At 43.8% G+C, this 576,716-nt stretch overlaps 3 protein-coding genes across 4 annotated transcripts; all 3 read left to right on the top strand.

The window, feature by feature from the left end:
• Positions 1 to 56,979: 56,979 nt before the first annotated feature.
• LATS2 (large tumor suppressor kinase 2) lies at positions 56,980 to 150,000 on the top strand. Of its 2 annotated transcripts, XM_082245245.1 has the most exons (9): positions 56,987 to 57,100; positions 62,256 to 62,470; positions 74,432 to 74,937; positions 124,251 to 124,383; positions 128,337 to 129,859; positions 143,104 to 143,686; positions 145,757 to 145,939; positions 147,185 to 147,291; positions 149,313 to 150,000. In XM_082245245.1, exons 3-9 carry the CDS (start codon positions 74,599 to 74,601, stop codon positions 149,802 to 149,804), a joined length of 3,360 nt encoding a protein of 1,119 aa, XP_082101371.1. In that variant the 5' UTR covers positions 56,987 to 57,100; positions 62,256 to 62,470; positions 74,432 to 74,598; the 3' UTR covers positions 149,805 to 150,000. The 2 variants fall into 2 exon arrangements, with proteins under 2 accessions (XP_082101372.1, XP_082101371.1); XM_082245246.1 differs by lacking the exon at positions 62,256 to 62,470 and having other exon boundaries at positions 56,980 to 57,100.
• A 55,554-nt stretch (positions 150,001 to 205,554) lies between these two features.
• On the top strand, positions 205,555 to 455,365 carry XPO4 (exportin 4). The gene is made up of 23 exons (XM_082245244.1): positions 205,555 to 205,688; positions 277,629 to 277,734; positions 278,306 to 278,447; positions 283,626 to 283,764; positions 328,428 to 328,544; positions 344,221 to 344,374; positions 354,484 to 354,596; positions 378,668 to 378,825; positions 381,443 to 381,617; positions 386,528 to 386,704; positions 390,342 to 390,484; positions 394,858 to 395,003; positions 395,889 to 396,066; positions 405,807 to 405,966; positions 406,063 to 406,232; positions 411,482 to 411,656; positions 415,039 to 415,332; positions 419,196 to 419,376; positions 424,413 to 424,531; positions 432,269 to 432,399; positions 444,566 to 444,683; positions 444,769 to 444,861; positions 453,995 to 455,365. Exons 1-23 carry the CDS (start codon positions 205,623 to 205,625, stop codon positions 454,190 to 454,192), a joined length of 3,453 nt encoding a protein of 1,150 aa, XP_082101370.1. The 5' UTR covers positions 205,555 to 205,622; the 3' UTR covers positions 454,193 to 455,365.
• An 80,654-nt stretch (positions 455,366 to 536,019) lies between these two features.
• LOC309546735 (selenocysteine insertion sequence-binding protein 2-like) lies at positions 536,020 to 539,037 on the top strand (the record flags this gene model as incomplete). Its single annotated transcript, XM_082246435.1, is given in 2 exon segments — positions 536,020 to 537,311; positions 537,314 to 539,037. Coding segments are annotated over 2 exon segments (2,856 nt in total). The 5' UTR covers positions 536,020 to 536,179.
• Between the last annotated feature and the right edge of the window lie 37,679 nt (positions 539,038 to 576,716).

Raw genomic sequence — 576,716 nt, 5'->3', positions numbered from 1 at the left:
TGCTGGTGTAGGCTCAGAATGAGAGAAAAAAGAAGCTGCTCATCGTGTAGAAGGTAGAGAGGTATATCAGAGATGGGACGCGTCAAGTTGGTACGCACGTTGCCTCGTTCTGAGCAGACTGCTGAACCGCACGCCGAGTTCCCACTTCTGGGTACGGCGTACCTCGCGGTTGTCTACACAGCAGCATCCTGTTACACCAGCCGCGAGGCGGAATAGGAGCTCAGAAGTGGCTGGAGCGAAGCTTTTGAAACGTTTTGCATCTATTGTAGTTGGGCACACATTTGCCGTGACACCTATTGTTTGGTGCTTTGGAGTGAAAAGTTTTTTTACCACCACTTTTATGGATGTTTTTATGGAAGTTTTTATCTACACTGATATTCGTGTGAGGTGTATAAATAAAGGTTGTTAACCTTCTACACCAGGGGTAATGAATTAAAATTCAAGGAGGTCCGGTCGCTAAAATTTTCTTTGGGCCGAGGTCCGAATCTGAAGTCTGTGCTATGACTCAGAAAGATGGGCAAAACAAAACGTGTTCATCAGCGTAGCTCTTAACATAAAATATGGCCATTTGAGTGCCCCTTAACATAAAATGGGTCCATCAGCGTGACCCTTAGCATAAAATTTGCCCATCAGCGTGCCTCTTAACATAAAATAAGGGGAACGCTGATGGGCACTTTTTATGTTAGGTGGCACCCTGATGGGCACATTTTATGTTAGGTGGCCCCCTGATGGGCACATTTTATGATGGTGGGATCGATGATGGGCAAAACAAAACGTGTAAATCAGCGTTGCTCTTAACATAAAATATGCCCATTAGAGTGCCCCTTAACATAAAAATGCCCATCAGTGTGCCCCATAGCATAAATATGTCCATCAGAGTGTACCACAGTATAAATACGCACATAAGCATGCCCCTTAACATAAAATATGCCCATCAGCATGACCCTTAACATAAAATAAGGGGCAAGCTGATGGGCACATTTTATGTTAGGGGCACTCTGCTGGGCAGAACAAAATGTGCCCACCAGCGTGACCCTTAACATAAAATATGCCCATCAGCGTGGCCCCTTAGCATAACATTTGCCCATCAGAGTGACCCTTAACATAAAATAAGGGGCACGCTGATGGGCATATTTTATGTTAAGGGTCACGCTGATGGGCACATTTTATGTTAGGGGGCCCCCCGATGGGCACATTTTATGATGGTGGGATCGCTGATGGGCAAAACAAAACGTGTAAATCAGCGTTGCTCTTATCATGAAATATGCCCATCAGCGTGCCCCCTAACATAAAATATGCCCATCAGAGTGCCCCTTAACATAAAATGTGCCCATCAGCGTGCCCCCTAACATAAAATATGCCCATCAGCGTGACCATTAACATAAAATAAGGGGCAAGCTGATGGGCACATTTTATGTTAGGGGGAACTCTGATGGGCATATTTTATGTTAAGGGGCACGCTGATGGGCACATTTTATGTTAAGGGGCACGCTGATGGGCACATTTTATGTTAGGGGGTACGCTGATGGGCACATTTTATGTTAGGGGGCACGCTGATGGGCAAAACAAAACGTGTAAATCAGCATTGCGCTCAACATAAAATATGCCCATTAGCGTGCCCCTTAACATAAAATATGCCCATTAGCGTGCCCCTTAACATAAAATATGCCCCTTCAGAGTGCCCCTTAACATAAAATATGCCCATCAGCGTGTCCCTTAGCATAAAATAAGGGGCACGTTGATGGGCACATTTTATGTCAAGGGAGCACTCTGATGGGCACATTTTGTTTCTTTGCACTCTAATGAGCACAACAAAATATGCCACTTGTCTGCACACTTGTTAAAGCTTGAGAGTTTTTTTTTTTAAAATGCAGCTATTCTGCCCTAAAAATGTGCTCCACATACCTGGAGCCAGGAGCTGAGCCAAAAGCCGCGAACAGGGGGGGCGGGGCATGCACATAGTGTCACGCCCTAGCTCGCTGCCCTGCTGAGAGGAAGCTGCAGTCAGGAGCAGGGGGCGGGGCGCGCGAGTGACATCACGCCCCTACTCGCGGCCCGACAGGACACTGCGATGTCTATCAGTCAGGAGCAGGGGGTTTGGCGCGCGCGTGACGTCACGCCCCTAATCGCGGCTCGCGGCCCGACAGGACACTGGCTGCGAGACACAGTGAGCCGGGAGCCGCAGTGAGGAGGGGGCAGAATACAGGTAGCGGTCCGGGCGGAAGCATCGCGCGGGCCGCCATTTAGTGACCGCTGTTCTACACGATGAGGAGCTTCTTTTTTCTCTCATTCTGAGCCTACACCAGCATTTCAAGGCTTCCACTCATCTATAAACCAAAGTTGGAGCGGTGTACAAGCGCAGTTCGATTCTTGTTGGCGTATGCCACAGGAATCCACGCCATCTGGTAAGTGAGCTACCTTACCACCTAGCACTTTGCGGTGAAGCGGAGGGTCGCTGATATCACTACACCAGTATTATTTGCACTCAGAAGACTTTACAGCACTACTGCACTTTTCTTTTCAGTAATATCACGGACTTTATTGAAGCAATTCACTATCACTTTGTATTACTGCATACTATTTTTTATTGCACTTTTTTTTATTGCACTCTTAACAAGCAGCATCACAGACTTTCATTGAAATAATTTATTATTGTATATTTTAAATGTTTTAATTACTTTGAATTGGCAATATTTATGCACATATATAGGCACTTTTTGATGTTTTGATGTATGTGAGATATCGCAACATTTCTTTTCAATGGTTTTTATTGAAAGTTTTCAGCATACAAATTTGTGATATAAAAAAATGCAATAATTGAAAACGGTACGTAACAGTATAACAATCCCAGTGGGAGATATCGCAACATTTCAAAATCACTTTAGCACTTTATTAAGTCCTCACATTTTACTTAAGGTTAGCGCAGTATTTTTCGATTTACTCCATGCTCAGTCAACTATATGTAATATAGTAGACTTGATAATCTGCTGCTTCCCTCATTATATACCGCAATCTAGGCGCGAGTAGAACACCCATTTAAACTTCTTTCAAGTTGTCATTATGGGGTATTGTTTGTAGAATCTTGAGGAAAATAATTGAATCCATTTTGGAATGCTGTAACAAAATGTGGAAAAAATGAAGCGCTGTGAATACTTTCCAGATGCACTGTACATACCAGAGCATGCTCCTTGTGCTCCATGTATTGTGTGGAATGTATTTTTTTTTTCACTCCTTTCCAGTGGGGTGAGCTAAAAAAGTTATAGTAACCATCGATATTTACAGTCAGGCTGTAGGTAAAAGTGTGCCCCATTAGGATTTGGTTTTAATGGCTACTGCATACTTTAGAAGCCACGCAATGCAGCAAAGGGAGATGCAATACATATTTTGTGCTATTAACTCTCTGAATACCAGGCACTCTGCATTTATTCCATGTATCGGGTTAAAGGAGCCGCAGATTACGTTTTACTCTTTTTTTTTTTTTTTTCATGTCATTAGAGGCTGCAGAGTTTATTTTTTCAGTCAATAGACAGCCTTGTAGACTTTGCAGTGTGATCAGATGACTAGCAAAGCACAACCAGGAGAGCCTGTAAATATTGAACAGTACGACTGCCCCATGCTCATATGTTAATTACAAACAATACATAGAGACAACATTTTTACATGGTATTGTCATGGTTTTGTACTTTTTGTTAGTACTAAAACATTTAAAAAAAAAAATATTTTTTCCTTCAGGTAACTTAAACATGACATTAAATTATTTTGTTTGCTCATATCAAGTTAGTAAAGGCCCGTACACACGTGCAGATCGTCGGCCGAACGATCGGCCGTCTTTTGTCCCCGGGCTGTCGTGTCTGTTGAAAAGTGCAAAAGACTGCACAAGAATTTTGTCCGCCGACTACAGCCGACTGCAGAAGTGATGTCATGTGATGGTTAACTTTCCCTGTGTTTTTTCTTTTCTGAGCATGCCCAGTCTTGCAAATCTGCTGTCTGTCGGCCGAATTCTGTATTGACTGGCGAACAATCGGCCGCTCTGGTGTCGGCATACAAAAATTTTAATGCTTGCACAACAGATTCTTTTCGGCCGAAAGTGCGCTGTCGGCTGTCGGAAGCATCATACTAACAAGCCTACAATCGGCAGATCGTTCGTCGGCCGAAGCTTTTCGGCCGACAATCTTCACGTATGTACGGGGCATAAGGGAAGCTTCACGTTCATATTTTTTAATTTTTACTTACCTCAAGCTAAAAAAAGTTTACAGAGCTGAGTAGCTCAAGCAGAAATTTATACACACAAAGCAGTGACTTGTCCCCTCCCTAAAGTTGGTTCCACACCAGATTTCAATCAGAGTCTGAAAGAAAATAACTTTTCTGAAACTCAGAGAATTACTGTAATACAGGAGTTGGCAACCTGTCGATCATGATCTACCTATCGATTGTGGGCAGGGGACAGGTAAAGTGTGTTGGTGTCCCTGCATAGGTGTGCGCAGCCTATTGCATTAGGGTGTGCACCCCAAAGCTGTGCATGTGTATATACTGACAGTGTCCGTAGAGCTGTGGACAGTGTCAGTCGGGCAGAGATTGGTGTCAGTAGGGCAGTGGATGGTGACTGTAGTTTTTTTTATTCATTTTTTTTTAATTATTTTTTAGTTTCATTTATTTTATAATCTTTTTACAATATATAGAATCTGCGCCACATAGGATGGTTAGGGTTTACCCAGGCACACCTGGCACACCCTGTGTGCACGCCTATGACTACTGACCTCTGTACTCTGCCCTACATAACCATAAAAATGACTCCTGTACACAGCTCTACATCCTACTGACCTCTTTACTCAGCCCTACCTACTATTGACCTCTGTATACTGCCCTACCTACTACTTATACTGGCCAGAACTCAGAGCAGACAGCCAGGCTAGCATTGAGGCCAGCTATGCTTAAAACTAGATGAGCAAGTCAGCCTTCAGTATGAGATGTTCTGCCTGCTTGTTTTGTTTTGTTTTTTTCTTTTTTAATCAGATATTTTTTTTTCATTGGAAAATTGTTTTTTTTTTTTTTTTTACATGCTTTACATCAAAATAAGCTTTGTTATGATGAACTCCTTTTATCAGACTTGTGGGGGTGACCAGTTACTCTTTAGACATGAAAAGACTGTGAATTAAAGTGAACACCAAGTTTCTCACTGAAGCTAACTTTTAACCACTTAAGCCCCGGAAGATTTTACCCCCTTTCTGACCAGGGCCTATTTTGCGAATCGGCACTGCGTGACTTTAACAGACAATTGCGCGGTCGTGCGACGCTGTACCTAAACTAATTTGACGTCCTTTTTTTCCCCACAAACAGAGCTTTCTTTTGGTGGTATTTGATCACCTGTGCGATTTTTTGATCATGCGCTATAAACAAAAAAAGAGCGTCAATTTTGCAAAAATAACAATATTTTTCACATTTTTTTTATATGAAATTCCCCCCAAAAAAAATTTAAAAATCTAAATTTTTTAACATTTTCGGCCGATTTGTTTTATGCTACATATGTTTGGTAAAAAAAAAAAAAAATCGCAAAAAGCATATTTTCATTGGTTTGCGCAAAAGTTATCGCGTTTACTAACAAAGGGAAAGATTTTTATCATTTTTGTTGTTTTATTTTTTAACGCGTAGTGGCGGCAATCTGCGATTTTTTTTGCGGTACTGCGACATTGCGGCGGACAGATCGGACCCTTGACTGACATTTTTGACCCTTTTGGGGTTACCAGTGACATTTCCACAGTAATCAGTGCTATACATATGCACTGTTACTGTAAAATTACACTGGCAGGGAAGGGGTTAACTTTTTGAGAGGGAGGGGTGGTGTGTCCCTAGGGGCGTGTTTCTAACTGTGATTGGCTGTGGCTTGAGGTGTAGGAACAGTGATCAACGGTCCTACATAGTAGAACCGTATGATCACTGTTTCTACACAGGGGAGAATGACAGGCGGCTTGTTTACATTAGCCGCCTGCCTTTCTCCCTCTGCACCGACGATCGGCGAGTGACCGGCGGACATCGGGTCCGCCGGTCACACGCACGGGAGGGGTTCGTGACCGCGCGGGAACAGGAGCGCGCCTCTGGGAGCGCGCTTGCTCCCTAGACCCTCACAGGCTAGCGTCGTAGTACTACGTCGCTTTGCCTGTGAGGGGCTGACTGCCGCAGTAAATAGTCGTGCAGCGGTCGGCAATCGGTTAAGGTAGGTTAAGGTTATATTTTACTTTGGCATTTGTATTATATTTTTAATTAAGTTTTGTTCATGCCGTCCTTCCTTTTTATTGGGGGCTTGCTAGGTAATTGGCAAGTGGGACAAGTAAACCAGGCCATATAAAAAGCAAAAGATTTTGCTGTGTGTTCAGCACAGACACATCATCTTAGCCATGGAGATAATTACACTCCCGCTACCCTGGTAATACAAGCAAAAATTGATATCTCAGTGTTTTTCAATTTCATTGAGATACACTATATTATGAAAAGTATTGGGACGCCTGCCTTTACACACACATGAACTTTACTGGCATCCCAGTCTTCGTAGGGTTTATTATTGAGTTGGCCCACCCTTTGCAGGCCAGTCAAATAGCTCCACCCCAAACTTGCTCATCCATGTCTTTATGGACCTTGCTTTGTGCATTGGCCCAAACCATTTGGTGGAGGGGGATTATGGAGTGGGGTTGTTTTTCAGTGGTTGGGCTTGGCCCTTTAGTTCCAGTGAAGGGAACTCTTAAGGCGTCAGCATACCAAGACATTTTGGACATTTTTATTCTTCCAACTTTGTGGGAACAGTTTGGGGATGACCCCTTCCTGTTCCAACATGACTGCGCAAAAATTTACAAAGCAAGGTATATAAAGACATGCATGAGCGATTTTGGGGTGGAGGAACTTGACTGGCCTGCACAGAGTCCTGACCTCAACCCAATAGAACACTATTTGGATGAATTAAAGCGAAGACTGCAAACCAGGCCTTCTCATCCAACATCAGTGCCTGACCTCACAAATGGGCTCTGGAAGAATGGCTAAACATTCCCATAGACACACTCCTAATCCTTGTGGACAGTCTTCCCAGAAGAGTTGAAGCTGTTATAGGTGCAATGGGTGGACCAACTCCATATTGAACCCTATGGTCTAGGACTTGGAAGCCATTAATGTTTATGTGCGTGTAAAGGCAGGTGTCCCAATACTTTTGGTAATAAAGAGTGTATCTGCCTCTCTATGTTCAGCCCAGCTACCCCCCCCCCCCCCACTTTAATATTTACATTGTTACTGCATGTAAGTGAGCATGCAGCCCAAGCACAGTTCTAAATCATACTGACAGTGTTACAGTAAAGAAATATTATTTGACAACAAAGTTATATTTCATTTAAGCTTTGGAAGGGTTCATTTAGGGATACAGCAGAAAGGGAAAATAACAGATGGGTCCCTGGTGTGTAACTAAACTTATATGGCATATTTGCTTAACCACTTAAGCCCCGGAAGATTTTACCCCCTTCCTGACCAGGGGCCTATTTTGGGATTCGGCACTGCGTGACTTTAACAGACAATTGCGCGGCCGTGCAACCCTGTACATAAACGAATTTGATGTCCCTTTTTTCCCCACAAACAGAGCTTTCTTTTGGTGGTATTTGATCACCTGTGCGATTTTTTGATCATGCGCTATAAACAAAAAAAGAGCGTCAATTTTGCAAAAATAACATTTTTCACATTTTTTTTATATGAAATTCCCCCAAAAAATGTAAAAATCAAAATTTTTTAACATTTTCGGCCAATTTGTTTTATGCTACATATGTTTGGTAAAAAAAAATTGCAAAAAGCGTATTTTGATTGGTTTGCGCAAAAGTTATCGCGTTTACTAACAAAGGGAAAGATTTTTGTCATTTTTGTTGTTTTTTTTAACGCGTAATGGCTGCGATCTGCGATTTTTTTTGCGGTACTGCGACATTGGGGCAGACAGATCGGACCCTTGACTGACATTTTTGACACTTTTGGGGTTACCAGTGACATTACTACAGTAATTAGTGCTATACATATGCACTGTTACTGTAAAATTACACTGGCAGGGAAGGGGTTAACTTTTTTTGAGAGGGAGGGGTTATGTGTGTCCCTAGGGGCGTGATTCTAACTGTGATGGGCTGTGGCTTGAGGTGTAGGAACAGTGATCAACGGTCCTACATAGTAGAACCGTATAATCACTGTTCCTACACAGGGGAGAATGACAGGCGGCTTGTTTACATCAGCTGCCTGCCTTTCTCCCTCTGCACCGACGATCGCCGAGTGACCGGCGGACATCGGGTCCACCGGTCACACGCGCGGGGGGGTCCGTGACCGCGCGGGAGCGCCCCTCCGGGGACGCACGCTCGCTCCCTAGACCCTCACAGGCTAGCGACGTAGTACTACGTGGCTCTGCCTGTGAGGGGCTGACCGCCGCAGTAAATAGTCGTGCGGTGGTCGGCAAGCGGTTAAAGCAGAATTCTATGTTTGTTAAAAAAAAACAATTACCCTGCACTTAGTAAATCAGAAATGCAGCTTTTCCTGCAATATTAAAAGTAAACTTTACCCTTATCCTAAAAACTACAACAACGGCACCTTTACAAATATTTAGTAATGGCAATCTTTTGTCATTACTTGCCGGCTTTTTATGATTTTCATATCTTATTTTTCTTTTCCTCCCCATCGTTTTCACGGTTGCCATGAGTAGATCGCGCCATTTCCCTTTACTTCCTGGAAATATGGATCTGCCTCGTAGAATATGCGACAGTGCACATCATCCGAGGGGGAAGGCACTGCTGATGTAGCCTTCCCAGGATGCATATGTGAGACCCTGGTTACATCACCAGTGCCTTACCCAACCAAACAGTTTTTATAAATAAAAGCAAAAAAAAAATTTCACTAAGGCCGGCAATAGACAGATTGAAATTCAACCAGTTTAACCGGAACCAGCCAACTATCTATCAACTTCAGTACGGACGTCTGTTGTTTTGTTTTTTTTGTGCGATCACTGCTGGCGGCTATAGCTGCTGGAAATAATCATTGTATTCTGATGCCTTGGAAACCTCCCACTGTTAGAATATATTAGCCTAGCTGGAGGGATTCCCCTATCCCGCCTCCACCTACCAAGCTCATCCCCAACAGTTATTACCTTTTGAATTACTTGACCCTCCCTTTTAGATTGTAAGCTCTAATGAGTAGGACTCTCTGGTTCCTCCTGTATTGAATTGTATTGTAACTGTACTGTCTGCCCTCACATTATAAAGTGTTGCACAAACTGTTGGCGCTATATAAATCCTGAATAATAATAATCAATTCCAGAAAAGCTCAAAGACAAATGTTGTCATAGAATTGCCTCAAAGATGTGACACAATAATTACACATGCAATGCAACAGCTAACCCAAAAACGGAAGAAATCTTATTAACCTCCACTTTCATTATCACTGATACACTGTAGCTGGATTTCCTTATGGATTTGTGTTGATGATAGCACTGTACAGTAAAATTGTTTTGCAAAAGGACCACTTGCATTCCTTTCACATGTAAGTACTAACAAGTAAAATGTTGCAGTGATTGCATAAATTTGGTGCAAGGCTTCTGACTACATCTGCACCGCCAGAAATGTGTCACAAATGCCCTATTGTATTGCCCCCATAGAGTGGCACCCAGTGGTGTATTTAGGTTTTGTGCTGCCCTAGGCCTGACTAAACTTGTGCACCCCCTAATTGAAATATGACCCACCTCTTCCTGTAAAGGCCACACTCCTTCCTGTTTATCACCCGCCCTTTCATCTGTAAACCACAGACCACAACCACAGTCTATCAGAGCCCATCAGTGCCACCTTATCAGTGCCGCCTCATTACTGCCCATCAGTGCAGCATATCAGTACAGCCTCATCAGTGGCCATCAGTACAGCCCCATTAGTGGCCACCAGTGCAGCATATCACTGCATCATATCAGTGCTTATCAGTACAGCTTATCAGTGCCGCCTCATCAGTAGCCATCAGGGCAGCATTGTCAGTGGCCATCAGTGCAGCCTATTAGTGCCCATCAGTGCAACATATCAGTGCCCATCAGGGCACCATATCAGTGCAGCCCCATCAGTGAAGCTTATCAGTGCCACCTCGTGCCCATGAGTGCAGCCTCATCAGTGCAGCATATCAGTGCTGCCTTATCAATGCAGCCTCATTAGTGCCCATCAGTGCAGTTTATCAGTACCCACCATTGGCAACTCATTTGTGGCCATCAGAGCAGCATATTAGTGCCCATCAGTGCAGCATATCAGTGCCCATCTGTGCTGCTATATCAGTGCAGCCCCATCAGTTCTTTTAAGATATTTGGACTTGTGTTTGCTGCCACTGATTGTAATCATAGGATTATATCACTTATTTGTATAATAATTAGGAAGTCCAGTGTCATTATACAAATAAGTGAAATAATCAGTGGCAGCAAACACAAGTCCAAATTTTTTGCTGCCCCCCCTACAAAGTGCTGCCCTAGGCCAAGATACAGCACTGGTGGCACCCATTAGAAATAACATTGTTTAGGCAGAGATTGGCTTGGGCGTGCTCAAGTTCGACATTGCAGTCTGCTAATCACAGGCAATGAGACATTTCCCCATCTGCAGCTGCACAGACCGGGAAATGTCTCAGTGCCTGTGATTAGCTGAGTGCAATGCCGGATTCCCGGCTTCCTGGCGGGATCGGGCACGTGCAAACTCGAGTACGCCCAAGCCAATCTCTATGTATAAGTAGTATCTCTTCTTAAAAAGTTATTTTGCAGTTTTTGCAGCCATTGTTAACCAATGTCTTCATGCTGAACCTTGAAATGCATTCCATTCCTATGTCTGCCATACTGCTCTTCAAACAATACTTGTAGTGGGAAAAATATGAATTAATTGGACACGGTGTAACAGGCGTGCCTCCACACAGCCGCACTGATTTCTAGCTAGCAAACATTTGATAAGCTGAGCTGAACTATACAGTATTAACGTCGTGTTTTCCTGACTGCTGAAATACCATTTGATTGCTTCCCCAAGAAGTAGCCAGTTCAAAGAAACAGAGGAGACATGCCAGAAAAGAGGCCTGAAACTCATTATCTTCCCTTCTTACATTATTCTTTCCAAGCTGCCTGCATGAGAGCCAGGAAAATTCTGCTTAACCAGAGAAGTGGAACAGTCGCCCAAAACTTCTGTTGGGGAATAGGTAATAAATGTTGTGAAATCTCAACACGTTGCTATTATGTAAGAATTATCTAACATTTTTAAAGGCACAAATAGGGAAAGTTGATGCAACTCGTTGAAATAAGGAGGTGGGGGGTGGGAGCAATAGTCATACAGCATAATGCCTTTAAAATTGATTAAAGGTGAACTTTAGACAAAAAACTAAGCAAATTAAATACATTAAAACAAGCTGTTTTGCCTGCCAAAGCATTTGTATTTTTGTCTATCCGGTCCTCAGATTTAGACAGCCCTGCCACACAGCAATGCCTGACAGATAACAACACTTTCTATGATGCTGTTTTAAAGTTTATGAGAAATACAATGTTTTCTCTCTGCTATAGTGATAAAGTGAACTTGCCTGGGTTTGATTCAGAGGGGGGTTGGCCTATCCTGCTTCAAATTCGGAGAATCTGAACTTAACAGTGTATTGCAATAATGTCTATGGGGTAGATTCTGTTAGTAAATTCTAGCCATTTGCAGAGACGTATAGTAAGTAGAACTACTTCACTACTGTACTTAAGTACCGAAAGGCGGTATCTGTACTTTCCTAGAGTAGAATTTTTTCTCCTACTTCCACTTTTACTTCACTACATTTTTTCAATGATTTCAATACTTCTACTCCGATATTTTTTTTTGTGCTGCATAGTTACTCGTTACTATTATAAAAATTACCACTGCCAGAACAGTAGATGGCAGGTTTCATGAAGCTCAAAACATGTGTATTATCAGCGCATACGAAAATAAAAGCTACTGTATGTATAACTAAAAGCTGCATTTGAAATAATAAAAAACAATATGATGTTCAAACTTTTGACTTCTTTCTTTAATAACTACATAACACAGTACTTATACTTTTACTTTCAGTACTTGAGTAGCAATTTTTTTTTCAAAACTACTGGTACTTTTACTTTCAGTACTTGAGTAGCAAACTTTTTTAAAAAACTACTTGCAATACTTAAGTACAAAAAATTTTCAATACTTTAGTACTTCTACTCAAGTCACTTTTTGATCAAGCACTTCCACTTCTACTCAAGTCACTTTTTGATCGAGCACTTGTACTTTTACTCAAGTATGGGTTTCGAGTACTTTATACAACTCTGGCCATTTGTAGATCTACTAGGCACACTAGTGTTGCAAAAAAGCATGGGAAGCTGAAGACTGATTCCGCCCCACTCTCAAACCCCAGCCTGCTGAATGCACAATGGAGAAGCAGAAGGAGAATGACCAGATCATTCCTTTGCTCACTCTGCCCTCTCCTCCTATCAGCGATTTCTTTACCAGTTCACTTGCTTGCAGGACACCTGATCGGTTCCAAATGCTTCCCCTCCTTCTGTCTATATACATATACACTATATTGTCAAAAGTATTGGGATGCACATGAACTTTAATGGCATCCCAGTCTTAGTCCGTAGGGTTCAATATTGAGATGTCGCACCCTTTGCAGCTATAACAGCTTCAACTCTTCTGGGAAGGCTGTCCACAAGGTTTAGGAGTGTGTCTATGGGAATGTTTGACCATTCTTCCAGAAGCGCATTTGTGAGGTCAGGCACTGATGTTGGACAAGAAGGCCTGGCTCCCAGTCTGCGCTCTAATTCATCCCAAAGGTGTTCTATTGGGTTGAGGTCAGGACTCTGTGCAAGGCCAGTAAAGTTCCTCTACCCAAAACTCGCTCATCCATGCTTCACATCAAAATAAGCTTCGTCATGATGAACTCCTTAACCACTTAAGCCCCGGAGGATTTGGCTGCTAAACGACCAGGGGGTATTTTGCGATTCGGCACTGCGTGACTTTAACGGACAATTGCGCGGTCGTGCGAAGCTGTACCTAAACAAATTTGGCGTCCTTTTTTTCCCACAAACAGAGCTTTCTTTTGGCGGTATTTGATCACCTGTGCGATTTTTTGATCACGCGCTATAAACAAAAAAAGAGCGTAAATTTTGCAAAAATAGCAATATTTTTCCCTTTTTTTTATATGAAATTCCCCCAAAAAAAAATGTAAAAATCAAAATTTTTTAACATTTTCAGCCAATTTGTTTTATGCTACCTATGTTTGGTAAAAAAAATTGCAAAAAGCGTATTTTGATTGGTTTGCGCAAAAGTTATTGCGTTTACTAACTAAGGGAAAGATTTTTGTCATTTTTGTTGTTTTTTTTTTTTAACGCGTAATGGCGGCGATCTGCGATTTTTTTGCGGTACTGCGACATTGCGGCGGACAGATCGGACCCTTGACTGACATTTTTGACACTTTTGGGGTTACCAGTGACATTTCTACAGTAATCAGTGCTATATATATGCACTGTTACTGTAAAAATACACTGGTAGTGAAGGGGCTAACTTTATTTGAGAGGGAGGGGCTGTGTGTGTCCCTAGGGGCGTGATTCTAACTGTGATTGGCTGTGGCTTCAGCTGTATGCAGAGTGATCAACGGATCTACATAGTAGATCCATATGATCATCTCTCATACAGAGGGGAGAATGACAGGCAGCTTGTTTACACAAGCTGCCTGACTTTCTCCCTCTCCCCCGCCGATCGCAGAGTGGCCGGAGGACATCGGGTCCGCCGGTCACACGCGCGGGGGGGGTCCGTGACCACGCGGGAGCGCGCCTCCGGCGGCGCGCGCTCGCTCCCTAGACCCTCACAAGCTAGTGACGTAGCCCTACGTCACTTTGCCTGTGAGGGGCTGACCGCCGCCGTAGATAGTCGTGCGGCGGTCGGCAAGTGGTTAACCTTTCTAGCGGTATTCCCGAGTGTGACTCGGGGTAAGATTTTAGAGCAAAAAGCGGTAACCCCGAGTCACACTCGGGGTAGCGCTAGGAAGATCGCTGGATGCTGGAAGAGGTTTTACTTACCTTTTCTCCGGGATCCAGAGAAGACTGCGAGCGGTATGCGGCGGCGGAGCTTCCTCCCGATCGTCTGCGAGCCCCGGCTTCCGTCTCCGGCGACGTGATGTCCGCCGGGGGGTGGAACCGGCGGCAAATTTGAATGTAAAACACACCAAACACACTGATACCATTCAAAATAAAATAAAATCACATTACTTTGCCCCCCAGTGCCCTTTCCTGCAGTTTTACTGTACTTTTTATTTTTATGTAAATATATGTATATATATATATATATATATATATATATACACAAATATATATATATATATATATATATATATATATATACATAATTCTTGTGAATGAGCAGCCCAGACCAACTGTATACATATTTTATATATATATATATATTGTAACAGGAAGTCAGCTAAATCTGGGAATGTAGTCACAGGAAGGAGATACATTTCCACCTGATTTAGAAAGTCCATTAATTAATTTAGGGTGTTGGCTACAGAGCTAGCCAGCAGGAAGTTGAAAGGCCTTCACCTGTTCAGAATGAGGGAGTTAAGGCTCTATAATTTGTTCAGAGAAAGTCCTATTGTTTGCTGCCTCCAGAAGCTGCATCCTGAAGCCATGTGGGCTGGGAGCAGGAGGACAGTCAGCGTGTGCCTCCCGACAGGATGTGTGGGCCTGGGAGAAGACCCCCCGGAGTGATGTGTGCCCAGGACGGTAACCAAGGGTGAAATCGTCTCAAAGGTGAGAAGACGAACTGTTGATGTGAAAGAAACAAAGGACTGTGTTGCCTTGTGAAGCTATTATAAAAGGACTATTGAGTGTCCGCTGTAGGACAAGGAAGTCTGCCCGACGGTAGGTTGGAGACAGACACTTAGGCAGGTTCCAGTTGTGAGAAGGTAGCCGCCCACAGAGGCAAGGATTTATTTTCTGTTTTATTTTATTTTGGATGTTTTGCTGCATACAGCCTGGTGAAGAAAACACCATTAAATAAACCACACTGTTTGTTTACAAGCACTTGTCGGCTACCTCTCTGGGAAAACGCACCCCCCAAGGGGTCATCCACACCCGCCACCGAGCTAATCCCTTACATATGGTGGAGGATGCGGGCAGAAGCGAAGATCCCTGCAAGGAAGTGCAAATGTTTGATGAACTTTGTCTGGTGCATGAGATTGCACAATCTATGTGTGCAGGAGAGAAGATCCTGACAGAAAAAAAAAAAAAAAAAAAGTGTTTTAAAGAGACAGGGGTCTCAAAATTTTTTGATGAACTTTGTTGTGTCTGGTGCAAGTGACTGCACAAACTGTGTGTGCAGGAAAAGAGATCTTGCAAGAGAGAGAGAAAAACTACATGTGTTAAAGAGACAGTGGTCTGAAAAATTTTTGCTGGACTGTGAAAAATTTGTTTGTGGAGTTATTGAAGATGGGGCGTTCAAAACGCCTGAAAAATGCAAAGATAGATGAAATGAGAGACCGGATTCTATGGATGGAGGGGATGCTACCGTCTGAACCAGCCCCATCCATGCCTAAAGAGAGTCTACTAAAGAGGAAGGTTGTTGTCCCTAGCAACACTGATGAAACTGCTATGGAGACGCAGTGTGCTCAGATGAAAAGTAAACTCAAAATGGAGGAGATGTTGAAACATCTGATTATATCAAATGCAGCTCAACAGCAAGCAAATGCAGCTCAACAGCAGGCAAATGCGGATTTTCAGCAGAGCTTTGCAGCTCAACAAAAGGCTCATCAAGAGAGCATGGCAGGCTGGAAACAGAGACGCCAGCAGCCAATGGAGGCCATCGGTTTGGAGGAAACCGAGTATGTGTGCAGGGCTGAGTTGGATGCCTTGCAACGGAAAATGGAAGAAAAGGAACAAGCCTTGGAATTGCTTAAAATGGAGCATAGAAACTTGCAGGAAACAAATGAACTACTCAAGTCTCATGTGTCACAGTGGGAAGAATCCACTGCTCTTCTTTTGGTCGAGTTGCAAAAACGCAGAGAGACTATAATGGAGAAAGATACCATCCTCATGGAAAAGGAAAGTGAAATTCAGACTTTGCAGAAGCAAAGTATGGCTGATATGTTGGAGTTGCGTAATCAGCTGGAAAAAAGTCTTCAGTCTTTGGGAGCTACAAAAATAGACCTGCAGGAGTCGCAGGAACAGAATGTTGCTCTGGAAGCGACATTGTCTCTCAGCGACAAAGAGAAAAGTGAAAGAGAGGCTAAATTACTGAGTACTGTGTATGAGCTCACTACTTTAAGCAATGTGGTAGATGAATGGCGTGCGGACTGTGAAAGTTGGAAAGGGGAAGCCCAACGTGTCCAGCAGCAGTTAAAGGAGAAAGAAGCCTGTGTGGCAGAATTACATTCTTATTCCCAGATGCTAGCCAATGAGGTGAAGGCTCTTATGCAGGGAAAAGAAGATTGTGAACATAAGAGGGAAAAAGTAGAGGCACAGCTTCTGGAATCGCAAGTCAAGGTGTCAGAAGGTGACCGATTGTGTGCTAAGCTGTCAGAGAAGGCAAACCGACTGCAGGTTGAGTTGGACAATGTTACAAATCAGCTTTCTCAAGCAGACAGCAAATCTAGAGAAATTGCGGAAGATTTTTCTATCTTGGAATCGCAGCTGCAAGACACGCAGGAACTCTTACAGGAAGAGAGGTGTCAAAGGCTGAGTTTTAGCACAAAGCTCAAACAAATGGAAGATGAGAAAAATGGCTTCCTGGAACAATTAAAAGAGGAGGCGGAAGCAAAGAAAAACCTATCAGAGCAAGTCGCAACATTGCAAGCTCAGATAGCGGTTATGAAAAAACGCATGGAAGAAAGCGTTGGTTCATTACAGTGTGTTGAAGATGTGAAAAAGAAGTTTGATCAGATGCTTGGTGAAGAGAAGAATGTGTCTGCAAAATATGCAGAAGAACGCGCACGTGCAGAAACGGAGGTGCGTGATAACGAGAGCAAAGCCCTGTTCTTGGCTCGCTCTTTGGAGGAAGCTCTAGAGTGTAAGGCTGAACTAGAAAGTGTTAAACAGCTGCGTACAGAAATGGAAGAATTGATCAGCTCCAAGGATGATGTTGTGAAAAGCGTTCAGGAGCTAGAAAAGTCTAAGCGAGCCTTAGAACAGCAACTAGAAGAGATGAAGATTCCGTTGCAGGAACTGGAAGAGGAATTCCAGGCAACAGAGGATCTGTCCCAAAGAGGGGATAGTGTGCCTGATGCAGTTTTTAAAAGGATCAGTGTTTTGGGGTCTGTCCTGAGTGAGCCTCAGAAATGTGACGACATGTGGCTTGAATCACCCCTTTGGAATAATCCGTTCCTTCAAAAACTTCAAGCATTGGAAAATGTATCATTAGAGCTTCAGCAAACAAAGGAGCTGAGTAAGAAATGTGGTGATTTCTCAGTTCAGGCTGAAAACCTAGTGGAGAAAACTAAGGCTGTTGGTGAAAACGTGAAGCAAATGAATAAGTGCCTTTCAGGGAGTGTTTCCAAAATGGAACTGGTGAAAGACGGGTGGCAGAAGTTTGATCGTGATCTTGAGATGCATTCCATGTGGAATTCAGATAGAGAAAAAGAACTAGGTGACCTTGAGCGGTCAAATAGTTCAGCAGAAAGTGCATTGAAGAAACCTGTAAAAGAATGTGTTGCAGTTCCATGCTTCTTCACTGATGCAGAGAGGAGGTCTATAATGGATACCACCCAGATCGCTGGGTTCAACTGTGTTGTTGCCTTTGACCCCTATGTTGGTGGAAGGAAAGTTGATGATGTTCTGGTTGGCTACTTCTGTGAAGAGTTTGGCAAGAAATATAAACTGAATATCAAATCAAATAGTAGGCCTTTACTGCGACTCGCTCAGGAGGGCGAAAAGTTTAAGAAGTTGATGAGTGCAAATGCTTCAGATCTGCCTATGAATATGAAATGTTTGAATGATATTGATATCTCTGGGAAAAGGAACAGGGGTCACTTTGAAGAAATGTGTGACAGCCTGTTGTCTCAATTGGAAAATCCTCTGCACAGCATCTTAGAGCAAGCAAAGCTCAAGAAGGAAGATCATTCCCTTTTACAACAAAAAGTCAATGATTGTGTACAGCTGTATGGAGAGGCAACTCAAGTCACAGAGGGATGTCAAGAGTCCCTACTTGGAACAAAGCTTAGTGAAGCAAAGGTTCTCAAAGTTTTGTGGAAAACATTTATGGATTGCAGAGAGAGGCGTCTTAAGAATGTTGAAGACATTAAGACTAGCCCAATTGAGTTGCCTATGGATCACGGTCCTCCGTGGTGGATTGGACAGACGGTTATGAGGGACAAGCTGTCTGACATTTATGAGAAAGCTGTCAATGAAGATGACAGAAACGAGAAGGAGCGAAATGATGCCAAAAATGCAGTTGAAGAATGTGTATATGAGATGAGAGACAAACTGTGTGGCATTTATGAGAAATCCGTCAATGAAGATGACAAAACAGTTTCATCCGGAAGCTTGAGGATAATAGGAGGCTTATCAGTGAGTCAGCAGTGCTTGACACATGCGTGCCTGGAAATCTGTGTCCCAACCCTAGGGTTGAAACAAGAGGGGGGGGTATGTAACAGGAAGTCAGCTAAATCTGGGAATGTAGTCACAGGAAGGAGATACATTTCCACCTGATTTAGAAAGTCCATTAATTAATTTAGGGTGTTGGCTACAGAGCTAGCCAGCAGGAAGTTGAAAGGCCTTCACCTGTTCAGAATGAGGGAGTTAAGGCTCTATAATTTGTTCAGAGAAAGTCCTATTGTTTGCTGCCTCCAGAAGCTGCATCCTGAAGCCATGTGGGCTGGGAGCAGGAGGACAGTCAGCGTGTGCCTCCCGACAGGATGTGTGGGCCTGGGAGAAGACCCCCCGGAGTGATGTGTGCCCGGGACGGTAACCAAGGGTGAAATCGTCTCAAAGGTGAGAAGACGAACTGTTGATGTGAAAGAAACAAAGGACTGTGTTGCCCTGTGAAGCTATTATAAAAGGACTATTGAGTGTCCGCTGTAGGACAAGGAAGTCTGCCCGACGGTAGGTTGGAGACAGACACTTAGGCAGGTTCCAGTTGTGAGAAGGTAGCCGCCCACAGAGGCAAGGATTTATTTTCTGTTTTATTTTATTTTGGATGTTTTGCTGCATACAGCCTGGTGAAGAAAACACCATTAAATAAACCACACTGTTTGTTTACAAGCACTTGTCGGCTACCTCTCTGGGAAAACGCACCCCCCAAGGGGTCATCCACACCCGCCACCGAGCTAATCCCTTACAATATATATATATATATATATAAAATATATATATATAATAAATGTATACAGTTGGTTTGGGCTGCTCATTCACAAGAATTACATGCAAAATAATGGTACCGCTTTCAGCACCTAAAATCCAAAAGAATCATACCGCCAGGGAGGTTAATCAGACTTGTGGGGGTGACCAGTTACTCTTTAAACATGAAAAGACTGAATTAAAGTGAACACCAAGTTTCTCACTGAAGCTAACTTTTAAGGTAGGTTAAGGTTATATTTTACTTTGGCATTTGTATTATTATATTTTTAATTAAGTTTTGTTCATGCCGTCCTTCCTTTTTATTGGGGGCTTGCTAGGTAATTGGCAAGTGGGACAAGTAAACCAGGCCATATAAAAAGCAAAAGATTTTGCTGTGTGTTCAGCACAGACACATCATCTTAGCCATGGAGATAATTACACTCCCGCTACCCTGGTAATACAAGCAAAAATTGATATCTCAGTGTTTTTCAATTTCATTGAGATGCACTATATTATGAAAAGTATTGGGACGCCTGCCTTTACACACACATGAACTGTACTGGCATCCCAGTCTTCGTAGGGTTTATTATTGAGTTGGCCCACCCTTTGCAGGCCAGTCAAGTATCTCCACCCCAAACTTGCTCATCCATGTCTTTATGGACCTTGCTTTGTGCACTGGCCCAAACCATTTGGTGGAGGATGGTGTGGGGTAGTTTTTCAGGGGTTGAGCTTGGCCCCTTAGTTCCAGTGAAGGGAACTTTTAGGCGTCAGCATACCAAGACATTTTGGACAATTTCATGCTCTCAACTTTGTGGAAACAGTTTGGAGATGGCCCCTTCCTGTTCCGATATGACTGCGTACCAGTTCACAAACAAGGTCCATAAAGACATGGATGAGTGAGTGGGCCAACTCAATATTGAACCCTACGGACTAAGACTGAGTTACCATTAAGGTTCATGTGCGTGTAAAGGCAGGCGTCCCAATACATTTGGTAATATATAGTGTGTATACTCTGCCCTACTGACCTATTCACTGCTCTACTGACAACAACCTGTGCCATACTGAAAAGTCCACTGACCTAATGACACCATCCACTGCTCTATTGCCTGACACTATCCACTGTCCTACTGACACAATCCTCTGCCCTACCAACACATTCAACTGCTCTACTACTTGACGCCATCCACTGACACGGCCCACTGCCCTACTGACACCATCTGTGTTTCAATACATTTTAAAATGTTTGTCTACATGTGTGTTTGAGTTTTGGGGTGCATACCCTAATGCACAGCTAATGCACAGCATGAAGCAGATATCCTACAGAATGACCTGGACAAAATAACAGAGTGGGTAACAACATGGCAAATGAGGTTTAATGTGGAGAAGTGTAAGGTTTTGCACTTGGGGACTAAAAACATAAAAGCACAATACACTTTAGGGGGGGAACCTTTGGGGGAATCATAAATTGAGAAAGATCTGGGAGTCTTTGTGGATGATAGAGTAGGCAATAGCATGCAATGTCAAGCGGCAGCTGCCAAAGCTGGCAGAATATTAGCATGCATAAAGAAAGGGATTCCAGAGATAAAACTAGAATCCTACCACTTTATAAAACTCTAGTCCGACCACATCTGGAGTATTCTGTCCAGTTCTGGTCGCCAGTCCTCAGGAGGGATGTGTTGGAGCTGGAGAGAGTCCAGAGAAGGGCAACTAAACTAATTAGGGGATTGGAGGACTTTAATTATGAAGAGCGTCTGCAATCGCTTGATTTATTCTCCCTGGAGAAGAGACGCCTGAGAGGGGACATGATAGCAATTTATAAATATCTCAATGGTGATCTCAGCATAGAAAAAAAGCTATTCAGTAGAAAGGATTACATGAGGACTCGAGGGCATACAATGCGATTAGAGGAGAAGCTTTTTTAACCTCAGGCAACGTGGGGGGTTCTTTACTGTTAGGGCTACAAGATTGTGGAATTCTCTACCACAAGAGGTGGTTTCTGCAGGAAGTATGGTGCCTTTCAAAAGACTCTTATGCCCCGTACACACGTGCAGATTATCTGAAGACTTTTGTCTTCAGATTTACCTTTTCTATGTAGTGCAAGGGCCTGCCGGATTGCATACAAATTGAAAGTGTTTAGGTTTGACCTCATATTATATAGTTTTGGTAAGTCTGCAGACAAAAGTCTTCAGATAATCTGCACGTGTGTACGGGGCATTAGACGTACATCTCAAGGATCAGAACATTCAGGGGTATGAGAGATAATTACGGCCACACACACCTACACAGGTTGAACTGGATGGACTATTGTCTTTGTTATTCAACCTCACCTGTAACTATGTAAATAGGATGCACACTTATGACATTTACCCTCTTTTTCCACTTTCCATAATATTCCTCACCCCCTCTTTTAAAACATTTTTATATATACAGTATATACAGTATATACACTGAACAAAATTCTAAACACAACACTTGTTTTTGCCCCCATTTTTCATGAGCTGAACTCAAAGATCTAAGACTTTTTCTATGTACACAAAAGGCCTGTTTCTCTCAAATATTATTCAAAAATCTGTCTTAATCTGTGTTAGTGAGCACTTCTCCTTTGCCGAGATAATCCATCCCCCTCACAGGTGTGGCATATCAAGATGTTGATTACATAGCATGATTATTGCACAGGTGTGCCTTAAGTGGGGTACACACGATAAGAAAATCAGGCAAAGATAGTCCGATTTTCCTCATTCTTTCACAGCAAATAATTAGTCCGAAAATTATCGTACGACATAGGCTTTATTTTGTTGTTTATTGTTTCTGATCATGCGCAGTCTTTCTTTTTTGTTTATTCTTGTACAAAAATCGTACGAAAACGGTACACATTAAAACGCAAATCGTTCATTTTTCCCGTACGAGAAAAATTTTGGAGTTTGTCCCTTCGAGAATTTTCGTACAAAAATTCTGAATCGTCTGTAGAAAGTTCTGTACACACTATACGAAAATTGTACGAAACTTTTCTTTTAGTGTGTATGAGCCTTTCGGCTGGCCACAATAAAAGGCCACTCTAAGTGTGCAGGTTTATCACACAGCACAATGCCACAGATGTCGCAAGTTTTGAGGGAGCGTGCAATTGGCATGCTGACTGCAGGAATGTCCACCAGAGCTGTTGCTCGTGAATTGAATGTTCATTTCTCTACCATAAGCTGTCTCCAAAGGCGTTTCAGAGAATTTGGTAGTACATCCAACCGGCCTCCCAACCGCAGACCACGTGTAACCACACCAGCCCAGGACCTTTACATCCAGCATCTTCACCTTCAAGATCATCTGAGACCAGCCACCCAGACAGCTGCTGCAACAATTTGTTTGCATAACCAAATAAATTCTGCACAAACTGTCAGAAACCGCCTCTAGATTATGTTATATATTCTTTAAGGATTAGGTTTAGTTGTGATGATAGGTTTAGGGGCTGGGTTATGTTTAGGATTTGGGTTGATGGTAAAGCCTAGTATACACAGATATTTTTTTTTTTCGTTCAACCCAGCAGGGCTAAATGATAAAAAAAACTGGCAGCTCAGGAGGAGCCGCTGTACTAACTATCTGACATTAGTACAGCAATCTCCCCTGCTGTTCTATTGAACGGCCGTCTTCTGTCGGAAACAACTTTGATTTCTATTGAACCGGCCGATGCTGCCTGACATTCGGCCTGTGTGTACTAGGCTTTGACTGTAATGATGGGTCTAAGGGTTGTGTTTAGTGACAGATAAGGGATTAGAATTAGGTTATGTAATGTATAATATAATTTTTGTCAATCCTACTAGATGGCTAAATTACCTTTCTTGTGCTTCTTACCTTTATCTCTCTTTTCTGAAAGTAAAAGAGGGATCGGAGATTGGCAGAGGCTGACCACATTGCTTGGGATTTCAGATGTATTGTGTTATCAGCTCAGACAGTAAATTAGGGGCACACGGGATTTCAGACAGATATACAGTTTTGTTTCTGTACTTGCAACAAACCATGGGGAAATGTACATATATTGCAGATATGAACTGATTATATGTGTGTTTTATTTCCTTTACACCCAATTACATGACATGTGTTTCATGGTACTTTATGAGCTATTGGCTAATTCTTATCAAACTGTATTAGTTATCAAGGACTTTTTACTGCACAGTATCAGCCCATAATATCCCTTATCAAGCTCAATTTCCTTTCATTTTAAATGCATTCTATAGAACATTGACAATCTTATCCCAACCTGGCTGCAAACCGCCATCTCTTTAATGACTGAATACTGCATTCCATTTGTTAGCCGTTGTTAAATAGTGAGATAACAACTAATTATCACATGCTCAGCAGCACATTCTGTTTCAAGGCTGTTACGTAATGAGACATTCACAAATTATTCTAGCTTCGCATACCAAGGCTTACAAGCACAATTCTTTCTTTTTTCTTATATTTCATTTAGAGTTCATATAAGCACTCTTTGTGTCTCAAAGTAATTTCAAGCACTACAGTGCTTTGAAAAGAAGATTTATGAAATTGTTGCTATTTTTCTTCCCTTTAAAGGGTAACTCCACTTTTGTGGGGGGGGGGGGAGCAAATAAAGGAAAAAATAATATAGCGTATATAATTGCGACACAAGTCATATTGTAATTAATTGTTATTAAAAATTACCTTTCCTTTACAATCTGCAGCCGCTGTTTTTTCTGAAAATGCAATACAATATGGCTACCCGGGGTTGTTCTGTACACAGAATGTGTACTGACCACACCCCAGAGACATAATTTCCTGCTTGTGTTATTGGCTCACCAATTTTTAAAGAAGTCTGCCGAAGATACAAGTCAGATTTCTGGCATCCCCTGCAATAAAAATTCAATTTTTCGTGAGATACTCCCAATAGGAACTAGTCTAAAGGGATGAGCCAGCAGATTTCCTCATTAGTGCTCTACAGGTGCACAGCTGACTGATAATTATGAAACCACTCCCATTACACCCACTTAGCACAGAGGAACAAACTGGGATTTCTTCAGAATAACAAAGGTAGGAATTTGCAACAAAGGTTGTTATAATCCTTGAAATGTGCATAGATCACCCAGAGGGGAATGTTTTTTTTTCAACATAAGTGGAGTTATGCTTTAAATTTCAGGTAAAAGAGCAAAAAATAATTTTAAATGCATACTGGCAGTGTTTAGGTATTGCATTGTTCATAAATGCAATGCAATGTGCCTTTCAAAATGCTAAAAAATGTGACTAGTGAATTTCTTAGCACGGCCTCCTCCCTCTTTGCACATCATAGTCTTCTCCTCCTAGACCTCCTCCCTTCTTGCACATCAATCTTCTCCGCCTAAACCTTCTTCCTCCTTGCACATCCGTCTTCTCCTCCTAGACCTCCTCCCTCCTTGCACATCAGTCTTCTCCCCCTAGACTTCCTCCCTCCTTGTACATCAGTCTTCTCCTCCTAGACCTCCTCCCTCCTTGTACATCAGTCTTCTCCTCCTAGACCTCCTCCCTCCTTGCACATCAGTCTTCTCCTCCTAGACCTCCTCCCTCCTTGCACATCAGTCTTCTCTTCCTAGACCTCCTCCCTCCTTGCACATCAGTCTTCTCCTCATAGGCCTCCTCCCTCCTTGCACATCAGTCTTCTCCTCCTAGACCTCCTCTCTTCTTGCACATCAGTCTTCTCTGCCTAGACCTCCTCCCTCCTTGTACATCAGTCTTCTCCTCCTAGACCTCTTCCCTCCTTGCACATTGACTTCTCCGCCTAGACCTCCTCCCTCCTTGTACATCAGTCTTCTCCGCCTAGACCTCCTCCCTCCTTGTACATCAGTCATCTCCTCCTAGACCTCCTCCCTCCTTGCACATCAGTTTTCTCTGCCTAGACCTCCTCCCTCCTTGCACATCAGTCTTCTCCTCCTAGACCTCCTCCCTCCTTGCACATCAGTCTTCTCCGCCTAGACCTCCTCCCTCCTTGCACATCAGTCTTCTCCTCCTAGACCTCCTCGCACATCAGTCTTCTCCTCCTAGACCTCCTCCCTCCTTGCACATCTGACTTCTCTGCCTAGACCTCCTCCCTCCTTGTACATCAGTCTTCTCCTCCTAGACCTCCTCCCTCCTTGCACATCAGTCTTCTCTGCCTAGACCTCCTCCCTACTTGCACATCAGTCTTCTCCTCATAGGCCTCCTCCCTCCTTGCACATCAGTCTTCTCCTCCTAGACCTCTTCTCCTCCTAGACCTCCTCGCACATCAGTCTTCTCCTCCTAGACCTCCTCCCTCCTTGCACATCTGACTTCTCCGCCTAGACCTCCTCCCTCCTTGCACATCAGTCTTCTCCTCATAGGCCTCCTCCCTCCTTGCACATCAGTCTTCTCCTCCTAGACCTCCTCCCTCCTTGCACATCAGTCTTCTCCGCCTCGACCTCCTCCCTCCTTGCACATCAGTCTTCTCCTCCTAGACCTCCTCGCACATCAGTCTTCTCCTCCTAGACCTCCTCCCTCCTTGCACATCAGTCTTCTCCGCCTAGACCTCCTCGCACATCAGTCTTCTCCTCCTAGACCTCCTCCCTCCTTGCACATCTGACTTCTCCTCCTAGACCTCCTCCCTCCTTGCACATCAGTCTTCTCCGCCTAGACCTCCTCCCTCCCTGCACATCAGTCTTCTCCTCCTAGACCTCCTCCCTACTTGCACATCAGTCTTCTCCTCCTAGACCTCCTCCCTCCTTGCACATCAGTCTTCTCTGCCTAGACCTCCTCCCTTCTTGCACATCAGTCTTCTCCTCCTAGACCTCCTCCCTCCTCGCACATCAGTCTTCTCCGCCTAGACCTCCTCCCTCCTTGCACATCAGTCTTCTCCTCCTAGACCTCCTCGCACATCAGTCTTCTCCTCCTAGACCTCCTCCCTCCTTGCACATCTGACTTCTCCTCCTAGACCTCCTCCCTCCTTGCACATCAGTCTTCTCCGCCTAGACCTCCTCCCTCCCTGCACATCAGTCTTCTCCGCCTAGACCTCCTCCCTCCCTGCACATCAGTCTTCTCCTCCTAGACCTCCTCCCTACTTGCACATCAGTCTTCTCCTCCTAGACCTCCTCCCTCCTTGCACATCAGTCTTCTCTGCCTAGACCTCCTACCTTCTTGCACATCAGTCTTCTCCTCCTAGACCTCCTCCCTCCTCGCACATCAGTCTTCTCCGCCTAGACCTCCTCCCTCCTTGCACATCAGTCTTCTCCACCTAGACCTCCTCTTTTCTTGCATATCAATCTTCTCCTCCTCTTGGGAGTCTCTAATTATCCTCTATGCTGGCCCAGTTCCCCCTTCCCTCCTTTTCACAACAACCTTTTGGTCTCATGCACACTGGACTTTATCAAAACGTCAGTAGAAAGCTGTAGCTGTAGAAGGAGTTTTTCAGCTTTTTTTTGCAGTGGCGTTTTTAAGCCATTTTTAGTTTTTTTTCAGCTTTAGCGGTTTTTAGCAAAATTATACTCCCACAAAAGCTTATGGCTCAAAAATGTGTTTTTTGGTATTTTTCAGCGTTTTTAAGCTTTTATCAGAGTTAGAGCGTTTTTGCCAGAGCCATCTTACCGAATTGGCATGCTGGGCAGTTGCCCAGGGGCCCCACTTGCCCAATGACCCAGCCCCAGCCAAGCATTAGTCCTGATTGCTGTGTGCATCTCACCGCCGAACCTAGCAGGTGGCAAGCTCCTGTCGGCCCTGCGCTGCTGTCAGGCCACTTGGGCCGTGGAGGGGAACCCACAACTGCAGGAAGGTCTGTCCGCCTGCACGGGAACAGGCACACACAGGGCAGTCGAGTTTGACTCCCATCCGTGTGTTCACTGGACCCAGCTGCCGAACCTAGAAGCTGTCACTAGCCTGGCACTGTTGTACCAATAAATATCGCCTTATCGATAATTTGCATTTTTATTCTCGTGGGTGATTGTGTAGGTGGGGCCCCAGTACACTGCATTGCCCGGGGCCCTTTAATGCTCTTAAGATGGCATTGGTTTTTACAGCTGGAAAACACCTCTTAAAACCCGCTAGTTCTGGGTTTATTTTTCAGCCAGAAAACGCCCCTCCTAAAAACTGCTGATGACAGCCTCTGTGTGCACGGACACATAGGATAACATGCTGGGAAGCTTACTGGTTGCAGAAAAAAATGCCTGAAACCAAAAACAGCAGCTGTAAAAACTCCCAGTGTGCATGAGGCCTTTCTGTAGCCGTCACGGAAGAAGTATAGGGAAATACTACAGAGTGTAATTTAAGTAACAGCTCTGAGTCTGCTGAAGCTGCTGACATTACATCCATGATGGAAGCAGTAGCCTTAGGGCTTTCAGAATTCTACATAAGGGAGGTTTTCACAGGTAAATACCATACAAAGATACATTCAAGTGGTATCAAACTCTGATTTAAAAAAAAATGCTGACAGGTAAGGTATCATTCTGTTTGTCATTTGTTATAAATGCTTCTCTTTTCCTGTTAGCTGTCATGTACACTGAGATGCCCAGCTCAGCATACATTTATAGAACCTTATCTGTGCTGCAATGATTTGACTCCTGTGCGTATATGCATTAATGACGTCATGGCCTGGTCATTCAAGTGGGCAAACAAATGGAACCCAGATGGAAACCGGGCAAAGATGGAAACGCCCAGGATCGGCGAGATTGGTGGTAGTGCAGTGATGGAAGGTACATTGGGGTTCATTTACTAAAGCTGGAGAGTGCTAAATCAGTCTCACTTCTGCATAGAAACCAATAAGCTTCCAGGTTTTATTGCCAAAGCTTAATTGAACAAGCTGAGGTTGGAAGTTGACTGCTTTTCTATGCAGAAGTGAGCCTGGTTTTGCACTCTCCAACTTTAGTAAACTAACCCTATTATGACAGGTAAGTCTTTCATAATGTGCTAATATGTGGTGCATACTAGCACATAATCCCCAGGGGGCACATTTGATTTCGATAATAATATTGTGTACAAAAAATACCACTTTAAAGTGGAACTTCACTCTATTAGTAAATAGATATGAACATATATTAGACAGTATTTGCTTGTTTTACTTTTTTTTTTAAATTTCTTCAGTTACTTTTCTGTTTTTAGGCTTAGGCCAAAATGTTATCATACATCCTAAGAGTCTTCAGGATAGAAGAAGGGGTTTTCTCCGCTAATTACAACCTCCTGCCTGCATGCCTGAAGTAAGGGCAGATGGATTCCATGAACTAAATTCTAAATTAATTACCTGCCCTTATTGAAGATGGTCATGGCCAGAAAAGCAAGGGGAGATTTTCAAAGTGATTTCTCAACAAAATAAAGCAAGGAGACATAGATGGATGGGGGAGTTTGCTTTGAATATTAAAAATTAATTAAATAGCATTTTTGGTTTGTGATGTTTAGATGCAATGTAGCTCCGTCTTAAAGGAGAAGTAGGGCCAAAGCTTGTTTGGCCTTGCTTCTTCTGTGGGTCATAGGAGTGCACTTAGTTCTGCATTTCTGTGTCCTATATTCAACCGACAGTGGGCTAAAGTCCGCTGTTGGCTGATGTCACTCTGCATGGATCCAGACTTTAATGTCGGGGTTCATCCAGATACCTTAGCAGTCTCTAATTGCACTGCTGAGAGCCTGAGTCCAGCTGCTCCTGCCCCCTCCACAGCCCGGTGCATTAGTGAGCCCTGGAGGGCAGAACACCGGCTCTCTGCTCACTGAAGGCCGAGAACTGAGCTCTCAACAGTCTTTGATCACCCAGTTCCCAGTCTTAGAGTTGTTGGGGGACAGATATAGCATCAGTCCAACACTGCATCCTACGTGAGTATATATGGGGGTTTTTTGTATTCTCGAACTTGGGAATATTTTTGTTGAAATTAATGGTCTGGTTAAAAGGTTTCTTTTGGATACAATCTGAGCCTCACTTACAGCTTCTTGAGCTCGGAAATTTTGTAGAGACTGGTGGAAACCGGCTAAAAAATATACTGTATGCCCTTTTGGGACATTTTGCATTGTGCTAAGTGAGAACAGCCTAATGGAAACAGGAATTAGATTGCCTCTTAAATGGCCACCTACTTGTACCCTAACTGAAGGAAATATGAGTAGAGATTTGACCCCTGCTTCTTTTGCCCATCCACTCCTCCTCTGCATAGCTAATCAGTAATGGCACTTTTCCACTGCAAGTACCGGCTAGTACCGGCTCGGCTCTACTCGGCCCTGCTTGGCCCGGTTTGCTTTTCCACTGTGGTACCGCATGGTATAGTGTCGGAACGGTTCGGTACGGTACGGTATAGGTTTGCTTTTCCACTAAAGTAGTACTAAAGTTAAGTGGGTGGGATAACAACGGGGTGGGTGTGATTCTCTGACCAATCAGTGGCTAGTAGTGACTGCATGCAAAGGATTGTGGGATATGGTACCAGTTTGGTACCTGTTGGAACCACAATCGAGTAGGTACTGTTTTTTCAGAGCCGTACCGTACCGTACCGTTCGGTTCCATGCAGTGGAAAAGCAAACCTATAACGTACCGAACCGTTCCGACCCTATACCATGCGGTACCGCAGTGGAAAAGCACAAAAGCGTGCCGAGCCGGTACGGTTCTATGCAGTGGAAAAGCGCCATTAGTATAAAGCTTGGCTTTCTCTACTCAGTGGCAAAAAAGGACGGTAGGAATCCCACAGGAACAGTTGCCTCAGTACAGGTAATGATTTAAAATAAACTTGCATTGTGGATAAAATACAGAAGACCCAACACCCAAACACAAGCAAAGTAATATTTTATGCAGTTCAGTTTCCTGAGGAATGCAAAGACCTGTACATTGGGGAGATAAGAAACAACCACACAATCTCATGGTCCTATATAAGAAGGTAAGCTCTGCAAGTCAGAATTCAGTAGTCTTCCTACAACTAATGTAAAATGGACATTCTATTAAAGTTCTATTAAAGTTCTATTAAAGTCAACAAGGTGCACATTTTGGATAGAGAAAACAATTGGATCATTTGAAACATGAGAGGTCATCTATGCTGAACTGGAACAACCATCCCTAAACAGGGTTAGGGCCTTCTGTGTCTGTCTCCTGTTTTAAAATCTCTACCCTGATGATTTTCCAACAATTCACACTTTGAGACATGGTACTCCAACAATTATCACACGTCCAAAACTACATGGCACTTTTACACCTCCCTCTTGTTTTTCTTACAATCAACCTCTGCCTTCACACATTCCATGGTGAGTAATTGAGTTACCCAAGCATTTATGGATAAATGGGTATGTTCATTCATTCCTGTGGGTTGAACAAGAGAATATAGAGACGTGGCCTAAGCCTAAGACTTTAAAGCTAGCTATACACGGCTCAAAGTTTGGCCGATTAGGCAGGGATTGTCCAAAATGTGGGCACAGATAGCCCTATTGGCACCAACTGCTGTGACAAACTTGAAATAAAAAGGGGAAAATAGGTGAAATTTTGATGGCAGAACAGTGACAGAATCCATTCAGATGCAGCCACTTTCCGGGTATTCTGCAGATGTGTGAATACAACAGCCGGCACCAAAGACTTGTCCATCTATACCAGACATTCTCAAGCTAGGTTCCTCCAGAGGTTACTAGGGATTATTTGAGCTGTGGCTGATTGACCTCTGACCTGATAGTGCCTACATAATTCTGGGTTCACTGCCACTTGGCAGAGTCAGCAGCATGACACCAGTGATCTTTTTAGCTGCCTGTAAGGGTGGCATTTTGATTGATGCTCTAAGGGGAGCATTCCTCCCACTGACCACCAATGTAGGGACATTCTATCCACTGCCTGATTAATTTGTTTTAGTTTGGGCTCCCCGAGACCTGGAAAATATTTCAAGGGTTCCTCTGGGGTAAAAAGGTTGAGAAAGACTGATCTACACTTTTTTGTGTGGATAGGGGAATTGAGTAATATCTCTTGTTTGGCCCACTGGGCTGTACAAGGGAAATCTACAAGTGTATGGCTAGGATAAGGGCTCTTTTTGTATGAACTTTAATGAATAGATGTGTTTATCACTAGTGGGTAAGAATGTTAGATAGCCTCTAACCAAGAGGAAACAAATCCCCTAATTGTTAATATTGGATGAGCATAATTGCCTAAGGTGCTGTTCTCTTCTGGAATGTAAGCGGCTCACATTCTCTACATTCCCGGCAATGCACTGTGGGTCCCTCCAGACCTCAATGGGTTACTGTAGTTTACTTTAATCCTTTAAAAAAACAAATGCCAAATTAAAGAGTCAGAAATGGAGGGGAGGAGTTGGATGGTAGTCAGAGGATGTATGAGAAAGGAGATTTTACTATTACAATAGATACTTACACATTTCTTTTGTTGATGAGCACTTGGCTGGCTAAGCCTTAGGCTGGCCATACATGTTCAATGTTCTTGTACAATTTTCTGTTAGATTTACCAAAAACCATATACATTGGGGATCGAAAGTTTGGGCACCCCAGGTAAAAACTTGTATTAATGTGCATAAAGAAGTCAAGGAAAGATGGAAAAATCTCCAAAAGGCATCAAATTACAGATTAGACATTCTTATAATATGTCAACAAAAGTTAGATTTTATTTCCATCATTTACACTTTCAAAATAACAGAAAACAACAAAAATGGCGTCTGCTAAAGTTTGGGCACCCTGCAGAGTTAATATCTTGTACTGCCCCCTTTGGCAAGTATCACAGCTTGTAAACGCTTTTTGTAGCCAGCCAAGAGTCTTTCAATTCTTGTTTGAGGTATCTTTGCCCATTCTTCCTTACAAAAGTCTTCCAATTCTTTGAGATTTCTGGGCTGTCTGTCACGCACTGCTCTTTTAAGGTCTATCCATAGATTTTCAATTATGTTGAGGTCAGGAGATTGTGAAGGCCATTGCAAAACCTTCAGTTTACGCCTCTTGATGTAATCCCCCTTGGATTTCGAGGTGTGTTTAGGATCATTATCCATTTGTAGAAGCCATCCTCTCTAACTTCAGCTTTTTCACAGAGGGCATCAAGTTACCATCCAAAATTTGCTGAAATTTTATTGAATCCATTTTGCCTTCTACTCGTGAGATGTTCCCTGTGCCACTGGCTGCAATACAACCCCAAAGCATGATTGATCCACCAGTTAACAGTTGGACAGAGGTTCTTTTTATTAAATTCTGTGCCCCTTCTTCTCCAAACGTACCTTTGCTCATTCCGGCCAAAAAGTTCAATTTTAACCTCATCGGTCCACAGAACTTGTTTCCAAAATGCATCAGGCTTGTCTATGTGTTCATTTGCAAAGTTCAAACGCTGATTTTTGTGGTGAGGGCGTGGAAGAGGTTTTCTTCTGATGACTCTTCCATGAAAATCATATTTGTACAAGTATCTCTTTATAGTGGAATAGTGTACCACAACTCCAGTTTCTGCCAGATCTTTCTGGAGGGATTGTGCAGTCAAACGTGGGTTTTGAATTGTTTTTCTCACAATCCTGTGAGCTGTTCTGTCTGATATTTTTCTTGGTCTTCCAGTTCTTGCTTTAACTTCCACTGTTCCTGATGACTGTCATTTCTTAATTACATTCCGAACAGAGGATATTGACATCTGAAAACGCTTTGCTATCTTCTTATAGCCTTCTCCAGCTTTGTGAGCGTCAACTATTTTCAGTTTCAGTTTTCTAGGCCACTGCTTAGTAGATCCCATGGTGCTGATTGTTGGGGCAAGGTCAGATGAGTCTGGGCATTTAAAACCTTTAAGATTGACAGACGATGATTGAGAACAATCCATGACACTGGCAGGTCTCAGCCTTGCAAAGGGGACAGTGCATGCTATAAATTCTGCAGGGTGCCCAAACTTTTGCAGACGCCATTTTTTTGTTTTCTGTAATTGTGAAAGTGTCAATGATGGAAATAAAATCTAACTTTTGTTGACATATTATAAGAATGTCTAATCTGTAATTTGATGCCTTTTGGAGATTTTTCCATCTTTCCTTGGCTTCTTTATGCACATTAATACAATTTTTTACCTGGGGTGCCCAAACTTTCGATCCCCACTGTAATAGGAGGTCAAAACTAAACAACACTTTCAATTGTATCCTATAAGGCAGACCTTTGTGCTACATAGTTGAAGGTAAATCAAAAGAAAATTGTATAGAAAATTGTAAGAAAATTGTATAATGTATGGCCAGCCTTAAGGCCCGTATACACGATCCGAAAATCGGACAAAAAATACAGCTTTCGATGTGAATGTACGAAAATCGGATCCTTAGTACAGAGCTTTCAAGGGCTGATCATGACAGTTCATCCGATATTATCCGATCGGACAAGCACGGAAATTTTTCTTGTACAATACCAGATCGTACAATTTTCGTTTAATCAGTACAGCTGTTGTTCGAAAATACAATACAAATACACTACAACACATGACATCACTTCCGATTTTTAATTCTGTTGTACAAGAATTTTCGTACCATTAGTAAACTCTTAATTTTCGATATGCGACTAGCATACAAAAAAAAAAAAAACGGACAATCTGTCATCAGATTTTCAGATCGTGTATACGGGGCTTTAGTATATTAGTTTAGGACTCACTTGCCAAACACAAAGAGAAGCAGTGTGCATAGTGAGCAGAGATCAGCCATTAAAGCTGACCACAGACGGGTAGAATTTCTTAGGAAATTTTTTTTTTTACATTTTTCTAATCATTATTGGGTCAAATTGACGTTCATTTTCAATCAGAGTCATGAGAAAATTGAAAGGAGCTGGATGGAAACCTTTTTTTAAACAAATACATTTCTAACAGTGGGTGTAGTTTTCGTTCTGTAAAATCCATTCCAAAATCAAATGTTAAAAGCATATGAAATCTTTCGAACAACGTGAGTGTTCTGAGAATTTTCATATGAAGACTTATCCTAAAATTTCACTTGAAATTCTACCCAACCATGGCCAGCTTTAAGAGATTAATTAAAGTGAAATTATATTCCCACTAGCCGCGCATTAACCCAAAACAAACATATTAAACTATAAATGAATCAGTGTCATAAACATATAACTATGTATAAATGAACAAAAGTCCAAAAACGTGCACTGCAATAAATCAATTAATTAGTGCCAAAAAGTCCACAGTGTAATCAGAGAATTAAGTAATCTTTGGTGTTAGAGTCCCGTGCTCAGCAATAGGTCAACGCAAAATCAACCACCGTTGTGAATCCACACCCTTCAGCTAGGCAACTCACCCCATACTAATGCCCACCATCTTCATGGTTAGGGCCCAATGTGCATAATAAATCAATGTAGCAAAATCAAGGGATCCTCTTCAGACTGCTCCTGCGTGTCACCTCTTCCTCTCTCAGATGTATATGCAAGGAGAAAAAGAGTCCACTAGTGCAATACAGTTTGACCTTTTATTAATTAAAATCAAGCCCAATATAATTGCACTCACATAGGATAAAACAATATTAGCGCATATAGTTATCTAGAGGGTCCAAGGTATTCCTTCAGTCCTTACCTCCTCCACGATGGCGCAACTGACCTTCGGAAAGAGATTTAAGAGATTGCCTTGTATTTTTTTTTTTTTTCAATGTGCTCCTCGCAAGATTTGTGACAGAGGAGTGAAAAGAATTATCAGAAGCGTTGTCCAAAAGGCAAGGACCACTTGTGGAGAGCTTTAGAAAGACCTGGAATTAGAAGGTACAATTGTTTCAAAGAAAACAATAAGTAATGCACTCAACAGCCATGGCCTGTATGCAGGCTCAGTCAAGACTCCATTGCTGAGAAAAAGCATGTTGAAGCCCATTTAAAGTTTGCTGCACAACATTTAGACAAGCCTCTGAAATACTGGGAGAATATGGCCTGGTCAGATGAGACTAAAATTGAACTCTTTGGATGCCATAATACACCCCATGTTTGGAGGTCAAATGGCATTGCGCACCATACCAACAGTGACGTTTGGAGGTGGGAACATCATTGTGTGGGGTTTTTCAGCATACAGTACTGGCAAACTTCATATCCTTAAAGGAAGGATGAATGGAAAAATGTACCAAGACATTCTTGATAAAAATCTGCTGCCACCCACAAGGATGATGAAGATGAAACGAGGTTGGACATTTCAGCAAGACAATGATCAAAACACAAAGCCAAGAAAACTCTCAATTGGTTTCAAATAAAGAAAATTATCCACTTTACCACCGGAGGATTTTGCTGTCTTACGTCCAGGCCACTTTTTGCGATTCGCCGCTGTGCGACTTTAACTGACAATTGCGCGGTCGTGCGACACCGTACCCAAACAAAATTTACGTCCTTTTTTTCCCACAAACAGAGATTTCTTTTGGTGGTATTTGATCACCTGTGCGATTTTTACTTTTTGCGCTATAAACAAAAATAGAGCGTTTATTTTGAAAAAATAATAATATTTTTAACAATTTTTTATATGAAATTCCCCCCCCCAAAAAATGTAAAAATCAAATTTTTTTTAATTTTTGGCCAATTTGTTTTCTGCTACCCATGTTTGGTAAAAAAAATCATGATAAGCATATTTTGATTGGTTTGCACAAAAGTTATTGCGTTTACTAACTAAGGGAAAGATTTCTTTCATTTTTGGTGTTTTTTTTTTTTAACGCGTAATGGCGGCGATTTGCGATTTTTTTTGCGGGACTGCGACATTGCGGCGGACAGATCGGACCCTTGACTGACATTTTTGACACTTTTGGGGGTACCAGTGACATTACTGCAGTAATAAGTGCTATATATATGCACTGTTACTGTAAAAATGAAACTGGCAGGGAAGGGGTTAATTTTATTGGAGAGGGAGGGGTTAATGTGTGCCTGGTGCTTACTAACGTGTGGGGGGGGAGGTGAATGAGTGACACAAGGACAGATCGGATGTTCAGCTACGCTGAACACTGCGATCTGTCCCTGCCTGTCACTTAGGAGATCCGCCCGCTCTGTTTACACAAGCGGGCGGATCTCCTCACTCGATTCCCCGACGATCGGGGAAGAGCAGCGGCGATCGCCGCCGCTCCTCCCCTGGCCCAACTCCCGCTGTGACTGAAAACAGCAGGAGCGCGCCTCCGGCGGCGTGCGAGCGCCGCCTACAGGGGGAGGAGTCCAGTGACGTAGGTCTACGTCGCTGGACAATAACGAGCCACATTGCTGCAGTAGCAGCAATGTGAGCAGTGGGAAAGTGGTTAAGCTGCTACAATGGCCCAGCCAGACACCTGACTTTAATCCAATAGAAAATCTATGGAAAGAACGAAAGAACAAAGTTCATAGAAGAGGCCCACGGAACCTTCAAGATTTGAAGACTATTTGGGTGGAAGAATAGGCCAAAATCACATCTGAGCAATTCATGTGACTAGTTTCTCCATACAGGAGGCGTCTCGAAGCTGTCATTACCAACAAAGGATTTTTTACGAAGTATTAATTAAAAGTCAGTTCGCATGTTCAATGCTTTTTCCCTGTGTCATTCCATTTTATTACACATAACTTTTGAATCTATTTGTTTTGGTTTCCTTGTATTAGTGATCGACCAATATAATTTTTTTCGTTGCCCATACCGATACCGATATTTTGCCGATCACATATCGGTATCGGCCGATATTGGCTGATATTTTCACACATGTAACATTTTCCCCAAAAAAACACAAATTTTGACATAAATCTCTTAACAAACATGTTAATCTTTATTTATTAACATTTTTATCATTAAGTGCTCATTCTTCACACCTTAACTGCATAAAAACTGATAGGAAAACTTCTATTGCAAGGAGTTGGACATTAGCATTTCACATCATCTGATTGTGCATTAAGGTCTTCCTGAATGCACCTCAGTCGCTGCTTGGCAAGAACAGAGTGGTGGAAATGGCCTGCGCACTTCTTCAGCATGGTAATAATGTCCAGCAAAGCTTTCTGGTGTGACAGACCATCATTTACCACCAGTTGGAGGGTGTGCTCCATGCAACTGAGGTCTGACACTTCAGTAAGTCTCATACCTTTAACCATGTTCGCTCCACTGTCTCGCAGCAAAATCATCACTCGGTCTTTGCTTATTCTCCATTCTTCTAGCATGCCTAGAAACTTTTCTTTAATGTATTCCCCAGTGTGGGATCCTTGCATCACTTTTGTATTCAACATCAAATGCCTTCTTGTCCATCCGCTGTCAATGTAGTGGCATGTAAAACTCATTCGTGATTCTGTTTGTCCTGACCAGCAGTCCGTCGTGAATTAGAGTGAGTAGCCAGCATTCCCTGGTTGCAGCATAGTCTTAACTTTGTCAACGACCTTTTGGTGAATCTTTTGCAGCATTTCAGTTCGATAAAACTTGTTACTCTTCAGCGTGTATCTTGGCTCAACTATGGACATCAACCGCTTAAATCCAGAGTCAGACACTATTGTAAATGGCTGGTTATCAGTTACCATCATCTCTGTGATTACTCTGTCCAGCAGTTGGGATCTTCCATCTGATTTTTGCCACCTGTTTTTTTTCTGAGCCATATCGGTTATTGCCTGGGATAGAGATGATTCACCTTGTGATTCATTTTGTTTTTTCTGTGCTGCATTATACAATTCAAGATGATGAACTCTTAGATGGACCCAAAGATTAGACATATTTTTGGTTTTTGCAGTTATTGATCCCATGCTCACATTGTTTTTGCATGTGTTGCACAGTGCTACTGATTTTCCTGGCGATAGAGAAGAGAAATACTCCCAGACCACACTTTTAATCCATCTCCATTGAAACAAGAAAGAGTAAGACACTAATTTAGGCTTACACAAAATGGCTGGCTGGCACCCTGTTGTGGGTGGCTGTCTGGCAAGCACCAGGTGGTGGTGGGTGGCTGGCACCCTGTGGTGGCTGGCTGGCACCCAGTTGTGGGTGGCTGGATGGCACCCTGTGGTGGCTGGCTGCCTGGCACCCTGTGATGGCTGGCTGGCACCCTGTTGTGGGTGGCTGTCTGGCTGGCAGGCACCGTGTGGTGGGTGGGTGGCTGGCTCACACCCTGTGGTGGGTGGCTGGCTGGCACCCTGTGGTGGCTGGCCGGCTGCCTGGCACCCTGTTGTGGGTGGCTCTCTGGCTGGCTGGCAGGCACTGTGTGGTGGGTGGGTGGCTGGCTGGCACCCTGTGGTGGCTGGCTGGCACCCTGTGGTGGCTGGCACCCTGTTGTGGGTGGCTGTCTGGCTGGCTAGCACCCTGTGGTGGGTGGCTGGCTGGCTGGCACCCTGTGGTGCCTGGCACCCTGTTGTTGGTGGCTGTCTGGCTGGCAGGCACTGTGTGGTGGGTGGCTGGCACCGGGCAGCTGTGGCTGGTGGCCACGGCGGCTGTGTTACAGAAGAGAACAGAACAGATACAGAACATGTGTCAGAGAGAGTGTTTTTTGTTGGTCACGGTTATCAATTATCACAGAGCAGAATACAGAACGTGTGTCAGACATTGGTCACTGCACTCACTAGATGTAGAAAAACTCCAGACTCTCCCGAAAGACCGCCTGTGCCTCATGCAGACTCCAGTGTGGCAGCGGCAGGTAAAAGACACAGTAAGAACTAAGGAGGCAGAGGGAGGCAGCCTAACAGCTGTCCAGTGCGCGGATGACGTCACGAAAATATCGGCAAATCAACAGGCCAATTCCGATATATCGGGGAAAGTGCATATCGGCCCCCGATATATCGGTTTTGCCGATAATCGGTCGATCTCTACTTTGTATGTATGGACTGCATGGGTTGTTGGAGACATGTGGTGAAAATTTCATGTCAATAGCACTTTTAGAAATATATTTACCTGTAAAAATTGTGACGTGTTCAATACTTATATTACCTGCTGTATGTACTGTAAATATTATCTATCTTTTTTCACAGGTAAATTTTTCTTTTAAAAATAAATTGGAGTTATGTTATTTGGCTGTCTTATCGTCTGGTTTTCCCAGGAAGTGAATTTAACCTTCCCAGTATATTACCCAATTGCTCTGCTCATTGTGCTTTGTGTTTGTCTTTCACAGGAATGCAATGGATAATAATACAGCAATTACAATCATGCAGATATGATCTATTGGTCCAAGTAGGTTACAGTACAGCGTGGGTATTTTGCAATAGCTTGGGAGGAGTTTTTCACCTTATCACAATTATACTGGAATGACAGTGCTGTACAGTGTAAAGCTGTCCATAGATAGATCGATATCTGTCCAGTTTAGATGGGACTGGCCGAACTTCCATCAGCAGGTGGCCATCCCAGGTCAACAGAAGTCGTATGTTTGATCAACTTCAGTCGATGGGACATGTTGGAAAACCTTTCTCAATTAGTAGCTGCAGCCACTGATCAGTGCATTCTGATAGCTGTGGGTGCTGCTGTCAGAATACAAGACCAGGGATTCCTCCATTCACCTCGTTTTAATGAATAGAGCAGTGTTTCTCAACCTTTTTTCAGTCAAGGAACCCTTTAAATATTATGGACAGTCTCAAGGCATCCTTTAAAAAATATTGAAAGTCTCGAGGCATCCCATTCTAAAATTATTCTGCTAATTTTCATATTGCAGCAACAACCACACAAGTAGGACACCCAACAATAGAGGTGATTTATTCTTCCAAAACAAATACAATTTTTTTCAGACTGGTACTGACTAGTATTACAAAGTTTCTCTTCTCCCTCAGTTTTTCTCCATCACTCAGCTAATGTGACCCCCAACGCTAAAGGAGAAGGGCAGGGGAGGGTCAAACAAGAATGCTATGCAGGTGACTGACATCCTCCTTATCAAATGATGATGCCATTGGACGTTAGGGTGCTGGCAGCTAGAAGGTTGTAATGGTGTACAATGAAAACCTGTGGCTCTGTGTAATTAAAAGGCAGGCTTCATCCACACGCTGGCTTGTATACAATTTTTGGCCAATTTTTAGGCATTTCGCCAAGGCACCCTTGAAGAAACCTCAAGGTACCCCAGTGTGCCGTGGCACCTTGGTTGAAAAAAGCTGGAATAGAGGAATCTGTGTTATTATTTTTTTTTTTCATTCAGCCCCCTGACTGTAGGTACTCTTGCTTGCTCCCAAAATGGGAAATGGACTGTGAGATTTGTATTGTGCATAGAGAAGTGCACATGACCGCAACTGACATACACTGCTCATTCCAAATAAAGAGAAGTGAAGGGGAAAAGGAAAGGTTCAGAAGCTAGAGGATATTACAAGGAGGCAGAAAAACACAGTAAGAAATGATTTCATGAAAAATAATTTACAGGGCCAGTAGTGTAGGCCAGGGCAAGTAGTGGATGTGTATGTACACTTTTTGGAGAATAAAGATATTGTTTAGTGTCACTTTTATTTATCACTCTTTTTTGGTCTGATGATTAGACCTCAGAGAAAATTAATAATTTCCAAACCAAGACATACAAAGTCTTTTAAGGTGCCATTCGCATGGGTGATTTAACCCAGCGTGAATTTCACTTTGTGTGTGTCCAGGCAGCAGTGATCACCGCAGGTAATCGCTGGCTGTATGGACAGCCACAAAATGCTGCGGCCCCGCAGGCTGTCATTATAGTTGACAGCTTGGCAGCCGCAGCTAACCGCTCAGAAGATTCCTGCCACTGAAACTCACACCAGCCTAAATCACCTGTGTTAATGTAGCCTAAATGTTTTATTTACATTCACATCATACACGGGCTAATGTGAACGGCTTGATAATTAATCATCTACATGCGCTGCATGAAATTTCTGAAGGGAGCTTCCCTGATGGGGATGACAGTGTATGATGCCTAGGTAGTGTTGGAAGTTAAACTGCCACTGGTACTCTCCATGTGAAGCCTGCAGGAGCACAACTGGGAAACAGAGCATTGTTACCCTATAACAGGAAGTGCTTGACCAAGGGCCTTCATGGTACAACCAACCAATATTACTTTTGTGAAAGCTAAAAGTCTACAAATATTGAAAATTAATTATGTATGTAACGTATATACAAATCCAATTCCAAAAAAGTTGAGGCTGTACAAATTGTGAGTAAAAAAGGAATGGACTCATTTACAAAAAAATGGCCCGCTGGACTTTAAATGAGGTTGGTGCTATTGGCTGGAGATTGAATAAATACCAAATTAAATATGTAAAACAATGTATAAATTTCTCCTTTCTTCACCATCTAACCTTCCCCATGGCATCCTCCTTCTTTGGGTCAGCACCGTGTCACACCATCCCTTTCTCCTCTCTCCCCTTTCCCCCTCCTTCTTCCCCCCTCCCCTTTTCCAGGCTACCTGTCACCCCACGAGGTCACCCACTTCTCATCCACCCTTGCACACCCACACTTGCCCCAGGCACTTTTCAATTTCTTTTTCTTGTTCTTCACACCCACTTTTTCCATTACTCAGCCTGTATCCCTCTCCCTTTCCACACCAGCTCTTGTTCATCCCACCTCTATCTCTATCTCACCCTATCCACAGTATTTTGCTACATCATTACTATTTTTTCTTTCCTTTCACACATACAACAGATTTGGAAGGTCCAATTTCCCATCACTCTCTCACCACCTACCTACCGCGAACCCCCCTTCTCTGGCTGCTCTCCATGGGACCCTTCAGCTCCCGGGTCAGGCTTTCGGTCCGCCACCATTACACAGGAATCCAATCTCCATGTAGTTCCATCAACCTGTGAGTAATCCACACTCTTTTGTATCATCATTATCCCTTTTGAATTGTTAACTTTAGCCTTACAGCCTTTCACACATACTCAAACTTATTGTTCTTTTGTAGATACATCCAAATACATAGATCTCTGAAGAAGGGAGATGTAGCTCCCGAAACGCGTCAGATCAATATGTATCAAATTCCACTATCATGGAACTATCAACACTGTATCTAGGCTATTGTCCAACCAAGTGGTCACACCAGGATATCTATCAACGTCTAATATTGTACATGTTATTACACTATGCCATTATGGCCATCGAGCCGTGCTATGTGATATTTTTTACATGTCATCATTATTCGCTAAACTTGTCTATACAATGTAACAATAAAATTTATACATTGTTTTACATATTTAATTTGGTATTTATTCAATCTCCAGCCAATAACACCAACCTCATTTAAAGTCCCGCGGGCCATTTTTCTGTATTTCAATATAATATAGATAACATATCAAATGTTGAAAGTGAGACATTTTGAAATGTCATGCCAAATATTGGCTCATTATGGATTTCATGAGAGCTACACATTCCAAAAAAGTTGGGACAGGTAGCAATAAGAGGCCGGAAACGTTAAATGTACATATAAGGAACAGCTGGAGGACCAATTTGCAACTTATTAGGTCAACTGGCAACATGATTGGGTATAAAAAGAGCCTCTCAGAGTGGCAGTGTCTCTCAGATGTCAAGATGGGCAGAGGATCACCAATTCCCCCAATGCAACGGCAAAAAATAGTGGAGCAATATCAGAAATGAATTTCTCAGAGAAAAATTGCAAAGGGTTTGAAGTTATCATCATCTAAAGTGCATGATATCATCCAAAGATTCAGAGAATCTGGAACAATCTCTGTGCGTAAGGGTCAAGGCCGGAAAACCATACTGGATGCCCGTGATCTTCGGGCCCTTAGACGGCACTGCATCACTTACCGGAATGCTACTGTAATAGAAATCACAACATGGGCTCAGGAATACTTCCGGAAAACATTGTAGGTCAACACAATTCATCGTGCCATTCGCCGTTTCCGGCTAAAACTCTTCGGGGCAAAAAAGAAGCCAAATCTAAACATGATCCAGAAGCGCAGGCGTTTTCTCTGGGCCAAGGCTTATTTAAAATGGACTGTGGCAAAGTGGAAAACTGTTCTGTGGTCAGACGATTCAAAATTTTAAGTTATTTTTGGAAAACTGGGACGCCATGTCATCTGGACTGAAGAGGACAAGGACAACCCAAGTTGTTATCAGCACTCAGTTCAGAAGCCTGCATCTCTGATGGTATGGGTTTGCATGAGTGCTTGTGACATGGGCAGCTTACACATCTGGAAAGGCACTATCAATGCTGAAAGGTATATCCAAGTTCTAGAACAACATATGCTCCCATCCAGACATTGTCTCTTTAAAGGAAGACCTTGCATTTTCCAACATGACAATGCCAGACCACATACTGCATCAATTACAACATCATGGCTGCGTAGAAGAAGGATCTGGGTACTGAAATGGCCAGCCTGCAGTCCAGATCTTTCACCCATAGAAAACATTTGGCGCATCATAAAGAGGAAGATGCGACAAAGAAGACCTAAGACAGTTGAGCAACTAGAAGCCTGTATTAGACAAGAATGGGACAACATTCCTATTCCTAAACTTGAGCAACTTGTCTCCTCAGTCCCCAGACGTTTGCAGACTGTTATAAAAAGAAGAGGGGATGCCACACAGTGGTAAACATGGCCTTTTCCAAACTTTTTTGAGATGTGTTGATGCCATGAAATTTAAAATAAACTTATTTTTCCCTTAAAATTATACATTTTCTCAGTTTAAATATTTGATATGTCATCTATGTTGTATTCTGAATAAAATATTGAAATTTTAAACTTCCACATCATTGCATTCTGTTTTTATTCACAGTTTGTACAGTGTCCCAACTTTTTTTGGAATCGGATTTGTATGTTGCACATGGTTAAAAAAATAAAAAAGGGGCAGACTTGATGGACCACATGGTCTTTTTCTGCCTCTGGCTCTTCTATATTTAGTCTGATTGCAAACAATAAATGGTATACAGTCTTTAAAGAGGTTGTAAAGGCAGAAGGTTTTTTTCATCTTAATGCATTCCTTGCATTAAGATAAAAAGCCCTCTGTGTGCAGCAGCCCCCCAAATGCTTACCTGAGCCCCCTCTCGATCCAGCGATGTCCAATAATGCCTTGGTTGTCTGGGACTCCTGATTGGCTGAGACACAGGAGCGGCGCCATTGGTGCCCGCTGCTGTCCTTCAGCCTTAGTTAGCCAATGAGGAAAGAGAGGGTGTGGGGCCGAACCGCAGCTCCATTTCTGAATGGCACGGCTTGGGTGTCCCCATAGAAAGCTGCTTGCTGTGGGGGCACTCAACAGGAGGGAGGGGCCAGGAGATCCAGCCAGGGACCCAGCAAGCGGAGGATTGGGACTGCTCTGTGCAAAACCACTGCAGTGGACAGGTGTAGTGGTTTTGCACATGTTTGTTATTTTAATAGAAAAAAAAAGAAGACTTCACAATCAATTTAAGGATGTGTAACACCACACTGCTCATGGTAGCCAAAAAGGTAAACACCCTATGGGACTAAACCTTTTAATCCAAATATCCTAGCTTTAAAAGGAACTGATATCATCATGGCTGTTATCTTTTTTTTTTTTCTGTGAGCAGACAGCTGGTGACTGTCAGTCAGCAGATCTCTTCTCTCCCCTCTTCCTCTCACTGGAGCACTAAAGCTGTGGATGGGGCGGGAGAGGCTGGCTCAGGCTCTCAGCAGCTCGCTAAGAGGCTGAGCCAGGTACCAGTCCAGGCATCTGGGTGGATTCCGACTATATGGTGTAACCTGGGGTAGCTCTGGAATGACTGTGGGCCAGTTTGGTGAAAGCAAAACAGTTCATTTATTTGAATCCCAGCAAAACAAAAGTCAGCTTACTTCAGCCAAAGTAAATAAACAGTCCAAATCCTGGTATTAGTAATAAAGCAGTAGGCTCACCGCTAGTCTTTGGTCCCATACAGGGGTCAGGCTCCTCCAAAGTCAGGGTGCCAGGCAGGCCACACAGGGGGAAAGTTAGCAGCCCATGGCTCAGCTTGTCTGAGAGCTTCCACTCACTACACAGCTTGTGAGTCTCTGTCTCTGTCCCATTCCCTTCCTTGACACAGGTGCTGATTTCCCTCTGCTGCCTTTCAAGCCTCCCTCACCTGGGACTTAACCCCTGAGTACCACAAAAGCTCTGCAACGGACCCCATTAAAGGGACCACAACTCAACCATCGGGGAAATGTACCTGCCATCCAGGACACATTCCTGGTGTCCTGTACAATGGTCACAATCGTTCCCCATCCTGGACCAGCTCTGTGATGTCAGCTGTCAGCGGGATTCAGCCCACTGTCTCCTGAAAATGGGTCACAGAAGTGCAGAACAAACTGCACTCCAGTGATTCATAGAAGAATAGTACAGCTAAATGAGCTTTGGCTGTACCTTGCCTTTAAAGCATTATTTAGCCCAAAAGCAAGCATTTATGATGTTGCAGCTTATCAACTCTAAAGGCCCGTACACACGTACCGATTGTTGGCCGTGAATTTTCGGCCGCCGCCCGATCGCCCGATTATCGGCTTGTTAGTATGATGCTTCCGACAACCGACTGCGACTTTTCGGCCAAACAAAATCTGGTGTGCAGGCTATAAAATTTTTGTTGGCCGTCACCAGAACGGCCGATTGTTCGTCAGTCAGTACAGATTTCGGCCGACAAAAGCCAGATGAGCAAGACTGGGCATGCTCAGAGAAGAAAAAACACACGGAAAGTTAACCATCACATGACATCACTTCTGCAGTTGGTTGTTGTTGGCCGACAAAATTCGTGTGCAGTCTAGAGCACATTTCAACCAACAAAACAACACTGGACAAAAGACGGCCGATCGGTCGGCCAACAATCGGTGCGTGTGTACGGGGCTTTAGATGCTGTGGCTGCATTCGTTTTTTCTATTTAGACCCCATTCAGACTAGCGCGACTTGTCAGGCGACTTGTCAGCCTGACAAGTCGCGCTTGGTCGCTCGCCATTGATTAGCACAGGACCCGATCTAATAGGAGCGACACAAGTCGCTCCTACTTAGAAAAAGGGTCCTGTACTACTTTGGGGAGTGACCTGGGAGCGACTTGCATTGACTTCCATTATGTGAAGTCCCTGCAAATCGTGCCGAAGTCGCCCCTCGAAGTCGGATCGCCTCAGTGTGAACCGGCTGTTAAGGCTTTCTTTCCCTTATTTTCACCTTGTGACCAAGCCAGTAAGTCTGTCGTTTTTTAAAAGAACAAACTGTCCTGCAGATGAAGCAATTACAGGGTTGATAAAAACTGTTTACCACTGGCAGGGGTGCTTACAATGATCACATTTTTTTTATTTATGTAAAACCTTTATCCAAAAAAAGGAAAAAAAATGGTTGCTGTAACTGCTTATAAAGTGTGAGTTGGAGCTTGGCTTCAATTTGTTAGTGTATCTAAATCTGCTAGTGCATCTAACACTCCTCTTCCTCCCTGGTTAACAATGTTGCTGTTCAAAGAGGTTCTTTTTTCTCCTTCATCCAGAGTGTAGGCACTGTAATACAAGAAATGTGTTACTGGCCAGGACACCAGGTGAAAGATAAAAATAATGCAGCCACCACATCTAATGTTTGGTAAGCTGCAATATACTATATTTTGAGTTTTGCATTTAATACCACATTAATAATATACAAAAGTAATTAAAGTATTAGGTATAAAAGTATACAGTCATGATTATATGCAAAAACAAAGCCCCAAAAAAGTCTATCAATTCTGTTGCACATCAAAGCAATACTAAACAGAAGCAATGGAACAGATTTATATATAATATAATATATTATATTATAATACAGTATAAATTTAAATATAAGGTATCAAATATAATATTTCAGCTTGATTCAGAAATTCCTCCTTCAGCAGATCTTACGGAGCAGTGGGGTTAATTTACTAAAACTGGAGAGTAAAACATTTGGTGCAGCTCTGCATGGTAGCCAATCAGCTTCTAACTTTAGCATGTTCAATTAGGCAGCACCAAATTTTGCTCTCTCCAGTTTTAGTAAATCAATTGACAGAATAAAACCTGACCCTGACCACATTATGCGTCTCTATGGAATAAAAATCTGTCTTATCTGCAGTGGTAAAGGTGGCCATATATGTTTCGAATGTTGAATAATTTTTGCTGAAGCGGCCAAAATCTGAGCCGTGGACGGTCCTGCAAGCACAACCCAGCTTGGCAAAAGTCTGAGTTGGGTGGAAAGTTATTGGCTGAACAGTGAGTGCATCCCATCAGATACAGTTACTGTTTCAAGAATCAGGCGGCCACGGATGCATGGTAGAATACAATAGCAATCAGTGGAGATTTTTCTATCCTTGTTGTTTAGTGTGGATGGGGAAATCAATTGAATCAAAGAAATCTAATTGTGTATGTCTAGCTTAAAGCGGAGTTCCACCCTAAAATTATACATACCTCCATCTTCTTGCTCCGGGTCACCTGAAAAACAAATGGATAATCGCAATTTTTTTTTTTTTTTTTACTTACCTTGTTTAGAAGAAAATATACTCACCTTACTTCCTCTTCCTCCCCTCGGCGCCCACGGCGATTCATCACTTCCTGGCTTGCAATGATTCCTGGGAGCTGAACGTCATCGCTCCCAGGAATCAATGCGCCTGCACCGGCCCTGACGTCAGTTCCGGTGCAGCCGCCGTCATACCTTGCTAAACAGCTTCTGGGCATGCCCAGAAGCTGTGCAGGGATGACGCTGTGGCACTGGAAGTGACGGCGGGGCCGGTGCAGTGCATCGTGGGACCGAAGAAGACGGAAGAGGACACAGAAGAGGATCGCGCTGGCTTCAAGCTGCCCACACCTGAGATGGCAGTGCTGGACAATACATTTTCCAGGTAAGTATTTCTTCTAAAAGGTAAGTGCAACCCGAGACAGATCAGAGGCTAGCCATTGTGGAATGCACTAGCCCTGACTGTCCCGGGGGTATTTTTATTAAAAAAAACTTTCCCAGGGTGGAACTCCGCTTTAATTAGGTCTCATCTCCAGTGATACATTGGACTCGGTTGGCATACCAGGATAGCAGGCATGGGGTCACAAACACAAGCTAAAATTGACTGCAAAGAGGCTGCAGGAGATCAACCGCTCTGACATGTAACAAAAGATGACAAAAGTGAAAAAAAGGCTTAGCTAAAAGCACCCGAATTTCTGTCCATTTTTCTAGCTCGATAATGTCAAATAGCTTTATAAATATCCCTATAGACGAGCGTAACTTTTCAGCCAGAAAAATCTCTATAGCAAACCATGTCAAAATAATTTGCATGGCTGAAAACATCATTTTACTCAGAAAATGCACAAGAACTCAAAGGACTATAAAACACTAGCGTTTCATAAATGTTTTCCAATAAGTGCTGATTTTGGCAAATCCTACTTCTCCAGCTTAGAAAGATCTGTAAAATGGTTTACATTGAGAATAGAAATGCCTTGGCGCTTTTGGATTTTATTTCCTCAGAATGAGGTAACAGTGGTGCTGGCTTAGTAACAAAATACAAACAATGGAACCTGCTCCGTGGGCGATTGTAACGACTTAGCTATAAGTGAAAAACTGACTAATGACAACCCAGGGTGCAAAACCCAGCCACCAAAATCTTACATAAGCTTTAAAGTGACACTGAACACTGATTTAAATAAAAATCAAATCAAGTGTGTGTTCTTAACTCCAAAAAGCACCTTCTATTGATCTCATCCGCCTCAAGATTCCTTTGTTACTGTGACTTGACTTCCTGTTAGAGGGTGGCTACATTCGTCCTACATTGTCCCACTGTATGTAGGAATGTAGCCACCCTCTCTTGCTTGCTCCCAAGGTGGACTATAAGATTTGTAGTGTGCCTAGAGCCAGGGGCGGACTGACAACTCATGGGGCCCCCGGGCAATCGGAGATCATGGGGCCCCCTGTGTCCCCACTCAAGCCACACCCACATCAAGCCCCACCTACAAATTGCAGCTCAGCTGCATAGAGAGAGCATTTCAATATTTTTCCGCAGCATAGCCTGCATGGAAGTTCCCAGTTTCTTTCTGTAGAAGCCATTGGGCACGTCCAGGTTTAAGGATGGCTACTGTGTGGCAGCCATCTTTATGATGCCACCTGGGGCATTTTATAAAAGCAGTGAGCCTGTGTGCGAGATCATGTGTGCGAGGGCCCTAATATCAGAGAAAAAAGTGTGGCACGTGTGCTGCGGTGAACATTGGGTGTGGTGTTTGGGGGCTGTAGGTAGCACCTGCTTGTAAGATAGTGCAATAAAGATGCCAGATGACTAAGAGGTTAATTGCCTTGTGTAGAGAGGGGGGGTGGGTGAGGGAGGGAGTGAGGGGTGGTTGAAAGAGAGAGGTGGTGTGGGGGGGTGAGAGAGAGAGGGGGTGTGGGGGGGTGAGAGAGAGAGAGGGGGTAAGGGGGGCTGAGAGAGACACGGGTGACAGTGACAGGCGGTTGAGAGAGGGGAACAAGAGAAAGGAGAAAGGGGGGGTAAGATGGAGTGGGTGAGAGGAGGTGAGAGAGAGAGGGTGAGGTGAGAGAGGGGGGGGGTGAGAGAGAGGGGAAAGAGAGAGGGGGTGAAAGAGAGAGAGAGGGAATGAGAGCGAGAGAAGGGTGGTGAGAGAGAGAAGGGTGAGAGAAAGCGGGGGAGAGAAAGAGGGGTGTGTGGGAGAGAGAGGGTGTGAGCGAGGGGATGGAAAAGAGAGAGAGAGAGGGGGTGATAGAGAAAAAGGGAGAGAGAGAAAGGGGTGAGACAGAGTGAGGTGAGAGAGAGAAAGGGGTGAGAGAGTGAGGTGAGAGAGGGGGAAAGAGAGGGGATGAGAGAGAGAGAAACAAGGGGGGGTTGAGAGAGAAGGGAGTGGGGTGAGAGAGAAAGAGGGTAAGTGATAGAGGGGTGGGGGAGATTGAGAGAGGGAAGATGGGGAGAGAGAGAGGGGGTGATAGAGAAAGAGGGAGAGAGAGTGAGGTGAGAGAGAACGAGGGGGGAGGGAGAGGATGTGAAGGGGGAAGGGGGGTGAGAGCGAGGGGGGTAAGAGAGGGGTGAGAAAGAGGGGGGTGAGAGAGAGAGGGAGTGGTGTAAGAGGGAGAGGGGGGAGAGAGGAGGGGGTGAGAGAGAAAGGGGATGAGGGGGGTGATAGAGAAAGAGGGAGAAGAGAGTGAGGTGAGGGAGTGTGAAAGAGAGAGGGGGTGAGATAGAGAGGGGGAGAGATATGGGATGAAAGGGGGAGTTAGAGGGGGGAGAAAGAAAGAGGGGTAGAGGGGGAGGGAGAGGGGGGTGATAGAGAAAGAGGGGAAGAGAGAAGGGGGTGAGAGAGTGAGGTGAGAGAGAGAGAAGGGGGAGAGGGGGGTGAGATAGAGGGGGGTAATAGAGAAAGAGGGAGAGAGAGAAGGGGGTGAGATGGAGAGCGAGAAAGAGGGGCGGAAATAGAGAGGATGGGGGAGAGAGGGGAGTGAAAGAGAGAGAGGGGGAAGTGAGAGAGGGGGTGAGAGAGAGAGGAGGGGAGTGGTGTGAGAGAGAGAGGGGGTGAGAGAGGGGGTAAAAGAGAAATAGGGGGGAGATAGTGTGGGGTGAGATAGAAAGGGGATAAGAGAGATAAAGAGGGAGAAGGGGTGAGTAAGAAAAAGTGAGGTGAGAGAGAGGGGTAGAGAGTCAAAGAGATGGGGAGAAGGGGGAGTGAGAGAGAGAAGGGTGGTAAAGGAGGGGGTGAGAGAGGAAGAGGGGGGAGAGAGAGAGAGGGGGAGATTGAGATTGAGAGAGATGGAGAGGGGAAAAAGAGATTTGGGCAGTCGTGAAGCCCTTCCACACCGAAAGTAATATCCCTCTGGCTTGACAGCCTCTCTTCTAGTACAACCACGCTCCCCATACAGCCATTCACTCAGTACAACATCTCCCTCAGTACAAACTTCCTCCCAGTACAACTTTCTTCCAGTACAGTCTCTCTCCCCATACAGCCATTCACTCAGTACAACATCTCCCCCAGTAAAACCTTCCTCCCAGTACAACTTTCTTCCAGTACAGTCCCTCTCCCAGTACAACCACGCTCCCCATACAGCCATTCATTCAGTACAACATCTCCCCCAGTATAACCTTCCTCCCAGTACAACTTTCTTCCAGTACAGTCCCTCTCCCAGTATAGCCTCTCACCCAGTATAACCACGCTCCCCATACGGCCATTCATTCAGTACAATATCTCCCCTAGTACAATTTTCTTTCAGTACAGTCCCTCTCCCAGTACAGCCTCTCTCCCAGGAAAACATCTTTCCCATTACAGCCACCCTCCCAGTAAAGCTTCACCCCCAGTCAGTGGTGTATTTAGGTTTTGTGCTGTCCTAGGCCTAACTAAACATGTACACCCCCTTCCTGTCAAGACCACATCCCTTGATGTTTAATACTCGCCCTGTCATCTGAAAAACACACCCCTTCATTTTTAGGCTCCACCTTTTCCTCTTATAGCTCCACTTCTTCCTCTCTGTACATTAAAACTGCATACTAGGTGCCTACTTGTATATTTAGTTGTTTTGTATACCGTTTCAAATGCTTTATCTATTATTTTAGGAGATAATAATCATCAAATAAAATAATGAAAAGTGTGCGGCCTCATCAGTGCAGCTTTATCAGAGGCTACCAGTGCAGCCTATTAGTGCAGGCTCATCAGTTCTGCCTCATGAGTGCCCATCAGTGCGGCCTCATCAGGGGCCACCAGTGCCGCCTCATCTGTGGCCATCAGTACCGCCTCATGAGTGTTGCCTATATAGTGCCTATCAATGCAGCTTATCAGTGCCAATCAGTACAATCTCATCAGTGCTTATCAGTGCAGCCTATCAGTGTCACCTCATTATTGTCCCTCAGTGCAGTCTATTAGTGTCAATCAGTGCAGCCTATTAGTCCCCATCAGTGCAGCTTATCAGTTCCCATCAGTGCAGCCTTATCAGTGCCCATCAGTGCAGCCTTATCTCACTTGATTAGAAAGATTACTCCTATATTGTACGATTTTGGGACTTGTGTTTGCTGCCACTGATTGTAATCATAGGATTATTTCACTTATTTGTCTAATAGGTCAAATAAGTGAAATAATCAGTGACAGCAAACACAAGTCCAAATGCCTTATAAGATATGAGTACAAGGAGAAAAAATCCATGAAGGATGTTTAAATAAATGAAATTATTATACTGAAATGATACCATACCTGTCTGGGGGCTTTCCTTCTCTCTTCTCTGCGCTGTGGACACAGAGCCCAAGACGAGAGGAAGTTACATATTGTAACTTCCTCCCAAGGATGCCTACCCAAGGGTAGGCAGAGCATTAGGCTGCAGTGCTAGGCTGCCAGTGCCACACTTGGTACTGGCGGCTGCTACCAGCCCAGACCAGCGGTTCATCCGTAAGTTCTCACCGGCCAGTATTATCATACCAGCAAGCAGCAGTGCGGCCGCTTTGCCTCTTGGATCCTGCCCCCAAGCCCAGTCGGCCCCATAAGACTGGTGCTACACTAAAAATGTAGCGAAAGCCGACAGGGACTCTTTTTGTACGGGAGCTGGGAGGAGGCTGTATTTTTTTTGTGTGTGTGTTTCTTACCCATTACAGCCACTTTCTCAATACAGCCTCTCTCCAAGTACAGCCTCTCTCCCAGTACAGCCTCACCTCAAGTAAAACCTCACTTCCGTTACAGTCTCTCTCCCAGTACAGTCACTCTCTCAGTACAACCACTCTTCCAGTACAGTCTCTCTCCGAGAACAACCATTCTCCCAGTACCGCCACTATCACAGTACAACCATTCTCCCAGTACGGCCACTCTCCCTGTACGGCCACTCTCCCAGTAAAACCTCTCTTCAATTACAGTCTCTCTCTCAGTACAGTCTCTCTCTCTCTCTCAGTACAACCATTCTCCCAATACAGCCTCACCCTCATTAAAACCTCTCTTCCATTACAGTATCTCTATCAGTACAACCAATCTCCTAGTACAGCCTCTCTCCCAGTATGGTCATTCTTTCAGTACAACCACTCTCCCAATACAGCCTCACCCCCATTAAAACCTCCCTTCAAGTACAGCCTCTCTCCCAGTACAGCCACTCTCCCAGTACAACCAATTCCCCTGTATAGCTTCTCTTCCAGTATAACCATTCCACTAGTACAGCCTCTATCCTAGTACAACCACTCTCCCAATACAGCCTCACCACCAATAAAATCTCCCTTCAGTTACAGTCTCTTTCCCAGTACAACAATTTTCCCAGTACAGTCTCTCTGTCAGTAAAAACACTCTCTCCTTACAGTCTCACTCTCAGTACAACTAGTCCCCCAATACAGCATCTCTCCCAGTACAGCCTCACCCCCAGTAAAACCTCTCTTTGATTACAGTTTCTCTCCCAGTACAACCAATCTCCCAGTACAGTCTCTCTCCCAGTACAGCCTCTCTCCCACTACAACCACTTTCCCTGTACTGCCTCTACCCCAGTACAATCATTCTCCCAGTATGGCCACTCCTCTAGTACAGCCTCTTGCCCAGTATGGCCAGTCTCCCAATACAACTACTTTCTCAGTAAAGTTTCTCTCTCTCTCCCAGTACAACTACTCTCCCAGTACAGCCACTCCCCCAGTACAACCATTCTCCCAGTACTGCCACTCCCCCCAGGACAGCCTCTCCCTCAGTACAACCACTCTCCCAGGAAAACCACTATCCCAGTACAACCATTCTCCCTGTACGGCCAATCTCCCAGGACAGCCTCTTCCCCGGTACAACTATTCTCCCAGTACAGCCACTCCCCCAATACAGCCTCTCTCCCAGTACAACCATTCTCTCAATACAGCCATTTTTCTAGTACAATCACTCTCCCAGTAAGTCTCTCTCTCAGTACAACCACCCTCTAGTACAGCCTCTCCCCCAGTACAACCTCTCACCCAGTACACGCATTCTCCCAGTACAGTTTCTCTCTCTCTCAATAGAACCACTCTCCCAGCACAGGCACTCCCCCAGTACTGCCTCTCCCCCAGTACAACCATTCTCCCAATGCAGCTTCACCCCTATTCAAACCTCCCTTCCGGTACAGTCTCTTTCCCAGTACCGTCTCTCTCTTAGTACAACCACTCCCCCAGTGCAACCATTCTTCCAGTACTGCCACTCCCCTAGTACAGCCTCTCCCCCAGTACAACCATTCTCCCAGTACGGCCATTCCCCTAGTACAACCACTCTCCCAATATAGCCTCACCCCCATTAAAACCTCCCTTCCGTTACAGTCTCTTTCCAAGTACAACCATTCTCCCAGTACAGTCTCTCCCCCAATACAACCACTCTCCCAGTACAGCCACTCCCCCAGTATGGCCTCTCTCCCAGTAAAACCATTCTTCCAGTACAGTCTCTCTCTCAGTACAACCTCACCCTCAGTAAAACCTCTCTTCCATTACAGTCTCTCTCAGTACAACCAGCCTCTGTCACACTACAGCCACTCTCCCAGTAGAATCATTCCCCTAGTACACCCTCTCTCCCAGTACAACCATTCTACCAGTACAAACCCCCCCCCCCCCCAAGTACAACCATTCTCCCAGAAGGGCCACTCCTCCAGTACAGCTTCCCTCCCGACTATTCTCCCAACATGGCCACTCTCCCAGTACAGTCTCCCTCTCAGCGCAGCCACTCCCCCTGTACAACAATTCTCCCAGTACGGTCACTCCCCTAGTACAACCATTCTCCCATTACAGTCTCTCTCTCTTAGTACAACCACTCTCCCAGTATGGCCTCTCCCCCAATAAGGACTCTCCCCCAGTACAACCACTTTCCGTGTACAACCACTCTCCCAGTACAGCCTCTTCCCCGGCCAGTACAAACATTCTCCCAGCATGGTCATTCTCCCAGTACAGTCTCTTTCTCAGTACAACCACTCTCCCAGTACAGCCTCTACCCCAGTAGAACCACTTTCCCTGTACAACATCTCACCTAGTACAACCTTTCACCCAGTACAGCCTCACCCCCAGTAAAACCTCTCTTCTGTTACAGTCTCTCTCCCAGTACCATCTCTCACTCAGTACAACCACTCTCCCAAAACAGCCTCTCTACCAGTACAGCCTTACCCCCCCATAAAACCTCTCTTCCATTACAATCTTTCTCTCAGTACGGCCACCCTCCTAGTACGACCACTCTCTTAGTGCGGCCTGTCCCCCAGTATGGTTTCTCCCCAGTATAACCACTCCCCCAGTAGGGCCATTTTCCCACCAGTACAGCCTCTCCCTAGTACAATCACTTTCCTAGTACGGCCATTCTCCCAGTTCAACCATTCTTCCAGTACAACCACTCTCCTAATATAACCATTCTCCCAGTACAATATCCCACCCAGTACAACCACTTTTCCAGAATGACCAGTCTCCCAATACAGCCTCTCCTCCAATACAGCCTCTCTCCCAGTACAATATCTCACCCTGTAAGACAAGTCCCTGGATTCCATGATACTCAGAACACACTCAGCCCTCCTTTGTTGGCTGGCAGGGAGATGATTCAGGCAGCCCGGAATACGTGACTGCAAGTACCAGTACAGTACAGTCTCTCTTCAAGTACAACCACTCTCCCAGTACAATCTCTCTCTCAGTACAACCATTCTCCCAGAACTGCCACTCCCCTAGTACAGCCTCTCTCCCAGTACACCCTATCTCCCAGTATGGCCATTCTCCCACTACAACCACTCTCCCAGAACAGCCACTCCCCTAGTACAGCCTCTCTCTCAGTACACCCTATCTCTCAGTAAAACCACTCTCCCAGTACAGCCTCTTTCCCAGTGCAACCATTCTCCCAGTATGGCTTCTCTTCCGTTACAGTCTCTCTCTCTCTCAGTACGGCCTCTCTCCCAGTACAGCCTTTTCCCCAGTACAACCACTATTCCAGTACAGCATCTCCCTCAGTACAACCACTCTCCCAGTACAGTCTCTCACTCAGTGCAACCACTCTCCCAGTACAGCCTCTCCCCCAGTACAACCATTCTCCCACTACAGTCTCTTTCTCAGTGCAATATCTCCCCTAGTACAACCTTTCTCCCAGAACAATATCTTGCCCAGTACAGCCTCTCTCCCAGTACGGCCATTCTCCCAATACAGCCTCTTTCCCAGTACAGCCTCACCCCCAGTAAAAGCTCTCTTCCATTACAGTCTCTCTCCCAGAACAACCATTCTCCCAGTACATTCTCTTTATTAGTGCAACCACTCTCCCAGTACAATATCTTGCTTAGTACAACCTCTCCCCCAGTACAATATCTTGCCCGGTACAGTCTCTCTCCCAGTACGGACACTCTCCCAAAACAGCCTCTCTCCTAGTACAGCCTAACTCCCAGTAAAACCTCTCTTTCATTACAGCCACTCTCCCAGTACAGCCATTCTCCCAGAACGATCTCTCACCTAGTACAACCACTCTCCCAGTACAGCCATTCTCCCAGAACGATCTCTCACCTAGTACAACCACTCTCCCAGTATGGCCCTTCTCCCAGTGCAACCACTGTCCCAGTGCAAATCCTGCCCAGTACAGCCTCTATCCCAGTACATCCACTCTCCCAATACAGCCTCTCTATCAGTACAGTCTCTCTCCCAGTAAATATCTCTCCCAGTACAGTCTCTCTCCCAGTAAATATCTCTCCCAGTACAGTCTCTCTCCCGGTACAGTCTCTCTCCCGGTACAGTCTCTCTCCCGGTACAGTCTCTCTCCCAGTACAGTCTCTCTCCCAGTACAGTCTCTCTCCCAGTAAATCTCTCTCTCAGAAGAATATCTCTCCCAGTACATTATCTCTCCCAGTAAATCTCTCTCTCAGAAGAATATCTCTCCCAGTACAATATCTCTCCCAGTAAATATCTCTCTCAGAAGAATATCTCTCCCAGTACAGCCTCTCTCCCAGTAAATATCTCTCAGTACAGCCTCTCTCTCCCAATACAATATCTCGCCCTGGAAAACCCAGTCTCTGGATTCCATGATACTCAGAGTCAGAACAGACTCAGAGTCAGCTCTGCTTTAGCCACGCCCCGCGGCAGCCTCATCCAATTGTTGGCTGGTGGAGAGATGACGCAGGCAGCCCGGAACACGTGACCGCAATGGAATGCAAACAATGCGGTGAACGTCCAAGTCCGTCCTGCCGTATGTACCGCTTGTGGGGGGAGAGCGGAGACCCGGGGAGCCGAGCGGAGAGAAGGCCGGACACAGGTAATGGCGCTTCCCGCACCCCGGGCACACGTGTGCACATATAGGGCGCACCACACCGGGGACAGGAGCTCCACTGTACGGCGGGTCCGGGGTTCTGGGGGTACTGTGTACTGCTCTACACCGGGAGGAAGGAATGTAGACTGGGCATGGAGTACTAGGGTGGGGGCATGCGGATCTAGAAAGGGGGCATGTAGGATCTAAAGTAGGGGCATGCAGGAAGTAGAGAGGGGGCATGAAGGATCTAAAGTAGGGGCATGGAGGATCTAAAGTAGGGGCATGCAGGATCCACAGAAGGGGCATGTAGGATGTAGAGAGGAGGCATGTAGGATCTAAAGTAGGGGCATGGAGGAAGTAGAGAGGGGGCATGTAGGGAGGGGGCATGAAGGATCTAAAGTAGGGGCATGGAGGATCCAGGGAAGGGGCATGGAGGATCCAGAGAAGGGGCATGGAGGATCTAGAGTAGGAGCATGAAGTATGTAAGGAGGGGGCAAGTAGGATCTAGAAAGGGGGCATGAAGGATGTAGGGAGGCGGCATGGCATGTAGGATCTAGAGAGGGGGGTGTAGGGAGGGGGCATGTAGGATCTAGAGCAGGGCCAGTAGGATCTAGTGAGGGGGCGTGTTGGATCTAGGGAGAGAGGGCATGTAGGATCTAGGGAGAGGGTATGTAGATCTAGAAAGGGGCATACAGATCTAGGGTGAGGGTATGTAGTTCTAGAGAGGGGGCATATGGTATTCAGGAGAGGGCATGTAGTTCTAAAGAGGTGGCTTGTGGCACCAGAGAGAGCATGTTTGTTCTCGGGAGTTGACACGTAGCCCTGTTTTTCTAGGAAGGTGGCATACGGCACTAAAGAGAAAGTATGGCGTTCTAGAGAGAGAGTATTTAGCTCTAGGGAGGGGACATGTAGTTCTAGAGAAGTTGCATGCAGCACTAGAAAGATGGCATGAAGTTCTAGAGAGGTTGCATGTGGCACTAGATAAAGAGGTCTTGAAGTTCTAGAGATGTGTCATTAAAGAGAAGACTTAGAGTTCTAGGGAGGGGGCATGTTTCACTGGAAAAACAGCAAGTAGGTATAGAGAGATGGCATGTGGTACTAGAGAATGGGCATGTACTTCTATAAAGATTGTATGTGGCTCTGAAGAGATGGGCTTGTAGATCTATTGATTTCCTGCAGTGCTGAAAAGAGGGCATGGTGGCCTAGAGAGATAGGAGGAATGGAGCCCTAAAGCATGGTATTCAGTATACCCATCATGGTAGTGGTGCCATAGAGCAGCGGAGAAGTGACATGGAGCTCTAGAATAGTGGTTGCATCAATAGAGGGCATTGTGGCCATTGGGCACTGTAGTGGAGTATGTAGAGGTGAATGGAAGTTGAGGGGTTGTAGGTAGGACTGGAATGCGGTGTGATAATGTAGCTGAACTGTGGACATTGTGGACAGGGTGTGTACAATTCTACCATGAGTAGAAGATATGTAGTTCTAGAGAGGACACTAATCACTGTGTAGATGACAACACCGTTCCATAGAGATGGCATGCAGTGCTGAAAAGGACAGCACTTCCGGAAAAGTGCTATGTAGGGTACCTAGGGGTAGTATATCGTTCTGGAAAAGTGGTATGTACTGTACCTAGGGGTAGTATATCGTTCTGGAAAAGTGCCCTGTACTGTACCTAGGGGTAGTATATCGTTCTGGAAAAGTGCCCTGTACTGTACCTAGGGGTAGTATATTGTTCTGGAAAAGTGCTATGTACTGTACCTAGGGCTAGTATATCGTTCTGGAAAAATGCTATTATGTACTGTACCTAGGGGTAGTATATCGTTCTGGAAAAATGCTATTATGTACTGTACCTAGGGGTAGTATATTGTTCTGGAAAAGTGCTATGTACTGTACCTAGGGGTAGTATATTGTTCTGGAAAAGTGCTATGTACTGTACCTAGGGCTAGTATATCGTTCTGGAAAAATGCTATTATGTACTGTACCTAGGGGTAGTATATCGTTCTGGAAAAATGCTATTATGTACTGTACCTAGGGGTAGTATATTGTTCTGGAAAAGTGCTATGTACTGTACCTAGGGGTAGTATATAATTCTGGAAAAGTGCTATTATGTACTGTACCTAGGGGTAGTATATCGTTCTGGAAAAGTGCCCTGTACTGTACCTAGGGGTAGTATATTGTTCTGGAAAAGTGCTATGTACTGTACCTAGGGGTAGTATATCATTCTGGAAAAGTGCTATGTGCTGTACCTAGGGGTAGTATATCGTTCTGGAAAAGTGCCCTGTACTGTACCTAGGGGTAGTATATCGTTCTGGAAAAGTGCCCTGTACTGTACCTAGGGGTAGTATATTGTTCTGGAAAAGTGCTATGTACTGTACCTAGGGCTAGTATATCGTTCTGGAAAAATGCTATTATGTACTGTACCTAGGGGTAGTATATCGTTCTGGAAAAGTGCTATGTACTGTACCTAGGGGTAGTATATTGTTCTGGAAAAGTGCTATGTACTGTACCTAGGGGTAGTATATAATTCTGGAAAAGTGCTATTATGTACTGTACCTAGGGGTAGTATATCGTTCTGGAAAAGTGCCCTGTACTGTACCTAGGGGTAGTATATTGTTCTGGAAAAGTGCTATGTACTGTACCTAGGGGTAGTATATCATTCTGGAAAAGTGCTATGTACTGTACCTAGGGCTAGTATATTGTTCTGGAAAAATGCTATTATGTACTGTACCTAGGGGTAGTATATCGTTCTGGAAAAGTGCCCTGTACTGTACCTAGGGGTAGTATATTGTTCTGGAAAAGTGCTATGTACTGTACCTAGGGCTAGTATATCATTCTGGAAAAGTGCTATTATGTACTGTACCTAGGGGGTAGTATATCGTTCTGGAAAGGTGCTCTGTACTGTACCTAGGGGTAGTATATTGTTCTGGAAAAGTGCTATGTACTGTACCTAGGGGTAGTATGCAATTCTGGAAAAGTTCTATGTACTGTACCTAGGGATAGCATATATAGTGCTCCAATGTACTGTGGCAAAAAATGTGGTATTTAGCCCTGGCTTCCAGTACAGAGTTGGCATGAAGCTGGAGAAGTGCCATTATATACTGGAATGTGCCATGCGTATTGTGGTGGGGGTCATACAACTCTGAAGAAGTCATGACTTGTGAACATGATGCAGGGGGCATGCTTTACTGGAATGTGGGCATCCCTACTGTTAACGTGAATGTGATAGAGGGGCCAGCATGGGGTACATCCATTGATTCTAGGGGGTTTGTAGGAGTGGACATACTGTAGATTATGGGTGCTTAACCTGGGGCCCACAAGCTGTAGTGGAACTACAAATCCCATAATGCCTCTGCATCTGGGAGTCATGCTTGTAACTGTCAGCCTTGCAATGCTCCATGGGACTTGTAGGTCCACAACAGCTGGAGGTCCACAGGTTGAGCACCCATGCTGTGTAAGTCATACTGTCCTGAATGTAACTGTATTGCTTCTGTGAAACCCTCCCAACATAAAACAAAGCACATTAGCAATATAACTCGAATTCCTGTGTCCTAAATAACATTTATCATTCGATTACAGTTATCAGAATTCCTGTTTAAAGAAGGAATGAGTTGATACCACTTAGAACAATTACTGTATTTTCCGGCGTATAAGACGACCCCCCTAATTTTCAAGTTAAAACATAGGTTTTGGGCTATACTTGCCGTATAAGACTACCCCCCTTCCGAAGCAAGGCAACATCATTGAAAAACATCAGATTTCTCATAGATCTCCAAGGTACCCTAGTACTGTAATACATGTAATCTCTCATAATATCTCCAAGGTACCCTTAGTATTACCAGTAGATGTAATCTCCGTGCTTCGGCTACATACAGTATACCGCGCTGAGCCAATCACAGTGAGCGATTGTATTCTATTATTGATTGCAAAGCCTGCTCGGATTAGCAGAGTCAGAGAGGCGGGCTAATGTTACTCCGCCAATCCGAGCAGGCTTTGCATTCAATAATAGAATACATCGCTCTCCCTGATTGGCTCAGCGCGGTACACTGTATGTAGCCGAAGCTAAGGTACATACGGTATACCGGTACAGGATTCCCACACAGCCAGCGTCTTGAGAGATTACATCTACCAGTAATACTTATACTTAGGTTACCTTGGAGATATTATACTCGGCGTATAAGACGACCCCCCATTTTTGGGGGGATTTTTTTGAGGTTCAAAAGTAGTCTTATACGACAGAAAATACAGTATTTGATTGTAATGCTAGATCTTACTGGAATAAATTTGCTTTTATGGTTTGCTGCGTTTTTCTTCAGTAAATAAGGCTTATGCCGATTCTTTTACATCTGTTATTTTTTAATGGATTAAAGCGGAGTTCCACCCAAAAGTGGAACTTCCGCTTTAGGGAGTCCTGACCCCCCGACATGCCACATTTGGCATGTCATTTTTTGGGGGGGGGGGAGCGGGTACCTAGTTTTGACAGGTACCCGCTCCCACTTCCGCTCGGAGCGCCGCGGCGCCCTGAGCGGAAGTTCTCCTCTCCCCCTCCCTCCCTGCAATCTTCTGGGACACGTCAGAGGTCCCAGAAGATTGCCGGCCAATCACGGCGCGCAGCGCGACTCGCGCATGCGCAGTGGGTACCCGGCTGTGAAGCCGCAAACTGTAACAGCCGGGTGCCCACAGCAGTGATGCCGGCGCCGAGGGAGAGGATCGAGGCTTCCGGCGGCCGCATCGCTGGACCGTTGGACAGGTGAGTAAATGGCTGGAACTCCGCTTTAAATATGTAATGAGCAGCGCCCTCTGATTGATGTATTGTAACTTCACTCTCTGCCCTCATGCCGCTATATGAATCCTGTATAAAATTTCTAATAATAATATTAGTGATGGCTTCTAACCCACTAAATCAATACGTTCACATGTGACCTATTAACATTCTCTTCAACAGCCAATTAGACAAGGCCCTTCCTAACTGTTGGTAAGAGATTTCTATTGACATTTTTGCCCTGTTGTCATCTGTGCACAGCATGCTTAAAAACCAAAGAAACTGCTGGGCTGGCCTTGCCTGGAGCATTCCTGTTGCATGAGAGGCACATGGGGATTTTTTTTTCCTCTCTCGCTCTTTCTTTTTCTCTGTATGCTGATCGGACTGTAAATTCTCCCCCAGCTTGGAATGTGCCTCTGTGACTGAGGAGTTGACGCCAAAAGGAAAGAGGAGGAGGTGAAGGAGGAACTTTCAGCAACTTCCCAAAGAGAAAGAAGACGTCCTATTCCTTGGATTTTTTCCCCCCTTCTGTTACATTGAACTCCGTGCCTCTGTAAAGGAAACTACTATGCGATTAAGTGAAAAGTGGCACTGCCAGGACTGGGACACTAGCCAAGGTAATGTACAAGACAGTTTGCTTTCTCTTGCGCTGATGACTGTTTGGAGTTGTGTTTGAAACCAAGTTGCCAACTTGCTGGACATGTCCTCCAGGCTCTTTAACAGAGAGGTGTCATGAGGCCGCTTTTATTAGGTGGAAAGTAAACATTTTGGAGTAGTTTAGGGCTGGTATTTTACAGTCAGGTGCCAAGCCTCTTAGCACACCAAGGGATTTAGGAGCCAGTAAACCCCCCCATTTAGTGTGTCATTGTGTTTCAAAGTATGATCTCTATATATATTTGCCTAACCTCTCCATCATTTATGTTTTTATTAGTAGTAATTACCTGGTCAATCTTAGGGCTCTTTCACACAGGATGTCCGTCGGACGGACTCAGTTTATCTCAGCGGGGGATCGATCCGCCGATCCCCCCGCTGAACAGGAGAATGACAGCTGTTCTCCGCGCTGTGTGCGGAGACACAGCTGTCAGAGCCCCATACATCTCTATGGGGGAATCTGATGGGAACGGACCGTCGGTCCGTTCTCATCCAATCCGCTGGACGGATGTAAAATAAATAGGGATTCCATCCGTCCAGATTTGACGGATCGGGTGTCAGCGGACATGTCTCCGCTGACATCCGATGCCCCATAGAGATGCATGGGGGGACCGTTGAGATCCGCCAAAAAAACGGACAGGTGGATCTGAACGGTCCGCCTGATCGAAAGGGGCCTTAGGGCTCTTTCACACGGGCGCTCCGATCAGATCTGCCTGTCAGTTTTTTAGGCGGATCTGATCGGATGCCCCATTCAGCCCTATGGAGCAGCTGATGTCAGCGGAGACATGTCCGCTGACACCCGCTGCCATCCGCATCCGATCCTGTCAGTGCAATCCGGACGGATGGAAACCCTATTCTTCTATCCGTTCAGGGAACGGATCGGATGAGAGCGGACAAGCGGTCCACTCTCATCCGATCCCCCATAGAGAGCAGCAGGGGCTGTGACACCTCTCTCTCCGAACTGCAAGCGGAGACGGAGCTATCATCCGCCGGCTCAGCGGGGATCGGCGGACCGATCCCCGCAGAGCAGCATGGATCTGCCTATGGAGGCGGACCGTGTGAAAGAGCCCTTACTGATTTAGTGCATGTTTCTATTGTCAGTGGCAACGCTTTTGCAGGCGATCCTCTGGCTGCTGCGTTGCCACTCCGCAAGTTTCCTACTGAGAAGCCTTCACTTCCACCTTTCTCCTCTGGCAGTCGCCCCACATGACTCTTTTCATCAGATTATAGGGCGACTCCAGGAGGTTGACTAACTTCTGCTCCCTCCCCTCGCTCTCCAACTCACGTTATCTGCATTGGGCAGCTTTGATTGATAGTCTTCTTCTTCTTCCCCGTTGGCTGCTCCACATCCTTTCTTCTCTACACACACGTTACCACCACAGCACCAATCAGGTTTGTGTAGACATGGGAAAACAGTCATGTTTCTGCAGTGATGCGGTTTTCGCCAGATGTCTCCTGCCTACTCTGACCATCAATACGGTATCACCATGCAGGGAGGAGCAAGTACAACCTGGTCACAAAACCACAGTATAAAGAGGCGAAAAATGTATCTGCCAATTATATTTTCATCTGATCTATACACTGCTGGTGATATTGTTTGCTTATGTTGGCTTATGATAAATATCACATGGTTGCATTGAGTTTAATGTTAAGTTAAATTAGTTGTAAACCCTTACATATACACAGTGAAGTGACTGGCTTTAGGTGATACACAGAGACTAAACAAATCCTCCTACATAAGCTGTACCTGTTCATCTGCAACCGTCTTTCCCCATTCAAAGGACAGAATATATACCATTAGATTGTAAGCTCTTCTGAGCAGGGCCCTCTAAATCCTCTTGTATTGTATTATATTGTATATGTACTGTCTCCCTCTAATATTGTAAAGCTCTGCGTAAATTGCTGGCGCTATAATAATAATAATAATAATAATAATAATAATAATATTATACAGCAGGGGTATTGAATTAAAATTTACAAAGGTCCAGTCAGTAAAATATTCTTCCAGCAGAGGTCTGAATCGCATGCTTGTGCAATGACCGCACTGTATCCTCGCAACCAATCACCTGCTTGTTAACTTGGATAGCCCCCGCCCTCTGTCTATAGATTTCCTGCTTCCAGCTGTTGGCTCTGTGAGACTGGCAGTGGTGATGGCTGTGGGCAGAACGACTCTAAAGGGTGGGACCACAGGGGTCCAGATGAGACATTAACTGGGTACGGATCTGGACCGCGGTCCGCCATTTAGTGATGCCTGATATACAGGATCTCTCAGCTCTAAAAAAGCAGGGGGCGGAGAACTGAAGTTACATCAGTAAGGGGAGCTCTGAGAGCTGATTGGAGGGAAGGGACACACCCCCCTTCACACAGGAACATAGCTGAGGCTGTCAATCATAAGATGTGCCCTCCCCATCACTATTTGTTTCTTGGTGTCTGGGAAAACTTGTCATGCTTGAGTTATGCTTATAGCAGAGGAACGGGGCAGCAGTCAGAAATGACACAGGCTGCATTCACACTTGAGCGTAGTGTTTTTTACCGCGATCTTTACCGCGATTTTTACCGCGATTTTTTCAGGCGTTTTTCATTGACATCTATCAAAAACGCTGGTAATCAGCCCAAAAAGAAGCTCATGTACTTTTTTCAGCTACAGACGTTTTGCAAAACGCTCAGATGTGAACAGGGGCCATTTAAATTATTGGGGTTTTACTTGTTGGGCGTTTTGGAAGCGTTTCTTTTGAGCGTTTTTGGAGCTGAAAACGCCCAGGTGTGAATGGAGCCTAAGTGCTCTGGACAGAGACAAGTAACACAGTATAGACGGATATGCTTTGTTCATATTTCATGACTGAAGTTTACAACCACTTTAAGACTTTTGTTTGTGTCCTGTTGTAAGCATGCATAGTCAGGTGAGCTGTGTACATGCACAGATATGGCCAGATACACCCATCCTGATGGGCCACGCTCAGAGGATCAACTTCTACATTGTAAGACAGGGAAGCACAACAATACATTCTATATTTATTACCTGTCTTACCCCATTTTCCTTTTACAGACTTATAAACTGGCCATTTTGACCAATATGAAGTAATAAAAATTTTGCTAATAGCCACAAGGAACGCTGCGTACGCCGCCGTTCTACAGACAATAGCTGTAGAGGGCTCGTTCAATTTTGCCATGGCAGCAATTTCCTCATTCCGTGGAAAGAATGGATACTTCAAGAGCTTGTGCAGCTATAGTAGAAGTAGAAATAAATACCATTTATAGACTTGATTGTTTCGCTGCCCTGCCTCTCAATCTCTAACTTCCAAGCTTCTTTTTACTGTTCCATATTTTTGGTGATTAGTACAGCTAGGTAATCTTCACCGTATAGAGCTGTAATGAACAGTAAGTTGAGAGTTGGCAGGATATACTGTTCTAAGAATAAATGAACAGCTTTGGTACCGTATTTTGCAAATTATTCTTTCCATATAGAAGGCAGATCTTTTTATTTTTTGCTCAAAAAAGATTAATGTACCCTCTGACTCACAGCAGTAAGACTTTAATCACCCATCTATTAGGAGTGTGGCGATCCCAGCAATACCACAGGTATGTGGACTGTGCCTGACCCTGCTGGATGTTGCAGATCTGATTAATCCTTTTGATTGGTGGACTCTACCAGCGCAGAGAGCAGAACACAGCCTACGAGCAGGACGGTTCCTTTCTGATGGCTGTGGTACGCTGCATTGTCTATGCGGGGGATGTAATCCAGTTTACATCATTTTCTTGCCCAGATGTGCTTTTAACCTGTCTCTGTGACCTTTATAAAATGCCTGTGAAATGCCTTGTATGGAGGTAATTGGAAGAAGATGTGCCTGAGGCTTATCTGCAGTGTTCTGTAACGCCAGGCATTCGACAGCATACGTTCTTGATATTTCATATCCAAACATCAATTAAATGCTTCCTGGCAGAGAAGCATCTGGTTCTTTAAACTGGTGCGAGCTTTGGAAGTCCTTTATTATTTACAGTAAACAATATGGAAAGAATTTCTGAGGTTTTCGTATGGTCAGTAATCTAATATATGAGAGGTGCAGTCCACGCTCAGTTGGTGCTATAGGATGAAGATCAGATACACTGGAATGACCCTATACTCGGTGTATAGCTGCATTGTGTTGTAGCTGGCAGGGTGGATTTTGATTTAAATCAAGTCAATTTAGGCCCCTTTCACACTAGTGCGACTTGTCCCGCAATTTTGGACCGCAAAATCGCATGACAAGTCGTTTTCCATTATTTTCAATGAGCCCCATTCATATCAGAGCGTTTTGAAGTCGCGCCGACTTCAAAGTTGTTCTTGCACTACTTTGCCACAATTTGATTGCGTTTTGAGCCATAGCCATTGCTTTCAAAATCGCGGCAAAGTCGCGTCAAAGTCACGCCGCAAAATCGCGTCGCATAAATGTGAAAGGGGCCTTAAATCACCAGTAAAAAGGCTTAATTTAAATCAACTCAAAATTTTTAAAGAGCAACTGTCATCTCTTTCCTCCTCCAACCCGCTGTTGACTCACCGACAGTCCAATTCACTTTAATGGGACGGCTGGCGATGCGGCTGTGACACAACAAGGTGATGGACGTGGCGGCAGCAGGTGAGTGGATGCCCACTAACAGGCGCTGCTATGATAGATCTGAAATGACAGGTGCTCTTTAAATGTAAGGACTAATTCTTGCTGGTATTTAGAATCTTTAATATTTCCAAACAAAATTGAAGGTTTCCTATTTGGAATAATAAGCTGTCAGGTTAGTAAACCAGTGATATTGGACCGATTCAATCATACAATTTGTAGTGTACATAGATTTGCAAAATAATGGGATAAAAGAATATTCCTGAACTTTGATTTATCTCATGGTTACTGGTAAATTGCGTGAATGCATTAATGCAGTGCATGTTATCTCAGCTTGCAGAGCTTGAATTCTTTGAATGAGTTTACCAAAAATGTAAATCCTGCAGAATATACAGCCTCATTCTATATAACTAAGCTCCATTTCATGCTAAATAAAACTACATTTTTAATGTTTCTTAAAAAGTAAACTATCTTTAGATATATTTTTATTCTAAAAGCATTTTATTGAAATAAATCTGATAAAAAAAATAAATAAATTCTATTTAAATTTAAAAAAACAAACAAAAAAAACCCAGTTTTTTTATCATTGATTTTTTTTTTTCCACCCTGATAGCTGGCCTGCTGACCTAATTTTAGTCATTGCACATTCTCCCTTAGATGTATCAAAACTAGAGCCTGCCATTTTCTCTTCAATTTTCAGCTGGTTCCTTTTGAATCTGCTGAAATTCGTGGGTGGCCCTGCCGACTCAACAAAAGTTGTATGGTGTATAGTCGACTCAACAAAAGTTGTATGGTGTATAGTCCACTTTAGTCATGAAGTATCAGGGTTGGGTGGGTGATGGCACAATAACCTGGAGCACTACTGAAAACTTTTTTTTTTTTTTTTCACTATCCACTCAGCAAACCACAGTCCATGAAAACCTGTGCAACTGACGTTTAATGCTGCCCATACACAGGGCAATCTAGCACAAAAATCACATTCCACTAGCTTTTGATTGTGCATCAGTCTCTCTCCTTTCTTTTCTCTCTCTCCCTCCCGAAAAATTTACCTGTGTAAGAATATATTCATACCTGTGCTTGCTACACCTTTGGATCACTTTCCAGGAAAGCATATCTTTCATAGAGATGGATGTAACATCATGTAAAACGATGTAAGGGCTCATGCACACTGCTATAAGGGAGGCGTACAGCGCACAGAACCCAGCGTACAGAACCTGAGAAAGGGTTTCCCTGGGAAGCCCAGCTGCTGGGTCCAGGGTTATACGTCTATACCCATGTTTATCCAAGTACCAGCGTATACTGGCATACAGCGGCATCCTGTAATTGCTTTCTATGGGTGGCTGTACACAGCATCTGTGGCTCCTCGGGAGGGTTTTTTGCAGGTTCTGCACGCTCTGTCACACCGCATGGCCCTCTTGTGGCTGTATAGAGGAGCCTTAAAACACCTTTCACTGCAAATAAACCGTGTATAAAAAGTTGTAAATTTAAGGTTTATCTAAAAGCAAATCTTTTTTTTTTTTTTTTTTGACACACTGGAGAACAATTAGAACACCTGTCAAGTTTTTAATGTTGTCTGTGTCCCCGTTGGGGAGATTCATCCTCTTTAGTTGCCATTGTGTTACTATTACCACAGAAAGTGAAAGATCCCAAATTTTGGGTTCTCCCCAGAATAGAAATAGAGGGCAAATCTTCCAATGGGGACACTAGTCCTGATGACAACCAGAATTCCATTACTTTGGAGGGATTCCTCTCACTTCCATTTTTGGCTATGGGACAGGAAAATCTCCCCAATGGGACATAGATGACAAATAAATCTAACGGGTTATAACACTCCTTTACTCTAACCAAAATAGAAAAAAATAAAGTTTTGCTTTTAGTTCTACTTTAACCACTTCTGGACCGGAAAGGTCCCCCCCCCCCAATGACCAGGCCATTTTTTGCAATACGGTAATGCGTTACTTTAACTGATAACTGCGCAGTCCTGCGACACTGTACCCAAATAAAATGAATGTCCTTTTCTTCCCACAAATAGAGCTTTCTTTTGGTGTTATTTTTTAATTTTTGGGCTATAAACAAAAAAAAGAGCGCCAGTTCTGAAAAAAAAAAGAAACAATATTTTTTACTTCCTGCTATATAAACATTCCCAATAAAAAAAAAAATAAAAATAAAAAATCACATTTTTTTTTTCATCGTTTTTAGGCCAATTTGTATTCTGCTACAAATTTTTGGTAAAAAAAATCCCAATAGGTGCATATTGATTGGTTTGTGTCTACAAACTAGGAGAAAGATTTATGTCAATTTTATTTAGTTTTTACTAGTAATGGTGGTGATCTGCGATTTTTTTTTTTTTTTTTTTTTTTTTTTTTTTTTCTTCCCCCACTGATTGGCTCCCCCTGTTGTGAATGGCCACGCTCATTCGCCTCTGGCAGCGTGTGTGCGCGACCCCACTCGTGGTCCCGCAAAGCGACGTACAGTTAGGTCATTTCGCCAGACAAAGCTGACCTGCCGCCGTATATGTACTGCTGGTGGTCGACAAGTGGTTAAGGGCTTGTTCACACCAGGTGTGGTACGGAAAGGCATGCGAAATTGTGCGTTTTCCCACACCACACAAAAGCGCAGGGCCCTTTGCTGACACGTGCGGGTGCCATTATATCTTAGCTAATGTGTGAGTTCATTCCCATCATAATGCGTGGTGCCACAGTACCATGTGTTTTTTGGTGCGGTGGGATTTTAAAAACTCGTGACAGCCCCGTTTTTTTGCGCATTTCTTGTGCATAGGGCAGCCCATTGAAATATAAGGGGCGGTCTTAAAACGTGATGCGCAGGAACACAGAAAAAAACCCTGCACGCTCGGACGTACCTTGTAGTGTGAAGAAGCTCTAAATGTAAATGTATTCCAATTGCTGGAAGTAAGAACTTGACCACCAAGAAGAATAAAGTAATTGATGCAGAAAGTCTTCTCATTTATTCGTTGACCCGATGGAGAGTTGTCTGTATAGTCTGCAGCAAGCAACTTTGATTTTCTTACAGGTAAAGAGATTCTAAGTGGTCTTGTGGGGAAAGCTGATCGTTCCCTGTTTGTAAAATGAGGATCGCTAGTTCTACTGTAACAATAAAAGTCATGCAATGTCCATTGTGGAGCTGTGTAATAAAGGGTGTCTGGCAGGCGATGATGTGTCTGTTACCTTTTGGTAATGAATTACCTTTGTACAGTGACTAACAATGATCTGTCTCAGTACTGCAAACAGATTGTGGAATGTTAGAATGTGGCTTGCTTGTTTTCTGCCATATACAATGGCGGAATTTCCCGGAGTATTTTGTGTCTTATGCCCTGCACTGATGAAGAATAGAGAGCTCTCCTCCTTTGCAGTGGGAGATTGGAAGCACACGTTCTGTGAAGCCCTTAGAAGTTTTAGAAATTACATTGATTGAGGCCCAACTATTCCCCAAATAATTCACTTCCTTATATACACTATATTGTCAAAAGTATTGGGACGCCTGCCTTTACACACATGAACTTTAATGGCGTCCCAGTCTTCCGTAGGTTTCAAAATTGGAGTTGGCCCACCCTTTACAACTTCAACTCTTCTGGGAAGGCTATCCACATAGTTTAGGAGTGTATTAATGGGAATGTATGACCATTCTTCCAGAAGCACATTTGTGAGGTAAGGCACTGATGTTGGACGAGAAAGGTGTTCTGTTGGGTTGAGGGTTGTGCAGGCCAGTCAAGTTCCTCCACCCCAAACTTGCTCATCCATGTCTTTATGGACCTTGCTTTGTGCACTGGTCCAAATCATTTGGTGGAGGGGGGATTATGGTGTGGGGTTGTTTTTTAGTGGTTGGGCTTGGCCCCTTAGTTCCAGTGAAGGGAACTCCTTAAAGCGGAGTTCCGGCCACAAAATCATGCCTGTAGATTTTATGGCATCCGCTTCCTTATCCTTTCCTGAGTCCGAATTGGATATTCCCGGCCTTTATTCTTTTTTTACTTCTTTTTTTTTATTCCTGGGAGCTGAACGTCATCGCTCCGAGGAATCAATGCGCCTGCACCGGCCCCGACGTCAGTTCCGGTGTAGGCGCGTCATACCTTGCTAAACAGCTTCTGGGCATGCCCAGAAGCTGTGCAGGGATGACGCTGCAGACCCGGAAGTGGCGGCGGGGCCGGCGCAGTGCATCGTGGGACCGAGGAGGACGGAAGAGGACGCAGAAGAGGATCGCGCTGGCTTCAAGCTGCCCACACCTGAGATGGCAGCGCTGGAGAAGAAATTTTAAAAGTAAGTATTTCTTCTAAAAGGTAAGTGCGAACCGGGACAGATCAGAGGCTATCCATTGTGGAATGTACTAGCCCTGATTGTCCCGGGGGTATGTTCATTGAAATTTTTTTTCTGTGGCGCCGGAACTCCGCTTCATGGCGTCAGCATACCAAGACATTTTGGACAATTACATGCTTCCAACTTTGTGGGAACAGTTTGGGGATGGCCCCTTCCTGTTCCAACATGACTGCACACCAGTGCACAAAGAAAGGTCCATAAAGACACGGATGAGCAAGTTTGGGGGTGGAGGAACTTATTGGCCTGCATAGAGTCCTGACCTCAACCCGATAGAACACCTTTGGGATGAATTGGGGTGGAGACTGTGAGCCAGATCTTCTTGTCTAACATCAGTGCCTGACCTCACAAATGTGCTTCTGGAAGAATGGTCAAACATTCCATAGAAACACTCCTAAACCTTGTGGACAGCCTTCCCAGAAGAGTTGAAGCTGTTATAGCTGCAAAAAAAAAAAAAAAAAAAAGGGGGGGGGGGGGGGACAAACTCAATATTGAACCCTACTGTCTAAAACTAGGATGCCCTTTAATGTTCATGTGTGTGTAACGGCAGGTGTCCCAATACTTTTGACAATATAGTGAAAGTTTGTATCTCCATACTGCAGGAAATGTTTTATGAGCTTTTTCTTTGGTATGAAATGTTATACGTTGCAATTATTACCATGTTCATTACCAAAGTGCTGTAATCTTTTTCTAGATGTGTGGTCCAGTAGGCCTTTTAGAGATCTATAGCACAGGACACCTGTTTCAATTGAGTTTGAGAAATGATTTCTGTGTTCTGCCATCATTATACTCTTTCACTGCTGTATCTGATTATGGAGAACCCATGTTTGCGGGACTGCGACATTGCGGCGGACAGATCGGGCCCTTGACTGACATTTTTGACACTTTTGGGGTTACCAGTGACATTACTACAGTAATCACTGCTATACATATGCACTGTTACTGTAAAATGACACTGGCAGTGAAGGGGTTAACTTTTTTTTTTGAGAGGTAGGGGTTATGTGTGTCCCTAGGGGCGTGATTCTAACTGATTGGCTGTGGCTTGAGGTGTAGGAACAGTGATCAACGGTCCTACATAGCAGAACCGTATGATCACTATTCTTACACAGGGGAGAATGACAGGCGGCTTGTTTACATTAGCCGCCTGCCTTTCTCCCGCTCTAAGGGACGACCGCGAGTGCCCGGCAGACATCGGGTCCACCAGGCACACGTGCGGGGGGGTCCGTGACCGAGCGGGAGCGCGCCCACTCCCCAGAGCCTCACAGGCTAGTGACGTACCCATACGTCACTTTGCCTGTGAGGGGCTGACCGCCGCAGTATATGTACTTGCGACGGTCGGCAAGTGGTTAAAGTGATACTAAACACACACTGTTTAATTTACATTGTCCCCTCTATTTCTGTATATGTATGATGGCGCTGTAATTATTTTAATTTTAAAAGAAAATCTAAGTACCTTTTTTCCTAATCAATATACAGATGTCACATGACCCAGATCTTTTCCAGTCTGTCTGCAGCAGGAGCTTCTAGTCCTCTGCTGCTGGTCACATGTTCAAAATTAGAAAAAAAAAAAAAAAAAGCCTTTTGGAAAACAAAGTTAAAAATAAATAATAATTAATATCAACAAACTGTTTTAAATTGTTAAAAAAAAATTTATATCTGAAATTAAATCTTTATTATTTTGTGGAAATAAAATGGCGTGGGTAGATTTCTGCCAGTCACAGGCTATGTCACGCCCCTCCGGCCGGTGTCTTATAATAGGGTGGTGAAGCCTCCATCAATCTACATGTGATATCCTGCTCCCATTGTGTTTAGCTGGTTAGTAGGCATGGATGAGGTGGGAGGGAGTGACCTGTCATTTACCACTGTGTATACTGTATGCCCACATGTGTCACTCTATAGTCATATGGGCTGCTCAGATGCGATGGGGAGGAAATGCTAAGCATAGAAAGTCACTAAACACTGAGAATGTGCAGAATTGCCACCACAGCTGTAAAATCCCAAGCTGAATTGGGGACATGAACAGAAGGGGGAGATGGAGAGCAGCAGGATCAATCAGGTTTTTTGCTGAATACAGAAAATGAATCTCCTAGTGATTGAGTGAGTATGATCAGCATGTAATATATAATTTATTGATAGTTATTCATGATGTGGTGACACTTTAAGCAGGCAGTGTTTTGCATTGACAAACCAATGAAAGAAGAAGGTATTTTACAAGATTACAACATCTCCTGTCCAACAGTTTAGTCATAAAAACAAGACAAACCCCCAAATAAAGAGAAGTGATTTATTTATGTATTTTTATTGGGAAGTTGGGGTGAAAAATTAGAAAAGACAAAAAAAAAAAAAGCCCAACAATACTGGGGATTGGGATTCTTTAAATGTATTTACACTGCATTTACTACTGATTGTATTGTCAATTGGCCAACTCCAGGTGCCTATATGAGTTCTAAGAGAGGAGAACAGGGGGCACTGGTTCACAAAGAGCCACCAATCATTGCCACATCCCTAAATATATATGAGAGCAAAATTGGGTGAGGGAGCCAAAGGCAACGAGAAAATGTCTGGACACTACCCTACCAAGGACATTTTCTCGTAGCGTTTGGCTTGATTAAGTGCGGGGCTACTCCCTCACCCAAATTTGTTCTAATGTTGCAGAGCACCCCTCTACAGCAAAATAGCGGGTTGCACTGATTAGGAAACAGCAGCCACCTCCTTGGGTTGCTGAGGCCAAGCATCATCCTAAGCCAACAGCAGGGTGCTAGATGCAGCCAGTCAGAGCCAGCAAACATGGGAACTGGTTGCCGTTTCCTTCTCAATAGGCCCTGCTTCTTTGTGGTACTGAATTACAATGTAACATATCAGAAAACTAATGCTGGCACCTGGAGATCCTGAATAGACAATGTAGGTGATCATTATACTGTACATCTTATGTAATGCCATAGGGTTAAGTAAATAGTATGTACCCAATAAAATGTGCCTATAACACTCTGATATTCATTTTTCTTTTTTCCAGGTTGAGAATGTGGCACTCGTCCTTATTTGGATGGTATAGGAGCTATTATTACACAACCCTGGATCCTGTAGCTGGCCAATTTGTGATGGATAAATACAACTGAACAGCCTATGGTGACCTGTTGGAATAGAGCTACTGTATGCTGAGCATATTAACCTGGATTAACCATGAGGCCAAAAACTTTCCCTGCTACCACCTATTCTGGAAACAGCAGGCAGAGACTGCAGGAGATCCGGGAAGGCTTGAAGCAGCCACCAAAGCTGGTGACTCAGGGTTTATCTGTTGGGCACAGCAATGATTCTTTGCAGGTTCTGCATAGCAAAGATGCAGCAAGACAGCAGCAGCAACAGCAGCTTCGACAACCGGCTAAATTTGGCCCTTACCAAAAAGCATTACGGGAGATCCGTTACTCATTGCTACCTTTCGCCAATGAATCTGGCAATTTGACTGCAGTAGAAGTGAACCGGCAGATGCTACAGGACCTGGTGAAGGTGGGCTGTGATCAGGTAGGTTGGATACCACATGTTCAGCTGAAAAATTGTGACCGGTACTCCCTTCCCTAGCCCAGTATTCTTACACAGCCATCAGTTTTCCTGCCAGTAAGCTACATGTGTCCTAACTGCAGTTATAACTGCCACTTATCCATTGTTCACTAATGGCACTTTTCCACTGCAAGTACCGGCTCGGCTCTACTCGGCCCTGCTTGGCCCGGTTTGCTTTTCCACTGCTAGGTACCGCATGGTACGGTGTTGGAACGGTTCGGTACGGTACGATATGGTTTGCTTTTCCACTAAAGTAGTACTAAAGTTAAGTGGGTGGGATAACAACGGGGTGGGTGGGATTCTCTGACCAATCAGTGGCTAGTAGTGACTGCATGCAAAGGATTGTGGGATATGGTACCGGGTATGGCACTTCTTGGAACCACAATCGAGGTGGTACTGTTTTTGAGAGCCGTACCGTTCGGTTCCATGCAGTGGAAAAGCGCCGCCGTACTGAACCGTTCCTACACCATACCATGCGGCACCAGCAGTGGAAAAGCACAAAAGCGAACCGTTCGGTTCCATGCAGTGGAAAAGCGCCATAAAACTATGCTTCTGTTATGGATAATTAAACATGCACTTATCAGTTCAAAAATAGCCTGGTTGATAAAGATAAACTATTTTTAGCAACACACAGTGCACTCCATCACATGGTAGTATGCTGCCATGCACTGCAATGCATATACAGTATGTTCTCACTGAAAGTGAGTGCAATGCACCACCCTTGGGCTCCATTCACACTTGTACGACAAAGTTGCGCCTACGTTGGAGTGGAACTTTGACGCAACTTTGGATGGGTGGGACTTGGATACGACTTTGGCTTTGACCAGTGATAATGGACAACTATTGCACACAAGTTGCATTGTATAACCTTCAGGTATGACTTTCATGCAACTTCTGAGGGTTAACATTGAAGTCTTTGGTCCTCCAGTTGCATGAAAGTCGGACCAAAGTAGTGCATGAACTACTTTTGTTCCTGCAACTTTAAGCCACGCATATCTGAATGGGTATCATTGAATATATATGAATGGGTATCATTGAATATATATGAATGGGTATCATTGAATATATATGAATGGGTATCATTTAATATATATGAATGGGTATCATTGGAAAACATGGGGAACAACTTGTCATGCAGCTTTGATTTCCAAAATTGCTTGACAAGTCGCACAACTGTGAATGGGGCATAACACTTAGGTGTAAGAGGGTCTAAGCCTGCACTTGTCAGGAAGCACCTTGATGATGCACATAGAGGTTGTAGTGACAACGTCCATGTGATAAGAACATCCAGACACCACAGGGGTCTTGAAACAAGAGCCCGGGAATGCAGGAGCAGGCCGCAGGTCACAGGGCAATGGTTTGCAATAAAACTGTCGCTAACTAACTGCTAAATTCAGTCCACTGTCAGCTTGTGAGAGTATATAAATACATATTTACTGGATTGTACAGATTCTCTTCTAAAGATAAATTGGTCTGCCTCCTAGCTAGGCTAATCCTCTGCATTCCTGAGTTTAGTGTATTTCAAGTCTGAGGTCTCGACACTTGTCTTCAAGTTGGTTTGGGAATAGACGGGATGTTTTCATGCTAAGCTGCTCTGCACCTAGTAGATCTTGTCATGTGCATTACATGTTGGTCTTGGAATTCAAGTATTGGCTTATCTTTATTTTTATTGATTGCATTCCATGTTCCCTTTGATCCTTGCATCATGGGTTACATTTTTTGAGGTTTTTCACTTGGTTGGAGTCTCCAAATGCATCTCTAAGTTAATTTGTAAATGGCAAAGTAGTCTGGAGTATGCAGATCATCCGCTTTTGTCTAGCCAGATTTTCATGAGGTTACTCAGCACCCACAATATCTGTGCCCAGGCTACATGGTAATGAGAACATATCAGACATTTCTGCCATTTAAAGCTGATTTCCAGCCTTACCTTCAGTCTTGTACAGTTGTGCAGGCTCTTTTGTTGTTTTGAAATTTCTTACTCGGATTCACTGCACATTGTGAGCTTCTCACAGTGTACATTAGAAGCTTTAGGATTTCAAATAGAGCCTTGTTTTCCTAGCTAGAGGACATATATCATCATCTAGCCCAGTGGTGGTGAAATGTTTTGGAACTACATTTCCCATGATGCTAATGCACTCTGCAGTGTAGGTGAGCATCATGGGAAATGTAGTTCCAAAACCTTTGGGGTGCCAAAATTCATCATCGCTAATCTAGCCCCTTCCTCCTCAGATTTACCTTGTCTGCCCTTCCTCTTTTATTACTTAGTCCTCGGTTCTTTTCAATTATGGGGGCTTAGCATCACATTTGGGTTTTATCTAGGTCAGTCTGCACGCACATTTAGCATGCCTAAGGACATCTACTCCTTCCGACTGACATCAACTTGCATCAGGTTTGTTTGAGAACTCTTAAAGAGGTTGTAAACCCGTACAATTTTTATTTTTTTTGGCAACCTGTAAGAGAAACACATAATGAGCTAGTATGCATCGCATACTAGCTCATTATGCAATACTTACCTTAGAACGAGCCCCCGCCGTGCAGCCCGCTTACCTGTATGACGGGCGACATGTCCAGTCGCCCGTCTTCCGGGATTGCGGCATCCGGCCATCTGATTGGCCGGAGGCGCGGTGACGTCACTCCCGCGCGCGGGAGCCGACAGTCACGGCACGGGTCTCTGAAGAAACGGCACCAGCGGCTGTTCCTTCAGAGTGCATGCGCCAGTGACGTCACTGGCTGCATGTAATGTAAATATCTCCTAAACGGTACATGTTTAGGAGATATTTACACTACCTATAGGTAAGCCTTAATATAGGCTTACCTATAGGTAAAAGTGTCAGAGAAGGGATTACTTCCTCTTTAAGAGGAATACTGAGGCATATGAGCTATATACAACAACCTGCTGGTCCCTCCACCAGCCTTGATCTGCTTTCTTTCCATAGAAAAGCACAATGTGATGATATCACTAGGTCTAAAATAGGGCATGTAATAAGGAACCTAAAGCATCTCTTCTGAAAAATGTATTCAAATCTAGCTTTTAAGAGGAAGTAAACTTCCTCTGCAGATATTTACCTATGGGTAGAGATATGTACATTAGACGCAGCCAGTGACATCACTGGCACATGCACTCTGAAAGCATGGCCACAGGTGCTGTTCCTTCCGAAACCTCTCAGCAACGATAAGAGTCGGTTCACACTGGGACGACACGACTCTGTACTACTTCGGGGGTGACTTGTGCATTCCCATGCACCACGACTTCGGAGCGACTTGCATGGACTTCACATAATGGAAGTCTATGCAAGTCGCTCCGAGGTCGCCCCGAAGTAGTACAGGACCCTTTTTCTAAGTCGGAGCGACTTGTGTCACTCCTATTAGAACGGGTCCTGTAGCGGTCAATGGACTGCGAGGGAGCGACAAGTCGCCTGACAAGTCACGCTAGTGTGGACCGGGTCTTAAGAGAAATGGAAGGCACCTAGGCTAAATTTCAAGTCTTGTTACAAATGGTCTGAATACTTATGCCAATGTGATATTTCAGTTTTTTTCCTTTTTTATAAATTCACAGACATTTCTAAAATTCTGTTTTCACTTTCTCATTATGGGGCACTAAGTGTAGATTTAATGAGGGAAAAAATGAATTTAAACAAATGTAGTATCGGGCTGTAACATAACAAAATTGAAACCAGTAAAGGGGGTCTGAATACTGTATTTGGAAGGAGATAACTGCCTGCCTTGTATGAGTACAGGGTTCCGCCTGACTCGGACAATGGGGCATAGTAATTGGTGCAGAACTTGATGACCTGTAATTAGGGATGCACCGATCCGATATTTGGATCGGATATCGGCGCCGATATGGCCAATATAGCTGGATCGGGGGATCGGTAACATTGGCCGATCCGGTTTTTGCTGAGTAACGGCTCAGCCATCCCTTACTAGGTGCAGTAGTAGTATGGGATGGGAGCCGCTACTTCCTGTATAGGTCCGGCTCACAGGCGGAGTGATATCAGATGCACTCCGCCTGTGAATGGAGGAGCCACACACATGAGGCAGTGGCTTTGCTCTGTACTGCAGCCGCTTGCTTTGTGAGTAACTCCGGTTCGGTATCGGTATCAGCGTTTTCACAATGCCAGATATTGGTATCGGGTCCAAAAAAGTCGGATCGGTGCATCCCTACCTGTAATACATACATTGTGCTCTGGAATCTGGTTTCTTTGAACACTATACAATTGTTTTATTGGCGTGTCTATGTTCATACGAGCTTGGTGTATTGAAAGCAATAGTCAGAAGACCTGGCAGTTGCATACGTGATAGCAAGTTGTGTTTAGTTCCTTAAAGCGGAGTTCCGGGCACAAAAAAGATTTTTTTTTTTTGTGCCCCTCCGCTAGGTATGCCGCACCTGAAAAGGAATTGGATAGTTATTTTTTTTTTTTTTGTTTACTCACCTTTTTATTGACGATCGTAAATACTCACCTATGACAGCTTCCTCCTCCAGCGCCGCGGCTCACCCCGTCACTTCCTGCCTCGCGATGATTCCTGGGAGCTAAACGTCATAGCTCCCAGGAATCAATGCGCCGCACCGGCCCCACTCGTCATTTCCGGGCGACGCCGCATTCCCCTGCTAAACAGCTTCTGGGCATGCCCAGAAGCTGTTTAGGAATGCGGCGCCGCGCCGGAAGTGACAAGAGGGGCCGGTGCAGTGCATTCTGGGACACGAAGACGCGGAAGAAGACAGAGAAGAGGACCGCGCCGGCTTCAGCTGCCCACAACCGAGATGGAAACGCTGTGGAAGAAAATTTCTAAGTAAGTATTTCTTCTAAAAGGTAAGTGCGAACCGGGACAGATCAGAGGCTAGCCATTGTGGAATGTGCTAGCCCTGACTGTCCCGGGGGTATGTTCAACAAAAAAACGTTTCTCTGCCCGGAACTCCGCTTTAACTTGGCACAGTGAGATTAGTATTGCAAACCCCATCTAGTCCCCAAGAGCCCACTGGTTACCCCCAGCATATAGCTCCCAACAAAGGATTTTTATGTATTTTGTTAGGTTGCCCAGTAGGGCAGTGCAAAAAATGATGACAATGTAGATCATGAAATACCTGGTGGAAGATAAACCACTGCACATCTTAGCTGAGAGCTCATTTTTGATTGGTTGCCATTGTTGCTGCACTTCATACACCCATTTTCCTCGACTGCCCTACTGAATACAGCGCAATCTGATTGTTCCGTTTACTTCTAGAGACCTTCAAATTAAAAGTTTGATTTTGTTTTTTTGCCATGCTTTGTACTTTACATTTTTACATTTGTTCTCTTACTTTTACGTTTTTATTACCGCCCAGTGAAGGTCAGCACCCATGGCAGTACAGCCTTGTGAAGTTAGTGGAATTCAGTAAAAGATCCCGTTGTGATGGATGAAAAGCGTAGTTGAATGCTTATGACAAAAGTTTCAGCAATGTTTGCCGCGTCACAGGAAACGCACTCACAATAGGGTAAGGGTGGACCAGTTCCTCTGTGGGATTGTCTCCGTATAAAATCCCTTCGTTTCAGAAAATTCTTCACTCGCTGAACATTCCAGTGACTTTCATACTTTTGAGCTGAATATTGTGCAATATAAACAGTGTCATAGAAATATAGGAAGCCAATACTTTGAAAAGCCTTTAAACTAGCTGATTAAAGGGGTAAACAAAAAAAACGATATAATATATTGCATCTTACCAATCAATAGATGTGGTGGCTGCATTCGTTTTTCCTTTTTTTGGCTTTTTTTTTTTTTTTCACTCTTCTAGTGCTCTGGCCAGTAACATACCTCCTGTATTGGAGTGCCCCTACTCTGGATGAAGGCACACAGGGGGCACCTTTAGACAGCAGCATTGTCAGTCTGGGGGGGGGTGTTAGATAAACTAGCAGATTGAAATACAGGAACAAACTAAAGTCAAACTCCAGCACACTTTATAAGCAGCAAAAAGTGCCACTTGTGTGACCGAAAAGTTGCTTAATTTTGACTGGACTTGAAGCAATGCCTGTGTAATCTTGAGGTCTATGGACCGCAAAATGCATCAAAGTAGTGCAGGGACTACTTTAAAGTCGCTGCGACTTGAAGTTGAACAGATATAAATGTTACTTATGGGGAAATCATGAAGTACGACTTGTCATGCAACTTTGCAGACCTAAATCGCAGGACAAGTCGCACAAGTGTGAAAGAGGCCTAAGTAATTGTAAAGTCTAGTTTTTTTTTCCCATTGAAAATACCAAACATGTTATACTTCCCTCCTCTGTGTAGTTGGTTTTGCACACAGCAGCCCGGATCCTCCTCTTCTTGGGTCCCTCTTCGGCGCTCCTGCCCCCCCCCCCCTTTGAGTGCCCCCACAGCAAGCAGCTTGCTATGGGAGCACCCGAGCCAGGTTACAGCTCCCTGTGTCCATTCAGATATGGAGCTGCGGTTTCCCCAACTCCTCCATTCATAGAAGCCGTATTATAGCTTCCATGAATGAAAAGCAATCTATGAATGGAGAACAGGTGAATGAATGAAAGGTCCGCCTTCTCTAATCATTGATGAAAGCTAGAGTACAGCTTTTATAAATGTAGGTAGGGGAGAGTGAGAAGTCTTTAGTCAGCAGGGAACATGAGCTTTGCTGATTGCAGAGCTGCTGGATGGTGAAATACAAGCAGCAGATTGATAAGGTAACCCTTCTACTCACTCCACTCTCTCCTGTTATCATCCTATTCCTTGTAAAAACATTTCCCTGCCTCCAAGGTCTGTCCCTCCCTGTCCTAGTCTAAGCTCTGCTGTATAGGGGATTGCAGGAAGTCAAATTCTGGTATTTGCACATATTGCCATTAAAAAATTAAATATAATGGATTTTGAGCTGCATTATAGTCGAATTCTGGGATTATCTTAGCTAGTCTTTAAACGACCCCCTCCCAACACCCGTGCTGACTATCCTGTGTAACAAAGATGTATGTATTTTCAGCCCAGCCTAGTAGGGTCACATGACCTCTCCTGTGCCCACCAGCGGCATCTGCAGGGGAGAGGATGCGCTGTATTTGTAGCTGCTGCCTTTTAATTTTTAAAAAAACTGTAAAATTCCACTTTACAGTGGGAGTAAACTCCCATGTAGGATTACAGTACCTTTTAGGTAAGCCTATAATCCGGCTTACCTATAGATACTGTAAATATCTCCTAAACGTGCCCTGTTTAGGAGATATTTACTTTAGATGCAGTAGGTGACCTCACCGACACATGCGCTTTTAAGGAACAGCATACCCGCGCTGTCCCTTCAGAGCCGTGCTGTAAGTCAGCTGACTCGGCCATTCCTAACACTGAAGCCCCCAATCCCGGAAAGATGACCGGGTGAAGATGAACGCGCCTTCAGCAGGGCTTTGTTTTCAGGTAAGTCTTTCATAATGTGCTAGTAGGCGATGCATACTAGCACAATATGATTTACACTGCCCGAGGCTCGATTTTATTCTGTATGTGGTTTACTACCGCTTTCAATTCTCATGCTGGCCATGCACTAGCTTAAAAATCCTTTGTAAATCTGTCATTTGGTCCGTTCGTTCGTTTTTCCTCCAGTTATTGGGCACAAATAGAAAATCAGTTTTAACTTTTCAGAGCTGAATAATTAAAAGAACAGTTTGGAAAATTCTGCAGAACTAACAATAAATTGAAAGGCCGAACTGTTTGCACTAGGTATATGTGACAAAATTAATGAAAAACAGGATTCATTTATGTCCATTGAATGATTTATTGAATACAATTCGGTCATTACATTATGGCAAAATCGTTTGCTCTCATGGCCAAGTGTTCCTTAGGGCTCTTTCACACGGTCCGCCTCCGTAGGTGGATCGGTGCTGCTCAGCGGGGATTGATCCGCCGATCCCCGCTGAGCCGGTGGATGACAGCTCCGTCTCCGTCTGCAGTGCGGAGAGGGAGGTGTCACAGCTCTCGCTGCTCTCTATGGGGGATCGGATGAGAGCGGACCGCCTGTCCGCTCTCATCCGATCCCTGAACGGATGGAAAAATAGGGTTTCCATCCGTCCAGATTTCACGGACAGGATCAGATATGGGTGTCAGCGGGTGTCAACGGAAGTGTCTCCTCTGACATCCACTGCCCCATAGAGCTGCATGGAGGATCCGATCAGATCCGCCTAAAAAACTGACAGGCGGATCTGATCGGATCGCCCGTGTGAAAGAGCCCTCAAAAACGAGTTCAAAGGATTTTTCAGCTAGTGTATGGCCAGCATATCTATGGGCAAAAAAAAAATAGGTATAATTTGTAGTCTGTCACAATAATACATTAGCATTAACACAGCAGTTTTTGTTTTTTCCTGAAAACTAGTTTTATTACCTGTTGATCCTGCCAGTAGAGCCGTGGTTTGTCCACTTCCTATAATATAAAGGTATAAGAAGTATTAATGAAAGATGACTCTCATTAGCACCCTCTACCAGTGTAATACGGTTTTTCAAAACCCTGTAGCTGCCACTTTTGCTGGATAGCTTGGGCTATTAAAAATATTTTTTTCCCCTCCTTCTCCCAGTTTAGGCTCCGCTGTATTGTACGAGGCTGACTTCAAGTCAAAATCAGATAATTACACTGGCTGCTTTTTTAATGAACACATAACTGCATGCTTTTGTGCTTTTATTTTAATATGTGCCGGGAGTTCAGATTTGGGCATGTAGTACATGACGTTCGGGCACATTGGTTCTTATGTTTTTGCTGTTTTAACAATCAACTATTTGTTTCATTTCCTTGTCGCTTTTGGCAGAATCTCCGTATACTTGTACTTGATTTGGAGCAGTGGGCTGCATGGAAGGAGTTAAGGAGATGGCGCATTCCAGCGTGGACGCTCTGGTGAAGTGTGGTCCTGGGTGGGCGGTGGCCTGAATTTCCTTGCAGCTTCTCCAGCCTATAGCTGTGAGAGGAAATGTGTCAGACTAATTACCAGCATTCCAGGATTTTTCCAGGGGGGGAGTTGTCTCTTCCTTCACTTTGAATTGGCTCCTCAGAACAAAGCATGCAAAGCAAATTAGAACTGTTTAGAAACCTCATTGCAACACAAAATAGCAATGTATGAAAACGTTCAGATAAGATAGATGGAGGCTTGATTAGAATAAATTCATGTCTCTCCAATTCTGATCGGAAGATATTCTGCTGTGTAAACGTTCATTCATCAGCTGAAGGCCAAGAAACGTTATAATGTGCGATGGTAGAGGTGATGAAAGTGTAAAACGAAGTGCTGTCAGATTTCTTACTAAATAGGCGCATTATCTTGGGCGTTATTTTTATTGGCCGCATTTATGGGCATATGGATCTTGTTTGTCCTTGGGCCTGTTCACACCAGAATGCGGTGTGGGAAACCTGCTTTCCATATGCGTTTCCCTTTAACACTGGGTGTGCGATCTGCTGTCGATGTCGCTGTATTCCTAACGACACCCTAAATGTCAATCTCAAAACACAGCTACTCTGGTACCGTGCAGCCTGGTTGCAGTGCGGTTTTAAAAGTAGTGCATGCATTACTTTTGGGTGTGATCCAGTGATTTAGTGATCCTAAATCGCACCGCGCTGATTTGCACAGGAGTCACATAGGAGTGTGGACGACGTTCCTTTGCACTTCAAGTGTAAACAGGCCCTAGGGATAGGTTCACACCTGTGCGGGTGATTGCTGCTGTGGGACCGCACCTGTTCCCGCAGCCGCAACCACCCACACAGAAAATGGCACTGCCGCGCAGGAGATGCATGGGGGTGCCATTAATCCTAATTGCTTCCCACACACTGGAAACTGCAGTGCAGCATTCCACACTGGGAACCGCACTGCATTTGCGGTTTCTGTGCAGGTTGCTTTTTCAAAGCTGAAGCAGGGACCTTTTCTCTGCGTTTTCAGGAGGCACAGCAGCCCATTTAAATGAATGGGCTGCTGTGCCCACGCAAAACGCAGCTCAAAGAGCCACACAAGTGTGAACCTAGATCTCTAAGGAGAGGAAAAATCCATGCAATGGGCTGCTCCTGCACTGCAAGGGTTAAATTCTCGTTTAGGTCTAGGGGCCAGAAAAAGCAGTTTTAGGGTGTTTTCACACTAGCACTTTTGGTGCGGACCCGGGTTCGATTGACGTCAGAATTCGGTTCTTTTTGATGATGTGAACACTGTCTTTGAACTCGGGTGCGCACCCGCGAACCGTACCCGAGTCCACTTAACCTCCCTGGCGGTATGATTCTTTCGGATTTTAGGTGCTGAAAGCGGTACCATTATTTTGCATGTAATTCTTAAGAATGAGCAGCCCAAACCAACTATTTTACATATGATTTTTTTTTTTTTTTTTTTTTTACTGTGCGTTCTTCTTTATAACATTTCGAATATGATAAAGTTTGAAACACAAAATCATAAATTATAATAAATAACTATAAATATATATATATATATATATATATATATATATATATATATATATATTATGTGTGTGTGTATATGTATATATGTATATATATATATATATATATATATATATATATATATATATATATTCGTGCCTTGCAAAATATTCGGCCCCGTCGAACTTTGCGACCTTTTGCCACATTTCAGGCTTCAAACGTAAAGATATAAAACTGTAATTTTTTGGGAAGAATCAACAACAAGTGGGACACAATCATGAAGTGCAACGAAATTTTTTGAATATTTCAAATTTTTTTAACAAATAAAAAACTGAAAAATTGGGCGTGCAAAATTATTCAGTCCTCTTAAGTTAATACTTTGTAGCGCCACCTTTTGCTGCGATTAAATCTGTAAGTCGCTTGGGGTATGTCTCTATCAGTTTTGCACATCGAGAGACTGAAATGTTTGCCCATTCCTCCTTGCAAAACAGCTTGAGCTCAGTGAGGTTGGATGGAGAGCATTTGTGAACAGCAGTTTTCAGTTCTTTCTACAGATTCTCGATTAGATTCAGGTCTGGACTTTGACTTGGCCATTCTAACACCTGGATATGTTTATTTGTGAGCCATTCCATTGTAGATTTTGCTTTATGTTTTGGATCATTGTCTTGTTGGAAGACAAATCTCCGTCCCAGTCTCAGGTCTTTTGCAGACTCCATCAGGTTTTCTTCCAGAATGGTCCTGTATTTGGCTCCATCCATCTTCCCATCAATTTTAACCATCTTCCCTGTCCCTGCTGAAGAAAAGCAGGCCCAAACCATGATGCTGCCACCACCATGTTTGACAGTGGGGATGGTGTGTTCAGGGTGATGAGCTGTGTTGCTTTTACGCCAAACATAACGTTTTGCATTGTTGCCAAAAAGTTGATTTTGGTTTCATCTGACCAGAGCACCTTCTTCCACATGTTTGGTGTGTCTCCCAGGTGGCTTGTGGCAAACTTTAAACGACACTTTTTTATGGATATCTTTAAGAAATGGCTTTCTTCTTGCCACTCTTCCATAATGGCCAGATTTGTGCAGTATACGACTGATTGTTGTCCTATGGACAGAGTCTCCCACCTCAGCTGTAGATCTCTGCAGTTCATCCAGAGTGATCATGGGCCTATTGGCTGCATCTCTGATCAGTCTTCTCCTTGTATGAGCTGAAAGTTTAGAGGGACGGCCAGGTCTTTGTAGATTTGCAGTGGTCTGATACTCCTTCCATTTCAATATTATCGCTTGCACAGTGCTCCTTGGGATGTTTAAATCTTGGGAAATCTTTTTGTATCCAAATCCGGCTTTAAACTTCTCCACAACAGTATCTCGGACCTGCCTGGTGTGTTCCTTGTTCTTCATGATGCTCTCTGCGCTTTAAACAGACCTCTGAGACTATCACAGTGCAGGTGCATTTATACGGAGACTTGATTACACACAGATGCAGAATTTAAAAAAATGCAGTGGCCATGAAATCCATCCTTCTTTTGCACCATGCGACTTACCTGCCGTTGCTGCACACGCAAACTGTTTTTAAATGCCGTGCCCACGTATACAAAAAATGCAGAAAGCTTGCCAGAGCAGGAACTGCAGGTTAGTCGCATGGTGCAAAAGCAGGATGGATTTCAAGGCCACTGAATTTTAAAAAAATGCTGCATGCACCTTTTTTCTGCGGAAAATGAGGGCATAGCAGCCCGTTCAAATCAATGGGCTGCTATGCCTGTGCAAATGTGAACCACCAACCCGCATACATGTGAACCACCAACCCGCATACATGTGAACCAGGCCTAAAGCAATAGTAAAGTAATTTATAAACAACACCTCCTTCAGGTTTAACCACTTCTTGACCACAAGGATTTGCCCTCTTAATGACCAGGCCATCGGATCGGAGCCGAGCGCCAGAACCAGTTAGGCCAGACACTGCTTGATGACCTATTTTAGGCCTGGTTCACAGAGTCTGTACTGACTGACTATATAATAATGTGCATAAGTGAACCAAAGCCCCTAAATTCAGCAATGAAATTGAAGTGAGGTGGAAATTGAATAATTTAAATTTAATAATAGAATACCGTGATAATACCGTATACCGTGGCAAAACCTTAATCAATTAATCGCAGCATGAAAATCTGATACCGTCACAAGCCTACACACAGGTGGATTCTATTTATCATCATTAGTCATTTAGGTCAACATTGGATCATTCAGAGATCCTCAGTGAACTTCTGGAGAGAGTTTGCTGCACTGAAAGTAAAGGGGGCTGAATAATTTTGCACGCCCAATTTTTCAGTTTTTTATTTGTTAACAAAGTTTGAAATATCCAATAAATTTCATTCCACTTCATGATTGTGTCCCACTTGTTGATTCTTCACAAAAAATTTAGTTTTATATCTTTATGTTTGAAGTCTGAAATGTGACAAAGTTCAAGGGGGCCGAATACTTTCGCAAGGCACTCGCCTTACTGGATTTCTGGCAGGATTAACAGGTTGTTTTTGTCTATACTTACAGTGCTTTTAAAAAGACGAAACAGGGGAAAACATGCATGTATTACAGAGATCTACTGAATCTGTTTTTGTTTTGTTTTTTTTTTCCCTCCCAGGCATACATTTAGCCCCCATTCACACTGGGGCGACGCTACTTCGCACCGCGACCTCCGAGGTCGCGGTGCGAGCAGCGCGCCGCTACCTCGGAGCGGCCGCCACGGACTTCGTAACATTGAAGTCTATGGCGGTCGCCTCCTGGTCGCCCCAAAGAAGCTCCGGACCCTTTTTCTGAGTCGGAGCGACTTGTGTCGCTCCTATTAGAACGGGTCCGCAGCTTCCCTATGGGAGGCGACCTGCGGCGACCTGTGAGGCGACCAGGTCGCCTCACAGGTCGCCCCAGTGTGAACGGGGGCTGAATGTGCCTTGTCTTTTATGGAAAGTTCCTGAAAACAGTGAGACCTTTCATCCAGCAATATGAATAATTCTATAAGATTGTGCAGTGTGTTCATCCTCCTGCAGGGAGGGTGGACTGCCAGATCCTGTATCCGGCTGAATTCTGTATTCGTCTGGGTACGTTACATCTGTTACATTACAGATCCATCCGCTTGGAACGTTACATCTGTTACATGACATTGCTCATCAGTGCAGTCAGAGTTTTATGATTGCATTGATGAGCAATCCATACAATCATGAAAGCCAAAACAGCTGTATTCATGTTTCATAGATCCCTCTACGTATATTTTAGGTTATACCTGCTCTTTAAACTTTTGTTTCTGGATGCAGCTGGAGTATAAAGGAATTCTTTTCATGGCTCTGATTGTTGTCCTTGAATGAGTAGTAACTTGCTTGTTTCTTGTATTAGTGCTAGAAGAGATGAGACCCACTGTGCCAACCTTGCAGCAACTGCATTTTCTGTCCCAGCATGGCAGTGGCATGTGCACAAAGCCAGGGCTAGAATACATGGTTTAAGTGTGGAGGAACTTGTGTGGCCCACAAAGAAACTTGACCTCAACCCTAAGGGGCTTTCACACGGGCTTTCCGCATGGCGGACTCAGTTTTGCTCAGCTGGGATCGATCCACTGATCCACACTGAACAGGTGGATGACAGGTCAGTTTCTGCTTACTTTGCAGAGACTGACCTGTCAGATCCCCGCTCTCCTCTATGGGAGATCGGATGAAACTAGACCGCCTGTCTGTTTTCATCCGATCCGATCCTGCAGATGGATGGAAAATAAGGATTCTCTCCGTCTGGATTTCACTGACAGGATCGGATCGGATAGCAGCGGGTGTCACCACTGATATCTACTGCCCCATAGGGGTGCATGGAGCATCCAATCAGGTCTGCCTGAAAAACTGACAGGCGGACCTGATCGGAAAGCCGTGTGAAAGGACCCTAATGAACACCAGATGAATTGATTGCGAGCCAAGACTACTAGTCCAGCTACCTGACCTTTTTAAATTCTCTTTTTGCTTCAAATTTTGTGGAAAGCTTCCTAAGATGAGTTGAAGCTGATATAGCTGCAGAGAGGATGGTTTTGCAATGGGATGTCCAACGAGCTCATATAGGTGTGATGTTCGATGCCCATAAACTCTTAAGGCCATATAGTGTCTAAAGCCTCGTACACAAAATCGTCAGGGAATTTTCGTCCGACGACCGATCTGCCGATTTTCGGCTTGTTAGTATGATGCTTCCGACAACCAACTCCGACTTTTCGGCTGAAAAAAATCTGGTGTGCAGGCTATAAAATTTTTGTCCGCCGTCAAAACACGTCCGATTTTCGTGCAGTCAGTACAGATTTAGACAGGGAAAAATCTGATGCATGCTCAGAGAAGAAAGAACACAAAGAAAGCAAACCAACACATGACGTCACTTCTGAAGTAGATTTTTGTTGGGCGAGAAAATTTGTGTGCAGTCTAGGCACATTCCATCCAACAAAACACCACTCTAGACAAAGGTCGGCCGATAATCGTTGCGTGTGTACAGGGCTTTAGACAGACCTGCTTGACTGAATGAATTATTCAGATAGGCCCATACACTAGATTGGTCAATCTAAAGGAGATTGTACAAGGATTTAATTTAATATTTCAGGGTCAGCAATAACCTGTACTGTAGTCCCTGTTGATTTTAATGTAGGGCCAACCTCTCAGTGCAATTGTACTACATTGCTGGAGAAGTCTTGGTAGACTGAATTAGCAGCAACTGGGGCTTCACTTTTCAGATGTTTTCAGGGGGATTTACTTAAACTGGTGCATTTAGAATCTGGTGCAGCTGTGCATGGTAGCCAATCGGCGTCTAACCTCAGCTTGTTCAATGCCTGTCTGTCCGCTCTCATCCGATCCGATCTGATCACTGAACGGATGGACAAATAGGGTTTTCATCCGTCCAGATTTCACAGACAGGATCGGATACGGATGGCAGCGGGTGTCAGCGGAGGTGTCTCCGCTGACACCCGCTGCCCCATAGAGCTGCATGGAGGATCCGATCAGATCCGCCTAAAAAACTGACAGGCGGATCTGATCGGATCGCCCGTGTGAAAGTGCCCTTAAAGTCTGGACTTCCCGTTCTGTAATGAGAAATCCTTGAACAAATGTTAGAAGCTGATGGGCAAATAAAGATGGATCTGCTCAGGCGAATATGCTTGTCTATAAATATGATCCATGTACACACTTCTACTTCTGAATAATATTTGCCATGAAGCTTTGGCTGTAAATCTCTCCTTCCTCATTCCTTGATTTTCTTTGTACGGTGTTTGGTATCCTGTAAAGAATGTGGAACAAGGTATTTTAAGTAACAATGGTTTCCTAATCAGTCATCAAGATTCACAGGAACAGTAGAATTGAGGAACAGTTGGTTTTACTGCTATCAAATAAAGGGATTTGGACACTGGAAAAAAAAAAGAAAAATAGAATTTTGTAAGACTATATATATATATATATCTATCTACTCTTTTATTATATTACATTTTGCCTCTACATTTGATTATTACTGGGTTTGCTTTCAACTTATACCAGTGGCGTGCTACTCTCCTTTTTAACTGGCATAGAATTGTATTCTCATAATTCTAAGCAGATGTCCAGAGCACCCCACTCCACTCTTACATTAGATGTCAGGAAAACATCTGGGGTGCCAAGGTTCTCCATCACTGCCCTAGGGAGTTCATCCACATTATGGGCGAAGATTGTATGGAATATGACATGTCCACTGGCTTCTGCATGGGCACTCTTGAGTACATAGTTTTTGTGCTTGTTAGCTGTGGAATGCTTTCCAGGCCTGCAATAATGGTAGGTCTGGGGCAGAACCCTACATGGGCATAGCATGTTCTCTCTGCATGTTCCTGTTATTCCTTGAAAGTGTTAATAAGAGTCAGTGCTTTTTTTCCCCACCATTGCTCTTCTCGCAGTGTCATTAGTTTACGTTAGCATGTCCTTACTGCCTCATAATATTGACTCGTAACCTCTCCTGCTTCCTCAGTTGGTTGTGAGTACCCGGGTGCTTTTGGTGTGTAGTATGTGTATCTGATCCTAAGCACAAAAGGAGCAGTCTCATGGACTTCTCCAGTTCACAATCCTCTAGTAGTTCCGGAGCAGCTATCTTTCCGAAGCACCTAACCCCAAAAACATGTCTTGGGTAAACAAAAATTCAAAAAGCTTAGATTTATTGGTTTGCACAAAAGGTATAGCGTCTACAAACTATTGTACATTTACTTGAATTTACGCAGCTTTTAGTTTGACTGCCTATCTCATTTCTTGAGGTGCTAAAATGTCAGGGCAGTACACCCCCCCCCCCCTCCCCAAAGATACCCCAAGGATTTTGCTAAGAGGCATGTTGAGCCCATTGAATATTTTATTGTTTTGTCACAAGTGATTGAAAAATTAAAAAAAAACAAAAGAATATATATATATATATATATATGTATGTATGTATGTATGTATGTATCTATATATATATATATATATATATATATATATATTTACACAAAGTTATCCCTGAAATGATATATTTCTCACACGTGCCATGGGTGTATGTAGAATTACACCCCAAAATATATTCTGCTGCTTCTCCTGAGTATGGAGATACCACGTGTGAGACTTTTTAGGAGCCTAGCTGTGTAAGGGATCCCGAAAACCAATCCCCACCTTCAGATTTTCAAAGGGCGTAAATTGCTCTTTTCATTTCCTCACTACCCATCTCAGTTTCGGAGGCCATGAAATGTCAAGATAGCACAAAACCCCCCAAATGACCCCATTTTGGAAAATACACACCCCAAGCTATTTGATGAGAGACATGGTGAGTCCATGCAATTTTTTATTTTTTTTTTCCACAAGTTTTGTGAAAATGATATAAAAAATGTAATTTTAATTTTTACACAAAGTTGTCATCTAAATGATATATTGCTCACACATGCCATGGGTATATGTGGAAAGACACCCCAAAATACATTCTGCTGCTTCTCCTGAGTATGGGGATACCCCATGTGTGAGACTTTTTGGCAGTCTAGCCGTGTAAAGGACCCCCCGAAAAAACCAATCACCGCCTTCAGGCTTTCTAAGGGCGTAAATTGTTGATTTCACTCCTCACTATCTATAACAGTTTGGAAGGCCATGAAATGCCAAGATAGCACAACCCCCCCCCCCCCCCCCCCAAATTACCCCTTTTCAGAAAGTAGACACTCCAATCTATTTACTGGGAAGCATGTTGAGTATTTTACAGATCTCCCTTTTTGTCACAAAGTTTTAAAATTTGAAGAAAGAAAAAAAAAATTTCCTTTTTTCTTTCTTCATTTTCCAAAACATGGCTGTGGGCTGCAAAATACTTACAATGCTGTTCGCAAATACCTTGGGGTGTCTACTTTCCGAGGGATCATTTGGGGGGGGGGGAGGAGTTTTGTCTATCTTGGCATTTTATGGCTTCCAAAACTGTGATAGGTAGTGAGGCGTGAAATCAACAATTTACGCCCTTAGAAAGCCTGAAGGCTGTGATTGGTTTTCAGGGTCCTGTACGCGGCTAGACTGCCAAAAAGTCTCATACATGGGGTATCCCTGTACTCAGGAGAAGCAGCAGAATGTATTTTGGGGTGTCATTTCACATATAGCCATGGCATGTTTGAGCAATATATCATTTAAGTGGCAACTATGTGTGAATTTTTTGGAAATTGTGGCAAAATATTATATGGACTTAACATGTGTGTACTTTCCAAAAGGGGATCATTTTGGGGGGGGGTGCTATCTTGACATTTCGGGGCCTCCAAAACTGTGGTAGGTAGTGAGGAAGTAAACGCTGCGTTTTTGGGAACACTGAACTATTGGGGATGCTAGTCTAGTTCTGATCAGATCAGGGATATTGATCCTTTCAGACACTAATACTAGTAATGGAGGTGTGTGTGTGTATGTGTATGTATATAGCTGACGCTAACTAACTGGTGTCACCCGTGACACTAATACAGTGATCAGAAAAAAAAGATCTGTACACTTTACTAGTGATACTGTGACAGGGAGTAAAAGGATTACTGGGGTGTGATCAAGAGGTTAAAACTTTGTTAGAAAATATGTGGCGGGACCCTGACGCTAGCTAGTGTCACCTGTGAGACTAATACAGTGATCAGTAACTTATCTGTATACTGTATATAGTGACACTATGACAGGACAGTGTAGGGGTTAACTGGGGGTGATCAAGGGGGTTAAACCTTTATTAGGGGATACATGGCGGGTACCCTAAACCTATCTGGGACTTCCGCTTGCGCTAACTGGCGTCACCAGTGACGCTAATACAGTGATCAGTAAATTATCTGTATACTGTATACAGTGACACTGTGACGGGGAGTGAAAGGGTGATCAGGGGATAAATGTGTTCATATGTGTACAAGTGTCAGTGTAGTGCTTGTGTACTCACTGTGATGCTCTCTTCTCTCACGCTGGAACCGAAATAGGCTCCAGGAGAGAAGATTGCATCATTTCCTGTGCCTGTGTTTAAATTACACAGGCACAGGACGTTCTGCAATTGGTCAGAACCGGGTCACCAGGTCCAGGCCATAAATCATTGGCCCGGACCTGATGATTGATCGTTTCTGAACCAAATCAGGTCACCGCACATAACGTACCTATACGTGATTTTTGCGAAGCCGGGCCGCTCTGCCGCAGTATATATGCGGTGGCCGGTCCTGAACTGGTTAATCTGGTCTGGTTATGTGATCCTACAGCTCCGGCTCAGGGAGCTGTGATGTCATTCATGGGCTTCCACGACCCAGTCGCTGTGGGCGCTCCTTCCTCTCCCCTGCAGTACCCTGCTGGACAGTTGGAGCTGAGCGGACCTGATTAAATATAGATAAGTAAACACAACTTTTGGCAACATATTTTCATCAAACCTGACAGTTTGCATATCCAGCTCACCATAAACCGTGGTATGAGAACTTGAGCCAGTTCTGTTATAGCAGGGGTTTATGGGAAAAACCCAGAGATGTCCCATTCTTGTATCAAAGCAATAACTTCCTGCTGGATGTCTTTGTTATCTGTGTACATTCTGATGTTAAGTATGTTTAGATTTCCTATTCATACATTGCTTCACAAGTACTTCCACAGAAAAACTTGCATGCTCCTCATCTCTTGTTGTATACACTTTTAGACAACCTTTCCGCGATCAGATCAAATGTATTGCTTGAGTTTTAGATTCTAAATGTTTTGAATTTGAAAATGTGATAGTTCGCATACACACTAACATAAAATATTCTACAAATTTCTAAGTGAGAAGGTTCTTATTTATTCTTATAGCTGGTAGTTGTTTATCATGTTCAGCTGGACTTGTTCTGTAATTTTTGAGGACATTTCAATGATCATCCAAAACGACAAAAGCTGTTGATACTGGGAAAGCAGGAGGTATGGAGAAACTAGAACATGTAAAAGGGAGCCTTAAAGTGTCACTAAACCCACAACAGTAAATTCAGTGTGTATATGGAGTAAAGCATGCTTGTTATAGTCACCATGGAACCTAAGAGGTTAATCCTCCTTGTGTAAAAAGGCTGTTTGATCCTGGCTTCTCTGATCCTCCCCTTCCTTTACTGTCCCCAATCCATCTGCTGATAGCACAGAGCCCCAGGAGGCACTCTGCTCATGCTCAGTTTGAGGTGTATTGCTAGACCATAGTTTTTTTGATGGGAATGGGTGCATGTGATTAGCACAGGGCCAATCGGCACTGTCCAGTCAGAGGGTCAGAAGTCATGCAGCTTAATAGGACAGTCAGAGGAGAATGAAAGCTCCTCCTACAAGCTTTAACCAGTGCTCGGCTGGACACTGATAGAAGTCACAAGACTGCTATATACTATTGATGAGAAAAGGTATTTAGCAGTTTATATTTACTAAAATAATTTAATTTCCATGTTCTGTGTACTGTGGGAGACCAGATATAATGAATGCAGGGTCCTGGGTTTAGTAACACTTTAACCTCTTATGGACCGCCCCACACAGATATACTGCGGCAGGGCTGCCTTCCTGCGTGAAATCACGTACCTGTATGTAAATTTTATGCAATTGGTCTGGGGCGCGCCGCCGGCGACCTGCTGCTGCTGTGATTGGACACAGCAGGAACCAATCATCAGGTCCGGGAGACCCAATGTTCGCCGGCACCTCGCGATTGTTGTAAACAATGCAGACCGCCGTTCTGTGAGAGGGGAAGATGGAGATCTTATATTTCCCCCAGTCAAAGAACCCCCCCCCCCCCTACAGTTAGAAAGCACTCCCAGGGAACACATTTAACCCTTTGATCACCCCTGATGTTAACCCCTTCCCTGCCAGTGTCATTAGTATAGTGACAGTTAACTTCTGTTTTGTCCGCCGCAATGTCGCAGTCCCGCTAAAAATCGCTTATCACCACCATTTCTAGTAAAAAAAATAAATAACAATTCAATAAAAATATCCCATAGTTTGTAGACGCTATAAAGTTTGCGCAAACCAATATATGCTTATTGGGATTTTTTCCCCCAGAAATATGTAGCAGAAAACATATTGGCATAAATTAACGACTAGATATGATTATTTTATGGAGTATGTTCTAGCATAAAAAGTAAAACAAAATGTTTTTTTTTCTTTCAAAATGGTTGGTCTTTTTTTTGTTTCTAGCGCAAAAAAATAAAAACCGCAGAGGTGATCAAATACCACCAAAAGAAAGCTCTATTTGTTGAAAAAAAGGTCTTCAATTTTATTTGGGTACAGCATCGCACAACCGCGCAATTGTCAGTTAAAGTAACGCAGTTCTGTATCGCAAAAAACCTTCCAGAGCGGAAGTTGGTTAAGAATATGTAAAATAAAACAGTTCATATTCCTGATATGTACCGGATGTACCATGTACTTGTATGAGAAAATATTCTGTTTTCTTTGTATTGCTTATTTTATGTGAAGTCCCTGGCGCTCCTGCTTTCCTTTTAAATCTGATCACACTGAGCAGAACACACCGTGGTCAGTTCTCTAGCTATGCTGGGAACTCAGCCTGCTCTCCTCCAATAATTTGTTTTGTCCTAACACCCCCCCACACACACACACACACACACACACACACACACACACACACACACACACACACAGCCATTTACTGGGAAGTTCAGTGTGTTGCTGTTTCTCCTCCCCCGGCTCTCTCTTAGCAGCATTAGGAGCTTAGAGGGTATGTGATCACTTATAAAACATGGAAAAAAGGATTTATAAAAATTTTCTAATATCTATTCACAAATGTTTTGCCTTTCATTTCTATTTTAAACTGAATGAGTTGTTTTACAAGATGAGGGTTTACATATACTGTATGCTCCTCCTGCTGGCAGAAAATGGAAAAGCATAAAAATTAGCCCTGGCCATAATTAAAAAGAATGCATATATACAAATTCACTATTTAGACCTTTTAAAAAAGTTAGAAAACCCCTTCAATAGGGTAAAACCCAGTGTGGCAAAATGGATTTGAAAACATTTTTGGCAGGAAGTGCAAGGACTAACAGAATATGTTTCAAATTATGGATCAGCACTGTTAGGGCTCTTTCACACGGTCCGCCTCCGTAGGCGGATCCGTGCTGCTCAGTGGGGATCGATCCACCGATCCCCGCTGAGCCTGCGGATGACAGCTCCATCTCCACTTGCAGTGCGGAGAGGGAGGTGTCACAGCTCCCACTGCTCTCTATGGGGGATCGGATGAGAGCGGACCGTCTGTCCCCTCTCATCCAATCCGATCCCTGAACGGATGGAAAAATAGGGTTTCCATCCGTTCAGATTTCACGGACAGGATCGGATACGGATGGCAGCGGGTGTCAGCGGAGGTGTCTCCCTGCTGACATCCGCTGCCCCATAGAGCTGCATGGAGGATCCGATCAGATCCACCTAAAAAACTGACAGGTGGATCTGATCAGATCGCCTGTGTGAAAGAGCCCTTAGTTTTGCATTTCCACAGACTTGTAAGGAATCTGATGTGAGTAAAAGCCCATTGACACAGGCTCTAATGGTAGGTGAGGTGGCCCATCGTAGTTATGAGCCAATCCTAAAGCCTGGTACACACGATCATTTTTTTATAGTCAACCCAGCTGGTTGAATGAAAAAACAACTCACCACTCCGGTCAGAGTTGCTGTACGAACAATCTGACGTTAGTACAGCTATCTCCCCCATTGAGCTGTTGTGTTCTGAGATGGGGGCGGGCCCCACTACCAGAACACATCGGCCAGCACTCTCTTGGCTGAGAGCGCTGCCAATGGTTTTCCAACATGCACGTCCAACAGAAGCCGGCCGAACTGCCACGCACGGGCCGAATGTAGGCCGGTTTATATTGAACCGGCCGATGTTGCCGGACATTCGGCTCGTCTGTACTAGGCTTAAGAAAGGTAGGTGGCAGGTTTGTGTTCATGACTTAAGGGGCTTATAAAAAATTGGATAATAGAGCACCCTGACTTTACGGACTCCCGTTGCATTCTAAGGACTTTTAGGGGCCTGTTTATAATGGCTTCTGTTGATTTACCTTCTTTAACCACTTGCCTACAGTGCACTTTCACCCCCTTCCTGCCCAGACCGATTTTCAGCTTTCAGCGCTCTCACACTTTGACTGAGAATTACTCAGTCATGCAACACTTTACCCATACAAAAATTGTGTCCTTTTTTCACACAAATAGAGCTTTCTTTTGATGGTATTTGATCAATACTGGGTTTTTTATTTTTTGTGCTATAAATAAAAAAAGACTGAAAATATCGTGAAAAAACACATTTTTCTTTGTTTCTGTCATAAAATTTTGCAAATTAGTCATTTTTCTTCACAAATTTTGGCCAAAATTTATACTGCTACTTATCTTTGGTAAAAAAAAACCAAATAAGTGTATATTATTTGGTCTTTGTGAAAGTTATAGAGTCCACAAGTTATGGTGCTATTCATTGAAAATTGATCACACTTGATCACACCTGATGTACTGAAGGCCTATCTCATTTCTTGAGACACTAAAAGGTCAGGAAAGTACAAATACCCCCCAAATGACCCCTTTTTGGAAAGTAGACATTCCAAGGTATTTAATAAGGGGCATGGTGAGTTTTTTGAAGTTGTAATTTTTTCCCACAATGCTTTGCAAAATGAAGATTTTTTTTTTTTATTTTTTTTTTTTTACAAATTGCCGTATTAACAGGTTATTTCTCTCACACAGCACATGTATACTTGCAACTACACCCCAAAACACATTCTACTACTCCTCCTGAGTATGGCGATACCACATGTGTGAGACTTTTTCACAGCCTGGCCACATACAGAGGCCTAACATCCGAGTAGCAGCGTCCGGCATTCTAGGAGCACAAATTACACATATCATTTCCTGACAACCTATCGCACTTTTGAAGGCCCTGGAGCACCAGGACAATGGAAACCCCCATAAAATGACCCCATTTTGGAAAGCAAACAGCCCAACGTATAATTTTTGAGGCATAATGAGTCTTTTGAATATGTCATTTTTTTCCACAAGTTTTGGAAAATGTGGAAAGAAAATGAAAACACATTTTTTTTTACACAAAGCTGTCCATTTATGCAATATTTCTAACACATCGCATGTACATAGCAAAACTTGCACCCCAAAATACATTCTGCTATTCCTCCTGAGTATGGCGATACCACATGTGTAACACTTTTTCACAGCCTGGCCACATACATAGGCCTCACATCCAAGTAGCGCTTTACACAAAGTTGTCCATTTATCCACTTTAAGACTGGGCCTATTTTTGACACTTAGTGTTTACAAGCTAAAATCATTTTTTTTGCTAGAAAACTACTTGGAACCCCCAAACATTATATATTTTTTTTAGCAGAGACCCTAGAGAATAAAATGGAGATCGTTGCAATATTTTTTATCACACCATATTTGCGCAGCAGTCTTCCAAATGCGATTTTTTTGAAAAAAATTCACTTTTTTGAACTAAAAAATAAGAAAACAGTAAATTAGCCCAATTTTTTTCCATAATGTGAAAGATAATGTTACGCTGAGTAATTAGATACCCAACATGTCATGCTTCAAAATTGCGCATGCTCACAGAATGGCGCCAAACATTGGTACTTAAAAATCCCCATAGGCAACATTTTAAAAATTTCTGCAGGTTACTAGCTTAGAGTTACAGAGGAGGTCTAGGGCTCAAATTATTGCACTCGCTCTAACGATCGCGGCGATACCTCACATGTATGGTTTGAACACCGTTTACATATGTGGGCGGGACTTGCGTATGCGTTTGCTTCTGCGCGCGAGCTAACGGGGACAGGGCGCTTTAATTTTTTTTTTTTTTTTTTTTTTTCCTATTTATTTTATTTATTATTTTTTTATTTTTACACAGTTTAAAAAAAAAAAATGTTTTGATCATTTTTATTCCTATTACAAGGAATGTAAACATCCCTTGTAATAGAAATAGGCATGACAGGTCCTCTTTATTGTGAGATCTGGGGTCAAAAAGACCTCACACCTCACAACTACACTAAAAAAGAAAAAAAAAAAAAAATTGTTGAAAGAGGAAAAAAAAAAAAGCAAAAAAAAAAAGCGGCCCTTTAAACCTGTTGCTAGGCAACGCCTTTTGACGTAGCTCCGGTCCTCCAAGACCATAGAGTTGAGTGAGGGCCATCTTGCCCTCACTCGACTTCCTGTCTCTGACAGTGGTGTATTTAGGTTTTGTGCTGCCCTAGGCCGGACTAAACTCGTGCACCCCCTAATTTAACTACGACCTACCCCTTCCTGTGAAGGCCACACCCTTTTATGTTTCAGACCCGCCCTGTCATCTGTAAACCCCACCCCTTCCTCATTAGGCTCCACCTTTTCCTCTTAGAGCTCCATCTCTTCCTCTCTGTACCTTAAAAGTGGGTACAAAGTGCCTACTTGTATATTTTGTGGTTTTGTATGGGTACGTCATTTTGGGGAGCGTTCCTGGGGGCCCCCGCTAGGCAGCGAGGATGCCAATCAAGAGAGAAATAAAGGAGGATGCCAATCCACAGGGCCGGTGGCTGCAATTGCCGCCGGGCCCCCGCGTTAGCTCCACACTGAGAGAGAAGAGCGGTCCGCTGTTGTACACGCGGCAGACTGTTGTTCTCTCTGAAATGATCACAGAGCGCCTGTGATCCTCCTATTTAGGATCACATGTATCTGTGGTCATTTCACAAGTCCCCCCCCCCCCCCATACAGTTAGAAAACACCCCCTAGGCTCACATTTAGCCCCTTGATCACCCCTGGGTTAACCCCTTCCCTGCCAGTGTCATTGTTACAGTAACGGTGCATATTTTTTGCACTGATTACTGTAGTAATGTCACTGGTCCCCCCAAAAGTGTCAAAAATGTCAGTTAGAGGTCCGATCTGTCCGCTGCAGTCCCGCTAAAAATCGCAATTGCCGCCATTACTAGTAAAAAAAAAAATGAAATAAATGAAAATGACATTTCTCCTAGTTTGTAGACGCGATAACTTTTGCGCAAACCAATCAAAATACGCTTATTGGGATTTTCTTTTTTTTAACAAAAATATGTAGCAGAAAACAAATTGGCCTAAAAGGATAAAAAAAAATTTGATTTTTTTAATTTTAATAACAAAATTAATAAAAATTGCAGAGGTGATCAAATACCACCAAAAGAAAGCTCTATTTGTGGGAAAAAAGTACATCAATTTTTTTAGGGTACAACGTCGCACGACCACGCAATTGTCCGTTAAAGTAATGCAGTCCTGAATTGCAAAAAATGGCCTGGTCAATAAGGGGGAAAATCTTCCAGTCCAAAAGTGGTTAAAGCTTGGAGCACTTTGCAGTACATGAACTTTTACTGCCTGTGAACTGTTAAATGCATTTGCATTGATTTCAGCATGCATGGAGCACTTTGTACACGCTGAAACCAATGCAAACTCTTTTACCAGTTCACATGCAGTGAAAGTTCATGTACTGCAAAGTGCTCCATATTTGTTAAAAATATATTTACTGCAAAAATGTAATGGAATTATTAATTTATAATTGTAGCAATAGCAGTGGGTGGTAACCTAAAATCGTGATTCCTACCTGCTGTCAGATGTCCTGACCTGGTTGGGGGTTCCCTTTTCCTCCTCTCTCTCCTCCTCCTCGACATAGATAGACCCTGCCCTGTGGAGAGGTTAGTCCCTCTTACATGCCGCGCGGAGGGTGGGTAGGTGGTATCCGCCCCCACCCACTCATTGAAGTGCATCCCGTCTGGCCACTCACTGCCGCTCTATGGGGGCAACAGTCCCTCCCTGCCTGGCAAGTATGTACGCCCCTCAGTGCTGGGACAAGGCCATCCAGATTCCAGCGCCCTGGGCAAACTGCGCCCCCCCATGTGTATTCACAGTTCACATCTCGGTGTTAGTGTGACACTCGCTGGGAGTGAAGGCAGCTTCTCTTGTCTCCAGTCATGTAATATGTCACATGATAAGACAGTCTGCCCTCACTCTATAGTGGCACTGCGCTGAGACTGAGGCATTGCACGCAGTTCCGGGGAGTTTGCAGTGTGGCCCCATTCACTTGAACAGGTTGCCTTCAGCAGATGGTAGTGCATGCTGAAAGTGACGGCGGTATAATTCCTGCCACTGCTGCAAATCAAAATATTACAGCAGTGGCATCTGTAAACCTCTAGCTGCTGCCTCTGGCAGGAGTGATAGGGAGCTGTATTATGAGGCTCAGCAGCATGTTTTATTGCCCGCCAACCGCAAGTATAAATGAGCCCATGGCTAGGTTCACACTGTTACAGGTGGTTGCATGTGCGGGACAGTGTGTAAATGGCACCAATTCCCGCACCCACAACCACCTGCAGGAAAAATTCCCTGCTCTTTTACAGATGCACAAGGCTGCCATTTACTCTTATTGGCACCCCCACACATCTGAAAATGCAGCACATTTTTTGGTGCGGGAAATTGCATGGTGCTTTTGCACCATGCGATTTCCCTGCGGCTGCGTTTTCCTAAAGGTGCAGGGACCTGTTTCCTGTAGGTACAGTAGTCTATTTAAATGAATTGGCTGCTGTGCCTGCGCAAATGTGAGTCACAGCAAACACATTAGTGTGAACATGACATAAAAGTCACCTAAAAGGAAAATACATACAGCAAAGTGACTCCAACATATTGTACTTACTAGCACAAAGTCACTTTATAAAATACCTCTGCTGAGTACTTCCCTAATTATCAATAATATACACAGTGCTCAGGTGAAAACAGCAGAATATCACTGCATTGTACCTGTAATTCTCAGTGTTCTTGGGTTTAATCTGGGCATCTTCTATCTGCTTCTGTCCCCATCTGAGTGTCAGCCTGCTCTCCACCTGCATTGCTTTAGTATCCTTAGCTCTGCCATGAGTCCCGACATTTTCTTCATCTTCTGCCGGCCTCTATCCCCGCCCACTGGCCCGCCCACCACGTATAGCACTTCCCTAGACCATAAACTACAGGTCTGATAGGAGGTGGGCGGGGACAGAAGATGCAGAAAACTTCGGGACTCAACCTGGACACAGAGCTAAGAATTCTAAAGCAATGGTGGTGGGCGGGCTGACGATCGGAGACAGAAGCAGAGAGAAGATGCTGACACTAAACCCGAGCCCTAAGCATACAAAAGGCTTGCAGGTGGTGCTCGCATTATCAGCACTTCACCTCCGCTGCGCCCTCCCTCCCGCCCACCCCCTGGCGACGCCCCTTCACTAAAAGCTGGAGAGTGGAGACTGTGTGTGTGGGAGGAGGCGGTGACAGGCAGGCAAGGACCAGGGGAGCAGACAATGAGGCGGGACTCGGCACGCAAAGTGACAGGAGCACTGCAGGCGAGCCTCACAGAGCGGATCGTTTTTTTTTTTTTTTTTTTATGCGGGGACGGCGGCTTTTTTGCCGCCCCCCCCACAAAGTGCCGCCCTAGGCCTAGGCCTAGTCGGCCTAGGCCAAAATACAGCACTGGTCTCTTAGGATCCGGGACCGGATAGTTTTCCCCGCTGCCGGCGGGTCCGGTAAGCTGGGAAAACGTCTGGGACGCGGCAGGAGGGGGGGGGGCACCTCTTCCCCTGCACCGTAAGGGTAATTCCGCGGCGAATCCGCCACTGGGACCACCCTTATCTGAAAGCCGACCGCCCGCCGTTTCAAAAAATACCGGGGTTATGGGGGCTATCTGCTGCCATAACCCCAGTATTTAGCTTTTAATGGCCGACGCATATAGTCGTTAGGCGGTCAGTAAGTGATTGCATGTATATGGCAAACAGGTGACGATGACTGACGGGGTGACAGGTGACGATGACTGATGGGGTGACAGGTGACGATGACTTATGGGGTGACAGGTGACGATGACTGATGGGGTGACAGGTGACGATGACTGATGGGGTGACAGGTGACGATGATTGATGAGGTGACAGGTGATGATGATTGATGAGGTGACAGGTGACAATGATTGATGGGGTGACAGGTGACGATGATTGATGGGGTGACAGGTGACAGTCACTGACGGGGTGACATATGACGATGATTGATGGGGTGACAAGTGACGATCACTGATGGGGTGTCAAGTGACGATGACTGATGGGGTGACAGGTGACGGTGATTGATGGGGTGACAGGTGACGGGCGATGGTCACTGATGGGTGACAGGTGACGGGCGATGGTCACTGATGGGTGACAGGTGACGGGCGATGGTGCACGGCGGTACTGATGGCAGTCTCTGGTGACCGGTGAACTTTCGGGCTACGTTCACATGTGAGCGTAGCGATCACGGGCAGAATCACTGCGATTCTGCCCGTGATCCAGAAATCATTGCAAATTGCGGGGCGCCTGTGCGTTGCCGTGATTTGCAATAGCACCCCAAATGCTGTGCGATGTTGCTGCGATTTCTGCCTGCCGAATCGCAGTAACATCGCGCAAACAACGCATTACGCTCCAAAGAAGCTCTTGTACCTTTTTTGGGCGTCATGCGATGTTTGCGCGATGTTACCGCGATTCGGCAGGCGGAAATGGCGGCAACATCGCACAGCGTTTGGGGTGCTATTGCAAATCAGGGGCAACGCACAGGCGTCCCGCGATTTGCAATGATTTCCGGATCGCGGGCAGAATCGCAGTGATTCTGCCTGCGATCGCTGCGCTCACGTGAACGTTATGGGTGTCAATTTCTGGGCACTGATGAGGTGACTGTTGGGTGACATTGGGGGGGGGGGGCTGAGGACTGTGTGTGGGGACCTTTATTAGTGTGATTTTTACTTTTGACAGGTGTACAGATCAGTAACTCACTGTTTCTAGCTCTTCTCCCCTCATACTGGAAACTGTATGAGGGGAGAAGAGCTAGTAACACTGAGTTACTGCTCTTTGTTTACATTTTGTGATCGGCTGTGAATGGATTCACAGCCGATCACATAGTAAACAGTCACTGTCAGTGACTGTTTACTACCGCCGGTGACAGCTGTGTTCCTACGGAACACAGTGCCACCGACATGACCGCACTGCGCGCTCCCGATCGCGCATGCGCGGTCATCTGGTGGGCGCCTTCATTGTGATCGGCTGTGTCATTGGAACACAGCCGATCACGTGGGAAACAGCCACGCCCATTGGCTGTTTCCCCCCTGCCGGTGACGGGGGGTGTCCCGGGGACACCCCGACACCGGCAGTGCAGGGCGGCGCGCACGCGATCGCGCGCCTGCCCTGCTTAAAGTGCCGCCGTCATATGACGGCGGCCCAGGATAATGGTCGCTCCGCTCCGCCGTCATATGACGGCGGGCGGGCGGCAAGCGGTTAAACTCAGTCAAGTTTACTTTAGGGCGTGCATATATGTTAAACAATGCAACCATTAAAATGATTCTCTGACAAGCAGGAATTCACAAACCATACCGCTATATTCCTAAGGAATGACTGAACATCTTGTCCACCTTTAGTAAGGTTATCTGTTGTAAAGATATGCTGTTCAAATGCTTATGTGAATGTACAGTATGCAAAGCACTGCATGCATTTTCAAAGTCATAAATGCCTGTAAACCATAAATGATAAAATGTGCTGGACTTACTACTATTTATCCTTCACTAAAGTTATCTTGTGTGAACCTGTCCAGAACATTGCTATAGAAAAATGATAGGTGGAATGTGAATTTTTGCCACCAACAACTTTTGTCCTCCATTAGAAGTGTCATGGTCTGCCTCCTAGTAAGCTAGGGAAAGCTTTGAATTTGTCACGTTGGATAAAACTGTCCATGTATGTGGCTCAGAAGTGGTATAAAGATTAGAGTCCACTAAGGACACGTCGCTATCGTTACTCAATGTAAAGTTCAATGTTGGTGGCTGGAACATGTGAAATACTTGGCATACAGTTATCTCCAATACAAGTATGAACAGTATGCCCAGTATTTAAAGCTTACGCAACACATTCCTGCCTATAGAATTTAGTGCGCTAGCTCTGACCAGACATATAACTTTTCTTATTGTGTAATGTTTCACAGCAAATAATGGGTTTTATCCAGTCCTGTATATTTCTCTTGCTTCTAGTTTAATATCTTGAATCAGCCGAATCATCTTTGGTAATTGTGCCTTGTATAGAATTGGTAGAGCACTTTTTGTCCTTACCGATATGACTATCTTGGACAAATAAGGAAACATGAGGGACAATTGAGAACCTTCAGGAGGAGGGACGTTATACCTATAATGCCGTGTTTTAAAGTGTATATTATAAATGACGACCTAGGTCATCTATAGATATAGACAAAGGGCAGTTATATGGTGGGTGCAGGACCAGGGCAGTCATATCTCGGTGGAGTGCGCATTTTTTACTATGGAGGCTGTAGGAAGGGTGCTATCACGTACCTGGTAGCAGAGCCTGAAATAATGAGGAAGGCCTCTCTTACACCTCTGACTCAGGGCCCCTGGTGGTGGGCGCAGGAGTGCCGAGTGGCACGAGTGCCTGTAGGTCTTGCCAGTAGCAGAGCAGGTATCCACGCCAGGCAGGAGGGGTTGTCATTTAGTCTACTTTGGCTGGTGGATGGCAGGGTGGTACTGGTGACACCGGGTGGGTTGGGCATGCAGTGGTAGCAGAATGTAAGGCAAGTACTGGAAACCTCAGGAAGATTGGCAGAGTCACACAGGCCAGGTCATACACTGTCACGACGGATCAGGCAAGAGTGTGTAGGAACCAAGCAGTGGAAGAGAAGTGGAGGTCAAGGATAAGCCGGGGTTGGTGCAGCCGCAGTTCAGAGAGTGGTCAGACAAGCCGGGCCAGCAGCTGGAATCAGGATGCAGAATCGAAGAATACAGGGGGGTCTCAAAGACCAGGCATCACTGATCCTGAACACTTGACACAGTTTAAATAGCCCATTTGGCATCAACATCTGTCACAAGTGCACATGAGCACGCTGATGTGCACGTGTGCGTTCACTTATGCGCGCGCACATTTGAATGTGCATAAGTATTAGCCAAATTCCTACTTCTACAAGAGGAAGCATGAATTAGCCTGTGAAGAGGCACAAAAGTCCATCTAGAGCACTGGTTCTCAACTCCTGTTCTCAGGACCCACTAACAGGCCAGATTTTAAGTATTACCTGGGGAGAGGCATGACTGAAATACTGCTATCACTTAGCAGCAAATGATATCACCTGTGATGTATTTTAGTCATCTTGCAAACCTGGCCTGTTAGTGGGTCCTGAGGACAGGAGTTGGGAACCACTGGTCTAGAGGAACCATGTTGTCTACTGGCATGTCCTTCCTAACAGGTGCCTACAGAAGTAAGAACGATCATTATTTCCTCCATGATCTATCAGTGTGGACATCTGGCAAGATCTACTGCTTCCCAGTGCATGAGATTGTCCCCTTATCCAACTAGAAAATGGTTGGTTTGGGCAACTGTTATTTTCTATTTATGGGCACCTTGAGCAGAATGCAAGAGAAGTTTTACCTTTGGGCAAATTTCATTGATTATTTTTGGCATTTTTATTATTGGGTTTGTTTGGACTGACCCTTTAAACATTATGCTTTGTATATTTTATTCTTCTATATTTTTTAGCTCTTGTCTTGACTCTGTTCTCTTATTTAGGGCTCTTTCACACGGGCGATCAGTTTTTATTCTCCGCTCCGGTCCTTTTTTTTTTTTCACGGAGCGGATGACACTTGTGTCATCCGCTCCGTATGTCTGCATATCATCCCATCCGTTTGCGGATGATATGCGGACATAATGTAAGTAAGTCTATAGCATTGTGGATGTCAGCGGCTGACACCGCTGACATGCGATTTTGCTTCCTTTCCATTTTTTGAACGGAGAAAAAATAGGGTTCTTTTCCATTCCAAAAAACGGAACAGAACTGTAAGGAAGAAAATCGGATGTCAGCGCATGGTATTCCGTTGACATCCGCAATGCCATTGACTTACATTATGTCCGTAAATCATCCGCAAAAAAATAGGATGATTTGCGAACATACGGAACGCCCGTGTGAAAGGGCCCTTAGGAAGCTTTTTTTTAAACTAATACATGCTTGATAAGCTACAGTGGATAGAAAAAGTCTACACACTCTTGTTAAAATGTCAGGTTTCTGCGATGTTAAAACTTGTGTTAAATAGGAGCCCGTACATACCTGCCATCATTTAACCACTTCCGGACTGCCCGCCGCAGGTTTACGTCGGTATTTTGACATTAAATACTGATGTTATGGCAGCACATAGCTGCCATAACCCTGGTATTTTCTTACTCGACCGGCGGTCCTCTTTCACATAAAAGTGGTTTCAGCTGCAGATCTTTTTTATGGGCGACGGAAGAGGTGCCCACCCCCCTCCAGCCGCTTTCCAGTCATTTTCCCCGCTTACTGGAGCCATTGGTAGTGGGGAAAATTATCCGATCCGTCCATGTCCCAGGCAGGAAGTCGAGTGAGGGCAAGATGGTCACACGTCGCTTCTTCCCAACGGCCTTAAAGGGCCCATTTTTTTTCTTGCTGAAAAAAAATACTACTTTTTTTTTTGCTTGTAAGGGTAGTTGTGTGAGATCTGAGGTCTTTTTGACACCAGATCTCACATTATAGAGGACCTGTCCTGCTTATTTACAAGGGAGATATACCATGGAACACGGGGAAGACATTCCTCATCAAGTGGAGAAAATATGGCACAGCAGTGACATTACCAAAAACTGGACGTCCCTCCAAAATTGATGAAAAGACCAGAAGAAAAGAAGAAAACTGGTCAGGAAGGCACCAAAAGGCCTACAGCAACATCAAAGGAGCTGGAGGAATATCTGGCAAGTACTGGCTGTGTGGTACATGTGACAACAATCTCCCGTATTCTTCATATGTCTGGGCTATGGGGTAGAGTGACAAGATGGAAGCCTTTTCTTACGAAGAAAAACATCCAAACCCAGCTAAATTTTTCAAAAACACATCTGAAGTCTCCCAAAAGCATGCGTTATGGTCAGATGAAGCCAAGGTTAACCACTTAAGCCCCGGAAGATTTTACCCCCATTCCGACCAGGGGGTATTTTGCGATTCGGCACTGCGTGACTTTAACGGACAATTGCGCGGTCGTGCGACGCTGTACCTAAACGAATTTGGCGTCCTTTTTTTCCCACAAACAGAGCTTTCTTTTGGTGGTATTTGATCACCTGTGCGATTTTTTGATCACGCGCTATAAACAAAAAAAGAGCGTCAATTTTGCAAAAATAACAATATTTTTCACATTTTTTTATATGAAATTCCCCCAAAAAAAAATGTAAAAATCAAAATTTTTTAACATTTTCGGCCAATTTGTTTTATGCTACCTATGTTTGGTAAAAAAAATCGCAAAAAGCGTATTTTGATTGGTTTGCACAAAAGTTATCGCGTTTACTAACAAAGGGAAAGATTTTTGTCATTTTTGTTGTTTTTTTTTTTTAACGCGTAATGGCGGCGATCTGCGATTTTTTTTTTTGCGGTACTGCAACATTGCGGCGGACAGATCGGACCCTTGACTGACATTTTTGACACTTTTTGGGTTACCAGTGACATTTCTACAGTAATCAGTGCTATATATATGCACTGTTACTGTAAAAATACACTGGTAGTGAAGGGGTTAACTTTATTTGGGAGGGAGGGGCTGTGTGTGTCCCTAGGGGCGTGCTTTCTACTGTGATTGGCTGTGGCTTCAGCTGTAAGGACACTGATCAACGGATCTACATAGTAGATCCATGTGATCTGTGTCTTTGCAGCGAGGAGAATGACAGGAAGCTTGTTTACACAAGCTGCCTGACATTCCCCCTCTCCCCCGCCGATCGCCGAGTGACCGGCGGACATCGGGTCCGCTGGTCACACGCGCGGGGGGGTCCGTGACCACGCGGGAGCGGGAGCGCGCCTCCGGGGGCGCGCGCTCGCTCCCTAGACCCTCACAAGCAAGCAACGTAGCCCTACGTTAGTTTGCCTGTGAGGGGCTGACCGCCGACGTAGATAGTCGTGCGGCGGTCGGCAAGTGGTTAAACTTTTTTGCCATAATGCCAAAAGATATGTTTGGCGCAAAAACAACACTGCACATGACCAAAAGAACACCATACCCACAGTGAAGCATGGTGGTGGCAGCCTCATGCTTTGGGCTGTTTTTTCTTCAGCTGGAACAGGGGCCTTAGTCAAGGTAGAGGGAATTATGAACAGTTCCAAATACCAGTCAATATTGGCACAAAACTTTCAGGCTTCTGCTAGAAAGCTGAACATGAACCTCTTTCAGCATGCTAACGACCCAAAGCATACGTTCAAATCGGAAAAGGAATGGCTTCGACTGAAGAAGATTAAAGTTTAGGAATGGCCCAGCCAGAGCCCAGACCTGAATCCCATTGAAAATCTGTGCAGTGATATGAAGAGGGCTGTGTACAGGAGATGTCCTCTCAATCTGACAGATTTGGAGTGTTTTTGCAAAGAATAGTTTTTGCAAAAAAATATTGCCAAGCTAAGATGTGCCATGCTGATAGACTCATACCCAAAAAGACTGAGTGCTGTAATAAAATCAAAAGGTGCTTCAACAAAGTATTCGTTTAAGGGTGTGCACACTTATGCAACCATATTATTTAGGTTTTTTTATTTTTACTTTCCTCCACTTAAAAGATTTTAGTTTGTTCAATTAAATTGTACAGTTTATAGGTCACATGGTGGGAAAAGTTCTGAAATGATTCATCTTTGTCTCATTTTTTACATTGCAGAAACCTGACATTTTAACAGGGGTGTGTAGACTTTTCATATCCACTGTACAGTATATATAATCTTGGGATGCCTATATTTTACGCAGGCTAGACACATTATTTTTGATCCTGGATGCTCTCACAGAATTAGTTAGACATGTTGCTGGTTTGTCACATACTCCACATAGTTGGAGAACCAAACTGGACAAATTTGTAAGGCACAACTGCAAGAGGAAGAAATTCCTCCTATAATAGATGATGTTTTTAGAATGACTGAAAACAGGTGGATTTCTAATGACTGAAAAAATAGAATGGAATTATTGGGATGTGTAGAATAGGATGCTGTAGCCTATTTCTAGGAAGTTCTCCAGTATTTGAGTTATTTTTGTTCTGGCTGCTCTTTGTTGAGTATAACTTACGAATCGGGTTCTGTCTTTGTTCACTCTTGCTTTGATAACTCCTATAAGAACAGCTTATTCCCTTGTAACTATTGCTGTAAAAAAGTTGAAAGTGATGGGCATTTAATTAAAGGGGACTCCAGTGTGTTTGCAAACAGTACAAAACACTAAAATTTCTATACCTTTTTTTTAAAGCGGTTGTATACTCATGGAAAAAAAAAAGAAAAAAAACCTGCAGGACAAAGGCATGAGCTAGTATGCATACTAGCTCATTATGAAATACCTGAGAACGAAGCCCCGACACGGTCGTCTGGACAATGCTGAGGGTGCTGACATGCTCCCTCGCGTCTCTTCCTGGTTCGGCGCCTCTGGCGCTGTGAGTGGCTGGAGCCACGATGACGTCACTCCCGCGCATGCGCGTGGGAGTTTCACTTTCCTGCAAGACCCAGCAAGGAGCTCTGGAGGTCCGCTGGACCTTCAGAGCGCATGCGCCGCTGACGTCAGCGGCTGCATGCAGGTTTAATATCTCCTAAACCGTGCTGGTTTAGGAGATATTAATTGTACCTACAGGTAAGCCTTATGCTTACCTGTAGGTTAAAGTCAAATAGCGGAGTATACTACTGCTTTAAGGCCCGTTCACATCTGGGGCTTTACAAAAACCTATTTTTCGAGTGGCACGCATAGAGAAGCCCATTCATTTCACGTCATGGAGCTTTTTTGGAGCTTTTTTGCAGCTTTCAGGTTTGCACATTTTTTTTCTATGCGTTTTGCTGCATTTGTTGAACATTTTTGAGTGCAGCAAAATGTGTATCTATTTGTTGCGTTTGGGATGCCATTAACAATAAATGGCATCGCAAACACATCATGTGTTTTTAGTGCGTTTTGTAAACACGCAAAAATGCGCAGATGTGAACGAAGCCTTGGGGAAGCTACGGATGTCTTTTTTACTGTAATTTCATATGCAGAGAACATATGCACTTTTTGTATATTCCTTTTTCAAGAAATAAAATAACATTTTAATCTGGGATACATAAATCGATCCCAGCTCTCAAAATATATGAAGTTTGCTTTGATATACAATAGAATGGGTGTCTTAAAAGTGCACTTTTACTTAAAGCTTTATAGCCTGTCACTAACTTCTAAAATTGCAGGTAAAAGCATTGGAAAATAAAGTATTTTACATGCCTACTTGCAGTGTTTCCATTACCTAAACCTTTTATTTTATTTTATTCTATTTTATTGATTGACTTTAGTGTCTGAACTTGCTAGAAAATTTGACTACTCTAGGAGGGTCAGTTCCCGAATACAGCCTCCTCCCTTCTTGTACATCATAATCTTCTCTTCTGAGAGTGTCTAATTATTTTCGGTGCTGGCCCAGCTACTCTATACCTCCCCACCTACCCATTTAAGCAGATTCTGAGGGGAGGGAGGAGTGAAGGAGAATGAGTGTCACTTAATTGGCAGATGGGAGTCTGCTGGGGCTGCTGACATTACATCCAAGAAGGCGGAGTCCAGTGGCAGCCTCAAGGGAAGCGTTTACAGGTACCAAGCAAAATCGCGCATGCGCGCGGGAGCCGACAGTCACGGCACGGGGCTCTGAAGAAACGGCACCAGCGGCCGTTCCTTCAGAGCGCATGCGCCAGTGACGTCACTGGCTGCATGTAAGGTAAATATCTCCTAAACGGTACATGTTTAGGAGATATTTACAGTACCTATAGGTAAGCCTTATCATAGGCTTACCTATAGGTAAAAGTGTCAGAGGAGGGTTTACTTCCTCTTTAAATGCACATACAGTATAATCTAATAGGAAGATTGTCATTGAAACAAATAGTTTAGTTTAGACACAGACCCTCTTTAAAGGGCATCTAAAGGCGGCAAGTACAAAAAAGTCAGTGAATGCAAGCCATGAAATGTGACAACTGCACTATGTCAGTAGATTATCTTAGTTAAGCTTTTATATGTTTTATATAATGCATCACAGTCAGATTTAGGTGGTTCGTCTAAGATTTGTTGGGACTGAAGCTGCTTGCGCTTTGCAACCTACCTCTATGCTGCATTAGGTTTAGAGCAGAGTTTCTCAGCCTTTTTTTCAGTCAAGGCACCCTTTAAAATTATGGACAATCTTGAGGCACCCTCCAAAATTATGGACAGTCTTGAGGCACCCCATTCTAAAATGTCAAAACTATTCCAATAGTTTTACATAATGCAGCAACTTCAATACATGTAGGACACCTGATGTTAGAGGTGATTTATTCTTCCAAAGCAAACACACTTTTGCAAACTGGTACTGACTAGTATTCCAATGTTTCTCTTCTCCCTCAGTTTTTCTCCATCACTTAGCTAATGAGACCTCCAAAGCTGATGGAGAAAGGCAAGGGAGGTTCAAAAAAGCATGATATGCAGGCAACTGACATCCTCCCCATCAAATGATCATGTCATTGGTCGTTAGGAGGTTGGCAGCTAGAAGGTTGTAATGGGGTACAATGAAAACCTGTGGCTTTGTGTAACTATAAAAGGCAGCTTTTATCCACCCACTGGCTTGTAGATATTTTGCCTGGGCACCCTGGTTGAAAAAGGCTGGTTTAGAGAACGTGTGGAGTTCTAGAACACTAAAATCCCTGGCCTGTATCTTCGGGAGCTGAGATTCAAGGCCATTCAAAAAATGGGGATATTGCCAGGTGTACAGAAAAGTTGATGGACACCAGAATTAAAAATCTGCTCTATTCAGCAGGTAGGTTGTACCCTGGAGTCACTCTGAAGCAAACTGTAGCTGCAAGACTCGCTTTAATATGGAGTTATATATATTGTTGGCCACAATATATCCTCAGTCTTCCAGGTTCGGGGGTCAATAAATCCTGAAGCCTCTACTTTGAATGCAGGCCATCATAGCCCTGCCATCGGAGGGGGCATCATCACAGCACCCTTTATAAACAGTGTATTGGTGCAGTGAGTGGTGCTTATGTCATTGCCCTGTGCATCAGTAGGGACCAACCCAGCCCGGAGAAGAGACTAAGCTGAAGAGGACCCTGTAGTATCGTGTGACTGACCTGAAGATTTAGTTAAAGGTAAGTATAAGAACATAAAATACAACCACCGGACCTCAACAAGGTGTTTAACCAATCGGAACGCCGAATAGGTGATCATCCATACCAGATACTGGTCCATACATTTATTGTTGGCATGAATTCTAGGCGCAGATGGCCCATTAGAACATATTGGTAACCTCCATGACCCCATCATTTGGCTGTTCATTGTTACTGTTGCCATTTTCTAACCTAAGCGTTACATTGCTACTGTTGTCTTATATGTGCTCATACTTTGGCTGGCCGTTTGGCGGCTTTATCTGAATGTATGCCCATTTATTCTCTGTTACTTTACTTCTTTTTCTTAATAAAATGTTAACCACTTGCCGACTGCCTAACGACTATCTACGTCGGCAGTCAGCCCCTCACAGGCAAAGTGGCGTAGTACTACATCGCTAGCCTGTGAGGCTCTAGGGTGCGAGCGTGTGCCGCCGGAGGCGCGCTCCTGCTCGCTCACGGACCCCCCTGCGCGCGTGAGTGGCGGACCCAATGTCCGCCGCTCACTCGCGATCGTCGGTTACACCAGGAGAAAGGCAGGCGGCTAATGTAAACAAAGCCGCCTGTCTTTCTCCCCTGTGTAACAGCAGAGATTATACAGTCCTGCTATGTAGGACCGTAGATCTCTGCTGTTACATGAAAAGCCACATCCAATCAAAGTTAGAAGCACGCCCCTAGGGACACACTTAACCCCTCCTTCTCCAATAAAGTTAACCCCTTCCCTGCCAGTGTCATTTTTTACAGTAACAGTGCATATGTATAGCACTGATTACTGTAGTAATGTCACTGGTACCCCCAAAAGTGTAAAAAATTTCAGTCAAGGGTCCGATCTGTCCGCCGCAATGTCGCAGTCCCGCAAAAAAAAATTGCAGATCACCGCCATTACTTGTTTAAAAAAAAAAAAAAAAAAACAATAAAAATGACAAAAATCTTTCCCTTTGTTAGTAAAAGCAATAACTTTTGCGCAAACCAATCAAAATACGCTTATTGCGATTTTTTTTTTTTTTTTTTTTTTTTTTTAACCAAAAATATGTAGAAGAAAACAAATTGGCCTAAAGTGTTAAATTTAGATTTTTACATTTTTTGGGGGGGGGAATTTCATATAAAAAAAAAAATGTGAAAAATATTGTTATATTTTGCAAAATTGACGCTCTTTTTTTTGTTTATAGCGCATGATCAAAAAATCGCACAGGTGATCAAATACCACCAAAAGAAACTCTATTTATGGGGAAAAAAGGACGTAAACTTCATTTGGGTACAGCGTCGCATGACCGCGCAATTGTCCATTAAAGTCACGCAGTGCCAAATCGCAAAATAGGCCCTGGTCAGGAAGGGGGTAAAATCTTCCGGGGCTTAAGTGGTTAATGGGGGGGGAAAAAAATACAACCACCATGGGGGTCACAAGGAGGGGCTATACTTTTACTATGGACAATCTGTAGCCAAGTACCGCACTTTAAGCAAATAATTTTAATGTTGCGCATTCTGCATACAACTGCATAGGCAGCCTAATGGACACCTGCGTTTTTACTGGCAGGATCTCCCGGAAAGAAGCTTTTCAACCTATTCACAAAAAAAATTATTTGTGAAGAAAAACGTACACCTTGAGAAATGACAGGAAACACTGAAAACAGATTAAAGGCTTACATAGATGTTTGAGAACTGGAGTGCGCGTTCAAAAACGGAAAAACTAAAAGTCAGAACGCAGGTTTTGTATTTCCAGGCAGTAGGGCACTTTTTAAACAGTTTTCAGCTGCAGCATTTCTTGAAAATCTGTCTTTAATAAGCAGGTATGAAATGTTTACATTCTCACAAGAGAATGACAAAAATGGCAAGAATGATGAGTTTCTGTGAACATGTTCCCCATACATGAATTACCCCCCCTATCACACATGTTCTCAATCTGAATTCCTCTTCGCTGCCTCTAGATTAGTGCTAAATCTTCCTTTGGTGAAACCGATCCCAAGTCATTAAAACACGAGAGTATCTTATGCGCCAGTAAATGTCACATCCAAATTGTAATTACAGATTTAAGTTGTAATGTATATTGCTTTAATTTGTATGTGAAGGTGTCTATAATTGGGAAGTTAAATAAGTATGTTTGTCGCTTCTGTTGTCCACAGGGATGGTTAAAGTGGTTGTAAACCCTTACATTTACTCACAGAGATGAGGCAAATCACCCTACATAAGTTGTACCTGTATCTATAGCAGTCTTTCTCTTACATCCATTCAAAATGCCAAATTTACACATGATCTCTCCGCTCTGAAAAGCTGGGGGCGGGGAGCTGAAGTTATATTTTTGAGGAAAGATCTACAAGCTGATTGGAGGGAGGGGGCACCCCCACCCCCCTTCACACAGCTCACAGGAACAGAGCTGAGGCTGTCAATCATAAGCTGTGCCCTCCCCTGTCACCATTTTTCTCTTGGTGTCCGCAAAACTTGTTGGAAATGCTGATAGTAGAGGAACGGGGCGGAGGACAGAAATGCTCTGGATTAAATCAAGTACACACTATAGAGATTAATGCTTTGTTCATATTTCATGTCTGAGGTTTACAACCACTTGTTGTAAACAAGTCCGCCGATCCCCGCTGAGCAGGCGGATGACGGCTCAGTTTCCGCTCTGTGTGCAGAGATGGAGCTGTCAGATCCCTGCTGTCCTCTATGAGGGAATCGGATGAGAACGGACCGTCGGCCTGTCCGTTCTCATCCGATTCCATTCGATTTGCCAGATGGATGGAAAATAGGGTTTCCATCCGTCCGGATTTCACAGACAGGATCGGATTGGATAGCAGCGGGTGTCAGCGAAGATGTTTCTGCTGACATCCGCCGCTCCATGGGGATGCATGGAGCATCCGATCTGGTCGCCTGAAAAACTGACAGGTAGATCAGATCGCCTGTGTGAAAGGGTTCTTACATTGTATCATTTGGTTCTTTTAGATCAAAGGAATGAACTTTACTTCTGTCTGTAGAGGAGGGCAGTTTAACCTCTTAAAGACTAAGCCTTTTTCTGACACTTGTTGCTTACAAGTTAAAACAGTATTTTTTGCTAGAAAAGAATATATAGATAGATATAGAGATATATAGATATATTTTTTAGCAGAGACCCTAGAGAATAAAATGCAGATCGTTGCAATCTTTTATGTCACACTGTATTTGCGCAGAAGTCTTTCAAATGCAGTTTTTTGGCAAAAAATACACTTTAATCAAAAAAAAAAAACTAAACCGTAAAGTTAGCCCAATTTTTCTGTATAATGTAAAAGATGTTACGCCGAGAATCATGACCTTTATTCTAAGCAAAAAAAATTGTGAATCTCATTTTATTCAGAATCGTGCAGCTCTACTTCACAGCAAGCGACCTGCTATGGGTTTAGACGCAGTAGGTGAGGAGAGTAGAGCGCTGGTGGGGAACCTCAGAAGAGGAGGTTCTGGGCTGCTATGTGCAATGCCATTTCACAGAGCAGGGGAGTATCACATATTCTTATTTTAATACAAACAAAATGTTTGCCCTTTGGAAACACTTTAAAGATATCAATGCACATGTGGGTGGGAATAGAGGAAGGATCGCAAGAACAATGTATGGGATAGTTACGTGAGGGGACATGAGGGAGCAAAATGGGGTGGAGGTCCAGGTCCCCTCCTCCCTCAACACTGTCTCCAGTGCATTCCAACTCCCCAGGGGTGGCAGTATTTAGTTCTGACACCAGGTGGTTATGGGTTTCTGGTCAATTTGAGGTTGTGGTATCCTTTTAAAAGGAACTAGTCCAAGTATGAAAGTATTTTTCAAGCTAGGGTGAGCTTCTCCCATTTGCTAGATTTCACTGATCCAGTGTATCCCTGGGTGTGGGGGGACGGGGGGGGGGGGTGCATAATTTTTTCCCCCACAATGCCACTTAGCATGCCTTAGCTGTAGCTAGATGTTTAAGAAGGGAACATTTGTAATTCAGTCAACAAAGGCGTATCGTAATATAGGTAGACCAATGGTCTGTCTGCAAGAGACACACCTGTCGAAGTTTCAATAGTAGTTTTTACTCGTGAAGTCTGTAAGTGTGTCCTCTGCCTTATGGCAGCACCAGCATAGTTTGGAGACCTGGGGGGTATATCTGATGTAGTGTTTGAGGGGTTCTATACAGTCTGCGTCCTGGCCGATCATCCACCAGTAATTGCTGTATGTCTGATCACATACGAATGGCCGTAAAATCTGTTTTTAGGAAACCCTGCTAAGTCTCCCACAGGTAAATTAATGTGTGACTGAGGCCTAAATTATCTGTAAGAGGATATTCTTCACACTGACCACCAATAAAAGGAAAATCCCTTCCGCTGACCACCAACATAAGGGGTATCTTTTCCACTAACCAGCAATGTAAGGGAACGCTACACTAACTACCTTTTTGTAAGGGCCATTCTTCCCATTGACCACCAAAGTAGCAGGACATTTATTTCACTAGCCAGCAGTAAAAAAAACCTTGTCCCAATAACCACCAATGTATAGAGGCTCTTCTTTCACTGACCACCAATGTAACAGGGTCATTTTCCCACCGACCACCAATATAAAGGGACTGTACTCCCACTGATAACCAATATAATGGTGTGTGTACTACAGTGACCACCAATGTAATGGGGCACTACAATGACCACCAATAAAGGGTTAAAAAATGGGCACTGCAGTTTTTTACAACATGTGTCTCTGTTCTAGCTCTTAATAAGATGTGTTTAATTTTATAACTATTATGTCAAATAATATGGATATATAAAGCAGGTGGGGGTGTTAAAAATGATCAGGCAGGGCCTTGCATATTTCAGCAGGTCAATGCTAAACTGCATCTATGACAACAGTATGGCCTGGTTGTAGAAGAGTCCTGGTGCTTAACTGGCCTGCCTGCAGTCCAGACCTTTTACCAAATAAAAACATTTGGCACATCCTGAAACAAAAAATACAACAAAGAAAACCCAGGAGTGTTGAGCAGTTAGAATCCTACATCAAAAATGGAACATTCCTCTCCCAAAACTCCAGCAACTGGTCTCCTCCATTCCCAAGCATTTACAGAGTGTTCTTAAAAGAAGAGGGGATGTACACCGTGGTAAACTTGGCTCTGTCCCAACCTTATTGACTCGTGCTGAGGTGTGTGGCTGTTACTCAACCCTACCAGCACAGACCCCCTGGAGTGAAGTCAAAGAAGCAGCATCTTCATCAAAACAAAACTGAATCGTTAATAATTTCTAAGCAAAAATCAGTCGCAAATCATGATATACAGAGGTACAGGACTATAAAGTGAGGAAAAGATGTGAGAATTCAGTTAAGATGAAAAGCCTGATTTCAGCCTCCTTTCAGGGGCTCATTTCCCCCTGAAGTGCCTCGCCCAGCTAGTATTTTTTTGCGTTTTTTTTTTTAACTTTTCCAGATTTCTTCTGGCCTTACAATTCCTTTTCAAATATTTTATTTAGAAGGAACAACAGTCGAAAAGCAAACAGTAATGCGCATTTGTCAATATCGTACAACAAAAAAAACAGCATTGAGATGAGAACCGAATACCCAACTGAACCACTAGGTCAGCTGACGATGAGGTGCCTATAATGACCGTGGGGCCCACCCCCGTTACCGGGGAAAAGGCAATCATGTCCATCTGGAACCAAAATTAGCTAGACACTACCTCAAACATACATACAATTCCTTTTCACTTCCCGTCCAGTGGTGAGTAGTCCTCAGTGATGCAAATGGTGGCTCTGATGTGATTGTTAGCACCACTATCTGCATCGTTATACTGTAAGTGCAGGGCACCGTGGAGTGGGTTTTCATGGTATGTCTAAACACATCTAGTGGTGAAGAGGAATTACTGTGGGGACAATGCCAAAGAGAAGATCAATATTGTAGTGATAACTGCATTTTTTAATTTTTACGACTCCTTGGGACTATAAAAATGGCCTGAAGTTGGGCTTTAACTTGTAACCTGATGATTTAAAGGAGGCAGTGTTCAACTACTGATCTCTGTGAGCCAGGCACTGGAGCAGGGCAGGACAATGGCCAGAATGGCTTTTGCCTGTCCTGTTCAGCCAGATTAGGAGATTGTCTGAAATCTTAGCTGTGAATCTAAACATGTTCTTAAATTCCTAGAAGTCGGATTAGCTCAGTTTTTCTTCCAGCCAGTGACTGCCAGTAATCCTTTGCGTGATACATCCTGTTGTATAGGTGGATTCCTCTGGCCACATTAATTTATTGAAGTATGCGGAGTACTGCTGGTATTTCGTATGGCCCCTTCTCTCCCTCATAGCATGGAAAATTCTCTTATTAGCTACGCAGTTTATCATTTTTTCCTTGTGACTGATAGCTGTGTTTAATAATCTACAGAAATGCTGTTTTGACCCACAGCTGAAAGGCTGCACATTGGTCTTTAATTTTTTTTCAAATTTTTGTTGGGTAGACATGGGCCAAGCACGCCCCAGTTCGGTTTGCAGCAGAACTCCTGAACAGGGGAAATGTTCTATCCTGAATGGCGGACCCCATGGAAGTCTATGGGAGCTGAAAAGAAAAAATCAAAAGTGCCCATTTTAAAGGCTTTTATGCAAGTTTCAGGGTCTTGTCAATCTTCTTATAGCCTTGGCCATCTTTATGTAGAGCAACAATTCTTTTTTTCAGATCCTCAGAGAGTTCTTTGCCATGAGGTGCCATGTTGAACTTTCAGTGACCAGTATGAGAGAGTGAGAGCGATAACACCAAATTTAACACACCTGCTCCCCATTCACACCTGCGACCTTGTAACACTAAAGAGTCACATGACACCGGGCAGGGAAAATGGCTAATTGGGCACAATTTGGACATTTTCACTTAGGGGTTTACTCACTTTTGTTGCCAGCGGTTTAGACATTAATGGCTGTGTGTTGCGTTATTTTGAAGGGACAGCAAATTTACACTGTTATACAAGCTGTACCCTCACTACTTTACATTGTAGTAAAGTGTCATTTCTTCAGTGTTGTCACATGAAAAGATATAATAAAATATTTGCAAAAATGTGAGGGGTGTACTCACTTTTGTGAGATACTGTACATTTTTTCTCAGAAAATAGGTGCAGGAACCAAAGCCCAAGCCACTAAACTGCATCTAATAGTGAGCATTGCCATATTGCACTAGCTACAGTGATGGCAAACCTTGGCACCCCAGATGTTTTTTTACTATAGTTCCTATGATGCTCAAATACACTGCAGAGTGCATGAGCATCATGGGAAATGTAGTTCCAAAACATCTGGGGGGCCAAGGATTGCCATCACTGCACTAGCACCTCCGGGCAGTGTAGGCGTCTCCGCCTTTCTCACTTGCAGAGCAATCACTGGTCAGCATCTCTGCACCTGGGCACAGATGGGGATCACAATGTAGTTCCAAAACATCTGGGGTGCCAAGGATTGCCATCACTGCACTAGCAGCTCCGGGCAGTGTAGGCGGCTCCGTCTTTCTCGCTTGCAGAGCAATCACTGGTCGGCATCTGTGCACCCGGGCACAGATGGGGATTACAATGCAGCCTAACACACGATACCCCATCCCACACTGCACCTGCGTCTCCCTTATCTCATCATGAGTACAGGGCAGACAGGGTTCTGTGAGAGCTTGGTACAGGGGCCACATAAAATGGCCTGGAGGGCCGGATTCGGCCCGCAGGCCTTGTGTTTGACACATGCTCCGGTGTATTTAAAGCTTAATCTTTTTTGTTTGTATACAGTAGTGAGGAGTTTAAACCTCTGTCAGGTATTTATCACTGCCTGTGTTCCTTTTAGGGAGATTTATTATCGGTTTGTCTCAGTGACCACGGTTCCTGGGACTAAAAGAAAGAGGAGAAATCCAAATTGGGAGTTTTCTCCAGAACAGGGATAGCGGGGAAATCGGTGAATGGGGGCACACATTCCAGTAAGGAACTGTATTTAGAGTGCATTCACCTGGAAATAGTTTCTCTTGCTTCCTGCTGTGTCTAAAAATGAGATGGGTATATAAATGACAAGGGTTTTAACCATTGGTATAAGGAACGTAGAACTGTAGTGCAATGCTTTAGGTCATTTTTTATTTTCTACCTGTGCTAATTTATATGTAACGACAGGAAAGCCACAAATGTAAGTGGGTGTGTTGTGGGTGGGATCTTTACTGGGGATGTAATTGAGGTTTACTGAAAATCTCTTCCTGTTCTGACATCATCAAAGTGTCAGCCAGTCATCACACCTCTTATTTTAGTAATGTCTGTGGTACAAGCAAAATAAATGTAATCCATTCCATCAGCATGGAAAGCTAAAGTCACATCAGGAGCTTTTCCTCTGTTTTCTGCATATTTGTTTAAAGAACGTTCCAGGCAACAAATCAGAGCCATCAAAGAACATCTGGTGCTGAAAAAGTCCCCCATGCCACTTTGCAGCTACCCGCAGGTTCAGTCGGAGTGTACTTCCTGAAGCACATGTGTAACCCAGTGTTTCTCAACCTTTCAGTCAGGGCACCCTTTAAAATTGTGGAGGCACCCTATTCTAAAATGTAAAAAGCTATTCTAATAGTTTTACATAATGCAGCCACACATGTAGGACACCCAACATTAGAGGTGATGTTCTCTTCCAAAGCAAATACACTTTTTCACATTGGTACTGACTAGTATTCCAATGTTTCTCTTCTCCCCCAATCTTTCTCCATCAGGCAGGGTTCACACTGGTGCGATGCGGGAAACCCTGCGAATTCTGTGCGGGTTCCTGCATCGCTCCTGAATCGCAGACGGATCACACTGACATATGCAAACACCCCCAGATCAGTTCACAGATCGCAGGGGCAACTATGAAATGGTACAGGAATCGGATCGCATGGGTGTGAATACCCATGCGATCTGATTCCAGTGTGGACCAAAAAAAGAATCCTGTACCATATTGGTTCCGAATGTGATTCAAATTCAGCCATACAAACTGCATTCATTCAAAAAATGCAAAGCATTCTCTACACAGCACCTGTGCCAACCTCTTGTATACAATGTATTAGGCCAGCTGTTCAGCACAGGACCTGGAAGCAAGTGGAGATCGCTGGAGGGAGCAGTGGGATTTCCAACGTCCCGGGGCATTATCCACATAATATACTTACTTTGGTCCAAGCTGGACCAATGTAATGATGTAAAAATATATCATGCCTGGAATTCTTCTGTAAAGCGGAGTCTCAGGTCCATAAAAATAAATAAATAAAAGTCAGCAGCTGCAAATACTGTCGCTTCTGGCTTTTAATATAAGGACACTTACCTGTCCAGGGATCCCACAATGTCGGCACCCCTAGCCGATTCGTCAGTCGGCGTCGGGTGCAGGCGCCGGCATCTGTAGTTAGGGAAACAGGAAGTGAAACATTGCAGCTTCACAGCCCTTTTTCTAGTGCTGCACTTTCTGAATGGTCCCGCCGTCTTCTGGGACCTCCGTATGTCCTAGAAGGAAGAGGGGCCAAGAATGACGCAGATCGCCGTGCAGTGATCTTACCAGGAAGTGGGTACCTGTCATACCCAGGTACCCACTTCTCCTCAAACAGTGTCCACCTTTAATGATCTGTTCCTGAACACTATGCAAGCATCATATGCAAAACCAGACTTCTACGTACCATCCCTGGTTTATGTTTATTTTCCCGTTTTTGTATTTTACACCACACTTTTTATGTTTATTCTTATTGCTTATGTACTTATATATGTTCTGAATTCAAGACAACAAAAGAAAAATAATTTTCACAAAATCCTCGAAGGACCAACTTCAGTACGTACAGCACACCTTGCTTTAAAGTAGAACTATATGCAAAATAGGAGTACAGGAGGGTTATAACCCTTGTAAGATTTTTTTTTTTTTTTTTTGTCCCATTGTGGAGATTTCGCTTCACTTCCCATAGCCAAACAGGAAGTGAGAGGAAATCCCTGAAAAGTAGGGGAATTCCTTGGGAACCCCCAGGTCTCCAGAACTTTCAGTCCCCCGTTGGAAGATTTCCCATCTATTACTTTTCTGGGGACAACCCAAAATTTCAGATTTTCTTTTACTTTCAATGATAATAGTGACCAGGACAAATGGAGAGGGTGAATCTCCATAATGGGGGCACAGACAGGTGTTCTAATCCTTCTCCACTGTCTCCAAAACCCCAAAAAAAGTTTTGCCTTTACATATACTTTATTGAACAGTGTTTTCTTACTATGTTCCTGAATAACAATGCGGATAAAGCTCTATAATCTTGCAACAATATGTTCATTCATAATTCTACAGGAAAATGTTTCATAACTATAACTCTGCTTATTACTCCAAATAACATAAAAGATATGGAAAAACAATAAAAAAAAAAAAAAAAGTTAAAAGTGAATGTTGTTTTTTATATATAAATATCAATAAATATTTTTTTCTTATTAGGAAATGGCAATAAGGGCTTTGAAGCAGACGGGGAGTAGAAGCATTGAAGCCGCTTTGGAATTTATCAGTAAGATGGGTTATCTGGACCCTCGCAATGAGCAGATTGTCCAAGTCATCAAACAGACATCACCAGGTAATGTGCAGGAATGTTATGGCCTTGTACATCTGTCTTTCAGCAAACTTATCCTATGAATAAACTTCCTGAAATACTAAGGGGTCCCAATAGCAGGCACTTACAGGTGGCTGGCAGTATTTTCAGAAGTGTGAGACCTAGGGCACTCCTGTTATGCAAAAATAAGAGAACTGAACTCCGGTCTTCTATAAAATAGGGGTTTTGGAAGGTACATGGCAGATGAGGTTCAATATTTGGAAAATAAAGTTAAGCTCTTGGGTGCCAAATATACACATGCAAATTGCCTATTAAGAGGGGCTCCCCTGGAAGAAGCAGCAATGGAAAAGGATCTGGGGGTGGTTGTAGATCACAGACTTAACAATAGCATGCAATTCCAAGCTACAGCTAACAAAGCTACCAAAATACTGTCATACATTAAAAAGGACATGCATTCAAGAGATAGATCAGTCATAAAACACGGTTTCTGCCTCAAAAAGCTCACACACATATACCACATCCTAAACCCCAATGTTGATGCCCGAGTGTGATGGACAGATTCCCCTATCCATAATAATTTATACTAATCATTTTTATACTAAAAATACATAAAAAACCTAAATCAAATCTGTGTTTGGTGTGTACATCTTTTGCCTTTAAACCTCATCATTTCCTCTAGGTAAACTTGCACACAGCTTTTTAAGGAATTCAGCAGGTAGGTTGTTCCAAACCGCTAGGAGAGTGAACTACAGTTCTTCTGTGGATTGAGGCTTTCTTAGTTGCTTCTTTTGCACCATGTAATTCCAGACAGACTTGTTCATAATGAGATAAGGTCTCTGTAAGGGCCATACCATGAAGATTTTTTTTATGACTTTGGCTGTATGTTTGTGGTCATTGTCCTGCTATAGCAGCGGTCTTTAAACTGCAGCCTGGGAACCGGATGTGGCCCTTTGCTTGCTTAAACCGGCTCTTGGGGTACTGTTTACCATACTTTACAGCTGACCATGCTTTACACTTGACCATGCTTTACACTTGACCATGCTTTACACTTGACCATGCTTTACACTTGACCATGCTTTACACTTGACCATGCTTTACACTTGACCATGCTTTACACTTGACCATGCTTTACAGCTGACCATGCTTTACAGCTGACCATGCTTTACAGCTGACCATGCTTAACAGTTGCTTGCAGACACTCCTCCTTGTGCCAATCTCCAGGCATCTCCAGCAAAAAAACACCTTCTGTTCTATCCTAGGCTTTGAGATTTGGATTTACCAGCGCAGCATTCACCTTGTGTCGGTGTTGGAGCTATGGCTTTTTAGCTTCAAGTCTTCCATTAGGACCACTTCTGACAAGACTTCCCTGAACTGTAGATGGGTGCACCATCATCTCACTGGTTTTTGCCAGGTCTGAGCTAATGTTGCCACGGGACAATAAAAGAACAATGTGCCTTTCATCTGCTGCTGTTTCCTTAGGCAACCACTGCATTTTTGGTCCTTAATGCTGCCTGTGTCTATGTGCTTCTGCAGGATAGCTTGGACAGCACATGTGGAAATGCCTGACTTACTTGAATTTTATGGCTATGAAGACCTTATTGATAATAAGGCCACCCTATGTCTAGTTTCTTTGCCCAGTCTTGCCACTAAGTTTTTTTTTTTTTTTTTTTTACATTGGTAGTGATCTTAACTAGTTACCTGTGGGAACATGTTACACATTCCATACGTTTTTAGGGTGGAACATGTAACGCATTCCCAATGCTGCAGCCGCTGCTCGATTCCCATCCCTGTGACAGCAGTACGGGTAGAATTTTCCCGTATTAGCTGTCAGTTTTTTAAATTCGCACAGCCATGCAGGTCTCCCCCCACACGGCCATGTCATTCATATACAGAGCTCTGTGTGTGAATGAACTACAAGTCCCGACATCTTTAGCGGCTGTCGACTTGTAGTTGTCAATGAACTACCTCGGCGCCGTGGAGCTCTGTGGTAGTTCATGAATTCTGCCTGTCAGATTGTCTCCGCTTGTCCATAAGGGATGTATGGGCACACAGATACACTGACAGGTCTGCAGGAGACCTGCATGGCACCAGTGATCTGCTGATCACTGGTGTAGTGCTTTACAGGGTCCAAAAATAAAAAAAAATTGTAATGTAAAATGTAAATTTTTTTTTTTTTTTTTTTTTTTTTACCTGCAAACAAAGGTGCATAATTTTATTTTTTTTAAAGTGAACTTATCCTTTTAACTTGTAGATTTTCATAATTTCCACAAAGCTGATTGTTAGATTTCATGATTGTATTTTCACCTGTTCATCATTATTACCTGTTTGGTATAACTGAACCATATGCCTGCAAAATAAGGACCCTTTCACACGGGCGCTCCGTATGTCCGCAAATCATCCTTTTTCTTTGCGGATGATTTACAGACATAATGTAAGTCAATGGCATTGCGGATGTCAGCAGAATACCATCCATTGACATCCGATTTTTCTTCCTTTCAGTTCTGTTCCGTTTTTTGGAACGGAACAGAACCCTATTTTTTTTATCCGTTCAAAAAACGGAAAGGAAGGAAAATCGGATGTCAGCGGTATCATCCGCTGACATCCGCAATGCCCATAGACTTACATTATGTCCGCATATCATCCGCAAACGGATGGGATGATATGCGGACATACGGAGCGGATGACACAAATGTCATCCGCTCCGTGAAAAAAAAAAAAAGTCCCGCAGCGGAGCAAAAAACCGGAGCAGCCGTGTGAAAGAGGCCTAACTGTGTTCATATGTACCTGAGAGAATTGATGAAGTAGTTTTAAAGGCAAAAGGTGGACACACCAAATATCGAATTGATTTAGTTTTTTTGTTCTGTGCACTCTGTAGGTTGGTAAGTCATAAATAAAACTATTCATTTCTTAATTATTGAAAGCTTCCTCACTGTACAGCATAACTCTTGCAAAATTCTGTTTGCCATGTTTTATTGTGCCATTCAGTGCAGGTGTGTTTTTTTATTTGTTGACCCATGTTGATAGCCTTTCAAATGCATGAATGCAACACATAAGTGTGAATGGGTCCTGTTCGCATGGGGGGAACTAGCTGATGTGCATCCCTTTTCGGTGTTTTAGTGCGGAGGAACAGGCATAACGTCCAGCTTTTACTGCCCTACTTTGGCAGGCTGCACAACAGCTAGATGCCATAGATGGGCTCAGGCGTGTTCGGGATCCTAGTCCCAACCCATCTGCCCGATACCACCAGAAAGCCGACACTGCACACCGCCAATCACAGGCATTGAGGCATTTTATGGTCTGCAGCTGCACAGACCAGAAAATGTCTCCCTGTCAGTGATTAGCGGTGTGCAGTGTTGGCTTCCTGGCAGAATCAGGTAGATGGATTGGGACTAGGATCCCGAACACGCCTGAGCCCATCTCTACTAGATGCCCCTCGTGGCAGGGTCTAAGCAGAACAGTGACATAATGCATTTATAAACAGATTTTGTTTATTAGTCCCCATTCACACTAGCGCGACTTGTCAGGCGACTTGGTCGCCTGACAAGTCGCGGTGGGTCGCCTGCCATTGATTAGCACAGGACCCGTTCTAATAGGAGCGACACAAGTCGCTCCGACTTAGAAAAAGGGTCCTGTACTACTTGGGGGCGACCTGGAGGCGACCTGCATTGACTTCAATGATATGACTTCATTGAACTTCACAGGTCGCCCCAGCAAGTAGCGTCGCCCCTGTGTGAACGGGTCTTAAACTTTCTTCACCACTAATATTTCAAGTCGGCATAAGCATAAAACAGCAAATTACAAAGGAGGTGGAGTCTGGAAGCACAAAAGACAAAACTGTTCATAAGGAAATAACTGAATTTGGTAATCGGAAGAAATTTCGATTTTTTTTTTTTTTCATTTTGATCTAGAACATAAATAAATGGAAATCTTGCCTGTTTATATCTGATATATTTCCTTTTTGATTACTCCTATTAAAGGTAAAGGCACAAACCCAAATAATGTTCTTCATCGATCAAGTTTTGAAGGATCAAGTGAACCATTTCCACCATATCATCCAGTTAATAATCAGCCATACGAGGGGCCTGGCTTTCCTGCTGAAGGTTCCACTGTGCTTAATGATGTACCACGGCAATACATGGACTACTTGCTCTCTGCTCCCCAGGCTGGGGGTATGAATGGACCATCCCAGAGGCCACCAGCTCACAACCCTCCTGGAAGCCACCAACATCAGCAGAAGGCTTATGCGACCGGTGTTGAGTCTCCTGCAATAACTTACACTATGGGGAACCACACCAGTCAAGGTCTACCCTTGCAGCCTTCCCATGCTTCAAACAGTCCCCATTATAGCCGACAGCACCTTATTGTCCAGGGGGACCCTATGGGGTACGGTGTCCAAAGAACCCCATCATTTCAAAACAAAATGCAACAAGAAAGCAATTATGTAAATATTCAGGGCAAAGGTCCAGTGCCCCAAACTAGCCCGGGTCATACATATCAGCAAGCACCGGCAGGCCTTTATATGCCACATCCTCACCACAAGCAGTCGAGTCCTTCCTCTCACCAGATGTTGGTTATGTCAAGGGGATCTCCCTATGCAAATGAGTATCCTGACACACCACAGAATCCATTTCCTCCATCACAGAATAGCCTAAACATGGATATATATGATATGGGTGGTGTTTGCCAATGGCAAAATACCCAGCACCGCCGTGATTCTCTTCAGGGGCCTGGAATAGATGCTCCTTCACGACAACATGTCTCTTTTAGAACAGAATCCCAAGTACCAAGCCGCACTAACTCTTTCAATAACCACCAACAGTCCAAACAGGTGCAACTTCGGCAAAGTCCTCAAACCAAACCTGATCCAACAATGGCTTCACTTAATACCATCACTACTGTTACTGCCACCCATATCCTCCAGCCAGTGAAGAGCATGAGGGTGGTTAGACCAGAGCCTCAGACAGCCGTTGGTCCATCCCATCCTGGATGGCTAGCATCACAAGCACAGGTGCAAGAAAATGTAGAGATGCATGAGCCACATCCATTATCTGTCAGTGGGCCAGGTCCTTATGGAATTGAAGTGGATTATGGCAACCAGGACATGAGATTTCCCCCGCCACCTTATCCAAAGCATCTTTTGCTCCAGAACAGCTCAGAGCAACATGATATGAACTCTTTAAGTAAAGGTGTAGAGCAGAACCTTAGGATTGTTGATAATGTAACTTGCAACCAAGCAGAGGAAGCCAATGGAGAAGTAAAACATGAGAAAGCAAGCAAGAGTTCCAAAACCACAAAATCTGGAAAGGACAAAAAGCAGATTCAGACATCTCCTGTACCAGTGCGTAAAAATAGCAGAGATGAGGAGAAGAGGGAGTCCAGAATTAAAAGCTACTCTCCTTTTGCCTTCAAATTCTACATGGAGCAGCATGTGGAGAACGTCCTGAAAACCTATCAGCAAAAGATCAATAGAAGGTTACAGTTGGAACAAGAGATGGCAGAGGTAATTGCTTTTGTTGTTTTCTTTTATATGTATATTCTTTTTTTTTTTTTTTTTTGGTGGAATACATTGTCTATTCACAAAACATATTGTATTCTTTTCACTGAATACAAGATGTTCTGTGAATGGATGAGATGAGGTCCCATGGTTCACTCACCCCTCTTCTCTTATTTTGGTGTTAATCCTGTGCTCCCTACTGTTCCGTTTGCCAAGAGAATAGGTTGTACCTGAGCTTTACACAAGGGCCTACAGTGCTAGGATCCTCCTGATGCATTCATTGTATAATCTATGTTTTCTACACCTCTCCTGCTTCTTCTTGCTTATTTCTCTGAGCTATCACATCATGAGTCATGGGGTGGAAACCCAAATCTCTCAGTTAATCTCATGAGGCTAGCACTCAGAGACACAGTGCCTTAGATGATTTCACACTGCAGATATACAAAGTAGGAAGCATAACGGGGATTTGAACCTAAAAAATGGCTGACAGGCAGGAGTTTTATGACCGAAGAGAACCTATTAGTCTCTTTGCCATAACTGCTTCTCCCTTCCTGTTAGCGTTAATGTACACTGAGTCATGCATGCATGTCTTTGTGCCATAATGATGTGACTCCTGAATGCCCGTGTGTATGCATGGGAGTGACATTATCGCAACCCAGCCAATTAGGTGGCTAAACAGTCCAAACTCTGAAGGAAGACTGGGAGTAGACTGAAGCGCTGGTGTTCAGCGCTCTCGCTAACAACACAGTGCTGGAGGTGATCGTTTGGCAGGTATGTCTGCCATTATGCGTTAATAGCCTGATCATACAAGCCATTATGGCTAACAGCTCCTGGGGACCCATTTAAAAAAATAAAAGTTGCGGACAAAATTCTTTAAGGCACGAGTGCTAGGCAAAGGAAGTGCATCTTTTTGTACCCTTTCATAGGGACAATCCTATAAGGATCAGGCTTTCAGACAGACCTGATCGGAGGGTCAATGCATTTCTATGGACGGGCGTGGAAAAACAGGCTTGTGTCCGTTTACACCCGCCTACCTCCTGGTCCAAACCGGTCCTCTACTGTTTAGGTCAATGGTTCTCAACTCCTGTCTTCAGGACCCACTAACAGGCCAGATTTTAAGTATTACCTTGGGAAGATGCAGAATATAATACTGCAATCACTGAGCAGCAAATGATTAATATCACCTGTGATGTATTTTGGTTTATCTTGCAAACTTGGCCTGTAAGGGCTCTTTCACACGGCCGCTCCGTATGTCCGTAAATCACCCCATCCGTTTGCAGGTGAAATACGGACATAATGAATATCTATGGGATTGCGGATGACCATCCGCTGACATCCGATTTTCATCCTTTCAGTTCTGTTCTGTTTTTTGGAACGGAACAGAACCCTATTTTTGTTCCGTTTAAAAAAACGGAACGGACGCAAAATCGGATGTCAGCGGTGTCATCCGCTGACATCCGCAATGCCCATAGACCTACATGATGTCCCTATATCATCTGCAAACGGATGGGATGATATGCGGACATACGGAGCGGATGACACAAGTGTCGTCCGTGAAAAAAAAAAAAGTGCCGGAGCGGATCGCAATACGGTCCGCTCCGTGTGAAAGAGCCCATAGTGAGTCCTGAGGACAGGAGTTGAAAACCACTGGTTTAGATGGATCGGAGGGTAGTTGCAGGGTTTTTGAAGCTGTTGTAAATAGTATTCAGGCGTGTTTATTACGTTAAGGGTTTTTTTTTTTTTTTTTTTGAATGGCAATGCCTCTTATTTATTCTCATTTTGCTTAGGCATGTAGAAAGTGAAAATGCCCTTAAATGTTCATGCGGTATAGTGACTGATCAGACGTTGGTATGAATGCGGTAATAGAAGCAGGTGGCAGATCTTCCTAGGCAAGACATAGACAGATCATGGGCACCAATAAGGAATACAACTTCGTTAAAATTAGATGAAGCTGTCATTTATTTACTATATTTAGTGGCTTTTTGCTGCTCCACATATTTCCAGATAGTCTAATTCTGACTGCACTGTGAACAGCTGTAGAGAGAGTAATCTAGCCTGGATTCTTGAAGCTTTCCCTCTGCCTCCAATTCTTTTTGTATATATGAAATTCCCTATTCAGTAATTATTAAAAATAGCACCTTAATGAATGACTCGCACTCAGTTTATTAATCCTAAGAATAGGAGACCAAATATTGTCTGTCTTGAAGAGGAATTCTTCCCAAGAGTCCACAACGCATTCAGTTAATGGGGGGTGGAAGATTTCTCAGAACATAGTACTAGAGTAGTGAAGGACAAAGTGAGTCACTTTGTTTAAATAAATTCCATTATATTATATTGCCTTGTATTGCATCAGGCTTCAATATTTACTTAAACTAAACCAGTCTCATACTGGGGCAATCCAAACTGAACATATGGGGAAAATGGTGGGGAGGTAGGAGCAATCTTAGTGTTTTACCCCAACATTTCATATTCCTGATATGTGGCTGCTGTACCATGTACTTTGTATGAGAAAGTATCCTGTTCTCTTTGTATTGCTTCCTTTGTGTGAAATCCCTGGTGTTCCTGACAGTTCCTCTGCTTTCCTAATAAAAACTGACCATGCTAAGCAGGAGAACACACCATGGTCAGTTATCTAGCTATGCTGGGAACTCAGTGTGCTCCCCAATGATCAGACTTGTCCCGCTACACAGCCATTAACTGGGAAGCTCAGTGTGCTGCTGCTTCTCCTCCTCTCCCCAGGTCTCATGCAGCTGAGAACAGAGGGAATGTGATCACTTATAAAAAAGGGTATTTACAATTTTTCTTATTTTTTATCTATACAAAAATGTTTTTCCTTTTTATTTCTATTTTAAACATAATGGGTTGTTTTACAAGGTGACCGTTTACAATCACTTTAAGCCTTTACAAGAAAATATTTTTATGTGACTTCAGCTGCCTGTATTTCGTGATCTATTGGTTATTTTTGATATGTATCTTTCCTTGAATGTAACCACTACGTATTCCATTTTCATCATATCAGCGATGTCCACGAGTCCCTCGGCCGTCCAGGACTCTCCCTCCTGATTGGCTGAGACACAGCCGCGGTGCCATTGGCTCCCGCGGCTGTCAATCAGTCAGTTAGCCAATCAGGAGAAAGGGGGTGGGGACACACAGAGCTGCAGTTCAGCTCAGGTGCTGCTATGGGGGGAACTCAACAGGAGGGAGGGGCCAGGAGCAGCAAAGAGGGACCATGAGAAGGGGAAAATCTGGGCCACTCTGTGCAAAACCAACTGCACAGAGGAGTTAAGTATAATTATTTAACCACTTGCCCACCGCCCCCTGCAGTTTTACTGTGGCAGGCTGGCTCGGCTGCGCAAATCGACGTAGGGGTACGTCGGTTCGCAGGAGCTATCCTGGGGGCCACTAGGCAGTGGGGATGCCGATCCATGGGACCGGCGGCTGTGATTGCCGCCGGGCACCGGCGATCGCTCCCTGCTGGGAGAGGAGGACGGTCAGCTGTTGTAAACACAGCTGATCATTGTTCTCTCTAAAATGATCACAGAGCAACTGTGATCCTTTTATATAAGTCCCTCCCACCACAGTTAGAAAACACTCCCCTACGCTCACAATTAACCCTTTGATCACTGCTAGGTTAACCCCTTCCCTGCCAGTGTCTTCATTATAGTAACAGTGCATATATCTAGCACTGATTACTGTAATAAGGTCACTGGTCCCCTCAAAAGTGTCAGAAATGTAATTTAGGGGTCCGATCTGTCTGCCGCAATGTTGCAGTCTGGCTAAAAATCGCAAATCGTTTCCATTACTCGTAAGAATAAATAAAAATTGCATAAATCTTTCCCCTAGTTTGTAGACATGATAACTTTTTGCACAAACCAATCAAAATACGCTTATTGTGATTTCCCCCAAACCCCCCCCCCCCCCCCCAAAAAAAAATATGTAGCAAAATACAAATTAGTCTAAAAGGATGAAAAAAATTTGATTTTTAATTTTTTTTTTTTTTGGGATTGTTATATATAGCAGAATGTGAAAAAAAAAAAATATATATATATATATATATATATATATATATATATATATATATATATATATATATATATATATATATATATATATATATATATATTTTTTTTTTTTCGAATTTTTTTTCCGAATTGTCACTCTTTTTTTTGTTTATAGCGCAAAAAATAAAAATTGCAGAGGTGATCAAATACCACTAAAAGAAAGATCTATTTGTGGGGAAAAGAAAGGACATAAATTTTATTTCAGTAGAGCTAGTCACACAACCGCGCTCTTTTCCGTTAAAGTAATGCAGTGCCGAATTCGCAAAAAATGGCCTGGTCATTAAGAGGCAAATCCTTCCGGTCTAGAACTGGTTAAAAAAAAAATTAAAAAGAGACTTGAAAACAGACTTAAAAGGAGACTTAAAAACAGACTTTACAATCACTTTAAGCACAAATCCAGGTCCACTGTCATCTTTTTTTATTATTATTTTTTCTGCCTGCGTCCCCACTGGGAAAAGATTGCCTCTTACCTTGTCTGCCTGAACCACCAGGACAGGGAGCTAGGCATCACTTGGAGAGGAAGACATAAATGGCAATAAAAAACATGACCGAAAATCTAACCTTCCCCACTCTACTAAAAGAAAGTGTGTTTTCTTCCACGTTGTAAAAATTCCCAATCGCTTTGTTTCCCTGTGACATAAAATAAAGTTTTAGATTTAGTTGGGCTTCAAATCGTCATTGAAGATTTTATTTATATGGGTAAAGCAGTATGATATTATGTTTTGCTTTTTGTTTTATAAGAATATTCTCAGCTTGCCCCATAGCGATAGCAGTTCCGGTTTTAGCTGCACAGCTGAATGACTGGCTTGTGTATATTTTTGTAACATTAATTATACCTCTATTTTTACCCAAATCCCCGCTGATAGTGAATGCAGCTTGCCTGCACTGCGTACAAGTCACGAGCACTGATGGCGGTAGGCGGTCAGTCAGTGCTTTGTTCTTGCTGCATATTTCTAGAGGTGTAGGATGTTTGCGTGGTGCCGAAGATCCTAAAATGTTTTCGTTTGCTGATTAGGAATAATTAGCACAAGTTGGTTCTCTTCTGTGTGAGGCTGTACTTGGATTTGAAACCCTTCATTTTTATTCCGTCTTTGAGTTCTAAATAAAGCCCAACAAAAGCAGTGTACTGTTATTTCTGGGTTTTATTTCCTATGACTAAAGTTGGCTGTAGATGACGTTAGGGAAAACCGCGCTATAAATATTTCCAATTAAAAAAAATCCCCTATTCTAAATTAAAAAATACACTACATATATTCGTATACATATTCCTTATGTCAGGGCTTGACAACCTTGCTTAGATACTAGGAGCCAGCTAGAAAAAGTTAGGAGCCAGTTTTTTTTAAAGTAGAAGTCCACCCTAAGTGGCGGTTCACATATATGCGATGCGGGAGGCCTGAGAATCCTGCATCGCATTCAACTCGCAGGCAGTTCACACTAGTGATCCACCGATATCGTTTTTTTGTTACCGATATTTTGGCCATTGAATATCGGTATCGGCCGATATTTTTGTACATTTAAAAAAAAAAAATGTTTTTTTTCTTTTTTTTTTTTTTTTTTTTAGCACTTGACAGGTACTCTTGTGGAGGGACCCCAAACCCCTCCTTTGCACTTAAAAGCATTCAAAACGGCAAGATTTTTTTTAATCTGGCCCCGAGTACCCGGAAGTATTGTCATGACATCACTTCCGGGTTTTTACATGGAGACCCGATCAGAGCCAAATGCGGCTTTGATCGGGTCTTCGGCGGCCATACGGGCTGGTTGTCCCCTCCCGCACCTTGTAATGACAGCCGAGCGGCTTCTCAGCCGCATCGGTTGTCATTACAAGACACCCGACCGTCGGCTATGGAAGCCGGTATCGGGGTGATGCCTCTAGCTGCAGGCATCACTCCGGTACAGCACTTTCTGAAATATCAGCAATATCGGTAACCGATTCCGATATATCGGGGAAAGTGCATATCGGCCCCTGATATAGGGTCCTGTGCAAGTTGTGTCCAAATGCAATGTGAATTCAGCCGTACAATCTGTATGGCTGAATTTGCATCGCACCTACATCGCATGTGATTTGTAGAGCAGTGCGCTCTGAATCACATGCAATGTCTGAAATCGCACATATGCGAACCGGGACTAAAACTAAAATCCCTGCATCTATAGATCTCCACGATCTAACAATAATCTATCCCTGTAAAGAAGGATTCAGTGTACTTAATTTTTTGAAGGCAACTTGACCCCGATCCCACGCTGAGCTGTCAGCCGCAGCTTCGCTGTGGAGGCAGGTGCAGTGGACACAGCCGACAATGGAAGCCCCATAGTAAGTCTATGGGTGACATCGCTCCCCATTCATTTCACAGCCGTTGTCTGCTGTGTCCTCTGCAGAGCTTCCGCTGCAGGAGACCAGATTGGACCAGCCTCAAAAAAGATATGTATACTGATTTCTTCTTTACAGGGCTAGATAGGTTAGTGTTAGATCGTGGAAGTCTATAGATTCAGGGATTTTAGTTATAGGGTGGACTTACACTTTAACCACTTCAGCTGTGGAAGGTTTTACCCACTTCCTGACCAGACCTCTTTTTGCGATATGGCACTGCGTTGATTTAACTGGCAATTGCGCGGTCGTGCGACACTGTACCCAAATAAAGTTGATGTATTTTTTCCCCCCACAAATAGCTTTCATTTGGTGGTATTTGATCACCTCTGCAGTTTTTTGTTTTTTGCGCTTTAAACCAAAAAAGAACCACAATTCATAAAAAAAAAAAAAAACAAAACATTTTTTACTTTCTGCTATAAAACATACCTAATAAATTTTTTTTTAAAAATCAGATTTTTTCATCAATTTAGGCCAATATGTATCCTGCCACATGTTTTTGGTAAAAAAAAAAAAAAAACCTAATAAGTGTAAATGAATTGGTTTGTGCAAAAGTTATAGCGTCGACAAACTTTGGGATAGATTTATGGACTTTATTTATTTTTTTATTGTTTTTACTAGTAATGGCGGCAATCAGCGATTTTTAGCGACATTGCAGAAGACAAATCCGACACTAAGTGACAGTTTTTGGGGACCAGTGACACCAATACAGTGATTAGTGCTTAAAAAAAATGCACTGTTACTGTATAATTGACACCAGCAGGGAAAGGGTTAACACCAGGGGCAATCAAGGGGTTAAGTGTGCTCCTAAGGAGGGCTTTCTAACTGTAGGGGAAGTGGATGCACTAGAGGAAAAGAGAGATCTGTAATTCAGCTAGATCTCTATTTTCCTCCCTGACAGAACAGCGGTCTGCTTTGTTTACATAGGCGCAGACTGCCGTTCTGTCATTCCGCCAAACGATCGGCGGGTCCATGCGGCCCGCCGGACCCACTGATTAGCTCCTGCTGTGTCCAACCACAGTGGGGGCAGCACGCGTGCACCCCCTACATCGCCTGCACAAAATCACATGCGTGAGAGTAAACAATAGTGCCTTTATGTAATGACCGAATTTTGATCGATACATCCTTCAATGTCACATGTGCCCAGTGCAAAAAGTTCAATTTTTAACGGACAAGAAACACATTAACCTTTCAATTTTTTTTGTTTGTTTGGCAGAATTTTCAAACCTGTTCCTTCGATTTTTTTGTCTCTGAAATAACAATTTTCTGTGTATGCCCTTTAACTGGACGAAAAATTAATGAACTGTTCAAATGACAGATTTTCGAACGTTTTTTCGGCTAGTATACGGCCAGCGTACCAAAGCTTTTTTTTTTTTTTTTTTTTTTATATACAGCGCTGCATTACTTTAACTGACAATTGCGTGGTGATGCAACACTACACAAATCAAACTAATATAATTATTTTCACACATATATAGCGCTTTAAATTGGTGGTGTTTGAGCACCACAGTTTTTTTTTTTTTTTGAGCTATAATTTTAAAAAAATACCGAAAATTTTGAATAAAACAAAGCAAAAACTTTTTACTGTAAAACATTCCATACAAAAGAGAAAAAAAACTTCATAAATTTAGGAACAAAATGTATTTTGCTACATGTGTTTGGTAAAAAAAAAAAAAAAAAAACAATAAGTGTAAAATAATTGATGGAATTAATATACTGGATTTTTTTTAATAATTGATGGAATTAATATACTGGATTTTTTTTTATATTTTATACTAGTAATGGTGGTGATACGTGACATTATAGCGGGACTGTGATAGTACTGCAGGCATCCTGACACTGGCTAACTAGCACTAACATCACCAGTTACACTATCAATGCTAGTAAAGTGCACTGTCACTGTACTAATGACACTGGGTAGGAAGGGGTTCATTTCTGGGACAATGGAAGAGTTAACTGTGTGCCTAGGGAATGTATTATACCTGCGTTGTGTACTGTTTTGCTAAGGGATGTCCTTTGCGGGGAGATAAATACCAGCACATCCCCACTGTCAGTAGAGAGAATTGTGTTGTTTACAACATAGATCTCTCTACTGTCACTTGCTCTGATGATCAGCGGGTCCCAGCCAATAATCCAGGTGATCAGCATGTAAGGGAGCCAGTGAGACCACACCCCCTACCCGGAATTGCAGAAATGCCTGGCGTCAACAGTGAATGAGCTGACAAAAGCCCAGGAAGCAAATTCTTATTCTTGGGAATTGTCGAGCCCTACCCTATATGCTATGTGTGTGTGTGTGTGTGTGTGTATATGTGTGTGTGTGTATATGTATATGTGTATATATATATATATATATATATATATATATATATATATATATATATATATATAAATATACACACACACACACACTGCTCCAAAAAATGATGGGAGCACTTTTTAGAGTATACAGTGGGTACGGAAAGTATTCAGACCCCCTTAAATTTTTCACTCTTTGTTATATTGCAGCCATTTGCTAAAATCATTTAAGTTCATTCTTCTTCCTCATGAATGTACACATAGCACCCCATACTGACAGAAAAACACAGAATTGTTGACATTGTTGCAGATTTATTAAAAAAGAAAAACTGAAATATCACATGGTCCTAAGTATTCAGACCCTTTGCTGTGACCCTCATATATTTAACTCAGGTGCTTTCCATTTCTTCTGATCATCCTTGAGATGGTTCTACACCTTCATTTGAGTCCAGCTGTGTTTGATTATACTGATTGGACTTGATTAGGAAAGCCACACACCTGTCTATATAAGACCTTCCAGATCACAATGCATGTCAGAGCAAATGAGAATCATGAGGTCAAAGGAACTGCCTGAAGAGCTCAGAGACAGAATTGTGGCAAGGAACAGATCTGGCCAAGGTTACAAAAAGATTTCTGCTGCACTTAAGATTCCTAAGAGCACAGTGGCCTCCATAATCCTCAAATGGAAGACGTTTGGGACGACCAGAACCCTTCCTAGAGCTGGCCGTCCGGCCAAACTGAGCTATCGGGGGAGAAGAGCCTTGGTGAGAGAGGTAAAGAAGAACCCAAAGATCACTGTGGCTGAGCTCCAGAGATGCAGTCAGGAGATGGGAGAAAGTTGTAGAAAGTCAACCATCACTGCAGCCCTCCACCAGTCGGGGCTTTATGGCAGAGTGGCCCGACGGAAGCCTCTCCTCAGTGTAAGACACATGAAAGCCCGCATGGAGTTTGCTAAAAAACACCTGAAGGACTCCAAGATGGTGAGAAATAAGATTCTCTGGTCTGATGAGACCAAAATAGAACTTTTTGGCCTTAATTCTAAGCGGTATGTGTGGAGAAAACCAGGCACTGCTCATCACCTGTCCAATACAGTCCCAACAGTGAAGCATGGTGGTGGCAGCATCATGCTGTAGGGGTGTTTTTCAGCTGCAGGGACAGGACGACTGGTTGCAATCGAGGGAAAGATGAATGCGGCCAAGTACAGGGATATCCTGGACAAAAACCTTCTCCAGAGTGCTCTGGACCTCAGACTGGGCCGAAGGTTTACCTTCCAACAAGACAATGACCCTAAGCACACAGCTAAAATAACGAAGGAGTGGCTTCGCAACAACTCCGTGGCTGTTCTTGAATGGCCCAGCCAGAGCCCTGACTTAAACCCAATTGAACATCTCTGGAGAGACCTAAAAATGGCTGTCCACCAACGTTTACCATCCAACCTGACAGAACTGGAGAGGATCTGCAAGGAGGAATGGCAGAGGATCCCCAAATCCAGGTGTGAAAGACTTGTTGCATATTTCCCAAAAAGACTCCTGGCTGTATTAGATCAAAAGGGGGCTTCTACTAAATACTGAGCAAAGGGTCTGAATACTTAGGACCATGTGATATTTCAGTTTTTCTTTTTTAATAAATCTGCAACAATGTCAACAATTCTGTGTTTTTCTGTCAGTATGGGGTGCTATGTGTACATTCATGAGGAAGAAGAATGAACCTAAATGATTTTAGCAAATGGCTGCAATATAACAAAGAGTGAAAAATTTAAGGGGGTCTGAATACTTTCCGTACCCACTGTATGTGCAAGATACCACTACACCACTGTGCTGAGTAAGGATCACTTTTTAATCAGAATATAGCATCAAGTCAATTAAATTCCTAGGATATTGATCTCATCAGTTAAGTAGCAGAGGGGCTTGTTAATCAGTTTCAGCTGCTTTGGCGTTTAATTAAAGCACATCAATACATGCTATTGTCAGAAGGTTTGCTGTGTCTCCCAGCACAGTCTCAAGAGCATGGAGGCGATTCCAGGAGACAGGCAGTTACTCTTGGAGAGCTGGACAGGGCCGTAGAAGGTCCTTAACCCATCAGCAGGACCGGTATCTGCTTCTTTGTGCAAAGAGGAACAGGATGAGCACTGCCAGAGCCCTACAAAATGACCTCCAGCAGGTCACTGGTATGAATGTCTCTGACCAAACAATCAGAAACAGACTTTATGAGGGTGGCCTGATGGCCCGACATCCTCTAGTGGGTCCTGTGCTCACTCCCGGGTACCGTGGAGCTCGATTGGCATTTGCCATTGAACACCAGAACTGACAGGTCCACCACTGGCACCCTGTGCTTTTCACGGATGAGAGCAGGTTCACCCTGAGCACATGTGACAGACGTGAAAGGGTCTGGAGAAGCCGTGGAGAACATTATGCTGCCTGTAACATTCAGCATGACAGGTTTGGTGGTGGGTCAGTGATGGTCTGGGGAGGCATATCCATGGAGGGACACACAGACCTCTACAGGCTAGACCAGTGGTTCTCAATTCCGGTCCTCGGGACCCACTAACAGGCCAGATTTTAAGTATTACCTTGGGGGATGCAGACTAGAATACTGCAATCACTGAGCAGCAAATTAGATCACCTGTGATGTAATTTAGTTATCTTGCAAACCTGGCCTGTTGGTGGGTCCCGAGGACCGGAGTTGAGAACCACTGGGCTAGACAATGGCACCCTTACTGCCATTAGGTATTAGGATAAAATCCTTGGAGCCATTGTCAGACCCTACACTGGTGCAATGGGTCCTGGGTTCATCCAGGTGCACGACAATGCTCGGCCCCATGTGGCGAGAGTATGCAGCCAGTTCCTGGAGGATGAAGGAATTGATACCATTAAATGGCCCCCACACTTGCTAGACCTAAATCCAATAGAACACCTCTTGGACATTATGTTTTGGTCCATCTGGTGCCGCCAGGTTGTACCCCAGTCTGTTCAGGAACTCAGTGATGCCCTGGTTCAGATGTGGGGAGAAATACCCTAGGACACCATCCGTTGTCTCATTAGGAGCATGCGCTGATGTTGTCAGGCATGCATACAAGCATGTTGGGGGCCATGCAAACTACTGAGTACCATGTTGAGTTGCTGCAATGAAATTTCAGCAAAATGGACTAGCCTGCTGCATAATTTTTTCATTTTGATTTCCGGGGTGTCTTTGAATTCAGCCCTCTTGATAATTTTCATTTACATCAAACGATGTGACATCCTTTCGTTCCACATTACCCAGTCCATATCAGTACAGATATCCAGCATGAGATCTTTCCCCATTGAGATCTGATGTGTTTTAAAAGTGTTCCTTTAATTTTTTTGAGATTATATATATATATATATATATATATATATATATATATATATATATATATATATATATATATACATACATACATCAGGCCTCGACAAAACCCGGGCGCCAGGTCGCATTTGCGACTAGAATTAGCGACCTGGCGCCTGGGGTGCCCTGCAGAGGGTGTCCTGTCATTTTTGTACGGACTTCCGTGCACGGACTTCCGGGCCGTCCGAAAATTGAGGCCCCGGCTTTTCGGCCTACTTGAAATGAGGCTTCCAATGGGGAACTGGCGCCCTCTTGTGGTGGCCGGGAGTAATGACTGTTGTAATTACTGTTTCCACTGTTTGTTCACAATGCATTACCATCTCCCTGTCCAGTTAGTTACCTTTGACAGGGAGTGTGGTTATTTATTATTAATTTAAATTTATTTTTTTAATGTAAAAACTAAATATTTTTTTCTTTTTTTTTTTTTAATTATTAAAAAAATATATATATTTTTTCCAATTATTATTATAAAAAAAAATTATATTTATATATATATATATATATATATATTAATATATATAATCTTTTTTTTTTTTTTTTTTTTTTTTTCCTCATCGCCATGCCACAGCCGAAGGCCCCTTTCACACGGGCTGTCTGATCAGGTCCGCCTGTCAGTTTTTCAGGCAGACCTGATCGGACCCTTCATTCTCCTCTATGGAGCAGTAATCTGCCACCATCTGATCCTGTCTGCCAAAAGCAGACGGATGGTGGTTCTATTTTCTATCCATCCCGTGGATCGGATCAAATGGCATCGGATGGAAAGAGACAGACAGTCTGTTTTCATCCAATTGCGCTAGAGGAGAGTGGGGTTCTAGTCGTATTTATGTGTAAATTTAGTATCCGTTTTATTAAATAAAGCTTGGTTGTTAGTTTAAAAAAAAAAAAAAAACTGGCTCCTAACTTTTTTAGCTGGCTCCTAGATTTCAGGAAAGTTTGTCAAGCCCTGACATACATACATACATGCATATACATCTCCAAACTCCATGTGCAAATAGTGTAAAATCTGAACAAATGTCCAAAGAAATGTATTTCAAAAGTCCACTCTTTTAGTGTCAACCAAGGTGAAATGGTAATGTTTTTTTTTTTTCTTTTTAGCGCTAAAAAAAAAAAAAAAAAAAAAAATGGTTGTTCCATAATTTTTATGAAATCTCTTTTGTAAATTGTAGGCTGGTCTTTGTCAAGCTGTTCAAGAGCAAATGCGGAAAATTCTATACCAAAAGGAATCCAACTACAACAGACTAAAAAGAGCGAAAATGGACAAGTCTTTGTTTGTGAAGATTAAAACTCTGGGCATTGGTGCCTTTGGTGAAGTATGCCTTGCCAGTAAAATGGACACCAAAGCTCTGTATGCCATGAAGACTTTGAGAAAGAAGGACGTTTTGAACCGAAACCAGGTGGCACACGTCAAAGCTGAGAGGGACATCCTAGCAGAGGCTGACAATGAGTGGGTAGTGAAGCTTTATTACTCCTTCCAGGACAAAGACAACTTGTACTTTGTGATGGACTATATCCCAGGAGGAGATATGATGAGCCTACTTATACGAATGGAGGTGTTTCCTGAGCACCTAGCCATGTTCTATATTGCAGAGCTGACTCTGGCCATTGAGAGTGTCCACAAGATGGGGTTTATTCACAGGGACATAAAACCGGATAACATTCTTATAGACCTGGATGGCCACATTAAGCTAACAGATTTTGGTCTTTGTACGGGATTCAGGTGGACACATAACTCAAAATACTACCAGAAAGGTAGGTTCTGCTGTGATTGGCATGTTTTCTCATTCTCATTTTGGAATAAACATTATTGTCATCTGTTCAGAGGTAGATTTGAAAATCCTATCTTACAAAACAAATGACCACATTGATGGATAAGGCTCCGTTCACACTTGCGCTACTTGTCATGCGACTTTGGTCACACAAAGTAGCATGACAAGTCGCAGCCCATTGATTTCAATGAAACCCATTAAAATCTTTGCAACTTTGAAAAGGTTCCTGCACTACTTTGATGCGACTTTGATGCAACTTGAAATCAAAATCGCACAACTGTGAACTGATCCTAATGGTTTTTAGTATGCATTTAAACTGTTCCTTATTCTGTGTGATTCTCCATTTTCTCAGCAGATGGTAATGCTATTTTGGAAAACCTTTCCTTCCTGATAACTGCATTCCCATTAAAGCAGGTCTATTTTTTTGATTCAGGTTATTTCTATAAAATATGAGTAAAGTAAAAAAAAAAAAAAAACAACCATAAAAGCCCAACTCTATCCAGAAATTTTATTTAGCTATGGGTGAGGGGCAGGGGCAGGGGCAGGGTTAGGCTTATAGACTTTTTTTTTTTTTTGGTGGGCACTGATACCGGTTCACAAGTATTGGTGTCCTAACCCCAAACTTAGTGTCCCTGTTCTAAAGCAGTTATATGACCTTTGCACTGCTTACAAAAACGCACAATATAAACCATAATGGTGTACTTTACACATGTGAATTGCACCCCGCTTGCTTTGGCAGTCTGAGCAAGCTGAGTGCTTTTCAGATTAAGCTTAGGTTCACACTGATGCGGTGCAAGTTGAGTCCATTTTGCAGTGCAATTTGAGTGAGCAGCTCAAGTGCAAGTTAATACAGCCCCCCTCCTCTCTTTCTCTCTCCCCCTCTCCTCTCTCTCTCCCCTCTCTCTTTCTCTACCCCCCTCTGTCTCTCCCCTCTTTTCTCTCTCTCTCTCTCTCTCTCTCTCTCTCTCTCTCTCTCTCTCTCTCTCTCCCCTCTCTCTCTCCCCTCTATCTCTCTCTCTCTCCCCTCTCTCTCTCCCCTCTCTCTCTCCCCTCTCTCTCTCCCCTCTCTCTCTCCCCTCTCTCTCTCCCCTCTCTCTCTCCCCTCTCTCTCTCCCCTCTCTCTCTCTCTCTCTCTCTCTCTCTCTCTTCCCTCCCTCTCTTCCCTCCCTCTCTCTTCTCTCTCTTTCTCTACCCCCTCTCTCTCTCTTCCCTCTCTCTCTCTCTTCCCTCTCTCTCTCTCTTCCCTCTCTCTCTCTCTTCCCTCTCTCTCTCTCTCTCTTCCCTCTCTCTCTCTCTCTCTCTCTTCCCTCTCTCTCTCTCTCTTCCCTCTCTCTCTCTCTCTTCCCTCTCTCTCCCCCCTCTCTTTCTTCCCTCTCCCCCTCCCTTTCTTCCCTCTCCCCCTCTTTCTCTTCCCCCCTCTCTCTCTCTCCCCTCTCTCCTCTCTCTCTCTCTTCCCTCTCTCTCTCTCTTCCCTCTCTCTCTCTCTCTTCCCTCTCTCTCTCTCTCTTCCCTCTCTCTCTCTCTTCCCTCCCTCTCCCCCCTCTCTTTCTTCCCTCTCCCCCTCCCTCTCTTTCCCTCTATCTCTCTTTCCATTCCCCCCTCTCTCTCTCTCTTCCCCCCCCCTCTCTCTCTCTCTCTCTCTCTCTCTTCCTCTCTCTCTTCCCCCCTCTATATCTCTCCCCCCTCTCTCTCTCTCTCTCTCCCCCCTCTATATCTCTCCCCCCTCTCTCTCTCTCTCTCTCCCCCCTCTATCTCTCTTTCTCTCTCTCCCCCTTCCCCCCGGTCTTTTTTGGGGTTTGAGTGAAGAAGTAAGAAGTGGCACAAGTAGTTTCATTTCCTATGCTTGGTGTGTATATCTCAGTCAGGTTCAGGTGTGGCTCTAACATTTAGCCATTGTTAAAATGCATTAAGATAAAAAACCTTCTGACTTTACAACCCCTTTAACAGCAATGCAAGTTCTACATCTATAATTCAATTAATTTTGAATATGAGTCTGCCTTTACCCCGTTAAAATGTAATAAACATATTTCCTTTCTTGCAAATTCAATTTAAGGGAGCCACATTCGGCAGGACAGTATGGAACCCAGCGAGCTATGGGACGACGTGTCTAATTGCAGGTGTGGAGACAGACTGAAGACATTGGAACAGCGAGCTAAGAGACAACACCATCGATGTCTTGCTCACTCGTTAGTAGGGACTCCCAATTACATAGCCCCTGAAGTCCTCCTGCGCAAAGGTAAGTGGTATAAAAAAGTGATCAGCTGCAGCTATAGGATAAGCCATATAAGACACTAAATGTATTCTCCCTGGAGAAGAGACGCTTGAGAGGAGATATGATAGCGATATACAAATATCCCAATGGTGATCCCAGCTTAGGTAACAAACTATTTAATCTCAAGGAGTGTAAGAAGACAGGGGGCCACCCAATGAGATTGGAGGAGAAGGGTTTTTCACTGTCGGGTGGAAAGGATGTGGAACTCTCTTCCACATTCGGTGGTGTCAGCAGGAAGCTTTGATAGTTTAAAAGACTCTTGAACATGCATCTTAGCGAACACAACATACTGGGATATGGGAATTGATTATCTACACAAACACACCCACGCAGGTTGGACTGGATGGACTATTGTCTTTATTCAACCTTACCAACTATGTAACAATTACTGTAGGAGGACTTGGAGTGCAACTAATAGAAACAAGTACAAATAATCAGAAAACTTTTGATCTTAGACACACAATCATGCTGGTTGTGGCAGTGAGGCTAAATAGGATCATAGAGGTGTCTGAACCAGAGAACACTCCAGCCTAGATGTTTTGTTTCAGAAGATCAGATGACAGGAGGATCATGAGGTGGCTATGGGGATTATATGGATGATGCTGTCAATGTCAACATGACAGTTTGAGGAATTCATCAGGTGTGCACCTGCACATTAAGTCTCCATAGACTTATATAGGGGCATTTCCTGAGTATTTTTGGCCTGAAGAGTGTAAGAGAGCATCGCATGCTAGCACAATATGAAATATTCACCTTGGAACAAACCTCTCCAGCACTGTGTTGTAACTGCTGAGAGGGCTGACATCTTCCCCCAGTCTTTCTTCCGGGTTCCACGCTCCGGCTATGTGATTGGCCGGAGCCGTGATGACTCATGCACGTGGGAGCCCTCAGTTCAAACACAAAGCTCTGAAGGTATGCCGGACCTTCAGAGTACATGTGCCAGTGACGTAACTGGCTGCATCCAGGGTGAATATCTCCTGGATGGTGCATGTTTGAGAGATTCAATTTACCTGCAGGTAAGCCTTATTGTAGGTACAAATCACTAAGCTACTACCGCTTTACATAAGATGAATTACAACAAATTTTTATTGGCAGGAAATATTAAAAGGAAGGTAGGTTTATTACTACATTACACTTTAGGCTCAAACCACTGAGATGGATGAGCTATTTTTTTTTGTCTTATCTTGTTGTTCTATTAATATTTTGCAGGATACACTCAGCTCTGTGATTGGTGGAGTGTGGGGGTCATTCTCTTTGAGATGCTAGTTGGACAGCCTCCTTTCCTGGCATCCAACCCAACAGAAACACAGCTTAAGGTACGTGTCACTTCAGGCCACGTTTTGTTTTTGTTTAGAACCCTTTCTTGTCCCTAGATATATATGACCTGTCAATTGTTCTTTAGCAGTCATTTATATCATTCAGTAAAGCGGCACAATGGAGAATGAGTGTGCAGATTGCAGTAATCATTTCAATTTGAGTCACATCAGGTTTTACATAAATTAAAAGCTGATTATTGTAAGTCCCCCTGTCAGTGGTAAATGGTTTGTCACAACACTCTAACTGAAACACCTGTAGGACAGCTTGTTCTGTTGATAAACAGACTTACTGGCAGGATCACCAGGTGTAAATTTAAGCAAGGAAAATGCAGCCATCACGTCTAAGAATTGTAAAGCTGCAATATAATAAATGTTTGCTTTTGGGTTGAACCTTATAGTGTTACCAAGAAGAAGTTACAGAGCCAATATTCTAGTAATAACCAATTCACACCATAATCCGCAGGAAAAAAGCAATCAAATTACTGCTTATTATCCAGTGATTGATGTTGATGTACCGGTATGTCACCTGAATTTCAGTGGTTATACTGGGATGATGTCTGCAGCTGCAGGCATCATCCAGGTATTGTTTTGTAGAGCCGGCGGAGCTGTTTCTTGTAAAAGCAATTCTAGTGGCCACTGGATTGCTTTAACAATCGGCAGGAGGGCTTCCCCTTCCCCCTGCCCCTTTCCCGGGCTCTCCTTTCTAACTGGGGAACTCGAGATTGCAGCACCAGCAGGTGGAACCATAGAGCTGATTAGGGACTAAAACTGCTCCGATCATCTCTATGGTCTAAGGAACTTTAAACCGACCAGTATTTTGTCACTTCTGGTTTCACCAGTTGTAAACAAAGACCGTTAGTGGTTTGTAAAAAGCATGGGATCATACTTATCTTGGTATGATCCAAAGCTTTTAAGAGCAGAAGAGACCCCAGATGTCTCGGTAAAGGGGACCTGTCACTGCCTATTGCTATCATAAGGGATGTTTACATTCATTATGGGAACAATAAAATGTATTTAAAAAAAATGTAAGGTACACTGTGGAAAAAAGAAAACGAAAATACATTTTAAAAAATTTAAAAGCAATAATTCTAGCAGCAGACCTCCTGTGTACATCTAAAGTGGTAACTTGTAAAGGCTTTTAAAACCTCGCCTATGGATAATAGCTTATGTAGTTTGTCGCCATTGCACGGCTGTGCATAGTTTTAAAGTGTGACATGTTTGGTATCTATTTACTCGGTGTAACATCATCTTTTATATTTTACTAAAGAATTAGGTATTATATTGTGTTTATGTACATTTAAAATTCATTAAAGTGTATTTTTTTCCCAAAAAAGTAGCGTTTAGAAAAACCACTACTCAAATACAGTGTGACGTAAAAAAAACTGGAACACCCTTCATTTTATTCTCTAGGGCCTCTGCTTTAAAATAAATAACTATATATATATATATATATATATATATATATATATATATATATATATATATATATATAATATTATAGTTTTATAATTTTTAGAGGTTTAAAGTAACTTTCTAGCAAAAACAAATACTAAAAAAAAAAATATGAAGCGGTTAACACTGTACTGTGATGCTGCATTTAAACTACTGTTTATAGCAGTTTGGGTATATTTCCCCATAGGATTCTGTGCTAAAATTGTAAAAAATATAGACTACTTGACATTTTTTTTAAGGAGGACGCCAAACAAAAATATTTTGTCTAAATACCCATAGCCCTTAGAAGCCAAGTCCACCTTTTGCAAAAAACATTAAGTGAACGTATGTTTGTAGAAAAAAAATGTACATATCTTATTTTATGAAAATAATTCTACAAAGTATTGCAACTGCGTTCAGTGGATTGCGGGTGCAGTGCACAGGCACCTGCCTACTCTTCCTCCAGCTCTATGCCCATACTGAGGTAGAGACTTTCAGGTAGAGAGATAATTGTATGATTGATATGATGTCTATTATCCCTTTAGTTTTTTTTTCTATTAGCTTTTAAATTATTTTGTATTGTTTTGTAGGTAATAAACTGGGAGAACACGCTTCACATTCCCCCCCAGGTTAACCTGAGTCCAGAAGCAACAGATCTAATTACCAAGCTTTGTTGTGCAGCAGAGCACAGACTGGGGAGGAATGGAGCTGATGAAATAAAGGCTCACCCTTTCTTTAGTACCATGGACTTCTCCACTGAAATTCGGCGGCAGCCAGCACCTTATGTCCCAAAAATCAGTCACCCGATGGACACTTCAAACTTTGATCCAGTGGATGAGGAAAGCCCCTGGAACGACAGCGGGGACAGCACAATGGCCTTGGACACACTCATGTCTCCAAACAACAAGCACCCAGAACATGCCTTTTATGAGTTCACTTTCCGCAGGTTCTTTGATGACAATGGTTACCCATTCCGCTACCCTAAGCCATCTCGTGCGGAGGCACTGCCCTGTGAAGAACTGCGGGAAGAAAGTAGGACAAAATCTGGTGAAACAGAAAGCTGCCAGCCAGTCTACGTGTGAACTAAACCGACACATTTTAGAAAATGTTCATAGTATTATTTGCCTACAAGATCTTTCCATCAAACATGTGGAAACTTTGCACGTTTTTGGGAAATAAATGCGACTATGTGTCCTTATAAAATGGACAGCATTCTGAAGGAAATTGCCACCATCTTGCCATGATGTAACGGCACAGAGAAGGACATATGTATCTGAACAACTGGATGTTCTTGATACTTTTTTTGCACCTCACCATTTTGACCTTCACATATAACCATCTCACAAGGCCATTTCTTGACGTGAGCTGCGTAGGCTTCGAAGGTCTCAGCAAATAACCAAAGATGATAAAGCCAGATGAAGGCTACAGTTTGTTTGCTTTGTTCTCTGTATGCAAGCAACGAGCTGTTACTTGGGGTAGTTGGACACTCAGTTGGTCTGAACTGGCAGCAGAATTTTACTTAGTGGGTATACTACCCCTTTACTTTTCATGTCTGCAGAGGAGGCACATTCTGTGTTAGAGAACTTAAACCATATTCTTCAACCTCCATCCTTTCCACTGGTTGCATTCTGGTTTTTAAAATTAGAAAAGGGTCCGCTCACTTCAATGTATTATTCCTATTTATCTTACCATTCATCCCATTCTGTGACACACAATAGCCAGCATGGCAGTGGACTGCAGTGCAGATAAAGTGAATCCATAGTTATCGGAAAATGCTATTTTGTGGCCATTGAAGGAGCCTATCGTTCCACACAAAGTACATGCCATATATTTGTATTGTACCTGTAAAACATCAGTTACTGACGACCTCAACAATAATCTATATATATATATTTTTTAGAAAGAGCACTTATATATTTTCTAATACGTAAGTTTATATATGTCTTTGCAGAATTTTAACATGACATAACATGCTGCTGTTTTTTTTTTTTTTATATTGTTTTCATATGAGGTATTTTATTTGATTTCTAAATTGGAAAGACCATAAGGCTTGCCGAGGGGGGGGGGGGGGGGGCAGTGTTTGGCAGAGGATGTTTATGGAAAGTGATTGCAAAAACTTTTTTTTTTTTTTTTTTTTTTAAAGATTTACTTACCTGTTTCTGCCATATTGCCTTATAGGACTTACAGGTAGGGTCAGTCTGAACTAAATCATTTGAGCTTAAGATGTATGAAAACCCTAACCATGAACTTTTTTATATTTTTGCTCCCTTTTGGTCTGTTGAATATACCCTAAAAAGCGTTGAATAATTATAACTTAATATGTGCAAAAAAAAAAAAAAAAGGAGCTCGTAACTTCCAGCACTGTATGCCTGTGCAGTACTGAAATCTCAATCAGTGTTATTAGCCCTGCACAGTTCACCTTTTGTAAATTGCAGAACCACCTGCCTCCTATGTTAGAGGTGGAAGGTGAGCTGTAGTCCAAAACAGAATTGAGCATCCTATGGTGACAGTGCTACCCCTCCATAGATATAGTACAGTGAGGGCTGTTCTGCTAGGACAGTAAATGTGTTACTGGCAGGGTCACCAGGTAAAAATGTAAGGGAAAAAGCCTGAGAAAAGAAAACAAATGCAGGCACCACATATGAGGAGTGCGAGTTGCAATATAGGACATTTGTGTGCTTGGGTTTAGATACACTTTTGCCAGAGTGATATTTGGCTGAATATTGCTATATCAGTGTCATTTGATGGCCGTGGCAGATGTTTAATATTAAAGGGCCAGCACTGGCAAAAAAGATAAATCTCTTTAGATGCCAAATGCATACCTAACCCAATATGCAGATTTGGGTTTATTGGCAAGCTGGAGCATATGCTGGTCTCATATCTAATTGGAAGAGATCTCTCCAGTAGATTTCCCAGCACCCAACTGCTACAACCCAGTTGTGGGTGGAATTGTCTTGTAATCATGTGGTGCAGTATGCTCTTGTGTTCTGTAACCATAGTTACCAAATATATATTCGCTTTATACTATCAATTCAGCCGCTCCCAGGGGTTAAAAAAAAAAAAGAGAGCCCCTTTTTCCCTAAAGAGAAAGTATTCCTCTAAGTTGAGTGATCTGAAGAAACAAAATGTTTGTAAATTGTAAGATAAAAAATGAATCTATATATAGATAAATATATATATTTACTAAATATAATTGCACCTAAATAAAAGAACCCCCCCCCCCCCCTACACAAAATCTATGAAAGGCCTATAACCCCACAACATGTGACATCAGCTCTGTGCAATATTATTCCAATGATTTATTTTGCTTTTATAAAGAAAAATAATTCTGAGGGTGTTGTGCCATTCATTTCTGCCTTCTCTCTACTCCTTGGCTGCTGAGTCTTTGCCTGAAAGGTTGTAGTAGGATGTGTGAGGAATTGTCTGCACGCTGTGTGGTCTGTGAGGTGCTCCTGCCCGCACGTCCACAGGCTGGTCCTGTGAGATCTTCTGTAAGTGGGAGAAAGAAAGGTGAAGTAGTCATTAGTGTAATAGTGGTGTGATTGCTTACCAAGAGACCATCGCCAGGTCAGAGGAAGATGGCTTTACTAGAGAATGTTGATGTATGATAGTTTCTGTCAGTTATTGTCTCAAATACTCTGTATATATCTACAAAGCTTCTTTTCCTGTCACATAACTCGCAAAGGGGAAAGCCATTTTGTGAGCTGAGCCATAAACGTATATGGCTTCTGAAACATTGGGCAGGTAACTGGTGCATTTTATTCGCTGAGTTTGGCCTTCCATTTATGTTGTGTTTGGCTTCTGCGCCATAAGTCTTCCTTGTGCATAGAAGTTATTTGCATAGCCGATATCTGCTTGTTTATCACGCTTTGTCCATTTTTTCATATTCCCAAGAAAAAGATTGTCGGATATTGCACACTATTTACCACGATGTGGCTGTCATATTAAAGCCCAACTCCAGTCCAGCACTGGTTTAGGGAAGGGATAGATTCTTATTTACTGTGTCCCTATTGTAGGGATTTCCCCTCATTTCCTATCCGAGTAAGAAGTGATGGTAAATCTCTAAGTGGAGACTATATATATATATATATATAAAAAAAAAAAGATTTTTTTAGTGAATGGGTAAGAGTTTGAACCTCTGTCAGGTTATCATTACTGTCTGTGACAACCACTCCTCTCATCATTAAGGCTGGGTTCACACTGAAAGCGGAGTTCCACCCCCCCCCTCCCCCCTTCAAAAATGAAAAGTCAGCAGCTACACATACTGTAGCTGCTGACTTTTAATATTTAGACACTTACCTGTCCTGGAGTCCAGCGATGTCGGCACCACAGCTGATGTTTCCATCGGCTGTCGGGTGCTGCCGCCGCCTTGCGGCTTCACGGGCGGGTTCCTACTGCGCGAAGCACACTGCGCATTCACATTGGCTAGGCGGCGGGGGTAGATGGAGGGGACCTAACTTCGCCGCGGCACCGTTTCCCGGAAGTGGGGAAGGGTAGATGTCAAAAACAGGTACCCGTTCCCCCCTCCCCACTGAAAGGTGCCAAACATGGCACCGGAGTGGGGGAGGAAGCAATTGAGTGGAAGTTCCACATTTGGGTGGAACTCCGCTTTAATACAGATGCGGCTCACTGCAGAGGTCTGGTGCGTCCCTGTTTTCCATTTCCGGGACGCATCAGGCCCAAATTTTTGCCTTAATTTGGACCTGAAACAGAGCCAAAGATGCACAGGACCCCTGTGCAATCCGGTCCACAACCGCCACAGAGATTTGTGAACCGGCTCCGTGGATCACACTCTCCCGTCATGCAAACTGGATACAGAGAAACCCACATCCAATTTTCACTAGTGTGATCCCAGCCTTAGGCCTCTTTCACATGGAAGATGAGGGTTGAACACCACCATAAATCTGCAAATAAATCTGCAGCAGGGATCACAGAATTGTGTGGTGAGCCGCAGCCAGGAAGCCTGTACAAATCACCACATATCAAGTCATTACATAGGGTTAGGTCAGATGAGCGGCCCTTGCTCCTGTCCTTGATCGCATGTAGCCTGTTATTGTGTGGTTACATGTGAACAGCCACGGCACCTGTCATTCATTTGTGCAGGCTTTCTGAATTGCTCACCTTAGATCTCCACCGCTAATTTACGACAAGACTTGGAGATATATAGCACTAATTGACCTTATCCTGCTGTTACAGAGAGATATGAAGGGAGGAGGAATTTCCCCAACCGAGTCGTGGTTAGCAGTCTTTACTCTTCTCCAGTCTAATCAAAACTGAAAAAAAGCCTGACTGGAGTGGGGCTTTAATGATGTGTCTCAGTATTTGCTGTAAACAAAGGAGTCGTAACTGAATAAATTATTAAATGTAGAATAAATAATTGAATGCATCGTGTCACAATGTAAAGTTAAACCCTCAAAAAGATAGCCCCAAAGCCTAGGACGGCACAGAGAAGTACACAATGTAGGTGTTTGTACACACATATGCGGTAAAAAATATACTGGGAAATATTTCCTTTGGTAATTAGAATGCATTCCTAAAAAATAACTTGCATAGTTTATTACTATTTTAGCCTGCAATAAAAAATAACAAAACTTTAGCAAGTTCATTACAGCCAGTCTTTTATTTTTCAGACAAACTATGGTTTTGAATGGATGACGTCAGCTGTCTAAAAAAGAGATAGCAGATACCTTAATATGCTTAGAAGTAAGAAAAGTGACCATGGAGATAACTTTTGTATTCTAAGGAAAATATTCTGAAGTGGAATGAGAAATGGAAATCTCTTGACATTCTCCGTTAGTTTTACCAGAAAAAAATTGTTTACTACAATATTTGGAAGACAAGGGTATTCTTTAATTCCATTACATAAATCTAGTATCAACAAAAACACTTATATGGACCCCCCACCCCCAGTTTTAAAGTCACCTGTCCCAGATCCAGCACAATATGGCTGACTAGTTGGCACAAGCGCTTGTCGAAATTTTCCAGGCTACTCCAAACTCACATAAAATCTGACCATTTGAGAGCTTCCCAGACCCGTGCAGCCTGCTCATTGGCTGCTAAATGTGATTGGATGGCTCCTTGGCCAATAGCTCAGGAGGTGGCCTCACTGGCCACTAGGAAGTTGTGGGAGAGAGCAGGCCATAGTGAAAAGACAAGGTCTGGTTAGAGTTAGTTTAATAGAACACCCAAGGTTTTGGGGCTCCTAGGTCCAAACTGAAGAGAGGGGTGCTGCCTTCCAGCATGCAGTTTACAAACCAGCACTGCAGCTACACCTTAAACTCTCTTTCAGACAGGTGGCAGTGCCTACCACCCTATGAAAAGCAATCTGTGGTGAAACTATTTTCAAAGGGTGGTAGAGCAGCGGCTGACAATCATTCAGGAGGCACTACTGCCTGTTGTTGTTGTTTTTTTTTTTTTTTTTGTTTTAAATTGGCGAATGGCAATTTTATATTGTGGGACTGTGATTGCAGTCAGTCACATTGATGACATCAGTCTCCATAGATGAGTTTTGCAGGTCGTGCCGCCTGTCGAACTCTGCACCTCAAGTTGAAAATGTTGGGGCAGTGAGGCAAACCATCTCAGCCATAGCATGTGTACAGCCCTATCAGGCTGTAATGTTAGCATGCGGGTGTACAGCGGGGGTTGGTAAAATTGTGGCTCAGCCACCAGTTTTTACTGCCCCCCCCCCCTGGCCACTCGCATGAAAGAGCCCTAAAGTTTTTTTCTATTCAGGTCGCTTCTTCTAACATACTGGCACATATGGATCAACTGTGGACATAGACAGACCTAATCAATGTGAAATTCTATTGTTGATCTGAATACAGCAAACCTAAATCCTGATTGGTTCCTAGGAGTTGCGACTCTTCCTACATCTCTGAACTTTGCATTACTTTGTTGAACAAGCCAAAATGTTACTGAAAACAACTAATCAGACTCTTTCTTTGACATGAAAGGAAGAAACTGATTGTTCTTGCCAAACACAGTTCTTTCTTTAGAACCTTTTTATCTTGATTATCACAAAGATAATATTTTCAAATGTTGCTGGAAAAATTAAAATACTTTTGTTTGCAGCCAAGTACTTAATTGTTACTGTTCAATTATCTCTCATGTAAATATCGAAAATGTATTTGACGACACAAATTTGACAGCCCACAGCCACCCCGCTGCTATATAATGAACATGTGCAGCTATTTCATAAATGTTTCTGTGTTTTATTCCATTATTATTTCATATACGTTGCTTTAGTATTTTGCCATATAATACCCTCTTAGATATTTAAGCAACACATATATTTGTGTATTTGTTTACAACTGGATGAGAGTTGTGCTTTGGCATATGTTGAGCTTGTGCTGTGACTTTGTACGATTTCAGTATTACTGCTTTTTAATAATGCCAAACTCTGATTTGTCATTTACACCTATCTGACAACCTGTATTGTGGTAGTTTCTTTCTCAGGAACTCAATTTATCTGTTATTTATTGATATATCAACGCCTTTAAAAAGCTTTTACTGGCACAGATTATTATGAAATAATAAAAATGTAACAAAACTTTTCCTGTGTAGTCTTTTGTACCTCCAATTAGATTTTAAAGAAAAAGGCAATTAAGAGTTCTCTATCGTTCATTGACAGACGCAGCTCCATTTAATTCTGGACCATTGGGTTATGCTGCCCCCTACAGGAGTAGAACCCTAGACAGGAAAAAGCTTTTCCAGGCCTATGGGGCCGTCCCTGCAGGCACACACTCTGCTATAGGGTTCAGTTTGTTTCTGCCTAGTTTAGGAGTAGGACCTAGTTCCCTGCTGGGACTTCGGTCTTGGCTGTTTTTTTTTTTTTTGGGAGGGGGGGGCAGACTAACTGGGCCGTCTGTTTGATCAGGGGGGAATGGACTCTACACCCAAAGGTGTTTCATCTCCTGTGTGCTCGATGAGGGACACCCAATGTCGACCTTTTGGCCTCTCAAATCAACAAAAAGGTTTGTAACCAAGTCATGGGATCCCCTGGCCAAAGCCGTAGATGCAATGGTGGCTCCTTGGGGTAATTATTGGCTAATCTATGCATTTCCACAGTTGAAACTCCTGCCGAGACCTCTGTGCAGAATAGAGGTGGAGGGGATTCCAGTCATTCTGGTGGCTAGAGACTGTCCGTTCTTGGTACACAGATCTGGTAAGATTGGTCGCCGATGCTCTTTGGAGACTTCCTCAGGGAAGATCTGCTGTTTCAAGGGCCGATCTTCCATCCTGCTTTACAGTCACTGGCTTTAATGACGTGACTGTTGAAAGCCAGATGTTGAAGGATAGCGATCTTTCTGATTCAGTGATTCCTACACTTTTGAAGGCCAGGAAGTCTTCTTCCAGGAAGATCTATCATCGTACTTGGAAATCGTACATTTCATGTTGTGAATCCATGAAGGTGCATCCTCGCCTTTTTTCGGTGGCTAGGATCGTGGCTCTCCTTCAAAGAGGTGTCAATCGGAAAGTTGGCCTTGGCTACTATTAAAGGCCAAGTGTCTGCCTTGGCTGTGTTTTTCTTCCAGTGTCCTTTAGCCTTGCATGCGTTAATTTGCAATTTTGCACTTTTATCCAAGGGGTCCCTCGTGTGGCCCCTTTGAAACGATCCCTGTGACCTCTGTAGTATCTGAATTTGGTATTGTCTGTTCTTCAAAAAACCTCCTTTTGAGAACATTAGGGAGATTCCTCTGCTTACCTTGTCTCAGAAGGTTGCCTTTTTGGTGGCTATTGCATTCTTTGGATGTGGTTCGGGGAATTCGGGTTTACCTAGCGGCTACTGAATCTTTCAGGAAATCGGATTATCTTTTTGTCCTTACGGAAGGACCTAGAAAGGGATTGGCTGCGTCTGCTGCAACCATTTCTAGGTGGATCAGGCAGACGGTGGTTCAGGCTTATTCACAGAAGGGTCAGGTTCCACCTTTCCCTGTGAAGGCGCATTCTACTAGGGCGCTGAGTGCTTCTTGGGCTTTTCGTCATCAGGCGTCAGTGATACAAGTTTGCAAGGCGGAAACTTGGTAGTTTGTGCACACATTCACAAAATATTATAATGCAGATGTGTTGGCATCCTTGGATGCTTCTTTTGGCCGCAAGGTTTTGCAGGCTGCTGTTTGAAAGAGACGTAGTCTCCTTGAGGGTGTCCAGGTGAGCTCCTGTTGTTCCTGGTTGAGCTCTATACTCTCTGGTTGGCTAAAGTTTTAGCCTTGTTGGGAATTACGTTCTTTTTCTGCATTGTTTTCCCTCATATAAATACTGCTTTGGGACGTCCCAATGGTCAAGCTGCGTCTGTCAATGAACAATAGAGAAAACTGGATTTTTGTTTTACCGTAAAATCCTTTTCTCCGAAGTTCATTGACAGACGCAAGCCCCACCCCTCTATCTTGAGTGGGTTGGGGTTTTTCCCTCTAAACACTGCTTGCAACTAAACTGAAGCCTATAGCAGAGTTAGTGGATGTATGCCTGCAGGAACGGTCTCATAGGCATGGTAAAGCTTTTTTCCTGTCTAGTGTTCTACTCCTGTAGGGGGCAGCAAAACCCAATAGTCAAGAATTCTATGGAGCTGCATCTGTCAATGAACTTCAGAGAAAAGGATTTTACGGTAAGACAAAAATCCAGGTGTTTTTTTTGTTTTTTTACAGCACCTTCTGCTGTTGAAATCGAATATTGTTAACTGACCCAAAGATTACAATCTAAAAGGGAGGGTCAAGTGATACAAAGGTACCGTATTTATTGGCGTATAACATGCACACAAATATTCATCCCCCAGAAATCTTGTTAGCTTAGCCATCAAGAAGCAGAGAGTATGGGAAGTTATAAGTTGCCACTGTTCCCTACTATCTCTGTGGACTACAAAACATCATACCCTGTTATGGAGAAGAGAGGGGCATGTTATGCAGAACACTCACCTGTCCTAAGCTGACAGCAATGTTTGTTTAATATGGCTGTCGCCCCAGGACAGGAAGTGAGTTGATGGCAGGGTAAAGGCAAAAAAGTTAAAAGAAAAAGGAATGAATCCACCATATCTAATAAAATAGACATCCTTCACCATTTTCTTACAGCAGCTAGAGCCATCATTCTTCGACACTGGTGATTCCAACAAATACCTATTGCAGAATGAGTCATAGAAATTGATTCAGTAATGCAACTGGAGATTTTAACTGCAGAGGAATATCACAAAACAATTTACATTTACTTGTGCTGCATGGACATTATATAGACACTCTTTTTAGATCTCCTATCCATATAAAGTACTATCTTTTATCGACATGGCCGTAGCAATTGCGGCGAGGAAACATCCCTCTCTAAAGTTACTCTATCCTTCCATTTCCCTTGTCTTCATACCGCCTTCCAAATATTAATACCCCTACTATTTGGCTCACACTAAACTGAAGCCTATAGCAGAGTGTGTGGATGTATGCCTGCAGGGACGGTCTCATAGGCGTGGTTAAGCTTTTTTTCCTGCCTAGTTTTCTACTCCTGTAGGGGGCAGCAAAACCCAATGGTCAAGAATTATATGGAGCTGCATCTGTCAATGAACTTCAGAGAAAAGGATTTTACGCTAAGACAAAAATCCAGGTTTTTTTTTTTTTTGTTTTTTTTTACAGCACCTCCTGCTGTTGAAATTGAATATTGTGAACTGCCCCAAAGATAACCGCAAGAGATGAAGGGAAGAGGAACTGGATTTAAATGGAGATCAATCACATAGTCAAATGTCTTTATGATAAAGTAAACTCTTCATGATCTCTCAAAGTTTCATTTTTTTCTGTACTAAAGAAAATAATAGGAATTATTAGTATACAGGATTTATATAGTGCCAACAGTTTGCACATCTCTTTACAATGTGAGGGCAGACAGTACAATCATAATATAGTTCAATACAAGAGGAATCAGAGGGCCCTGTTTTTTAGAGCTTACAATCTAAAAGGGAGGGTCAAGTGATACAAAAGGTACCGTATTTATTGGCGTATAACATGCACTTTTTCCTCCTGAAAATGGAGTGCAAAACATTCTTGCGTGTTATACGCAGATTTAAAAAAAAAAACGAGCCAATTGGGAGAGGGCACCAGGCAGGGGCTGATCCTGGGTGGGTGCACAGAGTGTGCCACAACTGATTGCAGAGGGGGGTGCCCAGGGTTGAGCCAAGGGGAAGGCAAGGCAAGCACCACCAATTTACACAGAGCTAGTATTTCCCGGCGATCGCGGTCATACCAAGTCCCGCCTCCTATGATAGACAGCACACTGGTCCAATGCTGGGATAGATGACAGTGACTTTTGGGTAAACAGGAGATCTGCGCTGTGTAATCCGGTGGCTCTCCTCTCCCTGCACTGATGGACACTGATCTGCATTGAAGGGCACTGGTGAGGCTGCATTTGATTAATAAAAAAAAAAAAGTTCTGAGCTACCCTTATTTTGCTTCGAAGTTCTTTATTTAAAATTTAATATTTTTTCCTAAAACTTCCCTCCTAAAATTAAGGTGCGTGTTTTATGCCGATAAATACGGTAACCACTGTGGGGGATGAGCTGATAGAGAAAATAAAAGTGCAGTTGTTAGGTGTGGGCAGGATAGGCTTCTCTAAAGAGAAAAGTTTTCAGGGATCGCCTAAAAGTGGATAGAGTTGGCTTAGAGTTCCATATGCTGTATGGTAAGGTCCACAAAAGGAAAAATCCACAAGTAGGTGGCTCAGATGGATGATTGAGCTTTAGGTGGCTCAGATGGTCAGATGGATGATTCTTGAGCTAATAGGGGCAAAGAATGTTAGCCACAATCTGCAGCTCACAGACACCTCAGGTCAGGGAAGGATCCATATCGGCATGCAAAAAAAATAGTTTCCAGAGCACAGCAGAATTAGTGTAATATAGGTTTGTAAACAATAACCATACTTACATTTAAAAATAAAACTGCAATTTCCAGAAAAGAGGAAGATGTCATCTGTAAACCGTGGGTGCTGGTACGCACATACAGCTGGACCCGCTGACCTGCGGCATCTAACGGCTGTCCTTTGAGCTGGGTCAGTGCCGGTAACGTGGTGGGCGCATACTATGTGTTTCATAGGCTCCTCCCATTTTTCAAGCCTTTGGCATGCATAGTTTTTATGGTAAATGTGAACTGCAGCTGCCAATTGCATCAACTTTTTGTTGACCCTCTAAAGCAGTGGTCTCCAAACTGTGGCCCTTTGCTTGGCTTTATCCAACCCTCTGAGTTCTGTTCAATTCTTTCACCAACAAAGGGGCATTTTTCCTTCCACTGACACCAATGATGGGACACTATTCCTCCCACTGAAACTAGCAGTGAGGCATAATTCCTCCCACTTATATAAACAATCAAGGACTATTCCTTGCACTTATATCAATAATGGGGCACTATTCCTCCTCCTACTGACTACAGGCATTAAGTAATTTTTTTTTACACCCACTGACACTGGAGCATTTTCTACTTCCATTGGCCACTTCAGCCCCCCCAAAGTCTAAGTGACAGTAAATCAGCGCTTTGTTTAGAAAGTTTGGAGACTCCTGCTCTAGAGGGTGTCACTGAGTTAACTTTCCCAAATCAAGGAGTCTGAGAGATGCATTAATTGGTTGTTGGATATATTTTATTGTTGTAAGCAGACATGCTCTTAGTGCTAATTCAAAAAGCATGTATATTTCCATAAGTCACAACCTCACAACCAACATAATATTGAACAGAATGAAATTGGGATTTGTTAGAGACCAAATATGATATCAAAACATATATATATATATATATATATATATATATATATATCGCTAGAAGGGTTAATGTACTTAATTAGCCTCCTGGACCTTGTAATAAGTGTTTTTGGTGTCTAACTGGTTAGTATTTTCCCATACATTAGTGTAACCACATTTTTTGAAGACAAATCCATCACAGTAAAAACTTTGGAGATTGTCTGAAACTTAATTCTGTGCAGTTCATCTGTATATCAGTATTGGTTACTACCCCTAGTCTGACAAATGTGTATTCTCCCAATTATTTACAAGAAGACTTTATTAGAAGTCCTAATGTCCATCATTTGTAAAGTGTTTAATCCAGTCTGTCCCCATACATGGCTGCCTAGCACAGACATGAGTTGTAAATCTGATTATTTTTGCCACTGTCTTGAGCTTATGCTGAAAATGAGGGTGGCACCCTGTTCAGTACAACTCAATCAATCACAATCACTATTTCTCTGTCGCTCATTGACAGACGTAGTCCTCGTTGATTAATAACAACTCGGGTTATACTGCCCTCTACAGGAGTAGGACTAGACAGGAAAGAAAACATTCTGGCCACACCTTAGGGGCAGTCCCAGAGGGTATATCCTCTCTCTCTCTGCTACAGCAAATCAGTTTTTTTCTGTCTAGTTAGGAGTAAGGACCTAGATGCCTTGCTAGGATCTTCGGTCCTGTCAGGAATTTTTCTTAGAAAGATTTTTTTTAGACAGCTTTTTTCTCCAGTGTTCCTGTGAGATCTTCAAGCAAGCACGCTGTAACTGGGCGACGGGCTGGATGTTGAGATCCAGTGGTCACCCCAGTTCAGCCTACGAGCGCGTGCAGGCCATAGCTCCGCGCTGGGTCAGCCGCGACATAGTCCCACTGGACGGGGACTGACCCTGCGACTTAAACGTCTCGCCTGAACGCCAATGACCAACAGAGTCACGGCGTCCGTATTGGTCGACAGCCCCCCCACCCCGGTGGAGAGGGGTTCTGTCAGGAGTGGGCGCCCGCCTGGTTCCGGTATGGTGAGTAGTATGTTCCCCCTCCCCCCCTGTCGGGTTTGTGGTGGACGCGGGCCCCTCTCTGGAATGGTAGGATGGGTTTCCCCTCTATCCTATAACAGGTCACAGATCCCCCAATTTGAGTGTGATTTTTTGTGAACAAAAGCCAGGAGGCTTGGTTTGGGAGCTGACTATCTAAGGTCATTGCAAAACTGTAAGGGTGACTGAAGTCAGTGGCAGTACTATAAGGGGCATTACTATTGAAGTAAAAGGTATCCTACCTGTCAGAGGTGTATACAGGCCGATGCCTAATGGGGAGGTGCCTGAGTCACTGCAGTCCAGATCGCCATTCCTCCAGCAAAGGGTCACTTCGGAAGGACAGAGGGCTGCCTCCCGACAGCCCACGGACCGCATGCGGCCCGCCAGGGTCCTGTACCGCCGGCCAGGCTTATCACCATTCAGGGTGAAGGTTGTGGGGCCGAGATACTCCCGCAGGCCAAACATAGACATCCCGCAGGCCGCTGCTAGCGCCGCTATCCGATACAGGCCGCTGCCATTGTCTTACAGTTCGCACGAGGCCGCCATATTGGCGTAGCCTCGTGTCTCCAGCATGGGGGCGGCCATGTTTGAGGTGACCAAACACCTCGAGGAGCTATGGGGAGGCGCCGGAAGACGTGTAAAGGGGCGGAGCCGCCTCCTTTTACCCGGCGTAGCCTCGTGTCTCCAGCATGGGGGCGGCCATGTTTGAGGTGACCAAACACCTCGAGGAGCTAAGGGGAGGCGACGGAAGGCGTGCAAAGGGGCGGAGCCGCCTCCTTTTACCTGGGAAAGCCAGCCAAAGACGTCCTTTCTGTAATAGACAGTGCTGGAACAGGTTGTATTGAAACTTCTGAGCATCAAGTGGTGAGGCTTGGGGTCTCTCTCTCGCTCTGTAGGGGTCCCTAAGCAGGTAACACTGAGGGGCGCTGTGGCGCTGGGGGTCTGAACATTTTTTTTGGCAAATTATTTTTTTCCGGCAAGTGTCTGGAATAATCATGGACCCTGCCACACAGGTACCCCCACCTGTTTCCCTCGAGGTGGCCGCAGGACCCTCCAGTTCACAGAGTATGGATGCATTCACAGCAGTTTTGGAGTCTTTGGTGTCTCGGGTGGAGACGTCCTGTCAGGGACGGGGGTCAAGAAAGCGACCCCCGCCTACCCCTATGTCATCTGATATTTCAGATTCTGAGATGGTCATTGCAGCTGCAGGTCCCTCTGCAGGGGCTGTTGTCTCAGGTAAAGTTCCCTCAGACAGTGAGGAGGACGTTCCTGCCTCCGCCATAACACAAGAAGAAGCATTGGTGGACGCACTAGTTGTGGCGGTCCGGGAAACCTTAAGACTTGAGGTTTTACCGGCAGAGGCAACTGAGATGGAAATTCCCTTTGGTACTAGTAAACCTACCAAGACGGCGAAGGTTTTTCCCTTACCCAAATGTTTTGGTAATAAAATTAAAGAGGAATGGGATCATGCAAAACGTACCTTTACTGTTTCCAAGCGCATTGCTAGACGCTATCTGTTTGAGGAATCCCTCATTAAGAAATGGACGGTACCACCAGTGGTGGATCCACCGATTTCCAGACTGAATAAAGCCACTGTTATCCCGTTGGAGGACGCTCCGTCCTTTAAGGATCCTGTGGATCGGAAGATGGAAGCGGAGTCCCGCACTATTTTTTCCCTGATAGGGTCAGCCTTTAGACCAGTGATTGTCATTGGTTTAGTTTCACAGACATTAACGGAATGGGCGAGATTGGTACGCCATGACCTAAAAGGGAAAGGTATCCCCCAGGCAGCATCTGATTTGATGGAACAAATTATACAAGGACTGCAGTTCGTCTGTGACGCAGCCCTGGATGCCACCCCCTTGTTAGGGCATGCATCTATGTCAGCGGTAATCCTCAGACGTGTGCTGTGGTTAAAATGCTGGTCAGCGGATCTAGGTTCCAAAAAGGCCTTGGCGAATCTCCCCTTTCAGGGGAATCGCCTATTTGGGGCCACCCTAGATGAGATCATTAAGGATGTCACTGGGGGCAAGAGTACTTTTTTGCCGCAGGCTGCTAAAGCTAAAGGACCTCGTAACAAGCGTGGACCTTTCTTTACCGCTCATAAAGGGTTCGTTCGCTCCGCTGGGGCGAGCGGGAAAGGCAAAGCCCCTCTAGGAGGGTTCAAGAGGCGCTGGTCGGGCAAACAAAAGGCGGACTCAGCCAAACCTGAAGTTAAGGCTAATACAGCCTGAAGGTGCGCCCCCACCCAGCTTGAGGGTGGGGGGACGTCTTCACCGGCATTCAGAGCTAGAGCCTTCCTGAATCTCGGACCAAGGGGTTCAGGAGATCATACGATCAGGACACAAGATCGAGTATTGATCACTGCTACCGGTGCGATTCTTCCCTTCCAACATTTAGGTGCTACAGGGAGCGGTAGTTACCGTTCCCTGAACAGATCATTTTCTTTACCTTTTCCAAAGATTAGTCTCCGTTCCCTACAGGAATCGGATCCGGTTGAGCAAACAGACCAAGGAGCCTCTAGTCTGGTGACTTCGGTCTCTAATGCTCAACCAGGAGAAATTATCACTCCTGATAAGAATCAAGTTTCTGATAAATGTGTGGGAACAGAGAGCGATCAGACTTTGTCGGATTACCTGGACCAAGCAGCTCTAGGGCAGCCTGGTTCGGATCCAGTCAGACAATATCAGGGTGATGACTTAGGTCGATCACCAAGGATTTCACCATCTGTGTCTTCATCAGAGCATCCCGGAGGTGGATCTGTTGGCATATCGGCTCAACAGGAAGGCGCGGAGGTTGGTAACGCGCGGCCGTGTTCCTCTAGCGGACGCAGCAGACGCGCTGAACGGCCTACAAAGGCAGTATCAGCTACTATACATCTTCCCCCCCTCTCAAGTTGCTGCTGAGATTTCTCCGCAGGATAGAGATGGAGGGAACTCCAGTTATCCTGGAAATTCGAGGCTAGCCTCGTCAGGCCGGTCAGGCCGACTTGGACATGCTAGTCGCGAACGCTCCTTGGAGACCTCCTCTTAGGGAGGATCTGCGGTCTCAAGGACCGATCTTCCATCGTGCTTTACAGTCGCTGGTTTTAATGGCCTGGCCATTGAGACCCAGGTACTGAAGGGCAGAGGGTTGTCAGCTTCAGTTATTCCTACTCTAATTAAAGCAAGGAAAGCGACTTCCAGCAAAGTTTATTATTGCACATGGAAGACTTATATTGCGTGGTGTGAATCTTGGGGGTTTCCCCCACGTACCTATTCAGTGACCCGAATCTTGGCTTTTCTGCAAAAGGGGGTTGAGCAGAAACTATACTTAAGCACCATCAAGGGTCAGGTTTCAGCATTAGCAATCTTCTTTCAGAAGCCTTTGGCTACTCATTCCCTGGTGCGGAATTTCATCCAGGGGGTGCGGCACTTGGCTCCGCCAGTCCGCGCGCCCTTACCACCTTGGGATCTTAATTTGGTTTTGTCGGTTCTGCAGAAACCTCCCTTTGAAAATATCAGGGAGATTCCCTTGCTTACATTATCTCAGAAGGTGGCCTTCTTGGTGGCTATCACTTCTGCACGCAGGGTGTCAGAACTGGCTGCATTATCATGCCATTCCCCATATCTTGTGGTTCATAGGGATAAGGTAGTTCTTCATCCGAAGCCATCCTTTCTTCCTAAGGTGGTTTCAGACTTTCATCTGAATGAAGATATTGTGCTACCTTCCTTGTGTCCTCAGCCCAATCATCCTCGGGAATATGCGTTGCATTCCTTGGATGTGGTTCGGGCAATCAGGGTATACCTGAAGGCTACGGAGACGTTCCGTAAGACGGATTCACTTTTTGTGATCACGGATGGCCCCAGAAAGGGGTTGCCTGCATCTGCCGCGACTATCTCCAAATGGATTAGACAGACGGTGGTACAGGCTTATTCTATTAAGGGTCGGAATCCTCCGTTTTCCTGTTAAGGCGCACTCCACTCGAGCGCTCAGTACTTCCTGGGCCTACCGCCATCAGGCGTCAGTGGTCCAGGTGTGCAAGGCGGCCACCTGGTCGTCGGTACATACCTTTACGAAATTTTATAAAGTTGATGTGATGGCATCGGCGGATGCCTCATTTGGCCGCAAGGTTTTGCAGGCCGCAATTTGAGGAGACCGGTGGTCTACCTCAAGGGTTTTTTTCCGTTGGAATTTCAGTTGAGTCTCATCGTGTGATTGATGAGCCTTTAAAACTTCTAGTTGGCACCGGTTGGGCCTTCTAGATTGGATTTTGATTTCCATTTTCCCACCCCTCATTTGTTGTACTGCTTTGGGACGTCCCGAGTTGTTATTAATCAACGAGGACTATGTCTGTCAATGAGCGACAGAGAAAAATGGATTTTTGTAAAATCTTACCGTAAAATCCTTTTCTCTTAAGCTCATTGACAGACGTAGTACCCGCCCCTCTGTTTTTGAGTTGGGTTGGGTTAAATTCTCTAAACACTGCTTTGTGACATAACTGATTTGCTGTAGCAGAGAGAGAGAGGATATACCCTCTGGGACTGCCCCTAAGGTGTGGCCAGAATGTTTTCTTTCCTGTCTAGTCCTACTCCTGTAGAGGGCAGTATAACCCGAGTTGTTATTAATCAACGAGGACTACGTCTGTCAATGAGCTTAAGAGAAAAGGATTTTACGGTAAGATTTTACAAAAATCCATTTATATATATATATATATATACCAGAGTGACAGGTACACCTGTACCAAACCCCACTAACTACTTCACTCTATAACCTCCCAGGCACTGTGAAAAATGTCTTATTTGCTCCCTTTCTGGTAAATATACCATTGAAAGTGTTTTATTACATCTGTTCGACAAGTGCACAAATATTCATCCCCCAGAAATCTTGTGAGCTTAGCCGTCAAGAAGCAGAGAGTACAGGAAGTTATAAGTTGCCACTGTTCCCTGCTATCTCTGTGGACTACAAAACATCAAACCATGTTATGGAGAAGAGAGGGGCATGTTATGCAGAACACTCATCTGTCCTAAGCTGACAGCACTGTTTAATATGGCTGTCACCCCAGGACAGGAAGTGAGTTAATGGCAGGGTAAAGGCAAAAAAGTTAAAAAAGAAAAAGGAATGCATCCACCATATCTAATAAAATAGACATCCTTCACCATTTTCTTACAGCAGCTAGAGCCATCATTCCTCAACACTGGTGATTCCAACAAATACCTATTGCAGAATGAGACGTAGAAATGGATTCAGTAATGCAACTAGAGAGTTTAACTGCAGATGAATATCACAAAACAATTTACATTTACTTGTGCTGCATGGACATTATATAGACACTCAGGACTTCTTAGATCTCCTATCCATATAAAGTACTATCTTTTATCGACATGGCCGTAGCAAGTGCAGCGAGGAAACATCCCTCTCTAAAGATTCAGCTTACTCTATCCTTCCAGTTCCCTTGTCTTCATACCGCCTTCCAAATATTAATACCCCTACTATTTGGCTCACACAATCCACAATACCATTACTTTGGAATGATTTGAAGGACCAACATCTAAAAGATGCTGGCTGACCCACTCATTCATACACTATGAGAAATGATGTTATTCAATATTGTTATCTAATATTGTCTTCCGTTATCCAAATTTGTGCATACGGTATGTCTTCACAACATATGTATTTTATTTTGGTATAATGGGTAACCACCATATCCCTAAACTGCAATCTCAAAATTGAATACTTTTGCTGTAGTATTGGGACTGCTCTAGAATTTCCTGGTAGAGGGCTGCGCTGACTTTGGATTTGATAAAACACAGTGGACCAACACCAGCAGATGACATCGCCCCCCAAATCATCTTACTGACTGTGGAAACTTCACACTGGACATCATGCAAATTGGATTCTGTGCCTCTCCACTCTTCCTCCAGAACTTGATATCCAAATGAAATGCAAAATTTACTTTCATTCGAAAAGAGGACTTTGGACCAATGAGCAACATCTCCCCAAAATTCTTCACAATTGGTCCACTGTGTTTTATCAAGTCCAAAGTCACCCCTCTACCAGGAAATTCTAGAGCACCTCATGCTTCCCTCTGCTAATCAGCTTTATGGCGATGCTGATTTAATTTTCCAGCAGGACTTGGCACCTGCTCACACTGCCAAAAGTATCAATACCTGGTTTAATGATCATGATATCACTGTGCTTGATTGGCCAGCAAACTCACCTAACCTAAACCCTATAGAGAATATGTGGGGTAGTGTCAAGAGGAAGATGAGAGACACCCATCAATGCAGACGAGCTGAAGGCCACTTTTAAAGCAACCTGGGCTTCAATGACACCTCAGCAGTGCCACAGGCTGATCGCCTCCTTGCCAGGCCGCATTGATGCAGTAATTAATGCAAAAGGAGCCCCGACCAAGTATTGAGTGCATACTATACTGTACATGGACATACTTTTCAGTAAGTCACCATTTCTGTATTAAAAATCCTGTTTTTTTATTGGTCTTATGTAATATTAAAATTTTCTGAGATGCTGAATATTGGGTTTTCACTAGTTGTAAGTCATAATCATCAAAATTAACCACTTAAGGACCACCCTACGTACATTTACTGCGGCAGAGCGGCACTTAACTGCAAAATCGCGCACATGTACTTGATTCCTGTTGTCGGCTCTGGGACGCACCCGCACGCAGGACGGAGTCATGCTACCACTGTGATTGGTTACAGCGGGAGCCAATCAGTGGGTCCGGTTCCTGCAACAGCTGGAGGGTTACAGGTTGACCACCCATGCTGTAGAGTTTACTGGAATGGTGCAAAAAAGCTAAAAAACATCTAGTGAGGGGCAGTTCTGCAGATAGCAACACCTTGTTACCCCTCGTTACAACTATGGCAAGCAGAAAAGTATCTCAGAATACACAACGCGTTGAACCTTGGGGCAAATCGGCTAAAACATCACTAGACCACATCAGGTTCCACTCCTGTAAGGCAAGAAGAGAAAGCCAAAACTACAATGAGTGCAGGCTCGAGAGGAATGGATAGTTAATGACTGGAGAAGTGTATCCTGGTCTGCCAAATCTTAGTTTATGTCGGGGCACACAGATAGTGAACAAATCACCAGATCAGAATCCAATAGAACAACTTTAGGCCCCCTTTACTCAGGTGGCAAGGCAGGTGGTAAAAACAGTCAGGTGGGACACGGTTTTACCTAACCCCTGACCCGGCAGGCACCACCTGTCCAACTCACCCATTGAAGTCAATAGGACTTCAACACAACCTGAGTTCCAAATACTTGGCTTGCAGTTGCAACATGGTATTTCAGTACAATATATTGGCAGAAAGAAAAAAACAGGTATTCAGGAGGTGCAGTCACCTCAAACACCTGGAAGCTGCTGCTCTACCACCCTCTGCAGATTGCTATTTAGAGGGCAGTAGAGACTGCCACTTGTCTAAGCAAGGATTGTGGTAGAAAGGGTGATTTCCAGCATGAATGTGCAGCTGACATATCTGCAGAAATTGTGTGATGTAATCATGTCAACATGGAGCAGAATCTCAAAGAATTATTTGTGGAAGCCTTCCCACAAAGAATTGAGGCTGTTGTGAAAGCAAAGGGAGGCCCTACCTAATAGTGGTATTGTATTCCTCATAAATTGCATGCTGAGTTAGTAAGTATTGAAGCCAGATGCTCTGAATGACAGCCAACTTGTTCAGAAATGGCAGCCCCTGGCATTTCTCTTATAACCGGCTGATCATGGAGATCTTGCTGCTGGATTCCCCAAAAGAACACAAAAAGTAATTTCACTGACAGATATCCACATATAATTGTCCTTTTAGAAGAACTGTTCCTTAGTAAAGCTCTATCTATTTCAAATAATCTAACCTAACATTTCTTCTTTGCCCAGGACCACTTATTTCAGTGTCTCCTGCAATTTATAGAATTAGCAGAAAATTTCCGTAAATATATCTTCTGCTTCTTTTCATCATTAGGCAACACATACAATTTGTAACACATGCTAGATGTCTGCAGATGTACAGAAAAGAAAAATGTGGCTAGTTGTATGGCTCAAAATAAATTTAACATTCCCTAGGGCCTAGTTACCTAGTACAAACCTATATTGCCATCTAGTGGTTCTTTTAGGATATGGCATACAGGTAGAATAAGACTCAAAAACGTACTGTGTATGTAATATATAAATATATATATACTACTTTGCAAATAAGTGTTAATGGTTTATTTTTTTATCAATTAACAAAATGGAAAGTAAATGAAGAGAGGAGAAATCCAAATCAAATCAATATTTGGGGTGACCACCCTTTGCCTTTAATACAGCATCAATTCTTCTAGGTACACTTACACACAGTTTTTGAAGGAACTGGGCATGCAGGTTGTTCTAAACATCTTGCAGAACTAACCACAGAACTTGTGGATATAGGCTGTCTCAAATCCTTCTGTCTTTTTCATGTAATCTCAGACAGACTGGATGATGTTGAGATCAGGGCTCTGTGCGGGCCAAACCATCACTTAAAGCAGTGGTCCTCAACTCCGGTCCTCAGGGCCCACTAACAGGCCAGATTTTAAGTATTACCTTGGGGAGATGCAGACTAGAATACTGCAATCACTGAGCAGCAAATTATATCACCTGGGATGTATTTCAGTTATCTTGCAAACCTGGCCTGTTAGTGGGCCCTGAGGACCAGGGTTGAGGACCACTGACTTAAAGGACTCCTTGTTCTTCTTTACATTGAAGCTAGTTCTAGATAGAAGACAATGGCTGTATTTTTGGGGTCATTGTCCTGGTGCAGAATATATTTAGGGCCAATCAGACTCCTCCCTGATGGTATGACATGATAGATAAGTATTTCCCAGCATTGAGGACACCATTGATTCTGACCAAATCTACAACTCCATTTACAGAAATGCAGCCCCAAACTTTCAAGGAACCTCCACCATCCTTCATTGTTACCTGCAGACACTCATCATTGTACCGCTTTCCAGCCCTTCACTGAACAAATTCCCTCCTGAAACAGCCAAATAGTTCAAATTTTGACTCATCAATCCAGAGCACCTGCTGCCATTTTCTACACCCCAGTTCCTATGTTTTTGTGCATAGTTGAGTCGCTTGTTTCCACTTTGGAGGTATGGATTTTTGGCTGCAATTCTTCCCTAAAGAACTCTTCTGGGTAGACTTCTCAAGGCAGTGGATGGATGTACCTGGGTCCCACTGGTTTCCTGCAGTTCTGTGCTAAAGGCGCTGCTGGACATTTTTAGATGTTGAAGGGAAGTAAGCATGATGTGTCTTTCATTGGCCGCATTAAGTTTCCTTGGCAGACCACTGTGTCTATAGTCCTGAGTGATGCCTGTTTCTTTGTGCTTCTTCAAAGAGCTTGAACAACACATCCTGAAAACTCCAGTCTACTTTGAAATCTTTGGCTCAGAGAGACCTTGCTGATGCAGTATAACTACCTTGTGTCCTATTGCTGTGCTCAGTCGTGCCATCGTGTATTACCTATGATAGGAAACTGTCTCCCACAACCTCACCTAAGTAGCAGAGTTTGATTGTTCCTCACCCATTTTTATGCCTCCTACACAGCTTTTTCTGTTAATGACTGTTTCAATCTATATATAAAAATGATGATCATTAGCACCTGCTTGATATAATTGGTAATCATACACCTGACTCTAATCCTAGAAAATCCCTGACTTTGTGCAAAGGCTACATATTAATATCCAGTTCCGTTCTTTGGGCATACTATGTTTATCCAAAGAGTGAACCTTTAATCACAAGCTGATGGCCTGTGTGAGTTTTGTTTAGCCAGTGACGACTTCAAAGTGAAAGTGATGCTGCCGATCAATTTCACATAGCCAGCAGTGTAGTGCCGCCCACCCCCCTCCCGCAGGCAGCCCCTCCCCCTCCCGTGGTTCCCTGGCTGTCCCGTGCTTACCGGTGCCCAAGAACAGAACCACCAGCTGTGGGGGGGGGGGGGGGGGATTGCAGTGAGACCGAAGCAAATACATGCCTCGATCTCACATGCAGACAGTGAAACCAGAAGTAATGTCACTTCCAGTTTCAGATGCATCCTTTCCTGGCAATTACAGCCAGGGGACACATCTAACCAAGCCGAACTGTGCTTGGTTAGATGGTGTGAAGGGCAGGGGAGACATTGGGGTCTATTTGACCTCAATGTCTCCATAAATAGTACCTGTCACCTGCCCAATGCTATCACATAAGATTTTTTTAGCCCCTTGTGATAGGATTCAATTAAAAATAAATAAAAAAATAAATGAAAAAAGTAAAAAAAAAATGAAAATGATTATAAAATATATATTAAAATAAAAAAAATTGCCGAAACCCCCATAGCGCCACACACTTGGGCAAATGCAAGCCCAGAGTGTATACGCGTATGTGTGTAGGGTGTAAACTGCGCTCACACCACCCCTGTGACAGATTGCCACAAACATCAGAGTGAGAACAATGATTCTAGCACAAGAACTCCTAGTTAACTCTAAATTGATGAGCTGTAAAGGCTTTTAAAGCGTCACCTATTGTAATTTTTGGGCACCATAGTTTTGGCGATATCGTGGACGCACACAGTTTTTTGAGACACGGAATGTTTGGTATCTATTTACTCGATACAACCTCATCTTTTATATTTATATATTTAACGAAAAATGGGTATTATATGGTGTGGTTTGCATTAAAATTACACACACACACCTATGCTGTATATTTCTGGTAAAAAAAAGATCATTATTTAAATCAGTTTTGGTCATGTGATGGTCTGGCACCCCTGTGTCATAGAGCAATCGACAACAGGGCTGAATTGAGGGAGCAGTAATGTCATCCACTGGCTTCCATTGCCTGTCCATTATCGGCACTCCCTCCTCTCCCCTGCAAAAGTTACTTTAGTGCTGGTTCACATTTGTGCGATACATCGCATCCGCACCCCTGCCAGTTCATACTGCCATATGCGATAGGCTGGGGGTGTCAATTAAAAGTTAACGACACCCCCAGATCAGATCGCATATCGCGCATATCGCGTTGCGATCTGAAAGTTCGCACAGAATCGGATCGCACTAGTGTGAACCACCATGCAATTTGATTCTGCTGCGGACCAAAAAAGGGTCCTGTGCGTGTTTTAGTGTGATTGCGGTGCAAAATCAGCCATACACAAATGTGAACTGGCACTTATGACACAGGGGAGTCTGAGCTGCTGCTTTATGTGAGGGGACCAGAGCTGACTTATATTCACACAGATCTTTTTTTTTTACCAGCAGTATACAACATCAGAGGAGGGGGCAAGCGGTTGTTTTGTGCAAATGTATACCTGGCCTTCTTTTCCACTTTAAAGTGGTTGTAAACCCTTACATATATCAAGTGAAGTGACTGGCCTCAGGGGATTCACAGAGATTAAACAAATCCTCCTACATAAGTTGTACCTGTTTATCTGCAGCATTATTTTGTCTACAGCCATTTAAAGTGCTGAATCTATAAGCTTGTTAGAGAGTTCAGAAAAAGGGGGCGTAGAGCTGAAGTTACACCCTGGAGAGCTCAGTGAGGAGAACTCTGAGAGCTGATTGGAGGGAATGGACACACCCCTTCACACAGCACACATGAACAAAGCTGAGCCTGTCAACCAGCTGGAGATCCCTCCCCTGTCACCATTTTTCTTTTGGTGACAGGAAAAGTTGAAGTGACTAATGCTGATAGCAGAGGAATGAGGCAGCACACAGAAATGACACGTAGTGTTCTTTTTTTTTTTTTTTTTTGGAAATGTATATTTATTAATTTTTCAACAGACAACAGTACAAACATACAGTGAACACCAACAAGGTGGTTAAAACAAACAATCCCCTCCACCCCCCAATGCCCATGGTAATGCAACAGTCCATAAAGTACATAGTAAGACTTTAACGCCACTGAACAGATTCCCTGCATATTGCAATATATTCCTCCTCATAGACAGGTAATCAGAACTGAAGATGTAAACATTACACTGTGAACAGAATCGCATACAACATTCGGTTAATTAAGGGTCTCCGTGGCTGAAATCCAGCTCTACCATATTTTTTCAAACTTGTGAGGACATCCCCTACTTAAATAAGTAGCTTTATATAACAGCAATGCTTTATTAACAATACTTTTCCAATAGGATAGGGAAGGGGCCATAGACTTTTTCCAACACAGAATGGCCTTACGAGCGTAGAAGAGGGAGACCGACAACAAGGCTCTCTGTGTTTTGCGCGGTGCTATTCCCTCCACCAGGCCCAAAAGACAGACTGGTATTGACATGGGGGCAGGTATGGATGTGAGTTCCTGCATGGTCTGGGCAACCCCTTTCCAAAACTCCTGTATCTGTGGGCAATGCCAGAACACATGATCAAAGTCCGCCAGAGATGCAGTACAACACCAGCACTCTGCGGTGCCCGTACCATATATTGTGAATAGCCTTGCTGGAGTGTAATAAGCACTATGTAATATTTTAACTTGTATATATATCTGTCCCTGGCCGACACCTACATTCGAAAAAAGCAGTTCCCACATGTCATCCCAGTCCTCCCCCTGCATATCAGGTACTGATGATGCCCATCTATCTCTACACTTAACTAGCGCCACTGGCCTATCCCTGAATAGTTCTTTATAGGCCTCCGATAATGGTTTCTTCCGGGACTCATCAAGTAATAAGTCTTCTAATGGGGAGTATTCAGATGTTACGGTAACAGATTGAAATTGAGCCGAGAAGGCATGATATAACTGTAGGAAGTGGAATAGATAGCTATTAGGTAGATTGTATTTGGATTTCAACTGATCAAATGTGAGCAATTTCTCTTCACCCGTTATATCTTTAAGTTGCTTTATATCCACTTTTGCCCACACCGCAGGGTCAGGTATAGTTCTAAAATGGGAAAGATTGAGATTACACTATAACGGGGTGGCTGGAGAATAAATCTGCTCTACTGACTGTACCAGGGAGCGAATTCTTTCCCAGGCCCGAATGGTAGCACACATCGATCACGTCATGGGGAGGCCCACCTGAGCACCCCTATACACCAGGCAGTGAAGACTTTCGTACGACCCCAAGAGAGCCGCCTCGAGCACAGTTGCTGCATCTCCGTCAGCTCGCAGCAGCCAATGCCGCGCAACAACCATATGGCCTGCTAAAAAGTATTCAAACAGTGCCAAACCTCCCTGACCAAATGGTTCCTGTAGAGCTCTAAGCCCTATCCTGGGTTGAGTAGACGGCCATAGGAATGAACTGAACAGACTGTGGATATGCTTAAAATAGGAACTTGGGATCCAAATAGGGGAGTTGCGCAAAAAATACAAGAACACCGGTAATATCTTCATTTTTATAAGGTTCACTTGGCCTATCAGAGAAAGACGTAACTATCATCATGCGTCAAGTTGTGTTCTAACCTTTGCGAGCAGTGGGAAAAGGTTCAGCGGACACGTAGTGTTCTTAATTGAGACAAGTACACACTATAGAAGGATACGCTTTGTTCTTATTTCAAGTCTGAGGTATATAACCACTTTAAGGTTAGTTCCACACCCATGCAATTTGGTATAATACAGCACTTTGTGCAGTGCCATCCTTTCTAAATGTTATTGTGTTAATGTACCAAAACAAACTATAAAGGTATGAAAGATGCATTCTTTTGCACGCACCCTAAAATTCAGCTTTGTGTATTTAGCTGCTGGACTTGGGGCATAGCCTTAAAACTAACTCACCTTCCAGGTTCTAGACATTTTTATCATTCCATAGAAAAAAAATAAAGTGATATGTAGAAATCACATACAAGATTTAATTTTTTTATGGTGATTACCACCTAACACTTCATCCTTGTCACTGATTCTGTTAGAAATTACAAAATATATACGGGCAATAAAAATATGTTACATTTTTTACATACATTTAGCAAGAACACTTACAGTATGTTGTGTATTACGGTATGCAGTATTTTTATACATAAAGCTCTAATGTACAGTCAGGTGCATAAATATTGGGACATTGACACAATTCTAATCTTTTTGGCTCTATACACCACCCCAATGGATTTGAAATGAAACAAACAAGATGTGCTTTCACTGCAGACTTTCAGCTTCAATTTGAGGGTATTTACATCCAAATTAGGTGAACGGTGTAGGAAGTGCAACAGTTTGTATATGTGCCTCCCACTTTTTAAGGGACCAAAAGTAATGGGACAGATTAACAATCATAAATCAAACTTTCACTTTTTAATACTTGGTTGCAAATCCTTTGCAGTCAATTACAGCCTGAAGTCTGGAATGCATAGACATCACCAGATGCTGGTTTTCATCCCTGGTGATGCTCTGCCCGGCCTCTACTGCATCTGTCTTCAGTTCCTGCTTGTTCTTGGGGCATTTTCCCTTCAGTTTTGTCTTCAGCAAGTGAAATGCACGCTCAATCGGATTCAGGTCAGGTGATTGACTTGGCCATTGCATAACATTGCACTTCTTTCCCTTAAAAAACTCTTTGGTTGCTTTCGCAGTATGCTTCGGGTCATTGTACATCTGCACTGTGAAGCGCCGTCCAATGAGTTCTGAAGCATTTGGCTGAATATGAGCAGATAATATTGTCCGAAACACTTTAGAATTCATCCTGCTGCTTTTATCAGCAGTCACATCATCAATAAATACAAGAAAACCAGTTCTATTGGCAGCCATACATGCCCACGCCATGACACTACCACCACCATGCTTTATTGATGAGGTGGTATGCTTTGGATCATGAGCAGTTCTTTTCCTTCTCCATACTCTTCTCTTTCCATCACTCTGGTACAAGTTGATCTTGGTCTCATCTGTCCATAGGATGTTGTTCCAGAACTGTGAAGGCTTTTTAGATGTTGTTTGGCAAACTCTAATCTGGCCTTCCTGTTTTTGAGGCTCCCCAATGGTTTACATCTTGTGGTGAACCCTCTGTATTCACTCTGGTGAAGTTTTCTCTTGATTGTTGACTTTGACACACAAACACCTACCTCCTGGAGAGTGTTCTTGATCTGGCCAACTGTTGTGAAGAATGTTTTCTTCACCAGGGAAAGAATTCTTCGGTCATCCACCACAGTTGTTTTTCGTGGTCTTCCGGGTCTTTTGGTGTTGCTGAGCTCACCGGTGCGTTCTTTCTTTTTAAGGATGTTCCAAACAGTTGATTTGGCCACACCTAATCACCTCTCTGATGGGTTTGTTTTGTTTTTTTCAGCCTAATGATGGCTTGCTTCACTGATAGTGACAGCTCTTTAGATCACATATTGAGAGTTGACAGCAACAGATTCCAAATGCAAATAGCACACTTGAAATGAACTCTGGACGTTTTATCTGCTCCTTGTAAATGGGATAATGAGGGAATAACACACACCTGGCCATGGAACAGCTGAGCAGCCAACTGTCCCATTACTTTTGGTCCTTTAAAAAGTGGGAGGTACATATACAAACTGTTGTAATTCCTACACCTTTCACCTGATTTGGATGTAAATACCCTCAATTTAAAGCTGAAAGTCTGCAGTTAAAGCACATTGTGTTTGTTTAATTTCAAATCCATTGTGGTGGTGTATAGAGCCAAAAAGATTAGAATTGTGTTGATGTCCCAATATTTATGGACCTGACTGTATTTAGATATTTGCTCTCATTCACTAACAAAGAGCTCAATCGTGATAGGAAAATAACAGGCAGAGCACCCTAGGTAGGTAAATACTGGGACGTGGAGTTGCAACAGTCTCATATCCACCCAGATCGGATGATTCTAATTGCATAGTTGTCTGGTTAGGTGGATTACATGTTGTCCTCTGATATTCTTCGATAAGACAATGACTATCTAAAGCAGAACTAAACACTTCTCTTCTTTAAAGCCAAGCAAGCTGCCATCTTAACCACTGTTTGATCTGTAGTTGCTGTTCTGCTGCACATGTGATCAGTTATGACACCAGCCATCTGTTGGCTTGGCGGTGCGGTTGAGAGCACAAGCAACTGTGACAAATATCATTCAACTATTTTGGGAAACCATTAAATTGATGGGTTTAGTTCTGCTTTAAGGATTTCTGGTTCTATCTGACTGCTATTACCATTGTAAAGCTGAATCATGGTGCCATACAATGTTAATGCTTTCTCCATATTTTAGAATTATGGCTTTCATAATGATGAAATGGCTCCAATACTTTCAGACTCAATGATCTGAAACAAGAATAGAAATAAGCAATGTAACTTTTCTCTCAGTTTTTCCTACATGCTCGTTCCAGGTCTGCAACCAGTTAAAACCAGACATAGCTGGGCAACTAGAATGTTGAGGAGGAGAACAGGCATCAATTTTCTCTTATTAGTTTCCCAGGAACCAGGCAAACAGCTAAATACACACTTGAAATATACACATAGGAGCTGTTATATCTGTTAAAGAGTTTAAATTTCCGGGCAAGTCAGCCCCATCTCCCTCTTCATTCCTTGTGCCTGCCACCTCGGGCACGTGCTGGGAACTGGTGACAGGTGCTAACTTAGCAAAGCAATTGTTTGCTTTAGCTGTGGTGTCAGGTGGCCATTCGATATCACACCTAGGAAGATGGGACAATGTACTATATGTGCTACTCCCACCTAGAACTGAATACTGCAAAAGTGATGCTTCTTCTTTAAGGGGGCATGACGAAATGAACAGGCATACTATGCATTTGATTATGTATTTAGGGCTTGATTTTCTAAATATGGCAGCCAGACAAATGCGCCTGCCGTGTCTGTGCTGCTTCACACCTCACCGACTTCCTTTTCACCTTGCCACAGAGGAGGTGACAGGTATAAAATGATGTGTGCAGTCTAGTTGCCTTTAACAAGGCTTCTATAATATGGGTATGTACTGAACACGGCAAGGTCAAACAGAATGCTGAGAATGTAATATTAAACAGACACTTTATCTCTTGCACAAGCGAAGGTTACGGTTATTGAGGAAGTCATGAAGTGTAATATGGGATGTGATTTTAATGTGTGACACACAATGCACACTACTGAGCTGGTGCTGGAACTACAGGACAAGACTAAACATGTGCAAGGCAACGCACCACATAAAAACGTGAACCAATGCACATGCAATAATGCATCACAAAAATATAAAAAAAAAGGCGTAAAGGATTAATTTGAAAAAAATAATTGCTGTGAGGATTTTATAAAGAGGAAGTAAACTCTGATCCATTACTTGTACCTATAGTAAGTCTATAATAAGGCTTACCTATAGGTACTGTATGTATCTCCTAAACGGGCAGCTGATGGTGTCATCCGCACATGTGCTTTGATGGAACGGCCGCCCATGCCGTTCCTTCAGATTCCTGTGCCATGGACGGCAGCTCCCCACGTATGCACGGGAGTGACGTCACACGGCTTCGGCCAATCACACAGCCGGAGTCCGCGGATCCAGAAGGAAGACGAGAGAAGATGGATGCGACCTGCAGTGGGGACAAGGCATCGATGCAGGTCTTTAATTGCAGATCAGTTTGACATTATGTGCTGGTATGCGTTGCATACCAGCACATTATGGCTTTAATTTGCAGGTCATTAAAAAAAAAAAAAAGAAAGTGCGAGTTTACTTCCTCTTTTGCATACGCACAGACACAACAAATGAACATTGTATTTTCTGTAATAGGATTATCTCTTGCAATTGCAAATTCAGCTCCATCTAGTGGCAATATTGCAGTATTTTCTTTTTTTTATTGAGGTATTTCATTATGGTCATTAGGTGGAGCTGACTATCCTAGGAAATAATCAGATTACAAAGAATACATCAATCATTTGTGGCACCTGTGTGAATGTTTAAGACAGTCACACGGCAATTTTTTTTTATACATAGACCCCAATTATTTTTTTTATTGCAATAAATAATACATTTTTTTTTTTTTAGGATTTTTTCCTTTTTATTGATTGAACTAGATGGACTTATGTCTTTTTTCAACCAGACTATGCAACTATGTAACTATGTAGCTACTGAAAGTCTTCTTTTCTTTGCCATGTATTGGTAATTTGGTATTTTGTACTTAATTGCTCCTTTTTCTACTCTCAAAACACACCTCATAGAAACTTACAGCACACAGAAGGTAACAATATTTTATTGTGCTAAGTTAGTCATACCTGGTTAAGGTGTTTTTTTTTTTAAATGAATTAATTTCTCCATCCAGACATTCGAATTGGATGCAGGAATCCTCCACACTGTGTCATATTCTAACAGAGAAGAAGTCAGCGGGGCTCCTCTGCTGTCAGAATACACTGATCAATGCTGCAGCCTAATAGCTGCACAGCTGATCAAACTTTTCCAGCAAGCCCATTCTTGAGCAGTTGATTAGTAGACCACCTGCTCTCAAATAGGACTGGCCATAGATGGATCAAACTTTGGCCAGTCCAACAAGAAAAAATCTTAGCATGCTTGAAAATTACGTCAAAACATACAATGGTATAATTTATTGGTATTAGTATTGCTTCTGTAATACAAATCACTTATAAGGACATATCTAGAATACAGAAAAATAGGGACAATTGTGGCCATCACATTGAAAAAGGATTGGCACAAAAGAGAATGAATCCCCACTTCCTGAGCTCTATAGAAAGGAGTTACAACCTTTGGTAAGAAGGCTGGATCAGGCTTTAAAAAATGTTTATCCTACAAAACGGCACAGTATGGGCCTATAATGGAAAGCGCATGAACTTCACTGACCATCCTTCTTGTGACTAAGGCCACCATAAGGACTGTCTTAAGCATTAAGGTCTTTTAGGAACATTTTCAATGCCCTCAATGGCAAGGACTTCCTGAAGACGTCATGTACGGTGAAACGTACGTCGGGGGATTCGTCACTTCCGGGTCCCATGTGACTTTCCATCTGGCTTGCCAGTGAGAGCGGGCGTGGAATCACACGCCAACGCCGGAGCAACATGCATTATCCGCACATGCTGTACACACCTAGTGCTGGGCACAGGCAAAGTGACATGTGAGTGCAACAATTTTTTACCTTTTTTTATCATCACAAAAAAAACCTTACTACACTATGGAATATTTTTAATCGTATCTCCTGTGGAGTTATTTCACCCATCCAAGCCATACTTTGAGGGAATACTGGAGTGGAGTGGTTACAGCTGAGGAATTTTATTATCAAAAGTGATTTTTGACCTTCCTGTAAAAAGGAGTCAAACACCTCTGGTGAGTTGCCATCCATTACTTGAGCACCAGTGGTGAAAAAATAGAAGATATCTCCTTACTGAAGCACCTATTTGGTTTTGGGAATTGTCACATTGGACTTTCTTTTTTTGCTTTGTCAATATATTATTTTTAAATACTTTTTTATTTATCACCAAGATATAACATCACTGTTCATCGTCATGGTCACATGAAGTCCTATGATTGTTTGAATGTCACACATTTATTGTACTGTATCTATTTAGTAATATGAGCGCCATTATTCATTTTGATTGTTTTTTATGTTCAATGCATTCAAAGGGGGCCCTGATTAACCCTTGTGGTACTGTAGTAGGCTCCCAATTAGAGAACAGAATGTGAGCTAGGAGGCTGGTTCCTGGTGATGGATTAGATGGATGGCAGCCCTTTCTTTATAGGATCTCATATTAAACTACCATGCAGTAAGCCAAAGCTGTTGGCTCTAAGGGGGATCCACTGGATCTTGTTGAAGACGATCACTCTTGAGGGGTAGTGCACACAGGTTGTGAAGAAGGATGAACCATTTCCTCCTTGTCTAAGAAGGAGCTATGAGGATGACTTCTATCTTGTCCGATATAACTTCTTAATCACCCTGGGAATAAGGCACAAGGGGGGGTAAGCATATGTCAGGCTGAAGTCCAACTCGGGGTAAAAGACATCCAGTTCTTGACTGACAACATTTTCCTCCAGTAAAAAGACTCTCTGGAGCTTCTTTTTGTGTTTTGAAGCAAATAAATCTATATCTGGAGCCCCCCATTTGACTTCCAGAAGATTTAAACTCTGCTGGTTGAGGGACCATTCTGATTGTCTGAGCTCCGGTCTGCTCATAAATTCTGCTTCTCTTTAAGGTGGGGTACTGATAATGACAGCAGGTTGTCCTCTGCTCAGAGTAAAATCCCTTCTGCAATTATCATCAACCTGTCTGACCTTGTGCTCCGGCTCCCTTGGTGGTTGATGTATGATACTACTGTGACATTGTCCAACAGTATCAAAACATGACAATCTTTGAGTTGGGGCTTAAAGTATCAGTCAGATCCCTCTTGCTTATACTTGTTTTGTGTCTGAAGAGGTTTTGGCCAAAGAGGAGGGTCACGTTCCATGTGCCACCAACTGATGCAATTGGGCTCCCAAGCCCCAGGTGCTGGCATCTCTCATTGCCATAGGCATCCCTGGTTGAGGTTCTCTGTTCTCAACTAGATTAATTACCATTCTACTGTGTGCAGCAATATTATGGCCATATCCAACAATCTTTGCTCTCCACTGCAGCAAGGTAGAAGAAAATTCTGGAGAGATTTTGTGTGAAGTTATGTCCAAAACACTGCTGGAATTTCTGAAGTCATAATCCCTAGAACCCCTACTATTTCGGTTGTCTATTGAGACAGCTAAAGGGTGAGGATCTGTTTACCTATTTTCAGAATCCATAAGGAAAACTCAGCCAGCCACTGAATCTACATTGTATCCCAAGAATGTCACTCTCTGGGAATGATGTTGACGTGACGTCTCTTGATAAACCAATGCAATCTCTTGATTTGGGTTATGTCCACTTGGAGGTTGCTTCGTAGCGCAGCTGCTGAGTATGCTAAAAAGAGTAGATCATCCAAATATGAAATTACTCCAATTTCCAAGGCCCCCCACAATTTTGTTTTTGTTCTCTGTTAGGCCTGGGAAAACACAATGAACTGGCACAGATGTGTTTCCTGTTTCAGGTGGGTGTAGCCACTTCCCTATGCTGTTACGGAAGATTACCTGGGGGGCAAAAAAAAAAGAAAAACCTTCAATTGAAAAGCATTTATACCCACCTGTCAAGCAGCCTGTATTTCTTAATTTCCTATGCTTCACTTGCAAGAGTACAGACAATTTTATCCCTCAATTTTGACACCTAAACTCCTTGCTTCAAACCTTGAACTATTCTTCATCGCCTCTCCTGGTTTGGGAGCAAATCCTAAGTCAAAATTCACCCCATTCCCAGACTGTAGTACTTTAGAACCAATTTCCTCTGACCTTACAATCCTTTCAAAGAGAAAGCTTACATTAACGTGGTCTAATACCAAGAGTTCCTAAAGAGATGCTTTATAGACTTGATGAAGATATAGATATACCAAATATAAAATATTATCATGCATCACAACTCCTGCCATCTTATATTTATAACTGGAGATGTAGACTTTACTAGAAATCCCAAATTGCCATCCAGAGTCTATAGAATTTCTCAGATGGCTCAAAGCCTCTAACTTAGCCCCTGATCTTAATCTCCACACTTTTAAGATAATTGTAAAAAAAATTGAAAAAATAATTTATCATTTTCCTTCCACTTCACCATTATGTGCTGCTTTGTGTTGGTCTATCACATAAAATCCCAATAAAATACATTAACGTTTTTGGTTGTAACATGACAAAACGTGGAAAATTTCAAGAGGTATAAATACTTTTTCAAGGCACTGTTTATTACATTTATGTTTCTGGGTTTAATACAACTTAAACTCTCTTGAAGAAATTACAAAGGTACTATATATGCTTATGGAAAAATTAAAAACAAACATAAATGGCTTACCTTTGGGAAAAAACATAGGAAAATATTGCCAAATGCTCACTAAATGTTATTAACATGATCCAATGGTATATGATCTCTTGCAGAATACGGATCGCAAACCCCAGCTACCCTGACAAATTCTTCCGTACATGCATAGTTGAAGGGGGCATGTTAAGTCGGCCATAGATGGTTTGAATCTTGGAAAGTTAAGCAGGGACCAGCCGAGATTCAAACCACCTATGGGCAGGTTGATTGCACCCAAATTGATCCATTGATTAACCTGGGTACAACCAGCATGCTGGATTTTTACATGTGATTTTTGCCAGCAGCTGTAGCTGCTAGCAACAATACACATAAGGTCCGTGGGAAGAATTCCCCCATCAACAGCAACTCTGTTACTGAGGGAATCAAGCAATATGTGGTTTCCAGAAAGAAAACTGAATCATTCATGGCCGGTTTTACATCCCTAAACTAGTGAAGTCATTTTTCCATATACTGCAGGCTTACAGAACAATCGTTAGAAAGTATAATTGCTTAATACCATAGAATCCTTTACAAATACCACAACAAAAACAAACTTTCATATACTAATTACAGCTCAAATGGCAGTGGCAATGGAAACAAGAAATAGTGCTCCCAGAGGTACAACAATATGACCAATGAAAACCACTATCCTGAAATATAGCCTTAAAACATTCTTCTTCATCCAATGCTTATCCCTCTCTGGACAGTAGGGATAAGAGTGGTTGCGTTAGTAAAGCCTTAAAATAAATCCTTAAGCAGTTATGGGGTTGTGATTCCAAATCATCAGGCAGTTCTCTGTTACCTGGGGTGTCCTCAGGGATCTCCAAAATAGTTTTAGTGAATGTACAAAAGATGAGAGCACGACAGCACTTGTAAAGTCCAGTAATTTTTTAATGAAAGTAATCCAATGTGTTTCGGGGGCTCAAAGCTCCCACTTCATCAAGGTTTAAAATGTTGGCAACAACAGATAAAACTGGACAGGAAATAGAACAAATAAAAGCCTTAACCAGGCCATAGACGATTCGAATATCATACGATTTATCGTTCGATAAACGAAAGCGGCACTCATGCACATCATCGAGTGTACCATCAATGTGAGCCGAAAATCGTACGACAAAACACTATTTTTTGTGCCTTTTAACCACATCTCTACCGGACACACTCCCTACTGTTCTGTGTTTTGTTAGGCGAAATCATACAACTCCCCCACTAATGATACGAAATTCGGCCGATTTTCGCAAAAAAACCCAACATGTTGGATATGTGAATTTTTGCTGTCGTACGAAAATCGAACGTTTTACATACCACACTAACGATACGAAAATCATTCGATAACACTGCCATTTACGATTTTCGAACTAAATTCTAATCGTCTATGGCCTGCTTTAGATTTGCGGCTGTACGGGTCACTGAACAGGCAGCCTAAGCTGTATGAGCAGTGAAATGTCCCAGCCACAAATCTTATGCTTTTATTTGCAGTATTTTTGTTCAGTGTTGATCACTATTACTGTCGAGATCTGGATCCCTGAAGAAGGGTGAGCTTTGAGCCACCAAAATGTGTTGACATATTTTCATGTGCAATAGTTTCATGTATATAAACATTATACAGCTTTGTGTGCCCGTGGAGGCTGAATTGTCAAACTATCAGAAACTGTCTCAGTGATGGAGGAGGATTACAGGCTGCAAAGTCATTAAATGCCCATTTCCTGCAAATAAAAGCAACTCCACACCTTGGGCTACATTCACACGAGCACAGAACAGTGGACATGGGTGGCCACTGGTGAAAAGCAGTAGATTCTTGCTGGCAGTTCTGAATACTACATGTGAACAGCGAGGGCTGTCAGAATAATGCTCTGTACAAATCATTGGCTGGTTCTTCTGCTGTTTACCTTAGTGGTTACATGCAAATAGACCCTCTGACCGACCCTGATTGCAGGCAGTGTATGTCAGCATTTCTGCAGAATTTTGGCTGCACACAAACCAGCAGGCAGCTAATTCACCAGTTTGTATGCGACACATTGCTGAGTTGCTGCCTCTGCAGCAAGCTATCTGCACCTCATTATCTGTGTAAATAAATGAAGCCTAAAGGATGAGACACTGTAGGCTTGTGTCTGATGTGTAGGAGTGGTGAATAGTTACAACACAAGGCACGGTTAACCTTTTTTTTTTTAAATCTGAACGCCAGGTATGGATTTTATTGCATAGTAATACAGACGCAGCTTGGACCCAATATTTGTATACATATTCCATACCTGAGGGACCTCCGTTGAAGTGGAGAATTTCTGTAGTCACTGCTAGTGAACACAGGGGGTTGCCTGCTTGGCATGGATGCTGTATCTGTATTTTTCACAATGAATTCAAGGTATTCTCTAATTGGATAAGGCAGAGATCATGACATCACAGCCTCAAGGGACCCCTTAAGAACGTCCGTTTGGACAAAACTAGTTGGGGAGGAATCCCAGTGCTGACATCATGCCGTTGTAGGATCCCGGGTCATCATCTGCTCTAACAGTGAGTTTTTCCTGTTTTTTTGCTGTCACATTGTTCTAATTACAAAGGAAAAGCCGCACTAATTTGAGGTGTTGATGGTAAATCAAACTTATATAAAACAATGCCGGTGAATATGTGATTATTATCTACCAATAACGTGTAAACTTTAAATAATCAGTGATGAATGTTCCAATATAATAACACAAATTAATGTTATATATAAATTAAATAAATAAATAAATAAATGTCCAAAAAGTTAATGCGACTTCATCCACGGTTAGTGCTGCATGCTACAAGCACACTAAACGCTTACCAGATCCCAGATGTATATAGGCATCAAACAAAGGCATCAAACAAAGGATAGAAGCATCAATGGATTCCTGCGGGTGCCATAGTGCCTCTCTCTAGGTAGTCTATACAGTCAGCAGGGAGCCGCGATGTACACCAAACACCATACAAAGCCCAGTCACATCCAAAGCCCAATGCTCCCAAAGGGATATGCAAGAAAAGGGGGCCACAATAGTGTAGTATGTAGAGGACACTTTATTTTAAACACGGTATAAAACTCACATTTATGTAGAAATGAATAGCGCTATTCACAGCTCGTTCAATGGAACACCGCCACCCGACTTCCGGGTATCACGTGGTGACGTCAGCACGCCTTCCCGATGCGTTTTGTCATAGATGACGTCTTCCTGGGGATTTTAGTGTTTCCCACTATAGCTGCAGCTTTATTACACTAGTTATTTATCTTCTTTATTCATAATTTTGTGCCTAGCGCGGTTATTTTTTACACTAACATTGTTCTAATTGGGTGACTGCTCTGTTCTACAATAAACCCTAATTTAACCACTTACCTACTGTGACAATTCAAATGAAAATTGCGCAGTTATGCAACACTGTACCCAAATTAAAATTGTATCATTTTTTGAGACAGATAGAGCTTTCTTTTGGTAGTATTTAATCACCAGAGATGGGCTGAACACTCCCCCGGTTTGGTTTGCGCCAGAAATTTCGAACATCGCAAAAGTTAGAAGTGGAACAAAAAAAAACCCCATTGAAGTCTATGGGACCTGAACTAGAAAAATCAAAAGTGCCCATTTTAAAGTCTTGTATGCAAATTTTTAGCCCTACAAAGGGTATGGAGGTCCGGGTACTGCCCTGGGGGACATGTATCAATAAAAAAAGTTTGTAAAAAACATAATTTTTAAATGTGCAGTGATTTACTCGAAATAAGATTAGAGATTTTTTGAATAAATTCTGGTGTCTGTTTTGCAGACTGTGGATAGAAGCAACAGGTGCAGAAAAATCGGCTTTAGGTGTTGGTGGTGCTTTCACACCATAACCCTATAGAGGTATTCTTGATGAAAGCAAGAATTTACCTTGCTGTCAAAAATTTAAATTATATGCACCCGTTAACAACGCCTGCTAAATTGGTCCTTGGGTGTTAATTGTGCCCTTGAAACCTAAACTAAAAAAAATCTTCCAGATAAAACAAACACCCACAAAGCTAGGCAGAGATTCCAGATCCAGGAAACACTTAATTGGCGACATCGGCATCAGGGGCATGATAGCTGCTACTAATCCAGGACTGATTCACTTTCATAAATGTCAGCTGGCCAACGGAGTCTGTGGACAGATGCGCTCTTTTATCTTCAGAAAACCTCTGGCAGCACTGAATGCCAATTTGGAAAGCACGCTGGATGCAGGACAGCCCAGCAGCTCAATTGCATACTGGGCAAGTTCTGACCAGTGGTCTATTCTCATGACCCAGTAACCCAGTGGATCGTCAACTAGAAAGCTCTCCGTGTCTGTTTTTGCCCCTAGATAATCTCCCACCATATGATGCAGATGCTACTGATGTAGAAACTGACAGCCTTGGGCACCGAGGACTAAAAAAATAAAATGCTTCACTGAGGTGGCCCCCTTCTCCACCGTTCCACTCTTGACCAACAGAAGCCTCAAAACTAGCTTTTCCATTAGATTGTAACCTAGCAAACTCTGGAAAAGTTTTACAGGTTACAGAAACTCCTCTTTAAGGTGTCCTCAAGATATTTCATAATCTGCTCCCTCTGTGGGGATGAGACTTCCCTTTGTAATGGTGGTCAAGGAGGGTTGCCAACCAATAGTGATCCTTCTCCTTGATTCCACAAATTCTCGGGTCCTTTTCGCAGGCTTTGAAGAATGAGGAAACGCATGCACCGCAAGTTTGCGGAGGCATGAGAAGCAGATTCCTCGGGGTCACTGAGGTGTACAGCATCTGGAACTGCCTCCCCCCAGCCTCGTACTACTCCCAAGTTTTTTGGGGACAGAAAACCATCTCTGAAGGGTTGATGTATGTCTTTCTCTGCTTCAATGCCTCCAAAACTGCCAGAATCTTTCTCCTCTTGTGTGTTCTGTGGAGTTGCAAGAATGGTGTCTGCATAAAGCAGACCTTGAGAGGAAAGGAAGCATTAATTTTCCTCCCATTGCTCTGCCTTGAGTGCCCAGTCCATAATGCCACGCAGAGTCTGCTCCAGCAGGAACACAAAAGGGATTGTGCCACCGATGCATGTATTGTCACGGCTCACCATCCTTGTTGCCTCTTCAAGTGACAGTACAATGCATGCATCCTTTATCAGCAGCCATTGTTGGGGGGGGGGGAGATGAACCTGAGCCTTTCATTGTGCCATACTAACACAGGTACTCATTGATGGCCCTCTGCTGCATGTGCAGCCACTGCAGCATTGCCAAAGTTGAGTCCCACCTGGTAGTCATACACAAATCAGGCGGTTAAGGGCAGGTGGAATTCCTGCTGAATTTCAGCGACCCGAGCACTGGCTGTGTATAACCGCCTGAAATGGCTACAGACTTTTCTGGCCTGCTTTAGCGGATCTTCCAATCCTGGGTACCTGTTGAAAAAATGCTGCACCAACAAATTGAGGACATCTGCCAGGCATGGTGCATGTGTCAACTCGAATGGCGGACACGTGGTTAGTGCCATTATCGCACACCACCATTCCTGGCTCAAACTGGCTTGGCGTGAACCACCTCTGGGCCTGCCCCTGCAGAGCTGAAAGAATCTCAGCTCCAGTGTGGCTCCTGTCTCTTAGACAAACCAGCTGAAGCACTGCATGGTATCTTTTATCCTGACTCATTGAATAGCCCCTTGAACTCTTAAGGGGTACTGGTGGTTCATAGCACAATTTAACAGAGGAGGGCATGGAGGAGGAGTTGGAGTTGACAAATTTTGCATCATCACCCCCAACTGTAAGGAGATGTGACAGTAAAACAACCTGCATCCTGCCGAGTTGCAAGCAGAGTTACCCAGTGTGCTGTGACAAAATATATCATCCCTGACCATGCCGCCTGCACCATGTGTCAGCAATACCGTGGACCTTGCGGCTGAGTGCCTTGCCCAACGATGCCACAACATTGCCTTCCACATGATGCTACAGAGCTGGAATGGCCTAACGTGCAAAGAAATAGCGACTGGGAACCTGCCATTGTGGTACAACCCATTATGCAAATTCCACAGAAAGGGGCAGAATCCACCAGACAGAAAGGAAGGAGTTGTAAAGCAAACAGCTTTGACAAGCTGGAATTTAAACAGTGGGCATGTGGGTGGCAGTGACTGCATTGTTTTTTTTCCGCTGCAGCAGAGAAATATACCTGCTATACTCTACAGCTGGTGGTGTGCTACTGGCAGATGTACTGAAAGGACCTGTGACACCCTTTGTTATACCATCATCCCTGTCAGTGGAGGCTCATGAGTTATAGCAGGAGTAGTGCAAAAAAATATATACAAATTGTATATATTAGCGCGCCAGGGAGATTTGATCAGGATCTGGTATACTAATTGTATAAATATATGTGGATAAATAAAGTGGTTAGTGATTTAAATCAATAAATAAATTAATTAATTGCAGCTGCTATGTAAAGTGCGGGTGCTAGTAATGAAAAAAATTAATCACAATAGTGATAACTATAGCGCTTGCAGTGTCCCCTAGTGGGAGAATTATAATTCACAATTGTGCTTAATATTAATTAAAATGTGATACTCTCAAATAAATATTTGATTAAATACACTGATAAATAGACAAATAATAAATAAGTGGATGAGTAAATAAACCACTCATAAATATAGTCCTTCACAGTGTGCAGTGAAAAAAACTATCAATTGGTAAAAATATTAAATATATCATACAGTCCAAACAAAATTAAATTAATAAAAAAGTGCTGGTGCTCGTTGCTTGATTCCTTGGTGCTTCCTTCACCGTGAGTAAATAAATTAAATGCCCACTCACCGAATGCTGTGGGTTTTATATGTCTTATGACACTAAAACCGTCTGTGCTTATTGGGAGATCCTGCCCGGTTCGAATAGCTCTCCCTGGGTCTTTTCAGCCACTGCGGGTATTACTTCCACCTCGGGTAGTCTCCTCCAGCCATGATCCCAGCCTTGGAATGTGCCCCTCCTGCAAAGTCCCCTCCAATCACAGCCGTGATGGGGAAATAAAAGGCGGATAGTGTGGTATTGTTTCCAATATTTTTATTCACACACCCCATGCATAACAAAGGTAAAATCCATAAAACTTCCAGCAGGTGATAAAGGTGCTCATCCAAAGTTCAAAAATTAAAACAGCAAAAAAGTGAGGTAACCGTGTTCAATCCAAACAAGACAGGCAAACAGATAGGACGGTCATACGTTCGGCACAAAGAGTGGAGAGCGGTAGTTCCGGTATGCGTTCCACTCGAGTGCGTATGACGTCACAACGTGCATTCCACCTAACGCGTTTCGTCATTGGCTAGACGTCTTCAGAGGTGGAGTCACACGTCTAGCATAGGTCTTAAATACCAGAGCTGCCGCTCAGCACTCCGCCCAACTCCGCTCTGAAAAAACTCTATCCGGAAACCGGAAATGCCTCCATGTCCCCGCATAGTAAATAACATTTAAGGCGTGCAATCCATTCTTCGGAACTCAATTTTATATAACCATATTCCTTTATCATTTTACCAATACCCTTCTTATATCATGTATAAACATATTGGTAAATTAATTTATGCTATATTATAGGAAACATTGTATATAATAGGGCACACATATAAATATATCATACTAATAAAAATAATAAATTTTAATTCATATATATATTCACTATTAAAAATCATATTAAATATATAATCAATATTGTTATAATGGGGGTTAATATCATAAAATTCTCTGTTGTTTAATAAATCCTAATACTGTATTATTATAATTAATATTAAAAATATCAAAAGTCTAAAATGTATTAATATTATAATTAAGTGGATTACAATAATTCTAATATGATATGATAGAATATTAATATATAATTTTATTTATAATATTTTAATATCAAGATCTAAAATTACTTATTAAAATTACTTATGGCTGAACAAAGACGTTATTATTTTATAAAATTTTAATATTTTAATATTATCAAAACGCTATAAAAACTATGGATTTGAAATAAAACAATTGATGTCCATGTCAATATTCATACCCTTGGGCTGTAGGTTAGAGAGCTCATAAATCCAACGGGACTCATTTTGGGAGACGGCAATTCGCATGTTATTGCCCCTCCAATTCTGTTCTATCTTGTCAATGCCCAAGATGGTAAGAAAAGTGGGGTCCCTATTGTGCACCATTCTAAAATGTAGGGAGACACTATGATTCCTGAAACCTTTCTTAATATTGGCAATGTGTTCCCTATACGTACCCTGAGAAAAAGGACTCTGCACAAAAACGCACTTTAAGGCAACAGACAGGAATGGATACATTCCCACCCACAGTAGGCACCATCCTAGCTGGATAAAAGGAATCCCTAAGGGACAATTTATGCGCCTGAAGAGAAATTGTAGCAATGAACAGGACTTTATGATTCAGTCAGATATGATTTTAGACAGGTTCCATGAAAAAGGATACAAAAGAAATACACTGGAAAAAACTAGAGAAGATGTTAAAAAGATGGACAGAGGATTACTTCTAAGAGATAAAGAAAAAGAAAATAACGACTACTCTCTGAATTTCATCACACAGTACAACGTAAGATACAGGGAAGTGGAAGATATTATCAAAAAGCACTGGCACCTTCTTTTGAGGGATGAAAAACTGAGGGAGGTTATTCCGAACCGGCCGAAATTTGTCTACCGGAGAGGTCCTAACCTCAGAGATAAACTGGTGAAGAATGTACCAGATCCCCCAAAGAAACTTTTAACCTTTTTAGACTATAAAGGTTTTTATTCCTGCGGAAGGTGCAAACCATGTAAAACTGTGAAAACTAGGAAAAGACAAGTTCTTGAGTTCCAATCAAACGTAACGAAAAAGAAATACAACATTAAGAAACTAATTACATGCAGGAGTACCCATGTCACATACCTTCTCACTTGCCCTTGTGGGTTACAATATGTGGGTTGTACCACAAGAGAGCTCAGGGTACGTACATTGCCAATATTAAGAAAGGTTTCAGGAATCATAGTGTCTCCCTACATTTTAGAATGGTGCACAATAGGGACCCCACTTTTCTTACCATCTTGGGCATTGACAAGATAGAACAGAATTGGAGGGGCAATAACATGCGAATTGCCGTCTCCCAAAATGAGTCCCGTTGGATTTATGAGCTCTCTACCCTACAGCCCAAGGGTATGAATATTGACATGGACATCAATTGTTTTATTTCAAATCCATAGTTTTTATAGAGTTTTGATAATATTAAAATATTAAAATTTTATAAAATAATAACGTCTTTGTTCAGCCATAAGTAATTTTAATAAGTAATTTTAGATCTTGATATTAAAATATTATAAATAAAATTATATATTAATATTTATTATCATATTAGAATTATTGTAATCCACTTAATTATAATATTAATAAATTTTAGACTTTTGATATTTTTAATATTAATTATAATAATACAGTATTAGGATTTATTAAACAACAGAGAATTTTATGATATTAACCCCCATTATAACAATATTGATTATATATTTAATATGATTTTTAATAGTTTATGAATTAAAATTTATTATTTTTAATAGTATGATATATTTATATGTGTGCCCTATTATATACAATGTTTCCTATAATATAGCATAAATTAATTTACCAATATGTTTATACAAGATATAAGAAGGGTATTGGTAAAATGATAAAGGAATATGGTTATATAAAATTGAGTTCCAAAGAATGGATTGCACGCCTTAAATGTTATTTACTATGCGGGGACATGGAGGCATTTCCGGTTTCCGGATAGAGTTTTTTCAGAGCGGAGTTGGGCGGAGTGCTGAGCGGCAGCTCTGGTATTTAAGACCTATGCTAGACGTGTGACTCCACCTCTGAAGACGTCTAGCCAATGACGAAACGCGTTAGACGGAACGCACGTTTTGACGTCATACGCACTCGAGTGGAACGCATACCGGAACTACCGCTCTCCACTCTTTGTGCCGAACGTATGACGGTCCTATCTGTTTGCCTGTCTTGTTTGGATTGAACACGGTTACCTCACTTTTTTGCTGTTTTAATTTTTGAACTTTGGATGAGCACCTTTATCACCTGCTGGAAGTTTTATGGATTTTACCTTTGTTATGCATGGGGTGTGTGAATAAAAATATTGGAAACAATACCACACTATCCGCCTTTTATTTCCCCATCACGGCTGTGATTGGAGGGGACTTTGCAGGAGGGGCACATTCCAAGGCTGGGATCGTGGCTGGAGGAGACTACCCGAGGTGGAAGTAATACCCGCAGTGGCTGAAAAGACCCAGGGAGAGCTATTCGAACCGGGCAGGATCTCCCAATAAGCACAGACGGTTTTAGTGTCATAAGACATATAAAACCCACAGCATTCGGTGAGTGGGCATTTCGTTTATTTACTCACGGTGAAGGAAGCACCAAGGAATCAAGCAACGAGCACCAGCACTTTTTTATTAATTTAATTTTGTTTGGACTGTATGATATATTTAATATTTTTACCAATTGATAGTTTTTTTCACTGCACACTGTGAAGGACTATATTTATGAGTGGTTTATTTACTCATCCACTTATTTATTATTTGTCTATTTATCAGTGTATTTAATCAAATATTTATTTGAGAGTATCACATTTTAATTAATATTAAGCACAATTGTGAATTATAATTCTCCCACTAGGGGACACTGCAAGCGCTATAGTTATCACTATTGTGATTACTTTTTTTCATTATAGCAGGGGTAGACCTGAAAAGTGAGTAGTAAGGAGCAGTAGAATTGCATTCCCTTTGGGTGGCTTTCAGGCCAAGTGGTTGGAAGTTGAATACCTTGTCAAGCATGTGGTACCCACATGGCTGGGGTTTTTGCCACGCTTGATCTGCTTGCACATGTGCTAAAAAAGGTCAAGACAGCTGAGTTGTGGGAAGCGGGCCTGGAGATAACAGCTCCACAATGTGATGGAACAAAGTGGCTGCTCTCTACTCTTTCATGATGACTGCCTCGTTGGTTTGTACATCACCCTCCCTTTCCTCCTCTGCTCTATCCAGAACCCAAGCCGCATCAGTGACCTCATCATCATCATCCCCGCTATCCTCATCATCACTGGAGCCGACTTGGCAATACTCTGCGGCTGGGGAAACACGACTGCCATTTTGTTGTTTACCAGTGTTCTCCCCTCTCTGTAGGCTCATGTTCCTACCTTCCTCCACCTCAGAGTTAGAACCAACATCAGAATCAGGTATTGGCTGAGCATCCTCAAGGAGAAAGTGGCTGACTCTGTGTTAAAAAAACTCAGCTGACTCCTCCATGCCTGATGCTGAGGCTATGGCAGGAGTAGCTGTGGAAAAGGAGGCAGAATAATACACTCTGGCAGCGACGGTGGACTGCGCACTAGTCTCTGCTTGGGTGATAGGAGATGAGGAGGATGAAAATGGTTTAGTAAGCCAGTCCACCACCTCCTCTGCATGCTGTGGCTGGATAGCTCAGGCAACACCACTAAACAGAGAAAATAGTGCCCTGCCTGAGGACAGACCACGTTCACCTTTGCCTGTGGATGCAGACACCGCTGGCCTCCTCACAGTGCCATGGGAACGTCTACCTCTCCTTGTTGGCTTCCCAGATATGATGGGCGGGGGGGGGGGGCTTATTACTGACATGTGAACTTGGATGCACTTTAATCAATAGAAAGTGTTGTTTGGTGCACTTTAACTTGAGTACTCCCCACACAGACACTCTCCACAGACACATTACAATATACTTCAGTAAAAGTGCACTAACACAATTCAATATACTGCAGTGAAACTGAACCAATGCACTTCAATATACTGTAGTAAAAGTACACTAACGAACTTCAATATACTGCAGTAAAAAGCACTAATGCAATTCAATATACTGCAGTAAAAGTGCACTAACTCACTTCAATATACTGCAGTAAAAGTGCACTAACACACTTCAATATACTGCAGTAAAGGTGCATTAATGCTATTCAATACACTGCAGTAAAAGCACACCAATGCAATTCAATATACTGCAGTAAAAGTGCACTAACGCACTTCAATATACTGCAGTAAAAATGCACTAATGCACTTCAATATACTGCAGCAAAAGTGCACTAATGCGCTTTCATATACTGCAGTAAAAGTGTACTAACGCACTTCAATATACTGCAGTAAAAGTGCACTAACGCACTTCCATATACTGCAGTAAAAGTGCACTAACACACTTCAATATACTGCAGTAAAACTGCTCGAACGCAATTTAATATACTGCAGTAAAAGTGCATTAACTCACTTCAATATACTGCCGTAAAAGTGCACAAACGCAATGCAATATACTGCAGTAAAAGTGCATTAACGCACATCAATATACTGCAGTAAAAGTGCACTAACACACTTCAATATACTGCAGTAAAACTGAACCAATGCACTTCAATATACTGTAGTAAAAGTACACTAATGCACTTCAATATACTGCAGTAAAACTGCTCAAACACAATTTAATATACTGCATTAAAAGTGCATTAACTCACTTCAATATACTGCAGTAAAAGTGCACAAACGCAATGCAATATACTGCAGTAAAAGTGCATTAACGCACTTCAATATACTGCAGTAAAAGTGCACTAAAACACTTAAATATACTGCAGTAAAAATGCATTAGCTCACTTCAATATACTGCAGTAAAAGTGCACAAATGCAATGCAATATACTGCAGTAAAAGTGCATTAACGCAGTAAAAGTGCACTAACACACTTCAATATACTGCAGTAAAACTGAACTAATGCACTTCAATATACTGTAGTAAAAGTGTTCTGATGCACTACAATTTACTGCAGTAAAACTGCCCTGACCCTCTACACGAAAACAGTTAAATATACTGCAGTAAACCAGCTCTGACACATTAAACTGACACTACAGTAAAAATAAACGATCCCACTACACTCACGCTGCACTATATTCACACTATACTGATACTTTTCACTCACAATAGTATCACAATAGCACATTTGCTAATTGCAATGAAAAGAGCCCTGTTCTATCTCCACTCCAATATCACAATGAAAATGGCTGCTCTGGGAAGGAACCTTTTATGGTGGGGGGGGGGGGGGGTGGGACTATGTTTAATGAGCCATGATTGGAGAATGTCATCGGGACTGTGTCCAATCATGGCTCTAACAGTGCTATGTGCCGTGATTGGGCCAAGTCTTCATTGCTTCAGCCAATCAGGACTTCTAATGCACTGTGCCACGTGCAGTCCATTGTGGGGCGTTCGGTGGACTGAACAAACGGTCTAATGCCCTGACAATTCGGGTGTTCGCGGAATGGGCAAACAGACAATGTTCAGGCCAAACCGTTCGCCCAATACCATTAATCACTACTGTGTTTTTTATTTTTTGCTAAACAAACTAAAAAATTCTGAAAATTTTGAAAAAAAAAAAGGTTTTTCTTAGTTTCTGTTAGAAAATTTTCTAAATAAGGAATTTTTCTCCTTCACTGATGTGCACTGATGAGGCTGCACGAATGGGCACTGACGAGGCTGCACTGATATGTGGCACTGGCAAGAATCACTGATGGGTACTGATTGGCAGCACTTGTGGGCACTGTTGATCAGTGCCCGGATTATTAGTGTAGATGTCCCGTGTGAATTTGCCGGTTATCAACTCTACTCTCCTCACATACTGTCAGCATGAGGAGAAGACTGCCGTTCACCAGCAAATACTGTTTACACTGTGACCGGCTGGGATTGGACACAGCTGGTCACATGGTAAGGAGCCGCTGAGATTGGCTCTAGCAGGAGGTAAGGGCCAGGAGTGCTGGCGGGGGACCCGAGAAAAGGAGGATTGGGACTGCTCTGGGCAAAACCAATGCACAAAGTAGATAAGTATGACATGTTTGTTTTTTACCTTTAATATCACTTTAAGATGGTGCCATTCTATGATTTTGTTACACAAGGATCTGCTAGGGACCCCACTTTTCTTACCATCTTGGGCATTGACAAGATAGAACAGAATTGGAGGGGCAATAACATGCGAATTGCCGTCTCCCAAAATGAGTCCCGTTGGATTTATGAGCTCTCTACCCTACAGCCCAAGGGTATGAATATTGACATGGACATCAATTGTTTTATTTCAAATCCATAGTTTTTATAGAGTTTTGATAATATTAAAATATTAAAATTTTATAAAATAATAACGTCTTTGTTCAGCCATAAGTAATTTTAATAAGTAATTTTAGATCTTGATATTAAAATATTATAAATAAAATTATATATTAATATTTATTATCATATTAGAATTATTGTAATCCATTTAATTATAATATTAATAAATTTTAGACTTTTGATATTTTTAATATTAATTATAATAATACAGTATTAGGATTTATTAAACAACAGAGAATTTTATGATATTAACCCCCATTATAACAATATTGATTATATATTTAATATGATTTTTAATAGTTTATGAATTAAAATTTATTATTTTTAATAGTATGATATATTTATATGTGTGCCCTATTATATACAATGTTTCCTATAATATAGCATAAATGAATTTACCAATATGTTTATACAAGATATAAGAAGGGTATTGGTAAAATGATAAAGGAATATGGTTATATAAAATTGAGTTCCAAAGAATGGATTGCACGCCTTAAATGTTATTTACTATGCGGGGACATGGAGGCATTTCCGGTTTCCGGATAGAGTTTTTTCAGAGCGGAGTTGGGCGGAGTGCTGAGCGGCAGCTCTGGTATTTAAGACCTATGCTAGACGTGTGACTCCACCTCTGAAGACGTCTAGCCAATGACGAAACGCGTTAGACGGAACGCACGTTTTGACGTCATACGCACTCGAGTGGAACGCATACCGGAACTACCGCTCTCCACTCTTTGTGCCGAACGTATGACGGTCCTATCTGTTTGCCTGTCTTGTTTGGATTGAACACGGTTACCTCACTTTTTTGCTGTTTTAATTTTTGAACTTTGGATGAGCACCTTTATCACCTGCTGGAAGTTTTATGGATTTTACCTTTGTTATGCATGGGGTGTGTGAATAAAAATATTGGAAACAATACCACACTATCCGCCTTTTATTTCCCCATCACGGCTGTGATTGGAGGGGACTTTGCAGGAGGGGCACATTCCAAGGCTGGGATCATGGCTGGAGGAGACTACCCGAGGTGGAAGTAATACCCGCAGTGGCTGAAAAGACCCAGGGAGAGCTATTCGAACCGGGCAGGATCTCCCAATAAGCACAGACGGTTTTAGTGTCATAAGACATATAAAACCCACAGCATTCGGTGAGTGGGCATTTCGTTTATTTACTCACGGTGAAGGAAGCACCAAGGAATCAAGCAACGAGCACCAGCACTTTTTTATTAATTTAATTTTGTTTGGACTGTATGATATATTTAATATTTTTACCAATTGATAGTTTTTTTCACTGCACACTGTGAAGGACTATATTTATGAGTGGTTTATTTACTCATCCACTTATTTATTATTTGTCTATTTATCAGTGTATTTAATCAAATATTTATTTGAGAGTATCACATTTTAATTAATATTAAGCACAATTGTGAATTATAATTCTCCCACTAGGGGACACTGCAAGCGCTATAGTTATCACTATTGTGATTACTTTTTTTCATTATAGCAGGGGTAGACCTGAAAAGTGAGTAGAAAGGAGCAGTAGAATTGCATTCCCTTTGGGTGGCTTTCAGGCCAAGTGGTTGGAAGTTGAATACCTTGTCAAGCATGTGGTACCCACATGGCTGGGGTTTTTGCCACGCTTGATCTGCTTGCACATGTGCTAAAAAAGGTCAAGACAGCTGAGTTGTGGGAAGCGGGCCTGGAGATAACAGCTCCACAATGTGATGGAACAAAGTGGCTGCTCTCTACTCTTTCATGATGACTGCCTCGTTGGTTTGTACATCACCCTCCCTTTCCTCCTCTGCTCTATCCAGAACCCAAGCCGCATCAGTGACCTCATCATCATCATCCCCGCTATCCTCATCATCACTGGAGCCGACTTGGCAATACTCTGCGGCTGGGGAAACACGACTGCCATTTTGTTGTTTACCAGTGTTCTCCCCTCTCTGTAGGCTCATGTTCCTACCTTCCTCCACCTCAGAGTTAGAACCAACATCAGAATCAGGTATTGGCTGAGCATCCTCAAGGAGAAAGTGGCTGACTCTGTGTTAAAAAAACTCAGCTGACTCCTCCATGCCTGATGCTGAGGCTATGGCAGGAGTAGCTGTGGAAAAGGAGGCAGAATAATACACTCTGGCAGCGACGGTGGACTGCGCACTAGTCTCTGCTTGGGTGATAGGAGATGAGGAGGATGAAAATGGTTTAGTAAGCCAGTCCACCACCTCCTCTGCATGCTGTGGCTGGATAGCTCAGGCAACACCACTAAACAGAGAAAATAGTGCCCTGCCTGAGGACAGACCACGTTCACCTTTGCCTGTGGATGCAGACACCGCTGGCCTCCTCACAGTGCCATGGGAACGTCTACCTCTCCTTGTTGGCTTCCCAGATATGATGGGCGGGGGGGGGGGCTTATTACTGACATGTGAACTTGGATGCACTTTAATCAATAGAAAGTGTTGTTTGGTGCACTTTAACTTGAGTACTCCCCACACAGACACTCTCCACAGACACATTACAATATACTTCAGTAAAAGTGCACTAACACAATTCAATATACTGCAGTGAAACTGAACCAATGCACTTCAATATACTGTAGTAAAAGTACACTAACGAACTTCAATATACTGCAGTAAAAAGCACTAATGCAATTCAATATACTGCAGTAAAAGTGCACTAACTCACTTCAATATACTGCAGTAAAAGTGCACTAACACACTTCAATATACTGCAGTAAAGGTGCATTAATGCTATTCAATACACTGCAGTAAAAGCACACCAATGCAATTCAATATACTGCAGTAAAAGTGCACTAACGCACTTCAATATACTGCAGTAAAAATGCACTAATGCACTTCAATATACTGCAGCAAAAGTGCACTAATGCGCTTTCATATACTGCAGTAAAAGTGTACTAACGCACTTCAATATACTGCAGTAAAAGTGCACTAACGCACTTCCATATACTGCAGTAAAAGTGCACTAACACACTTCAATATACTGCAGTAAAACTGCTCGAACGCAATTTAATATACTGCAGTAAAAGTGCATTAACTCACTTCAATATACTGCCGTAAAAGTGCACAAACGCAATGCAATATACTGCAGTAAAAGTGCATTAACGCACATCAATATACTGCAGTAAAAGTGCACTAACACACTTCAATATACTGCAGTAAAACTGAACCAATGCACTTCAATATACTGTAGTAAAAGTACACTAATGCACTTCAATATACTGCAGTAAAACTGCTCAAACACAATTTAATATACTGCATTAAAAGTGCATTAACTCACTTCAATATACTGCAGTAAAAGTGCACAAACGCAATGCAATATACTGCAGTAAAAGTGCATTAACGCACTTCAATATACTGCAGTAAAAGTGCACTAAAACACTTAAATATACTGCAGTAAAAATGCATTAGCTCACTTCAATATACTGCAGTAAAAGTGCACAAATGCAATGCAATATACTGCAGTAAAAGTGCATTAACGCAGTAAAAGTGCACTAACACACTTCAATATACTGCAGTAAAACTGAACTAATGCACTTCAATATACTGTAGTAAAAGTGTTCTGATGCACTACAATTTACTGCAGTAAAACTGCCCTGACCCTCTACACGAAAACAGTTAAATATACTGCAGTAAACCAGCTCTGACACATTAAACTGACACTACAGTAAAAATAAACGATCCCACTACACTCACGCTGCACTATATTCACACTATACTGATACTTTTCACTCACAATAGTATCACAATAGCACATTTGCTAATTGCAATGAAAAGAGCCCTGTTCTATCTCCACTCCAATATCACAATGAAAATGGCTGCTCTGGGAAGGAACCTTTTATGGTGGGGGGGGGGGGGGGTGGGACTATGTTTAATGAGCCATGATTGGAGAATGTCATCGGGACTGTGTCCAATCATGGCTCTAACAGTGCTATGTGCCGTGATTGGGCCAAGTCTTCATTGCTTCAGCCAATCAGGACTTCTAATGCACTGTGCCACGTGCAGTCCATTGTGGGGCGTTCGGTGGACTGAACAAACGGTCTAATGCCCTGACAATTCGGGTGTTCGCGGAATGGGCAAACAGACAATGTTCAGGCCAAACCGTTCGCCCAATACCATTAATCACTACTGTGTTTTTTATTTTTTGCTAAACAAACTAAAAAATTCTGAAAATTTTGAAAAAAAAAAAGGTTTTTCTTAGTTTCTGTTAGAAAATTTTCTAAATAAGGAATTTTTCTCCTTCACTGATGTGCACTGATGAGGCTGCACGAATGGGCACTGACGAGGCTGCACTGATATGTGGCACTGGCAAGAATCACTGATGGGTACTGATTGGCAGCACTTGTGGGCACTGTTGATCAGTGCCCGGATTATTAGTGTAGATGTCCCATGTGAATTTGCCGGTTATCAACTCTACTCTCCTCACATACTGTCAGCATGAGGAGAAGACTGCCATTCACCAGCAAATACTGTTTACACTGTGACCGGCTGGGATTGGACACAGCTGGTCACATGGTAAGGAGCCGCTGAGATTGGCTCTAGCAGGAGGTAAGGGCCAGGAGTGCTGGCGGGGGACCCGAGAAAAGGAGGATTGGGACTGCTCTGGGCAAAACCAATGCACAAAGTAGATAAGTATGACATGTTTGTTTTTTACCTTTAATATCACTTTAAGATGGTGCCATTCTATGATTTTGTTACACAAGGATCTGCTGGAAGATCTTTTTTATCTGAAAATATGACTTTGATTTAGGAGAGACTTCACGATTGCCACATTGAACACCGTTTACTTGTTTTTGTTTCTGTTTTTGTTGTATTTAGGCCCTGTTCACATACAAGCGACGCTACTTCCCGGGGCGGCCTCCGAGGTCGCGGTGCGAGCAGCGCGCCGCGACCTCAGAGCGGCCGGCACGGACTTCATAACATTGAAGTTTATGGCGGTCGCCCCAAAGAAGCTCCGGACCCTTTTTCTAAGTCGGAGCGACTTGTGTCGCTCCTATTAGAACGGGTCCGCAGCTTCCCTATGGAAGGCGACCTACAGCGACCTGTGAGGCGACCACAGGTCGCCTTAGTGTGAACGGGGACTTACTGGTGCTGCATCATTTCACATTATTACAGGTGCATCTAATAAAACTGGAATATCATCAAAAAATATATTTATTTCAGAATTTCATTTCAAAAAGTGAAACTCATATTTTACTGTATATAGAGACATTACACACAGAGTAATATATTTCAAGCATTTCTTTCTTTTCATTTTGAGGATTATGGCTCTGCTGGTGTTGGTCCACTGTGTTTTTATTAAGTACAAAGTCAGTGCAGCCCTCTACCAGGAAATTCTAGAGCACTTCATGCTTCACTCTGCTGACCAGCTTTATGGAGATGCTGATTTCATTTTCCAGCAGGACTTGGCACCTGCCCACACTGCCAAAAGTACCAATACCTGGTTTAATGATCATGGTATCGCTGAAGATAGGAAGATGAGAAGATGAGAGACAACAGACCCAACAATGGAGACGAGCTGAAGGCCGCTATCAAAGCAACCTGGGCTTCCATAACACTTTAGTAGTGCCACAGGCTGATCACCTCCATGCCACACTGGATTGATGCAGCAATTCATGCATAAGGAGCCCCAACCAAGTATTGAGTGCATACTATACTGTACACGGACATACTTTTCAGTAAGCCAACATTTCTGTATTGCAAACCCTGTTTTTTTATTGGTCTTATGTAATATTCAAATTATCTTAGATACTAAATTTTGGGTTTTCACTAGCTGTAAGCCATAATAATCAAAATGAAAAGAAAGAAATGCTTAAAATATATCACTCTGTGTGTAATGAATCTATATAAAATATATGAGTTTCACTTTTTGAGTTGAATTACTGAAATAAATTAACTTTTTGATGATATATTCTAATTTTATGAAATGCACCTGTATATGGAACCCAGAAGATCTTGGGGATCACTTAGTGCTGGTGACTACTACGGCAATTCTCCACTTCCCCAGCTTCCCAGCCTTTTGACTAAAATAAAATGTAGTATCTGTTCCAATCAGTTTTTAGCAACAGAACTCTGGTTCCTTTTCCCAGCTGGTGGGGGCGCTGATTTGTGGTTCCTGAAATAATAATGTGCGTAGAGTAGGAGGGTTGATTTTGGCCTGGTTTATTAGGTCTGTCCTTGGTTGAAGGCAGAGCTCTCCCCAAACAATAATGCCTCCCTGGTAGGAATGGGGGCTGCATTTGTCTGGCCAAGGTCTAGGCTGAGAAAAGTCTGCGGAGCTCATGCCCCTAGAGTGGCAGTTCAGGGGGTGCCAGAATAGTTCCCTTTGGGGCAATGCAGTGTGCCTCCTGGGCTGGGCCATTTGACTGAGACCGAGGGCATCTTCATACTATCTGGAAGGACTGTTAAAGTACAGAACTTCGGCACTCTTAGCATTGGATGATTTATTTTTGCACAGCACTTTACTCACTGCTGAATAGTACGGTGTAGGTCCTTGGCCTGAAAGTCTTGGGGTGGAGGACATGTAGCCTTATAGTCAGGGTCTCTCTTCGGGGGAGCCCCGCCTAGTACTTGGGTGTAGCTTGCCTCAGAAGGTCCCCTGACTGGGGCCTGCCTGGTTTTAGCTGGGTGGACCAGGAATCCCCCCAGTCAGGAGTGATTGGGCCTGGGAGATCAGGGCCGGGTCCTTTCTCTTTGGAGGTCCATGCGTACCCCCTGAGCACTTTCTGTGCGCTCACTTTTCTATTGCACTCACAGTTTTGTGTGCGCACTGCACTGCGGAGCTTGGGAAAAAATATGTATATAAAGATTGGTGCAAGCCGGTCGGTGCCGCCATACTACAATATCCATAGTAACGGGGGGCTCCGTGTCCCGGTGAGGTACAGTTTTGGCATTTTCAGGGAACGCAGCACTGTGGTGTAAACAATTGTTTTCTATGTGACCTTGTGCTGACCAATGGAAAGGATGAGCCAGGACTGTCCTGAGGTGACACCTTCAGGTACAATCTCCCCTCATACCTCCATGGCCGGTCAGAGTGTGCAGAACCGAGCTCTCTTCATACCCCCTCCCCCCACACATCTCCTCCTCCTCAGGGACACCAACACTTTCTACAGTCATGTCCCGGAGGTGTGTGTGACCTCGGCGGGCTCCCCTCATCCATCCCCGGGGCCGGCTACTCCCCTCCGCCAAACTTCTGCCGACTCCGAGCCCGGCTCCCTCCCCTCCCCCAGAGCCGCCATTGGCTCAGCTCCCCGCTTTATCCCACACTGCACCGCGTGGCGCGTCATTGAACAGAGCCCATGATGGCGGCGCTGGGTGCAAGTGAAGTGATCGCCCAGCTGGAGAGCGCTGCCAAAGTTTTAATGGTGAGTGAGAGGAAAGACGGGGGGCTGGGGGGACCCCAACACAGGGGCTCAGAGCTTCTCTACCCGGAGCTCTTATCTGTGCTATCAGACGGATCCCTACACTATACTAACACCCAGCACACTCTACTATTACCTGACACACTGTACCATCAGCCCTACACCCAGCACACTATACTAACACCCCTACACCCAGCACACTATACTAACACCCCTACACCCAGCACACTGTACTAACACCCAGCACACTGTACTAACACCCCTACACCCAGCACACTGTACTAACACCCAGCACACTGTACTAACACCCCTACACCCAGCACACTGTACTAACACCCAGCACACTGTACTAACACCCCTACACCCAGCACACTGTACTAACACCCAGCACACTGTACTATTACCTGACACACATTACCATCACCCCAACACTATACTAACACCCCAACACCCAGCACACTCTATTACCTGACACACTGTACTATCACCCCAACACCCAGCACACTGTACCATCACCCCAACACTATACTAACACCCAGCACACTGTACTATAACCTGACACACTGTACTATCACCCCTACACCCAGCACACTGTACTAACACCCCAACACTATACTAACACCCAGCACACTGTACTATTACCTGACACACTGTACTATCACCCCTACACCCAGCACACTGTACTATTACCTGACACACATTACCATCACCCCTGCACCCTGTGCACTATACTAACACCCCAACACCCAGCACACTCTACCATCACCCCAACACTATACTAACACCCAGCACACTGTACTATTACCTGACACATTGTACTATCACCCCAACACTATTCTATCACCCCAACACACTGTACTATTACTTGACACACTGTACAATCACCCCAACACCCTATGCACTATCCTATCACCCCAACACCCCGTACACTACCATCACCCCAGCACCTTGTGCACTATACTAACACCCAACACACTGTACCATCACCCCACCACCCTGTGCACTCTACCGTCACCCAGTGCCTCAGACGTCCCTGTGCACCCTACCGTCACCCTGTGCACCCTACCGTCACCCATTGCCTCAGACGACCCTGTGCACCCTACCGTCACCCATTGCCTCAGACGACCCTGTGCACCCTACCGTCACCCAGTGCCTCAGACGACCCTGTGCACCCTACCGTCACCCAGTGCCTCAGGCGACCCTGTGCACCCTACCGTCACCCAGTGCCTCAGGCGACCCTGTGCACCCTACCGTCACCCAGTGCCTCAGGCGACCCTGTGCACCCTACCGTCACCCAGTGCCTCAGGCGACCCTGTGCACCCTACCGTCACCCAGTGCCTCAGGCGACCCTGTGCACCCTACCGTCACCCAGTGCCTCAGGCGACCCTGTGCACCCTACCGTCACCCAGTGCCTCAGGCGACCCTGTGCACCCTACCGTCACCCAGTGCCTCAGGCGACCCTGTGCACCCTACCGTCACCCAGTGCCTCAGGCGACCCTGTGCACCCTACCGTCACCCAGTGCCTCAGACGACCCTGTGCACTGTGCCGTCACCCGACCACTCTGTGCATTCTACTTACAGCCAGGCACATTGTACTATCACCCCAACACTATACTAACACCCAGCACACTGTACTATTACCTGACACATTGTACTATCACCCCAACACTATACTAACACCCAGCACACTGTACTATTACCTGACACATTGTACTATCACCCCAACACTATACTAACACCCAGCACACTGTACTATTACCTGACACATTGTACTATCACCCCAACACTATTCTATCACCCCAACACCCAGCACACTGTACTATTACCTGACACATTGTACTATCACCCCAACACTATTCTATCACCCCAACACACTGTACTATTACTTGACACACTGTACAATCACCCCAACACCCTATGCACTATCCTATCACCCCAACACCCCGTACACTACCATCACCCCAGCACCTTGTGCACTATACTAACACCCTACCGTCACCCAGTGCCTCAGACGACCCTGTGCACTGTGCCCTCACCCGACCACTCTGTGCACTCTACTTACAGCCAGCACGCTGTACAACTACCCAGCACCATAGATCACCACCTAACTCGGCACATTGCTCAAATATCCAGAACATCATACTGGCATGTCACCCGTAAACCCAACATGTCGCCTAATCATCCAACAGACCACCCAGCACATTTTAGCATTATCTGGCACATTATAGCATCGACCTACACAACGTACAGTCACCTGGGACATTAACTGATTTCCTGGCACATCAACTGATCACCCGGCACATCATAGTGTCACCGTCCACACATCATACCATCACCTGGCACATCATAGCACAACCCTCAAAACATACCGTCACCCAGGACATCATATTAAACCCCTCACAACATCATCACCCCTCACAACATACCCTCACCCAGGACATCATTGCATCATCCCTCACAACATACCATCATCCAGGACATCAGCTGATCACCCGGCACATCATAGCATCACCCTAGACCTTGTTCAATCACCCAGCACATCATAGCGTCACCTTACACCACATACCGTCACCCAGGACATCATAGCACACCCAGCACATCATAGCACACCCTCACCCAGGACATCATTGCATCACCCCTCACAGCATCACCCCTCACAACATACCATCATCCAGGACATCATTGCGTCACCCAGGACGTCAACTGATCACCTAGCACATCATAGCATCATCCTACACAATGTACCGTCACAGAGCACATCAAAGCATGACTCTACACATTGTTCAATCACCCTACATATTCGATTACCCAGCACATTATAATATCACCCTACACATCGTTCAGTCACCCAGCACGCCATAGCATCACCTCTCACAACGTACCATTACCCAGCACATCATAGCATCACTCTACACAACGTACCGTAACCTAGCACATTGCAGCGTCGCCCCTCACAAAGTTCCGTCACCCAACACACTAGCATTAATTTACTAAAACTGGTACAGTGCAAAATATGGTGCCGCTGTGTGCGGTAATCAATCAGCTTTTAACTTCAGCTTCTTCAATTAAAGTGATTGTAAGGGGAAAAAATATTCATTTAAAAAAACAAAAAACAAATGTGATACCAGCTCTTTGCAGTAGTTTTGCACAGAGCAGCCTGAATCCTCCTCTTCTCGGGGTCCCCTCGCGGCGCTCTGGGCCCCTCCCTCTTCCCGAGTGCCCCATAGTAAGCTGCTTGCAGTGGGGGCACGCGTGTGGCTCTCTGCGTCCCAGCGCCACAACCCCCCCCCCATCTCACTGGCATCGCAGCCAATCAGGAGGGAGAGACCCGGGAGAGCCAGGGATCTTGTGCAGATTACTGGATCGAGATTGGGCTTGGGTAAGTATTACCTGCACACTGAAGGTTTTTTACCTTTATGCATAAAGGTAGAAAACCTTCAGTCTTCACTACCACTTTAAGCTTAAAAAAAAAAAAAAAAAACTGGAAGCTGATTGGTTTCAATGCAGAGTTGCACCAGACTGCACTCTCCAGGTTTGTTTTAGTAAGGCTCCATTCACATATTGGCATCTCAGATCGTGGGCAGAATTGCCCTGATTCTGCCTGTGATTCCGAATCGTTGAAAATCGCAGGAAACCCGTGCGATTCCTGTGACTTGCAATGGCACCCCAAACGCGGCGTGATTTTGCTGCGTTTTTCAACTGAGGAATCGCTGTAAAATCACGTAAACAAACGCGGGATGCCTGTCGCCCAAAATAAATTCTTGTACTTTTTTTTTTGGGCGACAGTCGTCCCACAATTCTTTGTGCAATTTTAGCGCGACTCAACGGGTGACAATGGCGGCAAAATCGCGGCGCATTTGGGGTGCCATTGCAAGTCACGGGAATCGCACGGGCATCCAGCAATCATGCAGAATTGTGGCCATTCTGCCTGCGATCTGAGATGCAAGTATGTGAATGGAGCCTAAATCAATCCCACAGTCACTCAGCACATCATTGTGTTATCTGGCACATCCCTTGATCACTCAGCAAATAGCATCACCTGGCACATTTTCCGATCACCCAGCACATTGTAGCATCACCTGGCACATCGCTTAGTCATCCAACACACTGTAGAATCATCCAGCAAGACGTACCATCACCCAGTAAGTCGCTCAATCACCTAGCACATTTCTCAGTCACCCAGCATGTTGTAGCGTCACCTGCCACATTGCTTGATCACCCAGCACATTGTACCGTCACCCAGCATGTTGTAGCATCACCTGGCACCTTGCTTGATCACCCAGCGTGTTGTAGCATCACTTGGCACATTGCTCGATCATCCAGCATGTTGTAGCATCACCTGGCACATTGCTCGATCATCCAGCAAAACATACCATCACCCAGCGTGTTGTAGTGTCACCTGGCACATTGCCCGATCACCCAGCGTGTTGTAGTGTCACCTTGTGCATTGCCCCATCACCCAGCATGTAGTAGTGTCACCTGGCACATTGCCCAATTACTCAGCAAATCATAGGATTAAAAGCACCATCACCAAGAACATCACAGTGTCACCCAGCACCTTGTTTCATTATGCAGCACAACATACCATCAACCAGAACATTGTACCACCTCCCAGTACATTGCAATGTCAACTGGCACATTATAGCATGACCCAACACGACATACCTTTGCATCACCTGGCACATTGCCTATTCATCCAGCACATGGTGGCGTTACCCGTCACATAGAACATAGGACCACCACCCAGCCCAATGTACTGTCACTCAGAACATTGTACCAGCACATTGCACGATCACCCAGCAGAACATATAGTCACCCAGAATATTGCCCGATCACCCAGCACTGAGTTTGACTTTGGCAGGGGTCTAGTGCTGCCCTAGTAGATAGCACAGGGGAGTCTCATGGCATATTTAGATGGTGGCCATATTGGTCTTTGGAAAGTTGAGGTCCAGGATACATGGGCAGATTTAATCGCTCAGTTGTGTGATTTTTAACACACTCAGACATATGTATGGTGTGAAGGGATTCCAACAGAGCAAGTTTGTGGTAAAATGTTTAATGACACAGGTGTTTGGCATGATGTTATCATTCCGCGGTGATTGACATAACAAATGCTAGATTGCACTTTAGAGATCCCGTTCTACGACCCTTTTGATTGCAAAAAATGGCAGCGGCACACAGGAATATCTGCTGTATAGAAGCACATATAAAATAATAAGGGTGGAAGGCTGCATGGGTCTATTGGATGTTTTCTGATCAAGTACTAGTTAAAGGTATGTACAGTATATGGCCAGAGAAAGAGATCCATTGCAGGAGGTACAAACCTCATCCATGTAGTACAGCCTTTCTCAGCCGCCTTAACCCTTAAAACAACTTTCCAGTCTCATGGAACTCCTGCTAAAAATTTCTAGATTTACAGCTCACAGTACATTGTTGTGATGGTCACTGAGAAGAATGCTCCTTACACCTGTGGTAATTGGGAGGAATCCCCTTCTTACAGAGAACTAAAAAGATCAAGGGTGTCAGTGGTTACTTATCTGAGAGTTAGTAATTGTGCATTGCTCAAGGAACTCCTAGTAACTCTTGGAAGAATCCTGATTGCGAGGCTGATGTAGAATATGGTATAATGGCACATGAGTGACACCTACCAGTGATAGGATTGCAGTATAGGCCAGAGGGATACTTGCTGGCTTCCACCATGTCACCCCCCCCTCGCCAACAAACATTGCCAGATCACCCATTCAAGGAGTGAACCATAGATGCAGGTCAGTATTTCTCTGCCCTGTATAATCGAACCTGAACTTTATAACTTCCATTTGTTGTGGTAATTTTCTTACATGTTTTAACCACTTAAGCCCCGGAAGATTTTACCCCCATTCCGACCAGGGGGTATTTTGCGATTCGGCACTGCGTGAATTTAACGCACAATTGCGTGGTCGTGCGACGCTGTACCTAAACGAATTTGACGTCCTTTTTTTCCCACAAACAGAGCTTTCTTTTGGTGGTATTTGATCACCTGTGCGATTTTTTGATCACGCGCTATAAACAAAAAAAGAGCGTCAATTTTGCAAAAATAGCAATATTTTTCACATTTTTTTATATGAAATTCCCCCAAAAAAAAATGTAAAAATCAAAATTTTTAAAAATTTTCGGCCAATTTATTTTATGCTACCTATGTTTGGTAAAAAAAATCGCAAAAAGCGTATTTTGATTGGTTTGCGCAAAAGTTATCGCGTTTACTAACAAAGGGAAAGATTTTTGTCATTTTTGTTGTTTTTTTTTTTAACGCGTAATGGCGGCGATCTGCGATTTTTTTTGCGGTACTGCGACATTGCGGCGGACAGATCGGACCCTTGACTGACATTTTTGACACTTTTGGGGTTACCAGTGACATTTCTACAGTAATCAGTGCTATATATATGCACTGTTACTGTAAAAATACACTGGTAATGAAGGGGTTAACTTTATTTGGAAGGGAGGGGCTGTGTGTGTCCCTAGGGGCGTGGTTTCTACTGTGATTGGCTGTGGCTCTAGCTGTAAAGACACTGATCAACGGATCTACATACCAGATCCGTTTTATCAGTGTCTTTGCAGCGAAGAGAATGACAGGCAGTTTGTTTACACAAGCTGCCTGACATTCTCCCTCTCCCCCGCCGATCGCCGAGTGACCGGCGGACATCGGGTCCGCTGGTCACACGCGCGGGGGGGTCCGTGACCATGCGGGAGCGGGAGCGCGCCCCGGGGGGCGCGCGCTCGCTCCCTAGACCCTCACAAGCAAGCAACGTAGCCCTACGTTAGTTTGCCTGTGAGGGGCTGACCGCCGACGTAGATAGTCGTGCGGCGGTCGGCAAGTGGTTAAGCCTGGTACACACTTAGTTTTTTGTCATTCGACTCGGCGGGCTGAACGAAAAAAAACTGAAGAGCTGGAGAGGAGCCACTGTACTAACCGATGTTAGTACAGCGATCTCCCCACTGAGCTATTAATTTCTGACAGGGGGGCGGCCCTCCCGCCAGAACACACTGGTCTGAGCCATTGGCTGAGGTTGCTGACCAGATGCCGATCTGCAGACCTTTTTCAGGCCCCTTCGACAGAAGCCAGCTGAGCGGCAAGTCCGGCTGTCGTGCACATGGGCCGAATGTCGGCCGGTGTCTATTGAACTGGCCAGTGCCGCCCAACATTCGGCCCGGGCATACGACCCGTTACTCGTAGTGCCATTAATCTTTTGGGAAGATGCTTTTGTTAGCAACTTGCACCAGAAATGTGGCATGTAGGATTTTTTACAGAATAATGTACAGCACTAAAGTGAACAAATAGGTGACGGTGATTATACACCAAAATAAATACATTCCAAAGGAAGTCCATAAATATACATAAAAAACAAATACATTTGTAACTTATAAATAAATATAAAGTTCTGAGTGCTTAACCACTTTACCTCCAGAAGGTTTACCCCCCTTCGTGATCAGGCCATTTTTTGCGATACGGCACTGTGTTCCTTTAACTGACAATTGCGCAGTCATGCAACACTGTACCCAAATAAAATTTATGTCCTTTTTCCCCACAAATAGAGCTTTATTTTGCTTGTATTTGATCACCTCTGTTTTTTTTTTTTTTTGCGCTATAAACTAAAAATGACCGATAATTTTGAAAAAAACGTTTTTACTTTCTGCTATAAAACATTCCCAATAAAAAAAAATTTAAAAAATCAATTTTTATCATCAATTTAGGCCAAAACGTAATCTATTTATTTTTGGTTAAAAGAAAAATGTCAATAAGCATATATGGTTTGCATTAGTTATAGCGTCTACAAATTATGGGATATTTTTTTTTTTTATTAGTCATGGTGATCAGCAACTTCTAGCAGGACTGCGATATTGCGGTGGACATTCTGACACTTTTTGGGACCTAGTGACATCAATACAGTGATCAGTGCTAAAAATATGCACTGTCACTACTGACACTGGCTGGGAAGAGGTTAACAGGGGCAATCAAAGAGTTAACTGTGTTCCTAGACAGTTTTTTTTTTTTTAACTAAACTGTGGGAGGTGTTTTTACTAGGGGAACATATAGATCCTAGTCCCTGCTTTGCAGAGACACAGGCTATCCATGCCTTCCCTCCTGTCAGAATGGCAATTAACCTTGTTTACATAGGCAGATTGCAGTTCTGTCTCTGGCTGATGATCGGTGGGTGCTGGCTGACTTCAAGTCCGTGGTACCCGCCGATCCACTTCCGCTGTCTATAATCACAGCGGGAGCGAGCCGCCAGCGTCGTGCATTTGTGCCCCCTACCCACCAGTCAGTGTCTCTGATCACTGCCACACCATTTAATTTCTTAATTTTCCAAAAACTGTGACACAAAATTACAACTTTAAAAAACTCACCATTCCTCTTACTAAATACTTTGAACTGTCTACTTTCCAAAAAGGGGTCATTTTTGGGGGGGGGGGGGGGTACTTGTACTGTCCTGGAATTTTAGGGCCTCAAGAAATGGATTGGCAGTCAGTACATTAGGATTGATCAATTTTCAGATATATACCATAGTTTGTAGACTAGTCTATTATGACTTTTCACACCAACTAATTGAAATACACTGTTTTGGGTTATTTTTACTAAAAAAATTTAGCAGTATACATTTTGGCCTAAATTTATAAAGAAGGATTATTTGCAAAATTTTATAGCAGAAGCAAAGAGAAACTTTTTTTTTTTTTGTTTACATTTTCGGTATTTATATGTCGTATAGAAAAAAATCGAAAAACTAGTGGCGATTAAAGCTGCTTCCAATTTGTGTCACACCTCTATCCCAAGCTGCGCTGTGTGTCTCTATGGACACATGGCTTGGCCCTGCCCCTTTATCACAGGATTTGACTGACAGCAGCCAGAGCCAATGGCTCCCTCTGCTTCAGCAATGCCTGTAAGAATGGGGAGATCCACTACAGATAGGCACAGTGCTAGATCCAGTGACGTATAAGGTAAGGTGGTAAGGGGGCATGCTGCTACCCAAACGTTTTTTTACCATAATGTGAGAAAAGAATTAAGGTAAAAGTTCAGGTTTTACAACCAGTTTAAGGCCAGGTGCTGTGTACAACCTTCCTGCCCTACAGAACAGTGTGCATTCAGGGTTGTATGCATGTGCGTGTTTATTCAGGTACTAATGTAAACTTGTATAGACCATAAAGGAGAAGATTTTGAATGGACTTTATAGGTACCTATATGGAGTTTTTTTTTTAGTTTTAAGTCGTAAAACTTATTGATTTTAATGTATAAAATGCTTGGAACAAAGGCCTCTGTTCTTATGCACATTGCTGAATTGAGATCAGGCTCATGTTAGAATTTAGGGGGGCTGGGGGAGGAGCTGCTTGCAGAAGGTTTTATTTTATGTTGGTGATATTAAAGTCCTGTTTTTCTGTTTTAAAAAAAAAAACAAACATTTTATACTTGCCTGCTCTGTGCAGTGGTTTTGCACAGAGCAGCCCTGATCTCCCTCTTCTGGGGTCCTTCGCCAGCGCCCTTAGCCCCTCCCTCTTGTCAAGTGACCCCACAGCGAGTAGCTTGTTGTGTTGTGGGGGCACCCGACCCAAGCTGCTGCTGTGTGTGTCCATTCCGACACGGAGCCCTCGCTCTGCCTGCCCCCCCTTTTCTCATTGGCTCGCTGACTGACAGCAGTGAGAGCCAATTGCTGTGTCTTAGCCAATCAGGAGGGGGATTCCTGGGTAGCTGGAGTTCTTATGCAACATCGCTGGCTCGAGATGGGGCTCAGGTAAGTATGGGGGGGGGGGCTGCTGCACACTGAAAGGAGTTGTAAAAGCAGAAGGTGTTTTATCTTAATGTATTCATGTTTTAAGGTAATAAGCCTTCTGTGTGTGGCAGCCACCCCAGCACCCCTAATACTTTCCTGGGCCCATCTCTATCCAGTGATGTCCACAAGTCGCTCGGTGGTCTGGGACTCTCCCTCCTGATTGGCTGAGACACAGCAGCAGTGCCATTGGCTCCCACTGCTGTCAATCAAAGTCAGCCAATCAGGAGGGGGAGGGGTTGGGTCACGGCTCCGTGTCTGAATGGAAACAGGGAGCTGTGACTCAGCTTGGTGCCCCCAAAGCAAGCTGTTTGCTGTGGGGGCACTCAACAGGAGGGAGGTACAGGAGCACAGAGAAATGACCTGAGAAGAGCTGCCCTGTGCAAAGTCAACTGCACAGGGAAGATAAGTATGACATGTTTGTTATTTTAACAAAACAACACAAAGACTTTACAATCACTTGAAGGTTTTTTTTTATCTTAATGCATATAATGCATTAAAATAAAAAAAAAAAAAAACTTCTGCCTATAAAACCACTTTAACCACTTCTGGACTGGAAGATTTTCCCCCTTTAATGACCAGATCATTTTTTGCGATACGGCACTGCATTACTTTTTTTTTTTTTAAGAACAAGCGTTTATTGAGTTTTGCATGAAAAAAGTGTCACATGCACGGTAGAAAGCGAAAAGACATAGCAGGCAAGAAAAATCGTAGAGAACATTACACAAACATAATTAATGCATGTATGGAGTAAACAAGAAAAAAAAAAGAAAACATAAGCCATACCAGGAAATGTAAGAAAACCGCAGGGCAACATGCGCACTGAGGGCAATTATGCAATCAGGCTAAGAAGGGCCGGTGAATCATGAGGGAGAGGGATCTGAACTACAGGTGGAGTCAGCCTGGAGCCACCTATCCCATACCTTTATGATAGCGTGCCGGGCAACTTCTATGTAGGTAGATAATCTTTTTGTAGGGGAGGGAGTTATTAACTTCCGCGATCCACGTAGCAAGTGTGGGAGGGGACGACTGAATCCACACACGGGCAATTACCTTACGGGCACTAAACGGTGTCTCGTATAAAAACTTAAGTGTATTTATCCTAATCCCCGTCCGGGAATATGCCTAAAAGACATAGCTTGGGATCCAAGGTCACAGGGGTACCCATTCGGTCATGAAGGAACCGCACCACCTGCTCCCAGAAGCCCCGGATACGAGGGCAATGCCACAACAAGTGACCAAAGGTACCAACCTCAGGTAGGCACCTGGGACAGGTGGGGCTGAAGGAGGGGTCAAACTTAGCCAGTCTATCAGAGGACAGGTAAGCTCTATGGACAATATATACTTGCGTAAATCAGTCGCTTTAGGGGAGACTAGGGTACACGTTTCAAGAGCGTCACTCCACTCCTCGTCATCCAGTTCACCCGCGTCCCCCACCCAAGTATCTCTAATGCCATACGCCAGTCGAGAGGTCGCCCCAGCAATGAGAGTGGAACTGCATTACTTGAACTGACAATTGGGCGGTGGTGCGACACTGTACCCAAATAAAATTGATGTCCTTTTTCCCACAAATAGAGCTTTCTTTTGGTGGTATTTGATCACTTCTGTGTTATTTTTTGCGCTATAAACAAGAAAAAAAAAAAAACAATTCTGAAAAAACAAACAAACAATATTTCTTTCTGCTATATAACATTCCCAATAAAAAAAAGTAAAAATCTAATTTTGGTCTCGTCACTCCAAATTACAGCGTGCCAGAAGCTGTGAGGCGTGTCAAGGTGTTGTCGCGCATGTTGTAATCCAGGCTTTTTTTGGGGTATTGGCCCAGTAAAGGCTTCTTTCTGGCAACTGGACCTTGCAGCTCATTTCTGTTCAAGTATTGTGCTCCTTGAAACCAGCACACCCAAGAGCAGCCTGTGGGTTTTTCTTTGTATCTTGAACAAATCTTCTGGCAGTTGTATCTGCAATCTTTCTTGGTCTACCTGACCCTGGCTTGGTATCAAGAGGTCCCTGAATTTCCCAGTTCTTAGTAAGTGATTGAACAGTGCTGCTTGGCATATTCAAGGCTTTGGATATTTTCTTATACCCTTATATTCAGTCTTTATAAAGTTCCATTACCTTGTTACGCAGGTCTTTTGACTTCTTTTTTTGCTTCCCATGGCTCAGTATCTAGCCTGGTCAGTGCATCCACGTGAGAGCTAACAAACACATTGACTATTTATACACCGACCCTAATTGCAATTTAAAAAGCCACAGATGTGGGAAATTAACCTCTAATTGCCATTTTAGCCTGTGTATCACCTTGTGTGTCTGTACCAGGGCCAAACATTCCAGGGGATGGAAACTTTTGATCAGGGCCATTTGGGTGATTTCTGTTACGATTTAAAAAGGAGTCAAACAACTATGTGATGATAAATGGCTTCATATGATCACTATCCTTAAAGTGATGGTAAATGATCACTGTGGAAAACCACCCATTCAGTTTTAAAATAGAAATGAAAGGCAAAACATTTTTGTATAGAAACGAACAATAAAAAAACATAAATACAATTTTTCTCTCCTTCTTCTTCTTTTTTTTTTTTTAAGTGATCACATTCCCTCTGTTCTCAGCTGCATAAGAGCTAGGGGAGGAGAAGCAGCCCCACACTGAGCTTGCCAGGGGGTGGGGGGGGGGGCAGTGTGTCAGGGCAAGTCTGATCATTGGAGAACAGTACATAGAGTTCCCAGCAAAGCTAGAGAACTGACTACGCTGTGCTCTCCTGCTTAGTGTGGTCAGTTTTTATTTGGAAAGTAGAGGGACTGGCAGGAACACCAGGGATTTCACACAAAGGAAGCAATACAAAGAGAAGAGGATACTTTCTCATACAAGCAGGCACATATCGGGAATATGAAGTGTTTGGGTAGCAGTTTTCTTGGCATGATCAGTCATATTTTCAATATCAATGCCAAAATTTCAGGATTTCAGCCAGGCTATGCAAACTTTTTGAGCCTAACTGTACATGCATGTTACATGTCATATACTATTTATGCATGTGTGGCAGCCTCAATTTATCCTTTAACTGCATGATAAACAGAGACAATATAGGAGCACATAAGAGTAAGCATTACCTGTAATCCTTTCTGAACTCATAATAACCTTGTGTAGTTGTATATGTGCAGTGCATTATTTTTATTTTTTTTTCATTTGTGTGCAGAGATCTCCCATTCCTCGTGCTTCACAATATTTTACTACATGAATTTGCACTAAAGTCCTGTACTAGAGAAATATTTCTGTGTGTAATTTTGTTATTCGGATTGCTTTTTTATGGATTTCTGAAAGAGATTAAAGACTAGCCCGAGGACACATGTAGAGCACATGCCATGGTGAAAAAGCCTAAGGAATAGAACATTAAACCATGTATAAATATTTATGTTGCTGTTAAATTGGGTAGTGTGTTTGTTTTTTGTGCCCTTGAAACGCCTTGTTATTCTCTTTTATATCTGCAGATATTGTAAATTTTGCATTCTTTACGTTGTAAATACATTTAGCCGGCCTTATTTGATAAACTGAGTAAGTCAAAGGCAATCCATTTGTTACATTTCAGTAAAGTGATTTTTAGAGATGATGTCCACCCACCTGGCATCCGATTCGTCAAGATCCGCTGAAAACAGATGTATGGCGATACGTTCGCTATCCGTTCAGTGGGTCAGATCGGATGAAAATCGTCAGGCTGTTCGTTTTAATCCGATCTCCCCATAGAGGAGAGCAGGACTCTGACAGGTCAGTCTCAGCACAGTGAGTGTCATCCGCCTGCGATCCCCGCTGAGCAAGCGAAGTCCATCCAAACGGATCCGCCCCGTGTGAAAGGGGCCTAACAATCCGTTTAGCTGTACCTTAGGCTAGGTTCACACCTGTCTACATTTTCTTTTTTTTTTTTTCGTGCTCCACCATTACATTTTAGACATTGCCGCACAGCAGCCGAAGTGCGACCAGTTGCACAGTTTTGAATGGGGGCTGGGGGGCTTTATAGGGGGAAATGTACTAAAACTGGTGCAGCTGTGCATGGTTGCCAATCAGCTTCTAACGTCAGCTTGTTCAATTAAAGTGTTAAAGTGAATGTAAAGGGTCCTGGGTTTATTATCTGCCTCCCACAGTATACAGAACATGGAAATGCAAATATTTTAGTAAAATATAAACTGCTAAATACCTTTTCTCATCAGCGGTATATACCAGTCTTGTGACTTTTATCAGTGTCTGGTTAAAGCTTGTAGGAGGAGTTTTCATTCTACTCTGACTGCCTTTTGAGGCTGCATGACCCCTGACCCTCTGTCTGGACATCGCTGATCGACCCTGTGCTGATCACATGCACCCTCCCAAGATGACAAAAAAAAACTCTCTAGCTATACATATCAAACTGAACATGTGAAGAGTGACTCCAAAGACTCTATCTTATCAGGAGATGCATTGGGGACAGTGAAAGAACAGGAGGATCAGAGAAGACTGAATCAAACTGCCTTTTTACACAAGGCAGGCGATTATTTCCTTAGTTTCCACAGTGAGTATAACAAGCATTGCTTTACTCCATAGACAGACTGAATTCACTGTTGTTGCTTTAGTAGCACTTTAGGCTTTGACAATAAAACCTGGAAGCTGATTGGTTTCTATGCAGAGCTGCTCCAGTTTTAGTAGATAACCCCCATAGTGTCAGTCCAACAGTGTAGTCCTCAGTCAAATCAAAAGTTTAATCAGCCACAAAAATACTTATTTGTGTTTCTAGACTTGCTGTGTTACGGAGTTTCTTTTTCGCCATTGAGATGATCAACAACTTTGCTTATAAACTTAATTTACATACATGTGGTGTGGTCATGCTTGGATCTGATTGCATTGCTTTAATTGTAAAATTTGCGTTATCCAGTTGGAGTAAAGGATGTTGTTTAAATATGGGGGAAAGCAAACTGCTTGTGTTGCCAGTAACAAATTGTTACTGACAACAAATGTAATTGTTTTCATTGCTATGAATATGAAATTGTAATAGTGGTATTGACCCATCTAATGGTTGACTGTGTGTGTATATGTAATGTATATCTCAGAGCTGCACGAATAATCGTTAAAAAAAAAATCACAATTTCTATTCAACCCACCCTCACGATTTTAATCCGGTCAATTTTTGTTGTACGATTCGGGATAAGCTTCCTGGTTGCTTAGCTACGTATCAGATGGTGCAAAACAAAAACAATGGCAGCCAGGCCTTTTCCGTGCTATTTTAGTGTTTCTGAGCATGCGTGGTCTTTGTCGATCGATTTTTAGCAGACGCATAGTGTACTGATGAAACGATTATCGTTCGTGAGGCTGTCTTACGACAGAAGTTTTCCTGTTTTGTCCCTTCGGATTTTGTTGGATGAACTGTCGTGATCGGCTGTCGAAAGCTGTGTACTAACAATCATATTATCGTGCGATCAGGTCGAAAGCGAGTTTTGTCGTACGATTATCGGAACGTGTGTACGGGGCATTAGACGAAGACTTTTTCTGATACTTGTTGCTTACAAATTAAAATCAGTATTTCTCTATCGCTCATTGACAGACGTAGTCTTCTTGATTCTCAAGAGCTGGGTTATGTTGTCTCCGCAGGAGTAGGACTAGGCAGAATGACAAAACGTTCTGGCTCCACCCTAGGGGGCAGTCCCTGAGGGTATATCCTCCCTCTCTCTGCTACAGGGAATCAGTTTTTTTCTGTCTAGTCAGGAGTAAGGACCTAAGCTCCTTGCTGGGATCTTTTGGTCCTGGCAAGACTTTTTTTTTTCTTTAAGAAAAAGACATTTTTTAGGTAGTTTCTCCAGTGTTTTTTCCTGTGAGATCTTCAAGCAAAAATGCCGGACTGGGCGACACTTGTGGTCACCCCAGCCGGCCTACGAGCGCGTGCAGACCAGGCATTGCGCTTGGTCGGCCGCGACATATTCAAGTAAGTATGCGGGGCCGGGCGACGGGCTGGATGTGAGATCCAGTGGTCACCCCGGTTTCTGCCTAAAAGGCGCGTGCAGACCAGTGCGCTGAGTCGGCCGCGACGGAGTCCCAGTAAAGGGACTGACTTTGCGAGTTAAAGCTCGCTTGGACGCCAGGACCAGAGAGTCGAGGCGTCCACAAACCCCCACCCCGGTGGAGAGGGTATTATGAAGAGAGGGTGCCTGTCGGTTCGGTATGGTGAGTAAAACGTTCCCTTTTTTTCCTCATTTATGAGGCAGTATATATTATGGGCCCCTCCATATATGGTCAGTATATATCTGACACTTACAAGTCCCCCTTGTAATACAGCATGTGTTTGTGGGAAGTGGACTTGGTTCAAGAGCTAACACTCTACCCAGCAGACTGTAACATTACAGCAGACATAGGAGGTATAATCCTACCTTATGTGCAGTGTATCTCTGTAGATCCATATGTCACCTCTCAGCAGAGTGCAGGTGGATGTGCTGGGAAGATGATATCGGCGGTCCGCCGCCATTTTGCCGTAGACCGAATACATATATGTCCTCAGGTCACGCCGGCCGCCATGTTTTTGGAGTCTTATGTCTCTTCTATGGGGGCGGCCATGTTTTGTGAGCCCAGCTTCCTCGTGGAGGGCTGGGAACGCCGGAAGGCGTACACAGGGGGCGGAGCCACACCTTCTGCCCGGGAAAAAGCAAACAGCTCCTTCCAGTCTGTGTAAGACAGACGCTGGCTGCAGTTTGTTGGAAACTGCACTGCATCGGTTGGTGAGCCTTGGGGGTCCCTCTCTCTCTCTCTCTCTGGGATCGAGAAGCAGGTACTCTGAGGGGCGCTATTGCGCTAGGGGGAGACACACAAAAAAAAAAAAAAAAAAAGTTTTTTTGTTTATTGCTGGCAAAGTGTCCTGTATTAACATGGACCCTGCCACTCATGTATCTCCTCCGGATCCCCTCGAGGGGTCTGCGGGATCCTCCAGCACCCCATTGACAATTGAATCTTTGTCAGCTATTATGGAAACTTTTGTGTCCCAGGTGGAAGTGGCTTGTCAGGGACAGGGCGCAAGAAAGCGACCCCCGCCTAACCCCTTATTATCTGAAACCTCGGATTCAGACTCTGAGCCTATTTCTGCAGTTGCAGGTACTTCATCTGGTATTGGTGTCTCGGGTCCTGTCTCTTCAGACAGTGAGGAGGATGTTTCGGCATCTGCCATAGCCCGAGAGGAAGCGTTGGTAAACGCACTCATTGTATCTGTTCAAGAGACTTTAAGGTTACAGGGTATTCCATCAGAAATAGCTGAAACTGAGATCCCTTTTGGGACTAAAAAGCGCATCAAAGTGGCAAAGGTTTTTCCATTGCCCAAATGTTTTGGCAATCCAATCGATGAAGAATGGCGTCTGCCAAAACGCACTTTTAATATTTCCAAACGCATCGACAGGCGTTATCCGTTTGAGGAAACCCTTATTAAGAAATGGACAGAACCACCTGTGGTGGATTCACCTATTGCTAGATTGAATAAAGCCACGGTTATTCCTTTAGAAGACGCTCCGTCTTTTAAAGATCCAGTGGATCGCAAGATAGAAGCTATGTCTCGCACCATGTTTTCCTTGATTGGATCAGCTTTCAGGCCAATAATTGCTATTGGTCTGGTTTCGCAGGCTGTAACTGAATGGACCAAGTGGTTACGCCGGGACTTAGAAGAAGTCCCTCAGGCGGTATCAGATTTGTTGGAACAAATGATACAGGGGTTACAGTTTGTATGTGATGCGGCGTTAGACGCCACTCCATTAATGGCGCGAGCATCAGTCTCAGCAGTGGTTCTCAGGCGTACACTGTGGCTAAAAGGTTGGATAGCCGACCAAGGTTCCAAAAAAGCATTGGCTAATATCCCCTTTTCAGGAGAGCGTCTATTTGGAGCCAACTTAGATGAGATCATTAAGGATCTCACCGGTGGAAAAAGCACCTTTTTACCGCAAAATTTTAAAGGTAAAGGAACTCGTCAAAGACGAGGGCCTTCTTTTTCTGCTCACAAGAGGTTTTTTCGTCCAGCGGGTGAAAAAACTAAGTCCTCCAAAGCTCCTGCAGGAGGCGTCAGGGGTCGGTGGTCGGGCAAGCAAAAGCCCGCCCCCTCCAGACCCGAAGATAAACCATCCAAAGCCTGAAGGTGCGCCCCCACCCATAACTGGGGTGGGGGGACGTCTTCGCCGGTTCCCGGATCCATGGCTTTCCAGAATCCCGGACAAATGGGTTTGCGAAGTCATAAAGTCAGGGTACAAGATCGAGTTTCGATCTCTCCCACCGGCGCGATTCTTCCCTTCCAATATCCGACTATCTCCGGATCGTCTAGAAGATCTGCGGAGAGCAGTCACAGATCTACTACAACAAGGAGTGGTAGTCCACGTTCCTTGGACAGAACGGTTTCAAGGGTTTTATTCAAACCTGTTTACAATACCCAGGAAAGAGGGCAAAGTGCGTCCAATTCTGGACTTAAGAGCGCTCAATTCTTTCGTCAACATAAGAAGATTCAGAATGGAGTCCATTCGCACGGTAGCAGCCTTCCTGCATCCAGGGGATGTCCTAGCGTCCATAGACATCAAGGACGCCTATCTTCACATTCCCATTTTCGCAGGACATCAGCGTTTTCTACGCTTTTCCGTAGAGGAGAACCACTATCAGTTTGTGGCGTTACCTTTCGGTCTCGCCACGGCTCCGCGGGTCTTCACAAAGGTGTTGGCCCCTATGTTGGCACTTCTGCGCCAAAGAGGTATATCGATTCTAGGTTACCTAGACGATCTTCTGCTTCATGCAGAATCTCCTCAGACCTTGCTACAAAACATAGAAATTACTATGATTTCTTTACAGGAATTCGGGTGGCTGGTGAACCAGCAAAAGTCTTTTCTGGTTCCCACCCAGAGGCTCGAATATCTGGGTCTAATTCTAGACACAGTCAGGACGAGAGTTTTCCTTCCGTTAGGGAAACTTCGAAAGATTCAATCAGCAGTCCAGTTGTTACTGTCCAACAGCTGGTCTTCCCTTCGGACGTGCATGAGGGTTCTGGGGTTGATGGTGGCTTCATTCGAAGCAGTCCCATTTGCCCAGTCCCATACCCGAATTCTTCAGCAAGAGATTCTTCTCAGATGGAATCGGAATCCGGAATCCCTGGACAATCAGATACGATTGAGCAAACAGACCAGAGAGTCTCTGGTTTGGTGGCTTCGGTCTCCAATGCTCAGCCAGGGAAAGTCATTTCTGCCAATATATTGGACGATAGTGACCACGGATGCCAGTCTATCCGGATGGGGAGGAATTCTCGGTCAATTATCTGTCCAGGGACTTTGGTCCCTGGAAGAATCCAGATTACCGATAAATGTATTGGAACTGAGAGCGATCAGACTTTGTCTGATTTACTGGACCGAGCAGCTCCAGGGCAGCCCGGTTCGGATCCAGTCGGACAATGCCACGGCCGTGGCTTATGTCAATCATCAGGGGGGCACCAAGAGTGTCCGAGCGGCCAAAGAAGTGGCTTGCATTCTTCGCTGGGCGGAACGATTTGTTCCAGCAATCTCTGCGGTGTTCATTCCGGGGGTGGAGAATTGGCAGGCAGATTATCTCAGCCGTCAGACCCTGGATCAGGGGGAATGGTCCCTCCATCCAGACGTTTTCCACCAGTTGTGCCTACGGTGGGGCACACCGGATGTGGATCTGTTGGCATCACGATTCAACAGGAAAGTTCAGAGATTCGTGGCTCGCTCCCGCGATCCTCTAGCAGAAACCGCAGACGCACTGATCGCCCCGTGGGGGCAATACCAGCTAATATATGCCTTCCCTCCTCTCGCGTTACTGCCAAGACTTCTTCGCAGGGTAGAGGAGGAAGGAATCCCAGTAATCCTGGTAGCTCCGGACTGGCCTCGTCGAGCTTGGTACGCCGACATGGTCAGACTGGTGGCGGACGTCCCATGGAGACTTCCTCTCAGGGAGGATCTACTGTCTCAGGGACCGATCTTCCATCCTGCTTTCCGATCGCTGGCTTTAACGGCCTGGCTATTGAGACCCAGGTGCTGAAGGACAAAGGTTTGTCAGCTTCAGTTATTCCTACTCTAGTTGAAGCAAGGAAAGCGACTTCCAGAAAGATTTATCATCGCACATGGAAGTCCTACATTGCATGGTGTGAACCTTTGGGGTTCCGTCCTCGGTCTTATTCGATTAGTCGAATATTGGCTTTTCTGCAACAAGGGGTTGAGCAGAAACTGGCCTTGAGTACTATCAAGGGTCAGGTCTCAGCATTAGCCATCTTCTTTCAGAAGCCTTTGGCTACTCATTCCTTGGTGCGGAATTTCATCCAGGGGGTGCGACATCTGGCTCCGCCAGTGCACGCGCCGTTACCCCCCTGGGATCTTAATTTAGTGTTGTCGGTTCTTCAGAAACCTCCCTTTTGAAGATATTAGGGAGATTCCTCTACCCACGTTGTCCCAGAAGGTGGCCTTCTTGGTGGCTATTACTTCTGCACGCAGGGTGTCAGAACTGGCCGCATTATCTTGTCGTTCACCATATCTGGTGGTTCATAGAGATAAGGTGGTTCTTCGTCCGAATCCATCCTTCCTACCAAAAGTAGTTTCAGAATTTCATCTGAATGAAGAAATTGTATTACCTTCCCTGTGTCCTAAGCCCAGTCATCCTCGGGAATTTGCTTTGCACTCCTTGGATGTGGTCCGGGCGATCAGGGTATACTTGAAAACGACAGACTCGTTTCGCAAGACGGATTCACTTTTTGTGATCCCAGATGGACCCAAAAAGGGGTTGCCTGCATCTGCCGCGACCATTTCCAAATGGATCAGACAGACGGTAGTACAGGCTTATTCTATTAAGGGTCGGGAGCCCCCGTTCCCTGTTAAGGCGCACTCCACTCGGGCACTTAGTGCGTCATGGGCCTTTCGCCATCAGGCGTCAGTGGTCCAGGTGTGCAAGGCGGCTACCTGGTCGTCGGTGCATACCTTCTCTAAACATTATAAAGTTGATGTAATGGCATTGTCTGATGCCTCATTTGGCCGCCAGGTTTTGCAGGCCGCAATTTGAGGAGACCAGTGGTCTACCTCGAGGGTTTTTTTCCGTTGGAAAATTTTTTCTTTTAGTCTCATTCTTTGTTTATAATGAGCCTTTAAAACTTCTAGTTTGGCACCGGTTGGGCCTACTAGATTGGATTTGATTTTGTCAATCCCACCCCTCATTTGTGGCACTGCTTCTGGATGTCCCAGCTCTTGAGAATCAAGAAGACTACGTCTGTCAATGAGCGATAGAGAAAAATGGATTTTTGTAAGAACTTACCGTAAAATCCTTTTCTCTTAAGCTCATTGACAGACGTAGTACCCGCCCCTCTATCATTGAGTTGGGTTGGGTTAATTTCTCTGTACTGCTTTAAACAGAACTGATTCCCTGTAGCAGAGAGAGGGAGGATATACCCTCAGGGACTGCCCCCTAGGGTGGAGCCAGAACGTTTTGTCATTCTGCCTAGTCCTACTCCTGCGGAGACAACATAACCCAGCTCTTGAGAATCAAGAAGACTACGTCTGTCAATGAGCTTAAGAGAAAAGGATTTTACGGTAAGTTCTTACAAAAATCCATTTTTTTTGCTAGAAAATTACTTGGAACCCCCAAACATTAAATATATATATATATATATATATATATATATATATATATATATATATATATATATATAGTAAAACCTTGGTTTGAGAGTTACTTGGTTTGAGTGTGTGTATATATATATATATATATATATAATATATTTTAGCAGAGACCCTAGAGAATAAAATGGCGGTCGTTGCAATATTTTATGTCACACTGTATTTGCGCAGCGGTCTTTCAAAAGCAATATTTTGGGGAAAAAACACGTCAGTGAATTATAAAAAATAAACTAAACATTAAGAGCCCATTCACACTGCCGCGACTTGTCAGCCTGACAAGTCGCGGTCCTTTGAGTAGTACAGGACCCGTTCTAATAGGAGCGACACAAGTCGCTCTGACTTAGAAAAAGGGTCCTGTACTACTTTGGGGCGACCTCGGAGCGACTTGCATAGACTTCCATTATGTGAAGTCCCTGCAAGTCGCGCCGAAGTCGCGGTGCACACAACTTCACAGGTTGCCTCCCGAAGTCGTGTCGCCTCAGTGTGAACCGGCTCTAAAGTTAGCCCAGTTTTTTCGTATAATGTGAAAGATGGTACACAGAGAATCGTGATCTTTACTCTAAGCAACATAATTGTGATTATCATTTTATCCAGAATCGTGCAGCTCTAATATTTATATAAGCTGTGCCTTTTGCTTCCTAAGTCACCCTACCCTGCAGAGTGAGGTCAAAGCTTCACTAGGTGGCCTCTTCCCGTGATGTGTAGGTGGGCTTAGCTTACTTTATATTTACATTATGGCATACTTCATAGTGGGCCCATCTCCAGTGATAAAATTGAGACATAATAAAATCCAAAGGGAAGTTGCATTGCCCACAGTACTTGACCTTTTAAATATCTGGTAGGTGCTTAAAGTGATTGCTATGGATGATGCCATGCCAAAACTAGATACGAAGATATAAACTCACCAGCACTCCAAATTAATGTGTTTCACATCATTATTGTGTACGCATCATCACATATGTTATAAGAAACAATGTTTCCCAGGGTCCCTTCCTCAAGGCAACATTGTGACATGTCATCACTAGAAGGCCCTGTAATACTGCTTTCCTATGATTTGTGTTGGTGTAGTTGTCACAATAACGATGCATTTATTTAGAGTGCTGGTGACTTTGTATCTTCATATCAGGTCCAGTCATAGTTTTTGGCTAAAGACTACTTGTCTCTTCTAATAATAAAAAAAAAAAAAAAAAATGTAGTAAAGCCGAGCAATAACTATTTTTTATAAATGTTCCCTCTTCCTACGTACAGTATTTTTCCTATTATGTACTATTTTTACCTATTTTCAATCCAGTCACGTCATCCTGCAGCTTAAGGGAGTGCTTGACAATGGCTATAAATTGCAGGAGCTGTGACATCACCCATAGGCTCCCATGGCTCAACCGTGGTCTGTGCTCCCTCTTCTCCCCTAAAACCTGGACAGGAGTTTAATTTCCCCACTATTTGGGTTGCGGGAACTATAAGACAGTGTTAATTTTGGCAGCAAATTTCAATTTAGTTTTAGTCTTAGGACTAAAATGGCATTGTAGTTTTAGTCCCATTTTAGTCTTCTGCAAGTGTTTTAGTTTGTCGTATTTAATCGACTAAAACTCCAGTACATTTTAGTCGACTAAAACGGCCTACATTTTAGTCGACTATAACTCATTTTAGTCATCTATAATCGAATGGGTGTAGTTCAATTGTAATTTGTAATGCATTATTTAAGCATTTCTCTACAATTTCCAAACTCATTATATACTACTGCTGGTCCTGGAGTGAAAAATCTAATATGTTATTATTTATGGTATTAACCACTTAAGCCCCGGAGGATTTGGCTGCTAAAGGACCAGGGGTTTTTTTGCGATTTTTTACTGCGTGACTTTAACGGACAATTGCGCGGTCGTGCGACGCTGTACCTAAACGAATTTGACGTCCTTTTTTTCCCACAAACAGAGCTTTCTTTTGGTGGTATTTGATCACCTGTGCGATTTTTTGATCACGCGCTATAAACAAAAAAAGAGCGTAAATTTTGCAAAAATAACAATATTTTTCACATTTTTTTATATGAAATTCCCCCAAAAAAAAAGTAAAAATCAAAATTTTTTAACATTTTTCGGCCAATTTGTTTTATGCTACCTATGTTTGGTAAAAAAAATCGCAAAAAGCGTATTTTGATTGGTTTGCGCAAAAGTTATCGCGTTTACTAACAAAGAGAAAGATTTTTGTCATTTTTGGTGTTTTTTTTTTTAACGCGTAATGGCGGCGATCTGCGATTTTTTTTTTTGGGTACTGCGACATTGCGGCGGACAGATCGGACCCTTGACTGACATTTTTGACACTTTTGGGGTTACCAGTGACATTACTGCAGTAATCAGTGCTATACATATGCACTGTTACTGCAAAAATGACACTGGCAGGGAAGGGGTTAACTTTATTGGGAAGGGAGGGGTTAAGTGTGTCCTAGGGGCGTGCTTTCTACTGTGTAGGGACATTGCTATTGGTGTAAAAGCAAAGATCAACCGTTCTACATAGTAGAACGGTCAGATCTTTACTTTTACACAGGGAGAACTGACAGGCAGCTTGTTTACACAAGCTGCTCTGTCTTTCTCCCTTCACAGGAGCGATCGTAGTGTGGCCGGCGGACATCGAGTCCGCCGGTCACACGCACTGACTTGCCTGTGAACGAGCCGCGGCGGGCGCGCGCCTCGGCGGGCGCGCGCTCGCTCGCTATAGGCTCGCAAGTCAGTGACAGGCGAGTGACGTACCGATACGTCACTCTGCCTGGCCGGGGCTGACCGCCGCAGTATATAGTCGTGCGGCGGTCGGCAACCGGTTAAGCTTTGAGCATGCACCAGTGTTAATTTTGGCAGCAAATTTCGATTTAGTTTTAGTTAGTCTTTTGACTAAAATGCCATTTTAGTTTGTCGTGTTTTAGTCTTAAGACTCAAATGTCGTTTTAGTCAGTTTTTAGTCATCTGAATTGTTTTAGTTTTAGTCGTATTTTAGTCGACGAAAGCGTTTTAGTCGGTTTTAGTCGACAAAATTAACACTGCTATAAGAACACATTTTGAGGTATTTTCGGGTTTTTACCAATGCAGGCTGAGGGGTTCCGGGGTAGTCTGGTTGGAGAGAACTGATTTACAATGCTCACTGGATTGCAAAGTCCCCCTTTGAGACCCAGAATTTGGAGGCTTGAAGAGACTTTGGGTGAGAAAGAGCTTCCAACCCTGATTACAGGGACTGTTTCTATGAGAGGTGATAAAAGGAACAGTAAACCGCCAGCTGGTTGTCTGAGGTGGTGACAGGTCACAGCTGTGAGAAAGTATGGACTCTCTGGTGGCAGACATTTTGTTGACTTGGCTTCTGCGGACTTTGTGGTACCCCCTGAAGCATACGGGACCTGTGAACCCCAAGTGTGGGACTGGTATATAATGGTGGTGAGCCATTAGATTATAACTATATTGGAATGCTTTTATGTTTGCTGAAGAAAGCTGTTTTTGTTTTGAGAAACTGACAAAGACTGCGTGCTTTTAGAAGGGGCTGGCTGGTGATGCCAGTCTTCCCTATATTACAATAGTTCTAGTTAGGCTTTAAGTTGGCTCCCAGTTTTCGAATGAAAGAACTACTTTGTGCAGTGGTACCTTACTGTGTCATGGAGTGGGAAAACCTGGACTTGTGCAGAAGGTTATAGGAAACCAACATCTATACATATGTTAGTATTAAAAACTAAATTTGATATAGTTAGTTTGAATATACTTAAATAATGAAATTTTTTTGGGGCTTTTTTTTTCTTCACTTTTTTGGTAAATTTAATATGGAATCCTAAATGGTGTGGGGGGGGGGGGGGGCATAGGAGAATATTCTGTTTTATAGTAGGTTTGCTTGGTATATTATACCCCTGCTGGAATAAAGAAGCATCTGGACAATTTGCTGTGACTGCACAACTAGAGCAGCAAGCTTTAAACAAGGATGGCTCTTATGCAACAGCTGACTGTAGTAATTTTAATTAAGAGCAATGTAGGTTTTAATTATACAAATTTAGATTTTGATTAGCCTTTGTCATTTTTCTTTGAATTAAAAGATGCCCATGTACAATTAATCTATGCTATAAATCTAACGTGCCTTAAACTGACCATAATCTGACAAATTTTGTTCTGTGGATGGCCCTGCAGGGACCACCCGGCTCAGCGAGCTGATTTTTGTCCAAGGTGACCTGGTGGACAATTCTTGCTCTAACAGCACCTGCATCCAATCAGTTACAGGCACTGTTGGGTTATTTTGACAACCGTTGGTGCCACCACTGCAGATTCCTCCACTCTGATTAGTGTGGATAAAGGGAATCAAGTGGTTTCTCTCATTAAGCCCCACTAAGTACCATGTACAGCCAGCTTTAATTTATAAGGGGGCCCATGAGGTCAATTGACAAATACATCTTATACATTAACCACTTATAACGTTATTGTTATCTATACAAGCATACATCCTTGGATCCTTACCCCTAGATTGGAGTGATTTGTCCTTGATTGCTAGTTTTTCACCTTTTGTATTCCCTATCCTTACTGTTTCAGTCTTTCTGGCCTGTCTGTGTTTCAGTATGGAATGCGTAGCTTTTCTATATTTTACACCTTTTTTTATTCCATTGCATTCAGGACTAAGTGATGAATTTTCTTTTTTTAAACCTTTTGTCATTTATTTTAATTTTTTTAAAGCCAGCAGATGGTGTGCTAGACCCATTTTTACTGGGCTAATATTAGTGTTACTAAACCCAGAACCTGCATTCACTATATCTGGTCTCCCACAGTACACAACATGGAAATGCAATTATTTTAGTAAATATAAACTGCTAAATACCTTTTCTCAGCAGTATATAGCAGTATTGTAACTTTTATCAGTTCCAGGTAAGACTTGTAGGAGGAGTTTTCATACTGCACTGAGCTGTCCTATCAGGATGCAGGACCCCTGACCCTCTGTCTGGACAATGCTGATTGGCCCTGTGCTGATCACGTGCACCCTCCAAAGAAAAAAAAAAATCTCCAGCAATACACACCAAACTGAGCATGCGCAGCCTGACTCCAGTAACTGTCTTATCCGGACTTGTTATGGGGACAGTGGAAGAAGGGGAGGATCTGAACATACAGAATCAAACAGCCTTTGTACACAAACCCCTTAGGTTCCACAGTGAGTATAGCAAGGATGCTTTACGCATATACAGACTGATTTCACTGTTGCGGGTTTAGTAACCCTTTAATTGCTTTGTTTAAAAAGGGCTACTGTACAGAACTCCATAACCCGGGCTCAGATTTTAAACAGAAGACTTTTGTCTGTCATATTCCTAACTGGTCTTAGAGCAGCTCTCAAAAATTCAAAAATTCCACTCGCCTGCTCGCATTTTGCGAGTGGAATGATGAGGATGGCGAGTAAGGGCTGTGCTGTAAGAAAAGGGTGGACCCGGGGCGCAGAGCAGTGCGCCCTGAGCCCACCCATTGTGTGACAATAGCAAATGAATATTCGCTATTGTCACATGGATCCTCCTCCTGATCCTCCTCTTGGCCAATCGGGAAGCGGTCGGACCTGCTTCCTGATTGGCCAAAAGGCGAACAATTGCCATTGGCCGAGGAGGAGGGAGACACGGAGGATTGAGGAGAAGCCGCCGCTGCATCAGGTAAGTGCACGCTGGTCTCTCTGCACGCTTTGGTCACTCTGCATTGAAAGGGGGCATGCTGTGGGCACTCTGCATTGAAGGGGCACGCTGTGGGCACTCTGCATTGAAAGGAGGCACGATGTGGGCACTCTGCATTGAAAGGGGGCAAGCTGTGGGCACTCTGCATTGAAAGGGAGCATGCTGTGGGCACTCTGCATTGAAAGGGGGCACACTGTGGGCACTCTGCATTGAAAGGGGGCACACTGTGGGCACTCTGCATTGAAAGGGGGCACACTGTGGGCACTCTGCATTGAAAGGGGGCACGCTGTGGGCACTCTGCATTGAAAGGGGGCACGCTGTGGGCACTCTGCATTGAAAGAGGGCACGATGTGGGCACTCTGCATTTATGGGGGGCACGATGTGGGCACTCTGCATTGAAAGGGGGCATGCTGTGGGCACTCTGCATTGAAAGGGGGCATGCTGTGGGCACTCTGCATTGAAAGGGGGCACGCTGTGGGCACTCTGCATTGAAAGGGGGCACGCTGTGGGCACTCTGCATTTATGGGGGGCACACTGTGGGCACTCTGCATTTATGGGGGGCACACTGTGGGCACTCTGCATTTATGGGGGGCACGCTGTGGGCACTCTGCATTGAAGGGGGCACGCTGTGGGCACTCTGCATTGAAGGGGGCACGCTGTGGGCACTCTGCATTGAAGGGGGCACGCTGTGGGCACTCTGCATTGAAGAGGGCACGCTGTGGGCACTCTGCATTGAAGGGGGCACGCTGTGGGCACTCTGCATTGAAGGGGGCACGCTGTGGGCACTCTGCATTGAAGGGGGCACGCTGTGGGCACTCTGCATTGAAGGGGGCACGCTGTGGGCACTCTGCATTGAAGGGGGCACGCTGTGGGCACTCTGCATTGAAAGGGGGCACGCTGTGGGCACTCTGCATTGAAAGGGGGCACGCAGTGGTCACTCTGCATTGAAAGGTGGCACGCTGTGGGCACTCTGCATTGAAAGGGGGCACGCTGTGGGCACTCTGCATTGAAAGGGGGCACGCTGTGGGCACTCTGCATTGAAAGGGGGCACGCTGTGGGCACTCTGCATTGAAAGGGGGCACGCTGTGGGCACTCTGCATTGAAAGGGGGCACGCTGTGGGCACTCTGCATTGAAAGGGGGCACGCTGTGGGCACTCTGCATTGAAAGGGGGCACGCTGTGGGCACTCTGCATTGAAAGGGGGCACGCTGTGGGCACTCTGCATTGAAAGGGGGCACGCTGTGGGCACTCTGCATTGAAAGGGGGCACGCTGTGGGCACTCTGCATTGAAAGGGGGCACGCTGTGGGCACTCTGCATTGAAAGGGGGCACGCTGTGGGCACTCTAAAGTTGTTGTTGTTAATATTTTTTTGTAACTTAATTCTGAATAAAACATTTAACAGTGTAATTTTGAGATATTTTACGTGGGCGTGTTTAGGGGTGGAGCAGGGTAGGGTTTGGGTGCGGCAACAAGTGGCGAGTTACTATTAATGCCTGTCTAGTAGCTCATGACTTGAAATTTTGAGCCCTGTCTTAGAGTAATGCCTTTGGGCATGATAGGCTCACTTATAGATTGAGATGAAAATCATTGTTAAAGTGCAGTGTAAAGAAACATTGAGAAATAGCTAGAATCTTAAAATGGGGAAAAGGCTTTGACTATTTTCCTAACCTAAGTTTGTGTTCAAAATTAACAACATCTGTGATGGAAAAAGTTGCAGAGATATATTTAGAATTTTCTAAACTATATAAAATATATATATTTTTTTAAATTGAAATGTGGCAAAAATAATAGTACGTTACATTGGGATTTGAACTTTGTGCTGATAACAAACTTAAATTTACCTAGAAGATCCCAGTATATCCTCTTTAGGCCCCTTTCACACATGCGGACAGTTTTTCAGGCGGATCTGAACGGATGCCCCATGCATCTCTATGGGGCAGCGGATGTCAGCCAAGACATCCGATCTGGTCCATCAAATCCGGACGGATGGAAACCCTATTTACCATCCGTCTGGCAGATCGGATTGGATAAGAATGGACAGGCGGTCCGTTCTCATCCAATTCCCCCAGAGAGAAGAGCGGAGACTGAGCTGTCATCCGCCTGATCAACGGGGATCGGCAGGTCGATCCCCAGCTGAGCAGAAAACGTAACGGACAGGATCGAACATGTGTGGAAGGGGCCTAATACTTGACTTATCTGCCCCCCCCCCCTCCAAACCTTACCACACCCTACCTCCTAACATCAATATTTACCCTCTACCCCAAAAGTGGTTATAAAGAACACTTCACTTACTCTGAGAATGCTTAAATTCCCTAAACCTGTTCTGCAAGTAACCATTGATGGTTAACCTCATCCTAATACCTAACTTGCCCTCCCCACCCATTTCTAAAATGTATGCCCCCAACAACCTGCCTTAAAGTGGTTCTATAGCGTTAAGGTTTTTCACCTTGAAGTGGTTGTAAAGTCAGTTGTTGTTTTTTTTTTTTTTTAATCTTAATGCATTCTTTGCATAAAGATAAAAAGCCTTCTGTGTGCAGCAGCCTCCTTAATACTTACCTGAGGTCCATCTAGATCCAGTCTTGGCCGCCCAGGATTTCCCTTCCCATTGGCTGAGACAGCAGCGAGGCACCATTGGCTCCGCTGCTATAAATCAAAGTAAGTCAGCCAATAAGGAGAGAAAGGAGACGGGGCCGGGCCACGGCTCCATGTCTGACCACAGGGAGTTCCGGCTCGGGTACCCCCAGAGCAAGTTGCTTGCTGTGGGGGCACTCGACAGGAGCGCTGAAGAGAGACCCGAGAAGAGGAGGATTTGGGCTGCTCTGTGCAAAACCAACTGCACAGAGGAGATAAGTATAAAATGTTACTTTTAACTAAAAAAAAATAGACTTTAGTATAATTGTAATGCATTCTATGCATTAAGGTGAAAAACCTTGTGTGCTGCAGCTCCCTCCCCCCTTTTTCTTGAGGCTGATCCAGCAATGTGCACAAGCACAGGGGCTCCTGCTGCTGTTTCCCTCCTCATTGGACAGGTTGATAGGAGTGGCACCCCTTGGCTCGGCTCCAATGCTCCGTTGCATTGGATTACATGGGCCAGCCTTCACCCCCCCCCGCCCCTCACAGCAATGAGCCTTGGCCACCTATGACCCTTTCTTCAGTTTGCTGGTTTTCCTTCCTTAGACCATTTTTGTTAGATCCTGACCTCTGCAGACCAGGAACATCCTACCAGAGCTGCAGTTTTGGAGTTGCTCTGACCCAGTCTAACTATTACAAATTGCCCCGAATCAAAAGTTGCTAAAATCCTTACACTTGCCCATTTTTTTCTGCTTTGTAACATCAACTTCATGGACAACATGTTAATTTGCTGCCTAATATATTCTATCCTCTATTACATGCCATTGATATGAGATACAGTGCCTTGCGAAGGTATTCGCCCCCCTTGAACTTTGCGACCTTTTGCCTCATTTCAGGCTTCAAACATAAAGATATAAAACTGTAATTTTTTGTGAAGAATCAACAACAAGTGGGACACAATCATGAAGTGGAACGAAATTTATTGGATATTTTAAACTTTTTTTAACAAATAAAAAACTGAAAAATTGGGCGTGCAAAATTATTCAGCCCCCTTAATTTAATACTTTGTAGCGCCACCTTTTGCTGCGATTAAATCTGTAAGTCGCTTGGGGTATGTCTCTATCAGTTTTGCACATCGAGAGACTGAGATTTTTGCACATTCTTCCTTGCAAAACAGCTCGAGCTCAGTGAGGTTGGATGGAGAGCGTTTGTGAACAGCAGTTTTCAGTTCTTTCCACAGATTCTCGATTGGATTCAGGTCTGGACTTTGACTTGGCCATTCTAACACCTGGATATGTTTATTTGTGAACCATTCCATTGTAGATTTTGCTTTATGTTTTGGATCATTGTCTTGTTGGAAGACAAATCTCCGTCCCAGTCTCAGGTGTTTTGCAGACTCCATCAGGTTTTCTTCCAGAATGGTCCTGTATTTTGGCTCCATCCAACTTCCCATCAATTTTAACCATCTTCCCTGTCCCTGCTGAAGAAAAGCAGGCCCAAACCATGATGCTGCCACCACCATGTTTGACAGTGGGGATTGTGTGTTCAGGGTGATGAGCTGTGTTGCTTTTACGCTAAACATAACGTTTTGCATTGTTGCCAAAATGTTCGATTTTGATTTCATCTGACCAGAGCACCTTCTTCCACATGTTTGGTGTGTCTCCCAGGTGGCTTGTGGCAAACTTTAAACAACACTTTTTATGGATATCTTTAAGAAATGGCTTTCTTCTTGCCACTCTTCCATAAAGGCCAGATTTGTGCAGTATAGGACTGATTGTTGTCCTATGGACAGAGTCTCCCACTTCAGCTGTAGATCTCTGCAGTTCATCCAGAGTGATCATGGGCCTCTTGGCTGCATCTCTTATCAGTCTTCTCCTTGTATGAGCTGAAAGTTTAGAGGGATGGCTCGGTCTTCGTAGATTTGCAGTGGTCTGATACTCCTTCCATTTCAATATTATCGCTTGCACAGTGCTCCTTGGGATGTTTAAAGCTTGGGAAATCTTTTTGTATCCAAATCCGGCTTTAAACTTCTCCACAACAGTATCTTGGACCTGCCTGGTGTGTTCCTTGTTCTTCATGATGCTCTCTGCGCTTTATCACATTGCAGGTGCATTTATACGGAGACTTGATTGCACACAGGTGGATTCTATTTATCATCATTAGTCATTTGGGTCAACATGGGATCATTCAGAGATCCTCACTGAACTTCTGGAGAGAGTTTGCTGCACTGAAAGTAAAGGGGCTGAATAATTTTGCATGCCCAATTTTTCAGTTTTTTATTTAACAAAGTTTGAAATGTCCAATAAATTTCGTTCCACTTAATGATTGTGTCCCACTTGTTGATTAATTACAAAAAATTAGAGTTTTATATCTTTGTTTGAAGCCTGAAATGTGGCAAAAGGTCGCAAAGTTCAAGGGGGCCGAATTCTTTCGTAAGGCACTGTACGTAACATTATTTACTTTACCTGACAATCTTGATCAATCTTGCTGGTCAAAAAATGTATAAATGAAAGGAGGAGTATTATAATTCAGAAGAACTCTGATTTCTAATTCTGAACTAAAAAATTTAAAATTTGTTGTGTGCATCGCCAAATAGGAACGCTGCCCTTTGTGCCACGTGTTCCTGGCAGAATCTGGATTTATGTAGAGCATGATAGGGGTACGAATTTTCTTGGCACTCTTGTAGTGTATTAGGGGAAAGCAGTACATTGACTGGACACTGACTTCTCGAGGGCAGTGTTGGTTATCTTGAAGTGGAAGATCTTGTGGAGAAGGGCTTGAGGAAGGTAGTTCTGACTGAACCTTTTTGTTGCATAGCATAAGTTTGTCCTTCGAAATGTGGCTAGGTGGTGCATGTTATAATTTTTCTCTGACTGAACCCTACGAAATGTTTAATGCAGGTAACAAAACTTGTGAAACAATAGTGCGATCTATGGATTTAATTTCAAATGGGGGTAATTAACCTAAAGTTTAAACCTATAACCACTTAAATACTTTACACTTTCCCCACCATTTCCAGGCCAATTTTCAGCTATGAAATCATATGAAAATGTTATCATTTTTTCCAACACAAATAGAGCTTGCTTTCAGTGGTATTTATTCACCACTGGGTTCTTTATTTTTTGCATAGCTGAAAAAGACTGAAAATTTTGAAAAAAAACAAAACACGTTTTTCTTTGTTTATGTTGAAGGATGTTGTAAATAAATATTTCTTCATAATTTTAGGCCAAAATGTATATTGCTACATTTCTTTGGTGAAAATAACCGAAATCCATGTATATTTAGTTTGTAGGAAAGTTAGAGTGCACAAATGATGGTGTATATGTTTCTGAAAATATATCAATCCTGATTTACTAATAATGGGCGTCATTTGTTGAGGCCTGAAAATGTCAGGACAGTACAAATATCTCCCAAATGACCCCTTTTTGGAAAGTAGACCATCTAATGTATTTAGGAAGAGGAATGGCAAGGTTTTTTAAGTTGTACTTTTTGGTAAAATTGTCAAAATCAAGAAATTAAAGTTTTTCACAAGTTTTAAAAAATGTTTACATACTGTCACCAGTGCAGTACATCATTATCATTTAACTGGTGTGGCAGTGATCAGAGACACTGACTAGTGACAGTATGTAAAAAACATTACATTTTTTTTTTCTTTTTTTCATACAGTGACCAGAACAATACAGCGTTCCCATAGTAACACTACTACTCTGAAGGTGATCAGGATTTTTTTTTTTTTACACACTATGATTTCTTATTAATGTGACTTTTACAGTTATAATCAACTAATTTTTCTCAATGAAAACTACTCATTTAGTGTTTACTAATGTGATTAGCTGTGACTGGCCACAGCTAATTGCATGGTACAGATGGCCTTGTCTGTACTACGTGATCACTGTGACCAATCACAGAGCTCACCACAATAGTACACCATGGAAGGCATAAATCGAAGCCTTTTTTGATTGTGTACAATTGTCATGTGTTCTGCTGTGATTGGCCACAGCGATCACATGGTACCGGCAGCAGTACAGTGATCTGTCATCAGCTATGTCTGGTCATAGTACAATAGGGCTGGCGGGAGTGGCTTAAAAAGTTTTGCTATGCTTGAAAACATTTAGAAGTGGTCATTGTATGTAAGCTGTACCCTAAAACCTTTTGTGTTGACTAATAGCAGTGCACTTTTTAGTTTGTGAGAGCAGAGGCCAAGTAAGAGCATTTTATAACCCCGGTCACATTTTTTTTTTGCCATGTGTCCCATGGGGGAGGTTTCCCCTCACATTAGTCCCATAGCCAAAACCTGAAACCCCTCTAATGTAAAGAATTCCCTGATTGTCACCAAAACTTGGTGTCCCCATTGGAGGGTTTCCCCTCTACTCCTCCTGTTCTAGTGACCACCCAAAATGTGAGATTTTCTTTCACTCTTATTGTTAACAAATAGATAGGGTGGATTTTCCTAACAGGGGCATAAACAGCAATAAAAACCGCAAGTGTTCAAATCCCTTCTACTCTGTGCAGTACGAACGAGAAAAAAAAAATTGCCTCATCTGTGAGTTGGAGCTGTGTTGGGGTGTTGGGCAAGGGTGCCCAGTACATCCTGATGCCTATGGTGGGCACAGCCACTTTGAGATTATACTAAAATATTGCTAGACTGAGATTTCCTGCCATCCTGTCTCCTTCTTGGTAGTGTGTTGACTTGTGCAAAATTGCTTGTCTGCTTTGAGTTGTATAGCGGTGTCCTGGTGGCCCTTTCTCAGTCTAGACAGCTTTTGAAGGGTTGTTATAGCATGTCAGGCCAACATCATGTTGTGATCTGCTTAGTTTAAAAAACAAAACGCTCCAGTGTTTGAGAAAATTTCCAAATGTTACTCATCAATTTACAATGTCATTATTGTTAGATTCTGTGCTCCTTTTTAACCACTTAAGCCCCGGAAGATTTTACCCCCTTCCTGACCAGGGCCTATTTTGCGATTCGGCACTGCGTGACTTTAACGGACAATTGCGCGGCCGTGCAACGCTGTACCTAAACAAATTTGACGTCCTTTTTTCCCCACAAACAGAGCTTTCTTTTTGTGCTATTTGATCACCTGTGCAATTTTTTTTTTTTGATCATGCTGTATAAACAAAAAAAGAGCGTCAATTTTGCAAGAATAACAATATTTTTCACATTTTTTTTTTTTATATGAAATTCCCCCCCAAAAAAATGTAAAAATCAAAATTTCTCTTACGTCCTCCGACAGTCGCCGCCTCCTCTAAGTCATCACAATTGGGTATTGTCCACCTATCCGTAGGAATAGCTAGGCATATAGACTTAGTCAAAAGACAAAAGGCATTAGCATGTACACACCCACGGGGGCTGTCCCATTTGGGCAATACCCCCCTGCATCACCACTCCCAACTCAGTTTTAGTTTGCCTAGCAATCAGGAATAGTCAGGCTCCCTTGTGCTGGGGCTTCAGTCTCAGCCTTCCTATATCTTTTGATTTTCTTTGAAAAATGACAGTTTTTTTCTCACTTGACTAGCTGTTTATTTTGTCAGCTTTAGTGTTACTTTATTCTTCGGATGAAGATGGATCATGCGGTGCTGGGATTCGGACTGGCCGCCCTGGTTCTCCAGGGCACAGAGGGTCAGATGGACCCCCAGCTCGCCATCGAGCGTTCAGCTATGGTTCGCCCTGGCATTATGAACGACCCATCCCTGTTCGCTGCAGGGATGCAGCCGTGAGGTGGCTACCTCACAGGACTCGTCTGCGCTGCAGCAGCTTCATGTCCCTGGCTCACGGCACTCCCTGTCAGGAGAGGACAGAGGTTTATCCGTGCATGGAGGCTCCCCCACGCCATCGGGTACAGGTAAGTACTTTTCTGTGTGGGGCCTCTGTCTGGGGTGGCAGTCTGTGTTGCTGTGTGTCCCCATGTCTGTGCCTGTGTGACTCCCTGTGCGATCTCTGCGGGGTTCGTTTTGTGCAAATTGTATGTTTTTTGCTGGGGGTCCCTGTCCCTGTGTCACCTTAGGTGCATGTTGGGGGTGCAGACGTGCATGTTGTGCGGCGACCGCTGCGGGGGTATGTTCGCGCGGTCCGCCATGTTTTTTACTGCACATGGATATGGCCCCTCTGGGGCGAGTATACAGATCGTTTTGGCGCCCTCCGCCACCATTTTGTGGGCTGTAGAACGATCGGGTCGGCTACATGTCGGCGGCCATTTTAGTGGAGCCTCAATGCATTTCCTATGGGCAGCCATTTTCCCCTAGGTCTGGCTTATAGCCAGCCCCTTCCAGCAGCATTTCCTTTTCCTCTCAGGCAGCAAAGGACACAGGTAGCAACGATCTGCGGGCTCTGCACTGCATCTCTTTGTCTTCTTCTGCATACTGCTTCTGGCTCAGTTTCTTTCTCCTTTTGGGGGTCTTCATAGCTGTGACAGTAGCGGTGGGCTGCGCACTCCGCAGCGCTATTTAAGGGGACAGTACATCATTTTTTGCACTGTAATTTTTTTCTTGTCTTGAGCCATGGATTCTCAGGAAAGCAAGTTTCCTCCAGCTTTAGTGGGGGGCCCCAGTTCTCCTGTGGCTCCGCTGCGACCTGATTTAGCTGCTGTAGTTGCGACTTTAGTGGCAAATATGGAAATGCTGATGTCTGAACGGGCTGCGAGAAAACGGCCCAGGCTGTCTCTCTCTTCTTATTCAGATGGGGATATGGCTGCTGCTGCTGCAAGCGTGCCCTTTTCAGGGTCCCGCTCATCCTTGGACCCCCTGGGGTCTGAGGGGGAGGATGAAATTGAGGGTGTTGACACATCCTCCCCAGGGTCGCCTGAAGAACGGGCGACCATGGATGAGTTGATTGTTTCTGTAAAAGAAACCTTGCATTTGGAGGATGAGCCCAATCCTCCGGGCGTGGTGTCCTGCTTTGGGACGCACAGGGCCCGCAAGTCTGCGCAGGTTTTTCCCTGCCCAGCTGAATTTCATTACACTGTTAATGAAATGTGGCGCACGTTAAAACGTCCATTCGTGGTACCTAGTCGGTTCAAATTGCTTTATCCTTTTGCGCCGGCTACGGAATCGCGATGGTGTGTGCCTCCACAGGTAGATCGCACTGTGGCCGTACTGAACAAGGCTACCTTGGTTCCTACTGAGGATACTCCGGTTTTCCGGGATCCCACGGACCGGCGGTTGGAGTCTCTAGCCCGCCATTCCTATACGGTGGCGGGTTCGTTGCTCAAACCCGTTTTCGCGTCTGTTATGGTGGCTCAGGCGGTAGCTGATTGGATCAAGGTGTTTAGAAGCAACCTAGTGTCTGACAACGTGCCGCCTGCCCGACTGGAAATGGTGGACCAGATCCACCAAGTAGTCATATATTTGTGTGATGCAGCCTTAAATGAGGCCCCCTTGGTGGCTCGCTTCTCGAGTGTCGCGGTGTTTAACCGGCGACTGATATGGCTGAAGAGCTGGTCGGCCGACCAGTCCTCACGGAAAACTGTGGCTGATTTTCCCTATGCTGGCTCTCGCCTTTTTGGCGAGGCGTTGGATACCCTGGTGAAAGGCGTCACGGGGGGCAAGAGCACTATGTTACCCCAGAACCCGAAGAACAAGTCCTTCCGAGGCAAGCGGGGTTCTGCGCCTAGATCCACTCAGGGGTCCTTTCGTGCCTTTCGGAACCAATCCAAGGGCAAGCCCTTCAAGGCCCAGAGCAAACAGAAGAAGCCCTAGGCGGGTAAGCAGAAGACCGGCAACGCCGGCTCGGCGGGACAATCCGCCTCTGCCTGAAGGGGTGCCCTCACCCATTTCAGGGGTGGGGGGGGACGTTTGCGCGGTTTCCTTCAACCTTGGCTGCTCCGGGTATCGGACAGGTGGGTCCAGGAAATCGTTCGATCAGGTTACAAAATCGAATTCCTTTCCAGGCCGGCGGACAGATTCTTTCCCTCCAATCTTCATCTGCTTCCGGGGCGTCTGCAGGATTTGCATCAGGCGGTGCAGGACCTGCTTGCTCAGGGAGTGATTGTACCGGTACCTCACCGGGACAGGTTTCGGGGATTTTATTCAAATCTGTTCTGTGCCCAGGTCCTATTCCGGACCTGAACGCGCTGAACCGCTTCGTGCGCGTTCGCAAGTTTCGAATGGAGTCTCTCCGTTCGGTTGTGGCCTCCTTGAGTCCGGGAGAATTCCTGGCTTCGATAGATCTGAAGGATGCGTACCTGCACATCCCCATTTTCGAGGGTCATCAGCGGTACCTTCGGTTTGCTATCGCAGAGGACCACTACCAGTTTGTGGCGTTACCTTTCGGTCTTGCTTCGGCTCCAAGGGTCTTCACCAAGGTGTTGGCACCGGTTCTGGGCCTGCTACGGGCCCAGGGCATTGCGGTCCTGGGGTACCTGGACGATCTGCTTCTGAGATCGAGGGCCAGCCAGGACCTTGTGCGCGACCTGTCCATCACGGTACAGGCGCTTCAGGAGTTCGGATGGACCATCAACGTTCAGAAATCAGCGTTGTCTCCGTCGCTTCGCCTTCCCTATCTGGGAATGGTTCTGGACTCTGCTCAGGCAAAGGTGTTCTTGCCGGAGGACAAGCTCCGGACTTTGCGGGACGAACTCAGGTCCCTCAGGGACAATCCGTCCTCGTCACTCAGGACCTGCATCCGGGGCCTGGGGTTGATGGTGTCGGCCTTCGAGGCGATTCCCTTTGCCCAGTTCCACACACGGCTCTCCAGACGGAGATCCTGGCCAGGTGGGACAGACTTCCTCAGTCCTTGGATCTGGAGGTGTCCTTGAGTCGCCAGACCAGATTGGCTCTTCTGTGGTGGATCCAGTCCCCGGCGGTGGCGGAAGGCAAGTCCTTCCGCCCGGTGGTGTGGACAGTGGTTACCACGGACGCCAGCCTGTCGGGCTGGGGTGGAGTCCTGGGCAACCTGTCTGCCCAGGGCACGTGGTCGGAGGAGGAATCCTCCCTCCCGATAAATGTGCTGGAACTAAGAGCAATAAAACTCTGTCTCTTCCAGTGGTCGGACCGTCTCCAGGGCCTGCCTGTTCGTGTACAGACGGACAATGTTACCGCGGTGGCTTACATCAACCACCAAGGGGGCACCAGGAGTGCTCGAGCGGCCCGGGAGGTGTCCGACATTCTGTCTTGGGCCGAGACTCATGTCCCTGCGATCTCGGCAGTTCACATTCCGGGTGTGGACGATTGGCAGGCCGACTATCTGAGCCGCCAGACCCTGGACCAGGGGGAATGGTCCCTGCACCCGGAGGTCTTTCAGATGCTGTGTGCAAAGTGGGGATCCCCAGATGTGGATCTGTTTGCATCCCGGCTAAACCAAAAGGTGGAAAACTTCGTGGCAAGAACGCGCGATCCATTGGCAGGACGCCTCGGATGCGTTGGTGGCCCCTTGGCATCAGTATCGTCTGATGTACGCCTTTCCGCCGATTCAGTTACTATCCCGGTTCCTTCGCAGATTGGCCTCGGAACCGCACATGGTGATTCTGGTGGCACCAGACTGGCCTCGCCGGTCCTGGTACGGCGACGCTGTCAGGTGTCAGCACTGGCGGTCCTTTCCCAACGCCCTGTGGCGTCTCATTCCTTGGTGCGCACCTTCATTCAAGGTGTGCGACATTTGGCTCCTCCTAGAAAGGAGCCTTTACCTCCATGGGACTTGAATTTGGTCCTGTCCGCTTTGCAGCGGGCTCCCTTCGAGAATATCAGGGAGATATCGTTGCCTCTGCTGTCGAAAAAGGTTGCTTTTCTTGTGACGATCACTTCGGCTTGTAGAGTGTCGGAACTGGCGGCGTTGTCTTGCCGTTCCCCTTACTTGATAATTCACAGGGATAAGGTGGTTTTGCGACCACCCCCATCCTTCCTTCCCAAGGTGATCTCTGATTATCACCTTAATGAGGACATTGTCCTGCCTTCGCTTTGTACGAAGCCTAAACATCCGAAGGAGATTGCCTTGCATTCCTTGGATGTTAGGGCGATCAGGGTTTACCTGAAGTCTACGGAATCCTTTCGGAAGACGGATTCCCTCTTTGTCCTTCCTGAGGGACCTCGGAAGGGCATGGCTGCGTCCGCAGCAACTATTGCCAAATGGATCAGACAGACCATTGAGCAGGCTTACGCCTTGAAGGAACGGGTTCCGCCCTTCCCTGTTAAGGCGCACTCTACCAGGTCTTTGAGTACTTCCTGGGCCTATTGGCATCGGGCCTCAGTGGCCCAGGTGTGCAAGGCGGCGACTTGGTCGTCGGTGCACACTTTTTCCAAGTTCTACAAAGTAGACGTTCTGGCATCAGCTGATGCTTCCTTTGGCCGCAAAGTTCTCAGTGCGGCTGTGCCATAATGGACCCTTGGTTTTTTCCTGGGTCCCTGGCTGTTGGCATTTGCTTTCCTGGGCTGTTGCTCCTGTTGAGCATTGTTTGTTGTTGTTGCCCAGTTGGTTCTTACAGTGCGTGTAAGATTCCTTTCTCTGATGTGGGTACTGCGTTGCCTTTTCTACGGTTGCGTCTCCCACCCCTCATGTATATACTGCTTTGGGACATCCCAATTGTGATGACTTAGAGGAGGCGGCGACTGTCGGAGGACGTAAGAGAAAACTGAATTTTTGTAAAATCTTACCTGTAAAATTCCTTTCTCTGAGTTCTCCGACAGTCGCCGCCCCGCCCCTCTTTTTGGGGTTCTTATTACCTACTGCTATGCTACCAAACTGAGTTGGGAGTGGTGATGCAGGGGGGTATTGACCAGATGGGACAGCCCTGTGGGTGTGTACATGCTAATGCCTTTTGTCTTTTGACTAAGTCTATATGCCTAGCTATTCCTACGGATAGGTGGACAATACCCAATTGTGATGACTTAGAGGAGGCGGCGACTGTCGGAGGACTCAGAGAAAGGAATTTTACAGGTAAGATTTTACAAAAATTCAGTTTTTTTAACATTTTAGGCCAATTTGTTTTCTGCTACCTATGTTTGGTAAAATTGATTGATTGGTTTGCGCAAAAGTTATTGCGTTTACTAACTAAGGGAAATATTTTTGTCATTTTTGTTGTTTGTTTTTTTTTTTTAACTAGTAATAGCGGCGATCTGCGATTTTTTTTTTTTTTTTTTTTTTTTTTTTTGCGGTACTGCGACATTGCGGCGGACAGATCGGACCCTTGACTGACATTTTTGACACTTTTGGGGTTACCAGTGACATTACTGCAGTAATCAGTGCTATACATATGCACTGTTACTGCAAAAATAACACTGGCAGTGAAGGAGTTTAACTCAATTGGAGAGGGAGGGGTTAAGTGTGTCCCTAGGGGCGTGTTTCTAACTATGATTGGCTGTGGCTACTAGTGTGAGAACAGAGATCAACGGTCCTACATAGTAGAACCGTGTGATCTCCATTCTTACACAGGAAAGAATGACAGGCGGCTTTGTTTACATTAGCCACCTGCCTTTCTTCCGGTGTAACGGACGATCGCGAGTGCCTGACGGACATCGGGTCCGCCGGGCACACGTGCGGGGGGGTCTGTGGCCGAGCGGGAGCGCGCCTCCGGCGGCGCGCGCTCGCTCCCTAGAGCCTCACAGGCTAGCGACGTAGTCCTACGTCGCTTTGCCTGTGAGGGGCTGACCGCCACAGTAAATAGTCGTGCGGCGGTCGACAAGCGGTTAATGTTTTCTGTATTCAAGCCATGCAGCTTCAACTGTTTTAAAAGAGTTGATAAGTCTGTGCAATACAGAAAAAAATGGCTCCCCCGGCAGGCTCTATCGGATCACATTTAGTATTTCATTGTTTTAAGCTAGCCCTAGACAGATCGTGAGTTGACCGGTTCAGTGGGGACATGATGAACTTCAACCAGCTTGGCCACATCTGTGGGACAGAAGTCGAATGTTGGATTGATTTCTGTTGAAGACCTGCTAGAAAAGGTTTTTTGATCAATGGCTGCAGCTGTTGATCATTGTATTCTGACAGCTATGAATGCTGCAGTCAGAATAAAACACCCCATTCCTCCATCAATCTCATTTGTGTGGATGGAGGAATCTTCCCCCCCCCCCCCCCCGTTTATGGGCAGCTTTAGATGTGATGTAAAACCCAATGTTCATTTCTTTTAAATCTTTTCAGTGAACAATGGATTGTGTTCATGTGCTGTGATATCCCCTTTCATGGCATAGTAAGGAAGAATTTGGGATACTCGCAGAATTGCCACAACTAAAGTTTTATGCACATTTATGTGAACATTACCTAAATTTGATTTGGTGGCACAGTAAACAGACGTGTGCGCCATGTTCTTAGAGCTATACAAGAGGAATAACCCGCAGTACAAAACAAACTCATTCTGTCTAGTCTTGAACCCCTTGGTGCGGAAAGTAAAACAAACACTATAGCCCAAACCCGGTTTTGCAACTTTTACATGCATTAAACTGTACATATAGTATGTATAAGTAATACCTTGTCCTATATAAAAAAAAAAAAAAAGTGGGCTTTTATTTGGTGGAAAAAACTTACCAAATATCTCCTGATTCATTGTCAAAAGAGAAATGTCCTAAAGATACATTTTTTTTTTTTTTTAATTTAGCTGCAGTTACCCTAAGCTACAACCAAAAAAAACAGCACAGCTGTCAGCCAGTGGTGCTGCAGGATAGAAGAGCAGAGGGCGCTCCAGCAACGACTAGTAAAGCCTGGAGCGGTGTTGTCACCCATAGGCTTTAATGGCCCATCCGTCAGTTCTCCCTCCTCTCCCCTGCTGTCATGCTGGGTTCAGGATCACGTGACCGGACTGGAGTGGGTTAAAATAGGTAAATATTACAGAGCGTTCTTACACAGGTCAGAAAGCGTATGTCTTAGGAGGGGAGAGAGGACAGTTTTAGGAGGAGTTAGGGTCCTGGTAGCCTGGAATTCCACTTTAAGTTGCCAAATCAGTAGGCCCATGGCATAAATGTAAAAAACTGCTAATACTTTTATTTTATTTTTTTTTTACTTTTTGAAAAACTTTGGTGTGTGTGGTGTTGCTAAACAAGCTGTCTGAGATGTTGGTAATAGGAACACAAAGGTTGTGGGGTTCACAAGGTCTATAGGCACCACATTTCAGTCCCTTGATGCTCAGCTCCTGAGAGGACCAGACGAGGAGCGGTTTCTTTAGAATGGTGATATCTGTGCCTGTGGTGGGTGAGTATAGCCTAATGTAAGGAGTTAAAAACATACAGCCAACACGTTTCTGGAGATTTGAAGTGCCTGCTTGTTCAAGGGTTTAGAGCAGTGATTCTCAACTCCTGTTCTTAGGACCCAGTAACAGGCTAGGTTTGGGGAGAGTACATACTTCTTGCTATGACTGCTATATGCTATAACTTTTAACTATATAGTGCAAGTACCTGCCTGATTGCATACAAATTGAAAGTGTTTAGCTTTAACCTCCTCTCATATGGTTTTGGTAAATTTAAAGGAAAATTGTACAAGAGAATTGCATAATGTATGGCCAGGCCAGCCAGCAACTTGTGTCCAGGGTGATCATGTGTCCTTGGCTGAAGCTAATTGCTACTCTGATTACTCCTTAACACATGCGGCAGCAGTCAATGTGTGTCTTTGCTTTGTACAGGCTCAGTGTCTGCAACTATCTTCACATACTTCGGATCCTGGCCACAGCTTTCCACGGTCTGTTTGGTGTGAATGAGGTCTTAATTGTCCTAGAAATTTGGATGCAGAAGTGTAATATAGGCCTTTTTTTTTTCTTAAATCAAAGTAGTAGTAAACCAGAAAATAAGTCAATGTGCTAGTATCTCATACTAGCACTATATGAAAGACTTATCTGAAAACGAAACTCTCCAGCGGCATGCTGTCACCACTGACGAGGCTTTTATCTTTACCTGGACTTCCTTCCTAGTTCATGGGCAGCCACCGTTTTGACTGGCCGAGCCGCGATCACATTACTTCTGCAGCACGGCTCTCTATGGACGGCACACTGTCCATTAAGAAATGAAGTGCGCATGCGCCGGTGACATCACTGGCACTGCTAAAGTAAATATCTCCACAATGTTTAGGAGATATTTACTGTGCCTACAGGTAAGACTGGCCATAACATCGTACAATTTTCTTGTACAGTTTTCATTTAGATTTACCAAAACCATATAATATGAGGTCAAACCTAAACACTTTCAATTTGTCTGCGATCAGACAGTCCCTTTCACTACATAGTTGAAGGTAAATTGAAGCTAAAGGAAATTGAAGAAAATTGTATAATGTATGGCCAGCTTAAGTCTTATTATAGGCTTACCTGTAGTAGAGCTGCACGATTGTTAAAAAATCACAATCTTTATTCACCCCCTCATGATTTTAAAACGGCATTTCCTCGATTCCTACGGAGCAGAAGTGTTCTCTGCTCACTCACAGCTGTCAAAAAAAAAAATTAAAAAATAAAGCCTCCAGCAAATGTTTATTAACATTGTTATGGCTGCGAGATAACTATAAACACAATGTATCCTTTCGTTCTTTTAGATCAGGGGTCCTCAAACGACTGTCCGCATGCGGCCCGCCAGGGTCCTGAACCCGGCCCGCCGGCCGGGATGTATCATTCATGTTTTTTTGATTTTTTTTTTTGTTTTTTTTCCTGAATCACCTAATTGGAGCCAGAGGCTCTAATAGGCTTCAGAAAAGGGTGGACCCGGGGCGCAGAGCACTGCGTCCTAGCCCACCCATTTGTGTGACAATAGCGAATGAAAATTTGTTATTGTCACACGGATCCTCCTCCTGGCCAATCAGGAAGCGGGTCCGAGACCGGCTTCATGATTGGCCGAAAGGCGAGCTCATGCCATTGGCCGAGGAGGAAGCGGGAGGACTCGAGGAGACGCCGGGGGACTGAGGGGAACCGCCGCTGCAGGTAAGTGCACTGACTGGTCTCTCTGCATTGAAGGGGCAACGGCACGCTGGTCTCTGCTTTGAAAGGGGGCACGCTGGTCTCTGCTTTGAAAGGGGGCACGCTGGTCTCTGCTTTGAAAGGGGGCACGCTGGTCTCTGCTTTGAAAGGGGGCACGCTGGTCTCTGCATTGAAAGGGGGCACGCTGGTCTCTGCATTGAAAGGGGGCACGCTGGTCTCTGCATTGAAAGGGGGCACGCTGGTCTATGCATTGAAAGGGGGCACGCTGGTCTCTGCATTGAAAGGGGGCACGCTGGTCTCTGCATTGAAAGGGGGCACGCTGTGGTCTCTGCATTGATGGGAGCACACTATACCTTGATTTCTAAAGGCCCCTTTCACAGTTTTGTCACCTTTAAAGTCACGCATTTATTTAAAATGTTTTTTGCCGCAAAGCAATGCCTATTACATTTTTCTGTTTGCGCCCCCCCCCCCAAAAAAAAATTTGGAGCACCAGCCGCCACCATATAAATAAAACCAGAAAATTGGAATTCGTTCATATTTTTTTTCAAACTATAGTCTGGCCCCCAACAGTGTCTGAGGGACCGTGAACTTGGCCCCCTGTTTAAAAAATTTGAGGACCCGTGTTTTAGATCAAAGGAATGAACTTCCGTCTGTGAGGCTCTTTCACGCGGATGACCTGCCGCTGGTAAAAGCATGTTTTTGTTATTTTGAAATCCCAAGACTCCAAGCACAACGATCACTTGCGTTGTACACTACGATTACTGGCGTTTAGCTGCGGTTGAACATTTTTGCCATTTCCATAGCAACTATGTTTTTTATTTTACTACCCATAGTGCATTTCTGCCCACCGATTTCCTGTGTCTTTGTTCAGTGCCTGTTTCTGTGTTCAGTGAGAGGACTTCAACCTTTGTTGAAGTGCGATCATTGAATATGGATTACGGAAGACATCTGATTGCAATGCTCATTTTGCTGATTTATGAGGATGAAAAGGAGATGACCGATGGATCTGATTCAGCGGAGGAGGCGTCGTCTCTACTGGGTACATTCAAATACCTCCCAGCGTGTATCTATTGGCTACTTTGCCCTCATGTTTGGAGAACTGCGTACTCGCCAAGACAAGTTCTACAATTTTACTAGGATGTCAGTGGCATCCTTTGATCAGTTATTAGACCTTGTGAGAGGACATCTGAACCGAAGGCACACCAACATGAGAAGAAGCATTAGTGCGGAAGAACGGCTGTTAGTAACTTTAAGGTAGGTTTTCAACATGTTGAACAGATGCTTAAAAAATATGCGTAATTGTCTATGTTCAGATTTCTCATTTTTTTCTCAATTATTTAATTGCAGATATGTTGCCAGTTTCACCTCCCTACACCATAAATTTTTAATGGGAATCTCAACTGTGTCAACAATTGTGCATGTCACTTGTCTCATCCTGTGGGAAGAACTGAAAAACTTAGTTATGTCAGAACCAACATCCAATGTGTGGGAAGAAATAGCTGATGAGTTTTGGGAGAAAACTAACTTCCCAGATTGCATTGGGGCATTAAATGGTAAACATGTCCGTCTCATCAAGCCACCCATCCCACTTCTTTAACTACAAAAAATATTGTTCAATTCTTTTGCTGGGACTCGGTGATGCCAACATGAAATTTATAGCGGTGGATGTTGAGGCCTATGGAAGTTCTGGAGACTCTAGAATATTTCGTAATTCTGTGATGGATCAACGTTTCCAATAAGGGGTATTTGACGTGCCACAATCAAGTCCTCTGCCTGGTGCTGCTGGTCCGGATCTAGTAGTTGTAGCAGATGAGGCATTTGCTTTATCCACCTACCTCCTCAGGCCCTACACGAGGCATGGCTCGGATTCCAAGAAACATATTTTTCACTATCGACTGAGTACAGCGTGCCAAACAGTGGAGTATGCTTTTGGAATATGTACATCAAAATGGCGTGTTTTGTTAACATCAATGTACCTGGATGTTGAGTATGCAGTGAATGTAGTTTTGGTCTGCTGTGCTCTACATAACTTTTTAAGGATAAAGGAGAATGTGCCCAGTGAATCTCCAGAACTGATCTCAAATGAACCCCAAGGTCTTTAGACAGGCAATTGTCCCAGTAATCATGCCCTCCAAATACGTGAACATTTTGCGGACTACTTCCTTTCCGATGGACAGGTTCTGTGGCAAAATAACTTTTATATAATTTTTTTGTTGTAGAGTTTTCCCATGTTGTAAACTTGTAATTACCACTATAGTACCATTTTATAATTTTGAACGTTTACTTTTTAGTTACATTTCTGTAGCTAATAATCCAGTAATACATTTTTTAATAACATAAAAAAAAGTCAACACCTTTGTCCATTTATATTACATTTATTTTTGTGTTTGCTTTATGTTAACAAGTATCAAACTTGGTAACCAAAGAAAGAGGACCTTAGGTCTTCAAAATCCAAAACCTTTACAAAAATTGGGTTCGGAAATGCGCAAACTTCAAAGTGTGTCAAACCTCCTGCTGAGAGATGCCCCTATGTAAGATTAAATTGCGTGTTGTGATTTTGTGTTGGTAACCTCTCCATCTCCTCCACTTCATTTAAAAAAAAAAAAAAAACTGAAATTGGTTTGGCAAGATTTAACAGGATTTGTGAAAAGTATACGGTCATTCATCTTAACTGGACACATTCTGGTTTAGCAGGCTTGTGTGCAGACAAGAGGGCTGGAGCCGAGGACATAAAGGGGGGGTTGAAAAGGGAAAATTTAAGCAGTTTGACCATGCCATGATGAAAACCTGTCTTTAGTGGGGGATAGCATACATAACAATCAGCAAGGAATTTGGATATACCGGATTACAGCAAAGGTGTCAGATTAAACCACAATATGAAAACAAAACAGGCGTATAAATAAATTAGAAGCAGTAAACCAAACTACAAACTTTCATAAACCGGGTAAGGAGAATGCAGGGAAGAATGATGTGGTTCCCTGCTGACATCTATGGATGATTCAAATTGGGAAGATGATAAAGAGGAGGGTGGACGACATGGGTTTGGCTGCTTATGCATTCTTTGTAAACCCTGATGAGATGGGAAAGGTGTGTACGTCGGTGGAGAACCGGAGTAAGGGCTTATGGCAGGTGTACTGTTATAGTATAATGATGGCCGGGCAGTGATTTAGTAAAAGACTCCCTAGGTGTATTAAAACCCAATCCCCAGGGCTGAAATCTAGGAAATGGGCATTGCTCTTTGCAAGCAGAAACTGTATACATTATATATATATATATATATATATATATATAAAATCACCTTTGACCTCAGTACGCTTATCAAGAGGAACCTCCCTAAGAACAGATGGTAACATTCTGCAAAATATCACATCAGGGCCCTAGATCGTGAGGAATTCATCATCTTTTTTGAGGTAGAGGTTTGAGAATAGTTTCTAATTTCTTCAAGTAAGCAATCAAAATATTCTTCAAAAGGGGGCTCTTGCTGAGTACAGCGTGTTCAAAGGGTGGTGGAACTTGACTGGATTCTCCTATCAATATTTGCCTGTAAGTAGAATGAGAATCCAGATGAAGCTATTCTACAAATATGTCACTGCACTAACACCAGCTGCCATTTTTTGAAGGTGTCAGCAATAAATGGTTTTTAGATGGAGGTTGTGACATTTTGAAAGAAACATACCAAAGGTGCTTGAGTGGGTGGTTGATTTTCATCAGGAGAAACTGGCTCTGCATTTGTCTCTTGGTTTTTTAGTTAGTGGCAGAAAATGTTAGCAGGCTGTATAGCTGTCTTGGTTTCTCCATTCATTGGTTCAGCTCGGGATGTAGATGCATGCAGCGTCAGCGGATTGCATTGGAACATTCCTGAGTCGTGTGTGCTTACTGTACTCTAGGAAGACACAGAGCCTTGTCTGAGAAATTGATGAAATCTCCATTTCCCATTTTTGCTGGGGAACGGGGAAAGTGATGTTGTGTGTTACTTCCTAAACCTATCTGATAAGTCTGCAATTTAAAGGAGTGGGCCTTGATGTCGCTTGCTGTAGAGGGGATTGTGAAATAATTACATAACCAAGTGTTATCCAAGAAAAAAAAAAAAGAATGGATCCTGTTCCCCTAAAGCATGTTATACAGCACAGTGGCTTGTGCTGTGTAATTTGGCCCCTTGTATCACCTGAAATACCTGGCTGATCCTGCCTGGCTATACCCCCCCCCCTCCCCCGTAATCTGACCATGGTTTACCATGACTGCTAAGCTCTAACATCGTCAGTTTACTTGCTTCTGTCATCCGCAGCCCTGCTCTCCTGTGTCCTCCTCTCCTCTCCCTGCCTATCAGCTCTGTCCACTCCACGATCCTCTCCTGCTGCTCTCATATCTTTAGTATAAGCATGCCATCCCTTCTGGTATATAACGCTGTGTGTCCCTGTGCTATATAAAAAATAAAATCTCAATTATACCTTATATCAAAGCGTCTCCCGGTGCTCACGTGACTCCTCCGATCTCTCTCCTCTTCGGCTGATGTCAGCGGCAGTGCTCGGCCCTGCTCGTTATAGCTTTCAGCCGGGCAGAGGAGAGAGCCGAAGAGTCAAGTGAGCGATGGGAGACGCTCTGATATAAGCTATAATCTTGTTTTTGTTTTTTTTTTTTTTTGTTTTTTTATACAGCACAGGGGCACAATCACGTTATATAACAGAGGGGATTGCATGATTATACAATAGTGGGTTAACAACCACTATAAAGATGCATTCTAGTAAGTCATAAAATCATGGCTTGCATATGTGGAATGCCTATTAAGTGGCTCTGATTTTACTGATATTCCAGAGCAGATGACTGTCCTGCTTGGTAAATTGCTGTAGTTTCTGTTCTTGCTTTCTCTTAAAAGGAGCCTATCAAGATAGAAATAAGAAAGCTGCCATTGCTGACAGTGGGGTGAGCTCCCTGACTGCCATGCTTTCCTTCCTTTATTCGGGTAAACGTGTGTTGTTTTTTTTTTTTTTTCTTCTGGCAGATATTACTTCTGTGCTCACAAGGTCTCCAACAGCCCACGTTCAACTACTGATGGTTAGAAGCTGGTAGGTGGAGCGCCTGATGACATTAGCACTGCAGCCAGTTGCTGTACAGCAAGACCAAGAGCCCTGCCTACCTGCTCCTGGCATCGCAGCCCATTTAAGGCATTGTATAAAAGGGTTAAAATACTTTTCTCTATCATTCATTGACAGATGCAGCTTCATATCCTTTTAGCCATTGCGTTATGCTCCTCCCTTCAGGAATAGGACACTAGGCAGGAAGAAGCTTTCACTACGTCTATGCATGCAGGCATAACCCGACACACTCTGCTACAGGCCTCGGTTTGTATCTGCCTAGTTTAGGCGTGGGACCTAGTTCCCTGCTGGGACTTCGGTCTTAGCTGTTATTTTTTTGGGTACATTTTTTTTGTAATTTATTCTTTGCATTGCTTTTCCCACCCCTCATCAAAATACTGCTTTGGGATGTCGATGTCCCAATGGCTAAGAAGATATGAAGCTGCGTCTGTCAATGAACGATAGAGAACTAGATTTTTGACTTGCCCTAAAATCTTTTTCTCTGAAGTTCATTGACAGACTCAGCATCCTCCCCTCTAATTATGAGTGGAATGGGGTTGTTGTCTTCTAAACACTGCTTGCAATGAAACTGAGGGATGTAGCAGAGTGTGAGGGGTTATGCCTGCAGGGACAGCCCCAAAGGCGTGGTGAAAGTTTTTTCCTGCCTAGTGTCCTACTCCTGAAGGGAGGAGCATAACGCAATGGCTAAGAAGATATGAAGCTGCGTCTGTCAATGAACTTCAGAGAAAAGGATTTAACAGCAAGTCAAAAATCCAGTTATTTGGCAATTGTTTTCTGTTCAAAACTAAGAGAAAAGGTTTTGGCCGGACATACAATTTTTAAAACACCTGAAAGTGCACTTAACCACTTGCCTTCTGTGCATTTAAACACCCTTCCCATCCAGGCCAATTTTCATCTTTCAGCGCTTTCACACTTTGAATGACAATTGCGCGGTCATGCTACACTGTACCCATATGAAATTTTTATCATTTTTTTCACACAAACAGAGCTTTCTTTTGGTGGTATTTAATCATCTCTGGGTTTTTTATTTTTTACAAAATAAAAGAAAAAAGACAGAAAATTTTGAAGAAAAAAAAAAGTTTTTCTTATTTTCTGCGAGTAAATTTTGAAAATAAATTTTTCTCCCTCACTGATGTGCGCTGATGAGGTGGCACTTATGGGCACTGATAGGCTGCACTTATGGGCACTGATAGGCTGCACTTATGGGCACTGATAGGCTGCACTTATGGGCACTGATAGGCTGCCACTTATGGGCACTGATAGGCTGGCACTTATGGGCACTGAGGTGGCACTTATGGGCACTGATGAGGAGGTACTAATATGCCGCACTGATAGGCGTCACTGCTGGGCACTGAGCGGTGGCACTGCTGGGCACTGAGCGGTGGCACTGCTGGGCACTGAGCGGTGGCACTGCTGGGCACAGAGGTGGCACTGCTGGGCACAGAGGTGGCACTGCTGGGCACAGAGGTGGCACTGCTGGGCACAGAGGTGGCATTGCTGGGCACTGAGAGGTGGCACTGCCGGGCGGCACTGATGGGCACTGATAGGCGGCACTGATGGGCACTGATGGGCGGCACTGATGGGCACTGATGGGCGGCACTGATGGGCAGCACCATCAGTGCCCACACTCAGTACCCATAGTGCTGCCAGTCAGTGCTCATCAGTGCCTAGATGAGCAGACACTGATGGGCACTGACTGGCAGCACTATGGGCACTGATTGTGGGCATTGATGGGGCACTGATGGCGGGCACTGTGGGCACTGATGGGGGGGCAATGTGTGTGTTTTTTTTACCTTCAGTAATAAGGGCACTGATGATCAGTGCCCTGATTACATTCCTGTGTGTCCCCAGCGGCTGTCGGCTCCCCCTCCTTCCTCACACTGCAGTGTCTGTGTGAGGAAGGAGTGCCGGCGATGAGAGATGATCTCATATGTTTACATATGAGATCATCTCTCATTGGACGGCTTGATCACGTGGTGAATGGCCGCTGTGATTTCCATTCACCACGATCTGTGATCGGCCGTGTCCAAGGGACACGGCCGACACAGATTCTCCCCAATGCGCGCTCGCGGGAGAGCGCGGGGGGGGGGGGCGTGTCACTGGAGGCCGTTTAAAAACGGCCTCCCGAAAATTCGAGTCCGCGCTGCAGCCGTATATAGGCTGTAGCACGGATGGGAGGGGCTTAATGTATAAAAAAAATATCCTGTCAATTTACAGTATATTGTCTGATGTTTTAGTACAGTCATAAATGATTTTGCATGTTGATAGGTCAGGTCCTAGGTCATGAAGTTTTGCCATCTGTTTTATTGCCAGTGAAAAAGGAGAGACCTAAAACAGAAGATTTGCACCCAGGAGTGTTGTTCTCTGTATAAGGCCCCTTCCTCACAAAGCGGACTCTGTTGGAGTCTGCCTGCTCAGCAGGGAATCTGTCAGCTGATCCCTGCTGAGCAGGCGGATGACAGGTCTGTATCCGCTCTGTCTATGCAGAACAGACACCAGCCCTCTCTCCTTTATTGGAGGTTGGATGTAAACGGACCGCCTGTCCGTTTACAACCGGCTGCCATCCAGTCTACAAAATGGATGGGGAGTGGATCTCCATCTGTCTTGTTTTTAGCGGACAGGTTTGGGTGACACCCGCTGCTCCATAGAGGAGACAGGTGGTTCTGATTGGGTCCACTGGAAAAATGACTGGCGGACATGATCAGTCCGCAAATGTGAAAGAGGCCTTGTACTGGAATACTGTGTGGATATCCTTCTAGGATTTGGGTGTTATTCAGAAGGGACAGTAATGCTGCACGGTTGGTGTGCAGAGTCCCTGACCTGGCTTATCTCAGGAGGAATAATTGTGATAAGGCAAGTCCTTCAGAAATTAGTAGATTCTACTTGAAGCCTTTGGGTGCAGGGTGCATTCAGTTGTAGACCTTGTCACTATATATAACAATGCATAGAAGGGAGTCTTCAAGGATTACAATGTTTGGTAATAAAAGGCTGCCAGATAAGTTTAGCTTTTAGAAAAGCAATATTTTTAATAATTTTTATAATAAGTTTTGAATAGTGACTTCGCTTCTCTTTCTTTGGTGTCTGAGAGAGCAGGAAGTGAAAATAAATCTTCCCAAGAGGTATCGGACAGCAATAAATAAGTGTTTCTAGTATATGGGACAAAGGTTAAAACTTCTGTCTGTCAGTCTGCCTCTGCTGAGAAAGATTTCCTTTCCAGGGGATGGGTTTCATACAAAACAGGAAGTGGGAAGAAATCATAGTTATCACATAAGTTGTGAACCTTATTCAGAAAAATGTTCCTTTTATTAATCAATCCCAGCCCAGATGCTGTATATATACTGCCTCAGGAGGAAGCAGTAATGCCAGGATTGTGGCTGCATCTTTTTCAGTAAAAGTGATCGAGCAGCTATACAGTTGCCTGATCACTTTTACAGCACATTAAAGGGGGCTGCCTGCATCATCGCTCCTGTTCCACCAGGGAGCCCGGGACTGCTGTAAGTATCTGTACAATCAATGAGCGATCGTCTGATAATCTGTTTGTTCATACATACACAGCTTTCGAGAGCCAATCACAATGGTTCATGCGAAAATATCTAGAGACAAACACGAAAAATCTTTTCGTACGATAACCAGATGAAAAATTTTCGTGCAAATGATTGTTACATTACATAACTTCCAAAACTGTGCTCTGTCTTTTTGTAACTTTGGTAACCTATTGCTTTTTGATAAAAGACTAACGTGCAAAAAAATCCCCAAAAAATGGATGATCGTTCATCAAGCTTATTGGTTTAGGACGCTCATTCTCCCGATATTTTAATTTTGTCTACAATATGGTTGGGTCGGCTGTGCACAGAGGAGGAGGAACATATGTGACAAATAAAGCTTTGGTTCTAGTTTCAGTTCAGGGAAGCAGCTGATCAAACAGATCTGCATTTGATCGGCTAGCCGCCTTGGAAGGCAGAGAAGGGGTCAATAAAAGAGTACCGGTCACTGCCCAAGCATTTGCAAGGGGTGGTGTTGAATTAAAAAAGTGTAGAATACATTTAAATAAAAACCATTTTAAAAAAATGTTAAAGAACCCCCCAGCTCATAGACAAATGCAAACCCATACGTGAGTCCCTCATGCATATGTTACCAGTGATTGCATCACACATGTAAAAGTATTGCTGCAAACATCAGAGTGAGATCAATAATTCTAGTGCCAGAGCTCAGGTTTTATTCTAAACTGGTAACCTGTAAAGGCTTTTAAAGCCGTCGCCTATGGACAATTTTAGGTACCATAGTTTGTTGCCATTTCTCAGGTGCGTACAATTTTAAATCTTTACATGTTTGGTATCTAGTTATTTGACACAACATCAACATCATCTTTTATATTTTACCAACAATTGGGTATTCTGCTGTTTTTGTGTACACTAAAATTAATTTAGGTGTATTTTTTAATGAAAATTTGCTTTTGATAAATGGCTGCGCAAATATCATGTGGCATAGAAAAATTGCAACAACCAGCATTTTATTCTCCAGGACCTCTGCTTTGAGAAAATATATAATGTTTTGGGGTTTCTAAGTAACTTTCTAGCAAAAAATGCAGATTTTAACATGTATGTGGAAAATTGCAAATTCGGCCCAGTAGGCAAGTGGTTAATTAAAACTTTTCTGTCCTTTATAGCAGAACTAAGCTGCCTCTATCATCATCAAAGTGGTTGTTGACCCACTATACTATACTACACTACACTATACTTTGATCATGCCATTCCCTCTGTTATGTAACTCTGTGTCCCTGTGCTTTATAAAAATAATGCCGAATATACCTTATGTCAGAGCGTCTCCCGGTGCTCACGTGACTCCGGAGTTGAGTGAGCGCCGGGCCACGCTCTGTGATGAGGTATAACCTGCATTTTTTTTAAATCACAGAGGGGATGGCATGATCATAGTATAGATATGAGAGCAGCAGGAGGGGAGGATCGTGCAGTGGACAGAGCTGACAGGCAGGGATGGGATGGGGAAGGAAGACACAGGAGAGCAGAGAGGAGAGCTGCGGATGACAGAGGCACATGAACTGAATACGGTGTTAGGGCTCCGCAGCCATGATAAACCGTGGTCCGTTTACAGGGGGGGAGGGTAAAGCCAGGCAGGATCAGCCAGGTTTGTGGATACAGGGGGCCAAATTACCCAGCACAAGCACTGTGCTGTATAACATGCTTTAAGGGAACAGGATACATTTTTTTGTTTTAGGGTAACAAAACACTTTTACTATTTTTAATTCTTATGCTGCTTATTTTAACCACCCTTTTTTTTTTCATTTCTTTACCTTTTTTTCCGTTGCTTTCTACCCTAGGCCAAAATTGTGTCGTACATCCCAGGAGTCTTCATAGGCATTTTAGTTTTTGTCTGGGGGAGGGGCTTTTTTTGGCTAAGCACACTGTCCTTCCTGCATGCCTGAAATAAAGGCAGATAGACTCTAGGAAGTAAATGCTACATGAATCATCTGCCCTTGCTCAAGATGGTCATGGCTAGGAATGCGGGGGGGGGGGGGGTGGAGAGTTTAAATTGATTTCTTAACAAAATAAAGCATGAAGACATGGATTGGATAGGCGAGTTTGCTTTGAATATTAATTAAATAGCACTTTTTGTTTGTGGGGCTCAGATACAGTTAAGTTCCCCTTTTTAAAGGGTTACTACAGACAATTTTTTAAAATTTAAATATTAAACATTACACTCACCTGCTCTGTGATATGGTATTGCACAGAGCCTCCCCGAACTGCCTCTTCTGGGTTCCCATGCCTCTTCTTTATATGCCCCCATTGCAAGCCACCTGCTATGTGGGTACACATGCATGCTCACTCCTGAGCCGTGTGTGTCTATGGTGATGCACTGCCCCCTTCATCCTCCTCATATCATTTGATTGACAGCAGCAGGAGCCAATGTCTTTCTGTTGCTGAAAGTCCCTGTGTGAAGAGGAAGAGAAGAAGAATAGAGATCAGCCATGCACAGTGCTAGATTGATTGCAGGCTCATGTAAGTAGGTAGGGGAAGGACAGCAAGCTGTAAAACTTTTTTACCTTCATGCAGGGAATGCATTAAGGTAAAATATTTTGACTTTAGAACCACTTACAATGAAAGGTAAACTTATTTAGGTTGGCAAAATAGGGCATATAAGCTGCTTCTTCCATAATGCAAGGCGTTCTGTGAATGGGCAAGGGAGATCCTGTCATTCATCCATCTATCCATCCCCTCTTCAGTGACAGAATGCCTTGCATTCTGGGAAAAGAATATTAGTATTTTTGTGACTGGATGAGCAGACGGGAGAACGAGAGGTTGCTTTTAGTCACTGCTGTGGGGAGTGTCTGTCACTGGAGGGAGGGGTTTCATGTCTTATGCTGACGTAGCTGACCAATCACTAGTAGTTGTCACTACTACATTGTTTGCAGTGATCATCTAAATTCTGTGTGAGCAGCTTACACTTTGCACACTGACCACAAGGAGTTGCTCACTCTGCATTTCAAGCCATTCATAGAATACCTTTTTTTTGTAATAAAGACAAGCCATTGTCTGGTTGGAGGAGGTGGCGATCATAAGGTCACTGCCCTTTCTATCCACTTTGTCCAATTCATTAAATGTAAATACAAGGCATTCTTTGAATGGCAGCAGCAATGCTGAGTGAGCGGCTGACCCCCTGTGGTCATTGTACATAGGAGATACTGCTTGCAGCGGGTCAGGAAGATTGCAGCTATTATTGTAGTAATGCTGACTAATACAGGGATTTTCTGCCTCCCCAGCGCCCCCTCTGGTGAGAGATATGCATGCTCTACAGTGGTCCAGGGTCATTTATTTAACCTTGCAGCAGACAACTTGGATTCTACATCTGTGTGTTCCTATCTCTCAGGCCTGTAGAAAAGTTATTCCTAGAATTATTGTCACGTTATGATGCTGTTTGGAAGAACACTGGTCAGGAAAGGGTTAGGCTTTAAGGGGAAAATTTCCTGAAGCTACATACCTGTGCCTAAAGCTGCCAACTGTGCCAACACATCCATATGACCTATCTAGTTCACTCGCTAGTTCTAAGCAACGCGCCCCGTGCTAGAAGCTGAATAAGCTGTACCCCATTCCTGTAGTAGTATACATTTTTTCTCTGTCGCTCATTGACAGACGTAGTCCTCGTTGATTCAACACACTCGGGTTATGCTGCCCTCTACAGGAGTAGGACTAGACAGAAAAGAAAACGTTCTGGCCACACCCTAGGGGCAGTCCCAGAGGGTATATCCTCTCACTTCCTGCTCTAGCAAATCAGTTTTTTTCTGTCTAGTTAGGAGTAAGGACCTAGATACCTTGCTGGGATCTTCGGTCCTGGCAGGATTTTTTTCTTAGAAAAGATTTTTTAGACAGCTCTTTTTCTCCAGTGTTCCTGTGAGATCTTCAAGCAAGAAAGCTGAACTGGGCGACGGGCTGGATGTTGAGATCCAGTGGTCACCCCAGTTCAGCCTACGAGCGCGTGCAGGCCATAGCTCCGCGCTGGGTCGGCCGCGACATAGTCCCACTGGACGGGGACTGACCCTGCGAGTTAAACGTCTCGCCGAAACGCCTAAGACCATGAGTCACGGCGTCCGTACTGGTTGACAGCCCTCCCACCTCGGTGGAGAGGGGTACTGTCAGGAGTTGGCGCCCGCCTGGTTCCGGTATGGTGAGTAGTATGTTCCCCCTTTCCCCCTGACGGGTCTTGTGGTGAACGCGGGCCCCTCGCTGTAATTGTAAGGATGGGTCTTCCCTCTATCCTATAACATGTCACAGATCCCCCTGTTTGAGTGTGATTTTTGTGAACAAAAAGCCAGGAGGCTTGGTTTGGGAGCTGACAATCTAATTGCAAAGATGTTAAAATGATGAAGTCAGTGGCAGTACTAGAACTTTACTGTGATAGTATAAATTATCCTACCTGTCAGAAGCCACAGGGTGATGTCTAGATATGTATACTGCATTCCAGATCATTCCTCCAGCTAAGCAGATGCCTCCCGACGGCCGCGGACCGCATACGGCCCGTCAGGGTCCGGTACCGCTGACCACCATGAGGGTGAAGGGTTGTGAGGCCGAGATCCTTCTGCAGACATGCCGCTATTCTGTGCAGGCCGCCGCCATTGTCTGGTAGTTCGCACGAGCCAGCCATTTTGGCGTAGCCTCGTGTCTCCAGCATGGGGGCGGCCATGTTTGAGGTGACTCAAACACCTCGTGGAGCTAGGGGAGGCGCCGGAAGGCGTGCAGAGGGGCGGAGCCGCCTCCTTTCTTCCCGGGAAGCCAGCCAAAAGACTTCCTGTCTGTTCTAGACAATGCTGAAACAAGTTGAATTTTGAAACTCTGAGCAGTAAGTGGTGAGCTTTGGGGTCTATCTCTCTCTCTCGCTCTATAGGGGTCCCTAAGCAGGCAACACTGAGGGGCTTTGTGGCGCTGGGGGTCTGAAAAAAAAAAAAAAATTTATTTCTTTTTGGCAAATTGATTTTTCCAGGCAGTATCTGGAATTATCATGGACCCTGCCACACAGGTACCCCCACCGGTTTCCCTTGGGGGTGCCGAGGGACCCGCCAGTGCACAGAGTATGAATGCATTCACAGCAGTTTTGAAGTCTTTGGTGGCTCGGGTGGAGACGGCCTGTCAGGAACGGGGGTCAAGAAAGCGACCCCCGCCTACCCCTATATCGTCTGAGACTTCAGATTCAGATGCTGAGATGGTTATTGCAGCTGCAGGCCCCTCTGCAGGGGCTGTTATCTCAGGTAAGGTTCCCTCAGACAGTGAGTAGAACGTTCATGCTTCCGCCATAAATCAGGAAGAAGCATTGGTGGACGCACTAGTTGTGCGGTTCGGGAAACCTTAAGACTTGAGGTTTTTCCGGCAGAGGCAAATAAAAAGGAATTTCCCTTTGGTACTAGCAGACCCACCAGGACGGTGAAGGTTTTTTCTTTACCCAAGTGTTTGGGTAAAAAGATTAAAGAGGTATGGGATCATTCTAAGCGTACCTTTTACTAGTTCCAAGGGCATTACTAGACGCTATCCGTTTGAGGAATCCCTCATTAAGAAATGGACGGTATCACCAGTGGTGGATCCACCTAGTTCCAGACTGAATAAAGCCAAGGTTTTTTTCAGTGGAGGACGCTTCGTCCTTTTAAGAATTCGGTGGATCGGAAGGTAGAAGCGGAGTCCCGCACTATCTTTCCCTGATAGGATCAGCCTTTAGACCAGTTATTGTCATTTGATCTAGTTCTCAGACATTTACGGAATGGGCGAGATTGGTGCGCCAGGACCTGAAGGGGAACGGTATTCCCCAGGCAACATCTGTTTTGATGGAACAGATTATATAAGGACTACAGGTTGTCTGTGACGCAGCCTTGGATGCTACCTCCCTATTAGGGCATGCATCTATGTCAGCGGTAATCCTCAGACGTGTGCTGTGGTTATAATGCTGGGTCAGCGTAAGTACTACAGGGAGCGGTAGTTACCGTTCCCTGAACAGATCATTTTCTTTACCTTTTCCAAAGATTAGCATCAGTTCCCCACAAGAATCGGATCCGGTTGAACGGACAGACCAAGGAGCCTCTAGCCGGGTGACTTCGGTCTCTAATGTTTAACCAGGAGAAATCACCACTCGTGATAGGAATCAGGTGTCTAAAGAATGTGTGGGAACAGGGAACGGTCAGACTTTGTCGGATTGCCAGGGCCAGATAGCTCTAGGGCAGCCTGGTTCGGATCCAGTCAGGCAATATCAGGGTGATGACGTAGTCATTCGTCAAGGATTTCACCATCTGTGCCTTCTTCACAGCATCCCGAAGGCGCGGAGATTGGTAACGCGCGCCCACGATGCTCCAATGGACGCAGCAGACGCGCTGAACGGCCTGTAAAGGCAGTGTCAGCTATTAAAGGGATTCCCTCATCTCAGATTGCTGCTGAGATTTCTCCGCAGGATGGAGATGGAGGGAACTCCAGTTGTCCTGGAAATTCTAGGCTAGCCTCGTCAAACCGGTCCGGCCGACTTGGACATGCTAGTCGCGAACGTTCCTTGGGAACTTCTTCTCAGGGAGTGTCTGCGGTCTCAAGGACCGATCTTCCATTGTGTTTTACAATCGCTGGGTTTAATGGCCTGGCCATTGAGACCCAGGTACTGAAGGACAGAGGGTTGTCCGCTTCAGTTATTCCTACGCTAATTAAAGCAGGGAAAGCGACTTCCAGCAAGGTCTATTATCGCACATGGAAGACGTATATCGCGTGGTGCGAATCTTTAGAAATTCCTCCACGTACCTATTCGGCGACCCGAATATTGGCCTTTCTGCGAAAGGGGGTTGAGCAGAAACTAGCCTTGAGCACCATCAAGGGTCAGGTTTCAGCATTAGCAATCTTCTTTCAGAAGCCTTTGGCTATTAAGTCCTTGGTGCGGAATTTCATCCAGGGGGTGCGGCACCTGGCTCCACCAGTCCGCGCGCCCTATCGCCCTGGGATTTTAATTTGGTTGTCGGTTCTGAAGAAACCTCCTTTTGAAAGCATCAGGGAGATTCCCTTGTTTACTTTATTCCAGAAGGTGGCCTTCTTAGTGGCTATCACTTCTGCACGCAGGGTGTCAGAACTGGCTGCATTGTCATGCCAGTCCCCAGACTTAGTGATTCATAGGGATAAGGTAGTTCTTCATCCTAAGCCATCCTTTCTTCCAAAGGTGGTTTCAGACTTTCATCTGAATGAAGATATTGTACTACCTTCCTTGTGTCCTCAGCCCAATCATCATCAGGAACATGCGTTGCATTCCTTGGATGTGGTTTAGGGCAATCAGGGTATACCTGAAGGCTACGGAATCATTCCGTAAGACGGATTCACTTTTTGTGATCACGGATGGCCCCAGAAAGGGGTTGCCTGCATCTGCCGCGACTATCTCCAAATGGATTAGACAGACGGTGGTACAGGCTAATTCTAGTAAGGGTCGGAATCCTCCGTTCCCTGTTAGGGCGCACTTCACTCGAGCGCTCAGTACTCCTGGGCTTTCCGCCATCAGGCATCAGTGGTCCAGGTATGTAAGGCGGCCACCTGGTCGTCGGTACATACCTTTACAAAATTTTATAAGATTTAGGTGATGGCATCGGTGGATGCCTCATTTGGCCGCAAGGTTTGCAGGCCGCAATTTGAGGAGACCGGTGGTCTACCTCGAGGGTTGTTTTCTGTTGGAATTTTCTGTTGAATCTCATCTTTAATTGATGAGCATTGTAAACTTCTAGTTGGCACCGGTTGGGCCTTCTAGATGGATTTGTTTTCCATTTTCCCACCCCTCATTTGTGGTACTGCTTTGGGACGTCCCGAGTGTGTTGAATCAACGAGGACTACGTCTGTCAATGAGCGACAGAGAAAAATGGATTTTTGTAAAATCTTACCGTAAAATCCTTTTCTCTTAAGCTCATTGACAGACGTAGTACCCGCCCCTCTGTTTTTGAGTTGGGTTGGGTTAAATTCTCTAAACACTGCTTTGTGACATAACTGATTTGCTAGAGCAGGAAGTGAGAGGATATACCCTCTGGGACTGCCCCTAGGTTGTGGCCAGAACGTTTTCTTTCCTGTCTAGTCCTACTCCTGTAGAGGGCAGCATAACCCGAGTGTGTTGAATCAAAGAGAAAAGGATTTTACGGTAAGATTTTACAAAAATCCATTTTTTTCCCCTAGTGTAGTTATTTAGGCAATTTCGAATCCTGCAGATTGCATGTACCGTATATACTCGAGTATAAGCCGACCCGAGTATAAGCCGAGACCCCTACTTTTACCACAAAAAGATGGGAAAAATCATTGACTCGAGTATAAGCCTAGGGTGAGAATGCAGGGCGGCGGGCATGGTGCAGGAGAATGCAGGGTACTGGCATGGTACAGGAGAATGCAGGGTACTGGCATGGTGCAGGAGAATGCAGGGTACTGGCATGGTGCAGGAGAATGCAGGGTACTGGCATGGTACAGGAGAATGCAGGGTACTGGCATGGTGCAGGAGAATGCAGGGTACTGGCATGGTGCAGGAGAATGCAGGGTACTGGCATGGTGCAGGAGAATGCAGGGTACTGGCATGGTACAGGAGAATGCAGGGTACTGGCATGGTGCAGGAGATTGCAGGGTACTGGCATGGTGCAGGAGATTGCAGGGTACTGGCATGGTGCAGGAGATTGCAGGGTACTGGCATGGTGCAGGAGATTGCAGGGTACTGGCATGGTGCAGGAGAATGCAGGGTACTGGCATGGTGCAGGAGATTGCAGGGTACTGGCATGGTGCAGGAGAATGCAGGGTACTGGCATGGTGCAGGAGATTGCAGGGTACTGGCATGGTGCAGGAGATTGCAGGGTACTGGCATGGTACTAGAGGATCCGGGGTTGTGGGCATACTACAGGAGATGCAGTGCTGTGGGCATGGTACATGTGGACCATGCCCGCAGCACTGCATCCCTCGTAGTGTGCCCGCAGCCCATGGCAGGTAGTGAAGCTGTTTCACTTACCTGTTCCAGAGGCGCCTTCATTTTAAAAATGGCGCCGCCCGGCGCGACACGTCATTGCGCACGCGCCGCCGCCGCTCGCATACTTTCGGCTATTCCCGGCCTCTCCCGAGCGGCGCCGGGAATAGCCGAAATTACACGAGCGGCGGCGGCGCGTGCGCGGTAACATGTATGCGACGGGCGGTGCCATTTTTAAACCTTAAACCCGTCGGAGAGGACATTTTTTTCCTTGACTCGAGTATAAGCCGAGGGGGACGTTTTCAGCACAAAAAAATGTGCTGAAAAACTCGGCTTATACTCGAGTATATACGGTATATGATCCAAGTGCTCAGTTTTTAGATGTTCTTTTCCCTGATTATCTAAGACGACTATGTATTTCAAATTTCCATCCTTTTCACGGACACTTGGTTGCACATGTTAGATTGTCAGCTCCGAGTAATAGTTGTCCATTTAAAAACAGGATGGTGGAGATTTGACCTCTCATTTTCTACATCCTTCGATTCAGAAACCAAGAAAGCTGTTGAAGGTGCATTCTTCCAGGGTTCTTTGCTGCCTTCCAGATGTCTTCACTTTCTGGCTAATAATAGTAAAAGCTACACTAGTAAATTCTTACAAAGGGAGGAAGAGGCAAAGTAAGCGGCTCTATTATTTCTCCTGACATTTTTAGGCCAAAATGAGCTGCATTAGTGGGAGTGAGCGTAGATCATGTATCACAGTCAGCAAGTATTGTTCTGAAGGCGGACGTGAGCTTCTTCTATGGAGTTTGTGTGCTGTGATCTACCTTCTATAGAAAATTACAGGTATCTAACCAGAGTGTGGGACTGCTGTGTATGTGGGGGTGAGGGATGCCTTAAAATGCTTGCCTCCTGGAACACCAGGCATAAGCCTAAGGCCTCATGCACACTGGACATTTTTGACTCTGGGTCGTTACTCCACTGCATGTTATCCTATGTGTTCATGCACACATAGGCTTTTAGCAGCCTTTTGTAGCAGAAAAGAAAAACCCTCTGCCAGTGTGTTCTGGATCAGCAGTATTTTGATTTTGGCAAAATAAACACTGACCGCTCCTAAACTCTGTTAACCGGTTGCCGACCGCCGCACGACTATATACTGCGGCGGTCAGCCCCGGCCAGGCAGAGTGACGTATCGGTACGTCACTCGCCTGTCACTGACTTGCGAGCCTATCGCGGGCGCGCGCCCGCCGAGGCGCGCGCCCGCCGCGGCTCGTTCACAGGCAAGTCAGTGCGTGTGACCGGCGGACTCTATGTCCGCCGGCCACACTACGATCGCTCCTGTGAAGGGAGAAAGACAGAGCAGCTTGTGTAAACAAGCTGCCTGTCAGTTCTCCCTGTGTAAAAGTGAAGATCTGACCGTTCTACTATGTAGAACGGTTGATCTTTGCTTTTACACCAATAGCCATGTCCCTACACAGTAGAAAGCACGCCCCTAGGACACACTTAACCCCTCCCTGTCCAATAAAGTTAACCCCTTCCCTGCCAGTGTCATTTTTGCAGTAACAGTGCATATGTATAGCACTGATTACTGCAGTAATGTCACTGGTAACCCCAAAAGTGTCAAAAATGTCAGTCAAGGGTCCGATCTGTCCGCCGCAATGTCGCAGTACCGAAAAAAAAATCGCAGATCGCCGCCATTATGCGGTAAAAAAAAAAACACCAAAAATGACAAAAATCTTTCTCTTTGTTAGTAAACGCGATAACTTTTGCGCAAACCAATCAAAATACGCTTTTTGCGATTTTTTTTTTACCAAACATAGGTAGCATAAAACAAATTGGCCGAAAAATGTTAAAAAATTTTGATTTTTACTTTTTTTTTTGGGGAATTTCATATAAAAAAATGTGAAAAATATTGTTATTTTTGCAAAATTTACGCTCTTTTTTTGTTTATAGCGCGTGATCAAAAAATCGCACAGGTGATCAAATACCACCAAAAGAAAGCTCTGTTTGTGGGAAAAAAAGGACGTCAAATTCGTTTAGGTACAGCGTCGCACGACCGCGCAATTGTCCGTTAAAGTCACGCAGTAAAAAATCGCAAAAAAACCCCTGGTCCTTTAGCAGCCAAATCCTCCGGGGCTTAAGTGGTTAAACGCCGGTGCCCATCATTTTTTTTTTTCCCAACCGGTGTCCTTAACCACTAAAGGACCGGGCCTATTTCTGACACTTGTTGTTCAGAAGTTAAAATATTTTTTTTTTTGATATAAAACTACTTGGAATATTTTTTTTGCAGAATGTAAGAAAAGAAAAAATGCTGACAATATAAAGTTGAAAAAAAAATAAATAAAAATGATGTGGGGTTCCTCCCAAAATCCACAAGAGACCCTTATTCAAGCATGCAGGAAGCACCTTGTTTCCAGGTTGTTGAGGACAAGGGCCTCCTCCTCACAACCCTGGCCTGATGGTTATGGGGGTGCAGGGGGTTACTTAAATCTGTAAGCCCTCTTTGACAATCTATCAAATGACTTGGAAGCCCCCAGATCCTAATGTTAATGAGTATATGGAGCACATTGTACCCCTACTCATTCATCAAAAAAGTGTCAGAAAACGCGCACGCAGTTTGACAAGTTTTTTATTAAAAAAAAAAAAAATGTCCCCCAGTGTGTCTGCTCGCCCTCCTTTCATGACCTACCAGGCTGCATGATCAGATAAGGGTCTGATATGGATTTGGGGGGGGACCCCACACCGTTTTTTCCCGCAATTTTTAAATGCTGCCAATTTTTTTTTATTACTTTCAGCTGTCTGGGGGGAACCCAGCTGACAGCTGATGACTCATCGATTGTTGAGGACAGGGCAGCCGCCAGCTCCCTAACAACCATGTTGTTTACCGGTTAAAATGCCGGCAGGCCACTGGCTAAGAAAAAAACTAACAAAAACGCTGCAAACCAATGCTTAGCAGCTTTTTTTTTTTTTTTTTCTGTTGGCAAATCGCTCCCAAAAATGCAAAAAGCGTAGTTTTTTTTGTTGTTTTCTTTCTTCTCCTAGAAGCTATAGCTTGAAAAACACTTCTAGCTTAAAATAGTGTGAATGGACACTTAGGATAACACTATTAGCTTCTAGGGCAGAAGAAAAAAAAAACGCTTAAAGCAGCAGCTAGGTGCTTAAAAAAAGCTAGTGTGCATGGAGCCTTAAGCTGAAAGGAAGTGACCCTGCATTTCTGATATCAAGTGTTTTTTTCTGTACTTTGGTGAAAATGTTCTTAGCCTTAAAAGTGGAAATAAATGCAGCCAATACAACAAAGGACTGGTATGCTGCAATATATTACATTGGGGAATGGTGTGTAGAGTCCCTGACCTGGCTCATCTCAGGAGAAATAATTGTGATGAGGCAAGTCCTTCAGAAATTAGTAGATTCTACTTGAAGCCTTTGGGTGCAGGGTGCATTCACAGTTGTAGACCTTGTCACTATATATAACAATGCATAGAAGGGAGTCTTCAAGGATTACAATGTTTGGTAATAAAAGGTTGGCTTTAACAGTCACTCTAGCCACTTGCCGACCACCGCAAGTACATATACTGCAGCGGTCAGCCCCTCCTGGGCAAAGTGACGTAGTACTTCGTCGCTAGCCCAGGAGCCTGTAGGGGCGAGCACGCACCGCCGGAGGCGCGCTCCCGCTCGGTCCCCTGCATCCCCGCGCGTGTGACCAGCGGGTCCAATGTCCGCCGGTCACTCGCGATCTCCCCGTGGAGAGGGAGAAAGGCAGGCGGCTAATGTAAACAAAGGCGCCTGTCATTCTCCCTGGTGTAACAGCAGAGATCATACGATCCTGCTATGTAGGATCGTATGTCTCTGTGGTTACATGAAAAGCCACACCCCTTTACAGTTAGAAGCACGCCCCTAGGGAAACATTTAACCCCTGCATCTCTAATAAAGTTAACCCCTTCCCTGCCAGTGTCATTTTTACAGTAACAGTGCATATGTATAGCACTGATTACTGTAGTAATGTCACTGGTACCCCCAAAAGTGTCAATGTCAGTCAAGGGTCCGATCTGTCCACCGCAATGTCGCAGTCCCGCAAAAAAAAAAAATCGCAGATCGCTGCCATTACTCGTTAAAAAAAAAAAAAACAATTAAAATGACATAAATCTTTCCCTTAGTTAGTAAATGCAATAACTTTTGCGCAAACCAATCAAAATACGCTTATTGCGATTTTTTTTTTTTTTTTTTTACCAAAAATATGTAGCAGAAAACAAATTGGCGTAAAATGTAAAAAAATTTTGATTTTTACGGTGTTTGTTTTGGGGGGAATTTCATATAAAAAATGAATATTGTTATTTTTTCAAAATTTTCACAATTTTTTTTTTTTTTTTGTTTTATAGCGCAAAAAGTAAAAATCCCACAGGTGATCAAATAGCACCAAAAGAAAGCTCCGTTTGTGGGAAAAGGACGTCAATTTCATTTTGGTACATCGTCGCACGACCGCGCAATTGTCCGTTAAAGTCACGCAGTGCCGAATTGCAAAATAGGCTCTGGTCTTTGAGCAGCCAAATCCTCCGGGGGTTAAGTGGCTAGTTTTAGGAGGGAAATAGGCTTTATAAAATGTTTACTTCTGGAAGGCCAACGACAAACAATTTTTTTAGAGTTGTCAATAGAATGACTTTTCCTCACTTTCTGTCTGAGAGAGCAGGAAGTGAAAGGAAATCTTCCCAACAGGGATCAGACAGCAATAAAAACAGTGTTTCTAGTATATGGGACAAAGGTTAGAACTGTTTGTGCCTCTGCTGAAGAAGATTTCTCTTCCAGGGGATGGATGGTTGTCAAACCAGACAGTAAGTGAGAAGATATAAATTATTCTAGATATCACATCTGCCCACCCACAGTGTTCTGTGAATGAATGGACTACAACTACCAACAGCTTTTGCAGCTGTCAGCTTGTAGTTCCCAATGAACTAGCAGGGCATTGTTGAGCATGGTGATAGTTCATTGATTCTTTGTGTCAGTGTGAAACTTCCTGCCGGTATGATATATGGGACAGACAGCTTACACTGACAGCCTGCAAAAGAACTGCATGGCATCAGCGATCTACTGATCACTATTGCAATGCTTTCTTTCCAGGCTCCAAAAAAAAATTTTTTTTTTACATGCAAAAAAAAAAGTGCATTCATTTTTTTTCAAAACATGAGCTTGTCTTTTATCCAATCCCAACTCAGAGGCTGTATATATACTGCCGCAGGAGGAAGCAGTAATGCCAGGATCATGGCTGCATCTTTTTTTAGTAAAAGTGATAAGAGCGGCTATACAGTTGTCCAATCATTTTTACAGCACTTTGAAAGGAGCTGCCAGCGTCATTCCTGGGCTCTCCTGTTCCCACCGGGGGTTCCAGGGAACACTGAAAGTGCCCGTACACACTGAGAAATTTGGACGAAAAAAAAATGGGTGATCATTCGATAAGTTATTCATTCGTACACAGCTTTCCAGAGCTGATCATGATAGTTTATATGAAAATACCCCAAAGCATGTGGCCTGGTATAGTTCAGGGGCGGGGGCCTCACACCTTTTTTTTGGCATGGAGTTCCCTTTAAAATTCATACCAGACTCGAAGAGCCTTGTATGAATTGGGAAGGGACCCTACATTGTTTTATTTTCTCAATTTTATATTGCCGCCAATTGTTATGTTTACATTCAGCTGACAGCTGATGATTTCTACCTTGGCTTGCCAGCCCGCTCCTTGCCAACCAGCTAAATACTGCCCTCTCCTTAACGTTAACACTACTAAACGTAGCTTACTCATTGTGCTAAATACTACTAAACATCCGCAAAAAAAGCTAAAATATTATCGTTTTTTTTATCCAGCGTTTTTTTTTTTTAAAGCGGTTCTTAGATTCTAGTGTTCATGAAGCCTTATGTCAACACCATCAATTTGAGAGGTTTCTGAGATCATTCAGTGTTTGACAGATGCAGTTGACCACCCCCTGGCCTGCTTTCATCCCCACATCCCTTTTATGGGAATGAAAAACCTGCTTCCAGCATACAAAGGCCAATCGAAACTGGCCTTTATGCAAACCACAGCTCTGCATTTGGTAGAATGCTGTGATTCACTTGCAGATCGCAAAATTTGTCTTAGGGTGAATTGAAGGCTACATTTGCAAATGTGCAATTAACATTTTTTTTGGTTTCTGTGTTGCTGATTTGAAACCCCAGCTTGGGTAGTGGTTTGCTTCTACAGTCAGTGAACTACCGGTTTATCTTGCATTTCAAGGGAACTCTTATTAGGGAGATCTGCCGTAAGTCCGCCATAGTGGTTCGCATCCGGCCATCCTTAATTCAACTTGGCTACAACTCCTGTCGGATTTTATTTGCATTTTCTCCCAGCAGGCACGGCTTCCCCCTCTGGGGAATAGTCCCACAGTAGGCATTCCCCCATCAACACTGACTATATTGATGGGGAATTTAAGGGACATTCTTTTGCAGAAGCTATGGCCTGCCTTAGGCTGGCCATGCACCATACAATTTTCTTATTTAATTTCCTTTAGATTTACCTTCAACTATGTAGTGCAAGGGCCTGCCTGATTGCATACAAATTGAAAGTGTTCAGGTTTGAACTTATATTATATGGTTTTGGTAAATCTAAAGGAAAGTTGAACAAGAAAATTGTATAGTGTATGGCCAGCCTTAGTGATCTAAATCCTCCTCTGTATCTTGCATGCTCTCTCCCTCCCAGGCACTGAGCAGAAACCAATGCGCAGTGTGGACAGGTGCTGACTGACAGGCTACAGACTTATGAATCAGCAGTTACAGTGCTGTTAGCCAGATAGCCAGATCCAGATGCAACTTCTTCTCATCTCACAGTGGAGCAAACAGGCATAGCCTACTTGAGAATGCCAATGCTGCTCTGAATTCAGGAGCAGTGTAGCAGTGTTGTCGCCCCTATCACTGGAAGCTGCATTAGGTGGATTTCACTGGCAGAATCAACAGATCTTTTTGGGAGACTTTGCACAGGAACTAAGAGAGAACTGTAAGCACTTATAATTCTGAAACACATTTTTTGTGGGAGGCTATAGTTCTACATTTAACTAACTGGGTTGCCAAATGCCCTAGATAAATGGTGAGACAAAATGGCCTGTCCTGATTGTGCCAGTCAGTGAAGTCATTAGTTCAACAAAATAATGGTTTATCCTATCTTGGAAGCTTGCATATTCATATGGAAAGTAGAACCCCCCCCCCCCCCCCATTTGAATGCCTTTGGGTTACAACTAGCTGATGAAACTATTATTGTAATATTTTAGATAGTATATGGCATTTTTTTTTCTTTTAATTGGCTGAAAATTGGTGTTCATAGCATCCAGTTAAGTGAAGTATGGTCGAAGGCTTTTTTGGGCATACTTCTCTTGGGGGGGAGGTGGTCACAGGAATGCACTTGTGCTCTGCTGTGACCCAGGATCACCTGACCGAAGGCTAAAGTCCATTGTCGCCAGACGTCAGTGTCACTCCAGGCTCTAGAAGGATCCTGACTATATTGTCAGGATTCACCTAGCTGCCTAATTGATTGACAGCTGGCTCAGCCTCTCAGCCAAGCCCTGAGAGCCAAAGCCAGCTGCACCTGTCCTCCTTTCCAGCCCGGCACTCTAGTAAGCTATGAAGGGGCAGAGCAGAGAGTGGTGACTGATGGTCGTTGCTGTCCGTTCTGAGAGAACTGAGCAATCTGCAGTCGTGTGACCACTCAATACTTGGGCTTAGTGCCAGTGGTGGACAGCTGCAGCATTACACAGATGCTGCAGCATGGAGGTCAGTATGCATGTTTGTTTCTTTTAACAACCCCCAAACTTCTCCTTTAATTTGCAGTTGTCTTTATAGCGTGGCTCTCAAAATGAAAGCTATTATTGGTTGTGACGAGCAGTACCTATATATTCCATTTAATAAATGTAAATTTGGAATGATGGAACAGTATTGCAGCGTCTAGCTATCTAAACATCTCAGTGTGCTGTAAAACAATGGCTAAATTATTCTTGGCTCAGTAGTGCTGGCCGACTGCTCTGCTCAGAAGTACACAAAGCTCATTTCTTCTGCCTTGTTACTCTGCTTTTGCTCATTTCCCTTTGAAGTCAATAAAAATGTCTGTGTCTATACAAGCATAATGACCAGGCAAGTAAAGCAAGCAAGAGAAGGCTGAAATAGATGATGGTGCTTAAAGTGGTACCTCCAGGGAAACCCCTACATCCAGTATAAAGATGTAAAGTGACTAGGGCTTTATCTGTGTCCTGGTTTTATTGTTTCTGTGATTGAAGGTAAAGACACTATCCACACCTATACTTCCATTGTTTTTTTTTTTTTTTTTTTTTTTTTTAGAAACAGTAGTAGTAGTCATCTCACACATTGCAATTCCATCATAGAATTCTCTCTCTGTCCCCCACCCAAGTGCACCAGAACAGACATTATGTAAGTTTACTGGTGTCTTTTATCACAACGGGGATTCTTAAAACAATTGATTTTAGCCAATTTGAATGTTTTCTTTAAACATGACCAACCATTCTTTTTGCATCTGACCATTTAAAATTACATTTATTTAAAAAGTGCTTATTTTTATATCTCCACTAGATGGCACTGCTTAACCGATCTTATGCAGTTGGTTTTAACTATCTGCTAGAGCTAACCCCAACTTGGTGCTAAAGAACTAAAGATTTTTCTTTTCTTTTTTTTTTTTTTTAAACAAATTGGCTTGGGAGGAAGATTTGATCAGCAGGTTAATCAGGCTTACCAAAGTGCTTTGAGAACAAGTTTATCGGTGTATGTACATGGGGTCAGGGCAGCCTTTCAGATCCACTCACAGCATCTTGCTGCTTATTGGAATGATTCTCTCTGCAGTTATAATTGGCAGCCAGAGACCATGTGACTCCCCCCCCCCCCCTTATTCATGGAAATAAAGGCTAAAGTGAAACTTTAGTCAGAAAATGAAGTCCTGCTAGATCTCTTCAGTCTGGCCCCTTTTGCAGGTATCTCTATGTAAAATATATAAGTACGTGTCTATACTGTTTAAAATGCAGTAATGCACTGCTTCACTCTGCTCTGCACTTTCTCAATTGCTCTGCATTTTGAGGCACTGCCGAGTTTTTAGAGCTGCTTTACAGTGGAATTAAACATTCTTTACAGCCAAGGAAGCTGCTTCTCTTTGATCTGAAACTGCCATGCTGCTACTGCACATGTGATCAGTTATGATACTATTTGATGGTTTAACAGTTTGGTTGAGGACACAAATGTGACAGTTAGCAATTCCAGCAGTATAACTATTTTTGTAACCGTTAAATCAATGGATTTAGTTCTATTTTATGATTTATTGCTGCTCTGGGGTTTTTGGTGTCAGCACAATGGCAGCCTCCAGCAAGGAGAAACAGAAACAATGCTGGAGGCAATTTTACAGCACGCACTAATATTGGTAGCATAATTATTAATGTGAAATGTATGTTCCTTGCTAAAGAACATTATTTTTTTTATCAAGTTGTTATGGCTTAAAGTAACTGAGCTTAGTAAATGAGACACAAAGTAAAATGCAAAGTGCAGTGAACTATACCGATCTATAAGAATTTGTTTTTCACAGATTTGATTTGGGTCAGCTGAATCTTGTTGCTACAGGTTGCTGCACTTTGCCCATCACTGTTACTGCTGAATTATCTGCACATGGCCATTCCTGCCGCATTGGTTAGCAAGTGCAGCCAGAAGAAAAGTCTGGTCCCGGTCCACACAGCAGCTGATTTTTATTATTTATCTTTCATTCAAAGAAACCTAGAATGAAAATCAGATGTTGCTTTGATGGCTGCTGCCTATTGTACTTTGGGTCACGGTTATGGGTATTGCCCATAAATTTTCGCTCATAGAATGGATTGCTTTCCATCCGGGAACATTGCTGGACTGAGTTGAGTGTTAAAAATGTTGTTGCTTTCTTTTTTAGGCTCCGCCATCCATGGTGAATAATGAACAACGGCAGCATGCAGAGCACATCTTCCTCTCCTTTAGAAAATCAAAGTCACCTTTTGCTGTATGCAAACACATTTTAGGTATGTATGGTTTACTCCTGCTGTACAGTAATATAAAGTCAAAAGGAGCTTAGTCTATTACAGGCGGTCTCCGGGTTACAAACATCCGACTTACAAACGACTCCTACTTACAAACGGAGGGAGACGACAGGAAGGGAGGAGAAATCTCCCCCTAGGAAGGGAAATTCACTCCTCTAAGAGCTCTAATGGGGAAAAAGGTGTCTCCGCTGAAGCTTTATCTCTAATCACTGTTTCCACAACAACCTAAAATTTTCAAAATTCAATTGTCACAGGGACAGAAAGTGAGGTGAGATCTTCTGAACAGGGGTACAGACAGCAAAACAAATGGTACAGGGGTGTTGATCCTTCCCTATGCTATCCAAAAAAACGTAAAAAATTATGCTTTTGGCTGGAACTACACTTAAAAAACATACCTTTTCCGACTTGCAAACAAATTTGACTTAAGAACAAACTTACAGTCCCTATCTTGTTTGTAACCCGGGGACCGCCTGTTATAGAGTTGTCAGGATTTCCATTGTGTGAAGCATTATTGGTTTTAACATTTTTTTTTTTTCTTTCTCTATTTATACAGAAACTAGTAAAGTGGACTATGTACTGTTTCAAGCCGCCACAGCGATAATGGAAGCTGTTGTACGAGAATGGATCCTCCTGGAAAAAAGTAGCATTGAATCACTCCGAACATTCCTATTAACTTATGTCTTACAGAGGCCTAAGTAAGTACAGAATTGTTGACAAAGCTTTGCTGTGTGATGAGAAAATCACAAATACAGGAAATATTCCAGCAACAGCAGAAAGATGCTCTTATTCCTGTCTATCCTCCCGTGTCTATACTAGTATGACCATAGGTGGGAACATTTTTTTTTTTTCTTGTTGCCACTAGAGGGTGCTACATGAGCAAAAAATCCCTACATTGTTTCACAATTAGAAAGTCCTCAGAAGCTTCAGGGATACAAAGGTGGATGAATTCATATTTTGCTCCAATGATTCTCATCTGAGGTCCTATTTAACGGTAATGTAGAATTTAGGAGTTATGTCAATTCTTACATTAAAGTAGATGTTCACAAAAAATGAAAGGCAGAACACCTTTCCTACCCTCCTAGTCCCCGCTGCACTTTACCTCCATGGGTGATTAACTGTTGGTGCCCGTGCAGTGGTCCAGGAATTTGAAAGCTTCCGCTTTCCGTAGGGCTTCTAGGACAAATCGGAAACTATTCACGTGCCAGCAGGAGACCAACCAGAATCACTCTTGAGCCATCCCAGAAGCCGCAAGGAAATATGGGGAATAACAGTGGGGCTTTCAGTCTCTGGACTGCTGCACCAGCTGTGTGGGCAGTGAAAGCTAATCAATCACAGAGGTAAGTACAGCAGGGACCGGGAGGGTGTTGGGTTGTTCACCCTTTCACAAAAAAATGAAACCCTTTACCAGACCACCAGTTACTTTTCAACTTCCCAAAATGTTTTGCCTTCATGCTTATACTGTAAAAGGCTTTAATTCCACAAAACTTTGCTGTATTGATTAAACTGGTTGCACTTTATTTTGTACAAATACTTTCGGATCTATTAACTGTTATGTAGCATTACTGCTTACTTTTATTTGACTGCTTTACTACTGATCCCTAAAGTACAGGAGAACCAATAGAATTCATTTTATCTCTATGGGCTCCTTTATGTTCTCCTCAAAACAATATGAAGATCCTTAAACATGGTGTTTTTGGTGATAGGTTCACTTTAAATGAGTTTGCTGGTTCAGGCTTTTAACTGACTGGGTCTTCATTTTTCTAAAAAAACAAAAAACTTTGTTTTAGAACATTAAAGTGTGCATAAAGCCTAACCTAACCATGAACATCTTGTTTTCTCCCTTTTGATGTTTTAAATAAAACCTAATAATGTTCTGTTTTATCTGTTTAATTAGTGCAGAAAGTACCTGCTGATCACATCAGAAATTCTGAGGTTTGCTTTGTCCTGTGCACTCTTCCTATGTTATTAAAAGAAGTCTAATTAGCCCTCCTATCATATCTTGGTCTTCAGAATTATTAGTCTGTGTTGTAGACATGAGGAGAGTGTGAGAGGATTTAAATTGCTGTAGCAAAAGACAACCGGGCAGGGCTGTCACCACTCGGCACAACAATGCTGTGTTTTCATTCCTCAACAGAACAGTTTATTTCTGGCACATCAAAGGATATGTTTCCAGTTTGGCTAGTACCAACTGTGGTGGATGCATTAGATTTTAATTTTTAAGGCTAAAAGCATTTTCAGCAAGTACATAAAATACTAGATCTAGCAAGAAATGCAATTATTTTTTTCGCTCTTCTATAGAAAAGATGCTACCGGTGGCAAGAGTACCCATCTTCCTTGTCAGAAGGAGCTCAAGGAACAGACCTGCAAAGTCTTCTTCCTATTTGACTGTTAAGAAATTTTGTTTCCTCAATTCCTAGACCTTGATGTCGAGACTCCCAAGCTTGGTGTCCCACCCACCTGTTAGGTCTGGCTGATCTTCAGAAAAGCCTTCTGTTGTGGTGCACCCCCACTTTCCAGAGTAAGGGGACATTTGTTATCCTTTTTTAGATGCTTGGACTGCTTGCATCTCTGGCACTTGGTTGCTGGAGGTGGTCTTCTCAGACTTCTAAGTTCCTGTTGTAGAATAGCTTCTGGGGTTTTACTCCAATCCGTAGACAACCATGGTTGTAAAACCCGAAGCGGGCATTCTGGATCTCAAAGCTCTGATTGTTTGGTTTTTTTTTTTGTTTTTTTTAGTCCAAAATTTCTGCATGGATTTTATATCTGTCTATATTCCTACGCCTTACTGTCAGACCCATGCACTGCCAGTTTGTGACCCTGCCATTCAGACTCGCCTGATCGGACTGTGTCTGCAGCATTGAGCATCCTACTGGATGCCATCCGATCTGGATTTAGTAGGACAACACCATGATAATGGTGTATATAAATCATTAGGAACTAAACAGAAATCTCGCTGTGGCAAGAGAGGTAGTTTGGATCATGTCCGGCACAAAACTTAATGTTCCAACCTTGTCTGCTGTGTAGACAACCCTGTCTATTGTGTAGAGAATACGTGGAACCATGAAGGCGAGGATGTCTGATGTGGACCTCCAGGTACAAAAAGAACTTAACAGATTTGCCTTCAGGTACAGGGATAGTAAGAGCAGTTGTTACTCTGTCTCCTTGGGATCAGTACACACTAGTGTATGCTTTTCCTCCCCTGAAACTTCTACCTCATCAAAATCAAGATGAGGGCATTTCTGTGATCTTCATTGCTCTGGGATAGCCCAAATAGAGATGGTGTGGCGATCTGGTAAGACTCGCCATGAGCTATGCCAGCAGGTTTTCAGATTTATCTATCCTAAGTACTCCTTTTACCATCCTGCTTCATGGTTGCTTGCTTTTACAACATGGCTTTTAAATCTCTGGTTCTAAGGAACAGGTTCCTGTGATTCCTACAACACTAAAGCTTGGAAAGTCTACCATTTGCACCATTCATCATTGTACATAGATGGAATACTTTCTTGGTGGTTCCACCCCAGGAGCTTCTTCGTGTCTCTGTTTTTCTCCTAGTTTTGCATAGGGACAAGGTGGTGTTGAATATCACAACTTCCTTCTTACGTAAGGTAGTTTCTTCTGCTCACCTCAAACAGGATAATTTTCTTCCATCCTTCTGTCTGACTCCAGTTCATGAAAATGAAATGTCCCCCTATTGTCTGGATGTGGTTTGGGCTGTTTGAGTGTCTCCCACAGCCACTGATACTTTCTGGAAGACGGATTCTTTTTTTTTTTAGATCACAGGTGAACCCCTTAAGGGTGCACCTGCTACTTGTTAGAACATCTGCAAATGACTTGGGCAGAAAATCATTGAAGCTTATGGTGTCAAAGATCCGGTTCCTTCATTTCCCATCAAGACATACATACCCTACTAATTCCGTGAGTGCTTCTTGGTCTTTTCAGCATTAAAGTATTACTAAACCCACAACAGTAAAATCAGTCTGTATATGCAGTAAAGCATTCTTGTTATACTCCCCGTGGAACCTAAAGGGTTAATCCTCTGCATTGTGTAAAAAAGGCTGTTTAAATCTGTCTTCTCTGTTTCTTGCCTTTCTTCCACTGTCCCCAATCGATCACCTGATAGAACAGAGTCTAGGGGACAAGCTGCACATGCTCAGTTTGGTGTGTATTACTAGAGAGGTTTGTTTTTTTTTTTTTTTTTTTAATGTCTTGGGAGAGTGCATGTAAAAATCACTGGGCCAATCAGCACTGCCCAGACAGAGGACCAGGGGTCCTGCAGCCTCATTGGAAAAAAAGGAAAATGAAAACTCTTCCTGCAAGTTTTAAGCAGACACTGATAGAAGTCATAAGACTGCTTTTACTCTAACTGCTGTTAAAAAAAAAAAAGGTAATTAACTGTTTCCATTTACTAAAATAATTGCATTTCCATGTTATGTATTCTGTGGGAGACCAGATATAGTGAATGCAGGGTCCTGGGTTTAGTAACACTTTAACTGTTTCCAAGATTTGGAAGGATGCCACCTAGTCTTCTGGCAACAAATTCTATAAATTCAAAGTGGGTGTTTCAGCCTCATCCTATAGCAGCTTTGGGTTTTTAGGGTCCTTTTTTTCTTGGATCTGTTTTTGTTTGCTGTGTTGCCCACCACTCAGTTGGACTGCTTTTCAACATCCTGAAGAATAAAGATTACCTGTATGTAATGGACAAAGAAAATGGGATTTTTGTACTTGGCTGTAAAATCTCTTGAAGTCCATTGAGGGACACAGGTCCTCCCCTCTGTGCTTTATGATTCTGCTCCCGGTACTGCTTTACTACAAAACTCAGGCATCCTGGTAGTAGGAGAGGTTAATCCTGGACTAGCCTACAGTTTGTTTGCCAGTGTCGGATTCGCCTGTAGGGGGCAATAAAGCCTGGAGGATAGACTTGCCATGTTCTTTGGTGGTCCTAAAGAAAATAATTTTAGAGTGTGTACAAAAATCCATATTTTTGTCACACCAGTATAAAATATAACATATGAATATATATTTCTTTCCAGTCCCCATGTTGGAAACGGGAGTCTCCTTTTCAAATGTTTACCGGGTAACCTTTTTTGCTTTGCTTTTAGATTGTTTACAAACTCAATATTAATCAAACCCAACACAGCAATCCATTAAAATGACTCCTCTCATTCTCCTCCCCTGCCCTGAATGCTTTTTTTTCATAGGTGTGTTAACAATTTATGTTAAAATATAACTGGCAGCTATGGATTTTTTTTTTTTTTTTTTTTTTAGCAGTAGCTACTCTGCTTCTGCGGGGATCATCCAGGTATGGAACATGCATAGTAAAGTTATTGAGCTGGACAAGCACCTTGCCTCTAAGGACTTTGGACAAGGTGCAGGCTGCCAACCATTCCCCTGGTACCCCCAAGTCTCTACGGGGCTCCAACATTACTTGGCTCCTTGGAGCTTCATGTGAGCCCCGATAGGAAGGGACCAGGATACCTCTTGAAAGGGCGCTAAGATTAGTTTTTATTTGGGGGAAGGAAAACCCCTCACCCGTTCTGTCTGATGTCTAGCTGCTTGCTGGTAGGCCTCAAAGGCTTGGATCAAAAGGCTTAAAGGCTAGGTACTGCCAAACTCGCTGGACTGCGGGTAACAACGACCCCTATCCACTTCACCACCTAGTTGTATATCTGTATCCTCACCCAGGTGACTCCTTTCACCACGATGGATAGGTTATTGGCCACCTTCAGGAGACATTGGTCCAAACCTATAAACTTAAGAATGTACAATTTAGAGATTGATTTTAGGATGCTATATGCACTGTGTTTGTATACATCTGTAAATTTGCACATTCAGTGATACGCATTGTAGTTACTTACCTTGTTTTATATTTGCAGCCTCCAGAAGTATGTACGAGAACAGATCCTCTTGGCAGTAGCAGTCATAGTGAAGAGAGGATCATTAGACAAATCAATTGACTGCAAAAGCATTTTCCATGAAGTCAATCAGTTAATCAGCAGTGGTAACCCTACAGTTGTAAGTAGTAATATTAATAATTTCTTACTCATACGTCTGAACTTTATTTCTTTTCCATCTATCCTCTCACTGCCTATGGGAGCAGCTAGTAAGACAAACCTGCAAAACAATACCTAGATTATTTAATTGAACCAGTGTCTACCTGGTTTAAATTGATTGTGGCATATAAGGAAAGGTGAGTGCGTGCTACTGGGAAGAACAAATGAAAACAAACTTTTTACTTAAACCAATATGGGCAAAACCACGAGTTTGCTGCAAAGGTGAGGGGGGAGCGAAGTGGCCCCTACAGCTGAAGTGATGTGAATCTTTAGCTTAAATCCTGCTGCTAATGCATTGTAAGAGTAACACAAGAGAGAGATCTTCCATCCTTGCTGATTTAATAATGTCTTCTTTCCCCAGAACCTAGCTTGAGTTTCCTTTTAAAAAAAAAAAGGCCATTTAGTTTGGGGTATGGACATCAGATGACTTGCATTGCATGCACTCTGTTATCATAAGTCTTATGTTGCTGATAATGTAGTTTAACCACTTCCATACCGAGTCATGTAAAATGACGTCGGCAAAGTGGTTGTCTAGATCCGGGCCGCCGTCCTATGACGTCGGCCCGTTCTAGCTGCTACTGCGCGCCCCCGGCGGCGCCCGGCGGCGCGCAGCGGCGCGATCAGGGATGGGGCTCGTCCCTCGGACATAGCCCATCCCTGATCAAGGTAAACAGCCAATAGAAATTGGCTGTTTACCACGTGATCGGCTGTCTCAATCACAGCCGATCACATGAGCGGCTCCAGCACGAGCCGCTCGTTCTCTCTGCAATGCGCGCCCCCGGGGGCGCGCAGAGCAGCGATCGGGGACGAGGCTCGTCCCTCGGACAGAGTCGATCCCCGATCTAGGTAAAGAGCCAATGAAATTGGCTCTTTACCACGTGACCGGCTGTGTCCAATCACAGCCGGTCACAAATGTCAACAGAGAACACGGTAACTAGCTGTCACCGTGTTCTCCTCCTCACACACTGATCCTGTGTGAGGAGGAGATTGTGGTAACAGCTAGTTACCAACTACAGTGCACCCCAAACACACTGATTGCCCCCCCAATAAAGAGCACCTGTCACTAGCCCATCAAAGTACCCGAGTACCTGTCACCAGCCCATCAGGTACTCAGATGACAGGTACTTGGGTACTCTGATGGGCTGGTGACAGGTATTCGGGTACTCTGATGACAGGTACTCAGGTACTCTGATGATGGATACTCTGATGACAGGTACTCGGGTACTCTGATGACAGGTACTCGGGTACTCTGACGGGTACTCGGGTACTCTGATGACGGGTACTCGGGTACTCTGATGACGGGTACTCGGGTACTCTGATGACAGGTACTCGGGTACTCTGATGACAGGTACTCGGGTACTCTGATGACAGGTACTCGGGTACTCTGATGACAGGTACTCGGGTACTCTGATGACAGGTACTCGGGTACTCTGATGACGGGTACTCGGGTACTCTGATGACAGGTACTCAGGTACTCTGATGATGGATACTCTGATGACAGGTACTCGGGTACTCTGATGACAGGTACTCGGGTACTCTGACGGGTACTCGGGTACTCTGATGACAGGTACTCGGGTACTCTGATGACGGGTACTCGGGTACTCTGATGACAGGTACTCGGGTACTCTGATGACAGGTACTCGGGTACTCTGATGACAGGTACTCGGGTACTCTGATGACGGGTACTCGGGTACTCTGATGACAGGTACTCGGGTACTCTGATGACAGGTACTCGGGTACTCTGATGACGGGTACTCGGGTACTCTGATGACGGGTACTCGGGTACTCTGATGACGGGTACTCGGGTACTCTGACAGGTACTCGGGTACTCTGACAGGTACTCGGGTACTCTGATGACAGGTACTCGGGTACTTTGAGTTCCTGTCAACGGAGTACCCGTCATCGGAGTACCTGAGTACCTGTCACCTACCCATCAGAGTACCCGAGTACCTTCCACCTGCTCATCAGAGTACCTGACGCCTGAAGTACCCAAGTACTTGCCGCCTGCTCATCAGTACCCATCACTACTCATCAGTACTCATCAGTACCTATCACGTATCAGTACTGATCATCAGTACCCATCAGTACAGTATCACCTATCAGTACTACTCATCAGTACCTATCACCTGCCTGTCACCTGCCCATCAGAGTACCCGAGTACCTGTCACCTGCCTATCGGAGTACCCGAGTACCCGCCACCTGCTCATCAGTACCAGAGTACCTGTCACCTGCCCAACAAAGTACCCGAGTACCTGTCACCCTTCATACAGCCATCCTGTCCAAGTCCAAAAAGGTTTATATACGTCCTCCGTTTAAACCTAAATACCGGTGTTATGGAAGCAGATAGCTGCCATAACCCTGGTATTTTTTTAAACGGTGGACGGTTGGCTTTCCGATAAGGGTGGTCCCAGCGGCGGATTCGCCGTGGGATCACCCTTCCGGGATGGCGGAAGAGGCGCCCCCCCCCCTCCCGACGCGTTCCGGTCCTTTTCCCCGCTTACCGGACCCGCCGGCAGCGGGGAAAACGATCCGGTCCCGAATCCTCACAGACAGGATGTCGAGTGAGGGCAAGCTTGCCCTCACTTGACTCTATGGTCTTGGAGGACCGGAGCTACGGAAAATGTTGTTGCCTAGCAACCGGTTTAAAGGTCCTTTTTTTTTTTTTTTTTTTTCATTTTATATTATAATTATTTTTTTTTTTTTTTTCTATCTTTTAGTGTACTTGTTTGATCTGAGGACTTTTTGACCCCAGATCTCACAAAAAAGAGGTCCTGTCGTGCCTATTTCTATTACGAGGAATATTTACATTTCTTTTAATAGAAATAAAAATGATCAATTTTTTTTTTTTTAAACGGTGTAAAAATAAAAAATAATAAAATAAATAGTAAAAAAAAAAAAATTAAAGCGCCCTGTCCCCGTTAGCTCGCGCGCAGAAGCGAATGCATACAGAAACCCCGCCCACATATGTAAACGGTGTTCAAACCACACATGTGAGGTATCGCCGCGATCGTTAGAGCAAGGGGAATAATTTGAGCCCTAGACCTCCTCTGTAACTCAAAGATGGCAACCTGTAGAAATTTTTAAATTTTCGCCTATGGGGATTTTTAAGTACCAAAGTTTGTCGCCATTCCGTGAGCGTGCGCAATTTTGAAGCATGACATGTTGGGTATCTATTTACTCAGCATAACATTATCTTTCACATTATGGAAAAAAATTGGGCTAACTTTACTGGTTTCTTATTTTTTAATTAAAAAAAGTGAATTTTTTCCAAAAAAATTGCGTTTGGAAGACCGCTACGCAAATACGGTGTGATAAAAAATATTGCAATAATCTCCATTTTATTCTCTAGGGTCTCTGCTAAAAAAAAATATATAATGTTTGGGGGTTCTAAGCAGTTTTCTAGCAAAACAACTGATTTTAGCTTGTAAACACCAAATGTCAAAAATAGGCCTAGGCAAGTGGCTAGGATGCATGATGATGCTCCTTGGATGTTAGGCCCCTCTATATGGCTAGGCTGTGAAAAAGTCTCACACGTGGTATTGCCATACTCAGGAGTGGCAGAATGTATTTTGGGGTGTCATTTTTGCTGTGTACATGCTATGTGTTAGGAATATCCTATAAATTGACAACTTTGTGTAAAAAAAAAAAAGTTTTCATTTTTTTCCCACATTTTCCAAAAACCTGTGGAAAAAAATATGTTCAAACGACCCATAATGCCTCATAGAATATACGTTGGAGTGTTTGCTTTCCAAAATGGGGTCATTTTGTGGACTTTTCCATTGTATTGGTGCTCTAGGGCCTTGAAAAGTGTGATAGGTAGTAAGAAAGTTTTATGTGTATTTATGCTCCTAGAACGCCTGAATGTGCTTCTTGGACGTGGAGTCTCTTTTTGTGGCCAGGCTGTGTAAAAGTCTCACACATGTGGTATCGCCATACTCGGAAGGAGTAGCAGAATGTATTTTTGGGTGTAATTTTTGCTGTGTACATGCTATGTGTTAGAAATAGCTTATAAATTGACAACTTTGTGGGAAAAAAAAGAAAAAAAAAATTTTTTCTTCATTTTCCCAAGAATTGTGGGAAAAAATTACAACTTCAAAAAACTCACCATGCCTCTTACTAAATACCTTGGACTGTCTACTTTACAAAAAGGGGTCATTTGGTCGGTATTTGTACTGTCCTGACATTTCAGGGCCTCAAGAAAGGAGATAGGCAGTCAGTACATCTGGTGTGATCAATTTTCAGTAATTGGTACCATAGCTTCTAGACTCAATAACTTTCACACAGACTAAATAATATACACTAATTTGGGTTAATTTTACCAGAGACATGTAGCAGTATACATTTTGGCCCAAATGTATGAAGAAAAATTTATTTTTTGCAAAATTTCATAATTGAAACTAAAAAAAAGTGTTTTTTTTTCAAAATTTTTGCTCTTTTTTTGCTTATATCACGAAAAAAAAAAAAAACCCAGTTGTGATCAAATACCACCAAAAGAAAGCTCTATTTGTGTGAAAAAAATGATAAAAATTTTGTTTGGTTACAGTGTAATATGACTGAGCAATTGTCATTCAAAGTGTGAGAGTGCTGAAAGCTGAAAATTGGTCTGGGCAGGAAGGGTGTCTAACTGCTCTGTATGGAAGCGGTTAGAGTCAGCCATTCCATTAAAATACATAAGGTTTCTTTAGATTCTGTCTCAAATGAGGCCTCAGATTTGTTTTGTTTTTTCTCTAATACTAAAGCAACCCTTGCAGTTAACTTTAGGTGGCATCAGTTTTGTAAAACAGACTAACCTAAAACCATTGTTTTAGATTTAAAAAAAAATTGCAGCTTTTAATCTTTAATTCAAAATAAGCAACATGTTGGTGAAAATAGAAGTGAACTACAAGCACACCCAAATTGTTCTGCAGGGTAAATATATTGATCGCATGTAGAAGTGACACTTTGAAGTGGTTGTGTTTGTAACAGGCATTCAATAGATGTTTATTTGGGAAATTTTCAAACGTATAGTGTAAAGGACATAAAAGTAGTTTGCTCATACAAATCCACATGTGACTATCATTTAAAAAACAATGCTAAAAACAGAGGGATTGCAAGTACAAAAGTATGATTATTGTGAGCCGTAAAGATGTGCAGAGAAAGTAATGCTGTTTGATTAAAAGTTTGAGACCTGCAAAGGTTTCATTGTACAGAGTTGTAATTCGTTTCATACCAGGTAAGCCAAAGAGACCATTTATCTAACATAGGGCAAAGGTATCTTCTGCTGGAGGCAAACATTCATTCGTTGATGCCATGGGTGTGGACTAGAGTGATTCCCTCTGAGCTGGCAGGACGGTTGCTGGAATTCTAATGTCAAGCTACAACTAATCTGGCAGCTAGGAGTACATGCATTAGGAGGTGTTGAACAAAGGGAGGGATGTTCTCTATACCAATACTGAGCAGGGCCAATTCGGGTGAAGGGTTGTCGGCTAAGGTTGGTGATCCCAGATGTTAGCGGGAAGATGTCCACCCAGAATTTGGAAGTTAGTCTACAAATCCAGAAAATGTGGTATAGATTACCTACGGACCCGCATCCTCACCAGCATAGAGAAGAAACATAGGAGTCGATTTTGTGGAGGCTATAGGGTGTGACTGTCTGATTTGACAGGGTCTTAATGATGCCATCCATTGTTGTCATTCCAGCACCCCAGTATTGTTAATTTTACACCTGTATGGAATGCACCAAGACTTCAATGGCAAGTGCAGTCTCTCTTGGACCCCAGCATTGAGCATACTACTGGCTGGTATAGCTTCATATTCTTTTGGACTGGAATACATTTGGTTAAACAATTGGATGTAAAACCTAATGTGATTGTAACCCAAAAAAAAAAAAAAAAACCCTGTTCCTTTAAAGCACGATAGACAGCACAGTGCTTCTGTGGAATAATTTGTCCCATTGTATGGTGTAAAATACCTGGTTGATCCTGCCAGTTCCTGTGTCCCTCTACGTGTGCTGACCACAATAATCATGACTGCTGATCCATGATACCGTGGTCAGTTTTTATATGCCTTCGTCACCCTGCAGTCTCTCCCTCTCCCCATCCCTCCCTGCCTGTCAGCTCAATAGTCAGTGATTTGAGAGCTGATCTGCTCCCCGCCCTGTCCCTTCCCCTTCCCCTTCTGCTGCTATTCCGTGTGGCTGTAAAGTCACTGTGCATAATGACTGGAATCCCATAGCATAGTGTATGTGACTTTTTAAATTATGCTGCCAAATACCTTATTTCTAAGGGCTGCTGTGTGGTCACGTGACCTTACGGCTGATGTCAGAGGGGAATCTCAGCCCCTCCCGCTGTAGTCTTCAGATCAGTGAAGGAGAGCCACGGGATGTCACGTGATCACACAGCAGCGCTGTGAAATAAGTTTAGCTGCATAATTAAAAACAAAACAAAAACACATACACTGTGTAATATAGCGTGATAAAACAGAGGGAATTCCAGTAATTATGCATAGTGACTTTTCAACCACTTTAACGTGCAAGATTTATCTTTATTGACCTTTTGTTGTTGTTCAGGATTTATTTAGCACCAACAGTTTGTGCAGCGCTTTACAACATGAGGACAGACTGAACACTTACAATACAATTCAATATTCAGAGGTCCCTGCTTGTTAAAGCTTGTAATCTCAAAGTGCTGATCAGGTGATACAAAGGGTAGTAACTGTGGTTGAATGGCTGATGGAGAAGATAAAAGTAACGTTTTTAGGTGGAGGCAGGATAGGCCTACCTGAATAGAAGGGTTTTCAGGGGTCGCCTAAAAATGGACAGAGCTGTTAAAAAAAAAAAAAATTGAACAGAGGAGGAGATAGTTGGACTGATTGTGGTAGGAAATTCCAGAGGTTAGGAGAGGCTTGGGAGAAGTCCTGAAAGCAAGCATGGGGAGGAGGTGACAAGGGAACTAGAGAGCAAGAGGTCTTGGGAGGAACGAAGAGAACAATTTGGTATTTTGAGACCCGGTTGGTGATCTAGCTGGGGGCAGATTTGTGGATGACTTTTTAAGAAGTTGTTCTTATTTTAAATTTAATTAGATAAATGCAGCCAGTGGAGGGATTGGCAGTGAGGGAGAGCAGACATTTGGAAGGTGGATGAGTCTGGCCGTTGGATATATGATAGACAGAAGGGGGGGGTGGGGGTGGGGATAGCCTGTGTAAAACTAAGCCAATGAGGAGGGAGTTGTGCAGTAGGCAAAGCTTTGTAAACTAAAATTCAGATTTGTACTAATTTATTTTGCTGTCAGAGACTTGGTGCCATAAACAATTATTTTATTATATACAGATCAGGTTGTGTGTATTTTGACATATTGTTGGAGTTCTAGTAAATGGCAGATTCATATACAAATAGTGCTTGTAGGAGTAGCTACTCCTGCTGCCTGAATTTTTTTTTGCCTTTTTATGGCTGGAAGAGCAGTTTTCCAACTTGTGCTTTTTAACTACTTTAGCCCCGGAAGGATTTGCCCCCTTCCTGACCAGGCCCTAGTTTGCGATTTGGCACTGCGTTACTTTAACGGACAATTGCGCTGTCATGCGATGCTGTATCCAAATGAAATTTACATCCTTTTTTCCCCACAAATAGAGCTTTCTTTTGGTGGTATTTGATCACCTGTGCGATTTTTTTTTTTTTTTTTTTTTTTTTTTTTTTTTTTTTTGGAGGTATAAACAAAAAAAAAAAAAAAGCGACAATTTGGAAAAAAAAAACAATATTTGTCACATTCTGCTATATGAGTCTCTCAAAAAAAAAAATGTAAAAATCAAAATCTTAACATTTTAGGCCAATTTGTTTTCTGCTACATATTTTTGGTAAAAAAAAATCACTATAAGCGTATTTTGATTGGTTTGCGCAAAAGTTATTGCTTCTACTAACTACGGGAAAGATTTGTCATTTTTATTTATTTTTTTACTAGTAATGGCAGCGATCTGCGTTTTTTGCGGGACTGCGACATTGCGGCGGACATTTTTGACACTTTTGGGGGGGACCAGTGACATTACTACAGTAATCAAGTATAAAAATATGCCCTGTTACTGAAATAATGACACTGGCAGAGAAGGAGTTAATACTAGGGGTTGATCAAGGGGTTAAATGTATGCCTAAGGACCCTTTCACACGGGCGATCCGATCACATCCGCCTGTCAGTTTTTTAGGCGGATCAGATCGGATCCTCCATGAAGCTCTATGGGGCAGCGGATGTCAGCGGATGTCAGCGGAGACACCTCCGCTGACACCCGCTACCATCCGTGTCCGATCCTGTCCGTGAAATCTGGACGGATGGAAACCCTATTTTTCCATCCGTTCAGTGATCGGATCGGATGAGAGCGATCTCATCCGATCCCCCATAGAGGGCAGCGGGGGCTAAGACACCTCCCTCTCCGCTCTGCGAGCGGAGACGGAGCTGTCATCCGCCAGGCTCAGCGGGGATCGCGGATCTATCCCCGCTGAGCAGCACGGATCCGCCTACGGAGGCGGACCGTGTGAAAGAGGCCTAATGCTTACTGGACTTGTGTGTGTGTGTGTGTGTGTGTGTGTGTGTGTGTGTGTGTGTGTGTGTGTGGGGGGGGGGGGGGGGGGGGGGTTCTGTGACAGGCACAGAGATCGCAGTATAGCTGAAACTGCTGATCTGTCCCTGCCTGTCAGTGAGAAGATCCGCCTGCATTGTTTACATAAGCAGGCGGATCTTCTCTGTTTACCAGACGATTGTGGGAGGAAGGCAGCAATCGCCGCCTCTCCTCACGCGGCCCAACTCCCTCTGTGTCTAAACACCTTTACCTTTTAATTCATTCCCTGCATTAAAGAGAAACTGCAGTCTGCTCACATAATTTGTAATAAAAACATATTTGCCATTCTGAAGCTTCCCTCCAACCACTTTGCATATTATTTTATATATACCGTAATCCTGTACTTGCCAAATATGCTGCAGAAACCTACCTCCACGAAGTCTGGCTGCAGCCATTTTGACTGTGGGCAGCTGAAGGTGCCTGTTCAATTCCTGGAGTCGCACCACATCACTCACATCACACATATGTGAAGAAAGGGGGCTTGGCTGAGCCGCACAGTGTGTGTCTATGTATGGTTGCACACTGCCAGGCTCGGGAGTGTGCCCAAATGGATACCCCACACACATACCCTTGCTATAGGGGCACCCTTAGGAAAGGAGGAGTAAACAGTGCTGGTGGAGGACTCTAGTAGAAAAACAGTAAGGGCAGATAAGTATAACTAATCTTTTTATATTTTAGCCAAAAGAAAAATTCACTTCAAGCCTGCTCAAATAAATGCATCTGCATATATTAATCTGTGGTTTTCTTTTCCATCCACTTGAATGTTTCCACCACCATTGAGTGTTGGTGGCTTTACAGCACCCAAAGAATCCAGAGATAATCCCTGTTGCTGCAGTGACTCTTAAGCCAAGATAGCAGCTTGCTGTTTTAAGGTCAGGCGTCATTGCAGCGAGGTCAGTGAATTGGATACAAGATGTGTGGAATGTAAACTGATAACTACAGTTTTAACCTTTACATTTCTCTACAGTTTTCCATTTAGATTAAAAAGTTATTCCAGAAATACCTCAAATCGGGAATCTTTTTTTTTTTTTTTTTTTGTCCCAAAAGCTTTGAGGCTGTACTTTGTATGAACATAGCCAGCCTTTACACACTTTTTAATTCATGGAACCAAATAAGAAAGTTGTTTCTGTTTTAGGACCCAAAAGTTGTCAGCAAAGCTATACATAAAACCAATCAACAATTGCCTAATACTAAAAAAAAAAAAATCAAGCATGCAGTACAGTATTTGTTTCCATTCAAATTAGTTCTTATATTTTATTTCTAAAGTGATGAAGGGACTACTCCCATATTATCCACAAATGAACTCAAAGAAAACAGCTAAATACATAGATGAAATGAGTAGATTGAGCTGCCTTACCTGCCAAATCCTTCATATTTCTGTTTTTATAGTTCAGAGAATTGCTTAGGCCTGCCAAGAAGCCCAGCTAGCATAGTGACCTCACGCTGCTGAAATTCAACCTTTTTTTTTTTTTTTCTCTTTACTTCTTTGGTGGACTTACTCTTTAAGCACCAACGACCTTAACATCAGTAATACACTTCTCTTACTTTGTGGATGTGCCTTCTGGATGCTGGAGGGTCTGCTTTGTTACTAAAGTGTGTATGTCTTTCATTACATACTTATTCAAAGATGAGTGGCTTGGAAAGATGGAGTCAATTGAGTGGTGTGATTTAAAGACCTAGTAACACATGTATTTACAAGGAATGATTCCCCAATATGTTATCTCAATCTTCTAGCATCTCATAGCATGCCTGCCTTTGTCACATGTACATTCTACACACCCGTGGTTTACTGGGGGCGGTCATCTTTATCTGGTGCATGCAAGGCGTATAGTGTTCATTTCCAACGCATTGAAAGCTTTTATTGGTATAAGGTTCATATTTTAGGAACGGTCATATGACCCCAGTATGCAATCCACATTCTTTCCAGTTGACTTGCAAATACTATTCAAATAGTCTTAGAACAGGTTGAGAAACCAGAACGCTCATACGGATCTAAAGGGCTCATGGTCAAAGGACTTTGAATAAGACATGTGCAGCGGCAGCTGGAAACACCTGCATACATTGTGACTTTCTTTCTGCGCTACCGGCCTTTGCCAAGAGAGTGTTCTATTGAGCTCACTTTCCCTTTATTCTTATTTGACATAAAGAGATTTCCTGATCTCCAGTTAGCATGTGATGCTCCAAAATGAAATAGTCAAGAGTACAGTCCCATACAGTCATTTTTATTTTCTTTGTAGATATTTCTCTTTGCTATTATTAAAGTCTGTATAAAGGCAAACCTTTTCTTTATTTCTAGCTTTAGTTTTGAAATTGGGGGAAAGGGTTAGATCCACTTTCATTGTTTTATTGCTGTATATACCCTGGAGAGATGCGCTCTTGTATTTTTCTCAGTGACCATTGTCTCTGATACAGAACATGAGTAGAAATTCAAAACTTGCGACTGGTCACGCGAGTTGTCACGGTAATAAGAGAGGAGGGCAAGTCTTTCACCGCACCGGGGAAGTCTGTTCCGGTGACAATTGTATCAGAGGAATCCTGCTTATGTTGAGAATTTTTGCTCTCACTTCCGGTTCGGTCTCTGGAACACGCTGTAAAGAGGAATAAATCTCCTTAATGGAATAGAGACAGCAAAAAAGAACCTTTTTTATAGGGATTTTTATATAATTTCTTTTATCCAATTATGAAAAAAGTGTTTTTAGATGTACATATGATAATACAAATAACATATGAATTCTATCATAAAACCTTCTTTATTTTAAATTGCTGTGTGTTGATTTGGGGAGAGTTTTCTTCACATCTGTCTCTTTCCCTTTCTTTGTTTTTGTCCTTTTTCTTACCTCTTCCTTCTGGGGTTTGCACCCCCCTTTCTTTGTGGTTACCTCGCACTCCCTGAGTGGGTAATTATACTGCATCACTCAGATATTTAGCTGGTCCAGGTTTGACATTGGCATCCCTGTGGATTTTCCTGCACCTTGCCTCAGCTGTCTAGTTTTTTTGCATATAACCAATGCCATGGTTTTCTTTAATTTAATTGCCAGTATGTGAAGTCTTACTCGGAATGCTGATTGGATTCTGCTTTGTTCTTCTTTTAAAAATGGAATAAAACCTTTGTACATGAAAACACAATATCCCTGCACACTCGGGATAAGCTCACTGTTTAGTCCAAATTACATTTGCCCCCCTTTCCTGGTCAGCCAGGCTGTGTGCTCGTCAACGGGTTTGGTATGGATTTTGGGGGGGATCCTTCCTAAAAACTCATAGCGGACCTGAATGATGAGTGTCACCAAGCACCAGTGTAAGCTACAATTCTTGTGCTGACCACAAGCCACACCAATACGAGTGTAATCTAGTACCAGTGTAAGCCAAAACCATTTTGATTGCCGAAAAGCATCAGTAAGTCCTCATTCACATGAGTGACGGACTTTACCGCACACCTCCGAAGAACAGTCTGTGGTGCCAGTCAGAACCAATGTAATGATCAGTAATGTCGGCCACAATCTGTGTTAGCCACTGTTGGTCATCTGCATTGCTGATGAAGGGTAAAGCCTGTTTTAGACCATTAACACCATTACAAGTGTCCCTGTTTGGAAGATTCCCCCTCTATACCCGTGTTGGTAACCATAGTGCGATGTCCCTATAGTCTCCCAATGTCACCGTCACTGGGAGTGAAAGACAGATACTTAATGAACACTGAGAATATGGCTTGGATTGCTTCAAATGGGGTCTGTATTTACGCTTATGCTAATGTGTATTGTACTTCAATGGCAGAGACAGGCTCTCCCTATTTGTGTATTGAGATGTGATGTGAATTCCATTAAGCCTGTCTGTCCCATTGTTAAATGTTAATGAACTCACATATTGTTTCTGTCCAGATGGCTAGATAGTTCAGGTTAATTTTATTTCTGTATACAATTTCATCTGCATATGATAATGTAATCAGGCAACCCCTGACCGTGTGTGGTAATCTGATCAAGAGGGGGAGGTCCATGCTGTATATAAATTCTGTGTGACTGTTCAATAAACAGAAGATTCCAGTACAAGCTAAGTGGTCGGCTAGCTTTGTTTGGGGGCGGCTGGAAAATCTGATATCGGTGCTCACGACTGGGAGGAAGCCGTATACTGATGGAAGTCCACAAGTGTAGTGTGGGTTGCGGTTCTGTTACACATAGCATTTTGGATTTTGTTTCACTTTGTCTCAATGACAACAGCTACCAGGACAGGACAAAAAGGATGAATCCCCCCATTGGGAAAACCGCAAAAACAATTTATAAGGGTTGTAACCCACACTACAAAATGGGGGAGAAAAGTTGTTTTTTTGTTTTAGATACACTTTAAAACAACACCATCGCTTAAAGGAACAATTTAAATAAAGGGCTCAGTGAAAAGAACTACATTAATTGGCTCTACTGCTGCCCATGCTGCTGACTGTTGCAATGGAAAGGGAAAAATCCAAAAACTTCCAGTTCTCAGGGGTTCGAGCTGCTGATGTTTTACACCAGTACTTCGTCCCATCGTGTGGTTGACAGGAGTTGATCCTAAAGCCTAGTACACATGGGCCAAATGCCGGGCGGCATTGCCAGTTTAATGGAAACCGGCCAACATTTGGCCCATGTGTATTCGAGTTGGTCCGACAGAAGTTCAGCTGGCTTCTGTCAAAGGGGCATGACCGCAAAAAGGTCTGCCAAATGGCCCCCCATTCAGCACTTTCAGACAATGGCTCAGTGCGCTGGCCAGAGTGACCTGGCAGTGGGGTCGCCCCCTGTTAGAACACCATAGAACAGCAGGGCAGATCGATGTACTAAAGTCGGATTGTTAGCATTGCGGCTCTTCCTGAGCTGTCAAGCTTTTTTTCGTTCAGCCCTGCTGCATTGAATGAAAAAAAAACTACCCGTGTGTACTAGGCTATAAAATCAGAAGTAAATTGACCATGCTTCAAGTGCGCATGAACAAAATATATATGTAGAGTGAAACGCAGTGCTCAAAAAGTCCCAATATTTGTAAACAATAAAGTCCCAAATTTATTTGATCTCCTTCAAGACCATCCAACCATCCAATCTTAAGAAATCATCCGTGAATACATGGGCCCCTTCTCCACCGACATTCACATGCACAGAACACTCACCAGATGGGTTTGACCCCCATTACAGGTAGTAAAAATCAGCATAAATAGTCCATAAAATCCAGAAGTGCCTGTCAATATGGGTACATATTCTCGGGGTACGGTATAGATGAAGAATAAAAGGCTTCTCGTAATGTAAACAATTAATTTCAATCAATTAAAAGTTACACTTATGACAAATGAAAATTCTCAGGCATTTAAAAATCAGAGGAGCGCCGTTCTGCACTCCACCTGGGTTCCAAACAGCAAAAGTGGTGTGTCACGACTTGTCCCGCCCTACGCGTTTCATCAGCATGTTTCCGACAACATCAGGGGTCACATGATCGTGCACTTCACTTCACTCTATCTACACAACTGCTTTACAATGATCCATTCCGATTCAATCCTAATGGACTGATGAACATCGCGTATAAACTAGCAACATACATTTAACATGGATGGTTCTAATTATTGTGCCTCATATTAATTTAAAACCTAAACTATTTGAGAAATAAATAAAAATTGTATAAAATAGAGGTTGAGGCTGTTTTAAGGACCTCTAGTGGTAACAAGGTGATAATAGACCCAAACGTCTAGTAATATAATGTGTCCTCAATGATATGAAAGGGCCAAACCGATGCCCTTTAGTGGTTGTTATATAATATATCACCACAATTCACCTCATTGGGAATAAATCTAATTGAACCGTTTCACACTGAGAAAATACGTTGTAATGACAAATTAAGATTGACAAATCAATAAAAAGGTCCAACCCATCTGGTGAGTGTTCTGTGCATGCAAATCTCGGTGGATAAGGGCACCATGTATTCACGGGTGATTTCGTAAGATTGGGTGGTCTTGGAGGAGATCGAACACATTTGGGATTGTATTGTTCACAACAAATATTGGGACTTTTTGAGTACTGGGTTTCACACAAATATATATATATATATATATATATATATATATATATATATATATATATATATATATATATATATATATATATATAATTTATTTATACATTTTTTTTGTTTAAGTTCACTTGAAGCGCGGTCAATTTACTTTACTTGTTTATTTTTCAAGCTTTTTTTGCTTTATGATATGCTGCTTTATGTATATAATTTAATCACTTGTTCTTTGGTAATAATTTTGTGCGCAAGTGTAGAGTTACCTAGTTACCTCATCTACTACAAATCAGAAGATTGTGAAGATAGTTACACCTTGAGTTGACTTGACTTGTGGAAAGTGAAAGCTTGCAACAGGTTTTTGAAGTCAAGGGTTACTTCATTCAGGTCATCTGTCGGATTGCTTAGGGTCACCAGAGACTAAATAGTAAGAATAAGTCTCCATTCACACTAATACGACTTGTCAAGTCACGCACCGTCGTGTCCCATAGTGTAGTACAGGAACGGTTCTAATAGGAGCGACACAAGTCGCTCCGACTTAGAAAAGGGTCCTGTACTACTTCGGGGCGACCAGGAGCGACTTGCATAGACATTCATTTCTCTAGCGCTCATCGACAGACGTAGTCCTCGGTGATACACCACCTTCGGGTTATGTTACCTCCGCAGGAGCAGGACTAGACAGGAAATTAAAAAGCTCTGGCCACACCCTAGGGGCAGTCCCAGAGGGTATATCCTCTCTCTCTCTGCCTCAGCAAATCAGTTATTTTCTGTCTAGTTAGGAGTAAGGACCTAGACACCTTGCTGGGATCTTAGGTCCTGGCAAGATTTTTTTCTTAAAAAGATTTTTTAGACAGCTTTTTTCTCCAGTGTTCCTGTGAGATCTTCAAGCAAGAAAGCTGAACTGGGCGACGGGCTGGATGTTGAGATCCGGTGGTCACCCCAGTTCAGCCTACGAGCGCGTGCAGGCCATAGCTCCGCGCTGGGTCGGCCGCGACAAAGTCCCATTAAAGGACTGTCCACGCGAGTTAAACGTCTCGCCGAAACGCCAAAGACCATGAGTCACGGCGTCCGTATCGGTCGACAGCCCTCCCGCCCCGGTGGAGAGGGGTACTGTCAGGAGTTGGTGCCCGCCTGGTTCCGGTATGGTGAGTAGTATGTTCCCCCTTTTTCCCTGACGGGTTTTGTGGTGAACGCGGGCCCCTCTCTGTATGGTAAGAAAGAGTCCTTTCTATCCTATAACATGTCACAAATCCTCCTACTTTGAGTGTGATTTATGTGTGCAAAAGCCAGGAGGCTTGGCTTGGGAGCTAACAATCTATTGTATACATGTTTTAAAGATGTAATCTGTGGCATTCTGGGAATCTTATGGGTTAAGTATAAGCTACCTACCAGTCAGAAGCCACGGACATGTAGACTGCCTTCCAAATCAGATCTCCAGCTAATAGCAGGCCTCCCGAACGGCCACGCGGTCCGCCAGGGCCGGTACCGCCAACCACGCCATATCCCCATGCAGAGAGAGTGTTGTGTGCCCTGCAGCACACCGCTATTCAGTTTAGGCCGCCGCCATTTTTTTTGCTGGATCGCACGAGCCGCCATTTTGGCGTAGCCTCGTGTCTCCAGCATGGGGGCGGCCATGTTTGAGGTGATCCTACACCTCGTGGAGCTTGGGGGAGGCGCCGGAAGGCGTGCAGAGGGGCGGAGCCGCCTCCTTTCTTCCTGGGCAGCCAGCCAAGAGACTTCCTGTTTGTCGAGACAGCGCTGTAAGCTGTTGCAGTTTAACTCTGAGCATCAAGTGGTGAGCCTGGGGGTCTATCTCTCTCTCTCTCTCGATCGATAGGGATCCCTAAGCAGGTAACACTAAGGGGCTTTTTGTGGCGCTGGGGGTCAGAAAAGAAAAAAAAAAAAAAAAAGTTTTTTTCTTTACTTTTGAATTATATTATCCAGGAAGTAACTGGAGTTATTATGGACCCTGCCACACATATTCCCCCACCTGTTTCCCTCGAGGGGGCCTCGGGACCCGCCGGTGCACAGAGTATAGAGTCATTTACAGCAATTTTGGAGTCTATGGTGGCTCGGGTGGAGGCGGCCTGTCAGGGACGGGGGTCTAGGAAGCGACATCCGCCTACCCCTATACCATCTGACACCTCTGACTCAGATTCAGAGATGGTCACGGCAGTTGCAGGTTCCTCTGCAAGGGCTGTTATCCCAGGTAAAGCCCCCTCAGACAGTGAGGAGGACGCTTCTTCTCTTGCTATAATTCAGGAAGAAGCATTGGTGGACGCACTAGTTGTGGCAGTGCAAGAAACCTTAAAACTTGAGGCTTTACCGGCAGAGGCAACTGAAACAGAGAGGCCTTTTGGGACTAATAAGCCCATCAAGACGGCGAAGGCTTTTCCTGTACCTAAATGTTTTGGTAATCAGATTAAAGGAGAATGGGAGCATTCTAAACGTACCTTTACTATTTCCAAGCGTATTGCTAGACGCTATCCGTTTGAGGAATCCATCATTAAGAAATGGACGGTACCACCAGTCGTGGATCCGCCTATTTCCAGGCTGAATAAAGCCACGGTTATTCCAGTGGAGGACACTTCGTCCTTTAAGGATCCGGTGGATCGAAAGATAGAAGCAGAGTCCCGCACTATCTTTTCTCTGATAGGGTCAGCATTTAGACCAGTAATCGTTATTGGTCTAGTTTCCCAGACACTTACGGAATGGGCGAAAATGGTACGCCAAGATCTTAGGGGAAAAGATATTCCCCAGGAGACATCTGATTTGATGGAACAGATCATACAAGGGCTACGGTTTATCTGTGACGCAGCCTTGGACACTACTCCCCTATTAGGGCATGCATCTAAGTTAGCAGTGATCCTCAGACGTGTGCTGTGGTTAAAATGCTAGTCAGCTGACCTAGGTTCCAAAAAGACCTTGACCAATCTCCCCTTTCAGGGGAATCGTCTATTTGGAGCCAACCTAGATGAAATCATTAAGGATGCCACTGGGGGCAAGAGCACTTTTTTGCCACAGGCTGCAAAAGCTAAGGGACCTCGCAACAAGCGAGGACCTTTCTTTACCGCCCATAAAGGGCGCCCGGCTGGTACTAGCGGGAAAGGCAAGACTCCTCCAGGAGGGTTCAAGAAGGGGACCAACCCAGCCAAACCCGAAGCAAAGGAGTACACAGCCTGAAGGTGCGCCCCCACCCGGTTTCAGGGTGGGGGGACGTTTTCACCGGTATTCAGGACATTAGATCGAGCATCAACCACTACTACCGGTGCGATTCTTCCCTTCCAACATTTAAGTACCACAGGAAGCGGTAGTTACCGTTCCCTGAAAAGATCTTTTCCTTTACCTTTTCCTAAGATTAGTCCCGATACCTCACAGGAATCGGATCTGGTTGACCAGATAGGCCAAGTAGCCTCTAGTCGGGTGACTTCGGTCCCTGAGGTTCAACCAGAAAAGATCACCCTTCCTGATAGCAATCAGGTATCTGATAAATGTGTGGGAACAGAAAACGACCAGACTTTCTCGGATGGTCGGGGCCAGATACCTCTAGGGACGCCTGGTTCAGATCCAATCAGCGCCAGTGGTCCTAGAAATTCTAGGCTGGCCTCCTCAAGCCGGCCTGGCCGACTTGGACATGTTAGTCGCAGACGTTCCGTGGGAACTTCGTCTCAGGGAGTGTCTGTGGTCTCAAGGACCAATTTACCTTCGTGCTTTACAGTCGCTGGTTTTAATGGCCTGGCCATTGAGACCCAAGTACTGAAGGACAGAGGTTTGTCTACTTCAGTCATTCCTACCCTTATTAAAGCAAGGAAAGCGACTTCCAGCAAAGTCTATTATCACACATGGAAGACTTATATTGCGTGGTGCGAATCTTTAGGATTTCCTCCACGTACCTATTCGGTGACTCGAATATTGGCCTTTTTGCAACAAGGGGTTGAGCAGAAGCTAGCCTTGAGCACCATCAAGGGTCAAGTTTCAGCATTAGCAATCTTCTTTCAGAAGCCTTTAGCTACCAAATCCTTGGTGCGGAATTTCATCCAGGGGGTGCGGCACCTGGCTCCTCCAGTCCGCGCGCCCTTACCGCCCTGGGATCTTAATTTGGTTTTGTCGGTTCTACAGAAACCTCCCTTTGAAAACATCAGGGAGATTCCCTTGCTTACTCTATCCCAGAAGGTGGCCTTCTTGGTGGCTATTACTTCTGCTCGCAGGGTGTCAGAACTGGCTGCATTATCATGCCAGTCACCATACCTAGTGATTCATAGGGATAAGGTAGTACTTCATCCTAAGCCATCTTTTCTTCCCAAGGTGGTTTCAGATTTTCATCTGAATGAAGATATTGTACTACCTTCCTTGTGTCCTCAGCCCAAGCATCATTGGTAACATGCGTTGCATTCCTTAGATGTGGTTCGGGCAATCAGGGTATACCTGAAAGCTACGGAATCATTCCGTAAGACGGATTCACTTTTTGTGATCACGGATGGCCCCAGAAAGGGTTTGCCTGCATCTGCCGCGACCATTGCCAAATGGATTAGACAAACGGTGGTACAGGCTTATTCTATTAAGGGTCAGAGTCCTCCGTTCCCTGTTAGGGCGCACTCCACTCGAGCGCTCAGTACTTCCTGGGCCTTTCGCCATCAGGCGTCAGTGGTCCAGGTATGTAAGGCGGCCACCTGGTCGTCGGTACATACCTTTACAAAATTCTATAAAATTGATGTGACGGCATCGGCGGATGCCTCATTTGGCCGCAAGGTTTTGCAGGCCGCAATTTGAGGAGACCGGTGGTCTACCTCGAGGGTTTTTTTCTGTTTGAAAAAAAAAAAAAAAAAAAAATTGTTTTCTCTTTTTTTGGTTGAGTCTCATCATTAAGGATGAGCATTGTAAACTTCTAGTTGGCACCAGTTGGGCCTTCTAGATTGGGATTGATTTCCATTTTCCCACCCCTCAGTTGTGATACTGCTCTGGGACGTCCCGAAGGTGGTGTATCACCGAGGACTACGTCTGTCGATGAGCGCTAGAGAAAAATGGATTTTTGTAAAATCTTACCGTAAAATCCTTTTCTCTTAGCTCATCGACAGACGTAGTCCCCGCCCCTCTGTTTTGGAGTTGGGTTGGGTTAAATTCTCTAAGCACTGCTTTTTCACATAACTGATTTGCTGAGGCAGAGAGAGAGAGGATATACCCTCTGGGACTGCCCCTAGGGTGTGGCCAGAGCTTTTTAATTTCCTGTCTAGTCCTGCTCCTGCGGAGGTAACATAACCCGAAGGTGGTGTATCACCGAGGACTACGTCTGTCGATGAGCTAAGAGAAAAGGATTTTACGGTAAGATTTTACAAAAATCCATTTTTTATGAAATCCGTGCAAGTCGTGCCGAAGTCGCGGTGCACACGACTTCACAGGTCGCCCCCTAAGTCGGATCGCCGTAGTGTGAACCGAGTCTTAGTTAACTGGTTCAGCTTTTGATAATTGTAAATTTCTCAGGAAAAGTTTAGAGTTGAATTTTATCTGTATCATGTGGAGACTGTGGGGTTGATTTACTAAAACTGATGAGTGCAAAATATGGTGCAGCTCTGAATAGAATCTAATCAGCTTCTAACTTCAGCTTGTTCAATTAACCTTTGCGAAAAAAAATCTGGAAGTTGATTGATTTCTGTTCAGAACGCTGCCAGATTTTGCACTCTCTATTTTTAGGGCCAGTTCATACCACATGCAGTCCAGTGCATTTTTTTCTGCATAAAAAATGCATGGAAAGTAGGTTATATGGTTTCCAATGGCATAGTTCACACCAGTGCTTGCAGTCCCAGTGTGTTGAACTTGCTGCATTTTTCCTTCACTGGACTGTACTGGAAAAATGCACTGGAACACACATGTCCTTAAGGTTAAGAAAAAGGGGAAAAATGCACTGAACTGCATCAAAAATGCACTGGAACACATCAAAAACATGCATGCAGAAAAGCATCTGGATCTAGTTTCTATGGTGTGAACTGGCCCTTAGTAATCAGCCCCATGGGCTGTTCACTTTGTAAGAGAAGTTGTACTTTGTAAGGGAATTTTTCACAGAACTTAGTGAATGAGGTGAAGCTCTGCTCTATTTTTTTTTTTTCTCCTTACCTATGATTGGGTGTTCTTTGCAAACTGAAACCTCACCACATTCACGAAGCACTGGGGCAAATTCCCTTGCAAATTTTAACTTTTTAGTCTTCTTTGTCAACCATGTTCGTTCCCAGCATAGGCAGTAAAATGTTTAATGTTAGTAGGATTTCTACTTACACTTTTGTTTTTGGGCGGAATCCACTTTCACACCTTGGCACATAAACAAAAACACCTTTTATCAAGTGGAGAGCCGTTTTGGTGGTATTGATGTACGGAGGGCTTGTGTGAACCTGATATGTGGTTCATCGCTTTAGAATTTAGTCTCTAGCATCTAGTGACTGATAGGTTTACCTTCTGCTCCTGTTGTTCTGATCTGTTCCAATAAAGAAGCAGCTGACTGCCTTTGTTAGTGCTAACCTTTTGTCTGGTTTATTTTGGGGAATAAAGCCCCTGGGCCCGTGCCAAGAGATTATAGAAGACAATCCGTTTCAAGAACAAGAGCAGGCCACTGTGCCAGAGACTGTCACTTTTGAATTTGAGGTGCTGTCACTACCTTGAATGTGTGACTATGTTCCTGATAGGTCAGTTTACTGTGATGGGATTTCATTTTTTTTTCCTTGAGTTCAGCTCAGATTTTTGACCAGTCTGTTAACAATTTTGTAAAAGCTTTGGTAATAAGATGACTGAGAAGCATCCAGTGGAATCTACAATTTACTTAACCTCTAGGCTGCCAGTTGGTTTCAGTCTGAGTCGCCTCACTCAAATCCAGAAAGGGATGCTTCCACCTGCATTATCCAGCTCAGCTCTTTTACCTTTTGGTTCCTAGGAGCAGGTCCTATTCTCTACCTCAAATTGATCATGGGGCCTTATTTTCCCTTTAGCATTAAAGGCTGAAGGTATTTTACCTGTATGCATTCTATGCATGAAGGTAAAAAACGTTCAATGTGCCTTGTGCTTGCCTGATCCCGATCCAGCGATGTGCACAGGAACCTCCATTCTCCATGGTCTCCCTCTCCTAATTTGCTTCCTCCTGCTCTCAGTCACAGCCAGTGAGGAGGGAGCAGGGGGTGGGGCTGTGTGACTGGGGGGAGCAGGCGTTAAGAGCCAGTAGCACCAGCAGGGTACCTGAGAAGTGGAGGATCAGGACTTGTCTGTGCATAACTATTACACAGAGCAGGTAAATATCCCATGCATGTTATTTTTATACAAAATATCTGACGCTTTAGGACTTGTTCACACTTGACTAAACTTCCAACGCTCAACAAACTCTCCTATAGCGTTTGTATGGCATCAGGATGGCGGTCAAGAGAGGCGTCCAATGAGTTGTAGTAATGGGTGTATTACAAGCGTTAAAAAGACTCTATATATGCCCTATGCACGTTTTTGGTGCGTTTGATGAGCAGTAAAACTGCTTCATAATGGAAAGTAAAAGAAATAAACTAATTAACACGCTGCAACCGCACCGCAAATGCCTGCCAGAGCGTTTGCTAAGCATTACCATAGACTTGTATGGGAGGTGTTGAAAGGCTTCAAACGCTTCCTGGCTCTACATGAGGCTTTAATTTTTAAGTAAAGCAACGCTAACGCTTCATAATTTGATAATGTGAACAGCACAATGTGCTGTCTATTGTATCTTTTGCACAGGGGTTTGAGGGGCATTTTTAATGCCTCTCAGACGCCTTCGTTTAATGCAAATGTGAACTCAGCCTTAGTATCACTTTTAGCCCAGGTTCACACTGAGGTAGTTTTGAAATTGTGCGAGTTCAGCTGAACTTCAAGCCGGCATTTCAGTACGACCTCTGGGGCGATTTCACAGACCTCTGTGCGGGTTCCGGCACAGATGTCGATTGAAATCACCCCTGGAGTTGCCAAAAGTAGTACAGAAACTACTTTTGGGAATCGGTGCGGCGCCGTAAAATCCGAATTGGTGCAATTGCCGGATTGGCTCCGATTTGACATGTCAAATCGCATGTAAAATCGGACCAATCTGAATGTGGGCTAAATGATGCACACCATTGATCCCCCCTCCAGACAGCTTATCGACAGAGAGGAGCTTTGCAATTTAGACAACTGAGAAGTGTGATGCTATGGGTCTTTTGTTTCATACCAAGCCCCCACGTTCCCTTACTAATAATCCAACACCTCAAATCTGATATTGCTCTAATTTTCACTAGACTGCAGTTACTTCCCATATGAAAGTTCTAAGTCAAAAGGTTTTTTTTTTTACCTTAAGGCCCCTTTTACACAGGCGGACCGTTCTCTATGGGGCATCGGATCCATCAAATATAGACGGATGGAAATCCTATTTTCTATCTGTTCAGCGGATGGGATCGGATGAGAACAGACAGACGGTCCGTTCCCATCCCATTCCCCCATAGAGAACAGCGGGGACCTGACAGCTCTGTCTCCACACACAGAGCAGCCATCTGCCTGCTCAGTGGGGTATCGGCGGATCGATCCCCCTGCTGAGAAAAACGGAGTCCGCTGACGGACTCCCTTGTGTGAAAGGGGCCTAAGTGCAACTCTGGATGGGTGCGTCTTTGATGCGACTACTTTTGAGGGTTTACATTGCAGTCTATGGCACTCAAGTCTCATGAAAGTTGGATCAAAATGTAATGCAGGAAGCTTTAAAAAGTCATTGAGACTTTAAAGTAGCAGATATTTGAACAGTTATCGTAGAAAAACATGGGGTGCGACTTTGGTGTCCAAAGTTGCATGATATGTCGCCCAGCCAGCCCGTCTAGCACTGACAACCATGCTATGTTCAAAGTCACTTAAAGGAGAAGGTACAGCTAAAGCTTGTTTGGCTGTACTTCTCTTATGGATCACAGGAGTGCAGTCCATTCTGCACTCCTGTGAACCATTTTCAGCAGAGTGGGCTGAAGTCTGCTCTCTGCTGACGTCACACAAGTCAGTCTAGGCTCCGCGTCATCACGACTACGGAATTGGGATCCGCCAGATCCTTGGACTGACACCCATCCCCTCCACAGCCCAGCACTCCAGTGAGTGAGGAGGGGGCAGAACAGAGAGCTGCTGACTGACAGGCAGCAGCTCTCTGCTCACGGAGTCAGAACTCAGAGATCAGCAGTGTTCGATTGCTCTGTTCTCTGTGTATAGGCACCGGGGGACAGATGCAGCATCGGACCGATGCTGCATCTACCTAGGTAAGTATAAATCTAATAAAAAGCGCTAACCCATGCTTCTCTTTTAAATCCCCTTTCTTCCCTAATCAGAATGCTCGGTTTGAACTTCAAGTCATCTTCACCACTTCTAGATGCCTAAATGCATTAAGGTACTGCCATGTGATTAGCAATTTGTATTACCAAGCAGTTGAACAGGTGTACCTAAAAAAGTGGCCGGTGAGTGTATGTTGACTCCCCCCCCCCCCCCCCCACCCCCCACCCCCCACCCCCCACCCCCCACCCCCACAATGGTATACATGTGTATCGTAGTGCATTTAGCTATGGGCTTCTATTTCATATTTTGGTGTTGAAGCATACACAAAATTGTGTAAATAATAAATTGTAGGTAAATAATACATACAGACAATTGAACGCCTTAAACTTATGTACTGCACCATTTCTTCACTTTAGACCCTTTTGGCTACGTTATGCATTTCAGATCATATGATCTGTTATGCGAATTGTCATATTTTCATATGTCTGTATTTTTGCATATACAGCGTGCATTCTGATATCGGGTTTTTTTTGATTTTTTTTTTTTTTTTTTTTTTTTTTAACCTGCTCCTGACAACTAATCTCCCTCTGTCATAGACACTAATACCTCTTTAATGAGGATCCGGCAGTACATTGCATCTGCTGCTCGGCCGTTCTTGAAAGTAAATTATTCCATTGACCTTTCACCCCATAACCCTAATACTGTTCTTGTTTCACTTGCACTGTTGCCTTCTAGACTGACCTCTTGGCTCAGCACACATCCACAAGTACAGAGAGTCAGCTGCTACTTGCCTATCCATCCATGTACTGCTCATTTTAAATGAGTCTCTTTTAAGAGGTACATGCGTTTGTGTGAAGTGACTTGTATAGATAATGAATGATGATTGTTGATGAAAGATTGCTCCAAGTGTGTTGATGAAACAGATGCAGACTCTTATCAGCAGACAGAACGAAGTAAAGTTTATACCATGGCCTTAAAAATAAATATCTGTACTAGTTAAATGGTAGAGTTGGTGAGAATGCTTTTTTTTTTTTTTTTCTTATACAGCAATTTTTGCCAGCGGGTAATATTGCCACGTCCGTAAACAGTTAATGCCATCTTGTATATTTCAGTTGTCATTGGAAAAAAAAATCACTTGTAGGAGAATGTTAGAATCAAGGGTGGAATTAAGACTTCATAGAGTTAAATTGGGTGTCCTGAGGGAATCCTCCAGGGTGGATTTGATTTAAACCAACTTGACTTAAATCATAATTTCTCTTACGTCCTCCGACAGTCGCCGCCCCTTCCCAATTCGTCACCAATGGGTATTGACCTTTGCTCCGTAGGAGTAGCTAGGCAACAAGAATTGTTAATACAAAGCTTTTAACATAGACACACCCCTAGGGGCTGTCCCCTCAGTCAATACCTCCCTGCACCAGCATTCCCAACTCGGTTTGTCTTTGCCTAGCTTAGGAGTAGCTGCTATCCTGTGCTGGGGCTCAGTCTCAGCCTTCTACCCTTTCTTTGATTTTATTTCAAGTACTTTTTTCTCTTTTTCTGGCTAGCTGTTATTTTGTCAGCCTTAGTTTACAGATCTTCTGATGAAGATTCATCATGCGGAGCTGGGTCTCGGACTGGCCGCCCTGCATCCCAGGGCTGATAGCCAGATGGATCCCCAGCCTGCCATCGAGCGTTCAGCTTAGGTTTTACCCTGGCACATTGAACGACCCATCCCTGTTCGCTGCAGGGATGCTGCCTGTGAGGTGGCTACCTCACTGGACGCCATGACTGCGGTCCGCAAGCGTCCTGGCTGCGGCACTCCCTGTCTGCCCTGATAGCTGTTTGTCGCTGGAGACGGCTCCCCACGCCATCTGGTACGGTAAGCACCTTCTGTGTGGGGACCTTCTGTATGGGTGTCAGTCTGTGGCTGTGTTTACCCTCCATGTCTGTGTGACTGCGGGCTCCCTGTCAGATCCTTGTGTGGCTGCATGCCTGTGGGCTGCGGGGGGGGGGGGGCATCCTGCTCTGCTGTTTTATTATGCTCTGGGTGCAGTTTGAGTACAGACGTGTGTGTGCGGTGATCGCTGCGGCGATCCGCCATTTTTATTTCGCTGTATAATGTGTCCGGCCCTGTATCGATGCAGCGCCGGTTTTTGGCGCCATTCGCCGCAATTTTGGCGGGCGATACTGTCTATGCACATGGCGGCGCCATTTTCTAGTAGCCTTTTTTCCTCTACCGAGCGGCCATTTTGCTGGAGCCTTCCATAGGCTATATCTATCAGTCAGCTTTGCATCACTTCCTCTTTCCCCGGGAACAGCGATCGGTGGCAGCAGTCTGGTGTGCTCTCGCCAGGTTTTTACCTGTCTGTCCTGTCATTCCTTGCTCAGTGTTTGTCTTTCCCTGCGGGGTCAGTGCATACAGCAGTGTGCGGTGGGCTGCGCTCGCCGTGGTTTTAAAGGGCCAGTACCTTTATTTCTTTTCTGTACTGGGGCATGGATTCTCAGGATAGCAAGTTTCCCCCCGCCCTGGTGGGGGACCAGGGGGCTGCTGCACCCCCCCGAGGGGGCCAATCTGACCACTGTAGTGGCTTCCTTGGTGTCTCAGGTGCAGATGCTGCTGGCTGAACGATCCGCAAAAAGGGCCAGGTTATCCATTTCCTCTGATTCAGAGGGCGATATGGCTGCTGGGGCTGGCGTGCCCTTTTCAGGGTCCCGCTCATCTTTGGACCTTGCGGGGTCTGGGGAAGAGCCAGAGGTGCAGGGGGTTGATGTTTCTCCCCCTGGCTCACCTGAAGAGCTTGCACTCATGAGCTGATTGCCTCCATAAAGGACACCTTGCACTTGGAGGATGAGCCTGCTCATCCTGCTAGGACGTCTGCTTTCGGAACACAGAGGGCTCGCAAATCAGCGCAGGTTTTTCCCTGCCCTGCTGAATTTCACCATACTGTTAATGAACAGTGGCGCAATTTAAGGAAGCCTTTTATTGTGCCAAATAAGTTTAAATTGCTTTATCCGTTTGCGCCTGCCACCGACGAGCGTTGGCGTGTGGCGCCTCCGGTGGATCACGCGGTAGCCGTTTTGAATAAAGCTACTACGGTGCCCTCCGAGGACACCCTGGTTTTCCGGGACCCTACGGACAGGAGAATAGAGTCTCTTGCCCGTCATGCCTATATGGTGGCTGGTTCTATGCTGAAGCCTATTTTTGCTTCCATTATGGCGGCGCAGGCTGTTGCTGATTGGACCGAGATGCTCAGGCGCACCTTGGCGGCTGATTCCGCTTCGCCTACCACGTTGGCTATGGTGGACCAGATCCATCAGGGTGTCATGTACTTGTGTGATGCGGACTTGAATTTAGCTCCCTTGGCTGCACGCCTGTCCAGCGTGGCGGTACTGAACCGTCGTCTGATTTGGCTGAAGAATTGGTCGGTCGACCAATCGTCTCGCAAGACGCTGGCGGATTTTCCCTATGCGGGGTCTCGCCTTTTTGGCGAGGCTTTGGATACCCTGATCAAAGGGGTTACGGGGGGCAAGAGTACTCTCCTGCCCCAGTCCCTCAAGCATAAGTCTTTCCGCGGAAAGCGGAATTCCTCGTCTAGGCCCTCTCAGGGGTCCTTTCGTGCCTTTCGGTCGCAGTCCAAGGGCAAGCCCTTCAAAGGCCAAGGCTCCCAGAAGAAGCCGTGGACTGGGAAACAAAAGTCCGGCCAGTCCGGTTCAACTTCCCATACCACTTCCGCCTGAAGGGGCGCCCTCACCCGTTTCTGGGGTGGGGGGACGTCTGCGCGGTTTCCTACAACCTTGGCTGGCCCGCGTTCGGGACAGGTGGGTTCAGGAAATCGTTCGATCTGGTTACAAGATCGAATTTCTCTCTCGGCCGGCGGGCAGATTTTTTCCCTCAAATCTTCAGCTGTCTCCGGAGCGCTTGCAGGATTTGCACCTTGCGGTGCGGGACCTGTGGGCCCAGGGGGGTGGTGGTCCCGGTGCCTCATCGGGACAGGTTTCGGGGGTTTTTTCCTTCAATCTGTTCACTGTGCCCAGAAAGGAGGGCAAAGTGCGTCCGATTCTGGACTTGAAAGCTCTGAACCGCTTTCTGCGGGTTCGCAAGTTTCGCATGGAATCCCTGCGCTCGTTGGTGGCTGCCCTGAGTCCGGGGGAATTCATGGCCTCCATCGGTCTCGCTTCGGCTTCGCGGGTTTTTACCAAAGTGCTGGCACCGGTTCTGGCCCTGTTGCGAGCACAGGGCATTGCTGTCTTGGGGTATCTGGACGATATCCTGATAAGGTCAAACGCCAGTCTAAGCCTGGTGACCGAACTGTCCACCACGATGCGGACTCTGCAGGAGTTCGGTTGGACCATAAACGTTCCGAAGTCGACTCTGTGTCCCTCGGTTCGCCTTCCCTATCTGGGAATGATTCTGGACTCTGTCCAAGCGAAGGTCTTCCTGCCGGAGGACAAGCTCCGGACTCTTCAGGACGAGGTCAGGTCCCTCAGGGACAACCGACACTCGTCTCTCCGGACATGCATGAGATGTCTAGGTCTAATGGTTTCGTCTTTCGAGGCGATACCTTTTGCCCAGTTTCACATGCGGGGTCTCCAGGCGGAGATTCTGTCCGAGTGGGACGGGCGACCGCAATCACTGGATCTACGGATCTCGTTGAGCCAGGACACCAGAAGGGGTCTTCTGTGGTGGCTCCAGTCCCCGGCGGTGTCGGGGGGCAAGTCTTTTCGTCCTCTGTCATGGACGGTACTCACTACGGATGCCAGCCTGTCGGGCTGGGGTGGTGTTCTGGGCGTTCTGTCTGCCCAGGGAACTTGGTCGGGGGAGGAGTCTTCCCTCCCGATCAACATTCTGGAATTGAGGGCAATAAAGCTTTGCCTTCTGCGATGGACGGACCGGCTTCGGGGCCGTCCGGTTCGGGTTCAGACGGACAATGCCACCGGGGTGGCCTACATCAACCACCAAGGGGGCACCAGGAGTGCCCGAGCGGCTCGGTAAGTAGCCGACATCCTGTCTTGGGCCGAGACGCACGTCCCGGCGATAACGGCAGTTCACATTCCGGGGGTGGAGAATTGGCAGGCGGATTATCTGAGTCGCCAGACCCTGGACCAGGGAGAATGGTCCCTTCACCCGGATGTCTTCCAGATGTTGTGCGCGAAGTGGGGTTCCCCAGATGTGACCTGTTCGCGTCTCATCTGAACATGGTGGAAAGGTTCGTGGCAAGAACGCGCGATCCTCGGGCAGACGCGTTAGTGGCGCCCTGGCATCAGTATCGTCTGATGTATGCCTTTCCACCGATTCAGCTGCTGTCCAGGCTTCTTTGCAGGTTAGCCTCGGAAACGCACACGGTGATTCTGGTAGCGCCGGACTGGCCTCGCCGGTCCTGGTACGCGGATCTCGTAAATCTGGCAGTCGACGCTCCGTGGCGTCTGCCACTCCGGGAAGATCTCCTGTCTCAAGGGCCGATATTCCATCCTGCTTTACAGTCGCTGGCTTTAACGGCCTGGCTGTTGAAAGCCAGGTCCTGAAGGATAGGGGTCTTTCCCCTGAGGTCATTCCCACTTTGATCAAGGCTAGAAAAGCCTCTTCGGGTAAAATTTATTACCGTACTTGGAAAGCTTACTTTGCCTGGTGTGAGTCCAGGGGGTATTCCCCTCGCTCATACTCGGTGTCGAGAGTGTTGGCTTTTCTTCAAACTGGAGTGGACCAGCGTTTGGCGCTGGCCACGATTAAGGGTCAGATTTCTGCGCTGGCCGTTCTCTTTCAATGCCCTGTGGCGTCTAATTCATTGGTTAGCACCTTTGTTCAGGGGGTGCGACATTTGGCCCCTCCTAGGAGGGACCCTATACCTCCATGGGACTTGAACTTGGTTCTGTCCGTGTTGCAACAGGCTCCCTTTGAAAAAATCAGGGAGATCTCGTTGTCTCTGTTGTCCAAGAAGGTTGCCTTTTTGGTTGGCGATCACTTCGGCTCGCAGGGTGTCGGAGCTGGCAGCTTTGTCCTGCAATTCTCCCTACCTGGTGGTCCACAAGGATAAGGTGGTCCTGCGGCCTAACCCATCTTTTCTTCCGAAAAGGATATCGGATTTTCACCTGAATGAGGACATTGTCTTGCCTTTGCTCTGCGCGAAGCCTAAGCATCCGAAGGAGGTTGCCTTACATTCCTTGGATGTTGTCCGGGCGATCAGGGTCTACCTGTCGTCCACTAAATCTTTTCGCGAGTCAGATTCTCTCTTTGTCCTTCCTGAGGGACCTCGGAAGGGCATGGCCTATGCCTATGCCTTGAAGGGTAGGTTCCTCCTTTTCCTGTGAAGGCGCACTCTACCAGATCTTTGAGTACGTCTTGGGCTTTCCGGCATCAAGCTTCTGTGGCCCAAGTCTGTAAGGCGGCGACTTGGTCGTCCGTTCACACTTTCTCAAAATTCTATAGGGTGGATGTTCAGGCGTCGGCTGATGCCTCCTTTGGCCGTAAAGTTCTCAGTACGGCAGTCTCCTAGGGACCCTTGTTTTCATGGGCCCTTGGTTGTTGGGGTGTTTTACCCCTGGGTTGCTTGTTTTTCCTGGGATTGTTGCTCCTGTTGAGCACTTTTTTTCCTGTTGCCCAGTTTGTTCTCTTACTCAAGTAAGGTTCCTTTCTCTGATGTGGGTACTGCGTTGCCTTTCTACGGTTGCGTCTCCCACCCCTCATGTCTACACTGCTTTGGGACGTCCCATTGGTGACGAATTGGGAAGGGGCGGCGACTGTCGGAGGACGTAAGAGAAAACGGAATTTTTGTAAAATCTTACCGTAAAATTCCTTTCTCTGAGTCCTCCGACAGTCTCCGCCCCCCGCCCCTCTTTTGGGGTTTTTGTGTACTCTTACTGCTATGCTACCAAACTGAGTTGGGAATGCTGGTGCAGGGAGGTATTGACTGAGGGGACAGCCCCTAGAGGTGTGTGTCTGTTAAAAGCTTTGTATTAACAATTCTTGTTGCCTAGCTACTCCTACGGAGCAAAGGTCAATACCCATTGGTGACGAATTGGGAAGGGGCGTCGACTGTCGGAGGACTCAGAGAAAGGAATTTTACGGTAAGATTTTACAAAAATTCAGTTTTTTAAAGGGCAACTGTCATCTCTGTCCGGCAGCGGCCTCTCCTCCGACCCGCTGTTGACCCACCGACAGTCCAATTCACTTTAATGGGACAGCTGGTGATGCGGCAGTGACACAACAAGGTGAGGGACATGGTGGTGGCAGGTGAGTGGATGCCTGCTAACAGGCGCTGCCATGATGGATCTGAAATGACTGGTGCTCTTTAAATGTAAGGAAAAACAAGGAAAAGGAATTGGGACTTTGAATGAGGTCAACTGGACATATAAGTTTATTAAAAAAGTCACATTTACAACCGATAGGGACACATACAGAGAAATGTCATACAGTAGATTATAAAATTCATATTAAATAAGAATAAATACAATTTTACAAGGATCAAACCTAGATCTCTAGGGGGTATAACAAATTCAATATGACATCATGCTCTCTGTAGGCTCACAGTCTCTAATTGTATCAAACTTGGAAAAACATCTGAGTTATTGTAGGCTCGACGCGTTTCTTGAACCTCCGTCCATTCATCAGGAGCTTAAATTTAGGTTGTATATCTGAAATTGATAATCTAAGTAAATAACGAGGTATAACTTAGGAATAATTTAATTGTAGTATAATAGAAAAAGAAAAAATAGGTAGAAAAGACACTATCTTGAGTAATATCCTATGTTTAAAAAAACACAATCCAATCCTGGAAAGGGAGGGTGGGGCCGATCCGGAGAAACGCCTGGCCCGGGGCTGAGGCATGAACAACACCCAGCATAAGAGGGGGGGAGGCAGCAGGAAGAAGGAAAGCATATGTGAAGTGAGAAACAAGAGTTCAAAGGCAACACTCCGAGGAATGGTATTGGAGGCACGCTGGGACCAAAAAGATCTAGAAGTGTGTGTATGTATATGTGTGTGTATATATATATATATATATATATATATATATATATATATATATATATATATATATATATATATATATATATATATATACACACACAATTATATATATATAATTCAAATTCATATAGGTCGGCAAGTAAGATAATACAGGCAAGTTAGCCCAGGAAGGGTGCCGGGAATACAGCCAACGAAATACCATCCTAGTAAAAAGTGCCAAGAAATAGTACATAGAGCTTAGTGCATGCTTTTGTTCTGATTTAATTGGGTGGAAGTCACCCGTGTTTTCTATGGTCTGCCACACCTTGTTTTTATATTCTGCTTACAACTCTAAAAATTAATTATTCAATTCGTATCTTTATAATAATTTGTGCATAATCAAGCCCTTCCATTATCCAATCTGGAGTGGGATTCTTTGGGTCGTTGCGGATCCCTTGTTCCGGGGCTGCGATGGATGGCCGGCCGCTTCTTCCTCTCGCCTGCCTTTGGTCGAGCACCCGGGCTGAGGGCGGGGCGTCACACCCTCCATCGGCGCCATGCTGGGTATGCCAGGTGTGTGGAGCCCTGCGGCGTCATACCATCGTGGCAACCCTTTGTTTTTCATCTACGCCAGGGGCGGTATGTTCTGACCCATATCCGGTCTGACTGACCGGATGTGGGAGGTACATTTTCCGTCCATATATACCGGGCGCTTGCATGGCATTGGCGTGGACTCACTTTTGCACATCGGGGCATGCAGCATGGATCTTTTCAGTCTTCATCTTCACTAGTCTTCCTTGAAAACTCCTACACTTAATTGAATTGGCAATCCTGGTAATATCTTCCCTTCTAGCTTTTATCTCTAGTCACTTATGCACTGTTTTGAGCACTACACATTTGGTTGATATAAGCATGTGATGCTGGGGGGCATTTGTGAATCACTTTTACCCCGATCTTCTTTTACCTTTCTGTTTCTCCTTCTCACATCTCTGCAATATCTTTTTTCCTCTATTTTCTTAATTTAAGTTTGTATGAATGCAAGTCCTTCCCCCTACTTTTTTTCTTTCAGTTTCATATGCATGCACTAGCTCTACGTACTATTTCTTGGCACTTTTTACTAGGATGGTATTTAGTTGGCTGTATTCCCGGCTCCCTTCCTGGGCTAACTTGTCTGTATTATCTTTCTTGTCTACCTTTATAAGTTTTGAGATTGATTTTTCCCTTTTTTAATGACCTAATGCACACACACACATATATATATATATATATATATATATATATATATATATATATATATATATATATATATATATATATATATATATACACTTTTCGATCTTTTTGGTCCCAGTGTGCCTCCAATGCCATTCCTCGGAGTGTTGCCTTTGAACTCTTGTTTCTCACTTCACATATGGTTTCCTTCTTCCTGCTGCCTCCCCCCCTCTTATGCTGGGTGTTGTTCATGCCTCAGCCCTGGGCCAGGCGTTCTCCCCGGATCGGTCCCACCCTCCCTTTCCAGGATTGGGTAGTGTCTATTTTTTCTTTTTCTATTATACTACAATTAAATTATTCCTAAGTTATACCTCGTTGTTTACTTAGATTATCAATTTCAGATATACAACCTATATTTAAGCTCCTGATAAATGGACGGAGGTCCAAGAAACGCGTCAAGCCTACAATAACTCAGATGTTTTTCCAAGTTTGATACAATTAGAGACTGTGAGCCTATAGAGAGCATGATGTCCTATCAAATTTGTTATACCCCCTAGAGATCTATGTTTGATCCTTGTAAAATTGTATTTATTCTTATTTAATATGAATTTTATCATCTACAGTATGTCATTTCTCTGTATGAGTCCCTATCGGTTGTATATGTGACTTTTTTAACAAACTTATTTGTCCAGTTGAACTCATTCAAAGTCCCAATTCCTTTCCTTGTTTTTTCATGTATTTAGGGATGGAGGCAACTGGACATGAAAGGTGGCAGACCATTTTCCTTTTGTTTTAAATGTAAGGACTCGTTCTTGCTGGTAGTAGTGGGAAATTGTGTGAATGAATTAATGCAGTGCATGTTATCTCAGCTTGCAGAGCTTGGATTCATTAAACGAGTTAACTAAAAATGTAAATATTGCAGACTATACAGCCTCCTACTACTTAACAAAACTTTATTTCATGCTGAATAAACTAAATTATTAATGTATCTTAAATAGAAAACTATCTTTGGATAGATTTTTACTCCAAAAGTATTCACATTTTGATTAAAAAAAAAAAAAATCAGATTTAAATTTTAAAAAAATTGTTTTTTATCCACCCTGGAATCATCTCATAATGTACCACAGCAAATACAAGAAAATTGGTACTTTAAAAGATAAGTTCACTTTTTGGGAACATGTTGCATCTTTTACCTGTTTTTAGGGTAAAACATGTTGCCAATGCTGCAGCTACTGCACAATTTTCCCAGAGCGGTGTGAATGAACTAAAAGTCCTGACAACCTTTGCGGCTTGTAGTTATGAATAAATTACCATGGCGCTGTGGGACGTTGTGGTATTTCATTGATATTTCCTGTCCGTGTATCTGCTTGCCTGTACGGGATGTACCGGCACACACAGATCTGCAGGAGACCTGCTGATTATTGGTGCAATCCTTTACAGGCTACAAAAATGCACATTTTTTTTTTTTTTTTTACCTGCAAAAAAAAATGTGCATATATATATATATATATATATATATATATATATATATATATATATATATATATATATAATATATGCTGTTCCATTCAGGGGGTGACTAATCAAACAAGTAGTCATCACAACACTAGTTTATAATTCAGAAATTAAACCAACTGGGATTCATTGTAGCCCAGAGATCTAGTATGCGGCTTGGAGGATTCTGCCTACTTTTATTAATGGATTAACCAGTGCTAAAATTAATGTTACGTTTGGAATCTTTGTTTCTAACCTAACCCTGATTCTGGCTTCTCTATAATTTCTGGCAAAAATGTATGTAATTGAGAATTTTTTTTTTTCTGTTTTAATAATTTGGAACCCTTTGCAGAATTTCCCACTGTGGCCTTAATAAAGTGTTAACCCACAACAGTAAATTGTGTGTATAGGCAGTAAAGCATGCTTGTTATACTCACTGTGGAACCTAAGGGGTTAATTCTCCACATTGTGTCAAAAGGGTGTTTGATCTGGTCTTCTCTGATCCCCCCCCCCCTTCCACTGTCCCCAATCCATCTCCTGATAAGACAGAGCAGAGCCTTCGGAGTCCCTCTGCACATGCTCAGTTTGGTGTGTATTGCTAGATTTAGTTTTTTTTTAATTGGGAGAGGTCATGTGATCAGCACAGGACAGAGGGTCAGGAGTCCTGCAGACTCGTAGGACAGTCAGAGTAGAATGGAAACTCCTCCTACAAGCTTTAACCACACACTTATAGAAGTAACAAGACCGCTATAAACTGCTGATGAGAAAAGGTATTTAGCAGTTTACATTTACTAAAATTGCATTTCCATGTTCTGTGTACTGTAGGAGAGCAGATATAGTGAATGCAGGGTCCTGGGTTTAGTAACTTTTAAGTCTAACACTACAAAACGTAGAAAAATCCTAGTTGGGGGTTGGTAAAAACTCAAATGCAAAGTGCTATATGCATGTCTGCACTTCAGCCCCCTCCTGTACCCTCCTGTTGGGCATTGAAGCTTTTTATCACATTGCGTGACCATTATTGAGGTGCAGAAAATAGCATTGGGAGCTATTGGCTCCATATTCAGAGTTGCAAGCCGATTGGGTGTCCTGGATTTTTTGGGTTGCTATATGTATGTAGGTGACCTACTAGTAGTTTACCACTGTTGCAATAACCACATGTTCACTTTAAACAGAATTGTTGGTCCCTGATTTTTTTTTTTTTTATTTGAAACAAACCCGTGTTTAGCAGGTGGTTATGCATGTAGTGAGTAAGTTATCTACGTTAGTTTTACCAGTGGCAATCAGGGAGATGACATACATGAGCTTTAACTTGTCAGTTTTGAAAAGGTTTTTGCTTTGGGTAATTAAAGCAGACGCGTGTTTCAGACATAACTGAGAATTCCTCTATTCTGCTTTACTCCATGGACACCCGCTGGTGTTTACAATTTACATTAACCTCTCAAAAGGTTGAAATAGCTGACATTGTTGTGGAATGGTACTGTCACTTTAGCTGAACTGAGCCCCGGGAGAAAGGCGGTGACACACGAAGGCTATTCAAGTTTGATCTGTTTAGGTATAGGACAGCAAGAGGGGATTAGGTTTGGCGCGTGCTAGCTAAGATAACAAGCGCCTCTAAGGTCAAGGTATTGACATGAGAGGCATTTTATGTGCAAAGATGCTGCAGTTGGTGGCAGCAGGGCTTGACTGTCAGCTGTTGTGTGAGCCTGCATAAATAGTATCATTGCCACTTTAATCTTCTGCAGCACAGAGGTATTGAACATAGTTCAGGCTAAACCTCAGACGTTTGCCTGTTTGCGACACTGTCCCCAGGGGCATAAGCTTGTTTCTTTATAGATCTCAACGTTTTACTCTATCAAAGTGTTTTTTTTTTTTTTTTTTGGTGTGTCTGTTTCTGAATTTGTTGATGTGGAGTGAATTTTCCATCTTTTCTTATATGTATTTGTATCTGTACACCACACATTACTCCTTATATACCGGGCGCTTTTACCCCCTTCCTGCCTAGGCTAATTTTCAACTTTCTGCGCAGTCATAATTTGAATGACAATAGCGTGGTCATCATGCAACACTGTCCCCTGATTTTTTTTTCACACACATAGAGCTTTCTTTTGGTAGTATTTAATCACCACTGGGGTTTTTTTTTTTTTTTTTGGGAAATTTTTTTTAACACGTTTTTTTTAAATGTTTAATAATTTTGCTAACAAATAACCTTTCTTCATAAATGTAGGTCAAAACTATACTGCTATATTTCCTTGATGGAAATAACACACATGAGTGTATACAGGTCCTTCTCAAAAAATTAGCATATTGTGATAAAGATCATTATTTTCTGTAATGTACTGATAAACATTAGACTTTCATACATTTTAGATTCATTACACACAACTGAAGTAGTGCAAACCTTTTATTGTTTTAATATTGATGATTTTGGCATACAGCTCATGAAAACCCAAAATTCCTATCTCAAAAAATTAGCATATCATGAAAAGGTTCTCTAAACGAGCTATTAACCTAATCATCTGAATCAACTAATTAACTTTAAACACCTGCAAAAGATTCCTGAGGCTTTTAAAAACTCCCAGCCTGGTTCATTACTCAAAACCGCAATCATGGGTAAGACTGCCGACCTGACTGCTGTCCAGAAGGCCATCATTGGCACCCTAAAGCAAGAGGGTAAGACACAAAGAAATTTCTGAACGAATAGGCTGTTCCCAGAGTGCTGTATAAAGGCACCTCAGTGGGAAGTCTGCGGGAAGGAAAAAGTGTGGCAGAAAACACTGCACAACGAGAAGAGGTGACCGGACCCTGAGGAAGATTGTGGAGAAGGACCGATTCCAGACATTGGGGGACCTGCGGAAGCAGTGGACTGAGTCTGGAGTAGAAACATCTAGAGCCACTGTGTACAGGCGTGTGCAGGAAATGGGCTACAGGTGCCGCATTCCCCAGGTCAAGCCACTTTTGAACCAGAAACAGCGGCAGAAGCGCCTGACCTGGGCTACAGAGAAGCAGCACTGGACTGTTGCTCAGTGGTCCAAAGTACTTTTTTCGGATGAAAGCAAATTTTGCATGTCATTCGGAAATCAAGGTGCCAGAGTCTGGAGGAAGACTGGGGAGAGGGAAATGCCAAAATGCCTGAAGTCCAGTGTCAAGTATCCACAGTCAGCTTCAGTCAGCTGCTGATGTTGGTCCACTGTGTTTTATCAAGGGCAGGGTCAATGCAGCTAGCTATCAGGAGAGTTTGGAACACTTCATGCTTCCATCTGCTGAAAAGCTTTATGGAGATGAAGATTTCATTTTTCAACACGACCTGGCACCTGCTCACAGTGCCAAAACCACTGGTAAATGGTTTACTGACCATGGTATTACTGTGCTCAATTGGCCTGCCAACTCTCCTGACCTGAACCCCATAGAGAATCTGTGGGATGTTGTGAAGAGAAAGTTGAGAGACGCAAGACCCAACACTCTGGATGAGCTCAAGGCCGCTATTGAAGCATCCTAGGCCTCCATAAAACCTCAGCAGTGCCACAGGCTGATTGCCTCCATGCCACGCCGCATTGAAGCAGTCATTTCTGCAAAAGGATTCCCAACCAAGTATTGAGTGCATAACGGAACATAATTATTTGAAGGTTGACTTTTTTTGTATTAAAAACACTTTTCTTTTATTGATCGGATGAAATATGCTAATTTTTTGAGATAGGAATTTTGGGTTTCCATGAGCTGTATGCCAAAATCATCAATATTAAAACAATTAAAGGCTTGCACTACTTCAGTTGTGTGTAATGAATCTAAAATATATGAAAGTCTAATGTTTATCAGTACATTACAGAAAATAATGAACTTTATCACAATATGCTAATTTTTTAAAAAGGACCTGTATTATTTAGTCTGTAGGAAAGTTATAGTCCACAAACCATAGTATATATCTGGAAATCAATTAATCCTGTTATACTGGCAGCCTATCTTATTTCTTGAGGCCTGAAAATGCCAGGACAGTACAAATATCCACTAAATGGCCCCTTTTTGGAAAGTCTAACATATTTAATAAGAGCCATGGTGAGTTGTAATTTCTCTATCGCTCATTGACAGACGTAGTCGTCTTGATTCTCAAGAGCTGGGTTATGTTGTCTCCGCAGGAGTAGGACTAGGCAGAAAGACAAAACGTTCTGGCTCCACCTTAAGGGCAGTCCCTGAGGGTATATCCTCCCTCTCTCTGCTACAGGGAATCAGTTCAGAAATTCGTGGCTCGCTCGCGCGATCCTCTAGCAGAAACCGCAGACGCACTGATCGCCCCGTGGGGGCAATACCAGCTAATGTATGCCTTCCCTCCTCTCACGTTACTGCCAAGACTTCTTCGCAGGATAGAGGAGGAAGGAATTCCAGTAATTCTGGTAGCTCCGGACTGGCCTCGTCGAGCTTGGTACGCCGACGTGGTCAGACTGGTGGCGGACGTCCCGTGGAGACTTCCTCTCAGGGAGGACCTACTGTCTCAGGGACCGATCTTCCATTCTGCTTTACGATCGCTGGCTTTAACGGCCTGGCTATTGAGACCCAGGTGCTGAAGGACAAAGGTTTGTCAGCTTCAGTTATTCCTACTCTAGTTGTAGCAAGGAAAGCGACTTCCAGAAAGATTTATCATCGCACATGGAAGTCCTACGTTGCATGGTGTGAACCTTTGGGGTTCCGTCCTCGGTCTTATTCGATTAGTCGAATATTAGCTTTTCTGCAACAAGGGGTGAGCAGAAACTGGCCTTGAGTACTATCAAGGGTCAGGTCTCAGCATTAGCTATCTTCTTTCAGAAGCCTTTGGCTACTCATTCCTTGGTGCGGAATTTCATCCAGGGGGTTCGACATCTGGCTCCGCCAGTGCACGCGCCATTACCCCCCTGGGATCTTAATTTAGTGTTGTCGGTTCTTCAGAAACCTCCCTTTGAAGATATTAGGGAGATTCCTCTACCTACGTTGTCCCAGAAGGTGGCCTTCTTGGTGGCTATTACTTCTGCACGCAGGGTGTCAGAACTGGCCGCATTATCTTGTCATTCACCATATCTGGTGGTTCATAGAGATAAGGTGGTTCTTCGTCCGAATCCATCCTTCCTACCAAAAGTTTTTCAGAATTTCATCTGAATGAAGAAATTGTGTTACCTTCCCTGTGTCCTAAGCCCAGTCATCCTCGGGAGTTTGCTTTACACTCCTTGGATGTGGTCCGGGCGATCAGGGTATACTTGAAAACGACAGACTCATTTCGCAAGACGGATTCACTTTTTGTGATCCCGGATGGACCCAAAAAGGGGTTGCCTGCATCTGCCGCGACCATTTCCAGATGGATCAGACAGACGGTAGTACAGGCTTATTCTATTAAGGGTCGGGAGCCCCCGTTCCCTGTTAAGGCGCACTCCACTCGGGCACTTAGTGCGTCATGGGCCTTTCGCCATCTGGCGTCAGTGGTCCAGGTGTGCAAGGCGGCTACCTGGTCGTCGGTGCATACCTTTACAAAACATTATAAAGTTGATGTAATAGCATCGTCTGATGCCTCGTTTGGCCGCAAGGTTTTGCAGGCCGCAATTTGAGGAGACCAGTGGTCTACCTCGAGGGTTTTTTCCGTTGGAAATTTTTCTTTTAGTCTCATTCTTTGTTTATAATGAGCCTTTAAAACCTCTAGTTTGGCACCGGTTGGGCCTTCTAGATTGGATTTGATTTTGTCAATCCCACCCCTCATTTGTGGCACTGCTTCTGGATGTCCCAGCTCTTGAGAATCAAGAAGACTACGTCTGTCAATGAGCGATAGAGAAAAATGGATTTTTGTAAGATCTTACCGTAAAATCCTTTTCTCTTAAGCTCATTGACAGACGTAGTACCCGCCCCTCTATCATTGAGTTGGGTTGGGTTAAAGTCTCTGTTAATGCTTTAGGACAGAACTGATTCCCTGTAGCAGAGAGAGGGAGGATATACCCTCAGGGACTGCCCCTAAGGTGGAGCCAGAACGTTTTGTCTTTCTGCCTAGTCCTACTCCTGCGGAGACAACATAACCCAGCTCTTGAGAATCAAGAAGACTACGTCTGTCAATGAGCTTAAGAGAAAAGGATTTTACGGTAAGATCTTACAAAAATCCATTTTTTTTTTTTTTTTTTTTTACATACGGTCACCAGTGCAGTACAGCATTATATAACTGTTGTGACAGTGATAAGGGACACTGACTGGTGACGGCATGTTACAGAAAAAAAAATTTACAATTTTTTTTTTCTTTTATGCACACCATAGTAACAATTGCTTATACTAATGAATATCATTGGTATAAACAACCATTTTTACTGATGGACTGTGATTGGCCCTATCTGTACCATGTAATCTCTGTGACAAATCACAGCTAGCTACACAAATGTGTACAATGGATAGCATGAAAGGAAGCTATCGATTAACAACTGTCATGTGATCGGCTATGATTAGTCACAGTGATCACATGATACTGGCAGCCGGCCGACAGTGATTAGTCATCGGCTGTGTCCGGTGAGCGGTGGCCTCTGAGAGGACGTCATATGATGTCCAGTCAGGATGAAAGGCCTGTTCGGCCATCAATCTGCTATAGGCTGGGCAGGAAGTTGTTAATAATGTGGTGTGGGGAAAGCTCAGGAAAAGCAATAAGGGTTACCATAATGTGCCCAGTTACTTATAAGCTTCTTTCCTCTACTAAAATAATTTCTTGGCTATAGGATGGTCCAGCAGCATCTAGCCCAACCTTTTTCAACCAGGGTGCCTTGAAAAAAACACCTGAAACGCGACAAAAATATTCCACAAGCCAGCAAGTAGATCAAGCCTGCTTCTTTGTTATACAAAGCCACAGATTTTTACTGTGCGGCATTACAACCAGCCGCCAGGTTCCTAAAAGCAATGTTTTCGGTTGATCAGGAGCACATCAGGTGCTCCTGCTTTGTCCTTCCCCTGTCCGTCACTGCTGGGGTCACGTTGGGTGAGGGGGAGAAACTGAGAAACATTGGAATACCAGTCAGTACCAGTGTGCAAAGGTGTGTTTTCTTTGGAAGAATAAATCACCTCTAATGTTGGGTGACCTATGTGTGTGGTTGTGGCTGCATTATGTAAAAATATTGGTTTCTTTTTTTTTAATTTAGAATGGGGTACCTTGAGATTTGTGCATCATTTTAAAGGGGGGTACCCTTGACTGAGAAATGGTTAACCTCCCTGGCGGTATGATTGTTTCCGATTTTAGGTGCTGAAAGTGGTACAATTATTTTGCACGTAATTCTTAAGGACGAGCAGCCCAAACCAACTATTTACATATGATTTTTTTTTACTGTGCGTCCTTCTTTATAACATCTCGGGTATGATAAAGTTTGAAACACAAAATCATAAATTGGAATATAATAAATAACTGTAAATAGGTTAAAGTATGTGTGTGTGTGTGTGTGTGTGTGTGTGTGTATATATATATATGTGTGTATATATATATATATATGTGTGTATATATATATATATATATATATATATGTATAAAAAGTACAGTAAAACTGCAGTAAAGGGCACTGGGGGGCAAACTGTCAATTTATTTTATTTTTTAATGTAATCCAATAGGATTTCAATATATCAGTGTGTTTTACTATTTGAATTTGCCGCCGGTTCCACCCCCCTGCGACGTGACGCTCGCAGGAGGCGGAAGCCGGGGCTCACAGCATCGGGCGGAAGATCCAGCCGTCGTATGCTCCAGTGATACATCGCGGGATCCTGGGGACAAGGTAAGTAACCTCTACCGGGATTCAGCAATGCTCCCTGGCGGTACCCCGAGTGTGGCTCGGGGTTACCGCTAATGGAACTGAAATTCCACCCCGAGCCACACTCGGGAATACCGCCAGGGAGGTTAAACACTGATCTAGCCGTTTGCTTCCCTGCCTAACTGTCCCAGGCCTGCCCCTTTCATTGGATTGCTCTTCTTTCAACTGTGGAGGCTCAGCTTTACAAGTGGGTGTTGCTTAGGGCAGTCTGCATTGAAATACAGCCTGCGTTGCTCAAGATAACCCAGCTTTTAACAGATATTTCTGAGAATGTGGCTTACTTGGTGATGTCCATATATGGTGGTCCTGTCTAAAATTAATGGCTTTCTGGTCCAGAGTTTCTGAACTACTGCAAACTCTCTTACCACCTCGTTGTTCCCAAAGATGCTCATCTGACTCTAAATTTTATGATCCCAGGCCTCTATCTGAGGCAGCAGAAACTTGCTGGGTACCTGTTTCTGGCAGTGAAACAAATAATCGCTAGAGCCTAGGAAAAACCTGTTCTCTTTTCAAGAAGAGAAGGACTGTATGAACCAAATGTTAAAGAAAAGATGTCCAACATCCTTAACCACTTCAATACTGGGCACTTTCACCCCCTTCCTGCCCAGGAAAATTTGAATGACAATTTTTTTAATACACTGTGTCCGGAGCCATACGGGTAAGTGATCGGATATTTTCTTTCACACATTGTGATTGCTTATAGCATTGAATTTCACTCTTATAAGCATCCATTTTTACTGAATGAAATTGATTCATTCAGTGTGTATTTTTGCAATTAGCTGTGATTGGCCACAATGGATCACATGGTACAGATGGGCTGTGATTGACCTTGTCTGTACCATGTGATCACTGTGACCAGTCACAGCTAGCAACACAATTGTACACAATTGCTGGCATAGATGAAAGCCATCCATTGTTTACAATTGTCATCGGCAACTGCACGGTACAGTGATCAGCCGGTGACCGATCGCACCACAGCGTGGTCCGTTCCCGGAGGACGTCATATGACATCCACCCTAATGTCCCGCCCGGCTGTCATTTTGGCTGTAGGCTGGGCGGAAACTGGTTAATGACTTCCGGTCCAAATTCTTGAAAAACTGAGAACTGTGGCTTGACTATACTTCACCATTTTTAAATCCACATGACCCTTGGTGCTCTATAATTTTCCTGCCAGATCTCCTAACCCAAGCCTGTGGGGGTTGGATTTTGTCATCCTCTCCTCCCACAGCCCTTTTCCTTTTCCCTCCTCTCCTCCCACAGCCCTTTTCCTTTTCCCTCCTCTCCTCCCACAGCCCTTTTCCTTTTCCCTCCTCTCCTCCCACAGCCTTTTTCCTTTTCCCTCCTCTCCTCCCACAGCCCTTTTCCTTTTCCCTCCTCTCCTCCCACAGCCCTTTTCCTTTTCCCTCCATTTCTCTTTCTTCTGTGCTTTTCTTCCTTCTTTTGGCTCTTTCTCAACACTTTTGGACTGCTTGTGTGTATCTCGTATTTGATGGATTATTGGTTCTCACGTTGTTCCTATTAGGGAGCTTGCCAAGGAATCCTGCACCATGAATACTTTGACATATGTTTTACCTTGTTGGGACACAGTGGACCACTGAGCATATATCCATTGGCCCCCTATGTCCCCCAATGACCTGCTGGAGAACAGAATTTTAGGACAAGTGCAAAATGTACATTTTATGTCTGTTCTTTGTAGACTGCAATAGACCTCCCTATGCCCATATACCTTTGTCTCCAATTTTTTACATAAAAAAAGTATTTTGCATGGAGTCCAAAAAAATCATTTTTTCCAGTATGTTGGAAAGTCCTGGGGGGGGGGGGGGGGGGTATTTTCTAAAACTGGAGCACACAGAATTTGATGCAGCTTTGCTTAGTAACAAGTCCACTTCTAACCTTAGCCTGTTTAATTAAGCTTCGACAATAAAACCTGGAAAGGGATTGGTTAAATCCGCTTCCATTGTGTGATGAGACTGTGCTTAATTCCTACATGGTCTGATTGTCGCATCTCTTGAATTTCCGGTTGTGTAAGCAACTTGGGCAATATGGTACACACAAGCAAAATTTCAGGGAAAAAGTACAACGCATGAAGGGCTAATTTGCATGATGTTGAGTTTTTCTTTTGTTACAGTATGATTATCCCCTGGCATCTGTAGTTGGAAAGCGTGAATCTGTCCTTCATGCGTATTAAAAATGCTTGTGAGAACATAGTTTTCATATGATCTCTCCTAATTAATGGGCTAAGTTAAGTTTTGCATCCAAACTAAACAGCTGTTCCCTCTGTATTGGTAGTTATTACACCAATGGAAACATAATACAGTACTACTTTACAGTGTATTATATGTTTTGTCTTTTATATTCTCTCCACAGCAAACATTGGCTTGTTCCATATTAACGGCACTACTTATAGAGTTTTCAAGTTCCAGTAAAACAAGTAATATCGGCCTTAGTATGGAATTTCATGGGAACTGCAAAAGAATATTCCAGGTGAGAATTTTCCATAGTTTGGGGAAACTAATGTAATGCTAAGATTTTGCAAAAAGGAACATCCACATATATAATGGCATATAACCACGATCTAAAGGTGACCAGCTGTGATCAACGATGTGTGAGATAGTTATGAGAAATTCTGCAAGTTTAGCATAAAAATGGACAAGATGTATTACTATAATTGGGGAAAATCTGATTATAGATTATACCACTTATGCTCTTTGACTGATAATTACACATCGCAAATCCAACAAAGCTTCTTGTAATCACACATACCGTCTGCGGTCACCTATATACCCACTTTGTTTTGGGGGTTCTGTCCCCCCTACCATTTTATTGATCTGTGTTTGTTCCATGCCTGTTTGACTCTATTTACTGATGACTCCCTACCTTTTGCTGGAAGTCTCTTCCAAGCATCAACTATTTCTCCGGTAAAGTAATACTTTCTAAGATTCATTTTGAACTTTCCTCCAGCTAGTTTGAGGTCATGTCCCTTTATTATTGACTTTATATTAAAAATACTGCCCTCCTTAACCTTATTCACTTCCCTGATGTATTCAAAGATTTCAAGCATAGTTGCATAGTAGTTGAGGTTGAATAAAGACAATAGTCCATCCAGTTCAACCTGTGTAGGTGCGCATGGCTGTAATCATCTCTGATACCCCTTAATGTTCTGATCCTTGAGTTGTATGTCCAAGAGTCTTTTGAAACTACCTCTTGTGGTAGAGAATTCCACAATCTTGAAGCCTTAACAGTAAAAAAAACCCTGCGTTGCCTGAGGTCAAAACGCTTTTCCTCTAATAGCATTGTATGTCCTCGTATTCTCATGCAATCCTTGCAACTGAATAGCTTATTTTCTATTCTGAGATCACCATTGAGGTATTTATAAATTGCTATCATGTCCCCTCTCAGGCATCTCTTCTCCAGGGAAAATAAATTAAGCGATTGTAGACGCTCTTCATAATTAAGGTCCTCCAATCCCCTAATTAGTTTAGTTGCCCTTCTCTGGACTCTCTCCAGCTCCAACACATCCCTCCTGAGGACTGGCGACCAGAACTGGACAGAATACTCCAGATGCAGTCAGACCAGAGTTTTATAAAGTGGTAGGATTCTAGTTTTATCTCTGGAATGCATCCCTTTCTTTATGCATGCTAATATTCTGCCGGCCTTGGCAGCTGCCGCTTGACATTGCATGCTATTTCTTAGTCTATCCTCTACCAACACTCCCAGATCTTTCTCCATTCTTGACTCCCCCAAAGGTTCCCCCCCTAAAGTGTATTGTGCTTTTATGTTTTAGTCCCAAGTGCAAAACCTTACACTTCTTCACATTAGACCTCATTTGCCATGTCGTTGCCCACTCTGTTATTTATAGCATGTCTCCCCTTTCCCTTATTTCCTGCAGACTGTGCATATTACATTCTTGAAGTCTATTCTGGTTTATCCCTCGAACATTTCACCATTTTTGTTGCCCGTCTCTGGACTTGTTCTATCTTATCAATATTTTTTTGTAAATGAGGTCTCCAGAACCAGATACAGTATTCTAAATGAGGTCTAACCAAAGATCTATATAGGGTATTTAGATACCTCTAGTGATGCATTCTACAATTCGGTTTGCTTTTACCATTGATTAGCCACACTATATGCTAATTTTGCAATCATCTAAAATAAGTACTCCCAAATCATTTTTTCATCTGTAGTGCTGGCAAACACTGTAACCCAATATTGTATTTTGTCAAGGGATTTTTTTTCAATAGGTACATTATTTTGCATTTAGAAACATTGAAATTCAGCTTCTACTTCCGGCAATGCCAAATCATGTTAATGTAACAGACACTTCCAGGGATGTCAGCTATATTGCACATCTTTGTTTCCTAACTAAAAAGACGTTCCTTACCCACCAACTCTTCAGTTTGATCTCTTGCATATAGATTAAATAGAACAGGACCTAGTACAGAGTATTGTGGTACACCATTAGTGACTAGTTTCTGTTCCGCATGAACCGCATGTACAACCTCTCTCTGTATATCTATCCTTTAGCCAACTGCATATTATGTTGCCTTATTTGGCCTAACTGCTCAGCCTGTTGTGGTAGTGATGGCAGTGTGTCAGACTCTGTGGATGGCCAGAAACCCTGGGGTAATTGCTGCCAGTTCCTCAGCTAGAAGTCAGCTGTACAGATGCAAAGACTCCTTTGGTTGACTGAGTCTACCCGTAGGAAAAAATTGGTACTGATGCCTTTTGAGGGTGAATGTCTCTTCTTGGAGGCTTTGGATAGTTTAAAGTACCTTTGTGCCTAGCAAGAAGAAAATAAGGGACTTTAGAGGCAAACTGGGTGCCTTGAGGCAGGAAAAAAAATCATCATTTCGTGCTCAGACCAAACCAAGCGATAACCTTTTAGTAGAAAAGCTTGGCCCTCCAGACCCTTCAAATTAGCTCCAAAGTTCCCTTCACAGTGAAGTGGTGCCCCCACTGATGTGAGTTTTGATGGGAACTCTTGGACATCTATTTTTTAGGGGGTTGTGTCCTTTGGTTACGAGCTGGAATTTCCCACCTCGCTACTTGTCCTCCAAAGTACATTTTCCTCCTCAATGCAGAGCATTTTTACAAAGAGCTGAAGCCTAGCTCTGTTGTTGTGGCCCTGGTCCCAGAGTCTTCTTAAGGCCCCTTTCACACTTATGCAACCTAAAAGACGTGCGATTTTACCGTCCTTTTTTTGCCACGATTTTAACTGGGCTTGAAGCAATGCCTATGTCTATGGACCTCAAAACGCAATAAAATCAGCCCAAAGTAGTTGCAGGGACTACTTTTAACGTCATTGCGACCTGAAGTCGCACAGATATGACCGATACATGGAGTACGACTTGTCATGTGACTTTGCAGACCCAAGTTACAGGACAAGTCGCACAAGTGGGAAAGAGGCCTAAAGCTATTCACAGTTCCGAAAAAGAACTTTGATGTTGGACCCATTCAATACCTCAAAACCTTTTGTCTTGGAGAAGCTCCAAAAGACAATCCTGGAGTTGAAAGCTATTTACTTGTCCCTTCTACACTGGGCACTCTTGCTTTACAGGCTTCCGGTCAGAGTACAGTTTGACGATTGCATGGAAGTGGCCTTACTAGACCACCATGGAGGGGCATAAGTGTAATAAAAGATCAAAAATTCTTCCAGCCATTTCTACTGTGCACATCATGGGATGGGAAACTTGGTAGGCAGACTTCCTGAGGCAGCAGGAGAGAGACTGGGGGGAATGGTCACTGCATCCTGATCTGTTGGGGGAGATTTGTCATTGTGGGGGACTCTGGATGTGGTGGTTCTGGCATCTAGATTCATGTTGGTCAGATTTGGGGCCCAGGACATGGAATTGCTTCCAAATGACCTATGCTACCTCCTGCAGCTGCGGCCTCTTCTACTTCACAGTATGATGGTAGAAAGGGTACTGGTAATTTTGATAACTCCGAATTGGCCAAGAAGGTCTTGGTTCTCATACGTGGTTCACTTGCTGGTGGAACCTTCTTTGCCTTCTCCAGACCAACCAGATCTTCTCTGTCAAGGTCCCATTTGCCTCTCTGCTTCATGGTTGGTGGCTTTCTTGGCAGGGCTGTTGATGCATAAATCCTGAGGGAGAGGAGGTGGGGGGGGGGGGATATCTGATTAGGTGATTCCTATACTCCTGAAGAACGAGAAGTTGAATTCTTGCAAGGTGCATCATCCTACTTGAAAGACATACTTTTACTGGTATAAGCAGAGAAAATCCTACCCTCTGGTATTCTTTAGAATGCTTACTACTAGCTTTTCTGCAGCCAGAAATTGGCATTTGATTACTTTGAAAGGTCTGGTCTCAGCCTTGGCCATTTTAATCCAGAGACTCTCTTACTCACACTTGCAGGTCTTTTTTCAGGGGTCGCTCACATCGTTCCACCTCACTGACCTCCTTTGAAACAATGGAGTCTTCCTCTCCATTTCTCCAGCAGCTACCTTTAAAAACAATCCCTGAGATTCTCTTGATAGGTCTTACTTGTAAGGTAGCTTTTCTGATGGCAACTACTTGGGTTAGATGGATGTGGTGCAGGTTGTGTGGGCTTACCACATCGCTATAGCATCTTTCAGGAAATCAGGTTCATTTTTTGTTCTGTCTGAGGGACCCCAGAATACTGTCCCAACCTTGCAGTTCAATACTAGATCTGTGGGCACATCTTTGCTATTTCAGCATCAGTCTTCTGTTTTGCTCAGTGGTGTAAGACTATTACCTGGCTTTTGATTCCCATAAAGTTTTACCAGGTAGACGTTTAGCCCTCTGCTGATGCCAGTTTTGGCTGCAATATTTTGTAGGCAGTAGTTTAATGCCATTCTTGTTCTGAGAGTTGGGAGTTCTGATGGCAGTTTCTTAGTTGCCATGTTACCCTCCCTTCACTTTACTGTTTTGGGACGTCTCATCCATTATAAACATGAAACCTGTGTTCTGTACTGTGAGATTAATAAAAAAAAAATTTGGATTTTTGCTTGCTTGTAGAATCTTTTTCTTGGATTATAGTACAGAACACGGAACCCTCCCCTCTGTGACTTAGACCTTTTATTGCCTGCTACAAAATTGAGGCATATTGGGAGGTTTTGTATGTGGTTGTGGTCTATATTTGATTTCTTGTCTAGTGTCTAGTCACCTGAAAAGTGTGACCTGTGTCTTGTACTGTACTCCAGGAAAAGGATTTTACAGGTAAGTCAATTATCCCTTTATTACAATGTTGCTGAGAATGTTGTATCTCCTGTATATTTACATTAAATAAACAGTATTTCAAATACACCTGGAAATACATTTCCAGCTGTATTTGAAAGCAGACACCTATATGTGCTCACACAACGTAATGCCCAGTTGAACTTTCAGCTTAAATCCGCTAAATGTATTTCAAGTGCATGAAAATAAACGTGGTTATTCTAGTTAATTTTCTATAGAAAACAGCTGCAGCCACAGGGTAGAAAAGCCTGCTTTGCCAGTATGCGGAAAAAAAGGACCCTTACTCTTTGTGCAGGAGCAGTGGTCTTTCTACACAGGACCAACACACCCCCTGCTGAGTCACAGGTAGAGCTTTAAATTTGATGAAATCTAACTTTAAAGTTGTGGTAAAGGGACATTAAAAAAAAAAAAAATCTGCTGACAGGCAGGATTTTTTATTTATTTTTTAACATGGAGATCCTAGAGGTCTCTTCTGTCTTAAATAGTCCCCCTGCATGTCAGCAGGTAATGTGACCTGAGCCGCACATGGACAACTCAGGCCACATTTATGGCCCACTCTGTGAGACTACATGTGCATGCGTAGGAGTGACGTTACCTTGGGCTGGCTATTCAAGCGGCCAAGTATACGAAACCCAGAAGGAAGATAATGTTAAAAATATTTTCTAGCTTGCAACTTCCTTTTTCTGTTAGTATAGTGCTTTTGACAGCCAATTCTGATTGTTCAAACAATCAATCAACCGATCGCTCGTCTTACGTAAATTTTCATTCGATTTTCTTATCCTGTTTACTGCCATTGAGGTTCTGAAAAAAATTTTTAGGGACAGGCTTTTCTACTTATGATGTGGCTGCTTTCTAAAGAAAATTAAATCTAAGATTTGGAAAATATTTTGGAATGTATTTGGCTGTTAGTTAAAAAGAATACCAGCTTTTTCTTATGTTAGCTACAGCGGGTAAAATAGGTATTTAAACACGTCACCATTTTTCTAGGTAAATTTCTAAAGGTGCTATTGACATGAAATTTTCAACACATGTCGGTAACAACCCATGAAATGCATACATACAAAGAAACCAGAACAAATAAGTTCACAAATTAGATTATGTGTAATAAAATGGAATGACACAGATAAAAAGTATTAAACACACTAACTGAAATTTATTTAATACTTCGTACAAAATCCTTTGTTGCTAATGACAGCTACAAGATGCCCTCTGTATGGAGAAACTAGTCTCATGCATTTCTCAGGTGTGATTTTGGCCTGTTCTTCCACACAAAGTCTTCAAGTCTTGAAGCTTCTGTGGGCCTCTTCTATGAACTCTAATCTTGCGTTCTTTCCATAGATTTTCCATTGGATTCAAGTCAGGTGATTGGCTGGACCATTCTAGCAGCTTTATTTTCTTTCTTTGAAACCAATTGAGAGTTTCCTTGGCTTTGTGTTCGGAATCATTGTCTTGCTGAAATGTCCACCCTCGTTTCATCCTCATCATCCTGGTAGATGGCAGCAGATTTTTATCAAGCATGTCTTGGTACATTTTTCCATTCATGCTTCCTTCAATGATGTGAAGCTCACCATAACTGTATGCTGCTAAATAGCTCCACACCTTGATGTTCCCACCTCCAAACTTCACGGTTGATATGTTGTTTTTGGTGTGATGCGCAGTGCCATTTGACCTCCAAACATGGTGTTTATTATGGCAGTGGTCCTCAACTCTGGTCCTCGGGGCTCACTAACAGGCCAGGTTTGCAAGATAACTAAATCACATCACAGGTGATCTCATTTGCTGCTCAGTGATTGTAGTATTCTAGTCTGCATCTCCCCAAGGTAATACTTAAAATCTGGCCTGTTAGTGGGCCTCGAGGACCGGAGTTGAGGACCACTGTATTATGGCATCCAAAGAGTTCAATTTTGGTTTCATTTGACCAGGCTATATTCTCCCAGTATTTCACAGGCTTGTCTAAATGTTGTGCAGCAAATTTTTAACCAGCTTCAACCTGCTTTTTCTTCAGTAATGAGTCTTGCCGGGTGAGCATGCATAAAGGCCATGGCGGTTGAGTGCATTACTTATTATTTTCTTTGAAACAATTGTACCTGCTAATTTCCGGTCTTTCTGAAGCTTTCCACAAGTGGTCCTTGGCTCTGGAAAACGCTTCTAAAAATTCTTTCATTCCTCTGACAGAAATCCTGCGAGGAGTACCTAGTTGTGGCCAGTTTATGGTGAAATTATGTTTTTTCCCCTTCTAAATTATAGCCCCAACATTGCTTACTAAAACATTCAGAAGTTTAGAAATCCTTCTGTAACCAATGCCATCAGTGCTGTATGTTTTGCAACATTAAATTTTGCGAAGGTCTTGAGAGAGCTCTTTGCTTTTACAAGTTTCTTGTGTGACACCTTGGTAATGAGACACCTTTTTAAAGGCCATCAGTGAAATTGAACCAGCTGATATTAATTTGCACGGACAAGGGGCAGGATTGCTTTCGAATTACTGATAGATTTCAGCTTGTGTCTTGGCTTTCCATGCCTTTTTGCACCTCCCTCTCTCCTGTACATATTCCAGGGGTGGAAAATTGGCAGGCGGATTACCTCAGTCGACAGGTGTTGGACCAGGGGGAATGGTCACTTCATCCGGCGGTGTTTCATCAGTTGTGCCTCCGGTGGTGTACTCCCAAGGTGGAACTATTGGCCTCTCGTCTCAGCAAGAGGGTGCAGAGGTTTGTGACACGGTTCTGGACCCTCTGGCGGATGCCACAGAAGCGCTGGTGGCCCTGTGGGGTCAGTATTGTCTGATTTACACCTTTCCCCCTCTCAAGCTTCTGCCAAGACTTCTATGCAGGATCAAGGCAGAATGAATTCCGGTCATCTTAGTGGCTCTAGACTGGCCTAGACAGCCTTGGTATGCCGATCTGGTATGGCTGGTCGTCTAGTTTCCTTGGAGACTTCGTCTTAAGGAAGATCTGCTGTCCCAAGGGCCAATCTTGTATCTTGCTTTACAGTAGGAAGATCTTCCATCGTACATTGCGTGGTGAGTCTTTTGGGGTTCATCCTCGCTCCTTTTCGGTGGCTTGGATCTTGACCTTCCTCCAACGCCTGGCCTTGAGTACTGTCAAGGGCCAGGATTCGGCCTTGGTGGTCTTCTTTCAACGGCCAGTGGCTACACTTTCCTTGGTGCGTACTTTTTATCCAGGGAGTTCGACACTTGGCTCCTCCTGTGCAGTCTCCATTGGCGCCTTAGTACCTCGATTTGGTGCTTTCAGTCCTCCAGAAACCTTATTTTGAAAATCTTAGGGAGGTTCCCCTGCTTACGTTATCCCAGAAGGGGGCCTTTTTGGTGGCAATCTCTTCTGCGCAGAGGGTGTTGGAGATGGCGGCGGCATCTTGTCATTCACCTTACTTGGTGGTTCACAGAGATCAGGTGGGTTTTCGCCCCTGTCTGTCGTTTCTTCCAAAGATTGTCTCTGATTTTCATTGGAATGAAGACATTGTGTTGCCTTCCGAGGGAAAAACATCCTAAGGAAATTGCCTTGTATTCCTTGGATGTAGTTCAGGCAATTTGGGTGGTACCTGGCAGCTACTGAGTCTTTTAGAAAGTCAGACTCACTATTTGTGCTCACGGATGGACCTCGTAAGGGGTTGTCCGCTTCTGCTGCGACAATTTGCAGATGGATCAGACAGATGGTGTTTCAAACCTATTTAATTAAGGGTCGGGTTCCTCCTTTCCCTAGAGGACACTGGACAAGAAAAAGGTAAACTATTGACTTTGTGGATGTGATCAGCAGCCATCCAGTTTCTTGATCACTTTCACAAAGGTGTGCTGGGGAGCCACACTAGAGTCACCAAGTTTACACACTGTTTAGATTTACCCGGAAGCTTGTTATCTGTTGATCACATTCATTTGCTAAAATGCAAAGTGTCAGGTACTATTTGAATGAAAGTACAAGTTTGCTAAAATGACTAAGAGTTTACAGACTTGGAAAATTCAGTTGACATGAGGGTTACAAAGTTGGCCAGTTACAAGCAGTTCTCTTCCACTGTAACCCTTAGGGCTGGTTCACACCAGAACGAACACGTTTTTTGGCATTCCATTCATTTCAGTGGGCTGCCAAACGAATGGGAATGCGCAAAATGTATGTGGTGCCATGTGGTTTGAGGGCCGCAAACACGCTGCGTTAGATGCGTTTGGGGTGCCATTTAGCAATGTCGGTGCCAGCGAAAGGTTAAAAGCAATGGATTACAATTTGGCAAAGGTGATATAATAATTGGTATTCACCTTTTTCTAAAATATTTAAATTGATTAGGAAATTTACTTCCTGTAATTTTTTTAATTTTGTAGTGATGAAATACCAAATATCTAAATCAAAGAATGAAAGGTTGCTGTAGCATTTGTACAACGAGGTGCAATTTGATTTCACCTCTTTATAAATGGATTCCGTGGTGCACTTGTAGCAGTCTTTTATGTAATGTTCATTGCTCTGTCCTATAGGATACTTTTCCATTGTGCCAGCCAGACCACTGGCACAAGAGATGAAAGGTACAGTAGTTAGATCCTTTGTTTTCAAGGAATGACTTCTGCGAAATGTATCTGTCTGCCCAGTATTTCTGTTTCTTTTCCGCGACACCCGATCCTGGTGTTGTCAGTCTGCTATTTTCACTGGTGTGGCACTACTTTGCTACACATAGAGAGCCAGTACATTCTGCCTAACAATGACTGCCTTAAAATAACTTTGGCCAGTAGCCAAAACTATCGCTTCAACTATTTTTCCGGTTGCAGATGGCCAACTTGTCTCAGAGGCATTGTTCTAGTCTTGAGAAGTGCTTGACACCATAAAACTGTCCTTGGAGAACAAGGGAGCTTTATGTCTGGAGGAACGTCAAGAATATCACACTTATTAAAGGGTTAGAGTACAATGTACCTAGAGGCAAGAGGTTAGGCCATAGCCAATTACTTATCTGAAGATAGACAATACAGACATGGTATGTTTGTTCTGGGGGGGCTGGTATCCAGAATATTCAGGAAATGAGGGAATAAAGCATCCCCTGCTGTTTAAGACATGTTGTATGTCCAAGTTCTAAGTTGGATTCAGTACAGCAGGTACATGGACCCTGGGAAAATGTATGTACATGTATGGACTTATTTTATAAGGCATTCTAAAAGATCATTAATAGTATCGGTCATCCAAGGCAACCAGAGCTTGTTTAGTTCTACTTTAAGAAAAAGGTTAAAGTGGGTGTATATCCAAAACTTTTTTTAAGTTTTGAATAGAGCAGAGAACAGTTGAACTTTGCCAGCTTGTTTTTTGTTTTCTGTGTACAATTGGGGAAACTTCCCTTCATTTCTTTTCAAGATAGTCCACAGGAGTTTAGAGAGAATCTCCTTCCAAAGTGAGATTATTTTGTATTTCCTCACTTTTTGTCAGTTACAATGGACACTATTGCAAATAGAGGAGGGGAATATCCCCAGCTGGGCCCCAGACAGCAATAAAAACTTGACAGGTTTTCTCACTCTCCAAAAACAAAATGTAAATAACATGTTTCATGGTTGAATGTTTATCTCTTTTCCTTTGTACTGTTTTTAATCGTCTAAAAATCCTCACCAATAGCTCAAGCTATTCTGTATGGAGGCCTCCCACTTTTTTCAGTCAAGATGAGACCAGTGATTAGACAGTAATGATATTTTTGTTTCCTAGCTATAAGTTCTCTATAGAATATATTTTAATCACTTCAATACCAAGCATTTTTACCCCCTTCCTGCCCAGGCCATTTTTTAACTTTCAGCGCTGTCACACTTTGACAATTGCGTGGTCGTGCACAGAAGACCTACGATTGAGGATTGTTGACTTGCATAAAGCTGGAAAGGGTTCTAAAAGTATCTCCAAAAGCCTTGCTGTTCCTCAGTCCATGGTAAGACAAATTGGCTTTAAATGGAGAAAGTTCAGCACTGCTGCTTCTCTCCCTAGGAGTGTCCGTCCTGCAAAGATGACTGCAAGAGCACAGCGCAGACTGCTCAATGAGGTGAAGAAGAATCTTAGAGTGTCAGCTAAAGACTTACAAGTCACTGGCAAATGCTAACATCCCTGTTAGCGAATCTACAATATGTAAAACACTAAACAAGAATGGATTTCATGGGAGGATACCACAGAGGAAGCCACTGCTGTCCAAACAAAACATTGCTGCACGTTTCCAGTTTGCACAAGAGCACCTGGATGTTTCACAGCAGTACTGGCAAAATATTCTGTAGACAGATGAAACCAAAGTCGAGTTGTTTGGAAGAAACACACAACACTATGTGTGGCGAAAAAGAGGCACAGCACACCAACATCAAAACCTCATCCCAACTGTCAAGTATGGTGGTGGGGGCATCATGGTTTGGGGCTGCTTTGCTGCGTCAGGGCCTGGACGGTTTGCTATCATCGAAGGAAAAATGAATTCCCAAGTTTATCAAGACATTTTGCAGGAGAACTTAAGGCCATCTGTCTACCAGCTGAAGCTCAACAGAAGATGGATGTTGCAACAGGACAATGACCCAAAGCATAGAAGTAAATCAACAACAGAATGGCTTAAACAGAAGAAAATACGCCTCCTGAAGTGGCCCAGTTAGAGTCCTGACCTCAACCCTTGAGATTCTGTGGCAAGACCTCAAGAAAGCGATTCACACCAGACATCCCAAGAATATTGCTGAACTGAAACAGTTCTGTAAAGAGGAATGGGCAAGAATTACTCCTGAGCGTTGTGCACGTCTGATCTGCAACTACAGGAAGCGTTTGGTTGAAGTTATTGCTGCCAAAGGAGGTTCAACCAGTTATTAAATCCAAGGGTTCACATACTTTTTCCACCTGCACTGTGAATGTTTACATGGTGTGTTCAATAAAAACATGGCAACATTTCATTCTTCGTGTGTTATTAGTTTAAGCAGACTGTGATTGTCTATTGTTGTGACTTAGATGATGATGATCAGATCACATTTTATGACCCATTTGTGCAGAAATCCATATCATTCCAAAGGGTTCACATACTTTTTCTTGCAGGTGTGCGCGCGTGTGTGTATGTGTATATATATATATATATATATATATATATATATATATATATATATATATATATATATATATATATATAATATAAAAATTTTTTTTTTTTTTTTTAATTTTTTCCTTTTTTTTTTTTTTTTAACATACTGTGACCATAGCAATTGTGTCTTAGCATGGTGAAACTGTGCCACTCTAGGGAGTTGATCAGGATTTTCTTTTTACATACTATGATTGCTTATAACAGTGACTTTTTACTGCTATAAGCAAATATTTTTTACTGAATCATAGTGATTAGACACCGTGTATTGCGATTAGCTGTGATTGGGCACAGCTAATCACATGCTACAAATGGACTGTAATTAGCCCTGTCTGTACCATGTGATCACTGTGACCAATCACAGCAATACAATTGTATACAATGAAAGGAAGCTATTCATTGTTATGTGATCTGCTGTAGTCATAGTGATCACATGGTACTGTCAGCGGGCAATATATTGATCAGCCATCCTCTGAATATCCTGTGAAAACAGCGGGTGACAAATCACGCCAGAACATAGCACGTCCTCCCAGAACATTAAGGTTATCGCCCGACCATCATTTTACAATGGCACGGGTGGGAAGCAGTTAAATGAAGCATGATTCTTCAAATTTAATTGCACAATTACTGAATTTCCCAGTTGAACAGCACTTGGAGGAGCAGGAAAACGTTTTTTTAAATGTAAAAAATAAAGGTTCTGTTTCAATATCTAGTGTGCAGAAACTAAAGCCGCATTCATTTCTGCTTGTTTTGATTGTTTTTCAGGTAAAGTATTGTGTGGCAAAATTTATGTGTAAAGAGTTTGGGCACCTTGTATGAACTGGGTAACAACTTTCCTATGTAAGTCTTTGGGAATACAAAACCTGCTTGATGTAGGTCAAATGGAGGTCAACTGTAAATTAGGGTCAAATGGAGGTCAACTGTAAATTAGATGCACCTACCAGTGAGTTCTGATGATCTCAGAAGCTTGTCAAACGTATACCTTCAACACAAACCCAAAGACCATTAATACAGGCTTATATACCTGCTTTTGTGAAATTCACAGCCTCCAACCTTATTGCGGTCCACTGATTTGCCTTCTATTTTTGCTTTAAATATTTTTACCACTTTTCCTTGTCAAATTTCGTTAAACCATAACTTCACTTCCCTTCTCTTTTTTTTTTTTTTTTTTCTTCTTTCTCACTGGTGTTATGCACAATTCACATACCCACCTGGTAAATCCACCTCAGTGCTGTCACACGCCGGGTCCCACTTCACTACATTTGTTGCTAATGTTCTCAAAAGCCAGCTGTCTCTTCCAGGTTCAGGCAACCTTGTCTCCTGATGATGAGACACCAGATCCACCATCCTCTAGACAGCTGTAGGGAACCTGAAGCATCCCAGGAAATGGGACATGCATATCCAAGGAGGCTTCAGAGCAGGATAGAGCCCATTCTCTCCTAGGAGAGAAGAGTGTCCATGGGTGGGCTGGACTGAAAAAAGAAAACAAAAGGATTGAGCCATTGGGGCTCATCTGTACGGTGGTGCACATATTACGGTCTCTTTAACACTGTATGCAGGGGATTACTTTTGGGCGGATAAACAAGGACAGTCTCTGTTGTACTTTACTTCCTGAAATAAGTACAATGCCATCCGTTCACCAATCCTGGTAACCGTGTTTTAAATAGGTACAGTGCCATCTTTTCACCATCCTGGTAAACTGTAAACAGTGTCCTGGACACTTGGCGGTTCACTGTCCCCTGGAGCCTGGCCCCGGAAACTCATCCTCATGATCTATTCCACTAGGTTTGGTCCAATGTCTGCTCAGACCTCCACACATTTGCCTAGAAAAACTCTGTGCAGCACTCCTTTTATAGATCTACATGTTCCATGATTCTCCTCTGTGAAGTGCCATAAGTTCTCTCCCTCTGTATTGGTGTTGCTGCTGCTATGAGGGAGAGAGGTGAGCAAGGGACCTCAAACACACAGCCTGCTCTGTCCTCTGTGTAGTGGCAGATGAATGGAGGAGCCTGCTCCTCAGACAGCAGCAAGGGGGTGAGGGTATGAACCTGGGTGCTCCTCTAGCCAGCAGGCACCATGAGTTTAGGCTACATGCGTGTTCATTCTGCAAGTAGGTTTATTTACAGTTTTCTTTGGCCTTCCCGATCCTATCCTAACTTCAACAATTATCCTTTACTTTTGTTTTCTAAAGTGCCCCTGTCTGCACAGGATCACTTGTACACCAAGCCCACCTGCTAAACAGAAGAATTATATACTTTTCCAATGGCCTGAGTCTTGAGCTGCTGCCCAGCTGCTTACAATTTTCCACACTGTAGATATGTGGTTTGCCTTCTCACAGGGTGACTTTAATTACAATGCTATGTGAATTGCAGGTGTTGGAGCATTCTCAGAGAGAATCTTGAGGTCAGTATTGCTATTACTATTACGAAGTTGAAGCAAAAGTGCAGGTCAGGGAAGTCTATGGAAAGTCATACTGTTATGTGCAGATTTGTTCCAGAGCAGTATGAAAGTAAGAGGGTCAGTATGACAGCTAGGCAAGTAGCAATAGCACTCTCATTTTAACTCAGAAGAGTTTTTCTTTAAACACATGAGCTGTCTTTATCTAACTGCCATTGAGGCTTTAAAAGGTTTTCGAAAATCTAAATTACAACAAAATTTCTAAACTAAGTTAATATGCATACCATCCAGGAGAACTATAGTTTTCTTCAGCCCATCCTATGATCTAGCCATTGTCTAACATTGTAGCCCTTAGGCAGACAGGCTGGTTAAAATTCTGATGCATCCTGTTGATTAGGTCATGTAGAACCTGCAGCACACATGGGCAAAATAATGAGTTGAATTACTATGTAATAAAAGAAAATTGTGGAAATGTATTTCTATCAGTTTTCCTTTTTGAGACTTTTTTTTTTTTTGTTTGATTTGGATACAGTAGTCAAAGGTTAAAATGCCATCAGTTTTTTCTCCTTTGCCATCTGTATTCTCACTTACCGTACTGTCCTATATGCACAGCAGGAAGCAGCAGAGAATCTTTTAGTTAGGAAAATCCTCTTAGTTGTCACTCCAAGAAGCCCCCTTATTGGAAGATTTACTCTCTATTCCTGTTCTAGTGACAACTTTTTCCTTACCTCCAATCCCGGTCACAGTGACACTGTGCATTAGAACAGTTTTTACTGCTGTCTGTGCTTGGGAGATTCAAAAACTTTAACAGGGTTGCTGACACATTCCCACTCCATCCAAAAAAAATCTTTTGGCTTTAGATACACTTTAGGATCTGCTATCCAAATCACTGCAAATTAAGTTTTCTCTTGGTGTGTGCATTTTTCTTTTGTTTTTATGTATTCTTTCTGGATTTTTTTTTTTGTGGGGTGGGGGTGTTATTTTTTACTTGTAATGCTGGCTTTTTATTGTATCTTTTCAACTATAAATCCAGCAAATAGTGAATTTAAGTTTACTTTCATTTCATACATCAACCGGATTTCTTATGGAAAAAAAATAGTTTTACCCTCCTAGCCCTCCTTCAATTGTATTGTAACTGTACTGTCCCCCTTCATTTTGTAAAGCACTGCACAGACTGTTGGTGCTATACAAATTCTGTGAAGGAGTTAAACCATGCAGTCAAAAATATTGAAAAGTGTATCTGAAAGATGTATTTGTTAATTCTGATGTATTTCCTTATTCCGATAATACATAGAATAAAAAAAAATGTATTGCATCATTTTGTTTTCTGGTTTTGTAATGGAATTGTTAATTGCATTGTGACACTTGATCCATTTTTTAGGTTAAAAACCCCAGAGGGTGGTGGCAAGAGTATGACATCCGGAGAGCTGTCTGTTCATAATAATTAGATAGTTTGTAACGGAGTAACAAGATTTTCTCTTTTGCAGGAAGAGGATCTCCGCAGGATCTTCATGTTAACAATAGAAGTTTTACAAGAATTCAGCCGGCGGGAAAACCTCAATGCTCAGATGTCCTCTGTATTCCAGCGCTACCTTGCACTAGCCAATCAAGTTTTAAGCTGGAATTTTCTGCCTCCAAATTATATCCTTTTCCATTGTATATGAGGGCTCTCACAGCTAGTGTGAGAAATGTATTTATTGCCTGTAAGACATTAGGATGTGTTAGAAATAGTACATATTTCTGTATGGTGTCTACATTGAATTGTAAAGCATAACTATAATATATGCTGTAAAACATTTTTTTACAAGAGGGAACCAAATAATTCTGAAAAAAATGCAGTTTAAAGTATAATTAGACTTGTTTTTTATAGAATACTATATAGTTTTATAGAGTGGTAGGGGGATACAATATTATTGTGGTCTGTGTCCCCATTAGGGAGAATAGTGCTCTGTAGCTGTCCTAAACATAACTGTCAAAGGGGAACGAAAGTGAGGATTAATCAAAAATGTGCCATAATAACAGGGATAATTTTCCTTCGGGGAAAACTCTTCTCACTACAGCGGTCTTGAGATTTGCCCTAATGAAGAACAGATGGCAAAAAAGCGGTGTTTTCTCTTTCGTTAATAGACGAAAACATCGCTCCCTAAATCATAACTATTGGGTTATATTGCCTCCCCCAGGAGTAGTACTAGGCAGAACAAAAAACCCCTGGCTACGCCCATGGACCGTCCTCAGCTTGGTATATAACCCCCCTCTCTGCTCTAGCTAATCAGTTTTAATCTGTCTAGTCAGGAGTAAGGACCTAGGCTCCCTGCTGGGATCTTATGGTCCTAGCAATTTTTTCTCCTTCCTCCTTCCTTGCGTCTCCTTCGTTTTTTCTCTCGGGAGATCTACAATCAACTGCCGGACTGGGGGACGGGCTGGATAATCTAGATTCAGTGGTCCCCCCAGCCCAGCCAATGAGCACGTGGAGACCTCAGCTACGCTCTAGGTGGGCCGCGACATAAACATCTTGCAGGGTCGCAAACTTGGGTCTGAGTCGCAGCGGTCCCTTGGCCAACAGCTTCCCTACTTAGGTGGTGAGGATTCTGTCTGGAGCGTTACCCGCACCATGGAAGGGTAATTAAAATCCCCCCTCTTCCCTTTTGGCGTTTGTTTTGGGGTGGACGCGGGTAAGAAATAAGGTGAAATTATTTCTTTATTCCTCACACCTGCAGCCTTCCCTCTGTTCCTACGTCTGGTCCTCCCTGCTTTTGTAATTCAACTGGTCGCTGCTCTTGGATGCCATTACGTACAGTGCAGAACCAGTGGTTCTACTTTGTAGTTGGGGGCACAAAGAACCTACCTGCATCCTGGAAACATCAGCAAATGTAGGAGAGCACTGGCTAGTTCCATCTCCCTAAACAAAATGAACATTTAACCCTTCGGTGCTGGGGCTGCCACTAAAGGGTTAGATTTTACAGTAACCTAAAGTTCAGCTTTGTTTGGTAACACTGCATTGAAACTAAATGCTAATGTAGATAGTTGATTCAGTCCTTTTGTGCTCCCAGGTTTTTTTTTTTTAACTTATCAGTTTTGTTTTTGTGGCGCAATAAAAGAGGTAGGGGTGTGATGTCAGAGGACACAGTATAAATGTACAGGCCGATGACGGAAGTGTTAGGGAAATGCCTTCAACATTCAGTGATCTACTGAGGCAAATGTGGAGGATTATGTAAAAACCCAATATGAGTATTGAGTGTGGTGTTCCATAGGACCTGCATTATTTTTCTAGTAGTGTCATTACAGGATGCCTTTGCTTGGCCTCCTCCTGTGTCACATGTTTATAAGATGAGACTTTCATACCTCTAGTATAAATAAATCTGGGTATTGTATTACTTTTGTCTCTGCAAAGCCCTTTTGATATTATTGTGTTTCAAGCATCCTTTGGAGTCCTTTTGGCAGACCTCATTGTAGTTGAGCAAAGAACAATGCACTATAGGAATGTGGCAGCCAACGGAACGCTCCTTTTAAAGTGAAGATTGGGCAGTCTACATTAGCAGAGCAGCATTATAGAAATTGTGTCCGTCATTAGCACAGAAGATCTCGCCCACCCTCTCTCTTCCACCAACATTCAATCCACCAGTAGTCACACGGAAAGTGGAATATAATACAGCTTGATTACTTCATGCAGAGAATAGTGAACATGTATTCCTGGAATAATTATACGTTCTCTAAATGTGTGTAACTTTAAAAGAAATGCCTGCAGGTGAAAAGGTCAGTTTGGAGTCCTCATACCAAGGAGGGTATGCAGTGCAGAAAATTAGCAACTTCTCCACTAATTAGGGGACATTTTAGCTTTTTAATTAGTCTGTTATCTTGGTTGAAGTTCCAGAACTACATGTGTGCAAACATGAGGTACTTGATGTTTTCTTCAGTGTTCCAGGGAGCACATGGTTTGGTTTAGACCTTTTATCTGTTAAGCATTTTATTTTCAAAAATTGGTTATTTTCAAAGTTCTGAATCGCTGTGTCGGTTTCAGTTTACACTGAAGCTCAAATTTGAGATCACTTTTTCTTTGCCACTCTGCTCTAAAGGAGAGCTTCATTACTATTTACAGTACCTCACAAAAGTGAATAAACCCCTCACATTTTTGTAAATCTTTTATAAATCTTCAGTGACAACACTGAAGAAATTACACTTTTTTACAGTGTAAAGTAGTGAGTGTACAGCTTGTTTAACAGTGTAAATTTGCTGTCCCCTCAAAATAACTCAACACACAGCCATTAATGTCTAAACTGCTGGCAACAAAAGTGAGTACACCCCTAAGTGAAAATGTCCAAATTGGGCCCAAAGTGTCAATATTTTGTGTGGCCACCATTATTTTCCAGCACTGCCTTAACCCTCTTGGGCATGGAGTTCACCAGAGCTTCACAGGTTACCACTGGAGTCCTCTTCCACTCCTCCATGATGACATCACGGAGCTGGTGGCTTTTAGAGACCTTGCCCTCCTCCACCTTTTGCTTGAGGATGCCTCACAGATGCTTAATAGGGAATAGGTCTGGAGACCTGCTTGTCCAGTCCCATCGCCTTTACCCTCAGCTTCTTTAGCAAGGCAGTGGTCGTCTTGGAGGTGTGTTTGGGGTGTTATGTTGGAATACTGCCCTGCGGCTCATGCTCTACTTCAGTATGTCACAGTGCATGTTGGCATTCATGGTTCCCTCAATGAACTGTAGCTTCCCAGTGTCGGCAGCACTCATGCAGCCCCAGATAATAACACTCCAACCACCATGCTTGACTGTAGGCAAGACACACTTGTCTTTGTACACCTCACCTGGTTGCCACCCCACACGCTTGACACCATCTGAACCAAATCATTTTATCTTGGTCTCATCAGACCACAGGACATGGTTCCAGTAATCCATGTGCTTAGTCGGCTTGTCTCAGCAAACTGTTTGCATGCCTTCTTCTGAGACGACAGGCATGCAGACTAATTTGATGCTGTGTGCGACGTACAATGGTTCAACCTTTGCAGCAATGGTGGCAGCACTCATGCGTCTATTTCGCAAAGACAACCTCTGGATATGACGCTCAGCATGTGCACACAACTTCTTTGGTCGACCATGGTGAGGCCTGTTCTGAGTGGAACCTGTCCTGGTAAACTGCTGTATGGCCTTGGCCACCGTGCTGCAGCTTAATTTCAGGGTTTTGACAATCTTCTTATAGCGTAGGCCAACTTTATGTAGAATAACAATTCTTTTTTCAGATCCTCCAGAGAGTTCTTTGTCATGAAGTGCCATGTTGAACTTCTAGTGACCAGTATGAGAGCGATAACACCAAATTTAACACACCTGCTCCCCATTCACACCTGAGACCTTGTAACACTAACGAGTCACATAACACCGGGGATGGAAAATGGGTAATTGGGCCCAATTTGGAAATTTTTGCTTAGGGATGTACTCGCTTTTGTTTAGATATTAATGGCTGTGTTGAGTTATTTTGAGGGGACCGCAATTTTACACTGTTATACAAACTGTACAATCGCTTCTTTACATTTTAGCTCAGTGTCATTTCTTCAGTGTTGTCACATGAAAAGATATAATAAAATATTTACAAAAATGTGATGAGTGTACTTTTGTGAGGTACGGTAAGTTGTCCCACCTATACAACCCTTTTGAACCAGAGCAACGTCGACACTTCTACTATGGCGTGTTTTTTTCAATAATTCTTAATAATACCAAAGTAATAAACACATTTTTTTTTTCAGGACAAACAAAGACTTTTTTTTTTGGTTGTATTGCATTGCAAATATTTTCAATGTTATCCATAGGCCAAAATAGTAACAAAACCTAAACAATGCATTTGTTCAATTTGGTTAAAAAAAATTGTTTTAATGTAGATAAAAAATATATGTTGGGGTTGATTTTCCAAAGGCAAATAGACTGTGCACGTGAAAGAAAATGGGGTGCGCTAACCATACAATTATGCGGAAGCATTGAAATGGGGAAAATAAATGTGAAAAAAAGTATAGTGCGCTCAACACAATCATAAATATTAAACATATGACATCTGGGATAACCCAAATATTATGGTGATCTTCATAGAGTGAAAAACCATATGTGAAAATTCTTTATGCAAAAACATATCATTTATAACAATCATGAAAAAATATAAAGTCCTCCAATTGAGATTATCTGGATCAATTGGAGGACTTTATATATATATATATATTTATATATATATATTTATATATATATATATATATATTATAAAGCTCTGCTGATTTTGAAAATGCTGTTTTTTTTTTTTTTTTTTTTTTTTTTTTTTTTTTTTTTCCTTCAATGTGATTGGATAATCTGTACACAGTAAAGCTTTACTGCCTTCACTAAGCTCTTGGGAAAATGAGTTCAACTACATTTGCAAAGTGCAGTCTATTTGCCTTTAGTAAATCAACTCCATTCTATTTTGTGACATGCCCGATTTATATTAACACCTAAATTATAATTCAGGTACAAAGCACTGCTAAGTGATTTACAATTGAAATAAAGGCCTTTTTTTTCCAAAAATGCTTAAAAAAATTGTACAAACAAAACAAATACCAATGGGAAAAAAATAATCAAAATGAGCAGAAAAGTAATGTGGAGTGGAGGAAGGAGTTAAATGGGACTGATCAGGGTAAATGAAGGGGTTAAATGGGAACGCCTTTTATTTATGCTTTAACTGGTGATATACAGTGTGCTCATCAACAGTTACTACTTTAATCTGCACACAAATGAAAAAGAGTAATACAAAGTAACACTAATATTACATTGTTTTCTGAATCACTCTTTTAAGCAAGATTTATAAACACCGTTTAGAAGGCAGCACAGTTTCAAAAGCAATGGATTGTGTTTAGTAAATATTTTGTTTACTGGACTGCCAAGCGGTGATTTCTGGAGTGATTCATTACAATTGCAACCTTAAAAAAAAAAAAAAGTATTTAGTCCCCCACTTAGGAACTGAAGGATGACAGTTGTCAGATTTATTAGCCTGGAAGTCAAGCCACTATTAACAAATTGTATCTACCTCCAGGAGGCTTTTATTTGGCTAGTAAAAGTAATAGTATGCATATATGTTCTTGTATCAAAGAAGCAACCTAAGTGATTTTAAAATGTGAAAAAAGGAATACTTGCTGGCAAAAACAAATTTTCTCTCTTTCATTGACGGAGCACTCACTAAAGCATAACTACTGGGTTATATTGCATCCTCCAGGCGTAGGACTTGGCAGAACAAAAGACACCTGGATATACCTATGGGCCATTCTCAGCTGGTATATAACCCCCATTTCTGCTCTAGGTATTCGGTTTTATTCTGTCTACTCGGGAGTAAGGACCTAGGCTCCCTGCTGGAATCTCATGGTCCTAGCAATTTTTTTCTCCTTCCTTGCATCTTTTTTTTTTTTTTTTTCTCTTGGGAGATCTTCAATTAACTGCCGGGCTGGATAATCTAGATCCAGTGGTCCCCCCAGCAAGTCAGCGCGTGCAGACTGCAGCTAGACGCTAGGTCAGCTGCAACATAGTCCACAGACAGAGACTGGCCCACGAGTTAAGTCTCCCAGGGTCCCATACGACCGCACGCTGGTTCGATTCGCAGTGTTCCCTTGGCCAACAGCTCCCCCGTTTCGGTGGCGAGGAATTCTGTCCTGGAGCATCACCCGCACCAAGGAAGGGTAAGTACAGTCCCCCCTCTTCCCTTTAAGTGATTTTGGGGTGAACGGTGGTATCCTCCTGGGCACAGGAAAGATCTTGGCAGCATGCTTTGGCATCTCGAGCTGTCAGCAGCCTTGTTTGGGAAGTCCAATGAGGTCACGGCGGCCTCTAAGAAAGCTCTCTTTGATCGCCTGTTTGGGGGCAACTCTTGATGACCTCATTAAAGATCTCACAGTGGGGAGAGCGGGGGGGGGGGGGGGTGGAGTACATTCCTGCCACAATCTAGAAAAGGAAGGAGCCTCGTCACAGAAGAGGGCCCTCCTTCTCAGCCCATAGAAAATGATTTTGTGCCCCCGGGACTTAGAGTAAGGGAAATCAATTCTTGAGTCTTTCCCTTGTTCCAAGCAACCTTGATCTGGTAAGCCTAAAGCTGGCTTCTCTGGACTTGTAGACAAGAGCCCTTTAGCATGAAGGTCTGCCCTCACCCATTACACTCGTTTCCGGCCCCGTGGACCTCCTTCGTGAGCGTCAAGGTGATCCACGAATTTATTCTTTTGGGGGTGCCAAAAAAGGGAAACAAAATTAGTCCATTTCTGTTTTTTTTAGCCCCTAAAGCTCCTTGTGTGGATAGAAGGTTCGGGTAATGTCCAAATTACCTAAGGTCCCTCCGATCCCTGTCCAGGAAATTTAATTATCTAGGTCTGATTTTAATTCTGACATGGGTGGTCCTTCCTGTGTACAAATTTCAGGAACCACAGACCAGGGTTCACCGGCTGCTGTTACAGTTCTCTCTCCCGCCTTGCATACAGGTTTTGAGTCTGGTGGTATCCACCTTCAAGACAGTTCTGTTTGCACAGTCCTACATGCAGCTCCTTTAGTAGGTTTGGCTCCACAGGAGGTTCTTGGAGAGGTCACAGGTTCCTTTGGTAGATGCCGCAGGCGTCCTAGAGACACAGTAAGGCCAGAATCCTCCTGCTCAAGCTTCTTCCATGGTTCCTGCGGGGAATCAAGGGCGAGGGTCTTCCAATTATTCATTCTGGTGGCTGTAAACATGGCTTAGCTATTGAAAGCCAGGTACTAAGAGATGGAGGTTTGTCAGGATCAGTGATCCCTACTATGATGAAGGTGAGGAAGTCCTCTTCCAGCAAGATATACCATTGTACGTGTAAAGTGTACATTTCTTTGTGTGAATCGATTGGGGCTCATCCTCAATCCTTTTTTTGTGTCTCGGATCTTACCCTTTCTTCATCGGCGGTTGAGCAAAAGTTGGCCTTGAGTACTTTCAGGAGCCAGGTGTCTGCCTTGGCAGTCTTTTTTTTTCAGCGACCCCCCCCCACCTAGCCACACACTCTTTAGTTCATACCTTCATTCAGGGGGTTCGACAAGTGGCTCCACCTGTACGGTCTCTTTTGCCACCATTGGGATTTTTAATTTAGTGCTCTCGGTTCTTCAAAGACATCCATTCCAGAATATTCGGGAGATTCCCTTGCCTACGTTGTCCCAGAAGATGGCATTCTTGGTGGCTTCAGCCCGTAGGGTATCAGAGCTGGCGGCATTATTCTGTCGTCCCTATTTAGTGGTCCATAGAAATAAGGTGGTTCTTCGTCCCTGTTCGTCATTCCTGCCCAAAGTTGTCTCTAACTTCTATTTGAATGAATACATTGTGTTGCCTTCCTTGTGTCCCAAGCCAGATACCAAGGAATTTGCTTTGCATAGTAGGGGATGTCCCACCCCTCTAAGGAGTTTTGATACTTCTAATGCTGCTTGCTACTAAATTGAATACTTAGAGCAAGGAGGTGGGGGGGGGGGGTTATACCAGCTGAGAACAGCCCATGGGTGTAGCCAGGTGATTTTTTGTTCTGCCTAGTTTTACTCCTGGGTGAGGCAATATAACCCAGTAGTTATGATTTATGGGAGCGCTGTGTTTTAAGGTAAGTACCCAAATCCCATTTTTAAAATGCTCCCTCCCCCTTCTACAACTGTTCTGACTAATTTGTTTAAGAAGAATCAATATACTTTTATTTATTTTTTTTTAACAGTTGCGTTTATTAAACGTGTTCAGCAGCATGAACAAATAAAGGTACACACAAACCAAATCAAGCGGTCAATAAAGAATAAAATGAGCACCATAGATAAATGGTCATAGGAGTCATACAAACATTAATCCAATACAGTTCCGTGATTTGTCTGAGAAACAGCTTGGGGAAATGTGGCAACCAAAAATCTTACATTACCATGGATTTGGTCAGAGCTAAAAGAGGGAGAATGAAGGGTTATGGTAATTAAGGGGAAAAGGAAGAGGGGGGAAGACAGTTGAAAAGGAGTAGTGTGGGTAGGTAGGGTACTATACACAAGGTACAATACATAACCCTCAGTTATATACCATGAGATATCAACACCTTAACATTAATGCCCTGCGCCTCTATCCAGACAGCCCAAATTGTGTCAAATTTAGCAGGACAGTTTCTGCTGATGTACTTAAGCTTATATATGGAAAGAGCCCCATTGGCTGCTGCCTTCCAGCCAGAAATCGTGGGCGGAGTAGGCAGCTTCCATTTTGGCAGGATTTCCCTTCTAACATAATAGCCTCAAAATAAAAAAAATAAATATTTTACATGTTGAGACCTCAACAAAATCAGTGAGTCCTAGCAGCAGCACCAAGGGGTCCATAGGGACAGACAGGTTACCAACTGTGTTAACGGTATCTAATACTTCTGCCCAGAAATTAGGATCTATATACTTACCTATTTTTGATCTGGCTTCCCTGTGTCAGCCAGTGGGGGCTGGAGGGGAGAGGAGGGAGGGCGGACAATGAATGGGGCTTAGGAGCCTATAAGGGACTTCACTGCTCCCAGGCATTACCAACTGTTGTTTAGCACTCTCTCTTCTCCCTCCTGTGTTAGGAAGGGGGAGGGAGCATTTTTAAGAGTAGTTAGGTTTTGCCTGTACTACTTTAATAATTCCACCTGTGTGGGGTGAGTGTAATAAACTCTGCACTTAACATGATGCTCTTGATCCAGAGATCTTCATTATGAAAGTTGTGGCCAAACCTTGACATTCTCTAACTATCCAGAATTGGTTATCAGCCCTACAGAACCCTTGGCTGCCTTAAGTGTAAAATGGAATGCAGCTTTCAGGACAGAGCTTTCTGGATCAAAAGGCATTGTAGCCATCTACCTCACTCCGATCCAGAGTTCCAAAAATCTTGAATTTTAAGCTGTTTTAATAGAAAAATTCACCTCATCTCTCCTTTACAGAGTTACTGCAGTGTTTACGAAAACACTGTACATACTATTACAAAAATTATTCTAATTCAGACACAGAGTGATCTCAGCTTTTGGGTGCAGTGCCATAGATGGTTTTTCTGTTTTGAGTGTTCAACAGTTAGTCCAGAACTAAAAAATACAAATAAAGCTTCTACTTTTTTAAAGTAGAACTAACACAAAAGTCTCATGACTGACCTTGTCATTACTCATGTAGGCTACAGAGAATACCTTGTATAGGGTTTTCAAGAGCTCAAGCACTTGAGTTTTACATTCATTTGTGTGCCCTGGCTGTCATTCCCTCGTTACCAGCACATCTATAAATACACAGATATTACTTCCTTTCTTATCCTCTTCTCCTTCGCCAACCGCTTAAAAAGTTGAGCAAACAATACTAACTTTCTACTGAAACCCACACCACCCTGTATGTGCTGTCCCCTTTGCTTTTCTAAGTGGAGATTAATGGTAAACTATAAAAAAATCTGTTTGCCTAAGTTACAGCACCTGTTCCCTGTGGCTGCTGTTTCCCCTCTTACTCCTGTCACATTAGCCCTCTGCTTATCAAAGTGATTGTGCAGCCGTGGCATGCTATATTGTAACGATCAAACTGTTATCTAGCATTCCATGAGCATTCTTCTTTTTCAGGAGTCTAATAACTTTTATTCCTTGGCCTCATGTGTGAATTATGTGGTGTATGTGAAGAGGCTTAAACTTTGTTTCCAGTATTCTTTGATGGATGCTTGGGCTCCTGAACTTTTTTTCTCTCTTCGCCCTTCTTTAAAGGCTCGCAGGAATGTTATTGTTGACCTTGACACCAGATAACTGGGCAGACATTATATAGCTATGTTTGAATCCTCCCAAAATGTGATGCTGAAGCCAACAGAGTCCTGGCGTGAAACCCTTCTTGACAGTAGAGTCATGGAGCTGTTCTTCACAGTAAGTCCTAGATTTCTTTACCTGTTGCATGATGATTGTGTGAGCATTTATGTTGAGTGAGAGTGCTATTTTACCTGGGTGACGTCTTTCAGTGCCTGCAGTAAGAATTTTTTAACATTAAACTATTTTTCTAGGCATGAGTACCCAGTGACATTATTTAGAAATTTGGTAGTTTTGGGATATACCTTTAAACAAACCTTGTATTTTCTTAGGTCCTTTATGTATTACTTTTTACCAGTTATCACACCTCTGAAAAAATAAGTAAATTTATATATAACTACATCATGTTGTGTTTTTAAAACTAAAAGCAAAAAAGCCAGAAAATTAAGACAATTAGGAAGTAAAACAATATGTGGTGTTAATTTCCTGCTTATTAGATAAGAGAATATGTGTATAGTGTGGGAAAAAAAGTCTATTGTAATATGCTCACTTTAGATCATACTCTTAGGCTTGTATACAAAAGTTATTTGTATGTTTTTCTATGTGTTTGGAGGTTCAATTTCTTAGTCAGACAATAATAAATGAGAGAAGAAGTTTATGTTTAACACCAACTGAACCCACGCAATGGAGAGTGAAGAAATAAATAAATAGTAATAAATATAGATGAATAATAATAAAGTGTAAGGAAAAATTCCTATTCAGGGGCCACAACGAAACCGTGTAAAACGTATAGTTGAATAAAATTATATATTGCTATATATAAAGTTGCGCTCACCCAAAATACACTTGAGTGAAACCAGATATTGGTCAAAAATAAATATAAAGTGCATAAGTGAGTCAAATAAATTACATGTATCAAATTGTAGTGCAGATTAAGACAAAAAGTGCAAATGCAAAAATTATATATAAATTTGCAATCAAGTGGCAATCCACAATAAATATAGATATATAGATATAGATATAGATATGTGTGTGTGTGTGTGTATATATATATATATATATATATATAGATGCAAATAAATAAATAGATAAATGTGCCAACAGGTGACAGTCCACAATCAATATATAGGGACAGTCCACAGTGAATGACAGTCCAATAAATAAAGTCCAGTACACAATTATATGGAAGGTTGATATGATAGCAACAAATTCAGCACTTCTTAATATTGAACTCCAGCACCTCCACCAAAACACAGGATAACCTGGTGTGCACTAAAATGCTTACCAGATGAGGTAGACCCCTTATTATAGGGGGCCAATTCAGGCAGGGAATCACAAGTAGAGACAGGGTACTCCTTCCCGGCTCCGAGCACTGCAGAGGGAGTACCCTGTCTCTACTTGTGATTCCCTGCCTGAATTGACCCCCTGTAATAAGGGGTCTACCTCATCTAAGCATTTTAGTGCATACCGGTTGATCCTGTGTTTTGGTGGAGATGCTGGAGTTCAATATTAAGAAGTACTGAATTTGTTGCTATCATATCAACCTTCCTTATAATTGTGTACTGGACTTTATTTATTGGACTGTCATTCACTGTGGACTGTCACTATATATTGATTGTGGACCGTCATCCGTTTGCACATTTATCTATTTAATTATTTATTTGCATCTATATATATATATATATATATATATATATATATATATATATAATCTATTCACTGTGGATTGCCACTTGATTGCACATTTATATATTTATTTGCATTTGCACTTTGTCCTAATCTGCACTACAATTTGATACATTTATTTTAGTATTTTATTTGACTCACTTATGCACTTTATATTTATTTTTGACCAATATCTGGTTTCAAGTGTATTTTGGTTGAGCGCAACTTTATATATAGCAATATATAATTTTATTAGACAATAATAAATGTAAAGTGCTCTTTAAGTACACATGGGCATTTTATATCTCTAAAAGGAATAGAAATAACACTTGACCAAGAAAATACAATACGCTACCCAAAAAATGGTAATAATGGTTCTAACAATGGTAATGAAGTAGACGCAGAGGAAATAAACTACATATCAAAAGCACAAAATGTATAGAAGAATACTACTATCTTAAACAAGTATATTATTTTCTATTTTTTACAAAGAACTTGGTTGGTTGTTTCTTTAGTGTTTTATATAAGCCTGTTTTAAGTAATTTTTTTTTTAATTTGCTGAGCTCCCTGGGCATTTTTTATATTCACGACTATAAGACATTGTTCACATTTTATGCATTTTCATTCATCTATTTTTGAATTAAGTAATTGTATAGTAGTTTAAAGGTAAATTATAAACCGCAGTTCTTTCGAATAAATATGCTTATCAAGACATTTGATTAACATTGTTTAGAATTATTTACATTGGGTGCATTGTTAAACATATATATTTATCTGACATTTTCACCAAAAAAGACAAAAGGATTTAGAGTAGAAATTTTCACCAAAAAAGATTGCTCACTATTCACAGTACTTGTTTTTCGTGCTATTGTGGTGTCTTGGGTATAATGGTGATGCTCCGGGCCCTCTCTTTGCCTTCTCAGAGGACGTTGACAAATGTGCAGTGGTTATTTTTTTTTTTTCCTTTTAAGTAGTAGTAATAGTAGCAGCATTTTTGTACAGTATTTTAAATAAAATGTGTATATGTGTGGTGTAGCCAATCTCTGAAAACCACCTACAAAAGCAATTTAAAAATGTGTGTGAAATATGCTTACATTTTAAAGGGGAAATTTGTATACAAACCTTTGGAAACTATTCTTGCTTTACACCAAATTAAATCCTAATTTGGCTGTATACTATCTTGCAGGATGTTTATCTTTCATATTTTTTAGATTTTACCTCACTTCTCTCATGCTCTTGAATTTGTTTAGTTATTGCCCTAAAAATTGACTGGATTATAATTCATTGTAATTGTTAATGACTTCAAATGTCTTCTGCAAATTCTGTAAAAATGGTTTCTACATAATTAACTATGTGAAATCTGTGACCGGTAAACCTCACGCGACAAGAGAACCTTACCTACAATTGTATATTAGGTTAACTGTCCTGGCTTAGCCAGAAAGAAAATTGTGTATCATTGCATTTCATGCATAATCTTGGTGAATTTTTACATAAAAAATCTAGATACATGCCACCATGGGCAGAGTTTGACTATACAAATTCAAGAGTTTTTTTGGGGATGAAGTTGTTTTATTGGTAATTATAAATTTGTAAATACTGTATGTTCATTTACACAGATTGATCTTTTTTATCTTTACGTACGTCATCATTTTTTTTGTCAACCTAACACAGGAAAAAGGACTCGTAATTAAAGACATTTTTTTGTTAGTTTTCCCATTTTGCCTATAATTTGACATGGCTATATTATATGGACTCCATCGTTGTTGATATTGCACTTTTATTATATTGTACAAATTTATAGCTGGTGTTACTAGAAATGTAAGATATTATCCACTTAAGTGGTTAAACCAGCACAATAATTCCAGATGTCATTGGTGAAATTAATTAACATACTGACTCACTGGGTAGCAGCCATTATAATTACAATATTTTTCACACTGTAAATATCAAATCTTTAAAAAAAAAAAATCAGGCGAAACATTTTAAATCACCCATATGACTTTTTAAGATCACTTGATGTTCTAAAGATCACTTTTCCTGGGATCCCAAGTCTGCCTCCTGTCATGGCCAGGAAACTATTGATAGGCTGCTTTTCATCTATCCACATTTCCTCGCAACTCTAGTGGCCTGCCTATACATCCCACAATTATGTATCCTAACTATAGCCCCCCTAAATGGCTTAAAATAGTTACCTTATGCTGAAATGTAAAATATTGTGTTGAAAACCTTTTAGCAGTTATCCTTTAACCAGATAGCGTTGGCAATTGGCTATTACATTACTCACACATGACTCCCAATGCCATCACAATTAGAAACCCACACCTTAAGCTGGCTATACAATATACAATTTTCTTTTTCAATTTCCTTTAAATTTACTTTTAACGATTTAGTGCAAGGGCCTGCCTGATTGCATAAATTAAAAGTTTGACCTCCCTATATGGTTTTGGTAAATCGAAAGGAAAATTCTACAATGTGTGGCCAGCCTTGAGGCCGGTACACACGATACGAAAATCGGAAGTAAAATTTAGTCCGAACGATCTGCCGATTTCCAGATGGTTAGTATGGTGCTTTCGACAGCCAATTAACGAATTTGCGGACAACAAAATCTGGATGTGCAGGCTATAAAATTTTTATCGTACGTCAACACAACCTCTGATTTTTGTTTTAATTAGTACAGTTTTCGTCCAAAATTAATCATAAGAGCAATACTAGGCATGCTCAGAAACGAAAGAACACATACAAAACAATTCAACACATGACATCACTTCTGAAGTTGAATTCTGTCGTATGGGAATTTTCGTATGAAAGTAACCTCTTCACTTTCCATATGAGACTAGCATGCAACAAAAATCGGATGCAAGATCGTTCGATAATCTGATTGTGGGTATGAGGCTTAACTCAGGGTCTTCTCCTGATAATTGTGGACCAATTAGCATGGTGGCTGACTGTTCACCATGACAGCCAATCACAGTGATGACATGCAGGTTCAAGCTTTATTTATCAGATAAACGCTTTTCAGTCTGTAGATTCCACGACAGTCCAAAGATGGTAGTGTGCCTCTGTTTTAATACTGATATTGCCAGATGCAATAAAAGTAAAAATTATTTAGGAAGGCATATTGGTCATAGGGTTATCCTGCAAGTTAACTAACTCATGCTAGAACTACAAAATTTGGCCTGTGTTTCAAGACCTCTGTTTATGGAAGCAGGGGGATGCAGCCAACTCCTACCATAGGAACAGGATCTGGTATTATCTTGGCTATCTTAGTGATGGGACTGTTCTTGGCACATTGTAAATTTAGCACCAAAACCCACCTCATTTTTTTAAATAATGATGCCTTGCACTGCTGCCGTATGTGCCTGCATGTTAGCAGAAGTTCTGGAAGTTGGTTTCTAAGCATTATAGGGATGCATCTTTCAATTTAACTTCAGAGGATACACAGTGCAGGCTAGATTTCTTATTTTTCACACCAACTACCTTGTTAACCTGTCTCCTTCCCTCTCCTCTGTGAGACAGATTAATAAAATAACGGGTTATTTTATTTTTTCACTATTGTTTTAGACCAAGTCTGTGACAAACTACATAAATCCTTTCACCTTGCTCATTCGCTGCACATTTGACTAGTTGAGTCAGATTTGAGGTCTATAAATTAACATCTGTATTTCTTTAAAGTGGTTTTAAACCCTAAAACCTTTATTATATTGTATCTTACCAATCCTTAGATGTGATAGCTTCATTTATTTCATTTTTATGTGTTTTCTTTCTTATATTTACGTCTGCTGCTCCAACCAGTAGGTCTAGTTTTTTTTTTTTTTCAAAAGAACAAGCTCTCCAGCAGAATCTATCAGTTACAGAGATGAGAAAACATTTAACACTGACAGCATTGCTTACAATGATCATCTTTTATTTTCCTTTATCCCTAAATGGAAAATATTGGTTTGCTGTAACTGCTTTTAAAGTATTAACTGGAGTTTGGCTTCAATTTGTCAGTGTATTTAAATCTGCTACTACATCTAACACTCCCCTGCTACCAGAATGACAAAGCTGCTGTCCAAAGGTGCCTCCTACTTATTTATCCAGAGTGTAGGCACTCTAATACCGGAAGTGTGCTACTGGCCAGATCACCAGGTGAAAACAGAAAGGAAGAAGCCTAAGAAAAGCAAACTGAAGCAGCGGCCACATCTAATGCAATATTGGTAAGCTGCAATATATTTTTGATTTGGGGTTTAATATGGAGTTTGCATTTTTTCCCTTTGCCTGCATGGGCTTCTTACAGGTACTCCCACACTCCAAAGATATGCTGGTAGGTTAATTGGCTCCTATCTAAATTGGCCCTAGTATGTGTATGTATGAATGTGATTTAGGGACCTTTGATTGTAAGCTCCTTGAGGGCAGGGACTGATGTGATTGTAAAATATATATGTAAAGCACTGCATAAATTGTTGAAACTATACAAGTACCTGTAATAAATAATTATTGCTTTATTTTTCATACAAGTCTCACTTGCAAGCATCAGGGACTGTGAAACATTCACAGTCGTTGGTCTCCGGAAACTTCCAAATTGTGGTATAAATCTGTTGCTTGTTAAATCATTATTTTTCCTTCTAAAGAGCTTGCACTGTTTTGTTAATTAAAAAAAAAAAATTTCAAACCAATTATTTTCTGAGCCGACAGGTAGGCAATGGCACCACGTCACATAACATCTCAAAAATTAAATCCCTACAGACAATTATCATGCCTTTTTGAAGCGCAACATATTACACTTTACCACATTTAAAATCGTAATATTTAAATATATAATTATATTAAAATAGCATTGTAAAAAAAGAATTATGAGCAGGAAAACTTAATTTCTTTCAATTCATTAAATAGCTCTCCCTCTAGAATTAGTCCTCTTAATATATATATCAGCCCTATTGAGCATATATCTTTTATTCACTGATCCAGTCACTTAGGCTTGGTTGTTGAGAAGGAAAGTAGCTTTTGCTTGTCACGTTAACCTCTTGTAATGACATTTCATAACAGTTATGAAAATTTAAACCGGGGGAGTCCAACCTGCAAGCCCAAGGTGGCTTATTGCGGCCCAGCACAAAATTGGATTTTTTTTTTCTTTTATTTAAAAAAAAAAAAAAAATTACACTTTATTAACATATGCGGCCAAAAAAAATTGACAGTGTCTCTTTACTGGACTTTTTTTTTTTTTTTTTTTATTAAAAGTTTTATCTTCCCAAAGAAAAATATCCCACTCTTCACAATCACGCTTTATTCATGTCTTTAGTTTTCAGCAGCACCTATATTTGTAAGCAACTACTTTCACGGATGAAGCAAGCAAAAGGCAAAATTAGAACCAAAATATTTAATGAGCACCTTGAGAATTCATTGAGAATTGCTACTACATCCATCGAGCCAGATATTGATGCGTTAGTTTATCAAAACCGTATCAGAGATCGCTCTGGTTTAATGTTGCCCTCTTTATATTTTTATACTAAAAATTATTACAAAAAAATGAAATTTTTTTTACTCAGATGTACATTATGTATATCAGTGATCATTAACTTGTGATTTGCCTGACTTTTTCTGCTCATAAGCTATCCTTATTGTAAGTGTATTTTGTGTGTGGCCCTAAACCATTCCTCTAATTCCAGTGTGGCCCAGGAAAGGTTGGACACTTTTTAAACTTTTTTTTTTTTTACGTTGCATTAATGTCTTTTCAAATAAAAGTACCAGGAATACATGGTCAGATTAGTGCCTTCAGTAAGTCCTAGTAGGGCTACCTTAAATATCTAAGCCTGTAGTTCAGCAAGCCTGCATGCGCAGTGAATGTCTAAAAATATTGACTTATGAAACTTGTTTCTCTAGTCATTTATTTCGGTGGGATATTGTAATAGGGTTTCTTCCTTTACTAATAAAATGTTTCTGTTGTAAATGTGGATAGTCCTCTAGATTATTTTAGATAATATTTCTAATTTAATAACTTTCCGTCATAAAACATGGACAGCTCATCTTGACACTGAAAGCAAGTTTGTGTACATGATTAAACTTTTTACCTGATCTGTGCTTATAATCCAAGTATCACTATGTACATCATTTATATGTAAATATATACAGCTCCTAGATACCTGTAATCCAGATGAAATGAGACCCAAATGCATCTGAGTATATATATATATATATATATATATATATATATATATATATATATATATATATATATATATATATATATATAGGATTGTACTGGACATAGGTGGATCAGAAGTCCCTGGGTTTCTAAACCAATCTAGATCTGTTGGCTCAAAATTCTGATCAAAAAGATTACAATTGGAATACTAGAACAAAAGAATAAAACGGCGATCCTTGCAATACTTTTTCATCGTATTTGCACAACGGTCTTTCAGAAACACATTTTTTTTCTCTTTCTCTTGAATTCAAATAAAAAAATAAAAAAAAACAAAACGGTAAAATTAGCCCAGTTTATTTTTGTATAATGTGAAAGATGTTATGCTGAGTAAATAGATACCGAACATGTCATGCTTTAAAATTGCACACATTCGTGGAATGACGACAAACTACGGTACTTAAAAAGCTCTATAGGCGATGCTTTAAAAACTTTTACAGGTTACTGGTTTAGAGTTAGAGGAGGTCTAGTGCTATAATTATTGCTCTCGCTCTAACTATCTCTCTGGTACCTCACGCATGGCTCACACCATTTACATATGCAGGCGCAATTTACGTACCTCAAAAACACCCCAGATCTCTCGTGCATCTTTAAAAGCAAAAAAAGTAATTTTCCTTTTTAAGGGAAAAAAAAAATCATCCCTTTTTTAAGGCCGAATGGTGAAAGCGACATCAAACGTCACTGCGGTCCTCCAAGGGCATAGAGCCGAGTGGGGACTATCCTGCCCTCACTTGGCTTCCTGCCCAGGTATCCGATGGATCGAATCGGCTCCGAGCTAACAGCCAGGAGACGACCAGGAGGGGCACCTCTCCCGCCGCCTCTAAAAAAAAAAGATTCCTTTATGCAATCGGGACTACTTTTATCAGGTGCAGCTCAAAGTAATGGCGCAAATATAAATTTGTTAATATGCTTTCAAAGTCAAGTCCTAAATTGTGCAGATTGAATTCTTCCCCAATAAACCCTTCTATTTACATGTTAACGGGATGGAAAATGACCGTCTGACTTCCGAATGAAATAAATAGTAGGTAAACCCCTATACCATTGGGGAACTTAATCTTTTGTTGCAATCATGGAGCATCTAGTGTCATCCATGTATACACATGGCTCCCCTGTGCATGCGCCACGGTTCACAAAAGTAACCACAACCCAGCAAGCATAAAGCATACATAAACCTCATGACTGCCCATCCAGCAGGGGAGAGCACTAAAACTGTCAAAACAAGCTGTGAGCACCACTCCCACCATGTGCCATGGGTAAACTACCAAACTGAACCAGGTTAAAGAAATTAAAGACCTAATGGAAGCTGTGGCCTTCAAAAGGCAGGCAAAGGACTAGTAACTAGTATTGCCAGTGGTCCTACTTAGCTGGTCTTTTTCCCATTACTGATCAGCCATGCCTTGGAACTCTTGCATACCATGAAGTGTACTGCTGTTTTTCAGATGTAATTCAGACTAAGGTGAAATGTTCATGGATCCCTTCAGGCACAATTAATATTTTTAGGTGTTCTCTATATCATTGCAAATCTTCACTTTTTTTCAGTTCAGGTACACTTTAATAATGCTTTAGAAGTGCCTTATTAATAGGGATGTCATTACCCAATTAGGGCCATCATTTCATTGTATGCCCAGCCCATGATTTTCGTGCACAACAGCCTGTGTCAGAGGAGCAGAGTGTTGTGTCTATGATTTGCACGGCTTGGCTACTGAGACAACACTTGAGTCTGTATTTCTTGCTTGTGATGAGGTGTAAAAGTTGTCCATAAGCAGTGACAGGCACACACTCAACAGCTGTTTACTAGACTTCTAAACAGCTGCTGTTGTCAGCTGTGACCACCTCCTGCAAATATCCTCCGTCTCAGTCGGTTAACCCTTTACCTTCTCAATTCCATGGTCCAGCTATTGGGTCTCCATGGTGAATGAGTCAGAATATAAACACCTCGTAACCGTGCACCATATATTATCTATCTACTAAGAGATTTGCTGTCGGAGAGAAAAGCGTGTTCTTTTTATTGCCAGCCGGATTGACTTTGCTTAATCCATCTTCTTGTTTTATGGGACATCTTTGATCATGGTTTAGATGAGACATGGTGTAATTATTGCATTGTTTATGTAGGGCCCATCTATTTCATATCCCGGCAGTATTGTATTACTAAAAATAACATTCTGTAGTCTACAGCAATATTGAATTTCTACATATGTCCAGCTGTTTGCTACCAAACTGGACCTGTCCCCGTACCTAGTGAAGCTGCAATGTTGGTGGAACTTTGGATTCAACTTGCACTTTACTATGTTTTAAAGGAACCTGGGTCAGCAATTTGAAAATATTTGTAGGCAGAGAGTCAACACAATTGGCAGGCTACAAGGATCCTGATTAAAGCCCATCTAAACCCAAAAATAAAATTTGTAATATTTTGCAGTTTACTCGTGTAGCACCCTCCTAGGTAGGTGCTAGAGAGTGAGTATAGTTTTTGGCTCTGTCTGCCTATCAGAAGAGCAGCAGGTAAATTCTATATTGCACTCTGCTTAACAGAGAGCAGGATCTGTGATTTAGGTCTACTCAATGTGCTCAGTGTGTGATTCATGTGGTCTGGGGGAGTGTCCCCACTGGTCCAATGGGGAGGCACTTTGGACAGTGGAGGAAACCTGACCAATGGGCGCACAGGCTTTGATACAGCCCCAGTGATTGGCACAGACTGCTGTCTTGGTGCATTGTTGGGTGTGGTATAAAAGCCAGGAGCACATGTGCTCTGGGTTTTTGGCTGGTGAGCAGAGTCCCGGAAGGAGGGTGGTGGCTGCCGCCTCTTCTGCAGTGGTTGGTGTGTGGTCACAGGCAGTCAACCTGGTGAGCCAGAGGTGTGGAGCTGAACCCAGAGGTCCAGGGGAGCTGACTAGGAGCAGTTGAGACACCGGAGAACCTGAAAAGCAGTATCGTGAGTACAGGGGATCTTGTCTACAGGCCTGACCAGGAAGGGAGCCACTCCGGCGTAAAGTAGTCAGAGCACGGTTTCCAGCTGGTGGATAGAAAGGGGGTACTAGGCGTGTGCCCTGAAGATAAGTGCTAAAGAACATTACCTCCGATTCATCTAGTAGCAGGATGAAGCTGCACGCGTTCTCAGAAGTCCCCTCAGCATTGTGAATAGTTCAAGTGTTGGAGTATCCCAAACAACAACTCCTAGACTGTTTGACTGAGCCAGTAAAGTAAAGTGTTAAGATTCTGCATGCAGTTGTTATCGGTAACCCAGGGGGACCTGAAAGGTGAGAACTTCAGCAGCCCTCTAGGGGGCAGTGCTACACCCGTCTTTAGATGTTGTGGCTGTATTATTTTCAGCCTTTTTTTCCCTTCTCATCTGGTAGTCCTGGTATAACATACTTACCGTCCCTTCATATCTATGCTAGTTACCATTGTAGCACTCTTGTTTGTCACACAGGTTATACTTCAACATGTCTGCCTTAGTTACCTGGTGGATTAAACTCACAGAAAAAGACCAGGACACTGGATTTCTGGCAAGATTATTCGCTATGGTCTGTATTTGCTGAAAATATTCCTATCCTGAAAAGTGCACAATAGTAGCATGCAGTCCAGTTGATGTGCATTTTATAAATTTGTACATGGGCTACTTTGGGTTTGGTCCGGTGCAATGTCGGCCCATTCAAATGAATGAGCTGAAATCGCACTGCACCTAGATCGCGTGTGAATCACACAAATGCACAGTGCAGGAATGCAAAGCAGTGGTGGTCAATTTTCTTGATATGGGGTGATCAGGCTTGGCTCTCAACATCACCAAGGAGCTGCAAATTCAGTGGATATTCAGAGACACCAGACACACACCAGGATATAGTCAAAGGCTGCGGACATGGCACAAGAGATGGTCAGAGACAGCGGACATGATGCAATAGATGGTCAGAGACAGCGGAAATGATACAAGCGATGGTCAGAGACAGCAGAAATGATACAAGAGGTGGTCAGAGACTGTGGACAATGATGCAAGAGATGGTCAGAGACTGCCAACGTGTGGTGTAAGAGATGGTCAGACTGGGCACTTGATTTAAGAGTGTCCGAAATGATACTGCTACTAAAACATCACTGCTAGAACAGGGTAAAATGAAACCGAGTAGTGTATGCAGGGGCCCCCAAGGGGCGCACAAAAAAGTGCTAAAGGGCCACAGATTGGGCACCAGAGCTGTAAAGGCCCTAGAAAGGTTGTGGTGTAAATCATGGGTGTCCCAACGTTTCGGCTTCTCAGGGCCACATTGAGTGTAGAGAAATTTTCTCGGGCCGCATATAAAATATATACTATAGTTAAGGTATACAAGTAATAAAACGCCACTGCGCCGCCTCCCCCCCCCAACCCCTCCGCACTTATTTAACACAACTAGAGGATGACCAATGAAATTGAATCAGTATACGGAGGTTTACGTCTTCTGAGAGATATTAAAGGAACACTCTAACCACTGTGACCACTTCAGTGATTTGAAGTCATGGTGGTAGGAGTCAGAAACACTGCACATGCTGGGATATTTACAGTTATGTGCTGGGGGATAGTTGCACCCCTAGCACATATGACTTAGGCAGCCAGAAAATGTACATGTATGAACAAGGACATGACATATTTACAAAACACAACTAGTTATTAAAAAACATATTGCAACAATTTACACACACTAATGCCTTTTTGCAGACTGCTGGTGGTTACTGCTGGCAGTTACTGCTGGTCATGCGGGTACTGCTGGAGGTAGCGGCTGCAGTAGAGAGCAGAGCCGCTGCTTTCTGTATGGCTCCTGTCAGGCGTGAGTGCATTTCATGTCACTCCGCCTGTGACCGAGCCGGAACTATACAGGAAGCAGCGGCTCTGTCACTGACTGCAGACATCCTAAGTCTCCCGCAGCAGCCGGGAGATCGCACGGCGTTTGCAGCCTAGTGCGTGCCCATCCAATGCAGCCTAAACAGTGCCCATCCATTGCAGCCTAAACAGTGCCCATTCTATGCAGCCTGATCAGTGCCCATCCAATGCAGCCTCACCAGTGCATGCCTATCCAATGCAGCCTGATCAGTGCCCTTCTAATGCAGCCTCGCCAGCGCATGGCCATCCAGGGCAGCCTCACCAGTGCGTGCCCATCCAATGCAGTTGCAGCCTCTGCCTACAGTTGGTTGGAAGCTGCTGTGGCCTTGCCCCTGACTTGACTTCCTTCCTCCCCAGAAAACAAAATTGTCAGGGGGCAGTGGGCCGCATTGGCTGCAGTTCTGGGCCGCAGGTTGGACATGCCTGGTGTAGATGATTGCCTCAAAGATTCAACTAAATACGAACAGATAGGTTTGTTTGGATTGGTGGACTGAGAGTGCAATTAGCAATGAAAGCTTATAATATGCTAATAATGAAAGGTTTAGGAGGGGTTTAGAGCAGAAGTCCCATTTGGCTTTTATACTGATCAACAGAGTTCTGTACCCTTGACGAACACCAAGCTGTAATGCAGATGAAAAAATTGGAAAACCCATTCCATATACTGTAAAGGGACCCTGTCACCAGACCATTCATTTCAACAACAATCATCCTATTTAATGTATTTTAGGCCTTCTATTTACTTTTAAAAGCCTTCCTTGTGTAGACAACAAGAGCCATGAGGCTGCTGCTCAGAGCCGCCATCTTGGATGTAATGTGATTATCCCCAGCAGTCCCAGTGTTGTCGTTTTAAAGTGTATATATGGTAAAAATGTAAAATCACATATTTACTTCTACAGTGTATTTCAATTATTTCTAGCCTACCCCTATTAATCTGAGCCATCTTGAAGTTTGAAAACTTACTTTGTGAAGATCCCTGCAGGTTTACTTCATTGAATTCTGTGACAGGTGTTCAGGATGCTCTGTGAGAGGGCACCGCTGAGTCACACATTTCAAAGAGCCTGCCTTCTGAACTACAGAAGTGCTGAGAGGAGTTTCAGGAGGAGGAATCAGTACAGATATAATTTGTGTCTATCAAGTTGATGTAGGGCTCTCTGGGAGGTATGTATGAGTAGGAAGATTCTTTCACACCTGTAATAGACAGTACATTTATTATTTTGTGTCTGGTTTTAATCCTTTTGGAATTAACTTGTCCCTTTTTAACTTTGTTGTCTTGTCTAGGCACCTTAAAATGCATTTCTATTGTAATTTATTCTAATTTATATTTTGGCTGGGAGTACATGTGAAAAGAGAGGGGTAAACAAGGTTTTATCCAGGGGTTCCTTGTGTTTTTGAATTTCATGATAGTACCTTTTTCCTAATGCAGAGAATTACATAGGATACTTTTCCCCTAGCGAAAGGGATGTCTTTTGGATACAGTAAGCCAAATGTCATTGCAGTTACCTTCTGTTTATAGGACATTTTAACCCCTTTTCCCATTTTTTCAAGTATGTGAATTTAATATTCTGTGTCGCATCCAGTAACGACGTGTTGATAGGTGAGATCTGTGCTCTGTGGTTTGATAGTGGTTTGATTTTCAAGCCGTGGAAGTGAGGTCAGTTTTTTGTAATTTTAAATAGTAAAGCCAGCTGGATTTCCCCCTGTATCCCGATGGAGGGGGAAGAAGGCTTTGAGCAGAAATTTTACATCCTTTCCCTAAGCTTTATGGACTTTGCTTTGCACACTGGTGCACAGTCATGTTGGAACAAGAAGGGGCCATCCCCAAACTGTTCCCACAATGTTGGGAACATGAAATTGTCCAAAATGTCTTGGTATGCAGAAGCCTTAAGAGTTCCCTTCACTGGAACTAAGGGGCGAAGCCCAACCCCTGAAAAACAAATCCACACCATAATCTCCCCTCCACCAAATGATTTGGATCAGTGCACAAAGTAAGGACCATAAAGACATGGATGAGCGAGTTTGGGGAGGAGGAACTTGACCGGCCTGCACAGAGTCTTGACCTCAACCCGATAGAACACCTTTGGGATAAATTAGACTGGAGACTGCGAGCCAGGCCTTCTCATCCAACATCAGTGCCTGACCTCACAAATACGCTTCTGGAAGACTTGTCAAACGTTCCCGTAGACCCACTCCTAAACCGTATGGACAGCCTTCCCAGAAGAGTTGAAGCTGTTATAGCTGCAAAGTGTGGGCCAACTCAATATTAAACCCTACGGGCTAAGACTGAAATGCCATTAAAGATCTTGTGCTTGTAAAGGCAGGCGTCCCAATACTTTTGACAATAGTGTATTTCTCCTAATCTGCCTTGATACAGTCAGTCCCGGAAACTGTATGTTTTTATTGCCCTCCCTATACCTGGTTAGACATTTCTGGCCAAGCTGTCTTGGCAGAAGAGACTTGGGTGGCAGAAGAGACTTGGGTACACTCGCTGTAGTTTTACTCTAAGGTAAATCATCTATGTACCTTTGGCTGATTTGAATGTACAGGTTCATGGTAAATTCTTTCAGCTTTTTGATCTTATAAGAAATATAGAATAGGCAGATGACGCGATTGTGTTCAGATCTGTGATGTTTGGTGTTTTTTTTACATTGTGCTGCCCATTATTTTCATCTTGTATGGAACAAAATCCTAGACCTGCGTCTTATCGGTCTTAGTATGTTACTGAACATTCTACATTTTCTTCTAGTTTCTTTTGTATTCACTGCTTTGTGTACGTAAATGTTATCGCGTGGGTTGTTAGAAGTATTTGTGAGCATAGAGCATGCACGCTCCTCATGTGGCTAAGACGTGTTCTCTCTTTCTCGCTCCCATTTTTTATTATTTATTTGCGTTAGGTTGTCATTACATTAGCACTTCAAATATAGCATTTGGGAGTTCTTCCATAAATGTATTCTTTTCAATGTATTTTCCTTACTCATGATCCACATAAAATGTAAGTAAATTTGAGCAGTATGAACACATTCTGTGACTGCCGAGTTATACCCAGCTGCATTCCAGTAGACATAATATACATTGTGTGGAGCGATCAGGTTTCTGTAGTATTTTGATTAGGTAAAAAAGGTTTGGGACGTCATTCTCATAGGAAATGTATGTATGTGTGTATATGTATGTATATGTGTGTGTATATGTATATATATATATATAATTTATATACATTTTTGTATTTTTTTTTTTATCTAAAAAGCCAACTTAGCTTTTCATTTTTGAAGCCTATAGAAAAGGGAAAATGAAATTGAACCAGATACCTTATTGCATATTTTTCAGGAAAAAATATACAAAATGTGGATTTGATGCACAAGCTTAACCTGTCTTGAGATAAATAAGAAGGCTGCCATTGTAGAATTTCCTTTTGAGTATACTAGTCTGTTTTGGTAAATTCCAGGATACATTACTTAAAGGGAAACTCCAGTCAAAAATGACATTTTTCCTATTAATAATTAAATATCTTTATCTTTAATATTATTTATTAATTTTCTGGCTAGCTGCTTGTGTAGCTTAGAAAGTTTTCTCTAAATTGGCCAAACCGCTTCTTCCTGTTCTTCACCGACAACGCTTTCTCCCTGAATTTGCTAAGCTGTCTTTCACTTCCTGAAAAGGTGTCGGTCTTTCTTAGACAGGCATGCCTAGTCATGCCCAGCCCCACCTCCATCCCTCCTATCCCTCACACCCTCTCCTACCCTTCACATGATCTCCTGTCTTTATAGCCTCATTTAGGCTAGCAGCTTCTCCTGAGAGAGAGAGAGGTTTTGGGGGGGGGGGGGGGGGCACATGACCAGCGCAATATATGAAAGAAATAAGGTACAAAGGAACCTTTCTTTTTAAAAGTTTAGGATACAGATCGAATTCTATTGCTCATTACATGTGAGTAATGAGTTTTAGGCTCCATTTCCACTAGTGCGACTTGTTATGCGACTTTGGTCACAGGCTCATGACAAGTCACAGCCCATTGATTTCAATGGCACCCGTTCCCATCTATGCCACTTTGAAAGGTGCCTGCACTACTTTGATGTTACTTTGATCCAGAGAGTGTAAAGTTGGATCAAAGCTGCACTCAGTCCCACTCTAAATCGCACAACTCGAGTCACACTAGTGGAATCGTAGCCACTAAGCTAGAGTGTGACTTTGGATCAAAGTAGTCCCATCGAAATCAATGGGCTGTCACTTTTCATGCGATTTTGTGTCCAAAGTCGCATGACAAGTCACACTAGTGGAAACTGAGCTTTGGTCTACATTTTCACTATTGCCATTTAGAGTGCGACTTTGATGCAATTTTGATCTAACTTTACACTCTCTAGATCAAAATCTCATCAAAAGTTGCATCAAAGTAGTACAGGTACCTTTTCAAGGTCGCTTATTTTCAAAGTCGCACAGATGGAAACGGGTGCCATTGAAAGCAATGGGCTGTGACTTGTCATGCATGCGACTGTGTCCAAAGTCGCATGACAAGTCACACTAGTGGAAACTGAGCTTTGGTCTACATTTCCACTATTGCCATTTAGAGTGTGACTTTGATGCAATTTTGATCCAACTTTACACTCTCTAGATCAAAATCTCATCAAAAGTTGCATCAAAGTAGTACAGGTACCTTTTCAAGGTCGCTTATTTTCAAAGTCGCACAGATGGAAACGGGTGCCATTGAAAGCAATGGGCTGTGACTTGTCATGCATGCGACTGTGTCCAAAGTCGCATGACAAGTCACACTAGTGGTAACGGTGCTTTGGTCTAAGTTTCCACTATTGCGATTTAGAGTGGGACTTTGATCCAACTTTTCACACACTTGGATCAAAGTCGCATCAAAAGTTGCATCAAAGTAGTGCAGGTACCTTTTCAAAGTAGCATAGATGGGAACGGGTGCCATTGATCAGTCACACTAGTGGAAACATAGACTTAGTGTGGTTGCCTGTACTATGACCATTGTAGACTGGGAGCTGAGACCCTAGAGCACTTCCAGCTATGCGGACTGTCTCCCCCCCAGCACAGCTATACTGTATATGTGCCCCTCCCCCCACCCTCTGGGTCCTTTGTGAATTTTTTCTTCATTTTCTCATGAATTAGGATGTACAATGCATCCTTACTAGGGATGATCAAACTTTTCAAAAGTTCGGTTCGACCAGAGCACCCGAACTTCCCGAAAGTTCGGCCCGGATTTCAGAACCCCATTGAAATCAATGGGACCCGAACTTCGGTAATCAAAAAACACCATTTTGAAGCCCTAAAACCCAATAAATGCCCCTAAAAAGTGCCTAGGGTTATGGGTCATGCCCCAGGGACTATTAATCACACAAAAAAATGTTCTTAAAAATTGTCATTTTTGATAGAGAGCCAATTATTGAAAAAATTATTGAAAAAAAAATGAGATTTCTTTGGATTTAGTGTCTGGGGGGTCTAAAAAGTGTACCTGTGAAGTTTCAGCTCTGTAGCATGTCCAGAACCAGAAAAAAAGTTTGTTTGTATTAGAATTAATATAGAACAGGGATATGGCTCCGCTATTTTCACACCTTGCCGGTTTTGTAGCAAGCGTTTTTTTGGGCATTTTTTGGGGGTCTTTGGAGGCAGGCATAACATCAGAACTTCTGTGTAGGGGTATATATACACACACGCTTATATGTATTTATACACATACACACATATAGGTGTTATAGCAGAGAAGCCATATGGGTGTTAATTATTTCATAAGCGCAAGCATAGGTTTCTGCTATTTTCACACCTGTATGTGTATATATACATACGTGTGTGTGTGTGTGTGTGTGTGTGTGTGTGTGTGTGTGTGTGTGTGTGTATATACCCCTACACAGAAGTTCTGATGTTATGCCTGCCTCCAAAGACGCCCAAAAAAAACGCCAGCTACAAAAACGCCCAGGTGTGTTTTTGCAGCAGGCGTTTTTTTTGGGGTCTTTGGAGGCAGGCAAAATATCTGAACTTCTGTATAGGGGTATATATACACACACGCTTATATGTATTTATACACATACACACATATAGGTGTTATAGCAGAGAAGCCATATGGGTGTTTAATTATTTCATTAGCGCAAGCATAGGTTTCTGCTATTTTCACACCTATATATGTGTATGTGTGTGTATATATATATATATATATATATATATATATATATATATATACACCCCTACACAGAAGTTCTGATGTTATGCCTGCCTCCAAAGACGCCCAAAAAAACGCCAGCTACAAAAGCGCCCAGGTGTGTTTTTGCAGCAGGCGTTTTTTTTGGGCATTTTTTTGGGGTCTTTGGAGGCAGGCAAAACATCTGAACTTCTGTATAGGGGTATATATACACACACACTTATATGTATTTATACACATACACACATATAGGTGTTATAGCAGAGAAGCCATATGGGTGTTAATTATTTCATTAGCGCAAGCATAGGTTTCTGCTACTTTCACACCTATATATATGTGTATGTATGTATATATATATGTATGTGTGTATATATATATATATATATATATATATATATATATATATATATATATATATATATATATATATATACATACGTGTGTGTGTGTGTGTGTGTATATATATATATATATATATATATATATATATATATATATATACCCCTACACAGAAGTTCAGATGTCATGCCTGACTCCAAACATGTCCTCAAAAAAGCCCTATAAACGCCTGCAGCAAAAAGCAGGGTGACAGGGGCGAAGCCATATCCCTGTTCTATAAGTGTTCTAAGAGAAACAATCTTTTCTCTATAGCGGTCACCCTGACATGGAAGGGTTTTGTCACCCTGCCATAGCAGTCAGAGTCAGTTAACCCTACACTACACTATGGTCCCCTTACACTTAACACTTTCCCTACAGAAACTAGATAATTAAATCTAACTATAGTGGAAAATCGTACCCTAACTACATTAGATATCCCATTCCTCACACTAGTAATTGCTAAATGACACTTTGAAGCAGAAGTAACAGAACTGCTTCCACTGTCTTCCACGTCCCTGTTTTACAATGCTAGGAATTTGGCGGGGGCTATCTTATATACTGGGGGGCGTATTCACTAATGATTGGCCTCTGGACCCCCTAGTCACTCCAATCACATTCCTAGCATTCTCCTGCCCCCTCAATTGGCTTTTACTGATGGTTCTGGTCCAATCACGGGCTTTTAAAGCCCATTTCCTGTCCCATTGCATTTTGGTCGGTTCTGGTTTCCGAATTCCGAACTTTTTCAGCAAAAAGTTCGGAATTCGGCCGAACCTCGAACAGCCAATGTTCGGGTCGAACCGATGGTCGACCCGAACCGTTCGATCATCCCTAATCCTTACTGATGAGAGAACACTGGGCGGGAACCTATGATCAGCTCCTCCCATTCTTTATACGCCCACTGGCTACACAGGAACAGTGCCCCTCCCTGGAAGTGATGTCACTAGCTTTTAGTAACCACACCCACTTGGGATTGAAGTCATGTGACAGCACTAAAAACTGCAAAATACAGGTAGAAAAACTGGGATTTCTTTTTATTTGGACAAATAAGGCTGAACTCCGCTTACATTAATGATTGCAGGAGAGAATTTAAGGTATTAGGCTGTACTTCCATTTTTATTAACTCACTAACCCAGGACAAGGATCAGGAGTTACTTTCACACTCTCTATTTGCTGCATACATATTTTGCTGCAGTAGGCCAGCAATTGCAGTTTGTGTATTTCTTTTATGACCTGTGTTCTTTAATTTGAGTTCTCTGGAATGTGCTGCAGCCAGATTCCAGAGAGAGCTTCACATGAAATGATTCCTGGGAGCTCTAATGTATAGTTTTCTCTCTCTACTTGATTAATGCCCAATTAAGGCAGGTTTTGTGGCTGTGAGAAACATCTTCTTACCGATATCTGGATACATAAGGCTGTTCGGTATGCATTATCCTGCTTTTTATATTGCATTGAGCAGGTATGTTGACATGCGCTTCCGTTTCAATGTGACCTTTTTAACGCATATGAACACATCAAAAAGCAAGCATAACTATTTCAATCGACGCACCACACAGATGTGATTTAGCATCATTAAAAACAATGTCCATCCAGCTATTGGCCTTTCAACACGCATGAACACATCAAAAAGACACTTTATTTTGTCCAATGCACCACACAGATGTGAACTAGCACCATTAAAAACTGTGACTAACCTGGACACTTGCTTTAAAGTGAAGCTGTCACTATAGGGTCAAACTAAGAAATATCTATACTTGCAGAAAGCAGAGGCTGTACACTTGCCTGTCCATTAACCTGTGTAGTAAAAACATTACCTCAATGCTGCTCCCTTGGTGTATTTAACTGGCCGGATGAGTCAACTACAGGTTTCCCTAATTGCACACCGCGGTTCCTCCCTCCTACTTTTTTGACCCTGAAGTGACAGGGTCACGTTAACATGTGTTGAAACCGGTAGGTGTGCAATGGCCCTTAAGCCTTTAAAAGAAAAAGTCCTGCCTTTTGGATACCTGTAGGTGTCTGCTGTTAGGTTTGTAAACCAGAAAAATGTCTTGGTCTTAACCCCCAACTATTCACCAATCATCTAACCAGAGGAGAGGTGATGACCATGGTTAAAACTTGGTTGCATAAACGGAGAAGTCACAGTGAAACTAAGATCCTTGGGGGAAAACAGAAGAGTTTCTATCTGGATATGATGGGTCATAGCAGGTCTCTTGTGAATATGCCTGTTCTGAACTTCTAATTTTGATTTTCAGATGTCTGCCAGGCATACATACTGTATATAAAACATTCCCTGTGTGTGAGATCTAGATTTCCCATAGAGGTACAAAAATCAAAGTAATAGTAACGGAAAGCAAACAACATATTTGTAGAAAATGAAGAACATTATTCCTCTTCTAGATCTATGTCATAAACTGTCTCACAATGGAAACCTCAGTGATCTATTTTTAGTTTTTGTAGAGATAAAGGTACAGGGGGAGGGGAAGAGGAAACGGGTCCTCAGCTAGTTGGGTCTTCCTCTCTTGTTGGAAGTGTCATGTTTGTTGTTGGCTGAAAGGATTAGGGCTTCCATGTGACTTGCATCTTCAACTTTACAAAGCCACATTGCAACGGACAGGGGAGGGGGGGGGGGTGTTGGGGTGTTTTCATTTCAATAAGATACATGCTTTGGCTGCTGTTAAAAGGTGGCGGGGTACAGAATTTTTTTTTGTGTCTTGAAAGGGATAGAGGAGTGATATAGGAGAAAAAAATGCTGGGCAGTCGGGGATCCTAAAGTCTGTAAATTGTTGTGTTATCGATCTTGGCTTTGTCCAAACGGGAGAGAAGTAGCGGGCATGACCAGAAAACATGCAGGATCATGCCCATGGCCTCTTTGCACTGCCAGCACAAGTCTGTGGAGTTGTGAAATTGTTTGGAGGGTTTTTTTTACCATCTCGAGGATCTTGAAACTTGTTTCCTGAATGCGTGTGCAGGTAGAGGATTTTTGAGCTAGGTGGAGTATCCCTATGTCTTTGTTGCGAAGACAGTAAAAGGTTGGGATTCTCTTCCTGTTTGGATAGGAAAATGGGGTAATAATCTTCCCCAGGTTAGGGAGGGAATATACAGAAGAGAGGGTGCTGACAGATTTTGTTTTTTAAAACAGTAAATGCAGCATTAGTTACGTGACAGCAGTTGGGGCCATTTTAAATGCTGGACCGATTTTTACATTAGAATGTACACTGGTGTGGGAATTTATCAGAGCACAGCTGTTTATGACAAACCAATCAGCTTCTATCTTCACCTTGTTCAGTAAAGCTTTGAAAATTAAAACAATTGGTTGTCATGTACAACCACTCCAGATTCTGTCTGCTCCAGTCTTAGTAAATCCCCCTCACTGTCTCAGCAGTTATAAATGTTCTGAAACACAGAATTCCTTATTAAGCCCCGTACACACACGCAGATCGTCTTCATACAAACGTCTGCGGACGAAAGATCTGCCGATTGTATGCGTGTTAGTATGGTGCCTCCGACAGCTGTCTGCACACAATCCGCGGACAAGAGTCTTTCTTGCAAACATGAAAATTTTTGTCTGCAGACACCAGAACGGACAATTGTTTGCCTGTCAGTACAGAAATCAGCCGACAGACCGCAGATTTGCAAGACTGGGCATGCTCAGAAAATAAAAAACACAGGGAAAGTTAACCATTACATGACATCACTTCTGCAGTCAGCTGAAGTCTGCAGACAAAATTCTTGTGCTGTCCTTGTGCTGTCTTTGCACTTTTCAACAGACACCGACATCCCGGGGAGAAAAGACGAACACTTGTATGACGACGATCTGCGTGTGTGTATGGGGCTTTACAGAAGTGTCATTAGTTCTGACATGACACTTGGTTAAAAAAAAAAAAAAAACATGAAAACTGAATCCCTTTACATCAATTTTACATCAGTTTTGTACATCTATGTTTAGTTCATTTTTCATCAAAATAAATTAGTTCACAGCTACACACAATTTTTTTTTTAGTTGTTAAAATGGTTAAGGTGGACAAAAGTCGCACAAAAGTTTTTCCCAAATACTGATAACTGTTTTTTGTCTCCAAAAATGGAAAAGGACCCAAACCATCTCAGTTTTTTTTTTTTTTTTTTTATCTGCGGTCATACAGACTCAGATGTAAGCGTATGTAAACAGACGTACATCGGTTTACATCCGTCTGTCAGGTTATTACACAGATCCAAATTGAACCACAAGGTATGTCTTTGGACAAACGAATCCAGCTTATGGGAAAGGATCCTTACTCATGTTTTTGGTTCCTGGTAAAATTTATATGCAATATTTTTGAGTCAATGCACACCCAAAATTTTTCCATTTGTTTTGGTCTGATTGCTTTATTGTAATGCTTTTACGTTTGTAACTTTTTATATTGCTCCCACTTGGGGGCACTGTGCTTCCATTGTGTCTGCGGGCCAAATGTGAAGCAGTTCCTAGCAGCAGGCATGGGTGAGTGCTGCTTGACTGTAATAGGCAACATTCTGGCAGCAAATTGACTTATTGCCTTTCATATAAAGTGCTGTGAATGAATGATGAAGTGCGGTGCGGTTGAAAGGCACGGCTGCAGCACAGACCCTGATTAACTCCCTGTGGTGTTTACCTCCATCAAAGCTGCATCCATATACACTTGATTTGAAACTGTCATCTAAGTATAGCCAGACGCAGGAGCCTAGGCATAGCTGGCATAATCCAGATAACTGTCATGACTGCTGTTTTTAGACGGAGCAGTGAGTGGCGGGCTGGCATCTGTTTTAGCTCGGCCTTCAAGATGAAGGTATCACCCAGGAACATTTTAGCTATTTTAAATGATGAGCCCGAGACTGCCGGAAAAGTGGGCTGCTGCCGAACCTCGTGTGGATTAGAGGCCTACTCATCCAGACTGGATAACAAAACCTTTAGAAGTCGTCTTTTTTTGTCAGGGGTATATGTGTAGTCTTTACTACAGCTGGTGACCCTGCTGTGCTCACTACAGGTTCACCGGAAGATCAGAGAGGATTCAGATATGGCCCAGGACTCCTTACAGTGCTTGGCGCAGCTGGCGTCCCTCCATGGTCCCATCTTTCCTGATGAGAGGTCACAAGTAGACTACTTGGCACATTTCATTGAAGGCTTGCTGAATACAATTAACGGGTATGTATGGATTGTTGTGGAGTATCCCCCCCCCCCCCCCTTTCCATGGTTTTCTTCCTTTGTTGTGAGATGTTTTACCTGCATAGATAACACTTTTGTATATGTGTAACACATTAACATGCCTATGAAGACTCCTAACAACCCTTTTTTCTCCTGTCATAGTTCCTTTGATCATCGAGTGCTCTGTTATGTATGTAGATGTGTTCGCCATAGTCATTGGCACTCTGATCAATGCAGATGCCAATATTCATTGATACTTTCTGAACTATGGATGTAACACCGGTATAGAGGGCTGGCTTCACAGGGGTGTTAGCTGTGAGCTGCGTGTTAGGGAGTATGGACATATACATCAGATGATATATTAACGCTACTCTATAGTAGACTGTCCGTGTCTGGAAACCCAAAATGGCGCAACACTCAGCCATGAATTTATCCTTGTAAGCTTTTGGATTTCAGCCTTTAAAGGGAAATCCCTAATTCCAATTTTGTACAAGGGTTAATGATCCGGAATAAACACAGAATTCACTAATTTTTAGTGCTGATTTAAAGCGGTATTAGACCCCAAACCATAAATGTATTCTTTTGCAGTTTACCAATAATTAGATGTGGTGGCTGCATTTGTTTTTTCTTCTCCTTGGCTTTTTTTCTTTTTACCTGGTGATTTGACTGGTAACACACCACCTGTATTAGTGAGACATACCTCTGGAGGAATGAGCACATGAGACAGCAGCATTTTCAGTCTGTGCGGAAGCGAGTGTTAGATGTACTAGCAGATTTGGATACACTTAGAAATTGAAGGCAAACTCCAGCAAATGTTGGCTATACATTAACATTTTTCTTCTTCTCTTTCCTTTTCAATTTACCCTAGTGCAAGGACCTGCCCAATGCATACAAATTGAATGGTTTGACCTCCTATTATTTGGTTTTGGGAAATCTAAAGGAAAATTGCATAAGCAAATTTTTATATTTTTAATGTATGGTCAGCCTAACAATTTATAATCCGTTACAGCAAACAATGCGTTCCCTTTTGGGATAAAGACTTTTCATAAATAAAAGCTGATCATTGTAGGCACCCCTGCCAGTGATAAATGGTTGTCTCATTCATGTACATTGATGCATTTTGCTGGAGCGCTTGAGAAAGAGCGCTTTAAAATACTGCTTTAATTTGGATTGCATTCTAAACCTAAGAAGAGACCTTTTCTTTGTACAGCTGGTAACATTTTGATCCATTATTGAACTGTGTGTTAGCGGTCTCCTCTCAGCGTAATGTAGCTGTTTACTTAGAGCAGTGGTTCCCTTTGCTATGTGTACTTATAGTGCTATCGGCCTTTAATGTTGAGATTGTTTGTGTATTGGAGAGCTGTTTTGTAAGTTCATTGTGTTTTAAAGTGTATCTAAACCCAAAAGTACAAATTTAATGTATTACTGCTTACCATTCCTTAGATGTGGTGGCTGCATTTTTTTCCTTTTTTATTTATTTATTTTTAGGCCTTTTCCTTTAAAGCTTTTGTAAACCTCAGACATGAAATATGGACAAAGCATATCCCTCTATAGTGTGTACTTGTCTAAAGAGCACTAAATGTCCTTTCTGTCTGCTGCTTTGTTCCTCTGCTATCTGCATGAATCACTTCTGACAAGTTTTCCTGACACCAAGAGAAAAGAAGGGGACACGGGAGGGACCTCCAGCTGATTTACAGCCTCAGCTCTGTTCCTGTGTGCTTTGTGAAGGGGGTGTGTGTGTCTTCCTTCCAATCAGCCCCCCAGAACTCCTCACTGAGCTATGCAGAGTGTAATTTCAGCTCTCCACCTCCTTTTTTCTGACAGCTAGGGCAGCTTTATAAATTCTGCTCTTTGAACAGATGTAAAGAAGCGAAGACTGCAGATAAGCAGCCACAACTTGTGTAGAAGGATTTTTTTAATCTGTGTATCACCTAAGGCCAGTCACTTCACTGGGTACATGTACATTACAACCACTTTAATTGTACCCAGTGATCCTGCCAGTAACACTTTCTGTGCTAGGGTGACCAGCCAGTGTACTGTAGTAACTATGGAGGTGCAGCATTGTTCTTGGGACTACAGAACATCTCCCTCGCTTTCTTTTTTTTAGAACATGAGGGAAGGGGTTCTCTAGTCTACATATTTACATAGTCTGGTTGAAAAAATACACAGGCCATCTAGTACAACCAATATACATACCATACATAACCAGGAAAAATTATTTCCAATAAGAGTGCAGAACAGAATGTTACCAGCTCATAGGTTATCTGATAGGGTCAACAGGTTTTTTTTTTTTTTTTTTTGTTTTTTCTTTGCATTTATCAAATGGATATAACAAAACCCTTTTTTAGAATGTTAAGCGGAAGTTAATCATTGATTACATACTTTTAATGGGACATAAGAAAGTAGCTAATCATACACCAGTCTATCACATCAAGAGGACTGTTTTAAAAGCAGATTGTAATTGTGTCTGCTGATCACACAGCAGTGGACCATGTTGGGGAGATCATTCCCCTAGCTCATAATATAAATGTGCATGGCAGATGACAGCAGGGAATTGTGGGGGCTAATCATTTTGCATGTATGGCTATCTTTATTTTGTTTGTTTTTTTCTGTTCAGGGTAGAAATTGAAGATTCCGAAGCAGTTGGAATTTCCAGCATAATTAGCAATTTAATAACGGTGTTTCCACGAAATATTCTGACCGCCATTCCGAACGACCTTTTCTCCTCTTTTGTGAACTGCCTCACGCACCTCACATGTTCCTTTGGAAGAAGTGCTGCTCTGGAGGAAGTAGTAAGTAGTGTCACTGTGATTTGTTTCTAGGAGAATTTGTGTTGTCATGTTTTTACTGCTTGGGGTCTTTTCACATGGACGTCATCTGTTTAGTCATGTTTTTTGCTAAGAAAAAACTGATGAATACGGATTCAAGTTAACATCAGTTTGCACGTCCATCTTCAGCTTCGTTCAGTTTACATCCATGTTTTTTCTGTTTGTTGAAGAAGCTAATTCTAGATGACAATAGTATAAACAGAAAATATGTTTTGCCTTATGACAGACATAAACTGAAAGGATTTAAACAGATGGCATCCATTTACACCCATTAAGGCTCCGTTCACATGTAGGCGTTTTGGGGCGTTTTTGGGGAGTTTTTCTGCTCTAGGATCAACTCTCAAAACGCCCAACAAGACAAATCCTATTCATTTCAATGGCCCCTGTTCACATCTGAGCGTTTTGACGCTGTGAGCAAAACTCCCAACGCTCAAAAAAGTACATGAGCTTCTTTTTGGGCAGATTACAGGCGTTTTCCATTCAATCTAAAAAGGCCTGCACAAAAAACGCCTGTAAATCGCAGTAAAATTGTGGTAAAAAAACACGCGAAAACGCTACGCTCAGGTGTGAATGTAGCCTGAGATCTGTCTAAACTGAAAATGGCGCAGCCTTTTTTTATTTAAAAAAAATGCACCTTAACGGACACGGATGTAGGAGGACGACAAGAGATTTCCCTTCATTTACTGTCATGGCAACAATGCTTTTACTGGATAGGAAGTAAAGGGAAATCTGCAACAGCTGTTGGAGAAGACTAGAACCCTTGACAACCTTGTTGTGGTCTGTGTCCTTGTTGCAGATTTCTTGCAGCATTAGAATATCATCTTAAACTTGACTCTGTCATAATAGCAGGCGGTTTGGGTTCCAAGGCTATTGTTTAAAGTGGTAGTAAAGGCAATACTTATAAAAACACTGTCTATCAGTGGTTTTTTAAACAGAAGAGATCATAGAGGTCTCTTCTGTCATAAATGTCCCCCCTGCCTATCAGCGGGTAATGTGATCTGAGCAGCACATTTACAGCCCGCTGTGTGTGCCGCAGTGATGAGACTCCCGCATACATGAAAAAAATTAGAAGGAAGACTGGGTCAAGATGGAAGCACTGGGAAGAACCCTGACAGCACACTGCTGGAGGGCTTCGTTTGTGGACAAGTCTATCATAATGTACTAGCATGCAGTGCATACTAGTACACTTCAACTTAAATCTACAAGGGGACCATTCACTTCAATTTTTTTTTTTTTTTTTCAATTTTGCTCTAAAGACTTTACTGCCACTTTAAAGTATAAGTCCACCCTAAAACTAAAATCCCTGCATTTATAGACCTCATCGATCTAACACTAACCTATCTAGCCCTGTAAAGAATAAATCAGTATACTTACTTTTTTTGAAGCCGAACCGATCCTTTCTCCAGCGGCGAAAGCTCTGCAAGAAGGCACAGCCGACAACGGCTGTGAAATGAATGGGGAGTGACATCACCCATAGTCTTACTATGGGGCTTCCGTTGTCCGATGTGTCCTCTGCACCCACCTCCACAGTGAAGCCAGGGCTGACAGCTCTGTGTGGGGTCGGATTGGCTTAAAAAAGGGTATGTTTAATGATTTCGTCCTTACAGGGCTAGATAGGTTAGTGTTAGATCATCGTGGTCTATAGATGCAGGGATTTTAGAGTTACGGTGGACTTCTACTTTAAGCCTATTACTGCTTTTAAAGCCCTAACATTATTGGAAATTGTCAAGGCTTCTTCCTTAACAGGAACTTATGTACAGAGTGGTCATGACTGTCAAGGAGCTTACCATTTAAAGTCTCTAACTCTCATTCATACACATATTGGGGGCCAATTTAGACGGGAGCCAAATAACCTACCAGCATGTTTTTGGAGTGTGGGAAAAAACCCATGCAAGCAGATGAAGAACATGCAATCTCCGTGCAGGTGGTGTAGTGATTGGGAGGTGTAGTGGTTGGGATAAACCAACGGCCCAGTGCTGCCAGGCAGAAGTGTTAACCACTAAGCCACTGTGTGCCCCATATATAATAGAAATGGGTCACAGGGATTCAAAGGCCCTGTTTTTACAATACATCCCCCGAAACTCTTAACATCCAGACAACCCACCAGCAACATATTACAGAGTAACCTAAAAAAAATAGTAAGAAAAGAAAAAGTTTAAAAAGAATAAAAAATTATTTAACTTTTTTTTTTTATTTACTTACTGTTACTGTTACCAGTCAGTATCCCTGATCACCGCGCTGTACTGCACTGGTGACAGTATGGAGGAAAAAAAAAAATTTCATCTCCATTTTTTACAAAAAAATTGTGTCAAAAAATTCAAACCTCAAAAAAACTTGCCATGCCTTTTACGAAATGCAACAGACTCTGTACTTTCCAAAAAGGGGTCATTTGGGGGGTATTTGTCCTGGCATTTTGGGGCCTTAAGAAGTGATAGGCCCGTCAGTACATTAGGATTGATAATTTTTCAAATAAATATATATATATATATATATATATATATATATATATATATATATATATATATATATATATATATTACCATATTATGTAGAAGCAATAACTCACACAAGCCAAATAATATACGCTTATTGGGATTCTTTTTAACTAAAGACATGTAGCAGAATACATTTTGGCCTAAATTTATGAAGAAATTGGATTGTATTGAATGTTTTACAACAAAAAGTAGAATTTATAGTTTGCTTTTTTTTTTCCACAATTTTCACACATTTTTTTTTTTTTCGTTTAGATCGCAAAAAACAAAACTCCAGTGGTGATACCACTAAAACAAAGCTCTATTTGTGTGAAAAAAAAATGTACATTTTATTTGCGTACAGTGTTTCATGACTGTGCAGTTGCCAGTTAAAGTAGTGCAGTGCTGAATTCTTTGGTCATGAAGAGGGGTAAAACCCTCCGGGGCTCAAGTGGTTAAATGTTGATGATGTGGTCCAAACAGTTGTTTCAGTGCCATCTATATGTGGCACATTCAGATACAATAGTCAAAATACAATACCCAATCAAGTTTTTATAGGCAATTAAACCCAAACCTATAAGAATAGGAAGTACATAAGCACAACGAACATTGAACTTTACAGAGAAGAGAAAAACACTGAATTAAATGACCCACCTGCCTAATCTAGGACAGGCTCAAATCTGCTGAAGATTGGCAAGTTGATCTTCGGGCAGTATGAAGGGGGAAGTAACAAGTTTTCATTTTATTGTAAAGAAAGAGAGAGCAAAGAAAACCTAAGACTCCTTGTATATGGGGCCGTCTAGCTGCAGTACATCCCTCCCGAAGTTTCAGCATGCCCTGGAGGGACAGGGACAACATCCAGCCCCACTGCAGACAGTCTGCCAAAGTCTATGGCAGATTGCGTCTGAACAGGGCTGAATGATGTACCTAGTGGTACCAGTGTTTAGTGCCCTGTGAGTTCAGGGTTTAAGACGCAGAGAACAGCCACCAAACCTAGGAACTGGTATGCTGCAATGTTTTACATTTTGGGTTTAGAAATTTTGGGAAATTTTGTCTATAAATTTGTGTAAGCGTGTGTATATACCATATTTGAGTTAGCTGTTCCACTGAAAATAATGCACTGCCTATGTGACTGATCTTTTCTTAAGAAGGGAGGCAAAGTGATTGTAGTTAATATACACATCTCTGACTATGGGAAATTGATATAATGTGAGAACGCAAAATGTGTTCTGAAAATGTCCTGTACTTTTTCCCTTTTATTAACATGGGCTACACACCACATCTAGAACATCCTATTCCCATTTTATGTTTGACATCCTTGATTGATCGCTATAATGAATAGAGCTGCTATTCCTGTCCTGTGCTGAGGGTGTCATTTGGTACAAGGTCCCCTCCCTATCCCTTTATGTTTTGGCGTGATGTGCCTGCAAGATTATAGTAAATTATGATTGACAATGAACATTAGAATTCTGTGTTCTGTAGATATCCCTTTTAATTACCGCAGAAGACTAGACTTCTATAACTGCTCCTTTCAGCCCTTCTCGGTTGACTTTATTTTAAAGTAAAATTTCTATAAAAGAATACGTTGCGATTCCCATCTCCAGGATAAAATCCACTTTCGGTGATAGTTATGTTGCCATATAACATGCTACGTCTATAAAAAGAGTGCGCCTAGGAGGTATAAAAACAGGTTGTTTTATTAAGTGTTTGCGGCCGTGACGGTCCTGTCCAGCTGCTGGCTCTTCAGCAGTCCTGCTATATGATCTGTTGACCGAGTCACAGCAGCTTTGAACTAAGGAGTCTAGACCGTAAAGATTATAGGGCGAGCACATAGGATTTAGAGGCGATGAAACGAAACCCATATGTTTATATACACACAGCAATCTGTGAGGTTGCTGAAGCTTAGACTGTATTTTTATAAGTTTTTTCTGTACAGTCCTTTTTAATTTGAAAGGGTTTGATGTAGTGAGGGAACAGATCAGACACTTGTCCTGTAACCAATAGACATGACATGATTATCATCTGATCTGGCTGATTAGCCATGGTGTCTCGCTTCTCTTATTGCAACAAGTCCTAGTTCTTCTGCTACAGTCCCCCTTTTTTTTTTTATATAATGTCCTTATGTACTGCAGTACATAGTGGACACTGGCGAGAAGGGGTCGTTTTTATGAATGGCAACAGCAGTCAGCTGCAATATGGAAATACAACAAAGCAAATTGTTTGATTTCGCCACAAGCTTGTAGACTTGTACTTGTAGATGTAATAAAATGTATTGGTATGTCCATGTTACTCCACCTTTGGGTGACACTGTAGAGAAACCATAAAGTTGCATGTTGGACTTTGATTGTAATAAAGCTTATCTAAGACTGACATTTTATTTGATGCCTGATCCCTTGATTTCAGCTCGACAAAGATGATATGGTGTACATGGAAGCTTATGATAAGTTGCTTGAATCTTGGCTCACATTGGTGCAAGATGATAAACATTTCCATAAAGGCTTTTTTACACAGCACGCCGTCCAGGTGTTTAACTCTTACATCCAGTGCCATCTAGCAGCTCCTGATGGCACACGGAACTTGGTAAGTGTGATCAAATCATCACATGCTTTGCTGTATGAAAAGGTTCTGTGGTGCTCCAAGGAAGGTTTTCAAACGTAATCTTAGCCTTACTAAAGTCCTTCTCACTGATTAGCACCTTCTGTTTAATCCAAATATGTTGTGAGAAAATACTGTGTTCTTTTAGTGTATGTAAAGGCAAATTTTTTTTTTTTTGTCGCCAAAACCTGAGTTGAGGGAAAATCTTGCAACAAAAGCACCTGTTCAAGTGTCTAAGAGGAAAATCCCCTAACTAATGCAGGCCTTACATGGGTTGAATGCTAAACGATTTGTCGATCAAAAGTCTAACGTTTTGTGTATTTTGTAATCTGATGGTGCTACCATTGATTTTGATATTCAACCAACCAAACCTTCAATTTCACCTTGTGTTGCTGCAGAAAAGAAATTTATTGACCGGTAATATTCTCTTCTTTCCAGGTCACAGCTCATGGGCATTTCTTTTTCATTTTTCAAAATTTCCAATATGGCCTGATCACTCAAATTCAATGGCCACACGAAAATTGGCCGTTGCTGCGGCCCACTAATGGTGCGAAATGCGAACTAAAAAACATAATTACGATTTTCAAAAGAAAATTTATTCGGAGATGCAACCCATGTATGGCCAGCTCTAGAAAAGATTGCCCTTCAATTCCAGTTTTGCCTCTGGGATAGTAAATGAAGGATGAGCTCCCCAACAGGACACAGGTGGCAAAAAAAAAAGAGCTAACCATTTTAAACCCCTCCTACTCATTTAAGAAAAAAACACTATATAATTCTACTTAGCTTCCCATAATCTGCCTGATAACTGAAATTGCTCAAAACTAAATGAGCCTTCAGTGGCTGTCAGTGGAGGGGGAGAAAAAGCCGAGAGGCAATTGATTCGGTTGTATTCACAGTCTGAGGTCCTATCCTCTGCTAAAGCAGTGTCCCATTTTATACCAAAGTAGTGAATGGGAAGGTCTATAGCATTGGTTGCTCTGATAGCAAGAATGGCTGCACAGAAAGAAGATATTTTCTATTCCTAGGCATTACTCCCTCGCTGGCTGTTACTTTTGGCAAGTGAGATTTTGGAGAATTTAGACCAGTGAGGGAGCGATGCTGTATGAGCAGATCTGCACTGCACTCTATAACCATCCTGTAGCTGCTGAATTGCCACCAGCTTTAGGATTGTTGTGTGACGTAGTCTATATGCTGAGAGCTGCCCGACTTCTGCTAAGCAAAAGTTGGCCTAAGACGCCCAGAGCTTCTTTCTGTTAGGTCACCAATGGCAGGTAGCATTACGCTGAACAAATCCCCAAAGCTTTCCCCACCCTGCTGATGTCCTCTAGCCTCCCTCCAGTGTTGCCTGTACATCATAACTTTGGAACAGCTTCTTTATGGTGACAATGGTGAACCATGCCTGTACAGTGTGTTTCGACATGGCCACAACTATCGTAATTCGAAAGGGTGACAATGCAGGAGCACAGTTGGGGGACAGTTATCACACCACAATAGGAAGTGCCTTAACAAGTGTTTGAATAGAAAGATCACCAGGTATTCGTTTACTGAAAGTTTTAAAAGGAAACCACCTTTGAAATTACATTAACATTAAAACTTTTGAGATTGTAGTAATTGAATTTAACTATGGGCTCTAAATGATTAAATAAATCTCATTTGTTACTGTGATTTAGCATTTAGTTTGGAGTGGTATTTTTTACATATTAGGAAGTGTTTACTATGTATCTGCCATGGGTCGTCCCTGTTTTAGTAGTAGATGGTGTTTCCTTAGCTACAGTTTTGTTTTATGTGATCTACCATCCTGGTTGCTGTTTCTGTCTGCACACAGCTTGATGAGCTTGCTGTGGGTTTGTCACCCTAGGACAGGGCCAGACATAGACAGTCCTATCTGGTGTTACAGCAAGGGTGGCAATTTTCACAGAATTGTAATTGCACTTTGATATTCGGGGTATCAAGATGAAACACTGCAACTGTATATCACAGCCAGTCTGTAGCCATTGAGTGACACATAATTCATTCTAAATCTAGAAGTAAGTCCGACAATCCCTGGCATACTGCAGGCTCCCATCAAAGACTTACAAATTTGTTAATTCATATACATAAGATGCGGAGGGCATTATGCTAATGCAGCTAGAGCAGCACGTGTTGGGTATATGAAGGGGGAGCTCATCTCTATCAAATAAGTTATTTAGCTCAAAGTAACAAATTAAAGCACAGCTGACATTCCGCAGCTCGACTGGGTTTCAAAGCGGTAGTCAGGGCTTACGAATAGATGTGAAGCTCTTTGCGGTTGGCAGCTGCAGCTTTGAAGTCCCCAAAAGAGATGTGTTTGCTGGTTTAGATTAAGGAGAGACCGGAATCTAAGAACTGTGTGCAAAGAAGCGTTGGAGTGTGTGGAAGATTTGCTGCCACTGCACTCGCTTAATACGCCTTACACACTTTAATTAAGAAGTGTGCATCAGGCTCCCTGCAAATTGATGAATTACTACTTGCAATTGACATCCATTGTTGCCCTGTATAAAGGGAGTTAAAATAAAAATTCAATGCAAAGTTTGACTCCAGACAAGATAACAGTTAACCTTTAGATAGAGTAGAAAGGGTTAAAATATCTGTCCCACTTTCACTGCTCCCTGTGTTCCTCATAGGGGAGATTTAACCTTTATAATTTGTCCTGGAGATCACTGCCATCCAAAGAGAAAATGAGAGAATCCAAAATACAGCTTTCAATGGAGTGATGGAGATATTTTCCAATGAGAACGTTTGTTTTGATGACCGCTATCAGATAAGGTGTTAATCCGCATTTTGGGAGATTTCCATTTCCTGAAGAAGTATAGGGATATCTGCTGGTGGAGAGATGTAAATGGCAACAGACGCAGGTTCTTACTTTATTGAAAACTTTAAAGAAAACAAAAAGCTTTAGGCCCCGTTCACATAGGGGCGATCCGACTTCGGGTGGCGACCTCGGAGCGGCCGCCATTGACTTCATAACATTGAAGTCTATGGCGGTCGCCCCAAAGAAGCTCTGGACCCTTTTTCTAAGTCGGAGCGACTTGTGTCGCTCCTATTAGAACGGGTCCGCAGCTTCCCTATGGAAGGCGACCTGTGAGGCGACCAGGTCGCCTTAGTGTGAACGGAGGCTTAGCTGAAATTGCACTAAGTGTTTATGGAGACAGACCTATATTTACAATTAGTAATCCTTTATGTACTTTTATACACCCATCAGTCACAATTGCTTCTTAGTGGATAGACCACAACTATTGTTTAACCTAAATGCATCTTTAGTTTGTATATGTTACTAGTGACTGTAGGTGGGCTGTTTAACCATTGGTAAGATCTCCCTACTGAAGTGCTGTCTGTACACCCACTCCCCAACTTCCATGTGTAGTCGAGGAAGAGGTGTATTGCACCTGTTGCTGCACCATGTCCATATACTATAAAAGAATTAAAAAAAAAAAAAAAAAATAACATGAACATGCTAAAACTCTACATTGGCCACACTGGGCGGTACTGGGATTTTTAAATGTTTTTTTTTTTTGTTTAAAAACGTTTTTTGCTTCTGGAAAATGTGTAGACCTTTAAGCTTCTTTTCCCCATGTTCTCTTTTACTCTGTGTTGCCCCTCTCAGACTGCTAATGGTGTTGCCTCCCGAGAGGAGGAAGAAATCAATGAAATTCAAGAAGATGATCGTGACTTGTTCTCCGATCAGCTTGCCAGCGTGGGCATGTTGGGAAGGATAGCAGCAGACCACTGCATACCTCTGCTGACAAGGTACGACTACTGCCTCTGGAACACTATTTAGGCTAATTTCGCAAACAAAATTATTATTTTTAGCAATAACCGTTAACCGCTGAGAATAGCAATTGTCCTAGAAAAAACAAGACCTGCATCATATCTTAACTGAGCCCAGTGTATCCTGCATGTAAGAACCTGACTGTGAGCAATTAAGACCTTGTGCGTATAAGCTCTTAAACCGCATCTTAGGGTATTTCATTGAGTATGCAACTTTAGATTTGTAATATACAGTATACCTTTTTGAAAGTGTTGCTAAACCCAAAAAAGGAAAATGTTGTACCTTACCAGTGCTTAGATGATGTGGCTGCACTAAATGTTTTTGATAGGTTGATAGCGGTTCCCGTATTTTGGATCAAGTTCTATCACTGATACTGCTAAATCAGCCTTCACAGCTGTGCTACATGCAGCCTATCTGACTAAAGCAGAAATCTCTTACAAAGGCTATCTTCACTTCTGGAATAGATGGGTGTGAACACCCATTAATGCTTTTTGACCCCCTGGCTATCTTAAATCTTAAGTTGTTGACCCCCTGGCTATCTTGTGCACTTCCATTTCCAAAAGCCAAGGAGGATGCTAAGTTTTTCGTGGAGGCAGTGGAAGATTTTTTTTACTGCCAGAATTGTGTGTAGTTACTGCTTCATCTACTCTCTTCATGCTGGCTACTGTGGACTCATTGGTTAGAGCAGTAAGTTCTAGTCTTTGGATAGATACTCAATCCCCCACACGTTCTTCCAAGCATGAAAAGGCTATTCCTAGAAAGCATTTTCTAATTATTGACCAAGCGGATTGAACCTTTTTATCATGATTGACCCAACTCAGAGAGGTTATTCTCTACTGATCATTTTGGTGCCTTATGGAAGAGGCGTTTAGGAAGTTGCTACATTATGGAAGAGGCTTTTAGGAAGAAATAGACTTCCCACTGTGGGCTGTGGATTTCTTCCCTAGGTAATCAATCTACCCTTTCTATTGGGGGCCATTCCCTATTTTAATTCAATTGATAGGCATTTGGAGACTTTTGCCTTGCAACAGGCTATTGACACCTTGTCAGTTGTCCAGACAATAGCAAACTGAACTAAAGTTTTTAGTGAACATTTTTTGAACATAGATCCTAATCTTCCTGCAAGGTTATAATTCTTGCCCTCGGCATTGCTTTTTTGTGTAGACACCATGGAGAATGTGATCAGTCAAATTTTTGGAATGTCCTTAATTTCTGGGCATATGCGTAGAATCTTATGATTTAAAGCTTGGTCCAGGGACCTTCCTCATGAAAGGTGCCTTTCCGCATGCCCTTTGAAGATGAGCCCCTAGTAGGAATTCCCCTTGAGGATTACATTGAGAAGGCCACTGAGGGAAGGGACTTCTTACCCCACGCTTCTGTCACGCTTCCCTATTAAATGCCCCCTACAGTATGGATAAAATCTGTTCGCTCCTTCGCGGCGTTTACATCTATTGCAAGTCCTTCACCTGGTTGCAGACTCTCAAGCTCTTAGCCCATTGGATTTGTTTAAAAAAAGCCTTCTTCTCATTAAAGCTTTCTCCCCACCCCTATAGAACATTAGAGAGAGATGTCCTAGCCTTTTATTTCACTCTGTCCTTTTGGAGAGGTACACAAAGAATCTCCATTGCTGTCTGCTCTACTCCCTGAGGAAGTTTTCACCCATCCTCATCCTGCAACTGCTTCTATTTGGAATCACAAACCACCTAGCCCATGGTACTCGAGAGGTCTTGCTTTGGCCTTCTATATCCTCTTCCTCACACTTTGGCTTTTGCACACTTGTGTACTTTTTTGCAAGGCTTTTCTTTGCTGTTGCAAATTTCTGTGTCCATCTGGTGCTGCTTAGCTTCTTTTGCCCACACAGAGCCCTGCCTTTGAGCTCAAAGGGGTTACCCCATTAAAAGGGCCTCTGTAAGAACAGAACCTTCTTTTCTCTAATTAACCTTAGAACATTAGTTCGGCCTTGGCTCCCACTGTGTTCTTCTTATTGACTTCCCCCTTTCTTATGCTATATGGGGACAAAATATCCTGGAAGCCAGTCCTTGCTTCTCTGGGGCTATTCCTATTGCCTCCTTTGGAAATGTCATTCTCCCTCCTTATGCCTTGAAGGCATGTCAAACACTTACAATTCGGCTTATGGGCAGGGTCAGGATGGTTATCTTTGGCTGCCATGATTCCAGCTGACCCCTCTTCTGTTTCTCACAGGGTGAACCCTTTATGGGATTCCTTCCTCCTCTTCAATCCGGCTAGCTGTTTTATTGCCCACACCTTGATTATTGCTTAGAGATGTCCCATGGTCTAAGATTTAACTCCTGTGTACTTCAGTACATTAGGATTTAAAGTAACAGAAATTGTGGTTTACCTGTAAATTCCATGTCTTGGTGTACAGTACATGACCCAGGTCCCTCCCCTTTCCTTCTGTGATTTTCTTACTGTTTGCTAAATACTGGTGCCTTAGTCGGCAGGACACGGGTGCTGTTCCTTACAAAGCTTTTGCCAATGTCCAGTTACATGAAGGTAGCAGCACCCATAATTCTTGTACTGTACTCTTAAGATATGGAATTGAAAGACCGCAATACAAACCCAACAGGTTCTAACCTGTTACTGTATTCAGATATTAAAAAAAAAGTGTCTTTTTTTGTCCATTGACACAAGAATTGGACACTGGCAAACAGCCTGTTGAAGTCTACAGAAATTGCTTGTTTTAATTGCCTCAAGGTTGTGCAACACAATATTACATTAAGGCACTCATTATTTTCATGCCATTTTTATTTCATATATTCTGTTAAATTAAAGATTAGAAGTTACGTTCGGTTTTTCTTGAATATGGATGAATACCAATGTTTCAAGTTTTTTCAGAGAAAAATGTGTGCTTTTTTTCTGTAGGTTACGAACACGTTTGTCTACATCTGTGTGTATTACTTTACTTGAAAAAATCAGACTCATAGCAGGAATGTAAAATTTTCACTGGTCCTTGGGGGTTGTACCGATGGTTATAGAAGACCCAGAGTCATAACTTGTATAATCTTATTATGAATGGTTTTCAGTTTACAATAAAAGGATTTCCAAATGAGGAAATAAAAAAGAACAAACATACAGAACATTTTGATGTAGGTAGCTTAAAAGCAGTAGCTTACATATAAACTATACAGTGGTAGAATTTAGGAGTTCATAGACAACAACCATTATATATTTCTGTCTCATGGAAGACCATAAGAACCGACCCTCAATTCAGGAGTGGAAAAATTGTCTGTCAGAGAAACAATAGTAAAATAGTAGTTAATGTTGAATAAAGACAATCGTCCATCCAGTTCAACCTCTGTAGGTGTGTGTCAATTAATGCAGAGGGATCCTGGATGTTAATCCAGTCCGAGGTTAGCAGCAGGCATTGTATCATAAAGAGACAGAGGACATGCGACTTGTATTTGCGTCATAAAATAGTAACATAAGGTAGGACCAAAATCTACACAAATATAGTACACAAATATAGTACACAAATCGTAAACTTAGGGCGTTAACCGCAGGGAGGAAAAGAGAAAAGGGAGGGGGGCGAGAAGGGAAGGGAGAAAAAAAGGGGGAGGTAAAGTGGAGAAAATCTATCTATGGATCCATTCCCAGGGTGGAATGACCGATCAAAGACTGGGATGAGGGAGATCACTCCATCATAAGTATAGTGGAAAATCATTTGAGGTGCGACAATATTCCCACTGGAGCTAAGCAATCGGGAATCTCTCGAGAGGTTTCTCTTCCTAGGGTAGAATTTGTTCCATGGAACGGAGATCACTCATTTCACAGACCTGCTCAGACATAGGAGGGCAGATCAGTTTACGCCAGTTCCAAGCGATCAGTTCTGGTGGCCGTAATCATGTGTCGTAACAGATGCTTACGAATGGCTTTTAAAGAACCCGGGACTATTGATAGAAGGGAGATTTCAGAACTGACCTTAGAGCCACTGGTACAATTGGCATTTTCCTTTTTTCTAAAATTGACACCCCTCCCCCAGTCTTCCAGAACATATCTATCTGCTGCAGGTGAGTCCCTGCAGTGGTAGCTGCCTCACGTCCGCTTCCCGGAGTAGAATCTGTGAGAGGCTGAAGTTCTGACTGGCTGCTTTGGATCATCCCAAGTCTGTTGCTACCAGTACAGGCTGTCAAAAAATTAAGAGCCCTAAAGCAGGTTTACTTTAGAAAGATATTTTTTCTCTAAATAAGCCACTAGCAATAAATAAAAATATAAATATGAATTCTTGCTTTTAAGAAGATCTATTTTTAAAGGCTGAAAAAAAAAAAAAAAAGACTGCAAAGTCACATAGATGGCATTCCTTATTTAGACTGTGCAAATCTTGCTCTTTCAGCTTACTGGAGGACAGAGTGACACGACTTCATGGGCAGCTACAAAGGCACCAGCAGCAGTTACTGGCCTCACCGGGCACGGACTCGGTAGATAACAAAGTTTTGGATGACCTGTATGAGGACATTCATTGGCTTATTTTAGTTACAGGTAAGTGACACGTCTTTGTTCTGTTTTGCAGGGATATGCATGTTCTGGAGCTTGTTGACTGTTTTACAGTGTAACCCATTACATTTGTTTTCGGTATGCCTAGTACACACAATGAAAAAATCTGACGAAAAATTACGTTTTCGAAGCAATCGTATGATCTGATCATTAGTAAGCAGCTTTCGAGAGCTGATCACGACAGTTCATGCAAAATTATCCGAAGGGACAAACACAAATTTTTCTTGTAGGATACCAAAACGTACTATATTTGTTCAGCACAGTATTCGTCTGAAAAAAAAAAAAAAAAAATCTGAAGACCGAGACCATACATGCTCAGAAACGACAGAACACATTACAATACAACACAATACAACACGTTACATCACTTCCGAAGTTTTATTTTGTTGTACGATAATTTTTGTAACTTTAGTAACCTCTTCATTTTCAATATAAGGCTAGCCTACAATTCGTCTGACAATCTCATCTTGTGTACTGGGCTTTAGAGTCCCGCATCAAGTATTTGATTACTTATAGCTTACTTTTTTTAACCTTTCTTTCTGTGTTGACACAACCAGTGCAAACCTCTCAGGTTGTCCTCAAATACTCTGTCTCACTGGAGTCACGTAGCCAGGTCACCTCTGAGGTTGGTCCCCAGACAAAGTTAGTCTGAGATTCTCTAGGAAGAGTTCACAGCCGAGGTCAAGTTAGTTTACAATATCTCAGGCACTTTGTATCATGTTTCAGGCTGTGTCAGAGCAGTCTGGAGAAAGTGCCACAGTCTGCAGTTTTGTGTTGATCATAACACAAGTCATCCTTCTGCTGCCAAGTCATTTCTTGAGCCTTTGTTATGCCAGCAAGCTGTATTTCTCCATTCATCTTTTTGTGCAGGCTACCTCTTAGCTGATGATGCTCAGGGTGAGACTCCATTAATACCTCCAGAAATCATGGAATACTCAATTAAGCAATCGAATGACGTTGACATCAACACAACACTTCAGATCCTGGGATCTCCTGGAGAAAAAGCTTCATCTATTCCGGGTTGTAATAGGACGGACTCTGTGATCAGGTCAGTCTGAGTAGACTTTATTATATGTTGAATTACTAATCCCTGGAGGGCTGACAGGTTTATTTGCCTCAAGCTCTCTATTCTAAAAGTTCAGCCATTTTTCTCTCTTGTTCATTGACGGACACAGCGCCTGATTCTTCTTAACCATTGGGTTATACTGCCCCTTACAGGAGTAGACACACTAGGCAGGAAAAAGCTTGACTACACCTATGGGCAATCTCAGGGGGCATACACCAACTCTCAGCTATAGGCACTTCAGTTTTTTTCTGCTTAGTCAGGAGTAAGGACCTAGTCCCTTGCTGGGATCTCTGGTCCTGGCATTTTTTTTCCCTTTTAAATGGAATTTAAATTTAGAAATTTTGCTCCTGTAAGAACTACAATCAAGTGCCGGACTGGGCGACGAACTGGATAATAAAGATCCTTGGGGTCCCTTCAGTGCGGCCAGCTAGCACATGCAGACCACAGCTCCCTGCTAGGTCGGCTGTGGCATAGCCCCACTGGACGGGGGTTTGCCTGCGAGTTAAACGTCTTGCGAGGACGCATTCGAACTGGCTTCGGCCTGAGTCGCAGCGTTTCCTCCTGGACGACAGCACCCACGTTTGCGATGAAGCAGTGTTCTGTCTAGAGTGGTGCCCACCCTGTTCCTGATGTGGCAGGTGACTGTCCCCCCCAGTACCCCTGGAGGATTTTGGGGTGGACGTGGGCCCTCCCTTGGATGGTCGGACCCCCAGGTTCCCCTCCCTTCCCCCCAGCCCCCAAATAGTCGAGCGGATAGTTCAGCATTCGTGGGCCTCACGGCCGTGGCTTTGCTGCCTACTACTCGGAAATTACTTATAGGCGCCTCTTATATCTCAGTTGTTATCGGGTTGCTAGGGTAAGTCAGCTTGGGTCACGACATTTGATGGACGATGTATCATCTTATTTCCTCGAGTTTTGTTTTTAAACAACGGAGAATGTGATTATACACAGCTACTTTGAGATACTACTGTTGGGTCCTAAAGAAGCTGTTTCTGCAAAACGCATTCATCCACCAGTAAACCTGACTATAGAATGTTTATATGTATTTGTATATTTTGTACTATTTTTTGAATATCTTCTGTGTTGGTTTTTTTTTTTTTTTTTAAATTATTGAATGCCTATGTACTAATAAAATACTGTGACTTTTTTAATATAAAATACTATTCTTTTGTGTTTGAATATATGGAACAATTAAATCCCCTCCTGCCCAGGTGTGCTTGATCACCTTCCCATTCCATGCCCTTGTTCCCTTACCGTTCACATTCCACTTTCACACCTGGACCCTATTTATTTGCTACTTTACATATTGGGGACGGTGCCGTGCAGTTTTATCAGCCGATCCTTCTTCACACAAATTCTATCCATTCACATGGTAGTGGCGTCCCTACTTCAGGGGGATTTCTTCTCGCTTTTATTGACATCAAAGATGCCTACCTGCACATTCTAATGTGTGCGCTTCTTCCGTTTGGCCAAGAATGAGGAGCATTATCAGTTTGTGGCGCTGCCCTTTGGTCTCAACTCAGCACCTCGGGTCCTCACAGGAGTGTTTGCCCCAGTGCTGGGGAGTGAGTCAGGGGGGATCGCAGAACTGGGGTACCTGGACGATCTTCTGCGAGTGGAGTCTCCGACTGCTTTGATGGACTACTGGAGATTGCTCTGCAAATTCTGAGGGATTTTGGTAAGATCCTGAACATTCAGGAGTCTTTGTTTTGGTTCTGTCCACAAAAACTGGACTATCTGGGTCTGACTCTGGACTCTGCCTCAGCCAGAGCGTTTCTTCCTCGGGAAAAACTCCAGACATTGCAGGAGGCAATTCCACTTCTGTTGTTCAGCAGACAGTCATCCCTCTGGGCTTGGATGCGCGTGCTAGGCCTGATGGCGTCTACCCTCGAGGCGGTCTGTGTCCACCGTTCCACACAAGATCTCTGCTAAAGAGATTCTGGTGAAATGGGTCAAGGATCCACAGTCTCTAGTGGTGGCTTCGCTCTCCGGCACAATCGTCTTCCGGGGTGTCTGGTACGATTTCTTTCGGACAATGTCATGGCCGTGGTCTGTCAATCACCACGGGGGGCACAAGAAGTTCCCTGGCGGCTCGGTAAGTAGCCGGCATTCTAATGTGGGCTGACTTATTTGTTCCAGTCCTCTCAAACTTCTGCCACGACTCCTGTGCAGGATTCAGGGAGAAGGGATTTCCGGTCATTCTAGTTTTCTAGTGGCTCCAGACTGTCCTCGCCGGTCTTGGTATGTCGATCTGGTATGGCTGGTCGCCGATGCTCCTTGGGGGACTTCCTCTCAGGGAGGATCTGCTGTCCCAAGGACCAATCTTCGATCCTGTTTTACAGTCGATGGCTTTAACATCTTTGCTGTTGAACGCCAGGTGCTAAAGGATGGAGATTAATTGAATCAGTGATTCCTACGCTGTTAAAAGCTAGGAAATTTGCCTCTAGGAAGATCTACCATCATACATGGAAGACGTACATTGCGTGGTGTGAGTCTCTTGGGGTTCATCCTCACTCCTCCTCGGTGGATCGGATCTTAACCTTCCTTCAACGGGGGGAGGGTTGAACAGAAATTGATCCTAAGTACCACCAAGAGCCAGGTATCGGGTTTTATTGGTCTTTTTCTAACGTTCTTAGGCCACACACTCCTTGGTGCGTACCTTTTCTTCAGGGTGTCTGACATTTAGTTCCTTCAGTGCGGGCTTCGATGCCGCCCCATAATCTTAATGTGGTGCTTTCAGCTCTACTGAAGCTTCTCTTTGAAAATATTTAGGAGGTTCCCTGCTTACGTTGCCCCAGAAGATGGCCTACTTTGGTGGCTATCACCTCTGTATGCAGGGTGTCGGAACTGATGACGTTATCCTGTTGTTCACCTTATGGTGATTTACAAGGTTAAGGTGGTGCTTTGCCTCTGTCTGTCCATTCCTTCCTATGGTGGTCTCTGACTGTCATTTAAATGCAGACATTGTGTTGCCTTCCCTGTGTGCCAGACCTAAACATCTGAAGGAAATTGCCTTGCATGTCTTGGATATGGTCTGGGCAATTAGGGTGTACCTGGCAGCTACGGAGTCTTTTAGGAAGTCAGACTCTCCATTTGTGCTCACGGACAGACCTCACAAAGGGTTGTCCACTTCTATTGCGACCATTTCCAGATGGATCAGGTGGTGGTTCAGGCCTATTGCGTCAGAGGTCAATTTCCTCCTTTTCCTGTTTAGACGCACTCTACTAAGGCGCTTAGTGTCTCCTGGGCTTTTTGTCTTCAAGCGTCAGTGACACAGGTTTGCAAGGCGGCCACCTGGTCATCGGGGCACACTTTTACTAGTTTTTTTGTAAAGTGGTTGAGTTGGCATCTGCAGATGCTTCTTTTGGCCGCAAGGTTTTGCTGGCTGCTTTTTAGAGCAGTGGTCCTCAACCCTGGTCCTCAGGGCCCACTAACAGGCCAGGTTTGCAAGATAACTGAAATACATCCCAGGTGATATAATTTGCTGCTCAGTGATTGCAGTACTCTAGTCTGCATCTCCCCAAAGTAATACTTAAAATCTGGCCTGTTAGTGGGCCCTGAGGACCGGAGTTGAGGACCACTGGTTTAGATGACCTGGTCCTCTTTGAGGGCATATTTTTCAGGTGAGCTCCAGTTGTTTATGGTTAAGCTCTGTTACCTGGTTGGCTATGGTTAGCCTTGGAAATTTTTTTCTGATGTTTTCCCACCCCTCATGTTTAACACTGCTTTGGGACGTCCCAATGGTTAAGAAGAATCAGGAGCTGTGTCCGTCAATGAAAGAAAGAGAAAATGGGATTTCTCTGTCGCTCATTGACAGACGTAGTCCTCCTTGATTAATATCAACTTGGGTTATACTGCCCTCTACAGGAGTAGGACTAGACAGGAAAGAAAACGTTCTGGCCACACCTTAGGGGCAGTCCCAGAGGGTATATCCTCTCTCTCCCTGCTACAGGATGTCAGTTTTTTTCTGTCTAGTTAGGAGTAAGGACCTAAGTTCCTTGCTGGGATCTTTGGTCCTGGCAAGATTTTTTAGAAATACTTTTTTAGGCAGCTTTTCTTCTTGCTGTGAGATCTTCAAGCAAGTACGCTGAAACTGGGCGACGGGCTGGATGTTGAGATCCAGTGGTCACCCCAGTTCAGCCTACGAGCGCGTGCAGGCCATAGCTCCGCGCTGGGTCGGCCGCGACATAGTCCCACTGGACGGGGACTGACCCTGCGAGTTAAACGTCTCGCCTGGACGCCAATGACCAGTTGCAAACTGAGTCACGGCGTCCGTATTGGTCGACAGCCCCCCAACCCCGGTGGAGAGGGGTTCTGTCAGGAGTTGGCGCCCGCCTGGTTCCGGTATGGTAAGTAAAATGTTCCCCCTCTCCCCCTGTCGGGTTTGTTGGTGGACACGGGCCCCTCTCTGGGATGGATGGACGTGATCCTAGCAGGTGTCATTGATCCCCCTCTTAAGAGCTTGGTTTGGGAGCTGACTATCTATAGTCACTATATGACACTATAAGGGAGATGACTGAAGTCAGTGGCAGACTGCTAAAAGGCATTACTATTAAGGTATAGAGGTATCCTACCTGACATAATGTGTATACAGGCCGATGCCTATGCCTGGATTACCGCATCCGCAGGTCGCCATCCTTCCACAAAGCCGGGCACCTCCGCAGGCCGCACAGCCTCCCGCAGGCTGCACAGGCCGAGGACTACCTTCTGCAGGCCGCACAGACCCGAGCGCACACTCCCGCAGGCCGCATAGGCCGAGGACTACCTCCCGCAGGCCGCATAGGCCGAGCGCACACTCCCGCAGGCCGCACAGGCCGAGCGCACACTCCCGCAGGCCGCTGCTACTTTGCTCAAGCCGCCGCTATCCTCCACAGGCCGCCGCCATTTTCCTGCAGATCGCACGAGGCCGCCATATTGGCGTAGCCTCGTGTCTCCAGCATGGGGGCGGCCATGTTTGAGGTGACCAAACACCTCGAGGAGTAATTGGGAGGCGCCGGAAGGCGTGTAAAGGGGCGGAGCCGCCTCCTTGGCCCGGGAAAGCAAGCCAAAGACTTCCTGTCTGTAACAGACAGTGCTGGAAGCAGGTTGATAAGAAACTTCTGTGCATCAGGTGAGCCTTGGGGTCTCTCTCTCTCTCTCTCTCTCTCTCTCTCTCGGAGGGGTCCAAGCAGGTAACACTGAGGGGCGCTATTGCGCTGGGGGACTAAGTAAAAAAAAAAAAAAATGTTTTTTCTTGCAATTAATTTTTTGTGTTTGCTGGCGAGTGTCTTGTTAATCATGAACCCTGCCACACATGTATCTCCACCTGATCCCCTCGAGGTGGCCGCAGGACCCTCCAGTACCCCACTTGTGATGATGCATTATCAGCAGTTTGGAGTCTTTGGTATCCCGGGTGGAGATAGCCTGTCAGGGACGGGGGTCAAGAAAAGCGACCCCCGCCTACCCCTATTTCATCTGATACTTCAGATACGGATTCTGAGCTGGTCATTGCAGCCCCTTTTCTGGGGTTGTTGTCTCAGGTACGGTCTCCTCAGACAGTGAGGAGGACGCTTCTGCCTCCGCCATAGCACAAGAAGCGTTGGTGGAGGCACTAGTTGTGTCTGTCTGGGAAACCTTTAAATTTTGAGATTACACCGGCAGAGGTAGCTGAGACTGATATTCCTTTTTTGGTACTAGCAAGCCTACCAAAATGGCGAAGGGTTTCCCTTGCCCAAATGGGGTCGTTTGAAAACGAACCCCCTGCTATTTCCAAACGCATTGCTAGGCGCTATCAGTTTGAGGTATCCCTCATTATAAGATGGACGGTACCACCAATAGTGGACTCACCGATTTTCAGACTAAATAAAGCCACTGTTATCCCGTTGGATTGACAGAATGGGCCCCCACCCATCTCTAGGGTGGGGGGACGTCTTCACCGGTTTCCGGATCCATGGCTTTCCAGAATCCCAGATAAAGGGATTCGCGAGGTCATACGGTCGGGATACAAGATCGAGTTTTGATCACTTCCACCGGTGCGATTCTTCCCTTCCAATATTCGACATCCCCGGGTCGCTTAAAAAGCTTTGCGGGGGACAGCTTGATGCAACAGGGAGTGGTAGTTCCCATTCCTTGGACAGTTTCAGGGGTTCTAGTCAAACCTGTTCACAATGCCCAGGAAAAAGGGCTAGGTGCGTCCAATTCTGGTCTTGGGAGAGATGGAGTCCATCAGAACAGTGTTGGCCTCCCTGCATCAGGGGGATCTCCTGGCGTCCATAGACATTTAGGATGCCTATCTTCATATCCCCATCTTCACAGGCTGGTTCCCACCAGGACACTGAACTATCTGGGCCTAATTTTGGATACATCCTTGGCAAGAGTGTTTCTCCATGCTGAGAAACTCCAGAAGATTCAGTCAATGATTCGGATGTTGCTGTCTGTCAACTGGCTTGGACTGATGGTCGCCTCCTTAGAGGCAGTACCGTTTGCCCAGTTTCAGACCCGAATTCTCCAAGAGGAGATTCTTCTCAAATGGAATCGGAATCCCGATTCCCTGGACAATCGGATCCGATTGAGCGAGCGGACCAGGGAGGCTCTGGTCTGGTGGCTTCGGTCTCCGATGCTCAGCCAGGGGAAGTCATTTCTTCTGATAAATTCCAGGTTACCGATAAATGTTGGAACTGAGAGCGATCAGACTTTGTCCGATTTACTGGACCGAGCAGCTCCAGGGCAGCCCGGTTCGGATCCAATCGGACTATGCCACGGTCATGACTTATGTCAATCACCAAGGGGCACCAAGAGTGCCCTGGCGGCCAAAGAAGTGGCCAACATTCTTTATTGGGCGAAACAGTTGTTCCAGCTCTCTCCACGATATTCATCCCGGGGGTGGACAGGCAGATTATTTCAGCCGTCAGATTCTGGATCAAGTGGAATAGTCTCTTCATCCAGAGGTATTTCACCAGCCGTCCCTTCATTGGGGCACCCCGGATATGGATCTGTTGGCATGTCGGCTCAACAGGGCCCGCGATCCCCTAGCGGACGCAGCAGACGCGCTGAGCGCCCCTTAGGGGCAGTATCAGCTATTATATGTCTTCCCCCCTCTCAAGTTGCTGCTGAGATTTCTCCTCAGGATAGAGGTGGAGGGAACTCCAGTTATCCTGGAAATTCCGGGCTGGCCTCGTCAAGCCGGGTACGCCGACTTGGGCAGGCTAGTCGCGGACGCTCCTTGGAGACTTCCTCTCAGGGAGGATCTGCGGTCTCAAGGACCGATCTTCCATCGTGCTTTACAGTCGCTGGTTTTAACGGCCTGGCCATTGAGACCCAGGTACTGAAGGACAGAGGATTGTCAGCTTCAGTTATTCCTACTCTAATTAAAGCAAGGAAAGCGACTTCCAGCAAAGTCTATTATCGCACATGGAAGACTTGTATTGCGTGGTGTGAATCTTTTGGATTTCCCCCACGTACCTATTTGGTGACCCGAATTTTGGCTTTTCTGCAAAAGGGGGTTGAGCAGAAACTATCCTTGAGCACCATCAAGGGTCAGGTTTCAGGGTTGGCAATCTTCTTTCAGAAGCCGCTGGCTACTCATTCCTTGGTGCGTAATTTCATCCAGGGGGTGCGGCACTTGGCTCCGCCAGTGCGCGCGCCCTTACCGCCCTGGGATCTTAATTTGGTTTTGTCGGTTCTGCAGAAACCTCCCTTTGAAAATATCAGGGAGATTCCCTTGCTTACTTTATCCCAGAAGGTGGCCTTCTTGGTGGCTATCACTTCTGCACGCAGGGTGTCCGAACTGGCTGCATTATCGTGTCATTCCCCATATCTGGTGATTCATAGGGATAAGGTAGTTCTTCATCTGAAGCCATCCTTTCTTCCTAAGGTGGTTTCAGATTTTCATCTGAATGAAGATATTGTGCTACCTTCCTTGTGTCCTAAGCCCAATCATCCTCGGGAATGTGCGTTGCATTCCTTGGATGTAGTTCGGGCAATCGGGGTATACCTGAAGACTACGGAATTGTTCCGTAAAACGGATTCACTTTTTGTGATCACGGATGGCCCCAGAAAGGGGTTGCCTGCATCTGCCGCGACTATCTCCAAAGGGATTAGACAGACGGTGGTACAGGCTTATTCTATTAAGGGTCGGAATCCTCCGTTCCCTGTTAAGGCGCACTCCACTCGAGCGCTCAGTACTTCCTGGGCCTTCCGCCATCAGGCGTCAGTGGTCCAGGTTTGCAAGGCGGCTACCTGGTCGTTGGTTCATACCTTTACAAAATTTTATAAAGTTGATGTGATGGCATCGTCAGATGCCTCTTTTGGCCGCAAGGTTTTGCAGGCCGCAATTTGAGGAGACCGGTGGTCTACCTCGAGGGTTTTTTTCCGTTGGAATTTCAGTTGAGTCTCATCTTTTGATTGATGAGCCTTTAAAACTTCTAGTTGGCACCGGTTGGGCCTTCTAGATTGGATTTTGATTTCTATTTTCCCACCCCTCATTTGTGGCACTGCTTTGGGACGTCCCGAGTTGATATTAATCAAGGAGGACTACGTCTGTCAATGAGCGACAGAGAAAAATGGATTTTTGTAAGATCTTACCGTAAAATCCTTTTCTCTTAAGCTCATTGACAGACGTAGTACCCGCCCCTCTGTTTTTGAGTTGGGTTGGGTTAAATTCTCTGACACTGCTTTGTGACATAACTGACATCCTGTAGCAGGGAGAGAGAGGATATACCCTCTGGGACTGCCCCTAAGGTGTGGCCAGAACGTTTTCTTTCCTGTCTAGTCCTACTCCTGTAGAGGGCAGTATAACCCGAGTTGATATTAATCAAGGAGGACTACGTCTGTCAATGAGCTTAAGAGAAAAGGATTTTACGGTAAGATCTTACAAAAATCAATTTTTTTGACTTACCGTAAAATCCATTTCTCTGATGTTCATTGACGGACACAGCACCCACCCCTCTGTGGAGTTGGCTTTCTTCTGACACTGCTTGTAACAAGACACTGCTTGTAACAAAACTGAAGTGCGTATAGCTGAAAGTGGGTGTATACCTCCTGGGACTGCCCATAGGCGTAGTCAAGCTTTTTCCTGCCTAGTGTTCTACTCCTGTAGAACAGCAGTGTAACTCACTGGTTAAGAAGAATAAGAAGAATTAGGAGCTGTGTCTGTCATTGAACATCAAAGAAATGGATTTACGGTAAGTCCATTTTTTTCTATGAACTTAAGTAGGTGTCACTGCTCTGGCTGTTTTGCTTGACACTTTTTTTTATATATTTTTATTTTTTATATAGCAAGAAGGGGTTAAAACTGCCTTTAAATGCCTGACTTTTTGTAAAGATGTGTGATATTAGGTTGAACATTAGTGTAAAAGCAATATTAAAAAAAGCTGGCCTGAATCAGGAAATGGGCATCATCTGCTTCTGTGGGATCTGAGCAGCCAAAACACACACAGTTATGAGCAGTACTTGGGTATGGTGGCTACATTTAGCTTTCTTTTTTATTTTATTTTTTTTACACAATGATCCTGCCAGTAACACACGTCCTGTCCTAGGGTACTTTCTGAAAGCTTGGAAGTGATGAGTAGAAAGTAGTTGTATACCTGTACCAACAAATAGAGAAATCAGCACAATTGCATAACCTGATTTCAGCTTCTTTTTGGGTTTTAATACCACTCCAGTGGTATGCGTTCATTCTTTCTAAGGAGTTGGATCTTCCACCACTTCGACTAATCAAGGCATTGCACATTTTTACAATGCAGGTTACTATCTGCTGTCTTAAGAGCATCAGAAGTAGAATCCAGGGCCACGAGGGCAAACTTAACGCATCTATTAAGCCCTCAGATGGGGAAGGACATCGTTTGGTTCCTGAAGCGATGGGCAAAGACGTATCTTCTTGTAGATGAAAAATTGTATGACCAGGTAGGAGGCATACAAGTATATCTTTGTGTATAGTTTTGGTTTATAGAACTTGTGGCAGTGACTTTTGCTTATTCATTATCCACTTTTGTCCTGCAGATCAGCTTACCATTGAATACAGCATTTGGAGCTGACACAGAAGGTTCCCAGTGGATCATTGGTTATCTTTTGGAGAAAGTGATCAGTAATTTGTCAGTGTGGAGCTCTGAGCAGGAGCTGGCCAATGACACTGTCCAGTTACTGGTAGCTTTGGTAGAAAGAAGAGAGCGGTGAGTATTGTAGAAATAAATAATGCCATGATCTTACCTGTGATGATTATTGGTTCAATTGCTTTTAGGCAGAGTGAGATTATTATCCTTCCTCTGCGGATTCCTTGTGGTTTCTTCTGCAGCATCTAGTAGTCTCACCATTATTTTCCTTATTCAGCTCAGGACCCCATTCACAGTTATGCATTATGATTCAGTTAAAAGAATGTGAAACTGCACACACAGTGCATTTCTTCATATGATTCCAGTGCTTTTCACACAAATGTTAAAGCTTTTTTTTCCTGGAAAATTGGAAAAAAAAAAAGAGTGGAATATATTCTTTTACATTGATAAGAAATATATTCATGACGTGGTATTCAGACTATAGATCATAAGGACCCTAATGAAATATTTCTGAGTCTTTATGTAAAGTCTTAAATTATTGTAAGTTCTCTCAGCTGAAGGCAAGCAAACCCTTGAATACAATTCAAGTAACACTGTGCTTCTCAATCAGGAGAAATATACTTTTCTGTCACTAGGGGGCACTGCAGGGAAAAGGCTCCAGTTTAGTTTGCTTGTAGGCTCCATCTTATACCTTCTACAGTTGGGCAATTGTTGGGATGCATTAGATCGTTTCTGTCCTCTCAGGTCTTAACCACTTAAGCCCCGGAAGATTTTACCGCCTTCCTGACCAGGGCCTATTTTGCGATTCGGCACTGCGTGACTTTAACGGACAATTGCGCGGTCGTGTGATGCTGTACCTAAACTAATTTGACAGAAACAGAGCTTTCTTTTGGTGGTATTTGATCACCTGTGCGATTTTTTGATCCTGCGCTATAAACAAAGAGAGTCAATTTTGCAAAAATAACAATATATTTTATATGAAATTCCCCAAAAAAATGTAAAAATCTAAATTTTTTAACATTTTAGGCCAATTTGTTTCTGCTACATATGTTTGGTAAAAAAAATCGCAAAAAGCGTATTTTGATTGGTTTGCGCAAAAGTTATTGCGTTTACTAACTAAGGGAAAGATTTTTGTCATTTTTGTTTGTTTTTTTAACGCGTAATGGCGGCGATCTGTGATTTTTTTTTTTTTTTTTTTTGCGGGACTGCGACATTGCGGCGGACAGATCGGACCCTTGACTGACATTTTTGACACTTTTGGTGTTACCAGTGACATTACTACAGTAATCAGTGCTATACATATGCACTGTTACTGTAAAATGACACTGGCAGTGAAGGGGTTAACTTTTTTGAGAGGGAGGGGTTAAGTGTGTCCCTAGGGGCGTGATTCTAACTGTGATTGGCTGTGGCTTGAGGTGTAAGAACAGTGATCAACGGTCCTACATAGTAGAACCGTGTGATCACTATTCTTACACAGGGGAGAATGACAGGCGGCTTGTTTACATTAGCCGTCTGCCTTTCTCCCGATGTAACGGACGATCGCGAGTGCCCGGCGGACATCGGGTCCGCCGGGCACGCGCGGGGGGCGTCCCTGACCGAGCGGGAGCGCGCTCGCTCCCCAGAGCCTCACAGGCTAGTGACGTACCGATACGTTACTTTGCCACACCGGATCCCTCCGCAGCTCAGCTTCACTCTTTGGATTCCCAGGCCGCCACCCAGGACACCCGCTTCCTCTGACAGGAGGAGAGACAGCTGTACTCTCCCTCCTGGGACTCTGCTTCCCGCCAAGGACGCCGCCTCATGCGTTCCCTTCAAACTTATAGCCACTCCTAGAATCCTCTGCGGCAGAATCTGCCTTCTGGGGTAGATGCAAGCCTGACTGAGCCACTGATTGGGTTTCCTCCACTGCCCTATGAGAACACTCTCACAAAGCCAGTGGGGAGACTTCCCTCTTGGTAACCTCACCTGGGAGACATGACAGTCCAGCTGAAATCATGGCCCTGCTGTTAAGCAACCAAGGCCCACTATACTTTACCTAGCAGTGCACCTACCTGTTGGGTGCTACAGATTATTATATAGCATCACTTTCTGTCTCAGTAATAATGGTTACCAGGAAAAATGGTGTAAATATCTCCAACACGTATATAGACCGCAGTGCAATCATGTGTTAGTGCACTGTTTCTTCCAATTATGGAGTATAAGATGACATCAAATGCAAAATGAGTCTGACAGTGTGCCGACTTTCCCGCATGCAATAGAACCAATGAAGAGTCCATGTGCAAAGTCAATAAATTATAAGTGCATTGTGTTTCACCACCATGCTTCAAAACAAAAAGGATGGCCGTTTACCAGATACCAAGATCCCATAAAGAGATCATATGCACTCAACCAGGGACACAGCCGAATGCTGATTGCCGGCCAGCCTCAAAGGTTTACTATAAATCCAGGCTCTCCACTTAATATGATAAAAAGCAACAGAGAAGACTCATAGGGCATTAACGTTTAAAATGTATTTAATAAAAAACATAGGACAGTTTAGTGTACGGAGCATATAAAAGTTGGTGATGCACGGTCGCCTGCAGAATGGTCCTTCCAAGCTGACGTCACGTTACTGGCTCCTATCCAACACATTTCCTCTGAAAAGGCATTGGCTGGGACATGGGCTTTTCATTTGTTCTATTGCATGTGTGAAAGTTTGAATCTACAAATCAAGATTAAGAACTGCTTAAATTCATTATCTATTTTATATGTTGTTGGACACAAGATTTAATGAATGAATGCATTTTTCATACATATTGTTTTCACAGATCTAATGTATAGTCATTTTGACACCGTCAGACTAATTTTGCAGTTGATGTCATCTTTTTCTCAATAATTGGAAGAAACCGCACACATGATTGCACATATTTGAAATTTCCAAGTATTCAAGGAGATTTTTCAGGTTCAGCAGTTTCATTTTTAATTTTTTCATTTTCATCGCTTTTTACTGGCCAAGCGCAACCTTAAAGAATATGCACATAGACCGCAGTAAAACCTGATACGGGTTCTAACCCTTCCTTACTAGATCTAAAACTTGGGGGGAAAAAAATTTAACTGTGTCCCCATTGCACATGTTCTACAGGGTGTGTATATATAGTGTCTGCAGGGGGCTTCTGACATTCACCCTTTTGACCTAAGATAGCTTTTGTTGTCCTTTCATCTAGTTGCATAAAGGGTGTGTAGTGCAACTGACAGCCAGGAGTTGCTGTGTAAATACAGCAGCTATAGAAGCTGCTGCTATAAGACTGACACTTTATAAACTGTATTTACCATTTGTATCTACTCCGTTTCATCCATCTGACAGATCACAGAAATTAGCTTTGATCTGCATGTAATGTCAGTTAAAGCAGCCTGACTTTACCACAGTCAGTCCTAAATAACTCCTTAACTTCATTTTACCCCTTTAACTACTATTTTTTCTTTTTTTTTTGTTCCTATATTCTGAATTAATTAGACTTTTTTTCACTTTTGATTTTGAGGGACACAGGAAGACTGTTGACCTATAATACCACCTAATGGAGGATTTGGACACTGGCAAACGAACTGTGACCAGCCTGGTATAACCCCCTCCTGCTCCCAGAAAGCCTCAGTTTATTGCTAGTGTTCTGGTTGAATGTCTTTTCTCAGCTCTTTTTTTTTTGTTTTTATTTTAAACCGAGTTTATTATTTCTTTAGTCAAAATTCCTCTACAACCTACTTAGCTGGGTTCTATTTTCAGCTTTGGAGGCCATACTCCGATTCTGCTGGACTGGACATTTGCAGGGCTAGCCTGGAATGTGACCTTGGTGCAAAGGGCTGTGCACTGTGGCACTTTCCAGACCTCAGTGTGCTGTTAGCTGTAGAGTGCATTCCAGGTCCAGGTGAGCAATAAAATCCTTGAGGGGCCTCACAGCTACAGCCTGGAATTTTGCCCTCTTTGGAGTATTCCTTCGCTCCACTGGGCATAGCATCCACCTTGATTCTATCCTAAGAGAATATAATGGCAAGTTGTTGTTTTTTTTTTTTTTTTTTTTACCAAATTTCAAATGTAATTGCTGATTCTGACTGCAGAAGTCATAAGCATGCTTTCACACCTTCCCCAGCAGAATCCTTATCTATATGAATTAGTGGCATATCTGGATGACCTCTGGCTTAGGCATTTGTTTTCTTGAAATATCTGGGTCTGATCCTAGACACACTAAGAGAAGCTTCAAATTCTCTGCTCCCAGGCTCGGACTCTTTTTAGTCCAAGAGTCACCTGACTCCAATTCTGCATGAGCGTTATGGAAATGATGATAGTCACCTTTTGAGGTAGTCTCATGTGCAATATTCCACTCTGGACCCATAGCACTCAACATTGTCATTGTGAGACTGTTCAGTCTCTGGATAGACAGATTCACTTGACACTAAAGTCCAGGTGGTCCCTTGCCTGGCGGCTCAGGTCTTCAGCTCTGGAGTTTCGTCTGATGTCTTGGAGGATCCTCATGATTAATACCAGCCTGTTGGGCTAAAGAGTCATTCTAAATACCTTAAATGTGCCAGACGTGGCCAGCTGGTGAGCAGACTTCCACAGCTGGCAGCACCTGGATCCTAGGTAGTGATTCTTACACCTTTTGCACACTACTGTCGGAAAACAATGTTTTCAGACATACAGGCGTTTTTTTCTTTTATTTATTGATCTAAATGCAGCCCATTATTTTCAATGTCCTTGTACACACAGGCACAAAAAAAATGAGTTGCCAGTCAGTATTTTTGTGTGTATACTCGCAAATGCTCACAAATACTGCACTTCCTGCCTGTGTGTGCAAACGTGAAAGTTGTATACACCCCCTCTTTGCGTTTTTCCTGCCAGGAATGCCTGATGCTCATACCTCAATACAATGTGCAAGAGTCCTGAAAGTTACAATAATATAATATATATTTTCAATACAACAAACCAAATGAAAGCCTTGTTTATCCTAAAAAAAGAAAAAAAAGTTTTATTTTATTTTTGAATTAGCAGAAAGGTAAAAAATGCTGTGAACCAAGGTGGGGGAGGGGGGTGTAGAAGTGTGAGTACTTAAATGGTTTAAAGCTTTTTAAGGGACAGATGATGTAAAGGAAGCTGATGGTTCCATCCATTCCCATTATGAACAGATGATGTTCTCCCTGTTGGGTTTTTTATTTTCAGAGACTGTAGCAAGAGTGTTGAGATATCTCATGTAATGAGTGAGACCTCCACCTTGAGACTATGGCCAGCAACTCTAGTGAGGTTATCTCACTGCACATTTTTTCTGTGTTATCTTAACTGTCCTGCATGGGATCATCCCATAGCTTTCTCTTGTTTTTGATTCTGGAATTCTTCTTTGCAGGGCTAATTTGGTAATACAGTGTGAAAATTGGTGGAATTTGGCCAAGCAATTTGCACGGAGGAGTCCGCCCCTTCACTTCCTGTCCAGCTCTGTGCAGCGGACGCTCATGAAAGCTCTGGTACTGGGAGGATTTGCTCATATGGACTCCGAAACAAAACAGCAGTACTGGACTGAGGTGAGAGGACATAGCAGGCATTGTGGAAGACTCGGTGTCTGCATCTGTGCATTTTCCTGTGATCAAGCACATACTACTGCAGGAAAATACAAGACAAAATCCTATTTGTACATCTTAGACTTGTAGCAAGCAGACTGCTACAAAGTGAATTCCCAAACCATTTTAATACCCCCCTACTGTTACTGCAATCTGGCCACACCCAAAATGTGCAGTGTTACGCTGTGTCCGCTGCATTATTTCTGTGAACATGGTGCTTAATCACTTCAGAGTGTGTTACAATAGGGGGGGGTCTGTGGGTGTGGCTACAAATGAGGGGGAGGAGGGTTCACAAGATTTTGTAGGTGTGGTTTGAAAGTGGAGGTGGTAAGTAGGTGAAAATGTACAGTGTGAGTCTAAAAATTCAATACCTTCTCATGCCATTCATTATCAGTGGCACCCTGGAAACCATGAATCCCTCTTGCTCGCCCCTCGTACAACATGTACACCTCCCCCAGTTAGTCTGGTTTGAGATTTTGCTGTTTTAAGTTGATTACAGTAAACGTTTTTAATGTTTAAATGTAGACATGTTAAAACAATATGCCCATTAGCCCATCACCTTGAAGAATCGGTAAAGATTTGTAGTGTTGGCCAAGCTATGATTTTTGTTGGTAATAGTAATTTGCACATTACATTGCTGTAGGATTATGCATATTAAGGGTCCATGCAACATAATGTAGATTGAGGTAGATAAGGATTTTCTTTTTAAAGGGTTATTTCACCTTTTTAGAAAAAAATGAAAGGTGAAATAACACCGCACAAGGGAAAAAAGCAGGGTGTTCAAATCCCCGACCAGCTGAACCTGTTGTGTGGGCTTCCATGGAGGTAAGTAAAAGTTCATGGTTTCTGCAAAGGTGAACTTAGACTTTAACCACTTACCGCAAAGTGTCGTATGGGTACGTCGGCAGACTTTGCAGTGTTATACAGGGGTGATGCCTCTAGCTAGAGGCATCACCCCAGTACCGTTGTTTAGAGCCGGCGGCGGTCAGCTTTCCTGCGATAACGACCAATGCGGCGTGGGATCCACTTGGTTGTTACCCCGGCGAGCAGGAGGGGACGTACCCCCTCCCGTCGCCTTCCACGGCTTTGCCCGGGTCTCCCGTCCCACCGGGAGACCCGAGCACCCAGCCGGCACGTCCGCCGGCTGGATGGAGTGCCGATCTAAGCCGGATGCGGCTTCGATTGGGTCTCCATGACGTCACGTCCGGGCTACTCTGCTGCTAAAGGCGGCAAATTCAAAAAACGAGTGTATTCAAAATGCCATTTGCGATGTTTTGAATACATGGAAGTGTAGTGGAGGGGTCTAGGGTCTCGATCCCTCCATAAAAAGTACCTGTCACTGCAGATTACTGTCACAAGGGATGTTTACATTACATATTTTCTTTTTAAAAACCTGTGAGAAAGTTAAAATAAAATAAAATAGGAAAAAAAAAATGTTGGCCGCCCCCGTCGCCGTTAGCTCACGCACGAAAGAAAACGCATATGGAAGTCGAGCCGCGAATGAAATCACTTTTCAAACCACACATGTGAGGTATCGCCAGTGAGTGAGCAATCATTTAACAAAAAGAGCTACACTCCAACCCTAAACTGGTAACCGTTAAAAAAGTTTAACCACTTGCCTACAGTGCACTTTCACCCCCTTCCTGCCCAGACTGATTTTCAGCTTTCAGCGCTCTCACACTTTGAATGACAATTATTCAGTCATGCAACACTGTACCCATAAAAAATTAGTGTCCTTTTTTCACACAAATAGAGCTTTCTTTTGATGGTATTTAATCACTACTGGGTTTTTTATTTTTTGTGCTATAAATAAAAAAAGACTGAAAATATTGTGAAAAAAATACATTTTTCTTTGTTTGTCATAAAATTTAGCAAATGAGTAATTTTTCTTCACAAATTTTGGCCAAAATTTATACTGCTACTTATCTTTGGTAAAAATAACCCAAATAAGTATATATTATTTGGTCTTTGTGAAAGTTAGAGTCCACAAGCTATGGTGCTATTCATTGAAAATTGATCACACTTGATCACACCTGATGTACTGAAGGCCTATCTCATTTCTTGAGACACTAAAAAGTCAGGAAAGTACAAATACCCCCCAAATGACCCCTTTTTGGAAAGTAGACATTCCAAGGTATTATATAAGGGTCATGGTGAGTTTTTTGAAGTTGTAATTTTTTCCCACAACTCTTTGCAAAATGAAGATATTTTTTTAAATTTTTTTACAAATTGACGTATTAACAGGTTATTTCTCTCACACAGCATATGTATACTTGCAACTACACACCAAAACACATTCTACTACTCCTCCGGAGTATGGCGATGCCACATGTGTGAGACTTTTTCACAGCCTGGCCACATACAGAGGCCTAACATCCAAGTAGCACCGTCCGGCATTCTAGGAGCACAAATTACACATATAATTTCCTGACAACCTATCGCACTTTTGAAGGCCCTGGAGCACCAGGACAATGGAAACCCCCATAAAATGACCCCATTCTTGTGGGCTCCTCCATTGTGATCAGCTGTGTCATTGGAACACAGCCGATCACGTGGGAAACAGCCATGCCCATTGGCTGTTTCCCCCCTGCCGGTGACGGGGCGTGTCCCGGGGACACGCCGACAACGGCAGTGCAGGGCGGCGCGCACACGATCGCGCGCCTGCCCTGCTTAAAGTGCCGCCATCATATGACGGCGGCCCAGAACAATGGTCGCACCGCTCCGCCGTAATATGACGGCGGGGGGCGGCATCTGGTTAAAGTGTCGCCTATAGAGATTTCTATTGACCGTAGTTTGTCGCCATCCCACGGCTGTGCGCAATTTTAAACCATAACATGTTGGGTATCTATTTACTCAGAGTGACATCATCTTTTACAATATACAAAAAAAAATGGGCTAACTTTACTGTTTAGTTTTTTTTAATGCAGTGAAATGTGATTTTTCGTGATTTTTCCATAAAAATGTTATTTCAAAGACCGTTGCGCAAATACCGCGAGACAAAAAATATTGCAGTGACCGCCATTTTATTCTCCAGAGTCTTTGCTAAAAAAATATATATAATGTTTGGGGATTCGAAGTAGTTTTCTAGGAAAAAATTCTGATTTTAACTTGTAAACAAAAAGTGTCAGAAATAGGCCTGGGGCTTAAGTGGTTAATGTTTATACATTTTTTGTACATTAACTTGTTCTACAGAGCAGTTAAGAATAGACAGATAAAACACTCAAAAAAGGAAAAAAAAAATTTTTTTCCCAGATTTGCACAAATCTATTATTAAAACCTATCATCATTGTATGGAAGTAATGCCTATAAGCCAGTTAATCTGAACATCATATTATTTGTCTGACAGGTGCTACAACCTCTTCAGCAGAGGTTTTTGAATGTGATAAATCAAGAAAACTTCCAGCAGATTTGCCAAGAGGAGGAGGTGAAGCAGGAAATAACAGCCACACTGGAGGCATTATGTGGCATTGCAGAGGCCACTCAGATTGACAATGTTGCAATCCTCTTCAATTTCCTTATGGACTTTTTAACTAACTGTATTGGGTTAATGGAAGTATACAAGAATACCCCAGAGACTGTGAACCTAATTATAGAAGTTTTTGTAGAAGTTGCACATAAACAGATTTGTTACCTTGGAGAGGTAAGTAAAATTGGAGCAAGTGGGTGAGGTGGTACTGGCCTGGGTAAGAGGGCATACTGAGGTCTTTTGCTTTTTTCAGTCTACAGCCCTTGTGCATTGAGGCTGTGCAAACCTAGGAAAAAGGGCTGCTTATTCAGGTTGAACCCAATTAGATGCTCACATAAATATTTAAATGAAAAATACTCACAAAAGTGAGTACACCCCTCACATTTTTGTAAATATTTTATTCTATCTTTTCATGTGACAACACTGAAGAGATGACACTTTGCTACAATGTAAAGTAGTGAGTGTACAGCTTGTATAACAGTGTAAATTTGCTGTCCCCTCAAAATAACTCAACACACAGACATTAATGTCTAAACCGCTGGCAACAAAAGTGAATACACCGCTAAGTGAAAATGTCCAAATTGGGCCCAATTAGCCACTTTCCCTCTCCTGTTGTAATGTGACTTGTTAGTGTTACAAGGTCTCAGGTGTGAATGGGGAGCAGGTGTGTTAAATTTGGTGCTCTCGCTCTCTCATGCTGGTCACTGCATGTTCAACATAGCATTTCATGGCAAAGAACTCTGAGGATCTGAAAAAAAGAATTGTTGCTCTACATAAAGATGGCCTAGGCTACAAGAAGATTGCCAAGACCCTGAAACTGAGCTGCAACACTGTGGCCAAGACCATACAGTGGTTTAACAGTACAGGTTCCACTCAGAACAGGCGTTGCCATGGTTGACCACAGAAGTTGAGTGCACGTGCTCAGTGTTATATCCAGAGGTTGTCTTTGGGAAATAGAAGTATGAGTGCTGCCAGCATTGCTGCAGAGGTTGAAGGGGAGGGGGGGTCAGCCTGTCAGTGCTCAGACCATACGCCACACACTGCATCAAATTGGTCTACATGGCTGTCATCCCAGAAGGAAGCCTCTTCTAAAGATGATGCACAAGAAAGCTCGCAAACAGTTTGCTGAAGACAAACAGACTAAGGACATGGATTACTAGGACCATGTCCTGTGGTCTGATGAGACCAAGATAAACATATTTGGTTCAGATTGTGTCAAACGTGTGTCGCCGCAACCAGGTGAGGAGTACAAAGACAAGTGTCTCTTGCCTACAGTCAAGCATGGTGGTTGGAGTGTCATGGTCTGGGGCTGCATGGGTGCTGCCAGGACTGTTTTAGACATTATCTGCTGTGAGTTGTTATTTTGAGGGGGACAGCAAAATAACACTTTTATTCAAGCTGTACACTCACTACTTTACATTTTAGCAAAGTGTAATTTCTTCAGTGTTGTCACATGAAAAGATATAATAAAATATTTACAAAAAAGTGAGGGGGGGGGTACTCACTTTTGTGAGATACTGTATATATAAACACTATATTGTCAAAAGTATTGGTACACGCCTTTACATGCACATGAACCTTAATGGTATCCCAGTCTTCATCCGTAGGGTTCTATTTTGAGTTGGCCCACTCTTTGCAGCTATACCAGCTTCAACTCTTTGGTGAAGGCTGTCCACAAGATTTAGGAGTGTGTCTGTGAGAATGTTTGACCATTCTTCCAGAAGCGCTTTTGTGAGGTCAGGCACTGATTTTGGACGAGAAGGCGTGACACGCAGTCCCCGCTCTAATTCATCCCAAATGTGTTCTGTCAGGTGGCGGTCAGGACTCTGTGCAGGCCAGTCAAGGTCCCCCACCCCAAACTCCCTCATCCATGTCTTTATGGACTTTGCTTTGTGCACAGGTCAAAGTCATATGGTGGGGGTTGATTGTTTTTCAGGGTTTGGGCTTGGCACCTTAGTTCCAGTTAAGAGAACTCTTAGGGCTCTTTCACACGGGCGTTCCGTATGTCCGTTTTTCAATCCCATCCGTTTGCGGATGAAAAACGGACATAATGTATCTCTATGTAAATACGGATGTCAGAGGATGATCATCCTCTGACATCCGTTTTTTGTCAGTTCAGTTCAGTTCAGTTTTTTGAACGGAGGAGAACCCTATTTTTTCTTCCTTTCAAAAAACGGAACTGAAGCAAAAACGGATGTCAGTGGTGTCATCCGCAGACATCCGTATTTACATAGACATGCATTATGTCAGTTTTTCATCCGCAAACGGATGGGATGAAAAACAGACATACGGACCGGATGACACAAGTGTCATCCGTGTCCGTTACAAAAAAAAAAAAAGGACCTGATCGGGCAAAAAAAAAGGAACGCCCGTGTGAAAGAGCCCTATGGCGTCAGCATACCAAGACATTTTGAACAATTTCTTGCTCCCAACTTTGTGGGAACAATTTGGAGATGGCCCCTTCCTGTTCCAACATGACTGTCCACCAGTGCACAAGGCAAGGTTCATAAAGACACGGATAAGCGAGTTTGGGATGAATGTCTTATGACACAAAATCACATGGCAATATATAACACAAATATACTTTTTAATACTTTACAATTTCAGTAAAAAACGAATGCCACTGCAATCTAAAGGTGGTAAAGTTCATCTGCAGGCTAAAATTGTATTTTTCAGTGAATCCCTAACTCTGCATGTGATTACTATGCCATAGTGATCAATGATCAGGAACCACTCTGTTTCCCAGTCATCAGTGGGGACTTGAGCTGTTGCTGACAGTATTAAGAACTAGCAAAACACAAATTGGCTGCCTGTTCTTGGTGGGGGAAACATTTGGGGAAAAAAAGAATGCCTCGACCCAACTGTTTTGAAAGCCCACTTTTAGCTTTGGTGCAGTTGATGGCATTCAATTCTATAAGTTGGAGTCACTTAGACTAATTAGGACAACTTGATAAACTGCTTCAACTTTATTGAAAAACTATTCATGAGCAATTTATCCATGTATTGCAGAGAATGCTGTTTTGTAGTTCATGTTCCACCCTTTACCTAACAGTCTTTGAATCAAGGCCAGGTGTTTGCAATAGTAGCAGCTTTGAAGGAAATCTCCCATTCAACAAAGAACCTGTGTGAGAACCTGCAGATGGAAGCAGACATTCACTTGTGCAGTGTTCCTACTGTCCAACATTTACCTGTATAACCTTTTGGAATATTAGATTTGCGTTCTCCATAATTTTTTGAGGGGCCACAGAAGACAAATTGACTTTGCAGATGCAAGAATGAAATGGTCTGGTGACAAATAGCTTACATTCTGTTTGATGCCCTGATTTGCCAAAATTTCAAACTGAGCTCTGTATTCCAAAGGATTTTGAACATGTGACCAGCAGCAGAGGACTAGAAGCTCCTCCTACTTGGGTTTCTCTGCAGCCAGGCTGGGAAAGATCTGGGTCATGTGACTGCTGTATATCGATTAGGAAAAAGATACTTAGATTTTTTTTTTTATTAAAAATAAATATATTGCCATCATCCACATACGGAAATAGAAGGGGCAATGTAAATTAAACAGTGTGTGTTTAGTATTACTGTAAGGGGCTGTACAGGAGAACTCCCGTTGTTTTACATAGGAGTGCTTGCTATTCCTCTGAAGCGTCAGCTCATGTGGTGAGATGCCCTGTCCCCCCCAATTTAATACATATCTGACCTTGCCCCCGGCTCTAAATACCACAATTCTTTTTCCTGCCTTATTTTTAATTCCTGAGCATTAAATGCCCATTTTAGTAGGTTTAGCTGGTAACAGGGTGCAGGGATCTCACTGTTGGAGGCTTCAAACTTTTTACGATTAATATGCCAGTATATGTTTAAAGCTTCAATATCAGACTATGGTGTGCACCCCTAATCATTCCCTGTTGTCCAATAGATGTACCTTTAGGCCAGTTTTGTGAAGCTTTTACTGCATTTAGCGGCAGTTTACATATTGCAGCTTGATCTATTATCCTGTCTGGTTATTTGTCCCTGAGAAATATTTTCCACTCTTCCTTCAGTCCAAAGCCATGAATCTGTATGAAGCATGCCTGACTCTGCTTCAGGTGTATTCCAAGAACAATCTGGGCAGGAAACGCATTGACGTGACTGCGGAGGAGGATCAGTACCAGGATCTCCTGCTCATTATGGAACTTCTTACCAATTTGTTGTCAAAAGAGTTTATAGACTTTAGTGACACAGGTATGTTGTGCAGGCTATTGCTGTCCTTTCCCCAACACATACAACTGTATGAGAATACATCTTGTATAATATTATACCCTGGGATAACCATATTACTAAAAAATTAAAATCGGATTTTGATGGCCAGAGGTTTCTTATGTCTGTCTGCTGACCTCACTAACAGGTCTTTGTGATAAGCTCAAGCAGCAGACTACTAGGGTTTCAAAACTGGCCTCTGTTCTGGGCCAAGCAGAAGATTGAGCTAAAGTTTTTGTCATCTCTGTAGAGAATATCGGGTTTCTCGCTATACTGCACACTTCAATTTGTCACGAGGCATACCTAGAGTATTTGAAATTAAAGGCAAATTATTCTTTCAAGTGCCCTCGTTACATTGCTGGTCATTGTTGAAGTGCCCCCATTATAAAGGTCTGCAGTAGTGTCCCCATTAAAATTCTTGGTTGGTGCATTACCGCCTTTACATTATTGGTTAGCTACGAAGTGCCCCTCCTTAATGGTCAGTGGCGAACTGAGGCAGTAGCTTGCCAGTGACTTTACCAAGATAGAGTACCAACCTCTCCTACGGTATGGCTTTGCTGATGATCCCATGCTGAAAAGCAAGTTTCTGCAGCATTCTTTATCTGTTGTTCATTGACGGACACAGCTCCTTATTTTCTTGACAGTTGGGTTATACTGCTTCCTACAGGAGTAGGACACTAGGCAGGAAAAAGCTTGTCTACGCCTATAGGGCAGTCCCAAGGGGTATACTCCCACTCTCAGCTATAGGCATTCAGTTTTTTTTCTGCCTAGTCATGAGTAAGGACGTAGTTCCCTGCTGGGATCTCTGGTCCTGGCAATTTTCTCCTTTTTATATATTTTTTTCTTTCCTATCTTATTTTGTTCCTGTGAGAAACTACTATCAACAGGGAGAGCGTGCAGGCCTCAGCTCCGCGCTAGGTCGGCCTTTACATAGCACCACTGGATAAGGGCTAGGCCTGTGAGTTAAACTTCTCATGAGGGCGCATACAAGCTGGCCCCAGCCTGAGTCACAGCGTTCTCTTGGCCGACAGCCTCCCCTATTCTGATGGAGCGGTGGTCTGTCAGGAGTGGTGCCCACCTGGCTCCTGGTATGGTAAGTAGCTGCCCCCCCCCAAACCCTGCAGGTTTTTCGGGTGGACGTGGGCCCCTCCCTGGGACAGTCGGACCCCGGGTTCCCCTCCTTCCCACGCAGAATCCCCCCCCTCCTTCTCAGTGGTCCTCTGCGGACTTGTTACCCCCCCATCTGACCATGGGATGGCCATACCTTTTAGGGCGGCCTGGGGTATCAAACTAGCGGGGGGGGGGGGGAAGCGGGCCGTCGGCGACCGGACAATCAACCCTTGGGAGAGGACTGTACCTAGTGGGGGCTCCTGCTAGGAACCCCCTTCCTGCTGGGATCGTGTTTGGTGCTTTTGGAGTCCCCCCTGGAGCTGCGTGGGGTCGCCATTTTCTTGTAGCTTTTTGTGCTGTAGATCTGTTGGCCTCAGCTCAACAGAAAGGTGCAGAGGTTTGTGGATCGGGTAAGGGATCCTCTGGTGGACACCACAGACGCTCCAGTGGCCCCGTGGGGTCAGTATCGGCTTATTTAGGCTTTCACTCCTCTAGAACTTCTAGCCCCGGAAGATTTTACCCCCTTCCTGACCAGGGCCTATTTTGCGATTCGGCACTGTGTGACTTTAACAGACAATTGCGCGGTCGTGCGATGCTGTACCTAAATGAATTTGGCGTCCTTTTTTCCCCACAAACAGAGCTTTCTTTTGGTGGTATTTGAATCACCTGTGCGATTTTTTTGATCATGCGCTATAAACAAAAAAATGTCAATTTTGCAAAAATAATATTTTTCACATTTTTTTTACATGAAATTCCCAAAAAAATGTAAAAATCAAATTTTTTTAACATTTTAGGCCAATTTTTTTACCATATGTTTGGTAAAAAAAATCGCCAAAAGCGTATTTTGATTGGTTTGCGCAAAAATTATTGCATTTACTAACAAAGGGAAAGATTTTAAGATTTTTGTTGTTTTTTTTTTTTTTTAACGCGTAATGGCGGCGATCTGCGATTTTTTTTTTTTTTTTTTTGTGCAGGACTGCGACATTGGGGCGGACAGATCGGACCCTTGGCTGACATTTTTGACACTTTTGGGGTTACCAGTGACATTACTACAGTAATCAGTGCTATACATATGCACTGTTACTGTAAAAATTACACTGGCAGTGAATGAGTTAACTGTATTGGAGAGGGAGGGGTTTCTAACTGTGATTAGCTGTGGCTTGATGTGTAAGAACAGTGATCAACGGTCCTACATAGTAGAACCGTTTCATCACCATTCTTACTCAGGGGAGACTGACAGGCGGCTTTGTTTACACTAGCCGCCTGCCTTTCTCCCGCTGTCACGGACGATCGCGAGTGCCCGGCGGAGCGCGCTCGCTCCCAAAACCATTACAGGCTAGCGACGTAGCCCTATGTCGCTTTGCCTGTGAGGGGCTGACTGCCGACGTAAATAGTCGTGCGGCAGTCGGCAAGTGGTTAAACTTTCCTCAACGGGGGGGGGGGTTTGAACAGAAGTTGGCCTTGAGTACCATCAGGGGCCAGGTTTAGGCTTTTGCGGTCTTCTTCCAACGACCTTTGGCCACTCACTCCCTTGTGCTTACCTTTCTTTAGGGTATCCGACATATGGTCCTTTCCAGGGTGGGCTCTATTGCCACCTTGGGATCTCAATTTGGTGATTTTAGCTCTACAGAGGCCTCCCTTTGAAAATATTCAGAAGATTCCCCTGCTTACGCTGTCCCAGTAGGTGGCCTTTTTTGACAGCATTATCCCGTCGTTCACCTTATCTGGTGATTCACAGGGATAAGGTGGTTCATCATCCCTGTCTGTCATTCTTTTCAAGGTTGTCTCAGTTTTTCATTTGAATGAAGACCTTGCGTTGCCTTCCCTGTGTCCTAGGCCTAAACATCGGAAGGAAATTGCCTTGCATGCCTTGGATGTGGTCTGGGCAACTAGGGTGTACCTGGCAGCTACGGAGTCTTTCAGGAAGACAAACTCTCGATTTGTGCTCACAGATGGACTCGAAAAGGGTTGTCCGCTTCCTCTGCGACTATTTCCAGATGTATCAGACAGACAGTGGTTCAGGCCTATTTTATCAGGGGTCGGGTTCCTCCTTTCCCTGTTAAGACGCTCTCTACTAGGGCGCTTAGTGCCTCCTGGGCCTTCCGTCATCAGGCGTCTGTGATGCAGGTTTGCAAGGCGGCCCACCTGGTGGTCTGTGCACACTTTCAGAAAGTTTTTATGAGGTGGATGTGTTGGCATCTGCGGATGCTTCTTTGGGCCACAAGGTTTTTCAGGCGTCTGTTTAGAGCAGTGGTCCTCAACCATAGTCCTCAGGGCCCACTAACAGGCCAGGTTTGCAAGATAACTGAAATACATCCCAGGTGATATAATTTGCTGCTCAGTGATTGCAGTACTCTAGTCTGCATCTCCCCAAGGTAATACTTAAAATCTGGCCTGTTAGTGGGCCCTGAGGACCGGAGTTGAGGATCACTGGTTTAGAGGACCTGGTTCTCTTAGAGGGTATATTTTTTTTTTTTTTTTATAGGTGAGCTCCAGTTGTTTTATGGTTGAGCTCTGTGTTACCTGGTTGGCTACGGTTTAGCCTTGGGAATTTTTCTTGCTGTTCCCACTCCTCATGTTTGACACCTCTTTGGGAACGTCTCAACTGTCAAGAAGATAAGAAGCTGTGTCAGTCAATGAATGAAAGAGAAAACGGGATTTTTGACTTACCGTAAAATCCATTTCTCTGATGTCCATTGATGGACACAGCACCCACCCCTCTGTGGAGTTGGTTTTCTTCTGAAACTGCTTGTAAAAAAACTAAATGCCTATAGCTGAGAGTGGGAGTACACCCCCTGGGACTGCCCCATAGGCGTAGTCAAGCTTTTTCCTGCCTAGTGTCCTACTCCTGTAGAGGGGAAGCATAACCCAACTGTCAAGAAGATATGGAGCTGTGTCCATCAATGAACATCAGAGAAATTGATTTTACGGTAAGTCAAAAATCCAATTTTTTTCACATAAAGGAAGAGAAAGAGCTGTGCCTAGCAATAAATATGTCAGAATAGAACTTGATGCTCCTGGCTATTTTAATAAAGGAAGAGTTGCATCTCTGTGTGCTGAATTCTTGCTTGTACAGTTGAATATGATTAAACTTGTTCAGTAATAAACATAGTTGTCTGATTTGTAAGGTGGCCAGACGATATTATATATTGTGTTGCCTGAATTTACATAGTTACATAGTTTGTGAGGTTGAAAAAAGACATCAGTCCATCCAGTTCAACCCAATTTACCTGTGGTAGCGTTGATTTTTTTTAAAGTGACTCTATCACTATTTTAAAATTCAAACCAAAGGCATGCCTGCAAAAAAAGGGTTAAAAACTTACCTCTAAGCATTAATCCTTTCTGTCGTTATGGAGCTGCAATAGCTGAAACATCTTCAGCATCTTATACACTGTATGCTATGGTGTTAGATGCCTGCTCCCCCATAGAGTCCTGTAATGGTTTGGAGTCAGATGAAGGAACGAACCATGGCATGCAGAGAGGGACCCGCGGGTCCACACTGCTCAGAAGAGTCAGATGCTGGAGATTTCAGCTTAGCTTGTAAGATCTGTAGAGATTTATGGCATGGGAGGGGTATGTATTAATCCTTTTTGCATGCATCTCATTTAGTTTTAGGTTTAAACAAAGTGACAAATTCTTTGTTCTAACTTTTCTTTTTTTTTTTTTTTAACTTTGCTTCAGTGCTCTTCTTTTTTTTTTTTTTTTTTTGGATGAGTGATTGTGTTTTTTATTGGTGATGCTTCATCTGGAAAGCATCATCACAAGGAACTTGATTTTGCAATTTAACTGTTAAGCAATACTTATAGAAGAGAAGATTAGACTGTATTAAATAGGAAGTGCTGGAAGTTTGCACCATTAAATGCTTGGGCCAAAATGTCTATTAACTCCTTCTTATTCTTTGACTGTTTTAGATGAAGTTTTTCGACCACATGAGACAGGACAAGCGACTAACAGACCAGTTTCAGCGGCAGATGTAGTTTTATACGGTGTTAATATTGTGCTGCCATTAATGTCACAAGATCTGCTAAAGGTTGGTGTTTCACTCATAACTCCTCATAGATTTGGGTTCTTTGTTGACTTTGTTTTGTATTTCAACAGTGGTTACTAGTGGTGCGTCGAATGTAAATTTCTCTTTCGTTCATTGACGGTCACAGCGCTCCTTACAATCAAAACTACTGGTTATATCACCCCCTCTGTAAGGGTCCTGGGGAAGTGTGTGTCCTGCCCTGGTAGTATAATGTGGTCTCAGTATATGAGATCTCTAGGTTCATGCCCTACTTGTTGGTGCAGTGTGGGCATAGTACAGGGAGGGGGGGTCCCAGTGCAGAGAGTGATGCAGTGGAGTCTCCCCTAATGTATGCCCTGCCTGAGGAGTACAGTACCTTCGAGGGGGGGGGGTCTCCTGGCAGAGGGCGCAGCAGTGCAAAGGGCGCAGGGAAAATTCTGGCAGCATTATTTTGCGTCTCAAGCTGCCGGCGGCCATGTTTGAGAAGTCAGCTGTAATGCGGCCCATTTTTCCTTGGATTAGTCTCTGGCAAAAAAGGGGGGCAAAGTTTGTACATTTTGGATTTTTTTAGGCCCTGAGTCTCCTTGTGCGGATATAATGGCTTAAAAGGTTCAGGTGACATCCATACTACTGAAGGGTGGGCCTTCCTCTGGACAAATTTCAGGAACCATAGGCCGCGATTCACCGGCTGCTGTCACACAGAGAGTTCTCTCTCCTGACTTGCATACAGGTTTGGCTCCACAGGAGGTTCGTGGCAAGGTCATGGGTTCCTCTGGCAGACGTCTTAGAGACACTGTAAGGCCAGTATTCTTCTCGGCTCAAGCTTCTTCCGTGTTTCCTCTGAAGAATCAAGGGCGAGAGTCTTCCAATCATTCTAGTGGCCGTAAACGTCCCTTGGGGGCTACCTCTAAGAGGACCAGGTATCCCAAGGGCTGATCTACCATCCTGCTTTACAGTCGCTGGTTTTAATAGCTTAGCTATTGAAAGCCAGGTACTGAGGGATAGGGGTTTGTCTGGATCAGTGATCCCTACTATGGTGAAGGCGAGGAAGTCGTCTTCCAGCAAGATATACCGTTGTATGTGGAAAGCGTACATTTCTTGGTGTAAGTCGATTGGCGCTCATCCTCAATACTTTTCTGTGGCTCAGATCTTAGCCTTTCTGGTGTTGAGCATAAGTTGGCCTTGAGTACCATCAAAGGCCTGGTATCTGCCTTGGCAATTTTCTTTCAGCGATCCCCTAGCCATGCACTCTTTTTAGTTTGTACCTTCATTCAGGGGGTTTGACATGTGGCTCCACCCGTACGGTCTCTTTTGCCACCATGGGATTTAAACTTGCTCTCGGTTCTCAAGAAACCTCCATTTGAGAATGTTCGGTCGATTCTCTTGCCTACGTTGTCCCAGAAGGTGGCATTCTTGGTGGCTATTATCTCGGCCCACAGGGTATCGGAGTTGGCGGCACTATTTTGATGTACTCCCTACTTAGTGGTCCATAGAGATAAGGTGGTCCATTTGAATGAGGACATTGTGTTGCATTCCTAGTGTCCCAAGCCAGCTCATCCCAAGGAATTTGCCTTGCATACCTTACATGTGGTTTGGGTGATTTGGCTGTATCTGGCAGTCAGAGTCCTTTCGGAGGTCAGACTCGCTTTTTGTGGTTACACAAATACCAATGAAAGGGCTGGCTGCTTCTTTGACTACAGTCTCCAGATGGACTAGACAGACGGTGACTCGGGCCTATTCTAATACAGGTCAGGTTCCTCCTTTCCCTGTCTCGGCGCATTCTAATACAGGTCAGCTTCCTCCTTTCCCTGTCACGGCGCATTCTACTCTAGTACTTCCTGGGCCTTCCATTATCAAGCGTCAATATCTCAGTTGCAAGGCGGCCACTTGGTCGTCGATGCATACTTTCACCAAATTCTACAAAGTAGACACCTTGACATCTGCGGATGCTTTCTTTGGCCGCAAAGTTTTGCAGGCTGCTGTTTAAGAGGGGCTGTTTCCTCTTGAGGGGTGTTTTTCTTTAAATTTTTATTTTTCAGATGGGGCTCCTGTGACCCGGTTAAGGCTCCTGTGTCCTGGTTGAGCTCCTGTGACCTGGTTAGGGCTCTTGTGTTTAACCTTGGTTAATTTTCCCCACCTCTCATTTTCCTTATGGACATCCCAGTAGTTATGATTTAAGGAGCGCTATGTGCGTCGATAAACAAAAGTGAAAATGGGATTTTCTCTAGCGCTCATCGACAGACGTAGTCCTCGGTGATACACCACCTTCGGGTTATGTTACCTCCGCAGGAGCAGGACTAGACAGGAAATTAAAAAGCTCTGGCCACACCCTAGGGGCAGTCCCAGAGGGTATATCCTCTCTCTCTCTGCCTCAGCAAATCAGTTATTTTCTGTCTAGTTAGGAGTAAGGACCTAGATACCTTGCTGGGATCTTAGGTCCTGGCAAGAAATTTTTTTCTAAAAGGATTTTTGGACAGCTTTTTTTCTCCAGTGTTCCTGTGAGATCTTCAAGCAAGAAAGCTGAACTGGGCGACGGGCTGGATGTTGAGATCCGGTGGTCACCCCAGTTCAGCCTACGAGCGCGTGCAGGCCATAGCTCCACGCTGAGTCGGCCGCGACAAAGTCCCATTAAAGGACTGAACCCGCGAGTTAAACGTCTCGCTGAAACGCCAAAGACCATGAGTCACGGCGTCTGTATCGGTCGACAGCCCTCCCGCCCCGGTGGAGAGGGGTACTGTCAGGAGTTGGTGCCCGCCTGGTTCCGGTATGGTGAGTAGTATGTTCCCCCTGTTTTCCCTGACGGGTTTTGTGGTGAACGCGGGCCCCTCTCTGTATGGTAAGAAAGAGTTTCTTTCTATCCTATAACATGTCACAAATCCTCCTACTTTGAGTGTGATTTTATGTGTGCAAAAGCCAGGAGGCTTGGTTTGGGAGCTAACAATCTATTGTATACATGTTTTAAAGATGTAATCTGTGGCATTCTGGGAATCTTATGGGTTAAGTATAAGCTACCTACCAGTCAGAAGCCATGGACATGTAGACTGCCTTCCAAGTCAGATCTCCAGCTAATAGCAGGCCTCCCGAACGGCCATGCGGTCCGCCAGGGCCGGTACCGCCAAACACGCCATATCCCCATGCAGAGAGAGTGTTGTGTGCCTGCAGCACACCGCTAGTCAGCACAGGCCGCCGCCATTTTTTTTGCTGGATCGCACGAGCCGCCATTTTGGCGTAGCCTCGTGTCTCCAGCATGGGGGCGGCCATGTTTTAGGTGATTCTACACCTCGTGGAGCTTGGGGGAGGCGCCGGAAGGCGTACAGAGGGGCGGAGCCGCCTCCTTTCTTCCTGGGCAGCCAGCCAAAAGACTTCCTGTTTGTCTAAGACAGCGCTGTAAGCTGTTGCAGTTCAACTCTGAACATCAAGTGGTGAGCCTGGGGGTCTATCTCTCTCTCGATCGATAGGGATCCCTAGCAGGTAACACTAAGGGGTTTTTTGTGGCGCTGAGGGTCAAAAAAAAAAAAAAAAAAAGTTTTTTCTTTACTTTGAATTATATCATCCAGGAAGTAACTGGAGTTATTATGGACCCTGCCACACAGATTCCCCCACCTGTTTCCCTCGAGGGGGCCTCGGGACCCGCCGGTGTACAGAGTATAGAGTCATTTACAGCAATTTTGGAGTCTATGGTGGCTCGGGTGGAGGCGGCCTGTCAGGGACGGGGGTCAAGGAAGCGACCCCCGCCTACCCCTATACTATCTGACACCTCTGACTCTGATTCAGAGATGGTCACTGCAGTTGCAGGTTCCTCTGCAAGGGCTGCTATCCCAGGTAAAGCCCCCTCAGACAGTGAGGAGGACGCTTCTTCTCCTGCTATAATTCAGGAAGAAGCATTGGTGGACGCACTAGTTGTGGCAGTGCAAGAAACCTTAAAACTTGAGGCTTTACCGGCAGAGGCAACTGAAACAGAGAGGCCTTTTGGGACTAATAAGCCCATCAAGACGGCGAAGGCTTTTCCTGTACCTAAATGTTTTGGAAATCAGATTAAAGGAGAATGGGAACATTCTAAACGTACCTTTACTATTTCCAAGCGTATTGCTAGACGCTATCCGTTTGAGGAATCCATCATTAAGAAATGGACGGTACCACCAGTCGTGGATCCGCCTATTTCCAGGCTGAATAAAGCCACGGTTATTCCAGTGGAGGACACTTCGTCCTTTAAGGATCCGGTGGATCGAAAGATAGAAGCGGAGTCCCGCACTATCTTTTCTCTGATAGGGTCAGCATTTAGACCAGTAATTGTTATTGGTCTAGTTTCCCAGACACTTACAGAATGGGCGAAAATGGTACGCCAAGATCTTAGGGGAAAAGATATTCCCCAGGAGACATCTGATTTGATAGAACAGATCATACAAGGGCTACGGTTTATCTGTGACGCAGCCTTGGACACTACTCCCTTGTTAGGGCATGCATCTAAGTTAGCAGTGATCCTCAGACGTGTGCTGTGGTTAAAATGCTGGTCAGCTGACCTAGGTTCCAAAAAGACTTTGACCAATCTCCCTTTCCAGGGGAATCGTCTATTTGGAGCCAACCTAGATGAAATCATTAAGGATGCCACCGGGGGCAAGAGTACTTTTTTGCCACAGGCTGCAAAAGCTAAGGAACCTCGCAACAAGCGAGGACCTTTCTTTACCGCCCATAAAGGACGCCCGGCTGGTACTTCCGGGAAAGGCAAGACTCCTCCAGGAGGGTTCAAGAAGGGCTGGTCGGACAAGCAGAGGACCAACCCAGCCAAACCCGAAGTAAAGGAGTACACAGCCTGAAGGTGCGCCCCCACCCAATTTCAGGGTGGGGGGACGTTTTCACCGGTATTCAGGACATTAGATCGAGCATCAACCACTACTACCGGTGCGATTCTTCCCTTCCAACATTTAAGTACAGGAAGCGGTAGTTACCGTTCCCTGTATAGATCTTTTCCTTTACCTTTTCCCAAGATTAGTCCCGATACCTCACAGGAATCGGATCTGATTGACCAGATAGGCCAAGTAGCCTCTAGTCGGGTGACTTCGGTCCCTGAGGTTCAACCAGAAAAGATCACCTTGCCTGATAACTATCAGGTATCTGATAAATGTGTGGGAACAGAAAACGACCAGACTTTCTCGGATGGTCGGGGCCAGATACCTCTAGGGACGCCTGGTTCAGATCCAATCAGCGCCAGTGGTCCTAGAAATTCTAGGCTGGCCTCTTCAAGCCGGCCTGGCCGACTTGGACAGGTTAGTCGCAGACGTTCCGTGGGAACTTCGTCTCAGGGAGTGTCTGTAGTCTCAAGGACCTATTTACCTTCGTGCTTTACAGTCGCTGGTTTTAATGGCCTGGCCATTGAGACCCAAGTACTGAAGGACAGAGGTTTGTCTACTTCTGTCATTCCTACCCTTATTAAAGCAAGGAAAGCGACTTCCAGCAAAGTCTATTATCACACATGGAAGACTTATATTGCGTGGTGCGAATCTTTAGGATTTCCTCCACGTACCTATTCGGTGTCTCGAATATTGGCCTTTTTGCAACAAGGGGTTGAGCAGAAGCTAGCCTTGAGCACCATCAAGGGTCAAGTTTCAGCATTAGCAATCTTCTTTCAGAAACCTTTAGCTACCAAATCCTTGGTGCGGAATTTCATCCAGGGGGTGCGGCACCTGGCTCCTCCAGTCCGCGCGCCCTTACCGCCCTGGGATCTTAATTTGGTTTTGTCGGTTCTACAGAAACCTCCCTTTGAAAACATCAGGGAGATTCCCTTGCTTACTTTATCCCAGAAGGTGGTCTTCTTGGTGGCTATTACTTCTGCTCGCAGGGTGTCAGAACTGGCTGCATTATCATGCCAGTCCCCATACCTAGTGATTCATAGGGATAAGGTAGTACTTCATCCTAAGCCATCTTTTCTTCCTAAGGTGGTTTCAGATTTTCATCTGAATGAAGATATTGTACTACCTTCCTTGTGTCCTCAGCCCAAGCATCATCGGGAACATGCGTTGCATTCCTTGGATGTGGTTCGGGCAATCAGGGTATACCTGAAAGCTACGGAATCATTCCGTAAGACGGATTCACTTTTTGTGATCACGGATGGCCCCAGAAAGGGTTTGCCTGCATCTGCCGCGACCATTGCCAAATGGATTAGACAAACGGTGGTACAGGCTTATTCTATTAAGGGTCAGAGTCCTCCGTTCCCTGTTAGGGCGCACTCCACTCGAGCGCTCAGTACTTCCTGGGCCTTTCGCCATCAGGCGTCAGTGGTCCAGGTATGTAAGGCGGCCACTTGGTCGTCGGTACATACCTTTACTAAATTCTATAAAATTGATGTGACGGCATCGGCGGATGCCTCATTTGGCCGCAAGGTTTTGCAGGCCGCAATTTGAGGAGACCGGTGGTCTACCTCGAGGGTTTTTTTCTGTTTGAAAAATTTTTTTGTTGAGTCTCATCATTAAGGATGAGCATTGTAAACTTCTAGTTGGCACCGGTTGGGCCTTCTAGATTGGGATTTGATTTCCATTTTCCCACCCCTCAGTTGTGATACTGCTCTGGGACGTCCCGAAGGTGGTGTATCACCGAGGACTACGTCTGTCGATGAGCGCTAGAGAAAAATGGATTTTTGTAAAATCTTACCGTAAAATCCTTTTCTCTTAGCTCATCGACAGACGTAGTCCCCGCCCCTCTGTTTTGGAGTTGGGTTGGGTTAAATTCTCTAAGCACTGCTTTTTCACATAACTGATTTGCTGAGGCAGAGAGAGAGAGGATATACCCTCTGGGACTGCCCCTAGGGTGTGGCCAGAGCTTTTTAATTTCCTGTCTAGTCCTGCTCCTGCGGAGGTAACATAACCCGAAGGTGGTGTATCACCGAGGACTACGTCTGTCGATGAGCTAAGAGAAAAGGATTTTACGGTAAGATTTTACAAAAATCCATTTTTTTTACTTACTGTCAAATCCATTTCTCTGCGTTCGACGGACACAGCACCTACCCCCTCCTAATACCGCTTGCTACTAAACTGAATACCTAGAGCAGATAAGGGGGGTTAAATACCAGCTGAGGACGGCCCATGGGCATAGCCAAGTGTTTTTTGTTCTGCCTAGTCCTATTCCTGGAGGAGGCAATATAACCAGTAGTTATGATTTAAAGAGCGCTGTGTCCGTCGATGAACTCAAATGGATTTTATGGTGAGTAAAAAAAAAAAACCTTTTCGGTGCCGAAAACTGAAAAATTGCAGTTTAAAAAAAAATACATATTTGTTATGAAATTGTATAATATTCAACTTTTTAATTAATATTAATTTTAAATTAATATGAATTTGATTTGTCAGCCATTATCGGCACCTTTTTAGCAAAAGCTCAAGAAAATGCATCCCTTTAAATTCTATATAGGTCTTCACACTGGTCCGTTGCCCTTCCTTTGTGACGTTAAAATACTGCATTTTTGGTCAGTTAAACCGCACCTCCCCATAGAAATGCATTGAAAACGCAGCAAGAACACATCCATAACGCACGTGTTATGTATTTGATGCAGTTTTTGAGTCACATGACCTATAAAAAAACACACTATAAGCACAGTAAAATCGCAGCAAAATAACATGCGTTTTCGACGCCATTAGCATCTTTTTCCCCTATCGGCAAAATGCCGAAAACACAATTTCCGGCTGCCTAAATTTCTGTGCATCTTTACTCCTTACTTTTTATTTGTCATTGCATAGATGGTTGTAACTATTATTTTTTTCTTCTTCTTTATAGTTCCCATCACTTTGCAATCAGTACTACAAGCTGATTACCTTTATATGTGAGATTTTTCCTGAGAAGATTCCACAACTTCCAGAAGACTTATTCAAGAGCCTAATGTATTCTCTAGAGCTAGGGATGACTTCGTATCCTTTCCATTTGAACCACAACCAATTGTAGTGGCTCTTTTTGATGAAATGCACGTTTAGATATTTGGCTTTTACATGATTGGCCATGTAATTTTTTTTCTAGAGCAGAAGAATGTAGCTTCATCATTAATGTTGGTGTAGAAAACGATGTTCCTGTGTTGTAATTGAAACATGTAAAAATGAAGGGAAAGGGAGATTCTCTTCCTTACTGATATTGCCTGTTGAACTTTTGGCGTGAATGTCCTACACAAACTTTAATGTTCTAACCAGAGTAAGCTATATTGCTGGGAACTAAGGCGCACTATCAGCAATTAACACCTTCCTGCCTGCAGATTAACATTCCACTACATAATACAACCCGCAGAGGGTAGGTTAATTTACACCCTTTCCATGAAAGCTAACAGCTGTGTGTGGCTGCTAGCTGGCAGACTAGACTGGAAATCTGTATTCAATCAGAGTGGTTCCTGAAATGTTTTCAGCATGGAAATGATCACATGCAGGTTAGAGGCTTCGTTCATAGAATAAGCTTGCGGGTGGTACTGCAGCCTGATAAAGGCAGTTCACTTCTGTTGAGTATTTTAATTAAATGCACACACCAGTATAAAAACGATAAAGTGTTGGGTTAACCAATGGCTGCTGCTGCTGAAATTTGCCTTAGCTTCTTTAATAAGTTCTGGTCACAAAAGGTTTAAATGGCTTGCCAGTCGTCATAGCAGACCTTCTACAGACCATTTTTCCTGGCTAATCATTAATTTGTCAAACAGGCAGGAGGGGGTAAAGCTTCATAGACATTTAGAGGCATTGTCTCCTCGAACAGAAAGTGTGTTAGTACTAAAGAACAACTTCCCCTCTCCTTATCTCAATAACACTTGAGAGGTGTTCTGTAGTTTGCAGGGAGAACTCGGGCAAGGCTGATAACCTTTCAGGTAAGCATTGTAAGCTCATTACTGAAATTCAGGTACTATATTTCTGCCATGATCAACAAGTATTTCTTTCTCAGCCGTTAAGGACAGGGGAAGTCTTTAAAGTTGTATTAAACCCAAAAACAAAAATGTATTCAATTGCAGCTTCCCAGTTATTAGATGAGGTGCTGCATTTGTTTTCTTTTTATTTTCTTCTTTATTTTTACCTGGTGATCTAGCCAGTTGAGAAAAATGACTTAAAGCTGAGTTCCAGCCTAACCGCACACTCGCCTGTCCCACGGTCCAGCGATGCTCCGTCTTCTACCTCTCTGCTCCGCGGCGCCGGCATCACTGATGTGGGCACCCGGCTGTGACAGTTTGCGGCTTCACAGCCGGGTACGCACTGCGCATGCGCGAGTTGCGCTACGCATTGTGATTGGCCGGCAATCTTCTGGGACCTCTGACATGTCCCAGAAGATTGCAGGGAGGGAGAGAGGAGAACTTCCGCTCAGGGCGCCGCGGCGCTCCGAGCGGAAGTGGGAGCGGGTACCTGTCAAAAAAGAAAAATGACATGCCAAATGTGGCATGTCAGGGGGTTAGGACTATTTAAAGCGGAAGTTCCACTTTTGGGTGGAACTCCGCTTTAAGTCGTCTTCTAGGACAGCCCATGAGACCTAGGGCTCCTCCTACCAGGACAGGAAACGCATTCAAATCAAAAGGTGGTCCCCTGGTCCTCACCTTCAGTATTAGTGTTTCCTCCAGACAGGGGGTAACATGTTCCTGGAACTGGGGCTCCTGGTCTCCTGGACTGTCCTTGAAGACTTGGATTAAAGATGCATCTTCTGCCCAAGTGCGGTACCCCTTAAGTGTCGCAATAGGGGCTGACCACTGTCTCCTGTTCTCGTGGTCCACACGGGCAGGACCGTGGATGTGGTCAGTGGATCGCAGGGGGAGCCCTCTTCTGTTCCTGGCGGCGTCCTTGGAGCAGCACACGCTGTGTACCCGTGACGACGCCAAATTCATGCAGGGAAACGGCCTGCAAGTTTGAATTTGGCGCCACGAACGTAGGGGGCGGAACTTCTGCGTCTTCCACCCTGACCTCGGGAGGTGGCACACGTCCTTTCCGGCCAGTTGACGCACATCCGTGGGCGCCGGAAACAGTAGTTCCAGTTTCCAAGGCGCGAACAGGAGACGTCTGGGCGACCGGTGTGAGGTGAACCCAGCACACGCTTTGGACCACCAAACAGAGCACGATGGATTCCAAGTCAGCATCCGCTCAGTCAGTAGAAGCAGGCTCTGGCACCGGTACCTCCCAGGTAAGCGATAGGGGGTTTCCCTTTCTGCATATACCTGTTGGTGGTCTTTTTCCTTTTCCTTCACCTTCTAGATAATAGGGTCGGTAAAAGGGGGCACAGTTTCTTTACCCTGTACACAAATGTGTGGGGGGGATTGTTTTGGGAGTCATAACTAATATGTATTTTTCTTGTTAAAGACCAAGGCTCAGGACAAGGTCTAGGCGCAGCCCACCCAAAAAAGAAATGTGCAGTTTGTGGAACCAAGCTAAGTTCCACTTGCAGCAAAACAGTGTGCCGCATATGTATAGATAATCTAGTTAAAGATGACCCTACTGTATCTACTCAAAGGATGTTGACTTCAGTTAGGGATGAGCTAACCAGCATGTTTAGCCAGAGGCGTAACTAGAACCTTCAGGGCCCCGGTGCAAGAAACCATGAAGGGCCCCCCCGGACCCCTGGCCGGGGCCCTTCCCTTCAAGCCCCGGGCTCTTCCCACTGATCCTGGGGCCCTTTACTCTGCTTGCGGGGGCCTTTATTGCGGTCCCACAGCGGGTCCCTTTCACAAGTTTTACAGTGGGCCCCCTTCCTGCCATCTTGGGGCCTCCCCACGGTGGTGGAATGCCAGGGCCCGGTTGCAAGTGTGACCTTTGCGATCCTGAAAGTTCACCCACTGGTGTCAGTAGTTTTTATTTTTTGGTATTTTAATTGTATTATTTTTATCATTTTATTTTTTTTTTTTTACAATGTCACTGACTATGACTCTGCCCATTTAGAGAAGCAAGGAGCTGTAAAATTACATATTTCTCTGTCGCTCATTGACAGACGTAGTCTTCTTGATTCACAAGAACTGGGTTATGTTGTCTCCGCAGGAGTAGGACTAGGCAGAAAGAAAAAACGTTCTGGCTCCACCCTAGGGGCAGTCCCAGAGGGTATATCCTCCCTCTCTCTGCTACAAGGCATTAGATCAGAGGGTATTGATACCTGTTCCAAAAGAGGAACAGGGCAGAGGGTTTTACTCCCACATTTTTGTGATAAGAAAACCCTTGGGGAGTTATCGATTGATTTTAAATCTACGCAAATTAAATCTCTCGATAAAATTCAAATATTTTCGTATGGAATCGATACACTCCATAGCAAACTTGTTGTATCCAAAATGTTTCATGGCAACTCTGGACTTAAAGGATGCTTACTTTCACATCCCTATTCATATGGCTAACCGGAAGTTCCTAAGACTAGCAGTGAAGCTAGGACCAGAGGTCAGACATTATCAATTCCGGACGCTGCCCTTCGGGTTATCCTCAGCCCCTCGTATCTTTACCAAGGTTCTGGGGGAAGCTCTAGCTCCATTGAGACTAAAGTCCATCATGATCATCCCCTACCTGGACGATCTCCTGGTAGTGGCGGATTCAGATCACAAACTGAAGACAGACCTCCAAATAGTTCAGGAGTTCCTGGGGTCACTAGGATGGACGATCAACAAACAGAAATCTTGCCTAACACCCTCCCAGAAAGGGAGATCAAAGATTTTTCTCCCACAACTCAAGGTTTTAAAGATGTGTCAAATGGTAGCTTCTTTACAAACCAACCAGTGGGTCTCTCTAAGGGATATAACAAGAGTCATAGGTCTCATGACCTCCTGTTTTCCAGCTGTCCCTTGGGCACGGTACCAACAGCGTCCCCTTCAAAGGTTCCTGTTAAGGAACTAGGACGGATTCCCAGATTCCTTGGACATAAATGAAAATTCCCTGTTGAAAATTCCCACCAGGGTAAAAACAGCCCTATGGTGGTGGAGATCACCTCTTCACCTTACAAAAGGGTTGAATTGGGTCATTCAAGTATCACTAAGAATTACCACAGATGCAAGCTCTTCCGGATGGGGGGCACATCTCCAGAGCCAACTAGCTCAGGGAGAATGGTCCCCACTGGAAGCACAGATCTTGTCGAATCAGAAGGAACTCATGGCAGTACAGAAAGCCTTAGAGGTCTTTCAGAAAGACATAAAGGGAAGTCATCTGTAGATTCGATCCGACAACATAGCAATGGTGGCGTACCTCAACAAACAGGGAGGTACGCGAAGTCGGGGGTTACAGGGTATAGCCCAGAAAATATTCTCTTCGGCCAAGCTCAATCTTGCCTCCATTTCAGCTATTCATCTAAAGGGGACTCAGAATGTATTAGCAGACCAACTCAGCCGCCACCAGGTGTGTCAGGACAATTGGTCCCTCAACCCAAAATTTGCAAAAATTGCAGCCGAGTGGGGCCTTCCAGAAGTGGACCTTTTTGCAGCTCAAATGAACAGCAAAACAAAACTGTATTTTTCCCTGAACCAATGGGATCAGTCCCTGGGGGTCGGTGCCTTTGCACACCCTTGGTCTTTCAATCTCTGCTATGCCCTCCTTCCAGTCAGGTTAATCTCGGTGGTCCTCCGGAAATTCCTCCAGGAGGACACAGATCTGATTCTAATAGCTCCTTTTTGCCCCAAAAAAAACATGGTTTTCACGTCTACAGGCCCTAAGCTCCAAACTTCCAATAGTCCTGCCCTGGAGACAGGACCTGTTGATTCAGGGTCCAGTGACCCATCCAAACATCAGATCCTTGAACCTAACAGCTTGGTATCTGAAGAACAGATACTAAGTGCCCAAGGATTCTCAAACAGGGTAATTAGGACCTTGATCAACTGTCAGAAACCTGTCACAAGAGCTATATATTCCAAGGTATGGAAAAAGTTTCACTCTTGGATGACTGAAAATCACAGGCCTTCTCCAGATGTACCATCTATTTTGGAATTTTTCCAAGATGGTGTCGATAAGGGCCTCTCCCTTAGTACTTTGAAAGTGCAGGCTGCTGCCATTAGCATTTTTCTTCAGTATTCCCTTTGGGAAAATCCCGTTGTAGCTAGGTTCTTCAAGGCAATTGCCCGGGCTAAGCCTCCAGTGGTTAGAACATGTCAAACTTGGAACCCATCTCTGGTCCTTCAAGCTTTAGTAACAGTCCCTTTCGAACCCTTGAAGGACTTAACAGAAAGACTACTCACTCTGAAAACTTCATTTTTAGTTGCAGTGACGTCAGAGTTAGTGAACTGCAGGCCCTCTCAATTAGGGAGCCCTTTCTTATGATTTTTGAAGACAGAATAGTGTTAAAAACCGATCCAGGGTTTTTACCTAAGGTAGCTACTTCCTTCCATAGAGCACAGGATATTGTACTACCTACTTTTTGTAGTTCTCCAAATAATGAAAAAGAGAAGAATTTTAGTTTTTTGGATGTCAGAAGAGCTCTTCTGACCTACCTGGAGGTGACTAAAACCTTTAGGAAATGTGATACCCTATTTGTGCTTTTCTCTGGTACACATAGGGGTGAAAAAGCTTCAAAAGCCACCATAGCTAGGTGGATAAAACAGACTATTACAGAAGCCTATATAGCAAAGAATGTGGTTCCACCATGTATCAACGCACATTCAACAAGGGCCTTGTCCACGTCTTGGGCCGAAAGAGCCGGTGCCTCACCAGAGCAGATCTGTAAGGCAGCTACCTGGTCTAACTTTTCCACCTTTGTTAGACATTATCGCCTGGACCTCCTCTCTTCTCAGGAACAGGCATTTGGTCGAAAGGTGCTCCAGGCAGTAGTCCCTCCCTAGACTGGTAAGTTTCTTGCTCATCGTCTCATGGGCTGTCCTGGAAGACAACTTGAGAAAAGCTGAGTTAGACTTAGGGCTCTTTCACACGGGCGATCCGATCAGATCCGCCTGTCAGTTTTTTTGGCGGATCTGATCGGATCCTCCATGCAGCTCTATGGGACAGCGGATGTCAGCAGAGACACCTCCGCTGACACCCGCTGCCATCCGTATCCGATCCTGTCCGTGAAATCTGGACGGATGGAAACCCTATTTTTCCATCCGTTCAGGGATCGGATCGGATGAGAGCGGACAGACGGTCCGCTCTCATCCGATCCCCCATAGAGAGCAGGGGAGCTGTGACACCTCCCTCTCCGCACTGCAAGCAGAGACGGAGCTGTCATCCGCCGGCTCAGCGGGGATCGGCGGATCGATCCCCGCTGAGCAGCACAGATCCGCCTACGGAGGCGGACCGTGTGAAAGAGCCCTTACCGGTAACTCCTTTTCTAATAGTCTTCCAGGACAGCCGGATTCCCACCCAGCGTTATCTTGCATTATGTATGTATGTATGTATGTATGTATATATATATATATATATATATATATATATATTTTACAGGATGTCCTACGGTTCTCGAGAATACTGAAGGTGAGGACCAGGGGACCGCCTTTTATTTGATTTGAATGTGTTTCCTGTCCTAGCAATGACCTCCATTTTATTCTCCAGAGTCTTTGCTAAAATATATATATATATAATGTTTGTGGGTTCTAAGTAGTTTTCTAGGAAAAAATACTGATTTTAACTTGTAAACAAAAAGTGTCAGAAATAGACCTGGGGCTTAAGTGGTTAAAAGTGTTAGCTGGAGTTCAACTTTAATTTGTCAAGTCCATCCTTATTTGCTAGTGGATCGAACATTCCAGAATTACCTTATTTTTTTTTCTTTAAAATGGTATATGTTTTTAATTTAAACATTTTCTATTGTGAATAAAATTGGTTTATGAGATTTGCAAATCATTGCATTCTGTTTCTATGTAGATCTTACACGCTGTCCCAACTTTTTTTGGAATTTGTGTTGGACTCCTGGCAGATGCTCCATGTGCTCTACCAGATTGCCAGGATCTTCTGTCTCAGGGAACAATTTACCATCCTGCTTCAGCCACTGGCTTTAACAGCAAGGGTGTTGAAGTCTATGTTCTGCAAAAAGGGGCATCTGTGACAAAATCTGTGTTGTGCTATGCAGGTGCATCTGTAATTAGAATATCATAAAAAAAGTTAATTTCAGTAATTCAAAAAGTGAAACTCGTATATTTTATATATATTCATTATACACAGAGTGATATATTTCAAGCATTTCTTTCTTTTAATTTTGATGATTTTGGCTTCCAGCTAGTGGGAACCCAAAATTCAGTATCTCAGAAAATTAGAATATTACATTAGACCCGATTTAAAAAAAAAAAAAAAGTATTTTTAATAAAGAAATGTTACAGTATGTCCATGTACAGTATAATATGCACTCAATACTTGGCCGGGGCTCCTTTTGCATGAATTACTGCATCAGTGTGGTGTGGCATAGAGGGGAATCAGCCTGTGGCATTGCTGAGGTGTTATGGAAGCCCAGGTTTCCTTGATAGAGGCTTTCAGCTTCTCTGCATTGTTGGGTCTGGTGTGTTTTATCTTCCTCTTGACAATACCCCACAGATTCTTTATGGGGATTAGGTCAGGCGAGTTTGCTGGCCAATCAAGCACAGTGAAGATACCATGATCATTAAACCAGGTATTGGTACTTCTGGCAGTGTGGGCAGATGCCAAGTCCTGCTGGAAAATGAAATCAGCAACTCCGTAAAGCTGGTCAGCAGAGGGAAGCATAAAGTGCTCTACAATTTCTGGTAGAGGGCTGTGCTGAAACAAAGGTAGTATAACAAAACCTCAATAAACAATATTTAACATTTGTGTAGGGCCAGAAGGAATGTGACAAATACTAATTGATAAACTTATTGCAGTGAAACTAATGTGATAAGACATTAAAAACTCCAAAAATTCTGTCCGTACAGTCTAAAACATATCAAATACATACAAAAGTCTAGAAATGTCAGTATATTTAAATAGTCCATCGTCCAAGGACATATACTTTAAAGTGCAAAAGATAGATTTAATGCAGCAACTCCACTGATCGTGAAGAGGTTTCTTAAACTGTGTTCTAGTGCCACCACCATCGAGCGAATTAAAAACTCACAAGAGCAAAAGACTGCCATTACAACAGCATGTGTGCCTTTTAAGCTTATATGTAGATCTCATGGGGTACAGTGCAGTGATATACTTCCCATGGCATCTCTAGGCGAGATCCGACTGAGGATAAATAAAGCTCACCAGGAGCCCAGGTAGATTTTCAATAATGTAGTAGGTTTAACCACTTTACCACCGGAGGATTTTCCTGCTGTACATCCAAGCCACTTTTTGCGATTCGGCACTGTGCGACTTTAACTGACAATTGCGCGGTCATGCAACGCCGTACCCAAACGAAATTTACGTCCTTTTTTCCCCACAAATAGAGCTTTCTTTTGGTGGTATTTGATCACCTCTGCGCTTTTCATTTTTTGAGATATTAATAAAAAAAATGCGACAATTTTGAACTGACCAGGCCATATTTTGCGATTCGGCACTGCGTTAATTTAACGGACAGTTGCACGGTCGTGCGATGCTATACCCAAATTAAATTTATGTCCTTTTTTCCCCCACAAACAGAGCTTTCTTTTGGTGGTATTTGATCACCTGTGCGATTTTTACTTTTTGCGCTATATACAAAAAAAGAGTGACCATTTTGAAAAAATAACATTTTTCAAATTTTTTTTATATGAAATCCCCCCCCCCCCCCCCCCCCCAAAAAAAAAATGTAAAAATCAAAATTTTTTAACATTTTATGCCAATTTGTTTTCTGCTACATATTTTTGGTAAAAAAAAATCGCAATAAGTGTATTTTGATTGGTTTGCGCAAAAGTTATCGCAGCTACTAACTACGGGAAATTTATGTCATTTTTATTGTTTGCTTTTTTTGACCAGTAATGGCGGCGATCTGGGTTTTTTTTTTTTTTTGCGGGACTGCGACATTGCGGTGGACAGATCGGACCCTTGACTGACATTTTTGACACTTTTGGGGGTACCAGTGACATTACTACAGTAATCAGTGCTATAAATATGCACTGTTACTGTAAAAATGACACTGGCAGGGAAGGGGTTAACTTTTATTGGTGATCAAGGAGATAATGTATGCCTGGTGCTTACTGACCTGTGTGGGGGGAGGGGACTGTGTGACACAGGCACAGATCGCAGGTTCAGCTATGCTGAATCCTGCAATCTGTCCCTGCCTGTCACTTAGAAGATCCGCCCGCTTTGTTTACACAAGCAGGCAGATCTCCACACTCGATTCCCGACGATCGGGGAAGAGCGGCGGTGATCTCCGCCGCTCCTCCCCTGCCCGACTCCCGCTGTGACTGAATACAGCGGGAGCGAGCCTCCGGCGGCACGCGCGCGCCGCCCACAAGGGGAGGAGTCCAGCGACGTAGGTCTACGTCACTGGACGATAACGAGCCACTTTGCCGCAGTACCAGCTCAGTGAGCGGTCGGCAAGTGGTTAATATTCCAAGTACATAAAACCGCATAAAATTCAAAGTAAAATCAAATGAACTCACATAGAGGAGCCGCTGGCAACCCGGAATCGCTCAGCGGCAAGTCGTTAGCACCAAATCAGTGTGGCATATTTGGTGCTGATGTCTTGCCGACATTTCTGGACTTTCATATGTGTTTTTATATGTTTTAGTCTGTATGGACACAGTTTTTTGCGTTTTTAATATCTGTTCATCATTGATTCCAACTATGCCAGCCATTATAAACGCTACTTTCAACAGAGTGTATCATTGAATGCAGAAGACATACTTGGGGTGGGTTTCAGGCTTCTACACTAGGGATTTCTTTGTGGGATGAGTCTTCTTCCTGCAGCTGAGTCTGGACCAGCATTTAGTTCTCAGCACTATTAAAAGCCAGGTTTCTATTTTTTCTGTCTTGTTTCAAAGATTGTGGCCTTTCATCCCTTGATTAAGGGGGTACAGGGTGTCTCTTATGTTTCTTCCCCTTTAGCTCTGTGGAATCTAAATCTGGTTCTCTCAGAGCTTTATAAACTGCCGTTGGAACCAATTAGAGATATTTCTCTCTATTCTCCACCCACAAGGTGGTATTCCTTGTAGCCTATCACCTTTGCAAGGCAAGTGTCTGAACTGCCGGCTTTATCCTGCATGAAGCCGTCTCTAGTTTGGCATAGGGAACAAGGTAGTGTTGGGTCCCAGATCTTTCATCTTGCTTTTCTTTTCAACCAGAACATCATTCTTTCATCTGTCAAAAGAAAGAGAGAGAGAGCGCTCTAAGTGCAGACAGTCTTTATTAATAACAAGGCATAGGTGATATAAACTCACTAGAAACCAAAGTCATCGAGCTGTGTCAAGTCATGGACATCAGGAATTCCTCTGGGAGGTGCCATCCACTCGTGTGCAGCAATTCAGAAGCTTGATCGCTGATCAGAGGAGAAAAGGAAGCCGGCTACCTCCTCCAGCAGTCGGCGGTCAGCGTCTAAGGCATCGGCTGCGATGTGCGGTGGAAGCTGGAACGCGGCCTCGTCACCAGGGAATGTATGGTGTGTGGAATATGCACGACGCGTTTCTGAGCATGCGCTGGGTCACGTACGGCCCTGCGCGCTCTTTCTTCAGGTGCTGTGAAGCCGTGTTTATTCCAGGGAATATATATGGTGCACAATAAAGGATAATTGGACACAGCCCAGGAGAAAGGGAACCTGCTAGTGATTTAAAACGACATATAGACAGGCAATACTATATAAAACTGCAATTAATCACTACATTAATATAAAACATTAGCGGCACATATGTGGAGTCTGTTCAATCAATGAAATATGTGAAAAATAAAAATAAAAAAACAATTGATCATCAATCTCATGCTTAGTAAAGAAAATAATTGAATAATAAAAATAGGATAAGATAAAACTAGGAGAACCCAGGCTAACCTAGGCTCACTGAGGACCCCTAGAGTTATATGGAAACAACAATACGTGAAATAAAATACATAAAAAAAAAAAAAAAAAAAAATTAATTATATGAATGATCGTGAAACCGCCATTAACAAGGATTTGATTGGCATTAAAACCATTAAATAGAATAAAAATCACATAATAAAAAGACAAAAATCAGTATATTGCAAGTATACTTGTGGTCCCTATAATTTACTTATACATGGACCTAAGAGAAAAAAACAACAAGATATTTTAATATATCTATAAAAGCATCAGAATGTACAAATATAAATATATAAAAAATTATAAAATATTATTAAATAAAAAAAATGTTGTTGTTGTTTTTTTCTTTCATCTGTCAGGCTCTAGTTCACCAAAGGGACATTTTCTTCCATTATCTGGATGTGGTTCGAGCTGTGAGAGTATCTCTTGGGAACAGTTTCTTTGAGAAAGACAGATTCAATTTTATTGTCCCAGATGGTCACTGTAAGAGTGCCCTTCCTGTAGGTGTCAGTATAACCAGGTAGTTAAAGACTTTGCATCCCCTCAATAGACTCCAAGAAAAAGATTTTAAGGCGAGTACAAAAATCCAAATTTTTCACTTATTAAAAAGATATGATCTATTTAACAGACCAAGAGGGCGCAAATAAGAGAAGGTAAATGTCGGGGTTTACATTTGCTTTAATATGTCTGGTGTGAGCTGTTGGCGTTTAGCTGTTTTCTTGATCAATACATATGCATATACGGTGTGAGTGTGTATTTTTATTGTTGTATAGTTTTACACGTGAGTGAAGTTGTTGCACCTAAAGGAATTTATTATTTTTTTTTTTTTTAGAGGAGTCCTAATAATTGCTTGTATGCATATTGCATAGATCTGTTTTGTATTTTAACATAAAGCTTTTAGTTTGCACTGTGCCACTTAACAATACTCTCAGTATTATGGGGAATTAAAATAAAAGATCTGAGTTGATATCATAACAGGGTGTTTTTTTATTCCGTAGTTTGGGTACCTATAAATTGTTAAACCTTGGGGTATTTTACTTTAAATTGTAATTTTAATAAATAGTGTCTTGGCTGTTTGGAGACATTATTAATCTGGTCTGTGTTGCAGATTGCTTGTTAATAGTTTTCTGTTTTTATTACCCATTTTTTTCTAATTGATTCTGTGTTTATTGGAGTTTTTCTGTTGGTAGAATTGGTGCCTAGTACTCTGCTCCCAGTCTATTTAGTTGCACTAGCTGTCTTTTTTTCCATTAAGAAAATACTTAACTCTAAGCAAATCAGGATGAGTTCAGAAGTGTCCCAACTTTGTCTGGAAGCATTAACCCCATTGGCTGAGCAGTGTGCTAAGGCTCAGGATACAGATTCTCCACTGCTGGCAGCAACACGGCACTTTCTCAAGGTGAGTGCTTAAGATTTGTTTGTAATGGGGGGGGGGGGGGGGGCAGAAAAAGAAGCAAATCCTTACCCATTCCCTCTTATTTCAGCTGGTCTTTGACATGCTTGTTCTGCAAAAACACAATACAGAAATGACTACAGCAGCAGGTGAAGCGTTTTACACATTGGTCTGCTTGAACCAGGTATGTATGTCTGCACATCATTTGATACTTTTTCTATGGAATATAACACAACAGTTCTCAACCTGTTTCATGAAATCATATTTACACCTTTGTATCTGAGTGGCCTTGTATTTTGAAATATGGCTTTAGTTTTAATTTGGTGTGCCAGACTGAAATACCTGGAAGAAACCCTCATAAACTTTAGGAGAGCATGGAGTCATTTTGATATGGTCCTAGTGTCAGGGTGTTAACATATTTTGACTTTACATGAAAGCTTAAAGTGATTGTAAAGTCTCATTTTTTTAAATGCCAAACATATACTTACCTGCTCTGTGCAGTCGGTTTTGCACAGAGCACCCAGATCCTCCTCTTCTTGGGTCCCTCTTCTGTGCTCCTTGCCCCTCCTTACTGTTAAGTGCCCCCACAGCAAGCGCAGCTTGCTATGGAGGCACCTGAGCCGAGTCACAGCTCCCTGTGTCCATTCAGACACGGAGCCCCAACCCGGCCCCGTCCCCTCTCTCTCCTGATTGGCTGACTGACTTTCACAGCAGTGAGAGCCAATCACACCATGCTGCTGTCCTAGCCAATAAGGAGGGAAGTCCCAGGCAGCTAAGAAACTCTTGTAACATCGCTGGATAAAGATGGGCTGAAGGGGGTTGCTACACATATGCACACAGGTTTTTTTTTTTTTTTTTTTTAAATCGTAATGCAATAAGAAAAAAAAAACCTTCTGCCTTTTACAATCCCTTTTTTTCTTCAGGTATCGCTTTTTAAAGCAGTTACAGCAACAAGGTTTTTTTTGGAATCACCCCCAGCAGTGTAATGTAGTTTTCCAAGCTGAACAGTGTGGCCTTTTTTTACATCTTTTACATTAATGAAGCTACTGACGAGATCAATAATTACCAGACTGTTACAGAGAGGGACAGGAAATCAAAAACTACTTTGTTAAAGTGATAGTAAATATTAGTTTATTATTATCTTTTTTTAAAGATGTTATACTTATTCTGTGTAATGATATTGCAAAGAGCAGTCCCTTCCACTTTTTCAGTCCCCACCAATGCTGTCCACTCCTCCATCCTCCAGCAAGCCAAATGCTAAAAAGGGGCAGCCAAGCTGGGCTGTGTGCATCCATAGATGCATACAGCGCTGGTAAACCGCTCCCTCCTCATAGGAGTTGACTGATGTCCATAGGCTCCTGCTGCTCCCAGTGTCTCATGTGAGACCAGAGGTGAGAGGGGTGCAGCTGGGACAACACTGGAGCCATGGCTTGGTCAGGTGTGTTAACCATGTGTTTAGGGATGGGTGGCTAGATGAGTAGTAGGGAGTTTTTTAATGCATTTCTGCTTTAAGGTGAAATACCATTCTGAGTTTAGAACCACTTTAATGTGACAGAATGCATCATACATCTCATTTTTTATTTTACCTATAGTCCTTTTCACAGCAATTTTTAGCCTTCGTATTAAGTCACTTTGGTAAAAAAAAAAAAAAGAAACCTAAATCCAAGCTTAGCAGCACTGGTGTTTAATAGTTAAACCAATATAACACAGTCTAACAATTCTTTTGTTTTCCCTTTTAATTACTGCGGCCACAGTTTCTACTTTTCTTTGCTGTGTTGTAAGGCCCCCACCAAGAAATTTCTTCTGTAAATTTACATGAATGTTTTCAGCTTCTATTTTGGCCCCTTGGCCCTTTAAACTTCATGGAGTTTGTGGCTTATTAAAGTTAGAAGATTTTCCACTTGTGTTCGTACGGCTTGAATAGTCTGCATAGCTTTCTGCTGATGGAAAAGTGAGCAGGCAGTGATATAGTGTTCATCATCTAAATCAGACCACTAAACCCAGCTACAGATATGTTTCTATATTTGCTTAGTAGCATTTAACCCAATAACCTGCTGCCCTTTTTATCATATCCAGTTTTCTAAAAGGGTGAAGCCTCCTAAGGAGGAGCTCCAACTGAAAGATCTCCCTCAATTGTGTGTTTTTTTTTAGCAAAGTTTGAAAATGTGCTAACTTTAGAAAGTCCTCCTAAGTTTATCATCATTTGAAACTATAATGATTTTGGCACCATCTTTTAAGCTGAACTTTATTCATTTAGTGCAGTCAATGTGTGTGTGAATGTAACAGTGCTCGTTGCTTTCTAAGCAATACGTCAAAGAATTCCTACATCAAATTATCACAAAGTACAGTAGGCAAACATAATACAGTACGCCTAAAACCGCTACTTTTAATAGAGGAGCAATATTAAAGGGGTTGTAAAGTCAGTTTTTTTTTTTATCTTAATGCATTCTATGCATCCAGATAAAAAGCCTTCTGTGTGTAGCAGAACCCACCCTTAATACTTACCTGAGCCCATCTCTGTCCAGCGATGTCCACGAATGGCTCAGCCGTCCTGGGACTCCCCTCCTGATTGGCTGAGACACAGCAGCAGTGCCATTGGCTCCTGCTGCTGACCATCAAAGTCAGTCAGCCATTGAGGTGAGAAGGGGGCGGGGCCCAGTCACAGCTCCGTGTCTGAATGCAAAGACGGAGCTGTGACTTGGCTCGGGTGCCCCCATAGCAAGCTGCTTGCTGTGGGGGCACTCACCAGGAGGAAGGGGCCAGCAGAGCTAAAGAGGGACCAGAGAAGGAGGGTCCAGCCTGCTCTGTGCAAAACCACTTCACAGAGGAGGTAAGTATAACTTGTTTGTTATTTTTATTACAAAACAAAACAGAGACTTTACAATCACTTTGAATATGTTTCTAATACTATTGAGTGCCTGACTGCAGGAGAATTGGTGGAGGTGTTTGGCAAACTACAGAAGAGGATTCTGATGATTTGATATGTTTTGCAGTATAAATTCTTTGATGTATTTCTTAGTGAGCAACTGGCACTATTTCATAGAAACACGCACACTGATTTAAACCGCTCTATATGAGAATTGCATTTTGAGTCGTATGCTTTTCATGATCTGTGTGGCGACAGTACCTTAATAAAACTTCCAATCCTGTCTACATGGACAGATAATGCCCTGGAAGGGGCTATTAGGTTCTGTCATCCACCACCACCTATTTGGAACTGTGTTACCACAATTGGACCACAGGACCAACTGACAGTATTTTCTACTTTTTTTTTGTTGAGAAAATAAAACATTTAGCATAGGATATGTTTTACGGCACATGTGGCCAGTCATACTTTCTTTTGGCCACCTGATAAACTTAAATTAAAATTTGTTTAAAAAATCTTGCACCAGCTGTTCTCGGTGAGGGTTCCTCCAGAGGTTGCTAAGGCTTTCTTGAGCTGTGGCAGACTGATCTCCCATTGGATGGTGCCTGCATAGTTCTGGAGCCAAAGCCACTTGGCAAAGTCAGCAACATGACACTTAGATATTTTTAGCTGTTTGTTAGGGTAACATTCTGACCACCACTATAGGAGGCATTTTTTCCATTGACCCTTGATAAGTTTGTTTCAATAAGCATCTTCCGAGACCTGAAAATGATATTGGGGGATCCTCTGGGATGAAAAAAAAATATGAGAAAGGCTGTGTTACTCAGTGAAAATCCCCCCCCCTCCCTATTTCATTTATTCTGATGCCTGCCTGCAGATTGGATCAGCTCTCCCCCCCCCCCCCCTTTTTTTGACCTGGGTGTCCTAATTCCCATTTGCTATTTAAATAGCAACCCAGCTTCCATAGTGAAGGATCTGGTCTCGCCTCTAATTCTCTACTGACCAGTAGTAATGATTAGGGACAGGGTGGTGTCAGGCTCTCAACCAAGACGTAGGGGAAGTAATTGCATTCTGGAGCGTTCTGAGGCTAAGAACACCCATGGCCTACAGGTATCTGGAGATTGCTGCCAGCAGTGGTTTTGGTGGTGGGGGGTTTCTTTTATTGTCTTGGTGTTTTAAGAGAAAAAAAAAAAACTGGAAGTCTTGAATAGAGAAACCTAAAATGCTTGTAAAGGTTTTTTTTTTTTTTATCTTAATGCATTCTATGTATTAGGGTAAAAAACCACCTGTGTGCAGTTGTAAATGTGTGGAGAGAATATCTTTTAACCTGTTCTGTCCTCCCGGAAAGAGGAGAGTCCCGCCTTGCAGTCAATATGCTATAGACCGGACGGGACTCTCCTCCTTTGTGGACGTCATATGACTTCATCCCGGTCATACCGCTTGTGCACGCCCCCAGGGGCACGCAGGGTGATAATCAATGGTGACCAGTGTCCATCGGATACAGCGCATCACCGATCAAGGTAAAGAGCCAATGACCTTGGCTCTTTACCATGTGATCAGCTGTGTCCAAATTCACAGCTGGTCCCATGTAAACAAATGTCAGCTATCGGCATTTCCTTTCCTCAGCGCTGTCACTTTGTGAGGAAAGGAAAGCCAATAACCAGCTTTCCTGCGACAGCAGACATTTACACCAATATTTAGGGCACTGATGATCAGTGTAGTCTCATCAGTGCCCATCAGTGCTCCCTTATCTGCACACATCAGTGGAGAAGAAAAATTCCTTATTTGCTAAATTTTATAACCGAAACAAAGAAAAAATGTGTTTTCTCTTTCGTCTGATGGACACAGCTCCTTATCTTCTTGACCATTATTTTATACTGCCCCCTACAGGAGTAGGACACTAGGCAGGAAAAAGCTTGACTACGGCTATGGGGCAGTCCCAGGGGGACTGCTATAGGCACTCTGTTTTTTTTCTGCCTAGTCAGGATTAAGGACCTAGTTCCTTGCTGGGATCTCGGGTCCTGGCAATTTTTTTCCTTTTTAAATGGAACTTTTTCCTATCTTGTTCCTGTGTGACTCTACAATCAACTGCCAGACTGGGTGACGGACTGGATAATCTAGATTCAGAAGGTCCCCCCAGTCTGAGTTCCTCCTGGCCGACAGTCCCCCATTCCAATGGATCGGTGGTCTGTCAGGAGCGTTGCCCACCCTTTTCCTGGTATGTTAAGTAGCTGTCCCGCTTTTACCCCTGGAGGCTTTTGGGGTGGATGTAAGCCCCTCCCTGGGAAAGTGGGACTGCCGGGTTCCCCTCCTTCCCCCCCCCCCCCCTTAGCCCCTCTAAAATTTTGGTGGTCACTGTGGGTCTTCCAGACTTCTAGGAAAGCTTTATCTGATCTTCCTATTGTGGGTAATAGCCTGTTTGGAGCTTCCCTGGATGATATCATTAAGGGTCTTGCAGGAAGGATGAGTACTCTTCTTCCGCAGGCTACCAAGGGCAAGGAGGCCCGTCGTAGACGTGGGCAATTTTTTTTCAGCTCATAGAGGCTTTTCCATCCCTCAGGGTCTCTAGACTAGGGATCAAAGCCCTTCAGGGCCTTCACCGACGGTTCAAAGTGGACCTGGTCTGACAAGCCACGAGCGGCTCTTCCAGACCTGCGGACAAGATTTCCTCTGCATGAAGGTGCGTCCTCACCCATATCTGGGGTGGGGGGGCACGTCTTCCATGGTTTCCGGACCTGTGGACCTCCCTGGTTCAGGACAAGTGGGTCCCGAAGTCATTCGGTCCAGCTACAGATCGATCTTATCCTCTGGAAAGGTTCTTTCTCTCCAACCTGCACTTGTCCCCAGACTGCTTACGGGGTCTCTTTGGGGTGCAAGACTTGTTACTTCAAGGGGTGATTGTCCCGGTTCGGACTTCTGAACCTTTTTGGAGGTTTTACTCAAACCTGTTTACAGTTTCCAGGAAGGAAGGCAAGGTACATCCAATCCTGGACCTCAAGGCGCTAAACTGCTTTCTGCGGGTACAGAAGTTCTGAATGGAGTCCATTCGCATGGAAGTGGCGTCCCTACATCAGGGGATTTTCTTGCTACTATCAACATCAAGGACGCTTACCTTCACATCCCAATATGTCCTGGTCACCAGCGCTTCCCCTGCTTTGCCGTGGGCAAGAAGCATTGTCAGTTTGTGGCGTTACCCTTGGTCTCGCCTCCTCTCTTTGGATCTTCACAAAGTATTGGTCCTGGTGCTAGCATTGTTGCGTCAGCGGGGGATCGCGGTACTGGGGTACCTGGACGATCTTCTTCTGTGAGCGAAGTCTCTGACTGCTCTGATGGACAACTTCGAGATTACTCTGCGAACTCTGAGGGAGTTTGGTTGGATTCTAAACCTCCAGAAGCCTGCTCTGGTTCCGTCCACCAAGTTGGACTATCTGGGTCTGACTCTGGTCTCGGCCTCAGCCAGTGTGTTCCTTGCTCTGGACAAAAGTCCAGAAACTGCAAGATGCAATTCAGCTGCTGTTTTCGAGCAGATGGTCATATCTCAGGACTTGCATGTGGGTGCTGGGTCTGATGGTGTCTACCTTTTTGAGGCAGTTCTGTTTGCACAATTCCACAAGAGATCTCTGTAAAAAAAAAAAACATTTTTTTGTCAAATGAGACATGGATCCATGGTATAGACAATCTGATCCTGTTGAGGCGGGATACAAGAGGGTCCCTGGGCTGGTGGCTTTGTTCTCCCGCACTTTGACAGGGCAAATCTTTCCTTCCTTTGTACTGAAACGGTGGTCACCATGGATGCCAGCCTGTCTGGGTGGGGAGGCGTTCTCTGCACAGATTGTGCTCAGGGGGTCTGGACATTGATTGATCTGCCAATCAATGTACTGGAACTCCGATCAATCAGAACTTGTCTGTATCATTGGACAAATTGTCTACCGGGTTGTCCGGTACGAATTCAATTGGAAAATGCCACAGCTGTGGCCTATGTCAATCACCAAAGGGCTTGGGAAGTAGCCAGCATTCTAAGATGGGCAGAATGCTTCATTCCAGCCCTCTCAGCTGTATACATTTGAGGGGTGAAAGTCAACAGGCGTTGGACCAGGGGGAATGGTCCCTTCATCCGGAGGCATTTCATAAATTGCGTCTCTGGTGGGGTACTACTGAGTTGGACCTGTTGGCCTTTCCCCTCAACCAGAAGGTACAGAGGTTTGTGGCATGGTCTCTGGCCGATGCCACAGATGCACTAGTGGCTCCACTGGGTCAGTATAGTCTGATTTGCGCCTCCTCCTCCCCCCCCCCCCCCCAAACTTCTGTCAAGACTCCTGAGCAGGATTGAGGCAGAAGGGATTCCGGTCATTCTAGTGGCTTCAGACTGACCTCGCCGATCTGGTACAGCTGGTTCCCGATGTTTCTTGTAGACTTCCTCTCAGGGAAGATCTGCTGTCCCAAGGACCAATCTGCCATCCTGGTCTACAGTCGCTGACTTTAACAGTTTGGCTATTGAAAACCAGGTGCTGAAGGATGGAAGCTTGCCTGAATCGGTAAATCTTACGCTGTTAAAGGCTAGAAAATCTACCTCTAGGAAGATCTACCACCGAACTTGGAAGATATACATTGCATGGTGGGAGTCTCTTGGGGTTCACCCTCGCTCCTTTTCAGTGGCTCAGATTTTGGCTTTTCTCCAATGGGGGATTGAGCAGCGCCTGGTCTTGAGTACCATCAAGGGCCAGGTTTCGGCCTTGGCGGTTGTTTCTTTCAACGCCCATTGGCCACACATTCCTTGGAGTGTACTTTTTTCCAGGGATTTCGACACTTTGCTCCTCCAGTGCGGTCAGCTTTGCCGCCATGGTACCTCAATTTGGTGCTGTCAGTTCTCCAGAAACCTTCCTTCGAAAATATTCGGGAGGTTCCCCTGCTTACATTGTCCCAGAAGGTGGCCTTTTGGGTGGCTATTATTTCTGCGTGCAGGGTGTCGGAGCTGGCGGCATTGTCTTGTCATTCACCTTACCTGGTTCACAGAGATAAGGTGGTTCTTCACCCTGGTCCGTCGTTCCTTCCAGAGGTCTTCTCTGGTTTTCATTTGAATTAAGACATTGTGTTGCCTTCCCTGTGTCCCAGATCTGAACATCCTAAGGAAATTGCCTTGCATTTCCTGGATGTGGTTCGGGCACTTAGAGTGTACCTGGCAGCTGCGGAGTCTTTTAGGAAGTCAGACTCACTATTTGTACTCAGACGGACATTGGAAAGAGTTGTCCCTTCTGCTGCGACCATTTCCAGATGGTTAGGACAGACAGTGATTCAGGCCTATTCAATTAGGGGCAAAGGTTCCTCCTCTCCCCGTTACTGCGCAATCTTCTCGGGTGCTTAGTGCTTCCTGGGCCTTCCGTCATCAGGCGTCAGTGATGCAGGTTTGCAAGGCGGCCAGCTGGTCGTCAGCACATTTTTAAAAAAATGTATAAGGTGTATTTGTTTGCATCTGTGGATCCTTCTTTTGGCTGCAAGGTTTTGCAGACTGCTGTTTAGAGGACCCGGTCCTCTTTGAGGGTGTATTGGTTTTTTCAGGTGAACTCCAGTTGTTTATGGTCAAGCTCCGTGTTGCCAGGTTGACTACGGTTTAGCCTTGGTAATTTTTTCTTGCTCTTCCCACCCCTCATGTTTGGGATGCCCCAATGGTCAAAAAGATAAGGAGCTGTCCCCGTCAATGAACGAAAGCAAAAAAGGTATTTTTGTCTTACCATAGAATCCTTTTCTCTGATGTTCATTGACGGACCCAGCATCCACCCTTCTGCGGAGTTGGTTTCTTCTGACACTGCTTGTAACAAAACTGAGTGCATATAGCTGAGAGTGGGTGTATACCCCTTGGGACTGCCCCATAGGTGTAGTCAAGCTTTTTCCTGCCTAGTGGCCTACTCATGTATGGGGCAGTATAACCCAATGGTCAAGAAGATAAAGAGCTGTGTCCGTCAATGAACATCAGAGAAATGGATTTTACGGTAAGTCATAAATAACATTTCCCCACTCCCATAGTTTTCGGTCTTTTTTTCGTTTTTGTTAAGCAAAAAAATAAAAAAAGCCAAAGGTGAATAAATACTACCAAAAGAAAGCTCGGTCTTAAAAAAAAAAAAAAAAAAAATGATACAAATTTTATCTGGGTACAGGGTTGCATGACCATTCAAAGTGTGACGGCACTGAAAGCTGAAAATTGGCCTGGGCAGGAAGGGAGTGAAAATGCACCAGGGGTTCTAACCCTTCCCCATTCCTTCCAAAATTAGAAAAGGTTTTGGCTGGAAATACACATTTACCTACACCTTCACCACTATTCATCTTTAGCCCTTCTTGGAGTGCTTAAATTTAAAGTTCTACAAAGGTGCAGAAAGTTGGACACATTTTTCATCTGTTGTGCATGTCAGATATATGGAATTTGATCTTCTCATTCATGTTTTTTATTTCCCTGTAGGCAGAGTATGCTGAGTTAGTCGAAACACTATTATCTAGTCAACAGGATCCTGTCATCTACCAGCGTTTAGCTGATGCCTTTAACAAGCTTACGGCAAGTAGCACTCCTCCCACTTTGGACCGCAAACAGAAGATGTCCTTCCTGAAAAGCCTGGAAGAGTTCATGGCCAACGTGGGAGGGCTTCTCTGTGTGAAATGAGAAGTGGAACTCAAATTGCTCTTTACAAATGCACTGAACCTGCACCTGCTGATGGCAGTCTGACTCCCTCCTGACCTGTCCCCAGGCCTTCATATGCATCTCTGGGTGGTTTTAAAAACATTATTTAAGTTATATACGGGGGGCCTAAAGATGCATCAGCTATATGACTATACACGCAGCACAGAGTTGTGCATAAACGGATGAATGGGTAGACTTATTTTTCTAAAAGGAATTTCCATATGCCTGCAAACAAATAATGGGCACAATTATTCTTTGCAGTGCCTTTCCTCTCCCAACACCTTTGGTCGAAAGCGTGCATTACCTGATGATGAATGATTTTTTTTTTTTAACTTTTTTTTTTTTTTTGGTTCAAAAGAGTTAGATTGAATGTGCAATAGACACAAACTGAATTGGTGTCTAAACGCAAAGTTTCTTTCCCTAGTGTTCCTTTATTCCCCTACCCCCTCTCTCCATGCTCTCATTCCCAAATTACGGATACACCAAATGGCATTTTTAAAGAAAACACAAAATATATTAAAAATATTGTGGGAATATTTTTGTGTATATGAACCAAGAGTCGCATGTTTTTATGTGTTTTTCCTCCTCCTACCCTGATGTTTGGCCGAAAGTCCAGGAAGAAGAGAGAGGAATGAGAGAAAAATATATTTTTTTTGTTCTAGTATGAATTAAATTGTCACCATTTCATTGCCTTACAAAATGAGAAAAAAAAAAGATAATTTCTATGTGTGTGTGTATAATATAATATGTATATGGTTTGGTAACCCACCCAAAGCGAGTTTAACAATCCACAGTGTCTTGGACTATGGCCTTGAGCACCTGCGTAGGACATACAACCCCACACACCTTTTCCGGATGAATGATCTTTATACAAGTGTACGTTGGAGATGTTTTGCACACCCAGGCACAGCTTTTTGTTTTTTGTTTTCTTTTTAAATATAATTTTTATGAAAATCTCCGTTGGACTGTTAGCTTCAGCAATACAGATGAAAAGGGGTGTAAGTTGCAGATTTCTACATGCTATTTTTTAAGTTGGGGCATTAGGTGATGCAATCTCTGCAAACCGTATGGTCAAATGTTTCCATTGTGTGTCTTCTTGTTTCTTTTCTTTTTTTAAAAAAAAATTTGTATAAAATGTATAGTATAAACAGTTTAGACTCTGTTGTGTTTTTCTTTTCTACCCCTAGAAGATTCTAGAATCTGGTGTTACATACAACCCTCAAACAGGTAGGGAATGGCAATAATCTTGTAACTTGCCTAATGAGGAAGGCATACAAGTTCAAACCACTTCTTTGTCAATGAGAGGAGGGAAAGAGACCAGTTGTTCACATTTAAAGTTTATACCCTTACAGTATCAATAAATGGCTTCAATCTCACCTAAAGCATTGTTTAGGCCATTTATTACCATGTTGAGAGTGATCATAAACAGTCAGCCTATATGACTATTTATTTGTCCTCTATATGAACCAAAAGTTTGCCCTGGGGGCCTGGCCCGTACCAATGATTTTTCACTACCTCCTATTAGTACATGTAGACAGCCTTCTTCAAAGAAGTACTGCTATCTATAAAGGTTAAACAGATGGTGAAGAGAATTCTATCCTGGTTAAAGGAACATCTGGTTGCTAGTGGGGCTTTGCCATTGGACTCAAAGATCGTGCAGTTATACAAGCCTGATGGCCTAAATCAGGTATCACTAAATGACAGACCATGGTTCGGTTCCAGACTGAATTACTGTCCCAACCGGACTGCCGTGGTTGCCACTTAGTAGCCAGCTCTTTCTCCCAGCCTCTGCCACTGTCATTTTTACAGCAAAGTGAAAGGCGGGAGGCACAGCAGCACTGAATGGAGGGACAGGAGCGGCAACTGTCCAAGTTAACTTGTAAGTTTAACCAGCAGGTGATTGGTTGCTAGGAGCAGGGCAGTCCTAGCAACCAGTGACCAGCTTGTTAATATAAAAAGTTAGCTCCAGCAGCTAGCTCCCACCCTCTGTCCAGTATTGCTGTGCCTCCCACCCTCAATCAATGTAACCTTGTGAGGTAAGAGAGTAAAGGCGCTAGGACCTGGCTGTGAAGGATAGGGTGGGGGGGGGGCAAAGGAGGACACTACTGTGAGGGTGTGGGAGAGGGAGGGCAGAGGAGGACACTGATGGGAAGGGAAGGAGAAGAGTGGCAAGGAAGAACACGATTATGGGTGGCAGAGGAGGACACTACTGTGTGGCAGAGGGGGTGGGGTATTCAGAAGACTACTGTGAAGGGGATGGGTGGATAATGTGAAGGTGACTGAGAACAATACTGTGAAGGGGGGGGGGGAACTGTGATGTGAAGTGGGTGACTGTGAGGTAAAGGGGGTATTGTAATATGCAGGGAGGACTGAGGACACTGATGTAAGAATAGGATTGAGCTATAAGCAGGGGGGCTGTGACATGAAGGATGTGTCACAAACATGCGATTCGGAACACCGCTGGAAGAAACATTTCTGATGGGACCTCCGTGAATTTTAATTTCTCAAATATTTGGCAATCCTGTCAACATTTGTATGCAACTTTTTTTTTTTTTTTTTTTAATCTGTTCGAGTTCAGCCAAACACTGGCTGGCAGTGTTCATTATTCATCTTTCAATTACAACATAGAAGTAGTCTTTATTATTCTCATGCAGTTAGCCTAAAAATGTGGATTGGGATATAGCAGAAGATGGTGCCAGCCTCCACATTTATAGGGTTTGCAATGATGGCATCAACCCAGCCAGGGACAGTCCACTGTAAGGTCCCCCAACTCTACTTGACTATAACAAGCAGACAACATAGTGAAGATCTTGGCAGAGCAGTGGGTAGGTATGTGAGCTAACAAAGCTGCTCTGGCAGGGAATCGGGATCCACTAGGGTTTACTGTACTTGCATACCAAGCAAGGCCTGATGGTGAATAAGCCACAGAGCATATGGTACTCATAGACAAGGTGGCAACCACCAGGGGACCCACCTGGTCAGAAAAATTAGAGCTTTCCCTGTTTTATGTTTTCAAAGTGTATGCTCAGTGCTGACATCCTTTTCTTTGCTACTTAGGCCAGCCATACACGTTTAGAATCTCAGCTGATTAACCCTCCTCTTATGTTAGAATTCCGTTACTATCCATGATGTTAGGGTCAGTTTTGACCCGTGTTTTAAATCAGCCATAAAATACCCTCTGAATTATTATTTATCATCAAATTTGTTTCTTACCTCTTGGTTACCTTGTTAGGCTTCTTTATCCTTGAAAAGATTGGTTTTAATATTTTTGGTGTGACCCCTAGACCTTTCTTTTGATAACATACCTCTCATTGTCAAATTTAAAAAATGGTAAAATAAAGTCAGCAACTCTGAAATGAATTTGTCCTATGTTTCTTCACTTTATTTAGAGAAGCAGACAAGCAGGAAAAGAGATAGGCCCCTCCCTAACTACAGCTCACAGGGTTGAGAGGGGATTGGCTGTCAGTGTTACTAAGCAGAGAGAGTGTTTATGATTTCAGTTTTGCCACTTATTAGTGTCCTAAAATCCTATATTATAACTGGGTCAGAATTGACCCTAACACCATGAACGTCTTAATTTTCACCACAGTATTTTATAATTTAGTGAAAAGGATTATTTTTCTATTACATTGTTTAAATAGAGGTTCCTGACAAAGTAAAAAAATCTTGATGCAATAAACAAATTTATGTGATACTTATAGACATTCAAAACCTGAAAACGGGTCAGTTTTGACCCTAACACAAGAGGAGGGTTAAGCAGGAACCGGCCAAGATTAGACCGTTAATGGGCAAGCTGAATTTACCAAGTTGATCGATCGACTTTGAGACAACCAGTCTGCCCTGTTCTCTTGTGATTGTTGCAATCGGCTGCTATAGCTGCTAGCAATAAACAGTCTTCTTCCGGAGGGGGGGGGGGGGGTGGCTTTAAACCCTGTGAGAAGACTATGGCCCAGCAGGAGGGATTCCCGCATCAACACTGTCTGTGTTGATAGGGAATTAAAGCAAATTTCTTTCCTGGAACCCGCACTTGCAAGAAAGAAATTTGCTCCATGTATGGCTGACCATAGTCACAAACCTTTACATTGCGGGAATAGGCACCTAAAAACAAAGCAGCTACTCATTTTTGATGGCCTAATAAGTGTCAAGCAAACCATGCTGCTTTCTCTACCTATATATCTCTATAAGTATGCTCTGCCAGCTTCTGGGGCTTATCAAAAGATATCTAAACTAAGAAAAAAAAAATGTAAAATATCGCAGTTCACTTATTAACCACTTCCCGCCCTATAGAGAATTGACGGCGGGAAGGTGGTTAGGGGGCGCGCAGAGTGGCGATCAGTGCTGCGGTGTGTCACTCTGACGTAGGCTCTTTACCTTGTGACCAGCTGTGTCCAATCACGGCTGGTCACATAGTAAATAGGAAGTGCCGTTGATCAGCTTTCCTCAGTTTGTGCCTGATTGGCTCGAGTAGAGGAGAGCCGATCTGACGGGGGGGGGGGGTCTGCACTGGTAATCAGAGCATTGATTACCAGTGCAGACCCTTGGGGGGTGCCACCAGGGATGCCCACCCATGACCCCAGGGATGCCCTCCATGGCCGGCAATCAGGGCTCAGGGAGCCCGCCAGTGCCCTCCCCATCAGTGCTGCCCACCAGTGCCCATCATTGCAATCTATCAGTGCCGCCCACCAGTGCCCATTGTTGCCCACCAGTGCCGCCTATCAGTGCCCACCAATGCTGCATATCAGTGCAGCATATTAGTGCCACCTGTCAGTGCGGCCTCATCAGTGCAGGAAAAAAACCTATCTATTTACAAAATTTTATAACATAAACAAACTTTTTTTTCTTTTTTTCAAACTTTTCGGTCTTTTTTTTATTTGTTTAGCAAAAAAGAAAAAAAACGTGCGGTAATCAAATACCACCAAAAGAAAGCTCTATTTGTGGGAAAGAAATGACAAAAATTTGGTTTAGGTACAGTGTTGCATGACCGTGCAATTGTCATTCAAAATGCAACAGCGCTAAAAGCTATAAATTGGCCTGGGCGGGAAGGGAGAAAAGTGCCCGGTATTGGAAGTGGTTAAATATGGTGGCTATATTGGGATTTTATTTTTTCAGAGACCATTCATTTTAACAGAAAGCTTCCCACATTATTGTAAATGTCTCCTATATGTAAACATCCAAATGCACTGAGGTTGTTGCTGGGTGCCGCCATGTCCGATATGATGTCAGCAGCCCCAGCAGGCTGTCACTCAATAGGGTTGATTTACTAAATGAGTAGAGAATGTTTACAATGCAAAGCAAATTTCAGTTAGCTTATTGAATGAGGTGAAACCTAAGCCTAGTACGCATGATGAGATTATCTGACGAATAATCGTCTGTTTTTTTTTTTTTTTGCATGCTAGTCTCCATACCAAAAACAAATAGGTTACTAAAGTACGAAAAGTCTTATAGAATAAAAATTCTGAAGTGATGCATTTGTATTGTATTTTTGGATGAAAACTGTACTGATTAAATGAAAATCGTATGATCTGATATCGTACGAGAAAAATTTTCGTTTTTCTCTCTCGGAAAATTTCAGAAGAAAGCTGTGTGCTCACGACCAGATTATCATACAATTGCTTTGAAAGTGTTATTTCTCTTTCGTTCATTGACGGACACAGCGCTCCATAAATCATAACTAGTGGGTTATATTGTCTCCTCCAGGAGTAGGCAGAACAAAAAATACCTGGCCCGTCCTCAGCTGGTATATAACCCCCCTCTGCTCTAGGTAATCAGTTTTAATCTGTCTAATCAGGAGCAGGACCTAGGGTCCCGGCTGGGATCTCTGGTCCTAGCAATTTTCTCCTTTCTTACATCTTTTTTGTTTTCTCGTCGGAGATCTACAATCAACTGCTAGGCTGGCCGACCGGCTGGATAATCTAGATCCAGTGGTCCCCCCAGCCCAGCCAGCGACCGCGTGCAGATTGCTGCTACCCCCTGGGTCGGCCGCTGCATAGCCTCATGGACAGAGGCTGGCCCGCAAATTAAATGTCCCACAGGGTCGCATACAACCGGCCTTGTGTCTGAGTCGCAGCGGTCCCTTGGCCGACAGCTCCCCTACTTCGGTGGCGAGGAGTTCTGTGTGGAGTATTACCCGCACCATGGAAGGGTAAGTTCAGTCCCCCTCTCACTTTTGGTGGTTTTCTTTGGGGTGGACGTGGGTAACCTCTGGGGACGGATTGGGGGCCATTTTCCCTTAGTCTGGCTGGTCTCCGGTTGGCGGCCATGTTCCTGTAGCCAGATGTCACGGGGGCCGTTTTCACTTAGTCTGGGAGATGCTGGAAACAACTGAAGCTTCGTGGGGATGCCGAAGCTTCTCCTCCTCCTTAGTTTCCTCTTCCTGTGCCCGGGACATATGAACAGGGATGGCGTCCATGAGGATCCTGGGCTCGAATTCTTGGTGCTCCTCCGGTCGGTAGGTTGAGTCTTTGGGGGTCCCTTTTATCTCTGCTGATACCCTGAGCTTTGAGGGGGTCCTTTAGTGGTGCTAAAAGATCCTTTTTGTACTGCAAGGTTTTAGGTTTTTTTAGGTCCCGAGTCTCCTTGTGTGGATTTAATTCCTACAAAGGTTCAGGTGATGTCTGAACTACCGAAGGTCTCCCCTATCCCTGTCCAGGGAATTGACTTACCTAGGTCTGATTCTTTTTCTGACCAGGGTGGTCCTTCCTCTGCACAAACTTCACGGGGACCACAAGCTGTGGTTCACCGGCTGCTGTCAGAGATGGTTCTCTCTCCCATTTTGCATACAGGTTCATCTTCGATCCTTTTCTGTGGCTCAGATCTTAACCTTACTTCAGCGGGGCGTTAATCAGAAGTTGGCCTTGAGTACCATCAAGGGCCAGGTGTCTGCCTTGGCAATCTTCTTTCAGCGACCCCCTAGCCACATACTCTTTAGTTCATACCGTCATTTAGGGGGTTCGACATGCTGCCAATTTAGTACTTTTGGTTCTCCAGAAACCTCCATTTGAGAATATGCGGGAGATTCCCTTGCCTACGTTATCCCAAAAGGTGACATTCTTTGTGGCGATTACCTCAGCCAGCAGGGTATCGGAATTGGCATAATCCTCTCGCAGTCCCTATTTAGTGGTCGATAAAGGATAAAGTGGTTCTTAGTCCCTGTCGAATATTCCTGCACAAAGTTGTCTCTGACTTCCATTTTAACCACTTGCCGACTGCCTAACGCAGATCTACGTCGGCAGTCAGCCCCTCACAGGCAAAGCGACGTAGGTCTACGTCGCTAGCCTGTGAGGGTCTAGGGAGTGAGCGCGCGCCCCCGCTCCCGTGCGGTCACGCGCCCCCCCCCCCCGCGCGTGTGACCAGCGGACCCGATGTCCGCCGGTCACTCGGCGATCGGCGGGGGAGAGGGAGAAAGTCAGGCGGCTTGTGTAAACAAGCTGCCTGTCATTCTCCCCGGTGTATGAAGGATGATCATACGGTTCTACTATGTATGTACTATAAAGCCAATAACAGTAGAAAGCACGCCCCTAGGGACACACACAGCCCCTCCCTCTCAAATAAAGTTAACCCCTTCACTACCAGTGTATTTTTACAGTAACAGTGCATATGTATAGCACTGATTACTGTAGAAATGTCACTGGTAACCCCAAAAGTGTCAAATGTCAGTCAAGGGTCCGATCTGTCCGCCGCAGTACCGAAAAAAAATCGCAGATCGCCGCCATTACGCGTTAAAAAAAAAACAACAAAAATGACAAAAATCTTTCCCTTTGTTAGTAAACGCGATAACTTTTGCGCAAACCAATCAAAATACGCTTTTTGCGATTTTTTTTTTTTTTTTTTTTTTTTTTTTTTTACCAAACATAGGTAGCATAAAACAAATTGGCCGGAAATGTTAAAAAATTTTGATTTTTACATTTTTTTGGGGGGGAATTTCATATAAAAAAATGTGAAAAATATTGCTATTTTTGCAAAATTGACGCTCTTTTTTTGTTTATAGCGCGTGATCAAAAAATCGCACAGGTGATCAAATACCACCAAAAGAAAGCTCTGTTTGTGGGAAAAAAAGTGACGCCAAACTCGTTTAGGTACAGCGTCGCACGACCGCGCAATTGTCCGTTAAAGTCACGCAGTGCCGAATCGCAAAATACCCCCTGGTCAGGAAGGGGGTAAAATCTTCCGGGGCTTAAGTGGTTAATGAGGACACTGTGTTGCCTTCCTTGTGTCCCAAGCCGGCTAATCCAAAGGAATTTGCTTTGCATACCTTTTGATGTGGTTTGTGCAATTCGGGTGTCTCTGGTGGCTACTGATAATTTCGGAGGTCAGACTCGCTTTTTGTGGTTATGGACGGACCAAGAAAAGGGCTAGCTGCTTCTTCGGGTACCTTCTCAGAAGGATCAGACTGACGGTGACTCAGGCTTATACCATTAAAGGTCAGGTTCCACCTTTCCCTCTCACGGCTCATTCTACTCGGGCGCTGAATGCTTCTTGGGCCTTCCATCATCAGGCTTTAATATTGCAAGTTTGCAAGGTGGCCATTTTGTCGTCTGTGCATACCTTAACAAAATTCTATAAGGTAGATACTTTGGCATCTGCGGATGCTTCGTTTGGCCGCAACATTTTGCAGGCTGCTGTCTAAGAGGGGCTGTTCCCTCTAGAATTGTAGTGCTCTTGGTAGGGTTCCTATTGATGGTGCCACATCCCTAAATCAAATTAAAGAGAAAAAGGGGGTTCCCCTATTGGTGGGACTTTAAAGGCACTTCAAAAATTGGGAATAAACTGAATATAATAATAAAGAATTGTATTAATTACATATGAGTATAAATAGACATGCTATAAAATAAGTAAGCAATGCGTAATACAAAACACAGAGTGCAGAAGATGACCACAAGGACAGCAGGTAAGTACCCAACGCGTTTTAAAGTATCTGAAGACTTCTTCCTCAGGGGTAACCTTAGGTGGTATTCTGTTAATAATTAAATATATTTATGAACAGTAAATAATACAGCAAATTGAATTTGTAATATAGTTGTGTGTCCAACATATGCATATCAAACATTCAAATTGTAGAGACACTTACATCGACTGATTTTGTGTGAATTTAGCGTGCTTGCAAAGATTTAAAAATGACCAGATTCTAGAAAGTCTGACTGGCAGAGCATGGTAAAAAAAATGATCCCAAAGATGGCTATTCAGAGTCTAAGCCTCCAGTATGGGCTGGTGGGGGCAGCTGGAGTCTGCAAAAGACTGGAGAGCCTGCTGAATAAAGATAATCAAAAAGTGAGATAAGGTCTACTCAAAAAATGTCAAAATCAAAAAAGTAATCAATTAAAAAAAAAAAAAATATATATATATATATATATATAAAATATCTTCTTTCAAATTTATATATATATTTTTTTTTGAATTGATTACTTTTTTGATTTTGACATTTTTTGAGTAGACCTCTCATTTTTTGATTATTTTTATTCAGCAGGCTCTCCAGTCTTTTGCAGACTGCAGCTGCCCCCACCAGCCCATACTGGAGACTTATGGGCCATACACACTATAAGATTTTCTGAAGACTTTTTCCTTTAGACTTACCAAAACCATATAATATGAGGTCAAACCTAAACACTTTCAATTTGTATGCAATCTGGCAGGCCCTTGCACTACATAGAAAAGGTAAATCTGAAGGAAATCTATCCACAAAAGTTGGATAGTGTGTATCCAGCTTTAGACTCTGAATAGCCATCTTTGGAATCACCATCAAATATCTATTATCTTGGCCTTTTTTTTTTGACCATGCTCTGCCAGTCAGACTTTCCAGAACCTGGTTGTTTTTAACCACTTAAGCCCCGGAAGATTTTACCCCCTTCCTGACCAGGGGTTTTTTTGCGATTTTTTTTTTTTTTTTTTTTTTTTTTTTTTTTTAACTGCGTGACTTTAACGGACAATTGCGCGGTCGTGCGACGCTGTACCTAAACGAATTTCACATCCTTTTTTTCCCACAAACAGAGCTTTCTTTTGGTGGTATTTGATCACCTGTGCGATTTTTTTTGATCATGCGCTATAAACAAAAAAAAGCCTAATTTTTGCAAAAATAACTATTTCTCTATCGCTCATTGACAGACGTAGTCTTCTTGATTCTCAAGAGCTGGGTTATGTTGTCTCCGCAGGAGTAGGACTAGGCAGAAAGACAAAACGTTCTGGCTCCACCTTAGGGGCAGTCCCTGAGGGTATATCCTCCCTCTCTCTGCTACAGGGAATCAGTTTTTTTCTGTCTAGTCAGGAGTAAGGACCTAAGCTCCTTGCTGGGATCTTTTTGGTCCTGGCAAGATTTTTTCTTTAGAAGAAATATTTTTTAGGTAGTTTTTTCTCCAGTGTTTTTCCTGTGAGATCTTCAAGCAAAAAACGCCGGACTGGGCGACACTAGTGGTCACCCCAGCCGGCCTACGAGCGCGCGCAGACCATTGCATTGGATACACATTCAAGTAAGTAAGCGGGGCCGGGCGACGGGCTGGATGTTGAGATCCAGTGGTCACCCCGGTTTCTGCCTACGAGCGCGTGCAGACCAGAGCTCCGCGCTGGGTCGGCCGCGACGGAGTCCCAGTGGAGGGACTGACCTTGCGAGTTAAAAGTCTCGCTTGGACGCCAGGAACCAGAGAGTCGAGGCGTCCGGAGTGGTCCACAAACCCCCACCCCGGTGGAGAGGGTATTGTGAAGAGAGGGTGCCTGTCGGTTCGGTATGGCGAGTAAACGTTCCCTTTTTTCTTTCCTCGTTATGAGGCAGTATGTATTATGGGCCCCTCCATACATGGTCAGTATATATCTGACACTAAAAGTCCCCCTTGTAAATACAGTATGTGTTTGTGGGAAGTGGACTTGGTTTGAGAGCTAACACTCTACCCAGCAGACTGTAGCATTACAGCAGACATAGGAGGTATAATCCTACCTTATTTGTAGTGTATCTCCTGTAGATCTATCAATCGCCACTCAGCAGAGATGCAGGTGGATGTGCTGGGAAAAACGATTTCGGCGGTCCGCCGCCATTTTGCCGTAGACCCTATTGCGCTAGGGGGAGACACATAAAAAAAAAAAAAATTTTAAAAAAAAAAAAGAAAAAGAGGTATTTTTTATTTAAAAAAAAAAAAAAAAGTTTTTTTGTGTTTTCTGGCAAAGGTGTCCTGAATTAACATGGACCCTGCCACTCATGTATCTCCTCCGGATCCCCTCGAGGGGTCTGCGGGATCCTCCAGCACCCCACTGACGATTAAATCATTGTCCGCTATTATGGAAGCTTGTGTCCCGGGTGGAAGTGGCTTGTCAGGGACAGGGCGCAAGTAAGCGACCCCCGCCTAACCCCTTATTTTCTGAAACCTCGGATTCAGACTCTGAGCCTATTTCTGCAGTTGCAGGTACTTCATCTGGTATTGGTGTCTCGTGTACTGTCTTTTCAGACAGTGAGGAGGATGTTTCGGCATCAGCCATAGCCAGAGAGGAAGCGTTGGTAAACGCACTCATGGTATCTGTTCAAGAGACCTTAAGATTACAGGGTATTCCGTCAGAAATAGCTGAAACTGAAATCCCTTTTGGGACTAAAAACGCATCTAGTGGCGAAGGTTTTTTCCATTGCCCAAATGTTTTGGCAATCCAATCAAAGAAGAATGGAGTCTGCCAAAACGCATTTCTACTATTTCTAAACGCATTAACAGGCGTTATCCGTTTGAGGAAACCCTCATTAAGAAATGGACAGAACCACCTGTGGTGGATTCACCAATTGCTAGATTGAATAAAGCCACGGTTATTCCTCTAGAAGACGCTCCGTCTTTTAAAGATCCAGTGGATCGCAAGATAGAAGCTATGTCTCGCACCATGTTTACCTTGATTGGATCAGCTTTCAGACCAATAATTGCTATTGGTCTGGTTTCGCAGGCTGTAACTGTATGGACCAAGTGGTTACGCCGGGACCTAGAAGAGGTCCCTCAGGCGGTATCAGATTTGTTGGAACAGATGATACAGGGGTTACAGTTTGTGTGTGATGCGGCGTTAGACGCCACTTCATTATTGGCGCGAGCATCTGTCTCAGCGGTGGTTCTCAAGCGTACACTGTGGCTAAAAGGTTGGTTAGCCGACCAAGGTTCCAAAAAAGCATTGGCTAAATTCCCCTTTTTAGGAGAGCGTCTATTTGGAGCCAACTTAGATGAGATCATTAAGGATCTCACGGGTGGAAAGAGCACCTTTTTACCGCAAAATTTTAAAGGTAAAGGAACTCGTCAAAGACGAGGGCCTTCTTTTACTGCTCACAAGAGGTTTTTTTTTTCATCCCGCGGGTGAAAAAATTAAGTCCTCCAAAGCTCCTGCAGGAGGCGTCAGGGGTCGTTGGTCGGGCAAGCAAAAGCCCGCCCCCTCTAGACCTGAAGATAAACCGTCCAAAGCCTGAAGGTGCGCCCCCCACCCATAACTGGGGTGGGGGGACGTCTTCGCCGGTTCCCGGATCCATGGCTTTCCAGAATCCCGGACAGATGGGTTTGCGAAGTCATAAGGTCAGGGTACAAGATCGAGTTTCGATCTCTCCCACCGGCGCGATTCTTCCCTTCCAATAGCCGACTATCCCCGGATCGTTTAGACGATCTGTGGAGAGCAGTCACAGATTTACTACAACAAGGAGTGGTAGTCCACGTTCCTTGGACAGAACGCTTTCAGGGGTTTTTATTCAAACCTATTTACAATACCCAGGAAAGAGGGCAAAGTGCGTCCAATTCTGGACTTAAGGGCACTCAATTCTTTTGTCTACATAAGAAGATTCAGAATGGAGTCCATTCGCACAGTAGCAGCCTTTCTGCATCCAAGGGATGTCCTAGCGTCCATAGACATCTAGGACGCATATCTTCACATTCCCATTTTCGCAGGACATCAGCGGTTTCTACGTTTTTCCGTAGAAGAGAACCACTATCAGTTTGTGGCGTTACCTTTCGGTCTCGCCACGGCTCCGCGGGTCTTCACGAAGGTGTTGGCCCCAATGTTGGCACTTCTGCGCCAAAGAGGCATATCGATTCTAGGTTACCTAGACGATCTTCTGCTTCATGCAGAGTCTCCTCAGACTTTGCTACAAAACATAGAAATTACTATGATTTCTTTACAGGAATTCGGGTGGCTGGTGAACCAGCAAAAGTCATTTCTGGTTCCCACCCAGAGGCTCGAATATCTGGGTCTAATTCTAGACACAGTCAGGACAAGAGTTTTTCTTCCGGTAGGGAAACTTCGAAAGATTCAATCAGCAGTCCACCAACAGCTGGTCTTCCCTTCGGACTTGCATGAGGGTTCTGGGGTTGATGGTGGCTTCCTTCGAAGCAGTCCCATTTGCCCAGTCCCATACCCGAATTCTTCAGCAAGAGATTCTTCTCAGATGGAATCGGAATCCGGAATCCCTGGACAATCAGATCCGATTGAGCAGACAGACCAGAGAGTCTCTGGTCTGGTGGCTTCGGTCTCCGATGCTCAGCCAGGGAAAGTCATTTCTGCCAATATATTGGACGACAGTGACCACGGATGCCAGTCTATCCGGATGGGGAGGAATTCTCGGTCAGTTATCTGTCCAGGGACTTTGGTCCCCGGAAGAATCCAGGTTACCGATAAATGTATTGGAACTGAGAGCGATCAGACTTTGTCTGATTCACTGGACCGAGCAGCTCCAGGGCAGCCCGGTTCGGATCCAGTCGGACAACGCCACGGCCGTGGCTTATGTCAATCACCAGGGGGGCACCCCGCTCGGACCAAGAGTGTCCGAGCGGCCAAAGAAGTGGCTTGCATTCTTCGCTGGGCGGAACGATTTGTTCCAGCAATCTCTGCGGTGTTCATTCCGGGGGTGGAGAATTGGCAGGCAGATTATCTCAGCCGTCAGACTCTGGATCAGGGGAGATGGTCCCTCCATCCAGACGTTTTCCACCAGTTGTGCCTACGATGGGGCACCCCGGATATGGATCTGTTGGCATCTCGATTCAACAGGAAAGTTCAGAGATTCGTGGCTCGCTCCCGCGATCCTCTAGCAGAAACCGCAGACGCACTGATCGCCCCGTGGGGGCAATACCAGCTAATGTATGCCTTCCCTCCTCTTGGGTTACTGCCAAGACTTCTTCGCAGGATAGAGGAGGAAGGAATTCCAGTAATCCTGGCAGCTCCGGACTGGCCTCGTCGAGCTTGTTACGCCGACTTGGTCAGACTGATGGCGGACGTCCCGTGGAGACTTCCTCTCAGGGAGGATCTACTGTCTCAGGGACCGATCTTCCATCCTGCTTTACGATCGCTGGTTTTAAACGGCCTGGTTATTGAGACCCAGGTGCTGAAGGACAAGGGATTGTCAGCTTCAGTTATTCCTACTCTAGTTAAAACAAGGAAAGCGACTTCCAGAAAGATTATCATCGTACATGGAAGTCTTATATTGTGTGGTGTGAATCCCTTGGGTTCCATCTACATCTTTATTCGGAAGTCCGAATATTGGCTTTCTGCAACAGGGAGTTGAGCAGAAGCTGGCCTTGAGTGTTATCAAGGGTCTGGTTTCAGCATTTGCTATCTTCTTTCAGAAGCTTTTGTCTACTCATTCCTTGGTGCGGAATTTCATCCAGGGGGTGCGACACCTGGCTCTGCCAGTGCACGCGCCGTTACCATCCTGGGATCTTAATTTGGTGCTGTCGGTTCTTCAGACACCTCCCTTTGAAAATATCAGGGAGATTCCCTTGCTTACTTTATCCCAGAAGGTAGTCTTCTTGGTGGCTATCACTTCTGCACGCAGGGTGTCAGAACTGGCTGCATTATCCTGTTGTTCCCCAGATCTGGTGGTTCATAGGGATAAGGTTGTTCTTCATCCGAATCCATCCTTCCTTCTAAGGTGGTTTCAAAGTTTCATTGAATAAGGACAGTGTATTGTCCTTCCTATGTCCTTAGCCCAATCATCCTCGAGAATTTGCATGGCATTCCTTGGATGTAGTTCGGGCGATCAGGATATACTTGAATACTACGGATTCAATTTGTAAGACGGATTCACTGTTTGTGATCACGGATGGCCCTAAGAAGGGGTTGCCTGTTCTGCTGCGACCATCGGTGGTATAGGCTTATTTTATCTAAGGGTCGGGATCCCCCGTTCCCTGTTAAGGCGCATTCTACTCGGGCGCTTAGAGTTTCCTGGACCTTCCGCCATCAGGCGTCAGTGGTTCAGGTTTTCAAGGCGACTGTTTAGTAGTCGGTTCATACCTTTACAATATTGTATAAGGTTTATGTGATGGCATCGTCAGATGCCTCTTCTGGCTGCAAGGTTCCTGCAGGCCACTGTTTGAGGAGACTGTTGGTCTACCTCGAGGATTTGTGGGGTAGGTCTCATCTGTTTACTCGATGAGTCCTTTGATACTTCTGGTTGGCTCCGGTTGGGCCTTCTAGATTGGATTTTGATTCTGTCAATCCCACCCCTCATTTTGTGGCACTGCTTCTGGATGTCCCAGCTCTTGAGAATCAAGAAGACTACGTCTGTCAATGAGCGATAGAGAAAAATGGATTTTTGTAAGATCTTACCGTAAAATCCTTTTCTCTTAAGCTCATTGACAGACGTAGTACCCGCCCCTCTATCATTGAGTTGGGTTGGGTTAAATTCTCTGTTACTGCTTTAGAACAGAACTGATTCCCTGTAGCAGAGAGAGGGAGGATATACCCTCAGGGACTGCCCCTAAGGTGGAGCCAGAACGTTTTGTCTTTCTGCCTAGTCCTACTCCTGCGGAGACAACATAACCCAGCTCTTGAGAATCAAGAAGACTACGTCTGTCAATGAGCTTAAGAGAAAAGGATTTTACGGTAAGATCTTACAAAAATCCATTTTTTTTCACTTTTTTTTATACGAAATTCCCCCCAAAAAAATGTAAAAATCAAAATTTTTTAACATTTTCGGCCAAATTGTTTTATGCTACATAGGTTTGGTAAAAAAAAATCGCAAAAAGCGTATTTTGATTGGTTTGCGCAAAAGTTATCGCGTTTACTAACAAAGGGAAAGATTTTTGTCATTTTTGGTGTTTTTTTTTTTTTAACGAGTAATGGCGGCGATCTGCGATTTTTTTTTTTTTTTGCGGTACTGCGACATTGCAGCGGACAGATCGGACCCTTGACTGACATTTTTGACACTTTTGGGGGTACCAGTGACATTACTGCAGTAATCGGTGCTATATATATGCACTGTTACTGTAAAAATGACACTGACAGGGAAGGGGTTAACTGTATTGGACAGGGAGGGGTTAAGTGTGTCCTAGGGGCGTGATTCTAACTGTAGTGGGACAATGCTATTGGTGTAAAAACAAAGATCAACGGTTCTACATAGATCTTCATTTTTACATAAGCCGCTCTGCCTTTCTCCCGCTGTACCGACGATCGGCGAGTGACCGGCAGACATCGGGTCCGCCGGTCACACGCCCGCACTCCTCCCTGAACGAGCCGAGGCGGGTGTGCGCTCGCCCGCTATTGGCTCTAATAGCAGTGACAGGCGAGTGACGTAGATCTACGTCACTCTGCCTGGCCGGGGCTGACTGCCGCAGTAAATATACTGTGCGCAGTCGGCAACCGGTTAAATCTTTGCAAGCACGCTAAATTCACACAAAAGCAGTCGATGTAAGTGTCTCTACAATTTGAATTTTTGATATGCATATGTTGGACACAACTATATTACAAATTCAATTTGCTGTATTATTTACTGTTCATAAATATATTTAATTATTAACAGAATACCACCTAAGTTTACCCCTGAGGAAGAAGTCTTCAGATACTTTGAAACGCGTTGGGTACTTACCTGCTGTCCTTGTGGTCATCTTCTGCACTGTGTTTTGTATTATGCATTGCTTGCTTATTTTATAGCGTGTCTATTTATACTCCTATGTAATTAATAAAATTCTTATTATATTCAGTTTGTTCCCAATTTTTGAAGTGCCTTTAAAGTCCCACCAATAGGGGAACCCCCTTTTTCTCTGTTCCCTCTAGAAGGGTGTTTTTTCTTTAAACCTTTATTTTTCAGACGGGGCCCCTGTGTCCTGGGTAAGGGCTCTTATGTTTAGCCTTGGGTTATTTTCCCCACCCCTCATTTTTATTTTGGCACTGATTTTGGACGTCCCACTAGTTTTAATTTATGGAGCAATGTGTCCGTCGATGAATGAAAGAGAAAATGGGATTTTTGTACTTGCCAAAAAAATTCGACAGACACAGCACCCACCCCTCTATGGTGTTCTGATACTTCTAAACTGAATACCTAGAGCAGGGGGGGGGTTATACCAGCTGAGGATGGCCCATAGGCGCAGCCAGGCTTTCTTTGTTCTGCCCAGTCCTGCTCCTGGAGGAGGCAAAATAACCCACTAGTTATGATTTGTGGAGCAAAAAATCCCAATTTCTCTGTCGCTCATTGACAGACGTAGTCCTCTTTGATTCACATCAATTGGGTTATGTTGCCTCCGCAGGAGTAGGACTAGGCAGAAAGAAAAAACGTTCTGGCTCCACCCTAGGGGCAGTCCCAGAGGGTATATCCTCCCTCTCTCTGCTACAGGGAATCAGTTTTTTTCTGTCTAGTCAGGAGTAAGGACCTAAGTTCCTTGCTGGGATCTCTGGTCCTGGCAAGATTTTTTTTTAGAAAAAATATTTTTTTAGGTAGTTTCTCCAGTTTTTTTCCTGTGAGATCTTCAAGCAAATTACGCCGGATCTGGGCGACGGGCTGGATGTTGAGATCCAGTGGTCACCCCAGCCGGCCTACGAGCGTGCGCAGACCATTGCATTGCGCTTGGTCGGCCGCGACACATTCAAGTAAGTATGCGGGGCCGGGCGACGGGCTGGATGTTGAGATCCAGTGGTCACCCCGGTTCAGCCTACGAGCGCGTGCAGACCAGAGCTCCGCGCTGGGTCGGCCGCGACAGAGTCCCATTGGAGGGACTGACCTTGCGAGTTAAAAGGTCTCGCTTGGACGCCAGGAACCAGAGAGTCAAGGCGTCCGGAGTGGTCAACAACCCCCCACCCCGGTGGAGAGGGTATTGTGAAGAGAGGGTGCCTGTCGGTTCGGTATGGTGAGTAAATGTTTCCCTTTCCTCGTTATGAGGCATTTTGGAATACGGGCCCCTCCATACATGGTCAGAGTCTTTCTGACACTAAAAGTCCCCCGTGTAATACAGAATGTGTTTGGTGGGCAAGCGGACTTGGTTTGGGAGCTTACACTCTACCCAGCAGACTGCAGTATTACAGCAGACATAGGAGGTATAATCCTACCTTGATTGTAGTGGACCTCCTGCAGGTCGATAAACCGCCATTAGCGTGGTATGCAGGTGGATGTGCTGGGAAAACGCTATTCCGGCAATCCGCCGCCATTTTGCTGTAGACCAGGTACTCGAGCATCCGCAGGTCACGCCGGCCGCCATTTTTTTGGAGTCTATTGTCTCCCGTATGGGGGCGGCCATGTTTGAAGAGCCCAGCTAACCTCGAGGAGAGCTGGGAGCGCCGAAAGGCGTACACAGGGGGCGGAGCCACTTCCTTCTACCCGGGAAAACGAGCACAGTTCTTCCCAGTCTGTAAGAGACAAACGCTGACTGCAGTTGTTAGGAAACTTCTCTGCATCGGGTGGTGAGCCTTGGGGGTCCCTCTCTCTCTCTGTGGGGGTCAAGAAGCAGGTACACTGAGGGGCGCTAGGGGGATACAGATAAAAAAAAAAAAAAGTTTTTTTCTGGCAAAGTGTCCTGGGTTAACATGGACCCTGCCACTCATGTATCTCCACCTGATCCCCTCGAGGTGTCTGCAGGATCCTCCAGCACCCCGCTTACGATTGAATCATTGTCAGCTATTATGGAGACCTTTGTGTCCCGGGTGGAAGTGGCTTGTCAGGGACAGGGCGCAAGAAAGCGACCCCCGCCTAACCCCATTTTATCTGAAACTTCGGATTCAGAATCTGAGCCTATTTCTGCAGTTGCAGGTACCTCATCTGGGATTGGTGTCTCGGGTACTGTCTCTTCAGACAGTGAGGAGGATGTTTCAGCATCAGCCATAGCCCGAGAGGAAACGTTGGTAAACGCACTCATTGTATCTGTTCAAGAAACCTTAAGATTACAGGGTACTCCGTCGGAAGTAGCTGAGACTGAAATTCCCTTTGGGACTAAAAAACGCATTAAAGTGGCGAAGGTTTTTCCATTGCCCAAATGTTTTGGCAATCCGATCAAAGAAGAATGGAGTCTGCCAAAACGCACTTCTGCTATTTCCAAACGCATTAACAGGCGTTATCCGTTTGAGGAAGCCCTCATTAAGAAATGGACAGAACCACCTGTGGTGGATTCACCAATTTCTAGATTAAATAAAGCCACGGTTATTCCATTAGAAGACGCTCCGTCTTTTAAGGATCCGGTGGATCACAAGATAGAAACTATGTCTCGCACCATGTTTTCCTTGATTGGATCAGCTTTCAGATCAATAATTGCTATTGGGCTGGTTTCGCAGACTGTAACTGAATGGACCAAATGGTTACGCCGGGACTTAGAAGAGGTCCCTCAGGCGGTATCAGATTTGTTGGAACAGATGATACAGGGGTTACAGTTTGTGTGTGATGGGGCGTTAGACGCCACTCCATTATTGGCGCGAGCATCAGTTTCAGCAGTGGTTCTCAGGCGTACACTGTGGCTAAAAGGTTGGTTAGCCGACCAAGGTTCCAAAAAAGCATTGGCTAATCTCCCCTTTTTAGGAGAGCGTTTATTTGGAGCCAACTTAGATGAGATTATTAAGGATCTCACGGGAGGAAAGAGCACCTTTTTACCGCAAAGTGCTAAGGGTAAAGGACCTCGTCAAAGACGGGGGCCTTCTTTCTCCGCTCATAAAAAATTTTTTCGTCCCGCGGGTGAAAAAATTAAGTCCTCCAAAGCTCCTTCAGGAGGCTTCAGGGGACGTTGGTCGGGCAAGCAAAAGCCCGCCCCTTCCAGACCTGAAGATAAGTCTACTAAAGCCTGAAGGTGCGCCCCCACCCATAACTGGGGTGGGGGGACGTCTTCGCTGGTTTCCGGATCCATGGCTCTCCAGAATCCCGGACAAGTGGGTTTGCGAAGTCATAAGGTCAGGGTACAAGATCGAGTTTCGATCTCTCCCACCGGCGCGATTCTTCCCTTCCAATATCCGACTATCCCCGGATCGTTTAGAAGATCTGCGGAGAGCAGTCACGGATTTACTACAACAAGGAGTGGTAGTCCACGTTCCTTGGACAGAACGCTTTCAGGGGTTTTATTCAAACCTATTTACAATACCCAGGAAAGAGGGCAAAGTGCGTCCAATTCTGGACTTAAGGGCACTCAATTCCTTTGTCAACATAAGAAAATTCAAAATGGAATCCATTCGCACAGTAGCGGCCTCCCTGCATTCAGGGGATGTCCTAGCGTCCATAGACATCAAGGACGCCTATCTTCACATTCCCATTTACGCAGGACATCAGCGGTTTCTACGTTTTTCCGTAGAAGAGAACCACTATCAGTTTGCGGCGTTACCTTTCGGTCTCGCCACGGCTCCTCGGGTCTTCACGAAGGTGTTGGCCCCAATGTTGGCACTACTGCGCCAAAGAGGCATATCGATTCTAGGTTACCTAGACGATCTCCTGCTTCATGCAGAGTCTCCACAGACCCTGCTACAAAACCTAGAGATTACTATGATTTCTTTACAGGAATTCGGGTGGCTGGTGAACCAGCAAAAGTCATTTCTGGTTCCCACCCGGAGGCTCGAATATCTGGGTCTAATTCTAGACACATTCAGGACAAGAGTTTTCCTTCCGGTAGGGAAACTCCGGAAGATTCAATCAGCAGTCCAGTTGTTACTATCCAACAGCTGGTCTTCTCTTCGGACTTGCATGAGGGTTCTGGGGTTGATGGTGGCTTCCTTCAAAGCAGTCCCATTTGCCCAGTCCCATACCCGAATTCTTCAGGAAGAGATTCTTCTCAAATGGAATCGGAATCCGGAATCCCTGGACAATCGGATCCGATTGAGCAAACAGACCAGAGAGTCTCTGGTCTGGTGGCTTCGGTCTCCGATGCTCAGCCAGGGAAAGTCATTTCTGCCAATATATTGGACGATAGTGACCACGGACGCCAGTCTATCCGGATGGGGAGGAATTCTCGGTCAGTTATCCGTCCAGGGACTTTGGTCCCCGGAAGAATCCAGGTTACCGATAAATGTATTGGAACTGAGAGCGATCAGAATTTGTCTGATTCACTGGACCGAGCAGCTCCAGGGCAGCCCAGTTCGGATCCAGTCGATCAACGCCACGGCTGTGGCTTATGTCAATCACCAAGGGGGCACCAAGAGTGTCCGGGCGGCCAAGGAAGTGGCTTGCATTCTTCGCTGGGCGGAACGGTTTGTTCCAGCTATCTCTGCGGTGTTCATTCCGGGGGTGGAGAATTGGCAGGCAGATTATCTCAGCCGTCAGACTCTGGATCAGGGGGAATGGTCCCTCCATCCAGAAGTTTTCCACCAGTTGTGCCTACGTTGGGGCACCCCGGATGTGGATCTGTTGGCATCACGATTCAACAGAAAAGTACAAAGATTTGTGGCTCGCTCCCGCGATCCTCTAGCAGAGACCGCAGACGCACTGGTCGCCCCGTGGGGGCAATACCAGCTAATGTATGCCTTCCCTCCTCTCGGGTTACTGCCAAGACTTCTTCGCAGGATAGAGGGGGAAGGAATTCCAGTAATCCTGGTAGCTCCGGACTGGCCTCGCCGAGCTTGGTACGCCGACTTGGTCAGACTGGTGGCGGACGTCCCGTTGCGACTTCCTCTCAGGGAGGACCTACTGTCTCAGGGACCGATCTTCCATCCTGCTTTACGATCGCTGGCTTTAACGGCCTGGCTATTGAGACCCAGGTGCTGAAGGACAAGGGATTGTCAGCTTCAGTTATTCCTACTCTAGTTAAAGCAAGGAAAGCGACTTCCAGAAAGATTTATCATCGCACATGGAAGTCCTACATTGCATGGTGTGAACCTCTGGGGTTCCACCCACGTTCTTATTCGGTTAGTCAAATATTAGCTTTTCTGCAACAAGGGGTTGAGCAGAAACTGGCCTTGAGCACTATCAAGGGTCAGGTCTCAGCATTAGCCATCTTCTTTCAGAAACCTTTGGCTACTCATTCCTTGGTGCGGAATTTCATCCAGGGGGTGCGACATCTGGCTCCGCCAGTGCGCGCGCCGTTACCACCCTGGGATCTTAATTTAGTATTGTCGGTTCTTCAGAAACCTCCCTTTGAAGATATTAGGGAGATTCCTTTACCTACGTTGTCCCTCGTTTGGCCGCAAGGTTTTGCAGGCCGCAATTTGAGGAGACCAGTGGTCTACCTCGAGGGTTTTTTTCCGTTGGAATTTTTATTTGAGTCTCATTCTTTGTTTATAATGAGCCTTTAAAACTTCTAGTTGGCACCGGTTGGGCCTTCTAGATTGGATTTTGATTTCTGTCAATCCCACCCCTCATTTGTGGCACTGCTTCTGGATGTCCCAATTGATGTGAATCAAAGAGGACTACGTCTGTCAATGAGCGACAGAGAAAATTGGATTTTTGTAAGATCTTACCGTAAAATCCTTTTCTCTTAGCTCATTGACAGATGTAGTACCCGCCCCTCTATCATTGAGTTGGGTTAAATTCTGTTACTGCTTTATAACAGAACTGATTCCCTGTAGCAGAGAGAGGGAGGATATACCCTCTGGGACTGCCCCTAGGGTGGAGCCAGAACGTTTTTTCTTTCTGCCTAGTCCTACTCCTGCAGAGGCAACATAACCCAATTGATGTGAATCAAAGAGGACTACGTCTGTCAATGAGCTAAGAGAAAAGGATTTTACGGTAAGATCTTACAAAAATCCAATTTTTTTTATATTTTGATTGTGTGTACGGGGCTCAAGTTGGCATTCACTTTGCAAACAATACCCAATCATGTGCAAGGTAAAAAGATTTTTTTCTTATGTCCATTGACACAGAGCCCCTCTTTTTTTTTTTTTTTTTGACCATAGGGTGTTATAGCGCCACCTACAAGATTGGAACAGCAGGCACTACTTATTGAGAGTTCTAGCTGGTATAAAACTCTGCTATAGGAAAGCCCGTTCTTTCTGCCTAATTTTAAGGCCCTAATTCTCTGCTGGGACCTGTGATAACATAGCTTTTATTTACTATTTTTCTTGGAATTTTTCCTGTGGAGATCTTCGAAAAACACAGGCTAGATAATCTAAATCCAGTAGTCACCCCAGTCTGGGAGACCTTTCGCTATACATTGGGTTAGTTTTGATCATGCCATCTGAATCCGGGGCAGCTGGTGAGTTAAACATCTCACGAGGATACGTATGACTGGGCACCTGCAGTCCATGTCAGTGTTACCCTGGCCAACAGTCTACCTCTGTGGAGAGAAGGATGTTTTTTCAGGCAGTTCAGGTTTACGTGCAAGCTAGAGCCCCCTTGTGTAGGTCAGATTAGCTTTTTGTGCCTATGGACTGCCCAAGGAAAGGTCTGATGGCCTCCTCTGCCACTATTTTTTGATGGATTTGACATTGTACCCAATCTGATGGCACTATGCATGCGTGCTGTATGGCGGAATGTTCAAAGCTTTTTTCTGCTGCCTTGTGCATACATGGTTTACAATAAATATGGTTTCATTGTATGGGGTTACACTATGTATGATCTTTTTCTTGATGAGATACATATAACATGAGTGTTCCTGGAAGTGAAGAGGAATAACCTGTGACTGTTGGAATAATTTAATTTGTCGGCTGCCATCTGTTTAATTTTATGAAAGAGCATTTGTGACCTCTAGAATAAGGGGGTCTTTGGACTCAGTAAGTGGCACTGTTTAGTTAAGGTGAAGATGTGACTTTTGGCACTTTTCCACTGCAAGTACCGGCTCGGCTCTACTTGGCGCGGTTTGCTTTTCCACTGCTGGTACCGCATGGTACGGTGTTGGAACGGTTCGGTACGGTACGGTATGGTTTGCTTTTCCACTAAAGTTAAGTGTGTGGGATAACAACGATTCTCTGACCAATCAGTGGGTAGTAGTGACTGCATGCAAAGGATTGTGGGATATGGTACCGGGTATGATACCTCTTGGAACCACAATCAAGGTGGTACTGTTTTTGAGACCCGTACCGTTCGGTTCCATGCAGTGGAAAAGCGCCACCGAACCGTTCCTACACCGTACCATGCGATACCAGCAGTGGAAAGGCACAAAAGCGAGCTGAACCATTCGGAAAAGTGCTATTTGATGATGACTCAAGGGATGTTGGAGAACTTGGTCACAAGAATAAATATACATGATCTAATTTTAGTGGACTTCTGCTGTGTATATTATTTCACAATCTGTGTGGAGGCATTAAAGAGGCGCTCCAGTCATTTTTGTGTTTTATTAACCACTTGGCCTCCGGTGTTTACCCCCCAACGACCAGGCCATTCGCCATTGCGATCTAGCACTGCGTTACTTTAACTCACAATTGCGCGGTCGTGCGACTCTGTATCTACATACATTTTTTTTTCCCCCTACAAATAGCTTTCTTTTGTGGTATTTCATCACCGCTGCAGTTTTTATTTTTTTCGCTATTAACTAAAACAAAACATTTTGGGAAAACTAAAACTTTTTTACTTTCTACTATAAAACACATCCAATAGGTACAGTTTCTGAGCACGTTGTCGCGTAAATCTGATATTGTTACTAGGTTGTCTATGGAGTATCTATGCCACAAATATGATAAGATCCGAGGTCACATCTCAGCAATTTATGGCATTTTAGCTCACACTTCTACTAAGCTGGGGTACATGGTGAAATGGGAGTTAGATTTCCACAAGACCCTTGAACTTGATGAATGGCATTAGTTAGTGCAAGCAGCCTTGAGATCCCTTAATAACACATCCATTATCATGGCAAAATGTAAAGTGCTCTCGCTATGGTTTTGCGAAGGCTGTCAACTTACACTGAACAAAATTACAAACGCAACACTTGTTTTTGCCCCCATTTTTCATGAGCTGAACTCAAAGATCTAAGACTTTTTCTATGTACAACAAAAGTCTATTTCTCTGAAATATTGTTCACAAATCTGTGTTAGTGAGCACTTCTTCCTTGCTTAGATAATCCATCCACCTCACAGGTGTGGCATATCAAGATGATGATTAGACAGCATGATTATTGCACAGGTGTGCCTTAGGCCGGCCACAATAAAGGTCACTCTAAAATGTGCAGTTTTACTGTATTGGGGGGTCTGAAAACCAGTTAGTATATTTGTCTCGCGCAGTGCAACACACCTCTCCTTCGCATAGAGTTGATCAGGTTGTTGATTGTGGCTGGTGAAATGTTGGTCCACTCCTCTTCAATGGCTGTGCGAAGTTCCTGTATAATGGCAGGACCTGGAACAGTCTGTCGTATACACCGATCCAGAGTATTCCAAACATGCTCAATGGGTGACCTGTCTGGTGAGTATGCTGGCCATGCAAGAACTGGGAATTTCAGCTTCTAGGAATTGTGTACAGATCCTTGCAACATGGGGCTGTGCATTACCATCCTGCGACATGAGGTGATGGTTGTGGATGAATGGCACAACATTGGGCCTCAGGATCTCATCACGGTATCTCTGTGCATTCAAAATGCCATCAATAAAATGCACCTGTGTTCATTATCCATAACATACGCCTGCCCATACCATAACCCCACCGCCACCATGGGCCACTTGATCTACAATGTTGACATCGGCAAACCGCTCACCTACACAACGCCATACACACTGTCTGCCATGTACAGTGAAAACCAGGATTCATCTGTGAAGAGAACACCTCTCCAAAGTGCCAGATGCCATCGAATGTGAGCATTTGCCCACTCAAGTCGGTTACGACGATGAAGTGCAGTCAGGTCAAGAACCCAATGAGGATGACGAGCATGCAGATGAGCTTCACTGAGACAGTTTCTGACAGTTTGTACAGAAATTCTTTGGTTATGCAAACCGATTGTTGCAGCAGCTGTATGGGTGGCTGGTCTCAGACGATCTTGGAGGTGAAGATGCTGGATGTGGAGGTCCTGGGCTGGTGTGGTTACACATGGTCTGCGGTTGGGAGACTGGTTGGATGTACTGCCAAATTCTCTGAAACGCCTTTGGAGACGGCTTATGGTAGAGAAATGAACATTCAATTCACGGGCAACAGCTCTGGTGGACATTCCTGCAGTCAGCATGCCAATTGCACACTCCCTCTAAACTTGCAACATCTGTGCCATTGTGCTGTGTGATAAAACTGCACATAAAGCGTGGCCTTTTATTGTGGCCAGCCTAAAGCACACCTGTGCAATAATCATGCTATCTAATCAGCATCTTGATATGCCACACCTGTGATGTGGATGTATTATCTTGGCAAAGAAGTGATCACTAACACAGATTTAGACAGATTTGTGAACAATATTTGAGAGAAATAGGCCTTTTGTGTACATAGAAAAAGTCTTAGATCTTTTGAGTTCAGATCATTAAATATGTGGGCAAAAACAAAAGTGTTGGGTTTATAATTTTGTTCAGTGTATGTCCCGGATTGTTCACCGCTATGCTTCCGAGGGTGTGATCAGGAGGGGACTATGTTCCACCTTTGGTGGCAGTGCCCTAAACTGAGGCATTTCAGGATTAGAGTATAGAACTATCTTTTCCCTCCTGATCAAATCCCCTAAACAGGCTTTACTTGGTGGTGTGGTAGAGGTGGCCCCACAATACCAGAGAAAACTAATCAATTATATATTTGGGTCTGCTAAAATTATCATTGCCAGGTCCTGCAGGTCGGCGGCCATATCGTTTAATCAGCTTAAATAAAAACTATGCTGGATCATGATGAGCGTTTATCTGTGATTTTAAAAGACAAAATGAAGGTGTTTGAGAGGGTGTGGGACTTGTGGATCAAATACTTGGTTGCTGATCCCAAGACACTGCCTGATTAAATTTTAGTTGGTCTGTAAAGATTGGAGTGCTCTGTTCTCCCTGCCCTTCTCTCACCCTCTTCCCTCCCTTTTTTTTTTTTTTTCCTTTCTCTTTTTTCCACCCTCCACCTTTTTCTGAGCTTTCTAGCCTCTCTACTCTATTGGTAACTACAATTTCTCCTTTTGACAATCTTGAGAATAGGCTTGTTCTAGGGGTTCACATCCTACGATTGTCTGTCTCCCCCAACCCCCCCCCCCCCACAAAGGGGGCCAACAGCCATTGAGCATGTGACGAGTGTACTCCAGGTTTTAACTAGTGAACACATCTCTTACCACAATAACACTAGATATGAGACATGCTTTTTTGTAGCAAATTGAGGGTTGCTTGCCTTCGGCCAGTAGTTGACCACAATGTGTTACATAAAAAAAAAAAGGAAATGTACCCTTGTTACCAGACATGGGAGTAAGTCACTGTGCAAGTCACAAGCAAGTCTCAAGTCTTAACCTTCAAGTCTCAAGCAAGTCCCAAGTTACTGTGGCGAAAAGCAAGCAGTGTTAATTTCGTCGACTAAAACCGACTAAAGCGTTTTCGTCGACTAAATTAACACAATTTTAGTCGACTAAAATACGACTAAAACAATTCAGATGACTAAAATACGACTAAAACTAAAATGCATTTTAGTCAAAAGACTATAACTAAAACTAAATCGAAATTTGCTGCCAAAATTAACACTGGTGCATGCTCAAAGCTTAATACCCTAAATAATAACCTATTAGATTTTTCTCTCCAGGACCAGCAGTAGTATATAATGAGTTTGGAAATTGTAGAGAAATGTTTAAATAATGCATTACAAATTACAACTGAACTACACCCATTTGATTATAGATGACTAAAATTAGTTTTAGTCGACTAAAATGTACTGGAGTTTTAGTCGACTAAATACGACTAAAACTAAAACGCTTGCAGAAGACTAAAATGGGACTAAAACTAAAATGCCATTTTAGTCCTAAAACTAAATTGAAATTTGCTGCCAAAATTAACATTTATTTTGGTCAAGTCACAAATCAAGTCAAAATACCGATCTACCCCAATTTTCACCTTTAAATCAGTTAAAAGTCAGTGGTCAGGAAAGGTTTTGTTTTATTTTCAACATTAACAAAACTGCTTAGTGCTTTTTTCTTGGCATATTAAAGAAACACTTTGAATGCCCAAACAGCTCAAAATCCTTCGTCCGGTCATGTTTCAACACCACAGTCACTAAAAACATGTTAAGTATTTCCATTGTCCTAAAAATCACTGAGGTGTTTTAAGTGACTGTGGTGTCAGAAACATAACAGGCACATTAATTTTGTGTTAACACATCTTGAGAAAATGCAAATATTTAATAACTTAAAAAAGTAAAGTCATTTCGAGTCATATGTCTCAAGTCAAAGTCAAGTCTCAAGTCCTGAATACCAAGTCAAAGTCAAGTCGAGTCTTTTATTAATTTTAGTCAAGCAAGTCTCAAGTCCTCAAAATGGGGACTTAAGTCAAGCCATGTGACTCACGTCCCCCACCTCTGTTTGTTACAAGAGTGAGACTAGGGATATTGAGAATATGATTCCCTTATGCCTAATTGGAATTTTGGTACACTCCTCTCACTTTTAGAATTAACGGTACCTGGATACCGTTCCCTATGGTTTGTTTGCTTCATCTCTTGTGTTCTCCTCATGCATATGTTCTGTCTAAGTGCCGGTTCACACTGATGCGCTTGTACTGCGAATGCGTTGCGTTCTAAAAAGTCTCCAATCGCATGCACTTAAAAATACATTGCATTCGTGACGGTCGTTCACATCTATGCGTTGCGATCTAGATGCGAATGTGATGCGATGAAAAAAAGGGTCTTGTGCGAGTTTACAGTGCTGCGTTGCGAATTTAGTCTCCATAGACATCAATGTAAATCGCTCTGAACTCGCATGTACAGTTCAGATATGTGCGAATATGTGTATAGTTTGTCCCGACAGCTACACCCCCCTATTTCCTGTCCCGAGCCTGCATGTGACATCCACAAACATCTTCATCAACAAACATGGCACCCAAACGTGTTGGGATCGACAATGAGGAGCTGATCAGGCTTGTCCGTTCCAGGCCATATATATGGGACAGTCGTACTGCAGAGTACAAAAACAACGCTATGAAGAAAAGAGGGTGGGAAGAAATTTGTGCAAGCCTGTATGAGGACTGGAGTGGATTCACAACTCAAGAGCGCAAAAAGAAAGGTATGTGTATATATTCTCCTATGGGGGGGGCATGTTTAAGGGGATCTATGTGGGGGGGCCAAGTTTTAAATGGGGATCTATGTGGGGGGGCCAAGTTTTAAATGGGGATCTATGTGGGGGGGCCATGTTTTAAATGGGGATCTATGTGGGGGGGCCAAGTTTTAAATGGGGATCTATGTGGGGGGGCCAAGTTTTAAATGGGGATCTATGTGGGGGGGCCATGTTTTAAATGGGGATCTATGTGGGGGGGCCAAGTTTTAAATGGGGATCTATGTGGGGGGGCCAAGTTTTAAATGGGGATCTATGGGGGGCCCTGTGGAAGACAATGCATGCTCAGTATGTAACCACAGACGAAAAGAAATGCATTACGCAATGTTGAACATTTGAACAATAGTTTATTTATTGAAACAAAGTACAGTAAAAATTAATTAATACTCTTTATTGTATGGAATCAAGCTGCCATGGCACTTGACCAGCAGGACTCATAAAATAGTCAGTGAAATTCTCCCTGATGTTGGCCCCTCTGTAGTTTCCCCTGGTGTGGATCCACTCTGCGCCTTCCATATCATCCATCAGGGAGTCCTCGAAGAGGTATCCATCTCGCGATCTTACAAAGTTGTGGAGTACACAGGCAGCTTTGACGGCAATTATGGCGTTATCCGTGGTTAGAGTCAGTGGCGTGTGTAGAAAGCGCCACTTATTTGCCAGAATACCAAAACTGCACTCCACAACTCTGCGCGCTCTTGTGAGCCTGTAGTTAAACACTCTCTTTTCAACAGTCAGTGAGCGATTAGCATACGGGCGAAGCAGGTGTTCCGAAAGTGCAAAAGCCTCATCACCAACAAAAACAAATGGGAGGCTTTGCTGAGATGTTCCAGGCAGTGGTCGTTCATGTGGGAGGTCCAGGCTTTTTTCACGCAGCATTTTTCCAAAACTGGAGTGGGAAAAAATACTGGAGTCGGAACTGCTCCCATATGAACCAACATCTATGTAGGTGAATGAGTAGTTTGCATCCGCCACTGCCAGCAAAACCAAAGAAAAATATTTTTTGTAATTGAAATATTTGGTGCCGCTACCAACTGGTCTCACAATCCTAATGTGCTTGCCATCTATAGCACCGACACAGTTAGGGAAGTTGCAGCGTTGCCAAAAAAGATCAGCTACAGAGATCCACTCCTCTTTGGTTGGTTTTCTCATCACCACATCTCTTAGGACCTCCCAGATGGCAATACAGGTATCACGAACAATTGTGCTCACAGTAGATTTCCCCAATTTGAACTCGTAATGCAGGCTTGCAAAAGAATTACCAGTTCCAAGGTACCTGAAATAAAAAACAGAAAGTTATTATTAGTCATGTTTTTCTCTTCCAGAATTACTAATACGAACAAGATGGCGTAGCCTCAAGGATACCCTGCAAAGGTACAAGAGACTTGAACGTGAGGCGAGAAGTGGATCCGGTGCCCCCCCTAAGCGTCCCTATGCCTTTGCCAGATGTCTGGATTTTCTGCTACCGGTTCTAGAAATGCGGAAGTAAGTTTATTGTCAAATTCTCTTTCACTATTAACCCATCCTTCCTTCCCCCTCCCTCTTCACCCCACCCCCAAACCCCTCACCTTCCAATCCCCACCTATCATTCAAATTATATATTGGAGCGGATGATGAAAAGTTGTTTCATGTTTGTCATTGCAGCACACAAGCAAGTTGGGACGAGGTGGAGAATGTGCAGGAGGAAGGGGAGGAGGAGGAGCATGCAGCTCAAGTTGATGAGGAAGAAGGCGTCGCTTTTGCATGTTCGAATAGTAGTTCAAATATTCCTAACGAGTCACAGAGTTTGGATGAGTCAGGATCCGCTCAAGAACCAGAACAGGAGTTTGAGGAAACTGACGTTTCCACGCCTTCCACCAGGCCTCAAAGTCGAGGCTCTACATCCCACAGGAGGAGAGTCAGCAGGGCAACTGCTGAGGCGGAAGACGAGCAGACAAAGCACTTAGTGGACATTATGTCAGGCATCAGCCAGCAACTAGATGCACATAAATGTCCTCACACACTATTTGCTCATAGCTTGGTGCCTCTTCTCAAAGAGGTCCCGTCTGAAAGGTATTTCGACATGAGAATGGCGGTACAAAACTGCATACATTCGTTCTCTGTACCACGACAGTTACCGCAAGACACTCCATGGTCCCCTCATTTCACACCCAGTCATTCTGCCATTCCAACAAACCCTTATCCGTCAAGTTTTGACCAATATCGGAGCATCCATGAGACCCCTAGATCCCAAATCCCATATCCTATTCCTTCCCCAATTCCCTCTGTAATCCCCCCCCACACTAGAACACCGGATGTCTCCACTTCTTCCCATTTCCCCCCCTCCAGCAGACCACCACCACCATCACAATCTAGTGCATTTTCCCCAAAAATACCTCCACCCTATCCACAATATAGGCCCCCAAGTGGACCGTCACATAGAACTCCATCCCCGCTTGTGCCATGGCTATATCCCAACACCGTGGATCATACACCCTCAGGCTCTTCAACACCACTTGATCTGGAGAGTTCACCAAATTTTTTGGATCTATAGTACACTTGCCACTGTATTGCCACGTTGATCTAAGTTGTCTTTTTTGACCTAATTTTTCTGGATTTTGTTCCTTTGTTCTTGTTACATGCAACAAAATAAAAAAAAAATAAAAACTTTTTTTGAAGTCAACTTTGCCATCATATCTGTCTGCATTCACTGTATTGCTAACTATGGAGAAAAAAAATACAAGAATTTTCACAAAATATATCACACTTACCGTAATGTAACAAGCAATCTTTCAGCAGGCACAACACTGTTCCGGAAGGTGGTGTTCTGACGCTCCAAACGTGAAAAGAGCAGCCCAAGTAATTCGTCAAAACTAAAAAAAAACACAACACACGTAAGTGGCAAGCAAAAGGGGGGCGTGGGGAGCTTCAGGAATGATTCGGGGGTAGATATAGGTGAAAACGGAGAGAGAGGAAAAAGAGAGATGGGGAAAAAAGAGATATAGAGGGAAGCAGCAAAAAGAGAGAAGAAGAAGGAGAGACTCCCTCTCACATACTAACCTATTAACAGACATCCGAGTATAGTTGAAAAACTTCTCTTCATGTTGCCGGAGATCATGATAGAGGACATTGAACTGACCTCTCTCTTCCCTGTTTGAAATTATGGGATGAACCCAATACCTTCGTCTTCTCATCATCATCATCCTCATCCTTCTCCTCCTCCTGTCCTTATTGATCAAGACTGCAGCAGTGGCAGTAGCAACTGCTGCCATGACCAAAGGCAAATGAAACATAGTGGCAATACACCAAAATACAGCACACTCTCCACAACGTAATCTCCAAACAAAACCACAGCTCACACTCCACGGTGTACTCTCCTCATAAAGACCAGGAAGTCCACCGGAAGTTAACACCCATTTCATTTGGATTGGCTGGAGCAAAAATCGCACCTGAGCTAATTAACATGATTATACGCAATGCGATTCGCATTGCAATCGCGCTGTACTATGGAAAAACGCAAGGTAAACTCGCACCGCAAATTCGCATTACAATCGCAAGTGCATCAGTGTGAACCGGCACTAATGGAGGTTCCACTTAGCTGTAAAATCTTTTTTCTCTTACGTCCTCCGACAGTCGCTGCCCACTCACAAGTCTTCACCAATGGGTATTGACCTTTTCTCCGCAGGAGTAGCTAGGCAACAAGAATTGTTAATAACAAAAGCTTTTAGCATAGACACACCCCTAGGGGCTGTCCCCTCAGTCAATACCTCCCTGCACCAGCATTCCCAACTCAGTTTGATCTTGCCTAGCTTAGCAGGCTTTCCTGTGCTGGGGCTTCAGTCTCAGGCTTCTACCCTTTTTTGATTTTATTTCAAGTATTTTTCTTTCCTTTGACTAGCTGTTATTTTTTGTCAGCTTTAGTTTAGGGTTCTTCGGATGAAGATGTTCATGCGGAGCTGGGTCTCGGACTGGCCGCCCTGGATCTCAGGGCTGAGTGCCAGATGGATCCCCAGCCTGCCATTGAGCGTTCAGCTTAGGTTTGCCCTGGCACATTGAATGACCCATCCCTGTTCGCTGCAGGGATGCTGCCTGTGAGGTGGCTACCTCACTGGACGCCATGCTGCGGTCTATGGCTGCGATCCACAGGTGTCCTGGCTGCGGCACTCCCTGTCTGCCTTGATAGCGGTTTGTCGCTAGAGACGGCTCCCCACGCCATCCGGTACGGTAAGCACCTTCTGTGGGGGGACCTTCTGTGTGGGTGTCAGTCTGTGGCTGTGTAGAACCCCCATGTCTGTGAAAATGCGGGCTCCCTGTCAGATCCCTGTATGGATGCATTGCCTGTGGGCTGCGAGGGGGGGCCATCCTGCTCTGCTGTGAGTTCTACTCTGGGTGCAGATATAGGTACAGACATGTGTTGTGCGGCGGCCGCTGCTGCGATCCGCCATTTTTATGCATATATGCTGTGGCCGGCCCTGTCCCTGTACAGCGCCATGTTTTGGCGCCATTCGCCGCCATTTTGGCGGGCCGCGATAGTTCGGGCACATGTCGGCGCCATTTTCCTGTAGCCTCATCTCTCAGCCGAGCGGCCATGTTTGCGGAGCCTACATAGGCTATTTCAGTCAGCCAGCTATTGCATCACTTCCTCTTTCTCTGGGACAGCGATCGGTGGCAGCAGCCCGTTTGTGCTCTCTCCAGTTTTTTACCTTCTTTGTCCTGTCATTCCTTGCTCAGTGTCCTCTATCCCTGCGGGATCGGTGCATACAGTGGTGTACGGTGGGCTGCGCTCGCCGTGGTGTTAAAGGGCCAGTACTCTTTTTTTCCTTTCATTGCTGGGGCATGGATTCTCAGGATAGCAAGTTCCCCCCCGCCCTGGTGGGGGACCAGGGGGCTGCTGCACCCCCCGAGGGGGCTGATCTGGCCGCGGTAGTGGCGTCCTTAGTTTCTCAGGTGCAGATGCTGATGGCTGATCGATCCGCAAAAAGGGCAAGGTTGTCCATTTCCTCTGATTCAGAGGGCGATGTGGCTGCTGTGGCTGGCGTGCCCTTCTCGGGGTCTCGCTCATCTCTGGACCTTATGGGGTCTGAGGGGGAGGCGGAGGTGGAGGGGGTTGATGTTTCTCCCCCTGGCTCGCCTGAAGAGCTTGCACTCATGGATGAGCTGATTACCTCTATCAAGGAGACACTGCACCTAGAGGATGAGCCCACTCCTCCTGCTAGGGTGTCCTCTTTTGGAACGCAAAGAACCCGCAAATCAGCGCAGGTTTTTCCCTGCCCTGCGGAATTTCATCATACTGTTAATGAACAGTGGCGCAATTTAAAGAAGCCCTTTACTGTGCCAAGTAAGTTTAAACTGCTTTATCCGTTTGCGCCCTCCACCGACGAGCGTTGGTGTGTGGCGCCTCAGGTGGATCACGCGGTGGCCATTTTGAACAAGGCTACTGCGGTTCCTTCTGAGGATACCCCGGTTTTCCGGGACCCTACGGACAGGAGGCTGGAGTCTCTTGCCCGTCATGCCTATATGGTTGCTGGATCTATGCTGAAGCCTATTTTTGCTTCCATTATGGCGGCCCAGGCTGTTGCAGATTGGACGAAGGTGCTCAGGCGCACCCTGGTGGCTGATTCGGCTCTGCCTGCCACGTTGGCTATGGTGGATCAGATCCATCAAGGTGTCATGTACTTGTGTGATGCGGACTTGAATTTAGCTCCCTTGGCTGTGCGCCTGTCCAGCGTGGCGATACTGAACCGTCGTCTGATATGGCTGAAAAGTTGGTCGGTCGACCAATCTTCTCGCAAGACGCTGGTGGATTTTCCCTACGCTGGATCTCGCCTTTTTGGCGAGGCTTTGGATGCTCTGATTAAAGGAGTTACGGGGGGCAAGAGTACTCTCTTACCCCAGTCTCACAAGCATAAGTCCTTCCGTGGTAAATGGAATTCCTCGTTTAGGCCCTCTCAGGGGTCCTTTCGTGCCTTTCGGTCGCAATCCAAGGGCAAGCCCTTCAAAGGCCAAGGCTCCCAGAAGAAGCCGTGGGCAGGTAAGCAGAAGTCCGGCCAGTCCGGTTCGACTTCCCATGCCAATTCCGCCTGAAGGGGCGCCCTCACCCGTTTCTGGGGTGGGGGGACGTCTGCGCGGTTTCCTACAACCTTGGCTGACCCACATTCGGGACAGATGGGTTCAGGAAATCGTTCGATCTGGTTACAAGATCGAATTTCTCTCTCGGCCGGCGGGCAGATTTTTTCCCTCAAATCTTCAGCTGTCTCCGGAGCGCTTGCAGGATCTGCACCTGGCGGTGCGGGGCCAAGGGGTGGTTGTTCCGGTGCCTCATCGGGACAGATTTCGGGGGTTTTACTCCAATCTGTTCACTGTGCCCAGAAAGGAGGGCAAGGTGCATCCGATTCTGGACTTGAAAGCTCTGAACCGCTTTGTGCGGGTTCGCAAGTTCCGCATGGAATCCCTGCGCTCAGTGGTGGCTGCCCTGAGTCCGGGGGAATTCATGGCCTCCATCGATCTGAAGGATGCGTACCTACACATCCCCATTTTCGAGGGTCACCAGAGGTACCTTCGATTCGCCATTGCGGAGGATGACTACCAATTCGTGGCGTTACCTTTCGGTCTCGCTTCGGCTCCGCTGGTTTTTACCAAGGTGCTGGTGCCAGTTCTGGCCCTGTTACGAGCACAGGGCATTGCTGTCTTGGGGTATCTGGACGATATCCTGATAAGGTCAAATGCCAGTCAGAGCCTGGTGACCGACCTGTCCACCACGATGCGGACACTGCAGGAGTTCGGTTGGACCATAAACATTCCGAAGTCGACTCTGTGTCCTTCGGTTCACCTCCCCTACCTGGGAATGATTCTGGACTCTGTCCAAGCGAAGGTCTTCTTACCGGAAGACAAGCTTCAGACACTTCAGGACGAGGTCAGGTCCCTCAGGGACTACCGGCACTCGTCTCTCCGGACATGCATGAGATGTCTAGGTTTAATGGTCTCGGCTTTCGAGGCGATCCCCTTTGCCCAGTTTCACACGCGGGGTCTCCAAGCGGAGATTCTTGCCGAGTGGGACGGGCGGCCGCAATCCCTGGATCTGCGGATCTCGTTGAGCCACAGCACCAGAAGAGATCTTCTGTGGTGGCTCCAGTCCCCGGCAGTGTCGGGGGGCAAGTCTTTTCGTCCATTATTGTGGACGGTGATCACCACGGATGCCAGCCTGTCGGGCTGGGGTGGTGTTCTGGGCGTTTTGTCCACCCAGGGAACTTGGTCGGAGGAGGAGTCCTCCCTTCCGATCAACATTCTGGAATTGAGGGCGATAAAGCTTTGCCTTCTGCGATGGACGGACCGGCTTTGGGGCCGTCCAGTTCGGGTTCAGACGGACAATGCCACCGCGGTGGCCTATATCAACCATGGCAGGAGTGCCCGGACGGCTCGGGGAGTGGCCGACATTCTGTCTTGGGCCGAGACGCACGTCCCGGCGATAACGGCAGTTCACATACCGGGGGTGGAGAACTGGCAGGCGGACTATCTGAGTCGCCAGACCCTGGACCAGGGGGAATGGTCCCTTCACCCGGATGTCTTCCAGATGTTGTGCGCGAAGTGGGGTTCCCCAGATGTGGACCTGTTCGTGTCTCGTCTAAACAACAAGGTGGAAAGGTTCATGGCAAGAACGCGCAATCCTCGGGCGGACGCCTCGGACGCGTTAGTGGCGCCCTGGCATCAGTATCGTCTGATGTATGCCTTTCCCCCGATTCAACTACTGTCCAGGCTGCTTCGCAGATTAGCCTCGGAACAGCATGCGGTGATTCTGGTGGCACCGGACTGGCCTCGCCGGTCTTGGTACGCAGACCTCGTAAATCTGGCAGTCAACGATCCGTGGCGCCTGCCGCTTCGGGAAGACCTTCTGTCTCAAGGGCCGATATTCCATCCTGCTTTACAGTCGCTGGCTTTAACGGCCTGGCTGTTGAAAGCCAGGTCCTGCAGGATAGGGGTCTCTCCCCTGAGGTCATTCCCACTTTGATCAAGGCTAGAAAAGCCTCTTCAGGAAAAATTTACTACCGTACTTGGAAAGCATACTTTGCCTGGTGTGAGTCCAGGGGGTATTCCCCTCGCTCATACTCGGTGTCGAGAGTGTTGGCTTTCCTCCAAACTGGAGTGGACCAGCGTTTGGCGCTGGCCACGATTAAGGGTCAGATTTCTGCGCTGGCCATTCTCTTTCAACGCCCTGTGGCGTCTAATTCATTGATTAGAACCTTTGTTCAGGGGGTGCGACATTTGGCCCCTCCTAGGAGGGAACCTTTGCCTCCATGGGACTTGAACTTAGTTCTGTCCGTGTTACAACAGGCTCCCTTTGAAAAGATCAGGGAGATCTCGTTGTCTCTGTTGTCCAAAAAGGTTGCCTTTTTGGTGGTGATCACTTCGGCTCGCAGGGTGTCGGAGCTGGCGGCTTTGTCCTGCAGCTCTCCCTACTTGGTGCTTCACAAGGATAAGGTGGTCTTGCGACCTAACTCATCCTTTCTTCCGAAAAGGATCTCGGAGTTTCACCTTACTGAAGACATTGTCTTGCCTTCGCTCTGCGCGAAGCCTAAGCATCCGAAGGAGGTTGCCTTGCATTCCTTGGATGTTGTCCGGGCTATCGGGGTTTACCTGTCGTCCACTAAATCTATTCGCAAGTCGGATTCCCTCTTTGTCCTTCCTGAGGGACCTCGGAAGGGCATGGCGGCGTCGGCTGCACCATCGCCAAATGGATCAGACAGACCATTGAGCAAGCCTATGCCTTGAAGGGGAAGGTTCCTCCCTTCCCTGTGAAGGCGCACTCTACCAGATCTTTGAGTACATCTTGGGCTTACCGTCATCAGGCTTCTGTGGCCCAGGTGTGTAAGGCGGCGACTTGGTCGTCCGTTCACACCTTCTCAAAATTTTATAAGGTGGATGTTCAGGCATCAGGCGATGCCTCCTTTGGCCGTAAAGTTCTCAGTGCGGCAGTTTCTTAGGGACCCTTGTTTTTTGGGCCCTTGGTTATTGGGGTGTTTTACCCCTGGGTTACTTTTTTTTTTCCTGGGTTGTTGCTCCTGTTGAGCTCGTTTTCCTGTTGCCCAGTTGGTTCTCTTACTATGGTAAGGTTCCTTTCTCTGATGTGGGTACTGCGTTGCCTTTTCTACTGTTGCGTCTCCCACCCCTCATGTCTACACTGCTTTGGGACATCCCATTGGTGAAGACTTGTGAGTGGGCGGCGACTGTCGGAGGACGTAAGAGAAAACTGAATTTTTGTAAAATCTTACCGTAAAATTCCTTTCTCTGAGTCCTCCGACAGTCGCCGCCCCCCGCCCCTCTTTTGGGGTTTTTGTGTACTCTTACTGCTATGCTACCAAACTGAGTTGGGAATGCTGGTGCAGGGAGGTATTGACTGAGGGGACAGCCCCTAGGTGTGTGTCTATGCTAAAAGCTTTTGTTATTAACAATTCTTGTTGCCTAGCTACTCCTGCGGAGCAAAGGTCAATACCCATTGGTGAAGACTTGTGAGTGGGCGGCGACTGTCGGAGGACTCAGAGAAAGGAATTTTACGGTAAGATTTTACAAAAATTCAGTTTTTTTTTTTTTTGCCTTTGGATTACTATTGGCAATGTGTCCATTTTTAAACCTTTTGTCAAAATCTCTAAGAAAAAGATTGAAACACAAAACCTATGCAATAAACAAAATCGAATTTCTTTATAAATTTAGGCCAACCAAAAATCGCAATAAGCATATATTGATTGGGTTGCAGAAAAAGGTATAGCGTCTACAAACTATGGGTATTTTTTATTTATTTATTTTTTACTAGTAATGGTAAGGCGACTTATAGCGGGACTGTGATATTGCGGCAGGCGTTTGGACACGAACTGACACTTTTTGAGAACCAGTGACACTGATAACAGTTATCAGTGCTAAAAATATGCACTGTCACTACTAATGACACTGGCTGGGAAAGGGTTAACATTGGGGATGATCAAAGGATAAACTGTGTGCCTACTGCCTAGCCAGTGTTTTTGCATGTGGGAGGTGCTTTTACTAGAGGAAGACGTGGATCCTAGTCCCTGCTTTGCAGAGGCACAGAATCCATCCCTTCCCTCCTGTCAGAACGGCAATCTGCCTTATTTACATAGGCAGTTTGCAGTTCTGTCTCTGCCTGATGATTGCCGGATGCTGGCGGACATCAAATCCGCGGTACCCGCCAATCGGCTTCTGTTGTGTATAATCACGCATTTGCACCCCCTACCCAGAAGTGAAGGATCACGTGTATATATACGTAATCCTGCGCACAGCTGCTGCCCTGTACGGTAAAACTGCCATCAAGCAGTCACTAAGTGGTTAAAGCGGTTGTTAGGCCACTACTATAAAATCATCTAATCCACTCTGTAATATAACACTAAGTGCTCCTGTGCCTGTCTTATAGCAAAAATATGCAGATTCGTACCTATATCAGAGCGGCTCCCTGCGCTCAGTTGACCCCTCGGCTCTCTTCTCCGCCCAGCTGACCGCTCCAGTGGGCAGGCCCAAGCACTGCCCCTGATGTCAGCCGGGGAGGAAGGGAAGAGAGGAGAGAGAGCTGAGCGGTCACGTGACCGCTGGGAGCCATTCTGACATAGGTACAGATTGGCATATTTTTTCTATAACACAGGCACAGGAGATCTTATTGTTATATTACAGAGTGGATAGGATTATTTTATAATAAATATGTGAGCAGCAGGAGTGGAAGGGTGGGCGCTGACATGAGCAGGCGGGGAGGGGGGGACAGTTCACGACTGCAGATGACGGAGCCACGTAAACTGACCACGGTGTTTGGGCTCAGCAGCTATGATAAACCGTGGACAGTTTACAGAGAGGAGGGTAACTGGCAGGATCAGCCAGGTTTTTTTTAGATGTTACAAGGGTCCAAATGACACAGCACAAGCACTGAGCTGTATAGCATGCTTTAAGGTAATAGGATCTGTTTTTTTTTTTTAGGATAACGCATTAATGAAGTTGTAAAATCTGAAGGCTTTTTTTTTTTTATCTTAATCCATTCTTTCATGAAGATAAAAAACCTTGTGTGTGCAACAGCTGCCCCAGCACCCCCTAATATTTGCCTAAGATCTTTCTCTGTCCAGCAATGTTCACGAGTCCCTCAGCCATCCGGGACTCTCCCTCCTGATTGGCTCCTGCTGCTGTCAAAGTCAGCCAATCAGGAAAGAGGGGGCGGTGCCAAACGGCAGCGCTCTGTCTGAATGGATACACAGAGCTGCAGCTTGGCTTGGTGCCCCCATAGCAAGCTGCTTGCTGTGGGGGCACTGGATAGGATGAAGAGGCCAGGAGCAGGAGGGAGGGGCCCCGAGAAGAGGAGGATCTGGGCCGCTCTGTGCAAAACCAACTCCACAGAGGAGGTAGGTATAACACGTTTGTTATTTTTTATGTAAAAAAAAAAGAGACTTTAAAATCACTTTAAATAAAGTCAGTAGCTACAAAAACTGTAAACAGACACTCACCTGTCCCAGAATCAAGAGATGTGCTCACCTGAGCTGTCCCCTCCTTCTGTCTTCTCTCCCTGGTATCTCAACTGCGGGAACCCAGCTGTGACAAAGAAAAAAAGAAAAAGTACCACTTGGAGAAGAGGAGGAGGCCTTAAGGCAGACCTTCCCCTTTTGGATGCAGCTCTGCTTTAAGATTGTGTTGTGATTCTGGTGGGTTTTGTACTTGCTTTGTTTGCATTGCATTCATTATTGTTTGTGTATTATATTCACTCTTCCTAACTACTTGCCTACTGGGCACTTTTTACCCCTTTCTGCCAAGGCCAATTTTTATCCTTTTTTTTTTTTTTTTTTTTTGAGACAGAGCTTTCTTTTGGTGGTATTTAACCACTTCCCGCAAACTGACGTACCTGTACGTTGGCTTGAAGAAGTGGTTGTACTGTTTTTTTATAGTCAGCGGTTGGCTTTCTGGTGATAACAACCGATGCGGCTCAGCAGTCGCTCAGCCGTTATCCCAGCTAGTGGGATAAATGCAAATGTAAACAGTGTTCAAATTACACGTGAGGTATTGCCACGATTGTCAGAGCAAATTCTAGTAAAAGACCTCCTCTGTAACTCTAAACTGATAACCATTACAAATTTTTAAAGTGTCGCCTATGGAGATTTTTAAGTACTGTAGTTTTTCGTCATTCCACGAGTGTGTGCAATTTTAAACTGTAACATGTTAGGTCTTTATTTACTCGGCATGACATCATATTTCACAATATACAAAAAATTGGGCTACATAGTAGTTGAGGTTGAATATCCCGCTGGGACCATCCTTGTCTGAAAGAGGACTGCCCGTTTTTTCCAAAAATTCCCGGGGTTATGGCAGCTATCTGCTGCCATAACCCCAGTATTTTTTTTTTTTTTTTTTTATTTCTTTATTAAGAACAAAGAACCAGATTACAACATCATCACCATAGAGGTACGGAAACGTCAAACAGTGAGGTATAACAAAACATAAACAAGGAGTATGCCAGCATAACGTTCAAATAATTGCAAAAACGTATGCAGATAATAAGGTACCTCGTAAGCACAAGTTTAACTTGTTAGGGTGGTGGGTGCACTCGACAAGGAGATACAATGTAAGCAGGAGAGAGCAGACTGGCATATTACATGAAAGAGCACCCCAACTGAGCATCCTTATAAGGACGCAACCGGATATAGGTGTACGTTTAGTAAACTGAGAAGTTTTCTCTCAGTTCACTTCTCGGCAGTTCTCAGAGAAAAAATATCTCCTCTGACACCCAGTTTAGAAGGCGGAGAACTTCACTTCTCACAGGGTGATCAGAGGAGAATTTTTTTCTCTGAGAACTGCCGAGATCTGTGTATAACTGGGCAGTGGCGGAGCCAGAGGGCTAGCTGGGGTGGCAATTGCCACCCCAGACGAAATCTTTGCCACCCCGCTCGCACTCGCTTATGCTCATAACGTTACATTAGCTGAACGAGTGGGTGCCTGTGCAGCAAGTTCTCTGTGACTGACTGAGCGCGGTGATTAGCAGCGGCGCCGTGAGCCGCTGCACAGCTAACCAATCACGCGTGCCTGCACACCTGATTGGTTCGCTGTGCCGCTACTCACCGTGAGTAGAGGCACAGCGAACCAATCAGGTGTGCAGGCACGCGTGATTGGTTATCTGTGCAGCGGCTCACGGCGCCGCTGCTGCTCACCACGCTCAGTCACAGAGAACTAGCTGCACAGGCGCCCACTCGTTCACTTCTTCTTCTTCTTCTACCTGTAACCTTAGGTAAGTCTCTCTGTTCTCTGCATGATTGAAGGGGACACGGCATGCTGGTCACTACATTGTCAATTGATGGGGGGGCATGCTATGCTGGTCACTACATTGATGGGTTGGGATGCTGGTCACTACATTGTCAATTGATGGGGGGGCATGCTGGTCACTACATTGATGGGTTGGGATGCTGGTCACTACATTGTCAATTGATAGGGGGGGCATGCTGGTCACTACATTGATGAGTTTGGATGCTGGTCACTACATTGTCAATTGATGGGGGGGCATGCTGGTCACTACATTGATGGGTTGGGATGCTGGTTACTACATTGTCAATTGATGGGGGGGCATGCTGGTCAATACATTGATGGGTTGGGATGCTGGTTACTACATTGTCAATTGATGGGGGGGGGCATGCTGGTCACTACATTGATGGGTTAGGATGCTGGTTACTACATTGTCAATTGATGGGGGGGGGGCATGCTGGTCACTACATTGATGGGTTGGGATGCTGGTTACTACATTGTCAATTGATGGGGGGGCATGCTGGTCAATACATTGATGGGTTGGGATGCTGGTTACTACATTGTCAATTGATGGGGGGGGGCATGCTGGTCACTACATTGATGGGTTGGTACGCTGGTCACTACATTGTCAATTGATGGGGGGGGGGGGCATGCTGGTCACTGCATTGATGGGTTGGGATGCTGGTTACTACATTGTCAATTGATGGGGGGGGGGGGCATGCTGGTCAATACATTGATGGGTTGGGATGCTGGTTACTACATTGTCAATTGATGGGGGGCATGCTGGTCACTACATTGATGGGTTGGTACGCTGGTCACTACATTGTCAATTGATGGGGGGGCATGCTGGTCACTACATTGATGGGTTGGTACGCTGGTCACTACATTGTCAATTGATGGGGGGGGGGGTATGCTGGTCACTACATTGATGGGTTGGGATGCTGGTTACTACATTGTCAATTGATGGGGGGGCATGCTGGTCACTACATTGATGGGGGGCAATATTGTGCAGCCCTACTCATAGGCGTGCGCACGGGGTGTGCCGGATGTGCCTAGGCACACCCTAATCACCCTCGTGCAGTGCTTCTGCCATGGCCGCCGCCGCTGTGTCTACTGCTCTCTGCCCCTGGCTGCTGTAAGGGGGGGATCTATATAGGGGACCTCACCCTGGCCTGCTGTAAAGGAGGATCTATGGGTGACCTGCCCTAGCCTGCTCTAAAGGGGGATATAAAGGGATCCTGCTCTAAAGGGGATCTATGCCATAGATCCACCTTTAGAGCAGGGTCCCCATAGATCGCCTTTAGAGTGGAGCCCTGTGATCGGTGTGCGGCCTTAAAAGAATAATGTTTACTTTGATAATTGTTTATTTAATTAAAAATGTTTTAATACCGCTTAAGGGAGGTACACACTTGACGAAAATCGGACGAAATATCCTCCGATTTTTCTCTGTCTTCTCAGCGTTCATTACCGTTTTTAGTCGACAGTGCATAAATGTTCACGAAATTTCTCGTCCGATTTTTCTTTTTTTTGGCACATTTGTTCCTAGACTTCCGGGTTGTCTGCAACTTCAGATGCGCGGTCTTTCGTATCCGATTTTTCACAGACGTACTGCATACACATTAAACGAAAATCGTTCGTCTGGGGACGGACGAAAAAAATTTTGGTGTTTGTCCCTCCGTTTTTTTTCGTTGAAAATGTCGGCATCGGCTGCTGAAAGTTGTGTACGCACTAGGCGAAAATCAGACGATTTCACATCGGGCGGGAATTTTCGGCAGATTTTCTACTAGTGTGTACCCTGCTTTAGAATGTTTGTTTAAATGTATTTATAAGAGCCGGTTAACATTAGCGCGACTTGTCAGCCTGACAAGTCGCGCTCCCTCGCGGTCCATTGACCGCTACAGGACCCGTTCTAATAGGAGCGACACAAGTCGCTCCGACTTAGAAAAAGGGTCCTGTACTATTTCAGGGCGACCTCGGAGGGACTTGCATAGACTTCCATTATGTGAAGTCCCTGCAAGTCACTCCGAAGTCGTAGTGCAATGCAATGCACAAGTCGCCCCCAAAGTAGTAAGGAGTCGTGTCGCGCTAATGTGAACCGGCTCTAAAAGCATGTATATTGACCCCCCAAAATAATACCTTGCCACCCCTGTTTTAAAAGTCTAGCTCCGCCACTGTAACTGGGTGGACTGCCTGTAATCTCACGAGATATTGTGAGATTACAGCCACCTCTAAGTTTAAAAAGTGAAACTAAAGTTTAAAAGAACTCGTAATGACATGTTCTGACACATGAAAACATATCTATACACACACATGCACAGTATATATATATATATATACAGTATATATATATATATATATATATATATATATATATATATATATACACAGTATATATATATATATATATATATATATATATATATATATATATATATATATATATATACACACACACACACACACACACACACACACACACACACACATATATATATATATATATATATATATATATATATATACATATACATACCAGTACATACGGTATATATATATATATATATATACAAACACACCAGTACATACGGTATATCAGGACTTGACAAATTGTCCTGAAATCTAGGAGCCAGCTTAAAAAGTTAGGAGCCAGTTTTTTTTTTTGTTTTTTTAAACTAACAACCAAGCTTTATTTAATAAAACAGATACTAAATTTACACATAAATACGACTAGAACCCCACTCTCCTCTATAGCGCAAATGGATGAAAACAGACTGTCTGTCTCTTTCCATCCGATGCCATCTGATCCGATCCACGGGATGGATAGAAAATAGGACCACCATCCGTCTGCTCGACAGGATCAGATGGCGGCAGATTACTGCTCCATAAAGGAGAATGAAGGGTCCGATCAGGTCTGCCTGAAAAACTGACAGGCGGACCTGATCAGACAGCCCGTGTGAAAGGGGCCTTCGGCTGTGGCATGGCGATGAGGAAAAAAAAAAAAAAAAAAAGATTTTTTTTTAATAATAATTGAAAAAAAAAAAGATTATATTTTTTATTTTTTTTAATAATTAAAAAAAATACTATTTTTTTTTTTTACATTTAAAAAAATAAATTAAATTAATAATAATAACCACACTCCCTGTCAAAGGTAACTAACTGGACAGGGAGATGGTAATGCATTGAGAACAAACAGGCAGTGGAAACAGTCATTACAACAGTCATTACTCCCGGCCACCACAAGAGGGTGCCAGTTCCCCAATGGAAGCCTCTCTCATCTCAAGTAGGCCGAAAAGCCGGGGCCTCAATTTTCGGACGACGCGGAAGTCCGTGCAAAAATGACAGGACACCTTCTGCAGGGCACCCCAGGAGCCAGGTCGCTAATTCTAGTCGCAAATGCGACCTGGCGCCCGGGGATTGTCGAGCCCTGCAGTATATACAGTGCCTTGCGAAAGTATTCGGCCCCCTTGAACTTTTCAACCTTTTGCCACATTTCATGCTTCAAACATAAAGATATAAAACTGTAATTTTTTGTGAAGAATCAACAACAAGTGGGACACAATCATGAAGTGGAACGAAATTTATTGGATATTTCAAACTTTTTTAACAAATAAAAAACTGAAAAATTGGGCGTGCAAAATTATTCAGCCCCCTTAAGTTAATACTTTGTAGCGCCACCTTTTGCTGCGATTACAGCTGTAAGTCGCTTGGGGTATGTCTCTATCAGTTTTGCACATCGAGAGACTGACATTTTTGCCCATTCCTCCTTGCAAAACACCTCGAGCTCAGTGAGGTTGGATGGAGAGCGTTTGTGAACAGAAGTTTTCAGTTCTTTCCACAGATTCTCGATTGTATTCAGGTCTGGACTTTGACTTGTCCATTCTAACACCTGGATATGTTTATTTGTGAGTCATTCCATTGTAGATTTTGCTTTATGTTTTGGATCATTGTCTTGTTGGAAGACAAATCTCTGTCCCAGTCTCAGGTCTTTTGCCATCTCCATCAGGTTTTCTTCCAGAATGGTCCTGTATTTGGCTCCATCCATCTTCCCATCAATTTTAACCATCTTCCCTGTCCCTGCTGAAGAAAAGCAGACCCAAACCATGATGCTGCCACCACCATGTTTGACAGTGGGGATGGTGTGTTCAGGTTGATGAGCTGTGTTGCTTTTACGCCAAACATAACGTTTTGCATTGTTGCCAAAAAGTTTGATTTTGGTTTCATCTGACCAGAGCACCTTCTTCCACATGTTTGGTGTGTCTCCCAGGTGGCTTGTGGCAAACTTTAAACAACACTTTTTATGGATATCTTTATCTTGACACTCTTCCATAAAGGCCAGATTTGTCCTATGGACAGAGTCTCCCACCTCAGCTGTAGATCTCTGCAGTTCATCCAGAGTGATCATGGGTCTTCTCCTTTTATGAGCTGAAAGTTTAGAGGGACAGCCAGGTCTTCGTAGATTTGCAGTGGTCTGATACTCCTTCCATTTCAATATTATCGCTTGCACAGTGCTCCTTGGGATGTTTAAAGCTTGGGAAATCTTTTTGTATCCAAATCTGGCTTTAAACTTCTCCACAACAGTATCTCGGACCTGCCTTGTGTGTTCCTTGTTCTTCATGATCACTAGTGCAGGTGCATTTATACGGAGACTTGATTACACACAGGTGGATTCTATTTATCATCATTAATTATTTAGGTCAACATTGGATCATTCAGAGATCCTCACTGAACTTCTGGAGAGAGTTTGCTGCACTGAAAGTAAAGGGGCTGAATAATTTTGCACGCCCAATTTTTCAGTTATTTATTTGTTAACAAAGTTTGAAATATCCAATAAATTTTGTTCCACTTCATGATAGTGTCCCACTTGTTGTTGATTCTTCACAAAAAATTACAGTTTTATATCTTTATGTTTGAAGCCTGAAATGTGGCAAAAGGTCACAAAGTTCAAGGGGGCCGAATACATTGTATACACTGTATATATATCCAGAGGTTGACTTTGGGAAATAGATGTATGACTGCCAGCATTGCTGCAGAGGTTGAAGGGGTGGGGGGTCAGCCTGTCAGTGCTCAGACCATACGCTGCATACTGCATCAAATTGGTCTGCATGGCTGTCGTCCCAGAAGGAAGCCTCTTCTAAAGATGATGCACAAGAAAGCCGGCAAACAGTTTGCTGAAGACAAGCAATCTAAGGACATGGATTACAGGACCCATGTCCTGTGGTATGATGAGACCAAGATAAACTTATTACCTTCAGATGGTGTCAAGCATGTGTGGCAGCAACCAGGTGAGGAGTACAAAGACATGTGTGTCTTGCCTACAGTCATGCATGATGGTGGGAGTGTCATGGTCTGGGGCTGCATGAGTGCTGCTGGCACTGGGGAGCTACAGTTCATTGAGGCAACCATGAATGCCAATGTGTACTTTGACATACTGAAGCAGAGCATGATCCCCTCTTGGCCACAGGGCAGTATTCCAACATGATAACGACCCCAAACACACCTCCAAGACGACCACTGCCTTGCTAAAGAAGCTGAGTGTAAATGTGGTGGACTGGCTAAGCATGTCTCCAGACTTAAACCCTATTGAGCATCTGTGGGACATCCACAAACTAAAGGTGGAGGAGCGCAAGGTCTCTAACATTCACCAGCTTCGTGATGTCGTCATGGAGGAGTGGAAGAGGACTCCAGTGGCAAACTGTGAAGCTCTGGTGAACTCCATACCCAAGAGGGTTAAGGCAGTGCTGGAAAATAATGATGGCCACACAAAATGTTGATACTTTGGGCCCAATTTGGACGTTTTAACTTAGGGGTGTACTCACTTTTGTTGCCAGCAGTTTAGACATTAATGGCTGTGTGTTGAGTTTTTTTGAGGAGACAGCAAATTTACACTGTTATACAAGCTGTACACTCACTACTTTACGTTGTAGCAAAGTGTAATTTCTTCAGTGTTGTCACAGGAAAAGATATAATAAAATATTTACAAAAATGTGAGGGGTGTACTCACTTTTGTGAGATACTGTATATACATACATATATATACATACATATACATATATATATATATATATATATATATATATATATAGTGTAAGAGATGGTACACTTAGCACACTATGAAGAACATTGTGTAACATTAGCATGCATTATCATCATCCTCAGGATAACATGGGTTGCGCAGGCACTGTATATGTTAATGCTTTCTTATAACAGTCTATAAAGTCTCCATAGTAGTGACTATTAAGAAAAGCAGCACAATGATACAGAAGATGTAGATTTGTGATCGGGATCACAGAGTTATATAGAAGCAGTATATCTTATGACTGCTTTACACATAGAGTAGCAGTGTAGAGGGTGACTGATCAGTGTATAGATTACAATCAGTGTATACGGTACATTATGATCAATGTATGAGGGTGACTGATCAGTGTATACTGTATATTTATATTATGATCTGTGTATGTCCATTTGCTGACCAAGCCTTTTCTGGCACTTTTTGTTTCCCAAAAAAATATTTTGCTAGAAAACTACTTAGACCCCCCCAAAGATATATATATATATTTTAGCAGAGACCCTAGAGAATAAAATGACGATCATTGCAATGTGACACGGTAATGCAGTGCGCCACCGTTTTTCAAATGCAATTTTATGGGAAAAATTACACTTTAATCAATTTGAATGCAAAAAACAATATATAACCCAATTTGTTTGTAAAATATAAAAGATGATGTTACGCCAAATAAATATATACCGAACTTGTCCCGCTGTAAAATTGCGCACACTTGTGGAATGGCGGCAAACTACGATACTTAAAAATCTCCATAGGCGACACTAAAAATTTTTTACAGGTTACCTGTTTCGAGTTACAGAGGAGGTCTAGCTCTAGAATTATTGCTCTCACTCTAATGATCGGGGTGATACCTCATGTGTGCTGCGAACACAGTTTACATATGTGCGCATGACTTATGTATGCGTTCGTTCCTGTGCGTGAGCACAGAGGGACAGGGAGCTTTAAGCCCCGGTTCACACTTGTGCGTGTGCGGGGTTCGCATGTAATGTCAGAGCGCACTGCTCCTTCATTACATGTGATCGGCTGTGCGGTGCGAGTTTAGCCATACACTTTGTATGGCTAAATTCGCACCGCAGCCGCACCAAACACGCACAGGGACCCTTTTTGGAAGCCGCATCAGGATCGCAGCCTTCCCGCACTCGCATAAGTGTGAACCGGGGCTTAATGTTTTTTTTTTTTTTATTCTCCTTTATTTATTTACACTACTCCTATTTATTCATTCCTTTTAAGCCCCGTTCACACTAAGGCGACCTGTGAGGCGACCTGGTCGCCTCACAGGTCGCCTTCCATAGGGAAGCTGCGGACCCGTTCTAATAGGAGCGACACAAGTCGCTCCGACTTAGAAAAAGGGTCCGGAGCTTCTTTGGGGCGACCCGGAGGCGACCGCCATAGACTTCAATGTTATGAAGTCCGTGGCGGGCGCTCCGAGGTCGCGGCGCGCTGCTCGCACCGCGACCTCGGAGGTCGCCCCTGGAAGTAGCGTCGCCTGCATGTGAACGGGGACTTACAAGGAATGTAAACATCTGTTATAATAGAATATAACGGATGGATAACAGGTCCTTTTTATGGATGGATCTGGGGTCAATCTTTTGCTTTAAAAAATAAATTCCTAGACCGGAAGTGCCGTCATGACATCGCTCCGATCCTTCAAGATCATAGAGATGATCAGAGATGATCTGGTCTCTGTTCACCTCTACAGCCAGCTGCGCAAACCATTGAATCGTTTCCTGGGCACCGGCGAGCAGCAGCAGCTAATCAGCCACTCTGACCACTTTCAGGCTGGGTTCACACTAGTGGGAATTGGATGCAGGTTTTCCCCGCATCCAATTCGCATGACAGTAGAGTGTGCCCAGCTCTCAATGGAGCCGGCTCACATATCTCTGTGGCAATTGCAGAGCGAATTGCACAGGGGTCCTTTGTGTCTTTGGCTCCATTTCAGCTCCGAATACAGGCAAAAATTTGGGCCCAATTCATCCCTGAAACAGAGAACAGGGACGCACTGGACCCCTGCTGTGAGCCGCTCTGCAAAATGTGTGAACCCAGCTTTATGAGAAAGCCACTTGCCAGATAAAAATAAATAAAATATAGAGTTATGGATGATAGCTGCAGCCATATCCCTGGTAAACCACTTATTGTGGTTGGCAGGTGGATTTATTGTACAGTATAAGTATATTATTATCTGTGTATGGGATGATGATCAGTACTTGAAAACATACATATAGAGGAGGTGATCGGGGTCACAAAAAACTGCACACAAAGAAGTATAGATAATGTCCAGGACATCACTTCCAGTGTCACCACACTTGCAGGACATCCATAGGTGTGCGCAGCCTATTGCATTAGGGTGTGCACTGCAAAGCTCAAACACAGAGCAACAAAGGCAGTGGGGTGTACACATGTCGCGGTTGCAACGCTATTCTTCGCAGCCATGGCAGAAATTACATGGGAATGAGTCCTCAATTTTTTTTTTTTTTTACATTTTTTAACTGCCATTTTGGGCGGCTTTGGTGAAATATCAGGGTTCCAGACAGACCCCTGATGACCTACAAGACTGAGAAAGAGACAGGATGGAGGTGCAGATGCTAGAACTGATCCCCTGCAGCGCAGCTGGAGGGAGGGAGAGGAGAAGAAGCCAACAGCACTGCAGGGGGAGAAACAAGGATCGATATCTGCAACAAAGCACTACAATTGGTCCTCCTGCTCGGCAAGTGCCTGGGTCCCCCTTGTGAATTATTAGGACACGGGCCTGGTACAAGAGGGCAGGCTTTACTGCCTTATCGGCCCTGGCGCACAGGGTAATTGGGGCGTGCCCAGACACACCCCCTGCGCACGCCTATGAGGTCATTACTTCCGGTGTCACCACACTTGCAGGACATCAAAGCTGGTGTCACCACACTTGCAGGACATCAATCCCAATGTCTTCTCACCCCTCCAACAGCAGCCTGAGGGTGGAGATGCTGAGCGCAGTGGGGAAGGCGGTAGTGGAGGTGCCCAGTCCCGGTGTACTACTCCCAGCTCTCCTTGTCTGCCAGCTCCATCCACTAAAGCCAGAACTGCTCACTTCACCACCAGGCCGACTGCACTGACATCTCCCGGCTGCAGGGCGGAAATTACATCAAGAAGAATATGACTCTCTTCTCTCAGCCCTGACATGAGGCTTACCCCGGCTCTCCTAGAGACTGCCCCTGGGATGTCCTCCCACTGCCATTTTACTACACGGTGCCTCTTGCTCAAGTGCCAACAGGTCCGGTGTCCTGACAGAATACCGCCACCCATCAGAAAATGTAACAGAAATTACGTTCTGAGCAAAAAATGCTTACTGCGCATACGCCATGCGTTCCAATAGGTTTCCTAATCTGTCAGAACACGAAGGCAGTAGCAAACAACTTCTTACACCCAGGCAAGTCTTCAATTTCACACTAATTTTAGCAGTAAACTCACCTTATATACTGAAATACAGCATTACATTTTTATTATTTTAGTATTATAGTGAATACAGCGACAAGCCTGCAGGTAGAAGGTGGCACACTCCGCACTGCTCAGTGCCAAACTGATTATATAGTGAAATAGACTATTTACTTGGTTGCAGTGAAATAGTCTATTTCAGTATATAAGGTGAGTTTACTGCTAAAATTAGTGTGAAATTGAAGACAGGAACTAACTCCTCGCCTGTTGGAAATATTTACCATGTAATGTGACAGCTCAGACCAGGTGGGGGAGGGGTGTGCCCTCTTTCTGGCAGCCTGCACTCCTCAGTGAGGTTTTTTAATATGTCTATAAAATATTTGTACAGTGTGTTTCTCTATTGTCACTGTTCTGTGGGAGGAGGGGGGTCATTCACACTCATCTGTTGTAATGCAATGTAATTTAGAGCCATCTTTACCCGAACATGTGACCATATATGAGGTGTGTGTGCAATGTGCTGCTGTTCTCAGTGCAGGTGACAACAGGTGTATATTGCAGCGTAACGCATGACAACGCACTCATGTTCACTGCATGCACACCAATACACATTACAATGTTTCTGGAATGAGCATCTCTTGTCATACTGCATTGGGGGACGTTTAAATAAATGGAGGTACCCCAGAATGAATGCCCCATGTTAGTGCAGGGATATGAGAGTCCCAGGGATACACAGCACAAAAGACCGAAAGCTTGCAAAGTTCAGTGATAAATTTATAACTGAAGATCAGACAGATTTCACTCTAAACGGACTTGAAATTAAGATGAGGTCAGGCTATGTCTTGCTTTCTAAAGAGAAAGCGAGAACTGTTTAAATTTTGCAGGCAATATTAGACCTAATTCCCAAAGCTGCAACATCAAGGAGGCAGCGCCTTACTTCCTGTCATGTGACTTGCAGTTTGAAAAGAAAAGGAGCCCCCTAAGCCCCACCCACTTTTGCAGTATTGTGGTAGCACTACTATAATGTCATGTGACAGTTTGAAAAAAAAAAAAAATGAAGCCCCGGTCACAACTGGAAACCCCCTCCTTAAGCCCCGCCCACTTTAAAATGACAGTTAGCGCACTGCTATAAAAGACAGCAGCAGCAGCAGACAGCAACACTTGCTGTGAGTTACTGTTAAGGTAGGATATCTCTCCCTTCTCTCCCAGTGCTCTTATTTATTATATTCTCTTATTAGTTTAATCTGATGTAAAACAAACTCCATTCAGATCTTCATTCATCCTAGATCATTATTATTCATTTTAATTCGTTTTAGCTTAAATTAGTTTATTAATAATAATTGCTGTTTTTTTAATATAAGACAATTGATGGATACCTAGATGGATAGATAGAATATACAATGAGGGCAATTTACTTAGACTGGAGCAGTTGTGTTTGGCAACCGATCATTTTCATTTTCAAAGCTTAGCTGAGCAAGCTGAAACTAAATGCTGGTTGGCCAATATGTACAGCTGTTCTAGATTCTGTCTGCTCCAGTATTGGTCAATTCCACCCAATAAGTGGATATGTCTGTGTTTGCTCTACCTGTATATATGATTCCTCTGTATAAAAGGACAAGTCATCAGATTTGGTTGCAGTATTCTTACTGAAGCTGCTCACATCAGATATGGCTGATTTGTCTGCTTTCCAGAAGACGTCTGTCCATTACACAGAGGGGATGACACTGAAGATCCCCCGAAAATGGAACATTGTAATCACTGCTAATAGACCCCTGATGTCTCCCTAAAAGTAGCTGTCACCTGCCCATGCTATCACATATAGGGGGCTTATTAGCTCTCTTGTAATGACAATGAAGTTAAAGTGTAACTGTGGCCAAAATCAAAATGATAAAATGTATGTGATAGTCAGTTTGTAGCATGACACAGCAGTATTTTTTTTTTTTCTGAGTCCCCCCTGTAACAGATTGTTACCTGGTGATCTGGCCAGTAAGTCTGTTATTTTTAAACTCCTTCAGCAGACCATGCTGTCCAGCTAAAATGGCAGTTAGAGGGTTAAAACAAATTATTTACCAGTGGGGGATGGGGGTGCTTTATTTATTTGTGTAAAACCTTTACCCAAAAGGAAAAAAAATTACTGTAACCGCTTAACACATGCTAGCTGGAGTTCGGCTGTGAATTACTGTAAAAAAAAAAGTTTTCTTGATAGACAAATACTCTAAAGGTACACAAAAATATCTTTAAAAAAAATATTTACCGTATATACTCGAGTATAAGCCGACCCGAGTATAAGCCGAGGCCCCTACTTTTACCACAAAAAGATGGGGAAAATGATTGACTCGAGTATAAGCCTAGGAAGAGAATGCAGGGTGGCGGGCATGGTACAGGAGAATGCAGGGTGGCAGGCATGGTACAGGAGAATGCAGGGTGGCAGGAATCGTACAAGGAGAATGCAGGGTGGCTGGCATGGTACAGGAGAATGCAGGGTGGCTAGCATGGTACAGGAGAATGCAGGGTGGCTGGCATGGTACAAGGAGAATGCAGGGTGGCAGGCATGGTACAAGGAGAATGCAGGGTGGCTGGCATGGTACAGGAGAATGCAGGGTTGCTGGCATGGTACAAGGAGAATGCAGGGTGGCTAGCATGGTACAGGAGAATGCAGGGTGACAGGCATGGTACAAGGAGAATACAGGGTGGCAGGCATGGTACAAGGAGAATGCAGGGTGGCAGGCATGGTACAAGGAGAATACAGGGTGGCTGGCATGGTACAAGTAGAATGCAGGGTGGCAGGCATGGTACGTCATTGCGCACGTGGTGACCTGTATACGCTGGTCGGCGCCATTTTTAAATCTTAACCGCTTAAGCCCCGGAAGATTTTACCCCCTTCCTGACCAGGGGGTATTTTGCGATTCGGCACTGCGTGACTTTAATGGACAATTGCGCGGTCGTGCGACCCTGTACCTAAACGAATTTGACGTCCTTTTTTTCCCACAAACAGAGCTTTCTTTTGGTGGTATTTGATCACCTGTGAGATTTTTTGATCATGCGCTATAATCAAAAAAAGAGCGACAATTTTGCAAAAACAACAATATTTTTCACATTTCTTTTATATGAAATTCCCCCCCAAAAAAATGTAAAAATCAAAATTTTTTTTAATTTTTGGCCAATTTGTTTTCTGCTACCTATGTTTGGTAAAAAAAAAACACAATAAGCGTATTTTGATTGGTTTGCGCAAAAGTTATTGCGTTTACTAACTAAGGGAAAGATTTTTGTCATTTTGTTGTTTTTTTTTTTAACGAGTAATGGGGGCGATCTGTGATTTTTTTTGCAGGACTGCGACATTGCGGCGGACAGATCGGACCCTTGACTGACATTTTTGACACTTTTGGGGGTACCAGTGACATTACTACAGTAATCAGTGCTATACATATGCACTGTTACTGTAAAAATTACACTGGCAGGGAAGGGGTTAACTTTATTGGAGAGGGAGGGGTTAAGTGTGTCCCTAGGGGCGTGCTTATAACTGTGCAGGGATGTGGCTGTGTGTGTAACAGCACAGATCAACGGTCCTACATAGCAGGACCGTTGGATCAGTGCTTTTACACAGGGAAGAATGACAGGCAGCTTTGTTTACATTAGCCGCCTGCCTTTCTCCCTTCACAGCGGACGATCGCGAGTGACCGGCGGACATCGCCCGCTATTGGCTCCCAGGCTAGTGACGTCTAGACCCCTACCGAAGAAGTCAACGCTGATTGAGCGCCGACGCAACGCGTCTAGGGGGCGGAGCTGCGTGCTGGATGCCGTTTGTCTTCCTGTTTATGCTGACTGATATGTGCTGTGGAGCGCCATCCTTGTGAGTACGGTCCCTGGTATTGAATAAAGCTGGCTTGCTTATTAAATTTAGAGAGCACTAGATTTCCTTTCCTTTGCATATGGTAACCGCTCTGGAGGTATAAATGTTCTGTATAGCCTGTGTGGTCTGGAGATCCCTGTGTATACTACCACGCTGTTAGTGATCTATGATAAGGACTGGAGTGGAGTAGTCGCTCAGGAGGTGAAAAGTCTTTGTGGTCTGGAGATCCCTGTGTATACTACCACGCTGTTATTGACCCATGATAGGGTCTGAATTGGAGGTGAGAGACCAATTCATTTGGTGGTGGAGTGCACAGTTCACTGAAAGTTCTACACAGGATTACTTGGGAGTTTATTTTATTTATTTTATATGGACACTTATGGACACTGACTTATAAGTTTATCCAATCACTGGTTATTATTTTTTGACTGGCGCATCACTATTATTGGTTTATTTGAATTCGTATTGTGAGGTGTGAGCACAGTGAGTGTATGCTGCCGGTCTCTTCATTGATTATTCACTTTATTGCACACTACATTTTTGTGCACGTTTAAAAGTCACATTTTGGTTGCGCTGATAGCTTTTCGTTTTATATAGAGCGGGAGGGGATAACCCCCCCCCTCCCGCTGCCTTCCGCGGCTCTGCCCGGGTCTCCCGTCCCACCGGGAGCCCCGAGCAACCAGCCGGCGCGTCCGCCGCCTGGATGGAGTCCCAATCAAAGCCAAATGTGGCTTCGATCTGGTCTCCGATGACGTAACCCAGAGGCGGCGTCCATGACATCACGTCTGGGTTACTTGGCTGCTAAAGGCGCCAAATTTAAAAAGTGAGTGTATTCAAAAATGCCGTTTTCAGCGTTTTGAATAAATGGAAGTGTAGTGGAGGGGTCTGGGGTCTTTTAGACCCCCAATCTCTTCATAAAGAGTACCTTTTGCTGTCACAAGGGATGTTTACATTGATTGTGACAGCAATAAAAGTGATCAGATTTTTTTTTGTTTAAAAAAAACCTGTGGTAAAATTAAAAAAAAAAAAATAAAAACCTGTGGTAAAATAAAAAAAAAAATAAAATAGGGAAAAAAAATAATTTTAGCCGCCCCGTCGCCGTGAGCACGCGCACGAAAAAAATGTATACGGAAGTCGCGCCCGCAAATTAAATCGTTGTTCAAACTACACATGTGAGGTATCGCCGCGACTGCCAGAGCGTGACCAATAGTAATAAAAAAAAAACTACTCTCTAACTCTAAGGCCCCTTTCACACTAGTGCGACTTGTCCCGAGATTTTGGACCGCAAAATCGCATGACAAGTCGTTTTCCATTATTTTCAATGAGCCCCATTCATATCAGTGCGTTTTGAAGTCGCACCAACTTCAAAGTAGTTCCTGCACTACTTTGCCACGATTTGATTGCGTTTTGAGCCATAGCCATTGCTTTCAAAATCGCGGCAAAGTCACGTCAAAATCGCACCGCAAAATCGCGGTAAAATCGCGTTGCATAGGTGTGAAAGGGGCCTAAACTGGTAACCGTTACAATTTTTTAAAGCGTTGCCTATGGAGATTTTTCTTGACCATAGTTTGTCGCCATTCAGCAGGTGTGCGCAATTTTAAACTGTAACATGTTGGGTATCTATTTACTTGACGTGACATCATCTTTCGCAATATGTAAAAAAAAAAAAAATGGACTAAGTTTACTGTTTAGTTTTTTTTAAATGCAGTGAAATGTAATTTTTTGTAATTTTTCAAAAAAAATGGTGTTTGAAAGACCGCTGCGCAAATACTCTGTGACAAAAATATTGCAATTACCGCCATTTTATTCTCCAGAGTCTTTGCTAAAAATATATATATATAATGTTTGGGGGTTCTAAGTAGTTTTCTAAGATTTGTAAAATCTTAACGTAAAATTCTTTTCTCTGACTCCTCTGACAGTCGTCGCCGCTCTTAACCACTTACCGCATACTGACGTACCCGTACGTCGGCAGACTTTGCGGGGTTATACCGGGATGATGCCTCTAGCTAGAGGCACCATCCCGGTACCGTGGTTTAGAGCCGACGGTTGGCTTTCCGTCGGTAATGGCCGATGCGGCTCGGGAGCCGCTCGATCGTTACCCGGGTGAGCGGGAGGGGACGTCCCCCCCCTCCCGCCACCTTCCGTGGCTTTGCTCAGGGCTCCGTCCATGACGTCACTTCCGGGTTACTGTGCTGCAAAAGGCGGCAAATTTAAAAAACGGCTGTATGCAAAAATGCCGTTTTCGGCGTTTTGCATACATGGAAGTGTAGTGGAGGGGTCTAGGGTCTTTTAGACCCTCGATCCCTCCATAAAGTGTACCTGTCACTACATATTGGTGTCACAAGGGATGTTTACATTGCTTGTGACAGCAATAAAAGTGATCAGATTTTTTTTTTTTTAAAAGAAACCTGTAATAAAGTTAAAAAAAAGAAAAAATAAATAGGAAAAAAAATAATGTAGGCGCCCCCGTCACCGTTAGCTCGCGCACAAAAAAAAAACATATACGCAAGAAAGGGATTGGATGACCGACACTGGTTCACCTTTTGCCACCAATCACCACCACATCCCTAATGCAAAATTCTAGTAAAAAGAGGTGTTCAATGGCCGTGTTGCAGCCATAGAACCACCGAGGGGTGTGGGACTTTAAAGGCAGTGTGGTTTAGGCAAAGACAGATAATCAAAAACACATCGCCATTTCGGTAGGCTTCATCAGGGACCAAGCGTGTTAATGACCTCTCAAGTGGTTCTAGGCAGTAACAGACATAATATTAAAACAGTTTGTTTGAACATGCATTATCGCACGTCTCCCAAGACCACTACTGTTTTGAACATATTCACATATGTATACTAGACCATGCGTCACTACTGTTTTGAACATATTCACATATGTATAAAAAAATATCTATACATATGTGAATATGTTCAAAACAGTAGTGACGCATGGTCTTGAGAGACGTGCGATAATGCATGTTCAAACAAACTGTTTTAATATTATGTCTGTTACTGCCTAGAACCACTTGAGAGGTCATTAACACGCTTGGTCCCTGATGAAGCCTACCGAAATGGCGAAACATGTAGGACCCCGGTGACCACAATTATCTCTCGGTTCAAAGTATATCTATATATGTATGATTTTATTACTGATACCCCCTTGGACTTTTGCTACATGTATTTTATATGTTGTACAATCAATAAACTTTATGTATTTTAACTGATGTGTTTTTGATTATCTGTCTTTGCCTAAACCACACTGCCTTTAAAGTCCCACACCCCTCGGTGGTTCTATGGCTGCAACACGGCCATTGAACACCTCTTTTTACTAAAACGTATACGCAAGTCGAGCCGCGAATGAAATCGCTGTTCAAACCACACATGTGAGGTATCACCACGATCGCCTGTGCGTGGGCAATAATTAAAAAAAAAAGAGCTACGCTCTAACTCTAAACTGGTAACCGTTAAATAAATTTAAAGCGTCGCCGATTGAGATCTCTATTGACCGTAGTTTGTCGCCATCCCACGGGGGGGGGGGGCGCAATTCTAAACCCGTAACATGTTGGGTATCTATTTACTCAGCGTCACATCATCTTTAACAATATACAAAAAAATGGGCTAACTTTACTATTAGTATTTTTTAAATGCGGTGAAATGTGATTTTTCAATTTTTTTCCAAAAAAATGGCGTTTTTAAAGACCGCTGCGCAAATACCGCGTGACAGAAAATTTTGCAATGACCGACATTTTATTCTCCAGAGTCTTTGCTAAAAAAATATATATGATGTTTGGGGGTTCTAAGTAGTTTTCTAGGAAAAAATACTGGTTTTAACTTGTAAACAAAAAGTGTCTGAAATAGGGCTTGGGGCTTAAGTGGTTAATTCATTACGATTGGGTGCACTCTAGGAGTAAGCTAGGCAGTTATTAAACAGTTAATAACAACAGGTTTTTTAACCAGACACACCTCTAGGGGGCTGTCCCACAGACATTATCCCTCAGCTACTTCTTGCATCTAATCAGTTTCGTAGCAAGCAGTACCGCAAGGCAAACACAACCCCATATCTATAAAAATAGACACCAGAGGGGCGGGACCGACGACTGTCAGAGGACTCCGAGAAAATAATGTTACGGTAAGATTTTACAAAAATTCTATTTTCTCTTACGTCCTCTGACAGTCGTCGCCGCTCTTAATTCATTACGATTGGGATGTCCCAAAGCAGTACCAAGGTGTGAGGGGTGGGGAAAAAAACGCAACCATCAAGAGGTAACGAAGATTACATTTTGCAGGCAATATTAGACCTAATTCCCAAAGCTGCAACATCAACGAGGCAGCGCCTTACTTCCTGTCATGTGACTTGCAGTTTGAAAAGAAAAGGAGCCCCCTAAGCCCCTCCCACTTTTGCAGTATTGTGGTAGCACTACTATAATGTCATGTGACAGTTTGAAAAAAAAAACAACTAAGCCCCGCCCACCACTGAAAATCCCCCTTAAGCCCCGCCCACTTTAAATGACAGTTAGAGCACGGCTATAAAAACGCAGCAGCAGACAGCAACACTTGCTGTGAGTTACTGTTAAGGTAGGATATCTCTCCCTTCTCTCCCAGTGCTCTTATTTATTATATTCTCTTATTGGTTTAATCTGATGTAAAACAAACTCCATTCAGATCTTTTATCATCCTAGATCATTATTATTCATTTTAATTTGGTTTAACTTAATTAGTTTATTAATTAATAATTATTACTGTTTTTTTAATATAAGACAATTGATGGATACCTAGATGGATAGATAGAATATACAATGAGGGCAATTTACTTAGACTGGAGCAGTTGTGTTTGGCAACCGATCATTTTCATTTTCAAAGCTTAGCTGAGCAAGCTGAAACTAAATGCTGGTTGGCCAATATGTACAGCTGTTCTAGATTCTGTCTGCTCCAGTATTGGTCAATTCCACCCAATAAGTGGATATGTCTGTGTTTGCTCTACCTGTATATATGATTCCTCTGTATAAAAGGACAAGTCATCAGATTTGGTTGCAGTATTCTTACTGAAGCTGCTCACATCAGATATGGCTGATTTGTCTGCTTTCCAGAAGACGTCTGTCCATTACACAGAGGGGATTACACTGAAGATCCCCTGAAAATGAAACATTGTAACCACTGCTAATAGACCCCTGATGTCTCCCTAAAAGTAGCTGTCACCTGCCCATGCTATCACATATAGGGGGCTTATTAGCTCTCTTGTAATGGCAATAAAGTTAAAGTGTAACTGTGGCCAAAATCAAAATGATAAAATGTATGTGATAGTCAGTTTGTAGCATGACACCAGATTGTTACCTGGTGATCTGGCCAGTAAGTCTGTTATTTTTAAACTCCTTCAGCAGACCATGCTGTCCAGCTAAAATGGCAGTTAGAGGGTTAAAACAAATTATTTAACAGTGGCGGGTGGGGGATGGGGGTGCTTAGGGGAATAAAACTGTCAGCTTTATTTATTTATGTAAAACCTTTACCCAAAAGGAACATTTTGTTACTGTAACCACTTAACACATGCTAGCTGGAGTTCGGCTGTGAATTACTGTAAAAAAAAAAAAAAAAAAAAGTTTTCTTGATAGACAAATACTCTAAGGTACACAGAAATAGCTATAAAAAAATATTATATAAACATATATACAGTAATGCACTAGACTTGTGTACCCCCTATTTTATGGTTTAACCACTTAACGCAAACCGACGTAGGTCTACGTCAGCTGATTTTAAGTGGTTGTACCGGGATGATGCCTCTAGCTAGAGGCATCATCCCGGTACCCTTTTTTAACGATCGTTAACCCAGCGAGCGGGAGGGGATGCCCCTCCCCCTCCAGCCGCCTTCCGCAGATCTGCCCGGGTCTCCCGTCCCACCGGCTGGATGGAGTCCCGATCAAAGCCAAATGTGGCTTCGATCTGGTCTCCGATGACGTAACCCGGAGGCGGCGTCCATGACGTCACTTCCGGGTAACTGTGCTGCAAAAGGCGGCAAATTTAAAAAACGGCTATATGCAAAAACGCAGTTTTTGGCGTTTTGCATACATGGAAGTGTAGTGGAGGGGTCTAGGGTCTTTTAGACCCTCGATTCCTCCATAAAGTGTACCTGTCACTACATATTGGTGTCACAAGGGATGTTTACATTGCTTGTGACAGCAATAAAAGTGATCAGATTTTTTTTTTAAAAAAAAACCTGTAATAAAGTTAAAAAAAAAGAAAAAATAAATAGGAAAGAAAAAAAAAAATGTAGCCGCCCCCGTCACCGTTAGCTCGCGCACAAAGTCGAGCGGCGAATGAAATCGCTGTTCAAACCACACATGTGAGGTATCACCACGATCGCCTGTGCGTGGGCAATAATTAAAAAAAAAAGAGCTACGCTCTAACTCTAAACTGGTAACCGTTAAATAAATTTAAAGCGTCGCCGATTGAGATCTCTATTGACCGTAGTTTGTCGCCATCCCACGGGGGGGGGGGGCGCAATTCTAAACCCGTAACATGTTGGGTATCTATTTACTCGGCGTCACATCATCTTTAACAATATACAAAAAAATGGGCTAACTTTACTATTAGTATTTTTTAAATGCGGTGAAATGTGATTTTTCAATTTTTTTCCAAAAAAATGGCGTTTTTAAAGACCGCTGCGCAAATACCGCGTGACAGAAAATTTTGCAATGACCGACATTTTATTCTCCAGAGTCTTTGCTAAAAAAATATATATGATGTTTGGGGGTTCTAAGTAGTATTCTAGGAAAAAATACTGGTTTTAACTTGTAAACAAAAAGTGTCTGAAATAGGGCTTGGGGCTTAAGTGGTTAATTCATTATGATTGGGTGCACTCTAGGAGTAAGCTAGGCAGTTATTAAACAGTTAATAACAACAGGTTTTTTAACCAGACACACCTCTAGGGGGCTGTCCCACAGACATTATCCCTCAGCTACTTCTTATATCTAATCAGTTTCGTAGCAAGCAGTACCGCAAGGCAAACACAACCCCATATCTATAAAAATAGACACCAGAGGGGCGGGACCGACGACTGTCAGAGGACTCCGAGAAAATAATGTTACGGTAAGATTTTACAAAAATTCTATTTTCTCTTACGTCCTCTGACAGTCGTCGCCGCTCTTAATTCATTACGATTGGGATGTCCCAAAGCAGTACCAAGGTGTGAGGGGTGGGGAAAAAAACGCAACCATCAAGAGGTAACGAAGATTACATTTTGCAGGCAATATTAGACCTAATTCCCAAAGCTGCAACATCAACGAGGCAGCGCCTTACTTCCTGTCATGTGACTTGCAGTTTGAAAAGAAAAGGAGCCCCCTAAGCCCCTCCCACTTTTGCAGTATTGTGGTAGCACTACTATAATGTCATGTGACAGTTTGAAAAAAAAAAAACAACTAAGCCCCGCCCACCACTGAAAATCCCCCTTAAGCCCCGCCCACTTTAAATGACAGTTAGAGCACGGCTATAAAAACGCAGCAGCAGACAGCAACACTTGCTGTGAGTTACTGTTAAGGTAGGATATCTCTCCCTTCTCTCCCAGTGCTCTTATTTATTATATTCTCTTATTGGTTTAATCTGATGTAAAACAAACTCCATTCAGATCTTTTATCATCCTAGATCATTATTATTCATTTTAATTTGGTTTAACTTAATTAGTTTATTAATTAATAATTATTACTGTTTTTTTAATATAAGACAATTGATGGATACCTAGATGGATAGATAGAATATACAATGAGGGCAATTTACTTAGACTGGAGCAGTTGTGTTTGGCAACCGATCATTTTCATTTTCAAAGCTTAGCTGAGCAAGCTGAAACTAAATGCTGGTTGGCCAATATGTACAGCTGTTCTAGATTCTGTCTGCTCCAGTATTGGTCAATTCCACCCAATAAGTGGATATGTCTGTGTTTGCTCTACCTGTATATATGATTCCTCTGTATAAAAGGACAAGTCATCAGATTTGGTTGCAGTATTCTTACTGAAGCTGCTCACATCAGATATGGCTGATTTGTCTGCTTTCCAGAAGACGTCTGTCCATTACACAGAGGGGATGACACTGAAGATCCCCCGAAAATGAAACATTGTAATCACTGCTAATAGACCCCTGATGTCTCCCTAAAAGTAGCTGTCACCTGCCCATGCTATCACATATAGGGGGCTTATTAGCTCTCTTGTAATGGCAATGAAGTTAAAGTGTAACTGTGGCCAAAATCAAAATGATAAAATGTATGTGATAGTCAGTTTGTAGCATGACACCAGATTGTTACCTGGTGATCTGGCCAGTAAGTCTGTTATTTTTAAACTCCTTCAGCAGACCATGCTGTCCAGCTAAAATGGCAGTTAGAGGGTTAAAACAAATTATTTAACAGTGGCGGGTGGGGGATGGGGGTGCTTAGGGGAATAAAACTGTCAGCTTTATTTATTTATGTAAAACCTTTACCCAAAAGGAACATTTTGTTACTGTAACCGCTTAACACATGCTAGCTGGAGTTCGGCTGTGAATTACTGTAAAAAAAAAAAAAAAAGTTTTCTTGATAGACAAATACTCTAAGGTACACAGAAATAGCTATAAAAAATATTATATAAACAGAAAAAAAAAGAAAAAAAAATGTAGCCGCCCCCGTCACCGTTAGCTCGCGCACAAAGTCGAGCGGCGAATGAAATCGCTGTTCAAACCACACATGTGAGGTATCACCACGATCGCCTGTGCGTGGGCAATAATTAAAAAAAAAAGAGCTACGCTCTAACTCTAAACTGGTAACCGTTAAATAAATTTAAAGCGTCGCCGATTGAGATCTCTATTGACCGTAGTTTGTCGCCATCCCACGGGGGGGGGGCGCAATTCTAAACCCGTAACATGTTGGGTATCTATTTACTCGGCGTCACATCATCTTTAACAATATACAAAAAAATGGGCTAACTTTACTATTAGTATTTTTTAAATGCGGTGAAATGTGATTTTTCAATTTTTTTCCAAAAAAATGGCGTTTTTAAAGACCGCTGCGCAAATACCGCGTGACAGAAAATTTTGCAATGACCGACATTTTATTCTCCAGAGTCTTTGCTAAAAAAATATATATGATGTTTGGGGGTTCTAAGTAGTTTTCTAGGAAAAAATACTGGTTTTAACTTGTAAACAAAAAGTGTCTGAAATAGGGCTTGGGGCTTAAGTGGTTAATTCATTACGATTGGGTGCACTCTAGGAGTAAGCTAGGCAGTTATTAAACAGTTAATAACAACAGGTTTTTTAACCAGACACACCTCTAGGGGGCTGTCCCACAGACATTATCCCTCAGCTACTTCTTATATCTAATCAGTTTCGTAGCAAGCAGTACCGCAAGGCAAACACAACCCCATATCTATAAAAATAGACACCAGAGGGGCGGGACCGACGACTGTCAGAGGACTCAGAGAAAATAATGTTACGGTAAGATTTTACAAAAATTCTATTTTCTCTTACGTCCTCTGACAGTCGTCGCCGCTCTTAATTCATTACGATTGGGATGTCCCAAAGCAGTACCAAGGTGTGAGGGGTGGGGAAAAAAACGCAACCATCAAGAGGTAACGAAGATTACATTTTGCAGGCAATATTAGACCTAATTCCCAAAGCTGCAACATCAACGAGGCAGCGCCTTACTTCCTGTCATGTGACTTGCAGTTTGAAAAGAAAAGGAGCCCCCTAAGCCCCTCCCACTTTTGCAGTATTGTGGTAGCACTACTATAATGTCATGTGACAGTTTGAAAAAAAAAAAAAACAACTAAGCCCCGCCCACCACTGAAAATCCCCCTTAAGCCCCGCCCACTTTAAATGACAGTTAGAGCACGGCTATAAAAACGCAGCAGCAGACAGCAACACTTGCTGTGAGTTACTGTTAAGGTAGGATATCTCTCCCTTCTCTCCCAGTGCTCTTATTTATTATATTCTCTTATTGGTTTAATCTGATGTAAAACAAACTCCATTCAGTTCTTTTATCATCCTAGATCATTATTATTCATTTTAATTTGGTTTAACTTAATTAGTTTATTAATTAATAATTATTACTGTTTTTTTAATATAAGACAATTGATGGATACCTAGATGGATAGATAGAATATACAATGAGGGCAATTTACTTAGACTGGAGCAGTTGTGTTTGGCAACCGATCATTTTCATTTTCAAAGCTTAGCTGAGCAAGCTGAAACTAAATGCTGGTTGGCCAATATGTACAGCTGTTCTAGATTCTGTCTGCTCCAGTATTGGTCAATTCCACCCAATAAGTGGATATGTCTGTGTTTGCTCTACCTGTATATATGATTCCTCTGTATAAAAGGACAAGTCATCAGATTTGGTTGCAGTATTCTTACTGAAGCTGCTCACATCAGATATGGCTGATTTGTCTGCTTTCCAGAAGACGTCTGTCCATTACACAGAGGGGATTACACTGAAGATCCCCCGAAAATGAAACATTGTAACCACTGCTAATAGACCCCTGATGTCTCCCTAAAAGTAGCTGTCACCTGCCCATGCTATCACATATAGGGGGCTTATTAGCTCTCTTGTAATGGCAATAAAGTTAAAGTGTAACTGTGGCCAAAATCAAAATGATAAACTGTATGTGATAGTCAGTTTGTAGCATGACACCAGATTGTTACCTGGTGATCTGGCCAGTAAGTCTGTTATTTTTAAACTCCTTCAGCAGACCATGCTGTCCAGCTAAAATGGCAGTTAGAGGGTTAAAACAAATTATTTAACAGTGGCGGGTGGGGGATGGGGGTGCTTAGGGGATTAAAACTGTCAGCTTTATTTATTTATGTAAAACCTTTACCCAAAAGGAACATTTTGTTACTGTAACCACTTAACACATGCTAGCTGGAGTTCGGCTGTGAATTACTGTAAAAAAAAAAAAAAAAAAAAGTTTTCTTGATAGACAAATACTCTAAGGTACACAGAAATAGCTATAAAAAATATTATATAAACATATATACAGTAATGCACTAGACTTGTGTACCCCCTATTTTATGGTTTAACCACTTAACGCAAACCGACGTAGGTCTACGTCAGCTGATTTTAAGTGGTTGTACCGGGATGATGCCTCTAGCTAGAGGCATCATCCCAGTACACTTTTTTAACGATCGTTAACCCAGCGAGCGGGAGGGGATGCCCCTCCCCCTCCAGCCGCCTTCCGCAGATCTGCCCGGGTCTCCCGTTCCACCGGCTGGATGGAGTCCCGATCAAAGCCAAATGTGGCTTCGATCTGGTCTCCGATGACGTAACCCGGAGGCGGCGTCCATGACGTCACTTCCGGGTTACTGTGCTGCAAAAGGCGGCAAATTTAAAAAACGGCTGTATGCAAAAACGCCGTTTTCGGCGTTTTGCATACATGGAAGTGTAGTGGAGGGGTCTAGGGTCTTTTAGACCCTCGATCCCTCCATAAAGTGTACCTGTCACTACATATTGGTGTCACAAGGGATGTTTACATTGCTTGTGACAGCAATAAAAGTGATCAGATTTTTTTTTTTTTTAAAAAAACCTGTAATAAAGTTAAAAAAAAAGAAAAAATAAATAGGAAAGAAAAAAAAAAAATGTAGCCGCCCCCGTCACCGTTAGCTCGCGCACAAAGTCCAGCCGCGAATGAAGTCGCTGTTCAAACCACACATGTGAGGTATCGCCACGATCGCCTGTGCGTGGGCAATAATTAAAAAAAAAAGAGCTACGCTCTAACTCTAAACTGGTAACCGTTAAATTTAAAGCGTCGCCGATTGAGATCTCTATTGACCGTAGTTTGTCGCCATCCCACCGGGGGGGGGGGGGCGCAATTCTAAACCCGTAACATGTTGGGTATCTATTTACTCGGCGTCACATCATCTTTAACAATATACAAAAAAAATGGGCTAACTTTACTATTAGTATTTTTTAAATGCAGTGAAATGTGATTTTTCAATTTTTTTCCAAAAAAATGGCGTTTTTAAAGACTGCTGCGCAAATACCGCGTGACAGAAAATTTTGCAATGACCGACATTTTATTCTCCAGAGTCTTTGCTAAAAAAATATATATGATGTTTGGGGGTTCTAAGTAGTATTCTAGGAAAAAATACTGGTTTTAACTTGTAAACAAAAAGTGTCCGAAATAGGGCTGGGGCTTAAGTGGTTAATTCATTACGATTGGGTGCACTCTAGGAGTAAGCTAGGCAGTTATTAAACAGTTAATAACAACAGGTTTTTTTAACCAGACACACCTCTAGGGGGCTGTCCCACAGACATTATCCCTCAGCTACTTCTTATATCTAATCAGTTTCGTAGCAAGCAGTACCGCAAGGCAAACACAACCCCATATCTATAAAAATAGACACCAGAGGGGCGGAACCGACGACTGTCAGAGGACTCCGAGAAAATAATGTTACGGTAAGATTTTACAAAAATTCTATTTTCTCTTACGTCCTCTGACAGTCGTCGCCGCTCTTAATTCATTACGATTGGGATGTCCCAAAGCAGTACCAAGGTGTGAGGGGTGGGGAAAAAAACGCAACCATCAAGAGGTAACGAAGATTACATTTTGCAGGCAATATTAGACCTAATTCCCAAAGCTGCAACATCAACGAGGCAGCGCCTTACTTCCTGTCATGTGACTTGCAGTTTGAAAAGAAAAGGAGCCCCCTAAGCCCCTCCCACTTTTGCAGTATTGTGGTAGCACTACTATAATGTCATGTGACAGTTTGAAAAAAAAAACAACTAAGCCCCGCCCACCACTGAAAATCCCCCTTAAGCCCCGCCCACTTTAAATGACAGTTAGAGCACGGCTATAAAAACGCAGCAGCAGACAGCAACACTTGCTGTGAGTTACTGTTAAGGTAGGATATCTCTCCCTTCTCTCCCAGTGCTCTTATTTATTATATTCTCTTATTGGTTTAATCTGATGTAAAACAAACTCCATTCAGATCTTTTATCATCCTAGATCATTATTATTCATTTTAATTTGGTTTAACTTAATTAGTTTATTAATTAATAATTATTACTGTTTTTTTAATATAAGACAATTGATGGATACCTAGATGGATAGATAGAATATACAATGAGGGCAATTTACTTAGACTGGAGCAGTTGTGTTTGGCAACCGATCATTTTCAAAGCTTAGCTGAGCAAGCTGAAACTAAATGCTGGTTGGCCAATATGTACAGCTGTTCTAGATTCTGTCTGCTCCAGTATTGGTCAATTCCACCCAATAAGTGGATATGTCTGTGTTTGCTCTACCTGTATATATGATTCCTCTGTATAAAAGGACAAGTCATCAGATTTGGTTGCAGTATTCTTACTGAAGCTGCTCACATCAGATATGGCTGATTTGTCTGCTTTCCAGAAGACGTCTGTCCATTACACAGAGGGGATGACACTGAAGATCCCCCGAAAATGAAACATTGTAATCACTGCTAATAGACCCCTGATGTCTCCCTAAAAGTAGCTGTCACCTGCCCATGCTATCACATATAGGGGGCTTATTAGCTCTCTTGTAATGGCAATGAAGTTAAAGTGTAACTGTGGCCAAAATCAAAATGATAAACTGTATGTGATAGTCAGTTTGTAGCATGACACCAGATTGTTACCTGGTGATCTGGCCAGTAAGTCTGTTATTTTTAAACTCCTTCAGCAGACCATGCTGTCCAGCTAAAATGGCAGTTAGAGGGTTAAAACAAATTATTTAACAGTGGCGGGTGGGGGATGGGGGTGCTTAGGGGAATAAAACTGTCAGCTTTATTTATTTATGTAAAACCTTTACCCAAAAGGAACATTTTGTTACTGTAACCACTTAACACATGCTAGCTGGAGTTCGGCTGTGAATTACTGTAAAAAAAAAAAAAAAAGTTTTCTTGATAGACAAATACTCTAAGGTACACAGAAATAGCTATAAAAAATATTATATAAACAGAAAAAAAAAGAAAAAAAAATGTAGCCGCCCCCGTCACCGTTAGCTCGCGCACAAAGTCGAGCCGCGAATGAAATCGCTGTTCAAACCACACATGTGAGGTATCGCCACGATCGCCTGTGCGTGGGCAATAATTAAAAAAAAAGAGCTACACTCTAACTCTAAACTGGTAACCGTTAAATAAATTTAAAGCGTCGCCGATTGAGATCTCTATTGACCGTAGTTTGTCGCCATCCCACGGGGGGGAGGGGCGCAATTCTAAACCCGTAACATGTTGGGTATCTATTTACTCGGCGTCACATCATCTTTAACAATATACAAAAAAAATGGGCTAACTTTACTATTAGTATTTTTTAAATGCAGTGAAATGTGATTTTTCAATTTTTTTCCAAAAAAATGGCGTTTTTAAAGACCGCTGCACAAATACCGCGTGACAGAAAATTTTGCAATGACCGACATTTTATTCTCCAGAGTCTTTGCTAAAAAAATATATATGATGTTTGGGGGTTCTAAGTAGTTTTCTAGGAAAAAATACTGGTTTTAACTTGTAAACAAAAAGTGTCCGAAATAGGGCTGGGGCTTAAGTGGTTAATTCATTACGATTGGGTGCACTCTAGGAGTAAGCTAGGCAGTTATTAAACAGTTAATAACAACAGGTTTTTTAACCAGACACACCTCTAGGGGGCTGTCCCACAGACATTATCCCTCAGCTACTTCTTGCATCTAATCAGTTTCGTAGCAAGCAGTACCGCAAGGCAAACACAACCCCATATCTATAAAAATAGACACCAGAGGGGCGGGACCGACGACTGTCAGAGGACTCAGAGAAAATAATGTTACGGTAAGATTTTACAAAAATTCTATTTTCTCTTACGTCCTCTGACAGTCGTCGCCGCTCTTAATTCATTATGATTGGGATGTCCCAAAGCAGTACCAAGGTGTGAGGGGTGGGGAAAAAAACGCAACCATCAAGAGGTAACGAAGATTACATTTTGCAGGCAATATTAGACCTAATTCCCAAAGCTGCAACATCAAGGAGGCAGCGCCTTACTTCCTGTCATGTGACTTGCAGTTTGAAAAGAAAAGGAGCCCCCTAAGCCCCTCCCACTTTTGCAGTATTGTGGTAGCACTACTATAATGTCATGTGACAGTTTGAAAAAAAAAACAACTAAGCCCCGCCCACCACTGAAAATCCCCCTTAAGCCCCGCCCATTTTAAATGACAGAGCACTGCTATAAAAAGGCAGCAGCAGCAGCAGACAGCAACACTTGCTGTGAGTTACTGTTAAGGTAGGATATCTCTCCCTTCTCTCCCAGTGCTCTTATTTATTATATTCTCTTATTGGTTTAATCTGATGTAAAACAAACTCCATTCAGATCTTTTATCATCCTAGATCATTATTATTCATTTTAATTTGTTTTAACTTAATTAGTTTATTAATTAATAATTATTACTGTTTTTTTAATATAAGACAATTGATGGATACCTAGATGGATAGATAGAATATACAATGAGGCCAATTTACTTAGACTGGAGCAGTTGTGTTTGGCAACCGATCATTTTCATTTTCAAAGCTTAGCTGAGCAAGCTGAAACTAAATGCTGGTTGGCCAATATGTACAGCTGTTCTAGATTCTGTCTGCTCCAGTATTGGTCAATTCCACCCAATAAGTGGATATGTCTGTGTTTGCTCTACCTGTATATATGATTCCTCTGTATAAAAAGGACAAGTCATCAGATTTGGTTGCAGTATTCTTACTGAAGCTGCTCACATCAGATATGGCTGATTTGTCTGCTTTCCAGAAGACGTCTGTCCATTACACAGAGGGAACATTGTAATCACTGCTAATAGACCCCTGATGTCTCCCTAAAAGTAGCTGTCACCTGCCCATGCTATCACATATAGGGGGCTTATTAGCTCTCTTGTAATGACAATGAAGTTAAAGTGTAACTGTGGCCAAAATCAAAATGATAAAATGTATGTGATAGTCAGTTTGTAGCATGACACAGCAGTTTTTTTTTTCTGAGTCCCCCCTGTAACAGATTGTTACCTGGTGATCTGGCCAGTAAGTCTGTTATTTTTAAACTCCTTCAGCAGACCATGCTGTCCAGCTAAAATGGCAGTTAGAGGGTTAAAACAAATTATTTAACAGTGGCGGGTGGGGGATGGGGGTGCTTAGGGGAATAAAACTGTCAGCTTTATTTATTTATGTAAAATCTTTACCCATTTTGTTACTGTAACCACTTAACGCATGCTAGCTGGAGTTCGGCTGTGAATTACTGTAAAAAAAAAAAAGTTTTCTTGATAGACAAATACTCTAAGGTACACAGAAATAGCTATAAAAAATATTATATAAACATATATACAGTAATGCACTAGACTTGTGTACCCCCTATTTTATGGTTTAACCACTTAACGCAAACCGACGTAGGTCTACGTCAGCTGATTTTAAGTGGTTGTACCGGGATGATGCCTCTAGCTAGAGGCATCATCCCAGTACCCTTTTTTAACGATTGTTAACCCAGCGAGCGGGAGGGGATGCCCCTCCCCCTCCAGCCGCCTTCCGCAGATCTGCCCGGGTCTCCCGTCCCACCGGCTGGATGGAGTCCCGATCAAAGCCAAATGTGGCTTCGATCTGGTCTCCGATGTCGTAACCCAGAGGCGGCATCCATGACGTCACGTCCGGGTTACTCGGCTGCTAAAGGCGCCGAATTTAAAAAGTGAGTGTATTCAAAAATGCAGTTTTCTGCGTTTTGAATACATGGAAGCGTAGTGGAGGGGTCTGCGATCTTTTAGACCCCCAATCTCTCCATAAAGAGTACCTGTCACTGCCTTTTGCTGTCACAAGGGATGTTTACATTGCTTGTGACAGCAATAAAAGTGATCAGATTTTTTTTTGTTTAAAAAAAACCTGTGGTAAAATTAAAAAAATAAATAAAATAGGGAAAAAAAAATGTTTAGCCACCCCGTCGCCATGAGCTCGCGCACGAAAAAAATGTATACGGAAGTCGCGCCCGCAAATTAAATCGCTGTTCAAACTACACATGTGAGGTATCGCCGCGATAGCCAGAGCGTGACCAATAATAATAAAAAAAAGAGCTACTCTCTAACTCAAAACTGGTAACCGTTAATATTTTTTAAAGCGTCGCCTATGGAGATTCTTGTTGACCGTAGTTTGTCGCCATTCAGCAGGTGTGCGCAATTTTAAACTGTAACATGTTGGGTATCTATTTACTCGATGTGACATCATCTTTCGCAATATATAAAAAAAATGCCCAAGTTTACTGTTTAGTTTTTTTTTTTTAAATGCAGTGAAATGTAATTTTTCGTAATTTTTCCCAAAAAAATGGCGTTTGAAAGACCGCTGCGCAAATACCCTGTGACAAAAAATATTGCAATGACCGCCATTTTATTCTCCGGAGTCTTTGCTACAAATATATATAATGTTTGGGGGTTCTAAGTAGTTTTCTAGCAAAAATACTGGTTTTAACTTGTGAACAAAATGTGTCCAAAATAGGCTCGGTCCTTAAGTGGTTCAATATAGCTGTATCGCATAGGATTTTCCCAGTCTGAATAGGCCAGCAAGGCATTTCCATTGCTGGATGCTTTATTGATATGGTTTCCTCATTCCTCTTACATATTAATTGCAGACTAGAGGCCCCATTTTCTCCCTTAACACTGATACATGTATTATATTATTGTTAATAACCTATGTAAAGTCCATCATATTCTACTATCTAAAGCCCGGTACACACCGTGATTTTTTTTCTTCAACCTAGCAGTCTGAATGAAAAAAAAAAAAAAAAAAAATCGCAAGAGATGTTAATGCCCCCAGCTAAGCTATTGTGTTCTGACAGGAGGACCACCCCACTGCCAGAACACACTGGTCAGCGCTCGCAGCAATTGACTTCAAGCACTGATCGGATACCAGTTGGATGCTGGTTTTCCAGCATGTTTGCTTGGCAGAAGCCAGTCGTAAGACCAGCTTCTGTCGAACAGGCCGCTGTACACATGGGGCGAATGTCGGCTGGTTTATACTGTACTGGCTGATTTTTGCCTGTGTGTACTCGTCATACCACTATCCTCATCACTGATTGACAATGCTGCAGTCCAAGGATGGCTACATTACTCCTCCATAGATACAGTGGAGGAATGAATGCAGCCACCCTATATTTAGGGTGTAACATGCTACAGCTCCCGCCATTTGCACCCCTCGGTTCCCCCCAATCCCACGACAGTGGGTGGGGATCCTCACAGCCACTGTCACATTTCAATATCAGCACAGCTGTGCAGGGCTCCAACTACACAGTCACATTAATTATTCACAGGAATCTGTGAATAAGTAAACTACAAATCCCATCTGCCACCATGACAGGCAGGCTGTAGTTCTTGATGAACTGCGAAGGCTCTGATGAGTACCCTCGTAATCCATTGACACTTCCCACACCTTTGTAACTGAAAGCCTGTACAGAGGGACAGGCACAAAGCTGCAGGATGTGTCTGCAGGAGCCTGACATTGCACCCGCAATCTAATGATCACTGGAGCAATGCCCTGGAGACTCCTCTGAAAATAATTATAAATGCATATTTGTTTTCCTGCAAAAATGTGTATTTTTTTCCCCAAAAAAGGTAAACTTAGCCTTTGATAGATCGTATTAAATCATTTGCCTTGTTGGATCCACTTTTATTCAATAAACTTAATTTACTTTTATGTATATTATACTCCATTTGAATTACTTGTAGCTCTTTTTGTGAGATATATCTAAATACAAGGAAAAGGGTAATCATGTTTTTTTTTTCTTCTTATTGCAGGCACACAGATTGTTAAAAAATTTGGATTGTTGAAATTCATATCATTCTGCGAAGATGACGTATTTTGTATCAATGCAAAACTTGGCGGCCAGCCTTTTGAATTATTTTTTACCAGTAAGTATCTATTTTGTTTTTACTCTTGACTACATAAAATTGTATTAGTGATTTATTTTGTAAATAATTTTCCTCTTTTCCACTTCCCATATTATTTAAAGAGGTTGTAAACTCGCATTTTTTTTTTCACCCTGCAAGAGAAAGACATAATGAGCTAGTATGCATTGCATACTAGCTCATTATGCAATACTTACCTTAGAACGAGCCCCCGCCGTGCCGCTCACTCACCTCTATGGCGGGCGACATGTCCAGTCGCCCGTCTTCCGGGATCGCGGCATCCGGCCAGCTGATTGGCCGGAGCCGCGGTGACGTCACTCCCACGCACGCGCGCGAGAGCCGACAGTAACGGCACGGGACTCTGAAGGAACGGCACGAGCGGCCGTTCCTTCAGAGCGCATGCGCCAGTGACGTCACTGGCTGCATGTAAGGTAAATATCTCCTAAACGGTACATGTTTAGGAGATATTTACAGTACCTATAGGTAAGCCTTATCATAGGCTTACCTATAGGTACAAGTTGTAGAGGAGGGTTTACTTCCTCTTTTAGACCATCTGGTGACAGTACAATGCAGTTCATTAGCGTATGCCAGGCCTCACGATAAGGCTTTTAATAGACCCTTTACCTCGAGACCATGTGATATGGCTGTGTGGTAACTGTCCTTTTCCTCTGTAAAAGAGTAAACATTCCGGAAGTGGGTATAATCTTAAAATAGCCCCTGGGTTCCATTTACCTACTTCCTATTATTAATTTTTACTATGCATAGATATGAATAACAGTCCCAAGAGGCCCTTGTGCAGCTGCGCAAATAGTAAGCCTGCCCCAGACTAATTCCCACCCTTTTGTCAACTTCTGGAACTGATTAGCTGCCACTTAGGGCCTTCAAAACTTTCCTCTAAAGAAATAGTTTTGTCACCAAGTGATCAATAACTCTTGGTAAACATTTTTAAAAATTATATTATTAAGACATTGAAAACAATAAAAACCATGGAAACGTTTTAACCTCGTTCCCACTCCATCAAAAAAAAAAAAATATGTGAAGTTCCACTTTAAATTGTATACTTTTACTTATTGATTTTTTTTTTCTTTTTAGGCTGAAATCATTTCTGATCAAGAGGTGAAGCAAATGACAGAGGAGGAAGAGAGGATGAAGAGGAAGGAGGAAGAGAGGATGAAGAGAGAGGAGGAAGACAGAAGGAAAAGGGAGGAGGAAGACAGAAGGAAGAGGGAGGAGGAAGAGAGGATGAAGAGAGAGGAAGAAGACAGAAGGAAAAGGGAGGAGGAAGACAGTAGGAAGAGGGAGGAGGAAGACAGTAGGAAGAGGGAGGAGGAAGACAGTGGGAAGAGGGAGGAGGAAGACAGTGGGAAGAGGGAGGAGGAAGACAGTGGGAAGAGGGAGGAGGAAGACAGTGGGAAGAGGGAGGAGGAAGACAGTGGGAAGAGGGAGGAGGAAGACAGAAGGAAGAGGAAGGAGGAAGACAGAAGGAAGAGGAAGGAGGAAGACAGAAGGAAGAGGGAGGAGAAAGACAGAAGGAAGAGGGAGGAAGAGGACATTAAGAAGATGTTGGGGCAGTGGTTGGAACAGACGAGGGAGGAGGAGTGCAGAGACAAAATAGTAGAGAAGTGCAGAAAGGAGATGGAGGAGGTAGATAGAAAGAAGAAGAAGAAGGAGCACAGAGAGAGGATAGAAAAATGCAGAAAGAGGATAGAGGAATGCAGAAAGAAGAGGGAGGAGGAGGACAGAAAGAGGAGAGAGGAGGGAGAGGACAGAAAGATGAGGGTGGAGCAGTGCAGAAGGAAGAGGGAGCAGGGGGACAGAAAGAGTAGGGAGGAGGAAGAGAGAAAGCAGAGGGAGGAGGGGCACATAAAGAGGATGGAGGAGTACAGAAAGAAGATAGAGGAGTTCAGAAAGAAGAGAGAGGAATACAGAAAGATAGAGGAGTTCAGAAAGAATTTGGAGGAGCACAAAAAGTGGATGGAGGAGTGCAGAAAGAAGGATGAGGAGCACACAGAGAGGTTGAAGTGGAAAACAAATAGGAAGGAGGAAAATGACAGAAAGTGGAGGGAAGAGGAGGACAGAATGAAGAGGGAGGAGGAGGACAGAAGTAGATGGGATGAGGAGTACATAAAGTGGATGGAGGACTACAGAAAGAGGATGGAGGGGTACAAAGAGAGGATGGATCAGTGCAGAAAGAGGAGAGAGGAATACAAAAAGAAGAGGGAGGAGGAGTGTAAAAAGATGAGTGTGGAGAAGGACAGAAAGTGGAGGGAAGAGGAGGACAGAATGAAGAGGGAGGAGGAGGACAGAAGAAGATGGGATGAGGAGTACATAAAGTGGATAGAGGACTACAGAAAGAGGATGGAGGGGTACAAAGAGAGGATGGATCAGTGCAGAAAGAGGAGAGAGGAATACAAAAAGAAGAGGGAGGAGGAGTGTAAAAAGATGAGTGAGGAGAAGGACAGAAAGTGGAGGGAGGCGTGCAGAAGGAGGATGAAGGCATGCAGAAAAAAGAGGGAGGGGTGCCCAAAGAAGAGGGTGGAGGATTACAGAAGGAGGGTGGAGGAGTGCAGAAAAAGGAGAGAAGAATACTGAAGAGGAAAGGAAAAATGCAGAATAAAGAGGGAGTAGGAGGACAGATGGGAGGAGGGTGAGCCGTGCACAGGGGTGATAGGGCAAGCTGTGGATGTGGGAGGTGAGCTGTGGTTTAGGGGAGGTGGATTGTGAGCTGTGGATGGGGGGTGAACTGAGGAGGAAGAAAGGTGTGCTGCAAATGGGGGGGGGGGGTGAGCTTTGAAAATGGGGGAGGAAGTAAACCTTGACCACCCTCATTATTTGGCATTGCTTTACTTCTCTTTCCCGAAGAATGGCAAAATTGGAGGCAGGATTGGGGGCAGAAGGGGTTGGGAGAGGGGAGATGACTGGGCAGGGTTGGGATCTCCACCTATTCTAAGAGAAAAAAAGCCCTGTGTATGTTTATACACACACTATATATATATATATATATATATATATATATATATATATATATATATATATAGTTGTTGACGGGGGGGAGGGCAAGCTCTAGATAGGGAGGGATAGGCTCTGGATGGGGGGGGTGAGCTGTGGATTGGGGGGGGATTGTGAGCTGTGGATGGTGGTGGGGGGATGAACTGCAGGGGGGGGCAAAGGGTGAGCTGCAAATGGGGCGGGGAGAGTTGAGCTTTGAACAGGGGGGGAGAAGTTGAACCTTGACCACCCCAATTATTTGGCATCACTTTACTTCTCTTTCCTGAGGAATGGCAGGATTGGGTGGGATTGGGGGCAGAGGGGGTTGGGGGTGGTAAGTTGACTGGGCAGGGTGGGTTCTCTGAGAAAAAAAGCCCTGTGTATGTACAGTGGGGAAAATATTTACTTAGGAGGAGCATAGGGGAGCTCATGACCATAATGAGGATGGTTTTGACACAGCCCCAAATGATCCACAATGGCTCAAAGGTGATATGGTCTAGAAATATTTAGACAGAATAAAGGTGGATAAAGCGCTTAGATCAGATGGCATTCACCCACGCATCCTAAATTTTGCCAAGTAACTATAGACCTGTTAGTTTAACTTCTATAGTCGGGAAAATACTGGAGAGTTTAATAAAAGACCACATAGATGAGTTCTTGCTGAAAAAACATTTTAAGCAACAGACAGCATGGATTCATGCAAGACAGAAGTTGTCAAACAAACCTGATTTCTTTTTATGAGAAGGTAAGTAAAACCCCCCGTTTGATTGGGCGAACATTGTCATGTGCGGCAGCGGGGGTGGCCAGTGGCAGAGCCCCGCCTCGCTTCTGGAGCCCGCCTTGCCTTCTGAGTCTCCGTCTTCACCATGTGGCAGAGCGGATGGATCATGAAAGCAAAACACAGGTAAGTCATTTTGCTGGCTGGAGGACTAGACACAGTCTGGGGAGGAGGTGTAGTTAACAGTGTATTGTAGTGTAGTTTAGTGGGTAGTAGTGGATAGTGTAGTCTAGTGGTTAGTGTAGTGTAGTGGGCAGTGTAGTGTAGTGGGCAGTGTAGTGTAGTGGGCAGTGTAGCGTAGTGGACAGTGTACTATTGTAGTGTTGTGGGTAGTTTAGTGTAGTGTAATGATCAGTGTAGTGGGTAGTGCAGTGGACAGTGTAGTGAACAGTGTAGTGTAGTAGACAGTTTAGTGTAGTTTAATGGTCAGTGTAGTGTAGTGGACAGTTTAGTGTAGTGGACAGTGTAGTAGGCAGTGTAGTAGGCAGTGTAGTGTAGTAGGCAGTGTAGTGAACAGAGTAGTGTAGTGCTGTGGGCAGTGCAGTGTAGTGGTCAGGTAGGTCAGTGTAAGGGTCAGGGTCGTGGACAGGTAGGTCAGTGTAGAGGTCAGTGTAGTGGCCAGTATAGGAATCAGGTAGGTTAGCGTAGTGGACAGGTAGGTCAGTATAGGGGTCAAGCTGGTCAATACTATTGTTGGAAGGGACTCAGGGAGTGGTAAAAGTCCGCAGGTTAGGGGGCGCAAATTACTTGCCTTGCCCCGGGCGCTGACAAACCACGCTACGCCACTGCAGAGAAGGGCAACCAAACTGATAAGAGGCATGGAGGAGCTCAGCTATGAGAAAAGATTAGAGGAACTGAATGTATTCTCTCTTGAAAAGAGGAGATTAAGGGGGATATGATCAACATGTATAAATACATAAGGGGTCCATATAGTGAACTTAGTGCTGATTGTTCACTTTAAGGTCAACACAGGGGACAAGGGGGCACTCTTTACGTCTAGAGGAAAACGGATTTTGTCTCCAGATATGGAAAGGTTTCTTCACCGTAAGAGCTGTGAAAATGTGGAATAGACTCCCTCCAGAGGTGGTTCTGGCTAGCTCACTAGATTGCTTTAAAAAAAGGCCTGGATTCTTTCCTGGGTGTACTTGATATAAGTGGGTACTAAAATTTTGTTAGGTAAAGTTGATCCAGGGAATATCCGATTGCCTCTCGGGGGATCAGGAAGGAATTTTTTTTCCTCTGCTGTAGCAAATTGGATCATGCTTTGCTGGGGTTTTTTCGCCTTCCTCTGGATCAACTGCGGGTATAGGATTGTGTATATGGGATTATATGGTTGGGTTTTTCAATACTTTTTTTTGGTTGAACCAGATGGACTGGTTTCTTTTTTCAACCTGACTAACTATGTAACTAAAATAATTGAGCACTGTAATTGCAAAGCCTTTGCTTCTAATTTTTAGGGACTCGTTAAGGACTGGAATGGTACCACTGGATTGGCGTAGGGCCAATGTGGTGCCTATATTTAAAAAGGGATCAAAGTCTTAGCCAAGTAACTATAGACCTGTTTGTTAGTTTAACTTCTATAGTCAGGAAGATACTGGAGAGTTTAATAAAGGACCACATAGATGAGTTCTTGCTGTAAAAAAATATTTTAAGCAACAGACAGCATGGATTCAAGAAAGACAGAAGTTGTCAAACAAACCTGATTTCTTTTTATGAGCAAAACTTTGGACAAAGGGATGTAGTTTACTTGGATTTTGCAAAAGCGTTTGACACAGTTCCCCACACACGACTAATGTGTAAGGTAAAGTCTACAGGCTTGGAAAGATCAGTTTGTAAATAGAAAATTGGCTAAAAGATAGAATTCAGAGAGTAGTGGTTAACAGTGGCGGCTGGTGAATGAAAATCTGGGGGGGGGGGGGGGGGTCGGCAACACCAACACCTGGATCCACAAAGGCCTGGATTATTTCCTAGGTGTACATAATATAAATGGGTACTAATATTTATAGGTAAAATTGATCCAGGGAATATCCGATCGCCTCTCGGGGGATCAGGAAGGAATTTTTTTCTCCTGCTGTAGCAAATTGGATCATGCTTTGCTGGGGTTTTTTCGCCTTCCTCTGGATCAACTGCGGGTAAAGGATTGTGTATAGATTGTAAGCTCTTCTGAGCAGGGCCCTCTTAATCCTCTTGTATTTTATTGTATTGTATATGTACTGTCTCCCTCTAATATTGTAAAGCGCTGCGTAAACTGCTGGCGCTATAGAAATCCTTAATAAAAATAATAATATATGGGATTGTATGTTCGTGTTTTCTTTACTGTTTTTTTGTTTTTTATTGGTTGAGCCAGATGGAATTGTGTCTTTTTTTTCAACTTGACTAACTATTTACTATGTACTTGATCCCCTGCAGATTTTGTAAGTTTGCCCACTTACAAAGAAATGAAGGGTCTATAATTTGTATCATAGGTGTATTTTAACCACTTGCCGACTGCGCACAGTATATTTACTGCGGCAGTCAGCCCCGGCCAGGCAGAGTGACGTAGGTCTACGTCGCTACTTCCCGCCGGTCCTGTGCACGCTCCCACGCGTCCCCGCCGACACCGATGGCTCGATTGGGTTCAGAACCGATCAGTCATCAGGTCCAGGCCAATGATTTTTGGCCTGGACCTGTAGATCGGTCCTGCCCAATCAGATCCTGTTCTGAGCCTGTGAAATGTAAACACAGGCTCAGAAAAGACGTGCCCTCTTCTCCCATGATCCTTTTTGGATTCATCTCGAGAAGAGAGCACATCTAACTGTAAGTACTGCACCAAACACAGTCACATACAGCTAGATAGGCACATTTACCCCCCGATTGCCCCCCCGATTAACCCCTACAGCCCCTGACACAACACACACTATATACAGCATATAGCATTTTCCTATATACCTGTATAAGTGTGATTTGTGGTCAGGTGTAGCGCTTGCGGCCCCCCCTTTTCCACTTGAATTACCCGCCACCCCCCCTAATAAAGATTTAACCCCCTGATCCCCCCTGATCACCGCCAGTTAACCCCTACACCCTCTGTCACATCAGCACTAATACAAACGTAATATACAGTGTTTTTGTATTTTTGTATTAGTGTGATTGTGATCAGAATTAGCGCAGGCGACTAAGTTTCTGTCCCAAGAAGGTTTAGGGTCCCCGCCACCCACCCAATAAAGATTTAACCCCCTGACCCCCCCCCCCCTGATCACCCCTACACCCCCTGCCACAACACTCACCGTATACAGTATATAGCATTTTCCTATATACCCGTATAAGTGTGATTTGTGGTCAGGTGTAACGCTTGCGACCCCCCCTTTTCCACTTGAATTACCCGCCACCGGACTCGCTGTCACCTCTCCCGGCTCCACCCAGGCCCGCAGAGCCTTCGCTCTACTATGACGTGTGGTGGGAGGACCGCTCGGGGTGGGGTGAGCTCAGAGGCCGAGCAGTGGGGAGAAGAACACGGCCGGGGAGAGGAGCGGACACCGGGGAGGATGAACGGGGCCGCCGCTCCTCTTACCGACTAGAGGACGGAGAAGCGAGCAGGAGGGGGGAGCTCCGCACAGCTAGGCCCGGACACCATGGAGCTGAACGAGCAGAATGGAAAACTATCTGCTGAAGTTGAGCCATTCATCCCTCAGAAGAAAGGGGCCGAAGCGCTTCCAATTCCAATGTCTCTATCAGGCGAAGGTGGAAGTGTCGGTGGACTTGAACCCACACCTATTCCAAGCTATCTTATAACCTGTTACCCATTTGTTCAAGAGAACCAGTCAAATAGGCAAATTCCATTGTATATTAATGATATAAGATGGCAACAGTCAAACTCAAACCCTCCTGGTCCTTATCTTGCTTATCCCGTTGTACCTGCTCAGCCACCTGTATCAACAGAATACATGTACTACCAGCTAATGCCTGCACCTTGTGCTCAAGTCATGGGATTTTACCATCCAATTCCTACTACTTACACCACCCCTCTTCAGGCAACCAATGCTGTCAATGCAATCTCTGTCGACTGCAATGACCGGACAAACCAACAAACTCCGATCAATGTTTTATCGAACCAGCGAAGCAGAAATACCTCCAGACCGCCTCTTATCCACAAACCTCCGCAACAAGGGGTGCCACAGATTAAATGCAAGAGGCCTTCAATGAAGAGTGTAGCAGTACAAAAGGAAACCTGCTCATCGGGCCCAGACAGCCGGTCCAAAATTGTCCTCTTAGTGGATGCTTGTCAGCAAACAGATTTTCCAAATGAAATAGCCAACAAATCACTGTCTGAAAGTATGGGTGGCATACTGTGGAAAACAAAAGTGAGACGTCGGCGGTCTTCTCATCCTGCAGCAGAGTCCTCCAGCGAGCAAGGTGCAAGTGAAGCCGATATTGACAGTGACAGTGGATACTGCAGCCCAAAGCACTGCCAGGCAGCTGCTATGTGTTCTAGGCATGCAGACTGTACTGCTTCAGCTGTCAGTATTGCAGAACCAACAGTTTGCACAGCTGGAGGAAGTTGGGCCAGTGTTGCCTCCCAAGCTACTCAGAAGAAGCCTTGGAATGAGAAAAGTCATGTTTTCTGTAGAGGTGGAAGACAGGCTGAACTCCGAAATAATACACAGCTTGGGTATCATACGAGAGGACAGAGCACGTCATCAGAAAGGAGACAAAATATTCAACCGAAGCAAGACAGTATAGCAGGGTCCACAGCAAAATTAAACAGAGTCCTGAACAGCTGTACTTTGAGGATGAAGATGAATTTCCAGAATTGAACAGCAGCAATGGGAGTTCTAGAAATGAGAGCACACAGCCAAAGATGAACACAAAAGTGCTGGATGGTTTACCTGAAAATTCTCCAATTAACATTGTTCAGACCCCAATCCCTATCACAACATCTGTACCAAAACGAGCCAAGAGTCAGAAGAAGAAAGCACTTGCTGCTGCATTGGCCACTGCCCAGGAGTATTCAGAGATTAGCATGGAACAGAGGAAACTCCAGGAAGCTCTATCTAAGGCATCTGGAAAAAAGAGCAAGACACCAGTACAACTAGACCTTGGAGATATGTTGGCAGAACTGGAGAGGCAGCAACAAGCAATGAAGGCTCGTCAGATAACGAACACCAGACCTTTATCCTACACTGTTGGCAGTGCGGTCCCATTTCACACCAAAGAACATAAAAACAGGAATGTGTTTACAAAGGCCCAGACTTTCATGGGTTCTCCAAATCCTTTGGACTCCACTGCTCCAAGGATCAAAAGAGGAAAAGAGAAAGAAGTTCCAAAATTAAAACGTCCAACTGCGCTGAAAAAGATTATCCTAAAAGAAAGAGAAGAAAAGAAAGGACGTGTAACTGTGGATCAAAGTGTTTTGGGTTCAGATGAACAAAAGGATATTCCTTTAAGCTTTACTGATGATCAGTCAGAAGAGCTGGCATCTCAAGAAGATGCAGGTCTCAGTGCACCAAGTGACACCTCTCTCTCACCAGCAAGTCAGAACTCCCCCTACTGTATGACCCCTGTATCACAGGGCTCTCCAGCAAGTTCCGGGATCGGCAGCCCCATGGCTTCCTCAGCCATCACCAAAATCCACAGCAAGAGGTTTAGAGAGTATTGCAATCAAGTACTAAGTAAGGAGATTGATGAATGTGTAACTGTGTTACTGCAAGAACTGGTCAGCTTTCAAGAGAAAGTGTACCAAAAAGACCCAGTGAAAGCCAAGTCGAAGAGAAGATTAGTTATGGGTTTAAGAGAAGTAACCAAGCACATGAAATTAAACAAAATCAAGTGTGTTATTATTTCCCCAAACTGTGAGAAAATTCAGTCAAAAGGTGGATTGGATGAGGCCCTCTATAATGTCATAGCTATGGCCAGAGAGCAAGAAATCCCATTTGTATTTGCTCTAGGAAGGAAAGCACTGGGTCGCTGTGTGAATAAATTGGTACCTGTCAGTGTTGTTGGCATTTTCAGCTTCTCCGGGGCAGAGAGCTTATTTAATAACCTGGTGTCACTGACGGAAGAGGCCAGAAAGGCGTACAAAGATATGGTGTCCTCAATGGAGCAGGAACAGGCTGAGGAGGCTCTAAAGAATGTTAAAAAGGTTCCTCATCACATGGGTCATTCTCGTAACCCCTCTGCAGCCAGTGCAATTTCATTCTGCAGCGTCATCTCTGAGCCAATATCAGAAGTCAACGAGAAGGATTACGAAACCAATTGGAGAAATATGGTAGAAACATCTGATGGACATGAAGCATCAGAAAATGAAGATTGTTCTGTAAGGACCATGGACTCAGAACAAACCATTACCATCCAATCTGATAGCAAAGCCAGCATACATAAACAAACACCACTGACCACTCCCGGTGTTACTACCTCAGGCAGTAAACCTGGCAAGTTGACTCCAGTAGAAAAAGATGAGGTGAAACCAGATGACAGAGATAAAGAGAGGTGACCAGCGCTACGGATTTCAAAATATGAAGAAAGGGGGGTGGAAAAACACACAAACAAAATAATAAAATAATAAGGTGTAAGCTGCCCCAATCAAACCTTAGATGAAGGTGAAAGTGATAAATAAAAATGTGACGATTGGTGTTGGCGCTACCTTTATAAATACCCCAAATGACGTGAGTGGGGATAAAAGGGTGTGAAGAGCCACAAATAGTGAAATGTGCCAAATAGTATTGTTAAAAGAAAGTCAGAAATGCAAATCTGGGTGTTTATTTACATGAAGATCAAAATAAATCTCAAACAGTGCAATAAACAAATACCGTGAGTGTGATAAACCCAATACCATAAATTGTGTAAAAAGAACTTGGTGATAGGTAAATAAACGTGCCACACAAAGTGTGATAATAAACTGAAAAAAACTTTGTTGTGTAAAGTCCGTAGTGGCCACTGGGTGGCGTTTTGCAAATACAACCTGTATGATGATGAGGGGTTCCCCTTCGAAAAATGATGCAATCAATAGCCGCTGGCGGGAGGCCTAGATGCTCATAGAAGAAGAAACCCCATAGTGAATAGTAAAATCATACATAGCATAAAGCAAGGCGTAGATAACTCACTCGTGAGATGATCGAGATCAGAATACAGTGTGCGCCGGGATGCTTCCACGTTCCACGGCCGACAACCGGAAGTGACGTATGACGTCGGAGACTCCGCCCTACGCGTTTCGTCACAATGACGTCAACTGGAACGGCGTCAACTAAGCGTACTCCCGGACTTCTTATAGCCGCCCGTATCCTAGCAACGGAGGGGAAGGAACAACACCGCCATCTTGCTACTCCCGCTCCGGAAGCCATATTGCTCCACTACTAGCTTCTTACTATGGATGTGCAGGGGAACGGCCATACTTCATCATATCTGATCAAACGAGTGTGTATACGAGCCTTACGTATTTGAACCATTTCTTTATTATAAACATTAAAAAAACTCGTAAAGATTTAACCCCCTGACCCCCCCCCCCATCACCCCTACACCCCCTGCCACAACACACACTGTATACAGTATATAGCATTTTCTATATACCCGTATAAGTGTGACTTGTGACCAGGTTTAGAGCTTGCCACCGTTCCTTTTATCCTTAGGATACCCGCCAGCCCCTTCCAATAAAGATTTAACCCCCTGATCCCCCCCTGATCACATCCAGTTAACCCCTTCCCCCCTGTCACATTGCACACTAATACACACATAATATACTGTTTTTACTGTATTTTGTATTAGTGTGATTGTGACTTGAGGTTGCGCTAGCGAGTTAGTTTCTATCCTAAAGGAGGTTTAGGGTCCCGCCACCCCCCCCCCAGATCCCCGGCGCATAGTTAGAAATAACCCCTTGATTATCACACACACACGCACGCACATACACTTCCATTACTAGTATAGTGTTTGAACAGATCAATATCTGATCTGATCAGAACTATACTAGCGCCCCCATAGTTTAGGGTTCCCAAAACACAGTGTTTGCACGATCAGCACTGATTCCGGCCAGCACCTGCGTTTAACCCTTTCACCCAGGTAAGTGTAGTAATCAATAGATTACTGTAACTTACAAAAAAACACAACACACAAAACCGCTGTGTTAGAGTCAGGCCTGATCCCTGCTAGCATTAGCAGTTTTTTTGGTAGCGCTTGATATATTCCTTGACAACCAGGTGCTTTTATTACCTGTGAGACGCACCACTGTACCGGTAAATTTAGTTACCAAAATGACCAAACGTTGGTACAGTGGTGAAGAGGTATATAATATACTGGCCGTGTCATCAGATAGCTATGGGGAAGCTACAATGACCGAATTAGTGTCAGTATATGAACCTGATGACAGCAGCGGCTCCCTGACAGATAGCTCCGAAGACTCTGATGTAAGAGGAGTTCTGGGAACCCTGATTTAGGGGGAGTGCTGGAGACTCTGATGTAAGGAGAGTTCTGGGAACCCTGATTTGAGGGGGAAAGCTGGGGATTCTGGTGCAAAAGGGAACTCTGTGGTCACCAAAGCTCCCCCTTGCATCAGAGTCTCCAGAGACCCCCTTACACTTCCCTTCCTCAGTCAGCCACAGTCAAGTCCCACTGCAGAAGGCTGCCATACCTGAGTCCCCACAGAGGGCACTGTAAATTCCAGTATACTGCACTGCCATTCCTCCCTGAGGAATGGAAGCCTGCTATGCTTAGACTTGTACTGCTCTCTGTAGGGGACTGAGGAACTACTGCCTGCTATGCTAAGACTTGTAGTGCCCTCTGTGGGGACTAAGGCATGGCAGCCTGCTATTCTGGAACTTGTAGTGCCCTCTGTGAGGGACTGAGGATTCCTCAGTCCTCCACATTCTAGGGCAATATAAGTCCCAGCATAGTGGGCTGTCATTCCTCAGTCCCTCCCAGCTGGGGGGGAAAAACAACAGAGTTAAACATCTAAAGGACAACTCCAACCAAAACTACCAATAATGTACAGAGTCCATATGCTATATAATGTCAAAGCCCCGCTACCCCTCACCTTCCACCTCAGGTGCTGTCATTGTGTAGGGCAAAGGGCTCCAGCTCCAGCTCTGAAACGAAACAAAATTCTCTGATCTGATAAAACAAAGATTTAACTTTTTGGCCTGAAAGACAAGCGTCATGTCTGGAGGAAACCAGGTACCACTCATCACCTGGCCAATACCATCCCTACAGTGAAGTATGGTGGTGGCAGCATCATGCTCTGGGGATGTTTTTCAGCGGCAGGAACTGGGAGACTAGTCAGGATCGAGGAAAAGATGAATGCAGCAATGTACAGGGACATCCTTGATGAAAACCTGCTCCAGAGCACTCTGGACCTCAGACTGGGGCGAAGGGTTATCTTCCAACAGGACAATGACCCTAAGCACACAGCCGAGATAACAAAGGAGTGGCTATGGGACAACTCTGTGAATGTGCTTGAGTGGCCCAGCCAGAGCCCAGACATGAACCCAAATAAAGATACAAAAATGGCTGTGCACCAATGCTCCCCATCCAACCTGATGGAGCTTGAGAAATCCTGCAAAAAAGAATGGGAGAAACTGCCAAAAAATAGGTGTGCCAAGCTTGTATCACCATACTCAAAAATACTTGAGGCTGTAATTGGTGCCAAAGGTGCTACAACAAAGTATTGAGCAAAGGCTGTGAATACTTGTGTACATGGGATTATTTTCCTTTTTTATTTTTAATAAATTTGCAAAGATTTGAAACAAACTTCTTTCACATTGTCATTAAGGGTATTGTTTGTAGAATTTTGAGGAATATAATGAATTTAGTCCATTTTGGAAATAGGCTGTAACATAACAAAATTTGGAAAAAGTGAAGCGCTGTGAATACTTTCCGGATGCGCTGTATTATGGGGAAATACAGCAACAGCAGCTGGGTTGTGAAGAAACATTTCTAAGATAGAGGTATGTATAAATATATACAGTGTATATATCAGCTTCCAGTTTCTATTGTCAAAGATTAGCTGAACTAGCTGAAGCTTATTGGCTATCATACAGCTGTACCAGATTTTGCACTCTCCAGTTTAGTAAATCCACTCCATTCAGTCCCGGTTCACCCTTATGCGATGCGGGAATTCTGCAAATCCACTGCGGGTTCCCGCATCGCATTCCCAGCGCAGGCAGTTCCCACTGCCATATGCGAATTGCTGGGGGTGTCAATTCAAGTTAACGACACCCCCAGAGCAGTTCACATATCGCAGTGCGAACTGACATTCGGGCATGAATGGGATCGCATAGGTGTGAACCACCATGCGATCTGATTCTGGTGAGGACCCAAAAAAGAGAGGGCCCCTGGGTGGCTAGGGGAAAAGGAGAGGGCCCCTGGGTGGCTAGGGGAAAAGGAGAGGGTCCATTGGTGGCTAAGGGAAAAGGAGAGGGCCCCTGGGTGGCTGAGGGAGAAAGAGAGGGCCCCTGGGTGGCTGGGGGAGAAGGAGAGGGCCCCTGGGTGGCTGGGGGAGAAGGAGAGGGATCCTGAGTGGCTGCGGGAGAAGGAGAGGGCCCCTTGGTGGCTAGGGGAAAAGGAGCGGGGCCCCTGGGTGGCTGGGGGAGAAGGGGAGGGCCCCTGGGTGGCTGGGGGAGAAGGGGAGGGCCCCTGGGTGGCTGGGGTAGAAGGGGAGGGCCCTTGGGTGGCTGAGGTAGAAGGAGAGGGCCCCTGGGCGGCTGGAGGAGAAGGAAAGTGCCCCTGGGTGGCTGGAGAAGGAGAGAGCCCCTGGGTGGTTGGGGGAGAGGGCCTCTGGGTGGCTGGGGGAGAAGGAGAGGGACCCTGGGTGGCTGGGGCAGAAGGAGAGGGCCCCTGGGTGGCTGGAGGAGAATGGAATGGCCCCTGGGTGGCTGGAGGAGAAGGAGAGAGCCCCTGGGTGGCTGGAGGAGGAGATGGAGAGGGCCCCTGGGTGGCTGGAGGAAAATGAGAGGGCCCCTGGGTGGCTGGGGGAGGAGGTGAGGCCCCCCGTGATGCCAGAGTCAGTTGCCAGGGAAGAGAGTGGAGCTGAGCCAATCCTGCATATCTGACATCAAAGCCAGAGCTGGAGCCCTTTGCCCTACACAATGACAGCACCTGAGGTGGAAGGTGAGGGGTAGCGGGGCTTTGACATTATATAGCATATGGACTCTGTACATTATTGGTAGTTTTGGTTGGAGTTGTCCTTTAGATGTTTAACTCTGTTGTTTTTCCCCCCCAGCTGGGAGGGACTGAGGAATGACAGCCCACTATGCTGGGACTTATATTGCCCTAGAATGTGGAGGACTGAGGAATCCTCAGTACCTCACAGAGGGCACTACAAGTTCCAGAATAGCAGGCTGCCATGCCTTAGTCCCCACATAGGGCACTACAAGTCTTAGCATAGCAGGCAGTAGTAGATATGCAGGGTTGGCTCAGCTCCACTCTCTTCCCTGGCAACTGACTCTGGCATCACGGGGGGCCTCACCTCCTCCCCCAGCCACCCAGGGGCCCTCTCCTTTTCCTCCAGCCACCCAGGGGCCCTCTCCTTCTCCTCCTCCAGCCACCCAGGGGCCCTCTCCCCCAGCCACCCAGGGGCTCTCTCCTTCTCCTCCAGCCACCCAGGGGCTTTCTCCTTCTCCTCCAGCCACCCAGGGGCCATTCCATTCTCCTCCAGCCACCCAGGGGCCCTCTCATTCTGCCCCAGCCACCCAGGGTCCCTCTCCTTCTCCCCCAGCCACCCAGAGGCCCTCTCCCCCAACCACCCAGGGGCTCTCTCCTTCTCCAGCCCCCCAGGGGCACTTTCCTTCTCCTCCAGCCGCCCAGGGGCCCTCTCCTTCTACCCCAGCCACCCAAGGGACCTCTCCTTCTACCCCAGCCACCCAGGGACCCTCCCCTTCTCCCCCAGCCACCCAGGGGCCCCGCTCCTTTTCCCCTAGCCACCAAGGGGCCCTCTCCTTCTCCCGCAGCCACTCAGGAGCCCTCTCCTTCTCCCCCAGCCACCCAAGGGCCCTCTCCTCCCCCAGCCACCCAGGGGCCCTCTCTTTCTCCCTCAGCCACCCAGGGGCCCTCTCCTTTTCCCTTAGCCACCAATGGACCCTCTCCTTTTCCCCTAGCCACCCAGGGGCCCTCTCCTTTTCCCCTAGCCACCCAGGGGCCCTCTCTTTTTCCTCTAGACACCCAGGGTCCCTCTCCTCCTTCTCCTCCAGCCACCCAGGGGCCCTCTTCTTCTCCTCCAGCCACCCATGGGCCCTCTCTTTCTACCCAAGCCACCCAGGTGCCCTCTCCTTCTTCCCCAGCCACCAAGGGGCCCTCTTCTTCTCCCCCAGCCACCCAGGGGCCCTCTCCTTCTCCCCCAGCCACCCAAGGGCCCTCTCCTTCTCCCCCAGCCACCTAGGGGCCCTCTCATTTTCCCCTAGCCACCAAGGGGCCCTCTCTTTCTCCCTCAGCCACCCAAGGGCCCTCTCCTTTTCCCCTAGCCACCCAGGGGCCCTCTCCTTTTCCCCTAGCCACCCAGGGGCCCTCTCCTTTTTCTCTAGCCACCCAGGGTCCCTCTCCTCCTGCCACCCAGGGTCCATCTCCTCCTTCTCCTCCAGCCACCCAGGGGCCCTCTTCTTCTCCTCCAGCCACCCATGGGCCCTCTCTTTCTACCCCAGCCACCCAGGGGCCCTCTCCTCCCCCAGCCACCCAGGGACCCTCTCCTTCTTCCCCAGCCACCCAGGGGCCATCTCCTTCTTCCCCAGCCAACCAGGGGCCCTCTCATTCTCCCTCAGCCACACAGGGGCCCTCTCCTTCTCCCTCAGCCACCCAGGGGCCCTCTCCTCCCTTAGCCACCCAGGTGCCCTCTCCTTCTCCTTCAGCCACCCAGGGGCCCTCTCCTCTCCCCCTAGCCACCCAGAAGCCCTCTCCTTTTCCCCTAGCCACCCAGGGGCACTCTCCTTTTTCCCTAGCCACCCAGGGGCACTCTCCTTTTCCCTTAGCCACCCAGAGACCCTCTTCTTCAGTTCCAGCCACCCTCTCCTCCCCCAGCCACCCAGGGCCTTCTTCTTCTCCTCCTCCTCCAACCATTTTAGGACTCTTCCAATGTCCCTGGGGCTACTCCCCCCCTTTGCGTAGTAGACACCACAAATCTATGACCAGCCTGCAGAGTGATAAGTCGGGGCCAGGGCAGAGCTCTCCTCCCAGAGCAACAACCGATGATAGCAGAGTGAGCTGACCGAGCAGTCACTTCCTACTGATGCAGGTACACGCCCACTGATTCCTCCCCATCTTAGGATTACATGATCACACGGCCAATCCCCAGGCAGAGAAGGTGGGGTAAGTGTCAGCGGACAACAGACATCTGGCAGCCGCAGTGAAGGGACTGCAGCACACTGCTGCAACTTTTATATCGGAAGATTTAAAACAATCTTTTACTTGGGAGATTTCCCTGACTCTGCCCTTCTAAATTTTGTCGCTCCGCCACTGGCCGCGAGGCCCCTGTAGGTGCGAGGCCTTAGGCGACTGCCTAATTTGCCTAATTAGAGAGCCGCCTATGACAGCACGACACAGTGTAGGGCACACAAACACAGGGTCTCAAAGGATGTTGGATGTCCATCGACATTTTGAGAGACCCAAGCTGGAAGATCGCAGTCCCAAATCAAGACATCAAGAAACAGTTAGAAAGAAAAATAAAAGGATCCAAAAACTGTTGTTGTGTCAGTCATTTTATATGTTCTTCTACTCTTCCTACTGTACTTTTAATGTCCTTTGCTTGTTTTTTCATTCTTTTGTGACCTGTTTCTCTTGCAGGTACTCGTCGGCTACCATGACATTGATTTTATATATTCTGACACAAACAGTGTTTGCGCTCAGCATATATGGATACCTTTGCTGATTGCAGCTGTGGTGATTTTCTGATTTCAGCACTGCAGTTAAAATCCTATTTTGGTATACGTGGATAGTGTCGTGTATACCCATCATTAAATTCAGTGGGTGGCTGTTTGGGCGGTTAATGATGAGTAATACTTATTCCTGTGCTGATTTCTGATAGGTTCTCTTTTTTTCCGTTCAGCCCACAGGCTGCATGAAAAAAAAAAAACCTATATGCCAAACAAGGACCAGCAATGTACTGGTACGTTGCTGGACTTTGAGTGGTTATACCAGGATGATGCCTACAGATTTAGGCATCATCTTGGTATCGTTTTTTACAGCCAGCGGTCGGCTTACATGTAAAAGCAATCCTAGCAGGTAATTGGCCGCTAGACTGCTTTTACATGCAGTGGGAGGGGCCGTGGGAGGGGCCTCCCCCCACCGCCGCCTTCCGCAGCCTTCCGTGGTTTTTCTCGGGCTCTCCTGTCCCACCGGTTAACCTGAGAGTGCCGCCGGTGGTTCAATTATCTAACCATAGAGCTAATTGGAGATGAGAATGGCTCCAACCATCTCTATGGCCTAAGATACCGGAAGCTACGAGCATTTCATGACTTCTGTTTCGCCAGAAATAAACAGGGCCATTGGGAAATTGGGAAAGTATTTTATCACACCAATTTTGGTGTGGTCAGATGCGTTAAGGTCAGAGGAGAGATCTAGAGTCTAAAAGACCCCAATTTTTAAAAAAAAAGAGTACCTGTCACTAAAGATTGCTATCATAGGGGATATTTAAATTCACTGTGATAACAATAAAAATTATAAAAAAAAAAAAAAATTAAAGGAAAGCAAAAAAAAAAAGCAAAAAAGAAAAAAAAAAAAAAAAAAGAGCCCCCCCCCCCCTTTCCCCCTGTGCACACACAAGCGTTGGTCTAGTGTCATATGTAAACCGCAATTGTAGCATGCATGTGAGGTCACCAGATCTAGTGCAGTAATTCTTGCAGTATACCTCCTCTGTAAGTCTAAAGTGGTAACCTGTAGAGACTTTTAAAGGTTTTTAAAAATGTACGTACGATGTTGCCGCTGCGCAGGTGTGCGCAATTTTTAAAGCATGTCATGTTTGGTATCTATGTACTCGGCATAAGATCATCTTTTAAATTTTACCAAAAAAATTTGAATTATATAGTGTATTTGTGCAATAAATTAAAAAAATGTATTTTTTTCGCAAAAATTGCGTTTGGAAAATCTGTGCGCAAATACCGTGTGACAAAAAATTAGCAACATCCACCATTTTATTCTATAGGGCCTCTGCTTTAAAGAAATATATAATGTTTGGGGGTTCAAAGTAAACATGTAAACAAAAAGGCACAGAAAAGGCGTGGTTTTCAAGTGGTTAGAAGAGTGGGTGATGTGTGGATAAGATTGAGCATAAAATGCCGGGACAGTTCAAACACCCCCCAAATGACCCCTTTTTGAAAAGTAGACACCCAAAGCTATTTTCTGAGAGGCATGGCGAGTCCATGGAGTATTTTATATTTTGCCACAAGTTTCGGGAAAATTATTATTTTTTTTTTTGTTGTTTTTTTACAGAAAGTTGTCACTAAATGATATATTGCTCACGCATGCCATGGGTATATGTGAAATGACACCCCAAAAAAAAATTCTGCTGCTTCTCCTGAGTACAAGGATACCCCATGTGTGAGACTTTTTGCCAGTCTAGCCGCGTACAGGACCCGGAAAACCAATCCGCACCTTTTGGCTTTTTTGGCACACCAAAATACATTCTTTTGCTTCTCCTGAGTACAGGGATACCACATGTGTGAGACTTTTTGGGAGCCTAGCTGTGTACGCGACCCCGAAAACCAGTCCACATCTTCAGGTTTTCTAATGGTGTAAATTGCTGATTTTACCCCTGACTACCTGTCACAGTTTCAGAGGCCCTGAAATTTCAAGATAGCACAAAACCCCCCCAAATGACCCCATTTTGCAAAGTAGACACTCCAAGCTATTGGCTGAGAAGCATGGTGAGTCCATGGAATAGTTCATATTTTGCCACAAGTTTCGGGAAAAATTTTTTTTTTATTTTTTTACACAAAGTTGTCAATAAATGATATAATGCTCACACATGCCATGGGTATATGTGAAATGACACCCCAAAATACATTCTGCTGCTTCTCCTGAGTACAAGGATACCCCATGTGTGAGACTTTTTGCCAGTCTAGCCGCGTACAGGACCCGGAAAACCAATCCGCACCTTTTGGCTTTCTAAGGGCGTAAATTGTTGATCTCACTCCTTACTACCTATCACACTTTTGAAGTCCATAAAAAGCCAAGATGGCACAAAACCCCCCCAAATTACCCCATTTTGCAAAGTAGACACTCCAATCTATTTACTGAGAGGCATGGTGAGTATTTTGCAGCTCTCATTTTTTTTGGAAAATGAAGAAAAAACAGGAAAATGCATTTTGTTTCCTCTTTTTTCAATTTCCAAAACTTTGTGACAAAAAGTGAGATCTGCAAAACACTCAACATGCCTCTCTGCAAATAGCTTAGGGTGTCTACTTTCCGAAAAGGGGTCATTGGGGGGGGGGGGGGGGTTGTGCTGTCTTGGCATTTCATGGCCTCCAAAACTGTGATAGGTAGTCAGGAGTGAAATCAACAATTTACGCCCTTGGAACGCCTGAAGGCGATGATTGGTTTTCGTGGTCCTGTACTTGGCTAGACTGCAAAAAAGTCTCACACATGGGGTATCCCTGTACTCAGGAGAAGCAGCAGAATGTATTTTGGGGTGTCTTTTCATATATACCAATGGCATGTGTGAGCAATATATCATTTACTGACAACTTTGTGTAGAAAAAAAAAATATATATATATTTCCCGGAACTTGTGGCAAAATATAAAATATTCCATGGACTCACCATGCCTCTCAGCAAATAGCTTGAGGTGTCTACTTTCCAAAATGGGGTCATTTGGGGGGGTTTTGTGCTATCTTGGAATTTTAGGGCCTCCTAAAGTGTGATAGGTAGTCAGGAGTGAAATCAACAATTTACGCCCTTGGAAAGCCTGAAAGTGGGGGTTGGATTTCGGGGACCTGTACTCGGCTAGACTGCAAAAAAGTCTCACACATGGGGTATCCCTGTACTCAGGAGAAGCAGCAGAATGTATTTTGGGGTGTCATTTCACATATACCCATGGCATGTGTGAGCAATATATCATTTACTGACAACTTTGTGTATAAAAAAAAAATATATATATATATATATTTCCCGGAACTTGTGGCAAAATATAAAATATTCCATGGATAAACCATGCCTCTCAGAAAATAGCTTGGGGTGTCTATTTTCCAAAATGGGGTCATTTGGGGGGGTTTTGTGCTATCTTGGAATTTTAAGGCCCTTCGAAACTGTGACAGGTAGTGCAGAGGTGACATGAACAATTATGCCATTAGAAAACCTGAGAGTGTTGATTGGCTTTTGCGGTCCTGTACACAGCTAGGCTCCCAAAAAGTCTCACACATGGGGTATCCCCATACTCAGGAGAAGCGGCAGAATGTATTTAGGGGTGTCATTCCACATATACCCATGTCAGGTGTGAGAAATTTATCTTTTAGTGACAACGTTGTGTAAAAAAAAAAAATTTAATTTTCCCAAAACTTGTGGCAAAATATAAAATATTCCATGGACTCACCATGCCTCTCAGCAAACAGCTTGGGGTGTCTACTTTCCAAAATGGGGTCATTTGGGGGGGTTTTGTGGTATCTTGACATTTCAGGGCCTCCTAAACCGTTATAGGTAGTTTGAAAATGCAATGAAAAATGTACGCCCTTTGAAATTCTGATGGTGGTGATTTGTTTTCGGGCTCCCGTACACAGCTAGGCTCCCAAAAAGTCTCACATATCCCTGAACTCAGGAGAAGCAGCAGAATATATTTTGGGGTGTAATTACACATATACCCATGGCATGTGTGAGCAATATATCATTTCAATGACAACTTTGTGTAAAAAAAAAAAATATATTTTTTTTTAGTCATTTTTCAAACACCTGTGACAAAAAAATGAAATATTCAATAAGCTCAACATGCCTCTCAGGACATTCCTTAGGATGTCTACTTTCCAAAAAGTGGTAGTTTGGGGGGGTTTTGTACTGCCCTGCCATTTTAGCACTTCATGAAATGAGATAGGCAGTCAGAAATTAAAGCTGCGTAAATTTCACTATTTACACCATAGTTTGTAGACGCTATAACTTTTGCGCAAACCAATAAAAATACGCTCATTGATTTTTTTTTTGTCAAAGACATGTAGCTAAATATTTTTTGGCCAAAAAAATGACATAAATTGAGTATATTGGATATTTTTTAAAAGACAAAGTTGAAAATGTCATTTCTTTGCAAAATTTTTGCTCTTTTTTTATTAATATCGCAAAAAATAAAAAGCACAGAGGCGATCAAATACCACCAAAAGAAAGCTCTGTTTGTGGGAAAAAAAGGACGTAAATTTCGTTTAGGTACAGCATTGCATGACCGCGCAATTATCAGTTAAAGTCACGAAGTGCCAAGTTGAAAAAAGGGGTCTGGTCTTTAAGCTGCAAAATCCTCCGGTGGTAAAGTGGTTAAATGATAAAGACAGAATATCAACAAAAAATCCTTAAAAAAAACACATGATACAAATTAGAGATCGACCGATTATCGGCAACACTGATATATCAGGGGCCGATCTTCACTTTACCCGATATATCGGAATCGGCTTTTGATTTACAGATATTGCGGATATTTCAGGGAAAGTGCTTTTACCGGCGTGATGCCTACAACTAGAGGCATCACCCCAATACAGGTGTCCATAGCCGATGGTTGGCTGTCTTGCAATGACAACCGATGCGGCTGAGAAGACGCTCAGCTGTCATTCCAAGTAGCGGGAGGGGACGTTCCCCCCCCCCTCCCACCGCCTTTCGCGGTTCGCCCGGGTCTCCCGTCCCACCGGGAGACCCAGGAATCCTACCTTCACCGCCATTTCCATTTCCTTCACCACCACCTGAAATTACATCAATTCCGGGTACTGGCGGCGCCGAATTAAAAAAAACTTACAGCATTCAAAACAGCCAAACTTGGCGCTTTGAATGCTTTTAAGTGCAGAGGAGGGGTTTGGGGTCTTTTAGACCCCCAGATCCCTCCACCACAGTACCTGTAGACATTAAAAAAAAAAAATTTAATGTCCGAAAATATCGGCAGATATTGGCCGATACCGATATCCGATGACCAAAATATCGGTATCGGCATCGACGGTAAAGAAACGATATAGTTCGATCACTAATACAAATGCTATAAATTAAGTTGCAGTTTAGTGAGTAAAATAAGTATTTGATCCCCAAGCAAAACATGAATTAGTACTTACAGGAGAAACCCTTGTTTGCAAGCACAGAGGTAAGACATTTCTTGTAGTTGGTTACCAGGTTTGCACACATCTCAGGAGGGATTTTGGTCCACTCTTCTTTACAGATCTTCTCTAAATCCTTGCCTGTCTCTTGGCAAATCGAAGTTTCAGCTCCCTTCATACATTTTCTGTAGGATTAATCCTACAGATGGCTCCACCCTCCCGAGGACTCCATGTTTGGTTGCAAGGGAGCAGCTAGAGAGGTGTGTGTGTCTGCATGGTGCTGTCTGGGACAGGACAGACAGAGGCGCAAGCATGAGAAACGGAGCAGCAGGAACGAGACAGAAGAGCTGACAGGATACAGCATTTGTCCATGATCACTGGGATGTTGTGTTAGGAGGACCGAGGCACGAGGCCTGAGCAACGGTGCTGTTAAATACAGACAGAAGGCTGAATATTGGTAATTTTGTATTGATGGTGGAAACCCCCTGTGAGGAAAGCCGATTGCTGTGAACATTTTCTTTCTGTTTTAAATAAAATTGGGCCTACAAACCCTTAAAATGCATGTCTGTTGTGGAGTAAACTTTCTGGTGAGCGCTACATGTGAGCTAAACTACCCCTAAGTTGTCACAATCGTTAAAGGCCGTGAAAGGCCCACTGAAGGCCGCACGGTTAGTTGGGTTGTTTAAGGAATGTCTCATTTTAAAATACTGCCATAGCGGGAATCGATTCTTGGAGGTCACAGCCAAAAAGGCCTGTTTCTGCAAGAAAGATCCCTATTAGAAAAAATGACCAGCTTGAGATATCGCAGTGAAGCCACATTGGTGGAAAAGGTGTGAAGTCTGGGTTAGTTGAAAGAGTAGAGGATCAGATTGCATAGTATTAACAATCTAGGATTGCGCTTATGAGGTGATGATCAAGTAAATGGGTCTAAAAATCTCTACATCTATTCCAAGGAAGCACTTCCAATGAGAAGGTGTAAAAGATTTTTCCAAACTTATATAATCTTTGGACTTCATATAAATGCGCCTTTCTACTAAGCTAACCAGTTGGCATGCTTTGTTATAGCATTTCAAATCAGGAGGGCCAATACTCCCCTATGGTTTGGATCTTCCTTAAGATTTCATGGCTGTTGCTTGGCAACTCAAAGTTTCTGCTCCCTCTATAAATTTTCTGTGGTATTAAGGTCTGGAGACTGGCTAAGCCACTCCATGACCTTAAATTGCTTCTTCTTGAGCCACTCCTTTGTTGCCTTGGCAGTGTGTTTTAAATAATGGTCATGCTGAAAGATCCATCCATGACCCATCTACAGTGTTCTGGCTGAGAGAAGAATGTTCTCATCCAAGATTTTACAATACATGGCCCTATCCATTGGCCCCTCAATGTGGCCAATGTGGCCAATTCTTTAGCAGAGAAACTGCCCCAAAGCATATTGTTTCCGCCTCCATGCTTGACTGCGGAGATGGTGTTCTTAGGGTCATAGTCAGCATTTTTCTTCCTCCCAAACATGGCGAGTTCTCTTTCTCAAGAAGACACATTTACAGTCATGCTAATGAACATCTAAATGATTCAGAGAAGGATTAGGAGAAAGTGCTGTGGTCAGATGAGACCAAAATTGAGCTCTTTGTCATTAACTTGACTCGCTGCGTTTGGAGGAAGAAAGATGCTGACTGTGACCCTAAGAACACCATCCCAACACTCAAGCACAGAGCAGTGTTACCAACCTACCAGACTAAAATTTACTGACATGACACCCAAAATTTACTGGCACAGCTAAGTTTTTACTGGCATTTCCAAAAGCTACTAAAAATTACAGTTTTAAGTGCAAATTTCAGTATTTAAGCGACAAACAAGTCCAATATATAATTAACGATGTGATTTAAGGTAGATATTCAGATATAAAAACTTTCTTATTTCTTATGATCTAGTGAGGGTGGGTTATTATAACCCATCAGTTTTTGACACTTTATTCTACAGAGAGAGAGAAACCGCTTTGCATTTGCCCCCACAGCAAGAGCCAAGAGAGCCCCTCAGCCACTCTGCAGTGCCTAGGAAACAGACCTCTGACCCCCTCCCCCCTTTTCCTGGCTCAGGAAGGGCATGATATGGTGCCTGGGGCCCCCTGGGCACAATATGAAATTGACTGCCTGTCTGGACAGGACATTGGACTACCCCCCCCCCCTTACTCTAGTTTAGGGATAGACAGGAGGGCAACATGTACAGCAGCACAGATGATGAGGATGACATCAAAGTCTGACTGTGACCTCAACAGGCCAAGTTGGACAACATGAAATACAGTTATAATGTGACAGTCTCTCTCCTCTAGATGAATGTGCAGAGTGGAGTCATTCTGAGTATTGAATGCAGCACACAACGCTGTAATAAGCCATAGCCAAGCCATGTGGGGTACAGAACAGACAAGTCATTACCTGGAGCAGAGAGTAGTAGAGAATATATCATTCCTTTTAGTGTGGCATTCATCAGGGTTATGGGATTTCAGATTTACAGGAACAAATCTCCACAACATGGGTCAACTGCCAATCATGTACATCATTCTCAGGCACTTACTATTTGCACAAAGGTAGAATGGTTTAATGAATGAATGATATTTACATGTGAAAGCGAATTCTACAATAACTTTCTGCCATCTCAAGAAGTTATAATGCCATACCTTGCTTGTATCATAACTAGGTATATCCAGTCCAGTCTCCCACACCTGGACAGGTGGTCTCTGTTCCCTCCAGAGTCCAGACTCCAGCCCAGAAAAGCACTGCCAGTCTGCCACTGACTGACAAAGTCTCGCTCATCTGTCCCGGCCGGGCCCAGCTTTCCTTGCTAAGTTTGGGAGTCCCGTCTGGTCCATCCCGCACACGAGGCCACACTCTGCTTAGCTCTTGAGTCCTGAGCTTTTTTAGTGGCTGGTTAGCTCGCGGTGGGGGCGGGAAATTCACTATGATGACGACATCACGCACGCTTGCTCAGCCCCCCGCCTTGCCTCTGCCAGACCCGCCTGCGCCGAAAACACAGGTATTGCAGATATCACAATCTTGGTCTCTCGGCTGGCTCCAGAACTGCGCATGCGCAGTTCCAAAGCCAAGCTGTCACAGCTATTTTTTACGGGCTGCCCGTAAAAATATGGGCGGTTGGCAACACTGGCACAGAGATGGAAAGATGATGCTTTGAGGTTGTTTCTCTGCTAAAGGTACAGGCTGACTTTGCCGCATTGGGGGGCCAATGGACGGGTCCATGTATTGTAAAATCTTGGATGAGAACCTTCTTCCCTCAGCCAGAACACTGAAGATGGGTCGTAGATGGTTCGTAGATGGGTCTTCCAAAATGACAATGACCCAAAACTTGCTGCCAAGGTGACAAAGGAGTGGCTCAAGAAGAAGCACATTAAGGTCATGGAGAGGCCTAGTCAGTCTCCAGACCTTTGGTCATTACCATATTGGGCCACTCTTGGGAAAAGGACCTGGGGGTAGAGCTTGCCACGGAACATTGGGAAGCAATACATCACACTATCCACCAAAGCTCACTGAATGTATCTATCCAGGAACATAATTACAAGCTATACACTAGATTGTATAGCACACCCTCCTCTTCACAAAATGTACCCCCAGCTCCTAGACCGCTGTTGGGGCAGTAATCACATCTGGTGGTCCTTCAGCCCTATTGGTCAAAGGTTCATGACATCATTACAAATGTCACAAGTTAGCTAATTAATTTCTCCCCAATACAATGACTATTCTACCACTCTATGGTTATGGGTAAATCATAAAGGAAATCCTTGACCATGTACATTGTGACGACAGCACGAATGTACATCCCCCGAGTACTGGAAACAACAGCATTCTATGACCATTAAAGACTGGTTTGCGAGACTGAGGAACATACAGTTGTGTTCAAAATGATAGCAGTCCAACATCACTAACCAGAATAACCAATGTTTTTGGTATAAATTATATTTCTACATGGCAAATAATTTACTAGTAGGTAGTACAGAAGTACAAGCCCCCAGGGGTTTTTTTTAGCAGCAATAACTTCTATGGGTAGAATGTGTGAGACTGTAATAATATGTAAAAAATCCCTTTATTATCAATAGAAAAGGTAAAAAAACACACACATGATAAAACATACCCAGATGGGAAGGAAAAGTAAATTATGAGCTCTGGTTACAGAAAAATAACATAATGCTACAAAAGTAACAATCGCACAAGAGATCATCACAGAGATGCAGGAACCTCGATGCGTTTCGACCTATATGATGAGGTCTTCCTCAGGGAGTCTGGAGGTGGGGGGAGGGGATGAGAACGGAAAGGTGGGGAGCTGAGTAATTTGCATAGACTGCAAATCATTGGGGCTGTAACAAAGATATACAATGTACGCCTCAATGTTGAAGCATATCAAACAATAAAATAAGAGATAAACCCTATCCGTGAAGGGGAAAGGGGGGGGTGGGGGAGGGGATTTGGGAGGAGCGGTGGATGAATACAAGATATCCAGGCTATCCAGGAAAGTAAAGAGACAGCCAAGGGGCTTGAGTAGAAAATGGACTCTGTGGACTTAGTCAGGAAAAAACTAGAGTGCAAATATGATGATAGAAGCAGAGAAGAAAAGTAACATAACAGGAAAACCAAGTAAAGCCAGGGTCAGGTAGGGGGGAAATGAGCGTTTCCAGCTTACCGATCTAGCAGCAATACACGGGCCTGATTTCTCTATTGAGAAGTCTCCATGTGGAGGAATCAGAGTGCTAGTGGATGTGTGGCCCTCATATATCTATACAGAGATCCTAATGAGGAGATCCCAGGCAGGTGGGCAGCCCCAGTGGTGTGGCATCCGCGAGGCGGATGTTGTGGTTCCCTCTGCGTTTCGGAAAGAGGAGGCAGGAACCTCCTGCCGGCGTCTGTCGTCTCCACGGCAACACCCCACAGGCCGAGTGCGCAGGTGCGGCAGATGGCCACGCATGCGCATCGGCACAATAGGGGGAAGGGTTGATCCGGAATGGTGCCAGTATGGGGATGCTCCTCCCAATGTGCAAGAAGCCAATCAGTGGAGCATTGAGACGGCCAGAGGGACTGGCCGAATGTCTCCCCATGCTGGGAGACCGGGGCACGATCGCGCCACCCAGAGGGAGAGATCTCCAAAAGAGAAACTGGCCATCAGAACTGAAACAAAAACGGAAAATACAATAACATCATTAAATATTATTTCTTAATGTTACAGAAAGCATAGTACAATAACGCTACATATTGTTAATAGATATGTCAAAGCTGTGGAATCATATAAAGCTGGAGAAATATATGGAAAATACCATAAAGTGCAATGAAACACGGTAATAATAATATGCATAGGTCAAAACGAAAAACATGGAGAAAAAAGAAAAGAAAATGAAAAAATTACATGAAGAGAACAAGAAGGAAAAGAAGAGAAACGTGTAATATGTGTTGTATGAATTTTAGTCATTTGGGCACACTCAAAATGACTATAAGCGTATACCAGGAGCCATGGACGCTCCATACAATATGAGATGGTACAAAATATGTTATATTTGATAAATGAGAGTCATTGGATATAATCCTTATTGGGTTTTGCCTGAAGCGAAGTCCTTTAGAAAAGAAACACATGAGATAGATTCATTTTACATTGGAGCTATGGTGGCATTTAATTTGTATATCTATCTCTGCTTACATTGTAATAGAATTTTATTCCAGTCGCCCCCGCAATCTGGAATATGGACACGTTCTAGAGCTGTAAAGGTTACTTTGGGCATCTTATGGTGATGTACTAGCGCTGCATGTCTACCCAGAGGGAGATACCAGTTGCCAATTTGCATACTATATACATGCTTAGACGTCTCCAAAACCCCTGCTTCGTCTTACCGACGTAGAAGGAGCCACATTCACATTGGAAAAAAGGTACACAATGCCACCTGTATGACAATTAGCAAAATGTTTCGGAATAAACAGTTCCCCATTTGGAAGTTTGAAAGATTTCCGTTTTTCGATGTAAGGACAATGGGAACAATGTCCACATGGAAACGAACCCACAGTTGGACAATGTTTGTTTTTGCTAATATCACGGTATTCACTACGTGTGAGTTTGTCTTTTAGTGAACTGGCTCTTTTAAATGTGATGGATGGGACTGTGGACACAAATTTGTTGATTCTTGGATCATCTGTCAAAATTGACCAATGTTGGCTGATAATGTCTCTGATTGCCGAATGTTGGCGAGAGTAGTGCATGATGATGCCTGACGAATCCCTGTCCGTGTTTTTTGAGACCTTTGGTTTTTTATTGCCGAACAGTAGTTCATGTCGTGATTTTGAAAGAGCTTTGTTATAGGCCCTTTTTAGGCATGAGCGACTGTAACCTCTTTCAAGTAATCCAAGTTGAATCAACTTATATTACTTGAAACACCTATAACAAGGCTCTTTCGAAATCACGACATGAACTACTGTTCGGCAATAAAAAAACCAAAGGTCTAAAAAAAACACGGACAGGGATTTGTCCCGCATCATCATGCGCTACTCTTGCCAACATTCGGCAATCAGAGACATTATCAGCCAACATTGGTCAATTTTGACAGATGATCCAAAAATCAACAAATTTGTGTCCACAGTCCCATCCATCACATTTAAAAGAGCTAGTTCGCTAAAAGACAAACTCACTGATCTCAAATGCTTCAAAATGGCAACTTAAACCAGAAAGAGGTGGAAGAAAATGAAAAACTACCATTCAAATAGATTGAAGAACAGCCAAAAGGGCAAAGACTTAGCCAATGATCAGCTCCAGGGTGTTTAACCAGTTGCCGACCGGCCGCCACATGTATATTGTGGCAGGCTGGCTCGGCTGTGTAAATTGCCGTACCTGAAGGTGGTCGCCCGCAGGGCTAGGGGGGGGGGCGCACCCTCCCCCTTTCGCCACCTCCCCTATGTTCTGATTCGGTTCAGAACTGATCAGTCATCAGGTCCAGGCCAATGATTTTTGGTCTGGACCTGTTGAGCGGTTCTGACCAATTGCAGAACCTGCTGTGCCTGTGTAATGAAAACACAGGCCCAGGAAATGATGCAATCTCCTCTGCTGGAGCCCTTTTTGGTTCCAGCTTGAGAGGAGAGAGCATCACACAAACACACACACACTAAACTATTACTAAAATTACTAGTATAGTGTCTGAACGGATCGATATCTTTGATCTGATAAGAACTACAATATACTAGCATCCCCAATAGTTTAGTATAGTTTAGTTCCCAAAATGCAGCGTTAGCAGGATCAGCCCCGACACCTGCCAGCACCTGCGTTTAGCCCCTCCCCCCCCCCAAAGAAGTGCGGAATCAGCAGATTACTGTCACTTCCAATACACAGCACACTAAACCGCAGCGTTATCAGAGTCAGGCCTGATCTCTGCTAGCACTAGCAGCTACATTTTTTGGTAGCAGTTCAAACAGTCCTTGACAACCAGGTGCCTTTTTACCTGTGAGTCACACTAGGTACCTATAAATTTATTAGCCAAAATGTCCAGAGGCACACTAGTGAAAAGGTTTACACGATACTGTGCACGACAGATGAAAGCAATGGGGAAGCCTTACTGTCAGAATCAGGCTCAGTATTCGACCCTGTAGACAGCAACGGCACCCTGACAGATAGCTCTGATGACAGAGTAGTGGTCCCTGCTAAGGTCAGGTGTACCCGACCCCGTTCTTCTGTTGCTGAGGTACAACAACCATAGGGTTCTCATATGCAGCAGAGTGTTGGTACTAGTGCCGCTCAACCTTCTGGTAAACTGGCAAGCACCAGCGGCCTAGTAAACCCTGGTCATTATCAAACCAGCACTGCAGTAACACTTGGTGACATGGCAAGTCCCATAAGTGCAGTTCAAGCTGGTGCGGTGGCTAGCACGAGTAGTGTCCCGCAGCAACCAAGAATTTGAAAACAGGCCCGTAGAGCCCATAGTGTCCTTCCTGATGCGCTTGCAAATCCTGATTGGGAGCCCACCACTTCTGCAGCGCCCGTACATCCCCCATTCACTAGTCAACCCGGAATTAAGGTGGAAACTGCCAATTATACTCCCCTTGATTTTTATGAGCTGTTTTTCATGAAAGATCATTAACAGATCAGTTGTGGACCAAAGCAAGTCATCAAGTCTTCACCGAAAATCTAAATTTGACCCTTGTCAGAGAATTTGCATAAAAACGTTTTACGGTTTCCAAATTGAAAACCTTTCTGGGCCTATCCCTCCTCATGGGCAGAACTAAAAAGAGTGAGTTGTGGTCATATTGGACCACCGACCCAATTCGCCATATGCACGTGTTCTCTACTGCCATGGCCAGGACTAGATACAAGCAAATCTTGCGGTTCATGCACTTCAGTGACAATGAACTCTGTCATCCTCAGGGTGACCCTGAATATGACCGGCTCCACAAATTTCGGCCCCTTGTAAACTATTTCAACTAGAAGTTTGCAGCCTTGTATATGCCCGAACAAGCTGTCTGTAACGAAGAGTCCCTGATTACATTTTCTGGCCGCCTTGCTTTCAAACTGTTTTTCCCCAGCTAGCGTGCCAGATATGGGGTCGAGATGTAAAAGCTCTGTGACAGGGCAACAGGCTATACATGTAGTTTCCGGGTTTATGAGGGAAAAGATAGCAACGTGGAGCCCCCCAACTGCCCAGACTACATGGGGAGCAGTGGCAAGATTGTTTGGGACTTGTTTGGGACTTGGTGTCACCCTTATTCGGAAAGGGGTACCATTTATGCGTGGACAACTTCTATACAGGTGCCACTTTTTTAGACACCTTTTTGATTTTGCAATTGGTGCATGTGGCACCATGGCTTCCCCCAACGGCTTGAAGATACCCGATTTAGATGGGGGGGGGGGGGGGGGGGAGAGCCTGAAATCTGATAAATTGCTTGCAGTGAAGTGGAGAGCCACATGGAATGTTTTCGTTCTGTCCTCCATTCACGCACCTACGACAGTCCAAATTGCAACAGCGACTGGTGTTGCTGAAAAGCCCTTCTGTGTTCACGAATACACCCTTAGCATGGGAGGAGTGGACTTCAATGACCAGATTATGGCGCCATACTTAATTGCCCATATGGTCAGACGCTGGTACAAAAAAAAGTGTCTGTATACTTATTTCAATTGGCTCTGCTGAACACTTATGTGCTATACAAAGCGTCAGGAAGAAGTGGATCCTTCCTATAATTCCAGGAAGAGATCATCACAGCCCTTCTGTATCCAGAAGGTGCTGCGCCCCAAATTTCCAATCCAGATGCAGTGAGCCAGCTGCATGAGAGGCATTTTCCGGATGTCCACCTTAGTACCCCTACCCAAAGAGCACTCCAATGAAGATGTCGTCCTTTTTTCAATTTTTAAAACTTTGTGACAAAAGGCGAGATCTGCAAAATACTTAAAACGCCTCTCAGCAAACAGCTTAGGGTGTCTACTTTCCAAAAAGGGGTCATTTGGGGGGTTTGTGCTGTCGTGGCATTTCATGGCCAGTGAAATCGGCAATTTTCACACTTAGAAAATCTAATGGCGGTGATTGGTTTTCGGGTCCTGTATGCGGCTGGACTGCCAAAAATCTCCCAAATGTGGTATCTCCGTACTCAGGAGAAGCAGCAGAATGTATTTCGGGGTGTCATTTCACATATAGCCATGGCATGCTTGAGCTATATATCATTTAGTGACAACTTTGGGTAAAAAAAAAAAAAACATTTGTCATTTTCCCCATACTTGTGGCAAAATATAAAATATTCCATGGACTTAACACACCTCTCAGCAAATAGCTTAGGGTGTCTACTTTCTGAAAAGGGGTCATTTGGGAGGGGGAGGGGGGTTTGTGCTTTTTTGGCAATTCATGGCCTCCAAAACTGTGATAGGTAGTGAAGAGTGACATCAACAATGTATGCCATTAGATGGCCTGAAGGCAGTGATTGGTTTTGGGGGTCTTGTACGCAGCTAGACTGCCAAAAAGTCTCACACATGGGGTACCCCCATGCTCAGGAGAAGCAGCAGAATGTATTTTGGGGTGTAATTCCACATATACCCATGGCATGTGTGAGCAATATATCATTTCAATAACAACTTTGACTAAAATTATTATTTTTCGTTTGTCATTATTCAAACACCTGTGATTAAAAAATAAATGCATTCAATGGGCTCAACATGCCTCTCAGATAATTCTACTTTCCAAAAAGGGGTAATTTGGGGGGGGGGGGGTTGTACTGCCCTAGCATTTTAGCACTTCAAGAAATGAGATAGGCAGTCAGAAAGTAAAAGCTGCGTGAATTCCAGTATTTACACCATAGCTTGTAGACGCTATAACTTTTGCGCAAACCAATAAATATACGCTTATTCAGGTTTTCTTCATCAAAGACATGGCATGTAGCTAAATACATTTTGGTCTCAATGTATGACAAAAATTGAGTTCTTTGGAAACTTTTTATAAGACAAAGTAGAAAATGTCATTTTTTTCTCAAAAGTTTCGGTCTTTTTTCGTTTATATCGCAAAAAATAAAAACCGCGAGGTGATCAAATACCACCAAAAGAAAGCTCTATTTGTGGGGGAAAAGGATGTAAATTTAGTTTGGGTACAGCATTGCATGACCACGCAATTATCAAAGTCACGCAGTGCCAAAGTGCAAAAAATGGCCTGGTCATTAAGGGGGTAAATCCTTCCGGTCCAGAAGTGGTTAAAGAAGGTGTAAAGTTACCTGTGAGTAGTGTAACAATTAAAAGACACCTATGTGAAGCCAAGCAAGAAGCCCCCGCAAAGTCCCATTGTTGAAAAAACGACATGTGCTGAAGAGCTTACAATTTGTCAAAGAACATGCTGACTGGCCTAAAGAGAAATGGCGCAACATTTTGTGGACTGATGAAAGCAAGATTGTTCTTTTTGGGTCTAGGGCCTGCAGAGAGTTTATCCATACGACCCCCAAACACTGAATTCAAGCCACAGTACACTGTGAAGACAGTGAAGCATGGTGGCACAAGCATCATGATACGGGGATGTTTCTCATACTATGGTGTTGGGACTATTTATTGCATACCAGGATTCAGTAAGTGAGCAGCATCTTGGTTCCAGACCAACAAGATTAAATTAATGGAGTGGCCAGCCCAAACCCTGGACCAATAGAAAACTTGTGGGGTGACAAAAAAAAACAGTTTCTTAGGTAAAGCCAAGAAATGCAGAGGAATTGTGGAATGTAGTGCAATCGTCCTGGGCTGGAATACTTATTCATGGGTGCCAGAAGTTGGTTGACTTCATGCACCACAGATGTGAAGCAGTTCTCAGAAATAGTGGTTATACAAATAAATATTGGTTCAGTGATTCACAGGAAGCTTAAAGTGATTTAAAAAAAAAAAAGAATGAGACTTTACAAACAAACATGTTATACTTACCTACTCTGTGCAGGTGATTTTGCACAGTGCAGCCTGGATCCTCCTCTTCTCAGGTCCCTCGTTGCTGCTCCTGGCTCCTCCCCCCTGTTGAGTGCCAAGCAAGCAGCATGCTATTGGGGCACCGGAGCCAAGCTGCAGCTCTGTGTGTCCATCCAGACAGGGAGCTGCCATTTGGCCTCGCCCCCTCTCTCTCTCTCCTGATTGGCTAACTGACTTTGATTGACAGCCACGGAGCAAACAGCACCGCAGCTGTGTCCCAGCCAATCAGGAGGGAGAGTTCCTGACAGCCGAGGGACTCGTAGACATTGCTGGACAAAGAAGGACCTCAGGTAAGTATTAGGGGGTGCTGGGAGGGCTGCTACACCCAGAAGGTTTTTTATCTTAATGCAAAGAATGCATTAAGATAAAAAACCTTCTGACTTTACAACCCCTTTAATCTCCAAGCGTTTCTCAGTTTATACAGTAAATGTTTGAGTTTGTAAAGAAAAATGCAGACACTGATATTTTTTAGAAAAGCCTAATATTCCTTTTTCTTCACTTTCTGTAAAGTACAGTAATACCAAATTTGATTTTTTTTATTTGGAAAAGACTGTGCAGTGTTTCCAATGCATTTTCGCGTAGGAACTATTCAAGCTATTATAAGGATTTTGAGCTTTAATCACTTTTTCAAACACGCTGCTATTATTTTTAACACAACTGTAGCAGACATGGAAGAGCTTATTAACATTACACAAATTACTACAGCATACACAGATGTTGCTAAACCACTTCTGCCCTCTGATGCTTAAGTGAAGCAGACCCCCTGCAGTACAGGAACGGAACATACTAGCCTGAATCACCTTTTGCGAGCCTTTAAGTGCTTACAACATTTTGCCCCATTGGTTTTTCCAATCTCCTTATTGCCCCTGCGTTGATAGGGTTGTGATCCATGGACAACCCCCCCCTCCCCATTTCCACCTCTAACAGTCCCAACTTGCTATACCAGTCCCAGTTTTGTCACACTGGCCAATAAATGATGAAAAAGGAAAAAATAAGAAAAAAAGTTAGGGTCCTTGAAGAAAGCACAACAGTTCCCAGCAGACAAAAGGTTAACTTGTATGAATTTGGTCTCTTACCAGACCCAGGGCACTCTCTTCTGGGTCTATGGACACGTGCTCTGATTCAGTAAACACAAAGTTCTAGTCAGGGAGAGATAGAAGTTGCTGTGATTTCTCCCTTTCAATCCTGCTGAGATAGTACCTCTTTTCCTTCCTTACAAATGGTGGGAATGCTTTTTAGTACAGTCTTTGTAATACAAAGGGGCACTGGATTATTCCCAAATAAAGAGGAGTTAAAGCATCCTCACTGGGGCTGAGCAATCCCATCGAACCAGAAAACAAGAAAGGTCAGTGGCCAAAAGGCCTCTCAACACAGTAGGCACTCTCCAAACTCCAGATGCTTCCATGTAGGTTTGTGAAAGGGTCCTCCTTCATAAACTAGCAGCCAGCAGTAGTAGTCAGTGATCCTCTCCTGATGGTCAGGGTTCTGCTGAAGATCACAATCACTCGCCACGTCCAGCAAGTGAAACACTGATCCCCAGTGCGGGCTCTCAGGATCAAAGTCCCATCAGAGGTAGCACTGCACAGAGTAGAATGGCGGCAGCCGTCTCTGATCAGCACTCTTCTGGAATCACAGCATCAGATAGCTCCAGCAAACCGATCACACGTCTCTGTTCCCCTTTACTGCAACCTTTCCTCTCTGCAGCCTTCACACTACACTTCTCCTTGCTCTGACGCATCAGCCAATCACTGTTCTCCAGCTGCCGTGATGACCGGGATATCACTTTTTAGGGCCAGTGATTCCCTTCAATGTAAAACCAATCCTAGCGGCTAAGATGCTATCAGGGAGCCCGTTAAGGATGTGACCAGCGGCATCTGGTACGTGGTACACAGTGAGAGGAACTGATGTTGTTCCTCCCACTATGTGAGGTCAAAAGCTGAAAGCGACAAGACTTTTGTCACTTCTGGTTTCGATCTCATGTAAACAAGCCGTTACTGGCTTGAACAAGCATCTGATCAAACCGATTTTGGTTTCATCAGATGCTATGGAGGCCAAAGGAGAGATATGGTGTCTAATAGACCCCAGGTCTCTCCAGAAAGAGAACCTGTCATGGCCCATGGTATCACAAGGGATGTTATTCATCCCTTGTGATAGCAATAAAATTTATTTAAAAAAATTGTGTAAAACATAAAAAATAAAGGTATGCATCCCCATTCTCCTGGACTTATTCGCAAATGTGAATGCACGTCGGTCCCACACGCATATGTAAATGGCTGTTTGCACCTCATGTTCGGTATTGCCACAAATGTCAGAGCAAGGGAAATCATTTTAGTATGAGACCTCCTCTGTAACTCTAAACAGGTAACCTGTAAAGCAGGGGTGGGAAATCTACGGCCCGAGGGCCGTATGCGGCCCTCAAAGTCATCTGGTCCGGCCCCCCGTGCAGCTGAGTCTGTGTTTCAGCTGATCTGTCAGAACAGAGCCGATGCTTCCTGTATAGTTCCGGCTTCGTTCTGACAGTCTGAGTGAGTCACAGGCGGAGTGATATCAAATGCACTCCGCCTGTGACCAATACAGACAGACATCGCCTCTTCCTCCAGCGCAGCGCCGCTGCACGCTACACTTCTCCTAGCCAGCATTTTCCGCCAGCAGCACACACAGCAGTACCAGCCAGAACCAGCAGTCCTCACAGCAGTACCAGCCAAAGCCAGCAGTACCCACAGCAGTACCAGCCAGAGCCAGCAGTACCCACAGCAGTACCAGCCAGAGCCAGCAGTACCCACAGCAGAACCAGCCGTACCCACAGCAAAACCAGCAGGTACCAGCCATAGCCAGCAGTACCCACAGCAATACCAGCCAGCAGTACCAGCCTGAGCCAGCAGTTCCCACAGCAGTACCTGCCTGAGCCAGCAGTACCCACAGCAGTACCAGCCAGCAGTACTAGCCAGTAGTACCAGCCTGAGCCAGCAGTACTAGCCAGTAGTACCAGCCTGAGCCAGCAGTACCAGCAGCACAGTACCAGCCTAAATCAGCAGTACCCACAGCAGTACCAGCCTGAGTCAGCAGTACCCACAGCAGTATCAGCCAGCAGTACCCACAGCACAGTACAAGCCAGCAGTACCAGACTAAGCCAGCAGTACCAGCCAGCAGTGCCAGAGAGCTGTACCCACCAGCAGTACCAGCCAGCTATACCCACCAGCAGTACCAACCAGCAGTACCCATCAGCAGTTCTTTTCAAAACTTACCACCACAAAGAGTCGACTGCGCTCCAGACTGACCGACGCAAACCTGGAAAACCAGTTGCAAGTAGCAACATCATCAATACCAGCACATCACACACCTCACCAAACAGAAGCAGTTGCAGCCATCACTTTAGGGGTGAATTAAATGTTTGACTAAATACAACAGGCACATTTTTAAGTTGTTTTGTACGGCCCCCAAAGGATTTTATAAATAACCAAATGGCCTTTGGCAGAAAAAAGGTTTCCCACCCCTGCTGTAAAGGCTATTAAAGCCTTTGGTACTGTAGTTTGGCACTGTTCCATGGGCAGACACAGTTTTAAACTTTGACATGTTTGATATCTATTTACCCAGCATACCATCATCTCTTATAGATTACCAAACAATTGGGTATTACATTGTGTTTTTGTGCATTAAAATTTATTTTCGTTTGAAAAAAGACACGAAGGAGAGGAATGTCAAAAATGGCCTGGACTGGAACTGGTTAAAAATGTATAAATAGGCTAAAGCACAACTGGCTATAGTAACTCTAAATAGCTACAAATGTATATATCTTATTTTCAAGATTTTCCTGATGAACGTATATGGCCATGGCCAAAAGTTTTGATGACACAAATATAAATTTTCACAAAGTCTGCTGCCTAAGTTTTTATGATGGCAATTTGCATATACTGCAGAATGTTATGAAGAGTGATCAGGTGAATTGGAATTAGTTGCAAAGTCCTTCTTTGCCATGAAAATGAACTTTATCCCATAAAAAAACATTTCCCCTGCATTTCAGCCCTGCCACAAGAGGACCAGCTGAAATATTCTCTTGTTTACACAGGTGTCAGTGTTGACAAGGACAAGGCTGGAAATCACTCTATAATGCTGATTAATTTAGGCTGGCCATACATTATACAATTTTCTTGTTCAATTTCCTTTAGATTTACCTTAAACTATGTAGTGCAAGGGCCTGCCTAATTGCATACAAATTAAAAGTGTTTAGGTTTGGCCTCCTATTATATGGTTTTGGTAAATCTAAAGAAATATTGTACAAGAAAATTGCATAGTGTATTGCCAGCCTTAGAATAACCGAGTGAAAGCTTTAAGAGGAGGGTGGTGCTTGAAATCATTGTTCTTCCTCTGTTTACCATGGTTACCTGCAAGGAAACACATGCAGATATCATTGCTTTGCACAAAAAGGGATTTACAGACAAGGATATTGCTGCTACTAAGATTCCACCTAAATCAACCATTTAATCGGATCATCAAGAAAAGAAGGCTTCAGGGCGCCCAAGAAAATTCAGTAAGCGCCAGGACTGTCTCCTACAGTTGATTCAGCTGTGGGTTAGGGGCACCAACAGTGAATAGCTTGCTCAGGAATGACAGCAGTCAGGGGTGAGTACATCTGCATGCATAGTGAGGCAAAGACTTTTGGAGGATGGCCTGGTGTCAAGAAGGGCAGCAAAGAAGCCACTTCTCTCCAGGAAAAACATCATGGACAGACATATTCTTCAAAAGGTAAAGGGATTGGACTGGGGTAAAGTCATTTTCTCTAAAGAATTCCCTTTTTGATTGTTTGGGACATCCAGAAAAAACCTTGTCCGGAGAAGAAAAGGTGAGCGCTACCATCAGTCCTGTGTCATGCCAACAGTAAAGCATCCTGAGACCATTCATGTGTGGGGTTGCTACTCAGCCAAGGGAGTGGGCTCACTCACAATTTTGCCTAAGAACACAGCCATGAATAAAGAATGGTACAAAAACATCCTCTGAGAACAACTTCTCCCAACCATCCAAGAACAGTTTGATAATGAACCTCACCTCTGGGTGAGTCTAGGATGGAAAAGAACTTGGGGGTACTGGTAGACAACAAGCTTGGCAGTGGCATGCAATGCCAAGCCGCTGCAAGCAAAGCCAACAGAATACTGGGATGTATAAAAAAGGGGATTCACTCCAGAAATAAAGAGATTATTCTCCCACTCTACAAGACTCTGGTTCGGCCACATCTGGAGTATGCTGTCCAGTTCTGGGCACCGGTCCTCAGGAAGGATGTGCTGGAACTGGAGAAAGTCCAGAGAAGGGCAACAAAAATAATTAGGGGAATGGAGGACATCAGCTATGAGGAAAGACTACAAGCACTGAACTTATTCTCTCTGGAGAAGAGACGATTGAGGGGGGATATGATATCAATGTACAAATATTGTACTGGCGACCCTAGCATAAGGAACAAACTACTCAGAGTAAGGGAATACAATAAGACACGTGGCCACTCACTAAAACTAGAGGGAAGGCGGTTTAACCTTAAAATGCGTAAGGGGTTCTTCACTGTGAGAGCAGTAAGGATGTGGAATTCTCTTCCACAAGCAGTGGTATCAGCAGGGAGCATCGATAGTTTAAAAAAACTATTAGATGGGCACCTTAAAGACCACAACATACAGGGGTATACAATGTACAGTTAGCAGCAAACACACACATCATAGGTTGAACTGGATGGACTGATGTCTTTTTTCAACCTCACAAACGATGTAACTATGTAACGATACCTTTTCCAGCATGATGGAGCACCAAACAATTGGGTTGTGAAACCCCCCCCCCAGAAATTCTGACAAACTCCAAGCATTGATTATGTAAGAATGGGCTGCCATCAGTCAGGATGTGACCCAGAAGTTGATTGACAGCATGCCAGGGAGAATTGTAGGGGTCTTTAAAAAGAAGGGTCAACACTGCAAATATTGACTCTTTGCATAAACGTCATGTCATTGTCAATAAAAGTCTCTGACACTTGTGAGATGCTTGCACTTATCCTTCAGTATACCATAGTAACATCTGACAAAAAGATCTAAAAACCCTAAAGCAGCCGACTTTGTGAAAATTAATATTTGTGTCATTCTCAAAACTTTTGGCCACGGCTGTAAACCTTTTCCATCAAATCACAATTTCAGATCTGATGTTTCATCACTATAAACCACTTGCCAACCAGCCGCCATATAACTGGGGCAGGTTACCGCAAATCACCGGAGAAATCCTGGGGCACGCGCTCCCACTCGCCAGTGGGCAAGCTGATCCACGGGGCTGGCGGCCGATATTGCTGCCAGGCACCTGAGATTGCTCCCTGTGAACAGTGAATGGCGGTCTGCTGTTGTAAACACAGCAGACCATTGTTCTCTCAGCTATCAACACAGAGCTCCTGTATTCCTTCTATTTAGGAACACGGGTCTCTGTGTTGATCTCTCAAGCCCATCCCCCTACAGTTAGAAAACACCCCCTAGGCTCACATTTAACCCTTTGATCGCCCCTGAGTTATCCCTTTCCCTGCCAGTGTCATTATTACAGTAACAGTGCATATTTTTAGCACTGATTACTGTAGTAATGTCACTGGTCCCCCCAGAAGTGTCAAAAATGTCAGTTAGGGGTCCGATCTGTCCGCTGCAACGTTGCAGTCCCGCTAACTATCGCTGATCGCCGCCATTACTAGTAATAAATAAATAAATAAAAATTACAGAAATCTTTTTTGTTTATAGTGCAAAAAATAAAAATCACATAGGTGATCAAATGCCACCAAAAAAAAGCTCTGTTTGTGAGAAAAAAAGGAAATCAATTTTTTTTTTGGGTACAGCATCACACGACCGCGCAATTGTCCGTTAAAGTAAAGAAGTGCGGAATTGCAAATAATGGCCTAGTCATTAAGGGGGAAAATCTTCTGGTCCAGAAGTGGTTAAAGAGTAACTAGTTTGCTGGGCCTGAATCTCTTTAGACATGTTCCTATTGAAAACCAATGAATGAAAAAAACTCCCATAGTGAAGTCCATCAAACTCAGTAAAGTGTTTAATAAAAGAAATAGATGGCTACTATTACCTTATAAAGGTCACAATCAGGCACAAATGGTAAGTTGTTCCAGCAAGCTGTCGGCTTTTTCGCGGCTCTTCATACGTGACGACGTCACCTTAAAGCCTCTCCTGACGTGTTTCATCACCAATAACATCTACGGGGGACGGGCCAAGTCTGTAAAGGCGTTTAACCACTTCTGGACTGGAAGGATTTGCCACCTTATGGACCAGGCCATTTTTTGCGATTCGGCACTGCGTTACTTTAACGGACAATGTACCGTCAATGTGTACCGGACAATGTGCGACGCTGTACCCAAAACAAAACTGCTGTCCTTTTTTTCCCACAATTAGAGCTTATTTTGATTGGTTTGCGCAAAAGTTAGAGGAAAGATTTATGTCGGTTTTTTTTTGTTTTTTTTACTAGTAATGGCGGTGATCTGCCATTTTTAGCGGGACTGCGACATTGCGATGGACAGATCGGACCCCTAACTGACATTTTTGGGGTGGACCAGTGCTAAAAATATGCACTGTTACTGTAATAATGTCACTGACAGGGAAGGGGTTAACACCAGGGCGATCAAAGGGTTAAGTGTGAACCTAGGGGGTGCTTTCTAACTGTATGCGGGAGGGACTTGTGGAATCAATACAGAGACCTGTGATCCCAAATAGGAAGAAGACAGATGCTCTGTGTTCATTCCAGAGAGAACAATGGTTTGCTGTGTTTACAACAGCGGACCGTCCTTCTCTCTCAGCTGGGAGTGATAGCAGAAACCCGCTGCCTAATGGGGGTGGCCGCGCGCTGCCGCGCTCTCGTGACCCGCGGTACACATATTGCGGCGGGTGGCCTGCAAGTGGTTAAAGCGTCGCTTATGGAGAATTTTAAGCACTGTAGTTTGCTGCCATTCCACGGGCAGACGCCAATTTAAAGCGTGACACGTTATCTATTTACTCGGCGTAACATCATCTTTCACATGACACCAAAAAAAAAAAAAAAAAAATCGGGCTAACTTTACGGTTTTGGTTTTTTCAATTAATGAAAGGTTTTTTTTTTCCAAAAAACATGCGTTTGAAAAACCGCTGTGCAAATACCATGTAACATGAAAAATTGCAGCACATTTCATTCTATTGGGTCTCTCCAAACAAAAATGATGTATGTTTGGAGGTTCTAAGGAATTTTCTAGCAAAAAAAGTCGATGTTTCCATGTAGGAGCGAAGTGTCAGGATAGGCCTGGGAAGGAGGTGGTTAAACTGCCTCAGAAGTTCACAAATTCATCAAACTCTAGTATAAATGCACTATTTACAATGCAGAAATTTCCACTTGAACGCTGTACCCTCCTTTCTATGTACACCATACAAAAAAAAAAAGAAAAAAAATCATAAAAACCGTTAAAAGTGGAAACAAACTGAGAGGCTCCAGGTAGTTACCTCATCTCTTCTACTGCTACCAGCTGCTTCATGGAGCTTTGTAAGGGATTCCCTCTAACCACCAGGTGGCGCCAGTTGTATCTGCAGCACGTCTACTAGCACCATCAACATGATGTGGAAGCGAATACCGGAAAAGCAGTGCTCTCTGGGAAATGTAGTCCCCGGCATGTGTTCGATTTGAAGCTCTCTGGACAGTCAGGTGAGGTGGACAGCGGAGGAGTAGGTCGGGGTGTTTCTGCTTTTTATTGAGTCGCCGCCTCCCAGCAATGGCCCTGCTAATAACTGTGCCATGTCCCGGGAGTACGGCGCAGAGCACCTGAATGGAAGTTCCACGGTCGCTCTGCACCGTACTCCCAGGACGATCTGCTGCACGTGCTTGGCAGCTACATACACTCATAGCAACCAATCAGAATCAGCCCTGTTCTGGTGTAACCGCCCATTGGTTGCTATGGGTTACTGCACAAAACAATCACCCGCAGGATAAAGCTGGGACTGTCACGTGACGCCCTTCTCCCCCATGCAGCTGGATTTGTTTTCTATATAAAGCCTATTATGCATTTTATTTGTGATTTTCTGTGTGAGACTATCTGGTGTAATGTTCAGAATTCGGTAAATTAATAATACAAGAACTTTGTTATCGAGAATAGAGCAGGGAATGGTTCACACTTAACCACTTCAGCTCCGGGAGATTTACCCCCCTTCATGACCAGGCCATTTTGCGATACAGCATTGCATTACTTTAATTTGATGTGTTGATTTTTCCCTTTATTTTTATTTTTGGGGGGGGGGGGGGGAATGCTGTATAGCAGAATGTGAAAAATATTGTTATTTTTTTTCAAAATTGTCGCTTTTTTTTGTTTATAGCGCAAAAAATAATCGCACAGGTGATCAAATGCCACCAAAAGAAAGCTCTATTTGTGGGGAAAAAAGGGACGTAAATTTCATTTGGGTACAGCGTCGCACGACAGCGCAATTGTCCGTTAAATTAACGCAGTGCTGAATCGCAAAATAAGGCCTGGTCATTAAGCAGGAAAATCTTCCGGTCTTAAAGTGGTTAAACAATATCCCTTTTATTAGCGTGGGCAGTGGCAGGTACTCTTTATTGAGAGATATTTGGGTTTATTAGACTCTTGATCTCTCCACTGCCCTCCAAGGTAGCGATCAAACCAAAATCTGTTTGGTTGCATATCTGGCCAGTAAACAAACAACCAAATCTGGAAGTAACATAATACACATCACAGAGGAAGGGGAGGAAAGGATGATCATCCCTATCCTCTGTCTGCAGCCGACCCGACCAAGTGTAGTGGTCCCAGGCTCCTTGTGGAATAGGAGAGCCCAGGAATGGTCACAGGAGGCGGCCTCTTTCCGAGCCATGTAAAAGTGACCAGGCAGCTGTAGAGCCACTTGGATCACATGAAAGCCCATTGCTGGTTGCAAGTTTTGGTAGAACCACTTGTTCCTGAGCATATTCAGGTATGTCATAGGCAGGGTTCGTACGGTCATTAAAAACCTGGAAAGGTCATGGAAAAGTACGATTTTACAAATGTTTTGGAAAAGTCATGGAAATCTGGGGAGGAGCGGGGGGGGGGGGGAGCGGCGGGCAGCGGCGGGGGGAGCGGATGCTTAAAACTTTTTTTATTGCGAATTAATGTATAATTATTTTATGCTTGTGCACATTTCCGGGTCCGCAGCAGCCGAGGAGTAGATCATACACCAAGCACCAATCGCTGGCAGCGGGGAGGGCCGGGCCGCGGTTTGCCTGTATGTGACTGGCCAGCAGCAGCAAACCAATCACAGGCGGCGGAAGCGTCACTGGAGGGCGGGCCGCTGCCTGTGATTGGTTTGCTGCTGCTGGCCAGTCACATACAGGCAAACCGCGGCCCGGCCCTCCCTGCTGCCTGTCATTGGCAGTGTTCCCTTTAAGGTGCGCGCGGACGCGCAGTGTAAATTACGTCCCGCGCAAGCACCTAGTTAGACGGCGCAGCCGCAGACGGGGCGGCAAGGGAGCAGAGTGTGCACCCCGAGAGCACGCCCATTGTGTGACAATAGCGAATGAAAATTCGCTATTGTCATGCGGATCCTCCTCCTGGCCAATCAGGGAGCGGGTCCTCCCGCTTCCTGATTGGCCGAAAGGCCAACTTCATGCCATTGGCCGAGGAGGAGGCGCCGGGACTCGGGAGGACGGAGACGCGGGAAGCCGGGGACTGAAGAGTGACTGTAACTGTCCGTGAGGTAAGTGCACGGGGTCGCGGGGGGGGGGGGGCCATGTCACGGCTGGTCAAACACCAGAAGATCCACTCAGGAGGTCGGAAGCTGTTCACTTGCTCGTAATGCAGCACATCCCTTACCCGGGCCGCAATGCCGACTTCCTGCTCCACCAGCATGTTAACGCAGGAGAGAAGCTGGCATCTCTGCATTGATTGGGGGCATTGCTGTGGGCACTCTGCAATTTATTGGGGGCAATGCTGTGGGCACTCTGCATTTATTGGGGGCATTGCTGTGGCACTCTGCAATTTATTTGGGGCATTGCTGTGGGCACTCTGCATTTTTTGGGTGCAATGCTGTGGGCACTCTGCAATTTATTGGGGGCATTGCTGTGCCACTCTGCAATTTATTGGGGGCATTGCTGTGGGCACTCTGCAATTGATTGGGGGCATTGCTGTGGGCACTCTGCAATTTATTGGGGGCATTGCTGTGCCACTCTGCAATTTATTGGGGGCATTGCTGTGGGCACTCTGCAATTTATTGGGGGCATTGCTGTGGGCACTCTGCAATTTATTGGGGGCATTGCTGTGCCACTCTGCAATTTATTGGGGGCATTGCTGTGCCACTCTGCAATTTATTGGGGACATTGCTGTGGCACTCTGCAATTGATTGGGGGCATTGCTGTGGCACTCTGCAATTGATTGGGGGCATTGCTGTGGCACTCTGCAATTGATTGGGGGCATTGCTGTGCACTCTACAATTTATTGGGGGCATTGCTGTGGGCACTCTGTAATTTATTGGGGCATTGCTGTGGCACTCTGCAATTTATTGGGGGCATTGCTGTGGGCACTCTGCAATTTATTGGGGGCATTGCTGTGGCACTCTGCAATTTATTGGGGGCATTGCTGTGCCACTCTGCAATTTATTGGGGGCATTGCTGTGGGCACTCTGCAATTTATTGGGGGCATTGCTGTGGGCACTCTGCAATTTATTGGGGGCATTGCTGTGGCACTCTGCAATTTATTGGGGGCATTGCTGTGGCACTCTGCAATTGATTGGGGCATTGCTGTGGCACTCTGCAATTGATTGGGGGCACGCTGGTCACTCTGCATTGACGTCCCCCACGCTCAGTCTAAAGGTTTGCGCTCATGACTCACTGCCACCTGAACAGCTTTATTTGGGCAAGCAGGAGCACCACTGTTCTTTCTCCCAAAAGTAAGTGCCGCATTTGTGCACCATCAGATCTGTGCCATCCATACCAGTCTGCCTGCACCTCATGACTGTCGCTTGGGCCTTAAAAGATTACTGTGCTGCATTTTGGGTGTGCTGGGTGTGACACATGCTGGGTGTGACATAGATTTTCTTCTTATTTAACACGTATACATAGACATTTCATGAAACATTAGGTCATGAATATTTACGTGAAGTCATGGAAAAGTCATGGAATTTCATTGGTGAAAATGTGTATGAACCCTGCATAGGGATGGTTCACCAGAGGAATACCTAGAACCTTCAGGGCCCAGGTGCAAGAAACCATGAAGGGCCCCCCGGACCCCTGGCAGGGGCCCTTCTCCAAGCCTGGGGCTCTTTCCACTGATCCCGGGGACCTTTAGAGCCCATTCACACTAGCGCGACTTGTGAGGCAACTTGTGTTGCCCCAGGTAGCTTGACATAACAAAAGCAATGTTAATCAATCAGTGCCGTCTTAATTGGCACTACTGAAGTCGCTCCGACTTCAGAAAAGGGTCCTGTACTACTTTGAGGCGACCTGTGATCCGACTGTCCCATATACTTCAATGGGAGTCGCCTCCTTATCTTAATTGACACGACTTGTTATCAGACTTTCCAGGAAGAAGAAAGAGATTAGCCAGGCATTCCCCACAGACAAAGTCGCCTGTCTCTTCAAAGTAGTGCACAAGTCTCTTCCAAGTCTCTTCCAAGTCTCTTCCAAGTCTCTTCCAAGTCTCTTCCAAGTCTCTTCCAAGTCTCTTCCAAGTCTCTTCCAAGTCTCTTCCAAGTCTCTTCCAAGTCTCTTCCAAGTCTCTTCCAAGTCTCTTCCAAGTCTCTTCCAAGTCTCTTCCAAGTCTCTAAACAAGTCTCTTCCAAGTCTCTAAACAAGTCTCTTCAAGTCACGGGGCGACTTTCTGGTAGTGGTAGTGTGAACCAGCTCTCACTCTCTTTGTGGGCCCTTTATTATGGTCCTGCAGTGGGCCCCCTTCCTGCCATCTTGGGGCCTCCCCACGGTGATGGAATGCCACTGCTCAGTCGCAAGTGTGACCTTTGCGATCCTTGAAGTTCACCCACTGGTGTCAGTAGTTTTTATTTTTTGGTATTTTAATTTTATTATTTTTTTATTTTATTTTTTACAATGTCACTGACTATGACTCTGTCCATTCAGAAAAGGAAGTAGCTGGTAAATTACATATTTACCAACCCCTTCCGGGTTCTCTATTGTGACACATCCCCTGCAGCAGCCAGCAGGAGAGGGAAGGGAGCATAGTGGGTGGGGGGGGGCAACCAGGGGAGCACACAGGTGCCCAGAGACAGCAGAACACAAGTGAACTGGATAGGAGGAGTGGCGAGGGCACCATACAGAGGAACCAGTCTCCTCCATTTTCCTCCTGCAGCTACAGGAGGAAAAAGGAGGACAGTGATTTCTCTACATGCTGCTCCCGCCGCCCCTCCTATTCAGGTGTACAGGGGAGCTGCATGGGCCCCCTTGGAGCATGGGGCCCGGTTGCAATTGTAACCCCTGTAGTTATGCCCCTGTGGTTCATCTTTCCCAAAAACTGCCCATGCATGTAAAGGGTATCTAGATAGAAAAAAGCTGAGCAGCTTTGACTAAGGTTGAATAATGCCCTTGCTTTAGGTGTAGGCCAT

The sequence above is a fragment of the Pelophylax lessonae genome (assembly GCF_965119305.1).
Source record: "Pelophylax lessonae genome assembly, chromosome: 2".
Classification (NCBI taxonomy): domain Eukaryota; kingdom Metazoa; phylum Chordata; class Amphibia; order Anura; family Ranidae; genus Pelophylax; species Pelophylax lessonae.
Note: the sequence above shows the minus strand (reverse complement) of the source record. Positions and strands in the feature narration are given on the sequence as shown.

Bases quoted from the DNA above. Each gene is read 5' to 3' on its own strand.
- XPO4 (XM_082245244.1), top strand. From the start codon at position 205,623: ATGATGGCGGCGCTGGGTGCAAGTGAAGTGATCGCCCAGCTGGAGAGC. The intron at 424,532-432,268 runs GTTGGTGTTTCA...TCTTCTTTATAG, and splicing joins TGTCACAAGATCTGCTAAAG to TTCCCATCACTTTGCAATCA. The intron at 444,684-444,768 runs GTGAGTGCTTAA...CTCTTATTTCAG, and splicing joins CAACACGGCACTTTCTCAAG to CTGGTCTTTGACATGCTTGT.
- LATS2 (XM_082245246.1), top strand. From the start codon at position 74,599: ATGAGGCCAAAAACTTTCCCTGCTACCACCTATTCTGGAAACAGCAGG. The intron at 129,860-143,103 runs GTAATTGCTTTT...TGTAAATTGTAG, and splicing joins TGGAACAAGAGATGGCAGAG to GCTGGTCTTTGTCAAGCTGT. The intron at 147,292-149,312 runs GTACGTGTCACT...ATTGTTTTGTAG, and splicing joins CAACAGAAACACAGCTTAAG to GTAATAAACTGGGAGAACAC.